The following is a 515,172-nucleotide window of genomic DNA, read 5'->3' as shown; positions in this document are numbered from 1 at the left end:
TGAGCAGATCTTGAGTCTAATTAGAGAGTTGTTGGTTAGCACCAAGGTGTGTGTGCCACTGCTGTACCCCTGGGACTATTGTGCCTTGCTGGTTGTTGTAATTCATAGGCATCATAGCTGGGGAGGACTCTTTGTTGGTTGCTTCTCTCCTTTGAAAGCTTGCATGTCAATCATCTGGTACCATGAAAGTTAGTCCTCAGGGAAGCTTGCTTTCTTTTTTAAGATGGGGGTCTTTTTTAAATTGTTCTAGAATTTCACACATGCATATGTTTTAATCAAATCCATTCCCCATTTCTTATCTTCCAATTTCTCCCTTATCCTCCCTACCACTTTTTCCTTCTAACTTTATTTACTCTTTTTAAAAACAAATTTATTTTATGTGTATATGGGTGTTTTGTCTGCATGAATGTCTGTGTACCATTTGTGTGCCTTATGCCCACAAACATCTGTAAAGTATTTCAGGTCCCCTAGAGTAGGAAGGAGTTATAGACGGTCGTGAGCTGCCATGTAGATGCTGGTACCCAAACCCAGGTCCTCTGAAATAGTGGCCGTGTTCTTAGTCACTGAGGCACTTCTCCAGCCCCTCATGTGCTCTTTTTAAAAACCCACAGAGTTCTCCGAGTGCTGCCTATATGTGCATAGGTGCAGGGCCATCTGCTGCATGGGTAACTACCAAGGGACTGCATCCCTAAGAAAACTGACACTCCTCCCATAGTCATCCGTTGCCAATTCTACAGCTGTGCATGTGACATCTTGGTCTCCTATCCCATCCATGCTGGAATTGTGGCTGACTTGATCTTGTACATGCAGTCCCAGCTGTTATGAGTTCATGTGTTCAGTGTCCCTGTCACAGAAAGTCCTGTTTTACAGAAGTTATCCACTACCTTTGATTCTTACAATCTTTCTGCAGTCTCTCTTCTGTAAGGATCCCTGAGCCTTGGCGGGGGTAGGGAATATAGAGATGTTAAAAAGTTGAACTCTTCATGGTCTCTTATTCTCTGCATGTTGACCAACTGTGCATTTCTGTGTTAGCTACCATCTACTGGAAAAAGCAGCTTCTCTGGTAGAGATCGAGAGATGTAATACTCTACAGGTGTGAAGATAAAAACTTAGTAGGCACTTTATTACTGTGGCCACTTAGCAGAATAGCAGTGTTAGGTTCTTCCTTAGGGCATATATATGACTTAGCCAATCACAGGATTTTTACCAGTTAAACGTATCAAGCATGAGTTCCATTTTGTGGAGCAGGTCTTATACCCAATTTTAAAAAATAGTTGGTTACTCCCATAACATTCATGCCACTGTTGCACCAATGGGCATATCTTCCCAGGATAATTGTTATACTTTGCAGGGCTCACAGCTGAGTAAGATTGTTGATTATTACTCAGATACCACCCATAGCACCTTCCAACATTATGAAGCTAGCCAGCATAGATCAAGCTTCCAGACTGGTACCAGTTTTATTCCTATGCAAGACAGGGTCTTACGTAGTTCAGGTTGGTCTCAGTCTTGCTAAGTTGCTAAGGATGACTCTGATCCTTCTGCTTTCACCTTTTGAGTGCTGAAATTATAGGCGTGTGCCACCACGCCTGATTTATTTTGTGCTGGGGATTGAACCCAGGGCTCCTGCATATCACTAGGATTTAGTTCTAGAAACTGAACTAAATTAAATCCCAAACTTCTTTAACTAGCTTTTAATATATAAAAGGTGATAAAACTATTTTCAGGGATATAGAAGATATTAATGTTTCTTGTTATGAGGGTGTCAGACCATGTTAAGATTTGCTAGATACTGAAGAAATACACATGATATTTACAATCTTTGTATAATCTCTAAATATCTTGCAGTGCTTAAATAAGATTATTATACATCGAGGGGACAGCAAGGCAATATGTTGTATTTAAGCCCTACTTTTTTTCTTTTTTCTTTTTTTGGAGGGTACTAAAACTATGATTTCATCAAAAACTTGTGTTTATTTATACTGACTTGTGGTTTATTGTTTTGTTGAGCCCTACTTTTCTTTCTTTCTTTTTTTTTTTTTTTTTTTTTTGGTTTTTCGAGACAGGGTTTCTCTGTGGCTTTGGAGCCTGTCCTGGAACTAGCTCTTGTAGACCAGGCTGGTCTCGAACTCACAGAGATCCTCCTGCCTCTTCCTCCCAAGTGCTGGGATTAAAGGTGTGCGCCACCACCGCCCGGCAGAGCCCTACTTTTCAAACCCTGCAGAGGATGGCCTCAAGCTTCTGATTCTACTGACTGTACCTCCAGTACTCACCAAGTTTTTCATTTTTTTCTATCATTCTTCCTTTTAAATAGGATGTTAGGTGGACATCTAACTCACAATCTCCTGCCTCAGTCTCATAAGTGCTTGCCGTCACTCTTAGCTCAAATACTTTAATTAGAGTCATTCATTATTCTCTGTGTGACATACGGACATGGAAACACACATGGAGGTGGAGAACAACTTTGTGGAATCAGTTCTCTTCTTTAAGGCATCAGGTTTGTGCAGCAAGCACTTTACCTACTAAGCCATCTTGCTGGCCCTTAGATGTTTTATGTTATTGCAGTGGTATAGGAAGCAAATAAGTTGATTGGTAAGTTTAGCTATCTAAATATCTGAGCTGGGAAAATGATAGAAGAGAGGAAAGTTCAAGGATCTGAGTTTGACCCCCAGTGCTCATTCATGGTGGTGCTCACTTGTAATCTGAGTGCTGAGGTGTCAGGGGAAGGTAGATTTCCTGGGGCTTGCTGGTTAGCCAGCTTGCTTAGCATCATCAGTGAGCTTCAGGCTAGAGAATAATCCTGTCTCAGAAACCAAGTGTACTGGGGAGGTAGGGGGGAGGGAATAAGCACCTCGTGGGGAAAACAAGCCTGGTCTTCATAAAGAATTCCAGGCCAGCTAAGGCTCTGTAGTGAGAGCCTGTCTCAAAACAAACAAACAAAGTGGGCCATTCCTGAAGAATGTCATCCAAAGTTAACCTCCGGTCTCCAAGTTCACTTAGATACATGTGTGCACACCACACACATATGTGCATAAAATTATAGAGAAGGTATGTCTGTATTCCTTCAGCCGTATATATAGCGGCCCTACTATGTGCCAAGTACTGTTCAGTGCTAGAGATAACACCATAAAAGAATATTCATTCTCTTTTCAGAAATTACATCCTAGTGGGGAAGGCATACAGAAAATACGTAACCCCATAAGGTATTGAATGGTAATATGCCTTCTAGAGAAAAAGGAAGGTGATAACTTGAAGTTTAAACTGATCTGAACAAAGGGAGGCAGTTAGCTGCGAGGACATTTGAGAAAAGAAATCCCTAAGGCAGAATATGCCTGGCTTATTCCAGGAAAGAGGCCAGTATGGCTGGGAAACAATTAGGAAGGTCTTGGAAGAGCTAATGTCGGAAAAGTTGTGGGGATTTGGATCCATTATAAATACGACTAAGTCTGAGTGAGATGGGAAGGTCATTTAAAGGTTCTGGTTAAAGAGAAAAGTCACAAGAGTTTTTGTTTTTCTTTTTCAGTACTGGGGACTGGACTCAGGACCTTTGCCCATATTAGGCAATTTTAATGCCTCTGAGCTAAATCATAAGCTACAAGTTGCATCTTGAAACTAGCTCAGCTTTATTGAAAAGCTGTTGTAAGGAAACCCAGTCTGAAGAGTCAGGAAATGGTACCACAGATCTGAATCCTGACACCCAGGAAGCATGGGCAGTAGGATCCCAAGTTCCAGCTCAGGCTGGACTGTACAGCAAAACCATGTCATAAAAATGCCAAAATATGGGCTGGATTGATAGTTCAGAACTTAATGCTCTTCCAGAGGACCTGAGTTCAGATCCCAGCAGTCACATCAAGCAACTCACAACCATCTGTAATTCTAACTTCAGGGACTCCAATATCTTTGGCCCAATATCTGGGCCCCAGCATTCATCTATAAACCTACATGCATATATACACATCATTTGGAAAATAATAAAAAGATGTGTAAATTATATTCTATATAACAATATATAATCATACACACAGAAACAAACAGGAATCAGGGAAATGGCTCAGAGGATAAAGGTATTTGATTCCAGGCCTGATGACCTGCATTCAGTCCCTGGGACCCACATGGTAGGGGAAAAACCGATTTTTTTTTTTTTTTAAACATTTATTATGTGTGTGGGTGTTTTGTGTGCATGGGTGTCTGCACCGTGTGTGTGTGTGTGTGTGTGTATGTGGTACACTTGGAGGCTAGAAGAAACCATCAGCTCCCCTAGAACTAGTGGAGCAGATAATTATGACCCACCATGTGGGTGCTGGGAACTGAACTCGGATCTACTGGAAGAGCAGCACTGCTCTTAACCGATGAGCCATCTCTCCAGCCCCAGAGAACTGATTCTTAAAAGTTGTTCTCTGACCTCCATGTGCACGCTGTGGTGTGTAGCTGTTCAGGTGTGCACACATAAATTAATGTAATAAACTCTTTTTTAAAACCCCAAGTAATAAAAAGATCAGGTTAGAAATTATTTGGACTAATGTAGAAATGATAGAGTTGGTGAAGGATGTTTAATATTCTGGATATATTTTGAGCTTAAGGTAGAAATGTGGGTGAGGCAAAAATAAACATTCCCTAAACTGCTAGAATAGCCCATTGGTGGCTGAGGCCTAGAGTTCCTGTAATGAGGCAGGAGGGCTGTTATTAGTTTGAGGCGATTCTGTCTCAAGAAACAAAAACAAAATCCCCACACTTAACAAACAAATTGTACTAATTACTTCTCCTGTTTCTGTGATAAAATACAATACAAAGGGGCTGGAGAGATGGCTCAGAGGTTAAGAGCATTGCCTGCTCTTCCAAAAATCCTGAGTTCAATTCCCAGCAACCACATGGGGACTCACAGCCATCTGTAATGGGGTCTGGTGCCCTAATCTGGCCTGCAGGCATACAGGCAGACAGAATATTGTATACATAATAAATAAATAAAAATAAAAAGTAAAACAAATACAATACAAAGGCAGCTTCAGGGGGAAAGGGCTTATTTTGATTCATAATTTGAGACTATAGTTCATTGTGACAGAGAAATCAGTGCTACAGGAGCTTGAGTTGGTCATATTGCATCCATAGTCGAGAAACAAATCACTGGTGGTGGCACACACCTTTAACACCAGCGCTTGGGACGCAGAGGCAGAAGGAATGCTGCTGACTGACTTGCTCCTCATTGCTCATTCATCCTGCTTTTTATAGAACCCAGAACCCCCAGCCCAGGCATGTCCCCACCCACAATGGGTTGGGCCCTCCCCCATCAATCACTAATCAGGAAGAAGACGCCTTTCAGTTGGAGCTTATGGAGGGATTTTCTCTATTGACATTCCCTGCTCTCAGTAACTTTAGCTTCTGTCAAGTTGACTAGCAAGAAGGATAACGCATCATTTTACTTCTTTGTCTTTTGGTATTTTGAGATAGGATCCCGTTGTGCAGTCTTGAATGGCCTGAAACTTTCTGAGTAGCCCAAACTTTGGGCCATTTTTATCTCAGCATATTGAGTCTGGGGTGACTCTTAGGGAAACAGGTTCTACTTCATCCTCTATTGTGAACCAAGTGATGATGACACTTCAATTCAGGATTGAACTTCTCTGAAAAGTTTAAAAAGCAGCATTGTTCTGAGGAGCACAATCCCTCTGTTGGCAGCACTCGGAGTCTGGGCCGCTTTGATCTGAACTGTGGCATTTAAGACGCTAGGCCTGGTTTTCACTGCTGCAGGTAGAAACTGCAATGCGAATTGAGCCAAGGTCATTTTTTACAAATGAGCAATATTTTCCCCCTGAGAATCATTAGTGAGAGATACACTGATATCTGAGGAGCGCCGTCCTTTGGGCTGTTAAAGAAATGTGCTGATCATTTTAATCCTGACTATACTCTTCTGCAGGGTGTTCTAGGCCATGTAGGTGACCAAAGTTAAATACTTCCATTTTACTTCAAATTCCAGTTGAAGATCTAGTTCTCAGGTGTCTTTGGATGCGGGAGGAACCTCTGGCTCCTTTAGTATTTCCTCTGCCACTTGTTCCATCTATGTGAGGACGACCCAGAGGCCTTTCGTAACCATTGTTTCTCTTGGAAGTATGGAAGAAAGTTTTGCTCTTTTAACTTTCCTCTTACTCGACTGGACACTGCTTAGAATTCACCAGCTGCATCTTCGTGCTCTCCCTGGTCAAGAAATGGGTGACTCTCCATGGTTACAGAACATCAAGAGATGCCGCCATAGATCCCTGGAATCTAGTTGACCTTGGAGGGGGAATGATGTTCTTCCTTTTAACCGTTTTGACCACATCACTAGAGGCCTCCAGATATGGTTCTTGAACACCTAGAAGATAAGTCCCACCAGGCTGGTATTTTAACTACTGCCTAATATTTTAAAAACCACACTTTTCTATATAGTTTTCTATATAAGAGACGTAGTTGGGCGGTGGTGGCGCACGCCTTTAATCCCAGCACTTGGGAGGCAGAGGCAGGCGGATCTCTGTGAGTTCGAGGCCAGCCTGATCTACAAGAGCTAGTGCCAGGCAGGCTCCAAAGCTACAGAGAAACCCTGTCTTGAAAAACAAAACAAAACAAAAGATATACATTTAGCCAGGCCCTGCCCTCCTCTTCTTTCAGGCACAGCTGAAGGTGTGAAAGTGGCCTGGCCTTGTTTAACTCAGAAGACCTTATGCTTATAACTAGACTGTGTGTGCCTGCAGACAGACAGACGACCTGAAAAACTTAACATATGTATATCCATATGTTTAATGTTCCCTAGGACAGATTGAGTTGAGAAGCCCAGCTTTCTAAGAGGTAGGCAAATCCCCTTTGAAGATCAAGGTGAGGTGCCTGAAGCTGAAGAGATAGAACCACAGTGGGATAGGTCCTGTTGTTTCCTGTGATGTTCATGGAAGCTAAGGTCACCTCTTGTCTTATGTAGAGGGGAGTGTCCCTCTTCTCAGTACATCTCAAGTCACAACCTGAAGAAGTGTTGGCTGATGAGAACACACCAGGGCCCTGGCTTAGCCTGACTTACGCTTTGGGAGTTTCCGGCAGGTGGAGGAGGGAAGGAAAATACTGTTGCTCCAATTAAAATAGAAAGGAGAGGAATTCCTCTGCCTTGTGCTCCCCATCTCATGATGGCTTTCTTACTCTGTAAGGCTATATCACAATTTTAGAAACCCAGATAGGAAGCAAACATGATAAGCACTCATGGTCATTTTCTTATTTATTTATTTATTTATTTATTTATTGTTTTTTCGAGACAGGGTTTCTTTGTAGCTTTGGAGCCTGTTCTGGAACTAGCGCTTGTAGACCAGACTGTCTTTTTATTTATTTATTATTTTTTATTTATGGAGAATTGTCTTCACTGGGAAAGCCTCCTTTTTTTCCATTAATTTTTTTTATTATTTTACATACCAACCACAGTTTTCCCTCACTCCTCTCTTCCCATCCCCTCCCCTACCTCCTGTCTATTCCCCACCCCCACCCCCATCCACTCTTCCTCCATTCTAAAAGGGGCAGGCCTCCTATGGGAGTCAACAAAGCAGAGCACATCAAGTTGAGGCAGGACCAAGCTCCTCCCTCTGCATCCCAGAGCGGGTAATAGGTTCCAAAAAGTCAGCTCCTGCACCACGGACAGGTCCTAATCCCACTGCTAAGGGCCCTACCAACAGACCAAGATACACAACTGTCACCCATGTGCAGAGAGCCTAGGTCCTCCCTTCCCCTCCTCTGCCTCCAGCTTACCCAGAAGGGTCCTCCTTATTACATAGGGAAAGCCTCCATTCAATCACACATGTAAACTGGGTTTAAGCCCCTTTAATCTAGAGAATACTAAACACAGAAAAAATATCTAAGAACTCAGAGGGTGATGTATTTTTTACTCTTTTTCTGTTGCTGTAACTGACAAGTGAAGGCAAAAACAAGGGTATCCAGGGCACGCGGGGCAGACAGCACCGGGCAGTTTGTCTTTGGGTCCCTGCTGGGATCTTTCTTTACCAGGATTCAGCCCTTGGTGCCTGCAGATTTCAGTGTGTTGGCTCCCTTTGTTAGGAGGCCAGTGTTGGAGGCATGTGGTGGGAAAACTCTTAAGTTCTTTTTTTTTTTTTTTAAAGATTTATTTATTGTATACAGTATTGTGTCTGCCTGCAGGCCAGAAGAGGGCACCAGACCTGATTACAGATGATTGTGAGCCACCATGTGGTTGCTGGGAACTGAACTCAGGACCTTTGGAAGAGCAGGCAGTGCTCTTAACCACTGAGCCATCTCTCCAGCCCCATCTTAAGTTTTTTTTTTTTTTTAGTGTTAAATAATTTAATAATTTTTTTTGTGTTAAGGTAATTAATCACAGCTTAAATAGTTGTACACATCTCTCGATTTCCCTCAATCATTTTTATTTTTCTAATTTATTTATTAAAAATTTCCACCTCCTTCATCTTAAGTTCTTTGTAGAAGCCAGTAAACAATGCCATTTAAAAACAGTGTTATGATTAAAACTAAACACTGAAAAATTAAAAAAAATCTTGAATGTTTGGTATTGCCTCCTTATTCTGATTAAAAAAAATAAAATAAAAATGGGGGGGGGATATTGTAGTGATCCCCTGAGGGTACAGTGAGATGGAAAAGTTTTATGGGTGACACCATTTTGGTTTATGCCATGTGGGTATAGTAACCAAGATGGTGGTGAAGTTACATAGCATTTGTCCTCTTTATGATGTCATTAGCCAAGATGGTGGCAAACCACAAATTCTTTCTGCTTATGAACTCAGCTCCATTATGAAGGAAGCCTGTCCCCCAGTACGGCATGACTCTCCGTGGGATCCCCACATCTCAGATTAACTCTGGACAGAATTGTTTTCATTGGAGTAAGGGTCCAGTGACCCTCTTTCTTCCTGTTTCTACAAAGGAAGGCCAACATTTAGCAAGCCACGCATCATGATCTTTTATAGGTGCTCTTATGAAAATGGTAGTTGTTTGACCTAGAAGATAAGTGTTATATAATACTATCTTTAAAAGATGATTTGAATTTTGAATAAAATTTGAATCCTAACTAAATATGCAGGTGTAGTGGTTTGAATGGAAGTGGTTAAGGCTCAAATATTTGGATGCCCCCTCAGTACCTCCTCCCCTGCAGTTGGTGGAACTGTTTTGGAAGATCAGGAGTTGTGGGCTTGTTGGAAGCTGTGTGTTACTGAGGGTGAACTTTAAAAAGCCCATGCCAGTCTCAGCCTTTTTCTTTTTCTTGCCACAGAGTTGGGACCAGCCTGACCCAGGACAGAGGACTTTGAAACTCATGTTTGAGTCTGAAATGGGCCAAATCGCATATCCAGAGCCAGCTTCTCAGTAATCTTAAACAGTACATGAGGGGCTGGAGAGATGGCTCAGAGGTTAAGAGCATTGCCTGCTCTTCCAAAAGTCCTGAGTTCAATTCCCAGCAACCACATGGTGGCTCACAACCATCTGTAATGATGTCTGATGCCCTCTTCTGGCCTGCAGACATACACACAGACAGAATATTGTATACATAATAAATATTAAAAAAGTACATGATAATTTGCCAATATGATATATAGATAAAAGGCATTTGTTTTGTATAAAATGAACTCAATAGTTTAAAATCCAAACATCTTCAAGAATCCAGAAATTGATGTCAAGGCCAAGGAGAAAGACAGGTGTTGGGACCCTGCATAGCTTACACAGTCTGTCCTGCTAAGGGGCTGGACTTGAACTAAAAACTAGCTGGGCTACTTCACTTTGCAGTGAGGCCCCTGATCTCCCGGCTGGCAAGGCTGCCGAGACTCCTTGGGTCTGGGGCCCGTGAGAGGACAGGGCCGTTGCACTCTTGCTGCCATGGCTTTTACTCCAGCAGCTCCTGGTCAGTGTCATAGCACAAATGAAACTGTACTGCGGCACACCTGGGATAATTAAAACCATCAGCAACCACGTGGACCAGAACTGTCTTGTACTGGGCAGGATCTAGGGAGTCCTCCAAGAGGAAGAGATCACAGGTCTCAATCGGATCTTTTGTGTCAAAGAAAAAGAGATCTATGGACCAGCAGTTCAGTCCTGAGGCACAGTGAGGGCAAATTTAAGAAGCTAAGGAAGTTAGAGGGAGTGGTGGATGGATTGTGGAGATGGTGTGGGGAGGGAAGGTGTGTGTGTGCAGAGAGGCAGAGTGGGTTGAACCCTGATGAAATCTGCTGGGAAGGGGCCTCATCTTGCAGATCACAGTAAGGATCTGCAAGAGGATCCCAGGATCCTGATGTGCAGAATGGAGAAACAGGGAAGAACAGGAGTCAAAGCAATAGGAGACTTGAAGGTGGGGACCCTCTCACCATTTATTTTGTTTTGAACCCACAGGGTCGCAGGCTTGAACATGCCAAACTTAGTACAGCAGTTTTTGTTGTTGAGGGCTTGTTGGAGGCAGGCAGATCAATCCACTTGAGGCACAAATATTTGAATGTTTTTTGAGACAGACCAGAAGTCTTTAGGAATAGGGGTCGCTGCACATGTTACAGGTTGAAATGGGCTAGGACTATTTCCTACATTGAGGAAGCTGGAAGTTTCATCAGAATGAAGTTTCTGAGAGTTTCTTAGGGGTCCTGGAGGAACTATTGGGAAGAACAAGAGACACTTCCCCACCCAGGATCTGAAAGGAAGTAAAAGTTCCAGGGTTCTACTAGGGATGGACAGGGCCTCTAACCTATATGTTTCTGGGAAGGTGCAGGGGTACAACAGCAGCAGGTATGGGCATCTGTGCCCAGCAGAGTCCTGAGAGCAGCTTCTGCAGCTGAGAGTGGGCGTGGCCTCGCACACTCAAACTGCTGCTTCCAGGGCCCTTGGTGGGGTTAGCTGCTTTTTGAAATTCCATGGCCTAGAGCTTGGGCCTGCTTCATGGCCATGTCTTCTGGGTAGGAGATTTTATTAAATTTACCGTCGTACTGACAGTGTATAAGGCTTCCCTTTCCACCCACATAAGCACTGGTTGTCACTGGTTTTCGTCATTATAACTGTTCTGACCAGCATGAGATGGAGTCCTGAGTCGTTTTAATTTGCATTTCCCTAATGGCTAAAGATGTAGAACATTTTCCTAAATATTTATTGCTCATTTGTATTTGTTTTAAATACTTACTGTATGTTCAATTTATCGACCCATTTATAGCCTTTTTGGGTAGCTAATTTTTACAAATCTTTGTTTTCTATAGTCTATATATTGATCTTTTGTTTGACGTACAGCTGGCAAAGATATTTTTCCTGTAGACTGCTCACTCTGCTGTTGAAGTTTCCTTTGACTCACAGAAGCTATTTATTGTGTGTGCACGTGTTCCCTGACGTACTTAGAGGAGTCAGGGACAACTTTGTTGGTACTCTCCTTCCACTTTTATGTGGGTCACCAGGTTTGCACACCAAGCACCTGTACCCACAAGCCATTTCCCTGACCCCTGCAGAAGCTTTGTAGTTTAATGTAACCTCGTTTTTCAGTTCTTAGGGCTATTTCCTGTTTTATTGGGAAAGTCTCTGCCTATACTTATATCTGCAATTGTTTTCTACGTCAGTTTCTACATTCTAGGTTTTACTTTTTTGTGCGTACTGGTTGAGAAATAGGGTTCTAATTCCATTCTTTTGTAGGTTTTGCCAGCACTATGTATTGAGTAGGTGGTCTTTTTTCCAGTGAATATTTTTGACATCTTTGCTAAAAAGTAGGTGTCCATAGCTGTGTGAGTTTATTTCTGGGCCCCTATTCTGGTTCATTGGCCTACATGTTTATTTTTGTAGCTCTACCATACTGTACTACGGTAGTGCAGGCAGATACTGAGAATTCAAAGCCAGCCAGGTCTTCATAGCACATTCCAGGCTGCTGGTGAGACCCCCTCCCCCATAATAAGAATGTTAAGATACAGCCAATGAAATGCTCTTAAAAGTCCCATTCCATATCCAGACATCTGCCCTTTTAATCCAAAGACCACATTCCTCCTGACAAAAGCATGGTCAGGCCTGTCACAACAATAGCCCAGTCCCTGGTACCAACTTCTGTTTTAGGACTTCTGTTGCTGGTTTACAATTTTAGAGGTTCAGTCCATTATCATCATGGCAGACATGGTGCTGGAGAAGGAGCTGAGAGCTCTACATCTTGATCCCCAGGCTGCAGAAGCAACTGTGTGCTGTACTGAGTGTAGCTTGAACAAAGGAGACCTCAAAGCCCTACCCCCATCGTGGCACACTTCCTCCAACAGGCCACACCCCCTAGTAGTGCCCCTCTGTATTGGCCCATGCTGGGGCATTTTTATTCAGACCACCACAAGGTTAGACATTGTTGTGTATGCATTTACTCTCAGCTCTCAAGAGGCAGAGACAGGGGCTATCTGTTTTTTGTTGCCAGCTTGGTCTACCTTGACATAACTAGTTCCAGGCCAGCCAGGTCTACAATAGTGAGAGCTTGTCTCAAGAAAGAAAAAAAAAAACCCACTCTCTGGCAGATGGTCCTTAACAGCTTGGAACTTAACCAGTGTTGCCTCATATAAACAAGTGGAGCTTAGATCCTGATGGTCCCTGGTGCCTCACAGTAACTGGCCTGGAAGAAATGAAGATACAATAAAGAGACACTTGTGCCTCTCAGTCTAACTATCAGACTGTTGAAACCGTGGACCTCAAAGAAATGGACATTTCAGGCACCAGCAGAGGGGAAATGTTTCCTGGAAAATAGATTTCACACCGTCCCACCACCTTACAGAATAAGGCCAAAGCCTAGACCATGATGGGCCACTAATGTGCAGGACCACCCTGCCTTCCATTTACCCTTTACTCTCACTTCCAGATCCTGAGGAAGACTTGAGAGGGATCAGGGGATTTTTCGTCTCTCTTCCCACTGAACTCAAATTTTTGAAGTATAGACTTTGACCGTAGGTTTAGTAATGGGACCTCAAGTGGCATATCACAGGGAGGACAAGTGTCATTATGTCATATAAAACAGTGAGCTGCTGTTTTGAACTCAGTTCACATGGGAGCCCCAACAAGTGGCCAAAGAGGCAAGCCTAGGTAATCCCTTCCAACTTATATAAAAGAACGCCTATTCTCCAGTGGGGGTATATCCCCCCTTTTGTGTTTGTCTCTTGTTTTTGCTCACAGTATCTATTCTTTATTACAGTTTCCATATCAATTCTGGTCTGATAAATAGTTTTGCTCCTCAAAATTATGCCCATTGTTCCTATCACTCCATTTTGTTTGAGACAGGCTCTTAATACGTAGTCCAGATTGGCCTCAAATTCACATCAATCCCCTGTCTCATCACCTCTTCCCCAAGTGCTGTGACTATAGGCATGTGCTGCCATGTCTGGTTCTTTGTAGTTTTGCTTCTGGCGTCTTGTTTACATACCATATTGAAACATGGATGCTGTTGTTACCATACTTGGGGTTATACTGTATCCCAAGAAGCCACGTTTGGCCACCCACTGTTGAGAATTCAATTAATAGCAAAAAGTGAGCCAAGCGAATAGTAAAAAGCAGACCAAAGAGGCTTTTTAATTGTGGCCACATTGGGAAGAGGGACAGAGATCCATTGATCCCTCAAGTTCATCTTCAGAGTCCTGAAGCGAGATTAAAAGTTAAACAGAGGGCCAAGGACTGGTTGTGGTGGTGCATGCCCGTAGGATTTACTGAAGGAGGCAGAGGCAAGGGGATCATGAATTCGAGGCCAGCATGGGCTACAGAACAAGTTTCAGGACAGCTAGGTCTAAACAGAGAAACTTAGCCTCAAAAAACGAAAACAAACAAAAAATTAGAGGGTCAAGGATATGAACATTTAAGCAGTCCCAGTCAAGATGTGGTCCTGCCCACCATTGATCCATCACTGTCTGGACTCCTGCTCATCTTGTAAGATGGTCTGACAAGGTGGAAGAACGGTGTGGAATGTCTTTTCTGGGAGACAAGTTCACCCCTCTGACTAAACTCAGGGATAGCTGGTTGTTTTTGCTCTTAACTCTTTGTTCTCTTGGGGGCCTGCCACCCAGTTCCCAAATAAATACACATGGAAACTTCCTGTTTCTTACAGATGTCTGGCCTTAGCTTCCTTTGTTTCTAGGCAGCTTTTCTTAAATCATTCCGTCTGTCTTTTGCCTCTGGGCTTTTATCTTTCTCTATTTCTGTACAACTTTTCTTTCTTTCTTTCTTTCTTTCTTTCTTTCTTTCTTTCTTTCTTTTTAAATATTTATTTATTTATTATGTATACAATATTCTGTCTGTGTGTATGCCTGCAGGCCAGAAGAGGGCACCAGACCCCTCTACAGATGGTTGTGAGCCACCATGTGGTTGCTGGGAATTGAACTCAGGACCTTTGGAAGAGCAGGCAATGCTCTTAACCTCTGAGCCATCTCTCCAGCCCCCTTTTCTTTCTTTCTTACTCCATTGCTGGTTGTGTAGCTGGGTGGCTGGCCCCTTCTTTCCTGTTCCTTGATCTCTCTTCCTTCCCCATCCCTCTTTTTCTCCTCTTATTTAATCTCTCTGCCAGCCAGTCCCACATATCCTTTCTCCTGCCTTGCTATTGGCCCTTCAGCTCTTTATTAGACAGACCATCAGGTGTTTTAGACAGGCAAAGGATCACAGCTTCACAGAGTTAAACAAATGCACCATACAACACCCAGGCCTCATCCTTTTTCTTCTTTCCCCACTAGGTCCAGGAAGGGCGGGATTCCAGTTTCTCAGAGTCTGTTGCTTCAGCAGTTTAGTGGTTACGGTGAGGGACACAAGTGTCTCTAGAAGGTATCCACTTCTGTCACTCCAGTTACATTAGAACAACAGGTCCCCCCGAATTATAATTTCTGCCAGGAATCCTGCCTGCCAGGAAAGGATTTCACCCAATTTTCTGGCTTTTGTTTCATTCCCTCTTCCCTTTTTATTATTTTAATTTTATTTCATTTGGTTTTTCGAGACAGGGTTTCTCTGTAGCTTTTGAGCCTGCCCTGGAACTAACTCTTGTAGACCAAGCTGGCCTCGAACTTACAGAGATCCGCCTGCCTCCGCCTCCCAAGTGCTGGGATTAAAGGCGTGTGCCACCATCGCCTTTTTTATTTTTATTTTTTTTCTTAAATTTAGATTTATGCATATGGGTATTTTGCCTGTGTGTAAGTCTAAGCACCACATGCATTCCTGGGGCCTGAGAAGGCCAGAGAGTGTGTCGGAGCCCCTGGAACTATGGTAGTTGTGAGCTGCTGTATGAGCATTGAAAATCAAAGCCAGGTCCTCTAGAAGAGCAGCCAGTGCTCTTTCCAGGTGAGTCATCTCTCCAGTCCAGTCTGTCTTGTCTGTGATATGGTACACTGCTATAAGAAAGGTGGAGGGAGTTTAGGAAAAACTTTCCCTGGTTTGGACAAACAATGGATAACTCAATTTTTCTATACCAATTTTTGTTTCTTTACATCTTTAGGAATACAGAGAAACCTTATGTGGTGACTTATGTATGGAAGCCTGTAAGTGGGTGAAGCAGGAGGATTGCTACAAGTGTGAGGGTGGCCTGGACTACAGAATAAGATCCTGCTTTAGGGAGCTGGAGAGATGGCTCAGTAGTTAAGAGCACTGTCTGTTCTTCCAGAGGTTCTGAGTTCAATTCCCAGCAACCACATGATGGCTCACAACCATCTGTAATGAGATCTAGCGCCCTCTTCTGGCGTGCGGGCATACATGGAGGCAGAATGTTGTATACATAATAAATAAATCTTAAAAAAAAAAAGATCCTGCTTTAATAAACCTTAAAAAAATAAAGAGGGCTGGAGAGATGGCTCAGTGGTTAAGAGCACTGACTGCTCTTCCAGAGGTCCTGAGTTCAATTCCCAGCAACCACATGGTGACTCACAACCATCTCTACCATCTCTAATGAGACCTGGCGCCCTCTTCTGGCATGCGGGCACACATGGAAGGAATGCTGTACACATAATAAATAAATAAAACCTAAAAAAAATTTTAAAAAAATAAAGAAAGAAAAAAGAAAAAGAAAGAAAGAGGAAAGGAAAGAACAGGGAACTGGAGTGGTGGGCTCATCTTCCTGAGTGACCTGCAATGGTTCTGGTGAAGTCAATCGGGAGCAAAAGTCGCTTCCCACAGCTGAATCACGACAAACTCCCCACCAGGAATTTTTCCAGTTTTTCCCTGGTTCTCAGTTCTTTCATTGATTGTATATGATCTCATATGGATTAATTGCTGAAGAAAAGGAGCTTTTGTTTTCCTAGTCTTGCTTGTGTGAAGTATTCTAGTTGTTCAGCTTTATGACCCAGGGAGTTCTGGACCGTGGTTTGGTTTGTGCTCTTGGTACCAATTTTTAGAGAAGTTAGAACTGAAATGGCTGTCATTCTGAAGCCTCAGTTGAGCCATTCACTGAATGGCTGTTTGATAATGCTTTGTCTAATTTGCCATTGGTCTTTAGATTTTAATCTTTATCTACATGTTTGAGATGTGAAAGACATTTGGACCAGCTGATAGAATAAAAAAGATTTAAAATATACAAAGAACTAAAAAAACTAATCACGAAAACAACCCAACCAACAAATGGCTTAATGAAATGAACATAGAGTTCTCAAAAATTTTGCCTTAACTTTTTCTCTATTTCTGTGAATGGTGTTGGATGGAAATTGCATTAAATTTGTAGATTGCTTTTGGTAGAATGACTATTTTCTTTTTTCTTTTTTTCCTTCCCTTTTTAGCTTTTCAAGACAGGTTTCTCTGTGTAATCTTGGCTGTCCTGGAACTCAAGCTGTAGACCAGGCTGGCCTCGAACTTAGAGATCTGCCTGCCTCCACCTCCCGAGTGCTGTGACCAAAGGTGTGCGCACCACCTGGCTGCAGGTCTCATGATATCAGTTCTTCTAACCCCTGAGCATAAATCTTTCCATCTTCTAGTGCCGTCCTAGCTTCTTCTCCGGTGTTTATACTGCAGAGAAATTTCACTTCCCTGGCTAGGTGTATTCCAAGTGGACTGTCCAGGGAGGGTTAGTTTGTTTTTCTTTTGTTGGTTTCTTTGTTTTGAAGCTATTGTAAATAGGAGTGTTTCCCTGAGCTCTTTCTCAGTATGCTTGTCATATAGGCTATTGAATTTTTTTGGACCAAAGCATCCTGCTAGTTTGCTGTAAGTGTTTATCAAGCCTTTAAGAGTTTTCTTGTGAGGGGGCTGGTGAGATGGCTCAGCGGTTAAGAGCACTGCCTGCTCTTCCGAAGGTCCTGAGTTCAATTCCCAGCAACCACATGGTGGCTCACAACCATCTGTAATGAGATCTGGTGCCCTCTTCTGGCCTGCAGGCATATATGCAGACAGAATATTGTATACTTAATAAATATTTAAAAAAAAAAAGTTTTCTTGTGGAGTCCTTAGGGTGTCTTATGTATCCTACGTAATCATATATCTGCCAATAGGATATTTTAACTTCAAATAGAATACAGTGCCAAATGTTTAGGAGGCAGGTAACGGGCACCAATAGAAATTGGTGTACTGCATGGACTTGAAATCAACCAAGCAAATTAAATTAATTTCTTTTTTCTAATAATTTTTTATTACTTTATAAATAATACCATTCAAAATTTCCACTTCCTCCCCTCCTCCCCACTTCCCTCCTGCTCCCCCTCCCCCTCAAATTAATTTCTTAAGAAAAAACACAGTTCAGTGGAGAAAAAAGAGGTTTTGTAATATGGTATCCATAAGGATTGTCTGAAAGTTCAGTTCTTCATTTAAATGTTATAACATTGCTTATACTGTCATTTTATCTATTTTTCCTAGATTTTCTTTTTGGTCCTGAGTACAAAACTAAGGACCTTCCACCTTGACTTCAACTCAGCCCTTTTTTACTGGATTAAAAAATACGTATATGCATATATGCATATATAATTAAAATATGATATTAAAATAAATATAAAATTAAAATATTTTCTGGTTATCTCTTCTGGGCAGCTCTGTAGGAAAGAGACTCAGTAGGAAAGCCATCGATATATAGTTAAATGCTTAAGTAGGGGATACACCTACTTTTTTCCCCCACAAAGGATTTAAGCATTTATTTTGGCTATTACATTAGTTATCACTCCTGCAGGCTGCCTGTGAGTGGTGGTGGGGACCCAGAGGGTTATGAGCTATAAAAGAGAAATAAAATCTGATGAACAAGCTGCTATTGAGGTAGGTCTTGGCACTTAGCACAAGTAGTTCATATTTGGAAACCAGCTTTGGAATTCGGAGAGACATTTACTAAAGGCCATAATCTAGCCTGCTCTGCTTTGGTCTGAAAGCAGAAGCAGGATGGTGGCCAGAACTGCCCTCTGAGCCCAACACCATTTTCACGAGTTCTGCTGTGCCTGCTTGCAAAAGATCATCACAGCTGGCCTTGTAGATTGTTGACATTCCCTCATCAGAGAAAGGGCAGGCAGGCTCATGAGACCTTCTCCCAGTGCCCAGTTACTCATCCCAATCAGGTCTATGCAATCTTCCCTAACTGCACTTGGCCTGGGGGAGGGGGACTAGAGGTCCATAGGGAGGGAAAGACCAGGACAGGGGCTCCATTTATGCATAGGGAGTTGTCATTCTGCTGGGTATAGGCCTTCCAGTGTGGCTGCTTTGAGGCCACCACATTCCTGATCGACTCCTCACCCATGCTCTGTAAGAAGCCTAATAAACTCATTGGCTCCTCACAGCGAACTTTGGTAGACTCGTACCTGCCTTTGTCATTATGAGGAGAGAAGCTCCACTCCCTGCCACACACATATACCTGGAGAAAATTCTCACAACATAGGGCAAAAAATTATTTTCCTTATTTCAGTAAGTGTTCTGTCCATGAGCAATGACTTGTAGCCTAAGCTGTTTGAGACTCCCAGGTCCTGCTGCAACGACAGCTCTGGAAAGTTCCGAGATGATCTCAGTCCAGTGTTGCTTTGGAGAGCATAGAACTGTCTCGTCAATCTAATCTTTATTGCCATCAGCTTGTAATCTAGTCTTGGCACCAAAAAAAAAGCTGACACAACTCTGGACCACAGAACCATTGCTCTCAAACTAGAGCGGAGCAAGGCAAATGCCTTGGCTCTCAAGTCATGTGTGCTGGGCTGAGACACACTGTCCCTGTCTGCTGATGTCCTTTGTCCCCGTTCTTCTGCCTCTGTGATGTTACCGTGCTGGAGGGCACAGGACTGGGAGACATGAGCAGGCCCAGTCGTGGAGCACATGCTGTCTTCACGCAGAGATTTTAGTCTGTAACAGAGGACTGTATATTGGGACATTAAAAAGATGACTGAAAATAAACTCGGGCCTGCACGATTGCTCAGTGGGAGGAGAAACTCACTGCTAAGCTGACCACCTGAATCCAATGGCCAGTACTCATATGGGAGAAGGAGAGAACTGGCTCCCCTTGGGTGTTTTTTGACCTCCACATGTACACCATGGTACTTACACACATGTCCATGTGCACACATGCACACCACTTTTTTTTTATTTAAGAAATTTTGAATAAGATTTGGATAGCATTCAACGAGCTGAAAATCTAGTAAGGAGCGAGAGAAAACACCAGAACTTTTGCAGACTCCAAGCAGTGTGCGTGACATCGGCAAGTGCTGAATGAGGACAAGCCAGTATTTGTCATCAGAGCCCTGAAGGATCCAAAGAGACGTGACCAGACCTGAGACCTCTCCTGTGAAATGCAATTTCATCTAAATCACCCACATTTTGGGGCTTTATTCCGGGATTGGTAGGTGTTGGATGCAGGGATTATTCACCATATGCAAATCAGTAAGTGTAATACGTCATACAAATGAACTTGAGGAGAGAAATCACATGATCACTTCAATGGAGACATAAGAGGCCTGTGACAAATTTCAACATTCTTTCATAATAAAAATAATAAAAAAACCCCAAAGATGGTGGCATGGTACCCCTTCTTTCAGTATTAGCACTCCAGAGGCAGAGACAGGTGTGGCTCTATTGAGTTCAAGGCTAGCCTGGTCTACATAGCAAATTCCAAACCAGCCAGAGCTGCAGAGTGTAATACTGTCTCAACATAATAAGGGCAGCGTATGAGAAACATATACCCAACATTTTATAGGTGGAGAAAAACTGAAAGCCATTACCTAAGATCAGGAACAAGACAGCATCATCTCCCTTCTCCACCCATCAAATACACTGCTTGGTGACTTAGCAGGAAAGTCAAGAGAAGGAGAAAGCGATGCACATAGAAAAGAAAGAAGTCAAAGCGTTCTATTGGCAGATGATATGATTATTTTATACATAAGAGATCCTAAAGACTCCACAAGAAAACTTGATAAACACTTTTAGCAGACTAGCAGGATACTTCATTCAAATAAAAATCAATAGCTTTTCCTTATTTAAAAAAATGTTAATTGCTTTAATTTTTTAAGCCATAATGCTTCCTTTTAAAGCTTCATTTATAATCTTTATTTAAAGTTTATTTTTTAGACATATCTAACTTTATTGATTTTTTTTAAAGGTTTATTTATTAAGTATAGAGTGCCTACAGGCCAGAAGAGGGCACCAGACCTCATTACAGATGGCTGTAAACCACCATGTGGTTGCTGGGAATTGAACTCAGGACCCCTGGAAGAGCAGTCGGTGCTCTTAACCTCTGAGCCATTTCTCCAGCCCAATTATTGATTTTTTTAAAAAAAACCTTTTGATTTATTCTTTGTCTCTTTCACATCATGCGTCTCCATTCCGATGCCATTCATCTCCCTGTCCCTTCATATCTACCCCTGCAACCCCCCCAGATAAAATAGAATAGAATTGCAGGCTGGAGAGATGGCTCAGAGGTTAAGAGCACTGACTGTTCTTCCAGAGGTCCTGAGTTCATTTCCCAGAAACTACATAGTGGCTCACAACCATCTGTAATGAGATCTGGTGCCTTCTTCTGGCCTGCAGGCATACACACAGATAGAACACTGTGTATATAATAAGTAAGTAAATCTTTTAAAAAGTATAAATTTAAGAGAAAAGGAAGAAGAGAAAAAGAAAGAATGAAAAATCTTGTTGTGGAGCCTGTGGTGTGACACAGTGAGTCACAGTGTATCCTTTAGTCCAAGCGTCTTTACTTGCAATTGCTCAAAAGAGTCCCTGGTCTGGTCGGAAGCCTCTGTTTCTGCTATCCTATTGATACTGGGCCCCCACTGGGGCTCCTCTTGGATAGCCTATTGCTGCCCTATGCTGTGGAGATCCTGCAGCTCTGGGTCTACAGGACAAGGTCTTTCACTTGCTCCAGAAGATCGTGGATGAGGTGGATTTTGGTCTTAGGCCTGGTGGTTGCAGGGTTGGTCAGCCCATCCTCACTGCCAGGCTGAGCTCTCCAGTGTTGCCCGGGTTAGTTCACCCCTTGTAGCAAGGAGTTGGGCCAGTTCTGCTCTCACGGCCTACCCACACCTACACCACCAGGGCCCACTCTACTCTGTTGCCCAGGCAAGGTGCAAGGGCCACTCTCCTGAGCGCTGCAGCTGGTAACTGATGAGGGGCAGGGACAGCGCTCCTTTTCTCATGACCTCAGGCCCAGCGCTCCCACCTGCCACAGGTGTCGAGGGGCAGGGTGAGAGGCATTTCTCCCTTGTCCATACCACTGCACGGCAGTTGAGGGGTGGGGCAAGATCTCCCACGTTTCACCCATGCCCCTGTTGACAGGGTCAGCCTTACTGTGCTGCCCAGGCGAGGTACAGACCCTCCTGAGTGCTGCAGCTGGTAAGGGCAGGGCCAGTTCCCCCTAGTATTGCAGCCAGTGAGGGATCAGGCCAACTTTGTGCAGCCCTGTCCTCTCAGCCATCAGTGGTAACCACAGACATCAACACAGGCCATGGCTGAAACAGGGCCGTGGACCCAGACATGGGCCTTGGCAGCAGCCCAGGTCCAGACATCACCATGGCTCTAGGTGGGACCCACCTCAGCTCATTCCTCGTCACCTTGACCTGCCTCTCTCCACAGAACACAAAGCATCTTCTCTCTCTCTCTCTCTCTCTCTCTCTCTCTCTCTCTCTCTCTCTCTCTCTCTCCTCTTCTCTCTTCTTCTTCTTCTTCTTCTTCTTCTTCTTCTTCTTCTTCTTCTTCTTCTTCTTCTTCTTCTCCCCCCCCCCCCCTCTCTCTCTCTCTCTCTCTCTCTCTCTCTCTCCCATACCCCACCATCTCTTTACTGGCCACAATAGTGCCAGTGTTTTCTCCTCACCGCTTGGGGCAGGTGTGTGGTCTTCTCAAGCTCTGTTTTAATGACACCGGGCAGGGTGGTGCTTTCTCCTCACTGCCCAGAGCAGGGTACCATGGGCAGGCCGTGTGGGTCTCCTCTCAATAGCCTTTCTATAGACCAACGAGAAGCGTGCTAAGAAAGAACTCAGGGACACAATCCTCTTCACAATAGCCTCAAAACAAACAAAAGAACAACAAACCAACCCCCCTTTGGAATAAACCTAATCAAAGAAGTGAACTAGCTGTATAATACAAACACCAGCGAGGACGCAGTAGAAGATGGAAAGACCCATGCTCATGGGTTAGAAAAATTAACATTGTGAAAATGTGTCTGTCTTACCAAAAGCAATTCACAGACTTACTGCAATGCTCAGTAGAATTCCAATACCACACACACGCACGCACACACACACACACACACGCACACACACACACGTACACATGCCCCCGTGCACGTGTGCCTCCCAATAGCCAGAGTAACCTGGAGCATTGGGATTAATCTGGAGGTGTCACTGCTACACCCGAAGTTTCACTACAGGAAAAACAGCGGGGTCCTGCTTATGTGCACATAGATATGTAAATCAACACAACAGAGGGCCCAAACGTAAGTGTACACAGCTGATTTTTAATAAAAATGCCAAAAACACATGTTAGAGAGAAGGCAGAATCTTTGAACAATGGTTCTGGGTAAATGGGATCTCTGCGTGTAAAAGAATGAAACTAGATAGAACCTTGTCTAGTTTGATCCGAGTGAATCAAAGACTTTATTAACATCAGTCCTGAAACTGTGCTAGAGGAAAAAAAAATATGGGAACACTTAAAGATGTAAGAATAGGCAAAACTTTCTGAATAGGAATGTGGTTACTCAAGAAGTAAAACCAATACTGGACAAATGGGATGTCAAAGGTTAAAGGCAAAATGTTCATTGAATGAAGAAGCAGCCTATAGAAAGAGAGCATCTTCCCCAAGTACTTGTCTGACAGAGGGTTAATATCTAGAATATTAAAAGCACTTAAACAATTATATATTGGTGGCTGGAGAGATAGCTCATCAGTAAGAGGTGGTTGCTCTAGCAAAGGACTTGGGATCCGTTCCCAGCCCCCACACGGTGGTTCAAAAGCTTCTGTAACTCCAGTCCTCTGGCCTCCGTGGGCACTGCATGCACGTGGTGCACAGACTTATATGCAGACAAGTCACCCTTATACATAAAATAAAAATAAATATAAAAAGCTGGGTGGTGGTGGTGCACGCCTTTTGTCCCAGCACTCGGGAGGCAGAGGCGGGCAGATCTCTGTGAGTTGGAAGCCAGCCTGGTCTACACATTTCATGACAGCCAAACAAGAAAACGTCTTGAAAAACAAAACAAAACAATCTAATATATATCAGTTTTAAAAATTAAATATCAAGAAAACAATCAAATAAAAATCTGGAATATGGAACTGAAAATAGCCCTTTGAGAAGTACAAAGACCTAATAAATACTTCGTAAAGTACACAGCATTCTTGGCCATCATGAAAATGCAAATTGCAGCCACTTGAAATTCAGTCTCACCTCAGTTGGGATGGGTATCAATAAAAAACAAATGACAAGTGCTAATTAGGACGTGGTGAAGGAGAAACCTTTATTTGCTGATGATGGGCATGTCAACTTGTGCAAATATTGTGAAAGCCGGAGTGGAAGTTTCCCAAAAAGCCAAAACAACAACAACAACAACAACAACAGAAAACCAAAACTACCACGTTACCTAGCTATAGCACCTCCAGGTAGACCTCAGAAGACTCTTGACCACAGAGACACTTGCACATCGATGTTCATTGCTGCTTTCTGTGTGTGTGCAGTAGCAAGGCAATAGAACCAGCATAGATGGCCACTAGCAGATGAAGGGATAATGAAAACGCAGTATTTAGTGGTTGATGGTTGGAGGAAAGAGAATCATTTTTCCTCATTGATTTAGTCACTTGGTAAGTTGTTCATGCTCCAGTAAATACCTTCCCACTCATGCTCAAGCAAGCACCTATACACTCAGTGGATCACAGGCAAACAAACAAACGTGAAAATAAGAAGGAGAATTACTAAGAATAAGGGATCAGCAGAATGCACGTGTGCACACACACGCACATGCATGCACTCAGCTGGTCTTCAGAGTTGTCCATGGAATTTGAGCTGAAATTCTCAGGCCCACCACCAGATTTACTGACTTAGAGGTACAGTAAGGGATCATAGGATCTTGAATTTGGCATGACTGGATGGATCATTCAGAACTCTTTTTCAACTTTGTCCATGTTTTTAACCTTGTCTATGTCCTTTGAGCAAATTTCATCACTCTTTGGAGCTTCAGTACCTTAAAGAAAAGTGCCATGGGGTGAACTGATGTGATAGCACATGTCCAGGGCCTCCAAGGGTCGGCAAAAGGCTAGATACCATTCAGCATTTGGTTATGGGATTGTCCTCTCCTTCCTAAACCCCTAAAGCCACTGCCATTGGGATTTGGGGCAAAATAAAAGTGTCTTAGTGTTACATTGCTGTGAAGAGAGACACCACAACCATGGCAACTTGTAAGAGAAAGCATTTAACTGGTGACTTGCTTGCCGTTTTATGTATCGCCTGCGCCTGCGTTACTCTCGGTACAGTTCGTGCACCACTGTACCGCATGCGAGCCGGGCAAGGGCCTGGAGATTAAAAGAACACACTAGAGACCTGGGTCATTCGGAAGGAGATCAGCCAAATGCTGTTCATTCAAATGCCGGGCGGTGGTGGCGCACGCCTTTAATCCCAGCACTCGGGAGGCAAAGGCAGGCGGATCTCTGTGAGTTCGAGACCAGCCTGGTCTACAAGAGCTAGTTCCAGGACAGGCTCCAAAACCACAGAGAAACCTTGTCTCGAAAAACCAAAAAAAAAAAAAAAACAAAAAAAAACCCAAAAAAACAAATTTAGGAAAAACCTTAAATACCTGGCTGCTGCACAATGGGCCCCGCTCCCCTGCAGGTGGAGTCAACAATGCCCTGTAGCTAATCACCAGGTAGGGCAGAGGGAGCACAGGAACAAACAGGAATGCTGGCTGGCCAGAGACTGTCCTCAAAATGGACCCCGGGAGCAGGGGTAGACCCATGGGCCCTACAGTTTCAGAGGATCTGGTCCATGGCTGTCATGGCAGAGAGCAGTGTGGTCATGTAAACTATGTGCGATGTGGCTAAGTCCCTATGCGCATGTGCTAAACAGCCTGTAACAAGCAGACTCGCCAGGTCCACCCTCTCCCCCATTGATCACTAATTGAGAAAAAGCCTTACAGCTGGATCTCATAGAGGCCTTTCCTCAGCTGAGGTGAGGCTCCTTCCTCTTTGATGACTCTAGCTTGTGTCAAGTTGACATAGGAACCAGTCAGTCCAGGTCTTCATGCATTTCACTAGAGGCTTCTGCTCCCCACAGGGAAGAAGCACAAGACTGAGGGGGTAGGGGAAGTGAGGAAGAGGGGGCATAGATAGTGAGGTGTTTCCATCATATTGGCAGGGGATGCGCCGCAGCCCTCTGATGCTACTAAGTCTGGCAGCTTGAGGCCTGTAAGCTTCCCTGAGGGAGTGAGAATGGGCCTGGCTCCGGGATCTGGACACCTGGGAGTCTGTTCCCAGACTCAGACAGGCTCTCTCGGAGGAGTCTGTCTCCCTGTGGCCACAGAGTCCAAGATCAGCTATGAGGGGAGATAGGGAGGCTGCGGAAGGGAGGGCAGCAGCTGGTCTGGGAGTCTAATAACTAGCAGGTGTTAGATTACTAAAGCAGCTGTAGACAGATATCGGAAAGACAGGCTGGGCTGACCCATGTGGGACCGTGTTTATTCACGGCGAGGGGACACTTCCGTCACCCACATGTGCAGATGGAACCACACCCTAGTCCCTTCCTCGCAGAACTGCGTGGTCTGGCAGTAAGGGAAGCTGGGAAGTGTAGTCTTTTGGCAGGAAACGATTGCTCCTAACTAAGAAGATAGAAAAACGCAGGGGCAGGGGCATTATAGTTGGTATTTTTTTTTTTTTTGAGGGGGTAGCTCTGGGTCCATTCAGGAGAGGGTTCTCTGGTCATAGGTTGCGAGAGAGTCTAAACCCTATCAAACCTTATTAGCTTCAATGGATCATGTGATTCCCATGTTGAAGAGAACTGGAAAATAATTATTAGAGGACTATAAGCAGAGAGTTTGGTTTACAGAGGAAAATGGAGATTGTTCTGGGAAGGCTGAGGGATAGGGAGGAAGTGGGCATAGACAGAGCTTATTGAGGGTGACCCTGACGGTCCCCTTGCCAGGCCTGTTACATCAGATGAGTCAGCAGACATGGCCGGGGCTACAGGGCATCAAAGGAAGGAACAGGAGGGACTAGAGGGTGAACGTAAAGGATTGTATCTGGCCTGGGGTGAGAGGGATGAAGGTCCCTTTCAGTCAGTTTTTCCACAGCATCCAAAAGGTCTGGTGCAGATGCATCAGGAGCAAATGGAGCTGTTGTAGGGTATGAGCTATCAAGAGAGCTGACGTGGAACATTTGTCTGGGTCTAGGGTGAAGCTCAGAAAGTGAAACATTTAACAGACAGGTGAAAACACAGGTGTGCGGATAATAAGGAGGAAAGAGTGGCCCAGGGGAGGAGCCAGAGCAGGAGGGAACCAGGGGAAGCTGTGCCTGGTCCCTGTGTCTTTAGGCCCCATCTCAAACCACTTAGGATTTGTTGGTGTGGAAACAGATTGTTCGAGGAGGCACAGGTCCCATCCTTTTTTTTTTTCGAGACAGGGTTTCTCTGTGGCTTTGGAGCCCGTCCTGGAACTAGCTCTGTAGACCAGGCTGGTCTCGAACTCACAGAGATCCGCCTGCCTCTGCCTCCCAAGTGCTGGGATTAAAGGCATTCGCCACCATCGCCCGGCTTCACAGGTCCCATCCTTAGCAGGAGTCAGATCCGGTCCTATAGCCTTGGAGTACTGCAGCGGGCACCGCGTCCAGCTGGTCCTGAAGGCCCTTAGGCTGATCTGAGCCTGTGAGACAGCTTACGAGGCTTTAGTCCAGCTGTTTCAGTTCTGAGTCCCCAAAACAATGTCCAGAGTGGCAAGAACAAGGTTGCCCATGGCCCATTAGTTCTTCTAGAGCTCACCTGAATTACTTTTAGGGGTTTGGAGACATCAGTCTCTCAGGAACCGCTTCAAGGCTGACAGAGGGCGGTGAGGGGAGCAGCGGTTAGAACGCCATGGAAGAGGGGCCATCCAAGGGGCCATGACAGAACTTAACAGCTGGCAAAGATCCAGAACAGAGGTCAGGAGGGAATAACTGTACAGCTTTGTGGGGAGCGTGAAGAGACAGGGTTACATGGGCAAAACTTTTCAACTTTTTTATGGTTTTTATTTGTTTGTTTTTTGAGTCAGGGTTTCTCTGTGTGGCCCTCGCTGTCCTGGAACTTACTCTGTAGACCGGACTGGCCACAAACTGATAAATCTGCCTGCCTCTGCCTCCAGAGTGCTGAGACTAAAGATGTGTGCCACCGCCACCCCGCAACATGGGCTTTCACACATGGTGAACTTTGTATATTTATTTTCAATATTAACAGCATCAGCTATTATGTAATGTGCAAAACCAGAATTTCTTTAGTAAAAGACACCTTTTCGTTAGAAACAATTTGATAACGTAAAATTGGAACTATTACCTTAAACATCCAGTGTTTGAAAATACGACAATGCATGTTTTTGTTAGCATCGAATTGTTTTTTTTTTTTTTTTTTTTTTTTTTGGTTTTTCGAGACAGGGTTTCTCTGTGGCTTTGGAGCCTGTCCTGGAACTAGCTCTGTAGACCAGGCTGGTCTCGAACTTGCAGAGATCCACCTGCCTCTGCCTCCTGAGTGCTGGGATTAAAGGCGTGCGCCACCATCGCCCGGCAGCATCAAATTGTTATAGCTAAGTTCCAAGATTATACAGTAAGTATATTTTATATTGTCAGGCTACATCAAAAGACAATTTAATTCTAAGTTGTAAAGTCAGGCCTGGTGGCGCACCCCTTTAATCCCAGCACTCAGGAGGCACAGGCAGATGGATCTCCGCGAGTCTGTGCCAGCCTAGTCTACAAAGCGAGTTTCAGGACAGCCAAGGCTACACAGAGAAACCCTGTCTCTAGAAATCAAAACACAAGCAAAAAAACAAACAAACAAACCCCGCAAAACTAAGCTGTATTCCCAAGGAAGAAGTGATTTTTAACTTTCAGTTTAAAAATCCGCCCAGAGACAACAATACCTTGCTTTCTCCTCAGTGGGCATTTCTTTAGAACACTACAAAACATCCAAAGTGACTGCCTGAGTCACTGAGTGCCAGGTCAAGAGTCAATGCTTTCTTTAACCACCATTTTATAACTGATCCTACTAACAGATCGCTTTAAAATTTCCCTATAACATTTTCATTCTATACGCTCAACCAACAGATGACAGAAGCCTTCATGCCTAGTCTGTAATTTACATGTAACATGGATTGAATTAGCAGAAAAAGCTAAAGCCAACTGTACTGCTTGGTTTTGTGGGTCAGCTTGACACAAGCTAGGGTCATCAGAGAGGAAGGAGCCTCAGCTCAGCTGAGGAAAGGCCTCCATGAGATCCAGCTGTAAGGCTTTTTGGCCACAGTGTTTGGGCGTAGCAGTAGAAACCCTAATTAGATACCAATTCTTTATGCTTTCTGTAAATGGACAAATCTCTAGGTCACCACATTGTGACAACAGTGAGCATATTTCTTAACACTGCTCTATCTGAAAAAAAAAACTTTTATAAAGCAAGATAACTACATTAAACGAGAGAACTTTAACAAATATTGGTCCTTAGAATTTCTTAGAAAACATCCACAAGCATCAGTGCCGAGGTCTGTGTACTCTCTGTCTGGGTAGAGATTAGATTACAGTCTCAAAGCCACTGGTTCCAGGGAATCTCTGCAACTGGCAAAAGAATGATGAGTTACAGAGGCAAGAAGACGCAAGCACAGCATGACTCAGTAGCCAGTGTTAGTTCACACTTGGCGGGGGGGGGGGTGTCAGACCCCCAGTTGTTTATTTTAGGTGTATTTAAGAACTGCATAATCTGACAGAAACAAATGTTGTGATGATTGTCTCCTTCCATGTGCACAACAAAGCACACCTAAGTCTCTTTGAGGAACGAAGTAAACTAAATACAGACAGGCTGTGGTCAGATGGAAACTCTGGAGAACACGGGATGCCTTCTATAAAGATAGTTCTACAGATTGACTGAAAGAAGCAAGTTTACGAGCAGGGTTTGGAGGAGGATTTGGTGCCGGAAAGTCTCTGGCCACACAGACTTTGCAAAGGTCTCCAGGCTAGAAAGCATGTCCACTTCCGCCTTCTCAGCCGGAAACGGGTTTTTCACTCTTTCTCTTGAGGGAACAACCTCTGTGCTTAATGTTCCAGGTTCCTTTAGCACAGTGATTCCAAAGTGGCGGCGCCATTGGGTGGGGGTCGCCTAAGACCATCAGAAAACACAGATACCATAATAGGAGCAAAATTACAGTTATGAAGTAACAATGAAAAGAATTTTGTGGTTGGTGGTTATCACCGCATGAAGAACTGTATTAAAGGGTCGCAGCCTTAGGAAGGTTGATAACCACTGGCCAAATGCACGTCTGTGAGCATGAAGACCTCTGTGCTCCCTGTAACAGGTGAGTCCAGGTTGGTGGGAAACTCCTGCATCTGAGTCATCTCCCTGAGGGCTTCATAGAATCCTTTGTTGATCAATTGCCAAAGATACCATTTGAATATTCTGAGTAACTTTCAAAGCTGTGAGATTAATAACAGTACTGGCATCCCATAATCAGGGAATATAGGTAGCTAGGATAAAGATCCCGAACTTAATTTTTGCTAGGAGGAGAAATTGAATGCCAGGGTTAAAGTGTTAGGATTTATCGGGGGCGGGGCCAAGGTGTGGTGTGAAGAGATCACAGCAGCTAACATCTCCCATGAAAGGTTGACTGGGGTGGGGAGCAAAAGGCTGTCTGAGACAGGAGAGATTGAGACAGAGAATGAGAGAAAGCCATCGGGGATGGCAGGGACCTTTCAAAGGGCTGGCAGCTCGATGACGTAGCTGCTGAGACCCTGAGTCCCTGGGGAACAGTCCCATGCTGTTGAAATGCCTGATTTTTGATTATTACAAAAGGTGAGGAGAAGCCGGGCAGTGGTGGCACACGCCTTTAATCCCAGCACTTGGGAGGCAGAGGCAGGTGAATCTCTGTGAGTTCGAGACCAGCCTGGTCTACAAGAGCTAGTTCCAGGACAGGAACCAAAACCACAGAGAAACCCTGTCTCAAAAAACCAAAAAAAAAGGGCCGGGCGGTGGTGGCGCACGCCTTTAATCCCAGCACTCGGGAGGCAGAGGCAGGTGGATCTCTGTGAGTTCGAGACCAGCCTGGTCTACAAGAGCTAGTTCCAGGACAGGCTCCAAAACCACAGAGAAACCCTGTCTCGAAAAACCAAAAAAAAAAAAAAAAAAAAAAAAAAGGTGAGGAGACAGGAAGGGGAAAATGGAAAATGGTGAGGCAGGAACGGGTTCACCATGCTCTTTAGACTGCTTCCTGTTGTCTGGGGGTGTCGACATTTTTGGGGACCCAGGACAGTTGGGATGCTGGCCAAGGCCTGGGAGAGCAGGCTGTTTCATTTAGGTTCAGCCTCTGTGGGACCATCTGGAGCTAGGGAAATGCAGGCCTAGTTGAAGCAGTCTGTGAGACTGGACCACTGGAGGACTGCCCAGGAGGGAACACCTGGACCTGGCAGGATGCTGGAACAGTGTAGTAGGGGCAGGAGATAAAGTTAAGGAGTTTAAGGGAAATCTTTCCTTAGGTGTACATTTGAAACTTTTAGGCCCACGGTCCTGATAGTTGAGAAAGGGGGGTCCCAGGAACAGGAAAGGGGAGCACTCCTACCCTCAGGAATAGGCAGTAGGTGAGGAACTTAGGCTGTTGGTTGACAGGAGTACTTACCTGGAGTCCAGCTGACCCAAGAAAGGTGGATTCAAGCCTCTTCCCTGAAGCGTACAAGAATTTGTGCGTGCGTGTGTGCGCGTGCGTGCGTGCATGTGTGTGTGTGTGTGTGCTTGAGACAACGTTTCTCTGTAACAATCCTGGAACTCCTTCTGTAGACCAGGCTGGCCTCAAACTCACAGAGATCCTCCTACCTCTGCCTCTTGAGTGCAAGGATTAAAGGTGTGTGCCATCACCACCCCACTATAAGAATTTTTTTTTATGTTTATGGAAAGAGATACATTTTAGATATGTTAGCATTACCACTGTAATCTGTACTGAAATCTGTGTTGGAGGAAAGACTCACACCTTTGTGTCATAGTAGAAACTTGGGGAATGACTTTGGTTTGAAAGACCCCTCTAACAGAAAGAATAGAGCCAAAAATCTAGAAGGAAAAATAGAGCCAAAAATCTAGCAGGGAGAGAAGAACCAAAAATCTAGGTTAGCCAGGTTCAGTGACTCTGTTCCAGGAACTAGCTGACCATAAAGTTAGATTATAATCTTGAGAATAATCTTGAGAAATGGGGAGTTACCCCCTTGTGATTATCACTGGGATTTTTGGAATTTTCCAATGATGCCCTCCCTACCCCCTTTGGGTTATTGTTTCTTCCTTTAAATACCTCTTCTCCTAGCTACTCGGGGTCGAATTCCTCGACCCCTGCGTGGAAAATGAGTTTAGGCCCCAGCACGCTGGTTCCTGTCAATAAACCTCGTGTGTTTGCAGCAAGGACGGTCTCTTGTGAGTTCCTGGGGGGTCGTGTTATCCCGAGACTTGAATGAGAGTCTCCCCACCCCGGGGGTCTTTCAGGTTAAAAGCATGTGTACTCTTTATAATGAGCACAGAGGACAGAAACCTGCCACGGAGCAGAAGGGCAAAAGCTCACCTGATCTTGATTTTCAGTATGATTATAGACCGTGGAAGTAGGGCCTCTTTCCTCTATCCAGAAGACTAGGTATATATAGATTAGACAGATGTTTTTAGCACAATGAGAAGCACTTTTTTTTTTTTTTTTTTTTTTTTGGTTTTTCGAGACAGGGTTTCTCTGTGGCTTTGGAGCCTGTCCTGGAACTAGCTCTGTAGACCAGGCTGGTCTCGAACTCACAGAGATCCGCCTGCCTCTGCCTCCCGAGTGCTGGGATTAAAGGCGTGCGCCACCATCGCCCGGCAATGAGAAGCACTTTTAAGCCAATACTTAGAAAACCACCAAAGGGGATTTAAAATCCTGATCTTGTAACTATGATAATAGTAGTCAGTGCTTATCAGAGCTAGACTAATAGCTTATCGGAACTCCGTTGGTTAATGTTAAAGCTCTGAACTTTTGAAGTCTTAATATAGCAATAGCGTGGAGAGGGAAAGAGACCTGAAACCTGTTTCAGTTTTGGACACCTTCAGCCACTTTCGTATCCCACTTACGCTTCCCGGCCTCACTCCTTACATTTTCTTACACCTTTTCCAAACAACCATTCTCAGGAGACACGGGAGGTTGATGGGCTGAGGGCAGTCATTGTAAATGGAGTTCCATTTAATAAACTGTTGAAATATGGAGCGGCGGGCTGCGTCCCCAGCACCCGGCCACCTGCATGGCTAGCTTATGCCCCGAAATAATTACATGGAAACTATATTCTTTTAAACACTGCTTGGCCCATTAGTTTCAGCCTCTTATTGGCTAGCTCTTACATATTGATCTAACCCATTTTTAATATTTTGTGTAGCACCATGAGCTGGCTTACCAGGAAAGATCTTAACCTGTGTCTGTCTGGAGTGAGAGAATCATGGCGACTCACTGACTCGGCTTCTTTCTCCCAGCATTCTGTTCTGTCTACTCCGCCTATCTAATTTTCTGTCCTATCAAAGGGCTAAGGCAGTTTCTTTATTTAACCAATGAAATTAACTCCTCCATCAATAAACGAATAGTAAAAAGTCACTTTGGAATCTGTGTAGTGATTATCTCTTTTCTAAGTCTGGTAACAAGGTAAACCGCGTCTAGATCTTTTTTTTTTTTTAAAAAAAATATTTATTTATTATGTACACAATATTCTGTCTGTTTGTATGCCTACAGGCCAGACGAGGGCACCAGACCCCATTACAGATGGTTGTGAGCCACCATGTGGTTGCTGGGAATTGAACTCAGGACCTTTGGAAGAGCAGGCAATGCTCTTAATCACTGAGCCATCTCTCCACCCCCTCCCCCCGCGTCTAGATCTTGCAATAGCTCTAGGAGAGAGAGACCTGTGGCCCAATTTTCGCCTTTGAAGAGACCTGAGGAGGCAGCGGAAGCCTTGGTTGTTGCTGTTAAACCGGCAAAGCTACCACCAGCCTCGTCATCAGTACAGAGACTGAGGATAACTCTCACCGGAGAAAACAGGAACTGCAGACCACGCAGCTTCCTGATCTACTAAAACTTACAGAGACTTTCTGGCTACCTGCATAATCGTATTAGGTTCCTCCATGGTTGTTAGGCGCAGAGGTCCCAGGGCAACATCAGCCTCTGGCCATCAGACCCAGGCAACCCCACAGACTTTTTTTGGAGGGGGAACTTGAAGAACTGGCCTACTTCCTCTAGGCAAAGTGGGGCAATCAGCTCTGGGTCCTGCTTGTGCAGTGTTGACAGGGTCCCGGCAGCAAGTGGTTTTTCTCCCAGTGGCCAGCTTTACCACATTTAAAGCAAGCTCCAGGACAGGTTCTTCTGTGCCCATTGTCGTCTGTGGAGGAGGTAGGGCGCTTCCACAAGCTGGTGTGTCCCTCTATCATGGAAAGCTTTTTTAAAAAACACTTTAAATGCCATATTCAGCAGATCTGTCAAGAGTCTGAGGACCAATATCTATTACATATACCTGATTTAGTTGCTAAATAAGGCTTGTTCCTGTAATTAATTACATTAGTACTTAGCATGATTACAAGTATAGTTCATAAGAATTTGATCATTTGTAAGGTGACTGACTATTAACTTACAAGTCTGAATATCTTTAACAGTTTATAGTAAGTTAGTAGCTTTCATAAGACTAGGACTTTACATTTGATCCCTGTTAGGTTTAGCCTTAAAAATAACGATTTTTGAATTGAAACTATTCAAGTGTCAAGATAAATTACTTGGTCTGTACTTCCTGTTTACTCCAGTGAATCACTAACACACACATACACTCACACACATGCATTCTCTCACACATACATACACTCACACACATAAATTCTCAAACACACATACACTCACACACACAAATACACTCTCACACATATGCATACACTTACACACATACACACACTCACACACATACACACACACTCACACACATACACTCTCTCTCTCTCACACACACACACACTCACACATAACCTATGTATAGATTTTAATTATAAGCCTTTTGTTACAAGTTTAAAGCCAAATTTTATTATAGATGATATAGATTTTAAAGCATGCCAGATGAGCAACTATTACAAATCCTAAAAGTTTACAGCATAATCTTAAGACTGTTTTTGAGAGCAGAGTGCAAAGAAATCATAGAGATTAAAGGTAGTGGCATTTCAATTGTATTTTAATAAATAAAGACTGTTTGAAGATCTTGAGAATGAAATAGTCCCACTGGTCAGCCTTATAGACCAGGTCATGATAACACACACCTTTAACCCCAGTAACCATATTAGTTGTCACAGAAACCGGGCGATACATGCCTTTAATCCCAGCCCCAGAGAGAACGATAAGACGGGGTGACACAGCTCTCAGAGACAGTCTCATTCAGACTGAGGTTGAGGTAAAATCCAGAAGCTGGCTGTTTTGTTTTTCAGATCTTCAGGTTGAACCCCAATTTCTGACCCTGACCTTTTATTAATCGTGCTTCAGTTAAAGATTTTTACAAGTGGGAATGAGAACCTTCGAGGTAAGAGACCTTTGGAAGTGGAGAGCAAAGCAGGTTTAGACAGAGGTAATGTGGGGATCATTTGTTTGTGGTGGTAACAATTGTTAGAGATTTGTGAGAATTTGGGAATCAACCCCCCTTTTTTCCACTGATTTGTACCGAGGCCATACTGTTGTAATAAAATCTGAGGAGGAAGAGAGAGGCAGTCGCAATGCGGAAAACTGTGTGGGTGTGCATAGGAAGTAAAACATATCAGCAGACTTCTGGCATGTCTTATTTCTCATGCATCCTTGTTTGCTAAGAGGCTAGCATGCAACTTACTATTGTGCTTCATGCAAAGGAACTACTTGAGCCTGCAGACTTGCTGCCATGTAAGTTTATTGTAAATTTAACCCATTTTACTCAAGTATTCTTTTTCTTCATAATCAAATTTTTATAAACCTGATTTTGATATTGTTCTACATTAAGCAAACCAAGTTTACATTAAACATGGTTTACATTAAACTTGGTTTGCTTACCATATTCCAGGTTTAACTTTGACAACATACAGAAAAGTGTAGGAGGCACAGGACTTTACCATTGACTTTACCATCTTGGTTAAGGTAACCACATGGTTTCCTCTGCTTAGTGTTTTATACCTTTATATAGACTAAGATAGTAACACCAGGCTTAAAATGATTTGTTTTAAAACCAGGTCATATAAAAAACTGTGATATTTTTGCTATCTTTGTTAAGCTTTAGCTATTTGGTGAAACTGAGTCAAATAAAGAACTTGTATTTTATAAAATTACACTATGGAGAGGCGGTTGGTGTGTGTCTGCAGATGGGAGCAGACAAGCTGGGATGCTTTTATCTCCTAGCTGTTAAAGATGCAGGCAGGACTTTCCAGGCTGGGAAAGGCAGAAACACAAGTAGGCCATAAGCATCAGGCAAAGAGTTCTGTGCCGTCTCAGCTAGGAAAGACTCAAGTTTGGAGGCCCAGCAGATGGTTATGGTCATCCCAGCTGAGGTCATCCCATCTAGGAGTAGCTGTAGCAGAGCTCAGAGAAGGTTACAGTGACCTGTTGGGGACTGCGGACCACCAGACCCCGAATTCCCTGATGGCAGGGGAGTGGGTTCTGCTGAGTGTGCAGCTGAAAGATCCCGAGGGCTGGGGCGTGGCCAGAGCCCTCCAGAAGCTGCCCCTGAGCACAATAAAGTGGGCATTCTTGTTGCAAGGATGTTCCCGTGGCCCCGTCTGTCTGTCTGTCTGTCTGTCTCCATTTGTGTGTGTGTGTGTATAGCAAGTAGAGCGCAGAACGGAACTGGTGTAGTTTAACAGTGAACTGTGGGTTTTATGGGGATCTGGGCCTCAGACCATGCTGCTGTTCCATTTAATGGAGATTTCTAAGTCAGTTTAGATATTAGACATCAAAAGTTTCCAATTTGGGCCAGTAGTGGCCATCTGTCCAATGTATACTGAGGTCAGATTTGGACCTAGAGCTGAACAAGTGAACTGGGTATGAGGTCTCCCAAAAGGAGCTGTTGTAGTTAGGGTTTGTATTGCTGTGAAGAGACACCATGACCATGGCAACTCTTATAAAGGAAGTGTTTAATTGTAGTGACTCCATTACAGCTCAGAGGTTCGGTCCATCATGGTGGCACGCAGGCAGACGTGGTGTTGGGAAAATAGCCGAGTGTCCTACATCTAGCAAGCAACAGGAAGTCAACTGACTTAGTGGGGTGTCCTGAGCATAGGAAACCACAAAGCCCACCCCCACAGTGACACACTTCCTCCAACAGAGCCACACCTCCTAATAGCGCCCCTCCCTATGAGATTATGGAGGTCAATCGTATTCAAACTACCACAGAAGCTTCCAGACTAGCCTGCACCCAGACTGCGGGTGTGTACTTTGGACGAGTGCCCAGTATCCAGGTAAAACAAAGGTCCATACCTGACTGCTCAGAGCACCCTCTAGGTCTTCACTTGACCAATGTACCTGGAAAGTAAGGGGATGTCTCCAGCCTCTACAGTTCCAGGGTCAGGAAACCAGAGCCAGTGGAAGGATCTTGGAGCCCTTTGGCGGATCAACTGCTAGACCAGTGGAGAATTCCCAGAGTTAGAATGCTCAGCCAGACGTTTTCACAGTCAGTGGAAGGGCTCTGGTGCCTTCGACCAAGTGGGTCCTAGGACAGAAGAAGGCTCCACTGAGCTCCTGGGCCTAACTATGGCACTCTGAGCCATGTCCATCAGATTGCCTTGTCCTGGTGTTTTGCTATGCTTCGCACGAGTGTTCTGGCCGACTGTAGTGTGGCTTCCTCCTTAGAGGTTAGACTATGTCAGAGCAGTTGAAGTGAGAAAGGGCAGAGACAGGGAGCAAAAAGAAAAGACTGTCTGAGGGTGGGCCTTCCTGGCCCTCTCGGCCTGGACCTGGGGAGTGTATGAGAGCCAGGGAAGTTTTTCTGGGGGTGGTCTTGAGCCACTGATGGGATCAGATGTCCCATTCTGGGATTCCAGTACCCATGATGTTAGGCTATTAATACATGTTAGGTCATTATGAGTAGACCTTTAGGCAGGGCCATGTTTATTGGTAGAAACATGGCAAGGGGATCATCTCAGATCTCACTCACGTGGATGGGTGGGTCACATGTCCCATGCTGTGCAGGCAAATAAGGGGAAATCTAAGAGCAGGTTTCTGTGTTGTTGATGGGACTGCAGCATGAGATGGGGTCTGGAGTGTTTGTTTCGGGGAGACAGACTGAAGGTCTTGCGCCAGCAGTTGAAGGGGGAACGGTAACACAGCCTCTGGCTCCTCTGTCATCTCAGTCCACATGGGGCCAGAATGGAAGTGTGACCAGACTTAGGGTTAAAGCTTGTGCCCCAACAAGACAAGGTCCACCAAACATCCTGGGTAGGCCAATCAAAAAGCCAAATGAAGAATGAAAAGCAGAAAAAGGAGATTTATTCAATGTAGCCACATTAGGAAGAGGGACAAAGAGATCCATGACCCCCCAAGTCCATCTTTGGGGTTCTGACACAAAGTTTAAGTTTATGTAGGAGCTCGGAGTTATACATAGCTAAGCAATGTAGTCAAGGTGTGGTCTCCCAACATTGTCTCTAGCAAGGTGGTCTGACGAGGCATTGTACTATGCAAACTGTTTCCAGAAGACAAGTTCTTCTCCGGCTGGCACTAGGCTTCCTCTTTTCCCTTTCCAAGCATGAAGGAAGGTCTAACTCCCTGGGGTGCCTCATTTCACGGTTCAATGGCAAAAGGAAAGACAAGTGTCTCCCACATCTCCATCCTTGCCAGGCCGGGTATAGGGCGGCCTAGATTTTCATTCTTATCTCCAGGGTTCACAAGTTTTCTCAATGCAAATAAGACCCTCTGTTTTACTTGGATATAAAAATAATGGTTCTCCTATGAAGACAGTGAATGTGCTGGCGGTTTCAAATTACCAGGGGAAAGGAAAATAGCCGGGAATAGTAAGCAGACAATATGTGTGTTCCTGCATATGTCAATGTCCATTTAAAGAAAGGGTGTCTGATTCTATTAGCATTGCAAGATGTGTTCGAAAGCCACTGAATTTTTCATCATTAAAGTCAACCTGAATTTCCAAGGAAAGGGATAAATGAATTTGACTTGCCAGGCTTATACAGCCCTTGCTTCTTTATTTAACCCAGTAATTACCTCCCTATTTTTCTTTCTGCATTAAAATGAAGGTCAAGAGAATCAGATGACACCTTGATTTTAGAGACAGAAATCTTCCTAGGGGGCCCTGGAGACTATGGAGAAACCGTGAGCCCACTACAGAGTGCCTGGGCCAACCTTGGGTGCTTGGTTAGCCATGTGTAGTTGCGGCTTTTCTTTAGGGCTTCCTGGGCAGAGTCAGCTTCCTTCCTTCCTTCCTTCCTTCCTTCCTTCCTTCCTTCCTTCCTTCCTTCCTTCCCACTCCTTCCCTTCCTTTTTTCCTTCCTTCCCCTCACCCACCCCCTCTTCTTTGAGATAGGGTTACATATAGCCTTGAACTTGCTTTTAGTTTAAAATACCTTTGAACTTCTGATTATCCTGCCTCTACCTCTCAAGTGCTAAGATTATAGGTATGTTCTGCCGTGTCTGCCTCTTTCTGCTTCTTGGAGCTTATAAAGAATGTACCCATATGAATCGGTCTCACAGGCTTGGAGCCAGAGCCTATGCCTATGGGATTCTGGAACAGCTTCATGAGGAGTGGAAGGACATATTGCAGTTGTTATTCTGGAAACCTAAACATCTGGCCTGTCAATTATTTTCTTTTTAACCTAGCAAAGCAATGGCACAATTTCAGAGATTCTTTTAAAATATTTATCATCATCATCATCGTCACCATCATCGTCGTCATCATCATCTGTGTGTGTGTGTATGTATGATCCTGGGGCACATGCTATGGTGTGCATTGGTTCTTTCCTTCTACCTGTTCATGAGTTTATTCTAACTCAGGTGGTGGCTACACCTTTTTCTCATTGTCTGGGTCAGATCTCACAGACTTATCTGATTGGTTAATCTTCAGAAAAGCCTTACAAGGTGGGAGAGATAAGAAGATGTGAATTCCTGTCCTAGACATCAATTTATAGTATTTGATAGAGAAGACTCATGCCTAATATTTCTTACATGCAATAAGGGCCTTTACCTACTGAGCCATCTCACCAGCTAACAAGACTATTTTTATTATTTTAAAATTATTATAATCTCATGGCCTTTTTTTTTTTGAGTCAGGGTCTCACTGGGTAGCTCTGGTTGGTTTGGAACTCACTATATATACCAGGCTGGCCTTGAACTCACAGAGTTCTGCCTACCCCAGCCTCCCTCCTGAGTTGCTGGGTAAAGGATGTACCATGCCAGCCACTTTCAAGTTTTTTTTTTTTGTCATGAGTGATAATTTGATATTAAACATTAGATATGGCACAAATGCCAGCTAAAGCAGCAAATATGTAGTAGTGGCCAGACAGCCCCAACTGTCCTGTTCTCTTCAGGCCGAAGAGAAGAGGGACCTTGAGGCCGAGCTTTCAAGTGCCATGTCCATGTGTGACCCCATCCTGTGAAAAGGCCAAGGGCGATGGGCAGCCACTGTGAATTTGATTCGTGGGGCTGATTCCTACTCCAGCAGGTGTGGAGTCACTGCTCATTCCTGGATGCTTGAGCAGGAGAACACAGATCTCAAGGTCCTGAATTCCGAGACTGCTGAGCTGTGTGATCAAAAATGACAGCCCAAACTGCTTCCAAATGTAAGCATAATTCAGAACGGTGATGGCACTGATTGTCTCACATGGCTCCATGTTTCACACGCTTTTCAGCTCAATGAAGAGCCCTGCTGGCCATCAAAGCCCTGCCCAGCACGGTCGCCAGAATCAGAATGAATGGGACCCAGTCACAGGAAACCGTGTCAAGAGATCACGGCAGCCAGGGAAGGCAGATTGTCTAGCCCTTGGCTCAGGCAGAAGGCAATCTCTTTTCTGTCTTGTGAGTGTGGCTTAATGGATGAACACTTGCCCCTAGTTCTATCTTCAACACAAAACCAAAGAAAACAAACCAAACACGAGGGGCAGAATACAGCGCTGCGCCAGGAGAAAGACCAGGAAGCCATGTGTAAATAATAAGAAATGAAAGGGCTGTTAGCATCAGTGGGTGCTCCCTCTGCACCTGAAATCAATCTAGGTGCTTTGCAACTATGGTCCCTCATGAGGTTGGCTTTGCTATTCCATGCTGCCAAAGCAGAGACTGGAATAGGGGAGGTTGCAAAACTGGCCTATATCACTTGAAAATACACAAGCATGCTTCTTTAGGGTGAGCTCTCTCTCTCCCTCCCTCCCTCCCTCCCTCCCTCCCTCCCTCCCTCTCTCTCTCTCTCTCTCTCTCTCTCTCTCTCTCTCTCTCTGTATTTACTCTTGTCATGCTGGGATTGAATCCAGGGCTCTGGCATTGTGGTATATACCCAATTCATTTAATTAATTAATGAGACAAGCATTGCTATGTAGGGGGGCTGCTTTTGAACTTGCCATCCTCCTGCCTCAGACTTCTGAGCACTGGTATTTTAGGGGTATGTCACTGTAAGATGGCTTATACCAGTTGGGACAGTTTTATTTCAGAGTAAACCTGAGAAGTTCACTCGCAAGAGTAGGCAGAAGCGCAAACTTCTGTTACAGGCTGGGGCTTTTATTCAGGGTTGGGGAGGAGAAAGGTTGAGGGGACAAAGGTCAGGTTCACTGCGAGCGTGAATGCTTAAGTTAGGACCAGCAGCGGGAATGGCAACTGGAAACCGACTCTGTAAAACTGAGTGGCAGTCAGGTCAGGGGATGTCATCCCAGCTGGAATGTTGTCATAGGGCAGGAGTGGGGAGTGGGAAACAGTCACAGGAAGGAGGCGTAGCTATCAGGCTGCTTCTGCTGTGCCCTTGTTCCTTCTGTAGTTAGGGGCAATACTGTCTATTATACCACTTTGGCTTTGGGGATGAGGAGCCTGAAGAAGGAAGATGGCTCTGATGCATTCATGGAGGTCACTCAGGAAATTTCTGGAAGAGGTTAAATAAGAGAGGAAAGGAGGGGCCACAGGGAGGGGTCAGCAGTTAAGAACAATCTGTTTCTTTTGTAGAAGACTGGGGCTTGATTCCCAGCATCCACATGGTGGCTCACCTTATTCCAGTTCTAGAGGATCCAGTGCCCTCTTCTGGCCTCTGTGGGTACCAGGCACACACATGGTGCACAAGCAGACATGGCAGCAAAGCATATATATATATATATATATATATATATATATATATATATATATACAAAAAAAAGGTAAGTCTACAAAAGACTTTTTTTAAAAAAAGTATTTGGCTACATTTTTTTTAAGATTTATTTATTTATTACGTACACAGTGTTCTGCCTCCATGTATGCCCTTAGGCGAGAAGAGGGCACCAGATCTCATTACAGATGGTTGTGAGCCACCATGTGGTTGCTGGGAATCAAACTCAGGACCTCCGGAATAGCAGTCAGTGCTCTTAACCTCTGAGCCATCTCTCCAGCCCTCTACAAGAGACTTTTAAGGAAGAAAGAGGAGCCCCCATATGACAGGGATAGAAGGCTATGGGTACTGCAGGGATGGGAGGCTGGAGGGCTGGCCATGAATTGGGGGCCCGTTGAGGGCAACAGCTCTATCTTTTCATCTCTGTGTCTCTTCTCTTCCTAGAGCTGACTTCTTGGTAAAGATGCATCACTGCTTATCCAGAAGTGCTCAGATTCCTCATGGGTAGCAGATCCCAGCAGTCCTGCAGGGCAGCAGCGGCTAGGGAACTGACCTAGACTTGGACTGCTAGAGCCGATCGGGGACACTCTGATAAATGTTCAAGGAGGATGGCGTGAAGGAGGGGTCCTTCCTCAGTGTTCTCCCTGCCAGCTAGTATTGGTATAGCTGTCCAACATTCCCACCCAGTGCCGAAACCCTAAAATCATTTAAGAGATGTATGCTGAGTTCATGTGTGGGTTGGGGGTGAGTTAGCTCTCAGCCACCATACAGCTCCTCTGGCTTCTCTGAAAACCATCTGAACCTTCTTCCCAAGGGGCTTGAACCCTAGAAGCACTTACCTCCTGGTCAGACAGGGGCCACCCCACAGCAAGACTTCTGCAATGAAGAGATGCTGTGTGCTGCCAACAAGTCTGACTGACGGAAGCTGGGGGGAGGCTCCGGGAAGCAGAGGTTTTGGAGGGGACCTTCTGGGGGTTCTCCCGTGGCTAAGAAGAGCAAGGGCAGAAAGATGCTGTCAGAAAAGACTCAGGTGGGCTGTGTCACAGTACTGCAGGTGGAGGATCAGTTTCAGGTGAAGGGTTTCCCCGATGAACGAACCACAGTTTCCAGCTCTGGCCAGCAGAGGGCAGGCTGGCTTGTAAAATGATCCCCACCCCCACCACTAGTGCTTTCCTCTAGAGATGGTCCTTTAGAACCAAGACAGGAAAACCCCTGGATGAATCCTCACAAAACATCATGCCTTTGGGGGCCAGAGGTGTTTCCCCAGTATTTACCGCTAAGCCCCCTGCGTGGAGGGCATGGGGAAAGGAGAGGGAAGAAACAGCTGGGCTAGTTCACAAAGGTGTCTGAAAAGAAAGTCTATGTTCACGAAGGGAACTCTCCAGAGGCATTTCCTCCCAGATGTTTGGGATACTGATTTAGCTGCGAAGGGAAGATGTCAGAGCGTGGGAGACTGGAAGAGGGCAGGGTGGCGAAGGTGATGGAGGACTGGCACCATGGGTTTCCAGCTGTACTGTATGACCTTGCTTGAGCCTCCACGTCCACATCTGGGAAGGAGAAGTTCAGCTCAGCCGCTTCAGTGATCATGCTGGAAAACATGTGCCTATGATGAAGGCTCTGTCAGTGAGGGGCTGAAATCAGCATGACTGACACTATCTGCTCTTCTTAAAAAATTAGGGGTTCAGGGGCTGGAGAGATGACTCAGAGGTTTAGAGCACTGGCTGCTCTTCCAGGGGTCCTGAGTTCAATTCTCAGCAACCCCACGGCAACTCACAATTGTCTGTAATGCGATCTGATGTCCTCTTCTGGTGTGCAGGCATGCATGCAGACATAGCACCCATATACATAAAATGAACAAATAAATAAATCTTTAAAAAATTAGGGGCTCAGTCAAAGAGTGGGAAGACAGCTAAAAAGGGGAACAGGGAGAACAGGAGCGCTCTCTGGGAGGATTTGACGTCCCCCTTCCTTGTGTTAAATATTCTAGAAAACCTGGGCTCTGTTATTATCTTCATCATTATCTTCTTTGGATGAGGTGACTGTCCCTAATTCAATAAACATTGTGGATCTCAGTTTCTGGTGTCCTTGGAGAGACTATTCCAGCACGGCTGCTGTCTTACTTGCTTGGCATGGGGTCAGAATTCCAAAGCATATTTAATGGCAGTTTCTTAATTTGATCCCTAATTTTCTAAATTGGCTGAAATAACGTTATATACCTATATATTAATCTTAGTGACAGGAAGCAAGAGTCTCAGTGGTACTGAGGCTGCTGCAGTGACTTAGTAGTGAGGTCCAACACTGCCTTCTTCCAAATGAAGTAGCCTTGTTTATTGAGTGAATGATCTGGGAAATCAGGATCTGGCCCCGTGTCCTACATCAGTGAGACAAGATGTGACCCCAAGACTCTATAGGGTGTTTTGTGGCCTGGTTATTAAACCTAGGGTCAATGCTCTACCTCTAAGGTTATTCGACATGCTAGACCAGTGCTCTACCAGTGAACTAAACTCCAGCCCAGTTCATCCACCTTTTGAGATAATAATCATGACTTTAATTACTCTGGGTCTTCTGTGTATCAGGGAGCTCTATCAAGCCTTCCATACAGATTCTCACTTAATCCTCCTAGCACGAGGCAGGTACTCAGAGGGGCTGGTGACTCTGCCAAGGTCACACAGGGGGAGAAGGTGGATGGGCTCTGTCTGCAGGGCCCTGAGGACTGCCGGTGGGAAGCCTGAGCAGACTGTCCAGCCGCCAGGCTTTCCGCACAGATGTGATGTCCCCTCATTGCCTCCCAGTCCTCACGCTGCAAGTCTTTGGAGGCTTGGTGGGAGAAAGGCTTGGGTGTGGAAGTGAGACACAAAGCTCACATTCATTTATATTTTATTTATGTGTAAGAATAACTCAAAGATGGCAACCAATTTTCAGTGACTATTTCTGTGGGGACCTTCTGACCTTCAGGCTGAAGGTGACATAAAAATGTACAGTCTTTGAATATTCTGTAACAAGCTTAATATTTTTAGAGACCTTGGAATTGAACCGCTTGTCATAGTGAAAATGACGTCACTGAAATGTCCCCAGCTAACCCCAGAGATCCTTCCTGATCTCTCTGGCCAGGATGCCCTTCCAGCTCAACTTGGGTGGAGGTGTTGAAGGTTCAGACAAGATCTGAGGATGGGAATTGGTACAGATGCAAGGTGGAGGGAGGCGGGCTGTGGGATGTGGCAGGCTTGTCTTCCCGGTTCTGCCCAGTGGGGTCTGGTCCCATCTGGCTTCTACCTGTTTCCTTCTAAAGGAAGCCTGTCCAGGGCTGGGGAGAACAGAAATGCTTCCTGCCCAGCTCTCACCTGAGGACAGGTACAGCTAGATCTTTCTCATGCTCGCATCCCTAACCAGACTCCCTAAGGGGAGTAGGGAAGGAGACTCGGTCTGCCCTTTGTCCTGGGTGAGCCATCTTCTAGACCAGAGTTCTCAACGTGTGGGTCATAACCCTTCTGTCAAACCTCTGTCTCCAAAAACATTTACATTACAATCCATAACAGTAGCAAAATTACAGTTATGAAGCAGGAGAAAGTAATTTTATGGCTGGGGTCAGCACAACAGGAGGAACTGTGTTAAAGGGTCACAGCATTAGGAAGGCTGAGAACCACTGCTCTAGACAGCCTCGATTCAGGTTCTTTCCAGTCCCCTTTCTCCAGGGGGTGGCAGGCAAGCCTTGGCTCTCCATAGCTCTCCCAACCCCCCTGACTTTTTCTGGAGTTACTGGGACAATGGAATGCTATCTTTGGAAATCTTGATTTGATGGTAAGCATGTAGCTATGTGTAGAGAAAACCTGTGAGGGGGACTTGTCTAAAATGGTGGTCATCTCCAAATAAGGAGACCTTGGCTGAACTTTGATTTTATATTATTATTATTGTTGTTGTTTTTTGAGACAGGGTCACTTGTAGCTTTGGAGCCTGTCCTGAAACTAGCTAGCCTCGAACTCAGTGATCTGCCTGTATCTGCTTCCTGAGGACTGGGATTAAAGGCGTGTGCCACCACTGCCCAGCTATTATTATTATTATTATTATTATTATTATTATTATTATTATTATTGTTGTTGTTGTTGTTGTTGTTGCAATTTAGCTGGGCAGCGGTAGTAGAGGCACATACCTTTAATCCCAGCCCTTGGGAGGCAGAGACAGAGGCAGGTGGATATTTGTGAGTTCAAGGCCAGCCTGGTCTACAGAATGAGTTCCAGGATGGTCAGGGCTTCACAGAGAAATTTTGTCTTGAAAAATGAGACAAAACAAACAAACAACAACTAGTCTTAAGCTCAGACTCACTTGCCGTCACTACCTAAAGATCTAAATGCTGGGACCCCAAGTTTACACTGGTACTCCTGGCCCTAACTTCTTTTTAAAAGTTTGTCTATAGCCTCATAGATACAACCATCAAAAGAGAAAGAAGAAAGGAAGAAAGGAAGGGAGGAAGAGAGAAAAAATAAAAGAAGAAAGAGATGGTATCGGGAGGCAGAGGATGGATGAACAGGCAGCAGGCAGAGGGGAGAATGGGGATGCATTCCAGTTCTAGACTGAGATCTGGACATGTTCCCAAGAGTAGGGTCGTAGCTTGTATCTCAGAACTGTCTCATCAGAACCAAAGGCCAGGCATGGATTGATGTCACATTTTCTCTTTGGGGTTCCCTTCAGATGTTATGATAGTCTGGACCCCTTCCATGCCCCTCCCCAAAGCCTTCCAGTTTGTCCAGAGGGTGGTGAGGTCGAGTAGCTGTTGGAATACATGCCTTCATGGGTCTCCCAAATCTCTGCAAAGATTGTGAGCAGGGACACTGCTGCCTTTGTCCCCGATCCTGTCTTCCTAGGACATTTGAACGGCAGAGCTTTGAGAGAAAAGCTGTGTGCAGAGCTGTTACCTGAAGTCAGTGTCTGAACCGGGTGTTCCAGGTTCTTGGACCCTTGTTCAGAGAGTCGGAGAAGCCCATATAAACAACAAGGCAATGATGAGGCTTCTTCAAAAGCAAAGCAAAAGTACAGAGCAGATAATCTGTCAGAGAACATTAGGCCCAAATAAGGTTTGCTCAAGAGCCCTGGATTAGTGTTTGGGCCTTTCTTTTAAGGGCCCAAGAGAAGGAAAAGCTGGCAGCCAGGAGGTAGACGTGTGTGGTTTCCTATTTTGATTCACAGGCTTGGGTTATATAAGCCTTTGTTCACTATGCACATTTTATTAATGAGAATTTCACACACTGTATTTGATCATTTTAACTCCTCCCAATCTACTCTCACCTCCCTCCCCTTCAACTTTTATTTTATTTTTAGTAACCCATGAACCCCATCAGTGTTGTCAATATACCTGTGGGTGCAGGGTCATCCACGGGGGCGTGGCTGATCTACTAAGATCTCCACTGTTAATGAAAACGGATTCTTCTTCCTCTGAAAGTCATCCAGTGGCCACAGCTCCTCCGGGGTAGGGAGTCTGAAACTCTTCCTGGTTCATGCTGATTGGCTTGATCTTGTGCAGGCCTCGTGTAGGTCAGCTGTGAGCTCAAGGCTCCTGGTACCTCCGGAAGTCACTGCTTGCTCCGGTCTTCCATTCTTTCTCCTTCCCCTGTGGAGGGGTCCTCCTCTTCAGAGGGTGATGCGGATGTTCCATGTGTGGCCAGGCACTCCATGGACACTCATTCTCCACACTGTGACCAGTTGGGAGCTTTTGCAACATCCACCATTTACTGCCCAAAGGAACTTTAAATTTTATTGTTTTTAAGTGTGTGTGTGTGTATGTGTGTGTGTAGGAGTATGTGCATTTGAATTCCGTGCCCCCAAAGGACAGAGGTGACGAATCCCCTCAAGCTGGAGTTACAGACAGTTGTAAGCCACCTGATGTGGGTCCTCCGCAAGAGTAGCACATGTTCTTGACCCCTGAGCTATCTCTCCAGCCCCTCCCGAAAAGTTTAATCTGAGGAAACAATTTACTGCTCATGTTCCCCAAATTAGTACAGGGTGATCATCTCCCTGCTGGTTCCAGGATATGTTCCAGATGTATTTGAACACTAAGGGAAGTCATCAGGGAGTTAAGGGCAGTGGCTGGTTGTTTTGTTTGGAGAGAGGTGTGTGTAAAGTTCAATGTAGGCAGAAGTCCCAGGTTGCTAAGATGGCTCCACAAACTGCCTGCCTGTGTCTCACTCCTGTAATCCTAGCACTTGGGAGGCGAAGACAGGAGGATTGCTGTGAGTTCAAGACAGACTGGGCTACAGTGTAAGTCTGTTACAAAAGACAAAAATAAAATAAAGTAAAATAAAATAGAATAAAATAAAAAGGTCCTTCTAATCAGGGGCAGGTTTCACTCTGGGGCAGGAACAGGTGTGTATTCTGCCCAGGACAAGCTATTTCACTCCTGTGGAGCCTGCAATGCTCTGGGGCAGGCTTGCACTGTGAGGTATTCTCTGTGTGAGACTCTTCTCAGAAACACGGGAGGAATCTGGTCAGACTGTAGGAGGCAGCCTGCTTGTTGGGGAGATCAGAGAAAGACGCCGAGGCTAAAGCTGGATATGGTGGCTCATAACTGTAGTCCCAGCACTTGGTAGGCCGAGGCTGGGATACTGTACGTCTCAGGCCAGCCTGTGCTGCACAGCAAGACAAGATCCTACCTCACAGAGGAGTGGGAAGAGAAAGACAGGGAGAGGCAGAGATAGAGAGAAAGACACTGAGAGACAGAGGCAGAGAGAGAGAGAGAGAGAGAGAGAGAGTTGCACACTTGGGTTAGCGCTGAACAGATAAACAAGGACAGCCATGGATCTGAGGAAATTTTCTGGAAACTCCTGCAGGGCAGGAGACATTCACCAAGTGTGATGATCCCCAGGAATCCTTGTTAGTCAATTTGACAGGAAAGCTAGGTTACATCACAACTGGATAGACCGGGACTGCTTGCTTTATGATCTCTGTAATACAGATAAAATGGCCTCAGAGAAGCTGACGGCCTGTCTAAGACAGCGAGAGGTACAGTGGGATTTAAGTGACCTCGCTAGAAACATCTGGAGAAGGTTTATGTTGTGGAATAACCTTTCTGTACACTGTAAAGATGTGTCACTCTGATTGGTTTAATACGAAGATGAACATCCAATATCTAGGTGGATTTCTGGACAGAGAGGAACTGGGAAGAGGAAAGCAGAGAAGTCACGCAGATGCGGAACAAGTCGGACACACAAAATGTGATAGAGGCAAAGGTTACGTGGTAGATTCATAAAAATATGGGCTAATTTAAGTTATAAGAGCTACCTAGGAACACGCCTAAGCTATAGGCCGAACTTTCATAATTAATAAGTCTCTGTATCATTATCGGGGAGCTGATGGTCCCTGATAAAAAAGTCCAACTACAAGTTTACGTAGTGCAGTTCCTGTTTCTTGTTTTCCCAGGCTGCCCTGGTTTCTGCCCTCCCAAAAGTGCCCTCACTCTCTCTTCATATGTGATCTGTCTGGATCTGTTGCTTTGGCTTCAGTGACCACATGAAATTTCTTAGTCTGTCACTTACGAGGCATGCGAATGAGGCATGTCCTGTGTCTGGCCCTGGCACGTCTGCTGGAAAAGCTCAAAATCCAGAAGGGAAGGTGTGGCATGAAAACGTGCAATCACATCTTGCATCCTCTGCAGCTGGGTCACGACTGAAGACTGAAACTTCCCTCTTCCCAGAATTCTCGTTGCTCTGCCTCCCTCTACTTCCTGCCTGGATGCCCCGCCTCTACTTCCTGCCTGGCTACTGGCCAATCAGAGTTTTATTAAAATACAATTGACAGGGTACAGACCACTGTCCCACAGCATTAGCAAGACTCTCCTGCCTTTCTCTCCTAATACTTGAGTAGCCGGCATGCACTCAGTTCTTAGCACGGTGATCTGCTTGTTCCTTGCACAGAGGCATGTGGCACTTTTCCTGGGGAGACGTGAACAAATGTCTGCTCACCCAGAAAGGGAGCTGATGGCAGACTAAAGTATGGACACTGCCAAAATATGCCTTGCTGAGCCAACGAGAGTTACTGGGGCTGCCCACCGGCATCGAGAGACAGATGTATTACCAAAAGCCCATCCCAGCATGGCTGACAGCTCTTGAAATGGACAGCAGGCACATGATCAGGGGGGAGAAAGTCTTTTCTAGGTGGTTCTGTTGGTTTGAGCCTCTTCTAGACATCTCGGCTGGTCTGAGAGTGTCCCTCAGCAGTTCTGACTGCTTATATAGGCTTGGGCAGGGAGAAACAGTGGATAGGGTCAGTTTCAGAGACTTCCTGAAACTACTGTGTTGTTTATTTCTTGAGCTAAAGAGCTTCCTTAAAGGAAGTAAAACTCTACTTCCCCTGAGAACACTCTGGGTCTGTCTCAGGGTTTCTATTGTTGTGTCTCATGAGACACCATGACCCCGCAGCTCTTATAAAGAAAATCATTTAATTGGGACTGGCTTACAGACTCAGAGGTTCAGTCCATTGTCAACATGGTGGGAAGTATGGCAGTGTGCAGGCAGATGTGGTGCTGGAGAAGGAGCTGAGAGTTTTACATTGAGACTGGCAGGAAGCAGGAGGTGAACTGGCTTGAGCTGCTGAGACCTAGTGATACATTTCCTCCAACAAAACCACACCTACTCCAACAAGGCTATACCTTCTAACAGTGCTACTTCTGATGTCTATGGGGCCATTTTTATTCATACCACTGAAGAGTCTCCCTCATATACAGGGTTTCTCTGTGTAACAGCCCTGGCTTTCCTGGAACTCACTATGTAGACCAGGCTGGTCTTGAACTTACAGAGATCTGCCTGCCTCTGCCTCCCATGTGCTGGGATTAAAGGCGTGTGCCACCACTGCTGGGCTACTGCAGGGTCTTAATAAACTTCTCTCCAGCAGGTGTTAATCTCAGAGGAGCTGGTTATGCGACAAGAAGAGCACATTGTGCCTTAAGGATGCAGCTCTCCTCCTGCATTAAAGTGACTTACAGGCACTAAACCCGAGCAGGTAGCAGCCTCTGCTAGGTACTAAAGTCTTGGCTCTCATGCAAGGAACTGTGGTTCTAGCCTAAAAGGACTGAGGTAGAACAGAACGTGCCTACCTCTGCTTTCAATGTCTCACTTCCTTCTGTGTCTGGGGAGGTAGAACAATCTGCCAAGAAATAGAATTCACTGGAGGAAGACAATAGGGAGTGTCAGTGCTTTGGGCAAGCTAGGATAAGATTGACACACTCAAGCACATATTTGCCTGCACATGTATCGTCTGTGCATCACTTGTGCGGTATCCTCCGATGCCGGAGAGGACATTTGATTCCCTGGATCTGGAGTTACAGACAGTTGTGAGCTACCATGTGGATGCTGGGAATAGAGCCTGGGTCCTCTGGAAGAGCAGGTATTGCTCTTAACCACTGAACCATTGCTCTAGCTCCAAGAACTTTAAATTTAGAAAAGAATTATTACCACATTGAGCTTTGCAAAATACTAAAACGTAAAGATAACGTGTGTGTGTTTGTGTGTGTATGGTACAGAAATGGGTTTTCTTCCACCTTGTGGGTCCTGGGCTTTGAACTGAGCTCCTCAGCCTTGACAGCAAGCACCTTTATTCACTGGGCCATATTGCATGCTTTACTATTTTTCTTTGTTTTGGTGAGTGACAGAGTCTCACTGTGTATATCCAGGTGACCTAGAACTTCCGTGTAGACCAGGCTGGCCCCAATTTCACATAGATTTACCTGCCTTTGCTTCTCAAGTTCTGGGATTAAAGGCCTGACTATCACTCTGCCTATGGCCTTATTTTATGAGATGAAATCTTTCACTGAACCTTGAACACACTGGTTCGGTTAGGATCATCAGGATGGTGATGGCTGTGCAGTGAGTACCATGGAGCTGCTCATTCTGTGTCACCACGCTTCCGTGCTCAAGTCACAAACGGGGTCTGAATCAGTTCAGAAGAGCAGCAGCCTAAAGCACAGGCTTGAGGCACAAGCCAGGGAATGAGGGACAGCGAGACAGTCCTGTCTAGGTGCGGAGGCAGTGTCAGCTAGCTGGAGATAGAGCACCCCAGACAAACGCTGAGTTCTGGAGCTGGGCTGGCTCCTGAGACCTCCTCCAATCCTAGCCTCCCTGTTGCCAGCCAGCCAGGCTCTCAGCCGTTGCACCAGGAAGGTCTGAGAGGATTCACGGATGCTGCCCCTGGATTTTCTCTCAGCTCAGATAAGGGGATTCAGCAGGACTCCACAAACGATTACTGAGCTTAAAATCTAAAGAACAAAGTGACATTGTTCAGCTCGAGAAGGGGCACAGTAGTTCTTGGGGTTCTCTGGTTTCAGGGGAGCAGTGGTTGGCTGATATAATGAAGTGTTTAACTAGACACACAAGGGAAGCAGCAGTTTCCAGAACTCAGGCCCCTGGGGAAGAATCTGTCACCTCGGTGCTCTGGCCCCTTTCCCAGGAGGAAGAGGCCCTTTGGCTGAGGGTCCCACCACGAATACACAAGCATGGAGAAAGGGGTGCAGGCACTGGGAGGGTGAATCTAGCTGCCAATGGCTTTCGGGATCTGTGCTGACAGCATGGAGTCTCCTGGCAGGCCACCCTGGCAGGGTAAGAAGTTGGGAACTTTCTGGCTTCTTGCGCCCCTGGGATCTGACTCTGACTTGGCCTTTCCACCCTAGCTCATGAAACTGGTCCCTGTGTTTGCCCAGGCTGGAAGGTCAAAGAGCCCAGGGAATGAGCTGTCAGCATCATGTCAGTGACCTAGCATACGGAAACTAAGACAGAAGACCCTTGTTCAGGGTCAGTGGGGAAGCCAACGGTGCATAAGGGCCACATATAAAGAAATTATATTTATCAACTGAAATGATTAAACATATTCAAACAAATTCATCTTTAAAATTTTTTCATGAGCGGGATTCTACACAGGTGAAAGTAAAAAGTAGGGAATCCGCACTCAAGTAAACACAACATTTACAGTTCAAACCCAAGTCTTTGGTAACGAATTCCGGGGACAAATGATACAGCAACACTCTCGGAGAACTGGCTCCGGAGTCCTGGGCTAGACAGGAGGAGGGTGACACCTGTCATCCGTAAAGAGGTGCTGTGTAGCAATTGTGACCTGGTGGTGAGAAATGCCCAGTGTCTCACGGCATTGTCTCCCATCTGTGAGGCCTGCTGCCAGTCCCAATCCCTTCTCTCAATTCTTAGGTAGAGTCACAGGACTGGGTTTCTGGAATATTGCCTGTTATTTTCAGGAGTAATGTATTTTTTTAAAAATAATGTCTTTTCTTTTTTTAATGATTTATTTTTATTTCACGTGTACTGGTGTTAAGAGTGTTGAATCTCGAGTCTCTGCTTGTGATCTCCTGGACCTGCTCTCCCTGCCCCCTATTTCCCTTGGTCCCGGGCTCATTGGGGCCACCAGGAATCCCTGCATAGGTGCTGAGAAGTCCCATCTGGATGGGTGAGTGTGTGCTATCCTGGGGCGCACTGTCCCGGTAGAGAGCACAAACGCCCCCCCCCCCCCCCCCAGCTCCTGCTGCAAGGCTTTCTTTCCTACACACCCGCCCCCCACCCCCACCCCCAAGCCTGCCTTGTCTGCAAGGTCCTTAGCTGTGGAACAGTTTCCTGCCCTTTCACTAAGGCTACCAACCCAGAGCAGTGAGGGCCTGACTAGAGGGCAGGCCTCAAGGTCCCCGCCAGGGAAAGCGGGCCCCCGCTGCTGGGGCTGCAGTCTCTGCTGTGATCTCCTGGACCTGCTCTGCCTGCGCCCTACTTCCCTTTGTCCCTGGCTCATTGGGGCATCCAGGAGTTCCTGTGTAGGTGCCGAGTAGTTTCATCAGGACGGGTGAGTGTGTGCTATCCTGGGGCGGACGGTCCCGGTAGAGAGCACAAACGCCCCTCCCCCAGCTCCTGCTGCAGGGCTTTCTCTCCTACACACCCGCCCCCACCCCCACCCCCAAGCCTGCCTTGTCTGCAAGGTCCTTAGCTGTGGAACAGTTTCCTGCCCTTTCACTAAGGCTACCAGCCCAGACCAGTGAGTGCCTGACTAGAGGGCAGGCCTCAAGGTCCCCACCAGGGGAAGCAGGCCCCTGCTGCTGGGGTTGCAGTCTCTGCTTGTGATCTCCTGGACCTGCTCTCCCTGCCCCCTATTTCCCTTGGTCCCGGGCTCATTGGGGCCACCAGGAATCCCTGCATAGGTGCTGAGAAGTCCCATCTGGATGGGTGAGTGTGTGCTATCCTGGGGCGCACTGTCCCGGTAGAGAGCACAAACGCCCCCCCCCCCCCCCAGCTCCTGCTGCAAGGCTTTCTTTCCTACACACCCGCCCCCCACCCCCACCCCCAAGCCTGCCTTGTCTGCAAGGTCCTTAGCTGTGGAACAGTTTCCTGCCCTTTCACTAAGGCTACCAACCCAGAGCAGTGAGGGCCTGACTAGAGGGCAGGCCTCAAGGTCCCCGCCAGGGAAAGCGGGCCCCCGCTGCTGGGGCTGCAGTCTCTGCTGTGATCTCCTGGACCTGCTCTGCCTGCGCCCTACTTCCCTTTGTCCCTGGCTCATTGGGGCATCCAGGAGTTCCTGTGTAGGTGCCGAGTAGTTTCATCAGGACGGGTGAGTGTGTGCTATCCTGGGGCGGACGGTCCCGGTAGAGAGCACAAACGCCCCTCCCCCAGCTCCTGCTGCAGGGCTTTCTCTCCTACACACCCGCCCCCACCCCCACCCCCAAGCCTGCCTTGTCTGCAAGGTCCTTAGCTGTGGAACAGTTTCCTGCCCTTTCACTAAGGCTACCAGCCCAGACCAGTGAGTGCCTGACTAGAGGGCAGGCCTCAAGGTCCCCACCAGGGGAAGCGGGCCCCTGCTGCTGGGGTTGCAGTCTCTGCTTGTGATCTCCTGGACCTGCTCTCCCTGCCCCCTATTTCCCTTGGTCCCGGGCTCATTGTGGCATCCAGGAGTTCCTGTGTAGGTGCCGAGAAGTTTCATCGGGACGGGTGAGTGTGTACTATCCTGGGGCGGACGGTCCCGGTAGAGAGCACAAACGCCCCTACACTAAGGCTACCCAACCAGAGCAGTGAGTGCCTGCCTAGCGGGCAGGCCTCAGCAACCCCCGAAAGGGAGTGCAGGCACCTCCAGCTTGTACTGCAGTGTCGCCTGTGTTCTACTCGACCCCGCCCGACCCCTTGCATTCGGCCTTCTTTACGCGGGTCATTGGAATACCACGCATCCATGTTTTGGTGTTGAGGAGTTCATCTGGAAGGGAACGGTTCCTGCCCCTACACTGAGGAGATACACCTAGAGAGTTAGTCACAGCAAAGACTGGTCCAAGACATCAGGCCTCTCCTGGCTCCATTTGAAGGAAAAGATGGGCAGGCGCCAATGCAAGAATTCCCCCAACAACTTGAAAGGCAACGTGACATCACCAGGATCCAGGAATACCGAAATGAGAAGTGTACACCCTAATCCAGAAGAATTAGAAGAATTCGACTCAAAAGTGAATTTTATGAAAATAATAGAGGACCTTAAACAGGAGGTGAAAAACTGCCACAACCAATTAGAGATTACAAACAAAAAGGTAGAGGAAATGAATAAATCTCTCAAAGATACCCAAGAAAACCAAGAGAAACAAGAAAAAGTAATCAAACAGGTAAGGGAAACGGTTCAAGACTTGAAGAATGAAGTGGAAGTAATAAAGAAAACACAAACCGAGGGAAGGATGGAGATGGAAAATTTGAATAAACGAACAGGAACTACAGAGACAAGTACCACCAACAGATTACAAGAGATAGAAGAAAGAATCTCAGACACTGAAGATACCATAGAGAAAATAAACACTCTCATCAAAGAAAACAGCATAACCAACAAATTCTCATCACAAAACATTCAGGAAATCTGGGACACAATAAAAAGACCAAACCTAAGAATAATAGGGATAGAAGAAGGAGAAGAAGTACAGCTCAATGGTCCAGAAAATATATTTAATAAAATTATAGAAGAAAACTTTCCCAACCTTAAGAAAGATATTCCTTTGAAGGTCCAAGAAGCATACAGAACACCAAATCGACTGGATCAAAAAAAAACATCTCCTCGTCATATAATAATCAAAACACAAAACATACAGAATAAAGAAAGAATATTAAGAGCTGCAAAGGAAAAAGGTCAAGTTACCTATAAAGGTAAACCTATCAGACTTACACCTGATTTCTCTATGGAAACCATGAAAGCCAGAAGGTCCTGGATAGATATACTGCAGAAACTACGAGACCATGGATGCAAGCCCAGACTACTATACCCAGCCAAGCTTTCATTCACTATAAATGGAGAAAACAAAATTTTCCAGGATAAAAACAAATTTAAACAATACGTAGCCACAAATCCAGCCCTTCAGAAAGTAATTGAAGGAAAATCACAAACCAAGGAGTCCAACAATGCCCACAATAACTCAGACATCTAATGACCCTTCACCAGCACAACTTGAAGAAGGGAAACACACAAACTCTACTACCAAAAGAAGGAAAGAAAGAAAGAAAGGAAAAATGACCGGAGTTAACAACCACTGGTCATTAATATCACTTAATATCAATGGACTCAACTCACCTATAAAGAGGCACAGGCTAAGAGATTGGATACGAAAACAGGATCCAACATTCTGTTGCTTACAAGAAACACACCTCAACCACAAAGACAGACATCTACTCAAAGTAAAGGGCTGGGAAAAGGTTTATCAAGCAAATGGACCTAAGAAACAAGCAGGTGTGGCCATACTAATTTCTAAGAAAGTTGACTTCAAACTAAAATCAATCAAAAGAGATGGAGATGGACATTTTTTACTCATAACAGGAACAATTCACCAGGATGAAGTCTCAATCCTGAATATCTATGCCCCTAATATAAAAGCACCCACTTATGTAAAAGAAACGTTACTAAAACTCAAGGCAGTCATCAAACCACACACACTAATAGTAGGAGATTTCAACACTCCTCTCTCACCAATGGACAGGTCAATCAGACAGAAACCTAACAGAGAAATAAGAGGATTAAGGGAGGTAATGAATCAAATGGACTTAACAGACATCTATAGAACATTCCACTCAAATAAGAAAGAATATACCTTCTTCTCTGCAGCTCATGGAACCTTCTCGAAAATAGACCACATACTCGGCAACAAAGCAAACTTACACAGTTACAAAAAAATATCGGTAACCACCTGTGTCTTATCAGATCACCATGGATTAAAGTTAGAATTCAACAACAATGCTATCCCCAGGAAGCCTATGAACTCATGGAAATTGGACAGTCAACTACTGAACCACACCTGGATCAAGGAAGAAATAAAGAAAGAAATTAAAGTCTTTCTTGAATTCAATGAAAACGAAGACTCAACATACTCAAACCTATGGGACACTATGAAAGCAGTGCTAAGAGGAAAGTTCATAGCATTAAGTGCCCACATAAAGAAAACGGAGAAAGCACACATTGGAGACCTAATAGCCCACCTTAAAGCTTTAGAAAGAAAAGAAGCAGACTCACCTAGGAGAAGTAGAAGACTGGAAATAATCAAATTGAGGGCTGAAATCAACAAAATAGAAACACAGAAAACAATCCAAAGAATCAATGAAACAAAAAGCTGGTTCTTGGAGAAAATCAATAAGATTGATAAACCCCTATCCAAACTAATCAAACGGCGGAGAGAGAATACGCAAATTAACAAAATCAGAAACGAAAAGGGAGACATAACCACAGACACAGACGAAATTCAGAGAATCATTAGATCTTACTACAAAAACCTGTATGCCACAAAATTGGAAAATGTAAAAGAAATGGACACTTTTTTAGATAAGTACCATATACCAAAGTTAAACCAGGACCAGGTGAACAATCTAAATAGACCTGTTAGTCGCGAAGAATTAGAAGTTGTTATAAAAAACCTTCCCACCAAAAAAAGCCCAGGTCCAGACGGCTTTAATGCAGAATTCTACCAGAACTTCCAAGAAGACCTAATACCTATACTCCTTAATGTATTTCACAATATTGAAACAGAGAAGTCATTGCCAAATTCCTTTTATGAAGCTGAAGTTACTCTGATACCAAAACCACACAAAGACACAACCAAGAAAGAGAACTACAGGCCAATCTCACTCATGAACATCGACGCAAAAATACTCAATAAAATACTGGCAAACCGAATCCAAGAACACATTAGAAAAATTATCCATTATGATCAAGTAGGCTTCATCCCAGAGATGCAGGGCTGGTTCAACATACGAAAATCTATCAATGTAATCCATCATATAAATAATCTGAAAGAAAAAAACCATATGATCATTTCATTAGATGCGGAAAAAGCATTTGACAAAATTCAACATCCCTTTATGATAAAGGTCTTAGAGAGATTAGGAATACAAGGGTCGTTCCTAAATATAATAAAAGCAATTTATAGCAAGCCGTCAGCTAACATCAAATTAAATGGAGAGAAACTCAAAGCTATTCCACTAAAATCAGGAACACGACAAGGTTGTCCACTCTCTCCATACCTCTTTAATATAGTGCTTGAAATTCTAGCAATAGCAATAAGACAACATAAGGGGATCAAAGGGATTCAAATCGGAAAGGAAGAAGTTAAACTTTCATTATTTGCAGACGATATGATAGTGTACATAAGCGACCCCAAAAACTCCAGCAAAGAACTCCTTCAGCTGATAAACACCTTTAGTAGCGTTGCAGGATACAAGATCAATTCCAAAAAATCAGTTGCCCTCCTATACACAAAGGATAAGGAAGCAGAGATGGAAATCAGAGAAGCATCACCCTTCACGATAGCCACAAATAGCATAAAATATCTTGGGGTAACCCTAACCAAGGAAGTAAAGGATCTATTTGACAAGAACTTTAAGTCAATGAAGAAAGAAATTGAGGAGGATACCAGAAAATGGAAGGATCTCCCTTGCTCTTGGATAGGGAGGATCAACATAGTAAAAATGGCAATTCTACCAAGGGCAATTTATAGATTCAATGCAATCCCCATTAAAATCCCATCAAAATTCTTCACAGATCTTGAGAGGACAATAATCAACTTTATATGGAGAAACAAAAAACCCAGGATAGCCAAAACAATCTTATATAATAAAGGATCGTCTGGAGGCATTACCATCCCTGACCTCAAACTCTATTACAGAGCCTCAGTATTGAAAACAGCTTGGTATTGGTATAAAAACAGAGAAGTTGATCAATGGAACCGAGTAGAAGACCCTGATTTCAACCCACAAACTTATGAACACCTAATTTTTGATAAAGGAGCTAAAAGTATTCAATGGAAAAAAGAGAGCATCTTCAACAAATGGTGCTGGCAGAACTGGTTGTCAACGTGTAGAAGAATGAAAATAGATCCATATCTATCACCATGCACAAAACTCAAGTCCAAATGGATTAAAGACCTCAATATTAGTCTGAACACACTGAACCTGATAGAAGAAAAAGTTGGAAGTACTCTACAACATATGGGTACAGGAGATCACTTCCTACGTTTATCCCCAGCAGCACAGACATTAAGGGCAACATTGAATAAATGGGACCTCCTGAAACTGAGTAGCTTCTGTAAAGCAAAGGACACTGTCACTAAGACAAAAAGGCAACCCACTGACTGGGAGAAGATCTTCACCAACCCTGCAACAGACAAAGGTCTGATCACCAAAATATATAAAGAACTCAAGAAACTAAACTTTAAAATGCTAATGAACCCAATAAAAAAATGGGGCACTGATCTGAACAGAGAATTCTCAACAGAAGAAATTCAAATGGCCAAAAGACACCTAAGGTCATGCTCAACCTCCTTAGCGATAAGGGAAATGCAAATTAAAACAACTTTGAGATACCATCTTACACCTGTCAGAATGGCTAAAATCAAGAACACCAATGATAGCCTTTGCTGGAGAGGTTGTGGAGAACGAGGCACACTCATTCATTGCTGGTGGGAATGCAAACTTGTGCAACCACTTTGGAAATCAGTGTGGCGATTTCTCAGGAAATTTGGGATCAACCTACCCCAAGATCCAGTAATACCACTATTGGGAATATACCCAAGAGATGCCACATCAAATGACAAAAGTATCTGTTCAACTATGTTCATAGCAGCATTGTTTGTAATAGCCAAAACCTGGAAACAACCTAGATGCCCTTCAATGGAGGAATGGATAAAGAAAGTGTGGAATATATACATATTAGAGTACTACTCAGCAGTAAAAAACAATGACTTCTCGAATTTTGCGTGCAAATGGATGGAAATAGAAAACACTATCCTGAGTGAGGTATCCCAGACCCAAAAAGAGGAACATGGGATGTACTCACTCATAATCGGTTTCTAGCCATAAATAAAAGACATTAAGCATATAATGTGTGATCCTATAGAAGTTAAATAAGAAAGTGAACCCAAAGAAAATCATATAGTCATCCGCATGGAGAGGGGGAAGTAGACAAGATTGCAGGGCAAAAACTGGGAACTTGCGGGTGAGGTGGCACGGGGCAAAGGGGAAATGGGATGAGAAATATGAGAAGGGGAGGATGGGAGGAGCTCGGGGGATTGGGATGGTTGGGATATAGGAAGGATGGATACGGGAGCAGCGAAGTATATATCCTATCTAAGGGAGCCATCTTAGGGCTGGCAAGAGACTTGACTCTAGAGGGGTTCGCAGGTGTCCAGGAATATGTCCCCAGCTGGTACCTTGGGCAACTAAGGAGAGGGAACCTGAAATGACCCTATCCTATACTGATGAATTTCTTGCATATCACCTTAGAACCTTCATCTGGCGATGGATCGAGGTAGAGACAGATTCTCAATTTGGAGCAACGGTCTGAGCTCTTAAGGTCCAAATGAGGAGCAGAAGGAGGGAGAACAAGAGCAAAAAATCAGGACCACGAGGGATGCACCCACCCACTGTGACAGTGGAACTGATTTATTAGGAGCCCACCAAGGCCAGCTGGTCTGGGACTGAATAAGCATGGGTTGATTCCGGACTCTCTGAGCATGGCGGTCAATGAAGACTGATGAGAAGCCAAGGACAATGGCACTAGGTTTCAATCCTAATACATGAACTGGCTTTGTGGGAGCTTAGCCTGTTTAGAAGCTCACCTTCCTGGACGTAGATAGAAGACCTTCGTCTTCCCGCAGGGCAGAGAATTTGGACTGCTCTTCAGTATCGAGAGGGAGGGGGAATGGTGTGGGGGGAGGAGAAGAGGAGTGGGGATAGGGGGAGGGGAGTGGGGGGAGGGGGCAATATTTGGGAGGAGGGGAGGGAAATGGGAAACGGGGAGCAGGTGGAAATTTTAATTAAAAAAGAATAAAAAAAAAAAAAAAAAAAAAAAAAAAAAAAAAAAAAAAAAAAAAAAAAGAGTGTTGAATCTCCTGGAACTGGAGTTACAGACAGTTGTGAGCTGCTATTATAGACAGTTGTAAGCTGCTATGTGGGTGCTGGGAATTGAACTTAGGTCCTCTGGAAGAGCTGCCAGTGCTCTTAACCTCTGAAATTTTATTCAATTCATTCTTTAAAAGCAGAGCTTGTATCTAGGGGATTGTACTGAACAAGGTAGGATAAAGGACTGCCAAAGCAGGTGAGGACCAGCAAGATGGCTCAGTGGGTGCAGACAGGGGTCACCCAGCCTGAAAGTTGAGTTTGGTCCCCAGGACCCCAGGAAAGGAGAGAACTGCCTCCTGCAAGTGTCTTCTGATTTCCACAGGTATGTCATGGTGGCTACATGGGTACATACACGTGCAAGTAAACTAGCATGTAGAATTTCTCAAACTGAGAGAAAAGAGTAACAGCCAAATAAGAGGCATTTAGGACCAAATAAACATGACCAGAGAAGAACCTCACCTCAAGACAACAGTAAACACTGGAAGGGGAAATCAACTCCTCACTGTCAGGGCTACAAGCATGGGAAAACAGTCCACACCTTGCCACCCAACAGTCTATACCCAGCAATGCTATCTTCCTAAACCGGCAGAACGTCCATTCCAAACAAAGTTTACAAAATGGCTAGGCATGGTAGCACATACCTACAGTCCTAGCTACAAAAGAGGATGAAACAACAGGTAATTTGACCCAAAGAGTTTGAGGTCAGGTCTAGTTACATAACACCCACCACCACCACCACCACCACCACCACCACCACCACCACCACCACCACCACCAACAACAACAACAACAACAAAATGACTGGAGATTTCTTCCAATGTGAAAAGCATTCCACAACAGAGGTTAAAAGCATTAAGACGAAAATGTATACCACAAACAATAATTTCGCCAAGCTGGACTGAACACACTGATTAGAAACAAATCAAACGTGAGGGTGAGAACCATTGCCAGGGATGCAGCGGCTGAGTCTGAAATGACAGAGGGCTTGACGCCATAAGACAAAGAGAGCTTGAAACCTTGCAAAGCCTCAGCCGGGAGTGGTGAGTACTAACCTAGCACTAACGAGAAAAGGGCAGGGAGATCAGAGCAAGATCCAGGTTAGAGACCTACAGAGCTAGTTCTAGGCCAGGTTGGGCTTAGCGTTAGGGTGAGACCCTGTATCGAAACAAAACAAACCTCAAAGGCAAATCAACAGAACAAAAAATCCCTCTAAAAAAAAAAACCAGAAACTCCCCTCAAAACAATTCCAAACAAACAAACAAAAATAAAACCTAACAAAAAGAGAGGAACAGGCAAGCAGATAACTGTAGTTTAAGGAACCAAACAGCTTTCAATACTGATTAAAAAGCAACCGACAAACTAGGGGAGAGGGTGGACAGGGCTGAAGAGGTCCACGTGACCGGATGGCCTCATCAGCACAGATCTGCTGGGCCTCTGTCACTAAAATCAGAATTTCTTAAATTCTTTTAAGTTCTGTGCATGTGTGACTGCAAGCTGTCCACAGACCTCACAGGACCTCTGCTTATCTGGAGCTGCAGTTACAGGAGATGGCGAGCCACCAGATATGGGTGCCGGGAGATGAACCGGGGTCCTCCGTAATGTTCCTAACCACTGAACCATCTTTCCAGTCCCCTAAATAGAAATTCTTTTTTTTTTTTTTTTTTTTTTGGTTTTTCGAGACAGGGTTTCTCTGTGGTTTTGGTTCCTGTCCTGGAACTAGCTCTGTAGACCAGGCTGGTCTCGAACTCACAGAGATCCGCCTGCCTCTGCCTCCCAAGTGCTGGGATTAAAGGCGTGCACCACCACCGCCCGGCTCCTAAATAGAAACTCTAAAAATAAGCAGTATAATCATCCAAATCTCATACTAACTGTACTGTTGACCACAAGCCGAATGGTGGCTAAGGGAACGTGTACTGCAACGGAAATACGAACAGACTGAAATGCTGGAAGACCGAGACATGAAAGCATTTTCCAAAACTGATAAAAGGTGTCACAAGAACCATGAAGTCACCAGAATAACATCCTAGATTTGGACACCTTGCTAATCAGAATACTGTAAATCAATAAAGAGGAAGAAACTGATCACAGGCTCCTGGATTTAGATTTCTCAGCAGCCAGGTGACCCTGGAGTGAGCCCAGAGACAGAACTGTGGGTGAAGGCATTCACAAGCAGGGTGCACTACCAACAATGACAGGGAGAGTCTCAGAAAACTAGATCGCCAGAGTGTCCACGAATGGTTCTGAAAGACACAGGGCAGAGGTGGCTGAGACGCAGGCAGGTAAGAGCGAGCTGATAAGCAAAGGAAACTTGGAATAGTTATCACACAAATAAAAGTTCACCATTCCAAGAGCTAAACAAGACACTGAATTAAGACACTGAAGAAATATTCAAGATGGGGAGGTTGCCGTAGGTAACACTATATAATTCCTTATCAAAAAGAGGGTAGAAATAATTTAGGTTTGCTTGATTATGCATGAGAAAATCTGAAAATAGTAAGGTTGCTTATTAAGAAAATAAGCAAAATATTTATGTCTTCTAAGCTGTACACGCTAACAATTACAAATGTCAAGATTGGGCCCTCTGGGAGATGGAGTGGGAAGAGGGAAATGCATGTGGAGGTCAGTAGCTGACTTGTAGGAGTTGGACTCCAATGTGTTGGGCATCAAATTCAGGTCAGCCAAGTTGGCAGCAAGTTCCCAGACCTGCTGCACCATCTCACTAGACCGGTTCTATCTTTAAAGTAGGGGTCTGTGTATGGCGGTGTTCATTGCTCTTTATATTTAATCATGTCCGAACTAATTGAAAAAGAATGCAACATCATTGGTGTTTTTTCATTCTTGTTTTTTAATCCTCAAGCTTTCCTATAGCAGTAGTGTTTTTCAGCGAGGCTCTACGTTTATCTCCCATCCTCCAGTAGGGGACATTGTCTTCTTCCAGTGGTTACCACTGGAGGTGTGTGTGTGGGGGCAGGTGCTGCTGCCATCTGGTCAGGGAGGCTGCCCAGTCTTACTTACAAGGCACACAGTGGTGTCTCCTCACTGCCAAAGATCACTGGGCCCACATCAGGCACAGTGAAGAGCTTGAGAAACTGTTCTTCAGTGCAAGAAAGTAAGCTTCTCAAAAACTAGATTTTCATTTTTTTTCTCATTAAGAAGATAGGGAACAGAACTGTTATCACTTGGCAACTTGCTCACAATATTTCTTGTGTACATAAGCTTCTTCAGGAAATAAAAATGTTGGACCAAAGCCATTGGGAAAACACTCCAGTACCCAGGAAGCATGGTTCAAAGCATTAGAAATTAACCTTTCCATCAGCATAGCAGTGCACACCGATAGCCCCAGCTTAGCGCTAAGCACCTGCCTAGCAAGTGTAAGATCCACACCTGACTCTTGGCACTGCACTAAACAACAACAATCGTGCTACTTTGCTAAGTAGCAGATACGTAGCCCAAATTGCTGAGTGGCTTCTGGTTAGAATCTCTTGTTGACAGGCAGCAGCTTCCCGTCTCCCTCTCTTCAGGGAAAGAAAAGGGCAGGTGAGAGAAACAGCTTGGGCTTTCGGACTGCAGCTCATTGGTGTTCCACAGTGGACTAAAATCTGCAGCTGTTATTGCGATGTCCTGATTAAGTTCCCACCTTACACACCTGGAATGTCAATTACAGGCCAATAAATCAGAGCTCTTGAATTTTAGTTTACATAAACCTTCAATTAAAACACCTAATCAGGGAGCAATGAGTGGTTAGCTATTTCTAAGGATGGAGAGGTGAGGACGGAGCTTAAAATAGAAGCATTCTTTGGCACACTCTTTAAAATGTGGCTTTTGGTAAAGCTAATTTCTCTAAATGGCTCCAGTCTACTGCTGACAGGCCCAAGCTGTTAGTTCCTTCCCTTTCAGGACTGGCCTGGTCTTCACAGAGCCTGATTTGTGTGGCTTCTGAGTAGTGAAAGAAAAAGAAACCAAAGCAGATTTTCAAAACAGGAAGTGCTAAGATAGGAAGGATTTAGCCGAGGTGCATTCTCTTAAAAAAGTAGCAGGCACTCAGGAGGGATTCTTCCAGCTCTGTGCAAGACAGACTGAAGTACTCCTGGAACACAGCCACTGCGGGGTGTAACTTCAGCATGGTGGAGGCCAGGTCTCTAAAACAGCAGTAAAGCCGCATCAACAACCCTGGTGTGCGGGTTTATGTCAACTTGACACAAGCTGGAGTCATCTGAAAGTCATCTTTATTGAGAAAATGTCTCCATAAGATCCAGCTGTAGGGTATTTTCTTAACCAGTGTTTGATGGGTGAGGACCCAGTCCACTGTGGATGGCACTGGGCTGGTGATTCTGGGCTCTAGAAGAAAGCTGGTGGTTTGAATAGTAATGGGCTCCATAGACTCATGAGTTTGAATGCTTGGCCCATAGGGAGTGGCATTTTAGGTGTGGCCTCATTGGAGGAAGTGTGTCACTGTGGGTCAGCCTTTGAGGTCTCGTATGCTCAAGCTATGCCCAATGTGGGACAGTTCACTGTTGCTTTAGGATCAAGATATAAAAATCTCAGCTCCTTCTCCAGCACTATGTCTGCTTGCATGCTATGCTTCTTGCCATGACGATAATGGACTAAACCTTTAAACTGTAAGCCAGACCCAAATAAATATTTTCCTTTATAAGAGTTGCCATGGTCATAGTGTCTCTTCACAGCAATAGAAACCCAAAGGGCACTGCTGAGCAAGCCATGAAGAGCAAGCCAGTAAGCAGCACTCCTCCATGGCCTCTACATCAGCTTCTGCCTCCAGGTTCCTGCCTTACTTGAGTTCTTGTTCTTTTTAATGATGGACTATAAAGTGGAAGTGTAAGCCAAATAAACCCCATCCTCCCCAAGTGGCTTTTGGTCATGGCGATTCATCACAGCAACAGAAAGCACAACCAGGACACGTGGCTATTGACTGTCGTCTAGAAATTGAAAATGTCAGGGTGGGCACTGAGGGACTAGATCAGTGGTGCATTTCATGGTTCCACCCTGGGTTCCACTTCCAGAACATCAGAGGGATGGAGTGAAGCAAAATGGAGTCAAGCTTACAGATGGTTGTGGACCATTTGTGTGTTTTGGGTCTTCTGGAAGATCAACTGCTGCTCTTAACTACTGAGTCATCTCTCCTGCACCCCCTTCTTTTAAGGATTTTTATTTTGTGTGCTTGCAATGTGTGTGCAGAGGCCAGAAGAGGGGATCAGATTTCCTGGAACTAGAGTTACAGATAATTGTGAGTTGCTATCTGGGTGTTAGAAACTTAACCCGGGTCTTCAAGAGTATCAAGTGTTCTTAACCATTGGGCCATCTCTCCAGACTCTGCCTTCCCTTTTTAGTCTTATATTGCTTATCTATGACTGTATAAACAATTAATTTCCAAATCTAGTAGCTGTTTTAAACTGCAAACACCTTTGTTTTTTTGAATCAGTGTCCTGGGTGACTTTCACATACCTGCAAGTAAGGTATTGGCTGCAGCCACTCCATGGTTCCAGATGCTGCTCCTCCTCTTGAAACAGGGTCTCACTATGCAGCCTTGACTGGCCCAGAACTTGATATATACACTTGATACACAGACAAGGCTGCCTGCCTCTGCCTCCCTGAGTGCTTGGTCCCCACCAGGACAGACTCCATTCTTTACAGGATGTAGCAGTGCGGGCCTTAGTTCTACTTCAGCTGCTGGACAGAAATTTCCATTTATCACACAGGCCTCTCTCTCAACATTGCAATTGGTTTCCTGGGCAGGAAGCGCAACAGTAAGGCTGCACAAAGCAGCTAGAGGTTGGTCTGTCACCTTATCTCTGAAAGGACACCTGTGGCTAAGTCCTCCTGAAGGACAGAGAACTATAGACGGTCTCAGAAGTCTCCAACTGCGAGTGTTTTTGTACATTGAAAGCCAGTGTCTAAGAAATTCCTTAATTGAATTTAAAAGGCTTTGGTTTTAGAGCTGAGCCAGTTGACTATCTTGTGAGCTAATTATCTCATGAGGTGTGCAATAGCAGAGTGCCAACTCCAGGGGCCAAGAAGAACGCGCATCTTCTTCCTTTTCAAAATTTGAGAACAGTTCTCTGAAATACCACTTAACACAATGCTACATGTTACTGATGAATAGAAGATATGTAAAGAAAGCATGGTTCAATACCTAGATTTCTGATAAAAATTCCTTCTAGCAACAGCATCCAGTCTCAAAAATGAAAAAAAGACATGTTTCAATGATATACTTGCTGGCTGGAAGATCGATAGCATTGAATGTTGTAGACAGAGGATGACAAAGATTGAAAGATGAGAGCACTTTCAAAAGAAACCTGTATTTTTATCCCAAATAATGCAGGAAGTACAACTTCTCTTTAATTACTAGTGGAGAAAAACCTTTAGCTCCCTCTGTTCCTTCTTCCTTTGTTTCTGGGTGTGTCTGGTGACTGTAACAGTTAGGGGAAGAGGGGTGTTGCTTTCCTTGGCCACCCCTCAGCGTATGTATACCTTCCAGAGATCTATCACATCCTCACTAAGTGAAGGCATGACGGATGTATTCTGCATCTCAAAGGAACAGCAAGGGTTGAGTATGCAATACACCTCAGCTGGTAGAGCATAAAGCCCTGGGTTCTACCACTATCAAGACACAATCTGAATTTGGTGGCAAATACCTATAATCCTAGCACTGAGAAACTAGATACAGGAACATCTAAAGTTCAATGAACATAATGAGCTAAGAGGGTAGCACGAGAAATACTAAACCCTGCTAGCAATGTACAACAAATATGCAGTTTCAAAAGGAGGCTCAGTGACTGGTGAGATGGCTCAGCAGTTAAGAGCACTCGTAATTCCTCCAGAGGACCCAGATTATTCCCAGCACTCACCTGTCTGACTCCAGTCCTAGGGGATTCAATGCCCTTTTCTGGCCTCCACATGCACTGAACACATGTGCTCTATAGACATACATGCAGGCAGAGCATCCATAAATATAAAAATAAAGGTTATCTTTTTAAAAAAGAGATTCACTTTTATTTTTATTTATGTCTATTTGTGAAGATATACCACGCGTGGGTGCCCTCAGAGGCCAAAAGAACTGAAGCTGGAGTTACAGGTGACTGAACCCAACTTAAGTCCTTTAGAAGAGCAGCAAGAACTCTTACCTGCACTGCTGAGCCATCTCTCCAGTCTATAACTTTTCTTTAAAGAGTCAGAGAATCTTTAAAATTTTTTAAATTTTATTTTATAGTATATATTTTTAATTTTATTGAGATTTTAATTGTATCATCACCCCTTTCCTTTCCTCCCTCCAACCCCTCCCATGTATCCCCTCTTGATCTCACTTAAATACTTGGACCTCTTTACTTTAATAGTTGGTGTGTGTTGTCTATTTCCCTAAATCAATCAAGCAGTCAATCGACTGATCTAATTATATATCTATCTCCTACCTATCCAGATTGAGTAATACAACTTACTCAATCAGGATAATGTTACTTGATGTTTGCTTTCAGGGCTGACCCTGTGCTGTTGGATAACCGACTGCTGTGCTCTTGCCCAGGGAAAACTACTTCTCCAGTTCTCAGCAATCCATAGTTTTCTTTGTCTATGGCTGAGGTGTCACAGCTTCCCCTTCCAAGCATGCATGTCTGATGTTATCCTTGTCAGGTCATGTTTATGTAGTTATGTTGGTGAGCCTTCGAGGATATAGCATTTCTGACACTCCAAGGAGACATAGTCTCTCAGAACTCCTGGTATCTGGCTCTTACGATTTTTGCACCGTTTCACACAGATCTCTACCGTAGTACAGGAGTTGAGCTGTAGATGCGTCAGTTGGGACTGGCTTCCACAACTCTGTAATTTGATCAGTTGTGGTTTCTGTAATCATCTCCTTCCATTGTACAGAGAAATTTTCTTGATGAGGGGCAAGAACTACAGTTATCTGTGGGTATAGGAATAAATAAAGTGTAATTAGGCTTTGCACTGCTTTAGTAAAATGGCAGTTATAGGTTCTCCTCCAAGACCCACGACTTTACTAGCCCTGGGTAGCTGGCTAGGTTTCCAGTTGGTGAGTGGGCCTTAAATCCAATTAGAGAGTTATTGGTTACAAATTTTATTTCATGTAGATGAGTGTTTTGCCTGCATGTCTGTCTGTGTACGGCATGCATGGCTGGAACCCACAGAGCCAGAAGAGGAGCTAGATTCCCTGGAACTGGAATTGCAGTGGCTGTGAGCTGCCATGTACGTAGGTGCTGGGAATTGAACCCTGGTCTTCTGGAAGAGTAGTGTTCTTTTCTGCTAAGCCATCTCTTCCCTATTCTATAACTTTATTTTTTTAATGATCATCTTCTCTTAATTTAAAAGTAAAAAATGATTCTTAATTTTAATAATCATCCAAAGTTACTTTAATAAATCTCAACTATGACTATTTTATTTTAGAAATAATAACAAATAGGAAATGCCTACTCTGTCCTAAGAAGGACATGTAAATTCTGATGCCCAAAGTGACCTAAATGGTCTAATTTTATACACCTTAGAAATTGAGGCAAGCAAGAAAATCAAAACAGGAGTTTTTATTTGCAGTTCAAGGGTTAAATACTTTAAAGTGCCAAATGTGGATTAAGCACATGAGAAGTCTTACATGATCTGGAAGTTCATCTTTAATAAAAATCTACTGCTTTAGAAAACAAGTTTAGGTAGTACTCACTATACGTGCACCCTCATCCTTAGGTTGGTGGGCTTTTTGAGCCAGTAAACCAATCTCAGAAATATAGTCACAAGTATATTAAAAAGCTTAGTAAAGAAGAGCATATTACTAGTAGAGGTATATAAAACAGATAATTGATGGTGCAGGAAGCTAAAAAGATATTCCAGGTCAGCTTGTTTTCTTATTGTGGTTCAGACTCAAATAATTCTCAAAATTCAAGATACAGTACCCCAATATTTATAATTTCTATAATGTACATTGTTTGTTCTTTCAACTTAAAAAAACATTACAAAAGCGAAAGCACAGGCGCTTCCTCTCTGGCATCACCCTGTGTGCTGCTAACCAGCACTGTTTATTAAGAATTCACAGTAATTACATATTTTTCAGGTACCAAGAAAGTTTGACAACAAAAAAGATAGGCCAGCAGTGTTCTATAAATTAAAAAGGGAGGTGGAAGCCACAATGTAAACAAAATTACAGCATCACATTTTAGGTAAGAACAACTTACAAGCTTTGCATAGAACATCTAGGCTGACGTTTAGAACTGTGTCCTGAAACGCTAAGCAGGGAGGGAACGAGCCAAGCATGAACACTGGGCTAGGAGTCCAGACATGTGGGAAGTCTGACTTTAGGGTTTAGTCTTCTCATTAACAAAACTAGACGACATCATCTCTTTTGGATCTTTAAAAAAAATAAAACCTGCCGGGCGGTGGTGGCGCACACCTTTAATCCCAGCACTTGGGAGGCAGAGGCAGGTGGATCTCTGTGAGTTCGAGACCAGCCTGGTCTACAGAGCAAGTTCCAGGACAGGCTCCAAAGCCACAGAGAAACCCTATCTTGAAAAACAAAACAAAAAAAACAAAACAAAACAAAAAACCAACAAACCTAAAGTTCCTTTTGTCCAGAATCAATGTGCCAAATCAGGCAAATTTCTTTTAGTATTTTCAATAAAGAAACATGGACATACAGCAGACACCATTTTGCCACAAAGTGTAATCTCTGACTGCTAATTATTCCTGGAACAACCAGGCTTTTCTCATCTTCCCTCAGCAGCTGACATGCCCCGGAAATGAGCAAGCACCCTCATTAGGTAGTAACATAACTACAGAAGCGTTCAGGGATGCTGCGGCTCCTTAATGCTTAGCAATTATACAAAACACAACTAGGATAGTGACAAAGGTTCTATTAAATCAAAGTAAAGGAGCCATTTAGATCTCTGTGATATGAAATGTGAATATCCTTTGGCTTTGGTTAAATATTTATATTGAATATCCGTCCTCTGCATAAGGAATAGCACAGTTTATTCCTCTGTCTTTGAGATAGTGGTGGAGTAGGTTGTGGTCTGTGGCCACTGGGCACTGACTGCTTGTGCTAACCTTGGGATGGAAGATAGCAATGGTGATATCAGATAGCCAGTACTTAGTACTCTCCGGCCTTGGAGATTTTTACCACCCTTCTGCTTTACATTTTTAGTCAGAAGGCATGTTTAACACTGGGGTAATCTGTAGGATGTAATAATTCACATAAAATGGCTAAATTTCATGGCGGTTGTTACTAAATTTATGGCTTTCACTTTAGCCTCTGAATATAAGTGTTTTCTACTGTGCAAAGAAACAACTTTCAGGTTTTTTTTTTTTTTAATCAGAGAATTTAGAATCAAATGACTGCCCAAGCTGAGTTGCACGAGATCATGCAAATCTACACTGTTGTTACATCCAGTGTTTTCTACAAATACCGGTGTTTTGTAAGTCTCTTCAAATTCCTTTAAAATAGGATACAGTGTTTATATATATATATATATATATATATATATATATATATATATATATATAGCTACAAGTGATAATGATGTACAAAATCAAGGTATAAGCTCTATAGCCTAAAAATTAAGAATGAGTATGACAACTATTTTTATGATGGCTATAATTTTATACAGGAAATGTTAATTTTTATTTCTTGAGGTCACAGCTGTCAATTTAAGTATTTACTGTGCTGCTGGGACACTGGCTCACCAGTCTCCTCTAATAAAATGCCTACTGAATAGCTGCTGAAAGAACACAGTTACTAATCTTTCTCTGGAAAGTTCAGTGATTACTATGTTTTGAAATTCCTTTTTCTTTTTCAAGTTCTATTTTTAGAAGCAGGAATGTTTACTGGCTTAAAAAAATAAAATCATGCTTATGCTAAGTGTAGGTTTTCCTATCTTCTTGATATAATTTCCTTTTTAAAAATAAAAATGTCATACAGAGAACACAGTTTGGGCAGAAAGTACATCACACTGAAGGTCACAGTTCTCAGCAATCTGAGAGATCAGATTTATGTAGTACTTAAAAGAATTAGTGAAATCTAGTGAAACCTGACGTGTTCATTTCATTTGAAAATTTAGTTCAATACAGAAAGTGAGAATTTACCTCTTTAAAATGAAATTATTTATATTAGCTATCATTAAATATATGGATTCTTCCCCATTCATACTTATCCAAAGTATTCCTGCTATAAATAATGTAAGTGAAGGATCATGTAACAATGTATACTTTAATATAAGATTTCTGTTATGATTTGGAACAATAAATACCACAGTGAAAAACTTATCACCAACTAAATACAGCAGCAAAGAAAGAAGAAGCTTATGTACAGGTCCCCATGACCAAGGTCTTTATAATAGCTTATGGTACAGTCCCACCACAGCCTATTTCTACACAGTCTCTAATGTGAACATTCAAAGAAATCTGTCTCGTGTGTCTTAAATATTGGTTTGATAAAGTTTGTACAGTATCAAATAATATCAAAAGTCTAAAAAAACCAATGAGTTTTGATATGTTTATAAATTATCGTTTTATATGCTTTATAAAACATAAGGTCAAAAGTGCTTTTAAAAAAAGTTGAAGTTTCTATTGATGATAATGGCTAGAAAAATGCACTGTTCCAAGCAGAAGCTATGTAAAGGCTCACACAGTTTCTCAGAGGACTTCTTTAAACTTTCACTAACCATAGTTACCATGTGCCAAAGACACCAATACCAAGAGAACAAATAAGTGTTTTGGAAAGATGGTAGGGAGCACAGATCTGACGTGAAGCTCTGTGTGAGGCCATATTAAAGGCCTGCCCACAAGTGAATTCTGGGACCCATTACTGGGATGAATGTCACTGAATGAGACCCAACAGGAATGACTTCAGAGGTTGCTGCATGTTTTTAATCTTTCTTAAATTTCCAGTCAGGATTAACTGGTAGTAATACACGTCAGGATTATTACTTTTCTAGCATAATTAAGATGAAGCATGATTTCAAGGTGATACATCATGTCATCTACTACTTCCCACATAAAACAGGACTAAAGTTACAGTTACTGAAGACAACAGTATAGAAATGATTCCGGGAGAAATGAAATATGACTGTGTTTGAAACTGCCACTCACCACAGGACTAGCCATATTCTACACAGAAGAGCAAATACAGGCCCATGCTGAATACAGTGATGCTTTGTCCCCTTATGCAGGAAACCGAAATGGTAAAACCACAGGCAAAAAAACATACTGGAGAAAAGAAAGACAAAAGGAAGAAAAAGAAAAATCTTACTTTTAAATTTACTGTGGGATCAAATTGATGGGGCTGCGTGAACAAGAATAGTATCCTGATGTCAACACCTCCAGGCTGCTGAGCCTGGCTCAACATGAACTGGTGGTATTCTGTAGATAAGATACCAAGCAACAGATGATGATTTTTCCACTGAATACATTAAGTTCCTTGGTTGGTTTCACATATATAGATTGCCTGAGATAATAAAACATCAGCAATATGATAGATTATGAAGGTCTTTCAAATTCTGACAGAACAAGATTGGTTGCTGAGACAGAATGGGTGTTGGTGTAGGCTGCATACACATACTTAATAATTAACGCCTTAAGCTGACAATTAGAAGTCGATGGATATGGATGCTTGCGCAGAATCATCTCGTCCCCGGACATAAATTTCACAGGGGATTTCTTCCATCACTCTGTCCTCCAGAGCTTGTTCAGGGCACTCGTGTGCTTGTTTGAAAGTGTAGCTGCTTTTTTTGAAGGTGCTATTAAATGTTTTCATGGGCTGTGGTTGTGCAAAATCATTTCGGAAGGGAAGTTCCATGGAACTGAGGTTGGTCCTGCTTTGTTTGACACTGGATGCTTGCGAGCCACAGTGGTGGTCATGAATGCACCGGGAGGCCGTGGAGGAGCGCCGCATCTTCTGGTAGTTGTCAAGTTCTTCTGACAAATCTGCCAGGTCTGCGGAAATCTCTTTCTCTCTTAGTGAAAATAGTTCATAATGCGGAGGATCAAATACTTCCTGGAACCCAGTTTTATTGAATGCAGTTTTGCAAGCCATTACCTTTTTCCGGGGCTGTTTCACTTGTACTAAAATAGAAATAATGAGAAGAACCAAGACAATCCCTGATGTAATGCCAATAATTGTTCCATGAGTTTTAGTGATTTGTTCAAATAGCCCAGCTTTCTTCTTCTCTATAAGAAAGAAATGTTGAGGTTCTTACAATTCATTAATAGGAATTCCAGCACATATTGACTAGACATTTTTATGTAAAACAGGATATTTGATTCAAACATACCAGAGAAAATTCAACTGAAGAATTGTTTTTGTTTTTTAAACATACAGAAAATACTATTAACCATGATTTTCGAGTCAAGTAACAAATCATGATACAGCTGGCTAGGAACAGAAAAACTCAGCTCCCTTACTCAGAAGGTTCATAAGTGTTTACAATCTGCAAATTACACTAATATAGAAAATGTCAAAACAAATACTCTTGATCTATCAAGTTTGGTTTTCTGCTGTAAGGCAGATTTGACAAATGCTGTGTTGATTCCTATCTGTGGGATCAAACTAACAATCCAGGTGTACCACCATGGCTCACTGTTTTGTAATAAGTACTTGCATGCCAAGTAGTAAGTGTTGTCTTCATACTACACCACGTTCCCCTAGTAAGATATTTATTCATCCAACTCTCAGGAAGATGAAAGACAGATATGTTCTATTTCTCCAACTACGCGACAACCAAGCTACAGGTATCTAAGGCCTCTCATCATCATATTTGCACTTCAGAGTATATGTTAGAGACACAAGTAACTTGATGAAGGGAAAAGAACAAAGAAAAAGCATTTATAATGCATTGCTTTTACATCACTGTGATAATCTATTAGCTGATCTTATTAGCTCTTCCATTCTCGAGGTTGTCCTCTAAACTATCTAACTCCACGATTCAGCAATAATACAGGGCAAAAAATATAAAGATACACTTTTGAATAACTTGACAATACACTCTTCAAAGAAATGCTTTAGAAGCCAATTATTCTTCAAGAATGTTATTATATCAGGTTGTGGGGGCATACACCTTTAATCTCAGCACTTGGAATGCAGAGACAGGTGGATCTTTGAGTTTGAGGCCAGCTTGATTATGGAGTGAGTTCTAGGACAGCCAGGGCTACAAAGAGAAACCTATTCTTTGGTGAAAAAAAAAAAAAGAATGTTATTATGTGCTATAGCAACTATGTTAAGCATACCAGTAGAAAAAGACATTTTAGTTTGTTTCTTATGAAAGGAGCCCCTACTCCTCACAGAAATGCTGGCCTTTGCATCAGACTTACCTTTACAGTGGTTCTCATCCCAAGGGTATGCACAGTTTTGAACACCATTACAGACCAAAGAATTGTTGATGCACATGTTGCTATGGCAAAAGAAAGTGCTGCTTGTACAGGGAGCTGTAGGAAGAAAGAAAACTAACGTTGCTAAGAACAGTGACATAAAGACTAAAAACTCATCTTCATTTATTTTGTACTTAAGAATTTAACTTTAGCCTGGTGTGAAGTCACACATCTTTAATCCCAGCATTTAGGAGGCAGAAGCAGCTGCATCTCTCTGAGTTCAAGGCCAGCCTGCTCCACAAAGTGAGTTTCTGGACAGACAGGATTATGTACAGAGACCCTGTCTCAAAGTAAATAAATAAAGAATTGACTTTATAAGGGTAATTTCTTAGCTTAGAGACCTTTCCATGAACACAATATAATATACAACCAGTAAGACCAGGGCCAATATTCTCCAATATTCTATAATTCTGGCTCATACAACTTTTTGAATGCTGGGCACCAAGAGGTTATTTTCAGTGTAATGACAATATGAGTATAGTATATGCCCCATACTTCTCAACGAATTTCTACAAAGGTGAGAAAAATTCTTCAAAACTTTAAAAGACCATGCTATCAATTGTGATGGTTAATTACGAGCTGATGAGATAAGAACAGCCCAGGAGGCAGAGCTCTGGACATGTCTGTGAGGATGCTGCCCCTCACTGAAGGAAAAGGAGAGGGCAAGTGCAGCACTAGTGTTCATTGGCTGTTTGGCTTCCTGACCTTGGACATCATATGGCCATCTACCTCTTGTGCCTGCTGTCAAATCTTTCTTGCTATGATGGATTGTCTCCGTAAACCATGAGCCAAAATAAATCTATACCTTCTTAAGTTGCTTTTGTCAGAGCAACAAGAAAAGCAACCAATACAGAGGACATGGAAACATTAGGAACTGTCTATGTATTGCAGGTGGGAAAATCCGTAAGATGTGGAAATTTGGTTCCTGCTTAAAAATTTGAACACGAGATTGTCTCATGATCTAGAAATGCTGCTGCTAGCTATATACCCAACAGTATACTCTGTAGGAGCTCAAATTTGTACTTGAATACTAATGGAGGGCAGTATTAGTCACATTAGCCAACAGGCAGAGGCAACCCCTATGTCCACCATGGCTAAAAGAAAACAAGACAATGGAATATTAAGACAAAGAAAACTTGCTGCACATATGGCTGAGAGCTGATAACACAATGCTAAGCAAAGTAAGGAAGCTATTCAGTTCCCATAATTAGATAATAATTATTATATAACAAATACATATGACCTCACTTATATGATGTACCTGAGAAAATTCAGAGATCAAAAATAGAGACAAACTTCTCAGGTACTGGGGGACAAAACAGTATTTAAAGGAAAGAGTTTCAGTTTGGAATGATAAAAATGCTTAGGAGGGGCAGGTGAGATGGCTCAGTAGCAAAGGTGCTTGGTATGTTAGACTAGGGACTTGCCTACCATCCCCCTGGAAACCACATAAAGGTGGAAAGGGAGAACCAGTTCCACAAAGATGCCCTCTGCCCTCCAAACACATGCTGGGGTACACAAGCTTATCCTCCACACCCATCATGCTTTGTACATACATGCACATACATACACACACACCAACAAGACAACAACAAAAAGGAGACAGTAGTGATGGTTGTACAAGCACAACAATGTGAATGTATTTGATGCCACTGGATCACACAACTAAAAGTTCTGGGGCTGGAAATGAATAAGGCTTAGTGGAGAAGGATTTGCCTAGCACGCATGAGGCCTTGGTTTTGGTTCACAGAAACCCCCCCCCCCAAAAAAAAAACCAAAACATGTTTTGTGTTATTAATTTTTTGCCAGGATAAAATCCATTTAGAATTACAAAAAGGGCCTTTCCCCCAAGAATAGCACACATATAGAGAAGACAGGCCATGTATGCACTACCTGTAGGTAGTTCTTGCAAGTAGGAATGTCTCACTTTCTTAAGGGTTACTATGATTTTTGCTTTTCAAGATAATCTTTTTCTTCTTGGTTTTCTGAATCAGGGTCTCATCCTGCAGCCCAGGATGACTTCGTGCAATCTTCCTGCCTCAATCTTCCAAGCGGTGGGATTAAAGGCGTGAGGTCTTATGCCAAGTTCAAGAAAATCTTTAATATTTTCTCATAAATAAGAAATGCCCTTTACTCTCCTAAGTGTTAATGCCTCTGGTGTGTTTTTGCAATGTTCCATGCCTCTGTCTTTGACACCTTCTCGTGTACAGGTGAACATTTATTATGCCGGGTCATGATGCAGTGTGCTTGCTTCTGTTAAGATAAAACAGTGCAGGAAAAAATTGAGAACAACAGTATCATGTGATCCAGAGTGTACACACACACACACATACACACACAGACACACACACACATATACACACACACACATACACACACAGACACACAGACAGACACACACACACATGGCCAAGGAGACGGGTGGCTTAATATTTTCCACCATTAAACAAGATTATGGAGGTAGAGCAAGCCTGCCAAATTCAACTTCAACTGTTCTAACTTCTAAAAATTGTAGCTTTCAACTGTATAAAATGTATATCCCTCCTAAGGCTATATTTTTTTATTTTTAGAAAGTACATTATTTTTCAAAGAAGAACTGAATATTGTGATATATTATACTGACACATACATATACTTATAAATTAAAAAGCTTTTTTTCTTTTCAGCGGGCTTTGGTGGCACATGCCTTTAATATCAGCACTTGGGATTCAGAAAGCAGGTAAGTCTCTGAGTTCGCGTCCAGCCAGGACTGTTACACAGAAAAACCCTGTCTCAAAAAACAAAAACCAAACCAAACCAAACCAATCCGATCCAACAAACAGTCAAATAAAATCCTAAAAGTTTCTTTTCAAGATGAAAGGTCTAAAAATGTACTAGATTAATAAATTATTTTTCTTTCTAATCATTGTCTTTTTCTTAATATGTAAACAATAAACTTCATTAAAATATAGTTAGGGCTGTAATATTTTTTCCTCTAAAGAGTACAGTTTTAGGGTGATTTTGGAATGCCTGGCTATCTTCTACTGCACAGTATCAGCTATATAACTGGCATCTTAGTGCCCACCAGCCAGAGCTGTAGTCTCTGCCACTGCTGACTCTCACTCAGTATGGGCAGGGGAAACAGGCAAAACCCAAAACAAAACCTGGAAGTATAGTTAAATGGAAATTATCCAAAACTTCTTTGCTACGAAAGGCTGACTCCCCTAGAAGGTAGCATTCACTAAAATTCCTGTGCAGTTGGTAATTAATCCATAGTTAATTATCATGAGCCACACAGTCTGTTTCACGAAACAAATAAACCTAAAAGTTTCTGGGCATTCCAGAGACAACTGTAATCCCAGCAGCTGGAGCAGACAGTGAATGCAGCAAATGTGAAGTCAGTCTAAGCTGTGGAATGAGTTTCCATGAGACCCTGTCTCAGGAAAAAAAACAGGCTTGGATAGCATATGATGTATTCCAGAGTTCTTGGTTCTAAGAGTGGACAGAGCAATGTAATCAGTAGTCACAATAATGTGGATCCTTCTGCCTTTAATATAAGAGCAAAGAGGCATATAGCTAATAAGTGATGTACTATACTGCTAAACACTGTCACTTAAAACATTATATAAGCAACATTTCATGATTATTCACTCATCCATTCATTTAATTTTGGGTGCTGGGGATTGAACTCAGGGCCTTGTTCATATGGGACAAGCACACAAGCATACTTGCCAATTAAGCCTCTACCCCACACTCAAGATTCTATGATTCTTCAAAGTGCTTAGTGGTTTCAAAGCCATCATAAGACGAGAGGCACTAGTTACATAAAAAAATGAAGGTTTTCAATGAAAAAGCACAATCACATTTCATTTACTTTGTAAATTTGCTAGTGTATTTACTTTAGCTGTGGCATGGATGTAATAAAACGTATCTATGATGAATGCACTTTAATTATAAAGAATAGCCTAAACAATTTCACAAATTGTATTATACACGATAAAAATCATATTCTATTTCTACAACCTATCTTATGTAGTTCACAACTAGAGATCCAGAGGAGATAAGTTACTTTTAAAAGACAAGTTGATGAGGCTATAAATATCATTATGGCTCCTTGGTATTCTGATTTACTTTAGACCATCATATGGCAACATTTTGATGGCTCTTTCTAACTTCAAGGTATTGTAAAAGATAGGTTCTCTGCTCTATATTTCTCATTTTTTTTTTTGTTCTTTTCAAGACAGGGTTTCTCTGTAGCTTTGGAGACTGTCCTGGAACTTATTCTGTATATCAGGCTGGCCTCGAACACACAGAGATCCACCTGCCTCTGCCTACTGAGTGCTGGAATTAAAGGTGTCCACCACTGCTCGGCAGGTTACTTAATTTTTAATTACATTTTAATTCATGTTTGTGGGTGTGCATGTCACAGCACAGGTGTGAGGTCAGAGAACAACTTGCAGGAGCTGGTTCTCTACTTCTACTATGTGGATCCTGGGGATCAAATTTAGGTTACCAGGCTTGATAGCAAGCACCTGTCCCTGCTAAGCCATCTTGCCAGCCCATTAATACAGGGTTTTTTCTTTTACAATTGTTCTCTATATTATTTAAAGTAACCAGAAGACTACACTGATATAGTCAGACTACTTTATATAAAATTGTTACATATCTTTAAATTAGTGTATACCAATTACAATAATGTTTCATTGTGATACTTTCATATGTGCACATAATGTACTTTGATCATATTTACCAAGTTATTTATAATTGCAAATCTGTTAAGCTTTATGGTCTTTCACTTCATAAGTACAGCTGTTTAAGACTTGGGTTCACTAAACAATAAAGAGGACCCTAAGAGAGACATACATTGATCTAATCTACATAGGAAGTAGAAAAAGACAAAATCTCCTGAGTAAATTAGGAGTGTGGGGATCATGGGGGAGGGAGGAAGGGGAGCAGATAAAAATATATTTAGTAATAAAAGCAATAAAAAAAGACTTGGGTTCTGATGGAGGAATTACTTTCATTTAATAAAGAAACTGCCTTACACCAGAGTGGCACCCAACGTGCTAATGAACTCCACGTAAAACCTGAGAGGGCTTGAAAAGGAGAGAGAGAGAATTTAAGACAGCTTTTTGCTGTTTGTGGGTTGCGTGTGGCAAGGAAATTGTCCTGACTCAGCAGCAGGAAAAAACTGACTGTTTTAAAATGCCGGCTTTCTAGGCTGTGCCGCCATCGCGATCTGTCTGGCTCCTGCTGGAGACAGAGCTTTTTTTTTTTTTTTTTTTTTTAGCTGCTCCAAGGCCATGTGATCCCAGCTTTATTTTTAAAGGGCCTGCGCCGCAGAATCAATATAAAAACACAAAAAGTCCCATCAGTTTAATAACAATAAAAAAACCCCAAAAATGGAAAACTGAGGGCAAGGGAAGTGGCCCCTAGGCAGGGGCACAGGGATCCCTGCTCATGGCACCAGGCCTGGCCGCAGGGTCCCCTGGTGTTGCTACGAGGTTGGGGGCAGCGATTGTCCTGTGGGAGCCATGGTCATCTGGGTCAGGACCCTTACTTCTTCTGGGGTGTGCTCAGCTTCTGCATGCCCCGGATCTTGTCCAGCAGGCCAGAGATGAAGGCCTCAGTGGGTTTGTAACAGTCAACTAACAGCTCCTTCACTCTAGCAGCCCGGGTATCATCGCTTTCCATGTCCAAGAGTTCATCCACATCTATCTCCAGCTCTGGGATCTCCTCCTCCTGGCAGTCGTAGAGACGCGTGAGCTGTTCTAAGATCCACTCCTCCAGGTTGAGGCGCTTTCGTAGCTCCTTGCGGTCGTACTTGACGGTGACCTTCCCTTGCCGTCTCACCCGGCCATCATCATCCGCGCCCCCCGGGCCTTCGCCGGCCGCCCCGGGGGGGCTCTGGAAGTAGACACGAGGCCCCGTGCTCCCACTGCCCGGCCCGGGAGCCGGGGCAGCCAATGCCGCGCCCCCCGCGGGGCCGCTGTCCGCCGTGGCGGCCGCCGGGGCCACGTGCGCGCTCGGGCCCCTCCCTGCGCCGCCGCCTCCCGGACGCCCGCCGGCTGGCTCCGGGCCGCTGGCTCCGGTTAGCTCGCGGGCTCCGCTCCGCGCGGCTCCGCGGCGAGGGCCGAGACAGAGCTTTTGAATGGATCATTTGGAGTAAAGTGCTACGTCTTGCTTGATGGCAATGGGGACTGCTGTGTGCCTGGAACTGTGTGTGACTCAGGGGCACCAAATGGTTCTGATGCAGGAGAGGCTCAGCTCCGCCATGAGGAACTCTGCTGGTCTCAGGCAGGAACTACCGTAATTACCATAATAACAGCGCAGTTAAGGTTTAGACTGGGCAGGATACAGGCAGTACCATAATACCTCTAAATGGTGCAACTTAAGTTTTTAAGAACTGCTTAACATTTTAAGAAATGCTCCTGGAAAAAAAAAAAATTACAGATTCACAATAAAACAGATTCAGACATAAAAGACCTCTATGGGTCACAGTGTAGGATGAATGTACGTAGGCTTGAGAGAGAAAAAATATATATATAGAGAGAGAATAAAGTTAATGCCCTTAAAAAAGGGGGTAAAGTCTTTAAAGAGACAGAGTACAGATAGTTATAGATTAAAAGAAATAAAGAAAAATAAGCCACGTAAAAATGGAAAATTCACAGAGAGTCTGGATTCTTTGTATTATTGTGTTTTCTTTAAAATTTTTGACTGTGAAGGAGCTAAGTGCAGAGAGACATTTCATTATATGGGCTGCCAAGCTAAACCAGAATGGATATAAGGGTATTATGATTTCAGAATATGGGTCTAAGGATATGATGCTTTGGAGAGGGTCTTCTTTTGTTTTCACAGAGGATGACACTCTGTGGATTGCGTCTATCCCAATATGGTATGATAGACCACGCCCTCCTGAAAGGTTGCTGTAAACACCTTCAGAAAATTACTTCATTCAACTGCCAACTGAGACGACCCTGACACACAGGTTACACCATGAAAGATCTGAATACAGTGCCCCCATTCAGCAGGAAGCAGTTTGGAGAAAAAACTGCGCCTATGTTCTCAAATATGGTTTATAAATGTTCTTTTACATTTAAAGGGGGATATGATATAGATATGAATAATTTGCATTGGTATAGATTTTAAGGTCAATTTTGTTATATGTATATGTATTTCTGATCTTGATTAAGGTATTGTGATTGTGTAGTTCATTTAAAAATGTAATGTATAATTAGGAAATATAGGTTGCTAATGGATAATCATAAATAATAGTCAAGCTTGTAGTCATGTTAGTTAGGTTTTCTAGATGTGCATAGATATATTTCAGATAGGCATTCTTCATATCTTTCAAAGGCTACAGAATATGGCATTTAAGTGTTTTAATAACTTAGGGCTTTTCATGACAATGAGACACGTCTGCTCCTGACAGCACCAATCTACCTCAAGAGGAAGATGGGCATCAAAGAGGATCCTTATGGAGTTTGATAGCCATTTGGGCAAGAAACTGCTCTTGCCTGGACTGTTAAACAAAGAACCCGCAGAGAGAGGACTGCTGAACTTGCCTAAAGGTGAGATGTTCTTTCGGGGTTCCTGATTCGTGAAAGAGTCTGTGAGACATTCTGCAGGACACAGCAAAAAGTGACTGAACTGTCTTTGGAATTTCCTGCTTCATGGAAGAGTCTGCTGGATACTATGGGCCTGTAGGCTGAAGATGGATGCCACAACGGTACAGAGGAACTTTGAGTGACTGTCCAGGCAGCGAGATGTCTCTGTCATTTCTAGAGTTTTGGATTTCTTGGATTTCTTGTTTGCTTAGGTAATATTATATCCTTCTGAAGTCTTTGATGGAGTTGAAGAATAGATAGATAGTTATAGTTTTCCTTAGTTATGATAAGAGATAAAATAGATATAAATATTGTAACTGTAATTCTTGCTTGATAACCATTTTGTTATATGTAATTTTACTATGTTAAAGTTAAAGCCTTTCTTTTTGTTTAAACAAAAAAAGGGGAAATGATGGAGGAATTACTTTCATTTAATAAAGAAACTGCCTTGGCCCATTTATAGGCCAACCCTTAGGTGGGTGGAGTAAACAGACAGAATGTTGGGAGAAAGAAGCCGAGTAAGGAGTCGCCATGATTCTCCCACTCCAGACAGACGCAGGTTAAGATCTTTCCTGGTAAGCCAGCTCGTGGGGCTACACAGAATATTAGAAATGGGTTAGATCAATATGTAAGAGCTAGCCAATAAGAGGCCGGAACTAATGGGCCAGGCAGTGATTAAAAGAATACAGTTTCTGTGTAATTATTTCGGGGCATAAGCTAGCCATGTGGGCGGCCGGGTGCCGGAGACGCAGTCCCTGCCGCTCCTATTACAACAGGGTTCAGTCCTTAGCACTGAATAAACTGGGTGTGGCTCAAGCTTGTAGGATCAGTAGTTGGAGGTCACCTTCAGCTACAGCCAGGCAAGAATACTGAGACCTTGCTTAAAAGAAAAGAAAAAGAACATTGTGTACATTTTGATCTGCAGGCAGCAGAAGGAGAGCCTGTGTACTGGATGTAATTTAAGCATTTTTTAGACCTCAAAGCCTGCCCTCACAGTGACATACTTCCTCCAAAAGGCCAACAAAGCCACACCTCCTAATAGTGCCACTATGGGCCAAGCATTCAAACACATGAGTCTACGGAGACCAATGCTATTCAAACCACCATATTCCACTCCCTGGCCCCCATGGGCTTTTAGTTATAACATGATACAAAATGCATTTAGTCCAACTTCAAAAGCCCCCAGAGTCACTCACAATTTTTAAAAGTCCAAAGTTTTTTCTTAGATTCATACAATCTCTTAACTGTAATCCCCTATAAAATCAGAATAAAAAAGCAGATCACACACTTCCAATGGTAATGGTATGCATTACCATTCCAAAATGGAGGAAAGGGAGCACAGTGAGGAAACACTGGACCAAAGCAAGACAGAAAACCAGCTGGGCAAACTCCAACTCTGCATCTCCACGTCTGAGCTCCAACTCCTTTCATCTTTGTCCACGGCAACACACTGCTCTCTCTTGGGCTCCACTCCCTGTTAGCAACTGTCTTCAGCACGTGTCCCGTGACTCTGGCATCTCTAATATCTTGGGGTTTCCAAGGCAATCCAGACTTCACCTTCACAGCTTCACACGATGGCTTCTCTAGGCCTCCACACTGGGACACCACACCACATACCTGGCCTCAGAGCCTTTCTTTTTTCCTTAGTCATGAAGGGAGATTCCATGTCTCCTTTCTTGTATCCTTGACTCTAAAGTCAGAACTACATGGCTGAAGCTGCCAAGTTCTGATGCTAGCTGGGGCTGAATCATGGCCACCTCATTCAATTACATCTTCACCAACTTTCTATTTTCCATGGTTTTCTTTACTGCCTAAGCTTAGCTTCCTGGAAGCTTGCTCTCTATATAGACCAAGCTGGCCTTGAATGCAGAGACTGGCATGCTTCTTAGATTAAAGGTGTGTACTACTACACCTGGGCCCAAGTTGTTCTCTAATTCCTTTTCGTAAGCTGGAAGCTCAGCTAAGTGGGATCTTGGCCTGAGGTCTCCACTCCCTTTTATTCCATGTAACATCAGGATTTCCTTTAATCTGTTTATTTCCTTGAACACAGGATTTAGCTCCATTCCACTTCCTGGTGCCCCCTTTCCCCTTCAAACTGTACATTTTGTATTTTTTCTTGCTAAGCTTGATCCTTTCCATCATATATCTTCATAAGAGTGAACACTATTAACCATATGACAGAGTCAATACTAGGCTGTTTTGAGATTTCTTCTGCCAACGGGACTAATCCAAAACTCTTCACTTTAGCCTCAGACAAGGACAAAAAGCAGTCACATTCTTCACCAAATATCATACAAGACCGGTTTCCAGGCCACATACTAACATTCTTCTCTGAAACCTCTTGAGCCAGGCTCCCACAGTTCAAACTACCCTTAGCACTTCAGTCTTCCATGTTCCTTCTAGTATGACTCATTAAGCCCACTTAAAGCATTCAACTGTTCTCTGAATCACAGTACCAAAGTTCATATTACTACAAACAAAAATATGGTCTGGCCTATCACAGCAATTCCCCAGTTCCTGGTGTTAGGGTCTCTATGGCAGTGAAGGAGACGCTATGACTTCAGCAATTCTTGGAAAGGAAAACATTTAATTGGGCCTTATAGTTTCAGAGCTTTAATCCCTTATCATTGTGGGGCATGGTGGCATTCAGAAGGAGAAGGAGCTGAGAGTTCTACATCTTGATCCAGAGGTAGCAGGAGAGACTGTAAACTTAAGCATATATGAGACTAGAAATCCTTCCCCCATAGTGACCACACTTCTTCCAACAAGGCCACACCTCCTAACAGGCCACTCCTTATGGGCCAAGCATTCAAACATATGAGTCTATGAGGGCCATACCTATTCAAACTACCACAAACACAGTAAGGGGAGGCCCTGGCCAGCAAAAGCACTTTCTCAGAAGAATCATCCTGCCACTGATATTAATGAAAAGTCACAGAGTGAGGTATTCTCATTGGAAATGAAAACTGATCTGAGTAAGGCTGACCTCTCGCTTCTCAGTAGCAACAAAATACTTCCATATCTGAAGGAACCAGGGGAAGAAATCAAGCTTTGACAGTTGCTAGAGTAAGGCTGTGCTCCCCCCCCATTTTTGCGAGGGCTTTTGGGGGAATGCCCATGGAATCAGGGAAGCCATTATGGACGTTCTAGAATCATAAGTCAAAATAAATTCTTCCACAGCAGCAATTTTCAGCCTGTAGATTGTGATCCCCTTGAGAATCACATATCAGATATCCTGAATATTATATATTTACATTACAATTCACACAGTAGGAAAATTATAGTTATGGAGTATCAAAAATAATTTTATAGCTGGGGTCACCACATCATGAGGAACCATATTAAAGGGGCGCAGCACAAGAAGGCTGAGAACCACTGCTCTACAGGTTGTTGTATCATAGTGCTTTATCATAGCAGCAGGAAACTAACATAGTGGAGAGAACCTATTTTTATCATAATAAATATGCACTAAAATATGCACTAAAATAAACTGCAAGGAAGTTTCACAAAGTTAACGAAAAACTTAGAAACTGAAAACTATAAAATTTTATTAAAAAAATGAAAGATGACAAAAGTCTGTATTTATGGGAAGACATTCTATGTTCACTGATTTGAAAATGTAGTTTAGATGGCAGTATTACTTGAACTGATTCATAAATTTAAAGTGATTCCTATCAAAATCCCAGTAGTATATTTTGCTAAAATTAAAAAAAAGAAAAGAAAATCCATAGTAAACTTCATCAACTCTGAAGGGAGTTAGAACAGTTCAAGCTGTCTTGAAAAAGAAAATATTGGAAGACCTGTACGTCTCGATTTTATGACCTTCTACAACACTCCAAATCAAAACAGCTGTAAGCAGCCAAGAGCAGACCAGAACAGGGGCCAGAAGCAAGAGTTCTCATAGGAAGTCAACTGGGTTTTGGTAAGAGTGCTAGCACCATCTTTTCAGCAAAAGGCTCTGGTAAAACTGGTTATGTACTTCAACATGAATGAACTGGGTCTTCGCCTTGTACAAATACAACAAATATATTCCAATGTATCAAAGACCCAAAATAAGAACTAATGTCATACAACTCTTAGCAGAAATAGATGAAGAAAAACTTCATGACATGGGTTTATTAGTGATTTTCTTGTTTATCACAGTAAGAGCACAGGTAGCAAAAGAAAAAAAAATAAGTTGACGTTTATTTAAATTAAAAACCATTTATATTGTTGAGTGTGGTGATGCATGCCTTTAATCCTATCATTTGGGAGACAGCAGAAGAAAGGGAGTTAGTGGTCAGCCTGGTCTACATAGTGAATTTCAGGCAAACTAGGGCTGAATCGTGAGATCTTGTCTCAAAACAGCAGCAAACCTTAAAACTCTGTCAAATACTGAGATAACACCCAGAATGTAAAAGCATTTATCTGATAAGGGAATGATACCAAACATATAATTTCTACAACTTAGTAGCAACCCCATTTAAAAATGAGTAAAAGGCCTGAGAAAGCCTAAACTAAGTAACCCTGAAAAGATGTTTATGACTCACACCTCCAATGAGATTCCGTTTTTCATACAGTGAGGGTTATAAGTAAAAAAATAATTGAAAAGCTGCTCAAGTGTTGTAAGGTTGTGGCGAAACTGGAGCTCATTCCTGGTGGGACAGAATAGTATAGCCATTGTGGAAAATGTGTTGGTCTACAATTGCAGGAGCCCCAGGTCAGCATCAGTGACCACCAGAGGCAAGAACAGTCTGTACCTGGAGGAAGAGAGACCACCTAAGCTACAGGTCCCACTTGCACCAATTGGAGGAAGAGGGACCCCTGAAGCGCTTGCACCCACTGGAGGAAGAGATGGGCACCCAGCAGTGCAAGAACACATACAACATAAGGAGCAGTATGACACCACCAGAAACTGGTGGTCCTACACCACAAGACCTGAACAGCCCAACAGATGAAGCAGAAGAAAAGGACCTTAAAAATAACTTTAAGAACATGCTAGAGGCCCTTAAAGAAGAAATGAAAAAATTCCTTTAAAGTAGAAGAAAAGACAAACAAAAATTGGAAGAAATCAACAAATTCCTTAAAGAAAGCAAAGAAAGCCAAGAAAAAAAAAAACATTCAAACAAGTAAAGGAAACGGTTCAAGACTTGAAAACTGAAATGGAGGCAATAAAGAAAATACAAACCGAGAGAATTACGGAAATGGAAAATCTGGGTAAATTTTCAGGAACTACAGAATATAAGAGATGGAAGAAAGAATCTCTTTTTATGAGCCTACAATTACCCTGATGCCCAAACCACAGAAAGACTCAACAAAGAGAATTACAGACCAATCTCACTCATGAACATTGATGTAAAAATACTCAAATTACTGGCAAATAGAAATAAAGACCATATTAGAAAAATTATACACCATGTCCAAGGAGGCTTAATTCCAGAGATGCAGGAATGGTTCAACATATGAAAATCTGTCAATGTAATCCACCATATAAATAAACTGAAATAAAAAAATACGACCATCTCATTAGATGTAGAAAAAGCCTTTGACAAAATCCAATAATACCTAAACATAATAAAGGCAACATACTGCAAGCCAACAGCTGACACCAAACTAAATGGAGAAAAACTCAAAGAGATTACACTAAAATCAAGAATAAGAAAAGGTTGTCCACTTTCTCCATATCTAGTCAATATAGTATTCAAAGTTCCAGCTAGAGCAATAAGACAACAAAAAGAAATCAAGGGAATACAAATTGGAAAGGAAGAAATCAAACCCACTATTAGCAGATATATGATAGTTTACATAAGTGACCCAAAAAATTCTACAAGGGAACTCCTATAGCTGATAAACACTTTCAGTAATACGGCAGGACACAAGATTAACTAAAAGAAAATCAGTAGTTCTCCTATATACATATGATAAACAGGCTGAGAGAGAAATCAGAGAACATCATCCTTTACAATAGCTACAATATAAAATATCTTGAGGTAACTCTAATTAAAAAAGTGAAAGACCTGTATGACAAGACCTTTACGTCTTTAAAGAAAGAAATCAAAGAAGATACCAGAAAATGGAAAGACCTCCCATGCTCTTGGGTAGGTAGGATCAACATAGTAAGAATGGCAATCTTATCAAAAGCAATCTACAGATTCATTGTAATCCCCATCAAAACCATAACACAATTCTTCACAGATCTTGAAAGAACAATACTTAACTTCATATGGAAAAACAAAAAACCAAGCCAGGATAGCCAAAAATTCCTGTACAATAAAGGAACTTCCGGAGGCATCACCATCCCTGACTTCAAGTTCTGCTATAGAGCTATAGTAATGAAAACAGCTTGGTACTGGCACAAAACAGACAGATGGACCAATGGAATTGAATTGAAGACCCTGATATTAATCACACACCTATGAACACCTGATTTTTGACAAAGAACCTAAAGTTATACAATGAAAAAAGAAAGCAGCTTCAACAAACAGTGCTGGCATAACTGGATGTCAACATGCAGAAGAATGCAAACAGATCTGTATCTATCCCCATGCATGTAAAATAAAAATATCTAAAAGAGAAAAAACAATTCCTTTGGATAATTCATTGGTTTGTAATATAATTAATGTTCATGCTTTTAAAACAAGCATGTTTCACTATGTATTTAAAGTTAGTGTTTTATGGTGTATAAAATCATTTGTCTTTGCATCATGTGCCATAATCTGACTCCCAAATTCTGCCCTGACGACCTTTATTCCTGTATTAACTCGCTGACTTGGCAAAGGGTTTGCTGTAAGTTAGTGAGGAAAATGCTCCTGTTGAGTTAAAAAGTGTGATGTGACAATTTACAAAATGACATTATAAAAGTACTTTTCTGTCAAAAAAGTAGGTATTCAGTAAGCATATCGTGAATGAGTGAAAATTATGCAATAGATTCAAATTAGTTACTTACGTTCCACAAAGGAAGTGAAGAGCATCCTAAACCTGCTAAGCCGACTGCCTTCATCTGCCCACATCCGTATCACTCCCACTCCTGTTTTCAGCATTACATCATTAGCCACAGTGCTACAAAACTTGGCCTTCAGATTTTCAATAGCACTGCTTCCATCATAGACCGCCACAAAATTTCTCTTGCATTCATTTGAGTGTTCCATTTGGTAATCTAAGAACCTCAAATAAATCTGTAATATCAAAACACAAGAGTTTTTAAAAAATACTTAAAATTTTTCTATTTTACGATTCGGTCAACATAGTAGACTGAATTGTAATGATTGACTGAAAAACACAATGACAGAAGGATGATACCTCAGTAGTTAAAGGCCTAAGAATAACAGTCTTACTAATGGATCCAAACATTAAGAAATCTAAAGTTTAGGCTTTTTTTTTTTAAACAAAGAGTATTCTTACATAATCTAATCTCATTATATTGATAATTTCATGGTATTAATATATAAAGGAAATAAAAGAATTGCTCAAAGTTTTTCTATTCTAACAGTTAGTGGTACTTTCAGTTTTTCTGTGCATTCTATTACTTATCTATGTTCAAGGCAACATCTCATATAGCCTAGGCTGACCTTGAACTCAATATCTAGCCAAGGGTGACCTTGGATTTCCAATCCTCCTCTTTCCTCCATCCCAGGGCTGAGATTACAGGCATACACCACCCACCCCGCCTGCTCTTATGCAGTGCTGGGAGTCAAAACCCAGAGCTGCATCCATAGACGACAAGTGCCTTGACAGCTGAACTGCATCCCCAGCCCTTTCTGTAGCTCTCAGAACCTGAGTTTAACTATAAGATGCACAAGATAATGCACCCCACTTCTGTAGTAACACAGTCTTTATTCCAATCCTTCCCCCCACAGCACCCTATCATTTACTCACAGTTCCACTGCTACAGACTTAAACATTTTAAAAATTCTACTCTGTAAGTAACACTTTCTACTTTTTCAGACAAAACATAGGCTCTGTATCATAACTACTATTAGTGTTTGCTTCATTCATTTTATAAAATTTTTTAATGTAAATCTTCAGACAAAAGTAAACCAACTTGCAATATATAAGTCAATTTTTACATTCTGTGCTACAGAGACTATGCATTAAACTCTAACAGAACCTTATAAAGCAGTGTTACTTATAGCAAGAGAGATTCAACCTGCTCAGGGTCATATGGAGCAGAGAGTTTAAAAATAGATTTATTTTGATTTATGTGTATTTGTAGGTTTTTGTATCTGTCATGTCTTTGTGGGTACCCACAGAAGCCATAGGAGGTTACCATAACCTCTGGCGCCGAACTCACAGTGGCTGTGAACCTCTAATACAGGTGCTGGGAACAGAGCCGGCTCCTCTGGGAGAGCAGCAAGTGATCTTACCTGCTGAGCTACCTCTCCAGCTCCCAAGGGTAAGAATCTGAACTCAGGCTGATCTGTGTTTAAAGTGTGTGTTTCTCAACTTTAAGGGAAGCCTTACATTTACACACACATACATATATTCTAACTTTTTGTCTCTACTTGCCTTGATGGTACTATAATTAAAATTTCCTTGTGTGAAAAGCAGTATTTCCTCTGACCTGTAGTGACTCAACCTCCCAGATGTCACTCATGAGGCAGTGGTAGTCTTTCTACCCTTAAAAGGCTTAACCCAACAAAATCATGGCAAAACGGCATCCTATATAGCAAATTCCTGACTAGCCTGAACTACATGAGACTCTGCCCCAAAAAAACCCCCAAAACAATCAAACAAAACTACCTATAGCAAAATCCAAAACAAGCTTGGCAAAGTGGTGCCCATCTGTAATCCTAGTACTCGGGAAGTGGAGGCAGGAGTACCAGGAACTCATGCTTGCCTCACATGCCAAGTTCAAGGGTCACCCTGGGCTACACAATAGCCCAGTGAGAAATCAAAAGTAAAAATATTAAAAAAATAATTAACATTAATATTAAAGCCGGGCGGTGGTGGCGCACGCCTTTAATCCCAGCACCCGGGAGGCAGAGGCAGGCGGATCTCTGTGAGTTCGAGGCCAGCCTGGTCTACAAGAGCTAGTTCCAGGACAGGCACCAAAGCTACAGAGAAACCCTGTCTCAAAAAACCAAAAAAAAAAAAAAAAAAAAAAAAAAATTAATATTAAAATAAAGTATATTTTAAAATTTTAAAATTATGTTTACTATTTGTCTGTGTCTTGGTTGGCTTTTGTCAACCTGACACAAACCTAGACATCTAGGAAACAGAAACATCAATCAAGTAAATGCTTCCATCAGATTGCCTGTAGGAAAGTCTGTACAGGCTTTTCTTATTTAATGATTGATGTAGGAAGACTCAGCTTGTAGTGATATTTTGTTTGCATTTTAACAAATAAACTTGCCTGAAGATCAGAGGGCAGAGCTAAGCCACTAGAGACCAGGGCAGAGGGAATCTCTGTTAGTTCAAGGCTACACTGGGCTACATGAGATTGAATCTGTCTAAAAGAGAAACAAGCTCACACAAAGGTGATCCCTGTGACTCCATGCCTTTAATCCCAACACTGGGGAGGTAGACAGGGGTGATAATGGCTGGGTGGAGAGAGGAATATAATGTGAGAGGAGACAGGAGCTCATGGCAGTCTGAGGTTTGGTGGAGACAGCAGCAGTCTGGAGGTGCAGTCTGAGGACAGGCTCGCCCCTTTGGTCTGAGCATTGATAAAGGTAAAAGCTCTCTTTTATATAGTATAGTTGCTGGACATTATACTTCTCTGATCTTCAACATTAACCCTGTATCTAACTCTGGGTTCTTATTATTAATACCAATTAGAATTTGTAATATATCAGCCCACTGTAGGAGGTGCCATATCTGGGCAGATTATCCTTGGTATATAAGAAAGCAAACTGAGCAAGCCTGTAAGCAGTAGGGTGCTATGACTTCTGCTTCAGTTTCTAACCTGACTTCCTCAGTGATGGACTGTTACCTGGAAGTATTCAGATAAAATAAACCATTTCTAGGTATACAGAAGAAGCAGTTTTCATTAATTCACTATTTATGTAATAAAAACACACTGTTCACGGTTCTAACACTATAATTTTCTCCTCCATTAGATTGTAATGTCTTCATAGAGAAGGATCATATGCTAAATCATAATCTATCATATTCTTGCTCACAGAAGGTAATAATTAGTTTTTTAAAACTACAAATTAGATCAGGTTGTGAGGCAGATGGAAGGAGAGAATATTGGGAGAGACAACTGGAATCGGGGGTATCTCTGGGATGAGCTAGAAACCTAGGATCTGTGAGAGTGATTCTAGCTATGACTTCTAGAAGTAGGGGATACGGAGCCTAAACTGGTCATTTCCTGTGGAGTGATACATCAACTCAGCCACACAAGGCCCACTCCCTGAGACAGAACCCATGCATGATACTGATAGAGTGGCCCAGAGTCAAAGACTAGATAGGCCCGAGAGCCTGGGGGAAATCCAACTACTACTGCTATGCTAAAGGAATGAAATAATAAAATGACTCCTGTCATTCAGATACACTCACAGACCAGTGCCTTACTCAGCCATCCTCAGAGATGCTGCCCAGAGAAGCTACTGCAGTAGATACGAACAAAAACCAGAACAAAGTGCAGAGCGAGAAACCTCTGAGTACTCAGCCCTAAATGGGATGTCTTCATTAAAACCCTTTCCTCAGAGCTCAAAAAAAGTGAGAGAAAAGGCAGAAAGATTCTAAGAGCCAGTGGGAATGGAGGACACCAAGGCAGCGAAGCCTTCTAAACACAAGAGGACTGACACACATCTGAACTCACGATACGGTGGCAGCAAATACAGGGCCTGCACGGGTCTGTGCTAGATGAGGGTCCAGTGCTGAAAGAAGTGGATACAAGATCCCAGCCTGGACTCAGAAGTTATTTCCAATTAACAGCCACTTGCAAATGAAGGTTTTTTTTTTTTTTCCTTGAAAAAGGGTTTCTCTGCATAGCCCTGGCTATCCTGGAACTCTCTGTAGACCTGGCTGACCTCAAACTCAGAGACCTGCATGGATTAAAGGTGTGCACTGCCATGCCCAAATCACAGTGAATTTAATCTGTAAGTTTTATATTTTTCAGCAAACTTGTGAATGTAAAAGCAAACACTTCTAATGTTTATTCTGCACTAGCTTTCTCTTCATAGATTAGGTGATGCAATTGCGAGACCTGAAATTGTCCCACAGTTGCCAGAGGCTCTATCAGCTTGTTTTCACTCATCTATCTATAATTTAGTTAGATAATTTCTACCAATTCAAGTTTGATTGTGCTGACTTTCCATTATCTCCATTCTGATCGACATTATCTTTAGCAGTTCTGAAAACTTCAGACATTGCTTCAGTCTGGTTCTTAAATGCCAGTTTCTCTGCTGAGTCCTATCACCACCACTCTCAACCTCTTCCCTGATTTTGGTTACACTGATGATCTTAAGTTTTGACAATTTGTTATTTGGATCCCATTAAGGTGGGGGAATTGTTAGAATCTAATTTCAGAATTAATTCTATTTTCTTGGTTGTTTGTAAGCATTAAACTTATTCTAGACCGTTTCTGTGTTAAGACAGAATCTTGCTATGAGGTCCTGGGTGGCCTGGAGCTTACAGTCATCCTTCTGTCTCAGCACCCCAAGTGTTGGGATTATAACATAAGCTAACTTACTTGCTAATCCTAGACACTTTGAATATTATGACGTAAGACTGAAATATCCTGTAGATCACTGATTTTTGTTGTTTTCCCTAATGCCTTTGCAGGCAATCAATGTTGTTAGCTTCCCACCACAAGCTCAACCTTACTTCATGTGGTGGTGGTCTCAATGCTGGGTGTATTTAAGCCTTTGCTGTGCTGTGTAAGCTTATCCAGGTAATGATCCACTCAGAGACTGAGAATGTGGCTTTTTCTGTAACTTGCCATGCTGTGGCTCTGTTGTCTGCACATGCAGTGGAGGAGCAGAGTCAGTGCTGTCCCCCTCTACTTCTCTCCAGTCTTCTCTAGCTGAGTTGGCAGTGTTCCTCCTTTCCCCAGTTTCACTGGCAAGAATGAGAGAATTCCCTCAGTTTTAGTCTCCTAAGCTATTGTGAAGAGAAAGATACAGGGTAGAAAGAGAGGCACAGAGAGGAAACAGGGAGATTCTATAATCCAGACATCACAATTTAGACTATTTATCAACCTATTAATAAAGTTTCCCATGATATTCTTGTGATCGTCTAAAAATTCTCAACTGGAAAACTTTAAACATGTAAAGCAGACAAAATATATAATATTTCCACAAACTATCCCCTCAACTTCACTAACAACTAACTTGGCTAATTCTGTTTTGTCTTTTGTCTTTCATTACTTCTGCCCTATTACAGACAAATGCCAGATACTAATTTTATTTGTAAGTGGTTCTATATGCACCACTTTGGAAAAATGTGGAGAGATGGCTTACTCAATAAAGTATCTGCCTTATTTTCCACCAAAGTGGAAAGTTGGGCATGGTGGGCTTGCAGTACCGGCACTGGAGAGGTGGATTACATAGGTCTCCAGAGTTGCTGAAGCCAATTTGCTCAGTCTAACTGGTGATCCCTCGGCCAGTGAGACAGCCTATTTTCAAAGGCAAAGTGGATGGTTTTCAAGGAACCATACCTGAGGCTGACCTCTGGCCCCCACATGCAAATGCGCGCGCGCGCGCACACACACACACACACACACACACAAATCCTATCTCACGCTACAGTCAAAACAAATAAGCAAACTGTTAATATCAAATACACCAGTGTTCAAATTTCCAATCATCTTTTAATATCAGGAATCATTTCCTTTTATAATTTAATTCTGTGAGTTTACTGGATTTAATATCTAAATCCAGTGGCTCTCTCAGATTTGTATCTGCCGTTTATTTGGTATACTTTATGGTTGATTTGTCTTACAATAGTTAAAAAGATCTTTATTTAGGCGGCTGGAGAGAGACAGAAAGAGAGCTCAGTAGTTAAGAGCACTGGCTGCTCTTCCAGAAGACTTGGCTTGGTTCCCAGCAGTCATATGGAGGCTCACAATTGTCTATAAATACAGTTCCAGGGGATCTGATGCCCTCTTCTGACTTCTGAGGGTGCCAGACATGTACGTAGTACACTTATATACATGGAGACAAACACATACACATAAAATTTAAAAAAAAACCTTTACCTATATTTTTACTGACTCTTTAAAAGATAGGATTTTACTATGTAATTCCAGGTGGCTTAAATTCGCTGACGCTGGCCTGAAACTTGTCATCTTCTTGCCACTCTCTCCTGCACTTTGCAATTACAGGTATGTGATACCACCACATCCAGCTTATTTTTCTTTCTTTCTTTCTTTCTTTTCTGAGACAGGGTTTGTGTAGTCTTGGCTGTCCTAGAACTAAAGGGGGTGTGCCACCACTGACTGGTTTATTTTTATCTTTAGTAAACACATAGTAATTGTTCAATTCAAACTATACTATGTAATGACTAAAGCTAATAAGCATATAGCGATTACTCTAAACATTTACCATTGTGTTAGAAATATAAAAAAACCTCTGTCATTTTTGTTGCAGTACACAGAGAATTGTCAACTAATTATCCCACAGGACCCCTGTACCTGTCAGTCATTCTTTCCCTTTCTCTTCCCTGCTTTCCAGGCTGGGCTCATCACTATTCTACTCTCTAATGAGACCAGCTGTTTTTAGCTTTCACATTGTAAGTGAGAACGTGTAACACCTGTCTATATCTGACTTAATCTCACCTAGGCTCAGAATGTCTGTACTTCATTTTCATAGTTGAATAATATTCTACTGTGTATATATAACCTTTTTTGTTCATTTGTATAGCTGTTGATTTCACAGCTTGGCTTCTGTAAATAGCACTGAAACACCAAAGTGCAATCATCTCCTTGAACACTGACTTGTTTTCCATTTGGATATATCTGGTCACAGAGGAGCTAAATCCCATGGCAGTGCTATTTATAGTGTTCTGAGGAAGTCCTACACTGTTTTCCATAGTGGCTACAGCTAATAGACATTTCCATAGACAAGGTACAGGAGTTACCCTTTCCTCAGCTTCCTCAGTGTTTGCTACTGAATTTTAGGTAAAAGCCATTCTAATTGGTCAAATTTTGATTTGTTTTTTTGATTAATAGTGATGCCTAGCTGTTTCTGAAATCTACTGGCTATTTGTATATTTTTATTAAAAAACTCAAAGTATGTTATTTGTCAAAAATGATACAGTTTAGGTTTATGATACATATTGAAAAGAACAAATGCCTGGCGTGTTACTCTGAGATTCAGGGACAATAAATTAATATTACCAAGTGTTCTCAGTGCTTTCAAAATTATTTTAAATATATACCTAACAACCTTTATACTATAATTTTAATAGCTTAAATTCTTGTTTAAAAAATAAAATACACAATTAAACAGTACTTACAAGGAACTACATTTTATAGGAATATTCAGAGAAAAACATAATTTAAAGTTTAGGTCTCGCAGTAATAGCCCCTCATGGAATCACATATGGACACTGCTCATTTAAGGACCTATTTTGCACTGAAAATGCCTTATACCTTGATACAGCATTAAAAGGACGTACCCAAACTATACTATAAAGGAACTCATTTGTAAGCATTTTTCTTTCCTATAAGCACATGTAATTTGTTTACTTATACATGTATACATTATAGGCTAGGATCTGCGTATGAGGATCATGAGAACTTTTACTGAGACTGGGTGATACTGATTAAGATTATATTTTATAAGTCTATTCATTTTCCTTCAAATTTTGTGGTTTCACTTTTCTTTTAGGCTGTTCCATTTTAAATATATACCATATTTTCATTATCTATTCATGTGTTGTTGGGCATCTAGGTTAGTTCTGCTTCCTTGTTATAGTGAAGAGAGCAGCAATAAATATGGGGAATGCAAATATGACAGGTAAGGAGTTCTTTGGGTCTATGTCTAGGAGTAAAATAGCTGGGTCAGATGGCAGCCCTACTTTTAGTCCCCGCCCCCTGGGATCCCCAAACTGATTTCCATAATGGTTGTGTTAATTTGCACTCTCATGAACTATAAAAAGAGTTTTTCTTTCTTATCAATGGCATCTATAACCAGTTAGGTTCTCTCTCTCTCCCTCCCTCCCTCCCTCCCTCCCTCCCTCCCTCCCTCCCTCCCTCCCTCCCTCCCTCTCTCTTTCTTTGACAGGGTTTCTCTGTGTAACAGCGCTAGCTGTTCTGGAACTCACTTTGTAGATTAGGCTGGTCTTGAACTCACAGAGATCCTCCTGCCTCTGCCTGGGATTAAAGACATGCATCACTACCACCCAGCGAGAGGTGGTATCTTAAAAACAGCTTTAAACTACATTTATATAATAACCAGGGAAGCTGAACATTTTAGAAAATAATTATTGGTCATTTGTATTTCTTTGAAAACTGTCTATTAGCCCATTTGCTGACTGACAGTTTTATTTATTTGGTATTTAATTTCTGCAGTTCTTTTTTTGCATATTAGCTCCTGAGGTAAAGATTCTCTCTCTTTCTGTAGGCTATGTGCTCTAACGACACTTTGCTTAGCTGTTCAGCAGTGTTTTTTTTTTTTTTTTTGCTTTTTTTTTGCTTTTTTTTTTTTTAATGTAGATCCCCTGTTGACACTTGGTGCCTCTTCCTGTGCAATTCAATTCCTGGCTTCAAACAATATTGTAGGGCTATAGTGATAAAGAAGGCCTTGTACTACTACAGAGAGGTCAATCAGAACCCAGGACTAAACCAACAAAACTATGCCCACACCTAACTGACAAAGGAGTCAGAAACTTTCACTGGGGGAAAAAAGATTCTATTCAATAAATGGTGCTGGTAAAACTGGACCTCTACTTGCCAAAGAATAGAATTAAATTTATATCATCCACATTATACAAAAATCAAATAAAAATTGATCAAAGACCTTAATTTAGAATGTGAAGCACTGAACCTTTCAAAGAAGTCATAGGGAAACCCTCTTCAAGACCCTTCAGTGGGCGCAGGAACTTTCCAGGAAGAACTGTGGCTGCACAGCTGAGGAAACTGTAGCAGAGCAGAGTGTACAGACTGCCGATAGACTAGTCTGCCAGCAATCCTCAACTGATGCGTCTCCTCTCAATGACTCTAGGGTAGCTGACAATTACGACTAACAAGGACATTAGGCTTTTACTTATATCTGTTCTTAAAATTATCTTTTACCTTCTTGAAATTTATCATTTTTCTTTTTAGGATGAACATTAGCTCATTAAAGTCAAGCTTTCCCCCCAAGAGACGCATGTATGGTTATAAAGACTTTAATAGTCTTAAAGCACTGTTTTAAATGTATCCCACAATTTTTAATATAAGTATTTTAATTACTAAGTTTTATATGTATTTAAACTTCCATCCTGATTTCTTTTGTGCTATATAAATTACTAAGTAGCATATGTTCCATTTCCAAACATTTGACCTTGTATATACATTAGTTTAACACAGTTAGTTTAAACTTTCTAATGCTGCAACCCTTTAATACAGTTCCTCATATTGTGGTGACTCCCAACCACAAAATTATTTTTGTTGTTACTTCATAACTGTAATTTTGTTACTGTTATGAATTGCAATCCTGATATGCAGGATATCTCTGTTTTCTGATGGTCTTGGGTAACCCTAGTGAAAGGGTCATTTGACCCCCAAAGGGGTTGAGACCTACAGGTTGAAAACTGCTGGTCTAATACATGTATCAATTTTGATAAGTCTAAGCTTAGAAAGAACATATACTGTCCAGATGCTGTTATCAAGATACCACATGTTGTTTAAACCTTAAGAGCCTTAATTTTTTTAACCTTTGGTCTATTAATTATTGAAGTGAAAATTTAGTTTGTGCTTTGTATACTTTGAAGCCATATTCTGTAAGATTTTAAATTACGTTTTTCTTGTGAATTAGTAACTCTAGATTCCTATTTTAATAGGTAATATCTACTTTCTTTTGGTATTTTATAAGCATGTCTTACTATTTATTTATTGTGTGACTCATACATTCATGTGCGTGCAGGTGCGCTCACTTGTGTGTGGATGTTTAGAGGGTATTTTCCTCTCTCCATCTTATTCTTTGAGGCAGGATCTCTCACTAAATCTGGGACTCCCCATTCCAGCTAGAGTAATTGTCTACTGGGATCTGCCTGTTCCTGCCCCTTCCATCCCAGTGCTTGGGTTATAGACATGCCCAACCTTGCCCTACATGGGTGCCAGGAACCAAACTCAGTTTCCTAAAGCTCACACAGAAAGCACTTTGCTCATGGAGGCAACTCCTAAACACATCTCTTAACTTCTTATCTTCAAACTTACACAGTTGTCCTATAAACAGGACTTACTTGGATTTTGAATGTTGCACCTAGTTCACTTATCATTTTTAGCCAGAAATCCCTTAGCTTTGCTTTCATTCTTCATCCAGACATAGAAATGTAGCCACCAGCTATTATTTTTCTTACTTTCAAGACATCCATCTCCTTGGGCTTCTATTTTACTAGGGTCAATCTAAATAGCATCAAGTCAGCAAGATAACTCAGTGGGTAAAGACACCACTGTGAAGGCTGAGTTTGATTCCTGGGTCCCAAGAGGAGAAATAAGAGAACTGACTCTAGCATGTTGTCTTCCGTCCTCCACAGGTATGCCAAGCACGCATGTGTCTCCTTCACATATATAATAAATAAATGAGTAAACAATAAATGAGTAAATATCCCTTTGGAGACCATTTTCCTATTCTCAGGTTATTTAAATTTTTTCCTGTTTGTGAGCTCAGTCTCCACATCACTTAAACATATTTTCTTTTTGGGAGCCACTGTGTTATGCCTTCCATCAATTCTTGAAAAAAATATCGTAAGATACAGCTACACATCCCTATTACTAAATTTCCTCAGTTTTAAAAAATAACCATTCCTTTTATTATTGATGTTCTGTACATGTAGTCCTTTAAAAGAATCTACCTGGTCATTTTTCTTTCTAATCTTTCTGTTCCTTCTTGTAGGATACAGTTCTTAGAAATCTAAAACCCAGGAGGCTAAACTTCTTTCTCCTTTTTTTTGTCTACTTTCACCTCATGATGGACTGTGAGCAGTGGGGTTACTTAATTGGGATTGGGAGGTGACCTTCAGTGGCATTTTATGGGTGCAAGCACCATAGTATGTTTGGCTATTTTGGATGAATTAACTGCCTTACAGTTGTAAGCTCAGGACTAGACTCTCTTATTAATTTTTGTGATCTGTATTTCCTGGACTGACGAAGCAATATCAATTCATATCCCAAACACAAAAGTAATCTTCTAGGTATGAAATCACAGAATAATGCCAGGCATGGTGGAACACACCTTTAATTCCAGCACTTGGCAGGCAGAGGTAGGTGGATCTCTGTGAGTTTGAGGTCAGTCTGGTCTACAAAGCAAGTTCCAGGACAGTTAGGACTGTTAACACAGAGAAACCCTGTCTCAAAAACAAAACAAATAAAACCTCACCTCATCAGAAGAAACCATGTAACATGTTTTCTTGGTTACCCTTTCATTTCAGTCATCTCCCTTTGAGAGTTCTGACTGTGTGAGGGAATCGGCATAGGACCAAACTAGGCCCTCTGAAGTGGGGGACAGTTGTATGGCTGGGGCAGTCTGTGGGGCCACTGGCATTGAGACCAGGATTTAGCCCTAGTGTTTGAATGGAGCCCATTCTCTTTGGAGGGATATTTTGCTCAGCCTAAATACAAAGGCGGGTAGAGGGGAGAGCTTTGGTCCTGCCTCAAAATGATGTGCTAGACTTTGTTGACTCCCCATGGGAGGCCTTACCCTCTCTGAGGAGTAGATGGTGGCGGAAAGGTGAAGGGAGCTGGAGTCTGGGTGGGAGTGGGAACTAGGACTGTAAAATGAGAAAAGATTGGTAAAATAAAATAAAAAAACAGTTCTGGCTGTGTAAGAGGCCTCACAATGGTTACACAAGCCCTATGCTTTATTTCTTCTTTTCAGAGTTAGTGTTAAAACCAAACTCCTTGTATGTCCATCCCTGACCTCTGGGCAGTAATGAGTATCTGAAATTGCCAGAGGCATTTGTACCAGTTTTATTTATTGTGCTAATATACAGTTGTCTGTTTTCTTAAGAATTACTGGTTTTATTTTGAACTTGTATTTGCTTTCTGGGGAATACCTGGTAAGTTTTGTCCAATATTTCTAAGTGTTTTTGGTCTATTTTAAAACATTTAAGGCTATTAATCATTTCCATAATTATAAACCTCATTTTTTATTTTTATTTTTTTGTGGGAGGGTCAGATCTCACTTATGTAGCCCAGGTTGGTCCCCAAATCATGATACGTTCTCTCAGTTCCTTTCTTTTCTTCCCCCCTTTTACATATGCATACATTAAATCTAATTTTATTTCTGTTGATTATCCTAGAAGTACCAATTAAAAATAAAAGGAAAGGTAGTCAGCGATCAACCTCAAAGTCATTGAAAGGCACTCTTTCTCACAGCATGGTTCCGTAACAGTTTCACCATCACAGAGGGCAGCAGTGAGAACACAGACGGGAGTGAGATTCAATGATGTATTTCAACTTGTATGACCAACCCTTTAAGACTTATTAACTTCTTCCAGCCTAAAGGTTCTTGCCAGATAAGGGGGAAGACATTTTGTACATATGTGTGGTGTCATGTCTGTACATGTGTGGCCAGTAACTTCTTCTCTTGATATTACCTAGTTATTTTTTGAGACAGGGTTTCTCACTGAACCTTGGAGCTCCCCTTCTGAGCTAGACCGGCCAAATAGCACGCGTCTCGGGGCCGCCTCCCTCCCTCCTTGTATGGAAGTGACAGATGTGTGTGTGCTACCACAAAGGGCCCTGATTATGCGGGTGCTGGGAATTTGAACTTAGGTCCTCAAGACTGCACAGCGAGCACTCTACTCATCAAGCTATCTTCCCGGGCCCTTAAAGCACAGAAACAAAATGAAACCAACCAACCAAAACAAACACACAACCAGGCCCAACAAGTGGTTGATCAGTACTTGTATTCATTAGTTAGGACTCCACAGATTTTTTAAAAATTGTAATACTCCCAGGTTAAAAATTTTAATATGGAGTTGATAAGATGGCTCAGCTGTGCAATCCCAATAACCTGAATTTAACTCCCAGAACCCACATAAAGGTGGAAGGAGAAAACCAACCCCATGAAGTTGTCCTCTGACTTCCAAAGGTGTGCTGTGGCATGTATGTCTTTGTGCACACAATACTTAAAAATTAAAGAAGAATCTTAATATATGTATAAAATTTTTAATTGTTTCTATCTCAGTTTATTTAACTGCAAAACCACTATGGTCTTCGTAGGTGCCCAATAGAGGAAATGAAACAAAAAATTTAGAGTCACAAATATTTACATGATTCAAACAATACATTATAGAAATCATGTCTCTTTAGGTCCTTCTCTGAGTAAGTCAACGTATAATAAACAATACCTTAGCTTTTGGGGTGGCTTTAATCGTCCAAATGCAATCAACTGCTTGGCCAGGTTTTGTTTTTTCTTCTTGTTCTACCTGGCTAGAACGTATTATTCCATCAGCTCCTGAGAGCTCAAACTGGCAATCTAGAAAAAAAAAGAAAAGATATTCAAAGAAAAATAAAACTAATAAAAAATGTCACAGGAAGAAAAAGGTAATATACTAAACCTGGGATGGGATTTAAAATACCTCCAAGGTAAGTAAAGTCTGGATCTGCAATAGAAAAGAGGAGAAAGTCATTGGTGCTGAGCTTCTTTCAGACCTAACTCAGATCTAAAGCTTCACAACATTGCAACATTAAGAGGCATTTTTATTGATAGATGCTGCATATCCCTAGCCATCTGTGACAATGCTTATGGGGTTGACATTTAATGAAAATTTGTAACTTTTTATTTCATTATGCATGCTTTACTACTGAAAATATTAACTGTCAAATGTAATAGCTACTCCACTAACATATGAACAGATGAATAAAATATGGTACATTTAAATCAACGGAATACTATTAGTATTAAAAGGAATAGATTTCCTTTGTGTTGAGCTATATTAAATGTTTTCTAAAATATTTGCTTTAATTAGTAGTGGTGATATTTGCAAAATAATACACCCAATGCTACTGAGTTATAAACAGTTCATATTTAATCACGGTCAAATGTTCTTTTTAAATATATTACACAGATGCATCAACATTTATTTCTAAGTTAAAATAGAAATTACAAATATAAGACTCTATATGTTGTTACAGAATATTATTTTAAGGTGTGTTACATTTGTTTATGCTCTGCAACAATATATACTTTGAAAAAACTAATTTACATACATGGTTTACTCCAAGTAAGAAGGCACTCATTTCTTACTAATACTGTCTTTAATTGAAGATATTTCAGCAAGTTACCAAATTACATATTGGAAAGTGGAGAAATAAACTATTGGCTTAACTTCAAATACATGTCAGTGATTGTTCTTTTTAAACTAAAACTAAATTTATCCTTGTTTAAAGAGTCAACTAGTGGACACCAGTTCTTTTGCAAGAAAAAAAAAATCAAAGCAGAATTAAAATCTTAAACTATACCGGGGAAAAGCTATAGGATATTTTTGAAAAATTAATCAGAATTTTTTCTTTTCGGAAATATTTATTTATTTAGAGATAGGGTCTCTTTCAGGCTGGCCTTGAACTCACAAGTTATCTACCTTGCTACTGTAGTTTGTATAGACTGGCCTTAAACTCTCTATGTAGTGTGTAAATGGAAATATGCCTTTAAATAATAGCAAAATAAACACAGCTTCACTTTAGCTCATGATGTATCACATATTTATTGATATGAATTCGTTTTCTAAATTTAGAGATAAAACTGGGGAATCCCTGTCCTACAGAAAAAGGAAATATGACACATTAGAAGAAATAACCTAGGAAACTCAATATAGTCCTGGATTTGCTACTATACAGAAAAGTACTTAATTCCTAAGCTTCCTCTATAAATTCTATAAAACAGGATATTATATAATCTTTACGCTATTTCCATTAGTATAAAATTTAATGTAGGTAGTATCAGAAGACCTATAAGGTACAAAGGTAAAATATTCCAGAAATTCCAAGCAGTTTTACCTATAAACTGTATAAAAGTTTCTCATGATATGTAAAAAACACAAAACAAAACTACTTTCGTTCAAAGCGAGTGTCTTTACATATAACGTCAGATGACTTAAGCTAATTGATTAGCAGTGTGTGTGCCAGAGGACAACTTGCGGAAGTCAGTTCTCTCCTGCCACCTTGTGGGAATCTGTGGATTAAATTCAGTTTGCCTGGCCTTTGTGCAAATGCTGAGCCATCTTTGTAGCCCTAAATTTGGCTGATTATTAAAAAATATTTTTAAAAGACTATTAAAAATTGTGTATGTATGTAGAGTCCAGAGGTCTACTTGGGTATCTTCTTCTATCATGCTCCAATTTTTTTGTTTTGTTTTAATAAGAAACAGATCTCTCACTGAACTTAACAATTCTCTCACAGAACCCAGAGTCTGAAGTTTTTGGCTGGACCAGCGTGGGTCAGAGCTGCTAGGATCTTCTTGGTCTCTGCGTTCCAGTGCTGGGCTACAGGTGTGTGCCACCACACACACAGCTTTGCATTTTTACATGGTTTCTTTTACATGGAAGTGCATAGCAAGCGGTTTAATCACTGAAACTTCTTCCCAGACCCTGAAAAAAACACCTTTTACTGTCTATTTTGTTGTTTCAGGAACTTATAACTCGTAAAGATGTGATTCATATGTAAGATTTTGTAATAGCATTTCCGACACTAAAATGATTACTTTAGTTAATTTAGACTGTAAATATTACATGCCTGATCTATTTAAGCAAGTCACTTTTTTACACTTTGTTAGAAACGGCTGGTCCAGCTCTGTGAACAAGTTTACAGGGAGAATATCCTTTGTATCACTGAGTCAGCCATTCTTCTTAACTTTGCCATTTTGAGAAAACAAGTTACTACATTTTACTTGTAATAAATTCCAAATAAAACATACCACGTTAACTATGGTTTTTGAGACAGTCTTGCATATAGCCCAGGCTGTGCTATCTGCATTTCTCAACCTCCTGAGCAGCTGGGATCATTAAGTGTGTGGCTCCATTCCTAGCTATGCTAACAATTTTTTTTTTTTTTTTTTGGTTTTTTGAGACAGGGTTTCTCTGTGGTTTTGGAGCCTGTCCTGGAACTAGCTCTTGTAGACCAGGCTGGTCTCGAACTCACAGAGATCCGCCTGTCTCTGCCTCCCGAGTGCTGGGATTAAAGGCGTCCGCCACCACCGCCCGGCCGCTAACAATTTTTTGATGTACAGTTCAGTGGTTTTAGTACACTTACATTGTTGTACTGTTCAACAATCACCCTTTTTATATTCAGAACTAGTTTCCACCATCAGAAAGGAAAGTCTGTACGCATTAAAGTACCAATTTTCTACTTTCTATTTCCATAAATTTGCCTACTTGATGTCAGACCACGGTACAAGAATGGAGTTGTGTGATAATCTGGAGTGCTGGTGAGAAACTCCAAGAAAACAAGAGTCTTGTGACCTCAGTTTCTTCAAAACACAGAATTGTTCTTAGAATGTTCTTTTGCCTTTCTCCCAGGTATATCAGATAGGAGTGAGTTTGCTTCTGCTGTTGTTACTCATGTGCTTCTATGAAAAAGCATGTCTTTGCCAAGTATGGCCTGTCCTTGTAATTGAGTACCTTACTCATGTGATCCTTCCTAACCCTCAGGTATAAACTGTCTGATGCTCTGAATAAAGTTGGCTACTGCATGAGACTTTAGTCCACCTCATTTTCAGGAACCCGCTTTCCCAGGTTCATGCCACCAACTAGAGTGGCAAACAACTTTATATAACTTACACAATTGGACTTAGACAACTGGATTTGCCTTTTGTTTTTAAATAATTTTCCTTAGCACATATCATAATTCACCTTGGGGCCCACTTGGTAGAGAGAACTGATTTCAAGTTGCCTACTAACTTCTGCCCATGCACAGTGACAAACATAGACACAATAAATGTAACACACCACACACCCTATCGACTATCAAGCCATGGAAAAACCTTATGTTTATATAATTAAGTGAAAGAAGTTGACCAGAGTGTCAACATACTGCATGATCCCAACTGTACATGATGACATGGAAATGGTAAACCATGAAAGAGGCCAGTGATTGCCAGCAGTTTAGGGGGAGGAAGGATGTGTAGTGAGTGGAACACAGGAATTTTTAGGCAGTCAAACTTCTCTGTATAACAGTGGATATATGCTATTTATCAAACTCATCAGACATATAATACTAAGGGTGAACTATATTGTAAGCTAAAGACTTTGGGTAATTATGATGTGCCCATGTTGGCTTATGGATTGTACCAAAGATACCATCCTTTTGGAAAGATGTGGATATAAGGGAATGGAGGGGCTTATCCAATAATTACTCCTGCTTAGTTTTGTTGTGATCCTAAAATTGTTATTAAAGTTTATTTGGGGGGGGGATAGAGAGATGGCTCAGAGGTTAAGAACTCAAAGGTCCTGAGTTCAATTCCCAGCAATCACATGGTGGCTCACAACCATCTGTAATGAGGTCTGGTGTCCTCTTCTGGCCTGCTGGCATACACACAGACAGAATATTGTATACATAATAAATAAATAAATATTTTAAAAAACCCATAAAGTTTATTAGATGAGTTTTACTGTTTGAAAATACTGTCCTTTCAGTATTAGATAGATGATACAGGTACAAAAAACTTCCATAATGCTTATTGATTCAGATACAAAGTTGTTTGATTTTTAAGGAAAAAAATGCTGGTAATAGAGTTTTATGCATAGCATGACCAGTTCTGTAAAAACAAACTGAATAAAGAAATTCATCTTAAGAGGTAACTGCCAAATTGTTAGCAATGATTTTAAACATAAAGGGACAGGATTGTAATTAGTTTCAATTGTGTATTTTTCAACTAAATTTCTTCCATAAAAAACAAAACTAAAGATTATACACTTGCTGCACAGGTTGTTTGCTCATTCTGTTATGTTTGCAAACTCCTTGGGCACAATAACATACTAGTTTCTGAGTTTCCACATTAGTGTATATATACTTTTCACTGGATAGGGCTTTAGACTTCTCACAGCATTTGATCAGTGTTTTAAAAGGTGTAGCTAAGATGATGCAGTAGGCTGACAGTGTAGTAGTGCCTAGATATATCCACATCCAAATCTCTGTGAATTTTACTATCTATGGTTATTAAAAAGAGTGACTATTACATTACAACATAAAATACATTAATAAGAATTTTAAGAAGACTGAGTTTGAAGAGATGGATCATCGATTAAGAGCACTTGCTGCTCTTCGCAGGGAGAACTGGAGTTTTGTTCCCAGAACCCATGAGGCAGCTCACAACCACCTATAGCTAGCTTCATGGGACATGATGCCCTCTTCTGGTCTCTGTGGGCACCCTGTGCATAAGTGGATGCACACACACACACACACACACACACACACACACACACACACACACCCCACATATACACATAAAAAAGAAAAAGAATTTTAAGAAAAGCTGTGAAGTCAGAAGTTAGAGCAATATGGTCACAAACACAGAAATGCTGGGATAATCTTCCAGACAATGGAAGAGATAAAGAACAGATCTAATGGGGTGTGGCGGTGCACACCTTTAATCTCAGCAGAGGCAGGTAGAGTTCGAGGCTAACATGGTCTACATAGAGAGTTTGAGGACAGCTTAAGGGTACATAAAGACTGTCTCAATTTCCCACCTGTACCCCCAAACACAACAAGATTTGTTCTTTGAGCTAGGCTTTACTGGATTTTGGAATTTTTGGCTTCTAGAACTACAACTCGTATTTCTCCTTTCTTAAGTTACCAGATGTGTATAAACTGGCTATGTCAGATCCAGGAGGTGAATTCAGGTATTGTTACATCTCAGGTACAACTTCATGCTTCAATGTTATAGCTACTGAATGGTAGAGAAAAGACAAACCAAATCTAGCCCTCTTAAATGCAGGTGCAGGAGTATTTCTATTGTTAAGTAGTTTCTAAAGTAATTATAATAAGTTCAATTAAAAGAAATCTGCCTTTGTGGGAACTGTGAAAAGACGGTGGATTCAATTATTTAAAGGTATATATTCATTTTGATGTTATTGGTCTTAGATGTGTGTCCTAAAAGGTATATAAGAAGAAAATGCAACTTTGCCTGATCTACTACAGAATTAGACTGGGATGTGGTCTACTGCTCCCTATTTTAAAAAGTTTTTGCTTGTTCCTAGACTGATTTTCTTTTGACTTTGACAATTTCTTTAGTCTTAATTTGATTACCTTGATCATAATTTGATCTAACCTTTTCTAACCTTAAGATTCTAAAGTCAGTGGTATACTCAAATACTGAAAGGTAACTTATTTTTTAAGAACACTTAATTTGTTACCTGGGATGAATGAGTATTTTGCTCGAAATCCTAGTCCTTCAAGTTCTTCATCGGAACTAAATTTAATCCACATGAATCTTCCTGTTGACCTAATTAACGAAGGGCTTTTCATGCCACAGTAACGATCTATGAGAGGTGAGAAACCAAATGGCCCATCTCGAACTTCCAAGTGATCAAAGCGACATTCAAATGACGGCTCTATATAATAGCGCTCGTCAAAGGTCAGCTCTATCCGTTGACGAGGAGCGGCTATAAAGTAAGAGCAGGCAAACAGGGCAGCATGAACAAGACATACATGTGTGGACAAGCAAATCAGTCACGTCAGTGCTCCACATCTGAGAATCTCACTGGGAACTGTGTATGCAAAGCCGTAAGAAAAGCTCTTTTGCAGGAATAATCATGCTATGTTATAGAATTACAGTAACATTTCCTGTGGTATATGTCATTACTTTAGTTAAATATATTTGATTGACTCAAATTAGCAGAGGTGAAAGACTAATTCTTGCTTACTTTAAAAATAATGTACAGTGTGTCATATGTGATACAGAAGAAAGCAAAGGCGCTCAGCACGAACAGAAAGCCCAGCAGGGACACCGGTGAACTTACGTTCCTTATCAGGGAAGTTTCTCATACAGCGATGCACATAGTTTAACTACAGTTTAAACAATTACAAATTCTCATTAAAATTAACTACTATTTTGTCAATGTATTTGATATTTACAAATATTTATCTTTATTATAATTTAATTCACAAACATATTTAAAATTTGTCCTAACTGGTTTAAACAAGTTAGTAGTTTATCCAAGATAAAGTAGAAGTTTATCCAAGAAAACACAGATTTGTTAAATACCTTCCAAAATATAGATACACTCCTTGTTTGGTGGATATGAGTCAGGATAATTTGGTGAAGCAAAATGACCTCCATTGCTGGTTCGAACCCAAATGCCACATTGGGTTGCAGGAATGTGCTTGATTCCAATGTTTTGTCCATCTTGAAGGGAATTTTAAATACCATTACAGCAAAATATAAGAAGCACTCTTTTCTTTCCCCCCAACACCCTAAACAATTGCCTACTCAGTTGCATATATAACTCCACGAGAACCACTGACAAATTTAGTATAACCAACTGATCACAACAGAAGTGGAAGAAAGCTGTTGTATATTATACTTATTTTGAAGGCTTGATGGTAAAGGATACGTTTGCCACAAAGGCACCTGCCACCAAGTCTGACAACCCGAGTTTGATTCTTGGAAGCCATATAGTGGAAGAACAGAAACAGCAAGCTGTCCTCTGACCTCCACACCCACATAAGTTTCACCATTATTTGGTGAAAGTAAAGCAGAATGAATGGACTGGGACAACCAGGTGCAGTTGAGGGTGAAAACTGAGAGTCTGGTGATGTTAATGAACTCACTGACAGTCCCAGCTTTCTCCCACGTGGTCTGTTGAAGCAAGTGACTCTGACAGCAAACAGAGATTTCTATTTTGGGAATCCAATCTATCTAAGAAAGGGTTAATCATACAGACCAGAGAGTCCCAAATGTCAGTTCAAATCCCAGATGAGAGCAACGGTAAACACATCCTATCCATACCTACAGACAACTCACGGTCAGCTTTTCAGTGCCCCCGTTAAAACATTAAGTAATATGCAAGGACAACCAGGAGTTTGAAGAAAGCTTCCAGTATGAAAAACATGTTGGAACACATGGAATAAAGCAACCCTGAGTAAATAAAGCTCATGCAAGGAAATGAAAACAAACAATAAACCCAAGTTATCAACCAACGAGTAACAACAGGGTTTCCAGAGACAGAAAAGCAAATACAGTCATAAAACAAAAACAAAAAACATTCTTTTTTTTTTTTTAAATAGAAGCAAACTCCACCGAACAGAGAAAAATCAAAGCACAAGACAGTTTAGAGCAGAGGTCTGATGCCATAGGTGTGTGCTGAGTTTTACTGGGACATATTAATACCCTTCAACTGCTCATTTTGGTTGCTTTCACACAACAAAACAACTGGGTAACTGTTTCAGAGACAGGCTCATAGAAGCTTAAATATTTATTTGCTCTTTCCATAAAAAGTTTTGTAATTGTTAGTTTATGGAATAAAAATTGAGGAAGTCTCTCCAGATTGAAATAAAAATATGTGTGAAAATATACATAAATTAAAAAAAATATTGAATTCATTATGTTGAACTTCGTAATAAACACAGGACTTCGTATGTTAACTTTAAAAAACAGCAATACAAACCCAAAAAGTCTGTAAGTGTTATAATAATAGGAATTCCCTTAAAACACTAGAGAAAATGAAGGAGGAATTTTTTATTATTAATTAATCAATTATTTTTTCCCCAGTCCAATCAGTTTCCTCTTCCTCTTTCCTCCTTCTCCTAGTCCCTCCCATCACCCTCCCCAACACTGACTCTCTCTCTCTCTTCCTGGATGAGGAAATTTTAGATACTGAACAAAACCAAAATATTTCTAAACCTAAAGACAAAATTTGTATTGAAAAACTTTAATAAGTGGTTTAAATGCTGATTTTTGCTTTTCTTCCTTCCTTCCTCCATTTTTTGGAAAAAAAATTATTTATTTATTGAGACAGGGTTTTTCTATGTAGCTCTGGCTGTCCTGGAACTCACTTTGTAGACCAGGTTGGCTTTGAATTTAGACATCTGCCTACCTCTGCCTCCCGAATGTGGGGGTTAAAGGAATTTGCCATCACCACTCAGTCATAAAACTATTTTTGTTGCTACTTCATAACTATAATTTTGCTACGATTATGAATTATAATCATAATGCAAATATTTTTTGGAGATAGAGGCTTGCCAACAGAATCTTGACACACTGGTTGAGAACCACTGGTTTAGAGAATCATAAGTTCATGTTTTGCAAGATGATGGCATGACTTCAGTCTCCACGACTCAGAGAGTGGTAGGAGAGAACTCACTTCCCAGTGTTATCCTGCTCTACAGATGTGTTCTGTAGCATATGTGTGTCTACCTTTCCCCACACAAAATATAAACAAAGTTTAAAATAGTCATGGTTTAAAGCAGGAAACAGGAAGAGTAGAATGAAAAACAATTTTTCCAATTGTTTATATAGTTTGATTTTTTTATCATGTGAACATATAATTTTGATGAAAATAAAAAATAAAATTGTACAGAAAATGCACTAACTCTAACATGAAAATTTGCTTTAAAAAAACCACAGTAGCTATTCTTCAAAGTCAGACAGTACAACAGGACCGAAGGGTTTTGAAGACTGCACTGAAAGGCTTTCTTGTTCACACTAGAAAAGACACTTTTTTATTCTTCTTAGTGATAAAACTGTAAATTTCATTTAAACTTTGGATATAATTAACAATGTGTTAAAAGTTATTAGTGATGCTGGCTTTTAAAAAGCTTATCAGGGCAAACTTTGTGCAGACAATTTAGTAGCTGATTCTGGTTAAGTTGAGATCCATAGGTTAATAGAATGTTTTTGGTCACTGAAATGATTAAGAGGAATGTGTTAGTTAGTATTTTTTATCAACTAAGTCAGGGTCATTTACAAGGGCACCTCAGTTGTCTGTGGGGCATTTTCTTAACTAATGATTGATGTCGGATGGATCAGCTCACTGGGTAGGGCCACCGTGGGCAGCTGATTCTGGGTCCTGTAAGAAAGCAGACTGAGCAAACCCGGGAGAGTAAGCCAGTAAGCAGCACCCTCCATGGCCTCTGCATCAGCTCCTCCTCCAGGATCCGGCCCTGTCTCCTGCTCTGACTTCCCTTGATGATGCTTTGTAATGTGAAACTGTAAGCCAAATAAATCTTTTCCTCTCCCAAGCTGTTTCGGTCATGGTATTTTATCACAGTAACAGAGAGAAAACTAAAACAAAGGATTATGAAATAGCATCCAAAAGCTGTAATTCTTTCAAACTGCATAAACATGCCATGTACCTCTCCATACTTTACCTTGGGTCTTTTGGGCCACAGCAATCCCTTCCACTACAAGTACTGTTATTAGCAACACTAGAGAAAGAACAGAAAAGAATAGTTAAAAAGTTGTATTTATTTTACATTTTACTATGCCTCTAAGGAAACTCTGATGACAATAAAGGACTAATGACTAAAATCACTGTTTTAGATGGGTACTGTTATAGAGGTCACGTTGGCCTTGAACTCAAAATCTGGCTTCCTTTATCTCCCCCGTGCTAGGATTATAAACATGTGCACACACTTTGGTTAAAATCGCCATTTCTTACCAACATTCACACTGAGTCTTTGAGATATGAAATGCTGTGCCCTTGAGCTAGTGAGAAGGCTGGCTCTTTGGGTAAGGGTGCTTGCCATTGAGCCTAAACACCTGAGCTTGATCTTTGGAATCTATAAGGTGAAAGAAGGACTCTGAAAGTTGTGTCTAACCTCCCATGAGTACCACAGTGGGAATGTGTAAAAGCTCAAACATGTGAATATTCATGAGCACACATACATATTCACAATGTAAATAAACAAATGCTATGTTCTTATTTACTATTTGACTCCAAAACAACCAAAGAAAAGATGTAACTGATTTTGTACTTATTTATATAAGAAGTAATGAATACCATGTGCTGTTAAAAACATTTTTTTTCAACATGAAAACAAGCCCACATATATGTGTTGTGCAGGCTTTTGCTAAGCCTAACCACTCCATTTACTCTACCTGAAGTGTGTTTATGCATTTGGTCAGCTGTGCAGTGTGTTATGCCAAAGCTCAAGTGGCTCACCTGACTTCTAGAAGTCCACTGACACGGCTCCTGTGCATCACTGTGCTGTGGTTTTGCGCTAACGGGAAGCCATATTAGACACTAAAGCTATTTCACTCCTCACCCTGAACGTTTGAGACCCAACCAACAATCTATACCATTTTTTTGTGTTTTGGAGATTTCAAAGACATTTTTTATGAATGGTACCTTCTTCCATTCAATAGAAAACATGCTACCAGGCTGCCTCAAACTACCAGTTTGGTAGATAGACATTTAGTCAAGAGCATTTATCTCCTTCTAAGAAGGCAAAGGTATGGCTACAAAATTAAGCAAAATGCCTAACAGTATGGACTTCAGGAGACAGGTGAATGTTTCTGTCTTATATTACTGTACTAGCTGTGAGGTCTTTTAAAGCTTCATTTTAGTTATCTGCAAAATCCAGAAGATGTACTAATATGATGGGACCAGTCTCAATGGTGTGCATATCATATAGTATGTACCAAGCATTCTGCTAAGTAAATGGTAGATACTGGGAAAATTATCATCTTCCTACTCCTGTCAAAGACTACCTGAAATACAGGTGAAAAGAGAGGTTTAGAGAATGCATAATGGAAACATGGAGAAGGGAACTGGTATTCATTCTTTCGGAGATAAAAGGGCAGAGTGAGGAAAACATCTGGAAGTGAGGTATATAGTGACAGACCTAATTGGACTTGAACTCATGAGAAAGAAATATGGTAGCATAGCAGGTTAGAAAAAAAGCAAGATAAGACTTTAGAGTAAAAATTCTTAAATACCATATTGATGAATTTATACTTTCAATTACAGTTTTAAAAAAAGCACTGAAGACTTTTGTTTGCTTACTGTGGTGTTAGGGAATGAATCCATAGCACTGTGCATGCTATCCCAGTGCAGAACCATTTAGATACATTTCTAGTTACTAGAGGTTTTTAATTTTGATTTTTTTTGTAGACAGGATTTTACTACATAGTCTTGGTTGGCCTGGAACTGCTAGGTAGAGGAGGCTGGTCCAGAATTCAGAGATCTGCTGGGATTAAAGGTGTGCACCACCAAACCCAGTCACTCACTATTGTTTTTTAAACCAAGAGAGTGTGTTACTACTTCTTTCAGACCAATACTCCTAATGGTTGTCTGGAGGCTAAACTTATGAAAAAATCATTTGCCAAGTAAAGTAATGGTGATGTATTGAAGCAGAGAAGTCTGTGGAATTGGAAAGGAGAGACTAATGACATGCTTAAGACACAGTGAACTGCAATTTATAACTTACAAGATGTTAGGGAGAGGGAAATAGAGTGATTGAAGACTTTGCCAAATGACACACACACAGAGAGCATACCTTCAGTGTCTATTAACAAGACTATCAATGTGCGAAGATAGAGTTCTTGTCACTTAGTTTACATCTTAAAATCTAAGCATTCGACCTCTTCATCCTTGGTTTCTTGAATCCTTATTAACCTTTGTCTCCTTTCAACTATATTGACTGCCTTTCCTTTTTCAAAGACTTTTTTTTTTTTTTTTTTTTTTTTATGAATGGTGCTTTCTTCCATTCATTGGAAAGCATACTACCAGTCTGCCTGGAATAGGTATTGAACTTTTATTTATATTTTTATTTTTAATTAGGACACGAAAAACCACTGTAGGCTTTTGTTTGTTTGATTAAAGACTCCATGTCAGAACGAACAATTGTTTTCTTTTTCTTTTAAATTTGTTTTAGGTGTTGTGGGAGCATGTCTTTAATCCCAGAAATGAAGAGGCAGAGGATTTTAGTGAATTCTAGGACATCCAGGGATACATAGTGAAATCCTATCTCAAAACAAAGCACTTCCTACCTTTATACTGGAACTGAGTTAGAGGAACAGAGCCTTGAACTTAAAAAACAATAACCACAACAAAATTAAGAGATTTATGATTAAAAAACCAAACCCATATTTCCCAAACATAGGAGTCTGAAGTTCAGAAAATGAAACATTCCTTTATGTCGATTATCCTCTCAGAGGAACTCAGCTCCTATGATGTGTCATTTAGATGATACACAACTGTTCGATACATTTTGTTCACGTTCTTTTATTTCTAGAATCACAGGTAAACTATCAGTTTTCACATTTATAACTCATAGCTTTAAAGTAAGTGACACCAAGCGAGTAAAAAGGGTAAGAAATCAACAAACATGGGCTGGAGGTGGCTCAGGGGTTAACAGCACATAATGCTCTTGCAGAGGATCTGGGTTAAGTCCCCAGCACCACATGGTGGCTCAAAATGATCTGTAACTCCAGTTCCAGATTTGATGCTCTCTTCTGAACTTCAGGGGACCAGGCACACATGTGGTACACATACATACATGCAAGTAGCACATCCATACATATAAAATAAAGATAAATAATCTTAAAGAAATTAACAAACAGAAGAAGGAGACCAATAGTACAACTAGGAATAAAAAAGTGTGTCAGAAAATTAAAAGCATAGTAAGCAATAAAAACTCACACATATAAAATAAAATTTAAAAACAAATGGTTTTGGGATAGTATATTAACTATAGAAATAGCTGGGTGGCAGTGGCACACGCCTTTAATCCCAGCACTTGGAAGGTAGAGGCAGGTGGATCTTTGTGAGTTCGAGGCCAGCTGGTTTATCAGAGTGAGTTCTAGGACAGCCAGGGCTATACAGAGAAACACTGTCTTGAAAAACAAAAGCAACCCCACCAAATCAAACCAAATGGGTGTGTGAATAATTTTAATAAAGACAGAAACAAATGTTCTTATTTTGCACATTTTATTAAAATATGTAATATATAAATTTATTTTATATACACATGGAAAAAGGGTTATACCATCAGAAATATGTACCAAAATAAAAAACCACAAAATTCAGCTTTATTAATATTAAACAATGTATATTTGGGGCTGCAGTAATGGCTCTGAGATTAAAAGCAGCTGCTGTTCCTCCAGAAGACTAGATATTGCAGCACTCAAAGCCAGTGACTCAAAACTGTTACTACAGCTCTAGGGACCCCACATCTTCTTACAGCTTACAGTTTCCTTGGACATCTGCACAGATGCTGTCTCTCTCTTAACATGCACTCTAAAAATGTAGTTCTTAATGAAGATGAAAAATATTGCTAGGAAAAATTTTAAGGAAAAAAAGAGACTTACATCATGTAGTTTGCAAACTGGGGAGACAGAGCCATTGGCATAAACTTAGTGTGATCCAAAGGAACGAAGAAGGGTTGGTTAAAATAAAGCTCTTGACCAAGTTCTCATGCTGGCCCAAGTGTTCATTACAGACTGGCTGATATTTAAAGCTTAAGACTGGGTGGGATGGTGTACACCTGTGGTAGTTTGAATGTAACTGGCTCCCATAAACTCATAAGGAGTGGTACCATCAGGAGGTGTGGCTTTACTGGTGTAGGTATGGCCTTGTTAGAAGAAGTATGTTACTGTGGAAGCAGGTTTTGAGGTCTCATACATGCTCAAGCCATTCCCAATGAGACAGACTACTTCCTGCTGCCTGTGATTCAAGATGTGACAATCCTTACCCCCTTCTCCAGCACCATATCTGCCTGCGAGTTGCCTTGACGATAACAGACTAAGCCTCTGAACTGTAAAACAAATAAAATAAAAACAAAGTAAAAAATAAAACATAGTTTACTGTAGGTCATATAGCTCATTGGTTAGGTTTGTTTATCTTGGCAGCTGAAATAGGAATATGACTAGGCATGAGACCCCAAAAATTTAGCTTGCCATTTTTCCATGAAAAATGTGACATCAACCCATCCCTCTGTTAGCAAATTGTTACCAGACTTCATTTTTATTGCTAGCTAGTCATCTGGACCTCTTCTTGGAGCCAGCTGCCAGGGAGGGCATCTAGATACCTGTTAGATCTCCAAAATCTCTTGGGTTAATTGGGTTCTGGTTTCTTGTTGGGATGAATTCAAAGTCTTAAAGGTTTTAACATTACCCTGAGACTGGTCTGCATCTCTTGAGAGTACCTGTTAAAACAGCTTATGATACGCTTAAAGAGAAGCCAAATGCTTTCCTTGTATGAAGAGAATCACTGAAAGTGGTAGGGCAGAACACAAGAGGGAACCAGTGCCAGATAAGATTTTTAAAAGTTTCTTTCTACACTGTGTTATTTGGCTGGTAACAATAGATTATTTTTAAGATGGCAAAAGGCATAGCCAGATATCCAAGAGGTATGTACCTCCAATCTCTAACTGCCAAATTCTGTTCTCATAGCTCAAATGAAAATAATCCCAACCCTGACATGTGTCTTTTTTTTTTTTTTTTTTTTTTTTTTTAGGTTAAGATGACTTTCAGTGGGAAGGAGGAAAGAAGAAAGAAGCACCAAGTCAGTGAGGAAGAAACCTCGGCAGTAATTCATTTGGTTTGTGGCTTGTGATGGGAGAGAGATAGGTTTTCTAGGTGACCAGTCCAAGCGAGAAGGTTCTTGTTGGTAACAATGGAGTTAGGTTTGTGAGTAGCTTCTTTTTGGATCGGCTCAGGATACAAAGTTAAATCTAGAGTAAGGAAAAACACTAAGGAAGAAACTTCACAGATCTTATTAAGATGATTTATTCCTGAGTGTCTCAGGACAGGACACCATAGAACAGGCCTTAGTGAAGTTGCAGACTCATACCAAAGTTTTCAGTAGGGGTGTGATGGCATGTCCGGTATTCCACTAAGTTTCTTTGGAGGTAGATAATGGTGGTCTGTGCAGGGCAGAAGGGATGGCTAGGATAGGCAGAACAGTAACAAAAGCCACTATTATATTTCAATGTCAAAGAAGCTGAGTGGGGAAGATGGAAGTATCAGGGAGATGCTAGGGTAGTGGTTCTCAACTTTCTTAGTGCTGCGATCCTTTAATATAGTTCCTCATGTTGTGGTGACCCCCAAACATAAAATTATTTGGTTGCTACTTTAAGACTGTAATTTTGTTACTGTTATGAATCATAAGAATCTGATATGCAGGTTGTGACCCACAGGTTAAGAACTGCTGTGCTAGAGGTTGTTTATGATTTCATCTCATGGTGGATCAAACTAGCATAGGTAGGGAAGACATTTAGAGAAAAATGTTAGCAAGAAGATTAAAGAACTGGAATGGATGTCAATCAATGTGATAACAAGGAGATATTGGTGTTACAGGACTATGAAGGACTACTTCATGGGGAAGTAGCATAAAGAAAATTCGTAAGTTTTTAGCTAGATGCAAATTCATTTTGAAGTTGTGCTGTTCTTGTCCTGGTTCTTGGGAGAAGATGCTTTCTCAGACGGCATTTTATTTCTTTTGGAATGCAAGCTTTCTTTTTAACTTGATTTTGATACTAGTGGCAGGAGTTGATGTCCATTAGCTGAGAGTGAGAGGGTCAGGAATCTTTGTAAATGGTACAACCCTAAAAATGAGCCCTTATGCCATACCCTTTAATTTAGCTGTGATGTGGGGTTCCCCTCTGTATGTTGTGAATATGTTTTATTACCACTGGTTAATAAAGAATCTGCTTTGATCTGTGGCAGGGAAGAATACAGCAAGGTAGAAAATCCAAGCAAAGACAGAAGAGGAAAGAAGGTGGAGTCAGGCAGACGTCATGTAGCTGCTGAAGAAGAAAGAAGCCGGAACCTTACCAGTAAGCCACTGTCTTGTGTCAATACATAGATTAATAAAAATGGGTTAATTTAAGATATAAGAGCTAGCTAGGAATATGCCTGAATCATTGGCCAAACAGTGTTGTAATTAATATAGTCTCTGTATGATTATTCAGGTCTGGGTGGCTGAGAAATGGACACAGTCTCTACTTACATAGCTGTACACAGGTTGAAAAAAGCTTCTATAGAAGGAAAGATAAAGATTAATTAATAGGACTTGAAAGAGTCCCTTTAGTGGGACTAGAAGGAAGCTGAGGTAGTACATTTCTAATAACTCTCCAGGCTTCAGGATGTAAGAGCGAGCTTTGTATACTGGGGGCATGCAGTTGAAGGAATCTTTAACAAGGGTAGCAATACACTATAGGATGTCAAGCAATCCTTTGTAGCAATGCACTTATCCTCTAATAAGCACAGGCTGGTGAAGTGCTCTGCCTAACGCTTAGATGCTAAGTGCTTTGTTCAGCCTGTAATGATCTCAAAAAGAGATAAAAATGTCTTCCTATAGGAGTGGAAGGTCGAGGGAAACTAAGGGAAGAAACCTTGGGTAATGACAGACTAAATATCTCACAAATTCTTACCATCTAGGTATTTATTTCTCCAATGGTCTGTGCAATGTATCTAGAAAACTGGGTATATATTAAGTACAATGGGGATACTGATGGGCTGATTTTACAACTGGAATAATTTGTCTAGTATAATGAATCCTTTCATCACTATAAAGTTCTTAGGGGATCCTGCTGGCAAATATTTTCCATGTTCTAGACTAGTGGTAAGGGAAAGCTTCAGCGCAGGATGAAACCATGCCAGCTATATACCAGTATCCTGTGAAGTGGTACAGCAAATAAACCTTGTCAGACTTCCAATGACCATTAGACAGTTGAGAGATGACCCTGGAAGCATGATTTGGCTTTCCAGGGTTGTACCAGGGACATAATTACAGTCAATATATCGCAAAAGCAGTGATGAGTAAGGGCTTTCGATAATATCCCTTTTCCTATTTGACAACTTTGCCAATATTCTAGGAAGTCAAGATACAAAGGAAAAAAACTGTGCAGGATGGGATGCCAGTTCAGACCCGTCCAAAGATATCTCTTTTAAATCAAATAATGCTCCTGTCAACCTCCATTCCCAACCATTCCCCACTCCTGGTCATGCAGAAAATCCTTGATTAGTTGGTTGCACAAACCTAAGGTTGAGGAGGACACAGGGCAGCTTATATAGGCTACGATATTAATATGCTTGCTTCTTAAAAGAGAGCTTTTATTTGAACTCTTGGAACCTGAGTGACATGAGGGGGCAAAGATATAGTCCTTACTGTCACTGGTAGTCCTAAGGAAGTAAATGTCTTCTGGGTGATGGAGGAAGGTCATTGGTTAAATAATAAAGAAACTGCCTAGGCCCATTTATAGGCCAGCCCTTAGGTGGGTGGAGTAAACAGACAGGATGCTGGGAGAAAGAAGCCGAGTAGGGAGTCGCCATGATTCTCCCACTCCAGACAGACGCAGGTTAAGATTCTCCCTGGTAAGCCAGCTCGTGGTACTACACAGAATATTAGAAATGGGTTAGATCAATATGTAAGAGCTAGCCAATAAGAGGCCGGAACTAATGGGCCAGGCAGTGTTTAAAAGAATACAGTTTCCGTGTAATTATTTGGGGGCATAAGCTAGCCATGCGGGCGGCTGGGTGCCGGGGATGCAGCCCCGCCGCTCATATTACAACATCTGGGCTTCTAGAGTAGACCCAGCACACATGTGACCCTCGATGTATCTACTGTCTGTATAAAGGTTTCTATAATCAGTGAATGGAGCTGTAGCCTTAGCAAAGGTTCTGGATTCTATAATCCTGTCAAAGGAAACTATAGCAAATCTGATTTGATAATGACTACTGGAATCATCTGAGATAAAATCTTTTACAAACTAATTATTGTAGCATGTACTCCACAAAAGAGTTTCTTGTTCATCTAGTCATGGAGAAGTCACGTTGTTACTGCAAAAAAACGTCAGGAGGGACACCACAGCCTGGGAGAGGAAACAGAACAGCAGAACCCAACACGTTCTAACAAGTGATAGTGAGATGAGGTGAGGAGGAAAAGACTTTCCTAGGGAAGTTGCTAGCTGAGTCAGCTGCCAGCATTAGCTAGTTAGCATTCAGTATAGGGAGAGTTGAAAATAGCTTCAAAAGAGGGAGGGAGGGACAGATGAAAGAAGATCCTATGAAAACTGTTCAGTGAGGTAGTAACCTCATATAGACAGGAACACAGTCTTTGGGCTAGTAGGTCTAGCTGCTGTCTGTATTGATCCAATGGTCTGTTTTACCTTCCTAGATCTGAGGTAGGATTCTTAGTGCCTTCCTTTCCCATACATAAATATGTGGAAAGAGAGAATGTAACTGGGTGTCTCAGAGTGAGAGCTAATGTCAGTTGCTTCCTGATATCCTCCAAGAACCGTTTTCCATTGTAGAACCACTAAATATGGTAAGGACAGGAATTTTTCAGTAAATTGTAAAGAGATTAGAGCACCAAAGAAAAGTTTAGTAGCCAGTTCTGGAAAAAAGTAGTAAGTTCTAAAAATTCCCGGAGTTGTCTTTCAGGGCAGGGAAGAAGAGAAACTAAATGTCTTGAGGGCAGTAAGGATAAGATTCAGATCTTTATGCATCAAGACCTAACTCCCAAAGTTTGATAGGGGTTTGACAGAATTGGAGTCCTTATACCTTCTAGAGGACAGGCTATGAGAGAAGTGGAGGCTTTCAGTACAGGCTTCTTGGGATGAGGCATATAAAAATAGATTATTCTAATACTGAAGAAAAATTGAATCATATTAGAAAGATATATTAGCTAAAACATCCTGAATTATCGAAAAGAATTAGGTGGGGTTTTCATCTTATCTTCCCAGGTAGACTGCTGATCCTTTTGTGTTAAAGTAGAAAGGTACTGGCTATGTACTAGATGTACTGAAAAAACACCATAGACGCCAACGGCTGCTGAGGGGGAAACACTGGACAACAAAGTATGAAGGACAATAATCACTGGCTGTTAAGGAATAATGATTTTGTTAACAGCTATTAAATCTTGAAAAAATCTCCATCCTTTCCCCTTAGGCTAGTGGACAGGTAAGATAAAAATACCACAAGAGTAGGTAGAGGGAACATATTTCTTATGTGTAAAATCATCTACTATGAGTTGTATGCCACCAACAGACTTAATGATTATTGCTTAACACTGGGGAGAAATTTGTTAGGATTCACCTGGATTTTAACTGGAGATACTGAACGGATATGATCAACACTAGTACTGGAGTGAGCCCAAAGGTTCTTGGTCAATTTACTGGAATGTAGGCAGGAGTGGCAGTATTAGAACATGGCTTTCTGGAGGGATTAATTATATGTCTCTCCCTTTGGGAAGAAAGAGCTTGATTGTGTGTCCATAAAATTTCTCCCTAAAAGGTACATGGGGGAAGGGCTGCAGCAATCAGTAAGCAGCATAGTGATTTCCAGGAGAGAGCATTATTAGAAAGAAAAGGTTGAGATTTGGAAACTGTCACAGACTGGGTGACAATCTCAACCATCTGAAGGAACTTGGAACTCTGGGGGAAGAAATGAGGGTGTCGAGGTTAATAAGGAACAGAATATCCGCTGTGCTGTATTTAAGGAAAATGGCCCTCAGAGGCTCATCTATCTGAATGTTCCGTTTCCAGTTTGTGGTCCTGTTTAGGAAGTGTGGCCTTTGTTGGTGGAGTTATGTCAGGAGGTGGGCCGTGAGGTTTAAACCCACACCAGGTTCAGTCTTACTCTCTCCCTTGCCTGGAGCTTGTAGATCAGAATGTACTGCTCTGGCACCGTGCCTACCGCCACACTCCCTACCATGATGACCACAAGCTAACTCTCTGGAACTGTTAAGGAGGTCCCAGATTAATCGCTTCCTTCTGTCAGTTGCCTTGGTCATTGTGTCTTTTCACAGAAGTAGAACAGTAACTAAAACACCATGGCAACAGTGATCTGATTAGCTGCTCTAGCCAGGATTTTTGTGACCATGACAAACGCCTGAGAAACAAAGTAAGATTTATTCTGGCTCATTATATCTGTTTCAGTGATTTAGTCCACAGGAAGACTGCTCCATCGCTTCTGGACTGAGAATGCATATAAGGGTAGAAAGAGTGTGGTAGAGTAGAGCTGCTCACCTCACAGCAGCCAGGAAGCAGATACAGACAGAGCACAGGAAGAGGCCAAGACAAGATATATCCCTCAAAGACAAACCCCAGTGGCCTTCTTCCTCCTCAGGGGCTATTTTCTCAATAGCCCATTCAGAATAATTACACATATCAAGTCGTTGATAAAGTTAACACCTTTATGGTTCAATTAACTCTCAATAGTGCCATAAGGTTTTTTTTTTGTGTGTAGGAGTACACTTTATTTTTGTGTGTATATGTGCATGTGTAAGCTAGGGAGGCTGATGTCAGGTGTCTTCCTCGATGACTGCTAATACTACAACATCCCAAACCCCCCCCACACACACATGCACATATGTGTGTGCATGTGTATAATTCTTTGACAATGTCGCATATACCTAAATTGAATTTTGGGTCATTTTCACCCCTCCCATTACTCCCTCTCACACTTGCATGTACTCTATTGCTGAAACCCTGGTTCTCCCAATAAACCTCCTCTTACTATAATGTTTTCTATTTTTTTGACCCACTGAGGTAAATTAACGCTGTTTGTAAAAGCATGAGTAGGGGTACTGTGTTAAAATACCTTCTAAATACTGATATTTACACTCATAGCTTAGTACTCCTCTCAGCCTTTACCAGAGAAGCTTCGTTTTGAAGTGAATGGTCATGAATACAGCAACTCATTAATGCAGTGGTTCACAACTGGTCAAACTGGAAAATAAGCAACTGTGGAATGTTTGCATCTAAACAGGGCATCTACATCACCCACTCCAAGGCTCAGGGAACATCATGGAAAAGGAGGTGCAGAGAATAGAAGAGGCCGAGGTCAGGAAAGAGTCCTGTGAAACTCACCACAGCTATGGTGACCTGCACAAGACTGAGCCCATCACTACTTCACAGTGCATGGGAAAGGGTTCATGAGGCCCCACCTCTTACTGAGAAACTGGGTGCTGAGGGAGGGAACATTTCCTTCAGAGGAACAGCTTATGAGCAGACAAGTTATCTACCTTACTTTTTGTGGACAGGTTTCTCAATGAATCTGGAGCTGATCAATTTGATTAGATTGTGGGCTAGCAAGTCCCAGGGATTCTACTGTCTCTGCCGTTCCAGTGCCAAGATTATAGCTATAGTCCACTGTGCCTCATATTGCAAGTACTATTCCAAGCATAGTACTCACTCAGACATCCCATCAGTCCCTGGGTTTACATCCACAGCACTAGTTCATCTTCAATTTTAATATATAATTTTGCTAGTTCGTTGTTTTAAATAAGAAAAATGACCATAGACGACCTCTAGTTTTGCTTGAAGATTTGGAATGAAGTAGGTTTATCAGGGTTTAACTGTTTGTATTTGAAGCAATTGCTTGTAAAACAGTCAGTTTACAGAACCCAAACAGAAAATCAAAACCAGGACTTTTGACTGAGATGTGGAGGCCATGGGTAGTTTTAACTGGAGAGTCCTTAATTTGATTTGCTCTCTCCTTGGAAAAGGCTTCAGTGGTTTTATGCTTCTTGTCCTTTTTAATAGTTTTGGTTGGCTAAAAGAGGATGTTTCATGGGGTGTTGTGTTGCTTGTTACAAATCAGGCCGTTGAAGGGTTCTGAATCAAGCCAAAGATCAAGTCTCATCACAATTCTGTAACTTCTAAGTTTTGACAAAAAGTGCATTCTACTATATTAAAGTGATTAAGGGTACAGGGTTAGCTTTTTGGGAAGGTCTTATACTAAGATACCAAGAATGACTTTTAGTTGCATTCTCTCTCTCTCTCTCTCTCTCTCTCTCTCTCTCTCTCTCTCTCTCTCTCTCTCTCTGTGAATTATCAAAACCCAGGTACTCAGGTAGCTTAAAATCTTTAAGGGACTTTGTCACTAGGCAACTAGCTTCCATTCCTGAGCCTGTCCATTTCCTATAAACATTAAGTGATAAAATTAACATGGAATTTAGAACCATCAGTTTGGAGGACTAGAAAATTTCTTAGAATTGCTGAATATTCCAGTTAGTATAAAGAGTGCCAGCAATATATTTCTACTTCTAGTTATTTGGATTTTAAAGGGTGCAATTAAAAAAAAAAAACCTCTCAATGACTGGAGAAAGGAGTAGGGAAATTAGGGGAAGAAATTAAAGGGAAGCCTGGAGAATGGGAGACGCATGAAGGGGGTGGGATGCAGAGGGTAGGTGGCTGGGAAAATGTAGTTTTACCTTTGTTGGTGTTTGTTTCTTCATTAAACTTGCTGAGTTTTGGTTTAAAGTTCTGTGAAAAGCGACTGTGGGATCTCACACTTGTTAATAAGCTTTAAAAGACTAGCTTTAAAATACTTCCCAATGCTTTGGCCAAATTTAGTGTTTCTTTATTTTTATTTCCTGTTTTGTTTGGAGACAGGGTTTCTTTGTGTAGCTTTACTGTTCTGGAACTCACTCTGAGACCAGGCTGACCTTAAACTCACAGAGATTGGCCTGCTTCTGCCTCCTGAGTGCCGGGAATAAAGGGGTGACTTTAGCATTTTATCTGTTTTAACGAGGCATGCAAATAGAAGAGTTTTTAGCTCACTGTGGGTTATCTAGGTCCAGAGACCTAACCAATCACTCTTTTGGATATGACTCTTAGTCACGAAAAAACCTGGAGTGGCAGAAGAGAGCTTAAACCCTGCTTTACCGCTTCTGTGTGTACCTAATGAAGAAGTCTCTGCGTGCAACTCAAGACCTCTACATGAATCACAGGATGTACGAAACAACAGGGACTTACCCAGTGTGTCTGGTACAGCGACGGAGACAACTGAACTCAAGTACTTTTTGTTCTTGCATATGTGTTGATTCAGAATACTGTACAAAAACTGGAAGAGCCCTTTGGATCTCAATTCTCATACCACTGAATGTCAACACAAATTTGTTAAGACAGACCTTAAGCCTATAAAGAGGCTGTATTTCAGTATTTTGCAAACTGAGTAAACAACAGCCTTTGGTACAAAATTCAAATGAGATTTAAAAGAACAAAGAGCTGGCTGATAAAGACAAAGCTTTGGCTCTAGTCCTATATAAACGAGGCTATATATAAATAGTAGCACAGAGGAAGTGCTGGGCTTGACTGGCTGATATTCAAACTCTGGCTAGTCCCAGTAAGCAAAGATGAGACTTACTTTAGGGATTATTTATCTTTTTTAAAAAATTATTTATTTTATGTGTCTTTTGTTTTCATGCATGTATGTGTACCCATGTGTGCCTGGTCTCCTCATCAGATACCCTGGAAATGGATGTTTGTGAGCTACCATATGGGTGCTGGGAAATGAAGTCAAGTCCTCTGTAAGAACAAGTGCTTTCAACCACTGAGCCATTTCTCCAGTCCTGGAGTTACTTATCTTGACAGTTGAAATAGGAATATACCCAGGCAAGGACCAAAAAATTTGTGGTTTCTCTAAGAACAGAATAAAAATGAGCACCCTATACATGCCAACATGGCTACCAGACCTACTTTAATTTCAGTTCAGTTAGCCTACTAACTAGAATAACTGGGATGCTTTTAGAATAATTATCTTTTTAGTAAGTTCACCCAAGTGTTGCTAAGGTTATTAGAAAGAGTATATTCACATTTTGCCACTGGATTGAAAAGTGGCACAACTTTTTGGATGTTACATCTGGTAATGTACTATGGTTTAAAAAGTACAGGTCCGGAACAGTCCTCCATTGCTGGTGGGAGTGCAAACTGGTATAATTGCTTTGGAAATCAATATGACAATTTCTCAGAAAATTAGGAAACAACCCTCCTCAAGACCCAGCAATACCACTTTTGGGTATATACCCAAGGGATACTCAATCATAACACAAGGACATGTGTTCAGCTATATTCATGGCAGAATTCTTTGTCATAGCCAGAACTGGAAACGACCTAGGTGCTCCTTGGCCAAAGAATGGATAAAGATGTGGTACATTTGTACAATGGAGTACTACACAGTGGAAAAAAATAATGACATCTTAAAATTTGTGGGCAAATGTATGGACCTAGAAAACATCACATTGAGTAAAGTAACCCAGAACCAGAAAGACAAATGTAATATGTTCTCACTCATAAGTGGCTTTTAGAAATAGAGCAAAGAGCAGGGCAGGGTTGGCACACACCTTTAATCCTAGCACTCAGGAGGCAGAGGCAGGTGATCTCTGTGAGCTCAGTGCCAGCCTGGTCTACAAGAGCTAGTTCCAGGACAGGCCCCAAAGCTACAGAGAAACCCTGTCTCAAAAACCCAAAATAAATAAATAAATAACTAAACAAACAAGCAAGCAAAGCAAAGGAAAACCAGCCTACAATTCACAATCCCAGAGAACCTAGACAATGAAGAGGACCCCAGGAGAGACATAAATGGATCTAATCTACATGGGAAGTAGAAAAAGACAAGATCTTCTGAGTAAATTGGGAGCGTAGGGATCATGGGAAAGCGTAGAAGGGGAGGGGGGAAGGAAAGGGGAAAGAAGAGGAACAGAGAAAAATATATAGCTCAATAAAAACAATAAAAAATATATACAAAAATATGTACAGGCCTGACCTTGTAATTCTATTTCAGGTTTGAGAAAGGAATTACAGAGTATTTTTCAAAGTGCAGTGTGCACCAGTCACCCCCGGGGTTATCGGATGAGAGAGTGGTGGGTGAATGGGGTTTACTCCAAGCTGTCTCGAGGTCTAGAGCAGGATTCAAGCATCTGTGCATTTTCCTGATACTGGTGCTGCTGGACCCGGGACCATATATACTGTGAGGTCCCTGCAATAGGAAAGGAAAAGGGTCTTTTCCTTGATACTGAAGAGACAAATCTGGGTCAATAACAGATGGAGCAGAAGGTGGATTGACTGGTTCTTGTAATGGGATCAGGAGAATTGCTTTGCTGTTTTCTTAAGGCCCTACAAACATTTCTCATTGTTTCTCACTAGCCACACTTGTTAGGCATCTTTTTTTTTTTTTTAATCTAAAAAATCACCTCTACAATGTCTAAAATCTCCTCCTTCTAAGAACTTCTTCCAGATTAACTTTACTTGACAGAATCCTCATTTTCATTTCTGGGACTATTCACTAACTCTCTACCAATCTGACTTTGCTACCTTTCAATTTGTGCATTCGTATGTTAGCATTAGGACTGGACTATGTAACAGAAATACCAAAATGAACAGTTTAAACAGGATACTATCAAACTTCTGATATATGACAAACAAATTAGAGGTAAGCAGTCAAAGCAAAGTGCAGATTGTTATCAGAGAGCCAAGACTGTTCTGTCTTATTATTCAGTTAGGCTTTCTGTTCCCAAAGTCATCTCATGACTCAATGTGGATATTAGGTTGCCAGCCATTACAGCTTTCCATATTTACCATGACTGTATCATACTCTGCATGCAGGAAGACATGGCATAGGCTATTCCCTTCCTCTTAAAACAAACACAAACTAAAACAAAACTTTCCCAGAATCTAAACTTACTTTAAAACAAGTTTATTATAAATAAAAAGTAACAGTTTCCTTAAGATGTACATATAATTTTATATTTATATGGGACAAAATGACACAACCATACCTAACCTCAAGAGAGACTGGGAACAATTTTTATTATAACTGTGCTTTTTAACTAAAATTCAAAGAATTAATAAAGAAGAGTAATGGCTATTTGGCAAAAATCAAAAGTTGTGCTACAGACCTCTGTGGACTAATGTGCGTACAGCAACCAGTTATCTTTTCAAAGTATAATTTAGATCACATCATAGCCTTTCACTAGATCTTCCAAAAGATGCCCATTACATGTAAAATAAATCCACCAGCCATACTCTTTTGAGGTACAGTGGGATCTGGAACCTTAGCATTTCTTCTGATTGCTCTCCCATTACTTCAATGCTAAGTAGTTCTTGTCTTAGGGACTAACCTAATTATATATCTAGAATTAGTCTCTGCATGGCTGATTCCTTCATTCTTTCTGATTTTGTGAAGCTTCTCCAATCTATTTTATCATCTTTCTCCACTGTCACTATTATTTATAATATTCAATATTTGTCATGTGTGTATGTGTGCTTATTTAGTTTCTTCTTACTAAAGAGCCATGTTTGTCTGGTTCACTGACAAATCTTCACTGCTTAGACTGACCTGGCAGGTAACAGCACTCCATACAGATTAGAGGAAGGCATGAAGTGACTAAGCAGGGATCTGACTGCACACAGTACTGAGAGAGCTGTACTTACTGGCAAACTCACATCTCACTTAAAAAGTAGCACATATATAGCCTAGCTCTTTATCTGACCATAAATCAGGATCAGGGAGGATATGGAAAGAACAGACTTTTTTTATTCAGATACCAGACACTACTCTTGTTTATCAACTTGGCTCAACTTATCTTTGCTAGCAAGTAAACATGTCTCTTTCCAGGTATTCCTGTGGTAAGCATCTAAACAGTAAATATAAGGTTTGTTGAATCTGACAAGAGACGACAGCATAATGGCTTTTTTTTTTTTTTGAACAACTGTATTCCAAAGCACAAAAAAATACCCAAACTTAAATCTCCTCTATTACTGGTGAAGGATGAAGACGGTTGGTGAACATTACATCACTGCAGCCTAGATCCCCCTGCCAGGCACATTTCTAAGAAAGTGATCGCAGCAGAAGTGCTTTCTCCTTCCTGCACAAGAGACACAATGCGGTTAGTGAGTGCACTGAGGGCAGGTTTGTCTGCTACACCTTGATTAAAGGAGTCGACTTTCCACATCCATAGCAACTGTCATCAAATTTCCATGTGGTCAAGTCAGACCTGAAAGAATAACTGCTATCTTCTAGTGTTCTAATTTCTAGTATATTGCTCTATGCATGAGATCCAACCAACCTTAACCAGGACACGATTAAACTTTCTGATTACCATATGGTACTATGTCATTTTGTAAGAAACACACAAACATGTTGAAAGGTGGGTGGTTTTGGAACCACAACTACAGCAATGCTCCTCTTAATTGCTGCTCTGGGTTTTGTTGTTAGAATGCCTCTGAAGGGCTCCTGCCATTAAGGAAAGTTTAGGAATCCTGGTTAAATCAACTCTTAAGAGCCTCCTTTTTAACTCAATCTTAACCTTAAAGTATTCCATAAATTCATTTAAAACATCAATAATTATTCTGAAGAATAAATAGGAAGATAGATTGTGCTGAACAGGTAGAGCCTCTAAAATTTAAAATATTGTTTGAAAACTGGGTATGAAATTTGGAGTCTATCATTTTCCTATCGTATTCCCAAAGGACTGAAAGCAGCTTTGATTTAAACTTGCTTTATATTGCACACATTCTCCCCCCTTAAGGAACACTGTGGTTTTAAAATGTAAATTGGCTTCTAGTTCAACATTTATTATAATAAAGCCATTGTTTAATAAGAAATTTCAATTGATAATTAAGCAATTTATTCCAAGCTGTGTGTGTGTGTGCGTAGGTGGTGGTCACATTTTTAAAAGGCTGTATTAAAAAGAGGCTTTGCTGTTAAAGGGATAGTACCCCTGAACCTTTCCTGGATGAGGATTAAGATGAAAGAACAGAAGGCAATACTCAGTTCCGACAGACCTTTAAATACATGTGACTAAGAGTCCTTAAGCTCCATTATGTCATAAACTTAACCTCAGATTATACAGCTTCGAATATCAATAGCTCTAATAGGATTCCAAAATCTCAACAGACGATTTTCATAGGATTATAATGCCTAGCTACCGTAGACAGAAGGTTGACTCAAATTCTGTAATACCCGAAGGAGTTAATAACACAAGTAAAGTATTCACTTTCACTAATATCGAGAAGGCTCAAATAGCCAAATAATTCTTTTGTCATAACTGCTGCAAAATAGAAAAAGAATAATGGTATCTTTAAAAAGTAAAACCAGTGGCTGGCAAGATGTCTGTTTGTAAAGCTGCTGCCAAGCTTGACAATCTGAGTTCAATCCCCAAGAGCAACCTCCCATAGGTTCTGACTTGCACATGCATGCTGTCATATATGCCTGCACACACTCATGTGCACACACACAAATAAATTACTGTAATTTAATAAATCACTTTCTACTCAAAGCTTTACACTTGTTTCTGATATTTAACTGGAAACTGTCCATTATATTCCAAAACAAGGATTTGATCTTGTAGCATCTCTAATTATACAAGTGTTAAATGGCTACTTCAGAGAAGAACCTCTTGTTGTGGATAAAACTCACTTCTAAGACACTTAAGGGATGCTTGTTCATGCCTTGGTACCCAAGGAAATAGTAGCACTGGAAAACAGTAGTTGTCGTAAAGCATATTTTTAGTATTATTTATATAGGAAATACATGCATTTGATTTAAAAAGCAAATGACAACGTGTGCAGTAAAGCCCAAGCCCTCCCTTTTTCTTTCAGCCTCCAGATTATCTTCTCAGGTTCAAATTTTGTTAACATATTTTCTTTTAGTCTTTCCAAACCAAATTCTAATGCTTACAAGGCACAGTATAGAAGAACTAAAAATAGCTTGCACTCACTCTAGTAAGCCCACAACAGCACAATTATCTAGAGCTGTAAAAATACTTCTGCCATGTAAAAATAGTTCATGTTGAATAATATTTGAAAAAAATAATAAAAGCCAGATACTACACTGTTTTCACTGGAGCTCAGCCATCAGGGAAGGAATCCTTTCCGGATAGGCGCAACAGTCCGCGTTGGCCAGAGAGGGCAGTGTGTACCCACTGAAGAGACAGGCAGGAACGCTGCAATTCCTTGAGTACCCATGGAGATTGCCCAATCCAGTTCAGTTTCGTCCAGTTTTGCAGGTAAAGCTGCGTGTGAGTTCCAAGTGATTTCTCGCGGAAGGCTACTCAAATGGACTTGTCATTATGATGTTGCAACACTAACATGGTGGGTTCACGATTAGAATGAAGAAAATTCCCCTAAAGCAGCAGAAATCCAGCTGTGCATGTGGCTCGTTTATTATCAAAGAGTGAAACAAAATGTTCATTTCCAAGGAAATGACTGCATCAATCAGGAGTTCCAAGTAACGACAGAATTTTGGATTTGTTTTATGTACTAATGGAATCACTAAGAATTTATGGAATAACCGAAATATTTACTGGCTAGAAGGTTATTGGTTATCCTGGCACAATTTGAATATGCAAGCATTGATATATATATGTAGCTTGGTAGGTAAATATTTAAATTCAATGGTTCTAACGTCAATTACGAATTTATGAATATCTGTCCAGTTATGAAGTTTGTCTAAAACGTCATTAGTTCAAGAACGACGAAAAGTTCTATTGAACTTTCTAATAAAAACAAAATTTGAAAACACGGTGATAACACGGACGTGAGAAACACCAACATTTGTAATTGTGCAAATATCCAGATTCAGTGCTAAAACTATACATGCCCATATTGTCACTGTCTTAACGTCTCTCTCAATATGAAGAGAGATTTTAAAATAAAGCAGTCAGACATTCCATTTGCAATTAAATCATTAAGGAAAAAGGGAGTCAGTTAGTGAATGGCGGTGCTTTTCCCGGAGATTTATAAAAGGATCAATCCAGGACGAGTTTCAGAATAAACTTTGCCTTCATTGTAAAACGATCTAGAAATATTTAGCTGACATAACACCTCGGCGACGAGGCTTCCGAGCTTTGTGCGGTCGGCCGGCCGCTGATGACCGGCTTCCTCCTCCGCACAAGACTGGGCAGCAGGATCCCTCCCGGGAAGGCGGCGCGGGGTGCGGGTCGCGGGTCGCGGGCAGGGCGGCCGCGCGCAGCCTGAGCCCGCAGTGGTGTCGCAGCCTCCCGGCCGCAGCAGGTGGGACCCGCGGGAGGCGCGGGCGTCGCGGGGCTTCTCGGAAGCCTCTCCTGCGCGTCCGAGTCGGGGCTTTTGGGGTCTGTGCGGAATGACTTTCTGCGGTGGCGACCGGGGACCGCCGGCCTTCGCTCACACACTTTGCGAAGCGCGGCGTGGAATGGTCCGGGACGCGAGCGCAGTCGCCGGCGTCCCCCGGCCTCCGCTGCCCCTAGGGCTAGCTGGCATGGGCGGCGGGCGGGCGGCCTGGGCCAGACAAAGGGCGCGAAGGCGGCGGCGGAGCGGAGCGCGGCCTGGCCCGCAGGGGGCGCCGTCCGCGCCCGCGCTTACCTTTGAGGACCGCGCAGAGCTGCTCCAGGGCCATGGTCCTCAGCGTCGGCGCTCCGAGAGCGCCTGAGGCGGCGGCGCGGCGGTCACGGCCCGGCGCGATGCCTCCGCTCGGTCCCCATAGCCGGACGCCGCCGCCTCCCTGCAGCGGGCGCAGCGCCTCAGCCCGCCGAGCCTACTCCCCGACGGCCGCCGCCTCCCGCCGCGCCGAGGAAAGCTGGCGGCGCCCGCTCCCGCGGCGGGCTCCCTTGAAGTGGCGCGCGCCGGGAGCCCCGGCTCATTTAAGCGGGGAGCGCAGCGCCGCGTGCCGGCCGCGCGGCCACTGCGCACGCGCGGCCCCGCCCTCCCGCGTGCCCCGCCCGCCCCTCGCCTCCCGGGCCTCGCGCGCGGCGGACCCCTCCCTGCCGGTGACTCTTCGAGGCCTCCGTCCGGGTGCTGTCTTCCCGGCCCCTCGCCGAGGAACCCCAAGCCCAGATGCTCGAGAATGGGCTGCTCAAGCCTTGCTGATCTCGGTGGAGGGGCGACCTCGGTGGGGCCCTGGACGTGCGCTGGTGAGTTCAGGGGAGCAGCAGTAAGGGTTGTTGCAGTTGCTGATACTTCCACGGCAGTTCTTGAGCCGTGAGCAGGCTGCCAGGCATCGTTCTGCTAGTGGGAGCATCGCTTCTAGTCCTCGCCACTGTGGGCTGGAACTCTACACCAGCTGGAGGAATAAACTTTTTTGTCCAGGCTGAAATGAAGACGAGAGGCAAGACTGAATCCAGACGGTGGGCCACCCCAAGGACACCCCCAGCCATGGCCATACAGATGTATTTCACATCTGTTCACAACTGTGTAGTTTGGGCATTATCATGTTTTCCTCTGGCGATTGTGCTTTGAAACTGCCTTGGTCACAGAACTCCCATTGAAACAGCAACTACTTGAATGTAGGCATGCTACAGTCGTTATTTCGCACCTCACATATTTACTGGCATGAGTTCTGTGCATGGTTAACAATGATGCTGTTGGGCAGACAACTAGTATTAAGCCCTACCGTAATAGATCGGACACATAAATGTTTGTCCAGCGAATTATAGCTGAGTTAGAATGTCCGGCAACTGAACAAAATATCCCAAGGGTGTCAAGTTCTTTCTTTTCTTGACTGTCTCCAAGAAAGGCACAAAAGTGCAAGTAATTCACAAGTTTATAAATAAAACAAATTAACATTAATTAACATAAAGTTGTTTAACCCATTTGCTGTGTGCTTCAGTGGTTATGAAAGGTGTGTGATTTGGGTTTCTAAGCTAATCACCTGCAGTTCAATTAAAATTGCACCCAAGAATCAGCCAATAAGGCATTCCAGAACCTTTCCCACCAATAAAGTAATGATAAACGGGACCAGTAAGTAATAATTCAGTCTGAGTCCTGGGCAACAGTGGATAAAGAAATTGAGAAGCTTTTTGAGTTCTGGATCAATAATGCATAGTCGTTGACTGAAAAAAAACAGTCATCAGAGATGTGATGTCATCAGAGATGTGATGTCATCAGAGATATGATGTCATCAGAGATGTGATGTCATCAGAGAATGACTATGGAAGAGAAAAAAGAATGGAAAGGCTTTGGCTGGCGAGTGAAGGTGAGAGAGGTAGGAGAGATTGTCAAGTGTCAGGTTCTGGAGCTAAAAATTAAAGATGAGGTGGACTTGGAATATAGAGGCACAGTTGTTTCTCAGTATCCAGGAAACACTGGTTTTAGGACACCTGTCCCTTACCTCAGTCGGCACATGTCCAGTCCCTCAGAGGAAACGGTGATCATGTATGCTACACATCCTCCCGTAGGCTTTCAATCATTTCTAGATTAATTATAATACTGAACACTGTGTAGATGCTATGCAAATAGTAATTATTCTGTATTGGTCAGGGAGAGATGATAGGGAAACTCTGCACATGTCCAATACAGACACTTAGAAAGTGATGTTTGCTCCATTAGGGGTTGAACCCTCGGAGGCTAACGCCTCAGGATTTGGAGGCTTGCTTGAATGTTAAATATAGCAGTTTGTACTTTGATTTATAGGCCAAGGGAATCATTTTCATTAGTGGAGTCATGAAGTTCTGTGAAGATTAATCTGGCGGTGAAGTTGAGGGGGTAAAAGGGATAGATTAGGGAAACCATGGTAATTAAAAAAGTAAATGCCTCGTACTCACTTAGCTTTGTGGCCTTTATTGATAGAATCATGTTGATAGAATAGAGAAAGACTTCTCCAGTCTAACGGCTCGGGAGTAGACTTCAGTTGTAGAATGCTAATTTAGTGACCCACCTTAAGACACCTGTCTTTTAGATGCACTGTGGTAAAAAAAAAAATGTAATAAAGCAGAAGCCAGAAGAGTCTTCTGTGTGGCCATATGTAAGCTAAATCAAAAGGAAAAGACCACTCAGTAACACCCATTCTGTTCCTACCTTACTTGCCAGATTGGGGGTGACCGAGGACCCTGTTTTTGTAGTATCATGGCCAGTCCTTTGGGCATATACAGCCTCTGCCAATTTGCACAGGATCATTCCTGTAGTTCAGATTTGGTTTTCTCTTAACCAAGTAAGAGAAACATTTCATTAATGCTGTCTGTGCACACACCTTTAATCCCAGCAGAGGCAGGTAGATTTCTATGAGTTTGAGATCAGCCTGGTCTGCATAGTGAGTTCCAGACTGGCCAAGGCTACACAGACCCTGTCTTTAAAGAAAAGAAAAGAAAAAAGGAAAAGAGGGCCATTTGTCATTGACTTATTAATGAAATGAATCATTAAAAAATTAATAGACATGATCGAACATGCCTGTAATCCCAGCGCTTGGAAGACTGAGGTAGGAAGTTTGAGATGGAAGTAGCAGCATTTTATCAGAATGTTTGTATACTTAGTGGGCTTTGTTGCTTCTTTTTGGTAGTTTGGGAACTCTTAACTATAAAGGTGCGTTGCTATGCGTACAGACAATGCTTACGTTCCCTAAACAGTGGAAGTTAAACCCCTTACGAAGTGTGCGTGGTGTTTTGAGACGGGGGCCTCGATAAATACTGAAGGTTGACTGAGGCTGTAAAGGCAGAGTTCTGAACTGATGAATCGAGTGTCGCCATAAGAGCAAAGAAAGCTTGTTCTCGTCACACCGTCACCAAGGAAAGGCCATGTGAGGACAAGATAGTCATTTGCAAGCCAGAAAGAGAATCCTCGTAAGAAGCTGAATTGGCTGGTGCCTTGATGTGGGACTCCAGCCTCCAGCTCTGTGAGAAAATAAAGGCCACTATTTAAGCCACTGAGTCTACAACCTTTTGTGGCAGCCCAAGCTGACTAATTCAGAAACACAGCTAAGGAGGGCAAAGGGATTTATAACTTACCAAACTCTGATCCACAGAAAATCTGTTTTATTAAAGAGTAGTAAAACCGCCCTACATTAGTGTGCAAGTATGGCTACAATAATGATGAAATTGAGAGAAAAACCAGAAATATACAGGATCTCAGTGAGTGAAGACTGCACACTATAGAGCTGTGGTGGGGGCAGGTGTAGGGAAGGAAAAGGAAAAGGTACCTTTTAAAAAAATGTTTTGGGTAAATTAGCATCCTGTGCCATGGACATCTAGGAGACTGGAAGATTGGGAGAAAGGTGCCAACAAGCTTGCCTGTTGTTGCCGGCACTTCCCCGCCTTGAAGGCCACCACATGCCCTCTCCAAGTGCTTTTAACTCCACATTCCTCCCGTCTCTTCCACTTGTTTTAAGGGCCCCAGTTGATTAGCAAAGAAACCAACAGTATGACCTTGTTTAATATTAATTATCTCTTTAGAGACCCTGTCTTCAAATGTAGCCACATGGGTGTTAGGGCTGCACTAATTTGTAACATGCTAATTTACAGGTTAATGTCATTCAGTTCAGATCACGATACATGAATCCAGCTGTTAGTAACCCCAAAGAACATCAAGGGAATCAAAAATATGTCTTAAGGTAAACTATCAGCAAAACTTGTTTCCAAATTTTTGTTTAATTGCAAATTATGACAGTTTTAAGAAATATTGACTTTTTTGATAGTAATTTTTAAAATTTTACTTTATCAGGAAAACTTCAATTTATCAGGAAGATTTCTGGCCACCAATTACTTTCACTTCACTGTGAAAGACACAGACTCGTTATATTTATTAGGATAAAATTGATAACATAAATGGTATCTTCAAAGATAAATTTAAAGCTAAAATCTCATTTTGCAATGTCTGTTTACTTCTTGTTTAAATCTATTGTTAGCTGATAGAAATGCTTGTTTATCCATATAATATGAAACTATGTTTTTTTTTCCATTTTTCTTTTTTTCTCTTCTTTTTGCTTCTCCTCTCCCCTCCTCTCCCCTCCCTTCCCCTCTCCTTCCCTCCCCTCCCTCCACTTTTTTCTTTTGTGGTGCTGGGAATTGAGTCTGGGACCCTGAGAATGCCAGGCAAGGGTTCTATCTACCACAGAACCACACTCTTGGTTTTGTAACTATAGCATTAAAATGAAAACAGTTTGAGACAGGGTCTTGCTATGTAGCCTTGGATGGTATATGGTGCTCACTGTGTAGCCCAGGCTAGCCTCAAACTTGCAGCCTTTTTTGTGGCTCAGTCTCTCTCCTAAGTGCTGGGATTATAGGTATGTACCACCCATCATACCTGACTTTAAGCATTTTCTCTTTTTTCTCTCTTCTCCTTAGGCCTCTGCCACTTTCTGTAGTGAAGATCTAACCTAGGCGCACATGCCTGCCAAGAAAGCTCTGTGCACTGCACTGTAGTTGAGCCTTAAAGCATAACTTAAAGAAGGATACATTTACTTTCATGGAGATGAGTGTTTTGTGTGCATCTAAGTACGTGTACCACGTGTGCCTGGTACCCCTGGGGGCCAGGATTCCCTGGGATGAGTTATGGACAGTTGTGAGCCACCACATGGGTGTTTAGAAACAAACCTGGGTCCTCTGAAGCAAGGAAATACTCTTAGCTGCTGAGCTTTGTCTCTAGCATCAAGTGTTTATTAGGAAATAGCGATTTGTTGGAAATTCAGTTTAAAGGCTTGATGAACTAGGAATATTTGCACTGGTGGAAATACATGTATTATTTAATAATAAAACAATAACTATACACTAGTGATTTACACAACTCATTATATATAAATATTTACTCTCGACATGTGTGTGTGTGTGTGTGTGTGTAAGGCATATAAAGTTATAATTTGATGTGGGAAGATCGTTTGTTAATCTGTTGTTTCATTGGTTAATCAATAAAGAAAACTGCTTGGTCTGATAGGTCAGAAAATTAGGTAGGTGGAGTAGACAGAACAGAATGCTGGGAGGAAGTGAAGCAGACACCATGCCTCTCCTCTCCAGGGAAGATGCGATGAAGCTCCAGCCCAAGATGGACGTACGCTAGAATCTTTCTGGTGGGTCACCATCTCGTGGTGCTACACACATTAATGGAGGTGGGTTGATAAGGATGTGAGAGTTGGCCAGTAGGAGGCTAGGGCTAATGGGCCAAGCAGTGTTTATATGAATACAGTTTGTGTGTTGTTATTTCAGGGCATAAGCTAGCTGGCGGTCAGGAGCCCGGCGGCAGGAACGCTGCCCGCAGCTCCTACTACAATAATTAGCTAAAATTTTTACTTTGTTCTATAAAATATGTAACCTAGGATTTGTAATGAATCTCATTTATAGATGTGTTATCTAAAAAGAGATCTTTGAGAAAATTTTATGATATTTTTAGGGCTGTGACTGTACCTCAGTAGATAGAAGCATGTGTGGGATCTGCAGAGGGCAGGGGAATGCAGCATGTTCTGTGCCTCGAGTTTATCTCTGTAGAGGAGACTAGAAGTGTGAATTTACAGAAAACCTTCAATGAAAGTAAGAGCAGCCATTGTTTACAAAGCCTCCGAGAATCTAAGGCTCGTTGCTCTCCATTGCACCAGCTATAAGACTGTCAATCTTTTTGCTTGATTCTTATTATTATGCACTTTTCTTTAGAAACTATTCTAGTCTAATTTCTGTATGCTGAGTCCTAAGCAGTTGCATGTACTGAAAAATATTATCTTCATTTTTGTTTTCATCCTTTTTATAGAGTGCTGTGATGGACAGAGGTTGTTAATGTTAGTGCATTCCAGATGTTAAACAGTGCCTTACTGATGAGCGCTTTTCTTGTTTTGGTTGCTGCTGAATTTGAGCTAGCTGCCTGGCTGTGTAGCTCAGTCAGGCCCTCAGTTTTGGCTCCTTCTGCCACAACCCCCACTCTTCCTGGGCAATTACTGCATGTTTTGACTTGGAAGCCAGATTCTCCAGGATCATGGCGTTACTTATATTAAGCTATAAATAATTATCTGAGCTTGGAAATACCTACAAAAGATCAAGAGTTCAAAACCAGCCTGGCTACTCCAAGACTGTTTCAAAAACCAAACGAATTCAAACCAAAAACCCCAACCACAGCAACCCCAACCCTCAAAGATCCCGAAGCTTATTTATTTACACATCACACTTACTCTCAATATGCTTGAAAGTTAGAAGTATTATTAAGCTTTAGTCTTCATGTAATTTGTTTCAGCTACATTTACTGTTAAAACTTTCTTCTTGGTCTGCTTACCAATGTGATGGTTTACATTACATGTAAAGTATCCTTGAGAGACCAAAAATATAAACTTTAACATGTAAGCCCCTAACTTGTATAGGCTGTACCCTAGCAGCCCACTCCCCCCACCCCCAATGTTGAGGACTATTTTTAAATCGGTTGATCTTGTAAAATTTGTTGTTTAGTAGGTCATAAGACTGTTATTTTTGTTTTATAATTAAACCTGTTTACTCTGTTTAAAAGATTACTAGAGCAGCTATAAGACATATATGTTAAAACTAGAGCCTGTCTACATGTAGAGAGATACATGTAATCTTGTGGTTTTGCCTTCATAAACCTTTGGCAGATGCTGCTAGGGCCTGTGTCTCGGGAGTGCTCTTGGGCATCAGTAACTATTAAAATTTATTTATGGCCCTGGTGAATCTTTGAGTGTCCCTAGACCCCTAACAGCAGTTCCATAATTTATTAATCACTATAATTTAACATATGTTGGACAAGTCCTTGTTCTTTTTCAGAGTTATCTTGGTTATATCTGGCTTTTTGCATTTCTGAAGACATTTTAGAAATAGCAGGTCCCAGCATGGTGGCATACACCTTTACGTAGTGGTACTTAGGAGGCAGGTGGTGGAACTCTGGGCTACATAGAGAGTCCCTATTTGAAAAACAAAACAAGAAACAACTTATCAATTTCAGGAATAACAACAATAATGATTGTAGCTACAACCCCCACTTAGAGTACTGGAGTACTGATTGGAGTTAGGAAGGATTTGGTTATCAATAATTTTGATTCATTTTTTTTAAAATAATTATTTATTTATTATGTATACAATATTCTGTCTGTGTGTATGCCTGCAGGCCAGAAGAGGGCACCAGACCCCATTACAGATGGTTGTGAGCCACCATGTGGTTTCTGGGAATTGAACTCAGGACCTTTGGAAGAGCAGGCAATGCTCTTAACCTCTGAGCCATCTCTCCAGCCCCTAATTTTGATTCTTATAACTAGGGTATGGATTTATTTAAGAACTTTTTTGTTGTCTATTCCTAAAGTTTTATAAATTACTCCACAGAGATAAGATGCATACTGTGTTAGATCCTTGATTAATATTTTTGTGTGTGCTTGATTTTTTTTTTTTTTAACCATGCTGGTAATCTTTTGCATTTGGGAGGCCGACGCAGGAGGATTGAAAAGTTAAAGGCCAGGCTGGTAGGCTACTGTCTTAGCTAGGGTTTCTATTGCTGTGATACTGTGATAAACACCAATGATCAAAAGCAACTTGAGGAGGACCAGGTTCCCTTATTCCTACAGCTTGCAGGGAAAATCAGTGCAGGAACTTAAGGCAGGAATCTGGGGGCAGTGACTGATACAGAGATCATGGAGGAATGCAGAGGCCAAGGAGGAGTAGATGGGGGGTGGGAGGGGGAAGGTAGAGGGAACGGAAGAAGGGGAGGGAGTGGGAACTGGGATTGATATGTAAAATGAAAAAAGATAGTTTGTTTTCTTTTTTAAATAAAATAAAATAATATTAAGCCTTTGTGTGTTTATTAGGGAGCCATCAGTCCCGACGAAAAACTCCTACAATGGGGCATGTTCTTAGTGATAGACATGGGAAGGTCCAGCCCACAGGGAGATTGTGCTATCTCTGGACAGGTGGTCCAAATTGAGCAAGCCAGGGGAACTAGCCAGTAACCTGCATTCCTCCTTGGCCTCTGCATTCCTCCATGGTCTCTGTATAAAATAGTACTTCATTCTTAAATGTTTTCCAGTTAGATCATTTCCCCTTAGTTTCCTTTGCTAAGTTTTCTTTAATTGTAAGAAAATCATAATTAGAAAGTATTGGTTTCTCTTGGATGACTTTAATAACTTGTTGTTTAAAGTTACTGATGGATGTCTGGGCATAGATTTGTTCCCAGGCCTCCCTCATCCTCCTTTACTGTCTGTAGGACTAGCATGGTGTCTTCTCTTTCTTTCATTATTATGCTAACTCACCTCCATTATCTTTTTTCCTGATTAGCTGGACAATAATACTTTTCAATTTATTGACTTTTATAGAATGATTCACCCTTATACTTCATTGATTTCTGTTCTAATCCCATTCCTATTGTTAGGCAGAATATTATATAAGTATCAATTAGTTTGACTGTTTTCAGGTCATTTCTAAACTGATAAAAACTATTAATATTGTGTGTATGTGGTATGTGATGTTGATATGTGCCCTTGCCATAGCACACATATAGAGACCAGAGGACAACTCTATAGAGCCAGTTCTCCGCATCTACCTTTAGGTGGGCTCCTGGGATTGAACTCCCATTTCCAGTATTGGGTGGGAAGCACTTTTGCATTTGAGCCATCCCAACTACCTAGCTTTCATGTTTTTTTTTTTCTGTTTTTAATCATTAACTATAGAGAAATGTTATTGATTTAAATGGTACAGTCACCTCTTTTTCCTTATGGATCTGTCAGTTTTTACTGTACATATTTAGTTGATGCACATTTAGGATTTGACCATTTTATATATGAATATAATGTACTCTGGTCATATTCATGCCCTGTGACCCTCTTGTTCTCTTCCACTTCGACTGATCTCTTTCCTCTCCCCAGTTAGTTGCCTTTCCATTTTCGTGTATTTTTTTCCTTTTTTGGTGACAAATTTTTAATTAGGGTTGTATATATCAGCATGGTGAGGGGTTGTTTATATAAGCATGGCACATTAGTAGTGACTAAACCCTGAAGAAAATATCACCCCCCCCTCAAGCAACCACTTGCTGACAGCAACTCTTCAGGGAGGGGCTGAGCCTCCTGAGCCCCCATCCTGAAAACAATTAGGAAGTGACCAGTGATCACGCTCTCTTTAGATGAGGCTGAGAGCAAAACACTGTTGGCACTGTAGGACATCCAAATGATAAGTTCTGTGTTCTTAAAAATTTATTTTCAAGGTAGCAAAGCATTGGGTTTCATTATGGTACGTGTGTGTGTGTGTGTGTGTGTGTGTTTTGCTCTTATTCAGCACGTTTCTCCCCAGCTGCTGCCCTCAGTCCACTTGCCCTGTTCTCATGTCTCATGCATTTCATTATTCTTTTTACCACTTCTCATTCCCATACGTCTGTTACTCAAGGTAGAAGGCCTCAGTACAACATCACAGAATCAGCTAGAGAATTCCATATTTTTCTTTTGGAGTCCATTTTGGTGATATTTTCCTGAGAATCAATTTTGTATAAACTTCTAAATTAATTGGTATAAAATTATCTTTCTAAAAACATTTTTAAAAGTACAGTTTCTATTGTGCTATCTTTTGCAATTCACAATGTTTCATATTGTTTCCTTGCTCCCCCTCCTTTTTCTAGGTGGAGGTTTCTGAGCTGATGACTTGAGGGTGGGATTGAGCCTTCTGCCTTGTGGACAGGTCAGGAGAAGGGATGCTATCTCCCCTTGGAGTGCTCGCTCAGGGCGCCACATACCTCCTTTTCCACTCTGTCCCAGCTTCCTTCCGTCTCCTTGGGCACAGCTGTTGACCACAGGCATCTCTTAGCCTGGGAATTATTTTATTAGCTTAAGAATAACCAGGAAGTGGAAAGTCAGGCTGGCTTTAAGTCATTTACAAGGATTGGTTTAGCACCCAGGTCTCTGGGACATAATTTAACTTTTCGGTTTCCTTTGAAGTAACTTTTAGGTATTTGTTTTTTTTTATTATTTTTTATTTTTTTATGTTTATTTTTATTTTTATTTATTATCTATTTATTTAATTATTAAAGATTTCTGCCTCTTCCCCGCCACCACCTCCCATTCCCCCCCTCCCAATCAAGTCTTCCTCCCTCCTCAGCCCAAAGAGCAATCAGGTTTCCCTGCCCTGTGGGAGGTCCAAGGACCACCCACATCCATCCAGGTCTATTAAGGTGAGCATCCAAACTACCTAGGCTCCCACAAAGCCATTATGTGCAATAGGATCAAAAACCCATTGCCATCGTTCTTCAGTTCTCAGTAGTCCTCACTGTTCGCTATGTTCAGCGAGTCCGGTTTTGTCCCATGCTTTTTCAGACCCCGGCCAGCTGGCCTTGGTGAGTTCCCGATAGAACATCCCCATTGCCTCAGTGTGTGGGTGCACCCCTCGCGGTCCTGAGTTCCTTGCTCGTGCTCTCTCTCCTTCTGCTCCTCCTTTGGATCGTACTTTTAGGTATTTGTAAGAATGACAGGAAATGTGATGTTGAGTCCAAATCAACAGAGCTTTGGCAATGTGTTTACGGCATTTTCTGAGTGACTGTTAGGCCTCTTTTAGATTATTTATGAGTGTTTTGCTCACTTGTATGTTTATGTGCCACATTTGTAACTGGTTCCTGTGGCGGTCAGAAGAGGGTGTAAGATCCCCTGGAACTGGAACTGTAGATGGTTACGGGCCTCCAGAGGGTGCTGGGAATTGAACCTGGAAGAGCAGCTTGAGTTTTTAAGTATTGAACCATCTCTCCAGACTGACTGTAAATCTTAATCACTTGCCATTCCTCAGGAGGACCACTGAAATACAGCCCTGCAGAGAACACCAGGACGTGATGGTTGGCTGCTGTACCGGGAGTCAGCAGGGGAAGGAAAGGAGCTGCATGTTCCCTGTGCCTTCCGTATGGACACTGCCATTCCTGGGCTCTAGAAAGGTCTTCATGGCAGGTGTTTCTCACTATCCTTGTTTGATGAAGAAACCAAAGCTTGGCATGAAGTGACTAATTAGAAGTCACAAAGTTGGGGTGTCCAGTTGTGTCTGCTCTCTCCAACAGAACTTGTAAAACTAACAGAAGGATCTTTGTGGAATCTCAGTGTAGCGACACTGTTTTGTTTTTTTGAGACAGAGTTTCTCTGTGTAGTCCTGGCTGTCCTGGAACTCTGTAGATCAGGCTGGAATTGAATTTAGAGATCCACCTGCCTGTGCCTCTGGAGTGCTGGGATGAAAGGAATGAGCCACCACTACCTGGTCTCACATTTTTTCTTAAAAAAAACCTGCTACACCCAATAAATATCAAAGTTTTGTTTGGTAATACAGAAATATTATTGCCACCAAATATATTTTAATTGTCACTAACATTTTATCTATAACACTATTTCTTCTAGATCCTGACTCCAAGTGAGTTTTAGAATTCATGTTCTACCAATGGCAAGATGCTAAGCTTCATTATCTCTGACCTGAGTCCTGTCCGTGGCTCCTGGAGGGAACAGGCAAGTCACTTCACTGCGGTCCTCATCTACTTGCTGTCCTCTAAAGCGCCAAAATATTATTCAAATGCTCACCACAGTGCTTTCATTCAGTAAGGAATATTTATTAGGAGATATATTAACATGCTTAGATAGAAAGAAAAATGAACGCACACCCTGCATTCACGAATAACATGAACAAAACTTTCTCAGAAATTTTTATATTTTACAGCCATAGCATGTCTTGCTAATCAGAACACTGTTAGCTGTGATAATGATTTTTATAACCGCTCTCCTGACCTCTAGATTTAAATAATTTTAAAGTAAACCGTGGCAATGCGGAGTTCACAATATGAACTCTGAGGCCTGCACAGAGATGAGAGACTTCCCAGCCCGAGGACAGAAGCGTCCTGGCGCACGAGCACTTCCGGTCCGCCTGTGTCAGCCTTCTTTCCGGAGACGAAATGCTTCTCATTATCGCACAAGATTTAGCATTCAAATACCAATTTTAAGGACACATTTACTCATGGAGAACAATTAGTTGAACAAATAATTTTTTATAAGATATGTACCACCAAGAATTTAAGTTTCCCAAGAATATGTCCTTATGTTTAAGATAACTATCAATTCTGTATATTTTGATAATTATCTATAGCAGTCAAATAAAATCACCTGAACAACAATAATGACAGCCGCTGCTTGTTGAACACTTATTGTACAATTAGGCACTGAGCTGCGCACATCATGCACATCATACAATTTACTGTTGATGATAACTCAAGTGAGCAGGCCAGTTAACCTCACCATATAAACAAAACTGAGGCTTCCAGAGAGGCCAAGCAATCGCCAAATTCAAATAACTGTTAAGTTGTAGAGCCAGGTGTCTGAGGCAGTCTGTCCTACTGTGATCCAAAGCCAGGCTAATTAGTCTTACTCTGTGCCATTCATGAGAGCTCTGATCTGTGATAAATCTTAGTTTAATAACTTTATCTGCCATATATTTATGAAAGTATAGTCTGTATTTTTTTTTAAGATAAGAAGCAAGATCAATTCAGGTGGAACAGTGCTTCTGCCTCAGCTCATTTAAATATTATTATTTACATGTCTTCCCACCTTCATTATTCTAGTAAGATTATAAGTGCAAACACACAAGAGTCCATGCAACTATCCCACAAAGGAACGGAAATGTTCAGTACTACTGAATAAAGAACCCCAATTATTACATACAAAGTGCTTAAAAAAGACTTTATGAGATATCCAGGCCATATTTATTTTAGTATTTTCCAATAATTGACAAGATGGCATAATTTATAAATATCTCAAATCCATTTTTTTTTACTATGAGTCAAAATGTAGTATTTCACTAATCAAGTGAGTTCCATTATGTGTACTTAACGCAAAGTCACATAGCGTCAAAATGAAACCGATGGGCTTCCTGTCGTTTTTCTCTGTCGTCTGCTTTCTGGAAGAGAATTGTAGAGTAATTTAAGTGCTCAGAAAATATTAAGATTCATTTCTGAAACATAGTTTTTTAAAATATCAAAGAAATTTAGAACATAACAGGTATGATTTTCATAATTCAGCAATATTATAAAATATTTATATAGATCTAGTAGCTATTATATAATTAAGGATACATTACTTGAATTTAAAAATCAAAAAGAAATGTTTACATTATCATTACTTACTCTCTCCTTGAAAGCAAGAGTAAACATTAGATGCTAGAAGAGAATCACTGTTAACACTACTGTTAACAAACCAATCTAAACTAATTATAGTAAGATGATTATTATGTTTTAGTTAGCTTATTGATTTAGCAGATCTTAATTGACCATCTTCTAGTAAGATAGGAGAAAAAGTTTTATATTGTTCTTCAAGCATTTAAAGCCCAGAAAGGATGAAAACAAAACCTACCATGCATCAGATTGACCCTAACTGTATTATTTTGGGTTTGAGTGAGGAAAGGGCAAGCTTTGAAAATATTGTTTATGGAAATGGGAAGGGGCGTTCATCTCAAGCTGGAGTTTAGCGTGAGGAAGCCTGGCGAGTGTAGGAGGAGGAACACAGGAAAGGAAACGGAACACACAGCTAGCTGAGGGCCTGGTAAGGAACACAGTGAGCAAGAGGGTGAGTGACAGATAACGAGTGCAGGGTCTAGCGCGGCAGACGGGAGAACTGGAGTCCGAGAGACCCGCCTGAGCCGAGGAAGGCTCAAGGAAGGCAGACATGGGGGCAGCTGACTAACGTTGAAGATGAGACAGAAAGGGGAGAGAGGAAGTTTAGAATATCGGCTTTGGAGTGAGTGATCCTGGTAGAGATAGATCATTGTTACTATTAGAAATGGAGACAGAAACTTTGAGAGACAGCGATGAAGAGAAAACATTTTGAGATATAACAGTTGATTTTTTAGGGGAAACAGGCTGGAAAGTGTAGAAAGAAGAGGGCTTTGGCAGATGTGTAGGAAAGGTGCATTGGGAGGATGGGAAATAGCAGCGGCTGGGAGAGGTGAAAAACTGGGTAAAGAAACAGAAGGCCGAGAGTCCCAGGTGATAGATACAGTGGGTACATGGCTAAGCAGCCAGCTTCAGCTACTGCACCAGAGCTGCTGTGACCCCACACCTACCCCACAGTCAGACCCTGATAAAATAAGGGACTTAGTTTCCTCTCACAGGTCAAGAAATATATAGTGCTTTGGGTTATGCTGCCTTTAGACAAAGTACAGTGTCAGTCTACAATCTTAAACTTAACAGAATATATAATTTTGGGTTATTATTTCTCATACATAAGTGATTTTTCTTCAGAGTGACAAATCTATAAATATTTATCAGAATAATCAACATGTTCTCTTTTTCGTAAGTTACAAGAGCAGCGAGATACAATAGTAATTTTAGTTAGCAAAACATAATTCTGGTAGGCATGGCAGTCCAAAGAAAAAAGAGAAGCCCTCTCCTTTGTGACAGAAGCGTTTTTGGAGGACATTGCTGGCATCTATGGCTGAGAATCTGGAATTACTTTCTTCTTTCTTTGTGTGCTGCTCGGAATTGAGCCTATTCCCTCCATCATGGAGTTATATAGCCCAGCTCTTCAGTTCTGAAGAGAAACATTGTACCATAGTAAACTAACCAAAATTACACTGAAAAACAAACCTTTTCCTGCCAATGTAAAATGGCAATTATTGCCAAGATGAAAATGCAGACACCAATGAGGGCTACTGCAGTCAGCAGGACAATGTTACTCGGTGTAAGATACAATTTCGCACTCCAGCTGTAAAAACAGAATAATTAAAATTGTAAATTTTAACATAATAACACGATTAAATTGAGATCAGAAAGCAAAGAAGCTTATTAATTAATGAAACTTCATTGGTTAAATCACTCCCTCATCTAACAAAAGCAATTAAATTTAGATAATTTGAAGAATATTGATGATCCTAAAGTGTTCATCATTTTCTTAGAACTGAACTAGAATTTTCTTTTTCATGTATGGTTTTGGGGATTAAATCCAAGGTTTCATGTGTGCAGGGCCAATACTTTACAACTGATTTATATTCCAATCTCCCTGAAGTAGAATTGTTGATGAGATATATAATATTCATGTATTTTTGAGTTTGATCTTCAGAATTATTAAGTAAACTTACCAATAGTACTTTAGACAACTAAAGATGTCTTTTAAAAAGAACATTTTGATGTGTTGAATTTGAAATTTTTAACTCTAACAGCTCTGTAAGTCACATGATTTCACTAAGCCTTAGTTTCTGATGCTCCTGCACACACATGTAGTACAAGGAAAGCAATCTTATGTCTGAGTCGGCTATGTAAAACTTGCTTCATTTCTATGTTATGTTGGACATTTTAAAATTATTACAGTAACTTTTATGTTGAGACTAGGAAAGTCATTTGGCCTCTCCATGAATGTCAATATGTAGACAATGACATCAGCATAAACATCACCAGGTCTTCTCTCTTAAAACACTAAACATAATGCAGCACCTGTAAATACGGCAAAGCCTAAATTTGGGGTCTTATTACTAACTCTGGGCAGTTATGCACACAGAGCTTCTTGTTCTCCCTGGAAACAGGAAATGACTGTGTTTTCATTTTAAAAGATTAATAAGGGCAAGATCATTCTAATGAACAGTAAGTAGCTATTGATGTATTTTGACATAATTAAAATTTATTGATCCATAAGTTAGTCTTTAGTCAGTAAATCTCAGAATACACCTCAAACAAAAATCAATTAGGGTTTTTATTATGTACATAAATTTGAAAAGGACATTTCTTTGGAAAGAGCAAGAGAAACATGAAAAATGTTCTGATTATGGACGAAAGCTGTGACAGGATTTTTCAGAAATTCATAACTATAAGCCTTAAGAAAAACGAGTATTGTTGAGTACCTTACAGTAGAAAATAAAACTTATGTATTTTTTTGTGACAGGGTCTTGCTCTATAGCCCAATGTATCCTTGAGATTATCTATCCTGCCTCAGGTTCTTGGTACTGGGGTTTCAGGTATGAACTATTACGTTCAGAAAAAAAAACAGTTTTAATAAAACATTTAAAAATAATTTCTGTTTATTTTGTGTGCATGCATGTATGCATGGATGTGTGGCTATGGAAGAGGGACTCAGCTTTCCTAATGTGGATGCTGGGAACTGAACTCGGGTCTTCTCCAAGATTAGCAATCACTCTTTATTACTGGGTCATCTCTTTAGCCTCTAAAACGGTTGTTTTTTTCCTTTCTTGAGTTGTTTTAGTTCTATTTTTTTTTTTAAAGATCTTTTTCCCCAAAGACCAAGATATTGGTCATTTTCGCTTTAAGAGAAACAAAAGGTTAATCTTCAGTTTTCTACTGAGGAGATTTCTTGTATACTCTGTCAGAGATATGCATACATGACCATGTATGTACAGATACCTTCTTTTAAAATAACAATATATATTTCTCCATTTTGCTTGTTTTCTTTTTTCCCTCCCTGTTGTATACTGATCTATGTCCATGACAATAAACATAAATGAGTCATTACAGTGTACTCTATTATTACTACATGTTCTAGAGTTTTCCTGCTCCTCATACACATTTTATAGTTTCCTGTCAACTTCATGTAGAGAAAGACACCACAAATATACAACACTGGATCATTAAAAAAAACAAAACAAAACAAAATGAAAAAAAAAAACCAAAACAAACAACTCCCCAAACAAATAAAAAAACAAAACCAGGCACCAGGGCCAAGCTTGGTAGTTTCAGGTTCTCAGGAGGATGACCTGGGAGGGTTGCTGGAGCCCCAAGTTTCAGATCAGCCTAGGCAACATGGTGAGACTTTATCACAATAACAAAAGCAAACCTCAATCCACTCCAGCTCTGAAGCAGGCAAACAGCTACTTTTATTAGTGTTATCATCTTATACACGCAGTGATGTCCTAACAAGTCAGCTGTCTAGCAGGGTGCGTAAATCTGCTTCATGACATGGATTAGTTTTCATGGGGTAAATTCTATCACAGTAACAGACTTTAAGATGACTTTACTGAATAAAGATAGAAAAAGATGGACACAGTGAACTCATGAGATGATATGTACTGGTTCTAGCATATCACTTAATATACCCATCTAAAATTTTAATAAATACTGGAGCTAAGAGAGCAGCTCACTGGTAGAATGCTTGTTTGGTATACACAAGGCAATGGGTTCAACTCCCAGCACTGCAAAACAGACACACACACACCAAACAAATAAATAAAATTAGTATTTACAACTAGTGACAATTAAACATATATAATATGTATAAATTACTAGTTAAGTTGTCTTTTGCCCTAATAGGAATGAAATTTATTCCTTATGAAACACTAGGGTAGGTGTGTTTAATAAATGAGGCATTGGGCACTCAGGGAAACAGATATAAATATGATAGTTTATAAAACATGCCACTGGATGTCTACCAAACTGAGTTCAAGCAAGGAAGGGTATTACCTTCGAGGGACATTGTGAGGATACGGAATGACAATCAGCTGGGAATTTGGAATAATTGCTGTCCACTCTTGTTTTCTTATAGACTGAAAAGAGAATTTAATAACATTTAATAGCTAAGACACATATAAAAAGCAATTATCAGTTTAAATATGAAAAAGAAACCAACCAACCAACCAATCAAGCAACCAAACAAACAAAAACCTAAACCCTCAAGTATTTTGAGAATTTGAAATCCTAAGTATAGAGGATTATATTTGTGTGTTATGGTTCGTTCACTTAACAGATACTGGACAATTTAGCAGGCATTATTCAAGGTGCCATGTGTAGATGCTGACGGGAGCGAAAATTCAAGTCAGGAAATATAAACTGTGTATAACTGCAATAATGCTACTTTTATGTTAACAGATATTACTTATGCTGTAAGTGATATATATTAAGAAGAAATAGCAGATAAAAAGGATAAGAAGTCACAAAGTTTAATGGGGAAGAAATGGAAAAACTATATAATAACAAATCATGGTACGTTCTCAGATACACTTAGACAGGTCACTATGAATCAGTTTTTAATTATTTAAAGGCAATAAAGTATCTGAATTCAAATTCAATTATATTCAAATTATTGGATTTAAATGTTTAAATGGTAAATATTAAAGCAGATTGTGAATAAATTAAATGTTTACTTGCCTTCTCTCCAGATGGACGGGGAATACCAACAAAAAGATGGTCTAGAAAGTTGGCACTTCTGCCTAAACCAAGTACATTGTAAGGTAGTTGGAGAGCTAAGTGTGCTGACTGGCTGAGCTGTCCAGCTAGATTCATGAAGACAAAAACAAACAAACAAAAACACCTTTGAAAATACTGCACTTATCAAGTGTTGAAGTCCTAAAATGTTAAATTCAGGTATAATATGTGAGATGAACATTCAGTTAATTAATATTAATGATTACTGGTTCACAAAAATCTGCTTTGTTTGAGATAGAATTTCTATACTATAAATAACATCTTCTTATAAAATATAGCACATGGCTCTGAGATATCCTAAGAGTTTACCTCAGTGAGCACAATGTATTTTAGGACCTTTAGTAAAATACTCGATACCCACAGCTAGTACACTTTACTTGTCAGCCAGGCTACACTTCCTGCTGTGGGCAATCTCTCTAAGCTGTCTATCCTGAAGATTTCATATAAATACAGTCATACAAAATATGGCCTTTGTAGCTGGCTTCTTTCACTTGACATGTTCTCAAGGTTAATGTTATAGTATGTTTCAATACGTCATTAACTGTCAAATAGCATGATACATACTACATTTGTTTCATTAATTTCATAAATAGACGAGTAATTTCCACCTTTGGCTATCATTAAATAATACTGCTATGAACATTAATATACATACTTTTGTATTTACTAGATTATATACATAAGAATACGGATAATTAATTGCCTATTCCAAAATAGGCACCAGAGACAATCTCTTGTGTTCCCAACATGAAGGAATCATAAGTGTTTGAGATATTAGATTTGCCAGTTACCCCAATCTAATCATTATACATTATATATATGTTTTGAAATGTTATATTGTATAAATAAATATGTACAATCATGATGTATCAATTAAATGTAGTATATATGTATGTAAAGGTAAAATGTACCTGTCCCATTTCATACACATACAAGCAACTGTATGAAGGTTCAAAATTTTCCATATCCTAGTGAACACTTATTATTAGCATCTTGATGGCTGGGAAGCAGCTTCTCTGATATCAGAGTTGAACTTATATTCCCACTAACAAATGATGTTGAACTTCTTTCAAATGCTTGCTGTTCATTTGTGTGTCTTCTTATTTTTGTGAACTTAGTAGTTATCTATTTCAAATTGGATTTTTGTCTTTTTTCCTGATCAGTATAAGAAAAGGTTTGCTAGCTTTTAAATATGCTTCTAAAGTATCCTTTGGTTTGCTGTTTTCTATATATTCTCTACTTCATTTATTTCCTGTCTTCTGCTTAGCTTAGATGTTTTATGTTTTACAGTTTCTCAAGGTGAAATATTATAATACTCACTACAGACAGTAATTTCCACGGGGTCACTAGCCCAGGCTGGTCTAGAATTCCCTATGTATCTAGGATTATCTCAAATTTATGCACCTCCTGCTTCCACCTCCAGAGTTCTATAGGATTATAGGTCAGTGAAACAGGTTTAAGAGTTGCTGAGGATCATCCCTAGGCCCCATGCATGGCAGACTACTATTCTCCCAGCTGAACTATATCCCTGCTCATGTACGCACTTATTTTTTTAATGTAGGCATTTTAATCAATAGATTTTCCTATTATAAGAAAGATTTTAGCTGCATTATATGGATTTTAATATGTTGTATTTTTTTACATTTACTTTTTTATTTCACATTATTTTCACATTTACTTCAATGTATTTTCTAATTTCTTTAATTTTTCTAGTCCATTATTTATTTTTGGAGTGTGTTGTTTGATTTCCATATTTTTACAGACTTCTAAAATGTTCTTGATTTTAAAAAAGATTTACTTATTTTATGAATATGTGCATGTGTCTGAGTGTACATATGTACACCACATGCATACAGATGCTTTCAGAGACCCAGAGGGTAATTTGTATCCTCTGGAAATGAAGTAACAGGTGGTTGTGAGTCACCTAACATGGATGCTGGCAACCAAACCTTTGACTTCTGCATAAGCATCAAGTGCTCTTAAATGCTGAGCTATATTTTAAGCTCCCTCTTACTGATTTTTAATATATGGTTAGGGAACACACTTGTTATGATTTCAGTCCTTTAAGATTTACTGAGTTTTGTTTCATGACATAGTGTATGGCCTATATGAGAAAATGTTCTGTGTGTACTTAAAAACAATGCATATTCTAGGTGCAGTGTTCTATGCATTTCTCTTAGGAATTCACATCTTTAAGTGATTAACTGCTTAGCCGTGTGACCCATTTTGAAAGAGATGTCCTCACCAGTCAATCATCAATCAACCAATCATTTGTCAATCAGTGTGTCTCAATATATTGCTAACCTTAAATTTGAACTTCAGGGCTCACATGATTCCCCTACTTTAGCCTTTGGAGTTGGGACTACAGAAAAGAGTAATTAATACATGACTATGTCTGGCTCCAGTTATTTACTGTTGAGTTATCCATCCTTACTTCCATTCTTCATTAATTTTATAGCGCTGATGTTATGTGCATCCATACCCTGAGTTGCTGCATCTTCTGATGGACTCACATTGAAAAAACTATTATTATTATTATTGGTGTATGTGTGTAAATGCTTGTCATGGCTTATGTGTGGTGTTCAGAGGACCCTTCTGCAGGAGTTAGTTGTCCCCTTCCACTGTTTGGGTCCTGGGGATTGATGATGTTTGGCTTGACTCACTGACCATCTCACCAGACCACGGACTCACCTTTTCATTATTTCTAGTAACAGTTTTTGTCTTCAATGTCTAGAGAATTTCCTATAGACACAATAATCTTGTTATCAATTCTGATGCAATCTTTTGATTCTTTTTTGATTGAGTGCTTTATTTATTTACTTTAAAAATAATTACTGATGAAAGAATTTGTGTCAGTGCCCAGATAGGTCAGAAGAGAGTCAGATATCAGGGCACTGCAGTTACAAACATTAGCAGCTGCCATGCAGGTGCTGGTGCTAATGCTGGGAATTAAACCTGGACCCTCCGCAAGAACAAGTGCATTTAATCATTTGGGCCATCTCTCCAGAACCTCAGTGTTTTCTTTTAATATATTTTGAGTGTTACTATCCTAGTGGTTCTTCCAGTGATTTCAGTTAATAGCACAGGAAAACAAAATCTAGTTCAGATTAATAGAAATGTAATTGGAAGATCATATAAAAATTTGCTTCAGTATAACTGTTGATCTGATTTGTATGGATTTAAATTGCTGTCTATATCAGTCTTAAAGGGGATCTATTAAGTGATAAAGAGTTCTACTAGTGTGATTAATTCTGTTTCTGTTTATCTGAGCATATCTAGAGTACTTCATATATGAAGGATAGTTTTGCCCATCTTTGACTGATAGTTTCCATTGCAGCATGTATAATGTATTATCCACTGCCTTCTTGTCTACAGATGATGTGATAGTTTACCTTTTTTTGTGTTGCTTTCAAGAATATCTCTTGAGAGTTGATACGCTTGAATATGGGTTTTTGTGTTTACCCTATTTGGGGTTTGCAGATCTTCTCAGATGTGTGTATTAACATTTGTCATAAAATTTGGGTGGTTTTAGCAATGACTTACACATTATTTCTGCTTTTCTTTCCCTGTTTTTTGTTCTAATACTTCTATTATCAATATCTTGGTATGCTTGATGATGTCTCCTTAAGTCTCTGAGACTGTCACTTTTATTTTCTTACAATTTAAGAGGATACCTTCAACTGATATATATTCAAGTGTTCAGATTATTTTCCTAGCTCAAATATCACAGAGCCGTCTACTAATATCTTCAAATACATACTTTCCAACTACAGAATTCCTACTTGATTTTGGTAGGTCTGAGACCTAAACTGAAGGACGCATACATGCTGGAAGTTACTATTACAGGGTTGACTTCCTACCTCTACCTGATTTAAAAATGACTCTATTTATCCTTTTTACTTAGTAAGTTTAACTTTCTTTTCCTTTAAGACTTTGAATACAGAGGTAGCTGATTTATGGTCTCTACAAACTCCAATATCTGGTTCTTTAGACATTTTCTTTTTTGGTATGTATATATGGTACATTTCTATTTATCTATATGACCTATAAATTTTGTTGAAAATTAACTTTTTAGGTAACATGACAACTAAAATATAGAATGATTTGATAATCCTCCATCCTGAAGCTGTTTTTGCTGTTACTGTTATGTGTTTGGTGGCTGTATTTGGTCTGCATTTGCTGTGACAAAATACCCAGCCAAAACAACTTAAGGAAGGAAGGGTCTATCTTTACATAGATGTGAAAATTCTCAGTGAGTTATGACAAACTTAACTTAAGACTACATTAAGAAAACCATACAGCATGATCAAGCTGGTTTCTTTCCTAAGATTGGTTCAACATATGCAAGCCAGTAAGTACATTATAGCATATAAATAGACTTAAGGACAGAAAACACAAGGACAGCTCAATGGATACAGAAAAGTTCTTTAACAATGCTTAACATTCCTTCATAATAAAACCTCTAAAGAAAGTAGGGAATAAAAGGAACATGTGTCAACATAATAAAAAGTTTCATATGCCAAATATATAGCTATAATTATATGGAAAATGACCATTTCATCTAAAAATCAGAAAGATAGTATTCCCACTTTTCACTGTTAACTCAATAAAGTGCTGGAAGTCTTAGGGTAATGTAACAAGAGAAAGAAACAAGAGGGCTACAAACAGTAGTCAATTTATTCTTTTGCAAATGTTAAATGATCTTGTACTTCAAAGACCCTAAAGACACCAGTAGAAAATCCTTAGACTTGTAAACACAGCAAGTTTACAGAACACAAAAGCAACATATATTAGAATATATGATAAACTTGCTGAGGAAGAAATCCAGGTTTATGACAGGTTTCAAAAAATAATTTGATATAATTCTAAGGATGTAAAAGACTACAACAAAGGAAACTTTTAAGATACTGAAAAAAATTAAAGGCATAGGAAAAGAAAATGTCTCTAAGACTCATGGATTGTCAAAATTAGTGTTGCGACAATGGCTATGTTGTAAAAAGTGATACAGATTCATCACAGTGCCCATCAAAATCCCCATAGCATTGTTCACAGTACTAGAATAAAAATCCTTAATTTCTTAGAGAAGTAGATAAGATTCCAAACAGCCAAGGCCATCTTGAGCTGAAAGAACAATTAATACTAAAAATATCTCAGATTACCTGATCTCAAATTCAAGAGCCACAGAACCAGTGTGAACTGGCACAAAAACAGACATGTTGACCAAGGGAATGGAAATAAACTCACACAGCTAGAGCCAAAAGGTATCAAAATATACACTGAGCTGGGTATATGTGTTAGCTCATGCCTGTAATCACAGTACTAGTGAGGCTGGGGTGTGAGGACTGCCATGAATTTCAGGTCAGCTGAGTACACAGACCATGATGCACGACTTGAAAGTGAAAGGAGAGGGCCTTTTAAGATTAATGGGCACAGGCCAGTGTCTTCTGAAAATAGGATATAGGAACGAGCCAAAGAATTGCAAAGTGGCGTTACACGAACCTAAAGCTTTCTGCTCAGCAAAGGAGACAGCTACAGAATGAGGAAAAAACAGCTTTTTCAACTTCATGTCAAGCATGGAAATACTATTGAGGATCTATAAAGAACTGCAAAAAAAAAAAACAAACCAAAAACAACAACAACAACAACAACAACAAAAAAACCCATTAAGACCAAAATCATCTGATCAATACATGGGCTAATGAACTGAATAAGCTTCTCATAGAATTACAGATGGCCAATAGAAACTCAAAGAAGGTTCTAACATTCTCAGCCATCAGAGAAATGCGAATTAAAACTACTTTGAGATTCTATCTTAACTCTGGTCAGAAATAGCTATTATCAAGAAATAAGACATCTGCTGTGAGACTGTGTCTCCTATATAGGTCAGGAAAACTGTACTCATAAAATATCAGCAATACAGTAGCCCAAACAAGACCTGGACAGTGGAAAAACCAGCTGACATGTCAACATGGATGAGGGAACCCAGGAGGTTGTGTGTGTGTGTATAAAGCATACACATGTACATGTATGTACAGATTTAACAATAACGAACAAAGCGAAAACAAATTACTGCTGTGAGAGAGACCTGGTGAGAGTGTAACTCCTTTCTTCTTGTTTCTTTTTCAAGACAGGGTTTCTCTGTGAAAACGGTCATGGCTGTCCTGGAACTTGCTCTGTAGACCAGGCTAGCCTTGAACTCTCAGAGATCCACCTGCCTGTGACTCCCAAGTGCTAGGATTAAAGTCATGAGCCACCACTGCCTGGCAAAAGAGCAATTCTTATTCACTGCTGGTGAGAATGTAAACTTGAGTAGCCACTATGGAAATCATTATAAAGTTTTTTACAAAAAAACCTTCAAATAACTGAAAATAGAGCTGCCATATGGCCCATCTATAACACTGTGGGATGTTACACACACACACACACACACACACACACACACACACACACACACACACACACGAGATGGCAAGTCAACATATCACAGAGATACTTGCACATCTATTTACATTGCTGTACTATAGAGCTAAGAAACAGAATCAGACTAGATGCCCATCAACAGATGAGTAGATGAAGAAAATGTTGCAAATATATGATGCAATTTTATGCTACTATAAATAAAAATGAAACCACGACATTTTTAGGTAAAACAGAAACCACTCTTTAAATCAGACAAGTCAGACCCAGAAAGTCAAATTCTGCATGCTTCTGTTCTAATGTGTGGAATCTAGATTTAAACGAGTGTGGTGGGGAGGGAAGGGAGAGATCTGAAGTGGAGGAGAGAAAATGTCATCGGACACATTTGGCATGAAAGACGGAAGAACTATGTGAGGGAAGGAAGGGAATCTTCCATAAGAGACAGTAGTGGAGAGGAAGAGAAATTAGAAAAGTTTAACATATGCATCACAATGTTGCAAGGAAATTCATTACTTTGTATGGTATCCTAAAAAATAAAAAGGAACATGGTAAGACGAGATAAAAAGGTTAATGATGAAGTTGAACAAAACGATGTTTTCTATGGGGCCTTAGAGCATTTCCTTGGAACCGCCACATTTTAGAGGATCTTTAGTTTTAACTTTAAGTTGTGTAACACACACTGATGCAAAATTTACCACCTTAGCCATCTTTACCCGTGCAGTTACAGAGACCAAGCATCTCCACACAGTTGTACAGCCATCACTACTTGTCTCCAGAGCTCCTAATTAAACTCATTGTTGCACTTCAGCCCTCTCTCCTTACAACCACAGTTGTACTCTTTAGATACGGATTCTGCAATGAGGGAATCTCATATAAACACAATCATATAGTATTGATCTTTTTGTGACTGTATTATACATTTTGCTTAATACAATGTTCTGTAAGTTCATTTATGTTGTAGCATGCGTCAACATTCCCTGTAAATACTATTTCTTTATGTGTATATACTTCATTTTGTCTATCTACTCATATATGCATAGATACTTTTGACCCTGTCTCAAAAAAGAAAAACAACAACAACAACAAAGACATCTTGGTTATACAAATCTCTCTCAGCAAAACTGCTTTTTTGCATGCTATCTCCTGCAGAGGATTTGCTTTAAGACATGGTGATTCTGTTCACTCCTGAGGCACCAACACAGTTTTCCACAGAGGCTTCACAGTCATTTTTTTTCCTTACCTTAGTATACACCGGTTAACTTCTTGTGCGTTTGTGTGTGTGGGAGGGCATGGGTGGTGATGGTGGTGTGTGTAGTACTTACATGTGAATACTGGGGTGTATGTGCCTGTGCATGCACATGCAGAAGCCAGAGTTGGACACTCGGTCCATTATTGATCTTGTATTGCCTATAGATGATGTCTCTCATTGAACCCAAAGCTTGCCGTTTTGGCTAAGCTAGCTAGTCATTTAGCTCTTAGAATCTACCGGTCTCCAACTCCCAATGCTGGGGTTACAGGTGCTATACACTTTTTATGTGGGTGCTGGGGATTTGAACTTACATCCTCATGCTTATAGAACAAGCACTTCTACTTACTGAAATATTTCCACAACCTCAAATTCTAATTAGTAGCAGTTATTCTGTTGAACAGGAGTCAAATTTTTAAAAAATATTTATTTATTTATTTATTTATTTATTTATTTATTTATTTATTTATTATGTATACAATATTCTGTCTGTGTGTATGTCTGCAGGTCAGAAGAGGGCACCAGACCTCATTACAGATGGTTGTGAGCCACCATGTGGTTGCTGGGAATTGAACTCAGGACCTTTGGAAGAGCAGGCGATGCTCTTAATCACTGAGCCATCTCTCCAGCCCCAGGAGTCAAATTTTTTATTTACATTTTCCTAATAACCACACTGAGTATCTTTTCATGTACTTTTTGGCCATCTGGATGTCTTCTTTGGGGAAGTGTCTATTCAAGGCCTATGCCTATTTAAATATTTTATTGTTGTTGTTGTTTGGTTCATCACAGTAATAAAAAATGAAGAAATAAATGTTGATATTTTTGTCCTGAATAGCTCTTGAAATCTGTTTATGTATGTCACAGAAAAGGTACAATAAAAAAATTTGATCAGGGCTGAGACATGAGTGTGACAGCAGTTTGCCTCCGCACCGAAAGAAGATGCCACACATGCACGCCCTCCCACGTGCTCTTACCTGAGCCGTTTTTCAGATATCCATTTGCATCAACTGTTGTGTACATGATATAAGGTCCAGGCTGATTCACTCCAAAGGGCTGCAGTGAGAAAGGAAATAGTTAGTCTTGGAAAGTAAGTAAATGATTTGAATGTCAGGAAAATTTATTATATAGGTAAAAAAACAAAAAAGCCAAAAGTGAAGAATATTTATTAATTCCTAGAAATTTGCATACATTTATATACTGTATCTTCATACCTAACCTGTCTTTCCCCTCCTAGCTCCAAAGTCCCCAATATCCCACCCCACTTTTGTGTTTTCTTCTTTTTAAGTAGTCCAATGAGTCTAACTTTAGTGCTGCCTCTTATGCCATGTCTGTATGGGGGGCAGGCAGTAGGCATCTACTAGAACATAGGCAATTTACCATCAGTAACAAACCAATTCTTTATTTGTCTCTCAAATATTACATCCCAACTGCAGTTTCCCCTCCCTCCTCTCCTTCCAGTCCCCCACCCCCACTCCAGATCCACTCCTCCTCCTTTCTCTGCAGAAAAGGGCAGGCCTCCCATGTAGATCAACCAAACATGGCATAGAGTTGCAGTAAAACTAGGCACATCCTCTCATATCAAGGCTGGATGAAGCAACCAGTAGGAGGGAAAAGGTTCCAAAAGCAGGGAAAGAGTCAGAGACAACCCCCACCCACCACTCCCACTGGTAGTAGTACTACAGGAACCGAAGCTACACAATCATAACATATGCAGAGGACATAGGTCAGATCCATGCAGGCTCCCTGATTGCTGCTTCAGTCTCTGTGAGCCTCTGTGAACCCCGATTGCTTCTGTGCACTGTTTTCTTGTGGTGCCTTCTGGCTCCTGCAATCCTTCCTTTCCCTCTTTTCCAGGATTTCCAGAGTTCTGCCTAATGATTTGTTGTGGGTCTCTGCATCTGCTCCTATTGGTCTCTGGGTGAAGCTTCTCTGATGACAATGATGCTAGATACCAGTCTGGTTACAAAAGGGAGCTGGTTCAGGCTCTGTATCCCCTATTACTAGGTGTCTTTGCTAGGGTCACCATCATGCATTCCTGCTTCATTTAGGTCTGCATGTCAGGACTAAGATATTTACTTCCTGGATTCTGCTGCTAGTTCACAGCTGGATTCTACTTGGCAACTCTTCTCAGCTACCGTGTGCTGTGCCACATGTCTGAGTGCAATATCTGATTAACGTAGGAATTGAGAGGCCCTCACCCTCTGCCTCAGTTGAGGCTGTCTGAAGAATCACCTTAGCTTTAGGGCTCTCCATGCATTGCAAACCAACCTCTTTCTTCCTGCCAACCCTGCTTTCCTGACTACTTCAGAATTATTTTGTTTCCAAGTACAGTAAAGATGTCTCCACTATAGAAGTTTCTCAACTATACCTACATGAAAGTATTGGAATTGTAATGCTTTAAATGGATTGTAAGGATATGAAACTATAATCAAAACATCTGCCATTGTGTTGAACTTTCTCACTGAACTCCAAGACTTGGGAAAACTTAACTTCTCTGAGGCTCAGTGTTTCTATATATATTAAAGTGATGGTTAGTATTTTTTTGAGGCTGGGGAAATTGCTCAGCAGGTTAAAGCCTTGCAAGGCTTAAGAGCTGAGTTCAGACTCTTGTAAAGGCTGGATGTGGTAATTATTGTCTATAATGTGGCGTTTACTTGCCGTGAAACCAGAAGAGTGGCATGGCTGTGGTGATGTTTGCGAAGAGGACATGTATCCTCTATTGCACTGTGAGAGTCAGCCCTACAGAGGATAATGCTGCCTGCCCCTTATATGCAGAGGCACTGACTGCTAGTGGGAACAGAGCAGAAGGACAAGGCCTCTTCCAGCCTTGCGCAGTTTCTCTTGCTCTGTATGAAAAGAGGTCATTTTCAGCCAGCTGGGATTGCTGAACTGAAACCTACAGATTTCAGTTCCAGTATCGGAATACAGTGGGTTTGGAGCTGGCAGACAGTAAGTTAGTAACTGGCACACCTTCTCTGCTTCCAGTTAAGCTGCTTGCCACACTGTCTGCTCTGATATTAATAGAGCCATCCTCTCATCCTGGTTCATGACTGTGTGGTATGCCCTTCTGCGTGGCTTTGTTTTCAACTTTTCTGTTCTTCTATTTCAGACATGTGTATCCTAAGACAGAATATAGTCAGGGACTGTATTATTCTTCAAAGATAACAGGCTTAAACTTAGTTAAGATATTTAGCACTTTTAGATCGAAAATTTATCACTGGTATGTTCCGATTGCTATCTACCACATCTGGTTTCTGTCTGGTCCCTGTGTCTCTTATCCTTTGGAGCTAATGAATAAATTGTATGATCTCTTTTTAAAAAAAGAATTAAGTTTACTTACTGTTATCTTTCGAGGACAGTCATTAGAACATAGACCACTAAGAACTGTGGAAAGATAAAGAACAGCCTATTACTAATGTTATAAGCTTACATTAAAAATAAGAACTAATTCCCCCCTCAAAGTCTATTAATACATTTGCTGACTCATGACCACAGATAGGAACCACTTCAATTTCTGAGCAAATCAAATTTCACTTTACACCTATGTCTTTCAAAATTAATTTAAAAAACTTAAAATCTGTTCATTTTATACGTGTCTTTAAAAATTAATTAAAAAATTTACATCTTTGTGTATGTTCATGTGTGGGGGTGTAGATATATATGGGGCCCAGTGTATGTATGGAGGTCAGAGATTAACTCTAGTAGTATTAAAAAATAGCTATCTTCCAACACTAATTCCTGATAAAACTCCCAGTCACTGAGGAAGGAAGTGAACCTTTTCACTATGACACAGGAGAGTCCTTGCACGGCGAATGTGCCCAGTGGTGAAATGTGGTGCTTATGAGGGAGACGGCAAAGATGTCCACTCTTATTCCTTCTCGCTAGCACAATGAAGACATGAAAGGCAAAGAAATTGGAGAGGGGAAGAAAACTGTTCCTCTTTACAAATGGCTGTCTATAAAGAAAAATTATCCCAAAAAACTATTTTAAAAAATACCTTCCTAGAATCAATAAGTGAGTTCAGTGAGCTGCACTGAAATGTTTATTTCCACATACTAAAAATGAACACATGAAAACCAAATTAAAATATACAGCAGTATTTAAACTCTTTCCAGATAATACAGGAATATACATAATAAAATACACAAGGCCTTTATGAGTCCAGCCCCAGTGAGACAGGTACCGGCAAGGAACTGGCTACAGAGAAGAAATGGCACAGGGAAATGAGAGGGAAACTTTCACCGCTGCAGAGGATGCTCATGGAGAGACTGTGTTGTATTAAAAGTGGAAGCAGTGGCAGAAATCCATAGCTTAATCAGACATATGACTAGATGTACATGTATGTGAAGCCTGACTTCCATTTTCCTATTTGTGTCCAAAAGGAACCTGTAAGAAATGACAAACCACTAACATGTACACTAAGTATCGAGAGCCTGGGTTTTGCATCCATGGAGAAATGTGTGTGATTCAAGGCACAGGTCAAGGGCTGTACAAAATGAAACTCTGAGTGCCAGCCTATGAATGTAGAAGGATGGGGGTGTGGAGAGAGCTCAGCAGTTAAGAGGTTTTGCAGAGGATCCAAGGTTTGGTTTCTAGAGCCCTATGGTGACTTACAACTGTAACTCCAGTTCCAGGGGCTCTGATACCCTCCTTCTGATCTACAAGGTTCCTGCATGCATGTGGTAGAGATACACACACTCAGGCAGCCATACACAATACAATCAATAAATACAAAAAAAGATAATGTAGAAAGAATCATTATTTGACAAAAGCTGAGGCAGGAGTGATCAATAGACTCTCATGGTAGCAGGTAAAAGTTTGATATAAAAAGGAGACAAGCAATACCAAAACTCTGTCTGCAGGAATAGGGAAGGGAAAAACAGTGGCTGTAGGAGAGACAAAACTGGCCATCATGGGGCTGGAGAGATGGCTTTGAGGTCGAGAGCACTAGCTGCTCTTCCAGGTGACTTGAGGTCAAGTCCCAGCACCCACATGGCCGCTTACAACTGTCTGTAATTCCACTTCCAGAGGCCATGGCACCCTCACACAGACATACATGCAGGCAAAGCACCAACACACATTAAAGTAAATAAATTAACAAACAAAAATTGATCATCTCAGGGCTGGAGAGACAGCTCAGTGGTTAGGAGCACTGTTCTCACAGAGGACAAGGGTTCTGTTCCTAACACTCATACACATATAAAAAAATTGAACTGTTCTCCTCTGTGAGCAGGTGAGCAGTGTGCACTATGTGCCTCCTGGTCCAATGACCTGGAAGTGCAGCACCTCTGCTCTGCAATTCCCTGCTGTAGAGTCTTGCCAAAAACAGGTAACTTGAGTTAGATAGCGAGGATTATCTAACAATATAAAATTTGAATTCTTTAAAACCAATGAAGATAAAAATAGAAAATGACTGAAAAAAGTGTCCTAGATTGAGGAAGTCTGGAAAGATGTGAAAAATTCAACATATCCTGGGCAGAATACTAAACCAGAAGGGAAAGAGAGTCATTGTTGGGACAGCTGGTATATGTGAATGGGGCCTATGTATAGCTAGCATGATGTTCTGCTGCAGCTCACTTCCTGATCTGGAGGGTTGTACATGCATCACACAGGAGTGCGCACTTGTACCAGGAAATGAGGAGAAGGGAAGAGAGAGAAAAGGGAAGGGGAGAGGAAAACAAGATGATTGGTAACATCTAAAATACTCACCAATGACTTTTACAAAATAAGCATCTGCTTCAAAGTTATTTTTAAGTGTATGAATGGCAGCATCGTTCTTGGTGTACCCTTTACTGAGTACTATAATGTCCAAGATGCCCTGAAAAAAACAAAAATTTGTAAGAAAAACTACTAGGTGAAAGAAAAAGACCACTGTGTGATTTATGCTATAGTTTGAGTAATTGTTACTCCAAAGGCTCACGTATTAAAGATTTGCTTGGCAGCCTGTTGGAGGTGGTGGGAACTTTTGGAGGTAAGGCCTACGAATGGGTATGTTGCTGATATCCCCGAAGGGTATTGTGACTTCAGTTTTTGCCGTCCCTCTGCTGCTAGGCCACCACAGGTGAGCTGGCCTTTTCTACCATGTGGTCATGTCATGATGTACTGTGCTGCACCAGTCAAGAGACAGGATGTAGTGACTGTGGACTGAAATCCTTTGTCCTTTTAAGTTAATTTTCTCGGGTAGTTTGTTATTTGTACAACCTTAGTAGGTTGATGTCTAAAATAAGTTTACTAGAAATGTATGTACACAATTTAAATAGGAATAAAAAGAAAACAGTCCTGGGAAGTAACTGTTAGCATTTTGGTATATTTCCTTCTGATTGTATGTATATACACTGTGATTTTATTTTTTTAAAGATAGTATTCACTATGTAGCCTTGGCTGGCTTGAAACTGGCTAACCAAGTTTGTAGATCAGGTTGGCCTTAGACGCTGCTTCAAGAGTACTGGAATTAAAGGTGCACGTCACCACATTCAGCCCTACAATTTCATTTTTAGAATCATTACTGTGTGTGTATATGTGTGGGGAAGTGGGGGATGGGAAGTGTAATGTGGACGTCAAGGACAACTTTCAGGAACTGAGTCTCTTTTTTCACAGTAGGTTTGGGGCTCTAAGTCAGGCTTCCAGACATTTGCAGCACATACTTCTGAAATGTAGACATAGCTCACTATTTTGTGCAGAACTGTCAGACCCTCTGCAAACACGGTCCAGTTACCTGCTGTGCTGCATGTGGCACTGGCCCCACATTTTCGCTCCCTAACAAGAAAACATTCAGCCCGTTTTATTGAAGAAAAACCACACATCCATTTAAAGTGGATACTCTTCCGCATCTCATGATGCTACTCATTTTTCATTTTATAAATGTTAGCAATATATTTGTTTTCTATAAATTGACTATACTTTTCTGGAGAGATTTTGGTGACACAACAGTGTCTATGAATACTTACTTTTTTCTTTTTTTTTTTGGTTTTTCAAGACAGGGTTTCGCTTTAGTTTCAGAGCCTGTCCTGGAACTAGCTCTTGTAGACCAGACTGGCCTGAATACTTACTTTTATATTAAGGATATGAATTACTTCATTCATTTGTAGCATTTCTATTTTCCATACTTAAAAATAATTTGAAATTTCATTTATTATGTTTTTTGATGTACAGATGTTAAAAATTGATTTGTAAGCAATTTTGTTGATTTTTTTTCCTTGTAATATTTCTACCAATCACTTTTATGCTTAGAAACTGCTAATGAAAAATAAAACGAAGTGCGATTTGGCAGCAGAAAAAGCAAGGAAATGTGGTATCTATAACTCACCACTGAATACAAGCCTCTTAAACCCAGAGCGAAACAGAACAACAAAATAAAAGGTTAATGACGATATAAATGTTCTGATGGGCTTTTACTTTCTATAGTAAACAATGTGTAAGGATGTATGTGGATAAATTAACTTTATATTCTTCAAAAGCTTTACTTCTTCTCTTTTAAAGATTTATTTATTATGTTTATAGTGTTCTGTCCACGTGTTTGCCTGCACACCAGAAGAGGGCACTGTATCTCAATACAGATGGTTGTGATCCACCATGTGGTTGCTGGGAACTGAACTCAGGACCTTTGGAAGAGCAGTCAGTGCTCTTAATCTCTGAGCCATCTCTCCAGCCTTCAGCCCTCTCTCTTTTCTTCTTCTAAGTAGTTCTTTTTAGAAAGGTGGACGCCAGGCACCTACAGAGCCTTCCACCAGCTCACTTGGCAACTAGTGACAGAGCCAGGAAAGTGTCAGCAGATGCCATGTTCCAGTTGACAAATGTAGTGAATGCATTCCCTTGCTGTGTGTACAGGTACCTGTTGGCTCTGCTTGGGTCAGCGGATGAACATGTAGATCTGCTAGTCTTAAAGCACAATTCTGCAGCTTATTGTCCAAATAAGCACAAGAAGAGATAACACTTCCATAGTCAACTACAGAGATAACTATCACTACCGGCAGTCAGCCCCCACACCTATTGAACATTAAAAGAGGTTTTCTTTAATGAATCATTCTCATTCCATTTTCTGGTAAAAAATATGAAGCTACAATGAGATGTATAGATAGCAATTAAACTCTTAAACACATAGGACAGTTCTGAACTCACGTCTTCATAGATATCAAAAAAGGTGGCAACCATGGCATCTTTGATAAGATTTAGGCCTGATAGGTCCCAGTAGACTTTAAACATCCGGTGCACTTCCTCACAGCTCGCATTATTGCATGGGACATTCTCCAGCAAAAAGGCTTGCTGATTGCTGTGTGACAGACAAGAGGATTAGTTAAAATCGGCGCTGTGCAGCAGCAGCTGTGCCTGTCATCCAGACACTATGTGTAGAGTTCTGGGATTACTACATTGCCATGAGAAATGCTCTGTCCCCTTTAGTGTAGAGTTACATCCATCCCTCCTTCCTGTTTCTACTGTTATCCTCTCTGCCTTGCATTTTAAGTTATTGGGGTAACATTTTAGATGTGCAGGTATCCTCTCAAATTGAAGTATTCTCTCCTGGAGGAGACTCATAAGACTCAATAATAAAATGAAATTTTCAAAGGTCAGGAACTGCTAGGGAGAGGAGGGCTGCAGTGATATGGCTTATGTGAGCCACTACGTGTAGTGGGTGGCTATTTGGTCTGGAGCTGTACTTGAGCCGCCCATGTTCCGGGTACTCACTCCCACTCACTATGATCCTCTAAGCATCCTCAATAAACTCACTGTTTCACCAAAACAGACATGTGTTTCTTTGGTCTGATCAGTGCTTTTTCTAAAGTGAACAGATCTCCGCTCTCATCTCCTTACGTCCCACACAGATGTGTATTAATGATCAACGTGTATTTGAATTTGCATCGGAGACTCTTGAATTCCCAAAGTCTTGTAAATCATAGTGTAAAGCAATGGTCTACATAAATAATCTATAGAAACTTTTAGTGAAGTCATACAACTTAAAACGCCTCTTACTGTTAATATGTGTTTCATATAGGGAGAGTCAATGCCTTACTTTTTTATTCAGTGCTTGGGGCTGCTTTTTTTTTTTTTTTTTTTGGATTTTTCGAGACAGGGTTTCTCCGTAGCTTTTGGTTCCTGTCCTGGAACTAGCTCTTGTAGACCAGGCTGGCCTCGAACTCACAGAGATCCACCTGCCTCTGCCTCCCAAGTGCTGGGATTAAAGGCGTGTGCCACCACCGCCCGGCTGCCTTACTTTTTAAAAAGTAACATTTCATTTAAACCTACAGAGAAAAACTTTGATCCATTTGTTTCTGAAATCTTGGGGGAATGGTCTTGATTTAGTTTGTTTGTATTTTTGGCGATTATATACATAGTACACCATTTAAAGATTGGTTTTATTTCCAAAATGACTATGGGAACTATGATAAAATTCAGATAACAGAAACATTTGAAAAGTAGAAAATAATTTATTTTCATAGATAACCACTATAAATACATTGGTGTGTATATTTCTAAGACTGCTAGGCACATGCAAGTACATGGAAATACACTGAGAATAATACAGCAATAAATGTGCAAGTATGTCTATCTTCCTCAAAACAAAAACACCAAACCTAGTTAGGTTTTGCTACATATATTCTAAAACATTCTTCCTTTACATAATATAGCACACTCATAGAGAAAATGTATATAATCTGAGGGAAGACACAGTTTTGACATGCACTGAAAACTCCCTCCATAGACATTGTATCATGTTTATCTCTCAGCCTCCTGGTTGGTCACTTTTAATAGCAACTCCACTATACCAGTAATCTGTCATTGATTTTAACATCTAACTACCAGAGCTAGTGAAGTCTTGCGCCTTAGAGGACAACTAGATCAGGGTTATCCCCAATTGCGTCCTAAAGCTTATCCTTGTACGCACAGATAAGAACAGCTTTCACAGAGCCCATTAGACACAACCGCAAGGGTTAAGTCAACTGATCCGGGAAGCCCAACACTAGCAGACAGATCTACAACACACACACTGTACGCTTGAGCCTCAGGGAACATTGAGGAGGGGTGAAAAGACTGCAAGACCCAGAGAAGCAGGAAGTCTGTTGTGAGACTGTCTTTTAGAAATGACAAGGAAGGGCAGGGTGGTGGTGGAAGGCAGAAGCAGGCAGAGTTCGAGACAACCCTGGTCAAAGAGCTAGTTCCAGAGCAGGCACCAATGCTACACAGAGAAACCCTGTCTTGAGAAACAAAACAAAAAGAAAAAAAAAAAGAAATGATAAGGAAGCTATACCCACAATATTTCAACAAAATGACTGTCTAAAGAAAATATGAACAATGACAACATAAACAGACATACTGATGTGGGAGAAATCTCACTGAGGCCCTCACATAGGGGCCCTCACCCATAGATAAAGACCAATAAGCAATTAATGACTTCCAAGAGAGGAAAAATTAAATCTCTCCCAGGGATGAGGCCACCTACCTAATTGGTTTTTCAATAAAAAATGGTCAGTCCTGAAACATACGAGCAACACCAAATGGACTTAGCAGGATGTAATATAATTTATCACACTTTATCATCTCCTTTCTCTCTCTCTCTCTCTCTCTCTCTCTCTCTCTCTCTCTCTCTCTGTAATATAATCACTTAAAAAAAAGAGGCCATCAATTTGATGGGATCGTGGAAGGGACTGGAGGGATGAAAGGGAAGGAGGAAGTGATGTAATTAAATTTTAATTAAAAATTTAAAAATGTAGAAAACGATTTACTTTCCTGTGTGTGTGTGTACTCTCACATGCATGTGCACACATGTGCTTGCGTACATGGAACGGAGGTAGAGGCAGTTATAAGCCCCTGAGGTGGGTGCTGGGAACCAGGTTGGTCCTGTGGAAGAGTAATAAGCATTTGTAACCACTGAGCAATCTCTCCAGCTCCTGTATGCCTGCTTTTGAGAGCCAACTATCCAGTTCATCAGCCATTTATTGATTGGATGACTAGGAATTTGAAGGTTTAGTTTCTGTTGTTCTTTTCTAGATAATAATCCCCTATCTGATGTGTAGCTGGCAAAGACTTATTTGCATACTACAAGCTGTCTTTTCACTGGCAAATATTTCCTTTGTTGCAAAGCAGCTTTGTAACTTCACATAATTCCATTTCTGAAATCTTGGGATTATTTAATGTGCTACTGGAGTTTTCTCAGAATATTTATTGTTGTGGCTTTGCTATTTTGTTAGCACTTCTTCCCATTCTTTAAAAAATTTTGTGTCCAGTGTTTTTCATCAAGAGTTTTATACACATTTATATAATCATTTGTCAATATTTTTATGGCATCTTAATTAATATTACAGGGTGTCTATCAGGCTGAGAAAAGACAATACCAGGTAACAACCCGGATCTATATAAGGCAATGAAGAGCAATGAGTGCACACAAGGTCAAGTGTGAAGGCAGATATAAAATGCCTAAGCAAACTGCATCTCTTTAAAGGACAGCACTAATAACGTCAGCAGAGGAAACAGTACAAAGCTGGAAGAGGCCAGGCACACACTGCTGAAAAGTTCTAGAACTATCAGTGATATGTAGTATTATTGAAGACAAAATTTAAAGGTGGCCTAAAAAAAAATCTAAGACATTCACTAAAGTAATATTTATAGTAATATAAAGTATATTTATAACAAAAAGGACAAAATTAAATCATAAAACTACTTAAAATCATAGTAGAAAAAGGAAAATAAAAAGGTAAGATGGTGGACTTTAACCAACGCAACATTGGTATAAAATATAAAAAGTTTAAACCTAGAGCTAGATTGGTTAAAAAAAAACTAAGACTAAAATAGTTTGTTTATAAGAAATACAAAGTAGTTTATATAAAATATAAAAATAGGTTAAAAAAGTCATGATAAAATGTCCATGATCAAAAAACCCAGCAGGTGCTGGGTGGCGGCGGCACATGCCTTTAATCCTGAAAGGCATATCTCTGTGAGTTCAAGGCCAGCTTGGTTTACAGAGTGAGTTCTAGGACAGGCAGAGCTGCTATACAGATCTTCAACAAGGTCATAGAAGAGAATTTCCCCAAACTTAGGAAAGAAACAAGCATACAAGAAGCACACAGAACACCAAATAGACAAGAACATAGAAGAAAATCCCCATGGTATGTCGTAGTTAAAACAGTAAGCATACATAAGAAAGAAAGTATATTTAGAGCTTCAACAGAAAAACACAAGTCACATACAAAGGAAACCCATTAGAAAAACCAGTGATTTCTCAATGGAAACTTTGAAAGTCAGGAGATGCTAGAGCAATGCATTCCAAGTCTGAAAAGACTATGTGAGCCAACTAAAATAATATACCCAGCAAAAATTATATGCTTTAGCTGAAGGAGAAAGAAAAACTTTCCATAATATAAACAGCCCAAAAATTTATATTCAACAAACCAAACCTAAAGAAAATTACAGGAAGCAACATTTCAGGCTAAAGAGAGGAATGAGCACAGCCAAGAGACTGTAGAAAGAAATATGAAGCCATAATTACTAAACACAAAGAACACCAAAACGCAACAACATAATGACTGCAATCAGTACACATTTCAATAATAACTTTAATTATTAGCAGATTCAACTTTTCAATCAAAAGAAACAGGCTAGCTGTTGTCTGCAAGAAACTCATTTTGCTTTAAAGATAGGCACTGCCTTAGAGATGGACAAGAGTACTTCAATCAAATGAGATCAAGAAACAAGCAGGTGTCACTATTTTAATGTCTGACAAAACAGACTTAAATTAAAACTAATCAGAAGAGAAAAGGGGTACACTTCAAGCTAACCAGCAGACCAAGAAGACATTATTATCCTAAATACATATTCACCAAACTCACCTGTGCCAAATTTCATTAAAAAATGTACTAATGGAATTAAAAACAGATTAACACCAACCCAGTACTGGTAGGTGATTTTAGTTAACATATTTTCTCCAATACACAGGTCATCTGACCCCTTCCACAAAAAAGCAGAAAAACACTAGGATTAAATGACATCATACATCAGACGCACTTATGTATCAACAGGATATTCCACCCAAACACCAAAATATCACATTGAAGCTTCACTAAAATAGACCCCACCCTGGACAAAACAAATCTACAAATTCAGAAAGATTTAAATAACTCTTGAGTATCTCAATTGACCATAAGGCTGTAAAACTTTAATAGCAAACAAATCTCTAGAAAAAACACAAATTCTCATGGATTGAACATCTTATTAATGAATGGTGAATAGGTCAAAGAAAAAATCCCCCCCCCCCCCAAAAAAAATCCTGAACAAAGTGAAAATAAAAACGTAACACAATAAAAACTCTGGGACAAACTGAAAGCAGTATGAGAGAAATTTGTAGTTTTAATTGCCTATATTAAAAAATCAGAACAAGCACAAATATTTATTACTTAATGAATACAACTCAAACAACTAAAAAACAAGAACAAACCAAATTCAAACCCAATAATAAAAATCAGAGCAGAAATTAATGAAACAGAAACAAAGAAACCAATATAATGAACAACAAATCTAAAACTTGGCACTTTGAACAAGACTCACAGGCCCTTTGGACTACCTGAGCAAAGAAAGAAAGACAGGATTCAAACTAACAAAACTGGAAACAATCAGAGAAAACTTTGTAACAAACATTAAATTTTTAAAAAGGGAATACAATCTGTACTCTATTATTTGGAAAACCTAAAGAAATTGATAAAGTTCTAGATTCAGTCAAAGCACCAACATTAAACCAATAAGAGATGAATAACCCAGACACACACAAATGAAGAGATAGAAACAGTAGTAAAAACCCTTCCAACTATAAAGTCCAGGGTAAACAACCTAGATGTCCCTCAATTAAGGAATGGATAAAGAAAATGTAGTATATTTACACAATGGAGTACTACTTAGTACTAAAAATGATATTATCTTGAAATTTGTAGGCATATGGATAGATCTAGAAAAAAACATATTGAGTGAGGTAACCTAGACCCAGAAAGACAAATATGTACTCACTCAAAAGTGGCTTTTAGATATAAAGCAAAGAAAAGCCAGCCTACAAGCCACAACCCAGAGAACACAGACAACAAAGAAGACTTTAAGAGAGACACACGTGGATCTACATAGGAAGGAGAAAAAGACATCTCCTGAGGGAAATTGGGAGAGTGGGGGCCATGGGATTGGGAAGAAGGGGAAAGGGGAGGAAGGGAGGGGAGTGGACAAAACTGTATAGCTCAAAATAACAAAAAGAAAAAAAAGTCCATTGCTAGATATTCAAAGCAGAATTAAACCAAATATCTTCAGCCAATCCTTTCTAAACTACTTTTTAAAATATAGAAATAGAAAGAACAATCCCAAACTCCATAGAAGGAGTATCACTTTAATTACCAAAACAAGGTAAAGACACAACAATAAATTAAAAACAAAAAAAAAACAAAAACAAAAAAACAACTACAGGCCAACTTCCCTGATGAATTAAAAAAGATTTCAAAAAGGTCAATGAAACACCTGCAAACTGAATACAGACATATACAAAAAAGATCATCAACCATGACCAATCTGCCTTTATCCTCAAAATGCAGGAATGGCTCAACATATGCAAGTCAATAAATGCAATAAACCACATAAATAGATGTAGTGATATTTTGTTTGCAATCTAACAAATACATCTCGCCTGAAGATCAGAGTGCAGAGCTTAGCCACTAGGGGCCAGGGAGTGGTGGCACACATCTTTAATTGCAGGACTCAGGAGACAGAGGCAGAGTTCAAAGCCACCCTGTTAGATCAAAGCCACGCTGGGCTATACAAGATAGAAATCTGTCCAAAAGAGAAACAGAGCTCAAACAAAGATGATCCCAGCTCTGGGGATCCCATGCCTTTAATCCCAGCTCTAGAGAGGTGGAGACAGGACTGATGTGGCTGGGCGGAGAGACAAATATAAGGTGGGAGGAGAAAGGAGGTCATTGCAGTCTGAGGTGAAGTCTGAAACAGTCATTTAGAAGATGCAACCTGAGGAGGTAGTCTGGGGACAGGATCACCCTTTAGGTCTGAGGATTCAGTAGAGGTAAAAGGTCTCTTTAGTGGCTAGCAGCCACTGCTTCTCTGGCCTCTCAGCTTTCACTCCCTAATATCCGACTCCAGGTTTTGATTAAGAACAATTAGAATTCGTGTTACAAATAGATATAAAGACAAAAGGTGCATGATTATCTCTCAATAGATGCAGAAAAAGCCTTTGACAACTACAACGACAAAAAACCAACATACTTTCATGATAAAAGACCTAGAGAATTCAGGACTAAAGGGAACACACCTCAACATAATAAAAGTCGTATGTGAGAAGCCCATAGCCAACACTACCCTAAATGGAAAAAAGCTTGAAGCAATGCCACTGCAGTCAGGGACAAGGCAGGGTTGTCCATCTCTACTCTGGTTCAACACTGTGCTTAAAGCACCAGCTAAAACAATAAGACAAGAGTGGGAAATTAAAGGTAAAAAAATAAAAATAAACAAATAAGAAGAGAAAATAAGAAGTTAAATTATGCCTGCATGAATTTATTCCTTGCCTCTTTTAGTTTCTACAAGCTGTCCTTATTCTTAGCATATGGCCACAAATCAGGTCACCTTTTTCCACCTGTTGCTTTCCTAACATTACCACAAGCATCTTTCTTTTCAGGAACCTGTTACTTGGGCCCAAATAAGAAACACAAAACACCCCCTACCCAAATGACACTCTAAAAAAATGGCATTTATCATGGAGGTTACATGTTTTCTAAGTCTGAAGGAACATTACAGGAATGCCATTGGGAAGTCATTATCCATTTTACCACACATTTATATAATTTTATCAGAATAAATGCTAATATCCTTCAGCACTAAAATTATGACCTGACCAATTGCAAAGACCTGTTTATATGGCGTCTTATTTAATCCTCATTATTGCCAAGAAAATTGATACCACCTGAGGCTGTTTGAGTAAGAATGACCCCCCATTCAAATCCTACATTTGAATGCTTAGTCATCAGGAAGTGGCATTGCTTAGAAGGATTAAAAGGCGTCCTGGTTGGGGTAGGTGTGGCCTTGTTGAGGACTGGGAGGGAGGGAGAAGGAAGACAGAGGGAGATGGGGTGTAGAGAAAGGAGAGGGAGCTAGGAAGAAGCAGAGGTCAGAAAGACTGCTGATTAATTTCTGTATCACCTGACAAGGTCATGGAATACCCATACATTTGGTTAAGCTTTGCTCTGGGCGCGTCTCTATGATTGTTTCTGGATGAGATTAACATCTGGTACAGTAGGCTGGAGAAAATACATTTAATCAATTAAGAAGTCAAACAGGGTAAAAAGGCAGTGTAAGAAGGATGTTCTCCCTGTTTGAGTAGAGTCTTTTTTGGCTTCAAGTGTGGTTTGATACTTTGACTCTTCTGGCTTCTAGATCTTATGGGGCTTTGAACTGGAACTTACAATGTTATTGTCCTTGTTGTTGTCTCTGGATGTGGCTCTCTTGGATCTCCATCTTGCTAGTTCTAGAGTATTAAAGACGCATAGTGCACACAGTATTATGTCATACTTTACAATGTCTTGCTCCTTAGCCTTCCTAGGGTTTCTGCTGTTTGCAAATCCTGACTCTTACCAAGATGTCATGTTGCTAGCTTTGAAGATGAAAAGAATGGTTTATAACCTCCAGGAAAACCATTATTTTTTCTCCATCCCAGTGAAAGCCATTTTAGAGCTCTGACTTCCCAAATTGCAAAAGAATAAATTTACACTTTAAAAAAGATACTATATTGGTGGCAACTTGTTACTATGGCATTAGGAAACACATATACAATTTGATGCTATTCTAGGTAGTGATACATAATAAAAGGTCACATATTTTATGATTCATTCCATTTGTTTCAAATAGGCAAATATAGAGACAGGTATAGAATAGGCAAATATAGAGACAGGTATAGAATAGGCAAATATAGAGACAGGTATAGAATAGGCAAATATATAGAGGCCGATATTGGGGGAGTGTTTCCTACTGTTTAGAAAATAAGGGCTTATGGAATAGGATTTTTTTTTGAGGAGGGATAAATCTTAAAACTAAATATGGGGATGGGTAGATGTGGTGGTTTGAAAGAAAATGGCTCTCAAAGGGAGTGGCACTATCTGGAGGTATGTCTCTTTTGGAGTAGGTGTGGCCTTGTTGAAGGAAGTGTGTCACTGTGGAGGTGGGCTTTGAGATTTTTCTAATGCTCAAGACACCACCCAGTGTCTGAGTCTAATTTCTATTGCCTTCTGATCAAGATGTCACCATCACCATGTCTGTCTGCCTGCCTGCCACCATACTCCCTGCACCATGAATGGATACAATGTTCTCTGTGTGTATGAGGGCACCAGACCTCATTACAGATGGTTGTGAGCCACCATGTGGTTTGCCGGGAATTGAACTCAGGACCTTTGGAAGAGCAGGCAATGGTCTTAACCGCTGAGCCATCTCTCCAGCCCTAATGGGCTGATAATAACTGAACCTCCAAATTGTAAGCTGCCAACTCAATTAAATGTTTTTCTTTGTAAGAATTTCTGTGGTTATGGTGTCTCTTCACAGAAAAAAGAATCCCTAAAACAATGCAGAACTGTAATCATAACAAAGATCATTAAATTATATATTTTAAATGCATACATTTATAATTGGTGTTAGACAATATTATAAAACATGAATAAAGTAGATGAAATCACAGTTTAGAGAACATCATATATTCTTCTAGTTATGACTGTATGTACCCTACCTAAGCAGAGTATCCTTACAAAGTACTTTCTTCATACTCAAAAATGTTTAATACAAATGGATAAAACTCAGCCTTTCTGATGTGAGTTGGAGTTGCACTGTAGAGTGTAGCCCTTCCTTAAACACAGAAATGCTCCCATAATAATAGTGTCATGAAATTAAACAACATCCTAGTAAGCATTTCAGTGCATTCTTCAACTACCTGTCAGACTAATAAGTCAACTATGTTTGCCTTCCCCAAAGCCAAGCTCACAATAACTCTGTGCTCCCTGGAGACTCAACAGAGGAACGAGTGTGCTATTTTTGATACACATCTTTGAAAAACACCATGTGCCTGACATAATTCATGGAAGGATGATTTTGTTTCTAAAGCTACACAGTGATTTTAACAACTCATCAATAAACAAAATATCTTCAAGTGAAGCAAATATTTCTTAACTGATGGGAAAGGTGATTTCCCTGAAGCTTTCTTAAACCTGGAGATGGACACCCAAAATTTTCTTGAATCATATGTACATTTCAAAAAAATTTCAATGAAGTACTTATTCCGAAGAAGTGGAATCATTGAAAATTATCAAAACTATATGTGATAGGAGTTTACTTAGAAGCAAAGTTAAAAGTAACCTAAAGGTCAAGTATTACTCTCTACTGCAAAAGAACAGAAAACAATGACAACAGTTTAGCTGGATTTCAGAAGTGTCATACACACTATTTCTTGCAATTTTATGTACATGCTGCCTGCCAGACAATCTGTCTGGGCCCTGCTCAATGCTGTTCTTCTTCTGTAATACAGCCATATTTTTATACTCAAAGGTAAGTTATATCTTTTCTTTTGAAAGACCTGAATGAATCCAGACCCCTCTATCAGGAAAAATAGAGCCAAAAATCTAGCAGGAAGAGAAGAGCCAAAAATCTAGGTTAGCTGGTTCAGTGACTCTGTTTCAGGAACTAGCTGAAGATAAAGTTAGATTATAATCTTGAGAATAATCCTGAGAAACAGGGAGTTACCCCCTTGTGATTATCACTGGTATTTTTGGAATTTTCCAATGACGCCCTCCCTAGCCCTTTTGGGTTACTGGGTTGTGGTTTCTTCCCTTTAATACTCCTTCTCCCAGCTAGTCGGGGTCGAACTCTCTACCCCTGCATGGGAAATAAGTTTCAGCCCCAGTGCACTGGTTCCTGTCCTGTCAATAAACCTCGTGTGACCGCAGCAAGGACGGTCTCTTGTGAGTTCCTGGGGGGTCGTGTTATCCCGAGACTTGAGTGAGAGTCTCCCTGCTCTGCTCAAACATGCTATGTGGCTGAGCATGACCTTGATCTCCTGACTCTCCCGAATGCTAATAAGATTAAAAAATTGTGTCTCTCACCCCCCCAAGATTAAACAAATGTGTCACCATACCCAAGTTATTCCCGATTCCTCTCAGATTCCATTTATGTATCAGTTTGTCTCTAGCCTTTCTAGATCATTGGCCCCACAGTGCTGGTTAAAAAGGAAAGCAACCAATCATGCCACTTGAGTTTGAGTCCCATGCATTAGAATGGTGCTCAGGTAGGACAGTACTAACCTAATGATTGCTCATGCTTGGCTTTAAAGGAAGGAGGACAGAGATGGACCATTGTCTTTGAGGAAGACAAGGGATCAGGGTAGTTAGAGGGAGCATTCTGATGGTGATTCAGTCTTAACAGAGGCTTCAGCTACTCTGCAGAGCTCTTCATATGAATGACTCTCCAGAGTCCCAGCAGAGCACGAATCTAGATCCTGCCCTGAGAAAGTGAAGAGAAGTATGTCACTGACTAGATGCTCAGATGGGGACTTTCCCAGGGGTCTTGAGACCATGTGTGGAGTAGCGCATCACTCATTAGGCTGCTTATGTACTATGTGCTGGGTACAGAACAAGTATACCTTGTTTAGGGGGCTGGAGAGATGGCTCAGTGGTTAAGAGCATTGCCTGCCCTTCCAAAGGTCCTGAGTTCAATTCCCAGCAACCACATGGTGGCTCACAACCATCTGTAATGAGATCTGGTGCCCTCTTCTGGCCTGCAGGCAGAATATTGCATACACAATAAATAAATATTTAAAAAAAATATCTTGTTTAGTTTGATCCTTACAATCTTGTGGGGTACAAAATATTACTCCTGTTGAACTTGTTCTGCTTATGAGGCTACTATGGCTGAGGGGTGTTAAAATTTTTCACAAATAATGTGGTTGGTTTTCAATATCTATGCTCATTCTGTTATCTTTAAATTTTATATAGTTTGCCTTTAGTGAATGTTTCCCAAGTATACACAGTTGTGCAAAGGTTTGGGCCTGAAAGACTGTAGGAGTCAGTTGGGTGGAGTACACCAAGGAAACAATGGCTTCTAGACACAACAGCACTGATGCACTTGTGAACTTGCAGAGACTGTAGCAGCACTCACAGGGCCTGCACAGGTCTAAGACATATGGGGTTCTAGTCCTGAGAGAGGAAGTGGACACACATGCCGTCCCTAGCATAGATGCTATCTCTAATTGATAAGTGTTTACAAAAGAACAGTTGGTTTTCTTCAATAGAATCTCACTGTGCATACAAACCAGACTTAAGCTCAGACCAAATCCATCAGTAGATGGTCAACACAAAATGAACTCAATGTTATTTTTTGAGTTTTTTTTTTTTTTTTTTTAAATCTGGACAGCTTCCTTTCCCTTCCCTCTTCCTTTCCTTGCCTTTCTTTCTTCTCTTTTCCCTTCCTTCTCTTCCCCTCCTTCCTTCCCCGTGCTCTTCCCCTTCCCTGTCTCCTAACTCACCTTACCTTTTACATTACTTTTCAAATCTTTTGCTTATATTTATGCCCCCCCCTTTTTTGTGTAGGTATGTGAATGTGTGCGTCTCAACTTCTTTATGTATTTTTGTGCTTTCTTTCTTTGGCTCTTTTTTTTTCCCTGTTTGTTTTGTCCTTTTTTTAAAAAAAATTATCTTATTTTATTACCATTGTTATTTTAGAAACCTATTTGTATTCTAATGAGTGACAAAAAAAGAATGTGGATTTGGGTGGGTAGGGAAATGGGGGGTCTAGGAGGAGTTGGGGGAGGGGCAACTGTAATAGGAATATATTGTATAAAAAATCTATTAAAAATTAAAAGTTTTGGCCCAGTTCTACTTTCATTTCTGTTGCTGTGATAAAATCCCCTAACAAAAGATAACTTAAGTAAGCAAAGAGATTATTTGGCTTACAATTACAGGTGACAGTCCATCATTAAATGGAAGTTAAGGCAGAAACTCAAGCCGCTAGTAACATCACATCACAGTCAAGAGCAGAGAAACACATATCCATGCTGTCCGCTTAGCTGCTCTCACTCTTACACAGGCAGGGATCCTCTGCTTAGGGATGGCCCAGGACAGTGGGCCGGGTCGTTCTATCAATCCCTTACAAGATGTGCCCACAGACCAACTTGACCCAGATAATTCCTCAACTGAGAGTCTCTTTTCAGATGACTGTAGGTTGTGGGAGTTGATACTTAAAACTAACCATCACAAGTACACTGAGACAGACAAAACCACACCAACTGCAGTCTATTCTATGAAGTTCAAGTTTGATATAATGCAGCAAATGCAAGGGTGATTGGTTAAGAAGTGATGAACTGTGAATGGCATTTAGTAGTAGAGTGATTTTATAGGTTTGATCCTCAGCACAGATCAAAAAAGAGAGGGGAGGCTGGAGAGATGGCTCAGTCAGCGGTTAAGAACATGGACTGTTCTTCCGGAGGTCCTGAGTTCAATTCCCAGCAACCACATGGTGGCTCACAACCATCTGTAATGAGATCTGGTGCCCTCTTCTGGCTGGCAGGCATATGTGCAGGCAGAACATTGTATACATAATAAATAAATAAATCTTCAAAAAAGAGAGGGGAGAGGGGGGAATGCTGGGAGAAGGGAGAGGGCCAGAAAGTGGGGAGGGGTAAGATATTGACACATCAGAAGGTCCTGTTCATGATAAAGAGAATAAATCCTAGTTTTGTCTTATTCACTTTTATAATAAAAATAGTTTCTCAGTTGAGCAAAAGACTTTTCTATAACACAGTGTAAAAGAAAAAGGGCAAACAATATTAAAGGGTAGGGGCAGAAAAAAACAGAATAGATCAAGGCCTTTCTAGTGCAAGCTTAAAAGAAAATGAAGAGAAGACATTAAAAAAAGGGCAGTTACATGAGATATAATTGGACCCAACAGAGTAACTTTGACAACAGTTAAATGAAGCACCAGTCTAGGATCTTAGACAGAAGAGCATAGGTGATCTGCACCAGAGTAATAGATTACATGAGGTTTTCTAATAGAAAAAGTGAGTTAAGATTCAATGGTGAATGAACTTTAAGGAAAATAAAATGATTTTTAAGACTGGGAAGAATGGGTTGGAGAGATGGTTCAGTGGTTAAGAGCACTGCCTGCTCTTCCAAAGGCCTTGAGTTCAATTCCCAGCAACCGCATGGTGACTCACAACCATCTGTAATGAGATCTGGTGCCCTCTTCTGGCCTGCAGGCATACATGCAGACAGAATACTGAGAATACTGTCTACATAATAAACAAATCTTAAAAAAAAAAAAGACTGGGAAGATTTTAGAGAATGGAAACTTTTCTAGGGAGTTACTTGAGAATCCACCTAGAAAAATGACATAAACGTTTTTTAAAGATTTACACATATTACTTTATGTATAAGTGTTTTCAGCAACATATGAATATACATCACATGCCTAGTGCCCATGAAGGTCAGAAGAGAGCACTGGATTCTTGGAATCAGAGTTATAGGTAGTTATCAGCCACCATGTGGGTCTACAGAAACAAATCAACTCCTCTGTAGAAACAGTAAGCGCTCTCAGCTGCTCAGCCCTTCCTCCCCAGTAAAATAACATAAATTTAAGAAAGGATAAAAGACACAGTTCATAATGCTAACCCAAGAAACTATCAAATCTTGAAATTATGTGTAAATAACTATATCAACAAAGTGGGAAAATCAGTCAGTAAGTGAAATGTCATCATTAGGAGTGACTCATGGGTAGAGAACTAAGAGACTGTTAAAATTTTTGATTCAGATTGTGATTTCAATAGTTTCTTAAAAATAAATTTTTGTTGTATGCTTTAAAAATATGATCACTGCAACAAAGAGCAAATAATGTAGGCTATAGTATTAAAAACAGGCTATTCTTCTTAAATAACATTTTAACAGTTAGAAACACTATCACGGTATGTGACATAGCTAGCCACAATTGATTTTGCAAAAAAACAGCAAACATTCCCAGGAAGTATATGAGATGCTTATTGTATAATGTTTGTTGCAAGTTAGGAAGCATGTATATTTCCCATATCCATAGGAAAAAATAAAGGAAAATTTTACTTAAAACAGAAACTATGAGCTATTTAAGTTACTAAATTTAAATTTAGAAATGTGTTATTTTAAATGATAAAGAAAATCTGTTATTTTTCATAGTAAAAATAAAAAACAAGTGTTAGAAAGGCAGGAACCTGTAGTGTGAACCTCTTTGCCCTTCAAAACAGAGCATCTGGAGTCTAAGGTATCCTTTCTTGCTGAGAGATAGGGTTATCAACATCAAGCTAAATTAATTCATAAAGCAGAGGTTGCAGTTGATAGTGCAGATTACAATTGGACGGTTTAACTAGCCAACACGGACACCAGAAGTTACAAGGAATCATGTCTTTGACAAAGTCTCAGTTTCTAGTTGTTGATACCTTGCTGTTTCCAGTTCCTAGGGCTCATAATGGTCACCAGCCTTGGGTGCAGGAGCGTTTACTCATGTGTCTGGCTCTCAGGCAACACATTCTATTTGGCTACTTATTTACTGGAATTGAACAATATTTTCTCATGCATGAGTCTTAGAGTTTGCTCTCTTTGCTACTTCTAGGTTTTCTTTTCCTATAAAAGCCCAAGAAGGCATAGGAAGCTCTGTTCAATTGGCTTGCAATTAATTAAGACAATGAAACTCTTCCCAAATCCTATTAGCAGCTATAACGAATAGTCACAACAAAAGGATTTTATTGTTTTGGAGACAAAATCTCACGTATACAGGTCAGCCTCAAACTCACTGGGTAGACAAGAGTGGTCAAGAGCTTCTGATCCTCCTGCCTCTACCTTCTGAGTGAGGGATTACAGGTGAGCATCACCATGCCTATTTATGCAATCCTTTTCTTAACAACAATAAAAAGCACAAAACAAACTGAACTATGGTCTCAAAATAGTTTTTCATGACAAATCATCTACTCTGGTTGCTCCCTATCTGATTTCCAAAAATTACAGGCAAAAGGAAATCTCCACTTTGAGCTGGCAATCCTTGGGGACTTAGACACAGCACTCAGCACCGATACTCACAGCACTGCTAGTCTTGAGGCCAGGGAAAGTTATAAATAACTCTTAAACAAAAGTAAATCCATGTGGGGTGTGATTCAAACACATGCCATGTTTCTTTTCTTAATCTGTATTTTCAAGACTTTTTAATGCAGAATTACGATGTTTCTCAGCTGGTGGTTCAACTGACACTGAGATACGATGAAATTTACCCATCTAGTCACATCTATGCTAAAAGATCAGATAAGAAACTAAACTCTAGGCTCCTAATAGTTACATTTATAAAACTATCTAGACTTCTTAAAATTTGGTTTTAGAGATAGGATTAACTTATATAGTCTCATTGACTTTAAACTCAAGTTCCACCTGCCTCAGCCTTTTTTGGAATAAGATGGTACCATGCCCGAAGTAGACATAAAAGCAAAACCAAACCAAACCAAGTCCTATGCTTGCTTTGGAAATTAGGATTTCTTGCTGTAAATTTATTTTGTGTCAGTTGAGCAGCTATGTATACCATCACTATAAGCTAAAAGTTAAAGAACACATATCAAGTATTTGAAAGTTTAAAAGAGAAAAATTGACAAAACTTTAAAATTTTTAAAACCTTTTAAAGGAAAATATAAATTATTTGGATGATCTTCTAAGGATGAGAAATCAGGTTTGAATGAATTTAAAATGTATCATTTCGTAAATACAGCTATGTCCATAATAAAGCAATTTTATGTTCCTTTGTTTTCATGAGATTTTATGCTTTTGTTCTTCCCTCCAAAAAGGACAGATCTTGTTACACGTGGACTGCTCTGGAATCTGTGATCTCGTGGTAACACTTCCAGGTAGCACAATGCCAGTCACTATATTGTTAAGTAAGAGTTATACTCACGCTCTCTTGTCCACACAACCCTGACACAGTATAATGATTACTCACAGTTTTCTTCAAGTATTTTAGAGGTACTCAGGGTGTTTTCAAGTAAACAATGAAATAATGTTTAGATGAACTGTGGGTAAGCGACACAAGAAAGATTGCTCTTCAAGAATACAGCTAGTTGCAAGGTCAACAAAACAAGAGGAACTTAGTGGAAGTCACAATCATGGAGTCTAGCAACATTGGGATAATTATGAATTTCAGCTTATCTTCTAGTAGCTTTTAAAAGAAAAGAGTTGCCACAGTGTCCAAATCACAGGTTATAAAATGAACATAGTTACATATCTCATATATACATAAATCGTATCAATAATCATGTTGGAAATTCTGGTGTTTTTAGAAAACAAGTAGTCATAAGGTAATATTTACTTAAAGAACATTGATACGCACAGAGTATCTTTCTAAATGGCTTGTCCATTTACTTTTACCTCATTTATGCCAGAGGTATAATTATTACTCTCATTTCATACTTCATGAGTTTAGGTGACCTGTCCAAGATCACACAGAAAGTGCTAGGCTGAAACTCAAGTCTAGAATCAGTTCTTAATCACCAATCTTCAGTCTCAAAATGTACTGTCATTTGTCTTTAGAAAAAACAAAACTGAATAAAAAAATAACTTTTCATTTTACAGTGAATGTTTATTTTTTTCTCAATAGAAAATGAGTCTGTAGAAAGAATGTTTCCTAAGCCATGCCATGAGTTCACTGACCACACAAGGAAGCATAAGCTGAGCCCACCAATTGCTTCTTGGAGAGACTGTACCAGCTTAAGTGCTGTCAGTCACGAGCTTCTGTGGTAAAGACATTTTACAAGTGTGTGCCACGAATTTACGCTCCATACCTTCCAGATGTATTCTTTAATATGGCAAGAGCATCTGGGTAGCCATCCATATTGTAGTCTCCAATGTGAAGGGTGATTGGAATTGGTATTGAAGTTGGCTTTTCTTCATGCAAAAATGGCACAAAGCCCCAGAGTGTACCCTTGTTGCTAAAATCCTGAAGCACAGGAACCCACTAAGGATAAAGAGAAAAAAAAAAGAATAATCATAATCACTTTAGAAAAAGTCATTATTCACAAAGGAATGATCTATTAAAAATGCCGAAAACAGCCTCATTTTACTTCTTCATCTTCACGCAATGATAGGCCACTACAATTTCTTTTGATGTATGTGTAGGACACTGGTGAGCTGGTCTTCCACAGGCTTTGTCATGAGCATCTTTGCATGAACAGCTCACAGAGCCCCAGGTCCCTCACAACATGTATTCAACCTCAGGAATGAACAAGCTCCATCCTCACCTGACAGGCAAAGCACAGACGAGGATGGGCTATGACACTGAAATAGCTGGGAGCAGAGCTTTCAGTGACTCTTCATATTTCTACATGATTACGATGAAAGAACAGAAAAGTACAGGTTGCCTTTAAATTGATCTTTTCCCCTCCTCTTCTGATTGCACAGCTCTTTTCACCCTCCCATAAATTAATATAACACTAAAATCTGAAGACTAGAAATCATGGCACTAACACCACAGATGTCCCTATGCTAGCACTGAACCCGGACATGTCCTAAGAGGAAGCAGGTAGAGCAGACTTCAAACGGGAGTGGCCAACATGCATACATATGCACATACATGCAGGTTTCCTCTTCAGAAGCAGTTCATTAATTTTTATTGCTGCAAATCAAAGTATATTAAAATGGCTTCTTTAAAAAACAAAGGTCTAGCAAAAAAAAAAGAGTATCTCCAATGTTTTATAAGTTTTCCTAAGAAAGTATGACTTGCCATGTGGAGAGGGAGGAGGAACTTTAATGACAAAGACATTGAATAAATTTATTTAAGGAAAAAGTACTACTTTGTATTTTGTGAACTTCATAAAACAAAAATTTAAATAATTTCACCTGATTTTGAAAAAACAAAATTGTTTCAAGAAAGCTGGAAATCTCACAAAACTATAAATTGTTACAAATTTCTGAAACCAGGTACAGTGTGGGGTTGTACACCTTTAATCCTAGTGCTCAGAAGGCAGAGATAAGTGGATCTCCATGAGTTCAAGGTCAACCTGTTCTACACAGTGAGTTTCAGAAAAGCCAGAGCCAGAGACCCTGTCTCAAAAAACAAAAACAACAAAAGAAACCCTAAACCACAAACAAACAAACAACAAAATGCAATAAAAACCAAACCCCCAAAACACCAAATTTTTGAAGCAGTCAAGAATTTATGAATGAGGGATAAATATACAGTAGATAAAGAGTTTCTGTTAAAATAACTGTTATTTTTTCCCATTCAATTCATTATCTATAACACTCATCAAAGAACATATTTGTCTTTGGAGATACAGGTAATTATATCATTTTCTTTTTCCTTTCTTCACTCCTCCACCCACCCCCTTTTTTTTCAAAGCAGGGTTTCTTTGGATAACTCTGGCTGTCCTGGACTCACTCTGTAGAACAGGCTGATCTCAAACTCAGATCTGCCTGACTCTGCTACCTAAGTGCTGGGATTAAGGGTGTGCACCACCATACCTGGTTAACTATATAATTTTCAAGTACTCTTGTTGTATATTTTTATTCCTATGAGCCAATTATGAGAAGTCTCTTGAGCTAGTGTTCTAAATGACTCATGACTATCCAAATATAGTCAAAGATAATAAAAGAATTCAATGATTTTTAAAATGCTGAATGTATAAAATTTTTTATCAAGTTTCTGAATATAAAATGTAGTGTTTCCTACTCAAAAGGGCTATAAAAGTCAGCATAGTATCCTATTATTTATTAGCGCCCCAAGAAAATAAAGCTGGTTAACTCTAAAAGTGTCATGACCTACTATTTCCATATTAATCCTCCACTGTGACTCTCATAATTCTAAACTATTAAGTAACGGGCAACAAGTCAGCATGAGAAATGGAATGGATCTGCACATGGAAACAAACCAGGAGTTGCTCTAGGTGCGGAATCAGCTTCCTCGTAAGTTTTTATTGTAATGTGCTTTCTATATTGCTGACATCTAAAATGCTACATTTAATTTAACTACAGGATCCAGAATGGGGTTTCGTCACTAAAAATCAATACAGCAGCATTTTCTACTTCAATGAAAGAATGAAAAGATTTAAATGTATTTCACTTAGGTAAAATGAAGAATTATATAATATAATTTTGTATTTTATTCTGTTCTGCTTCTTTCGACATGTTTTCTAACGTTTAAGACTTTTCAGGCACATAACATCATTCATAGCACCCCAAAGCTGACATACCTGCCCTGTTCCAGATCTCATTAAGTATATGACACTCTTCTGACAGTCTTTATCTTCACAGCCCGGCAGCAAGTGGTCCATATGTCCGTCTCCATCTGTCAAAAGGAAATTCGGGAGTCTATCAACAGCCCAGGAAAACATCTTCTTGTGTGATAACTAAAGTTCCTGTTTGTTAAATAATTCCATCCATCCAGACAAAACCAACAACTTGACACACAGCTTTATAATGAAGGTGAATCATTAAAAAATAACACTCCATCCTTAACACTGGATCTTGCTTTATTTTATTTCTCTGAATCTTGTTTTAAATTGCAAACTTCTTTGTGATTAGATGTTATTATTCATAATTATTAAAGTTAATCCTGATTTAAAGTCATTTGAAAACTTATTCAGAGTTATTATTATTGTTATTGATGATGATGATGCTCCGGGGATTGAACTCGGGTGTCTCCACATATCAGGCAAGTATTCTACCCCTGAGCTACATTGTCAACTCTAAATGATCAATCTTTTAAAAGGCAGTTTTTGATTTTATTGTATAATTATCTACATTGAGATTAAGATGCACATGCATCCACACAGTAACATTATTATATAGCCAATTTTAACTATGGGGACATGTATGTAGTTTTAAGTGGCTTTTAGCCAGCATGAACTTTAACTCATGAGTTACAGAGTTCTCTGTTCATTGGCTTCTCAAAAAAAAAAAAAAACAAAAAACAAAAAACAAAAAACTATGTATTTTCATCAATAAAGATACACATGAAGGGAATACACCCACTGCTATGTCCAATTCCCATGCATACTGGTCCCAAACGCAACTGTTAACTAATTAAAACACTTAGAGACATTTTGAAAATAATGAAATTTGATTGCATAGTTCTTGAGTGTGAACTTTACAGATAACACCAGGTTGTCTGGCACAGTTTCTTTATATCTGCCTGGATTTTTGGCTAGAGAGCTACTATTCTGCATATATCTTCTGAGACAGATACACCAAACATCCTGAAATCACCTCCTCTGATGCTCGCTCACACATGAAGACCCCCGTCTGAAGTTTAGAGAGTTTGGGAGCCTAGAGCTAAATCCTTCTGTGATTGGAGTAGTAATTTAACCTCTAAATTTGGGGTCCCTTTTGAGCTTCTTTAACCACTAATTAATTTACTATGATTTACTCATTATTTCACTTGGGCGCAATGTAGGATTTATAGCTGGCTGTAAATCAAAGGACTATCAATACAAAATTAGCCTTCATTGTATAGAGCTATATGAAGAGAAGTATAAGATTAAAACAAGCTTAAGGCACCTCAATAATTAATTTGAAAAGGAAAAAAAAGTTAGGTTGCATGGGACAAAGATCTAGCCAATGGAGCCAGACTGTAAGAAAAAGTATGTTTTTTAAGATCACTTCTGGTATTTTTAAAAACATTCAAGGGTTAGTAAGTATTAGAAAGCACGTTCCCCTGCTCTTCTCTGTTCTTTTCTGCAGGGGCAGCATGGTGGTAGTTTCCTGAGTATCCTTATATAAATACATATAACACGGTAGTAGTTTCCTGAGTATCCTTATATAAATACATATAACACGGTGGTAGTTTCCTGAGTATCCTTATATAAATACATATAACACGGTGGTAGTTTCCTGAGTATCCTTATATAAATACATATAACACGGTGGTAGTTTCCTGAGTATCCTTATATAAATACATACAGCACGTGCTTTGCAGTATATTCTACACAGTTTGGCTACCTTGAAAATTTGAGTGAGACTTGGTTGAAAATAGCACAGGACATTTAGTCCCTTCATATCATTCAGAGGCTTCTATATTGCTCTGACTGACAGCAGGGAATTTCTCTCAGGTATAATTTGCCAGAAAGAAATATATTTTACCATCTTATTAGATGCATGAATCTATTAGGTCTAAGAATAGACAAGGTGTCTTCAGTAGTCACTACTACAGTGCTGTAGAAATCAAAGAATGAAGAGATTGTGAAGTTCACAGGGCACTGGAAATAGGTTGTTATACTAATCAGAGCAGAATTATAGTGATACATGTTCAACTAAGTGGTGTTATATTACCAAACATTGAATATATCCATTAAATTATGAAATACACGCAACAGTGTAAAAGACATCATTAGTCTACAGAAATTTTACATTCAAAGGGATAATTTTGCATTCACACTAAAAGGCATCACTAAAAACTGTGAACTGTGCAATAGTTTGAGACTGTAATTAAGTCTGAGGTATGGCTTTATAAAAACTCATTTGTAAGTCAAGAATTTATCATATAAAAACCTACACATAGGCTTCAGGGTCACTGTGTTCCAATTTTTCCTTAAACATATCCAACTCAGCTTTAAATGCTGAGTATATATAAAAAAGTCAAGAATCTAAAGTAGCAATTTTATAATTCTTATATAAACTTCTCTTGGTGTCCTTCCCTTTTGCTATGACTAAACACCTCAATAAAAGCAGCTCGGCACCAACCCTGCAATGGACAAAGGTCTGATCTCCAAAATATATAAAGAACTCAAGAAACTAGACTTTAAAATGCTAATTAACCCAGTTAAAAAAATGGGGCACTGAACTGAACAGAGAATTCTCAACAAAAGAAGTTCAAATGGCCAAAAGACACTTAAGGTCATGCTCAACCTCCTTAGGGATCAGGGAAATGCAAATCAAAACAAATTTGAGATACCATCTTACACCTGTCAGAATGGCTAAAATCGAAAACACCAATGATAGCCTTTGCTGGAAAGGATGTGGAGTAAGGGGAACACTCATCCATTGCTGGTGGGAATGCAAACTTGTGCAACCACTTTGGAAATCAGTGTGGTGGTTTCTCAGGAAATTCGGGATCAACCTACCCCAGGACCCAGCAATACCACTCTTGAGAATATACCCAAGAGATGCCCTATCATACTACAAAAGCATTTGTTCAACTATGTTCATGGCAGCATTATTTGTAATAGGCAGAACCTGGAAACAACCTAGATGCCCCTCAATGGAAGAATGGATGAAGAAAATGTGGAATATATACATATTAGAGTACTATTCAGTGGTTAATAAACAATGATATCTTGAATTTTGCATGCAAATGGATGGAAATAGAAAACACTATCCTGAGTGAGGTAACCCAGACCCAAAAAGATGAATATGGTATGTACTCACTCATAAGTGGATTCTAGCCATAAATAAAGGACATTGAGCCTATAATTCGTGATCCTAGAGAAGCTAAATAGGAAGGTGAACCCAAAGAAAAACATATAGTTATCCTCCTGGATATTGGAAGTAGACAAGATTGCCAGGCAAAAATTGGAAACTTGGGGGAGGGGGGTTGGGATGGAGGAAGGGTGGATATGGGAGCAGGGAAGTATATATCTTAATTAAGGGAGCCATTTTAGGGTTGGCAAGAGACTTGACTCTAGAGGGGTTCCCAGGAGTCCAAGGAGATGTCCCCAGTTAGTTCCTTGGGCAGCTGACGAGAGGGAGCCTGAAATGGCCCTATCCTATAGCCATACTGATGCACATCTTGCATATCACTATAAAAACTTCATCTGGCGATGGATGGAGATAGAGACAGAGACCCACATTGGAGCACTGGACTGAGCTCCCAAGGTCCAAATGAGGAGCAGAAGGAGGGAGAATATGAGCAAGGAAGTCAGGACTGTGAGGGGTGCACCCACCCACTGAGACGGTGGGGCTGATCTAATGGAAACTCACCAAGGCCAGCTGGACTGGGTCTGATGGAGCATGTGATCAAATCAGACTCTCTGAACGTGGCGGACAATGAGGGCTAACTGAGAAGCTAAGGACAATGGCACTGGGTTTTGATCCTACTACATGTACTGGCTTTGTGGGAATCTAGTCTGTTTGGATGCTCACCTTCCTAGACCTGGATGGAGTGGGGGAGGACCTTGGACTTCCCATAGGGCAGGGAACCGTGACTGCTCTTTGGACTGTAGAGGGAGGGGGAGGGGGTGTGGGGAGGGAGGGAAATGGGAGGAGGTGGAAATTTTTAATAATAATAATAATAATAAAAAAGTTGAAAAAAAATAAAAACAGCTGGAGAAAGAAAGGGTTCACTGCAGCTCACAGTTTCAGGCTGCAGTCCATCAGAGTAAGTATATCACAGCAGCAGGACCTCAGGAAGCTGTCATACTGCAGCCCATTCAGAAGAGAACAAAAAGGCATACAGACCAGTGCTCCGCTGGCTTTGCCCACTTTTATCTATTTAGAGTTCCCTGCCTACAATTAATACAGGTTGTCCCACAGCAATTAGCAAATTAAGACAACCCTTCCCAAGTATGCTTAAAAGACACAGCTCCCAGATGATTCTAGATTTGTTCAAGCTGACAATTAACACTGACCATCATAATTACCATTCCCAATAAAACCATTCAAATTATTTATCAGAATGATAGTCGGCATCTACTGACTCATCATAATAGATGTCATGTGCAACTTTTCGTTACGGAGTAGAAATTCTGGGACTAATTATGTCTGCTATGGGTGATGTGAGGCTCCCATCCACAAAGTGACATGAAATGGAAATGCTGATGAATTACACTTAGTATTTGTTTCAAGAGTACTCTAAGAATACCTCAGCACTTCATTTACCACATGGAATATATATAAATGCAATGTTTGTTTTACTAAAACTTTATAGTAGTATCTTTCTTTGGAGTGATAGAAGGAGAAATGTCTAAACCGGTTATTTTGACTTTAATCACACAAAAACAAAATTGTCAGTACAAAGATATAAAAGGAAGGCGGGCGGTGGTGGCGCACGCCTTTAATCCCAGCACTCGGGAGGCAGAGACAGATGATCTCTGTGAGTTCGAGACCAGCCTGGTCTACAGAGCAAGTTTCAGAATAGGGTCCAAAAGTTACAGAGAAACCCTGTCTCGAAAGACCAAAAGAATATAAAAATATTAAGTAGCTGTATAAATATTATTTTCCATTAAAATAGGTACTGAAGGTAACATGTTTTTCAGTGATCAGAATTCAAGAATTAGAAAAAGGAAAATAGGAAGACTGGTTTTCCCAATCGCGTCTTCAGATCACTTGTAATGTGCTATTCCCCTCTTCATTGATCCCTTTTTAATTTCCTGGTTTCTACATTTACTCTAAGTTATGAATTTGCATCTAAAGATTTAGAGCTAGGAGGCTCTTATAAGAAAGAACATGCGATGTTTGTCTTTCTGGATCACTTCAATCAATATGATTTCTAAGAACAGACCTCTGGCTAGACCCTGGAGAAGGGTGTGTCCTAAATAGTTTTGATGAATTATTTTAAGCAAATGAAAAAGATCCATTGATTACTTGATTTTCAAGAATCAAACTCAAATTTAGTACCTAAATGTCTTCAAATAGTATGTTAAAGATCTCTGATCCCAAAATGCTAAGGGATCTTTCCAAGAGGGGGCAAAATTTTGTAAGCACCAGAAAAACAGTGAGTTTGCTATGAGGTTGTGTCTCCAAGGAGCATCACAGAAGCTACACCCGTAACAATTGTGATGGCTACATCTGGAGCTAACTAAAACCCCAAAATGGAGGGCACATTTCTGAGGGATTTTTGCACAATTTGAAGTAGGAAGATCCACTTCTAATACAGATCTTGAGGTGGAACATAACTTTAATATAGATCATTTAAACTGGAAAAACCTACCTCGAATCTGGGTCATAACTTCTGTTGGAAGCCTGTATACAAAGGACACAGAAGAAGGAATCTTTGCCTGCTTGGCCCTCACACCGGCGGGCAAGTCCATTCCTTCACTAGCATTGGAGCCTACTTCTTCAGTGTATTCTGAAGATGAGTGAGACATCCAGCCTAGTAGACTGAATAACTACTGGATTTTTGGACTTTCTGTTCATAGCCAAACATTGTTGACTTAGCTGGGCTGCAGCTGGTGAGGCCCTTCCTTCCTTCCTTTCACTCTGTGTGTGTGTGTGTGTGTGTGCTCACTCTATAAGTTCTGTTACTATAGAGAACCCTGACTAATACAAAGTCAAGAGCCAAATAAGAACAACAGACAGGCTAATGTGAATGGGGAAAGCCTAGGAAGCTTCAACCCTGCCCAAAGAACTACAAGCAAGTGAGTAATATGGAGAGTGGGGGAAACAGTCTTCCTCAGGGAAGAGCACACCAATTGTTTACACAATACTAAATGATCAACCTGAAAACATACAAGTAGCATTATGCATACTAAGCAGGTTATATTTATGTATTTATGAATATATACATACACACATCATCAATTAATTAAAAATGAGGCATGGATTTGAAAGAGAGCAAGGAGGGGTATAGCGAAGTCCACAAACCCATAATAAGTCCTTGCCAAGAGACAGTCTTCTTTTTTGTTCTTTGAACATCAAACTCATTTAGCCAAGTCTTGGTCAAACACAACCTCCAAGTAATTACTTAAATTAATTAGCCTTTATCAACTTTTCATTTCAGTTCCCTGTTTTACTTCCTCATACCTCTTTCCCTACCTTTTAAATACATTTACTTTATTTGTTTAGTTTTCTTCTTCAATAGATTTTAAATTTCATGAGCATATGTTTTGTTCATGGCCAAATGTTAAATATGTGAAACAGATTTAATTCACATGACAGGCATTCAAAGTTATTTTTTTGAATACGTTAATTGACATCTTGTACATAGTATAAACTTTTTATTACAAAATAGAAGGAAGCTAAATGGAAGAAAAATGGGAATATGATTTTAAAGAACATATTGAATTGATTATTTGATTGAACCAATGCCTACTCATACAATGCATTCAAAGCCATAACATATAAAAGCCATAACAAATAAAAGCTAATCAGATTTCTTGGACCCATCACTCGATTAAGTTTGTCATATTATACTTATGAAAGTATCTATATTTTCTTAAAAAGTTATGACTAGTGGTAAAAGTGATATAGCAATAAATTTAAAAATTAATTTCTTAGGTCTCCAAGACTTTTCTGCTTTATTGATGAGTCTCACTGGAGTTCATTACTTTCAGAAAACAATGAAGGAGAACAGCCAAATTTCAACGATAAGAATTAAACAAATAAAAACGGTATTAACTTGAAAATTAGTAATTAAAGGTATCCTTAAATGAGTCACATAATTTTACCTAGAACATTCCCTATATGATTATATTTACGATATAGTTATTGCTTGTCTACTGATTGTATTTAATTTTTAAAATTCTTTTCTAAGAGAGAATAAGAACATTAGGGTGCTAATTAACATACAGATTAAATATAAAACTTAAATCTTTATATATGGCTTATCTGACTTCTTATTCCTCATCAAGCAATAACAAAAAAATTTAAATTTGTCAGACTTGTTACTAAATAACCTATCTGTAAACCCAGTGGATCTGAGTGCTCTAAGAGTTGTTTTGATATGATCATTTCTGGTCTACCATGGTTAACCTGAAATTACAAAAAAAAAAAAAATTGCCAAGCATTATCCAGATTTCATAAGATAATTTTATGATAGTATTTTCCTAATACTTCTTAATTATCCACTATGATAGGTACAATGGTGCTAACAATCACTGGCAATATGTTTACATTGGTTGGTATTTTCCTCTATGTTAACAACCTCATGGATAGAAAGTTTCTGTTCTACTAGTCTCTTTAGATAGGATGTCTGGCCGGGCAAGGGTGGCATACGCCTTTAATCCCAGCACTCGGGAGGCAGAGGCAGGTGGATCTCTGTGAGTTCGAGTCCAGCCTGGTCTACAAGAGCTAGTTCCAGGGCAGGCTCCAAAGCTACAGAGAAACCCTGTCTTGAAAAACCAAACCAAACCAAACCAAACCAGACCAGACCAGACCAGACCAAACCAAAAAGATAGGATGCCTGGAGACTAAGACAACATATGGATGCTTCAAAGTTATGTCTAGTTCTTGTTAAAGAGCTGGGTATCAGATACTATGATGATCTGATACATGAAAATATCAGTATGGATATATATGATATATATTGAGCTTTGAAGTGATTCCATGTTTAGAAAATGTCAGTGTCTTATGTAAGGCTTTGTTTTTCCTTTAGCTATGTAGTAGCCACATGTTTGCCTGTATTCTGACAAAGGATCCTGTCTTAGTCAGTGTCTATTGCTGTGAAGAGACACCATGACCAAGGCAATCCTTATAAAAGAAAGCATTTAACTGGGGACTTGTTTACAGTTTCAGAGGGTCAGTTTCTAGTGGCATTTCAATTAAATTTTAATAAAAAAAAAGCTTGCCTGAAGATGAGGGAATAAAACAGCTGCAGTGGTCAGCCTTTCAGACCAGGCAGTGGTAGCACACACCTTTAATCCCAGTAGCCACACCAGTTGCCACGGAAACTGGGTGGTGCCTGCCTTTAGTCCCAGTCATGCACACCTTCAATCCTAGTCTTAGAGAGGATTATAAAATGGGAGGAGACAGATTACTGTGGAAAATTGGTCTTGTACCCTGTAAAGATTTCTCACTTGTATCGGTTTAATAAAACACTGATTGGCCAGTAACCAGGCAGGAAGTATAGGTGGGGCTAGCAGAACAGGAGAATTCTGGGAAGAGGAAAGGCTCAGTCTGCAGTCATCACCCAGACACAGATGAGAATGCTTCACTGATAAAAGGTACCAAGCCACGTGGCTAACACCGATAAGAATTATGGGTTAATATACGATGTAAGAGGTAGTTAAAGCCTGAGCTAACAGGCCAGCCAGTTTATAATTAATGTAGGTCTCTGTGTGTTTCTTTGGGACTGAACGACTGTGGGACTGGGCTGGAGAGAAACTTCTGACAACAGCAGCTCTCAGTCTCATCCTGAAGTTTCTAGAGGCAGGATTGCCATTTCAGACAGAGTTCAAGGTAAGAGCCAGTGGCTGGTTGCTTTGCTTTTTGGATCTTCAGGTTAAGCCCCAATATCTGTCTCTGAGCTTTATCAGTTTATTATCATAATGGCAGGGAGCATGGTGGCATGCATGGCACTGGAGCTGTGGCTGAGAGCTACCTTCTGATGCACAGGTAGAAAGGCAGAGAGATACTGGTCTTGGCATGGGCTTGTGAAACCTCAAAGCCCACACCTAGTGACACACTTCCTCCAACAAGGCCATAATTCCTAAACCTTCTAATCCTTTCTAACAGTGCCATTCCCTGGTAATTAAGTATGTATATATATGAGCCTCTGGGTGTCATTCTCATTCAAACCAACAGAGATTTCATACAGACCAGGCTGGTCTCAAATTCACTAGCTATATAGTTGCGAATGACCTTTAATTTTGTATTTCCTGCTTCTACTTCTCAAGTGCAAGGATTGTGGGTATGCACCAATATGCCTATTTCTTGCGCTGCTAGTGACTGAACCAGGGCTTTGTGCATATCAGGAAGCCACTCTACCAACAGAGTTAAACTCTCAGCCCAGCTATACAGCTTTTCATTGATTTTCACATTAGATCTGGTATTGCATACATACAAAATTAATATATTTTCTCTAGATCTAGCCCTATATAATTTTTTGTTAGAAAAATGCCCTTATTTTTACCAATTTTTGTTTTATGTAATTTAGTAAAAAGTGACTTATTTCCAGGACAGGCTCCAAAACCACAGAGAAACCCTGTCTCGAAAAAAGAAAAAAAAAAAAAAAAGTGACTTATTTGATATTCTATACTTTGATATTCTGAGTAGAAAGAGACAAAACTAACATTATCATTTAAAGGGCAGATATAGATGAAATAGAATAAGACATAAAACATGTCTTCCAGAGCTGTGCACGGCAGTACATACCTGTAATTAGAACACGTGGAGGGCAGAGGTAAAGGATTACACAACTTTGAGGCCACACAGTGAGATCTAGTCACAAAACAAACTAAAGCAACAAAATGCCTTCTAGAAGACACAGGTCCTACAATGTCAAGTAAGAGAGGCACTAACAGTTCCACATGTGAGGCTAAGACACAGCATTTCACCTAGTGCCCCACTGGCAGTTGTTACTTACTAAGTGGGTTCTATAGCTCAGTAAGGGCCCTGAGTTCTACAAATAGTAACTCTGATAAAACTAATACACCATTAAACTGTAAACCCTCTTCTTGCCATCCTCCGGCATCACATTTCCATCTGCCAGTGGCTCTCGACCGCCTGTAGCTCTCCTTCCATTTCTGTCCTCTGCCAGTTTATGTTTTATGTCTTCCTTAGAGAGTTCATTCAACTCCTGATATTTGGGTTCTGGAAGGATTCTCCAACTTGCTTTGGTTTTATTTCTCTGCTTAGGTTTGGTAAATATTCCAGCTTTGTTTCTGTCTGTATTATTAATGTGACAGGATTAAAGCACCGAAGTATGCAATCTAGCTTTATCTCATTGTTTACATGTCTATTATTCTTTACGTCTTTAAGAATCACTTTACTGTTTAGGTGGGCTGGAGAGTTGCCTCAGTGGTTAATAGTGATTGTTGCTCTTGCAAAGGACTTGGGTTCCATTCCCAGCATCCACATGGTGGCCTACAACTCTTTGTATCCCCAGTTTGAGGCAATTGGGCACCATCCTCTGACTGCCACAGACACCAGGCATACATGTAGTGTACATACATACATGAAAGCAAAAGTCTTACTTTTCATCTATTCTAGTGTCAAAATAACAGCTGGGTTACTAACGCTTCCTTCGTGGGTTCCTGCACCCACCTCTGCATTCACTCATATGCTGTAACTCCACCCCGACTGGTTTCCGACTCTAGAAGGAAGGGTCCTAGTACTGCTCCCAGCTGCCTCTCTTGGGCAGAAAACTCAAGGCACCTCATAGAGTCCAGCAGTCTCCCCAAAGCCTGAGAAGCACTTCCTTAAGCACATTCCACTAGATCAAAGGCTTCCAGAAACGTTATTTCTGGAAGTCAATATATAAAGGTGTTTTAAACTAAGAACTCTTCAAACCTGTTCTATTTCCCACAAATTCTACAGAATAAAACCAGTCTTTGCTTATCTATAATCATCTTGATAACCCAAAGTGCTTAGTCAATTCTGTATGTTTCCACATTTTTACAGAAACTTTCCATGCAAGCTGAACTGGTGTGATTACTGGTCACTAACCATACCACTTACATGGCACCGCAGACTTTTATATGAACTTTACAGGTGCCTCCAAGTACAGTACACACTCCCACTGACTAGATATGTGATAGTTTTCACTTTTCCTATGGTATCAATTCCATACTCACAAAAAAACTATCCTCTCTTTTCCCTCTTAAATGTGGTCCTTGTTTTCACTGTTCCCGTATTTATTTCTGGGATATTTATCCTTTGTCTTCCCACTTGCACACTGTATTTGTTTAAGGCAAGGGTCTTATTTTCAAAACTTCAGCTTTATTACATTGGTTTCAGTACAGCAATTTAAGTATAATAGAGGTCTAAGTTTTGCGTTTAATTTGTAAGAGTTAACGATCCTGTAAAATTATATGACTTTTCTAATGGAGTTGTTCATGTAACTGAAGATAGAATCAATTTTATACAAACTAAGAAATTCTGTGACAGAAATTCTTACAACTTTTTTTTTTTTCGAGACAAGGTTTCTCCGTAGTTTTTGTACTTTTTTTTTTTTTTTTTTTTTAAAAAAAACTCTATTGGGTAATAAATCCTTAACTTAGTTTCTTCTTTATCACTCTACAATTTGTTGTTTACTCCTACTCTAGTAACCACGTAAGAGAAAGCAGGGAAGGCAGACAGGAGATAGCCTGCCATTTTGATCATTGCTAACCTTTGTGGCTGTGTTTTGAATCTGGGAACGTGAGGGCACTGAAAGGCAAAAGCAGTCTTACCAAAGTCTGCGAACGCTGACTGTCCAACCACCACCAGGTTTTTAGGTTTTTTAAAGACACTACTCCTAGAGAAGTTTCCATCCTGTTAAAGCCAAAATATTTTCAATTAGGCTATCATAATGCATTCATCTGTCAAGTAGAAAACTGAAGAGAAAATGATTCAATCCTTTTGTTCTTTCTCTAAAAGCACCCCAATCCCCTATCCACTTTTATTATCAGAGAAGCCATAGTGAGCCACAGAAGACTCCCAGAGTGTGATCACTGAGCTAAGCATGCATAGACTTGCTGCAGTTTCAGTGTTCTACTAGTTAATGTGGTTTTAAATGCTGAGGTTCTATTTGGTCAACTGATATATTACTAAAAAGTATTTAACTAGTCTTTCACTGAAAATGATAAGCTATTTTATGAATAACATCTAACTGAGTTAATTTTCAACATATATTTCCCTTCATTTATATTAGTGATATGCTCAGTGAGTACTGACACAGAGTGTCTCTTTGTGTAACTTCTCTTTTAAGAATTCTACTTAGCCCAAAGTTGGCCTTTCATCCCCATCTTTACAGAATTATAAAAAGGCAACTAAATTAGGTTAGTTAGCATCCCAACTTCTTTCATTTAACTAATAGCTCTGGCCTGCCTTAAGCTAGGATCCTATTAGGTAGGTTCAGACAAAGACCATTCCTTCCTCTTAGTAATACTATTCTTTTGTTCCTTGGCTATAAAAATTTCACTTTTTATTTGTGTTTGTAGTTAAGTCCAATACTCCCATCCCCATACCAAAGCCCCATTGTAAATAGTCTCCCTAAACCAAACCTGTCTTTCCATCTTTAGCAAGTGTTTAATTAAAAAGATATTTTTAAAACCATTTTAATTTTGATTTTACACGCATGGGTGTTCTGTCTGCACACCATACCCATGCAGTGCCTGTGGAGGACTGGAGTGGAAGACTCAGAGCCACCATGTGGGTGCTGAGACCTGAACTCAAATTCAGCATCCTTGGAAGAGTGGCTGCCGCTCTGAACAGCTGAGGGATCTCTCTAGCCCCCTGGCTATTTTGTTTGTTTTATTTTTGATTTTTGCTTGAGGCAGGGTCTCATTATATAGTCTTGGTTGGCCTGGAATGTGCCATGTAGAGCAGGTTGATCCCAACTCACAGAGATATGTGTACCTCAATCTCCCAAGTGCTGAGATTAAAGAAATGTATCACCAGGACTAGCTTTGTATCCAAGTGTTTAAATAATTTTTACTTTAATAGTTACTAATTGACCCTGCCACTTTATTAAAACAACTTAGTTTATGTTAATAACATATTTGTTTTCTACAAAAGAAAAAGATGTTGAAGAAAAAAATCTCAATCAAGAATCTGTATTCTTGCCGGGCGGTGGTGGCGCAAGCCTTTAATCCCAGCACTTGGGAGGCAGAGGCAGGCGGATCTCTGGGAGTTCGAGGCCAGCCTGGTCTACAAGAGCTAGTGCCAGGACAGGCTCCAAAGCTACAGAGAAACGCTGTCTCGAAAAAAAAAAAAAATCTGTATTCTTCATGAACCTTGCTTTGCTATGTTTGGTTCCCTTCATATCAGGCTAGAATGAATGAGAGGATCCTATGCATGTACTTTATGATCTCATATATAAGTTCTACTTATTTGTATTGAGGCTTGCCTGCCTATCTCTGGTACAAACTAATCAAATAGGTCTTGTGTGCTCTAAGCTCAAGATTTACTTGAGCCAGCTGGACTGGGACTGAATAAGCATGGGTTGAAACTGGACTCTCTGAACAAGGCGGACAATGAAGGCTGATGAGAAGCCAAGGACAATGGCACTAGGTTTCGATCCTAATACATGAACTGGCTTTGTGGGAGCGTAGCCTGTTTGGATGCTCACCTTCCTGGACCTAGATAGAAGTGGGAGGACCTTGGTCTTCATGTAGAGCAGGGAATTTGGACTGCTCTTCAGTATCGAGAGGGAGGGGGAGTGGACTAGGGGGAGGAGAAGTGGAGTGGGGATAGGGGGAGGGGAGCGGGGGGAGGGGGCAATATGTGGGAGGAGGGGGAGGGAAATGGGAAACGGGGAGCAGTTGGAAATTTTAAGTAAAAAAGAATAAAAATAAAAAAAAAAGATTTACTTGAGGCAGGAATGAAAGACCATCTTCAAGCAATTGTTCTCTAACAGTGAGAGTCTTAATCGCTTCTCGGCCTTTTGGCTAAGATCAAGTGTAGTGAGAGTCTTAGTGTCAACTACAAAAAAATAACACTAACAAGATTCATATCATCAGACACAAAATGCAGTTACATTTTTAAAAACCTAGGATACTGACCAAGGTTACTTTCTGCTTAAGCGTCCTTCTCAACCTCCCTTGTCCTATTAAAAACCAACTGCCATGAGTCATCTCGAGGCAGGCAGATGCTCCAATCCCGTTTAGTTTAAACAGGAATCTTAGTTTCACGAGTCACGAGCAACATCACTGGCCCCGTGATAAGAAATGACTTTCCAGCAATCTCGTCCCGTGAGTTTTTACTATACACTTGCTAGAACTGATTGTTTACTATCAGAATTCTCATAAAATCTAGGATATGGCTTTAATTTGGACTGAATAAAATACACTAGTTAATCAGGAGTAATTAGGTGGGAAATCAAAAACTTCAAAACTAAACTTTAATGCCTACTCTGCACCACTGTTTCCTTCTCAAACACTTTTCTGAGTAGGCTATTATGCCATTTCCCATGAGGAAAGAGACTTTCATCTTTGACTAATACGCAACAAACGTCACTGAGTTGGGCATTTTCACTGGTCTTGAATTCTACTTTCCATTTATGCAGCCTGAAACTGAGCTTTCATTATTCCTGGTGATTTGCTCTTCACTAATTTATCTTTCATATGACCTATATTAAGCTAAAAATCAAATCTTGAAAACCTTTCATTAACTATGAACATCAATGGGGAAAGACTCCTTAATCTCAGCCAGTCTGGCAGCTAATTGTCATTTGTTTTTAATTATTCTTTTAAAAATTTTGTTTTTTTGACACATTCATATAGATATGTAATGTGTTTTGATTATGCCACCCTATCTTTTGTTATCTCTCCCAATTATTTAGTTCTCTATGTAATTATCTAAGTTTCAAGGTGAGGAGAAAAAAATTACTTTTTAAAAAAAGTTCACAAATCACCAAACTGAAAAATTAAATGTCAGTATCCTCTTTCAACAGCTGACAGGCCGGCAGGGGTCCTGTTAACATCCCCATTAGAGCAGGCTTATTGCTTTAATTGGCAGTCATGCCTAACAACCTGCAGAGGACCTGATGCTTAACAAATCACCTTCTTCAGTATTCAGCAATTTGAGTGCAGCAATGCAACCAAAGGCTCTTAATGCTATTCTGTTTATTACTGAAACCAACCAAATGATCACAGTAATCTTACTTTATAATATTGTGTGCCCTTATGGAAAGTGAGAATTTACAAATGCTTCAGAGAAATGATTTCTTACCAAATTTTCCCATATCTCAAACTGGAATGTATCAGAGGCAGACAATGTCGTAAGGAATAAATCTAGAAGGAGAACAAACGGAGATGCAATGTTTGTAGTCATACTGATGTATACATTTAAAAGCAGGAGGAAGCGTGATATGTAGAATGGCTATTAATATAATTATATCTAAACATAAATTGTTTGATCACATTTTAGCAAGTTTGATCACACCTCTAAAATGGCATATGACCCTGAAGAGAACAATTAAGTAAAATGTACTCTTTGTTGTTAAGGACACATTTGCTATGAGACTTCTGAAGGCAATCTGTATTTTCAGGGACAATTATTTCCAGCTTTTTTTTGTTGTTGTTTCTTTTTTGTAGAGATGAAACTCAGGTTCTTCCATGTCAGTAAAACACTATCTCTTACATACAATTCTGATCCTAGCTTTTAAAATTATACTCTTAAAATTTTATTTATTTATTTATTTATTTATTTATTTATTTGATTTGAGAGAGTGTCTCTAGATGTCCTGCAACTCACATTGTAGACCAGGCTGGTCTCAAACACACAGAGATCCACCTGCCTCTGCCTCCCAAGTGCTGGGATTAAAGGCGGTACCATCACACTTGGCTGTTAAATCTTCTTTTATAACAAGGTATAGGTGATATTTTGACCAAATCATTTTACATTTTCACCCTTAAAGCCACACATGTTTATCACAGGAAGGTCCAGTACCATGTTTAATCAGAGCATCTCAGCAAATGAAATCTTAGAGCTCACAATAAGTCGGCAGTAACTTTGAGTAACTAAAGGTTTGTCCTCAAAACCCACACTACAGGAAGTGACCTCAAAGTGCACAGGTAAAATGTCTTTAGAAAATGATAGGTTGACAGGGAAATCAAACACCCTCTTAATGCCAAGTTCAGGTGAATAAGTATCTATTTGAGAAATATGATTCACTGTTTTTATAGCAGCAATTTTATGTAGTGATTATTAAGATCCAAAGCCTAATCGGTGACTCTAGAACTATTAAAGTGGTTTCCCTATGCTCTAAAATGACTATTACTCATTGTGAAGTAAGACCAGGAATACTTTAAAGACATGCTTTCCCCCAAGATGGTGTTTAGAAAATTAGCAGACACATTTTATTACTTTGTGTCAAATTGTATACAAGTTTATGAAGGTGGTATATGTAATAATTATAGCTTGCTTCAAAGAATGCTAACTGATTTGTTCACTCTCATAATTAGTTGAACTCAGACTCCTGGCTCCAGGGAGAATAACTTTTATGTTCACACATCAAATACCTTAGCATTTGCTATCAAGCTGAAGGCATTCTACCTCTAGATGGAGAATTATTGCATTTGATGAAGATTACTGATACCTTTTTTATCACAGGCCTACTCTGGGTGAGGCATTCACTTTCCCATTTCCCTGGAAACATCTGGGATTTGGTGATGATATAACTGCCAGCACTCTCTTCTCTTTTTGCTATGCATCCCCCATATTGCACTTAGAATAATTAACCAAATCAAAGTTGTCTTTGTTCCTTTTATTCGGAGTGGAGAACACACCTCCCACCTTCCACGGGAAAGCCTTAGTTAGTATCTGTTTCTTTGCTCCTGCCCTACTATTCACACAGGCATGCTCTCACAGAGCAGTTGCATGGGACTTCACCAAGCTGTCCCCTATCTACTAGAATCTACATGTACATTCCATCTGTACTTGCACTTTGTGCTGGCTAGTTTTATGCCAGCTTGACACAAGTTATAGTAACCTGAGAGGAGGGAACCTCAATTGGGAAAATGCTTTCCTAAGATTGGGATGTAGCCTATATAGAGCATCTTAATTAGTGATTGATGGGGAGGGCCTAGTCCATTGTGGGTGGTACCATCTTGGGCTCATGGTCTTGTGCTATAAGAAAGCAGGTTAAGCAAGTCATGAAGAACAAGTCCATAAGGTCCATGGCCTCTGCATCAGTTTCTGCGCAGTAGCATTCCTGCCTTGGCTTCCCTTAGTGGTCTGTGACTTGGGATGTGTAAGCCAAATAAACTCTCTCCTCTGAAAGTTGCTTTTGGTCATGGTGTTCATCACAGAAGCAACATCCCTAACTAATATACACTTCTACTTCAGAACCATCTCGCAGATCAATTTTTCAAAACTGGCTCAAATTTCTCCCTTTCCTTGAGGCAAAGCATTTTCTGCACGGTGAAATTTTGAATTCACATACGTCTTCATAGTTTCTTGGGGAGGGGGGGTCTTGCTTAATTGATTATCTCTGTGGTTTCTATGTATTTGGAAAGAGTATATGTTTAAACTATTATTGAGCAATTAAATGTGAGTAGTTGTAATAGCTATCTTGGTTGTAACCTTGACTACATTTGAAATGAACTAAAACGCCAAAATTGATGGGCACACATGTGAGGGAGTTTTTGCTTAATTAAATCATTCAAAGTGAGAAGATCTCTTTCTAATCAAGATCTTCGAGGTAGGAACACCTACCTCTACTCCTGGCCACACCTTCTGATGGAAGTCTATATAAAGGACAGGGAAGAATAAAGTTTCTTCTTTTATTTTCTGCGTACTTTTGCTCTCACTAGCAAGTCCATTTCTTCACTGGCATAAGAATTTACACAACAAAACCCCCAAACAATGTTAAGACTTGAGCAGAAAAAACTTTTAGACAAAAGTATTACTGAGCATGAAGACAAAGTTCTTGAAATATCCCAGATAGATGAAGAAGAATGATTTTAAAAGCATATTTGATACTTATGGGAGATCAGGAAGCAAGGAATCATGTGTATTACAGTTGCATATGAACCAAAAGGAGAAGGGAAGGAAGGAAGAGAAACAGAAAGGTTGATGAAATAATTCTTGAAAATTTTATAAATCTTGTCTATCTTCAGTAAAAGGAAATTCGTTAGAGCTCAAATATTACAACAACAACACCATCTCAGAGGCATATCATTCTCAAAACTGTCAAAAAATCTAAGACAAAGATAGAAATCTAAATATAAAACAATTATTTGTAAGGGATTCTCTTTACATTAGTAGCAGATTTACTTAGCATAAATGTTACAGGTCAGGAGAGAATGGAATGATATGTTCAAAGTCCTTACAGAAAGAAAGAAAGAAAGAAAGAAAGAAAGAAAGAAAGAAAGAAAGAAAGAAAGAAAGAGAAAAAAAGAAAGAAAAAGAAAGATGCCACTGAAGTACAGTATATACACAAAAGTTGTACTTCAGATATCTAGGAGTAGAGTTTTTTCTTAAGACAAGCAACAAATATGAGAACCTGGGTTTGATTCCTAGCACCAGATGGCTGACAACAATCTGTAACTCCAGTTCTAGGTGAAGATACATACATGACACACAGAAAAATGCAGGCAAAACACCCAAACACATGAAATAAAAATCAGAAAAAGACAAAACAACTTACCACTACCACAATAGCTCTATAAGAAATACTTAAGAAACTCCTATAGTAGAAGCAAAAGATAGAAACACTACCATGAAGTTCTGTAGACACACAAATATCACCCGCAAAGCAGATATACACAGAAAAAGATATAATCAAATCCTATCAATAGAAAAAAACTACTAAACCAAAGGGATGAACAAAAGAGGAAGAGAGGAACAAAAGATTGGCAGGACAACCAGAAAAGAGCCCAAGAGGATGTCAAGAGCATATTTTTATTTAGCAGTAAGGAATTTCAATATAAATGAAATGAATTTCCCAGTTAAAAGATACAGACTACCTGAAGGGGTAAAAATTAAACCCAATGAATAATATTTTGACTAAATAAAATGAATTTTAGGTTACAAATTATAAAGAAATACAGAAGGTTACTGTAAGTTAACAATTGCAAACTGATATGCTCCCAACACTGTTTCATCCAGTTACATACAGCAATATTAGACCTAAAGGGAGAAATCCGTATATAAGCACAAAGGATGCTTAATAGCCAAAGCAACCAGTAGCCACGAGTAACAGGAACAAAACTTAGGCATCCCAATCCCAGTCTCAAGATAAGCTACAAGACTGCATGGTACTGACAACATCACACACAAAACAGTAGAAGAAGACAGAAATTCCATCAGAGACCCACAGACTACTAACAATGGCATCAAAATCATTAACTGGAGAAAGTATAGCCTCTTTAATAAATGTGGGGACACAGGTTACTGACTCAAAATGCTTCAAAGGTGAAAATATAATCTGAAATTACAAAGCTATGATACCAGAAGGAAACACAGGACAAATACAGATAATGTTTTTGGCTATGATCCCAAAGGCATAAAAATGAAAAGCAAAAATGAACAAATAACAAAGGAAATAATAAGACTGAAAAAGAACAAAATACTGGTTGTATTTATCAGATAGTGACTATATATCTGGTTATAGAAAGGACACAAAAACTCAACAAAAAACAAAGAGCACAAATTAAAAATAGGCAAATAATCTCATACACATTTCTCAAAAGAAAAAAGGGGTATATGACCAATAAATACAAGAAATAATGCTTGACATCATCAGTTATTAGAGAACTACAAATCAAAAAGCACAATGAGATGTCTCTCCACAGTTAGAATACCTATTATCAGAAAGAAAAAGTATTGAGAGAACAGATAGGAAACAGGAAATTTTTCTATATTGTTTAGAAGTGTAAGTCATTATAGTCATTAGTGAGAACAGTGTGGAAGGATCACAAAAATTGAAAAGAGAGAAAAAAAGAAAGAATAAAAAAGAAGAAAGAAAGAAAAGAGAAAGGTGTATTATTCTCTCAATTCTGGGAATATAACTGAAAGGAATGAAACCAAGATATAGGAGACATCTGTACCCATAGCAGCACTACTCACAACAGCCAACAACGGTGATTGCTTCGGTGTGGATAAGTGCAGAAAAAGATACTTGACAGTGAAAGTGTAAAATCCAACATGAAGCTCCATGGCTTCAGAACAGCTGTTCTAACTGTACAAAAGTTCACTGACACATATACACTTGGGCTCTAGCTAATCTCACCATGTAATTTTTTCATTTGCAAGTTCTTTACTATAAATTTTAACTATTAAAAATAAAGCAAAATCAATTTCAATTGAAAATAATTTATTTCTAAAGTCACACATTTTAATCAAGAAGAGGATTGCTTTAAAATTTATCAGTAGAGGATTGGAGGGATGACCCAGAAGATAAGGCTGCTTGCAGTCAAGCCTGAGTACCTCAGTTCAATTCCTGGGACTAACATGGTGGAAGGAAAGAACTGGCCCTGACTAGTAGCCCTGTGACCTCCATACACATGCTGTGGTACTCAAGTACCATCCCGTCTCCACCGCCACCCAATAATAATAATAAACACTTAAAATATTTGAGTAGAGTTGTTCTCTGTACTAATTATTAGATCAGAATAAACTACAAAACCTAATAAAATAGATTAACTTTGGCAGTTTATTCTTGTAAAACCACAGAAAGCATAGTTAAATATGAAATAAATTTTTGTTGTTGCAATTTATTGTTTTTATGAGACATGGTCTCATGCAGCACGGGTTGTCCTTGAACTCAAAATACAGCTAAGGATGAGCCAGCAGACCTCTAGCTATAGCTAGTTCCTATCCAGTCCAGAAACTCTCTTCTTATCTGTTTACAGTTCCCTGTCTACATACTACCAAGGAACTTTCATATGACAGAATGACAGTGACCTTACAGGAACAAGGTCTTACGCAGTTTCCAGATATCACATCTGTGTTGAACTTAGAGTAGTGTGATAAAATGTCTGCAATGTGATAAATCCCGGGGACTTGGAGAAGGTAATGCAAAGTGTGGGCCATCCTGGCATTCCTCTCTGGCTATGAAATTTGTTTACAGTAAATGATCTTTTCTTTTTCTTTTTGTGCAATTATAGCCACCCATCTATTCAACATCTTCAAGAACCCTCCATATGCTTGGTACTCAAACAGGTATCAGAGAGAAACTGATTAAGAATGTCCCTGATGTTTGAGAAGACAGACGTACAAATTGACAAATACTTTGTAGTAATGGCTGTGCCAGAATTGAATGGATCCTATTCATATGGATGCACTATCTGCTCAGATGAATTTGGGAAGACATCAAGGAAGAAGTGACATACATGCTAGGCAGAAATGTGTCATTCTTCTGCACTTGTACATGTGTGCTTGTATGTGAGTGCTCACATGCATGGATGCATTTGGAGGTCAGAGGTTGAAGCCTGAATGCCTTCCTCAATTGCTTTGTCATCTGATTTTCAAAACTTATCTTCCATTATTTGACAATTTCATAGGTGCACAAGTGGTTACAGATAATTTTCACCTCCCACTTAGCTTCTCACTCCCTTACATGTTAAAAACGTCTTTTCAATGAGCGTCTCTATTTTTACACTGGTGTCTTCCTCTGTCCCTCTTAACTGTGGTTGAGACAGGGTCTCTCACTGAACCTGGAGCTCACCATTTCAGCAAGGCTGGCGGGCAACAAGGCTGGAACAGGTTCGGCTTATCCTGGTGCAGGTGTCATGGCCATGAGCATATGCTGTTACATCTGGGTTTTATTAGGGCCCCAGAATCTGAACTGAGGTTCTCATGCTTACATAGAAAGTACTTTACCACTAAGCTATCTCCCTAGTACCAGAAATGTACTACTTTTATCAATGAAATGCATACATTATTGATATGTGACATTTTATAGATGTTCAAGATTTTTTAATGTACATAAGTAAAAATCAATAATCAAATGAAGAAACTGAAAAAAAAGACACATATCTTCTACCTGAGGCCCCAGACAAAACCACAGAACTGAGCTTATTTTATTAATGCAGTAGACATGCCTTGGACACTTGACATTTATAAAAACGTTTCATCTTTGAAATCTGAAGTTGATACTTATGAAAAGTTAGTAACTTATACAGCATGATGACCTTTGACTTATGTAGTCTCTAAATTTGTTATTTGAAAATGTAGATATTTATCTTAAAAATAAGGAAAACGTTGGCAAAGAATGAAATGTCAGGGCTGGCAAGAGGGTTTAAACAAGTGAAACTGCTTGCTGCATAATCCTGAGTTCCTTCCCCAGAGCCCAAGTTAAAAAGAGGACATAGCAGCATGCAATTTAATCCTAACACTCCTCCAGTGAGGTGGGTAATGCCAACAGTCTTATGATGAGATGGGAGCTGGAGACAAGAAAAGTTTCTTGAGTTGACCGGGAAGCTGTTGTGGAGTACATATAGGTCATGGCAGAAACAATAGCAGAGAGCCTTCATCAGTAAAGCAGAAGTCAAGAGTTGACTCCTGGAGGCTTTCTTCTGAATTACACACACACACACACACACACACACACACACACACACACACATGCGCGCGCGCGCGCGCGCGCGCACACATGCACCACCACATATACATACACACACCTAAGTCCCCACATCTCCCACATGCACATATACATACATGTATACACACAAATACACAACTAACCAAGAAATATTTAAACTTGTGTTTTAAAAACTTCAATTAGATATATTAATCAATTTAAATAACAATCCCAATTTAATGTACATTTGCAAACTGTAAACCTTATAGTTATCTATCAATCTTAAATTATCTCCTTTCCTTCTTTTCTCTGCCTATTTAACAGCAAAATGCTACTCATACATTGTTATAAGAGTATTCACTTCATTACAAGGTTTTTTTTAAATGACAAAGGGTCTTAAATGAGAACTAGAACTTTTAGCATCCTAAACTGAAAACTAACTAAAACACTGTACCAAAAATAAAAAAATAGTTAATCAAGCCAGGCAAGAGAGTTCCAATGCTGCTTTGCTAATCTCTCATATTAAAATTTATAGAATGAAAAACACGACACAAAACTCTACATAGCACCATCACAAAATCTTTTTCCTCGGTATAACCCGAACTACCTAATGTGACATTAGGATTGATAATTTTTAGGTACGCAAATGTCTACTAGATGCTAAAGTCCCCTTCTAGAGCGAGAGGCAATGATCAGAAACACCAATATCATTCTGAACTGTTTCTGTTGTTGAGTATTGTCTTCAGGATGACACTGCCAAGCCATCTTAAAACTTGAGGAGCTCTGGTTCCCAACAAGCACAAGATGTGGCTTGTGTTAAAATTCCCCCGGGGATGGAGTTGGTGACTCCAGTCTCTCAGCCTATCTTGTATCCTAGTTATATGCCTTCATGTGAACTCTGATAGTGCTATAGCTATATTCAAAACATGTGGGAAGTCTAAAAAGGGGCTTCCATCTGCAGCTTCTGGGAAGGTTCTCACTGCTGCTGGGGTGTAAACTCATCAGTGACATAGTTGTTGGGAGTTAACATTACTCCTGTAAATAATTCCTCCCCCACGCTCTTGTAAGCCCAATAAACTCATTGTTCCCTAAGCTGTACTTGGATGAAATTGTATCCTTGTTCATTGGTGCCTGATCTGGGATGAATAGATGTTTATTCATTTCTTTTCAGAATAAGGAACATGGCCACTTTTCTGTAAAACAGTGGTATCATTCAGAAGGGCATCTTCATGGCTCAAGATTATGCCCTGGAGGAAAGGCAGGCTGTAACACAGACAACTACAAAGATGTGCTTTAAGAAAAGCTCACTTGATCCAAAATAGCATGTGGAGAAGTTCAAACTTAAGTGTGTGCTCACAACAAATACAGATTTGGTGGAAAAAGTAGAGCATCAGTTTACCTAAACAACAGACCAGCTACTTTACTAAGAAACAACTATTCAAAGAACTATTAAGAACCTTCATGGAGTATGAATAAACCTATAAAGCTTACAGGCAAAAAACAAAACAAAACAAAACAAAAAAAACCCTTGGAAAGGAATCCATATGCAATTATTAAGTTATGGAGCAGTGTATTATCAGAAACTACAAAATAATCAGTTGGCAACTAATGGAGCCTAATAGCTGAGTATAACAGGAGAGACAGAGGTCTGTTAAAAGCATGGACATTCCAGAATACCGGACAGACATCCAAAGCTACAGCCTCTTTGGAATAGTATCAGAAGTTCTACATCGTAGTGAAAACATGCAAAAGATAGCCTGTCATGTGGAATGAGCAAACAATAACAAGCTTTGGGGTGGGGCTGTATTCAGAGATGCTGATTTACCATACAATGAATTTAACTAAAACCACGTGAGACCCTACTTCAAAAAGGTGGAAGACTATACATACACACACAGGAAATTAACATTTTAAAGGTTAAAATTAGGGCATCAACACAAATCTATCAATTATGAGTGAAAACAATTAAGAATCCTAGGGGAGAGCTGAGCAAGGTGGTGCACACTTAGGGGAGAGCTGAGCAAGGTGGTGCATACCTTTCATCCCAGTACATGGGAGCCAGAGGCCAGACAGATCTCTGAGTTCAAGACCAGCCTGATCTACAGAGTGAGTTCCATAACAGCCAGGACAACATAGAGAAAAACCATGTCATAGAAAAAAAAAAGAATCACAGGGGAAAGCAGAGGCTACATTTGCCTCTGCAGTGCCCTAGAGCACAGACATTGCTAAATGCCCAGACAAGGTAAGTATAGCTATTAGCTGTTGTATGCAGTGCCCCAGAGCACAGACATTGCTAAATGCCCAGACAAGATAAGTATAGCTATTAGCTGTTGTCGTAAATGTGATTGTTATCTTCCCCAGGGGCCCCATCAAAGTGGAAGGAAGAGGGAGGTGGGGAGGGGAGGCAAAGGAGGCAAGATTAGAAAGCTGTCATATATCAGGAGGAGAATAAAGACTCAATTCAACCTATGACTGAAGTGGAGGAAAAGTTCAGTAATCATAAGAGAGAATGAAAAAAGGGCTAAGTGTAGCCAGGGATGGTTTCCCAACAGAGATTATGTGTTTTTCTTGGGGACAGACAACAGTTGTCTGGATGGTCCTAGGATGAGAGTGTCTAGGAACATAGGTGAGCTAAGTGTATTTGTAAGAATGCTTCTAGAATGAACATGAGAAATGAAGACTGGAGGGGGAAAGATGAAAATAATGCAGTAAGAAAAATTAGTGAACTAGAGGGTGCAATGAGGTTCAAAAAGCTACAGAGAAACCCTGTCTCGGAAAAAAAAAAAAGTGTAGCAAGTTTTCCGGTACCCATGAGGCACAGGGAGTGAACTGAGATAGCTAAGATGGGAGGTAAGTGTTGGGCTGGGTCATCTCTGTGGGTTCTGAAGTAACCTGAAACAACACCAAAGTTGTGTGGGAAATCAGAGTTGAAGACGGTTGCAGAGCCGGAAGGCAGAAGCTTCAAAGGAAAGTTGCACAATCATTTCTGAGGAGTAAAGATATTTTCCCAAGACCAGAATGAGTTGTGGTGTATTCTACCTGAGACAGTTGGAAGAATGCTTCCTTTAATTGTGAAGGAAACACTGTAGGAAACAGAATGAATGTAGCTGACAATGTTGATCTTTGACTTGCATGTGATAAGACAGAGCAGAAGTACAGAAGAGAGCACAGGGACCAGGAAGGGTAAGATGGAGAATTTACAGAACTCAAATGCATGGTTTCCTGCATCAGGCACTAGAAACAACTCAGAAGTCAAGGAAGCAAAGAGAAAACAGGAACAAATTAGACACAAACAGTATCTCAGATGAAGTTTATAATTCACCTGTACAGCAATGGCTCTCAGAGGGCCTCCTCTGCCTCTCATGGGATACTGGGAAATGTCTAAAGACATTTTCGGCTGCTACTGGCACTTAAAAGGCAGAAGTTGGAGTTGGTACCTGCTGCCAAACCCAATGACCTGAGTTCAATCCCTTGGTTCCACATGGTAGAATGAAAGACATGACCTCTACAAGCTGTCCTCTGACTTCACGGCTCCTCGCACACAAAATAAACACATACACGAAGAATTTTAAAAAGAAAGTAAAAGTTAAGGATGCTGCCAAACATCTTACAATGTGCAGACAGCATTACATGCTAACAATCCAACTCAAACTGTCAATAGTACCATACTAGAGTTCTCAAGGCAGAGGAAGCAGCAAGGACAGATGAGGAAAATTAGAGGGTATTCAAGAAAAAATAGTCTGGTTCAGGAAGCATTTGATAGTAGCAGAGAACAAGAGACAAAACTTGACAGATAGCCAGGGAATAAGAATCGATGCTGGTAAAGGAACTAGAGCCTCTTTTAGGACATCGAAAGGAGTGACTCACGTCTTTGAGCAAAAGGATGCTATAAAACCACTAGGTGGAAAGGCTTTACAGACAACTGGAGAGCTGATGCCTGATCCTTTCTGTTGATAAGTACTTTTAAACATGACTTTAATCAGTTTTTTTTTTTTTTTTTTTTTTTTTTTTTGGTTTTTCGAGACAGGGTTTCTCTGTGGTTTTGGAGCCTGTCCTGGAACTAGCTCTGTAGACCAGGTTGGTCTCGAACTCACAGAGATCCGCCTGCCTCTGCCTCCCAAGTGCTGGGATTAAAGGCGTGCGCCACCACCGCCCGGCTTTAATCAGTTCTTAATGCTCAAATGAAGTCTCATAACTGAATTGTAAGGTTTCATGTGATAGACAGTGTACCAGGCATACACAGTTGTCAGGCCCCAAATTCAGATTTTTAAAATAAATATTTGCAAAATAATTATTATGTACATTTAAGAATACAATGATAACATGAGATGCATAATCATAAATAATGATAAAATGATTACAGTGAAACAGGTTGATGTCTGATTTTAATCAGTTTTCCATTTCTTTGTGGCAAAAACATCTATAATGTACTCATTTCTAGCTGAGGTATCTATGTCATGTGCTAACCATTCAACTTCCACAAAACTGCGACTCTATACCCTTTGACTCCTGTCTCTGTATTTCTTTCCTCCTACCTTGTCTATGGAAAATATTTCAATCTTTCTGTGTGTGTGTGTGTGTGCATGTATGTGTATGTGCATGTATGTGTGTACGTATAAAAACATTTTACTTTGTACTGGTTTGCTTTAGGCGTCAACTTGGAATAGTTTAGAATCATCAGAGAAAAGAATCCAACTGAGGGATTACTTAGATGAGACTGGTGCACAAGCCTGTCTTTGGGAGATTATCTTGATGGTTAACTGATATAAAAAGAGCTACCCTGATATTGGCTGCACCATTTCATGGGCTGAGCTCTGAACTGTGTAAGAGCTAAGAAAGTTAGCTGAACATAAACAAGTGATCAAATAGTCACAGGTTCTATTAGTCTCTCTGCTCTTAGATGTAGATGTGATGTGACTAGCTGCGAAAGTTCATGCCTTGACTTCCCCTAAATGATGAATGTAACCCACAATTATAACTCAAATAAACCCTTTCTCCCCTAACTTGATTTTTGCTGGAGTATTTTATCATAGCTATAGAAATGAAGCTAGAACATACATATGCACATATATCTGCCAGGTTAAATATATTACTTTAAAACTATTTCTCATGTAAGGTAGATTAAGAATTATTTTCTGTATCTGGTTTACTTTGTTTGTATGATGTCTTTAGGCCCTTCTGTGTTATGCCAGAGGACTAGAACTCCTTAAAGTCTGAAAAACATCCCATTCTATGAATGCACACTCACTCTGCAAACCACCCCAAATTCACTGTCTCTACTCATTTGTTGGACATCTCCAGTCAGTTTCATGTTCTGCCTGTTGTAACTGATGCTACAACACCATTAACAGTAGAGATACTTTTTCACATGGTGATTTCATCTTAGAAAAGAGATGACTAGGTTATGCAGAAATTCTATTTTTAGTTTTAAGATGAATTTCCATACTCCTTTTTTTTTAAAATAATGACTATACCAACATACAATCCTATCAACAGCATAAGTAAACTTCTCTGTCTGTGATGATTAGACAAACTGACTGCCTTGTCTTACACCTGTTGGCTATTTTATACTGTATTTTATGCTATATGACCATTTATAATTGGACTATACTTAAGCTATATAAGTTTGCTATAATTTTTTATTAACCTTTTATCAGAGAAATGATTTGCAAATATTCTCCCAATCCACAAGCTGTTTTTTAAAACAACTTATCATGTACCCTTTCAAAATCTGAAATCAGAGGAAATATGGGAAAGGCTAATTTCCCCTTTCATTCCCAGTGTCTATGGAGAAGTACAAGGAATGATATGGAAGAAGCCAAGAGATAGAAAAAGAAAAGGAGAAAAAGGGTCTTGAACTGATGTAAGAAACATCCAAATTGCTGCTGAAATACTGAGCATATACTGTGCTGTGCTGCTAGTACTGGAAATGTTCATACACGTCAACCCTAAGGCACTGCCTTTCTGTGGTCTCTTTAACCCTTCTTCAGGAACAGCTCAGGCTGAGCTAGCACCAGCGTTTAGTTGGCATGGTTCACTTCAGCTAGCAGTTACTTTCTGTAATGATGGAGATTTATAAAAGCCTAAATATAATTGAGGCAATCTGCTCCTACGAAGAGAATATTAAGTTGACTTTTCTGTTTCGCTCCCTGAAAATAAATGAAGCCATCAGATAAGGCCACAAAGGTAGCAACATCCCCAGATGAATCAGATCCTTTCTGACAGCGGAAGAATTTGATCTGCTGGCAAGCATTCCATTCAGAATGACAAACACAATGCCAAAGCATCATTTATTTTTCTTCCAGTGTACTAAATGGAGCCCTGGTGGCATCAGAGAGCTAATCCAACTTCAACATTCCTATTTATGCTCAGGTAAAGCGTATTCATCAGATAATGCTACAGTGAGCATTTATCAGAGAGAGAAGCCCAGCTTTCCACATTCCATGCATGGATTAGGCTCAATACAACCCACAATGACAAACATTTTCTTAGTGAGGAACCAGGTGGAGCTCTTGCTGCAGGTCCACATTTGAGAGCAAAGAACAGACAGACTGCAGAGAGTCAAAGAACTGCTACCAAGACACAAACCAACTGATACTACCTGTTAATGGATAAATTCGGTAAAAATGAGATAAAGTATAAATGAAGAAATGCTATTAGAAGAATTTTAGCCAGGTATGTGATGGCTCATAATATATAATCCCAGCACCTACAAGCTGAGGCAATTGGATAGGTACAAGTCCAGGGCCAGCCTAAGCTAGTATGAAATAATGCTTTAACAAACAAAAAATTGCCGGGTGGTAGTGGCGCACGCCTTTAATCCCAGCACTTGGGAGGCAGAGGCAGGCGGATCTCTGTGAGTTCGAGACCAGCCTGGTCTACAAGAGCTAGTTCCAGGACAGGCTCCAAAAAAAAAAAAAAAAAAACCACAGAGAAACCCTGCCTCGAAAAACCAAAACCAAAACCATAACCAAAAAATTTAAATAGCTCTAAAACTATTAAATGGAATTTCAGAGAGCAAATTTTAAATTTTCTTCTTTAATGGCACTTCCTGAGTGGTTGGACAGTGGGTCAGTGGTTAAAGGATTTGCTGTTCCTGTGAAGCAGGAAGTTCTCAACTGCTACTCAGGTCCGGCAGATCTAGCACTCCCATCCCCTGGCCTCTGCATGCACTGAATACACATGGTGAACATACAAATACACTGGCAAACACTCATGCACATAAAACAAAAAAATAAGGGAACTAGAGAAACGGCTCAGTGGTTAAGAGTGTTTGCTGCTCTTCCAAAGGACCTGAGTTCAGGGCCCAGTACCCACATCGGATGGCTCACAACCACCGTAAGTACAAAATCAGGGGTACTGACACCCTCTTCTGGTTTCCACAGGCACCCCCCCACACACACACACACAGATAAGAATAAAGGTGAATAGAACAGTTAAAGAACACTTACATGCTGGGTTACAGCTCAGTGACCAAATGCTTGTCTGGGATGCCTGAGGGCCTGAGTCCATCCCAGCAATAAATAACACCATTACCACCAACATAAAAAATAAAATGAAGGAAGGAAGCCAAATGTATAGACACATTGCAAATATCAGTCCTCAAATGGCTGAGGCAGGAGAATCATTAATTCAAGGCTACCCTGGAATAAGATAAGACCCTGTACCAAACTAGGCCTTAAACTCTTGAAAAGAGAAAAAAGAAAAAAAAAAAAAACTCAAAGAAGAGAAGCATACATTCAGAGGAAGTAGTTTCCATTAGAGAAAATTCAGAAATTGAACATTTTCTGTCTGTTACTCACTACAATACACTCTTCATACCATGCAGCATATATGATTTATAAGGTACGTTTTAAATATATCATAGCTAGCTTTGTATGTATATTCCCTATAGCAAGTAAAGGCTTTGTTTCATGTCATATGGAAATTACATTTTTGTCCAACTGAAAATTCATCTGCAGTTCCTATACTTTATAATTACTCAATAGTAGCCAGAAAGTCTCTATTAGTAGAATTGCAAATATTTCTTTCTCCAAGTATTCATGCTTTTATTAGCAAAACAAACACAGTCAAAATGGCATGGCTTTTTGGTTCTATCTGCCCCACGTACTTTTAACACTTTTAACACTCCCTATTCATCCATCCATCCATCCATCCATTCATCCATCCATCCATACATACATACATACATCATCCATCCATGTGGTTTTAAGAAAGGGTTTCTCTGTATAGCCCTAGATGCTCCAGAAATCACTTTGTAGAGCAGACTGGCCTCAAATTCACAGAAATCCACTTGCCTCTGCCTCCTGGATTATGGAACTAAAGGCTTGTATAACCACCACTCAGCTGTCATTCCCACTTTACACGATAAAGTGCTTGAAACTTAGGCTAAATAATTTGCCCAAGAATATATTATTAGCCTTCTCTGACTTCCTTGGGCACCAGGCATGCTGTGATACAATGGCCTTGTACCCTGTAAAGATCTGTGGCTTTTATTAGTTTAATAACACGTTGATTGGCCAGTAGCCAGGCAGGAAGTATAGGCAGGGGGACCAGAACAGGAGTATTCTGGGAAGAGGAAAGGCTCAGTCCACACATTCCCTGAATGTGCCTGAACTAGATGGGGCCCCACTGTTGAGAAGGGAGGTGTTTCTTGATCTTTTTGTTTGGCTCCTTTTCTCCTGGTAGTTTGTTTTCTTCATCATATTCTTGTCTGTTTTATTTTATCCTATTTTATTATTATTATTAGATGCTTATTTGTATTCTAATGAAAGAGAGACAAAGAGAAAGGATATAATTTGGGGTGTGTGGAGGGTCAGGGAAGATCAGGGAGGAGTTAGGGGAAACCATAATCAGAATATCTTCAATAAAAAATACTGCCACAAAATAACAACTGAACAAAAGGCAGAGAGACAATATCCAAATTAACAAAATCAGAAATGAAAAGGGGACATAACAATAAACACATAGGAAATGCAGAGAATCATCTTCAGGTCATACTTCAAAAATCTGTACTCCACAAAACTGGAAAACTTAAAAGAAATGGACAATTTTCTGGATAAATATCACTTACCAAAATTAAATAAAGACCAGATAAGAAAATTGAATGCACCTATAACCATAAAGGAAATAGTCATCAAAAGTCTCCCAACCAAAAGAAGCCAAGAACAAGATGGCAGAATTTGACAAGATTTTCAAAGAAGAACTAATACCAATGCTCCTCAAATTGTTCCACACAATAGAGACAGAAGGAACATGGCTAAACTCTTTTTATGAGGCTACAGTTACTATCATATCCAAACCACGCAAAGACATTATTAAGAAAAAGGATTACAGACCAATCTCACTAATGAACATTGATGCAAAAATACTCAGTAAAATACTGACAAACTGAATCAAAGAACACATCAGAAATATCATCCACCATAAACCAGTAGGCTTCATCCCAGAGATGCAGGGATGGTTTAACATACAAAAATCTGTCAATGTAATCCACCACATAAACAAACTGAAACAAAAAGAAAGATATGATCGTCTATCTCATTAGATGCTTAAAAAGGCTTTGGCAAAGTTCAACAGCACTTCACGATAAAAGTCTTGGAGAGAACAAGGATACAAGGAACATCTCTAAACACAATAAAGCCAATATAGAGCAAGCCAAGAGATAACATGAAACTAAACGGAAAGAAACTCACAGCGATCCCACTGAAATCAGGAAGAGAACAGGTCATCTACTTTCTCTTTATCTATTCAATATAGTACTTGTAGTTCTAGCTAGAGCAGTAAGACAACAGAAGGAGATCAAGGGGATAGAAAGTGGGAAAGAAGTCAAACTCTCACTATTTGCTGATGATATGATAGTATATATAAGTGACTCCAAAAATTCTACCAGGGAACTCCCACAACTGGTAAAACACCTTCAATAATGCAGAAGGACAGAAGATTAAGTAAAAAAACAAAAATCAATAGCCCTCCTTTCTACAGATGATAAATGGGCTAAGAAAGAAATCAGAGAAGCAACACAACAGCCACAAATAACATAAAGTATCTTTGGATAACTCTAACCAAACAAGTGAAAGAAAGACCTGTATGACAAGAAGTTTAAATCTCTGAAAAAAGAAATTGAAGACACCAGAAAACGGGAAGCTTTCCACTACTCTTGGATACGTAGAATTAACATAGTAAAAATGGCAATCTTACCAAAGGCAATCTACAGATTCAATGCAATGCCCAGCAAAATTCCTCACAGACCTTGAAAGAACTTCATATAAAAAAAAAAAGCAAAAACAAACAAAAAACAAACAAACAAAAAACCCCCCAAAACACAGGATAGTCAAAACAATCTTGTACAATAAAGAAACTTCTGGAGGCATCACCATCCTTGATTTCAAATCCTACTATAGAGTGACAGGAACGAAAACAGCCTGGTATTGGCATAAAAACAGATAGGAGGACCAATGGAATCAAACTGAAGACCTGGATATCAATCCACATATCTATAAACACCTGATTTTTGACAAAGAAGTTAAAACTATAAAATGGAAAAAAGAAAGCATATTCAACAACTGGTCCTGGCATAAATGGATAGATATCAACATGTAGAAGAATGCAAATAGGTCCATATCTGATATGGGATGCCCCTCTGTATGTTGTGAGTATGTTATATTACTATTGGTTAATAAAGAAGCTGCTTTGGGCCTATGGTAGGGTAGAACAAAGCCAGGCAGGAAATCTGAACAGAGGTATAGAGAGAAAGTCAAAGAGAAGCCATGTAGCTGCTGAAGGAGACAGACACCAGAACTACATTACCTGGTAAACCTTGTGGCAATACACAGAATAATAGAAATGGGTTAATTTAAGATGTAAGAGGTAGTTAATAAAAAGCCTGAGCTAATAGGCCAAGCAGTGCTATAATTAATATAGTTTCTGTGTGATTATTTCATGTCTTGGCATGTGGGAAACAAACAAGCAGTTTCTGCCTACATGTATTTTGTTCTATTGCCATGAACAAAACTCAAGTCTATAAGAACCAAAGACTTCATAAAACCAACCACACTGAACCTCACAGAAGAGAAAGTGGGAAGTACACTTGAATACATTGGCAAAGAAGACTACTTCCTAAATATAACTTCAGTAGCACAGACACTGAGAGAAATAATTAATAAATCGTATCTCCTGAAACTGAGAAGCTTCTGTAAAGCAAAAAATATGGTCAACAAGACAAAATAACAGCCTACAGAATGGGAAAAGATCTGACAGAGAACTAATGACCAAAATATACAAAGAACTCAAGAAACTTGATATCAAAAGAACAAATAATCCAATAAAAAACAGGATACAGACCTAAACAAAGAACTCTCACAGCTAAAACTCAAACGGCCGAAAGACACTTAAGGAAAGGCTCAACATCCTTAACCATCAAAGAAATGCAAATCAGAACAACTCCGAGACTCCATCTGACACCCATCAGAAGAGTGGCCAAGAACAAAAACACCAATGACAGTTTATGCTAGACAGGATGAGGAGTAAGGGGAACACTCCTCCATTGCTAGTGGGAGTGCAGACTTGTAGAGCTGTTTTGAAAATCAGAATGACGATTTCTGAGAAAAGTAGGAAATAATCTATCTCAAGACCCAGTAATACTACTTTTGGTTATATGCCCAAAGGATGTTTAATCATACTACAAGGACATGTGTTCAACTAAGTTCATGGCAGCATTGTAATAGACAGAACCTGGAAACAACCTGGATGCCCCTCAACCGAAGAATGGATAAAAAAAATGTTACACACTTACACTACCCGGTGGGGAAAAATGACATCTTGAAATTTGCAAGCAAATGGATGGATCTAAAAAAAGAAAGCATCTTCAACAAATGGTGCTGGCATAACTGGATGTCAGCATGAAGAAGAATGCAAATAGATCCAAATCTATCACCACGCACAAAACTCAAGCCCAAATGGATCAAAGACCTCAATATAAATCCATTAACACCAAACATTACAGAAGAAAAAGTGAGAATTAAATTTCAACACATTGGCATAGGAGACCACTTCCTAAATATAACATCAGTAATAAAGACACTGAGAACAACAATAAATAAATGGGACCTTCTGAAACTGAGAACCTCTGTAAAGCAAAGGACAGAGTCAGTAAGACAAAAAGGCAGCTCATTGAATGGGAAAAGACCGTCACTGACCCCACATCACACAGAGGAATGATCTCCAAAATACATAAAGAACTCAAGAATTTAGACATCAAAATAACAAATTATCCAATCTTAAAATGGGGTATGGAAATAAACAGAATTCTCAACAGAAGAGTCTCAAATGGCTGAAAGACACTTGAAGAAATGTTCAACTTCCTTAGCCATCAGGAAAATGGAAATCAAAACAACTCTGAGATACCATCTTACACCAGTCAGAATGGCTAAGATCAAAAACACCAATGATAGCTTATGCTGGAGAGAATGTGGAGTAAGGGGAACACTCATCCTTAGCTGGTGGGAATGCAAACTTGTACAATCATTCTGCAAATCAGTATGGCGGTTTCTCAGAAAATTGGGAATCAACCTACCTCAAGACCCAGCAATACCACTCTTGGGCATATACCCAAAGGATGCTCAATCTACTATAAGGACGTGCACAACTATGTTCATAGAAGCATTATTTGTAATAGTCACAACCTGTAAACAACCTAGATGTTCCTCAACCAAAGAATGGATAAAGAAAATATGGTACATTTACACAATGGAGTACTATTCAGAGGTTTAAAAAAATGACATATTGAAATTTGCATGCAAATGGATGGAACTAGAAAAAAAATCATTCTGAGTGAGGTAACCCAGACGCAGAGAAAAGCAAGGTATGTACTCACTCATAAGTGGTTACTAGATGTAAAGCAAAGCAAAAGGAGCCTATAATTCATGACTCCAGAGAAGTTAGGCTACAAGTAAAGAAAATCATACATGGATCCCCTTGAGAAAGGGAAATAGACAAGATCTCCTGAAAAAATTGGGAATGTGGGACTAGGGAGAGAAGGGAGGGAAGAGGGGGGAGGGCAGGAAAAGGGAAATGAGAGGAGAATTTGAGGGAAAGGAATGGTCAAGATGGGGAAAGGACAGAGAGGGAGAGCAAGGAAAGAGATATTTTGATATAGGGACCCATTATGGGGCTAGCAAGATACCTGGCACTAGGGAAAATCCCAGAAATACACAAGGATGATCCCAGTTAAGACCCTAAGCAATTGTGGTGAGGGTGCCTGAACTGGCCTTGCCCTGTGGAGGGGTGTGGGGGTATTGGGGACAACCAGCATGGGGCCAAACTAGGCCCTCTGAATGTGGTTGATAGTTGTATGGCTGGGGCAGACACTGGGGTCACTGGAAGTGAGACCAGGATTTATCCCTACTGCTTATATGGGCATTTTGGAACCTATTCTCTTTAGAGGGATACCCTTGCTCAGCCTAGATATATTGGGAAGGGCCTTGTTCCTGCATCAAAGAAACATGCTAGACTTTGTTGACCTCCCATGGCTCTCTGAGGCGAGGATGAGGGGTGAGGTGGGGATGGGGGAAGGAGCTGGGATTGGTATGTAACACAAGAAAAAATAGTTTAAAAAATAAATTAAAAAAAAAGAGTGGCTTTGATTACAATACACTTAGAACCTTTCCTGGAGGTTTTGTATGATTTAGCAAACTAGACATGCTACACTAGAACATCTGCTGTTTCGTCATGCCTCCATTTTGATGCACATTCAAGGACCCAGGAAGTTTGAACCATAATAAACTTATCAGAACAGGAATGTCTTTTATTTAAAATTGGTAAGATGTAGAGCATATTTACTCGGGTCCTTACAATTTTCTTAACATTGCAAATTATATGCAAACAGTGAAAATATACTAGAAGAATTCTTAGTTAACAATCTACTAACATATGGTTATAAAATTTTACTTATTTTTTGTCTCAAATAAAATTTAAGTATTTCATCTTAGAATACTTTTTTTTTTTTTTGGTAAGCATTATTGCTTCCATTTTGTGTGCATGTTGCATGTGCCATGGCAAACATGGGAAGGTAAAGGGGATTTGCAGGAGTCAGTTCTCTTCCTTTCCCGTGTGGGTTCCAGGGATTGAACTCAGGAAATTAGGCTTGGCTGCAGATGTTTTAATTGCTGTGTTTTCTTGCCAGCCATCGAACACTTTTTTAGGTTTTTGAGACAGTCTGTGTAGCCCAGACTGGCCTGGAATTTGGGACCTTCCTGCCTTGGTTCTAAGTGTTAAGGTTATCGGCAAACATTAACATACCTGGCTACATGATACTATTAAAAGAAGATATTTACTGCTAGCAGTTACCAGGCCTGATTTAATAAGTTGCAATTAGTTTCCTGATTTACGATACAATGTTATTGAAAATTTGGATTGTGAGGTTTGACTGCCCAAAATTGATGGGATGAGAGAACAAACACATTTATTCATTTATTTTGCCTGTCTCAATTGTACTTCAGGTGACTAAAGAGATAATGGCAGCAGTTCTTTTTATTAACAGACAATTCTAGGTAACACAATGTAAAAGAGCGAAAGACATAGTGCCATTCTAACTGTTTTGAAACAATGGCTTTGACAATAACCACTCTACTGCCTAAATCCATGAAAGGGGATTATAATGATCTGTGCCCAGTAAGTTGAAAAGACTATTTAATTTTAATATCATAACACATTAAAAATGTATGCATCTTCTTAATTAGCTAAAACACAGACTATGTTCCAGACTCTAACTACTGAAACCTAAGGACAAAGTAACACAAACACCATGGGGACAGATTCCTTAGTTAGGGTTTCTATTGCTGTGAAGAGACACCATGACCATGGCAACTCTTTTCAAGGAAGATAGTTAATGGGACGGCTTACAGTTCAGAGGTTCAGTCTATTAACATCATGGTGGGACGTGGCAGTGTACAGGAAGATATGGCAGTGGAGAGGTAGCTCAGAGTTCAACATCTTGTGCAGGCAACAGAAAGTGAACTAAGATACTGGGCTTGGCTTGAGCATATATGAGACCTCAGAGTCTGCCTCCACAGTGACACACTTACTCGACCAAAGCCATACATACCAACAAAGCCACATCTCCTAATAGTGTCGCTACATTTGGTGTCATTTTCTTTCAAACCAGAGAAAACTCAGAAAAGAGATATTTCTGCAAACTGGTAACATTTCTTTGTATGGTATTCTGTTGCCTTTAATCCCAGCACTCGGGAGGCAGAGGCAGGTGGATCTCTGTGAGTTTGAGGCCAACCTGGTCTACAAGAGCTAGTTTCAGGACAGGCTCCCAAGCTACAGAGAAACCCTGTTTCGAAAACCCAAACAAACAAACAAACAAACCCAAAACAAAAACAAAACAAAACTCTGAGGAATATATAGGGTTATTCTGAATAATGACTATATACTTACTATTAAATAATTATTGTAAAACATTTTGGGTTCAGAATAATCAATCTACTGGTGGAAATAAAGAAAAAATTTTCTTGGGCTAGAAGAGATGGCTCAGTTGGTCTAGAGCACTTGCTGCTCTTTCCGAGGACCATGATTAAGTTCCAGAACCCATATGGTGGCTTACAGTCATCTGAACTCCAGGATCCGGTGCCCCTGTTCAGTGTCATTAGGTACTAGCATGTATGTGGTACATGACATACACGCAAAACTCTTATATACACTACATAAACATAATGAAACTTTAAAATACTCATTCTTATCATTTAGAAGTACATACTGAAGTATTCACAAGTGAAATGAGAAATTTGTGATTTTCTTTAAGATTTTCTGAGATGAAGGGCCATTTGGTAGCATTCAGATAAATTATCCACATATATGTAGCACCTATAATTCTTAAAGCCAGGCAATGGGTAAATGCGTAACATATTACAGGATTTTCCAGTCCTGAAGAAGGAGCTCAGTGTTAAAGCATTAACCAGCAAGTGCTCCACAGTCAACAACAGTTCTTATTTGCCCCTTTTCAGTATTCAAGCTAAATAATTTTTCAATCATTACTTTTTATGGTATTTATTAGTAAAAGACTTAAATGTAAAGGGAAACAAATATTGAGTGGCATATGTCCAAATTATAAAAAATTTCTAAACAGTAGAGAATTCAAAGATAAGGTGTTTAACATGAACAAAAACTCTAAGAACTAAGGTCATATTCATCACACTAAATACTTCCTCTTATTTCCAGTATATTAACCTTCTGCTACCTACATTCCATTGTAACTTTTTAAAGGTTTGATCATAGCATAATGTGATTAAGAAATTATTTTTATGGGGATATAAAAATCCCATTATTCTTAGGCAGATCATAATACATTTCATTTCTATGGAACTCACCTGCTGTAAAATCTTCGGTCAGATCAATAAATGCATGAGAATGTGGATTCCTCATTTTACTTTCAGTGGTCAAGGCAGGATGCCAAGATAAATTTCTAAAATATAAAAAATATTTTTAGGGCATGTATTAAGTTAGTATTAAACTAAAGTATAAGAATATTAGCATATGATCACTTAAAATATTATTATGAGGGGGCTGGAGAGATGGCTCAGAGGTTAAGAGCATTGCCTGCTCTTCCAAAGATCCTGAGTTCAATTCCCAGCAACCACATGGTGACTCACAACCATCTGTAATGGGGTCTGGTGCCCTCTTCTGGCCTGCAGGCATACACACAGACAGAATATTGTATACATAATAAATAAATAAATATTTAAAAAATATTATTATGATATATTTTCTATATTACACAATCCACAATCCACTAAATCCAATGGGATTTAGTATGGTCACAGTGTAAAGTTGTTGCTTTTCTCAAAGTCCAAAACATTTTCATTTGAAAAAGAAATTTTGGATGTATTAGTCACTCCCCATTTTCTTCCTTTGGCAATCACTAATTTGGTACCTTCACATTTCCCCCCCAGGACACTTCACATAAATGTACACATCACAGATGACACTTCATACGCAGCCGCGCTAATTTTCAAGTTTACCCACACTGGGCGTGGTGGCATTTGAGAGGCAGAGGCAGGCAGATTTCTATGAGTACAAGGCCAGCCTGTATAATGGTGTATTATTTTGGTTTTAATAAATAATGCTTGCCTGAAGATCAGTGCAAAGTAGCCACACTAATCAGCCAAACAAGACAGGCAGTGGTGGTGCACACCTTTAATCCCAGCACTAGAGAGGAAGGTAAGGCGGGATGAGACAGGAACTCGCTCTCTTTCAGTCTGGAGATCTTATAGAGGTGAGAGTTCTCTGGTGGCCTGGCTGCTTTGCTTTTCTGATCTTTAGCTTGAACCCCAATGTCTATCTATCTCTGGGTTTTCATTATTTGTACCCCAAGCCTGTTCTACATAGTGAGTAACAGACAAGTCAGAGCTGTTCAGTTGGACAGCTGGACTCTGTCTCAAAAGACCAAACCAACAATAAACCTTTTTTCTTTTTTCTTTTTGGAAACAGGGTTTCTCTGTGTAGCTGTAGTTGTCCTGGGACTCACTATGCAGACCAGGCTGGCCTCCCACCCAGAGATCTGCTTGCCTCTGCCTCTTGAGTGCTGGAATTAAGGTGTGCAGTACCACTGCCCAGCTCACCCTGCATTCTTTTTTATTGTGGACTTAATATTCCATTGTATGGCTATCTATTCTGTTTACTCAGTCATCTGTTGATGGACACTGGGTTATTTCTACTTTGGCTAAGAACATTTGTCTGTAAGTCTTGTGGGAAGGAATGTTTCAGCTGGAGTGGAACTGCTGGGCTACAATGTTTACTTTTGATGAATTAAACAAACTATTTTCTAAGGTGACTTTACCATTCTCTATTCCCATCATCAGGGAAGGAATGTTTCAATACTGCCATATCTTTGATAATTTGCCCACCACCCCAAAGGGGCTGCTTTGTGTTTTACTCATGTCTAAAGATCTCAAGCATGTGTTCACATGGTTCTTGACCACCTGTATCTCTTCACTAGGGAAATCATCTGCTGATGTTAAAATTGTATCTTTATTGCTTTATAATTGATTCATAAGAGTTCTTTTGATATTAGACGTTAGACAACATTGTTTTCCAGTCTCAGGGCTGTCTTTCAATTTCTGATGGTGATCTCAGAAAACCAGTTTTTAGTTTTGATGAACCCCATTCCATATATTTTTCTTTTTGTTATTCTTTTTGTACTATATAATGTCACAAAAATGGTTTTAGTTCATGTTGGCTTTTCATTCTCTTTACTTTGTAAAGTAAGAAGGCATAAAATTTATTTCACAGAAGTGGTTAAAAAATGATGATTCTTTGGAGCATGAGAGAGAATGAATTTGAAGCCTACTTCACAATATATGCAAAATATTAAGTCAAAATATACCCAAAAGCTCACATTGTACAATTCCTAGAAATAAATGCAAAGAAAATTCTAATGTCTTTGGATATGGCAAGGAAAATTCTCATTCTGTATCCAAGAGTCTCATTCTGTATCCAAGGCACCTAGAACTCACATAGATCTACCTGTCTCTGCCTCTCTGGGGCAGGGAGTAAAGATATGCAACATCATGCCCTTGACAAGGAATTCATAAACCTTGTCTCCCCCACCCATACTCTATCGTTGTGGTCCATGCGGTACTTTGAGTTAAGAGTTCTATAAAGTGAAATCTTTGCTTTTCTGGGCTGACACTGGTCAGTAGAAACTGAAGAATCAGCTGTGACTAAGAAGACAGCAGCACATTGAGGCAAAGTTTTCTGGGAAGTGTTTCCTACGATCAGCTGCCGTCCAGAAGGAGCTGACAGTAAGTTTGGTAATATGGAATAGTTTTCCAGCTGGTCCTGCTTTTGAAGGCAGGAAGGGGTCAAGTACAGCAGCAGAGGCATGTACTGTGAGAGACTAGGAGAGGCCGCTGGTGAAGATACAACCTTAGTTGACAGAGAAGTCCTGGGATTGAAGGGGTCATAAAGATAAGCTGAGGCTTAGGACAGTGTGACAGAGTCAGAGTCCCAGAAGAGAGCCCAGGAGAGGCTGTTGGCGAAGGTGCATCCCAGCTACATTGAAGACCTCAGCCTTTTGGAGATGCCAGCGCCATGGCACAACTGCCAAGAATAGTAGCACTTGTGGAGTGGAGCCAGCCTGAGCCTTTGACATTAGCTATGGGCCCTGTGACAAGGATTTGGAGCCTAAAAGATTCTGAGTCTTAGAGGTTTGACACTGGGCTTTATTTATTTATTTATTTATTTATTTATTTATTTATTTAGGTTTTTCGAGACAGGGTTTCTCTGTGGTTTTTGGAGCCTGTCCTGGAACTAGCTCTTGTAGACCAGGCTGGTCTCAAACTCACAGAGATCGCTTGCCTCTGCCTCCCAAGTGCTGGGATTAAAGGCGTGCGCCACCACCGCCCGGCGACACTGAGCTTTATAATGTGGTGTAAATCTGTGATTTGAATGTAACTGTGCCTGCTTCCTTGTTTCTGAGTAAATAGTATTTAACTTAATTGTGATTCTGCAGGAGCCCAGTTAAAGGCTTGGGAAGTTTTGAGAGACTTTGGATGTTTTAAATAAAATGAACTTTTAAAGTACTTGAATTTTATTTATTTATTTATTTATTAAAGATTTCTGCCTTCTCCCCGCCACCACCTCCCATTTCCCTCCCCCTCCCCCATCAAGTCCCCCTCCCTCATCATCCTAAGAGTAATCCGGGTTCCCTGCCCTGTGGGAAGTCCAAGGACCACCCACTCCATCCCAGTCTAGTAAGGTGAGCATCCAAACTGCCTAGGCTCCCACAAAGCCAGTACGTGCAGTAGGATCAAAAACCCATTGCCATTGTTCTTGAGTTCTCAGTAGTCCTCATTGTCCATTATGTTCAGCAAGTCCGGTTTTATCCCATGCTTTTTCAGACCCAGGCCAGTTGGCCTTGGTGAGTTCCTGATAGAACATCCCCATTGTCTCAGTGTGTGGGTGCACCCCTCGCGGTCCTGAGTTCCTTGCTCGTGCTCTGTCTCCTGCTCTTGATTTGGGACGGAAATAGAAAACACTATTCTGAGTGAGGTGAGCCAGACCCAAAAAGAGGAACATGGGATGTACTCACTCATATTTGGTTTCTAGCCATGAATAGGGGACGTTGAGCCTATTATGCGTGATCCTAGAGAAGCCAATTAAGAAGGTGAACACAAAGAAAAACATTTAGGCAATGAAAGGAGACAGAGACAAAGACCCATATTGGAGCACCGGACTGAAATCTCAAGGTCCAAATCAAGTACTTGAATTTTTAAAGACAGGGTTTAGAAGTTATTTTCATATTTTATATTGTAATGTTGCTATTTATGTAAGGTCTTGAAGATGGACAATAAAGAAAAGGTTATAGTTGAACAGTGATGTGTTTGTATGCCAAGTGGACAAGGAGTCAACTGTGCTGGTTGGTGTTTATGTCAATTTGACACAGGCTAGTGTATATGCATGCATGTGAGGCCTAAGGTTAACAGTGAAAGTTATCTTTGATAACTTTCCACCTTATATATCGAGTAGGGTTTATAGAGAACCCAGAACTAAATGTTGGCTTAGCCTGGCTAGCCTGGAAACACTGTCTCCATTTCCCACTTGCAGAGATTATAGGAAGCCACTATGCTCAAATAAGCTTTTGTATGAGATCTGGGGATCTACTTTCCTCAGGCTCATGGCATATGCTTTACCCAGTGAACCATCTACCCACCCCACAATCTATTTTTAAAACGAGCTAAGGACTAGAAAATTTTCCAAAGACTTATGACTGCTTGGTATGGTGATGAATACCTCTCATTCAAGCACTCAGAAGACTAAGGCAGAAGGTTAATAAATTTGATGCCAGCCTGGGTAATCAAAACCAAATACATACAAATTAGCTCTGACTCAATTAAAAGCAGGTTTTATGGCACTGGCCTCAATGAGACTGATCATGTAACTACATTGAGTAGTTACAGGTCTTATTCCCTAGTTTCTAGCTTATCTGAAGTATGTTATAGCTTAAATATTTCAGCAATTCTATTTGTGACATTTTGTCCGGGGCTTACTTAACTAACTATACATTTAAACTTACTATTAGAAGTAAAGAAAAGGGTACGGAGTGACAAACTATGAAATTCAGCACAAATGTGTGTTTGACCCACAGTTCTTAAAACTTGAGTTTTCACTGGTGTAATAAATAATAAAACTACCTAAACCCTCAACCTATCAGATTCCACACAAAAATCTAGATTTCTACCTTCTTTTGGAATATAAGTAGCTCAGGTGGCCAATGGCTTTTGCTAGACGGAGCTGCTGCTCTGGGCAGCCAAAGACCCAATCCTGACAAACCAATTACTTCTTGGGCTTCCTCCCGAGTCCCTCTTGATAAGTGAATGTGAAACTCTTAAGAAGTACTAATTATACTCTAGCTTTCTTTAATGTTTCAAGTCAACATTCAATTTCTTTACAGTGCTTAAAGTTTTCTACTTGTCTATGATCTGCTGTTTTACATGGACATCACTTAAGAGGTAGCAGCAAAATAACCCTTAGGTTTATATGCAATGTCCGTTGACTGATGAGAGCTGATGCCGGGGGACAGGGAAGAGCAGCTGTTTATTTTGGCAGTGCATATCAGGATGGTCCAATCATAAGTAAATTACTTAGAATCTATGGCTGATAATAAAATTTGCTTCTCTCATCTCTAAAATTGCTCTATGTGCACATCACAGCCTTCTAGAAATAAGAAGCAGGTAACATATTTTGCGGGTAAGTGAACAGATAAAAACTGTAATCTCATATAAGTGTTCAGCTTCTCTTGAAGGTTAATGTCACACACTGCTGATTAAAACAGAAGGATAGAGATGAAAATAAAATGGATAGTTCCAAGCTAATATTGTTTACTCACTAACACTTCTTGACCTTTGTAGATTTCAATTATCTTCCCCCACAGAAAACATAATTATGTCAAAGTGTTCTAATTTGTGGGCATCATCAGCTTTTATCTCAAAGAACAGCATTTATCAAAGGATGAATTTACATATAATTAATGCCAAGGTAGCTTTTGGTTGCCTATGGTAACAGTTATTTGAAATGACTTCTACCCACTTATCAAAGATCATCTCATCACTGAATGCTAACTATTTAAGAAATTCAGGTCAAAGCAGATAACAGGAGACAGGGTTTGGGACAAAAAAGAATATCCAGAGCTTCAGATAGTTCCTTGTTTTCCAATACAATGGAATAATTCATTTAACAAGTATAATGAAGTACACAGTGGTCCTTCAGTAAATGTATGTCCACTGGAGCCTAGTGTTTTACTTTCAGAGAACAATAAATAAATGAGTATAAAAATCAGATATAATATTCTTATTTCATTAAACATAAAACTTATTATAACATTAACAAAAGAAATGCATGTATTGTGAAGAGCTGTTTAAATTGTAAAACAGTAAATAAAAACCCCTTTTAGCTATCTGTCAATGCTTCATCTTTAGAATAGGTACCCCATAGTGGGAACCAAAGGATGGTTACAAAAACTTTATGAGTTGGGACTGGAGAGATGGCTCAGAGGTTAAGAGCACTGGCTGCTCTTCAGGAGGTCCTGAGTTCAATTCCCAGCAACCACATGGTGGCTCACCAACCATCCGTAATGAGATCTGGTGCCCTCTTCTGGCCTGCAGTCATACATGGAGTCTGAACACTATGTGTAGTAATATGAGTGGCGGGGCTGTGTCCCCGGCACCCAGCTGCCCGCATGGCTAGCTTATGCCCCGAAATAATTACACGGAGCGGCGGGGCTGTGTTCCGCCACCCGGTTGCCCGCACGACTAGCTTATGCCCCGAAATAATTACACGGAAACTGTATTCTTTTGATCACTGCCTGGCCCATTAGCTCCAGCCTCTTATTGGCTAGCTCTTACATATTGATCTAACCCATTTCTAATATTTTGTGTAGTACCACGAGCTGGCTTACCAGGGAAGATCTTAACCTGCGTCTGTCTGGAGTGGGAGAATCATGGCGACTCACTCACTCGGCTTCTTTCTCCCAGCATTCTGTCTCTTTACTCCACCCACCTAAGGGCTGGCCTATAAATGGGCCAAGGCAGTTTCTTTATTAAATGAAAGTAACTCCTCCATCAACTGTGTACATAATAAATAAAGCTTAAAAAAAAAAACTTTATGAGTGATCAGAATGCTCCCTTATACTTTCAAACCCACAGATCAAAGTTTATATTTTTCCTTTCATATTTAATAAGTGCCCCCCCCCCCCCACTTTTTAAGACAGTGATTCACTCTAGAGACCATGCTGGCCTGAAGCCTCCTGTGATCTTCCTGCTTCTGCCTCCAAGTACTTGGATAACAGGTGTGAGGCACCATGCCCAGAAATGGACATATTTTAGACTTGGTGGCAAGTGCTGTAACCTGCAGAGTCATAGCTCAGGCCTCACTGCTCTTTTGAGACAGTCTTACTCTGTTTTCCAGGCTGCCTGGGAACTCACTACAAAGCCCAGGCTCTTGGCAACTCTCCTGCCTCAGCAGCCCAAGTACTAGCTAGTATTAATGGCATGAGCAACCATGCCTTGTCTACAACACTTCTGGTTACTAATTTCATGGTGAAATGTTATTATTAAATTTCGCTGGACAAAACTCATAAAACTATGCTTTTCCGAAAAGATGATAATCTTTCTGAACGACTGCCAGAAATACATTTCTAAAGTTGGGGTGTGAGGGAAAGTGAGGTGGAGAATCTTCAGAGAACTTTAAATCATCCACTTAGATTCACACAGAACTTAAAACAAAGCAGTGTGAAAAATCTTGGGAGAATCTTAAGTTGATCCAGTTGATCCCTCCAAGCTGTCTGGTGGGACTGCAAGAGACAAAATGATGGGTGCTTGTATGACTACACCCTAACCCTCAAAATGTAGATTAAAACAGTATGCCATTTATCAAAACTTTTCATTATCTATATGGCTTAATTTTATTAAGACAAGATTTTGGAGAAATAATTTATTTCCAAGAGCAAAATCTTTTTAAGAATGTAGAAATGATGTCTTATTTTCATGGAAATGTTGATAAAAATCTGCTTTATCTAATTCTTACAGATTCCTTTTAACAATCTTATAAAATATCAATGACATGCACACAAGATGAGAAGAGGTAAGGTAAGTCAATAAAATCCTAAGAAAATATGAATCATCTCACAGGCACTTTTACAAAAAGTGTCTTCACACTGAAGTTAATTATAAAGTTAAAGATGCCATAGGGTTATTTGATTTGATTTATATTATAAATCTCATAGTTTTTATATTCTTTCACACAAAAGATTGAAGTGACACAATATATTATTTCACTAAGAAATATTTTTAATAGTTTGTACAATGCATCATCATATAAAATTAGTAGTAAAAATAGAAGATGATTTAAAAGGTCAGTTATGGGTAGTAACATGAAAGTTAAATGAAAATTAGAGATTTATTTATTTTGGACTGATAGCAGAAATACATTCAAATGGCGGACAGGGTTATTTCTGATAGTAGAAGGAAAAAGTCATTTGCAAAACTAGCAGTAAAAATGGCAAAAAGTTAAGTAAGGAGGAAGAGTGGGAGTGGCAGCTCAGGAGTCAGAGTGCACACTGCTCTCTAGAGGACAGGAGTTCAGTTCCTAGGTCGCTTACCTGTGACTCTAGTTCCAGGAACTCTGACCCACTATTCGGGACTGCCAGGCACCTGCACTCACATGCACATGCCCATATATCCCTACCCATAACGAAAAATAAAACAAATTTTAAAACATAATTCAAAATGTTTTAAATGGTGGTAACAAGAAACAAATGACAAATGTTTGAGGCTTGACAAGATGGGTTACCAGGCAAAGCCGCAGGACAACAAGCCTGACGACCTGACTTTGATCCTTGGGAGCTACAAGATGAAAGGAAAGAACAGACTGCTGCCAGCTGTTCTCTGACCTCTACATGCACATTACGGCAAGTGCAAGCACATGTATGTTAGCACATGTGTGCACACACACATACACTCAATGAATAAATAAAATATAATAAATTTAAAAATAATAGCTTTCACCAGGACCCATCCTTGCCTCCTCCAAACACAGGTCCCTCCCACACTACATCTGACATCTACATTAAGCCCGATCCTACACATCCTTTTCTAAGGACTAACCCAATGAGGTAGCTTGACCTTTCCTACACCCACCATACCTAGTCATCGTCCTACTTCCAATGCTCTTAGTCTGACCGGCTGTCCCTGCTCAGCAACCAATCTCCAGGACTCTTCCAGGACCAATCCTTCATCTTCTGACTCACAAGCCCTTCCCACAGTACATCCAACCCCTCTATCCAGCCAGATCCTGTTGTAACCTTCTCCAGGGTATAGCAAAATGAGTCAGTCTGATCATGTCCAGCCCCCAAGATCCAGAGCAGCTCCTATATCCAGTGCCCCAGCCTAGTCTGGCACCCACTGGCAACTAACTTCCAGGATTCTGCCAGGCCCTGTCCTGCCAGGCCTGACATACAGGCCCCTTAACAGTACACCCAGTCTCTCCATCCAGGCAGATCCTGCACATCCTTTTCCATGGCATATCCCAGGGAGTGCCTGACCCTTTCCCCAGTGTGTCTAGCCCAAATACCATACTCACCGCCTCAGCTTAGTCTGGCTACCCTTACCTGGACCAATCACAAGGTTTCTACCAGGACTGGCCCTGTCTGTCTCAGACCCACTGAACCTCCCATACCACATGTAACCTCTATACCCAGTCAGATTTAGCCCAATATTCTAGGTGTGGTGGTCTGGAAGAAAATGGCCCCTAAAGGGAGTGGTACTATTAGGAGGTGTGGTCTTGTTGGAGGAAGTGTGCCACTGTGGAGACGGGCTTTGAGGTCTTATATATGCTCAAGCCACAATCAGTGAGACAGACCACTTTCCGTGAGTCAAGATGTAGGACTCTCAGCTACTTCTCTAGCACTATGTCTGCCTGTATGCCACCATGATGATAATGGACTAAGCCTCTGAAAATGTAAGTCACCCAATTAAATGTTTTCCTTTATAAGAGTTGCTATGGCCATGGTGTCTCTTCACAGCAAAAGAAGCCCTAACAAAGACACAAGTCTTAGATGGGAATGAACATCCTGCACATCAGTCCAATCCTCTCTATCCACCTGACCTCATTCTACCTAAGAATATCAGACATTTAGGCCTAACCCACTTGGGGCATCTATCCTGTCTTCTGCCAACAGATCCAAAAACATGAAAGTTCAAGCCAGTATCACCAGTCCTGTAGAAATGTTTGTCAATGAGAATTGCCTAGATGAACTCTAGAACACAGAAGTTAAAAGAAGAACCATAAACTTCATCAAAGAATTCAAAGAATAAAGAAGACACAAAGAGAGAATTTATTGAAATTAAAAAGAAAGACACTAAGGAGATTAAATGCCCAAGTGATGACCAAGAAAACACAAACATAAGGCTGATGATAAAATGATGGAAATAGTCCAGCAACTGAAACTGGGATTTAATAGAGTGAAAGACTGAAAGGGGGTTCAAGCTGAAATGAAGACGGCTTTGAGAATTTTAGTGATTCAAATAGAAACTCAAACAAGAGCCTTACAAGTAGATTCAAACAAGCCAAAGACACGATATTAGGACTTGAAGATAAAATAGAAGATGTAGGCAAAATAATCAAGGAATATGACTAGTTTTTTTTTTTTAAATAACACAGGAAAGGGACATACAGGAAATGTGGGACACCATGAAAAGATGAAATCTTTGAATTATAGGCACATAAGAGTGAGAAGAATCCCAGGTCAAAGGCATAGATCTAATATTCAACAATGTCAAAGAAGAAAACTTCCCCAACCTAGAGAAAGACAGAAGCATACATATACAAGAAGCACACAGAGAACCGAATAGTGAAGACCAGAAAGAAAATCCCCACAGCATATCATAGTTAAAACAGTAAGCGTACATAACAAAGAAAGAGCACTGAAAGTTTCAAGAGAAAAACACAAGTCACATACAAAGGGAAACCCACTAAAATAACAGCTGATTTCTCATTGGAAACTCTGAAAGCCAGAAGAGGCTGGAGCAATGCATTCCAAGTCTGAAAAGACTATGACACTCAACTAAAATAATATACACAGCAAAACTATCAAGCATAGTTGGAGAAAGAAAACTTTCCACAGTGTAAACAGCTCCCCCCCCCCGAAAATTTATATTCCACCACACAAATTTAAAGAAAATATACAAAGCTGAAGAGAGGAAGAGGATAGCTAAGATACAGTGGAAAGAAATACAAAATCATAATTACTAAAACACAACTTTACAGGGAGAACACAAACGCCACCACCACAAATCAACAACACAATGGCTCCAATTAGCACGCACATTTCATAACTTTAAATTTTAATGCTTTCACTTTTCCAATCAAAAGAAACAGGCTAGCTGAATGGAATTCCACAGATCTGCTATCTACAAGGATACATCATAGCTTTAGACAGGCACTACTATAGAGTAAAAGGATAGAAAAAAGAAGTACAGAAAAATCTTCAAATGTGAGTACATATACTAAAGTAACTGATGAAACCAGAAAAATAAAACGGGACCATTCTTGGGGTGGGGGAAGCAGGAGGTATCTTAAGTTAATTTTAAATTGCTCTAAGTTACCACAGTCAAAGTAACTTAAAGGAGAATTTTTGGGGGGCTTATAGTTTCAAAGAGTTAAGAGTCCATGGCCATCATAGTGGGGAGCATGGTAGTGAGTAGGAACAGAAGATACTGGAGCAGTAGCTAAGAGGTCACATCTTGAGACCAGAAGTCAGAGGGAGTTAACTGGTAATGTCCTGGGCTTTTAAAATCTCAAAGCCTGCTCTTAGTGAAACACCTTTCCCAATAAGGCCATATTTCCTAATTCTTCCCAAATAATTTCACCAATGGGGGAGCAAGTATTCAAACATCTGAGTCTATGGGGGCAATTCTCATTCAAACCACCACAGGGGGCAATACTGAAGAGAAGAACAACGTGGTACAGGTGATTCTAATGTGATATATGGGAAGCACAGGGGCTCTAGTTAAGGAGTGAGGAGGGAGATAATAGAGGAGGAGGCAAGAAGGTAAAGTAACAGTGAGAATGGAGAAAGTCACAAAGAATCATACTATTGACCATGTACCGAAATAACTACAATACAATTGTCAGGAGCCATTTTAGGTTTCTCCTTTCTCATGTCTCACAGGGCCTTGAGGTGAAAATCTTGAGACAAGAAAACTTAAAGTTAACTAAGACATTGTGTGCTGACCTTGGAGATTCAAGCTTCAGGTGACACCTCAGAGTGTCTTCTTTGTTTGCTGCTTATTACTAATAGCAGGTGCTCTAGCTACTGACCTTACAACTGCCCCGCTTAGTTGCCTAGCTACCGAGCCCCTCCTTTCCTTCCCCCTTCCTCAGTCCCGCCCCCCCCCCCCCCCCCCGCCCAAAGCTCCTCACTGAGGAGTATATAAGACATAAAACTTGCTTCAATAAACGGGATGCCTTGACAAGGAATACTGCTTGGCGTCCATTTCTCTCCCCCCCATGTCTTTCAGATAGTGCCTCTTCAAGACCCTGGAGTAACTTAGGACCTGCTGGGCGGGTCAACAAATAAGTAGGTGTACACGCATAAATGTATAGTTTAAATAATTTTCTCATCTGGGCTGATATGCTCCCTCCAAGGCCATTTAGTAAAACCCTCAGCACCAGGCCAGAAAAGCCTTTTTTTGAGTTGTTCATCAGAGCTGTCCAAGAGACACCCCAAATATTACATGCTATTGCTATGTTCCAATGGTTACCCACAGGTAAGTCCCTATAGGTGAAACTCACCTGATTGTCTTCTGAGGACATGATAACAGAGGTTGTACTGTAAATTTCCAAAAAATGAATGCAACCAACAGTCCTACCTAGCTAGACTCCTATGAACCACAACAATAAAGGGCATGGCACAAGGGTGCAGTAATAATAGACATATCTTGGTGATAAACAATAGTTCTTTATTTAATTGAACCTAAGACTCTTATGGAAATCATGGATCTTTGATAATGTACTTTACTAAATCGCTGTTACATTCTCAATATTTCTCCTTATACCCATAGATAAATACAGTCTTCACTTCTCAAGGAAACTTCTCTTTGCAACAGATAGAGACCATTACAGAGAATAACAAGCAATTAAAATGCAAAGTTGTGGAGGCCAGTCTCAACTGCTACATCTACAATACAACTCCTGAACATATAGCTCAGGGATCATTGCAGAAGAGGGGACAGAAATATTGGGAAGGCCAGGAAAACAGGTTCTCATAGTTTGCTGTAAGATTATCTCTCCTAAAATTGTTGTTTGAAGTCTCACCAACATGACTACCTAAACATGAGCCAAACAAGGACTGTGTAACAATAACAGGCATGCTAAAGTGGATGTGGGAAAGCCCAGGAGACCTCAACTTTGTACAAAGAACTATAGGTAACTGAGGAAGGTTGAGAGTGGGAGAAATAGTCTCCTCCATGGATGGGTTCACCAAGTGCGGTATGAAATGGTCAGCCCTGAAAACATATACATACAAGTAATATTATATCCACTGAGCAGGTTATATTTTTGCATTTAGGAATAAGCATGTCCATACATTACATAATCATAATTAATGAAAGTGATAGAAGAGGTATATATGGGAGGGTTTCAGTGGAGGAAAGGAAAGGGGAAATTATGTAATTATGACCTCAAAAAAATAAAAACAAAAATGTTTGAGGTAGGGGATATAATAAATATTCTCATGTAATCAATACATATGGTATAAAGGCACTGAAATATCACATTGCTACCATTAATATGTATAACAATTATGCATCTATTAAAATTTTACAATACTCTTACAAAGTTTTATACACATATGGTTGCTATTCATGTCTTTTAAGTGTGAAGTAAACAGAAAATGGTAAAGTATATATTTGTTATGTAGCTGCATTCATATTATGAAATTTAAAACTTTGGTTTGACTGAAAAATGTGTCTGAATCCAGTCTGTGACCCAGAGAAATCCTGAGCATAAAACTTTATTTTACCCCTGACTAACATTACAGACAAAAATGTTTTTTTATTTCAATACTAAAGGTATTCTGAAAGCTTATCAACATCAGTTTCAAACACCCTGTTAGAGAAAATGCCTATTCATGACAAGTTCATGTAACTGTGGAAGATGCTCTAACACTTCATAGCTAGGTGTCATTTCTAAGCCGCGTGATACAGTATTTCACAGGTTCAAGCCAGGGTAAAGTGAATTTGAGGCACAAACTATACTTCCAACACAAGAGAAATTTTTGTGTGAGTGAATTAAAAAATTATTCAGGGCTAGAGAGATGGATATAGGTTAAAAGTAAATATTGTTCTTGCAGAGGACCCAGGTTCAATTGCCAGCACCCATGTCAAGCAGCTCACAACTGCCTGTAACTCCAACTCTAGGGAATCGAACAACATTGGGCATTATGGGTACCCAACTCTCTCTCTCTTGCTTACACACACACACACACCCCTTTAAAAATTTATTAAGTTGGAGAGAAAATTTCGCTGCTACTTTTAAATCTGTGACTGATATTTGAATGAGAGATGTCATATAACAGCAGACTTTTAGTCTAATCTGTTGCATAAAAGAATACAGTTTATAAGAAGCATAAAGGAACATATTTTTAGGCAGAATAATTTTTAAAAGTGATATTACTTTTAAAAAGCTATTTAAAGAAGCACTGGAGAAAACCTAAATAAAAGTCAAAATAAATAAGACATGGCACGTTCATATGCTATTCGCAAGAGTTTTTCAGGTTGATTTAATAAAAGTCCTTGAGACATTGGAATTTTATTTTTGAATTATTGTTTTTGCTGTTTTATAAATTTAAATTTTACAGTCAAACAAAATGATGTAATAGCTTTTCAGTGATGACAGAGTGGACGTGCAGAGACAAGGTCACAGGATGGGCACTGCTGGGCTGAGAGATGGCGGGGTGCTGCAGAGGTACAGTATACAAAACTGAAGCTGGGATTCTACACGCGCCTTGGAACCCAGCCTGAAGAATACAGGGACGGCTGCACTCACTACAGCCTAGGTGAGTCCTATCATGAGAACATGAGAAGCATGTGCAATCAGAGAAAGTCTCCCGATGGGCACAAATATTTTCAAATGCAAACTGTGGGTAGGATGGAGGCAGGTAGAAAAAAATCAGTGGCAAAGGTAAAATCAAAGCCCATAAAATCCCACATAAAATCTCACAAGGTGAGTTTGATCCCAGCACACCAGAAAGAATTAAGAAATGCCTTTAGAAAGAAAGTCAGAAAGGCTGACACAGACACACAATCTCCTTTCGGCACGGCACTAAAATACAGATCTAACTGGTCTGAGCTGTGGAGACTAGTGTTCCTACTCTACTCAGAGCCAACCACAAAGACAGAACCAAGGTGCTGGGGAAAACCATCTTAACTAGGAAGAAATACTGACTGATAATATATAGTTCTTATTTCATTTTGTATCTTTATTTTTAAAATTTATAGTTTTTTATTCCTTTTTTTGCAATGTTTAAGCTTTTATCTTATCCAAGAGACTTTTTTTTATATAACTGTTCACTTTTAAATTTTACATACACTTACTTATTCTGGGAGGATGCATCACAGGACAACTTGAGGGAGTTGGTTCTCTCCGTCTATGAGTATGAGTCCTGGGGATAAAGCCGTGTCTCCTCAGGCTTGGTGACAATCGTTTACACACACTGGACCAACCTGCCGGCCCTCTTTCTTTTCATGCACCTTCTCTATAACACTTTTCTCTATTATTTCTCATAGCTCCAACCCACAGACTTTCACTCCTCTTCATAAACCACTCCCTCTTTCCTCCTTTTCTTTGCCTTTTACTATTAGCACCCTTAGTTCTAAAAGCGTACAGACCGCATTCCCACCAATGCTGGTGCTTCTGCCTCTGAGCCATACTAGACATATACAGGAAGTTTACAGTATGTTACTGCCTGTTACATTTGGACTGCTGTCAAATCATTGTATCCACTATTACCTTTAGTTTCCCCTTTAACTTAGCAACAGGAAGCAAACCTCCAAAGACAACTCACCAGGAAAACATAAACAAATAGGTGGGAAATAACAATCTTCAGTGTCTAGCAGAAAGACACATCTATCTCAATAAATTCATTAAACACAACAACAAAACGAAAGGTATGAGAAACAAGTTATCATGATACCACCACAGCCTCCTATGCCCTCAGTGTTGGAAATGAAAGAAAACGAAATGGCAGAAAGATTTGAGAGTCCTACTTTCCAAAAGATGCAGAGATCACAAAGGACTCAAGTAGCAGAAGACAACTGAAGTCAGAAAACCAGTTCAGGACTGAATAAGAAAGTACCAGAATGTATGAAGATGTAAGTAATATACCCAACAATTTCAAAAGCACAGTAGCAAAGTTCAGCAAGAAAACTGAGAATCTGTAAAAGGATCAAACAGAAATGCCGCAAAAAGTATCTGTAAAATTAAAAAAAAAATACAGTGATGATATTTCAGTAATGTGTGCCCAAACGGAGATGTCATGAAAAACCAGCCAGGGGTCACCAGCACAATCTCAGTCACAAGTCTGACTTTGAGTAGTTTGGGCTTCCTGAGGAGTACCGACCTGCTGGGGCGGTGATGGTGAGTGTATGATTTTCTTGTCACTCGTCCTGTTCCTTTTAGAAATGGCCCTAAAGCCAATGAAGATCTGTTTCTAAGCTATCTCTAGAGCATGACTGGCTTCAAATATTTAGTAAAGTTTGGAGGAAGGGAAAGGTTGCTCATTCAAGATTCACAACAATTTTTTTACAAGTTCATTTTGATAAGTATCCAAAAATTTATAATTTTTTATAAAAAATCTTTACAAAAGGATGGCAGGAAATCTGAGCATTTCTCCATGAGATACCTTAAATACAATGTACTAATGTTGACCTGTAAATCACATTAGAAAACATAATCATAACAATATATTATGCCTCAAAAACAGAGAAATTTGTTGGAGTGTCAAGTAACTATTGGAAGACATACTGAAAAGGGTGATTCTCTACAGTTCCTCAAAGGCCAAACAAAAGAATAAGCAATCAAACAAATATGATCTCTATACATGCACAAAAATTTGCCTTACTAGATGCAGAAAATAATGAAACATTAGAAAACATATTGAAAGCCCCTCATAAAAAGTACCATGCCATCACTTGTCCCAAGTTAGGGGGAAAATTGTATTGAAATTCAGAGGAATTGAGGCATAGACCTTTGAACTGCACGCTTAAACAATACAAAAACCTTAGTATATATCTGGTCAATGATAAAGTTCACACTGAAGAGTATCCAGAACTAAAGGGGATGCTTAAATTTTTGGCAATTATTCATTTACTTTTTTATTTAACAAATGAAATAAAAAAGCACAATTTATGAACTAAAGTACAGGCGCTAACAGAACAATTATAGCCCTACTAGACTAGAGTTATTCATCTTATTAAATTCCAGCAACATCTAATGAACTGCTATTTACACAGAGATCTGTAAAGCCTGTATCCTATGGGCAGAATAGACTAAGGTAGGTTTATATACAAAAGTTACAGATCAAATCCCAACTCTTTGAGAAAGCTTCTATGTTGACCAAATACTCTCATTTTTTTTTTTTTTCAAACAACCATTTCTAATGAGTTGGCTTTTCTTCAAAGATGAAAGCAATGTCCACACACAGCCCTGGCAGCAAAAGAATACATGATTAATTACACAGATATACTGCTAGTTACTCACCCTCCTAATAGTATTTGTGGCTGGCTGGATTCATTTGTGATACCAAATACATCAGGAATTAGATCACCATTGAAGCTGAAAAGAAAATAGTATAAAAATTAGGTAGCTGTTTTATTAAAATGTCACTTTTATCTTAGTTTTCAGGAGTGTGGAATATTACCATACTCAACTATGTCTATTTGTTGCCAATGAAGCAGAAACAACAGTTGCCCCTTCCAGACTAAAGTATTTTAGTTTTGCTAATGGACCCACCAATCGCAATAAACCTCCAACTATAAGAAGTCTATAAGAATTAGATTTGCATGATCAGAAATCATACATTAGCTATCTATCTAAAAATACATATAATACATTTTAAGTTGGTGAATATACATATGTTTAACTTGAAAGAAAATTTCTCACCTAAGATAACAATGCTTCCTCCAAGGATCAAATACCATTTAAGAAAAGCCACAACACCAGGCATGCACGCTCTCTTTTGACTTGTTGGTCAGGGCTATCCAAGAGATTCCCCAAATATTCCATGAGTCCCTACTCCTGAAGACACCATGCCCTTCAGACCCAGGGTCTGGAGGCCCCTGAGCTAGAACTCACCTGAAATCTTCTCCCCTAAGACAAGCTTTCACGGTAACAGGGGTTGCAATGCAAATTTTCAACGTAGGAAAGCAACTAACAGTCCTACCCAGCTAGACTCCAGTGAACAACAACGACAAACAGCGTGTCACAATAACCCTAAGGTTACAGTAGTGGCACACACACCTTGGTGGGAAACAACAGCTCATTAAGTTGTAACTAAGACCCTCTCAACAACAGTGAAATCATATCTGGTACTGGAAACCTAGTCATCTACCCAAGGTGGTGATGTCATATGGATCTTGGAGGAGAGCCTATCAATCTCACTTTACTAAACCCACACGATTCCTATTATATTTTCAATATTAATCCTCATACTCATAGACATAGTCCATACCCCTCATCAAGGAAACTTCTTTATGTATTTGCTTTGCAACAGAAGAAGACCACTCATTCCCAGTGATACATCTACAACATAACTCCTCTTGGACCTAAGGCTCAATGGTCATTGCAGAAAAGGGGACAGAAAGATTGGGAAAGTCAGAAGAAAAGGCTCTCAGGTTGCTGTGAAATTGTGTCTCTTAAAAATGTCATAGGGGCCGGGCGGTGGTGGCGCACGCCTTTAATCCCAGCACTCAGGAGGCAGAGGCAGGCGGATCTCTGTGAGTTTGAGACCAGCCTGGTTTCCAAGAGCTAGTTCCAGGACAGGCTCCAAAACCACAGAGAAACCCTGTCTCGAAAAACCAAAAAAAAAAAAAAAAAAAAAAAGACACAGGCCAACAGATTGGATACGAAAACAGAATTTATCCTTCTGCTGAATACACGAAACACACCCCAACTACAAAACAGACATTAATTACTTCACAGTAAAGGATTGGGAAAAGATTTTCCAAGCAAATGGACCTAAGAAACAAGCTGGAGTACCAATCTTAATATCTAACAGAATAGACTTCAAACTAAAATTAGTCAAAAGAGACGAAGAAGGTCATTTCATATTCATCACAGGAAAAATTCATCAAGATGAAGTCTCAATTCTGAACATTTATGCCTGAAATAAGGGCACCCCCCATTCGTAAAAGAAACATTACTAAAGCTTAAATAACACATCAAGCCCCATACACTAATAGTGGGAGACTTCAACACCCAACTCTCACTATTGGACTGGTTTGCCAGAGAGAAACTCAATAGAGAAATAAAAGAACTAACGGATATTATGACTCAAAAGGGCCTACCTAACAGACATATATAGAAATTCCACCCAAACAGAAAAGAATATACCTTCTTCTAAGCACCCCATGGAACCATCTCTAAAATCAACCACATACTCGGTAACAAAGCAAATGTAAACAGATACAAAAAATTTGAAATAACTACTGTGCCTTATTGGATCACCATGCTTTATTCCTTGATAAATTAATATCAACTGGCGGAAAGACACTTAAGGAAATGCTCCACATCCTTAGTCATCAGAGAAATGCAAATCAAAACAACTCTGAGACACTACCTTACACCTGTCTGAATGGCCAAGATCAAAAACTCTGATGTCAACTTATGCTGGAGAGGATGTGGAGTAAGGGAAACACTCCTCCATTGCTGGTAGGAGTGCAAACCTATACAGCTGCTTTGGAAATCAGTATAGCAATTTTTCAGAAAATTAGGAAACAATCTACCTCAAGATCCAGCAATACCACTGTTGGCCATATCCCCAAAGGATGCTCAACCATACTACAGGATATGTGCTCAACTATGTTCATAGCTATCTATCTATCTATCTATCTATCTATCTATCTATCTATCTATCTATCTATCTATCTTCTATCTATCTATCTATCTATCTATCTATCTATCTATCTATCTATCTATCTATCTATCTATCTATCGTTTTAGTTTTTTGAGACAGGATTTCTCTCTGTATCTCTGGTTGTCCTGAAGCAGCATTATTCATAATAGACAGAATCTGGAAACAACCTAGATTCCCATCAACTGAAGAATGGATAAGGAAAATGTGGTGCATTTATATGGTGGAATACTACTCAGAGGTAAAATAAAATCACATCTTGAAATTGGCAGGTAAACGGACAGGGCTAGAAAAAGCCATCCTGAGTGAGGTAACCTAGACCCGGAAAGACAAATATAATATGTACTAACACATGAGTAGATACAAGATATAAAGAAAAGGATAATCAGCCTACATGCCACAACCCCAGAGAACCTAGGTAACAAAAAGGATACTAAGATAGACATGCATGGATCTGGCTAGGAAGTAGAAAAAGACTAGATCTCTTGAGTAAATTGGGAGTGTGGATGGAAAGGGAGGTGGGAGGGTGGAAGAAGAGTGTGGAATAATGTACAGCACATTCCTATCCAAACAATTAAAATAAGAAGGATTTAATTAAAAAAATGTCATATATGCTATACCTATGAAGTGTTGACAACATTATTTCCTAAACACGAATTGAACGAGGATAACAATAACAGACACGCTAAAATGCAAATGCATGTGGGAAAGCCCAGGAGGTCCCAACCCTACAAAAAGAACTATAGGTAACTAGGAAGACTGAGAGTGGGAGGAGTAGTTTCCTCCAGGGACAAATAAACCAACCATTTTTCCAGTATCTGATGGTCAGCCTTCTAAACATATATACAAGTAACACCATAGAGACAGAGCAGGTTATATTTAGGAATACATATATGCATGTAACAACAATTAAGAAACAAGAGGCCATGAATTTGACAGGGAGCAAGAAAGGATATGTGGGAGGGTTTTAGATGGAGGAAAAGGAAGGACAAAATAATGTATTTATAATATAATCTTAAAAGAACTGTATTTGCATGAGTTACCTTTGGAGACAGACAGGTTTTGACAGCTGGACTTTCTAAGCAGTAGCATAAAGGAAAGCCTCTTGCTAACCCATCCTGGACATATTTTAAAGCAGGAATTAATGTTATTTTGTGACTTTTTGGGTTAATCTATGAGTTCTGTGTAATATAAGGCTTGGCTTCTTAAAGGATGATGGGTTGTGACCTCAAGAGGGATTCCATAATTGATATAGCAATTGCAACTATTTGGCAACAGTAAAATGTTTTTGAATTTGAAATGAACAAAAATTAATTTAAAGGCAAATATATGATGAATCTGAGGTATTTTTCTATAACATAACTGCATCGTCGTTTGGTTATAAACACAAAACAATCATTGTGCACCACCCAATGGCAACCAAGGCTCTGCTGCCTGAAACTCCTGGTTCACATCAGTAGGACGGTATGGTATGAACTGCAGTGCTCTGAGTACACAGAGTTTCTGCTGCTATGGAAACACGATCGTTTTATTACAGAGAGAAAAAGGGTGTTTTCCTACTGTCATTCCTCAGCATGTGAGTAACAAATTAGCAGCTATTTGAATTGTATTGTTGGCATGTTTGATTTTTAAAATTAACTTCTAAGTTGTTCACTTAAATTTCATGAAAAAAATCAATCAATAATGGCTTGGGGTTAAGTAGACTTTCCAACAATTTCTGAAATGACCCTAAACAAACATCTGCCATTTTAAAAAATTATGTAAAATTTATATGAAGTGGCATTCTCAGCATTGATGTGTAGAAAGTGAAATATCGATCATCTATGGAAAACAATGAAGAAGATCCACATTCTGCACTATGAAATGTGCAGCCAAGATTTAGTTCATATGTTGATGTGGGACATCCTTCTGTATAGGGGTTGCTTTTATAGGCTAATGAATAAGTCTGCTTTGGGCTATGGCAGGGCAGAATATAGCCATGCTGGAAGAGATACAGAGAGAGAGTAGGCGGAGTCAGAGAGAAGCCATGTAGCAGCAGCAGGAGACAAACGCTGGACACCAATCAGAACCTTACTGGTAGGCCACAACCACATGGTGATACACAGATTAATAGAAATGGGTTAATTTAAGATAAAAGAGTTAGCCAGGTATATGTCCACGCTATTGGACAAACAGTGTTGTAATTAATAGCTTCTGTGTGACTATTTTGGGTCTCAGTGGCCAGGAATGCACAAGCAGCCTCTGCCAACAATATGTAAAGTTTAAAAAGAACACCCTCATTTTTGTAGGTAAATTTGACTAATTTTAAATTAACAATAAAATTATATGTATAAAACCCAATTATTTTAAGGTAAAGCTTCTAGTGATTCACAGCCTTTGCGTGTTTGACTTGCACACCTCCATCATCCACGTACACAGCAGAGTCATGTGGACAGGGAAGGGCTCATTAAGATGTTCTGCTTCTGTCTCTCCTGACAGTCAGGGAAACAGTGCTAATTTCTGGAAACTTTAGGCTTAACCCACAAAAAAATCCCTAGCTGCTATAAAAACTCAAACTTGTCATTGATTATTACAACAATGAAAAAATACACAAGTTTATATTTCAGATTTCTCACCACTGTTGACCCATGATCTGGGAATGACTTTACTAGCTATAAATGGCATTATTGGAAACAAGAATGTGACCATAGTTTATGTTCCAAGAATGATCTTTACCTCATTACCAATATCATCTTGTTTGAAATTTAGATTTAGTCATCTCGTTTATTTTGAGGAAATAAATAAAACAAAGGAAGATAAAGAAGGACCACATTTTCTTCTAATGTGATAATCTTTCCCTATTTCTGGAGGGGATGCTATATTCTTCATATCTTTCAATGAACATTTTAACTCAAAAACTGCTATCTTAATTAAAGAATGATACATGACTACATATCATTATAGATCCACAAGTAACACATATGAAGTCATCGAAATCTGTATATTCCTTTCTTTAAGATAATCACTTTTTTCTTTCATTTGTGCCTTTCCTTCATCATAGCAAACAAATCTCATGTAATCATGCATACAGATTCCTATAAGAAGTGAACTTAGTGTCAATCTTACTTGGCAAAGTACCTTCCTATGTAAAAGATTTATTTTATGTTTCTAAGTTTTAAATTGTTCAAAAGCAAGCACATACTTACTCCATAATCAGTGGTTGGTCTTGAAAAGTCCTATTGAGTATGGTCATGTTTTTAGTATCTGTAAAAAAAGGGATGTATATGAGTATATCCATACACACACACATACATGCATACGATACTTGTGAATATGAAGTGGCATTTATCTACAAAGTTTCTTTCATTCTTTACAAGATTCATCTTTAATTTCCTGTAACAGTTATCACTAAGGAGATATCAAAAGCTTTATTTAGTAATAAGCCATTGACAAGAGTTCACTTTAAGTTAAGATTCAATTGAATGTTTCATTTGAGGTTTCCATCTAAATATCTTTTAGCTGAATTTTTTTCTATACAATTTGATAATCAACAAGACTTCAATGTAGACAAATAAAATAGCAGGTCTGAACCTATCCCACTCTGCATGTCCATGCATTTTTCATAAGCAGCACTGCATAGGCACATTTGTAGATTAAAGGATGACTGAATGCAGTAAGAGTATTGTCCGCATACTCTTTCAGCAGATGCTCTACTTCTGAATTAGCAATTGGCTTTTCAGATAGGATTTCAATATTCGTGAATGGATATAGTAGATTGATTCACAATCTATACTTTTAGTACTTTTCTGTACTGCAAGAGTAGAAAGCAAAGAGGAGGGTTTGCCAGACATCCTCGCATTTGCAATGCAAAATAAATGTAAGCTTTGTTGTGTTGGTTATATAAGATTGATCCCCCAAAATTCATGTGTGTGAATGATTGGCCCATAGGCAGTGGCACCTTTAGGAGGTGTGGCCTTGTTGGAGAAAGTGTATCACTGTGGGGGTAGGCTTTGAAGTCTCAGGTGCTTAAGATAGGACTACTGTTGCACTCACTTCTGCTACCTGCGGATCAAGATATAGAACTCTCAGTTCCCTCTCCAGAACCATGTCTGCCTGCCTGCCACCATGTTTCCTACTATGATGATAATGGACTAAACCTCAGAACTGTAAACCAGAATTATGTGGTCTCACTGTGGTGTCCTTTCCCAGCAATAAAACCCTAACTAAGACACTTGCTCACCAGAGAGACTGATTTTGACTGGCACGTGTGGTAGGCACCGTCTATAATCCTAGTACACCCATCTTTGCGTGCCTGCACTGGATTTGGCAGAATGAAGAGGCTAAGTGTATCATCCACTTGCTGATGAGACTCTGGTGAGAACAGGCATCATCAGGGCAGCTGTTGGGCACCCAGCCACTTCTCATGGCTAACGGACACAGTACCTTCCTTATTGTCCTTAGGGTTATTCCCCCAAAGTCCTAAAGTGCTCTTTTTCCCCTGAGACAAAGGCTCACATTTAGCTGTGGCAGGCACGGAAGTCACAGAGATCTACCTGTCTCTGCCTCCCAAGTGTTGACTTAAAGGTATGTGCCATCATAGTAGGCCTGAAGTTAATTCTCTAGTTACTGCAATAACGTTAAAAGCTAACAATATATCTCTTCTTGAGGTAATCAGGAGAGGATTTTGTTCTCTGGAATGGACTACGCTAGTTTGCAAAAGAAAATGAACTTTTAAGAAGGTTTTACTAGAATACAAGAACAGAATATTCAGTTGTTTTGAGAACAATAACTTTCATTTTCATTAAGAATATCAGGTATGCTTTCACAATTTATCTTTCCCAGCATAATAAATAGTAAAAAAATTAAAACTCACTTAATGTTTGATTTTGTCCCCAGAAGATAACAGCTCCTAATTCACTGTTGCTATGATTCTGGGGGAAATATGTGAGCAGGACATCCATTTGTGAATCCCCATCATAATCACCAGGGACTACACTTGTTATTAATGCACTGTGACTCCTAAGGGAAATAAAAATTTACAAAATAACAGAAAAGTTACAGCAGAAAAGGACATCTATATATTTACTGTGCAAAATATTTTCAATTCAAAATTCAATATTTAATATAAAAATTAACTTTATTATTTCTTTTGTATCTTATGCCCCTTGAGTATGTAGAACCTTCTAGCTTACAGAAGAATTCATAATGAATGGAATATAGAACAGTTTATATAATACCATAAATCTAAGCTACAGCAACAGAAAACTTATTTATATTCAAGCTCCGGCTCAGTGGTAGTATTTGTGTAGTATGGATGAGGCTCTGGATTTGACTTCCACTATCCCCTAAACATAAGCGAAACGAATACAAGGGGCTGAAGAGAAGGCTAAGCAGTTAAGAGCACTTGCTGCTCTAGCAGAGGACATGAGTAAGATTCCCAGCACCCACAAAATGGTTCAGTTTCCCAGGGATTCAGTGCCATTTTCTGAGCTCTGGCGGTTCTTGTTTGCACACGGTGCACCTGCAGACACTCAGGTACACTCATATATTTAAAAAAGAAATGTTTAAGAAAAACAAAAACAAAACCACTGTGCAAAAATTTATTTGAAAATATGGAAATAAACACTAAAGATTAAAAATGGTTGCATCTGAGAGGAATAATAGAGTGCAGGTATAAAGACAATTAGCTTTACTTTCAAAAGTGTTCTAGATAACAATTAAAACAAAGGGCTGGAAAAATGGTTCAGTGGTTAAGAAAATGTACCGTTCTTGCCAAGGACAGGAGTTTGGTTCCCAGCACCAGGAAGGGAGGGCAGCTCACAAACACATGTGACTCCAGTGGAGCCAAAGCCCAGTCTGGACACTTGCACTCACTCACATGCCCGTATACAGACACACAGATACACAGACAGACAGACAGACACACATACACACACTTAATCTTTAAGAAATTAAAATAGCAATTTCTAACATTAAGTATTATTAATCAATTATGTATTAATTAAAAAAATTAGAGGTCTTATTTAATCTAATAAAACTCACTGGGCAGTTATGGCTCATGCCTTTAATCTTAGCACTCAGAAAGCAGAGGCAGGTGGATCTCTGTGAGTTCAAGGCCAGATTGGTCCATAGACCAAGTTCTAGGACAGGCCCCAAAGCTACACAGAGAAACCCTGCCTCAAAAAAACCAACCAACCAACCAAACAAACAAAAACAACTCAAACCAAACCAAACTAAAAGTCAAGCCCTTTATATTTTATAAATTTTCTTGACTTATAATTCTTAAAGAAAAAACCTTCATTTCTAGGTGGTTAGCTCGTTTCTTGTATTTATCCATTTCTGTTTTTCTTACTCCAAATATTCATGGCATCAACCACTCCAAAAATATTTCTGGGAGTAAATTCTTTTTCATTCATTTACAAATTTCCTCCCAATAGTCTAATTTAAGGCCAATGTTTTTGTTAACAGCACTCTGAGTTTAGATACTGTTGACTTTGAGCAGAACATTGTCCACACAGGGACATGGATGCACAGAGATGGTAGTGCAAGCCTTCCTCAACGGGGCTTGCTCACTGGATGTGGAGGACTGTCTGTGCGTGCGTGCATGTTTGTGTGTGTGTGTTGGCACCACAGTGTATAAGTGGAGATCAGATAACAATCCAGAGTCAGTTTTCTCCTTCTCCCATGTGGATCCAGTTTAGGGGATCAGACTTAGTAGTAAAGCGCCATCTCACCAGTCATTACATATTCTTTTACTTATATATTTTTAACAAATTGCTTACTACTCAGACTTCAGAACCAGGAACTTTGTGTCATAATACCATAGCTGGACAGAACTGATTTCAAACACAACCCAAGGTACTGCATTTTCGTATTATAAGAACTAATATTTCCAAAAATAATCATTTGTACTTACCTCAAGGATATATTTACTTTGGGTTTAAAATAGGGCGCACTCTGATCTGCTAAAAAGACGATTAAATCATTTCCTAAAAGAAGCAAATAAATGATTTTAGAAAGAATGGTTTTGGTAAATCATCCAGTCAGTGCTTAAACACTTCTGGGTATGGTTTCTACGAGAAACCTTTTATTCTAATCTAGTCAGACAGCAAGGATACTCACACTAACCTAATGGAATGTAGGAAAGGGAAGTATGGAAAAACATACTTGTTCAAGGCAAAGTGAAGTCATGGGATTCCATCAACTGGCTGATGAGCTAATTTAAAAGAACCATTTATATAAAGAACACGTTTTAAACTATCCTATTGTACACTGAGTATGAGACTCTGGTTTGATCTGCAGCGATGGAGAAAACACCGCACCCCCTCCCCGCCTAAAAAACCCAAAACCAACAAAAATCCCTTATTCTTTGTGGTGCTACTGTTTAGTCTTGTGTTTTCCGCATTCAATCAGGTCTCCCTTATATGAACCCGTTTATTTCATTATACAGATTCATCATACCAATGATGCAGGAATTCCTATTACATCTTCTTCTCACAAATAATAAGAATACAATTCAGCACACAAGCAGAAAATCAGAGCCCTCTAAACATTCCTCCTTTGCTTGCTATGGAACTACCTTCCACATGGGTGGGTCCATGGAACTCAATTAATGCTCACTGGGCTATACTCTCAGAAATGCTTAATAAAACACAGGATATCTTTAAATTTAAGGAGCGTCTCTGTATCCAGTTTGGATGCATTAGCTATAGGCTTGCACCATTCATATAACAGAGGTAATTATTCAAATACAGGGAAACCATCCAGGTTTATAAGAGAGAGAGGTTCTGCAGTGTGGGAAAGAACCCTCAAAAGTCCTTGTTGGATCCCAGAGAACCTAGACAACAATGAAGACCCTAAGAGAGACACACATAGATCTAATCTACATGGGTAGTAGAAAAAGACAAGATCTCCTGAGTAAATTGGGAGCACGGGGACCTTGGGAGAGGGTTGAAGGGGAGGGGAGAGATAGGGAGGGAAGCAGAGAAAAATGTAGAGCTCAATAAAAATCAATAAAGGGGGGGGAGAATTAGTTAATAAGAGATCCTGAACTAATAGGCCAACCAGTTTATAATTAATGTAGGCCTCTGTGTATTTCTTTGGGATTGAATAGCTGTGGGACCAGGCAGGAAAGAAATCTCTTTCAATAGACAAACACACAAAGATACAAATGAATAAATATTCCTAAAAGTGAAAGGAAAAAAAGTCCTTGTTGGGACCCTGCCACTCAGCTCTGTATGGGCTTTTAACTTTATTCATGGTTTTGGTCCTAAGTCAGCATCTTCCAATGAACGCACTTTGTTAGCTTCTATTTTTTTTTCCTTTTTAAGGCTTAACGTAATTATTGAAGCTTCAAGAATGAAAAGTTGGCTAAAAGTGATATGCAAAACTACAGTGATGAGCTGTCGAAAACTACAGCAGTAATTAGGGTGAAGAAGGTTCAGATGTACTCTACAGACCAGGCCGCTCACGTTGGCTAAGTCTGTAGTTTGAGAATGAGATCAGTAGTTAACAACAAAAAATGCTTGTGTGCGCTGTGGTAGGTTTGGTCCTCAAGAAGGCACAGTGCCTTCAGAGAGACGTGGATCTTAACTAAAGGAAGACTAAATGAATTGAGCAAATGGTAGAGGCAGTGAGTGCATTTCTCTGTCCCGTTCCACCTTTTCCAAACAAAGGAGGCGGAACATTGGACAAAAGAAGGGAAAACAAACTCAGAGGCCAAAAACCAAGATTCGGAATCAGGAAGAACTTTGTCAGGCAGGTGAATATGCACCAGGTGAAGGCTACAGGCTCCTGGGTGAAGGGCGATTGGTGTGTTCCTAAGGTTTGGGGGCTCACGGTCAAAACGTGCGGTGACTGGGTCAGGACACGGGGTTGATAAAAAAAAAAAAAAAAACTGGGGAAAGGGAAAGTTGTCAAGGATGATGAAGATAAAAGGAGAGAGGCCCAAGGCTGGGAAATGCAAGAGGGAGGGTAACAGGAAGAAGGGGGCGTGGGTACACCGGGAGGGGCAGAGGGAGGGCCGGCAAGCACTGACTTTCCCGCAGCACGAAGAGGTCCGTCTGTTTGTCGGAGTTGAGGTCCCCGAAGGCCGCCAGGGTGCCCCAGGCCTCCGCCCCAAAGAGCTCGGCAGTAACATTGTGCAGAGCCCACGCCGGGGCAGGCCCAATGCTCAGCAGCGCGAGCCCCAAGAGCAGGGGCGCCACCAACGCCCCGGCGCTAGGCTGCAGGCCTGCCGCCATGGCGCCCTCGGCCCGGCCGGCCTCCGCCGCGCTTGACGGCAGCCGCAAAGCACCGTGCGACCTCCGGACCGAGAAAAGACTCAGCGTGCGGGCTCACGGGCTGCCTTGCTCTGCACTCGCACGCTCGCCTGGGGCTGTCCCTCCGACGAGCAAGAGGCCAAGGAGCTAGGGCGACGTCTGCCTGGGAGCTCACTTCCGGCCGGCGTGCCTCCCGACAGTGTCGCGCGCGGGGGCGGGGCTGGGCGGGCGGTGCTGACTGGCAGCCCGGGCGGTGGGCACTGCGCGATGGCGGGGGCGGAGGGACTCATGGACGAAGTAAGCTGGAAGGTCTTGGAGCGACGAGCCCGGGCCAAGCGCTCAGGTTTGGCTGCCTGTGACAACAACCTTGTCCCTGCTGGGTACAGTGGGTGGTGCGCTTCCTCAAGTTCCTTGGCGGGAGGCAGATGGGATCGATCGTGGGGGATCAACTTGTGTCCCCAAGTTGTTTCCAGAAAGCAGTAGGTGGTCCTGGCTGTGCCCTGATCTTGGGCCCACCTGTGCTCCACTCCCCATGCCCCGCACTCCCCACATTTATAAAACTTCGGCGTTTCTCCCCCTAAGTTATTTCCTCTCCAAAATTAGCGGCAAGTTGACTTCTCCAGCAAAGTTGCCCCTAGAAGAATGGCAGTGACAAATTCTGGGAAAGGAAGGTGCCTACCACCTCTCTTCCTCTGAAAACGTAGACCTTCAATTTTGGTGAGGTCCTAAAGAGCTGGCGACTACTTGTGTCTTATTTCATATGCCCCCGTCACATTTTGCAGTTATTTTGAGCCGCAGCCAATTTGTGTGTCAGAAATTGAGGAAGACAGGGTCTGGGCCACAGAGTAAGATAGCATGCAGTTAGGGTCCATAATGAAACTGGCCTCTTCCCTAGCCAAGAGATCCCAGCACCTAGTTTCCAGTTGTGGGTCCCAACCACGGAGGTCAGAAGATGCCAACAGTTCAAGTGTCCTGAACTGACTTGTTCAAATTGCAAAGTCACCGACGCTTTAAAAGTTATACTCCTGGTTAACAACTCCTCAGCGAACCAAGATTGAAACTGCCCCTATTAAAACTGGGTAGAATCTTGAGCAAATAGTGCGTCCTTAAACACGAGAGGTGGTGGATTGACAAATCTTCCAGCAAGGAAGGACCTTTCTCTTGTAAAAGAGTGAGGAAAGATTGTGGAAAGTGCCAATTTCATTCTGTTTTACATCCGATAATCCTTGTGTTTATTTACTTAGGGCTATAGTGGAGCAGCCATATGAAAAGCTGAGAGAATTTCTCAAAAGTAGTTGTCAGTCACAGAATATTTGTTTCCTACTTTTTCTTAAATTTTTTTTTATGTCATATAAAAATATTGACTTGGTTACTAACAGTGAGGCTGTGGAAGTATAAAAAGTGTTAGCCAGGTTTTGTGTTCTGGGCAAAGAATAACTAGTCTTCCAGAGAGTTGAACAATGACCCCAACACATACTTTTGCAACATTATTCTTTTTAATAAGCATATAGATTAAATTTTCTCTTCAAGTCTTTGTTTTACTCAAATGTATGTCACAGCAGTAATCTTTGAAAACCTTACTTTTCTTATTAGAGTAAATTTTGTTTTATTTGCTATTGTTCAATGTTGTTCTTAAACCCAGCCCCGTGCACAGTAGTTATCTGGATAATATCAATTTCGAATGTTCCTGTATGTTTATCTTATAAGAGTAAAATTTAGATAGAAGTAAAAAAAACAGCAGCTGAGGCAAATCTTTGCAGTTTCTGATTTTCAGACTCTGGGAAAGATAGACAATAAATGCTCTTGAACCACATTCTTTACTCCCTGCTTGTTACAAAGAATGAACTTGATTCTGTTTACAACTATTAGAATATACAAACAACCTTGTTTGAAAGATGAATTAATATGTTGCTGGGATAGACTCCCCTTTGGCGTTCTAAGCATTGTTACATAGTATCATAACAACTTTACTATTCAATAAAGGATGCTACTCATAAAATGTTTCTTAGTAAGTGGGTATTATGTTTCTGTCTATTCCTGTAAGCAAACTTAATTTGCCAAATAAAGGAAATCAAATTCTCAAGTCATTAAAGATGAACTAAAATTATGTAGTGATTTTTGATTGTCTTTTGCACATTGCATCATGCTAATAACTGCTCATACTGCTTTCAATTAATCTAATGCTGATTGCTTCTAACCTTCACTAAACAGTGGTAACATTGGTGTAGTTTAGCCCGCAACGCTTATGATAAGAGTCCAGTTGAAATGGCCCACTCACCTGATGCAGCCTTCTCTTCACCTGCTTTGTTAAGGTCTGGTAAGTGTACAGACCCCGAAAGGGTCAACTGATAATTTTATATATCATTGTTTCTGAAGATTGATGTCACGATATGCTATTTTTCATTTCTCTTATTTCCCCTTGGGTGAACTTTCAGCACCATTTCAGTGTTGGGCTTATGTTTCCATTGTGTTTTGAATGTGTCTTGTGGTGGAGGCCCTGTCCTGGTAATCTCAAGCTGTTTGACCGAAGGCAGTGTCTTAGTGCCTGGGAACCTCAGCTGGACTTGCACTATTGATCTGTAAACGATTTTTGCCCACTTTCTAGGTATTGTAGTGCACATGGTTGTGCAAGTGTCTGTGTCATGTGGGATAAATTCCTCTGGTTACATGCCCAGATGGTAGGTTTATTTTTAGGCTTTTGAGACTCCTTCAGCCTTGTTTTAAAAGTAGTTGCATTAGTTTACACCCCACTAGCAATTTATAATAGTCCTTCTTATTAACATTGATGGCAGCATTTTCTTTCTTGTCATCTGTGATCTTGATGATGGCCATTTTGACTTGGGTGAAATGAAATCTCAGGGTAGTTTTATTTAATCTGCATTCCCCTGATGTTTAAGGATGTTGATGACTTTAGTTTCTTAGATTTTTATAATTTTTATTTTGAGAGCTCTATTCTTATTTTGGATGCATAGCCTATGTTTTAATTAGGCTGTTTTCTTGGAGTTAAGTTTTGGGGTTGTTTTGTTTGTTTGTTTGGTTGTTGGAGGTAGAGTTTTTCTGTGTAGCCCTGACTGTTTTGGAACATGCGTTGTAGACCAGGCTGGTCTCGAACTCAGAGATCTGACTGCCTCTGCCTCCTGAGTCCTGGGATTAAAGGCATGCACCACCACCACCTGACTGGAGTTTAGCTTTTTAAGTTTCTTGTATATTCTAGTTACCAATTCTCTTCACTCAATTGACTGTTTCTTCTGTTACACAAAAAGCGTTTAATTTCATGAGAGCCGTTTGACCCTTGTTATCGCCTTTGCTAGTGTGAAAACCCTTACCTGAAAACACGTTGAAGTATACTGTTGTTTTCTCATCCAGCAGATTTGGGTATCAGCTCTTATATTGAAGTCTTTTGTAGATTCAGAATTTAGTTTTGTACAGGGTGAGATATAGGGATCTAGTTTCATTCTTCTGTATGATGATGTCCAGGTTTCCAACCATCATTTGCTGAAGATGCTTTCTTTTGTCTAACATAGGATTTTGGCTTTTAGTAAAAAATCAGTTCGCTTTAGCTGTAGGAACTTCTGTGTGGGTTCTTCTATTCTACTCCACTGATTTATGTATTTGTATTTGTGCCAATACCATTTTGTTTTCATTACTGTGACTCTGTGTAATAACCTGAACTCAGGAACGGGGATACCTCTTATATCAGTATTGCTTTAGCTCTCCTTAGTCTTTTGTGTTTCCCTATACATTTTAAGGTTTTGTTTTCATTGTCTGTGAAGACTGTCCTTGAACTCTTGATTGTGATTGCATTAAATTTGCAGGTTAACTTTGGTAGGATGGTAATTTTCATAATATTGATTCTTCCAGGCCATAAAGCATAGAAACCCTTACCGTGTTCTGGTGTCTTCCTCAATTTATTTCTTCGGTGTCTTACAGTTTTCTTTATAGTTATTTTTCATTACACTGCTTAGGTTTATTTCCATGCAGTTTACTTTTTGGTGGCTACTATAAGTGAGATTGTTTCACTGGTTTCTTTTTTGGTATGTTTGTCTTTGATATACAGGAAGGCTAATGATTTTTGCGTGTTAATTTTGTACTCTCACTTTTCTGAGTATCAAGTTCTAAAGACTTTTGTTTCTTAGAATTTGGGTTTCATGTATAAGATTGTAGGATTGTAGTGTTGGCAATGAGTGATACTTTAAAAAAATATATATATATATTTTTTTTTGGTTTTTTTTTTTTTTTCGAGACAGGGTTTCTCTATGGTTTTGGTTCCTGTCCTGGAACTAGCTCTTGAAGACCAGGCTGTTCTCGAACTCACAGAGATCCGCCTGCCTCTGCCTCCCAAGTGCTGGGATTAAAGGCGTGCGCCACCACCGCCCGGCTTAAAAAATATTTTAAGCCTTTGGTTGCCTCTTCTTTCTCTTGTCTTGTTCTAGTTAAGACTTCATTCACTGTGTTGAATACAAGCAGAGATACTAGACATCCTTGTCTTGTTCCTCATTTTAGTGGGGATGTTTTGAATTTTTCTCTGTTTACTGTGATGTTTGCTGTAAGTTTGTAGTATGGCTCTTATTTTGTTGGGCGATGCTCTCTCCATCTCTAACCTTTTCACATCATCTCCCATGAAACAACATTGGATTTTCTTGAAAGCCTTTTCTGTGTCAGAGGTCAGAGAGGGTGTTGGATCCCTTGGAAACGGAATTACAGATGGCGATAAGCTATCATGTGGATGCTGGAAATTGAACCCAGATCATCTGGAAGAGCAACCAGTGTACTTAGCTGCTGAACCATCTTACTAATCCTGTTTGCAAGTGCTTTATTGAGAATTTTTGCATCTTTGTTTATGTGGGAGATTGATTTGCAATATTTTGTTTTGATACCAGAGAAATACTGATGTCTTAAAAAGAATTTGGAGGTTTTTTCTATTTTGTGGAATAGTTTAAATAGTATTGGTGTTCTTTTAAAGACTGGTTGAATTTTGCAGTGAATTAATCAGATTCTGTTTTGCTCCCGCCTTTGGAGATGGCTTATTGCTTCAAACTCATTGGTTATAGATCTAAATTATTATCTAAATTATCTATGGATTTAAAGTATTTCATCTTGTTTTTATTTTGTTGATTCATATGCATACAGAAATTCCTTCATTTCTTTTAGACTTCTCGATTTAGAGGAATACAAAATTTTAAGGTATTTCCTTATGGTTATTTTAATTTTATTGGCATTTGTTGTGAAGTTTCCCTTTGTTTCTCCAATTTTCTTATTGGATTATTTTCTTTCTTTCTGTTAAACAAAGAATTTGTGAGTCTTGTTATCCTTTGAATGAATCAGCTTTTCTTTTCATTTTTTTTCTTTCCCCTCTTAGGCAGGGTCTCACTGTGTTTTCTTGGCTGGCCTGGAACTCACTATGTATATCACCTTGAATTCACAGAGCTGCCTGCCTCTGCCCCTCAACTGCTGGGATTAAAGGCTTGCACCACCACATTTAGCTCCTTTCATTGAGTCTGTCTATTCTTTCATTCATTTCTGCTCTGATCTTAATTATTTTTTCCAGCTACTGCTTTTGGGTTTGGCCTTTTCTTATTCTTTTCCCCAAGGCCTTAGAGTACATCATTAAGTTATTTATTTGAGCATTCTCATATTTGGCATTTCAGGCTACAAACTTTCTGTGTAGATCTGTACTTAATGTGCTGCATAGTTTTTAGAATATCATGCTTCCAAGCTTATTTCATTTTAAAAATGTATTTTTAAATTTTCTTGCCTGATTTAATCAGGGACCAATTTATCACTCAATAGTGTGTTGCTTAATACCTCTGTGTTTGTATACTTTTACGTGTTCCCTAGCTTTTGATTGTTGACTTAAATCATCGTAAGCATGTTATAAGGATGTCCCTTCACTTTTCTTATATTTTTTAAGTTTACTTTGCATCCTAATATTCATTTGCTTGGAAAACCTTTTTCCTGTCATTTTAGTCTAAGATAGTTCTCTATCATTGAAGGAAAGACACATTTCTTGGATCTATGAAAAGATGGGTCTTGTTTTTTATACAGTCTGTTAATCTGTGTTTTTTTTTCTTTTAGGGAAGAATTGAGGCCATTAATATTTAGTTGTTTTTCAAAGATGTTGTTTTAGTCATATTGATATTTTTCTCTAGTCCTTCTGCCTGCTCTAACACTGTTTTTTTGTCCTTGTGGTTTCTTGTATGGTTATCTTTCTTTTATGTGACACTTTCTAGTTTCCTCGGTAGAGCTGGCTTAGTGGTCATAAGTTCTTTTAGTTTTGCTTTGATCATGGAAAGTTTTTATTGCAACATCACTTATAACAGAGCCTTGCTGAGTATAATATTCTAGGTTGGTAGTTGTAGTCTTTCAGAAGTTGGAATATATCTTTCTCAGCCCTCTGGATTTAAGACTTTAAGACTTTCTTTCTTTTTTTTTTTTGGTTTTTTGAGACAGGGTTTCTCTGTGGCTTTGGTAAATGTGTAGCCCAGTCTGGCCTCGAACTCGTAATCCTCCTGCCTCTGCCTCCTTCAGCAAATCCTACTGGCGTGCGCCACCACAGCCGGCAAGACTTTCTAACAAGTAATTTGTTGTCCCTCTAATGGGCCTGATTTTTCATGTGACATGGCCCATGTACCCTGCAGCTTCCAGATCTTTTCTTCGTTATCTTAGTGTCTTAATATGATATGCCATGGGGAATCTCTTTTTTGTTCGTACCTATTTTTGCTCTGTGGGCCTCTTGGTTTGGAAGGCATCCCTTTTTCTAGAGTTAGGAAATTTTCTTTTATGATTTTATTGAAAGTATTTTCTATGCCTTTGCCTTCCAATTTTTTTCCTTTTATGCCCAGATTTGTAGATTTGGTCTTTTTATAGTATCCCAAAGATGTTCCATTCTTGGGTATAATAATTTTGACCATTTTCTGTGAATGAATAGAATGAATTCCTCTACCTTATCTTCTAATCCTTGTGTTCTGTCTTGGTTCATTCTGTCAGTAATGCTTTCTAATGAACTTTTTATTTAACTAATTGAAAATTTTTATTTTACTTTGTTTCTTTTCCCAGTAATTCTCTTATCTATTGAATTCATTTTTCATATCCTTAATTGTCTTCCTTATTTCATTTACCTGTTTCTATTTTCTTGAACTTCAGTTTTCTCCTGTTCTGTCTTAATTTTTTCAGATGTTAGTGTCCTCTTTAAACTGTTTGTAGTTTTAAATTCTGTATGTTGGACTTCATCTAAGTTGTCCTCCATGGGGACCACTTACTATGATATTGGTGCTTTTTGTGAGGGGCATACTATCTTGGTTTTTTGTGTTTTTCTGATGAGTCATGCATCTGGAGTAACATTGTTGGTTTTGTGTGTGTGTGTGTGCGTGCGTGCGTGTGTCTTTTGCTGTTTGTATTTAGCCCACTGAGTAAGACCTCGAGATGAGAGCCTGGAGGAGGGTAGGAAGGCTGGACTTGCTGGATCCTGGCTGGGCTGCTCATGGAGGATCAGCTGAAGAGGCCCTAGGGGTGGAAGAGGAAGTTGGAGTGGAGGGAATGCTTTGCAAATCCACACTTAGGTCATGTCTTATGTCGTGGTTGGGTAACAGGGAACTGTGGTACAGCCGAGGGGTCACGGATGACAGGGTAAAGGGCTGCCAGCCTAGTTCTTCACCAGGTAGGGCCACATTAGGTGCTTTAAGTGGAGCCGGCTCCTGGAACAGGAAGAGGGTCCCAGTTATAGCGACTATCTTATCTGATCTGTGCTGGGCCCGTTCTCAAGTGAGGTACTTCTGTTAGAACAGTCCCCCAGGGGTAGGGAGAGGTCATAGGCTCTGTTTGGTTGGAGCAGGCTCCCCGCTCAGGGAGGGATAACATTTGGTAGGAAGGGAAGGACTGCCTTTGTTTTTCACTTACCTATTTTTTTATAGATTTATTTTTTTATTAGTTTCAATTTGTGTGTGTGTGTCTGCCTGTCAACATGTCCGTCTGTCTGTGTGAGTATGTGCATGTAAGCACAGGTGTCCTTGCTGGCCAGAGATGTCCTATTGCCCTAGAGCTGGAGTAACTGTGGTTATGAGTCCTTGGATGTGATATTAGGAGTGAAACTTGGGACATCTCCAAGAGCGGTGTGCACTCTCTGCTGCACCACCCTCCCCAGCGCAGGGCGTGTCTGTATGTGTGGTGTGTTGGAAGTGGCGTTGTACTTGCCCTAGTATTCCTGTGCAGGTCAGCCTACAACTAGGTGGAGTCTGCTTTTTCCTTTCATCTTTCATGGGTTTCTTGGACTGAGCTCAGACTGACAGGCTTACACAAGTGCCCTTGTCTACCATCTCACTGACTTAGTTGATTGTATTTTTGTTGATGTGAATTTTTCAGCAACAGGCACTGTTGTTTATTTTGACTTTCTTACTAAAGAGTGAAATTTTGTAACTACTAAATTTACTAATTACTTCAGGGTAAATAGAATGCTAAAGAAAGTAGAATTTTGCCGGGCGTGGTGGCGCACGCCTTTAATCCCAGCACTTGGGAGGCAGAGGCAGGCGGATCTCTGTGAGTTCGAGACCAGCCTGGTCTACAAGAGCTAGTTCCAGGACAGGCTCCAAAACCACAGAGAAACCCTGTCTCGAAAAACCAAAAAAAAAAAAAAGAAAGTAGAATTTTGTTTTAACATTAACAAAGTCTTTGCAGATACAGAACAGAAACTTATTAAATCAAATGCATCAAGAAACAAAATAGAATGATACCAGACTCCAGTATTATCCATTTTATAGACTAATTCCTTGACTAATGCTTTGAATGTTTGCATTTTGATGAGATTCATTTCCCCAAAATTTACAAGGCTATAAAGAAGTGTGTAGACATTTATTTGTTAAAATACTATCTCAGCTAATTTGCATCTGTAATTTACTCATTTAGAACTTGCATTTATGTTAGAAATTGGGTGCTTTACATTATTATATTTCCATGGACATTGTCCTTGCAAGAGACTTCTTTATTGCATGTTTACATTAATAACCTGTTTGAGGCATGCCCTAGGGAGGGATAATACCAAATTCTGTCTCGCATCTATCCTTTGTGTTGGGATCATCTGGACTCCGAGGGGCTCTGGCAGCTCCGCCCTTCCTGTTGTATCTAACACACACAACCCCTCTCCTGGGCTCGTTCCTCTCCGTTCTGGCAGTTTTTCTCAGGGGATATCCCATGGCTTGGGGACAGAAACATAGTTCCATGCTGTCACCCTCAGAAACGTAGGAGTTTCCCTAGTCTTTTAGGGACTTTGGTCAAGTCAGACTAAACTAAAACTCTTGGCACTTATAGGACAGGATTTCAGCCCTTGGAATTTAAAGCTATAGCTGGAGATTTTACTAAAGGCAGTTTAATATAGACTTTATGCCTGGAGGTAAGGAGAAAAGCCATGGTCTTGGGCTTCTGGGAATGGAATGGTGGGAGGCTGGGGCAGAGGCAGAAGGAAGGCACATCTAAATGTAGGGATGCACTCCTCAATGTGGAGTCCCTAGGAATACAACTCAGCCATAGGTAGGGCTCCTCAAGGGGGAGTTCCAAGGAATACAACTCAGCCATAGGTAGGCTTCCTCAAGGGGGAGTTCCAAGGAATACAACTCTGCCATAGGTAGGGCTCCTCAAGGGGGAGTCCCAAGGAATACAACTCAGCCATAGGTAGGGCTCCTCAAGGGGGAGTCCCAAAGAATCACTGCAATGGATTAAGTAAAAATGCTGCAGACCCCCCAGTGGTGGCCGTGGGTAGCCAGTCCCAGGCAGGGATTGATGCAATTCCCCCAAGTGTCTGCAGCAGGCCACAAGGAGAGATAAACAGATGGACATGCCACGAGACCACCATGCCTTAAGTCTCTGGTTAGTCCCAGCTGGTCCCAGGCAGGGAGCCACCCTGCAGGCAAGAGACAGAGACATGGATATGCACACCATGCAGAGTAAGGTTGGATATTTATTTAGTGGATTATGGAGGTGAAGGGAAGAAGGGGAAAAGAGCAGAGAGACAGAGAGAGAAAGAGAGAGAGAAGGGAGAGATGGAAGCTGCCTCTTCGGGAGGAGAGCCGGAAAAGGAGGGAACTCAGGCTGGAAGCTGGAGATCAGCTTGCCTCAGCAGACAGAGGCAGGGAAGGGGAGGGAGTGGGCGTGGCTTCTCTCTTAAAGAGACAGGACAGACCATTACAATCACAACTCAGCTGTAGGTAGGGCTTTTGAGGGGGTGTTACAGAGAGGAAGACATACTGAAGTGTGGGTAGGAGGTTAATCATGAGAAAATCAGAGAGTAGGGCATATCCAGATGTAAGGGTGGACTTCTGAAGGGAGAGCTGAAATTAATTACCTTGGCATTTAGCCACATATACCATTTTGGTGGTTCTCAAGTTACGTGTCATAAAGTTTCTGAGAAACATTTTTCCCTTTCTCTCTATTGATGAGTTCAATGATAAGATGGCTCTAAAGATGTCTTAGATGGCATCTCGATTTGCTTTCTATTGCTGTCATAAGGATTGAAAGCAACTTGGGGAGCAAAGGGTTTATTTCTTCTTATATGTCACTGAGAGCATTCAGAGAAGGAACTGAAGCAGAGGTCTTGCAGAAATGGCTTCCTCATTCTGTTTTCTTATACAACCCAGGACCACCTGCCAAGAGGTGTCACTGTCTACTGTGGGCTGGGCCTCTTACACCAATCATTAATCTAGAAAATACTTGACAGACTGGCCAGTGAGAATCAGGGTAAACTGAAGCTTCTCTTCCTGGGTGACTCTACATCAAGTGACTACAAACTATCCAGTGCAGACAGAATTATGATGTTAAGGTAAAGCGTGGAGCCACTAAGCCTATTCAGAGGATTTATTACATGTCCTTTCCTTTCCTGTAAATAGATTCCATAGTGAGGTTACTAGAGAATCCCTTTGCTGACTAGAAAGGTGAAAGGCTCATGCAGTTTCCAATTATGCTGGATCAGTTCCTGTTTTGCTGCTGGTGAGAGTTTTCAACCAGACCCCCAGGATGAGAGGTTCCTTCTCATGTACCCACTTTTTTCCTGTCTTTCTGGCATCTTTGACATCTCAGGGTCTGAAAAGTTTCTGCACCCTGATAGGCCTCTCCACCAATGTAAGTCCGAATCAGATCAAATCAAACCAAATTAGAAAAAGCCCAGGTTTAATGGATACCAGTGCTCCCAGATGACTTTCCAGCCCCTCAGAGATGATCAGGGAAGGAAGACCTGAAAACCACTTGTTTGTACTCCGAGGTACAATTTAAATAGCGTGTGAGAGTGATCTTGAGCATCTCTGGGGAGGGATCATTGTTTGGGGTCTTTCTCAGGGGTGGAGTCTATCCTGAGTCTACTCCCAGGGGAGAGGGCTTGGGATGGAATTTCCACCAGAACATTCCAGACTCTGGATATATGGATGCCAGGGACTGGGGTGAAGCCTGAACCCAAACATTCCAGACTCTTTGGGTATATGGATACCAGGGCCTGGAGTGATACTTCTCCCACAAACAGGTCTCCATGGCAACTTTGGCTTCACCTTCACAGGCTTTTGTCATGGCCTCTCAGGGCCTCCTTGCAAATTTACAATCTTACAAGTGGCTTTGCAGTAGAAGAATTTCTTTGAAATGCCTTAGGTAGGGTATTAGGTATCAGCAAACTAGGTTCAGATCCTAGTCAGTATATATGTAGATTCTACAGCTGTAATCAAAGTTGGCAGTGCCCCTAGATGTCTGCCTTAGTAGTCTACACTGCAGAGGTGTGTAGGCTTGCCCTACTAGCTAGGATGGAGCCTTAGTAGTCTACTCTGCAGAGGTGTGTAGGCTTGCCCTACTAGCTAGGATGGAGCCTTAGTAGTCTACACTGCAGAGGTGTATAGGCTTGCCCTACTAGCTAGGATGGAGCCTTAGTAGTCTACACTGCAGAGGTATGTAGGATTGCCCTACTAGCTAGGATGGAGCCTTAGTAGTCTACTCTGCAGAGGTGTGTAGTATTGCCCTACTATGAGTGGTCTGGACGCTTCTCAAGGCCACAATAGAGTGTGTGACCAGCTTGGCAGGCTTTGGAGATTGAGTACTTCTACAATATCCCAGGCCCAGCACTCAACGCAGGCTGTTGGGTGCAAGTGGGGACTTCAAGTAGGTGGTTGTCTTTCTGATGGCATTTTCAGATGAATCACTGTGGCAACTAAACTTCATCACTTCTGAAAATCCCAGTACCTTTCTAAGTGCATGATTGAAACTCACCCCAGTTTGATATATTATAATCCAAATTTTAATCTTTCAAAAATAAACACAATTGGTTTTTAATTTAGTAAAAGCTTTTTTCCTCTATCATTGATAACTTCTTCCTAGTCCCCTCTTTTAGCCTTTAACAATTCAAGTGTTAGGTCAGGAATGAATTTTGCAAAGAACATCCATACTATTATTTGGATTATATATCAAGAATTATAGCTCAAGCTGAGAGAAGAGAGTATAATAGGTAGCTGACCTTTATCATACATTTTTTAGCTTCTTGGTATCTATTAAAAACATAGTCTCTCCAAATGGTTACCTTTCTTACTCTGTTTCTTCCTGTTTTCTTCATTGAATCATTGAAGAATTTTATATGTATTTTGATAATAGTCTTCTGGCAGTTAGAATATCATGTTGGTTAGTTCTAAATAGTGTTGGTAAATTTCATGGTCTATTTACGTTTATTAAGAAGCTGGCTCAGCATATAGTGTTACCCTTCTCCTTCCCCATTTCAGATGTAAGCATGTTTGTCTCCAAGTGTCCTCCAAGACCCCTTCTCCAGGGGACAGGCTGACTTCTGGTTCCTTAGCAGGGAAAGAGAAGAACTTAATAACAGCTCAAGATGAAAATTACTGTGTTATTGAAAATAGCAAAATGTAGACTGTTTCCAAGAAGTTACAGTTGTTTTTATCTCACAGAATAAAAATGCCTGTGATGGAAAAGAGAAGTAGAAGCTAACCCATTGAGAAAAAGTTCTGTGGGGAACTCTGGCTGACTGCCTCAACCTCCCCAGTTGACTTCTGCTGCATGCTTGTTAAGACCCTGATTTGAGGATGCTACTTTTTTCTCTGTGGCAGTTTGAATAAGAATAACTCATATATTTGAATGCTTATTCACTAGGCATTGGCACTGTTGGAAAGGATTAGAAGGATTAGGAAGTCTGTCATTAGGGGTGGACTTTGAGGTTTCAAAAGTTCATGTCAGACCTGAGCTTTCTTTGCTACCTGTGGATCAGGATGAAGAGTTCTCAGCTTCTCTCTAGTACCATGTCTGCCTGTGTAGCACCATGCTTCCTGCCATGGTCATAATGGGTTAAGTCTCTGAAACTGTAAACCAACCCCCAACTAAATGTCTTTTTACAGTAGTTGGCTTGGTTCTGATCTCTCTTCCCAACAGTAGAATAGTAACTAAGCTAGCCAATTGAGTTACACCAATTATGTCTGGATATTATAAAGTCCTGATTTGAGGATTTTCTGATCTTTACTGTTTCTACCTGCTGTTTGTTCTTTTTCTTCTGCTTACTGTACACATAAACCAGGCATTTAAAACTGAAAGCACTGATGTCTCAGAGAACACTAAGGGTTTAGTTGCAGCTCGTAAGCCCATCAAAAATCATGAACTTAGCTTTCTGTTTTCAATTTACTGCTACAGTGTTTTTAGATTAGGGTTTCAGCTTTTAGGCCAATTTATTATTTTTCACAATTCACATCTGTTTTTTTTTTTTTTAATTTTATGAGATAGGTTTCTCTATAGCTTTGGAACCTGTTTTGTAACTCACTATGTAGACCTTGAACTCACAGAGATCCGACTGTCTCTGCCTCCTGAGTGCTGGTTCACATCTGAAGTTTTAATAGCCTCTGGCTTAGAATGAATCTAGTCTTATTTTTTCCTGTGTTGTGTGACTGTCTTGATCATGAATTTTCGTCTGAATAACTGAATGGCAGTTTTGACACTTCAACTGTTAAGGAGTCTCCAAAGTAGTTCTGTGGGTATAGCTGCTTGCTGCACAAGCTTAGAGACCTGAATTCTATCCCTGGGACTATGTCAGAGTTGTAGTCAGGAGAGAACCGACTCTGGAGAGCTGTCTTTTGTGACACTTGTGTCTACACACATGCATACATACATAATAATACATTTTTTTTGGGGGGGGGTTTTCGAGACAGGGTTTCTCTGTGGTTTTGGAGCCTGTCCTGGAACTAGCTCTTGTAGACCAGGCTGGTCTCGAACTCACAGAGATCCGCCTGCCTCTGCCTCCCGAGTGCTGGGATTAAAGGCGTGCGCCACCACCGCCCGGCAATAATACATTTTTTAAAAGTAAGGACAAGAGATTGCATCTCTAAATTTAATGCAATTGGTGATTTCAAATGTTTGATGTGTTTATTGGTATATTTTAAGGATAGAAATTTTGCCATATCTCAAGCCTTTGCCTGTCTTTCTATACCAGGTGATTTTATTGTTTAATTTCTTCTAGTCATTTTGATTGTGAGCCTAGCCTTTTATGGTGAGCCATCTGTCCAGCTCCATTTACTTCCTTCTTAAAGAAACAGAATGTGAACAGTCCTGTTGCTAGATAAGTCTAAGAGTGCTAAGTAGCACTGGTTGGACTTGAGCCAGGTAGGGGCTATAGATTTTGTTAGGCTACATCTGGAGAACCACTGTAAGAAAGCTCAGGATGTAGAGAAAATCTGCTGTGTATCGTGAGGCTTGGTGACTAAGAATGCATGCCCTGTGGACTCACATTTCTCTTAACCCTGCAACATTCATGCTTTCTTAGAGTTCTTTAAAATGTATCTATCTTTGAATTTTTTAAATCCTACCTAAATATAATTTTTGGTAGTCTGGTAAGTATTGACAGAGATTGTCGTAGGTAGGGTTTCTGTTGCTGAGATGAAACACTGTGACCAAAGAGCTAGCTGGGGAGGAGAGGGATTATTAGGCTCACACTTCCACATTGCTGTTCATTGTTGAAGGAAGTCAGGACAGGAACTCGAACAGGCCATGATCCTGGAGGCAGGCGCTGATGTAGAAGCAGTGGAGGGGGCCTGCTTGCTCAGCCTTCTTTCTTGTAGAACCCAGGTCCACCAGCCCAGGGATGGCACTACCCACCATGGCCCTCCCCCATTTATCACTAATTGAGAGAATGCCTTACAGCTGGATCTCATGGAGGCCTTTCCTCAACAGAGACTCCTCCATTTCTGATGATTAGCTTGTGTCACATTGACACATGCAGCAGTGTAGAGTTTATCAGTTGTTATTGCTTTTGCAGGAGTTTTTACATTCAAATCTGGCCCTTTTGAGTATGGCTTGTTGAAGTTACGTTAATTTTTAAATGTTAAGGCTTTTATCTTTTATTTGTAATAAATTGTTTTTAAGTGGTTCATTGATAGCAAATATTTTTTCATGTTAAACATTATTAATATAGAGATATTTAAAGTTTGAACTTATTTTCCTAGTTTGCTTTGTGGGCTCTTTATGGGAGTTTTTAATCCATTTTTCGTATCTATCCAGGTAATATTCTTTGTTTACATAATTTTATTTTCTTGAAAATATACAGTGAGACCTGATTAATTATCTACTTATTCTAATTTTCAGTAGACTTTTAGCATTGATAATAGTTTTTTTGTTGAACAACTGCAAGGTTAGAAAAATTGTAGCAGAGTGTAAGTGAAGGAGTGAAAAACTTAAGGTTAAGAATTTTATAAGTGGTCTATACTGTTTTTATTTTACTGTAATATATTAAAATATTACCTCTGCCGTCCAGATATAATATATGACTTCCTTGTTTTCTTACTTTTTAAATACCTTTTTTAAAAAACATATTTTTCCTGTCCTTTGCATATCTGATGTCACTGTCTTAATTCAAGATTATTGACTAGAAATGGACCTTTATTCCTAGAACTCAATTTTTCTTGTCTTTTGATGCCATCACGCCTCTCATTTGAACCCCTGCCTCTCTGTTAGCTCAAGGACAACATGGAAAGGTGTAGCCTGCTGCTCAGCGTCTTCAGACCTTACCTTTCGGGATGCTTTCCCAGTACCTTGTCCTTATTTTCTCTTCTGACTTCTGCTCCTGTATCATGAGGTTTCTTGTATGTTAAGTAGCCTTCCACTGTAAGTTTGGTGCACACCATATCTTTTTATTCTACTCCATAATTTCTTGTCCTCTGTGTTTCTTGGTAACACCTCTGTACCCTGATTTTCAATTTCTACTTGTTTCCATGACGATTTTTACATGGTTCTTTTATTTTTGTTGCCACTGCGTTCCTATTAGATAAGGACTAACGCATTTTCTTTATTAGGCTGTGAAATCTTTCAGGGTTAGGGCACAGATTCATCACACTTTTGTATCAATAGCGTGTGAGCAGTAGGGTGTATGCATAGGGTGTGATGCAAGGGAGTCTCAGGTTGGATAGAAATGAAAGTTAAATGAGTTAATGAAGCATACTGAAAAGTTAATGTGATTTTTCTACAAAATGAGCCTTCTTGCTGTGTTGCCTAATTAGATAACTTTCTCTGTTTGTTGAATTTATTTTCTTTTAGTTTTTGAGTGGGAAAATGTATTCTAAGTAAAAGTGTATTTTCCCCGCTAGTGATTGACGCTCAGAAGAGTCCAAAAGTCAGGTTTAAAAAAGAAATGTGTGGGGCTAGAGAATAAGTCAGTTGGTAAAGTGTGTGCTTTACAAACTTAAGGAACTAAGTCTGGATCCCCAGTACCCCATAAATGTTGAGGTCAGTGATGTTCCCCTATAATCCCAGTGCTGATCAAAAGAAGACAGCTGGAAACTTGGAGCTCACTAGCTAGCCATCCTAGATGAATCCATGAAGTCCATATTCAGTGAGAAACCCTGTCTGAAAAAATAAGACAGAGAGCAATTGAGTAAGATACCCTGATGTCCATCTCTGGCCTCCTACACACATGCTGGCACATATGTGTGTTCGTGCATGAAAACTCAGCTGCCCACTAACCTGAACATATGTATCATAGGCACAAATGCCCTCTGAAGAATAGAAAAGCGAACACAGTGACGGCACGCCTAGGCCAGCCTGTGTGACACTCATGGCGTCTGTCTCTGCTTAAAGCCTTAGGCAGTCATCTGTATTGGGTTCTGTAAAAGGGGAAGTGGAAGAAATCTCTTAAGTTAGTTACTAACATTGTTATCAAAATTTAAGTCACTAGTAGCATAAAGAGGTCAGATCTACATGATAGGCCTTGTCTATCACTGGGCAGACTTTCCTTCAATTAGCAAGGAATTTGAACATGACATTTAAATGTAAGGAATCTGTTAGTGAAGAAATGAAATAATACTCTTAAGTGAAGTGGGGAAAATTAGCACCCTAAATCTTGTGATTTAGATAGCTTCATCTCACCCCATCTCCAAATATGCTATTACATGAAATCTGGTTTGTAAAAGCCTTAAGCACAATGCTCAATAATCCACTGGAGAAGAACAGTGTTTTCATGATAGACTTCTTCAAATCTGAGTTTCAGTACTCTTATATTTAATTCTGAAAGGCAGGTCTTTTATTTTTGTGCATTGCAGTTGTCTTAATTTTTCTGAAATAGAAATAAGATGAACTAAAATCTAAGTAAAGGGGAGGGCCATCATATAAAATAACCACCAAATGACTTATTTTTGCTTTCATGACTGAAGTTGACAAAGTACAAAATACCAGAACTGTTTTAGAACATGCATTACTGTTTGGGTGATAATTGTTGTAAGAGCAGTGTTGCCTTGGAAACAGGCTATACATTGCTGTTGTTGAGAAGGAAAATTCCCAGTGCTGAAAGAAACACAGGTACAAAGCAAAAGTAACACAGCAAGCCCCCCTTTGTTGTTGTTGTAAAAGAGGCGCCCTTTGATCCAAAGCCAGGAAGCAAGCACACACAGGTGGGATGTGTACTTAGTTTTTATTCTGATTTAGGTGGTGACTCTCCTCAGTAATAAGAGCTCAGCCTCTCAATTGGACACAGCTGACTGATTGGTATTGGCGTGAAGGGAAAGGGTCTGATGATGGAGAACCAGGATGCCTAGGGATGTAAGCAGGCGTGTACATGAGAGTTTCATACAATGGAGAAGTTTATGAAAGCTGGCCCTTGGCAGGATAGCCATCTGTGACAGAGAAGAAGGTTTCTTCCACTGTGAATCTATTGTTTTACAATTAAGACTCTTTCAGAAGCCTGAACTGGTGACTCTGCTCAGCTCCCTTTTCCTTTTCTCTTTACTGAAAACAGAAATAAGCTGTGTTCCAATGATTAAGTTGCAGATGCTCCAATTCACAGAACCTTCACTTTCAGTCTTTAAAATGGAAATAATAGTATCTACTTATTAGGATTATAAGAGGATTACTTAAAATAAAATCACAAAGTTCCCAATACAGTATTTTACTTGTTCTCAAGTAATGTTAGTTACTTTCTTATGATACCAATAGTAATGAGACTAAGATGGAAAATTAAGGGGACATGGGAAGAAAAGGGGGTTATTCACCCTGGAGGCCAGCTTTACTGTCCTGCTGGTGGAGTCCAGATCCAAGAAGCCGGAAACACCCCAGAGACGAAAACTGCTACAGTAAGTCCTTCTGAGAGAGCTCACTATGCTAACTCAGGGCCAGAATGCCTGACGACCTTTAAGAATTAGCAGTGATCTCAGATTCTGGAAGCCATCTGTGTGTACTTAGGGCCAGAATGGCTTATGACCTTTCAGCTGTGATACTCTTCTCAGATTGCGAAGCCATTTGTGCCTCCCTCTGCCCAGAATGATGAACTTTGACACTGCTCTCTCATCCATCAATTTTGGCAACACCTTGGTAACCTTTTAATCGTTAAAGTTTACTTTTAAAATACATTCTTTGAACAATGTATTTTTTAAAAAGTTGGAGGTAGGGGTCCTTTAAAAAGAAAGCATATTTAACAAATGGTGCTGGCATAACTGGATATCAACATGTAGAAGAATGAAAATAGATCCATATCTATCACCATGCACAAAACTCAAGTCCAAATGGAGCAAAGATGACAACATAAAGCCATCCACACTGAACCTCACAAAAGAGAAAGTGGGAAGTACGCTTGAACTCATTGGAAGAGGAGACCACTTCCTAAATATAACCCCAGTAGCACAGACACTGAGAGAAACAATAAGTGGGACCTCATAAAACTGAAAAGCTTCTGTAAAGCAAAGAACATGGTCAACAAGACAAAATGACAGCCTACAGAATGGGAAAAGATCTCCACTAACCCCACATCAGATAGAGGTCTGATCTCCAAAATATAGAAAGAATTCAAAAAAATTGGTGATCAAAAGAACAAATAGTCCAATAAAAAAAACGGAGTACAGACCTAAACAGAGAACTCCCAACAGAGGAATCTAAAATGGCTGAAAGACACTTAAGGAAATGTTCAACATCCTTAGTCATCAGAGAAATGCAAATCAAAATAACTCAGATTCCATCTTATACCTGTAAGAATGGCCAAAATCAAAAACACTGATGACAACTTATGCTGGAGAGGTTGTGGGGTAAAGTGAATACTCCTTCATTGCTAGTGGGAATGCAAGCTGGTATAGCCTCTTTGGATGTCAGTGTGGCAATTTCTCATAAAATTAGGAAACAACCTTCCTCAAGACCCAGTAATACCACTTTTGGGTATATATCCAAAGGATGCTCAATCATGCCACAAGGACAGTGCTCAGCTATGTTCATAGCAGCATTGTTTGTCATAGCCAGAACCTGGAAACAACCTAAATGCCCTTCGACCGAAGAATGGATAAGGAAAATGTGGTACATTTACACAATGGAGTACTACACAGCAGAAAAAAATAACGACATCTTGAATTTTGCAGGCAAATGGATGGATCTAGAAAACATTTTGGATGAGGTAACCCAGATACCGAAAGATAATTATCACATGTACTTATTCATAAGTGGTTTTTAAACATAAATCAAAGAAAACCAGCCCACAAATCTCAATCCTAGAGAACCTTGACAACAGTTAATGAAAAGTCTGTGAACCAAAAATGTTCAGGGTCAGATTGATTCAGCCTTGACTTCTACTAGAGTATCACAGATAAATAACACCAATACCCCTCAAATTATTCCATAAAATAAAAACTAAAGGAATATTTCCTATTTTACAAGTCGCCCAATTACTCTAGCACCTAAATTACACAGAGACCCAACAAAGAGAATTACAGACCAATATCTCTTATGAACATAGATACAAAAATTCTCAATAAAATACTTGCATACAAAATCCAAGAACACACCAGAAAGTTCATCCAGTATGATCAAATAGACTTTGTCCCAGGGATGGTTCAACACAGGTAAACTAATAAATATAATCCATCACATTAACAGACTGAAAGACAAAATCCACACAATTATCTCATTAGATGTGAAAAAGACCTTTGACAAAAATCAAATTTTTTCTTATGCTAAAAGTCCTGGAAAGACTACCATTCAAGTAAATTTCCTCAACATAATAGAGGCAAATTGCCACAATCCCACAGCCTACATCAAATTAAATGAAGAAAAACTCCATGCATTTCTACTAAAATCAGAACTGAGAGAAGAATGTCTACTCCATACCTATTCAGTATAGTACTTGAAGTCTTAGCGAGAACAATAAGGCAACTAAAGGAGATTCAGGGGACACAAATTGGAAAGGGAGAAGTCAAAGTATCTTTATTTGAGATGATATGATTATAATCATAAAGAACTCTAAAAAATCCACCAGGGAACTCCTACAATTGATAAATATTTTCGGCAAAGTAGCAGGATACAAATGAGTAACCTTCCTATAAACAAATGGCAAACAATGAGAAAGAAATCATGGAAACAATGCCCATATGTTAAAGGCTTGCTTACTAGACCCTGATGCTATTGGGAGGCCGTAGAATCTTTGGGAGACGGGGACTACCAGGAAGAAGTTACTGTGTTTGGGACAGGGTCTCATTATATAGCCCTGGCTGTCCTGCAGCTGTCTATGTAGACCAGGCTGGTCTCGAACCCACAGAGATCTGCGTGCCTCTGCCTCCACCATGCCTGGTTTGTAAGCAGGAAGAAGTTGAATGAATGTGCCCTTGAAAGTGACATTGGGATGCTGTTGTCTTTCTCTGCATCCTCACCACTGTGACAGGGACAGGCCTCCTCTGTCATGTGTTCTACTGTGTTACAGAGTGTCACTGCAGGCCAGATGTAACAGGCTCAAGTGAATGTGCACTGAAACCTTGAACCCAAATAAACTGTTCCTCCGTTTAATGCATATGTCTTAAAAATATACTACATTTATTATTTGTTACAGTAAAACCTTTACAATACACATGCAAACTCTACTCTCATTCAGAAGTATTTCTAGTCTTATTTTGATAATGAGTATTTTTATTTATGGTCAGTAATAATGTTGCAAATGAAGCTCTTAATAATTCATTGCTTATTGTTTAACATTCGAGACTTCTAGTCATTCCTGTTGTATATGGTAAAGTAATACCAGGAAATTGTTTAATTAGCAGTAGTGATTTTTGTATTAAATATGCTGTGTAATATTGCTAAAACTAATATGATAACAAGAGACATGATAAATCTTATGTTTGAAGACAGAATGCTGTGGTATGGTTTTCCCTTGTATATGTTTCAGTTAATGCTGGAATAAGATCATGATTTTAATCTTAGATATTTGGAATCTAAATTTAAATTTTAAGTGTGAAATATTGATCCTGGATTTTTCTTGAGAAATTATCTATGTTTAGGTTTAGTGCTATCCCTTATAGAATGTTCACGTAAAAGGTTATATGCATAATCTGGTGATTGCTCAGGTAATTTTTAATCATTCACTCATGGTTTTAGTCACTCGTGTCTTTATAAGAACAGGAAAGCATATATAGGCCATAACTGAGCACGTTGAGTTCCTTTGGTCACAGGCTATGTGGCTATGTGAGTCACGCTTAAGTCCATCTGCCCCACTTCATTTACTGCATCTGATTCTAAGCCTTTGGGAAAGGGAAGACATCAGATGTAGTAATTGGAGCGGCGGGCTATGTTCCTGGCACCCGGCCGCCCATACGGCTAGCTTTATACCCGAAATAATTACACAGAAACTGTATTCTTTTAAACACTGCTTGGCCTATTAGCTCCAGCCTCTTATTGGCTAGCTCTTACATATTGATCTAACCCATTTCTAATATTCTGTGTAGCACCACGAGCTGGCTTACCAGGAAAGATCTTAACTTGCGTCTGTGTCGGGTGGGAGAATCATGGCGACTGACTGACTTGGCTTCTTTCTCCCAGCATTCTGTTCTGTCTACTCCGCCTACCTAATTTTCTGTCCTATTAAAGGCCAAGCAGTTTCTTTATTAATTAACCAATGAAAGCAACAGATAGACAAATGACCTTAACCAATAGACAGATGACCCTTCTCCATCAATCAGAGGGCGATGGCTTCATTTGCTTACTAAGTATTTATTAAATACTGTATTGGCACTAGGATTGCTGCAGTGAGGATAAGTGATCAGGAGCACATTTACTGTATTATAATTGTAACCTGTGTAACCCCGCACCCACATGGTGACTCACAGACACCTGTAACTCTAGTTCCAGGGGATCCAACACCCATTTCGCCAGGTGTGCTCAAGAATTGCACATATGTAAATGTGCCAAGTTCACTTATATATTAAAAAATGTAAAAAAAATAGTTTAAAATATTATAAATATCAAACTTGTTTGAATCAGTTCTGACCTTGCAGAAAGTACATGATATCACAAGTCCTTTTGGCCAGGTACTCCAGTACTAGACCATAAATACAAAGAGAGAATGGAGTCACTAACTGAATGATTGCTATTCTAAAGTCACACATGAAACGCCAGCCGTATTTAGTGCCCTTAAGTGCATTTTATGGGCCCTGCTCCTTCTCTAAAGGGCACTGGAAGAACTTAATATCTTTTTATTAAAAAGGAAATGTGAATGGCACATGGCTGCTCCACATCTTCGGGTTAGGTGAACAAGCAAATTTGACTTCCTTCTTACACAGTCATGTTGCTCATTTGCTAGTTTGTATTTCCTTCCAGATGTTTCTTACCCAGCTTGAGCTCTTCTACGATGACACATACCAACGTGGAGGTTCAGAAGATCTCCACTAATAGCTAAGGGCATTCACAAACACAGATCGGGGCAGGCTGCTATTTAAAGCAGAAAATCTAAGCAAAGATTAAGAATCAGACTTCTCAGTAAACTGTTTCATGAGACTGTGTCATAAGGACAAGAGAATGTGATCTTGTTTGTCCTCAGAGAGCCCTGTGTTCATACATTCCTTGTTTCTCCATTTAATATCATCCTCATAGCTTTGCCAAGACGTTGAGACTGAATGATGTATGTGAACTCTGTATGATGTGTTTTGATTAGGCATTCCCATTTAAAAAAATTATACAAGTGGTAAATAAATACTTTCTTATTTGGTGCTTACATAATCCAAACTTTAGGCAATAAAAATACACTAGTCTCTTTAGTGGTGGTCTTTTAACCATTGGTTGTGTCTTTCTAGGCCTTTGGAAGGTATTCAGTGACCGGCATGTGTACATACAGTTGGAGACATTGAACACTTAGTTATTAATCTAATTTTGCTACAGTTAAGTTCAAGCTGCATGTAGACTGTCTTATTATATATCATTACAATTTTCAGATTTTTCTTATTTTCAACATTTTAGTCTTTGAGTATAAATGCAAAAGTAAGACATTAGCTATTAGTATTTTGAAACTTAATAACATAGCTATTTTTGTTACATCTAGAGTGAAAACATAGAATACTCCTATTTATCAGAATTGTATTTCCTCAAATTTTTATTGTGAACACAAAATTTAACAATTTAATTTTTCACAGACATATTTATCATTTAACATGCATCATAGCTTTATTAAAAAATAATCATATGTGGCATTTATCTATTAATAAAATTTCTGAAGAAATCCATAATAATTAGTCTAATAAGAGGATTTTAATATATGTTTCTTAGAGGTATTTACCGTGTGTGTGCGTGTGTGTGTGTGTGTGTGTGTGTGTTTGTGTACATCCATGCGTGAGTATGTGCGAAGCTGTGGGAGTGGTCAGAGGACACCCTTGGGCACTGCTCCCGGCCTTCTCCTTTGAAGTGGGGTCTCTTGATGTTCAAAGCTGCCTGTGTTAACCTAACTGGCCCGTGAGCTGGGAAGAGGTCTCCTGGTTCTGCCCCATGTCTCTCTGCGGAGTGCTGGGACTACAGATGGCACTGGGTTCTGAGATCCAGACTCGAGTTGTCACACTTGGATGACACCGAGCCATCTCTCCTGGTTAACTTAGAAATAGTTTGCTTAGCAGAAAGCAGTTTATATAATTTTCCTGTTATCTTTGATTTTAAAAGGAGATTTAGAATTATTTCTTTCAGAACCAAAACCCATGTATTTAGTGTAAAATTTCATAGTTTCCCCATGTTTTAATGACTGCTTTGAATGTTGTCCTATAGAAACAAGTAGCATTTTAAGGGTATGAAACAGTTAATAGAGCTCCAGACACCACCTCAGTAGGTTCTAAGGAAATAATAGTATTTAAAGTTATGAACCTGTATTTACTAGGCCTTTTCATATATATCCCAGTAGCTGCATTCACATGTATATACACACACATTGTTAAATTAGGCATGCCAAGAAGTAAGAAACATATAAAAATAAGAACACAAAATTAAAATTATTTACAAAAAAATCAGAGCATCCAAAGATTTTATTAGTTATTTGGGGCAATTTTAGGGCAGATTCAGTTTTATTTCATTCTGTCTTAGCATAGAATGGCACAGACAGCCACATGAAAGCAGTTATGAACACACAGAGCACAATTGCATTAACAATATATAAAGTTGTGTCTATCTTTGGAGGAAACTTAAGTCTTGAGTGTTCTTTAAGGCCTCCTTTCGGTTTTTCTGCCAGACTGTTTCTTTAGGTATTTTCCATCCTATAATGTAAGGTCACCATGTCAGGGCTTGCTTTTCTCAATTCTCAGTTGTCCTCAAGAAAGGAAGATAGGCTAGTACCTTGGACCAGTAAGTTCTTCTGTGACAAGTTCCTGAGGAGAACAACTGGGGATGGGAAAATAAAGAAGATAGAAAAGCTGGTGCCAGGAGGTTTCTATACCTGATGGCTGTGTCAAGCAAGTTTATTAAGAAGTAAGGCACAGCTCACTTTGGAAATCGGTATGGCAATTTCTCAGAAAATTAGGAAACAACCTACCTCAAGACCCAGTAATGGCACTATTGGGTATAACCCAAAGGATGCTCAATCATAACACAAGGACATGAGCTCAACTATGTTCATAAAAGAATTATTTGTAACAGCCAGAACCTGGAAACAACCTAAATGCCCCTCGACCGAAGAATGGTTAAAGATAATGTGGTACATTTACACAGTGCAGTAATACACAGTGATAAAAAATAATGACATCTTGAATTTGCAGGCAAATGGATGGATCTAGAAAACATATTGTATGAGGTAACTCAGACCCAGAGAGACAAATATGATATATGCTCATTCATAAGTTACTTTTACACATACAAATCAGCCTACAGTTCACAACCCCAGAGAACCTACACAGCAAAGAGGACCCTGAGAAAGACATACATGCATCTACATAGGAAGGTGAAAAAGACAAGATCTGAGTAAATTGGGAGCATGGGGGTCACGGGAGAGGGTAGAATGGGAGTGGGAGGAAGAAAAGGGAGTGGGAAGGAATGTATAGCCCAGTAAAAATAACAACAAAAAAGTATGGTGTTTTGGGGGAGGGAGGATGTGCCAAGATCAGTAGAGAGCTAAGTCAATGTTGGCAATAGAATGAATGCAAGATCCTGTAGACACAGTTGTCTTAGGAGTGATAACCACGGCCAAGTTCCCAGGAACCAAAACTTTGAGGCCTGCCCTTGCAGAGGTTTCAGCCAACAGCCGGCATTGTCTCTGATCTTTTGGGAGTCAGGCGGCCCCGAGACCTTCCCAGAGGCCCCAAAGCAAGGACAGAGAGAACAAAAGCTCTGCGTCCTTGCCCAGGAGCAGGAGGAGTGCTGCCCAGGGGCTTGCTCCTTGTTGCTTGCTTACCCCGGACCACCAGCTCAGACATGGCATCGCTCACAATGGGCTGGGTCCTCCCACATCAATCACTAAAGAAATCCACCATAGGCTTGACTGCAGGCCAATCTTATGAAGGCATTTTCTCAATTGAGGTTTTCTCTTCCTAAATGACTCCAGCTTGTGCCAACTGTCATAAATCTAACCAGCACAATTGACCTCTTGTCAATTTGACCACTGAAATACATCACTGTTCAACTAGAATGTTTTTCTCATTTGTCCTCAAGATAACATGTTAATATGACAAAGTAGAACATTCTAACTTTTTAAGAGTCCCACAGTCTTTAAAATTCAAACACCTTAAAAGTCCAGTCTGTTTATAATACTCAAAGTTCGGGCCTCTCTAAAATATTCAGTCTCTCTAAAACCCCCAAATCTCTGTAAAACTCCAGTCTCTGAAGGCGATCCCATAGTGGGGGCTTCCTCCTGGGTGTTGGATAGGCGCAAACCACACCCAAACACCCATTTTCACAGAGGGATCCTTTATTAAGCTTGGAAAAATGTTAAAGCAAACTACTTTGTGACTCAGCAGAAAAGAGCAGCAAATGATCTTGCAGATGTCATTCTTAGGAGGAGAAGGGGAGGTCTGTGCTGGAATGGGCTCGGATGCTGTGACGATACCGGATGAGGGAGAGGGGGAACGGGACCAGCGAAAGGGTGAAGGGGCGTTTGTCCCCCAGGGACAAAGAACTGCCCCTGGACAGAGAGGTGACAGATGTGGCACACAGGCAAATGGCAGTTTGTAAAATAATGATGGGAAATCCCATGTTAGGATGAAGTGTTTCATTTTAATTGGGCATGTTAGTTAGGTGAGCCAAAAGGGGCTTTTGATTGCTGGACCTTGGTAGTCAGCCACAGGAGGAAAAGTAGTCAAATAAGGGGATAGACCTTGGTGGCTAGCTTTGGGAATGTAATGTTTTTTGGTTTTGGTTTTTTTCAAGGCCGAGGGAATGAGGGAGAAGGGCAAAGCCTGCTAGAACCACATGCTCGAGTGGGCTAGGTGTCCCTTCAGTCTCTCTAAAAATTTAGTTTCTTAACTGGGGGTTCCTGTAAAATCAAAAATCAGTGGCATTTTTTTGCTTACTTCCAGAAGGAAGAATCAAGGCACATTCATAAAACAAAACAAAACTAAACTCCAGCAGTGTAAATAATTTAGTATCTTCTGTCTGGGATTCACTCATGCTCCTTTGGCCTTCAAAGGGCAGTCGTACTTCTGACTTTGCCATTCACAACACTACACAACATGTCTTGTAGTCTCAAGCCTGTTGTGTTCCACAGTGCTGCTTTGTTTGGCAGTGCTACTGGAATCTCCCAAATGCTGCAGTCTCCTGCTGCATGAGGTCGTATTTTCACCAGTAGCCACTTCTGGGCTCTCTGCAGGGACTTTCACCCTGCCAGGTGGTGTCAAGCTTCAACTTCTCTCTATAACCCTCAATACTGGACCTTTTACTGCAGCCAAGACTGTACCCTCAACACTGGCCTCTCTCAGCCCATCTTCAGGGACTGCAGCCATACCACACAATGCCAAGCCTTAGCTGTTCTCTATGGCCTCTTGAGGCCTTCAAAACTAGCACCACCTGGGTGACTCTTACATTACCAAGTTCTGCTGCCAGCATGAGATGCAGTGGAGGGGGCCCATATTTCTGTGTGCTGACGCTGAGGATATGCTCCCAGATTTCCCATCAGTAATACTGGTCTCTTCTCATCACAACTGATTCTTCAGCCCCTGCTGACCAGCATGAGTTGTCCCCACAAAACAAAGGTCTCTGGCTACTTGTTAACACACTGATTTTTCATTCCCAGCTGACTGAAACTATAGATCCATAATCCAGTGTATCTCATAAAGGGCCCCAGTAGTCTTTAAGGAGCTCTCAAACTTCCATTTGGAATGTCACATGTCAGGCCTTCATTGCCTGTGTATCTTTCAACATTCTCATCTTCCAAGCTTCCGCTTCCGAGCGGCCCACTGAGTCTTCAGTACTCAATAGCTTTTCCAGCCCAAAGTTCAGCTGCTACCACAATCCTCCAAAGACTTTTGGTCAGGTCTCTTAAAACAATTCCCCCCTGCTAGTAACAGTTTCTTTCTTAGGGTATCTATTTCTGTGAAAAAACACCAAGGCTAGAAGCAACATAGGGAAGTAAAGGTTTATTTTTCCTCACACTTCGAGGTGCCAGTCCATCAGTGATGGAAGTCAGGACAGGAACTCGGGCAGTGCAGGAACCTGGAGGCAGGAACTGAAGCAGAAACCATGGAAGAATCCTGATTACTGTCTTGCTCCTAAGGGCTTATTCAGTCTGCTTTCTTTATAGCACCTAGGATCACCATCCCAGGGATGGCACAATGAGCTAATTAAAAAAAAAATGCTTACCATGGGCCTATCTGGTCTGGTTAATTTTTTAAATTGATGTTCTCTGTTCCCACATGACACTAACAATGTCACGCTGCTTAAACACGTGTAGACTTCAAGAAGATGCAATGAAAATCCAATAAATAAATAAATTTTATAAATAAGATGATTTGACTTTTATACTTTTCTGCTTTGTTTTGAACAGTCTTTCCATCCTCCTCTTCCTCCCTCTTATTCCTCTCTCTTCTCTTACTCCCTTCTATCCTCTTCCTCTCTTTCCCTCCCTTCTTCTCTGTGTGCCTTTGTCCCCCTCCACTGCCCTACAGGTTGAACTGAGGACCTGTGTTTGCCAAATGTTTTACCTTTAACTAGATTTGTATTTTCTAAAGAATTCTTTCTCTTTTTTTTTCTTTACATGAAAGCAAATGGTAACAAGCACCTTCATTGGTGCTTTTTTTGTAAAGAAAAATTATAAGACTCACAGGCACTTGCATCCTTTACGTAATTGCCATACACGTACATATTCATTTTGTGTGGGTCTATATGTTTTCTCTGTGTTTATAAGTGTTTGTGTCTGTTCATTGTGTGTGCAGGTATGTACATATGGATGTGAAGGCCCGAGATTGACATCAGATGTCATCAGATAGTTTAGCTAGATGGGCTGGCTGTGAGCTCTGAGGACCTGCCTGTCACTGCCTCACCAGCACTGGGATTGCAGAGGTGCATGCACTGCCACACCCATCTTTTTACCTGGGTTCTTGAAGATCCCATGCCAGCTCCTCGTGTTTATGTGGCTACTACTTTACCAGCTGACACTTCTCAGATCCCTATATATTCAAATTTTAATAATTTTATTTTTCACATATAATGTAAAAAAGACTTAAGTAAAAAGAAAAATATTATATGCTTATAATCTTTTCCCCTAAAAAACACTGTCTTTAGGGTACTCATTCATGCTTAAAAGCTGTGGTCATTTGCATTTGCTGTTTCTCTCTTAGATGAACTTCACTAGGAATATATAGTTTCCCAAATTGTAATTCCTTACTAATTAACAGTGGCCTCATTGTTCTTTCCCAGCTGACAAGCTTTCCTTACATTTATACAGGTCCTCAGCCCTGGCAGCGGATAGAATTAGGCTGTTGTTTCCTGTGTAGCTGGAGGAAAGTTCTTGTGAGGATCAGTGTGTGTTTGCAGAGGTCTCCATTCTTTACTACTGAGCTATTCCTGTTGGTACTGTTCTTAGGACCCATTAGAAAATGGCTTAACGCAGAGCATGTTATTTCAAATTTCTATTTGTTTGTTTGTGGGAAGTAGCAGGCATGCCATACTGCCTCGTGTGGAGGTCAGAGGACAACTAATGGGTTTTTCCTCCCAATATTCTATAGAGCAAACTCAGGTTGTTAAACTTGATAGCAAGCACTGTTGAGACATCTGTCAGCCCTAGACTGGCTGTAAATTAACATATTGGACATAGTAATTTTATAATCATGAATTATTTAATTTTATTTAGAAATAGACTTTTAATGTATGTCAACATGGTTTATCTAACCTTGGTAAGTGGTAAGTTAATTTTTGTACTGAATTTTTTAATTCTGTGGAACATATTATCTGAATCTAGAGATGAATTTATTATGACTGAGATGTTATAATTTCTGAGTGCTTTTAGCAAGCGTGGAGATAGGTACTTAGTCTGATGGCTGATGGCCCGGGTGGCTTCCTTTCATGGAGTAGCTAAGAAAATGCATAGTCAAGTGCTCAATTTTCTGTACTCACTTTGTGGCAAATCATCATGATTACTGTGTATTCTGGAGCTTTTGAGCAGCATGCTCTGCTGATGCCTTAGAATAGTTTCTGTGACTGAGAAACAGTGAGTTTTGCTTGTAGTCAAGATAGCAATGCAAGAGAACATGGAAGTTTAAAAATCCCAGTATGACATGTAGCTGAATATATAGTGGATGTCTGTGGGGCGTGTGAGCTACTGAAACATAGCTGACTATGTATGGACTTGGTGGCTTTATGATGTGTGCACATTTATCTTTGTTGTTGGAGCTTTGTAAACTGTGGTCATTCCACAGATATTGTGTACTAAGTATTAACATAAGTAATGTGATTTATTTATACTTATGGACCCTAAGTCAGATCTATTTCTCATTGATAAGAAATCATTGAGCTTCTGACCACTCTAAGAGTGTCAGGGGTACTAGGTTGTGAGGCCTTGGGTACATACCACATTTCTGGATGGAATGGTTTCTTTGAAGGCAGGACAGCGTTTAGGGCTTCTCTGTGCTTGTGAGGAATCTTTTCTGCTCTTCTCTTCCTTAAATTTTTATGAGGAGTGAATAGGGTAGTTCAGAAATGAGGTGAAAATTATATTGTTAGTTATTGCATCATCATTTATTTAGAAAATTTCATTGTTTATCTAGGTGCAAATTACTTAATTTCATAAGTTTTCATTTTTCTTTTAGGCTCAGTTTATGAACCTCTTAAAAGCATTAATCTTCCAAGAACTGATAATGAAACCCTTTGGGATAAATTGGATCATTATTACAGAATTGGTAAGTACCATCTGAGGAAATCATAGTTAACTATAACTAGTGTTCCCTGCTCCATAGTTATATTTCATATATTATGTTGAGATATTATTCTGTAATTTGGAGATTGGGTAATTTTGCTGTTTAAGTACTATATATTCCAGTTGTATGTCTATGGGACATAAAGGGAATCCACAGCTAATATCTGGCCCAAGAATAATTTTGTTACCAATATCTTTTGTATCACTTTAACCTTCCTAAGTATTAATAGATTCTTTTTTTTTTTTTTATTTTGGTATTTTGAGACAGCGTCTCTCTGTGTAGTTCTGGCTGTCCTGGAACTGTCCTTAAACTGACAAATCTGCCTGTCTCTGCCTCCTCAGTGCTGGGATTAAAGGTGTGCACCACCATGTCAACCTTAATAGATTTTAGAACTTGAGTATGTTTTCCTTTTGTTTCATATGGGTATTACCTTGACCATTTATGTATATGTAGTTAGTTTCTACAGGTAATTGTTCCCATTAACAGTATCAGCCATCTGGGGTTTTTTTTGGCTGTTGGTTTGTTTGATTTTAAGTTTTGTTTGTCCAAGGTCATTGTGGCAAATTTGTTTTTCAATGTGAGTAAGCAGCTTTCAGATATATATGAATAGAATCCTTTGTTCATCAAAACATGAATTAGAATGCCTTTTTTTTTGCAACCTTGCTTCTTGTGTTATTTATTGTTCTCTTATGATAAGGAGTATAAAATTTTATTCATTTCCTCAAACATTTTTTTCTGTTTCAACCTCGTATCAGCTTTATTTCAGCTTATTATCCATCAAGATTCTGACATGCATTCTTATATTGTCCTTTTTTGTTATCTTTATAGCAATAAAAATCTAAAGAGAACTAATTGTAGTTTAAAAAGAAATAGCCAGTATTTACTTTTGCAGTGTAGGGACCAGTTCTTTACCATGAGAAAGATAATCAGTGTTCTGGGAAATATTTGTTAGTCCGAGAAAACAATACTGACTGTGGTGGCCTGACCTGAACTCAGCATCCAGGAGGTAGAGATAGGATGATTGTGAATTCCACACTAGCTGCTAGCAAGATCTTGTCTTAAGAAACAAACAACAAAAACAAAAAAGTGTTAATGTCAGAGCTGGAAAGGGGAATTGTTGGGGAGCAGAATGGGAAACTTTCTTCTAAGTACAACATGGATGTTGTGCTCTTGAACTTAGAAAATCTTTGTAAGATTGCGCCTAATAGCACCCTGTGTTGTAAGAGACTGGTTGTTTGTCCTGGCCACCCAGAACCAAAATAATCACTCAGAAACTATATTATTTAAAACACTGCTTGGCCCATTAGCTCTAGCTTCTTACTGGCTAACAGTTATATCTTAATTTAACCCATTTCTAGTAATCTGTGTATCACCACATGCCTGTGGCTTACCCAGTAAAGTTCCCAGCATCTGTCTCTAGCAGGGCTACATGGCTTCTCCCTGACTCCACTTCCTTTCTCCCAGCCTTCAGCTTAGTCCACCTCCTCCTCCCCCCACCTAAGTTCTGCCCTATCAACAGGCCAAGGCAGTTTTTTTTATTAATCTATGTTTTTCACAGCATACAGAGGGGAATCACACATCACCCCTGTCATGGAGTAGAGGGGCCTTATGGAACCCCACCCCTGCCTGAGGATTTTTATTTGGTTGATAGGGGAGGGAGAGATTTTTCTTCAGTTATAATCCACTGGTAAGGTGCCAAGACTTCTTGTAAGCAAACCTTTACTCTTGTAAGCAACTTGAATGAAACTCATTGGACCACCAATGAGGCATTAAGTAGGAGAAGGCGAGTTGAAAAAAGATAATGATGAGCCGGGCGGTGGTGGCGCACGCCTTTAATCCCAGCACTCGGGAGGCAGAGGCAGGAGGATCTCTGTGAGTTCGAGACCAGCCTGGTCTACAAGAGCTAGTTCCAGGACAGGCTCCAAAAACCACAGAGAAACCTTGTCTCGAAAAACCAAAAAAAAAAAAAAAAAAGATAATGATGAATATGATCAAAATGCAGTATCTGTGTACATCAAAATATCATAATGAACCCATTATATATAACTAATATATGCTGTTACATTGTTTACATGCAAAGAAAAAAATTGTTATTGAAATGTAGATTACTTTGATTTAGTGTATTTGGGGAAAAACAGTGTTTGTTTATACAAGAATAAAGTTTCTTTTAGGAAATGTAAAAATGTCCTGTAGACTGTTTTCCTAGTTTGGGACTCTGTCATCGAGCAAAGCACTGATTTCAGCCCTTGCTTTGTCCACAATCAGTTCCCTGTTGCTGTCTTTGCTATATAAAACTGGGATTTTACTTCTGAAATTTCAACAGATCCCTAACCTGCACAGTTGAGTGAGTAAATGAACACCTTGTTGAATAGCAGTCATTTGTGAAACACGGGGTTCTGGCCTGTTTTGTGCTCTTCTTCCTTCTTCCTCCCTAAATTGCTGATCATTTAGTTTTCATAATGCAGAAGAACTGGCCTTATGACTTAGGAAGTCAATGATATCGTGTATTGTACATTTGCCTTAAGTTTTCCAGTTTGAGTTTGACTAAAATATTGTAGTCAAGTTTTTTTGGTTAGTATTTTCTCCCCTGTATCTGATGTAATTTGATAAGATTTGTATCATTTATTAACATTAACCAGCATAATAATGACAAGCTTCTAGTGCTCCAATTAGTTGAATGCTTTCTTCAGAACTATAGAGACATCTTCATGCAGTGTGGATTTCCACCAGGCCAGAGTGACGTGAAGTCGCTTAACATCTTTGAAAGTTTTATGTTAAAGCTCAGTTTAGAAACAATAAACTGTCAAAAGAAATGGGAAGAAGAAACCGAGAGAAAGGACTGCTTGTGCATTCATCCCTTGTCTTCTTTTTTTCTTCTTGTTTTGTAGTCAAATCAACAATGCTGATGTATCAAAGTCCGACGACAGGGCTCTTTCCTACTAAAACGTGTGGTGGAGATCAGAAGTCCAAAGTCCATGAGAGCCTGTACTGTGCTGCAGGCGCCTGGGCTCTGGCGCTAGCGTACAGGTGAGCTGGTTTGTTCTAATAGCTCCCAGTAGACCAGTTTATAGAACCAAGACATTGAAAGAGGCATATTTTGAAGATCATTTGATAAATTCAAGTATAGACTGTGTATTATATAATACAGCATCAACTCTTAAGTGTCTTGACTGTAGTTAATGCTGTTTATGGTTATGTAAGAGAATGACTTTTTTTTTCTCTAGAGATGCTTCTAATATTTATAGCCTTCAAATTGTGAATAAAAATTATACTTAGATATGGAATACAAGACAAGATAATGTTAAAAGCTGGTCAGTCTAGGTAAAGAATATGTGGTTTATATTGTAAACCACTTTTTAACATTTTTGCACTTTTGAAAGTTTTGAAACAGCACAGGAACAGAACATTGTTTTAAAAGCATATATATAACAGAGGGGCTAAAGTCAGGCAGTAGCCTTTCCCGAAGACCTCAGAAGAGAATTGAGTCTCCCACCAATCTGTGTCTGATATCAGGGAAGAAATAGGATACAGGACAAATGCAGTGCCTACATCATATATGCTCTAAGATGTGCCAACCATGAGTAATTTACTTTTCTGACATTCCGCCCCCCCCCCCCCCCCCGCCGTGCCTATGATAGCTACAGAAACAGAATTTAGCAACTTAATTAAGGGGCAGTTTTTTTTTTGTTTTTTTTTTTTTTTGGCTTTTTGAGACAGGGTTTCTCTGTGGTTTTGGAGCCTGTCCTGGAACTAGCTCTTGTAGACCAGGCTGGTCTCGAACTCACAGAGATCCGCCTGACTCTGCCTCCCAAGTGCTGGAAGGGGCAGTTTTTATTAAGTGGCAGTGATCTGTGGATATTTAAGTGAAACAAGGAGCATATCATTCTTACTTTTTTAGCAGTGGTTATTTCTTGTACCTTTTAAGGTCATTCATAATTAAAAGACTTTTTTTTTTTTTGCCCAGAAAGAACATCTTAATCTCCTTTAATGATTAGATTTTAGGTTTTATTTTTTTTTAAGGCAAGAGAAGTAAAATATGACCAATTCATTTTTAAATTAAAACTGATGGCAGAATATACCATATGTATCATTGGGTGTTTAGTCGAGTGCCTCTTTAAAGACTGATGTATTCCCTGGGGCACAGCAAGGAAAGCTTATGCCTACCTTCATTTCTGCTTCTTTGAATCCAACCGGGAAGTACATATCATAAAGAGATAGCTTGTCTGCATTTTGTAACAGTGAATTTAAAATAATTGTGGGCGATTTTTTTCTAATGTAGAAATAAATTTTAAATTTTAGCTAGATCATTGTAGAAAATTCCCATTTAAAAAGAATTGACTCACTCCCATAAAGCAAGGAAAAAGCTGCACAAGTTTTACTGTGAGGATTTTTTTTTTTTTAAAATTGCAGCATTTTTACATCTGCTGGGAAGATGAAACTTCATTGGCAGAATTAGTAGATGTCACCAGAACACAGGATTAGTCAGTAGTTAAATACTTAATTATCAAAAGCTCGACTCCCTTTTCAAATGCAATTCCAATTTGTTTCCTGAGTTATCTCTCTCACCCAGGCGCATTGATGATGACAAGGGAAGGACCCATGAGCTGGAGCACTCTGCTATAAAATGTATGAGAGGAATTCTCTACTGCTATATGCGTCAGGCTGATAAGGTAAAGCGTGTGGACCAAAATTCTCATATCGTTCTAAAGGATTAATTTAACCAGCACTGCAATAGCATCTTGTGAAGAATGTACTTTGAAAAAGGTAAAGCCACTTCTTAGACAGTCCGTGGAGTTTAAATCAGCCTCTCCCTTCTCAGCCCAAGCCTTTGAAATCCTGAAACTGAGGTAGCTGCTTCAGTGAGAGATGATTGAAAATTATTATTTAGACTTGAATTTGTGCTCCTGATTTGTTTTTCTCTGTGATAAAGATCCAGATTCTCGGGAAGCTAACAAATATAGCTAGTTCTGAACAACTTATTATTTAAAGAATATCCTTGTCAACCTTAATTGTGTGAATTGGTGTGGCAAAGGGGAATTTTAAAAGTATAATGTCTCATTCATTTGCATGCAAAGAGGCCGGGAATTACAGCGTTAACAAACAGAGCCTTCTGATGTTATATGGAAATGAAGAAGCAATACTCCTAGCATGGTCTGTCTAAACTGTCAAGTTCTAGATTTTTATAATACACTGTTCCCTTTACTTACCTATTATCTTGAGTCCCTAACTCCTGACACCATGTCCGCATAAGAAAACTTATGGTGTTTCTAAGATGACATCAGGTGTAATGACTCTCACAGGACTCATCAGGGTCATAGTTGGTGGCTTCCCAGAACAGCACATGTAAGATGCTGTATGCCAAGCTCTTTTTCCCTCAAGATTTTTATTAGTGTAGGTACCCTCTACCTAACACCCAAATTCTAGACTCCTAAGAGAAAATTTGGTGTGGCCTAAACCACATCAGTTTTAGACATGCACGCCGCTCTTAGGAGAGAATAGTGGAAACCCTTCCAAATACAAGTTAGCTCACAGGGCCAATGGTGATACTTATAAACATTCTTTTCTGAGGTTGTCAGATGTGGACTTACTGGACCAGCTCTTTTCAGGACAATCAACAGGTTGATGCACTGGCTTCTAATTTTACCAGCTGCATTGAGATAAGCTGACTTCCACATGCCTCTGTTTTGTTTTTGTTGTTGTTGTTGTTGTTTTTATCTGTAAACTATGAATCCCAGTCATACCTGCTTCACACAGTTCCTGTGAGGAGCGTGAAACAGAGTACAAAAAGTACTTGGGGTACTGGTCCTCCAAGTATTAATGTTTCCCCTCTCCTATTAGACCAAGCCCTTCCCACGTGTTTATGGCTTCTTCACTTGGACAGAGGTGCACAGCAGTGAGCTCTTAGTGGTTTGTATGTCATGATCATATGAATATATTGTCTTAACTTCTACTTGAAGAAAATTCAAATGTGATAGCAGATCTTTCCGAGATCTGTCTTTGAAGTTATAACTTTAAAAAATATTATATTTTGCCAACAGAATATAGCAGTATCTTTAGTTGGAAGAAAAAAGTGTACTTATTCTAGCTGAAAGGGAGGCATTCAACAAAAGCACCACTTATTTATTGAGATCTAATTTTGCAGATAATCTTTGCAAAGATGATGGAGGAAGGTCATTGGTTAAATAATAAAGAAACTGCCTAGGCCCATTTATAGGCCAGCCCTTAGGTGGGTGGAGTAAACAGAACAGAATGCTGGGAGAAAGAAGCCGAGTCAGGAGTCGCCATGATTCTCCCACTCCAGACAGACGCAGGTTAAGATCTTTCCTGGTAAGCCAGCTCGTGGTACTACACAGAATATTAGAAATGGGTTAGATCAATATGTAAGAGCTAGCCAATAAGAGGCTGAAACTAATGGGCCAGGCAGTGTTTAAAAGAATACAGTTTCCGTGTAATTATTTCGGGGCATAAGCTAGCCATGTGGGCGGCCGGGTGCCGGGGACGCAGCCCTGCTGCTCATATTACAACACAAAGATTGTCTAGATGCTAAAAAAATATCATATGTAGTACTTTGGATTGATGGAATTAAACTGGCAAGACATACGTTAAATTGATATAATTATGGTTACTTTTTTTTGAAATGTGATAGTACTGTTCACTTTCTAAGTATCCCTTCATGAATGCTAAGTATCTTTAAAAGGTCAGCGTTTCTCTTTAGGAAGTATTGTAAGAGTCATGAATTTCGTGTTTGCTAAACAAGCTGACAGACAAAATTTGGAATTGTTCATCAGATGGAAGGCAGTGACATAATGACATAAAGCTTTCTCCCTCCCTCTAATGGCCCTTTCTAAATATTATTCACTTTTACCAAGTAGTTACCATAATTGTGTTTTCTTTTAAATAGAGCTTGAGTTTAACTTAAACTATTTGAAATCCCTCAAATTATAAGGAACTAACATTGCTTTCCATAGGTATTATTAATGTAAACCATTAAAATAAATGGGGGGTTGAATTATTTTGAATTTTTATCATACTAAAATTGCTTCCATGCAGGAGACATAAACAATGCCCACATCTTTTTCTAGAGTTCTAATGACAAACTGAACTACTGCATTGAAGTTTACTCTGGAGAATCAGTGGGCTTATTAGGGTGACTTATAGTGCATGGGTTGGGGGTCACGGGCAGGAGTATATGTGGCCTTAAAGCAGCCACACTGGAAGGTCTGCACCCAGCATGGGTGGTGACTCGCCCATAGCCACATAGATGGAACCTCTCCTGAGTCCTTGCTAGCTTATATACTCTAGCTCTTTTCTGAGTCCATTCACAATCAGGGTAGAATTCATAGAACTAACTGGTAGGGCAGGAATTAGATGTTTGGGTGATGATCCCGTGACTCTTCTTGTGCCTACTCCAATGATGGGCTGTCAACAGTCAGCAAGCCCAGCCGTGATGATCCTTTGTAAGCTGGCACAGCTAAACTCATGAAGGTGGTGATAGTTGATGACTCAGAGAATAGTCCTGGACAGCATTGTCTGTACCACATATATATTGGGGTTTCCAGTAAATTTTATTATTATAACCTTTCTTGAGCCCTCTATCTTTTTGGAGTAGGGAAGTGGAATGTATTACTGTAATCTACATGGAGTGTGAGGGATCGATTCAGAGACTGGATGCTATAAGCTAGATTAATGTCCGTTACCATATGTTCTGTGAACTTTTCATGGTGAGATGTGAACAAACACCTGTTGCCCCAGGAAGGGCATAAACAACAGAACAAAGTCGAGTTCTACCAAATCCAACTTGGCCAACCTATGAGTTTCTTATGCTTGCCTACATGGATGAAGGGTTACCTATACAGCACAGATGACCCCAAAGCAGCCATACCACCAAAAATTACATCACCTTAGCTTCCCAATGATTGCCGAGATAGAATCTCCTCTTGAGTTAACCTTCAACACTACAGACTCTACCTCAGCCTAGGCCACAAACCACATAAATGTAGGTCACACTTAAAACATATGTGAAGGAGATGTAGAATGGAGAGACAGAGACCTCAGTTGAGATTGAATAACCCTCCTCCTAAGAGGGAAGGTCAACAGTCTGTATCTTTCTATTGTTCTTTGTTTGCTTGTTTGCTTGCTTGTTTCGAGACAGTCTCTTTGTAGCTCTGTGTAGAATATTTGTTTAACCAGACAAAGATGTGTTACCATTGCTTATGTTGTATTTGTTTAACTATGTAAAGGTGTGCTGCATTTGTTTATGTGGTATTTGTTTAACAATATAAAGATGATATGTTGCTTTGCCTGCCTAAGGCACTGATTGGTCTAATAAAAAGCTGATGATGGCTAATAGCTAGGCAGTGGAGGGATAGGCGGGCCTGGCGGGAAGGGAGAACAAATAGGACGGGAATCTAGGCTCAAGAGAGGAAAGGAGAGAGAACCCGGGAGAAAGAGAGGGAGATGCCCAGGGCCAGCCGGGCAGCCTCCAATCAGCAATCAGCGAAACAGGGAGGAAGCAGTAAAAATAGAACATTCAGAATGAAAGAAAGGTAAAGGGCCCTGAGGCAAAACACAGATGAAGAGAAACAGGTTAATTTAAGTTATAAGAGCTAGTGGAGCAAGAACAAGATAAGGCTGAGCTTTCATAGCTAATAATGTCTCCATTTCATTATTTGGGAGCTGGCATTCTGAAAAAGCCTGCTACAGAGAGAGAGAGAGAGAGAGAGAGAGAGAGAGAGAGAGAGAGAGAGAGAGAGAGAGTTTGCGTAATGTGCTTCCTGAGCATTTTGTAAAAACATTAACTAAAAGATATTTTACATTTATTAGGAAGTTGAAGTGATTACATGGAATTGGCCTTGATTTGTAGGATATGCAACGGTATCATTTTGTGTTTTATTACTTTGTCTGGGATATTGTTTATTAATGTCTTACTTCCTAATATTCTGTTTGTTCTTGTCCTGGCTAGTTTTATGTCAGCTTACCACAAACTAGAGTCATTTGGGAAGAGGAACCACAACTGAGAAAGTGCCTCCACCACATTGGCCTGTAGGAAATCTGTGGTGCATTTTCATAATTAGTGACTGATGTGGGAGGACTTAGCCCATCGTGGGTAGAGCCATCCCTGGGCTGGTGGTCCTGGGTTCTATAAGAAAACAGATTGACTGAGCAAGCCACCAGGAGCAAGTAAGTAGGCAGCACTCTTCACTGACGTCTGCATCAGCTCCTGTCTCAAGGCCCCTGCCCTGACTTCCCTTTGACAGTGATGTAGAAGTGTAAATGAAATAATCCCTCTCCTTCGCAAGCTGGTTTTGGCCATGGTATTTCATCACCTTAGAAGCCCCAGCGAGACAGAAAGTGCAGAGCTTTGGCCTGGAGGGCTTTCAGTGCCCCGTGCTTAGTTTCATTCACAATGCTGCTGAGAACCAGTGAGAAATCACTGAACTTTTGTAAAATTTGTTCTTCCAGAACACGTACAAAGATGGGATGATTATTTTCCTCTAAGTGTGTATTGTAAGCCTATAAATTAAGAATATATGACAAACTAACTATCCCAAATAAACTATTTACTCACAGTGGGAAAAATTTTCATGAAAAATTTAAAATACAAGTAAAATAAATTCTGATATGGTTTAGAAACATGCACTATAATCGTTTTCTTGATCTTAGGAAATGCTAGGTATCCTATAAACTACTAATTAATGTATTTTGTTTCTTGACTGTTCTCAAGAGTACATTTTGTTTGAAGTTGACATACAGCATACCCCATTAATTTTCAAAGTGTACAGAATTTGATTTTTTTTCTGAAATCTTAAATTGCATGCCTCTTAGCAGCTTTGAAATTCAAAGCCATTCTATAACTTCCCCTGTGAGCATCTTTAATCATTTAGCAGTGAGTTTTCCCCTGACACAGTGCTTAGAAATAAAGTCTCCTGCTGGGTTCTTGCATGTCTTAAAGACAAATGACAAGCATCATCTTGTCAACAGCTGCCGTGGCTTCATTCACCTGACAGAGCCTCATGGTAGATCCCTGTTACATGGGGTGCTGGTAGTTGTCGGCTTGACACAGGTGTGGCCTGAGGAAGGAGGGGAGCTGGATTAAATCCTTCCATCAGATTGGCCTGTACTTCATGATTATTAACATGACAGGGCCAGCCCGCTGTGGGCAGTGTCACCTCTGGCCATGCTGTCTTTGGCTATGTAAGAAAGCGAGCTGAGCAAGATGTGGAAAGCTGTGTGGTCAGCAGGGCTTCCTTCATGCTCTCTGCTTCATGGCTTGCCTCTTGCGTCCTCCTTGAGTTCCTGTCCTGACTTCCTTCAATGATGGGCTGTAACCTGTAAGCTAACAATCAGTCCGTGTTTATCACAGCCGCAGAAGAGCATCTAGGACAGAGGGGTTAGTGATGTGCTGGACCTTCCGTGTTTGCGGGGAGGACTGTGGGAGAGCTTGGCACTGTTGGCTGGGAAAGCCATTGAGTCCTCAGAGGGATTGGAAGATGAATGTATTGAGAGAAATGCAGACTATGGAAGCCTGGCTTGTGAAACCTCAGGGAAGTTTGAGAGTTCCTTGAAGACTCTATTGGGACTGCTCCTGTGATATCTGTGGATTAGAAATTTGTGGGAATGAAACATGGAGTGCTTTACTAGGACGACAGATGCTGGCTCCTGGGGCTGAACACTCAGCTGTGATTAATCTAAGACCGGCATCGTTGAGGGAAGTGTTTCTCAGGGTCAGGAACACAGCAGACTAGGACATTAGGGAACATGAGTTTTGTTTCAGTTCAGCTATATTTTTGATTAGGAGTCTGGAATAATGTTCATTTCTTTGAGATAATAATGTAATAATCATGGCAGGGAGAAAGGAATGACTTTTGTTTGTGCATTTCCAGGCTATTGCTTATGTTCTTCTGTAGAAACAGAATGGCTACTTTTTCTGAGTCCCTCAGTTACTTTATAAATGGAAAATGTACACCTCCAATTGTTTCCTCTTTTTTGGGGGTGGGGGGGAGGGCAGGTGGTTTCTCTGTAGCTTTGGAGCCTGTCTTGGAATTCACTCTGTATACCAGCTTGGCCTCAAACTTACAGAAATCTGCCTTTCTCTGCCTCCCGGGGCTGGGATTAAAGGCATTCACTACCACTGCCTGGCTTGTTGCTATTTTTTCATACCCTATTTAATATACTATGACAATTTTGTACATATAAATAATGTGTTCTAATCACATCCACCCTAATAACGTTCAACATCACTTCATGTCTTTGAAAAGTCATTTATTTGTTTGTTTGTTTATATTTATGTACCAGATGTGTGTCTATTGCTCTTGGAGGCTAGAAGAAGAGTGTTGGATCTCCAAGGCTTAGAGATAACGGAACTTGTAAGCCACATGTATCTGCTAGGGCTTGAAGCCAGTGTTCTTACCTGCTCAGCCATGTCTCCAGCCCTTTCTACCTCCCCACAACCCCAGTTTCTTGGTTTTTGTAAGCCTTTGAGTCTAATTAGCGATACCTATTGGGATTTAGACTGCTCTGATGGCTTGCTCATATGTGGGTAATTGTAACTGCAGTGAATTCATAAGTTCAGTGATGGTGTCATGACCAGAAGACTGCATTTCATAGTGTTTCCCCTCGTTTTCTCAGTCTGATATCTTGCTGATAGAGCCTGACTTTGGTTTTGTTGACTTTAGTCATATTTGTTTCTGCAGGGTCATGGGTGATTTGGAATATGATTTTAAGATGTGTTACATTTGTTAATGCTGTGGAACATTTGTTTAATGATGCAAAATGTGTTACATTCTTTTATGATATATTTGTTTAACTCTGTGAAGCTGTATTTCTGTGCCTATCTAAGACACCTGATTGGTCTAATAAAGTGTTGAACAGCCAATGGCAAGGCAGGAGAAAGGAGAACCTTTCTTTACTCCCGTTATTTCTAAAACCAAATCTATGGATGCTTCACACACCCAGCATTCTGTTGTTTAATTCAGTTTTACCATCAACTGCCTGGACTCAATGTAGATTACAGAGGCTGTAGGCTCAGTACTCTAAAGCTACCTCTGACCTCAGAGCCCACTAGCAAACAGTGGGCCCCCATGTTACCCACATCTGACTTCACTATGAATTTGAGGTCCCGTGAGTTTTCCTTAGGGTCAGTAGTTTAACAGTTCATGGAATGAACATTGGAATCAATAAGTGTTGTTTAAGTTCAATTGAGCAGGCCCTGAAAGGGGATGGACGTTTCTGTCTTTGGAGTTATGTCTTGATTGTTTAGAATTTGTACTTTGTAATCTACAGTGATTAATACAGGGTCATTGGGCCATACATAGTCCCAGCTACTCCAGAGAAGTAGATAGATCCCCTCAGCTTGTTATTTGAGATCAGATTCGCCAACACGGCAAGAGACGGCCAGCTGCGGGGGGGACAAATTATATGTAATTAGTAAATAAAAATGTATTCTGTACCATCTTGGTAATTATGTCTGGATGAGAAATGAAAATATATTTGCTGTACCATAGTTAAAATGTGTTTATTTTTAGAGAAAGAAATCAAATCTGAAGTTTGGATACCTAACTGCATTAGAATATAGTCTAAAGTACTTTTCCATTCAGCTGTCATGTCATTAAGCATTTTCAGGTAACTGTATAGCTAAGTATTATCACAGGGACCTTGTTTTACCTAAGAAAAATATGTTTTACTCAAAATCAAATAAGATTGACTGGAAAGGTGATTCAACAGGTAAAGTTACCTGCGACCAAGCTTGATGACCTAAGCCAATCCTCAGACCACACATGATGAAAGGAGAGAACTGATTCCCACAAGTTCAATATCATGTGTGGCTCATACACACTGTCCTAGTTAGGGTTTCTGTTGCTGTGAGCAGACGCCATGACCACAGCAACTCTTATAAAGGAAAACATTTAACTGGGGTGGCCTACAGTTGAGAGGTTTAGCCCATTATCATCATGGTGGGAAGCAAGGCAGCATGCAGGTAGACATGGTGCTGGAGAAGGAGTGAGAGCTCTTACATAGTGACCTCCAGGTAATAGGAAGTTGTCTGAGACAATGGACATGGCTTAAGCATATATGAGACCTCAAAGCCCACCCCCATAGTGACACACTTCCTCCAACAAGTCCTTACCCGCGCCAACAAAGCCACACCTCCTAATAGTGTCACTCCCTATGAGCTTATGGTGCCAATCTCATTCAAACCACTACACACACACACACACACACATACACACACACACACACAATGTGTTTATACACTATAAATAAACTAAATGTTAGAAACTCAATCAATAATATGCAAAACATTGCCAACAAACTGTTGCTGTCATGCTTACATGCTTCCTACTTCATTCGAATTCAGTGCTGTGAACTATCATTTGGCAGATATGTCCACTCTAATAAGTGAGTCATTGTGACTTTTGTCTATTGTGGTTCCTTAGAAAGGTGCTGTTTCTACTTTGTCCGTTTCCCAGCCTGTAAGCTTTAGCTTTCCTTATAAGAAAAATCACGTGAAAATAACTAACACTCCTAACTTTAGATGAGCATGTGAATGACCTTCACGCTTATTTTATATTCGCTTCCAGGTCCAGCAGTTTAAGCAAGATCCACGGCCTACAACGTGTCTTCACTCCATTTTCAGTGTGCACACAGGAGACGAGTTGCTCACCTATGAAGAGTATGGCCATCTTCAGGTAAAAGAAAAATATTTACTTCTCTACCATTTACATTCCGTATCATGGCATGTTTGAGGCTACTTATACTGTTTCAAAGTAAATTTTATAGCTTTAAAATAGTAGAATATACGAACCCTGAAATAGAGAAGGAAGTTTATTGGTAACCCATGAGGCTGAAGGGATTGCTGTCATGGAATATTAGAGCATACCACGTTCATGGAGTGATCAGATGGGTTATTTCCCTTTAGAATGTGGATGTCTACTCTTCCTTCAGTAAGTGAAACTTGTTTACATACTTGAAAGAATTCCTGCATTTGGAAATAAAAAGCATTGACAGGTGTAAAACAATTATTCAGAAGTTTATATTGGACCACAGATCATTTTTAGTATATCTACTCTAGGGAAGGCTAAATACTCCTGTGGGAATATCACAAACATTTTGAAACCTGTCAGCTTTGTGTTTTGTTAAACTCTATACCTATGCTAACAATGTACCATAGAATGTTTTCTTTTCAATACCACGCTCACGTCTGTGTATTTTAAGATGGATATCCTGTAGCTTGTTTGTAAGATATAAATATTATATATACTATTTATCCTTAACAGAGTTTATTTTTGTTTACCTGTGTGTCCTGCTACTTTGAAATAAGGTACTTATTAATCACATATTCCTTACTAAAAATAAGAGGTTTTCTTGTGTATAATTGCACTTGTGTGTGCACATACACTTACAGGTGTGCGTGCACATACATCTAAATATAGTTGATGAGTGCGTATAGAGCCAGCGACAACCTGCAGTATAGTTAGTTACTTGAGCACTATCCAACTTGAGATAGGGTCTGTCATTGCTCCAGTGCTCACTGATAAGGCTAGGTCAGCTAGCTACTGAGCCCGGGGATCTGTCTATTTTTGCCTCTCCAGCATTGGGATTACCCGTGGTGCCAGCACATCCAGTGTGGGTTCTGGAGATTATGGTATTCTCATATATGGCAAGCACTTTACCGGCTGAGCTATCTCTCCAGTTGGAGTTTCTCTTTTCTACAATTTCCCCCCGTTGTAAATGTCTTATTAAATTAATGAATCAGTTGAGTGAATTATATTATTATTTCTACTTAGATGGAACCTACCTTCAGAAATAAAATCATGTTTATAAATTTGGAAGAATACCAAACTTTTTTTTTTTTTTTTTTGGTTTTTCGAGACAGGGTTTCTCTGTGGCTTTGGAGCCTGTCCTGGAACTAGCTCTGTAGACCAGGCTGATCTCGAACTCACAGAGATCCGCCTGCCTCTGCCTCCCAAGTGCTGGGATTAAAGGCGTGCGCCACCATCACCCGGCCAGAATACCAAACTTTTGTATGTTGTCTCCAAACACAGAAAATGCTGTACCCATTTCTATATAGCAGAAACTTGTTTGTTTTTAATGATTATGCAGTTAAATGTATTTTCCAAAAGCTTGCCTATAGATTAGCAAAATCAAAATAGAAGTGTGTAGTCTTAACTTTCTTTTAAACAAATAAACGTTACGTTAGTGAGTGGCTCAGCACGTAAAGGTACCTGCCACCCTACCTGACGACCTAGGAAGGATAGAATCAACTCTGGAAATCTGACCTTTGACCTCTACTTATGTACTATGGCATGTTGGCATACGCATAGGAAAAGAGCTAAAATATAGTAAAGTTTAAATTCTTAGGATTACTAAATTTATAAGAAGACTTTAAAGTCTCAAAGTGCTTACATCAAAAAAGAGCAGTCCTCTCAAAAGAGGTTTTTGGTTATTGTTGCTGTTCATATTTACCATTTACCATTTTCATTCTTTAGTGGAATATGCATAATAAAAATTATTTTTTAGTTGATAAGCACTCTGTATATTCATGAGATATTGTATGTAATTTCAATAAATGGATACAATAATCAGATTAAGATAATTGGTGTAGTGTAAGGTTTTACTCTTTTGCTCTCTGGGTGGTCCACCAACACCCAGCTCCCAAATAAATCACTCATGGAGACTTATTCTTTTTTTATGAATGTCAGGCCTTGGCTTGGCTTGTTTCTTGAAAACGTATCTTAAATTTTTCCTAACTACCTTTTGCCTCTGGATTTTTTCCTTTTCTTACTTTTGTATATCTTACTTTCAACTCTTAGCTCCATGGCTGGCTGGGTGGCTGGCCTCTCTCTAATGTTCCTGTCTCCTTTTTCTCTTGCTCCTCGGCTCCCTCGTTTCTCCTTCTATTTATACTCACTGCCTGACAGCCCTGCCTTGCTATTGGCCGTTTTGTTCTTTATTGGACCATGAGGTGTTTTAGACAGGCAAAGAATCACAGCTGCACAGAATTACCCAAATACGGCATAAACAAAAGTCACACACTTAAAATAATATTCCCCAACAAATTGGCATATCTATTATCTAAGAAATTTAGAATTCTTGGTGTGGCAGACATTCAAAGTCTTTCTTAATAGTTATTTTCAAATGCTCAATTTTTGTCAACAGTAGCTAACCTGCTATGTTAAGAAATTTAGTGTTGCCGGGCGGTGGTGGCGCACGCCTTTAATCCCAGCACTCGGGAGGCAGAGGCAGGCGGATCTCTGTGAGTTCGAGACCAGCCTGGTCTACAAGAGCTAGTTCCAGGACAGGCTCCAAAACCACAGAGAAACCCTGTCTCAAAAAACCAAAAAAAAAAAAAAAAAAAAAAAAAAGAAATTTAGTGTTATTCTTTCTGTTCAATTATACCCATGTGCCAGTTAACAATCCTCTCTTTACCCAAATTTCCACGCCTTTCCCAGGTCTGTGGTAAATGCTAATCCAGTCTCTGCTTTGAGATTGCCTAGTTAGCACCCGTGTATGAGAACATGCGTTCATTGTCAGTGTGTCTCTGACTTGCTTCATGTATGTCCTCTAGTCCACTTATGTTGGTACAAATGGCAGAATTTCATTCTTTCCCATGGCTGAGTAACACTGAATTGAGTGCATGTCCTACTTTTTCTTTGCCCTTCCATCAAATTGTGTTGACAGTTGTGAATGCTGCTACAGTGAGCTTATGAGCTTACATGTCACTTTGATGTGTTGGCTTCTGTCCTTTTCATGTGCACGTAAGATTAGGACTGTTGGTCATAGCTGTAGGGTGTTTTAGGAGCCCCGTAGGATGTCTGTCACAACTGCACTATTGAAAGTCCCCTCGCTTCACATTCATCCTCCGTCTTTTTGATTATAGTCAATCTGACTGGGAAAAGATGGTATCTAATTACCACTTTGATTTATCTTCTCCATTCTTGCTTATACTTTTTGCTCAATTTTATGTTCTCTTTTGGATAATGCCTATTTAGGTCATTGTTTAATTGTATTATTTTGTTGTTGTTGCATTGAATTCTGTATGTATCCTACCTAGAAATTAGTTCCTTATGTAGTGAATAGTTTACAGATTCTCTCGTTCTGCAGTTTCTCTTGACTCTGTTGACTGCTGCTTGTGCTTTGGAGTCAGGCACCACACCTGCCCCCAGAGCTTTTCCCCTGTGTTTCCTTTCATCGGTTTTATAATTCTTTGCCTTCAATTTAACTCATTATTCTCCTTGGGTCTAGCTGTGCACATGATGAGTGAGGGATCAGATTTCTTCCTTCTGCATGTGAGCATCCCCTTTCTCAATGCTGGTCATTATAGAGACTATGGTTATCGTTCTCAACAGCCCAGTTGGTTGTAAAAAAGTTTTGTTTTAGGATTTAATATTAGTTAAGGTCTATTGGTCCATCTGTTTTTAACTTATGCTTCAATCTGTTTATTTTCTTTTTTGTTATTTTATTTTGCTTTTATTTTAAGAGATGGGATCTTTTTTAGTGCACTGGCTGGTGCTAATCTCCTGCGATCAATGATCCTCCCTGCTTCATCCTCTCAGGTAGCTGAAAGTCAGCTCCACATTCTTTATTTTGTAATCCAGAATTTGAACTCCGTGCCTCTTACATTGTAGGCATTGAACAGAATCCTGCTATATTTTCCTAGTTACTCACATACATACCCTAAACGTGCAAGCACAGAATTCTCTGCTCCTTCTAAGTGTTCCTGTAACTCTGCCCACAGGACTGGAGTTTCTCTGAAATCATTTCTGGCAGGCTGTTCACAGTGATAGAAGATTTTTGGATGAGCTTCCCTGCAGGGAAAACTCTTCTCTGGCATGTGCTTAGGAAAAATGTTCCAAACCTAGATACTCTGTCTTCCTGTAGGGCACGCTTGTACCTTGACAAGCTTGCTTCCAGGGTTCCAGGAGCTATGGAGACCTCCAAAATAGGCGTAGGTTCTATAAAGCCCAGCAGCAGTGTCTTAGTGACACAGGGCTACTTTGTCCAAGGCTTTGAAAGGCACTAGTAATTTTCTGCCCCAACTTCCTGATGTAACTCAGTGAAAATTGGGGAATGCAAACCAGCAACACAGTTAGGGAATGACAATCTTTTACATATAAATACAAACTTCAGGTTACTTACTTACACTTTTTAACTCAGTTTTGCAGTATCCTGACATACTTTTGCTTAAATTTTATTTGTTTTACTAAAATTTTATTGAGATATAATTTGTTTGTCATATGGTTTATCTATTTGAGGTGTACCATTTTGTGGTTTTAGTATATTCTAAGTTGTAAGACAGTTACTGTAAAACTATACTGGTTGTGTTCCACTCTCCGTGCTCTATTCGCTATGCGCTATGGGAACTAGGGTGAAAATTTAAAAACACAAAAACACAGATGGACAGCTGGGGCCACAGGGACAACCTTGAAGCAAGAATGCCAAGAATGCCCACTTTATTGTGCTCAGGGGCAGCTTCTGTAGGGCTCTGGCCACGCCCCAGCTCTCAGGATCTTTCAGCTACAGACTCATCAGAACCCACTCCCTGCCATCAGGGTCTCTTGCTCAGATCAGCTGCAGGCTGCTCAGAGCTGAGGAAAACAAGTTGTTTACAGGAAATTCAGGGTCTGGTGGTCCCCCAGTTACCAACAAATTACCACATTCAAATTTAGAACCTTTCTTCACCCTGAAACTTTAAGCCAAATCAGCTACTCTCCATTTTTCCTGAAGTGCTTTAAGCGACCTGTAGTCCACTTTATGCCTCTATAGATTGCGTATACATCATATACCAAAGTTGTTTTTTTCAAAGATTTATTTATTTGTTAGGCATACAGTATTCTGCCTGCATGTATGCCCGTAGGCTATAAGAGGGCACCAGATCTCATTACAGGTGGTTGTGAGCCACTGTGTGATTGCAGGGAATTGAACCCAGGATCTCTGGAAAAACAGCCAGTGCTTTTAACCATTGAGCCATCTTTCTGGACCTCATATTTCAAATATAAATACAATCATATAAGATAAGATGTTGGAGAGACTTTTGTTTCTTTAATTCAAGATATATTACCAAATGCATTCCCGAGTTAAGGAGCCAAGAGATCAGTATGTTCAGACTTGTGTGTACATAGGTAGTATTTGTGGAAATGGCTCATATAAATTTTTATTAATCTCTTTGGAGAAATAAGGTCTCACTGTTAGTCACAGTAGCTACAACTCACTGCATAGCTGAACTTATCCTTCCAAATGGTAGAATTTCAGGCGTTTCCATCACACGTGTTTACTTGCTTGATTATTGACACTAAGTCCTACAACAGCCTAGCTACAAGGAATGCTAAAGATTCAAGTGGTGAAGCTCATTCCAAGTCTGAAAGTGTGGTTCTCATATAGAGGCTAAAGGACCAAAATCTGGGATGAGAACCCCACTACTTGAGAACCATTGAAGCCGTAAGAAGAAGAATATCTTGGCTCTGGCAAAGAAAGCGACCTTCCTCTGCCTTTTGGTTCCACATCCAGACGCAGTGTTTTACTACCCACTCGGGGGTCCTTGGGTCTAGTCAAGTTGACATTGAAAATCAATCATCACTCAAGATGTGTCCATATTGGAGACTTCATTTTCCTTTTTTATATGGGATGTTCATATATTCTATCATGAGTCTTTTATGGTTAAATTAGGAAGCATTGATTTGTTTAGATCAAACAAAGCATGCATTTAATACACTAATAGTTTCATGTGTTCTTAACAACCTCTCCTAAGGGGCTTTAAATTATAAAGCACACCAGTGATTACAGGTCACACATTCCTTCCTTCCGTTTAGAATGAGTGTTTCAAGACGCACTCCTCGTTGCCAATAGTGTCTCGATGGAGGCGATGTCTTGTGTTTCAGTAGTCTTTTCATTACAGATGGATGGCATCATATTCATTCCTCTGGGGCAAAATTGTTCCAAAAATAAGATCTTTAGACTCAGAATTTGGAAATTGAAGGAAACAAATGTTTCCTTCAATGCTAAGAATTCTCCTCATGGCCTTCTCAGACCCCGTCATGTGATAACCAGCACAGTGAATTTGGAATTTTAGCACATCACATAAAATGCCGGTTTTCTTGTTCTATATTGGGTTCATATCTTTTATTTAGTGATAGGGAAGAAATTATTTGATTCTGGCACTATTGGCAAAAATTACAGCATATATATTAATTTCATATCGTAATATTTTCATTCTCCCCTTAACTTCTAACTGTTGCTGTTTGTTTTCAGATAAACGCAGTGTCACTGTTTCTCCTCTACCTGGTGGAAATGATTTCTTCAGGGCTCCAGATAATCTATAACACAGACGAGGTATGATCCACCCACATGGCCTGTTACTTAATTTCATATAGAGGATATCTGATTTTTCCCTTTCTTAACAATTTACTTTTAATTTGATGAAAAATAAGCTTTTTAGCGAGGCTGTGATGACGCATGCCTTTAATTCCAGTACTTGGAAGGCAGAAGCAGGTAGCTCTCTGTGACTTTGAGGCCAGCTTTGTCTACAGAGTGAGTTCCAGGACAGCTGAGACTACAGAGAGAAACCCTATGTCAAGAAACCACAAAAAAAAAAAAATCACTTTTAAATTTTATATAGTAGATACTAGATTTTGGATTAAATCTAAATTATCTTTTTACCAAAATTCCTTTTGTGTTAATTTTTTAGTGTATGAAATAAGTTCCAATATAACATTTATATACACTCATACAATAGGTAGATATTGTACCTTCCTCATATTGCCTCGACCCTTATCCCCCCGGCTTCCTCTTTTGTTCTTCCTATTAGTCTGTATGTCTTCTCTCTCTTCTTTTTGACTTCCTCCCTTTCCATAGCCCATCTGTTAGTTTTATGTGTCATGTGTACATATGCATGCACACACGCGCGTGCATACACACACACACAAAACCAGTTTTCACATATGTCTTAGTTACGACCATGTGAAAAAGACCATGACCAAAAACCAAGTGGGGAAGGAGTTTATTTAACTTACACTTTCATAGTTCATCATCAAAGGAAGTCAGGACAGGAATTCAAACAGGGCAAAAACCTGGAGGCAGGGGCTGATGCAGACGCCATGGAGTGGTGATGCTTACTGGCTCGCTTCCTATGGCTTGCTCAGCCTGCCACCTGTCCAGGGATGACTCCATCCACGATGGGCTGGACGCTCCACCATCAATAACTAATTAAGAAAATGCCTTACAGCTAGATTTTAAGGAGACATTTTCTCCATTAAGAGTTCTCCTTTTATATAACTCTAGCTTGTGTATCAAGCTGACACAAAAATCAGCCATCACAACATATGAGAGAAATTATTTGGTGTTTGTCTTTCTGAGTCTGGTGCAGTTCATCCATTTTTCTACTAATGACACTTGCAGTTCACAAGCAAGCATAGTATAACATAGGTGGCGGAACTTCAGTGAATATTCAGAAGCACATAACTTTCAGAAAGTTTTAATCACAATGAAAATGAAATCACTGTTACAAATTTTCTCAGTATTTTTTTCACATATTCCTTTTTATAACTACTCTTTGACAAAGTCATGCAACTTGATTGGGATTGTTTTGAATATACAGGTTGCTTTTGGTGTGATTGTAATTATTGCAATGTTAATTCTTTTAATTCATGATCATAGATGTTCTTTCCATTTCTCAGTGTCTTCGTCAATTTCTTTCATCAGTGTCTTAAAGGTTTTCATTGTGAGATTGTTCAGATCATTGGCTGGGTTTGTTCACTTATTTATCGGCTATCATGAATGGATTGTTGATTTCTTTTTTAGTGCGTTTATCATTGATCAAGTTACTGATTTCTTTTTGTGTTAACTTATAACTTATCACTTTGATGAAAGTACTTACCAGTTCTAAGTTTTTTAGTAGCACTTTTAATGTTTTATATAAGATTATGTTATGCAAATGTGGAAAGTCTGACTTCTTTTCTGTTTGCATCTCCTGTTCCCCCTTCTCTTGCGTTATTGCTCTAGCTAAGTCCTCAAGCACTATGTTGGATAGACTGGAGACTGGACATCTTTACGTTATTCCTCATCTTAGTGGAAATGCCTTGAGTTTTCTCCATTTATTATGATGTTAGCTATAGGTTTGTTGTACACAGCCTTTACTAGGTTGCAGTATCCCTCCTCCACCTCTACCCTTTCAACTTTTTTTTAATCATGAAAGAGTTTTGAATTTTGTAAATGACCTTTTCTGTGTGTATTGAGTTGATTATATAATTTTTGTCTTTAAATCAATCCACTTATATGTTGAGTTACATTTATTTATTGAGTTATGCTGAACCAAGCCTGTGTTGTGAAATGATGTCAGTTTGGTTATGATGAATGATTATTTTGATATGATTTTGAATTTGGTTTCTAAATATTTTATTGAGAATTTTTGTATCAATGTTCAGTAGGGAAATCTGTCTGTATTTTTCTTTTCATTATGTCTGCCTTTTGTTTTAATATTAGCTTTGTAAAAAAAGAGCTTGGAGTCATGACTACCTTTTCTATTTTGTGAAATAATTATATAGTGTTTGTGTTAGTTCTCCTTTGACAGTCTGGTACAGCGAATCTGTCTACTTCTGGGTGGGTTTTTTCTTTTCCTTGCGGGGAGGAATGACACTTTTTATTACTTCAGTTTTGTTGTTGGTTATAGATTTTAAAATTATTTCATCTTTGTCTAATTTTGATTCTCGTAGATCTCAAAACCTCCATTTGCTTTTGTTTTCTCTAGTTTAGCAAAATACAAATTTTTAAGTTATGTCATTTTTAAAATCTCAGTGTTATCTATAGTAATATTTCCATCTTATCTTTTATTTTACTGATTTGGGTCTTCACCCCCATCCCCACACCAGTGGCTAATTTGGCTACAAATTCATTAATCTTTTCAAGTAACCAGCCCTTCATTTTATTGATTCTCTGTAGTTTTTGTTTGTTTGTTTCTATTTCATTCATTTCTGCCCTGGTCTTAATTATTTCTCCCTATCTACTGCTTTTAGGGTTGGCTTGGTCTTAATTCTTCTAAAACCTTAAAAAGGATCAGTGCATTATTTGTTTTAGTTTTTTTTCTGACTTCTGATGCGACAGATTCATGTTTTAGCTGCAGGTACTTTATTTAAGACATAATAACAGTAAGTCAGTACTTTTAATTTATGAATGGATGAGTGGTGGAAGAGAGAAAGAGTTAACAATTACCCCACAGTTGTGAACCTGCATAGCTGATCAGTATTGTTAACTGATGAATAGAGCATGTAGGAGAAGAGTTATGTGTAACAGTTGGGAGGCCATCTTTGCAAATACTAAACTCAGGATAGCTTTGAAACTTTGAAGGAAAGGGCTTCATAGCCTCATCAGAAGTCTAGGGGAGATGACTTGGCTGGCAATGGGAATTCTGGTGTCAATTACACAGGACATTTAAATCATGGAACTACATGTATCTGAAGCATAAGGGAGAGGGCTGAGTCCTCATCATATCAGTAAGAGAAATAATGAGTATCTAGCAAATGATGTTAAAGGCGAAAAGTTAGTGAAAGAGAACAAATATAAGTGAATGGAAGCAAGTAATTTAAAATGCAGGAATAACTCTGCTGTATAACAAGATCAACAATAGGGATGGAAATTTTACCATTAATTTAGCACCATTTTTCTTAATGGATAGCCATAGTGGGGGACTCATCTCATGTGAGAATACTTTTAGAGTAAAGGAGGGGTACTATTTGCAATTATTTGAGGATAACAGATATAAATCAAAATTGTATATCACTGAGGTCATCTTTGAGATTTCTGGGAAGGATTTCAGTGGGATCAATGTTTTTGTGGGGAGGAGGAGCAACAGTATTCCTGAAAAGGACCACAGAAATATGATAGTAGAGGGTTGGGGATCTCGCTCAGTGATGGTCAGAGCTTCTTCAGCTTCCTGGAGGCCCTAAGCCTGACCCTCAACGTGCCCTACTGACACACATGGAAGAACTGAAGAACTCCAATGGAGAATCTTCTGATGGGAGAATTGTGTTTAGAGAATAAACTAATGCAAAAGACTCAGTGGAGATGTAAACATTTGATCATTTGGAACTGAATAAATTTACTCCTTGGGAACTGAATGAGCAAAGTTCTTGAGTAGCCGGGGTAGGATTGGGAATTTATGCCACAAACCGTTTATTCCAAATGAATGGTTTATTAACTAGAAAGAGTCACTCATTTTATTATATTCTTTTGAAATTTATTTCAAATGAATTATCACATCTTCTTTGAGTCAGTCGATAAGTCATTATTTGAAATTTTACTTCTATGTGCCATGGTAATAAATTACTAGTACTGTATGGGAAGCCTTTAAGACAAACTCTTATTTCAAGTGCTTGTCTGCGAGAACTCAGAGGACTCAACATATGCAGTTATAGCTGTGGTTTACAGTGATGGAATAGAAGGGAGACCAGGAAGAGGATGGGTGTGTGGAACAAAAACTACAGAAATTGGCATGCAAGCTTGCAAGAGTCTTTTATAGTCATATGGGACATAGTTGCTTCCTCTAGCATCTACCATGAAAACACATTTGGAAGTTATCTACCAAGTTGAGTTTTTAAAGATCTGTTGCTGAGGTTTTGAAACTGATCATACACACGTCCTATGCTTAATTATGTGCTAATTTCAAAGTCCCTGAAGGAAACAAGTTGTTTATCTTAACACCTATTTATGCAAAAATATTGTTTGCATAAGCAGTTTAGGAACATTAAACACAACTGCGGCTTTAATAAATTACGCCTTAGTCTTCTTTGTAAAAGAATATCATACATTAGTCATCTTAATTATAAGGTTTTTGTAGCTTATATACATAGATGATAAAACATTTTAGCATTATTTTTTGAGCTTTTGAAATAGGCCAATCAGCAAATAGAAGGTTCCCTAATAAGAGTCAGTATTATCACATTTTGTCTGTTCTAATCCCAAAGGCAAAATTATACGATAGCCCTTAAGAGTGAGAACTCTAGGAATTTAAGAGTGCAACAGTGCTCTTTAGTCCTCAGTGTCCAGTGAGCAATGCTGCCATTTTTCTCTGGCACTATGTCATTTGTTTACATTTCTTCAGGAATTTAATACATCTGGCTTACCTTGACATCTTAAAGTCTTCAAAGGTTTTATTTAACTGTAGAGATACTATCTTGCTAAATTTTTTACACATGAAAATTAATAGCCTGAAATTTGTGGCTAAAGAGATGGCTCAGTGGTAATGACCACTTGTTGCTCTTGCAGAGGGCCAGGCCCTCTTCCCAGCACCTGATGGTGACTCCTGGTTTCCGTGACACCAGCGCCAGGGCATCTGGCCTTCACAGCTGCTTCATACACATGGTGGCACACATGCAAGCAAAAATGCTTAAACATAAAATAAAATCTTTAAAAATTCAGCAGCCATGTCTCTTTTTTTCTGACCAGTACCAATATTAAGTCACAGCTTATGACTCATTCAGAGTGCAAACTTCCAAATATAAGTGAAGGTCCATTATCCTCATCCCAACTCCTGTTCACTGAGCCTTTTGTGCCTTTTGTGTTAGAGTTGCGGATGTTCACATTTCTCTTCCACTCTCAAGCCTCAACTGTTTAGTGTGCACTTCTCCAGAACATTCCTTATCATTTTACATTCATAAGTTCTCTAATGGCTTCCCCCTCTTGGTTCTTGAACCCGCTCATTGGTGGCATCTCTGACTTTTCATGCCTGGTCTTGCTTACGGCTTTTCAGGGCTTTTGCAGTTTGGTTTCATGGAGACAGAGTCTCAGCAGTGGCCTGGATCTGCATTTTAAATAAAGAAAATGAACAATTTGACTAATATATTCAACCATCGCAGGGGATTAGGTCCTCTTCTTACACATGTACTGGTGCTGCTGTCTGTGTTTGTGGTGCTGCTTGTATCTTTCCTGAGTCTTCCCTTTATTCTCTGTATTCTGTGCTGTTTGTTCTATGTGACCACTAATGGGTTTGCTTTGTTAATTTATGCTTACTTAATGACTGAACATGTGCTTAAGTGATTTGTCTGCGTTTGTGGGAATCCGGGTTTGGGAGTCACACCTCCCCACTGTTATCCTTGGTAGCCTGACGAGATCTACAGTTTTAGTGACTTTAACTCAGGTCAAATTCAGGAATAGCCCATTTATGAAGCAGAATTGGAGATTCTATTGAGCATGAGAACTAGGAGAGAAGCGGAGTGGACTCTCAGAAGAAAGGAAGGCATTCCCAAAAGTGGGCAAGGCCTCCTCAAGTGAGATTTGTAGCTAGTGTTTTTTCAGTAGCTAGATGTGGAACCTTGGTGGAGTTTGAAGTTATTGTTTTATCACTGGGTGATTCCTAAGGGGCACTTTGGAGGATTGAAATTGATAAGGAAAAAGTCTGTATCACGGGGATCCTGGAAGGTAGGATGTCTGTAACATACACTGTTTTGTTAGAATTCTTAGGCGATGTCTCAGAAAAGGAGTGAGGCTCTACCCAAGGTCATATACATTCAGACTTTAGGCCTTTAAGTCATTGCTACTTTAATATAAAATGGCTACATAAGAAATGAATAGTAGAGCCGGGCGGTGGTGGCGCACGCCTTTAATCCCAGCACTCGGGAGGCAGAGGCAGGCGGATCTCTGTGAGTTCGAGACCAGCCTGGTCTACAAGAGCTAGTTCCAGGCCAGGCTCCAAAACCACAGAGAAACCCTGTCTCGAAAAACCAAAAAAAAAAAAAAAAAAAAAAAGAAAAAAAAAAGAAATGAATAGTAGCCTGGGGTACAATTATTGTATACTTATGGGGGCAGAATGTGTGTACTATGGTACACCCATAGAGGTCAAAAGACAACTTAAATGATTTGTTTTTTCCTAACACCATGTGAGATTCAGGGATCGAAGTAAGGTTTCCAGGCTTGGCAGCAAGCACCTTTACCTGCTGGGCCATCTTGTTGTCCTCCAGACGTTAACTGTGCTGGAATTCTCGCTGGATGACCGGCTCCGTCCCTCCTGTCACCATAATTTCCCTGTATTCCTACCCATCCATCTCCTCTACTGGTCCATCTCCTATCCATCCCCTACCTACGTATCCCCTACCTGTCTGCCTCCTACCCATCCATCTCCTCTACTGGTCCATCTCCTATCCATCCCCTACCTACGCATCCCCTACCTGTCTGCCTCCTACTTCTCCATCTCCTAGCCTTCTGTCTCCTAGTCTTTGGAGACGTCATCCCCTCTGCTTGTGTTTCGGGGCACAGTTTGGAAGCTCTCAGAGTAAGCATGTGATTCTATAGGTTTCACTAAATGCTTTACAGGCTGGCTAATACGGTGCCAGCTGTCAGAACTCTGCAGATCATTGTCTACTGTGACTGTGTATGTGTCAGCCCTTTGCTGTATTAATGCTGCTATTAATGATCTTCTGCTGAATATTTATTTATATTTTTGGCGGGATACTTAAATTTTTAAAATTAAGCTCTTATCTTGAAATTGCTGTCATTTCATTGATTTCATGATGAGGCAATGAATTTATGATTAGTCCAAATCAGTATCTTTGATTTTTAAAAAATGAATTCAGACTTTAAGATAATTACTTTTGTAACTTTTGTTGGATATATGGTACTTTTATCATGTTTTTAAAAGCCTGTTTGTAATTTACATTTCAACCTAGCTTTTAAATTATAATCATGAAATACTAGGTTAACTCATCTTTTTCATATGATTTCAGTGTCTTAAATAAACAAGTACTTATTTTTCTCATATAGTAAGATGACTGAGGATAGCTAGCAGCTTGATTTGTTTTTTATCCCAAGTTGCTTTTTAAAAAAGTGACAAGAAGCTGAAAGGTTAATTAAAGCAGAAGAGGGATATTAGCTTCTTCCCATCAAGTGTAGTCGTTCTTTTCAGAAATATCAAAAGTCCCCAATACTGTGCTGTTCTTGGCAAGGCTGCCTGGAGCGGCCATTAGATGAACAAGGAGGCTGAGAAGCTTTCTCTATGGAGAGAAACCGTGGACCACACAGGTAATTTACAATTTACTGGTAACAACATGAAAATGACAGATAAGATCCCTTTGAAAATTTGTTGATAAAATGGAGCCTATTGTGATAGTGTAGTGTATAATGCATTTAAAAGATTAAAGAGACATTTCCTATTTCTTTATTTGAGGCTCTTTAAAATCTGCTTTGTAATTTGTGCTGGAAACCGATTCTGGCTACACGTCAAGTGCTAGGAGTGCACATAGAGTCTGTGCACTGGTCGCAGTTGCTTACTTGATTTACTGTCATTTACACATTATCTCCTGTTCCTGATGCAATATGCAGAATCTGGAAATTGCTTCACTTAGTTTTTTTATTTTTTTTTCCTTCATTTCTCTTCTGCCATAAGTCCTAATGCAAGTGTGGCCTTATTGGAGGAGGAGTGTCACTGGGGGTGGGTTTTTGAAAAGCCCGTGCCAGGCCCAGTCTGGTTTTCTCTCTTTGTCTCTATCTCTCTCTGTCTGTGTCTCTCTGTCTCTCTCTCTGCCTGCAACTTGTGAATTAGATGTAAGCTCTTAGCTATTGCCTCAGTGCCATGCCTGCCTGCCTGCCTGCCACATGCTCCCAGCCTTATTGACAATGGACTAAACCTATGAAACTGTAAGCCCATCCCAATCAGATGCTTTATTTTATAAGCTATCTTGGTCATGTTGTCTCTTCACAGTAATAAAACAGCAGTAAATAAGACATAATTTAAAGAAGGAAAACTGGAAATTAGGAAGTACTGTGGAATGACAATAAAATGACGTTTTAATATTTATGGACAGTGTTATCAGGACCAATTCCTGCTATTCAGGAAGTTGCAGCAGGATTGTAAGCTCAGAGCTTACCTGGATTCTGGCATGAGTTCAAGGCCAACCTGGACAATATATTGAGACCATGTCAAAAACAAAAAGTAAGAGACTGGAAATAGATATACTCCATGATAAAGTACTCCCACGGCATGCTCAAGCTCCTTGCCTCATTTGCCGAGTACTGGAAAAAAGAAAGTCTTAGGAAACACAAAGGATGTAGAAGGAAGAAAGCACTGAAGATTACAAATAGGAGTATGTTTCAAAATTACAATTCCCAGCAAAACCAACCTTAAAACTAGAGCAATAGTAACTGCTAGTATAGAGATGTCAAATTTAGACTAACCATGCATGTGTTCTCTTTCCATTCCTCTCATGCTCCTTTGATCATTAACTATTCTTTAATTCTCATTGGATCTCTGCCAGTGGCGGTTGTTCTACATAAAGAACAATGAAAACAAAAACCCTGCCTTTTGAAATTCATATGTTAGTTGGGGGAAGTTAGCAAAAAGCCCACTTTCTAAATAAGACAAATTCAATGCCCCCAGCTCAAACAGCACAGTGTGATAGAGAACGAAAAATGCATTGCTTTGATTGGATAGAAAAGTTAAGGTCGTGAATTATGTTCAAACCAACGCCAAGTGACTGTAAGAAGAGGAGGAGATGCTGGGGATGGCAGTGAATCAAGCATCGACGAAAGCTGTGCTCAGCTGCAAATTAAACAACAGCCCCGCCAGTTAGTAGCAGCTTTATTTCATGCACCAGTAACTCTGCTTGTGGACTCTCACGGCCATCTTGGGCTGATGTATGCTGTTGAGAATGTAAAATACTTTTTCCTTGCTTGTTTGGTACCATTATTGACACAATTTATCCAAACATTATAGCTTCTGGATAGCATGTCTGCGTTGGTAAATAAGAATTGAGAAAGAGGGTTTTTAAAGTTTCTTGGGCCACTGAGATGGCTTAACATGTGAAAACTCTTTCATCACAGCTCAGATGACCTGAGCTGCATCTCCAGAACCCATGGTAGAAGGAGAGACAACAAACGGAAGTCATCCACTGACTTCCACCCATGGGCCTTTGCGTGCACTTGTCTTGCTGTCTTGAGGACAGCATTCTAACTGGGGTGAGAGTGAATCTAAGTTATAAGTTATTTTAATCCTCATTTCCCCAATAGCTATGGGTGTTGATCATTTTAAAAAGTATTTATTAGCCAATTATGTTTCTTCTTTTGAAGTTCTTTTTCTCATTTTTTTTGATTGTATTGTTTATTTCCATGTTTACTTTTGAGTATTAATCCTCTGTCAGGTCTAGAGTAGCAGATTTTCTTCCTGTCTTCAGGCTGTGTCTGCCCCATGAACTGTTTACTTTGCTATAGCAAAGCTCTTTTAGTTTCTTGAGGTTCTATTTGTTGTTTTCAAAGTGTTTCCTCAGCAACATGGAGTACCAACCGTAAAGTCATGATGTATGCCTATATCTTGGTGTTTTCTGTCCTTTTTCCTCTATAATTTTAGAGTTTCTGGTTATTGTCAAGGTCTTAATCAATATGGAGTTGGTTTTCATGCAGGTAATAAGTAAGGATCTATTTTCTTTCTTCTGCATGTTGATACACAGTTTTTCTAGCCCCATTTTTTTGAAGAGATTGTTTGTTCTCCAGTGTATATTTATGGGGATTTTGTCAGAAATCAAGTTGTGTAACTATGGATACTTATATCCGGGTCCCTGTCCCCCCCCTCCACGTCCACGTCCCCCACCTCCGCGTCCCCGTGTGTGTGTGTGTGTGTGTGTGTGTGTGTGTGTCGTGCCCCCCCCCCCCGTTTTTCCCCAGTTAATCTACATGTCTGGTTTGGTCCCAGTCTCGTGCAATTTTTATTACCATGACTCTGTTAAATTGAGTGTGATGGTGCCTCCAGCATTACTCAGGGTTGCTTTGGCTATTCAGATCTTTTTGTTTTGTCTGAATTTTTTTTTAGATTGTTCTCTGTAGTTCTCTGAAGCACGGTGTGGAATGTGAAGGGGATTGAATTGTCTCTGCAGACACAGTCCATCCGTTTCACAACAGTCATCCCAATCTGTGATTATGGGAGGTCTCTCCATCTTCTAGAGTCTTCCTCAAGTTCCTTTTTTTGGTATTTTATTTATTTATTTATTTATTTTGATTTTTCGAGACAGGGTTTCTCTGTCCTGGAACTAGCTCTTCTAGACCAGGCTGGCCTCGAACTCAAAGAGATCCGCCTGCCTCTGCCTCCCCAGTGCTGGGATTAAAGGCGTGTGCCACCACCACCCGGCCCTTTTTTTGGTATTTAAAGTTTTCACTGTATACAGGTCTTCACTTTCTTAGTGAAGTTTATTTCAACATTTTTGCTTAGGTTTTTGTTTTTCTTTTTTTGAGGGTAGTGAACAGGACTTCTTTCTTGATTGCTTTTTCAGCATGTTTGTCGTTGGTACACAGGAAGGCTATCCATATTTATGTGTAAGTTTGCATCTTGACATATTGCTCTAACTGTTTATTATCTCTTAGTTTTCTAGTGGGCTCTGTAGGGTTTTGATGTATGGAGAGTCATATTATCTGCAAGTCACAATGCCTCAATTTCTTTCTTCTGTCTTTCATCCCTTTGCTTCCCTCTCGTCTGTGAGCTCCTTCAGGGCCCTGGTTAGAATGATAGACTTGCCCAATGTGCAGCTCTTCAGTGTCATGGGAAGAAGAGTCTGTGAAGGTTTTTCTGCAGACTTTGATCCCCCGCTTCCCAGCTTCAGTATCATGTCTGTCAGGTTTCAGCATACGACCCAGTTGGAGTTTGCTGACAGTGTACTTCACAGAGACTCTCCTTTGCTGAGCCACCTGGGGCAAGGGAAGTCTTTGGAATGGAGTCTTGTTTCCCTGGGGTGGCTGCCATTACTAAGTGCCCAAAGAAGGAGGAGTCTCCTGGTTTCAGTTATTGCTGCCCTAGTGTGGCCATTCCCTATCTGTTTGGCATGTCTGTTTTCCTGGAGACTGGCTTACCATATACGATTATCCATCTTAGATTTCATGTCTTTGTTTCTGAACATTGTGAGAACTCCTGAGACTTTTGTTATTGGTGTTTTATGCTAAACAGGGAAGAGGGGGTTGCTTTGTTTTATTTTCAGTGATACTGAAAACCACGCCTGAGGCCTCATGCCTTTTAATAATAATAATAATAAATTTTTAAAATAAAAGATAATCATGAAATATTTCTATCAAAGGTAAACAGTAAATAGAAATATAGCGCTCAATTTTACCAATTAAACATATGTGTTCCAGTCAGAGTTCTCTAGAGAAACGGAGTTGATAGAATAAGTCTGTATTTAGTCAAAAATATCGATATAGAAAGTGGATTTATTAGAGTGGCTGTGGTCCAGCTGGTCCAACAGTGACTGTCTCCCAGTGGAAAGTCCCAAGAATGCAAAAGTCATTCACTCAGTCCTTGAGGCTAGATGTCTCAGCTGGTCTTCAGTATATCAGAATCCTGGGGTGGTCTCTAGTACCAGTGGAGAATGATTTTTGCCAGTGAGAGTGTGGGAAAGCAGACAAAAAAATTAAAAGCTTCCTTCCACTATGTCCTTTATTTAGGCTGCCACCAGAAGGCACGGCCCAGATTTAGAATAGGATTTCAGATCTCAGCTGATCTGTGTATTTAAGGTGGGTCTTTCCACCTCACATGATCCAATCAAGAAAAATCCTTCACAGGTGGGCACAGCTGCTTGGGTTTTCGTTAATTCCAGATACAGCCAAATTGACAACCAAGAATAGCCATTCTAAAGTATAATAAACACGCCATTAAAATTTGGCTTTACTGTTGGATCTGTGATTTTTGTTTATGTGTATTTGTATGTGCATTAGATTGCTATTCATACATGTTTATGCAAATAAAAGTGCTTATATTCGTGGAAGATATCAGGTGTTTGGTTCTATTGCTCCACTTTACGTTATTCAATCAGAGTTGCTCAGCAAAACTAGAGCCAGGCTGGCAGCCAGCAAGCCCCAGCTTTCCCTCTTTTCTGCCCTTGCTCACCAACACTAGAGGTTTTTTTTGTAGTGCTGGGGATTTGAACTTAGGTCCTCATGTTTGCTCAGCAAGTTCTCTTGTCCACTGAATTTTTCTCCCTAGGCAATGAATTATTTTATTTTGATAAATTTTAGTTAAGATATTCTTAATGATTTTGTTGGGTCATTTATAACTTCAGTCAGTCCTCATCTAATTTCTTCATTTAATTTTTAATTAGAATGCAATTGCAGGTGATTCTGAGCTGTCTAATGTGGGTGCTGAGAACCAATTCCATCTTCTGCCAGAGCAATACATTTTCCTTTTTTTTTTTTTTTTTTGGTTTTTCGAGACAGGGTTTCTCTGTAGCTTTGGTGCCTGTCCTGGAACTAGCTCTTGTAGACCAGGCTGGCCTCGAACTCACAGAGATCCGCCTGCCTCTGCCTCCTGAGTGCTGGGATTAAAGGCGTGCGCCACCACCGCCCGGCAGCAATACATTTTCTTAACTGCTATATCTTCAAGCCCTAAATTCTTCACTCTTACTCATAAGTTGCTGTTTAAATTATATGTGAATTTTAAAAGTTTACTTGACATAATATATATTTAAAGTGTAGAGTGTGATGTTTTGATTCAAGATATACATTGTGTCAAATTAGAATAGGTAATTTAGCATATCAGTCACATTTCTTTATGTTGCAAATATTCAAAATCATCCCTTCTATAGCTTTTGGAAATATATAATAACTGCTAACTCTAGTCATTTAATTAACTAGTCCTAATACTCCTGAACCCTAGATTTTATTCTTCCTAACTGAATTTTGTAAGCATTAACCATCTACCCATAAATAGTTCTGAGAATCTAACTTAAAAAAATGAGGAGTTACTAAACATATTGATTAATTTGGCTTATTGTAGTGAATGTTTTATATATATGCACACACATATATAATTTTTTGAGTGAATAGTAAATGAATTATAAACTTATACTTGTTTATTCACTTTGAGGTCCTCTTAATATCAAATATAGCAAATTTATTATCATTACATGCCTTAAATTTTATAAAGCCCTTTAAGATTTTGCTATTAGCACATTAAACTGTGTCCTAAAATATTATTTCATTTGCTCCCTATTGTCAAAGCATTTCAAATGTTTCACTTATTTTTTAAAGATATTCATAAAACATTTAGAAAATAACAGAACCATAATTTGGAGGTGAATATTGAAGGTGTTTATACTAGAAATATTTCTATATGGACTTCTTCCAAAAATAGATTTCAATGATATATATCTTCAAAGCAAGTTGTCATGAATCAGAAACTGGTATGAAGATGGAAGATGAAGATGGAAAGGGGGCAAAGAACGTTGGTCCCTTCTTTGTCACCTTGACACAGCCTAGATAAAAGCCTCACCTGGGGAACTGGCTAGATCAGGTTGGTCTGTGGGCATGTCTGCAAGGAATTGTCTTGTTTATTCATTGATTTAGAAGGGCCAGCCCACTGTGGGTGACATCATTCCTCAGAAATTCCTGGAATATATGACAAAACTAGCTAAGCATGAGTGAGCCTTCCCAGAGGGCAAGTTAGCAGCCAGTAGAGTTCTTCCCTGGTCCCTGCCCAGCAGGCTCCTGCTTTGAGCTCCTGCCCCATCCCTAAATGATACACTATACCCTGGAAGCATCTCTCCCCCTCAAAAACCTCACATTTTCCTCCCCAGGCTGCTTTTGATCAACAAAGTAGTTTGTTGTTGTTATTGTTGTTTTTGTTTGTTTATCACAGCAACAGAATGAATCTTGCACGGGTTTATAGACTCGGCATTGAAGTTAATACAAAGAATACCTAGGAAGTGGTTGTGATCTTTGCTCTCACATTTGTGCAACCTCTTGTCTCCTTGGGTACCCAGTTCTCTCTCTTTAAGCAATGATGAGTTAGGTGTTCTCTTTCATCCAAATTATGTGTTTGTATCTGGTCCATCCCTGTTGTTCTCTCCTTCCCTCTTCCCCATCCATTGATCCTCCTCCTCTTCCTCAGTATTTCCTCTGCTTTCAGTTCCTTTTCAAGGAAAACATATACTATTTGTCTCCCTGGGCCTAGAGTAACATTTAACTTATCAGGAAGAGGTCCAGATTAATCTATTTTCCTGGAAATTGTGTAATTTTGTTTTTTTAAATTTAATTATTGGATAATTGTTGCAAGGGAGGGCCCGCTGTTTGTCCCGGCTGCCTGGCTACCTTACACCCGAAATAACCACATGGAAACTGTATTAATTAAAACACTGCTTGGCCATTAGCTCTAACTTCTTACTATTTCTATTAATCTGTGTATCACCACGAGGTTGTGGCCTACCAGAAAAGTTTCAGCACATCTACCTCTGGCCATGGTCCATGGCATCTCTCCATTCAGTTCTGCCTTCTCCGCCTACCTAAGTTCTGCCCTATCAGCTAGGCCAAGGCAGTTTCTTTATTCATTAACCAATGAAAGCAACACACGAAAAGAAGGAACTCCTATACCAGATAATATTTTGTTTATCTAGATCAAATTTTCTCTCTTCACTCAGTTTATTATAATTTATTATAATCCTGCGCTTGGATTCTCATCTCTTCATCTGTTGATGTATTTATGTGAAAACCATAAAGGATTTATATTTATGAGTCAGGGTTGTTATGTAGGTCTTTATCTCCTTATTTGCGAATCCTTTGCAGTTAGGTATATTTCAGGTCTCAAGGTCACTCCCATGGTGAGAAATGGTTTTCTGCCTCCACGGTTGCCATCTGCCCTGCACATGCAGTACTGTGACATTCATGCACTCACACACGTGCACATGTACTCACGAACGCATACGTATTCATGCATATACACGTGTGCACAAAATAAATGAATAATTTAAAAAGCAATACTGTTCAGAAATACAATCGTTCCAGAAGGCTTAAGAGAGAACTCCATAATCCTCACATTAATATTTTTCTAATAAAGCATATGGATAGTCACATAAAATCCTTAGGCAGAAATCTCATCTCAGTTTCTGGTTTTGCTGAAGAATGATTTAAGGGGAAAGAAGCTGGTTGAGAGCTTGTGGAATTTTGTGACTACAAACAAGAGGAGTAGACCAGTGTACTGACTAGAGGTGGCGGGGGAGGGGGCAGCGTGTGAAACAAAAGATGACAAGTTGTGGTTATGGCTTCAAGACCATCGAGAATTATTAGCTATTTCATCATTTTGAATTGAGATTGGAGGAAAATTCTTTTTTTTTAAAAAAAGTGTTTCATTTGGAAATGAGCAAGACTAACATGATTGTACCTCTTGGAACCCAAGGTCCCAGTCAGAGGTTATTTAATACGTAGAGCCTTGTGAGGAGATGATGGAGTAAGAAGGGCTTCAATGTCCAAGGCGAAAATCACAGCACTGTCAAGATTCATAAAATATTTTTGACTAAGTGAGGTGAAAAATGGCTGACCTCTAATTACTTTCATTAGTGATTTGGGAGTTGGAGAGTATCACCTCCAAAGATTTTGAAAAGACCACTCAGGACCATGCAGAAGAAACTGGCTTTATTGTCAGAAAAGGGTTGAAGAAGACAGAAATGGAACAGAAATCAGGTTGACTGTCTTTTTAAGAGTGAAGTGGAGAAGGCTTAGCCTGCTGCCAGGTGGCTTCCTCTATGTTAATCTCAGTGGGCTATCTCCAGTCTCCATTGTCCTGCACAGCTTCCAGCTGTGGGCTGTGTTTATAATCAGGATCTATAGTTACAGAAAGGACAGGAAGGAAAATTACTCTCCAGAAGCATGGACTGAAAACTCCAGCTTGATCAACAAGGAACCAGAATTATACAGAAAATAAAACTCGATTTTATTTTTTAAAAGGTTATTTTTTTATTCTTCAAAGCTTTACAGTATATATATGTGTGTGCGCGCCTGTCTGTGTGTGTATTTCATACAGACAGTTAAGTTTCTAAATATTGCCCAGTATAAAATACTGTTCTATGTTTTACTTAGTTCTTATGATATGATACATAAACAGTGATATTACTTCTTAGAAGAATTATAGTTGCAACATTGAAAGATTTAAATTTTATTTCTGTACCGTATAATACTAATTAGGTTCTCATCAAAAGTAAACATTATATTTGAAAATCTAAGTATAGCAGAGGACTCATAATAATGTAATAATCAGAAGAATTAAATGTGTTTTTAAAGTTCTTTAGGGTTCCGGAATGTAGCTTAGTTGGTAGAGTGATTACTTAGTGTTCACAAAGCCCTGAGCACACCCTGAGCACGACGTCCAGCATCCCCCAGTCTAGGCGTGTCATATGCCTGTAACCAAAGCACTAGGGAGGTGGAGGCTGGAGGATGAGAAGTTCAAGGTCATCCGTGGTTACACAGAAAGAGGTAAGTATGGAATATATGAGACCATGTTAAGAAAAAGAAGGAAAGACAACAATATACTTTAGGAGATAAGTTCATACTTGGATTTCATATGGTATTTAATTATTTTTCTCAGTGTTGCATGTGTTCTCATGCTCATTTCTCTTCTTTTCTTTTAGGTCTCTTTTATTCAAAACCTTGTATTTTGTGTTGAAAGAGTTTACCGTGTTCCAGACTTTGGTGTCTGGGAAAGAGGAAGCAAATACAATAATGGCAGCACAGAACTACACTCGAGGTATTTCCCCAGTTTCCAGGGCATTTTAGTGTTGTTTAAATGTATTGATTTGAATATGGAACTACAACTTCAAAGCATTAAGTTGGATCTCCTGTTAATTCTAGTACAGCTTGTATTCCTGTCCGTAATCCAAATAGGATTCACTTTCAATGAAAGCAATGCTCTTGGCATCATAGACAGATGTCTGAAAGGAGCAAGGCCTGTCTTCCACTCCTCACCCACAGTTCAGCCCTCTCTTTAACCCACAGCTTGGCCTTTCTGGTAAACCATGTTGTATCTTTTCCTTTGCAATTACATTATTTGAGATATCAAAGATGTTATGTCTAAGCGCCAGTGGTATATGCAGTGCATGGTGAGACTCCTTTCCATGTTAGAGATGATTGTTACCCGAAGCACGGACTCTCGTACTTTTCCATAAAGCCTGACTGCTGACACACGTTGATCTGTAACTTGTGTTCGAATAAAGCAACAGTAGCTGATGACTGAGGTTAGTAATTTATAAATTCTCTGTATGCATTGTTGTTGAAGAAATAGCTTTAATAACTGATGAGACCTTTTGTTTGTCCTAACTAAATGCTCTGGAGGTTATCTTTTGACTGATTAAAAAACAGTACAAGTCCATGGGCTCTGCTTTTTCTGAAAGGTGGTGCACCAAAAACCTTAAGCAAAGGTTTGAATTGCTGACACTCCGATGAAGAATAGAAACAAGGCTGGAAAATAGTGGTTAAGACTGCATCTTTGGGGCTGGAAAGATGACTCCGCAGTTAAGAGCATGTGCTGGTCTTTCATTGAGTACCAGAGTCTCACTCAGTCTCCATTGTCTGGTGGCTCAAACCCCCTGTCATTCCAGTTCCAGGCAATCTGATGACCTCTAAAGCCACCTCACCTGCACATGCCCCTAAACAGGCACACATATACGTAACCTAAAATAATAAAATTAATCTTTTTAGAAAAGTATTTATAACTCTATGTTTTGATCAATGACTAATCTATGATGAATTAAGCTAATGTAATAGACTTATTTTAAAACTACCTCCAGATCCTAGCTGTGTAAACTTGAATAAGTTGTGTAATCGTCATACGGCTCTATTTCATCTTTAAAATGAGACTAATGGCAGCTCTCTATAGGGTTGCTATGATAATTTAAATACACTATATATTTTGAATACGTATCGTTAGTGAGAACTAGAATACTGATATATCACTTATTTAAGAACATTTCAGTACAAAAGACTGAAATAAAAAGGACTGTCAAATTAATCCTGATAAGCTAGGATACAGACCGTTCTGTATAGATTTTTATCCCATGAAACACTTTTACTCATAGGAATAGCAGTAATCATTGGATTTAGTGAAGTAGAGAAATTTTGTGAGAAAGCTTCATTTAGACATTTATGTCTGACGACTCCTAAACAAGTCTAATATGTTTTATTTCTGCTATCTTCTAAATTACATCCTCAACATTCAGACAGCAGTTAAATTGCATGAGAAAAAATTGATCTGTATAGACAGTGTTATTTAAAATTTTTCTTTTTAAATATTTTGCCCCTTCTTTGCTTTTTAGTAACCACTTAATTAGATGCTATTCTGTTTTTTTTTTTTTTTTTTTTTTTTTTTGGTTTTTCGAGACAGGGTTTCTCTGTAGCTTTGGTGCCTGTCCTGGAACTAGCTCTTGTAGACCAGGCTGGCCTCGAACTCACAGAGATCCACCTGCCTCTGCCTCCCGAGTGCTGGGATTAAAGGCGTGCGCCACCACCGCCCGGCTTAGATGCTATTCTGATTCTACTATATTATTTTCATCCTAAAATACTTGAACTAAAATTTTTTCCATGTACAGAAGCTACCAGAAACTCAGAAAGAATTCTTAGTTAAAAGCCCTATTGAAAATGAACATCTTAGCCAGGCATGGTGGTGCACACATGCCTTTAATACCAGCACTTGGGAGGCAGGGGCAGACGGATCTCGGTTGAACAGAGAAACCTTGTCTCAAAAAAAACAAACAAACAACAATAATAATAAATACAACATAAAAATAATAAAAACAAAAGTAACCATGGTAAGATGTCAGTGATGAACACACAGAAACGTCTAGTGGTTTTCTTACAACTCAGGTGCCAGATTTTAATTCAATGATTAGAAAATCTCTCTGTGAATTTTTCTTTGCTATTCTTTCCATGAAAAATTAATTTTAACTGTAGCTGGCCACTATTATAATGAGGTAATGAGGTTTGCCACTTGAGTTTGGTAGGTTTCATGCATTTAATATTACTCTTATTATTTATTTTATGAGAATTAATTTTTTTGTAGACACCCTCCATCTCTGAACTATTATCTTATTTGCCTGTTTTAGGTGTCTCATCTCTGATGCCAAAAGAATATATTTTGAAACAATAAGGAAACTGTGTTCCATTGTGTTCATGGACACAGTAATGGTATTAATGATAGGCAACTAGTGTCTTTCTGTACTGTGTAGTAGAATATAGAGCTAATTCCACCTAGGGATCAAGTCATGACCCTTAATTGCTTTATATAACAGGAAACCTACATATTATGTGGGCCTATTTGTATCTGTTCACCACCACAGAATTCACAAGGCTTACTGTATCCGTAAGCTTTTCTCTCTTTTTTTTTAAAAAATATTTATTTATTTATTATGTATACAATATTCTGTCTGTGTATGCCTGCAGGCCAGAAGAGGGCACCAGACCTCATTACAGATGGTTGTGAGCCACCATGTGGTTGCTGGGGATTGAACTCAGGACCCTTGGAAGAGCAGGCAATGTTCTTAACCTCTGAGCCATCTCTGCAGCCCCATATGCTTTTCTCTTAATTCACACTGCTTTGAATTCTTCTAAATGGGGCTACTTCTAAATGGGGCTACTTCTAGACAAACCTGTCATAGATTGAACAGACCATAAGTAGAAAATGTGTTTAGTATATTTACTCTACTAAACATCATAGTTTTGCATTATATAGTATGCCAAGGATTATCAGCTGTTTGTCCTCATAATGACTTGGCTAACTGGGAGCTGTTTAGAGTGTAATTGTATTTCTAACCTGAGAAAAGATAAAAGTTTAAAATGTGTTTTCTGCTTAATTGCTATTACTTTTACATCACTGTATAATAAAAATACAAGTGTCTTAGTCACCGTTATCTTGCTGTGAAGAGACAGCATGATCAAGGCTACTCTTTTAAAAGAAAACATTTAATTGAGGACTTGCTTACAGTTTCAGAGGTGAGTCCATTATCATCATGGCAGGAAGCAGAAAGGCATGGCTGTGGAGCAGTAGCTGAGAGCATTATATACTGACCTGCAGGTAGCAGGTGGCTGGTGGCGGGGGCGGGGCGGGGGAGAGGGGATGCCAGTTTAGGCTTTTGAATTCGTAAAACCCAATCCCAGTGACACATCTCCTCCAGTAAGGTCATACCTCATAAAGCTTCCCAAACAGTATCACTCTCTGGTGATTAAGCATTCAAATATATGAGTGCTTAATCTCATTAAGCCATTCTCATTCGAACCAGCACAACTAGTTGAGTCTAACAGGACCCTTTAGTCATTTACCCAAATCCTATTTGTAGGGTAGGGCTTCAGTATAAGCATCTATCGCTGGGGTTGGGAAGAAGGCGCCTTTGGTAAAGTGCTTGCCTTAGAACTGAGGACCAGTTTTGATAACCAGGTCTCATGTTAAAATGCAGGGTGTGGATGGTGCACTGGGGAGGCAAAGACAAGTAGATCTTAGGGGCTTGCTGGTCAACCAACCTAGCCAACTTGGCAAGGCCCAGGCCAGTGAGTGCATTGTTCTAAACTCATGGTCACTGTGATTCTCTTGAATCAGGCATCTGTCTGTGTGTAGCAATGCTCATGGTATGTATACTCTCCTTACTTTTTGGAGTCTTTGCTGTTCCTGTGTCTGCGCTTTACAGATCTCTGCAGCAGCAGAAGATGGAGTGGAGGATGGGGGGTCTGACTGTTGCTGAAGCTTTGGCTCTTCCTTCTCTTGGCACACTGAGCAATGCCCTTCTAAGCTGCACTTTGTATGCAGAAGGCTTCGGTCCCTGCGCCACTGAAAAACTCATTTCTGGTGTTCTGAGACTACTCTGCAGTCCCCCTTTTATATCTATGCTTATCAATTCTTTAATAATTGCAGTCTGTGGTATTGAAGTGTTATCAAATATGTATTTCAATCATACAGAGAGCCTGAGCCCCTTTGCCCCTTTTATAAAGGGAAAAAGTAAAGTTTGGAGGGGTGTATAATTTTCCCCCTTAAATTATACTCATTGTAAATGATAGAATCAGAACTAGATTCCAGGTCAAGAATGTTAGGGTGAAACATAAACCCACTACACTGTGGTTACAAGGTTATCTTTAGTTCTTGACATTCTGCTCTATAGTCTACACTTATTTAATATTTCTTAGATAAGCCCCAGATTGCTGTTTTTCAACCATACTCTTCATTTCTTCATCTGAACTCCATCAAGTGTAGCCCCACCCTTCCCAGAGCTTCAGTAGAAGGCTCCATTAATTGCTCCAAATTTACTACTTCTCTTAAATGTCTGCTGAGTCATCTCATTTGCTGGGTGCATGCTTTTTCTGCTGATTTGGCTTTTTCTGAGTCTGAACTTCTTCCAGTTTCTCCCAGGATACCTGGGATCCACCAGACCATGTTCCTCCTTGCTCTCCTGTTCATTCCCGAGGCCAATAGCACCTTGGTTCTATTTATAGCAGGATCAGTTCTCAACTCTGCTTGCATATCCAACTAATCTCAAATTGCCTCTGGGGCTGCGTTTAAGCCTAGACTCCTTTTCTTGGTGAAAAGTATAGTTTTACTGATAAAGCATCCATTGAACCCTAACCCTAGCCTTAAGGGACAGTTTTCCAGCACTGACTCCTAAATAGACTCCCACAGTCAACCACATCATCCCCTTGCTTCCTCAGTAACTCTTGTGTTTGAAATTAAAGATGACATTAGAAGTAAAAGAATTAAAATCCAATTAAATTTTAAAAATTTTATATTCTGTTCTCCTTGTTTTCTAGTAAAGAAAAAAATATTAGATAAGTAGTAGTTTGATTCCTTTTTATTCCTATGACATTCATTAGTTAAGCTAACTAATTGGTGTTTTTTAAATTGTTTTTGTTATTTATTTATTTATTTATTTATTTATTTATTTATTTATTTATTTTGAAGCAGAATCTCACTGAGTAGCTCTGGCCTCAAATTCACAGCAATCCACTGGCATCTGCCTCCAAGTGCTGGGATTAAAGGGGTGTAGCACCATGCCTGGCTTACTTAGGAACTCTTAAGGAACTTTTTGTTTTCTAATTTGACTATAAACATCTCTCTATCATTCTGCTTCATTTTATGCATTTTTCATACGGAGCCATTTGTAAACAACAGTTGGATTTGCAATACTGTAAAGTCCTTGTCCTATAAATAAGATTGAACAGCTCAGGGAGCTAAGGCCAAGTGGTCTAAGCAGAAGTTTGTGAGCTTGGTTTCAGCCTGGCGATGTGTAGGTTTCCTGGTATCTTATTAATTACCTACCTTTAATTTTATCATCTTCTCTAGAAATTATTTGTTTTTTATTACAAATCATTTTACTAAAAACTACCTTTAAGTAATTATTGCTGTATTTTAGCTTTCTTAAATGAACGCTGGAACAAAACCTGTGATATCACCTTGCAGTGATCTCCTCGGCATATGTTCTATTGCACGTCACTTAATACAGTCAACAACTAATAACTGGATCATGAATTCCTTCTGCCATTGAAGTATTTCTTAATTCTCCCAACAACATGTATTATTTGTCAGTTAAATGTAAGATCACAATAGAAATAAGTTGCTATTGCTATTTAAATAACTAGTGAACAACAAATTAGTGTGTTTGTCAGTTTATAGCATGTCTAATTACTTATTTCATTATATTTGGAAAGAAGATTAAAATATACGTAAGCAGTAAATGTGTATTTTAACTAAGATACAGTGTTTACTTCTTTTGTAAAACCACTTACAAATCATTTTATAGCCATTTAGTTGCTCCTCTTCCCTAGCCCCACTGCCTTTTCTATGTTTACAAATGGTTCAGCTGCTAGACTTAAATGGTCCTCTGATTCAGCTTCCTGAGTATTTGGGACCCACACTAAGCAAAACAAAATTGATATTTCTAATACCAGCACTTGGAAGGTGGGAACAGGGGCAGACAGATTAGTAGTTCAAGATCATGGCTACATTGTGAATTTGAGGCTAGTTTGGGCTACATATGACCCTGACTTCAAAAAAAAAAAAAAAGATGAACTATTCCCCTCTCCACCAAAACAAGACTCACTACAAAGCTACAGTAATTTAAGATCGTGTGATTTGTCGATACAAATAGACATAGATGAATAGAATTAACAGTCCAGAAGTAAATCTATTCATATATGGTCAATTTGTTTTGATAGTGCAATAACCCAATTAAGAATAGTCTCTTCAGTATGGAATCCTGTGACAAATGGATAGTCACATGCAAACCAATAGGTAGATATGGATTTTACTTCACACCATGTACAGAAATAAACTTGATGTAGCTCAAAGACTGTATATAATATGGAGAACTATAGCTGGCCGGAAGAAGCTAAGCAAATCAGTTGTGACCTAGGATTAGGTGATGGTTTCTAGGATCTGATGCCTGAAGCACAAGCATCACAAAAGGAAACTGCATCATACAGGTTTTGTGTGAAGTGAAATTGGGCTCAATGCATAGTATATGGGATATTTTATACTTAGTTATTATATGCATATCATAGTTACATGGTTAGGTTTTGTCCAGAAATTTGCAAGCCCTTCTAGAATACATGTATAAACTTGCTTTTCCAACAACAGTGATGATGTGGTGTGTCTCTATCTTGGTCTCGTTAGTAGTTTTTATTTTAGCCAGTCTAGCTGGCTTATAATGATGTCTAATTCTGACTTTATGTGGCTCTCCCATTGGCTGATAATGTTGAACATCTTTTCATGTGTTTATTTGTGGTTTATATATCCTTTTCGGCAAAATTGTTTCTCTATATTTTTGTCAGTGTTCTAGTTAGATTTTTTTTTTTTTTGCTGAGTTTTGGGAGTTCTTTTTATAATCTATATACCAGTGTTTATTTATTTGTTGGGGTCGTGGGGACTCAACCTGGGATCTCATGTTCACTAGGCAAGTGCTCTGCCCTGTGTTATAGCCACAACATCTCATCCTCTCTTCAAAAAATTAAAAGTTATTTTATGTATATGTGTATGTGTCTGGGTAGCACATGCACACAGGAGCCTTCAGAGGTCAGAAAAGGCATTGGATCCCCTGGAACCGAATTGCAGATGGTTGGTGCTGTCATGTGTGCGCTTGGAACTGAACTGACTGTAAGACTGCTGAGTCCTCTCTCCATCCTGTGCATTCTAATAGTAATACATTATTACTTGTGTAAAGGGAAAGCTGTTCATTCCAACGAAGACCTGTTTATCAATTCTTAATTTTATGCTTTATGCTTTTGATGTGGTGTTTGATAGTTCTTTGATCCTGAATATTTTCTCCACACACACACCCCCGACACACAAAGTTTCATAGTTTTACATTCACGATCTGTTTTCAGGTAATTTGCTATTAAGTGTGAAAATTGAGATTGGGAAAGTTTCTTTTTTTTTATTTGCCTGTTTGAATATTGAACTCCATTTGTTATACACTGTCTTCATTTCTCACTCTTAAGAATAAAATAGGGCAGTATAGCTCAGTAGATCACTTACCTACCATGCTTAAGGCCTGGAGTTTGAGCACTAGCATGACAAAATAAATTCAATTAGTTAATTGATTGACATGAGCATACGCCTGGCAGGATGGCACAGCAAGTAAAAATGCTTCTCATGCAACCTGAAGGCCTCAGTTCACTCCCTGGAATCTACAATACAAGGTTGTTCTTTTCCCTCCACACATGTGCCATGGCACACAGTACATACGTATATATGTACATGTATATATACACACATATATATGTATAGATAATAATTTATTATCAATAATTTTTAAATGGACATGCATATCAAATCTATTGCTGAGTTGTGTGTCTGTCATCTACCAGTACCATGTGGACTTCAATACAATTATACAGTAGTATAATAAATTTTGAAATGGAATAGACTGCTTCCTTTACTTTCTTCTTCGAGTTTGCAAGTATTTTTACATTCTTCGTATAAATACAAAGTAATCTTGTTTGTAACTACAAAAGTCTTCTTGGGATTTTTGATGAGCTTTGACATCTTTTTAAATAGACTTCTCATATAGATAGTCGTGCCATTTGGAAATTGAATATTAGCTGTGGGATTTCTTTAGATCAAATTTCATTTTTAGCTATTGAGAACTTTTCTTATGAACAGACACCGAGTTTTTCTAGATGCCTTTTTATCCATTGGTTGATGTAACCATATGGCTATAGAGTGTTGATATGATAGATTACACCGATTGACCTTTTTATTATTAAATGAGGCTGTATCCCTGGAGTAATTCCCACTTAGTTATAATGAAAGTTTATTTAATACCTTGTCGAATGTTGTTGAGGATTTTATTTATTTATATTTTTTTGGTTTGAAATATTTGTATATTTTCATGCATCTTAATAATTAAAAAATATTTTGTGAAGTGTGTGCATGTTGGGGGGTCATAGGCCAACCTGAGGCAACCAATTCTCTCTTTCTACCTTGTGGGTCCAGGGACCGAGAGCTATCACCAGACCCTGAAACAGGGCCTACTGAGCCATCTTGCGAGCCCTGTTTTCACACATTTTATTTTTTTTTTTTAATTTATTTATTTATTAAAGATTTCTGCCTCCTCCCCACTACCGCCTCCCATTTCCCTCCTCCTCCCCCAATCAAGTCCCCCTCCCTCGTCAGCCCTAAGAGCAATCAGGGTTCCCTGCCCTGTGGGAAGTCCCAGGACCACCCACCTCCATCCAGGTCTAGAAAGGTGAGCATCCAAACTGCCTAGGCTCCCACAAAGCCAGTACGTGCAGTAGGATCAAAAACCCATTGCCATTGTTCTTGGGTTCTCAGTAGTCCTCATTGTCCGCAGAAGGAAAGAGAACACGAGCAAGGAACTCAGGACCGTGAGGGGTGCACTCACACGCTGAGACAATGGGGATGTTCTATCGGGAACTCACCAAGGCCAGCTGGCCTGGGTCTGAAAAAGCATGGGATAAAACCGGACTCACTGAACATAGCGGACAATGAAGATTTTAATGGATATGTTCAGGACAGGTATATAGGATATAGACTTTATTTTGTATCTTATGTATATCTTTTGGTGTCAAGGTAATGTTTTCTTCATAACATGAATTCTACATGGGAGAATTGTGTTCTATTATTCATTTTAAACAGTTGGCATAAATCTAATGAAATCATATAGTCCTCAAAATTTTGTCTTGACCTTTATTTCTCTATTTAAATTATAATTACACCATTTTACACCATCCAACACTCTTCATACTATCCATTCTCCTTAAAATCTGTGGCCTCTTTTTCTTGAATTACTATTATTGCATATATAAATGGATATATCCATTTATATACAAACACAAATACAATCTACTGGGTCTGTTCAGTGTTGCTTGTATGTATCTTATTTTAGGACTGACTACTTGGAATAGTAACCATTTAGGGGGCCCCTCCTCAGGGAAGGTTAATTCTTCTCTAAGCACTTGTTAATTGCCTGTCATTCATTTAAGGTGGACTCTTAGGGTTTCTCCTGTGTTGACATGTTACCTGGCATTGCCATTGTTCAGATTTTGTTTAAGCAGCCATATTGTTGAAATTTCATGGGTGTAGCTTTCCTGTCATATCTGTAGGATACAGACCACGGTAGGCTTCTTGGTCCTCTGGTTCTTATGATATTTCTTCTCCCTTTTCTACAATGCTCCCTGAGTCTTTGGTGTAGGAGTTCTGTTGTAGATGTATTAACTGGGACTGGACACTCCATGGTCAGTTGCTGTCTGCATTTTGACTGCTTGTGACATTCTGTCATGGTCTCCATCTGCTCGAAAAAGGAAGTTTCTGTGATGAAGGCTAAGACCTACACTATCTGTGGGTATAAGGGTACGCATGCGGAATGCTGTTGAGGAAGCAGCAGCCGCAGTAGGTTCTGCTCTCTTAAGATCCAGGACCTCACTAGGTGGGCTAGATATCTAATGGCTTTAAGTCTTATTAGATAACTGTTGGTTACTCATGAAACACAAATACCATGATTGTGCCTTCAAGGATATCCTGCCCTGCTAATCATTGTTATGATTCATAGGGGTCACCGCAGGACAGGACTATTGCTCGCTTTCTTCTGTTGTGCATAGACCTTCTAATACTGTGAAAGCTAGTCCTCAAGAAGGACGTTTTGGGGTCAGATCAAGTTGAGTCCTCCAAGTCCTGTGTCCAAAGTTGGTGATGTCTTTAGCTACACGGTCCTACTCTCAATTTCTGGGAGGCAACCAAAGGCAAAAGCAATAGCCTACATTGTTATTATTTGGGGGTTCTCTTGGATCCTCCTAGCAAACTCTAAAGGAGGTTTTTCATGATGTGGCTCTTGGGGGAAGCATTATTTTCCCAAATGGCATACCCATAACTTCATTCTCTCTCACACACACATATAAACTTAGACACATTTTATGTTATTTTAGACTAATATAAAGTAATGTAAAATTCCCTGTGGTTATTTAAAACATCCTTAGTGTTATTTTTTTCCTCCTTATCCTTCATATTGACTCTCCCTAACCTCCCATTATAAATTGCTTTCTTCTGTTGTGCATAGACCTTCTAATAATTTATTAGTTTCATATTGAGAAAATAGTGGTAGTTTGTGTTTTCTTGCTTTTCTGGAGACTATGGAGTTTCTAAGTTGCAGATTTATGCATGCAGAGTATTTTTATTATCCATTTGATATCTGTAGTGTCTCTGTTGTTTGATACTGGTCACTGTGTCTATCATTTTGTTTTTTTGCTAGTCTTTCTAGATATTTGTCAATTTTAGTTAGTGATGCTTTTTTAAAAAACAGCTCATTATTTCATAACTTTTCTGACTTTTTTGTCTTGAATTTCATTGATTTCTGTTCTTGATATCATTTGGGTTTGATTTGCTCTTTTTCTGGTGAAGGCTTAACTAAGGTGAAGGTTTAGATAATTGATTTGAATCGCTTCTAAATACATGCTATAAAATTTCTCTCCCAATTTTACTTTAGCTTTTCCATACATGTTTTGACATATGTTGGCTGTATCTATTGTTTCCTTTATTTCATGGAGATGTTCTCTGTGAGCCTGTGGCTATTGCCGTTTTAGACCTACTGTGAGAGGACAGTCAGATTCTGTTATTCGTCTGCTACCAACTTTACTCATTTCACTGTTAACAGAGAACACAATGTGACTTAAGTCATTTTTATTTTTGAGGCTTCCATTTATGGCCAGTGTATAGTCTGAGTTGGTGTATATTAGCATATACTTTTAAAAGATGTGTATTTGGGGTCAATGTGATGATTCATTGTGTGAAAAGCCTGCTTTGAAAGCCTCACAACCTGAATTTGATCTTTAAAACCCACATAAGGGTATGTAGAGAGAAACAACATGAGAAGTCCTCTGGCCTCCACGCACAGACCATGGTACACACACATTATATGTACATGCAAGCAACAATAATAAATAGAGTAGACTGAAATAACAAACTTTTAAGTATTTGTGTGGTTTTGCCTTATATAGATTATTCTAAAAGCCAATTCCCAGTGGTAGCTGCATTAAGTCCTCCTGTATCTCCGTTCCCAGTGGTAGGTACATTAAGTCCTCCTGTATCCAAGTTCCCAGTGGTAGCTGCAGTAATTCTTCCTGTATCCCAGTTCCCAGTGGTAGTGACATTAAGTCTTTCTGTATCCCAGTTCCCAGTGGTAGTGGCATTTAGTCCTCCTGTATCCATACTGATTCATCCCCTTGTTCTACCAGCTTGTTAAAGAAGATCATTAAAAAAAAAAAAAAAAAGAAGAAGATCATTAAAAAAAAAAAAAAAAAAAGAAGATCATTGATGTCTCCAGCGTGACTGTGCTTTGACGGTTCTCTGTTCTGTCACTTTGACTTCTTATACCTTGAAGTCCTGTGGTTGGTTCATATATATACTGAGCACTACTATGTCTTCTTGTTGCATTGACTCTTTTATCATATAATGTCTCTCTGATTATTTTCTTTTCTTTGAAGTTGTCTTCATCTATTATTATTGTAATCATCCTGTTTTCTATTGAATAGTGTTTACATGACATATACCTTTTACTAATCATTTACTTTCTTTCTGCCTGTACTGTTATATTTGAAATGAGATTTTCACTGGCAGTGTGTAGTTAAATTGTAGTTTAACTCTTCATTTTCTTTTAATTTATTTTTTAAAGATTTCTTATTTTCATTTATTTGTGTGTTTGTGTGCACATGTGTACAGATGCCCCCAGAGGCCAGAAGAGGGCATTGGATCCTCTAGAGCTGTAGTTACATGCAGTTGGGAATCACTCAATGAGAGTGCTAGGAACTGAGCTAAGGTCCTTAGGATGAGCAGCAGCTGCTCTTAACTGAATGCCTCTCTACTAGGTCACTTCTGACACCATCTTAATAAGAAAGAAATGTTCACTTCTTTAATGTAATCATTGGGGTGGTGAGAGCCCAGAGTATCTGCTGATACCAAGGTTGATTGGGAAGGGCTCTTACCATCCATCTTGAACCCTTGGCTTTCTCTCTTTACTTTCTTGGCATCACAGAAGCTTAGCATGCATTGGAGTGACTAGGGCAGCATCACAGTTTTATCTGAGTGGACTGGCTATTATCTAAATGATTGCTGTTTCCTGGTCCTTAGTATCAAATAGAAAAACCTTTTTTATAATTTTAGTGTGTGTGTGTATATGTGTGTGTGTGTGTGTGTGTGTGTGTGTAGTCCCTACCAGCCTTCAAGCACGTGAGATACCTGCCTCCAGGCTGTGCCCCCAACCTTACCACTCCAAGATCCCTCCACAATCCACATTGCTACCCCATGCACCTGAACATCCTCCCACCAGTAACCAACACCCCTACCCCCAGCAACCCCAGCAGACTACATAGGCACAGGTGCAAACCACAGTTGGAAGAACAAGCACAGGCATGTTCCTACCACACTAGTTGGAAGAAAAAAATAAACACAGGTGTAAGAATACATTCAACAATTGAAAGAGCAATATAGCACCATCAGAACTCAATAATCCTACAACAGCAAGGCCTGAACATGCCAATGTGACTGAAACACAAGAAAATGAACTTAAAAATTACTTTATGAATATGATAGAGGCTCTTAAAGGGGAAATGAAAAATTCCCTTAAAGAAGTCAAGGAAAAGACAAACAAAAAATTGGAAGAAATCAATAAATCCCTTAGAGAAAGCCAAGAAAAAACAAATAGGTGAAGGAAATGGTTCAAGACTTGAAAATTGAAATAGAAACAATAAAGAAAACACAAACCAAGGGAATTCTGGAAATAGAAAATCTGAGAACCCGAACAGGCACTACAGATGTAAGCATCACCAACAGAATACAAGAAATGGAAGGGAGAATCTCAGGTGTTGAAGATAACAATAGAGGAAATAGATTTACGTGTCAAAGAAAATATTAAATCCAGTAAATTCATAACACAAAACATCCAGGAAATCTGGGACACCATGAGAACACAAAACCTAAGAATAATAGGGATAGAAGAAGGAGAAGAATCGTAGCTTAAAGGTACAGAAAACATATTCAAAAAAATCATAGAAGAAAACTTTCTCAGCCTAAGGAAGGACATGCCGGACATGCCTATAAAGGTACCAGAAGCTTACAGAACATCAAAGAGGCTGGACAAAAAAAAAAGAGTTCCCTCGCCACATAATTGTGTGTGTGTGTGTGTGTGTGTGTGTGTGTGTGAGAGAGAGAGAGAGAGAGAGAGAGAGAGAGAGAGAGAGAGGGCATGTGTTTGTGTGAACATAGGCTGTGCCATGGGAAGTGGTGTAGGGGTCACAGCACAACTTTCCAGGGTACAGTCTCTCATGCACCTTGTTCCTGCCTCTGCTACTGCGCTGCATACTCCAGGGTCGTTAGTCATGAGCCTTGTTTAGTTGATATGTCTCTCTGCATTTTCAGTTTATCTGCAGCTGTCAGTCTATAAGGCAAAGAAGGAAGCCCAGGGAAATTACCATATTGTTGTTCCTGAAGTTCTGAAGATTATGGCCTATCTGCTTTCTTCTCTTTGTCTTTTGAGCCTTAATATGTTTGTTTTATTTGTAATGTCTGGAATTTTGTTCTACATAATGAGAACAAGGAATACCATTCCCATTTCACGCTCCCAACCACATCGATTTTAAAGTGTTTAATCACTTTTTGTCTGGTAATAAATTGTTTGAGAACAGTTTATATAAATATCTATAAATGTTGATAAGGCAGTAATAAATTGCTTAGTATGACAGTTCTAATTTATTCATTCATTTGTTCAGTTTTTGGTAGGTCCCAAAAGAATCCAAGGCCTTAAAGTAGGAAGCACTGAGCTTGTTCAATGAACTTTTCCTAGGAGAGATGTGGGTAAACTACTACTCGTCACAGACAGGGCCCTAACCAATGATCACTGCATCTGTGTTCAACTTGATGAGCCAGTGACTTTACAGTACTTACAGGAGCAAGGTGCTGGGTAGTCATGGGAACACCAGCGAGCGCAGTAGCTGCATCACCAGAACACACCACCCCAGCATGAATGACAATGTCACAGTTGTATGGTTGGAATGACTCTTCTGACCTCCATTTCAGTTCACCTTCTACCCTCTGTACTTGAGCATCTCCACAAGCCACATGCATCTGACCAGAATTAGATATGATGGGGGTGGGGAGACGCTAATCCAAAGAAGGTTGGAATTTCGGGTGAGGGTGTAATGCCGCCCCATCTCTTGTATGTAGTCACAAATGCTCTGATTAAGATAGCAAATGTCATGCCTGAGGATGGGGTCCTACAACAGAGCCACACACTCAGCCAATCATTCTGAAATTTGACACTCATGTAAACACTTGGAGGGCTTTTAAACATGATTTATTGGGACTGTCCCCCAGCGAAGAGTGAAAATTGGCATTCCTAGCATGTTCCTAGCTGCTGCTGCTATTTGGGGACTATAATAGAGAAATACTGACTTGATGACAGTTTGTTGATTTTCAATGATGTGAGCTCTGTGTAAAACAAATACAGATGTGCAGGAAGTAAAGTAAACTGGACTTGAGAACTTCAGTTCCACCAGAAACAGGCATGATCTAAGCAAGGATGAAAATCCACTCTTCTTGGAACACTTGTATAGAACGTTGTATTTTTAATGGAATGAGTCATTTTCAGCACTGTTATGTGTAGCCTCTGAGAGGCCAAAGGAGTGGAACACTGAGGGAAATAGCACTCACTTTATTACAGAGAATATAGGCCAGAATGAGAGCTACGGTGATCGGTAATTCTGTGAACATAAAGTAATGCCGATTTTATTGGATCCTAGAAAGTGCATATTTGAGTGACTATGCCAAATTGCATTCTGTAATAGGTATATGACACACAAATTCTGGTGTCTGGTGTAAGGCTCAGAATTGACATCCGAAGAGCCCGTACCATTGATCTGAGTAATGTTCAGCTGGGCGGTGACTGCACGAGGCTCACCCTCAAGTTCACCATTCTTTCTGGAGTTCATGAACGGAAATAAAATTGCTCCATTCAGTGGTAGAATCTAAGTCAAGGTTAACCTCGAAATAGTTTTCAGGGGTGATTAGTATAAAAAATAAAATTAAAATAATGTTTTTCCTTCTCTCTAGCTCTGTTGGTTTAGCAAAAGCAGCCTTAGAAGCAATTAATGGATTTAACCTCTTTGGAAACCAGGTAAAAAAAAAATTAATTGATTGATTGCATGTTTATGTAATTTTACTGTCTGTTATCAATTTCCTTAAAACTTATGACTATCTGAAATGTATGTGGCCGCCCATGCTCTAACAGCTTTGCTTTGAAATAATTTACCACTTGAGGTTTAACTTTTATTTGACAGTAGTGTAATTTTTTATTTATTTGTTAGTTTGTTTTTACATCCTGACTGCAGTTCCCCATTCCCCTCCTATCCACTCCTCCTCCCTTTTTCTTCAAAAAATGGCAGCCCCCCCCCCACCCCATCAACATCAACCAGTCATGGCGTATCAAATTGTGGTGAGACCAGACACCTCCTCTCCTGTTAAGGCTGGACAAGGCAATCTATTGGGAGGAAAGGGTCCCAAAAGCAGGGAACAGTCAGAGACAGCCCCTGCTCCCACTGTTAGGAGTCCCATAAGACCAAGTTACACAACTGTAACATATATGCAGAGCAGAGGGCCCAGATCAACCGTATGCAGGCTCCCTGGTTGTTGGTTCAGTCTCTGTGAGCCCCTGTGAGTCCAGTTTAGTTGATTCTGTGAGTTTTATTGTGATGTCCTTGACCCCAGGGAAGTGGACTCTGCTAAAGTGATAAGAAAAGGAAGCCGGATAAGGAAGTTAACAAACTGGGCTGAACCGAGACTCCTCTAGAGTTTCTCAAGGCTTCCTGGATTAAACCAGAAGCGTTTAGTATAACAGCAGTTTGGAAAGGTCAGACCTGCCTAGGCTGCCAAGGAGAAAACTGAGTCGGGCTGAGGTCCAGGCTGTAGTGATTGGCTTGGTTTTGGTCACGGTGTACCTCCCTTTGAAGAACCTGACGCCGCGCATGCTGTTTCCCAGCGCCCCTCTTCTCCAGGCGTGGCCACACCGTCCACGTGACTGCTGTCCCTGCCTGATTAGCAAAGCTGTGCTCTTTCTGAAACCTGCCTAGCCAGGCATTTTGAGTCTTAGCTATAAATGTTCTGCCAGTATTACTTCTGAATGTGGTTTTCAATCTTGTGTGCACATTAGAAACATTACAGAAATTCAAAGAGCATTCATGACACCTAGGCTCCCTCCTGACCTGGTATATAGGGCTATAGCCGCCCTAGAGTTTTAATGCTCGGGAATTCTAAACTGCAGTCAAGAGCATGGCTGTTTTTAACATAACACATAGTTAAGTGTTACTAAATGGGCTGTTCACTTATTATAGCAGGTAGAAATAGAAGCAAACTAGGTCTTTTTCCTTTAGCCACACAAGTAGTAATGGGAACAGATACAGAAAAAAGACAGTCATAAAGGCCTGTTCCGGTGAGACAAAACCTAAAAGCGGCCAATTTGCGTACCAAAGTGTACATGAAAAAGTGATAAATGAAACAGAAACTATCAGATCAACAAGTATTTCAGTAGCCTCAGAAGTGTTTGTTTTGGTCATGAGGCCGAAGGGTAGAGGACAGCCTTCCATACTGCTAAAGCTCATGTCCATCGTGATGGTCAAGTTCAATCATCTTGTCTCTATTAGAACAAGCAATGGCAGATACTAACTTGAACAGAAAGATTGAGTTGTTAGTTGTAAGGAGACTCTGGGTAGGGTCAACAGAGCTACAGAACTGTGGTTTTAGGGAGCAGAGGCTAAAAATCAACCTGGGGACTGGAGAGATGGCTCAATGGTTAAGAGCTCCGCCAGGTTCTAATCCCTGCACCCATATGGCAGCTCACAACCAACTAAACTCCAGGTCTAGGGGATTTGACAACCCATCTGGTTTCTGTAGGCAGCAGGCATACACATGAGGCACATACATACATGCAAACAAAACACTTGTACACATAAAATAAATATCAAGTGGCCAAAGTTAAGAGGGTCTCTCAAGTAATTCCCATAACACGTCTTTTCCTGTTGTTGTGTTTATTTGTGGGAGGCAAGAGACTGACAAATGCACCGAGGTCAGAATCTGTAATTGGTGATGACAGATTGCTCATGTTCTGCCATGTTCAAAACAGAGCAGATATCTGCATTCCTTTGAAATGTGCGGGAGATAATTCAGTGAGGGCTCTCAGTGATGTGAAAGACTGGCTTCTAAGTGCTCTTGTATGGTTTGGGGTTTTGTTTTTTGTTTCCTTCCCTCCTGGAAATCTGGGCCATGATGCCTATAGTGTGATAGATATTTTTATACAAATGTAGAGTTCATTGGTATTCCGTCTCAGTGTTAGGAGGTGTCACCTCATGAGATTATTTTTCTTTAGGCATATGTCTTCAAGACTGGCAGATAAGGGGCTGGAGAGATGGCTCAGCGGTTAAGAGCATTGATTGCTCTTCCAGGGGACCCGGGTTCAATTCCCAGCACCCACATGGCAGCTTAACAACTGTCTGAAAGGGATCTAACACCAATGCACATAAAATAAAGTTCAATAAACCATAAAAAATATTTAAAAAAAAAAAAAGACTGGCAGATAAAAACTGGGACCACAACAAATACTTGATGAGTTTAAATAACTAAGTTACTTATTTGTGGTCAGAAAATAGTAGTTTACTGTTTATTTTATCACATAATAGGGAGATTTACCAAATTTGCTTTTTTTGTTACAAATTATCCTTTCATAGATTATATATTTTAAAGGTCCTGTTCCAGACAGATAGTTATTGGCCTACAGATATATTAGCTCCTGTTGTTTTGTGTGTTCACACACCTCTAACCCACTTACTTTCTTCTGTCTGCTTGTTGCTGTTTCTGCCAGAATTCAGGCTCTGGTTTTGATCCTCAGTTCTCCCCCTGACCCAGGGACTTAGTGCCACTTTCCCACCCAAGCCAGTTGTGAGGTTCTCATATATTACCATGTGCCTTGCATCTGGGTCAGTTGTGTGTTCTAGAGCAGTGTTCAAATTCATTATTGCTCACGTCACAGTGAATATGTTGTACTCTGACGAGAGCAGCTACTAGCGATGCTTTCTAAAGCCAGTAGGAACATAGGGAGCCCAGGACTCTGTTCAGCTGCAGTATAGCTATTGAGGGAGCCTCACTCATCCTTTATCAAGTCATTACCAGAGTTAGAGACTTGTTGAAGATGGTGCTCTGAATGAGGAATCATTCTGTTTTACAAGATAATGCTCACAGAGAACTCGAGTTAACAGGAAGCAGATATAACTAGTGAGTCTGGCACTCGGATTTCCTGCCTGGTCCTCCTAGGCTTGAAATTTCAGTCAAGTGATTGAGTCCAGGCTTTAGAGTTTCAGAGTGTGTGAGTCTTTGATGTTGGGTAGAATTGGGATGAGATTTAGAATGTGATTGTAAAACTACCTAAAATATATGATGTCTGGTTTTTCTCATTTATTTTTTGAGTATTTTTTTAATAATGGAAGCAATCTTTCTAGTGCCCTTTTATTATGTGTTTTAAAAATATTCATCTTCCCATTAAAGTTATGTTCATTTATACTGTGCTGTTGAGTATGAAATGCACTAATGTCTAAATGGCAACATTTTTCTTTTGCATGTTGCAGATCAATTGGCATTTTTTATATATGTCTTTTTATTCAAATTTCTTGTTTTTCAAAGTTTTTTTTAAGTGTAGGGAAATTATATAGCCTAATTGTTCATTAAATGGGTTTCTGTGGCGAACTGGATTTTCTCTTTGCTCTTTTGAGCAAGGGTTTGTCAACTTCAGTTGGAGGGATAGCCCTAGCCACATGTGGTTTTTCATGAAGACAGCCATGAGAACTATGAAGAGGAGTTGCCAGTGTTGTAACTTAAGATTCTCCTATCATCACTTTGTACTATAACATGATTTTATATATAATTCTGGATTGTTACCTAAACTTGTTTAGTTTCATAATATAATCAAAATTATTTAGGTAGTCACAACTCAGATTTATTAATCAAAGTTATTTCTTGATTTATCCCATCATAGTAGCTAAACTGTTTCTTCATTGAAATGAATGTATTTATTAGACAACTTATAAGGTCAAAACATGATTTATAAGAAAAGAGGAAAATATTAAAATAATATCTGATGATTCTATGATTGTTTTGAAAAATTCAGTAAATATTGAAAGCATACAAAAAGAAAATAAAGGGCAAGAGAGATGTCTAAAAGGCACTGGGTGTTCTTCCAGAAGACTCAAGTCCAATTCCTAGCAGCCACACGGATGTTCACTGTCTGTAACTCCAGTTCCAGGAGATCTGATGCCCTCTCTGGCTTTCATGGGCACCAGGAAGTCACGTGGTGCACAAACATGAATGCAGGCAAAGCATCTATTTATATGTAAAGCATAATAATAATGATAATAATAATAATAATTTTTGTTTAATCTTTAATAATCTCTTACAGAGTTACATTCAGTGATAAAAAGTTTTTGAATTGTCTTTTCTCACAGAAAGAATGCCACATGGTTTATAATTCTCTGAAATGTGTTTCTTTTTCGATTTCCAGGGCTGTTCTTGGTCAGTTATATTTGTGGATCTCGACGCTCACAATCGCAACAGGCAGACATTGTGCTCACTGTTGCCCCGAGAATCACGCTCTCATGTGAGATGATGTGCCGCAGACTAGAATGAGTTCTCGTTACAGTTCTTGTGCTGTTATCTACCGTTCAAAAGCACACACTACAGTGTTGACTTCATGCAGGATAAGGAGATGCAGTGGAGACGTATCTCCTTTTCTAGCCTCTGATGCTGGTCAGGAAGTAAACAGTTAGACAGACCTGTCCAGTCCTTTGAGTCTTTTGTTAGACTACAGGAAAATAGACATTGTTTTTCTGTTTTTAACAAATGAATCATTTTTTTAATAATGGGATATAAAAATTTGTTTTCAGCATGGCACAGTGGCAGACCATGTTTGACTCTTTGTCTGATGAACATCTATATACTTCCTGTACCTGACTGTATGTTTTCCCAGGGATTGTTTATGGTTTTTGCCTTCAAAAACTACACCAAGTAGAATAGTTAACTGTTTTATATGAGTAATGCCAGATTGTAATGAATACAAAACCAATAAAGAAGTATTATCTGTTTATTTAATGATGTTCTATCCATTTATCCTACCATTTAAATAGTCTTTGGCAACATTCTGATACATTTCCACATATTTTAGTGAACATAATTTTTGCCTTAAAAATTATGTTAGTGGTTTTTATGGGCAAGCATGTTTCCATTCAATAAACAAATTTCTGTAATATGAATCTAATTGCTTCTGTAATATAAATTCTAATGGCTATTGATTTACTCAGTTGTTGGGCCTTTTGTTAGTTTTCCCTTTTCACTATTGTAGGCAAATTCTGTACTAACTAAGTTGTGGTAATAAGTATTACATTTTTTACATTCTGTTTAGTTGTAATTTTTAAGTTACAGCCTAATATTGAAGCTGGAAAATTCATTTTGTTAATGGATAAAGTGTTATCTGTTCTATCAGGCTTACAGAAACACATCATAGAAACTTCTGTCTGTCTTAAGGTCGCTGTCACTTGATAAGGGTTTTGACTTTGATGTGATTCTTCTTGTACCGTGTTGGTCACGTCACTGCAGACACTCACAGTCTCTTTATCTCTTATCTGCCTATTTATTTGTTTGTAAAACAGCAGTCTCTTTGTCTTAATGTCCCTAGAACACAGACGCTGCCCTGCTCCCATGCATCAGTTACCCTGCGTTTGCCTTGGACGATGAAGTTCTCTTCAGCCAGACACTTGATAAAGTGGTCAGAAAATTAAAAGGAAAATATGGATTTAAACGTTTCTTGAGAGACGGGTACAGAACATCACTAGAAGATCCCAACAGGCGCTATTACAAACCAGCTGAAATTAAGGTACCACGAACTGGTCCATGCCAGCACGTGCAAGTGGTGGAGAGCACAGATCCAGGAGACTGACTTCTTGATTTAAGATCCTGCTCCATAATAAATAAACATTATTTATTGCTAAAAATAATATCACCTATACCATGAGCTTTTCTGGGGGTTGGATGATTTTATGTATGGATGCTTAGAATTGCTCTTGATCCGTAGTAACTGCTCAAACAGTATTAATGCTTTTTACCACATGGGCCACATGGATTCAGTGGTTAAATAATTCTTTTAGCATTTTCAGTCTTTTGCCTATTTCTCTTACATGGTTTTGTTTCTATCTGTGATCTGCTTTTATGTTATTAAGCAAATGATCTCATTAAAGCTATTACTCTGGGCCAGGCATTGTGTTTCGTGTTTAATGCCAGCACTTAGGGGGCAGGGGCAGGCAATCTCTGTGAGTTTTAGATCAATCTGGTCTACATAGTGGGTTCCAGGCCAGCTAGGGCTACACAGAGAGACACTCTCACAAAACAAAACAGCTTGTACTCCTCCACCCCCTTCTCCACCTGCTGGGTACAGCTAGAGGAAGCCACAGCCTGAGTACTTGCCATCCCAAATCCAGGATACCTATGCTGACTCAGTTTTGTAACTGCTTGGACTTCTTGTCATTTCTGCTGTGTGATCCTGTAGAAAAGCCCCTATTAAAAAGCAAACCAACCTTGGACACCGGCTCTCAGTTCTTTGCCTTATTCCTGCTGCTAACCCCTTGTTTCTGTGTGGCAGCCTCTATTGCATCTTTCCCTTCATCAGTGCCTCATAGAAGATGCCATCACTCTTTCTTGAGGCCTTACATATGGAGAAATATTACATAGATACAGACACATACACATATATTTCTTTGTGTATGTACATCTTGTTTGTTTGTTTGTTTGTTTGTTTGTTTGTTTTTTACTCATTTTCTTGGGAAGCCCACTGAGCATTTTCTTCACTGATAGGACATGTGACTCTGTTCCTCATCTTCCCCACTTCTACCTTCCCTCCCTTTTGCTTCTCCCAACTTAATTTTTCCTTTGGCACAAACACATTAATGCCTATAACTAAAGATACAAACTAAACCTCCCTCAGTGCTTATTCTTGTCCATCTTCTGTCTTCTGTCTATAACCGTCACCCTGAAAAGCGTGATCTGTGTTTTGTGTGTAGACCTGGTGTATTAGTTATTTTACTGGGTTACAGGACTGGAGACAGAAACAATTTATGTGGTAAAAGAGTAATTCTGGCTCTTAGTCCAAGGGATACAGTCCACCAAGGCAGGAAGGCATGTCTCACGGCTCTGGCAGCATGAACTATGTGCTTCTTGGGCAGTCGAGCTGAAAGCAAAGCCTCTAAATTATAACTCTCAAAGCCTACCTCTAGTGCCTTGCTCTGTCGGCTGTCAGTCCAGCCTTACCTCTAAAAGTTCTCACAAGCTTTCAAAACAGCGGCCCTGACTTGGGACACTGTGATTGCCTCCTCCTAGCTCTTGGCTGATTGCAGGCAGTTTCAGTGGCTGGGTCAGAGTGATTATTGCTTCTCTCGCCTTGTTTTCCTGAACATCTTGGTGCCTGTATATATTAACTCTGTTCACTCTTTTGGAGTATTCTGGTTGCTATGGCCACGTCTTCCCCTCCATCCCTACTCCCCTTGTCAGTTTCCGTCTTCTACTTCTGTGATCCACTGTCACTGTGCTTTTTTTCCTACCAAGCTCTCATGGCCATTGTTGCTAATGATGTACTCTCTCCCTGACTCATAGTGTGCCTAAGGTGCCCTGCGCACATGTGCACCTGCTGCTTAGACACACATCTTCACCTAGGTGGCCTACACGCTGCCTCCGTTTAGGCCCATATCTGACTCACTCTAGGCTTCTTCTCGCCACTTAACCACATTTTAAAAAATTAATCATTTTACTGACTGGGCGCGTCTGTGCACACACGCACACACATGCATGTGCCCATATGTATGAGTATGCTACAGTGAGCATATGGAGATCAGAGGACAGCTTCCACCATGTGGACTCTGGGGATGGAAGTAAGGCCCTTGGGCTTGACAGCAAGTGTCAATCTCTCCCGCTGAACCGTCTTGCTAGCCCCAACCATTTAACCAATTTTATCATTCACAAAATGTGAGTTGTCCTCTTTAGAAATTCCCCCTCTTGTGTCTTACTCCTTGACTTAAGCCAGCAGTTCATAACCTTGAATACTTTTGTTACCAAACTAGACTGAACAGGATCTATAGATTTTTTTTATTATTATTGCTTGAGTTGGCATCAGATTAGTGGAGGCTGAGAATAATGTAAAATAGCCCGTGTCGCACATGAGTTATTTGTCAAAATGTCCATAGTACTAAAGTTGAGACAGCAATTCTGGGTGTCATCTTTTCTCTTTGAATTGCTCTTACGGCTTTGAGTTGATTTCCATATTTCTTGTTCCTCCACTCCTAAGTAATGCCAGCTGCCCAGCCTGGAAATAAATGTAACGAAGACTTTGACCCTTCTCAGTGTTCATGACTGGTTCCACTGCCTCCAAATCAGCCAGTCTTTGAGCAGTGAGAGTCCTGATTTGACTTCCTGCCCATCCACCGGGCTTCCGCTTTACTGCTTATGCCTTTGTATTCTAGAATTAATGAATCGTGATTGTTTCTTTAACATGTTTTATGATTCTGCAGGTCTGGTTTCTGCTGTTTGCTCTGTGCATTACATTTTAGCTGGTTTCTTGCCGTATAACTCTTCTCCGCACTCAAGACAGACACAGATGTTTTTCAGTCTATGTTGCTAATGTATGTGTATGGTCAGAGTATGCTGAACTGTGGTAACTATTCGTTTGCCAGTCTCCCACTGTGCTGTGCGCCTCTGCGGACATAGCGCCTAACTTTTGTCTCCAGGGCTCTGTCTAATTCAGCTGTTTTCAACCTGTGGGTCATGACCCCTTTGGGGGTTGCATATCAGATATCCCTCATATAAGATATTGATATTACGATTAATAACAGTAGCAAAATTACAGTTATGAAGTAGCAGTGAAATAATTTCATAGTTGGGGTCACCACAGCATGAAGAACTGTATTAAAGGGTCATGGAATTAGGAAGGTTGAGAAACACCGTCTAGTGCTGGCTGTTAGTGAGTAGTTAGTATATGTTTATTTAATGACTGTTCTTTAGTGAGTTCAATAAATGAACTTTTGAATAAAAGTTCTGAAAAAATTTTAAAGAATGGTTGTTCTCAACTTGAATTTATCACTATAAATAAGTTCCTTACATATAACTTAAAATGGGTTGCTCTAGTTTGCTAATGGAAATCTTAATTTTTTTTTTTTTTCGAGACAGGGTTTCTCTGTGGTTTTGAAGCCTGTCCTGGAACTAGCTCTTGTAGACCAGGCTGGTCTCGAACTCACAGAGATCCGCCTGCCTCTGCCTCCCGAGTGCTGGGATTAAAGGCGTGCGCCACCACTACCCAGCTAATCTTAATGTTTTATTTTCTCTTTTAGCTCTTTGATGGTATTGAATGTGAATTTCCCATATTTTTTCTTTACATGATGATTGATGGTAAGTGACCGTTTTCCTGAAATTTAAGATGTAGAATACACGTGTCTTAAAGAATAGCTGAGGGCTGGGCAGATGGCTCAGCTGATAAAGTGGTTGCTGTGTAGGCATGAGGGCTTGAGTCAGATCTCTGGCATCTGCCTGAAAAGCATATGGCTGTAATTTCTGCCCTGGGAGAGATAGGTGTATCCTTGAAGCCGTTGGCCAGCCAGCTTAACCAAATGGGGGAGCCCCAGGTTCAATTCAAGTACTCATCTCATAGAATTGGAGTGGGATTGATTAAGAAAGACATCCAGTGCTAATCTCCGGCTTCCACACATGAGCACACACATGCATGTTCACCTGTATGTACTCATGAACATGCACATAAAAGCACATGCATAAGCCACATTCAAACATACAAAGTAAAAATAATAAAATCTTAAAAGAACAGCTGAAATGAGTGATTCCTTTCATTTAGCAATAGATTAGACTTAAGTGATGATAACTCTGCCTTTTATGTTGTTCTGCTTTCTGAGTGAATGTCAGATCTATAAGGAATTTTTAAAATTTTCTGTCTGTTTCTCTGTGTGTGTATGAAGTATTTGTATGATGTATGTGTGTATGATGTGTGTGCATGCAATCATGTGAGTACAGGTGCACACATGCCTGGAAGTCAGGACAACCTTAGATTTTTGTCCTTGCCTTCCACATGTTTAAAGAACTTTCAAAATCACTTTGAAGTCTTTAATGTTGATGCCAGTATCTTGCTCATACTTATAAAGAAAGTATTGTAGAAGTCATGAATACTATGATCATAATATTGAATATCTATAACATTTATGCTTAAGCATAGTGAAATTTCAGTTAATTCAATATTTAATTCTAAATGCTAACATACTTTCTGAAATCATTTTCTATAAAAAGTCATACCTATTTACATTTTACTTCAATTTTATGTTTCATTTATATAAAATTCGGCATAATCATTCTAAAAGGACTTAGAAGTTTTTATAAGTCATAGTGTTTCTATGCTTATTGAGCATGGCTAGTCTTAGATTTTGTATTTTGTTTTAGGTGTTTTTAGAGGTAATCTTCAACAAGTCAAGGAATATCAGGACCTTTTGACTCCTTTGCTTCATCAGACCACAGAAGGTATAGTTCCTTTATCAAGAATTTTTTTCTACCAACATGCCCTTGTTCATGTAAAATGTGTGTGCATCAGTCCTTTATAAAACACAATTATATATATATATATATATATATATATATATATATATATATGTTATATTGAAAAATAAATGAGACCTCAACTGAAATTAGAATGATCTCTCTTAATTTAGTTTAATAAATTATGACAGGGATGGACATGAATGTAGGTGGTCATGGCTCTGGTGATGCTAAGGTAGTTTGCACACAGACAGAATTGTGTGATTTTTTGATATAGCTCCTTTATTCTGTGTAGTGTTGCATACTATAAAGCACCAAGTCATCAAAAATGGTATGGCTGGGTGAGTGTTACCCTCAAGCCCCAGGCCCTAGGACGGCTGCCTAGAAAGACTGCTTTCGGCTGAAGGCAGGAGACTCCACTATGGAGACACGTCTGGGATTTTAGCATTAAGTTTTGAAAGCTTGCCCCTGTACCAATATGCCGTTCTTTGCAGATAGATTCAATTTTTTAGAAATAATCAAAATGCCAAATCTTAGAGGTAAGGATATATTCATTTCAATCAAATACCAGAAGGAAAAAGAAAGCTTAATTGGAAACTTCTCAAAGGAACTCAAGGGCAGTATTCTGGATACCTTTGGTTTAAATATAATAGAATTATATAGAAATTATAGTCTTATGAGAATAGCTTTAAAAATTTGTATGTGGGTCAACATGTTTGGAATTTTGATGTGCTAGTCAAAACAAATCCATGGTCTTTTGGACATAAAACATCAAGTGTCATTCACAGCACTGGGGCTCATCCCTGTTGTACATGGAGTTGTGAGCCGGTGAAGGGGAAGAAGGTTCCAGGAACACCTGAATAAAATACTGCTTATTTTGTTTTACCCTTTCAATGCTTATAATGTTAAAAGTTGTGAAATGTTTATGAATTTTTTTTTCTTTGGTATTTCAATACAGGGTTTCTCTGTAGGTCTGGCCATCCTAGACCTGGCTGGCCTCCAATTCAGAGATCCACCTGTCTCTGCTTTCGTAGTGCTGGGATGAACCACCACCATCACACAACGAACATTTTTAAATTAAAAATAAATGCTAATTTTTAAAAAGGAGTTTTTTTCAATATTCACTTGTTTACAATATTTGTGTTTTAAATATTCCCTTGTCTTCTTTGAAAAACAGTGCAATAGTGAAATATTTGAAATTTCCACAATCAGGTCTTTTAGTGTTCAGGAAGGGATCATTGACACATGGAAGTGTCGGCTAACATACTCTGCTTTTTGGCTTCATGTTCAGAGCGATGTTCACAGTCTTCCCCACAGCGCTTAACCGCTTTCCCTGATTTTAGACACATTTGTCACTATCAATTGATGGATGAAGAAGACAGCAGAATTTCAAGGTTATTGTTTAATTTTAGTACAAAAATTAAGTTTACTGTAGACTGCTGTTACAAAATATCATCTGCTGTACCCTACAAGGAACATATCCTTTAAATAATAGTTTTATTTGCTGAAGGATGTATCTTTTACAGATATGTTTTAATAAAAGGTTGGTTTTTTTTTGCCTTCAGGGACACTGAATGGTAGAAGACAGGCTTAATATTTAAATAGGGGTTTATTTGCACTAACTAATGGCTCAGAAGTGGAATTTAACTAAAGAGTAAATAGTATCTCATTTATAAGGCTTCTTAGACTGACTTTATTTAATATAACTTCTCTTATCACTCTAAATATCTGTATACTATATATACATATATATCAATGATATGCACATATAGCACATGTGTATACATATGCATATATTATACATACATATATATACATGTATGTCTGTATATATTGACTTAAAAGTGTTTGCTGTTAAAGGAGATACACATTCATCACTGTCTAAAGCCTAATATACTATTGGATTAGTTCTAAAGTCAAGAAACCTCCCCCCATGGATTTCCCTAGCAATATCTGAAACGACCAGAATGTTAGACTTCTTTGTAGCTCACTGAGTCTGCCCCTGTATAACCCGCCACTGTCCCTGCTGTTCTGTCCACACAGTTTCTTTAAAGGGAAATTTGGGGAGAACACTGTTTTGTTGTATTTTAACACGCTTGCTTCTAAACTAAATTATATTTTGTTTTATTTTACTCTATAGGATATCCTGTAGTACCGAAGTACTATTACGTGCCTGCTGACTTTGTAGAATATGAAAAGAGAAACCCTGGTAGTCAGAAACGGTTTCCTAGTAATTGTGGCCGTGACGGGAAATTGTTTCTTTGGGGACAAGCTCTTTATATCATTGCGAAACTCCTCGGTAAGTGGAGCCGATTGGGAGCCTATTTTCTTTCCCTGTTATCAGGTTGTTAGCAATAAATATAGCTTGGGTGATGTTCTTCCTTTGGATGAAATTGGATTTGGGTGGATTTTGCCCTGTTAGTTCTTTGGTGAGGATGGTATGCAACAGCTCCTGAAAGAGAGGTGCAGTGGGTGCGGGTGCGCTGTGGCTGTGTGTGACGTCTCTGCATCCAGCCTGGAGCTTGTAGCAGAAGGCTGTGAAAACTTTGAGTTGGTTTTGTATAAGATGAGAACGTTTCTGACTTACTCTAATCAGCATTGTTGAGCACTGCTGTAGTAAACTACTTGGTCATCTTTGAAAGTTGTCTTTTTTCCAGTAAATATATGTTGGTAATTTTCTTTCCTACTAGTGGCTTAATAAAACTATAATTATTTAAAATATTTTTAGCTATTTCTAAAACTGAAAAAGAATATCTATGAGAAAATTTGGCAAAAACAAAAGACTTATTATGGTTTTCCCATCCCATGCTTCTGTAACATCTCTTGTAATAACTGGCACTTTACCAAAACGGTTGAGATTTAGAGTCAGGATCCATGTATGACAGATTATGAAGCAAGCAAGCTAAAAAAACAAAAACAAAGCTTCTCACTGTGTGATATACTATTGCCTTTGTTGTTTGAGAATGTGCTGAAAAAATAAGCATCTTTGGCTTGTTTTCATCATCAGTGAGGAAAGAAGATGTCGGAGCCCTGATTCCCAAGGTTCAGTTTGAGCTTTTCATACGCATTACCCCAAAGCAAATAAACCAGGCAGAGAAATCAAGCTGCTGCTCCTTTCAGTTTTTTGTTTTCTTCTGTGTCTGTTTTCTCAGTCTTGGTGTAAATTTAACCCTAATTAAGAGCATGTAGTTTTCCCTTTTTAAAGAGGTAAAGGGATTTGTTTTGTCTCAGCAACTGTTGATACAGGTGCTGCTTTCAGGAAAAGATACAAAGACTATTGTGGCTAGAAAGTCAATGTCAATCTCATCCGTGTGAATAGAAAGGTTTTTGAGCCTCAAAACTAAATAAAACATGTTCTAGCTGAGGGCAGCTAGGTGAGGTATGCGTGAAGAATGTAAAGAACATGATGAAATGTTTCTGTGACCCTGGGTCTGAAAACTGACCTGGGCCTTGAAATCGTAAACCCTTTTCTTCCTGGTGTTTGGTAAATTTCCATCTTGGAGCTGCTGCACCTGGAAAGAGTGCTAGCCCAGAGAAGCCCTGGGAAAAGCTGACGGATGAGGAAACTGCACTCTCCCTAGCAAACTGATCTTTAAAATCAGGATTTTACAACATTCTCCCTCCGCAGAAAAGCACTGCCTGTTCTCACTGCAAACCAAAGTGTCAGATGTATGCAGGTCTTTAATGTAGGTCGCTTTTTCTTGTGAGCAGGAATGCATAAGTTCTGTTTCCACTTCTATTTCATGGCCCAAATGAGCAAGAACACTTCTGAACTGTCCTAAAAAGATGGCCATCTTTTCCTACCTTCTCAAGTTCTGAAGGCGTTAGAGAGCGTGCAGAAGGATGTTGCATGAGATCATGTACTGATTTCCATCTGCGAGAAGGGAAATCCGTGTTGTAACCCGCCACGTTGGCCTACTGCATCATCTGAGCATGCGTGCTAGTTCCAATCAGCATTTAGGAGGCTGGGTAATTTAACCACCACTCTGAATTCTTGAGCATTTCATAACTCTTCAAATGTCCATGGGTGTGCATTAAGATTCTAGACACAGTATTTCTTTTTTTTTTTTTTTTAAATATTTATTTATTTATTTATTATGTATACAATATTCTGTCTGTGTATATGTCTGCAGGCCAGAAGAGGGCACCAGACCCCATTACAGATGGTTGTGGTCCACCATGTGGTTGCTGGGAATTGAACTCAGGACCTTTGGAAGAGCAGGCAATGCTCTTAACCTCTGAGCCATCTCTCCAGCCCTAGACACAGTATTTCTTAACAAAGTTTTACTTAATCATTAAAGGAACCTCAGTTTGATATCCCCACAATGAAAATAAAAAGGCAGTTAACTGGAGTTAGTATTTTTACATGTGAATCATGTACAAGTGAATGCAAAGGAATCTTTAGAAATACTCGGACGTTCACTGATTCGGTCAGCTTTTATCCTGCTGAAATCTAGTGAGGATGCTATGCTGTGTGCATGCCTACGTCAATTTTATGCAACAAAACTGTGCCTCTTATTCTAGTGATGAAGAAAGATACTATGCATAGTTTTCTTAATACCCACTGTTTTCAGAAAATGAGTCATTTTTACAATATATCCTTTTTCTTCGAAAATGAACTTCTAGAAAGTCAGTTTCTATTTAATAAGTAAATTATAAATGTTTATTTTAAATCACATGATATATTTTAAGACCTATTTGACTGTTCTTAAACCCATCATCTGTAATGCTTTCAACTCTTATTTAACTTGAAAACTTGCCAACCACAAGATTGGTCTGTAGAATACAGAGTACCTTTTTGATGTTTTCACAGAAATAAATAAGCCTAAAATTGTGATCTTTGAGCTAAAATATTTTTGTGGGAGTACAGAAGGTATCTCTAGTCACGCTCCTTTTAAAAGTAGTAGCAAATGATATAATGGGTTTCTGTATGGCTTTTTCATACTTGCTTAGTTTTAGTCAAACCTACCCTTATATTCTTTAGCCATTGGCACTTTCACACAGCTACAATGCATTTTGATTACATTCGCCCCATTACCTTCTAGTTTTCCCTACCACGCTGTCCAGAGCCCTTTTCCCCAGCACGTCTGCCTACTTATATTACTCTGTTTTCTACGACCCAGGGAGTTTGATCAGAGTTCTTGACATGAGCTCATTTCCAGATGCATAGGCAACTTAGCAGTGCTCATATCACTGAAGAAAAATGACCACCCCTCCCCTATGGCCAGTAGTTGCCAATAGCCGAGAACTCGCTGTATAGACCAGGCAGGCCACAAGCTCAAAGATCTTGCCTCTGCCTCGAGCGCTGGGTTAAAGGTTTATGCTGCCATGTCCAGCTCTGAATTAGTTTTTTTTTTTTTTTTTTTTTTTTTTTTGGTTTTTCGAGACAGGGTTTCTCTGTGGTTTTGGAGCCTGTCCTGGAACTAGCTCTGTAGACCAGGCTGGTCTCGAACTCACAGAGATCCGCCTGCCTCTGCCTCCCAAGTGCTGGGATTAAAGGCGTGCGCCACCACCGCCCGGCTCTGAATTAGTTTTTAATCAAAGTTTAGTATTATGGGATCACAAAAAGGAGACAGTCTCTGGGACTCAGCCCCATAGCCGCAGCACTAGCCATTTCAATAAAAGCACACACTTTCATGTCCTCCTCCAGAGAAGCTGAATCGAAAATAACTAATATCTCCACAACACAGAAGACTACCAAAGGTGTGACACAGCTTTGAACAACTTTTGGTTTTTCTAGCATGGCTGTTTCATTAGCAAACTGCAGATTTCCACCCCATCACCATCTTCTCAAACTATCTATATTAATTTTTCTATCATGAGGATCTGTTATCACCCAATAGCTTTTATTTTTGTCTTTAAGAAATAAGTTCTTACTGTGTGCTCCTTTCACGTGTTGACTATGTGGTATCGTTCCTTCAGTTGTAAACACCTTGGGGTGCCTCATGACCTCAGTGCAGACGGCAAGACGACTGCACCTCTGTTCTAACACTGCCTGAAGTTTTGTGTCTGCCGTGCTTTCACCACATGGGCTGCCTGAAGAATACCCCCAGTCATGGGCTCGTGACCAAATTTATACCACTTATCACGAGTTCTGTCCTCTATTCAGATAATTAGGCCTTAGATTAAATCCGCAGGCCGTTTATTACCCCGGTGTAGTCATGCCTGTTCTGTACTAAATATCTCATGCCTGGCAGGTCGCTAGTAGAAAACCCAGTAGCACCGGGTAAGGCTGCCAGTGACTTTGCCTGCATCGGCCTGGGACAGCACCTTCCAGTACTACTAAAGCTTGTCAGAAGTTACAGAGTTTTCAGGTCAGGTCCAGCTTGTTTTCTGTTAACTTTGGTTAACAGTGGGATCTTTAGTAATAAGGTACAAATTTCTTGTTCTGGTGGGCACCCAATGGCCTGTGGGAGTCTCTGGGACTGTACTGACCAACAGCTCACCAAATGGCCTCACTCCTGGCACTGGGAGTTTTGTTTAACAACCTGTGGCTTCTGGGAGCAAGATTACCCGTGCAGAAGTTTCATTTTTTTGCTTTTTTTTTTTTTTATTTGGTGTAACTTCATTTTTTGAGACAGGATGTCACTTTGTACTTGTAGCTAGCTTGGAACTCACGGTATAGATCAGGATGACCTCAAATCCCCTCAGACTCAGAGAGCCGCCTGCCTCTGCTTCTCAGGGGCTGGTATTAAAGGCGTGTGCTACCACAGCCAGTCTCAAATTTTATTTTTAATTATGTTTTTTGTACAGCTTACAATATATGTAGGTTCCCACAAAGCTTTTTCATGTCTTCTTAGTTTGAATTTAGCCTTTCTCTTACCCCCATCTTGGCTTAAACCTTTTCTCCCTCTGTATTCCTCCCCTACATTCTGATCATATATGTTCTATGACTTACCCTACTAAAGGTCTCTTCCCCTTCACCCTCTCTGGAGCCTTTCTGACTTCCTGGCCTCTACAGACAATCCAAGTTAGACACACCAATCCGGAAACTCAAAGCTAGGATCTGTGTTTGAGAGAACATGCATGCAGTGTTTGCCTTCCTGGGCCTGAATTACTCATTCAGAGTGTTTTCCAGTTCCATCCATCCTCCTGTAAATTTCATTCTTTATACTTGAATAAAGTTTCATCATATATGTGTACAACATTTTCTTTATCCATTCATCAACTGGTGGACTCCTAGGTTGATTATGTTTCTGAGTGATTGTAAATAAACAGCATAAAATACGGGCGAGCAAGCACCTCTGGAGTGTACAAGTCCTTCAGATAAATGCCCAGGAGTGGTACAGACATCACGTGTTAGCTCTTGTCTTACTTTTTGTGCCCCCCCCCCCCACACTGATTTCCATAGTGGTTGCCCCAGGTTACACTCCCACCAACAGTGTGTAGGATTACCCTTCCCCCACATCCTGGCCAGCATTTGTTGTCCTTTGTTTTATTACTGACAGCCTCTCTAACTGTGGCATCCAGGAGACTGCAGTCACCCGCAGCGTACAGCAGGTATTGTAAGTATGTTGAGGACGTTTAGATTAGTATACAGACGAGCGGCTTTCTTAGAGGTGAAACATTTTATTTAATTGCTACTTGCTACTAGGGCTAGAGAATTTTCATAAAAACTATGCTAACATCCTTTATTGGTTATTTTGCTAATTTCTGTGCCCACCCACTGTACCTCTACTGGGAGGAGGGTTTACTTTGGCTCACAACACCACCCACCGCAGTAGAATAGCTAGCTCAGCCATGGCTGCTGTGACTCAGGGGCTGCGTGCTCATATGGCAGTGGACCAGGAGGCAGAAAGAGATGAGCGCTTGCCCAGCTGGCTTTCTCCTTTCCCCCATTTTATTCAGTACAGGGTCATTGCCTTTGGGGTAGTGCCACCCTTATTTAGGGCTGGTCTTCCTCGGTATTAATCCCCTCTGGAAACACCCTCGCAGTCAAAAGTACACCTCAGTGTTCTTGGTCAGGTGGACAAAGAAAATTAACTATTACAAATCTTAAATGTATATTAGTAATTTTTAATGTGAAAGCCATGCCGCCTTGAGCCTGGATAGGTGCTTCCTATGTATCGCCATGCTTTGTCCCTGGAAAGCTAATGCTGTCGCTGCCTTCAAATCTACCCAGTTCTGTTTGTGCTCCGCATTTCACAGTTATTATCTGAGTGATCCTTGTTTCTTCTCTGGGACAGCAACCCTGAGTGACAGAGCTTAGAGCTGAGGGTGTATTCCCAAATCTGCAGAGTGCTTCTGCCGTCTGCAACCTTTGTGGGCTCTTATTCTTTAAAAAAAAAAAAATGAATGTTCTGTGTATTGAGTAAGGCTACTATCCTGTTTTCACTTATATGGAGTTGAAGTTACAGATGACTATGAGCCACCACACAGAGGTGCTGGAAACCAAACTCTAGTCCGCTATAAGAACACTTTTAGCTGCTGAGCCATCTCTAGCCACTGTTCACCAATCCAATTAGAAACATATTTTAAAAAAATTATTTAATAGTATTACCAGGAAAATTAGGATCCCTTTCTGGGTTCTTATCTGATCAATAAAAGAACTGAAGAAATTACTCAGAAGGAAACTTGAGGACAATTTTATTAGGGTTTAAAAAAACAAAACCAAAAAACAGAAGAGCAAGGCCATCTGTGTAGAGTTGTGCTGGCAGTCACACAGCAGATTATCAGCTGCATGGCAAGGATGAAGGGTGCATTGGAGAGAGGGGCGGGCAGGGGGAGGGTGAGGGAGGGAAAGCATGGGTCAGAAAGAAAGATAGGAAGAAGAGACACCCTTCTAAGTCAGAACTCAGACAATCTGGCTGATTTTTTTTTTTTTTTTTTTTTTTTTTTTGGTTTTTCGAGACAGGGTTTCTCTGTGGTTTTGGAGCCTGTCCTGGAACTAGCTCTTGTAGACCAGGCTGGTCTCGAACTCACAGAGATCCGCCTGCCTCTGCCTCCCGAGTGCTGGGATTAAAGGCGTGCGCCACCACCGCCCAGCTAATCTTAACAGGCTCGTGGACTTTCCAGGGAGACTGCACCAAGGCCAGGGATTCTGGGAAACAAAAGTATATTATCTCTTAAAGGGATAATTACCCCTCCCCAATATCTTTAGCATGGCCTTAAGTGAATCATCCTTCCAAAGGCCGCCCCTTGGCCAGGTGATTTGACCAAGGGACTGAAAGACTTAGCTTAATTAAGGAAGTGACAGACTCCATGGCTTCACCAAGGGAGGATGCAGCAGATTCATTCTTTTGACTAGAAAACGTTTTCCCTCAATTGGTTCGTTAGATTTAAGTTGGTAGGAGGGTAAAGAAAGAGACCACCACTGCAATTGAAGTACCTTGGTAAGGCTGTTAGGAATATTTTCCTAACACGAGCTTTCTGCCAATGCAAAATCCCAGTCAAGCCAAATCAAAACAAGCCAAATTAAGAAATATCCAGGTTTAATGGGATTCCTATGCTCTCGGGTGGCCCTCAGGGGGAACCGGGAGACCCCAAAGGCAACCCCTGGGAGGAAGGAAAAGCAACCACGTGTTCCTCTTTTGGGAATTCATTTAAATACTCTGTGGGAGTGGTCCTGACCCCCCCCCCCCACACACACACCCAGGGAAGGGTGAGGACCTGGCCTTTTGGGATTTGAAGTCCAGACCAATACAAACTCTCAGGCCTGGAGGCTGGGATAGAAGCAAGGGGCTGGGGTCTACTCTCCAAACTTAACACTAACCTTTACCAAGCGGGTACCTTGCTCACTAAAGCCTAACTGCACAGGGGGACAGGAAATGTGCTTGGTTTTTATTCCAACACTGGTGGTAACTGTGTCTTCACCCCATTGACTGGGTGGTCCCCTCACAGTTTTTTTGATTGGCTAGTCTTAAAAGACTAGGTGCCTTGGACAGAAAGAGGGAAAGGGAGAGCCACTTTAGTCTAAGAATGCAGGGGTGGAGGTGGGGTATTAGCAACTTTGTGTAAACAGAGTCTTTATGAGATGGGGAAAAACACTTGCATAAAAGTTATAAGGTGAGGGAGATAAAAAATGTGAATTCCTTGTCTTTTTTTATATTTATTTATTTATTTGTTTTTTTATTTATTATGTATGCAATATTCTGTCTGCAGGCCAGAAGAGGGCACCAGACCTCATTATAGATGGTTGTGAGCCACCATGTGGTTGCTGGGATTTGAACTCAGGACCTTTGGAAGAACAGGCAATGCTCTTAACCGCTGAGTCATCTCTCCAGCCCCTTGTCTTAAGCACATGTTTTATTTGATAGAAAAGACTCGTGTTTAATGTTTCTTAGAGGACCCAGGACAATTGTGTGGCAGCACATGTAGATGGAAATTTAGGTGCCTGCTAGAGGAGACCAGAGGTCCATATTGGATGTCATTCCTCAGGAGTCCTCTACTTTTCTTTTTTGTTCGTTTAGTTTTGTTTTGAGATGTTGTCCCTTATTGGCCTGGTGAATATGAATCGTAGTAGAATGGCTTAGCTAACCAGCTCTAGTTATCTCCCTGTCCCTGCTTCACCAGCATTGGGATTGGAATTGCAAGCACATGCCACCATGCCTGGCTTTTTTTTTTTTTTTTTTTTTGATTCTAGGGATCAAACCTAGGTCCTCATGCTTCCATGAGAAGCTCTTTTCTAAGTTATCTCCCCAGCCACTATTGTATATCTTCCTAATAGTTTGTTGTCTGGCTTTGGGTTGTTTCCTTGCTTGTTTTTTTAATTATTTATTTATTATGTATACAACATTCCTTCCATGTATGCTTGTCAGAAGAAGGCACCAGATCTCATTACAGATGGCTGTGAGCCACCATGTGGTTGCTGGGAATTGAACTCAGGACCTCTGGAAGAGCAGTCAGTGCTCTTAACCTCTGAGCCATCTCTCCAGCCCCCTTCCTTGCTTGTTTTGTTACTCAGAATTAATTGAGGTAATGCCAAGGTATGTTTTGTAAACTTATATTTGATTACAAAATGCAAATAATAGCTTACCTTTTGTGTTTTAAGGAGTTAAAAGGTAGTTACCCTTGTTAGGTTCAAAGCAGGCCCCCAATATGGCAGTGCCACTGTGTCCTAAATGACAGTGTGGGCTTGGCTCAGGCTGGACTCTGACCAGGTAAACAAAACTCAGCGTCCCTTGGCAGTCTTTTGAAGTGGGTTTCTGTTTGTTAGGAAAAGCCCTTAGTTCCCCAAACCCACCTACCACACCAACTACCTGTGACACTGGGCACCTAGTTTCTGATTCACCCGAACAAGCCTATCCCAGTCCAGAGTCTCCTTGCTAGTCCCCAGGCTGTACTGACAAGGCTTTCTCCCACCAGTTGCTGCTCTAGGTCTCCACCGCACTCCTAGACAGCCGCATCAGTTTGATCACCAAATAGACATTCTTTCTACCCAGTGGGGGTTTGACAGCTTTCCTTTACAGTCTTGTCCTGGAAATACTTGATTACCTTTGAGGTTGGGCATTGTGTTGTTAAAGTAGAAATCCTCTCTTCTTTCATCCGTGGTTTGTTGTAATGTTAAAATATTAAAATGTAAATGACCATTTACATTACACTTTATTCACACTTATCTCCCCTCGTGAGGAAACTTAAGCCATTGAATTGACACCATGAGGACCTGTACCTGTGTTTCCTGAGGGACAGAAACCATGATGGATTGGGGGAGGGTGGAGGGTATGTGTGTGGTGGTGTGGGTATGTGGTGTGTGTGTGTGTGTGTGTGTGTGTGGCTGGCGTGTGTCATTACTCCTCTAAGGGCATTTGTCACTTTTACCACTGTGAAAGTTAATGCAATGACAAGGACAATTAGTGTGTCAATGCTCGCTAATGCCACCAGTTTCGTTTCTTTTGTTTAGTGAGTCAGTCTAGGGAGGTTTCTGTGTGTGAGTCCCAGGTCCTAGGAATATAGGAATGAGGAGAAGCACACAGCCTGTGGTGTTCAGTGCACATTGTAGAAATGGAATGTGCTCACGCACATAGAAGTAGTGCCCAAAGAAATACAGACGGCATGCAAATAATCTGTTCAAGGACTTGCTAACCACATGATTTATTATCTGTTTTAGTAGATTTAAGCTTGAGAAAGCTTTTCTTAACTCATCTGTCATCACTTACAAATGAAGAATAAATAAATAATTTCATTTCTATAGAATAACAGCGACACATTATAAAATAATGCCAATTGTGGGATTTATTTTTACATTTTAATGATGATACGAATGAACAGGGGGAATAATTTGCTTTTTTAGAATATGGGTATACAAATCAACCCTGATTCACAAACTAAACTGAAATCAACAAATTGTTACATGTAGAGACTACAATGAAGCCTGTGTTTGGTTTTCATTTTGGAAAAGAAGTTTTTTCTTCCAAATAAAAGTACATCTGCTATATGATAGCTATGAACAATTCGCTTAAGCATTTGTATGTGAATTTTGTGATCTGTAAAATGAACAGGCTGTTAGAACTAATACATGCTCAGTGCTTAAACAATAGTAAGACCTTAGTAAGCACCTTTTAAGGGTTCCTGCCCTTGCTGATTTTTCTGCTGTTCGGAATATTTTCCTATTATTAATGAGAACTTCCAGCAGTTACTGAAATACCCTTTGGTGATTTTGTTTCTTGGACAACATTGCAGACATGCTTCTGAGTTACCACAAAATAGAACTATAATGGAAAAATATTCCCAAAGCTGCAGAGAATTTTACAATCATTACCTCCCTGGTCTGTTTTTCAGAAGTATTCATTACCTAAAAGCAGTACCTACAGCATTGCGGAAAATGAACTGTCCTTTTTGAAAAATAAAAAATAAAGGATCTATGGATATAAGCACTTTTGTACCAAACTCGGCGTGGTATTTTTTTTTTTTAATATGGTCACTGTATAGCTAAAGATGAAAAGTAAAATGAGCATGCTCTGTAGGTTAATTGTAATAAAATACAGGGTGTATCAATGCATTTTAGTAGATGTTAATTTCATTTTTTATTGCTAACTCTACTCATGTATAGATGTGGACATAACTAAGTTAATGTGCAAATGTAAACATGTCTAGAGTGGAGATTGTCCTGCAAATTTGCATAGTATCTCCCAACTTGAATCCCAATAAGTTACGCAGAATCTCATTTCAGGGGTGCTTACCTACTGCCAACTCTCCCTAACACAACGCCTCCAAGTCTCAGGTGCTGGGGACCATCACCCAGGTGTGGTCTACAAAATGCCAGAGAAATACTGACTTAGGGCTCTCTTCCCCACCTGCCTGACCCCAACCCTCCCATCCAGATGTTGGCTTGCTTGCTCTGAACTTGGATTTTATCAAAAGTTGCCACACTGAACTGCCACGTGGAAAGGGCTTCCATGTGCACTGCCATCGTCTTATGCTGGTCGTTTGTGTGTATTTGTGTGGTATGTGTATATGAAGGAGCATTTGTATGAAGATGTGTGTATTTAAAGTCTCAATCACTTTCTCTTTTCCACATCTGTTCAGTTCTTCGTATGAGTGCCCTCTTGAGCTGTTTACGTAGTTTGTGTTATTGCAGGGTGTGTTCATTTCACACGGGTTATCTAGCTTGCGGCCATACATTTTGTATTCGCGTTCCCACTTCGGTCTCTGAGGATTTCTTTCTCTGTCACTGTTCTTGATTGTGTATTTATTTTTGGGGTCGGTTTAGCCACTTCCCAGTGTTATTTTACCCTTTTCTGTGCCTGGTTTGAATTTGATATTCTCTATTGTCTTTCTATCTCACTAATTATGACTTTCATTGTTCCCACTCTTCCGCTTTGGATTTAGTTTTGTCTTTTCACCCATCACCTGAAGGTGGGAAGTTAGGAGACTGGTTTTATATTTTAATTCTATTTAATATGTACACATAAATGGTGGATATTTTCCCTATGAGCAGCACTTTTTCTACAGCCCCTAAATTTTGATGTGTTTATCTTCATTCATCTCATCAAAAGTGCACTGAAGCCGGGCGGTGGCGCACGCCTTTAATACCAGCACTTGGGAGGCAGAGGCAGGCGGATCTCTGTGAGTTCGAGGCCAGCCTGGTCTACAAGAGCTAGTTCCAGGACAGGAACCAAAGCTACAGAGAAACCCTGTCTCGAAAAACAACAACAACAACAACAAAAAAAAAGTGCACTGCACTGAAGGATGTTTTCCCCTCCTCCTCCGTCCTCCTCCCCTCTTCCTCCCCTACCTCCTTTTCTCCTCCTCCCCTTGTTTGGGCATGAGGAATACTGGGAATAGAACTGTGTTTATGCTAACAAGTGCTCTGAGCCTGACCCTGAAAGTATTTTCTGATTTTTCTTTCAGTTTGCATTTGACCATTGGTTATTTATGAGAGTGTTCCTGAATTTCCATATATTTGTAAATTTCTGAAATGTCTTTTCACTTGCTTCTTATTTCATTGCACTGTAGTGAGAGAATGACCTAGCACATCTTATCTCTCAGGGACTGGGCTGAGGAAAACAGATACTCGTCTCTTGTTGAGTGTTGAGTGAGATTTCCTGTAGTTGTCTCTTTTGACTCACAGTGTTGTGTATTTGGTGTGTTGTGCTTTGTTTATAATGTCACTTGCTTTCTTTTTGCAGTTGATGAGTTAATCAGTCCTAAAGACATTGACCCTGTCCAGCGTTTTGTCCCACTCCAGAATCAGCGCAATGTGAGCATGAGATACTCCAATCAGGTAAAGCGATATTTTAATTCTTAATTTAGATTTATCCAAAGACATCTAAATGTTCATTAAAGAAGCAATTTTATTCAAAATGTATTTTTCTTGCTCCTTCAGTCAGAAAGACATCTTTTTACTTAAGATTAAATAGCAAAGGTTATTTGTTGATAAGGAAGTCAAATTAAGTGTCCTTCATTTAAACGTTTCCAGACCTCAGGGATTCTAGACGTCATGGATGTGGTGCGTGTGTGTGCAGGAGGATAGCAGTGTGCTGTGGACGGGAGTAGGGGCTGTGGGAGAGAGGAAGTAGGCAGTCACGGAAGGGAGTAGGAGGCCATGGGAGGGGAAGCAGGCAGTCACGGAAGGGAGTAGGGGGCTATGGGAGAGAGGAAGCAGGCAGTCACGGAAGGGAGTAGGAGGCCATGTGAGAGGGAGGTCCTGTGCTTGATGTCTCCTCCTGTCCCTGACAGGACTGTGTACCTGGAGAGAGCTGCTCTTAGCACATTGTGCCATGTTCCGGGAAGGGATGGTTTTTAAATTCTCATGTTTACCAGCCATGGATTTAGACTGTGTTGTGTCAACACACACTAAAGTGTTTGCAGTATCAGCAAGATTGATGTTGACTTGAGCAAACCCTCAACTATTAAATGATACCAGTAATGAGAACTGTTAAAATGAAAACGTTGTAGATTGTGGGAACTGCCTGAGGAGAAAGGAAATGAACCTGTGTGTGCCTGGGTTTCCAAGCAGTTAGCATACATTTAATAAAAGTGGAATCAGCACTTGCTGGTAATATGCTTACAAATCCAAATGCTTGTTTTAAAAAATGCACACACACACAAAGAAAGAAAGAATGAATGAATGTTAAAATTTTTAAAAAAGCTTTGTGTTAATATGAAATAAGAAATTTCACTGGCCTATTATCCTCTGTAAGGTAAGGACTGACCTTTATCTTATGCTAGTGTGTCCTGCCAGTGTACAGCCTGTACCATGTGAGATGTTCATGTTTACTTAAGAAGTATAAAATGAGGAGTCTATCTAAAGAGCAGAGTGCCGGGACTCAGCTATTGCCAGACTGTGTGTACATTCAGACTGTCATTTACACGGTATTTTACGTCTTGACCTAGTTCTCCAGGGTGACAGTATATTAAGCCTTTTCTTAAATTGAGGTGTAGGAGGAGATAAAACTACAAAGCCTGTTATAGGCATGTGACTAGCAAAAGTACCCTTTTCTCGTGCTTGGCATACGTCAGGCAGGCTGCAGGCTGTCTGTGAATTACAGAACACAGTATACTTGTAGTTCTTTCTCTCCTACTCAACAAAGTTTGTTCAGAGCACAGAACAGTAAGAGTAAACTTAGAGAGTGTTTCCTGCTATTTATATCAGAATTATTTGCTAATTTTGCTGGAGGGCTATGCATGGCAAGCCTTCTAGATGCAGCCACTCCTTAGCTAAGAGAGTTCTCTGGGGTGAAGACTGGGGCTTCTCTGCTGCGGCATGAGCAGAGTGTGTCTGTGCAGCACTAACCCGAGTTTCTGCGAGGGAGGATGAGGATTCCCAACAGAAAACTGCTGGGAACTAGGGCTGCTTTCTTACCGTGATAGCGTGCTTGACATGCCTGTAGCCATTGCTGGGGCTGAGTGCATGAGACGTGGGGGTCAGAAATGCACCAGATACGCAGCCCTCTCTTTGGTTTATTTTGTGGCTGGGTTGTGACTGGCCATGTTGAAAGCTGTGAGTAAAGAGTCTCTTGGGATTGACCAAGTGCTCTAAGCTCTGCCAGATATTCTGAAGGTAAACAGAGAGTAGTGAAATACAGATGATGCCTGAAGGAGAAACCTGCCATGAACGGAAGGTGTGGCAGGAGGTCTCAGGTCTGCCTCTGGCCTTCACAAGTCGTTAGAGGCCACAGGACATGGAAACGTAGTAGACACACAGAGTTCAGTGTAGGGAAAGACTGCCGAATAAGACCTTAAAGGGAGAGGCGCTTTGGCTAGTTTTATGGAAATGAAGCTGAGCCTCTGTTCCCATGGAGATAAAAAGATGTGCTTAGTAATCCAACAGTGAATAGCAGTGCCACGCAGGAAAGATGCTCAGGTATCCTTGCCCATGACTCCTACCGAGTGTCAGTCATGTACACATTTAAGTAGTCAAAAATTTTAGCTATTGATTGAATAAAAAATAGCTCTTTAATTTGAAAGAAATAAAAGGCCACAGGAAATTACAGAGAACGTTCTTAGGAATCCTTCCTCAACCCTCCCACAAGAAGTCAGAGAGAGCACAGAGTTTCCAGGAATCCACACCCTCGGTGCCTGTGTGCTTTATTAAACAGTATAAAAACAGAAAACTAGCATCGGTGCAAGCTTTCGTTGGACCAGTTGCTCTCACACACATTTGTAGTGCTACATCTATCTACTGCATCACATGTAGCTCGGCATCAACGCACGGTGAATATGTCACCACAAAGACTTCCATCTGAGGGCCATGCTTGTTTCTTTTGCTACCAATGTGTTCTCTTTTATCTTTATATTTTTTTTCACTTCAAGACTCTTAAATAATTGAATATAGCTTTCAATTTGAAGACTGTCTTTTCTCACTTAATGTATAACTTAACACTTCTGTGAAGCCTTAACTAATTATTCTTTATCAATAAAAAATTGGGAGTCAGATATTGGGGTAAGAACCTGAAAGATCAGAGAAGCAGGGGAGCACCCACCAGTGACTTCCTACCTCTTCCGTTTCTTCCTCCAAAAGGGCGAGATCCTCTCTCAGCCCAACCTTACTACTTCCTCTTTCCTATCTGTCTATAGTCCTCCAAACCTCTATGGTTAATTTTGGTAAGCTAGTAGCAAAGCTAGTAAGACTCCATGCAAGCTTTATTTGTCAGAACACAATCAAAATATCACTCAAGTCTTCTGTAAGAGCAGCCAGTAGTTAAATGTATCTATGGTTTGTTCCTTTTCATGGCTGAGTTATATTCCATGGGATGACTGTACCCTAGTTTATTTTACCATTGCCTTGTAAAGGACAGCTGTTGGGTGTGAATATTTCACTATTTCCCCTCTGGTCATTGAACGACAAGTCCAGTTGTTATAATTTCTATTCACCTGCCAGTCTGATTAAAGAAATTCATTAAAGTGAAAGAGTGCACTGTGCTTACCTCATTCTACCTTCTCATTGTTATTTCCTTCCAGTGTTATTTTCTGTTTTAGAAGCACCTTTGTATTATCTGTGGGTAACTCTTCCAGCAGCCAGCTTCATAGTTTCCATTTATCAAGGAACATTTTTATGTTGCCTTCAAAACTGACTGTAGGAATTGTTTGTTTTAATATAGGAAGGATTCCTGGTCGATGGCTTCCGTAGTTTCAGATGAGAAATTCTGCCAGTTTAAAACTGTTGACTGTGTGTTAAGTCTCCTATGTCACTAGGCCCAGCTGATAGATGAATCTACTTTCTTTGTGGCTTTCTACTTCATGGAGCAGGGGTTGAATGGATTTGCCACACTCTGAAGCCACTAACTACGCTCACATAGGAATTTGTACAGAACCGTGGGTAGGCAACTGGTGCCTCTGTTGAGAAACTAGGACTAGGCTCTGCATGGTGGGCACTGTTTTTGTGCCCTGCTCCTACAGTGAGAAAGAATGCTTTCTTTTGTTCTCCTGGCTGTGTCTGTCTGTTGCTTTAAACCAACCTTCCAGGACCCAGCCTAGAGAGTGCAGGGTCTCAGAATCCCACTTTGATGCCAGTATTCAGACTCAGATATCTGAGCAGTCTAACTTACCTGTTTTCAGAGTCTTTTGGAACCATCTGTCTGGGGCACCTTTTCTCTCGTACCAGAATTTTTTAATGGATAATTTAAAGTCTTCTAATGAATAAAGGATTTTGTGTTCCTTGACCTTTCTCTAAAATTATTTTTCAAAACACTAATAATATCATTTAAAGTATTTTTCTAACAGCTTAACACATAATTTGAACTTCATAAATTCACTAAAGTGTGTAGTTCAATAGTTTTTGCACTCTATATACTAAAATCAATTTTACTTTTTTATTGCTCAAAAAAAAAAAAAAACCAACTCCTGCACTTTTAGTCATTGTCCCCTCATGGTCTTCCCCGTCTCTGTGCTTTTGCCTATTTGTATGATCTGTAATATTTAGTGACTGGCATTTTTTCTCAGCTTAACATTTTTAAGATTTATACCAGTCGCAGTACTTAACAGAACAACACGCCACTTTAGGTTTACGGTATATTTTGTTTATGAATGTGTGAATTGTTTCTAAGCTTCGGCCATTATGACTAGTCCTGCTGCCAGCCTCCCAGTGCCGTCCGTGTGTTCCCCATGCCTTCATTTCTCTTGGATATAGCTAAGAGTGAGATTGCTGGATCGTATGCTAAGCTGCAGTTGAACTCTCGGGGAATTGCCGGACTGGCTTGCGTGTGACTACACTATTCTGCATTCCCTCCAGTGTCGAGGGTTTTCATTCTTCTACATTTGTACTGATACTTATTTCCTCGGCTTTAGGGTAGCGGGGGTGGTGAAGCTGTACCTAACTGTGTTTGATTCTCATACCCCTAGTTGCAAAAAATAATCATATTTTCATGTTTGCTGGCAGTTGAGTTACCAAAATTCTCTGTGTCCCAGATGATTCCTTTGTATAACTGCAAACATTTTCTCCCATTTGGTAAACTATCATTCCACTTTCTTATCATTCGAAGCATAGAAATTTTAAATTTTGATGAAGCCCAGTTTTTCTTTGATTACTTTTGCTTTTAGTGTCATGTCTAAAAGCCATTACCTAGTTCAAAATCACAACCTTGTAGCTTACGTCTGCCTTTTCTTCTAAGAATTCTGCAGTACAATCCCTTAAATTTAGGTGTGTTGTCCATTTTTCCTGAATTTTTATAGCTGATATGAGGTAGGAATCCCACCTCTTTCTTTGCATGTTTAATCTCTAGTTGCCTTCATTTCTGAGTAATTTCTAACATACACTTCTAAGTAGAGTAAATATATACAATGGTCATCATTGTAACCATTCATAAAGCAAATAGTGTGTTGGCTTTAAATACATTGGCAATATTTTATAGCCATCACCAACCACTGTCCATGCTAAAACCTTTTTAATAATCTTCATCTCCAACAAAAACTCATTTAATGACAGCTTCCCCTCCCTCCACCTTGTAAGCCCTGTTATACTTTCTGTCTCTGAATTTGTCTATTATAGGCAAATAATGTAGGCAGAATCACACAATAATCATTCTTCTGCTTCTTGATCATTTCACTAAGCATAATTTCCAGGATAACTTTGTACTTTTCATTAATGTGGAGTTCCCGTTTCTTCCTGGTAGTTATTTTACTATGTGCTTGGAGTGATTCATTAGCGGATTGTTTATAGTACAATAAATGTGCCGGTTATTCTCAGACATTAAGTAGTCTCCTCCCCAGTAAGAAGTGGGGAATGTAATTGGGAGGTTGTTCCTGGCTAGCCTTGTTCATGAGCCAAGTGTCTGCTAGGAAGCAATCCAGACCACATCACTCTGCCCTTGGCGAATGCAGGAACATTAAGAGTGTTCTTTGCTGGAGCTTCTAGCTGCCCTGGAGGCAGTACAAGCCTGTGTGTTTAATGCTGTGGAGGAAATGCCCTGCTGCATAGCCGACTAGCTCCCTGTGGAGCTGGGCACTCAGTCTCGGTGCCATTCTCACTTCTCCCGCCCCCACCCCACCCCCCGTACTGTGTACCTGCAGAGTGCCCTTCCAGTCTCCACTCTCGGTGGTGGGTCTGCGCTCATGGCCAGCATCGTGGGTGTCACCCTCAAGTCTAGAATTCTTTAGCAAGATTTGACAGGAGACTCTCCCTTCCAGCACTTCTGTTACTGTCTTCTGTGCTCTAGGTTTTCAGTAAACTTTGAGTAATTTTTTTTTTTATTGTTAAGGAGCAGTTACGTGGCCAAAAGTCCATCTGTGCAGAAAGCTGAGTTTGCTGCCCCGCAAAAAAAAAAAAAAAAAAAAAAAAAGGTTATGGGATTGGAGAGATGGCTCAGCAGTTAAGAGCATTGGCTGTTCTTCCAGAGGACCCGGGTTCAATTCTTAGCACCCACATGGCAGCTCACAATTCTCTGTAGCTCTAGTTCCAGTGTACCTGACACCCTCATACAGATATGCATGCAGACAAAACACCAATGCACATGAATAACAGTTTTTTAAAAAGACTATCTGGTCATGTAAATTATATAACACTTCTCCCACATTATTTACAGCTAATTTTCCTTTTAGGTTCTTTGACAAGTCTATTCAGTTTTTAAGGTTTATTGATCATGGATGATTTAGGAACATTTGCACTTTTCTTTGGGTTGGTTTATCAATTTGACCTCAAATAATTAACCAGCTTTAGACATAATTTCTTCTTCAAAGAAACAAAACAAGCTAACTCAATTAGCTTGGCAAAAAAAAAAATAATAATAATAATAAAAATAAGGTGTTTCTGTGGAACCAAAAATCTAAATTTATTTACCTGTATGTGTGGGAGTAAAGTTTAATGGAGCATAGAAATTATTATGATTACCATAATAAAATAGACTAAAATAGTCAAGGCATCCACAGTGTTTCTGAAAACCCAAGCTGTCTATGCCACAGCCATTCAGGGGTTAGCTTTAGGTAATTCTCTCTACTCTCAAAGGAAATATGACTCTCTTATCAACACTATTTGTACCAGAGCCTATTAAAAAACCATAAGAACTAAGAAAGTTGATTTGCATGTTTAGAGAGAGCTTTTAATAACAACACTCTAATTAACCTGTTGAACTTATTAAAATTAAGTCTCGGTTATAAGCATGATATATAATAAAATATTTCCTGTGTAAGATAATTTCTTTTAGTCATGGATGAAATATAAAAGGGGAAACAGATCTAACTAAGAAAGTAAGATATATGGTCCAAAGTAAAGATACACAGTGAGTAGTAGGCCTGGCTGTAATGGTCTGTCCTGTCCCTTTAAGAGACAAGCCCCACCCCTCCTCTTTCCCCTTCCCTTTCTTAACCAAGTAAATAAATATCCAACCTCACTCTGCATGGTGTGCCTATCTGTCTCTGTCTCTCACCTGACTCAGCTCCTTGTGGGACAGACTGACCCAGTGAGGTCTCTTACCCACCATGTGGCTCCCTGCCTGGCACCTGCTGCCACCCCTCGGGGGAACCACAGCGTTTTATTTTTACCGTTACACTGGTACTGTCTTAATGATCATTTCTGATGCCTTACTCAACATCAGTGAGTGTCCTCATGCTTTGGAGACTGGCTTCAACAAGGATACCTACCACTTACTAGGGTAGGGCATGGGAGTTAGAAAAATAAAGGGAATAAAGACGCGAGTGAAAATAAAAAACCAGAAACATAGGATAGTACCGAGAGGGAGTTCCAGTGAATACTGAAATCTGCCCACATTTAATTTTTTTATACACTTTTATACCCCAATACAATGCAGAGGGCGGGGGGAGCAAAAGACTGTTTTAACATGTTACAAAGGACAACTAGAACAATTACTTGCTTCAGTACTTGAGACATCAAGTCCTTAATTTTTGAGAAAAGCGTTTTATTGTTTAGGCAGTGAGCCCACCCTAGACCAAGTGTCCTTGAAGGCAGTCACTTCCTAGGTCAAACCTCCTAATTCAAAAGAAGGAACAGAAGTATAATAGAATTCTTTGACCTTTGGTCAGGGTGGAGTGGAACTACCTGTTTGGACCAAATGTCCAAAACATCAAGTAGCCACAACTTAGGTCAGAGTACGTAGCCACAGTAGCCACACTTGTCAACAACTTTGAGCAAGCTAAAACTCTTTTGTCTTTACACAAGGTGAAATTGGTTCACAGTTTTTTTGGACTCTACACTTATGAATAAATTTATTAGCTTTACCTGGAACTTTCCTCTACCCTCCTTTATTTTTGCCTTATAATTCTTTTCTTTCTTTCTTTACTTTATTTATTTATTCTTGGTTTTTCGAGACAGGGTTTCTCTGTAGCTTTGAAACCTATCCTGGAACTATCTCTTGTAGACCAGGCTGGCCTCAAACTCACAGAGATTTACTTGCCTCTGTCTCCCGAGTGCTAAGATTAAAGGCCTCAACCCTTTTGTGTAACTTATTTTTAGAACAATGTAACAATCAGCCTTACTTGCCTTGGATTTCCCTTGTCATCAGTTTTTACAGCCTAAGCTCATGCACAGTCATTATCTTAAATTATGAGCTCTCCCAGGCCGTGGGTCCATGGTGATGAATGTGGATCATTTGCTGAAAGCAGCAAGCACAGAAGTTGAAAGCAACCTTCCAAAGTGAATGAATATCTATCATAAATGGATAATGTCGAACACATTTGGATACTGCTTGATAAACAATGATGTTTGGAATACTGTTTGTTTTCTGGGTCCTTTGGAGTCAGTGACTTTACCACTTATAAAACTCTGTTAAATATTTCTGTAAAATATCACATTCTTCCCCCAACATGATGCTTTCTGTACTGTTCATAAAGACAGGGCGAGGTCCTTTGTTGTGCGCGCGCACACACACACATGGAAGCCCTTTGTTACACACACAAACACACAGAAAAGCCCTTTGTTAAACACACACACAGGGAAGACCTTTGTTAGACACACACACACACAGAGGGAAGCCCTTTGTTAGGAACACAGTCATGCACAGACACAGACGGACACAGCACTTCACAAGACAGCCTTCAGGCAGGCACAAATTCAGACTCACACAGCAGACAGAGGTTAGAAGACACAGGGAGGGTAAAGTTGAGAACACAAATCTGGAATCCTTCTTGGTTAAGTGACACCAAAGGAAACGGTTTCTTTCTTCATTTTTTTTTTCCTTTTGGAGTTAATCACTTATATATTCAAACTGACTACAATCTTGCCTCAAAAAATACCGTAAGTTCTTTATAAAGTATCTTCCTGAAGATTAAGCACTGAGTGAATGTGTGTGTGTATGTGTGTATGTGCACGCATGCACTTGCAGAAGTGATACAGTGTGGTCTTTGTATCATATAAGCCTAGCCTATCTCTTCCGTTTTCAACTAGGTCCTTAAACAGTTTAATCTCTCTAAGCCTTTCCTTATCTATTATATAGAAATGATAACTCCTGACTACGGTGTCACAAATGACAATGTATGGACACTTAAGAAAATGTGTAATGCGTTGTGAGAGCTAAATAAGTATTATTTTTACTTTTATTTCAAATTGCATAATTAAGAGATAAGAAAAATATTGATACGTCTGAGAGAAAATGTTATTTACAAATATGTAGATACATGTAAATGTCATTTTGTGGTTAAATCTTTATTGGATAGTCATTTTATAATCATTAACATATTTGATACCCAATTACTAGTCATTATTTTTATAAAGTTCTTTAAATGTCTGTGTAATGCTTCCGCATTTGACTCTATAGCAAGCGCATCAGTTTCTGTTTGTGTTTATGTGGCAAAGTAATAGACAAAAGCAGCTAAGGAAGAAGCAGTCCATCTTGGCTCACAGTGTGAGGGTGCTGTCCGTGGAAGAGGGAGGTGTGGCAGCAAGACTGTCCTAGCTGTGGTGACATGTCAGGTGTCTGGTCACACTTCATTAATTTATGAAGATTAATTTCAATTTTCTCCGCTTTTGTTCTTATTTTGTCTTGAACTCCTCCCACCTGATGGTACTAAGCACACTCAGGCTGGATCTTCTCTCCCTAGTTAGCCCTTCCTGGAAACACCTGAGCATGGTCGGGGTGTGTCTCCTGGGTGATTCCAAATCAGGCCAAGTTAGCATCATATCAGGTGACCCTTACCAGACAACTGTTGGCCATTTCTACGCCACAAGTTGGTCCTAATAGGAACCAACCATGGTCTGATATTTATTGCTGTGAAAATAAATAAATAAATAAATAAATAAATAAATAAATAATAAAAAGCTGATATAACATGTAAAAACTATTGATGAGAATTGCTTTTCATTGGATGATTTCTATTTACTTAATACTTCTCTATAAATAGAACATTTTATACTGTAAAGCTCCTGAAAACAAGGAAAGAGATGATAAAACAATTTACGTGTATAGTTTTATACAAATGAAAGCCTCCCTCAGTAAACTTCCCCACAATGTATTGTTGCAGACCTAGAATTGGAGATGGGGTTTTGGCTTCGTTTTTCTCTTTTTAAGTGCCTGCATAAACCATTAAGCTGCTCATCTCTGTAACAGAAGGGGACTTATTTTTCTACTTTCATTAAAAAATTTAAAATCATGTACAGAGTCTTAGGCTCATTGCCTATATCACAGCATAGGCGTTAGAGACTATTAAGACCTTGGGTAGAGCCTTTAATTTTTAAGTCATGAAATTGGCATGGAAATTGAAAGAAACATGGCGTCTCTCAGGTTACAAGGTATCAGACACAGGGCTGGACTCTGGCGTGCTAATGTGGGGCCTTCTGGGCCATGGTGGGAAATATGAATTTGACGTCATTGTCCTGCATTCTCATCTCCCTCATTACTCCTGTGATAAACCTCCTAAACGGCATGGTTTGCATGGCTGCTTCCTTACACCAGTAATAACAGTGTCTGTGTAGCGAGGGAGTAAATACTCACTCTCAACTTGTATACTATAAAACCAACATACTTTCTGGGTGTCTTTGTGATCTTCAGAACTGAAAAGCGTCCTGTTTACTTTTTGCTCTCTGCCTATTACTTCCTATAAGTTGTTAATATTTTTGGATTCCATGTTGTTGGTGTCTTGCAAATGATGCGTGAAGCTTTGACTTGATAAAAGAATTGCAGTAATAATGAGGAAGCTCCATCTTCATGAAGTGGAGAACATTATTCTTGTAGGGAATGTTAAACTTTGTTTATTATTTTATCTGTCAGTTTTCTTAAATCTCTGTGTGATTAAGATTGTACTCATACAAATGTGAACCATTGTTTTAATTCAGGCAGATTTTTTTTTTTTTTTTTTTTTTGGTTTTTCGAGACAGGGTTTCTCTGTGGTTTTGGAGCCTTTCCTGGAACTAGCTCTTGTAGACCAGGCTGGTCTCGAACTCACAGAGATCCACCTGCCTCTGCCTCCCAAGTGCTGGGATTAAAGGCGTGCGCCACCACCGCCCGGCTAATTCAGGCAGATTTTAAACTCTGGTTTTAGTTACACTAAAATATTAGCTCTGCTTATTGATAGTTTTGATTTGGCTCAGATATGGCTTCTTTATTGTCCTTTCTCAGATTGCATTATCTTTGCATATTCTGCTCACAAATATTGAATTATAAATGCCCAAATTTAATGCGTAATAATATTGTTTGGAAATTGTTTGGAACCTAGAAGGCTGCATATGCATACAGTTCATATGATTTTCCTATGATTTCACGAATCTTCATGAATTTTCAGCAAATATTTATATTTTATTTATTTTGGTTTTGGCTGTCATATTTCTCAGCCTTGTTTACAAAGGTCTTTCATTGTGGGAGCCTGTGATTATGTATAAAGATGAGTTGTAAGGGGCAATGGATGCTGCTCGTGACTCTTCCCATCATGTTGCGTGTTGGTCTGAAAGACTCTAAAGTCCCCCCAAGGATATGAATTACACGTTTCACAACATGAATACTTCTTTATACTTCTTAAGTTAAAATTATTAAAAGGGAAAGGTTGACCTTTAAGTTCTCAGAAAGGTTTGTAAAATAAAAGTCCAAGAGGACCACTAAATCCTAGTGTGTACTGAGGTCCTGCCTCTAGTATGTCTGCAGGGTTCTTTCAGTTCTCAGAAGGCTGGGATTAACTTGCCCTTCTTTCATCCAACTTTAAAGCTTTTTAAACTACATACATTTCTTGCAAGAGGGCACATGTACCATGGTGCTCATGTGGAACTTGGAGTACAATTTGTAGGACTAGGTTCACAGTCCTTGCTCCACAAGGTTTCCTGTGGGTCCAACTGAGGTCATCAATTGGCAGTAAGTACCTCATTGGCCCTTCCCTCCATCTTTAACCTGTTCCATATGGAGTTTTATATATATATATATAGTGGCAGGGTTCTCTGTGTAGTCCTGGCTATTCTGAAACTCACTCTGTAGACCAACCAGGCTGGCCTCAAACTCACAGAGAGCCCCTGCTTCTGCCTCCCGAGTGCTGGGATTTGACGTGTGTGTCATCATCCTTGTCTCGATACTCTTTTCTTCAGATTTCTAGCTTTCTTCAGTTTACAGATTTATCTGATTCTGCAGATGTGTTTGAGTGTCTTCCCCTAAAAACAAAATGTTCTCCAAACGCTTTTCCTATTTCACCTCTTGCACAAAATTCCTTCACCTCTTCTGCTTTGTTACAAGAAAACCCAACAGTTTTAACTCAGACGCCAGAAAACTGAGCCAGTCACACACAGAGGAGAACACCCAGAGCAAGCCTGTCTGCTGTACTTGGTGCTTTTTGACCTCATGCTTCTAAACCCTGGCTCCCTCGTCTGCCGTTAGGAATCTTCTTTCGTTGTAACTCACATGAAGTCCCTCACACAAAACTCAAGAATGAAATGACTAGACTTTGAACTGGCGCTTCCGACTGCTCCCCCCTCCCATCCCCATTCACAGATGTTTCCTGGGGTTGGTCTTTCCTGTAGTTGTCCTATGGTTTCTCAATATTTGCTCTTCCCTTCCATGTAATCACAGCTGTGAATAGCATGGGTTGGGCTCTCCAGCCTGGGCCCGTGTGGCTGCTTTGTTGTTGTTTCCGGGATGGAGGCAAGACCTTCAGTTCTGTCATTTAAGATAAGTATGTAGAACCATCAAGTGACAGAAAGTGCTTTTGAAAGAGGTAAAAACTGTTTTAAAAATCAGTTTTCTGTGTCAAGGTTGCTGGTATTCTCCTGTAAGGTATTTATTTGCGTCCCTGGAAGAAACGTCAGCAAGCTTGGCCTGCTCTGTTCTTTCAGACACTGGAACCGCAGCTGAGATCCACAGATACTTTTTAAAATTCACTTTCTACTTTTAAATGAAATTGTAGAGAATCACTAATCTAATACATAAATAAATGGGCCCTTCAGGCTCTTTCTCCCTGGCTAGTTCTAATCTTAAGCCAGTTTTAGCCTTTTAATTATGCTTGACGCTGTTATTTCTGATACTCCTATTTGACTTTCCTCCTGTTTCTTCTGGGCATTCCAGGTTGTTGCCTGGCTTTCCTGGGAATGTCAGATAGCCTTCATCACAGGCCGAGTGTGCCTCTTCACTGTGTGGCCTGTTCCTTAGCTCCAGGGAGACAACACTGTGATGTAGCATCCGCTTTGGAAGTGAGATGGACAAAGTGTCTGCTAGGTTTCTTCAGCTAATAAGGTTTGGCTGAAAACTGCACATAATGACAAAATGTATACTGCTGGCAAGACCTACTGCTGAGGGCTAATGAGCAGAAATGGGTGTCTGTAATCCCCCAGAGCAGAGGACAGGGCGCTGCCAATGCTGTGCCCTGGAGACAAAACTGGCCTTGGATTTATTTGTTGACTTGCTTTTATTCTTCTTCCTTTTTCTCCTCACTTGTCTTTATTTCAGTAAAAGGCCAGCCACAGAAGATTATTTTATGCAGCATAGGACATATTGAAAATGAAGCGAATTATATCAAAGCTCAGGGCAGTGTTGAAGAAAGAATTGTGAATTTTCCATACTATATAGATTATTTAATAGAACTGTTTTTTTATTTTTTGTTTTCTTTTGTTTTTTTGAGAAAGGGTTTCTCTGTAGCTTTTGAGTCTTTTCTGAAACTAGCTCTTGTAGACCAGGCTGGCCTTGAACTCACAGAGATCCGCCTGCCTCTGCCTCCCGAGTGCTGGGATTAAAGGCATGCACCACCGCCACCTGGCTCTGTTTTTTTTTTATTTAATTGATAAGCGCTAAAAAAATTATATTCTCCCAAAGCATATTTGAAAAACAATGTGTGTTTTACAGGCAGTTCTTCAGGTTATCTTTAAAATTATCTCAAGTGGCTGTTGGTGGGACTTGACCCCATTCCGCCTGTCTCCACCAATGTCACACTTCCCTGCGAGCACATAATGGCTAATTTTATGGGTCAGTATGTCTAGACCACAGACTGCTCAGGATTTGAACAATTCTCCTCAGTTTTTTATGATGTGTTTCTGAGTGGCATTAATATTTAAGTCCAAACAGGAAGTAAACATGGTTGCCTCCCCTGTTGTGGCTCGACCACTCTCAACTGCTGGAGACCTCAATAGAATAAGTCCAACCTTCTACATAAGGTGAGGGTCCTCCTAGTGAAACTCCCTGGGACATTGGCTATTTTCTTGCCTTTGGGCTCTTCCTAGGTATTGAGACTTCAGCCTTTGAATTGGGGCTACCCCATCGCTTCAGGTTCATACTCAAACTGTAGATACTGCCTCCTGAGTTCGGCTGTCTCAGTAAGGGTTTCTATTGCTATGATAAGCATCATAACTAAAAGCAACTTGGGAGGGAAAGCATTTACTTATACTTCCACATCGCAGTCCACCATTGAAGTCAGAGCAAGAACCTAGAGGCAGTAAACTGATGCAGAGGCCATGGAGGAGTGCTGCTTACTGGATCGCTTCTCATGACTTGCTCTGCTTTCTTATACAACCCAGGACCACATCCTCAGGAGTGGCATCATCAGTAGTGACCTGGGCCCTCCCATATCATTAAGCAAGAAAATGCCTGGCAGATTTGACTATAAGCCAATCTTATAGAGACATTTTCTCAATTGAGAGTCTTTTTCCAAATCATCATAGCTTGTGTCAAGTTGATGAAAAACCATCCAGAACAAGAGCTTACCACCAACCCTGTACCCCTGGAATCTGTTCCATTTCATGCTGTTCAAGCTACCTCCTTATAATGATTCTCTTTCCCCACTTCTGTCCCTTACCTTGCTCCTCTCCACGTGAATGTGCATGTGTGAGTTCTGAATCTCTTGAGAACTGTTTAGTATAAAATACAGTAGCCGCAGTATGTGGTCTGTGAAATATATACTATGACAAAGTGCCATATTGACTTTAGCCCTTGATATAACTTCAGCCAAGTTCCCTTCTACCAGTGAGATTTGTGACTTTGTGGAAATTCCATAGCCTCTCTCTCAGTGCCAGCTTCCTAATTTTTAAAGCATTGTCATGAGAGTGTGCAGCAGAGTGCTGAATAACGCATGGCACGTAGCAGGCTCTTGAAGCACACTAGCATTCTCAACATGAACATTCTAAAAACAGAGGACAGAAATAAGCAGAAAAATAACGAGATGCATCTTATCAGAAGCTGCACTTTCTGTGAATAAATTGCTACTGAACATCTGTGTATCTTTCCATGCCATCATCTTATAAAAAAGGAGCCACATTTCCTCCTCAAAGTTGGGCCTGCTGATCGCTTCTCATAATAGTTTTCTCTTGACTCACATAAACCAGTGGTAGTAATGCCTTGAATGAGTTAGGTTGAGTGGTCAACTCTTAAAAGCAAAAGTAACACCTGATGCTGAATGGTTCTACTACTATGTAAGCACAACTATTCCCGAGATTTCAGTGCAGTAGGTTGACTTCTCTAAGTGGTTAAAAATGTGAGCTAGTATTAATCAGCTATACAATGGATTGCTAAACGAAATGAAGACATGTTCTTTGTTCTCTGTACTAACATGTGAAAAGAAATATAATCATTAAGTGGGGAAAGCATCAGAAGTACTCTGTTTATATACACTCCACCTGCCTTATAGCATGGGCTAACTCTAGAGTGAGCTATGAATAATCATTGCACATCTCTGGCTGTAAGATGACGATAAAGTAGGTGAGCAAAGATGCAATTATTAGACATTTACAGAAAACTTTCTGTAATTTAAAGTTTTTGTTTCTTACGGGTGAATTGTCTTCTGAAACGCATTAGATAAATGAAAGAAGAGGAGAGAGAAAAGTCTGGGGACACACCCGCATTACAGCTTCTCTGAACACCCTTGAAACTTTTTTTTACTGTTTATTTATAGTTCCCAGGTGCAGATCTTCTCTGCTACTACTTTTTAAATTACTGATGTGAGTAATTTAAAAGCTTAAATCTAGACAGATGTACGTGCAATGTTTTAATTATCATCTCAGATTTTAAGCAAGATGAGTTGCAATTTTAATCTAAGTAGTACCCAGCTGATGGGCAAGGCATTCCATAAATGTTCTTCTGTCTACTTAAAAATGGTTAATATTATAAATTAATGTTAAATGTGTTTGTTATCAAGGTGGAAAATGTCAAAAACAAGATGCATCCTGTTTTTATTTATAGATATGAAAATTTTTAATGAATATTTTCAACTATGAGTTAACATTAATTATCATGATTAACATGATTGTTTATAGAAATGTATATACATTTAGTTACGATTATTTCCTATTGTTAAAAATAATTCTTTTTAATTTATACCTCCCCCCCTCTTTTTTTTTTTTTTTTGCGACAGGGTTTCTCTGTAGCTTTGGGGCCTGTCCTGGAACTAGCTCTTGTAGACCAGGCTGGCTTTGAACTTACAGAGATCTGCCTGTCTCTGCCTCCTGAGTGCTGGGATTAAAGGCGTGCGCCACCCACCTCCAGGCTTACAAACTCTTTTAAAGATTTATTTTTTAATTTATGTATGAGTGTTCTATTCGTGTGTACAGCTTTATGCCAGAAGAGGGCGTTATATCCCACTAGAGATGGTTGTGAGCCACCATGTAGGTGCTGGGAGTTGAACTCAGGACCTCTGGAAGAGCAGCCAGTGCTCTTAACCTCTGAGCCATCTCTCCAGCCCCATATTTGCAAACATTTGCTGTGTGTGTTTAGGATTCATATAGCAATCAGGAATCCTAAACATGTTTTTATTCCAATTCCCTAAATGAATACCAAGGTATTATGTCCATTCTTGTGTAAAAAAAGGGTCCTTCCAGTAGTCTGTCATTATATAGACTCATAAACGTTCCATAAGCAGATAACCCTTCCACAAATGGCCTAAAGCAGTCTGTGATGAGTGCTCAGTATTGTTGTGGGAACCTGCTCTTGCTAGCAGAGATGGAAGAAGCATGAGCACTCTGATGGTTTGGAGTCGTAGTTAGAGTAGACTAAATCCTCGGAAGAGGATGTGAATAGACAGAGAAGAGAATTGCGTCCTACCATGAAGGACGGCAGGCAGTAGCTTGAGATGGGCAAGAGCGAACCATGTTTTCTGTGAAGTGTTCTGATGTAGACAGCGGGGAGAGCAGTGTTCTGATGAGACACTGGGTGGAGTAGAGAACCCACGTCCTAAACACGGCATAGGGCTAGCCATGCTCTTACCCATCATTCCTCTCTTCATTTGTTCAACAATTGGTTACCTCCTTCATGCAAATCAGTGACACAAGGACAATAATTTGACTCTACAGTCCAGAAGATTGACAGACGCCTGTTTGAAGGAAAGCGCCAGGAAAGCTGCCAGGGTGACTCCAGATAGTTTGATTGGGAGTGTCACCTCAGCTCCCGGACAGCCCTTTATTCAAAGAGTCTGGAATGTTGGTTGGAGGCTTCACCCCAGCTCCTGGCAGCCATTTTGGAATGTTGGGTGGGAAGCTCCATTTCAAGCCCCCTCCCCTGGGAGTTGCCTCAATCCAAACTCCACCTCTGAGAAAGCCTGCCAAGAGTGACCCCTCCAGGGAGGGTCAAGACCACTCCCACGGGCTATTTAAACTGCCCCTGAGAGAACCAATACAGGGTCTCTCCTTTTCCCTCTCCGGGTTTTCTGGGATGGTGGTGGGGAAGCATTGGCATCCATTAAACCTGAACTTCTAATTTGGTTTGATTTGGTCTGATTTGAGTTATTAGTATCGTCAGAGAGGTTTATCGGGCCAAAAAAAAAAAATGCAGTAGAATTAGTGGTCTTGGATTCCAGTGTTAAATGCGAATGTAGTCATCATAATTACGTGCAATATATATTTTGTTTTAGTTTTTTCTTTTTTTTCCCAGCAATTGAGATTGAATCTAGGATCAAGTGTGTGCCGGGCAGGTGCTATATCCCCGGTTCTGAAGTAGACTTTTACTATTTCTGATGAATAGCTGAGTTAGCAAACACTGATTGAACTAAAAGTGACTTCAGGAGTCACATGAAAAACAGTAGTATAAATATGATTTGTGTAGTAAATCAAGGATTGTGACTATTTTACATGATGTCAGTTTTACTTTGAACCTCTCCATGTGTGGTAGACCTAATTACAGATAAACACTGAATTGAGAGACTCCTGATTGGGGCAGAGCAGTGAACACAAGGTAGCTTGAAGTCCCTGCTCTCAGGGAGTTATTTTCTGCTGACTGAATAACAATGAACTATGTAACACAGGTTCTGGAGCTGACAGGACCTTTAAGGTAGTCTGAAAGGTAGTAGACTGGTGAGAGAATCGGGAGATTCCTGGGCAAAGCAGGTTAGGTGTTGAGGAAAGAGAAGACCGTAAGAGGGAGGGATTATGGTTGGACCCATGTGGTAAGAAGTCATCCACTTAACAATCTGTTGGAAAAGCATTCCAATTAAGAGCAGCCACTGCCAAAGCCCTGTGATGGGGCAGAGAGAACCCAGCGTCCATACAGCATGGTGGGAAAGAAGAGAGAAAATCAGGTGGGCGGGAGCTAGAGAGGGAAGGCCCTTAAAGCAGCTTGGTTCTTGACCTACAAGTGACAGGAAACCATTGGAGAGTTTGAATGGTATGCATGTAGGGATGGGGTGGGATGCCAGTTATGAATGGTGGATTTATACTTTCTAAATCCCTGTCTGTAGGAGGGAGGCCCTGAGTGGAAGTTAAGGTTGGGGTAGATAGACCGGTTAGGTGACCATGGACAGGATCCTGGTGTCTTTGACAGTGCAGATGGAGGGCTGTGATGTGTTTAGGGATGTGGGGGGAAGGGGCAGGCAGAGCGAGTGGACTTATTTTTGTAAGTTAGCAACACATTAGAGAGGCGTACAGCACACTCTAATGGTATAAGAAACAGGATAGACTGGTTTGAATCCCAGCCTTGCCACTGGCTGAATTTAATTTTGTTCTATAAATGTTGTTGGTTTTGTGGTGCTGGGATCAAACACAGGGACCTCATGCATTCACAACAAGTACTCTGCCTCTGAACTACATCCCAAGCCCATAAGTTCTTAAAACTCTCCATGCCTGAGTTTTCTCATCAGTAAATGGAGCCATTGTAATGACATATCTAATAGAGGCATTTCCATGAGTAATTTAGTATAACTTCCTGATACTTCATGTGTGCTGATCATTTTTTTTAGTTATTATTGAAAAGACGAAAAAAAGAATTAACTTTTTTTTAACAGAGCAAGAATTCATAATGTGAGCTTCATATAAATAAAGAATCCTTTTCGGAAATTAATACATCTGTTTTTGTCAGGGTAAGTTTAAGGTTCCTGTTAGATGACCAAGATCATGACTGAAGGTGGGAAGATGGGATTCTATGAGATTGATTTCTTCAGTCTCCAAATCTGCCATCTCTGTGGTCCTGTAGCAAGTGAATGGTTACTTGCTGCCTGACTCTGGATTCTAGTGTTGATGGTCACTAGCTTTGCGCTCTTGGATGTGAGCTGGCTAAGGCTTCTGGGCTTCTTTTTCTCATCTTTAAGGTAGGAATAGTTTGTTAAGCACTTAAGTGGCTCTTATACACAAAGTGGTATTCTAAGTATTAGCTGATGTCATTTTTCATTTCAGAAAACTGCTGTAGAAATTGGATTTAAAGGGTAAAGTATCAAAGATGACTCGGAGGCACTGAGAGACAGTGACCAATTAAATAGTTGTAATAAAAACCTTTTTGGAATGAGGGCCGGGTTAATGAAGAGTCGAGTTTTAAAACTCACTTTAGAAAGAACCTAGAGGAAAATGTCCATAAAACAAGTAAGCTGTGAGAACTGGAACTAAAAAGCAAGTTGAAAACTAGAAATCACAGAGAGAACTGCTCAGAGATAATAATTGGAAGCTTCGGAGTGAACGAGGCCTGTGGAGAATGGACGAAATGGAATGAGCGCTCACACATTCCCAAGGACCTCAGTATGTGGGTCATGCGTCCCTGGAGGCAGAGCAGAGGGAGACCTGCACAGGCAAGGCGCAGAAGGGTTTTGTTCAAGTTCCAGAAGAGAAAGATGAAAAGTGTCTCGGTCTGCTCAGCTCCTGAAGCAGAACACCACGAACCGGGCAGCTTTTAAATAACATCTTCTCACGGTGCTGGAAGCTGCAGGTCACACATCCCTGAACTGGCAGACTCGCTATCTAGTGTGGGCCTACTTTTTGGTTAAAGTCCTAATTCAGGGTTAAAATTTCAGCATCTGAATTTAAAGAGTAAAGGAGACAGACATTCATACTATCATAAAAGATGGCAATACTTTTTTGAGATATTTTGAACTTCTTTAAGGAGGAACTAGTCTTATACAAATATGATAATGGCAGATCTACGTGTCTTAGAATGGTGGATCCAGGGTGACATAGATTTTTAACTCATCAGAGAGGGTCAGCTGTCCCATGGTGGGTGTAAAAATAGCTGAGCACAGCCACAGCAGCGGTGCCCTTTCAGTGAGTGTTTCCTCTGTCAGATATGTGAAGCGCTTTGTTCTCCCTGAAAGACAGTTCTCTGAAGTAATGACAAATCTTCCGCAGAAGCAAAAAAATTAGAAACCACCCAAGTGTCTACTAAAGTAAGCATTCCTTAAGTAAAGTGTGGTCTGTCTGTGTAATGTCATATGCTCTGGAGATCGTTTTCCTAACAAGGTAGCTCTACCATAGTAAAATGCGACGAAAGATTTCATGTTATCATAGACATATGTCACAGCTTGCAGTTCTCCACGTCTCCCAGTGGACCAAGCTCCTCAAGGAGGGACACAGCTAGATTTAGCTGAAATATGGTCTAACGTGGAGCCTTGTGTATTAATACGTGCCTGGTCAAGTGAGGAAGTGGAGGCATGATGGGAAAGGGAGAGTGGGGGTTACACAGGGCTGGCCAGAGGGGAAGGGGAGAGAGAAGAACTTTAGACGTTGAAAATACTCTATTATTAGAGAAAATACCACTCAGAAGGTACTAATTGCCTTCTGATAAGGAAGTTGTCAGAGCAAATTTGCAATCTTTAGAAAGCAGTTGGTTTTTAAAAATGGGAAAGATGGTTCTGACTCTGACAGTGAAAGGCATGGAGTGGTGGTGGGACCACTCCTGTTGAATGCTTCCGGTGTGTGGAGTGGGCGGAGGGGGTAGTGCTGGCGGTGCAGAGCCGAGCCGCATCTGGTAGACGACTGTGAATCACAACTCCGTGCCATGCTGGTTTTCTGCCCTGTTACCTAATGAGCCTAACGAGGTACTTACTCGTGGTGATTCAAGGTATAATGGCTGTTTAACTCTGAACACAGTCAAGTGGCGACACTGTCACCCTGACCCACCTGTGATTCAGAAAGAAGAGAGCAGCTGATCAGTGGGGGCTGGAAGGGCTTCGTTGTGACGTCTGCATTAGAGTGTCTGTTTTGATTTACTGTTTATTAAGAAACCCATAAACATCTTTGTCCTGGAAACAAAGTCATTAATAGGTCTCATTGGCTTAACGGCTTTATTTGTTATTTGAAATCTTGATGAGACTCTGAATTATTAACTTTTCTCGTTGCTTTGAGAAACAGTCATTTGAAAGGTCTTATCAAGCATCAGTCTATAACCTTGTAAGGTGTGTTTGATTTTGTTGGGTTGTTAAGTCATATTTCTCTTCTTCATTTACTTAAATCATATGACAGTCTGCCTGTAATGTCACTTTCATGATGGTTCTGGGAATTCTCCTATTGATTTTATGATGTTTACTGCTAATAGAAGTATTCCACTGTTTCTTGTCTGCCATCCCACAGAAACTTATGGTAAATCAAAGGTTTTATAGCATACTATTGGGACTGCTGGATTTGTTACTGGAAAATAGTTATAGTTGATCAGTACTTTCAGAATACCTAATAATTTATACAGGCTTGAAGTTGGGTTCATTTTAGCATATATGTTAATTATATATGTATAATATTTATATCATAGTGACTCTTTCCACAAGAGTAGCAAATACCCAGTACTCACAGCTAATATTTAATGACATAATGCTAATTATGTAGACAAAGATGTAGGAACAAAATATTAGGAAAAAAGCAATTTGATATATATAAAGTGCCAAAGGAAAATTGGCTAACAGAAAGGGAATAAGCTTATATATGGTTAAGATGTCAAATGAGCAGTTTTAACTCACAGTCATTTTTTATGGGGAGCACATAAATTGAGCTTTTTATTTTTAGTTCCTCCTCTTTCCTTCAGAGTTAAATGATGGAAAATTACTCTCCGTCCCCAAACCACTCTTATGCGTCATTCAAAAAAGCCCTGACAAGCTAGCCTCTCTAGAGCTGGTGAGATTTATGACTTTCCCTCCTGGTGTTCTGTTACTCTGTCTACACCATCAAATTGATCAGTAGGTAGTGATGGGCAAGAAAAGGAAGGCAGCGCTTAGACCCAGCTGGTGTCCATCACTTTCATGAACTGCTTGAAGATCGTTAAAATTGGGCTTAATTCTCATTATAGCTGGTCATGATCAGATATTTCTCAATGTTTCTCCTTCCTCTTTTTGTGTCTTGCAGGGTCCACTGGAAAATGACTTGGTGGTTCATGTAGCCCTTGTAGCAGAAAGCCAACGGTATGAGACGCAGCTGTATGGTGCATTCTTCTGTGGGAAGGGGTGGGGATGGTTGCTTTCTGATTATCATGTTGAGAATGGCGGGGGGGGAAATAAACCTCGGCAGTTTCAAGCATGTCATCAGTGTGACCTTAAGTGTCGTACAACATACCTTTCATGTTTAACTTACGGTAAATCATAAACGTAAATTTGGATATGAGAAATTAGTGCCCACACATTACAGAGATTACCAAAAATCATTGCCCATCTTTCTGACTGCTCCCCAAAGCTCCTGATACTTTGGGGGGAAGAAGCCATCAAACCCTTCGGATTCTAGTGTGCATGGTATATTTCAGATAATAACAAATTTACCATATGTTCCAAGTTAGCATTGTCTGTTCCCTTCTACCTCCTTCATTCACATTTCCCGAACTAGAAATGTAATGTCTAAAAATAGCTCTCTTCCTCCATCTCCACCTCATCTCTCTGTTCTCTATTTAGCCTTCAAGTTTTCCTCAATACATATGGTATTCAAACTCAAACTCCTCAGCAGGTGGAACCTATTCAGATCTGGCCTCAGCAGGAGCTGGTGAAAGTAAGTAATTCTGTGTCATCTTCCTTGCGCAGAGGATTTAAAACAAAACTGCTGGACTTAACTCAAAGGCAAGATGCGTAGTTCAATTTAAAATCTGAGAGGTCACCATCTTAAAGTTGGTGACTAAGTTAACAAGTCCACTTTTTTATATTTTAAGTTAAAAAGCAAAATGAACAAAATCCTTCACTGTGTGTGTTTGTACATTTTATTCATGGGTCGTGATTTCTTTTCTTGTTAAAATCAATTACTAGACTTGGGTAAGCACTCTAAATGACAGACCAATCTCAATTTTAGTTGTCATATGTGAAATCATCAGTTATAGTTTTATTTTATTTTCCTCGTGTTACCGTAAAAACCTCAATTTAATTTTTTTTTTAATAAACTCTGCCCCTGCTTTTTCCCAGCTTTACTTTTTGGAAGGTAAGATCATTCTTAGATGTTGGGTTTGTTGACTCTAAAGAAATTTAATGGCAATAACTGGTTATGACATAGTTAGATGCCTATTTGGAGTGAGATTAAAAGTTGACTTTGAGAACTAGTCTTGTTGGGTCCAGGGGGGGTCGCACAAAAATGGGGACAGACCAGCAAAGACTAATAAACCAGAAGCAAACTTTATTCCAGAAACTATAATCCAGAATAAAATAAAAAACCAAAAAATCTTCATAGGGCACAAAAAGCTTATCAGCTAGCTGAGCCCACAGCCAGAGATGGATTTTGTAAGGATGTGGCAAAGGCCAGTTTCTGAACCCACCTTTTTGTAGTAGGGGCACCAAGCATTAAGTCTGAACAAAGGAATTTTTACAATCTCAAGGTAAAACTCAGATACAGATTGCCTTACTTTATAATCTCCATTAACAGTTTTTCAGTTAAACTAGTGTTTGTTCTTAATCTGTTGTCTTCCTTGGTCCTTCCAGGCAGTGTTTACTGAAGCCCTGTGCGCTCCCCTTAGATGCTGCCGGTTTCACATAGCAGGGACAGTGTGTAACCCAGAGGTCATAGGTCTATTTCCTAAAAGTTAGCTCAGCTCATATCCGTAGGTTAGCTCTCAGTTTGCAGAGAGATGCTTTGGCCTTGTTAATAGAGCTATGGGTTATAAAATGAAATAACCCACTGTAATAGTTAATCTTCAAGCCGCTGAGAAAGCTGCTGACAGTCTGTTCCTATTCTCCTAGGCTTACAACTTTATATTTCTTTATTTCTACATTCCTATCTCTGGAATCTACATTTTTCTATTTTTATTCTAAAACCCTTTAGTCTGAAGACGGGTGCCGAGGTGCCTGTGTTTGTGGATTCTCTTGCTTGTGGAACATAGGAAATTATCAACCCCAATAGTTACTTATAAACACATTTTATTTAATAATTGGTTTCAAAGGTCCAGAAACAAGCTACCCACTGCTTGACAGAGTGTTTACAACAATACCTCTCCAGGAATCAAGGTTACGTTGACATAAATGATAGAAGTCATAGCCTTGGCCGTTGCTAAAGAATAAAGGCTGAAAGTGAGGTGTGTGTTATTCAGGAAAACGCAGGGGCCCATAATCCGTGGTCATCAGACTTGCCTTGCCAATAAGACAGCACAAACGAAAACCTGGTTTCGAGGCACCGAGAGCACTACCTCATTCTTCTTTAAAATGCACAGGGCTCTTAAGGATAAGAGCACTACCCTAGGGCTTGATTAGATCTCCATGACCATATCAGGCAAGGAAAGAACTGAGTCCTCAAAGTGTCTTCTGACCTTCACACACATGCTATGGCACATGTGTACTCACACAATAAATAAATTTAAACGTGTTCTTTTTTTTTACATTTGCATCCCTTATTTTCCCATCTACTCAACACACCGTAGAAAAACAAAGTTAGTCTGGGCAGTGACATGCCTTTAATCCCAGCACTCAGGATTCAGAGGCAGGCAGATCTCTGTGAGTTCGAGGCCAGCCTGGTCTACTAGAGCTAGTTCCAGGACAGGCTCCAAAGCTACAGAGAAACCCTGTCTTGGAAGAAAAAAACAAAAAACAAAAAACAAAAACACAAAAAAAAGAGGATAAAGTTAAAAAAAATATAAGGATTCTTAAAATAGATAACACTTAAGATAAAATCACACCTAAGTAGAAATGATGGAGTTTTGTGTTTTGTTATTGTTGTTTGTTTTTTGCTCTTGTTGTTTCGTTTTGTTTTATGATAAAAGAAACCAGGAAATGGGGAGCTGCAAGGAGAAACGGGAACACAAAATGGGAGGAAAGGTGCCAGAGCCCAAAGCGTCACATAGCACAGCCGGGCACAGGCTGTGTCAGCCAAGACACGTACTGGTCTCTCCCTGGCAGTGCTAGAGAATAGGAAGGAAGGTTAGTCCTTGGGAAGTATGGCCTCAAGGCAAAGGAACCCAAAGCTCATCCTTCAAGTCTAATTAATATGAGCACATTCTTAATGGTAGGTAGGTAGCTTTTTTTAACCAGATGACATGTGATTTATATGTAAAAAGACAGTCAGTATAGATAAAAGCAAAATCACTTGAATATAGCTTTTATCCATTCATCAGCAAACTGCTGAAATATGCAAAGCACTGAGTGTGACTTAAGTGACCTCTGAGTCTAGTAGTATGAATGACAGTTCACTGTGATAGCAGCTACAGTTAGGTATTTTTACAAAGTGCTATAGGGTCACAGAGGCAATAGAAAACATTCTATTGCACAGTATCTGAAGCATGTCCTGATTTGCATTTTATTGTTTTAAAATGGTGTTAGCAAGTGATTCATGCTATGGTGGTGAGATAGGACGTAAGACAAACTTGTGACCAACAAAGCTTCCCCGTGCTTGTGTCAAGATGGAAGAGGATTTGTTGGCTGTGGCTCCAATCTGTCTTCCAAACTAGCTGCTATGTGGGACTTCCTCCCCTAAGATATGTTGTTTAGCGTGTGTGTGTGTGTGTGTGTGTGTGTGTGTGTGTATCCGTTATAAGTCTGTCTTTTAAAAGAAAAAAAATCTCACTAATTTTAGTTGGGTGCACATAATCTAATGCCAATCACTGCTCCTTCTCCTCTGAGAAGCTGAACTCTATTTCAGCACATAAAAGAGGACATAAGGACAGACAACTGGAAGCAGGGCTTTTGCCTCGTGTGGTTAAAACTTGTAATGTGCCTGGTGAGATGTCCGTCATGGTGATCTGGATACAGTACAAAGTCTGAAGCATGGCTGTATTTTGGGGTGACTGGGCTCCTCCGTGTGTTTCAGCACACTGGGTATGTGGGTGTATATACACTGGGATGGCATTACCAGGCACCACCTACTTAGTTGTCATAGACCTGCCTTGTCATAGTTCAGGGAAAAAAAAGGAGAGTCCTTTTACTGTAATAAATAATAACAGTCCTACCTAAGTAGGCTGATTTTAACTTGCGCATGATTGGTTAATTTTACTACTTCCCAAAATTTAGTCGTTCAGTTATTTCAGAAAATGTAAAAATATTTGTGGGAAAGAGTGTCCAGTCTAGTGTGCTGTGCTGCAGTCTCTGCACCTGGGCAGTGTGGTACTGCCAAGTGTTCATTCTGAGCAGTTGTTCAAAGTCCTGCTATTCAGAAATAGGCTGCTTGGAGGACATTCATAATAGTTTAAAGAACTCTGATACAACAGCAGTTTTGTATGTGATGATGTTATTTGCACACAGTTTGAATCACAATCATATTGTACAGGAAGAGTTTGATTATCCATCTAGAAAAATTTAGGGTTTTATATGTTATCAAATGGAAATGCAAATTCATTCTAGGCATATTAAACATTTATGTACTTTAAATTTTTGCTACATGGTTTAAATTTATGTATTTATTTATTTATTTTACATTCCACAGCATACGTGTGGTAGTCAAAGGACAATTTATAGCTGTCAGTTCTCTCCTTCTACCGAGTGGGACCCATGACATCATCTCTGGCCCATAGGCCTGGAGGCAGGTGCCTTCCCCATTGAGCCATCTTGCCAATCCCATTTAAGTATTTCAAAGTGATTTAAATATAAAATCACTTAGAAGAAAAGACAGAGGAATGTGTTGTGTAGCCTATTAAGACGGAAAGGCCGTATTTAGGCAGCAGCCTGAACACGCAGTTGAGGAGATGAGTGGCAGATTCCACTAAATAAAGCATAAAAGCCTAGTAAGTCATATAGCTGGTTATGAAATGTCCAGATGGAAAATACATCAATACTGAAGCACCACTCAGTGAGATGTTTTCCCTACTATGGAGTTCTCAGATTTTCTAACACTGAAAATTGGATAAATATTTACTTCCAAGGATAAGGCTCTCTATCTTACAAAAAAAAAAGGGGGCCAAATACTCAGAAAAAGGGGGAACAAATGAAAACTAGAGAACATTCGCATTTAATACACTGGGAAAATGACCCAAAAATATGTCAGTGCCATAGTGTGGAAGTAAAATGAAATGTCATTTCACCCAAAAAGACTGACATAAAAGAGCTATGTAAATTGATATATATTTCTAGAGCGTGAAAAACCAGATATTACATTTCAAAAAGAAAGGATGGTCTCCTTGGTCAAGCAAGTCTAAGAAATTGTCTTGTAGATGTAATTGCATACCATTCAAAGATATTGCTGGAAATATTTTTTAAATGACAAAAAAAAATGAGAGCTAATTTCATCAGGGACTGGAAGCTACATAGGAAAAGGGGCTTCCAGGCTGGATGTTTTTAACTCAGCAATTTCAGGCTTGCTGTTCTGCGGCACCTTCCTGCTCTGTTTCCACATTGTGTCTGGAACACTGCCATAATAAGCTCAATAACTGGGACATCAAGAAGATTATATATTATAGGAACCATTTATGCTAATGTGTGCCCATTGATCCATGAATATATTGTAGATTTACGTTTAACCTGTGTCCTTTAAGAATCTTGTGATGCTTCTTCAGGCTTACACAATAACTTATACATCCCTTTCAAAATATACCAGAGTCAAATAATTGTTGCCTAAGGTATGAAAATAAACAAGACCAATGTGTTGGTTTGGAGTACTTTGAAATTCATGTAATCAGGAAACAAATCAATAAAAACGATTCCATTTTAATCATAGAAACTCAGTGGGAGATGTGTGGCCCTGAGTTTTTGTTTGTTTGTTTTGTTTTGTTTTCCAAGACAGGGTTTCTCTGTGTAGCTTTGGAGCCTGTCCTGCAACTTGCTCTGTAGACCAGCCTGGCTTCCAACTCACAGAGATCCACCTGCCTCTGCTTCCTGAGTGCTGAGATTAAAGATTAAAGGCGTACGCCAACACTGCCTGCTAGCCCTGATTTTTTAAAAACTTTTAAGTGGTTGGATTTCTTTCTCTCTTTCTCTTTCTTTTTTTCCTTCTTTCCTTTCTTTCTTTCTTTCTTTTTTTCTTTTGTAATGACAAAGGAAACATTTGTCTCTTTTGAATTGCTTAGTGAATCAAAACCGTGCAGGCTGTACACTTCTACCAATACAATAGCAGTGCTACAGTTTAGAATGTCACTAAATGAATCTAAAATGTTTTGCTTTCAAAAACTCAGTTATCCCAAATTCATCATTCTTTGTCTAGTTTGATGGAGCTAGCTAGATGGAGCTTCTGCAGTATCGTTTTCTCTAGAGATAGCATTAATAATCCAGAAGACTTGTTTCTTGCAGGCTTATTTCCATCTGGGTATCAATGAAAAGTTAGGACTGTCCGGAAGGCCGGATAGGCCCATTGGCTGCCTTGGCACATCAAAGGTGAGCGAGCGTTTTCCCTCATGGAGGAGCTCTGGGTAGTAATTCTGCATGCTGAAGTCATGCTTAGCCTCTGGCCACCCCTTGTCACATTTCATTATGCGCTTGAAGCATTTGTTTGAATTATTATTTTCTGCACATAAATCTTACTTATTGAGTGTCGTATTACTGAAGCTTTTGGGAATAAATGAACATCTCACTGCACGTTATTGCTAGGCTTTGTTAAACATTTTTAATAATATTTACTCAAGCACAGGGGTTTTCAACTTTATTAGAAATGTCCTGCTTTAAGTTTACTGTCATACTGGCTGAAGCGAAAAAAAAAAAGAAAAAAAAAGAAAAACCTTTAAAATTTAAGATTTTTGTAAGCCATTACTTTGCCTATTCAGAAATAAGTGTCAGTATTAATTGTGGTTGAGACTTAGGATGCTACACCATTCTGTTTTGTATCTGTTCTCTTTCTATTTCCTCTTGCAGATTTATCGCATCCTTGGAAAGACGGTGGTCTGCTATCCCATCATCTTCGACCTGAGCGATTTCTACATGTCCCAGGATGTTCTCCTGCTGATAGATGACATAAAGGTGCTCTGGGGAGAGATGGCTGTGTTTGCTCTGACTTGTGTGAGGTGCTGTTGAATGGAGCGCGCTCCTGGGTGTCTGTGACAAGGGGCGACCCCAAGCGAAGCAGCCAGCGCCTTGGCAGAGTTTGGAATTCTGGCCATGCTAAAGTAAAATTACACTTTTCTAGAAATGGAAAAGATTTAAACAGTTTTAAACTGTGCTTTTATGGTACTAATAGTTCATCCCTTTTTGAACAAAGTTGAATTAGAATAAATTTCTTTGTGAAGACTGTCCAGTAGAACTTCAGCTAACCTGTAATTGGATGGGTTAAGATCTGCTCCACTCCACACTGTATACAGGGCAGAGCGGCTTAGAACCATAGTTGAAACACCTGGACCAGACTGCATCTGTTACATTCTTGACTCTGTGTGTTCTCAGGCAAGTTACTTAGCTCCTGTGCAGATAATAAAAGGGCTGTTCTGTGGAATCGATGAATTCATATATGTAAAACACTCAGCAAGTGCTGAGCACGTCATCACTGAGCGCTGAAAGGTTATGTGATGGCGATGAGAGCATGTCATTGATGGTTTCCATAGTTCCAGCTCATTCTCTTCTGCCTCTTACTCTAATCCATAGTGAAAGGCAGTGACAGTCTTCCAAAGGATAGAGCATGGGGATCATGTTTTATCGATTCGTTCATGAGCTTACCTTTTCAGGGAGAGAAAGAAACATGAAGGGAGAAGGTAGAAAAAGGTGTGAATAAGTCAGAACCTCCAAACAGAGAGCAAAGTCTAAACTGAGAATGATTCTACACTTCTGAGTAGCCTAATTTATCCAGGGTTTGAGTATCAGTTGTTACAAGGGTCACAGGCTCTTTGCCGCTCAGTTAATGTCCCCAAGCAACCTCAGATGTTACTCCATAGCGTCCTCTTCCCTCTCATTTTTTGATAGAATGCACTACAGTTCATTAAGCAATATTGGAAAATGCACGGACGCCCACTTTTCCTTCTTCTCATCCGGGAAGACAACATAAGGTAGGTTGATGGAGAGTAAGCTGTGGGACTGGAGAAATGACTGAGCCGTTAAAAGCCTATACAGTTCTTGCAGGGGACCTCAGTTCAGTCCCTAGCACTCATACAAGGTGGTTCTCAACAACACGTGACTCCAGCTCCAGAGAATCTCATGCTTTCTTCTGGCCCTTGTGGCTACTGCATTCATTCTCTCTCTGTCTCTCTCTGTCTCTCTCTGTCTCTGTCTCTGTCTCTCTCTCTCTCTCTCACACACACACATACAGTCACACACATCACGTAACTAAAAGTAAAATACACAGTATTTATAAACTTTACTTGCATTCTGGCTATTAACATAGAACGTTTGAAAGCAGGGCCTCCTGGTATTTTGTGTTCTTAGCATGTTGCAAGCTCTTTCACATATATAGCAAATATTCGATTGTTAATGTCCCATTCTGCTGTTAATAAACTTATTTTGTTTATTTGTTTTATTCTAGAGGTAGCAGGTTCAACCCCATATTAGACATGCTGGCAGCCTTTAAAAAGGGAGTAATTGGAGGAGTCAAAGTTCATGTTGATCGTCTACAGGTAGCCTTCTATCTAAACCTTAGTGTGTTTCTTGTTCTGAACGGCTAATCTCGGGGCAGCCATGTTTCTCGGGTGACTTCCTCCCTGCTCTGTTGTCATCCCCCTGGATTATCCAGCTGTACCAGTCAGGTGCTGAACAGCTGCTGTTTCCTGTGCAGAATTTTAGACTTTGGAAGCTTAACTTCATTTTGGTATTTGAGGAGACGAGTGCATAAGTGGACACATGTCTTGCTTATAACCTCGGGCTTTTCCAGGTGTTTTGGTCATGTGCTATTTTGGTTACAGAACTATGTAACATCCAACCAGGAGAAACCATTGTTCCATTCCTGTATCACAGCATTGCCACACAGTTCCTGAACAGAAGCCCCATTATTCCCCAGCTAGAGCACTGTTGCCTCCTTTTAAGCATCCTCTTCCAGAAAAAATCAAGCATTTAACTAATTTAATACTCTCTAATACCAAGTAATGTTTTAAAACTGAAATCTGTAGAGTATTAATAGGATTTGGCATTGGCCAGTTAACTTAAGGCAAACATTTACTTTATAAACAGAAATATCCAATAAGGGTTGGTAGGATATATAAATAAAAAATGTTAAGTAAAAGTTTCATTTGTGTGTTCTCAACATTGTTATCAGTTTTAAGAATTAGGAATTTTTTACTTTCTCATACTGTACATGGTAGTCACTTACTAAACCCCATTGCCTGTACCTTTGGAGTATATCTAGGCTCTAACTTGCTTCCATGATGCAGGCTACCATTGTCCCCTCACTAGATTTTTCTTTCACCTCCCGGATTCTACTACAGACAGTTAGCTTTGTCATAATCACCTGTCACTGGTAGTCACATGGATTGTAAGCCTCTGGTAACTTCTTTTCTCATACACACAAAAGTAGAAACCAGAGTCCCAACGATGGTCCTGTGTGATCTGTAAGGTCTGCACCAGCCTCTCTATTTCAGCCACACTGTCTTTATTGCTTCTAAAATTCACCCTTCATGCCCCTGCCCTTGCACTTGATAGTCCTTCTCCAGCCTAAGCACTGACTACACTCCTCCTCCATCCTGAGCATTGATTAAGGTCCTCCTCCAGCCTGAGCATTGACTAAGGTCCTCCTCCAGCCTGAGCATTGACTAAGGTCCTCCTCCATCCTGAGAATTGACTAAGATTCTTCTCCATCCTGAGCATTGACTAAGGTCCTCCTCCATCCTGAGCATTGGCTAAGGTCCTCCATCCTGAGCATTGACTAAGGTCCTCCTCCAGCCTGAACATTGACTAAGGTCCTCCTCCAGCCTGAGCATTGACTAAGGTCCTCCATCCTGAGCATTGACTAAGGTCCTCCTCCAGCCTGAGCATTGACTAAGGTCCTCCTCCAGCCTGAGCATTGACTAAGGTCCTCCTCCAGCCTGAGCATTGACTAAGGTCCTCCATCCCTGAGCATTGACTAAGGTCCTCCATCCCTGAGCATTGACTAAGGTCCTCCTCCAGCCTGAATATTGGCTATAGTCCTCCTTCTGGTGTCTGATTTACATGTGACTCTCGTTAGAGAAACTTTCTCTGGTCACAGACATATGATGGCTAACCTGTGGTCACAGACATATAATGGCTAACCTGCCTCCTCAAATTTCTCTGTCCTAGTGTCCCTTCCCCTTGCTGTTCTTATTTCTACTTAGCATTTATTCCTCTGCTTTGCACTTACATCATCTGATGTGTACTAAGTTTATAGTATCCACCTCATAGACATACTCATAAGGGCAGTGTCTTAGTTTAGGTTTTCATTGCTGTGAAGAGACACCATAACCATGACAACTCTTATAAAGAAAACATTTAATTAGGGTGGCTGGCTTAGTGTTTCAGAGGTTCAGTCCATTATCATCATGATGGGAGCATGGTGGTGTGCAGGCAGGCATGGTGCTGGAGCTGAGTGCTACATCTTGTAGGCAACAGGAAGTTGACTGACTGTCACACTGAGGGAAGCTTGAGCAAAAGAGACCTCAGAGCCTTCTCCCATAGTGACACACTTCCTCCAACAAGGCCACATCTCCTAATAGTGCCACTCCCCTTAGGGCCATTTTCTTTCAAACCACCACAATCAGCTTCAAGGGAACAAAGGTTTCATACATCTTTTTCATGCTAATCCTTAGCACCTAACATAACGCTTGTATATGGTCAATCTGCTTATAGTTGAACGTCATTGAAATACACACAGGAGTTGGACATTTGGCTTTCTTATTCCTGCTCTACAGGGAAGATTGATGTGCCTGTGTTGTGTGTCCTCCCTGCATCTGTAATTACGTATTTGTGGATGTTCCTCTTTCATAATTTCTACTAGAGAAATGATGGGTTCATATGCCTCCTGAAGCAATATTTCCTACCTACAGCTTCTTCATATTTGAAACAAACTGGGGTAGAATGATATTTGTAAGATAATCTTAAAAAGGATACCTAATTTAAAAAAAATAATGATAACTTACAGTTTGTTTTCTGACATTATTTCTCTAGATTATTAGAAGTGATAGATAAAGCTACAAGCCATTATGTATGATCATCCATTCATGCTACTCACCATGATACACTGACAAACAAAAAAAAATGTGTTTGAGTTTAGACTCAACTTAGCTTGCTCAACTTATAATTGAGAAGTAGTGGAATATAGAATGACCATCTGGGTTGTCATGTGCTAGAAGGAAGAGAAGCAATTACTTAGATAACCATTACCTTCATGATCCTGTAAAATGGAGAGTTGATTATTATATATCACTGGATGGCTCTGAAATATATTGCAATATCAGAATCCAAGGCATAATTGTCTATTGCCTTTCCCCCAAACAATTCAGTACTTCATTTTCTAAAAGTTTAATAAATGCTTAAATATTTTAATACCTACTTTAAAAACAAAGCATATAAAGATGAAGGTTTAAAACAATCAGCGGAGACTCTGCTCCATCCCCAGCACTGTAATAAATAAACGCTTATAATTCAACGATCAGAGAGACCATCTTGTGGTGGCTTTCCTATTTTATATGACTCATGAACTTGTTGTTTGGTGTCTACAGTCTATTTATAGATGCTTGTATTCTGTTTTCATTTGTTACATATAGAAATCCTTGAATTTGGAATGTTCATTTAAGAAATCACTTCAAAATCATATTTAAGTAAACTTCAGCATTGCTTCTAGAAAAGTATGAGCATAGAGTGTAGCTTAGCAGATGTAAACATTTCCAATCATCACATTTCAGACATTGATTTCTGGAGCTGTGGTAGAACAGCTTGACTTTCTACGCATTAGTGACACAGAAAAGTAAGTCCCTTTGAATTACTTGGTTTTTGCATTTCTTGTGATTTACATTAAGGAAGCAGGGAATCTGAAATGTTTTCTTTGGCTTTCCAGACTTCCAGAATTTAAGAGCTTTGAAGAACTTGAATTTCCCAAGCATTCAAAAGTCAAACGACAGAGCAGTACCGTAGATACTCCTGAGCTGAGACAGGAACCGGACATCACCATTACTGCATGGAGAAACAAATCCACCCATGAAATCCTCCAGAAGCTGAATGTGAGCAAAGATGTAATCACACTTGCCAGGACAGGACCTCTCCATCAGGCTGTGTGTCTGTGTCCTCTGCTGTGCACCCAGGGCAAGCAGGGGAAAGTTGTCCTCTTGGCTAGAGTCGCTGTGCATGCATGAAAGAGTGCAGATGTACAGGGGTCTGTCGGGCTGGAGCTGGATGTGCGAAGCAGCTCGTTCAGCGAGCGCCCTTTTCCCTCTCTGCTCCATTCACAGCTCTTCTGCCCCAGAGTTTAGTTCCAATGAGTGCTTTGTCTCTCCCATCACTGAGGAACATAGTCCTCTTACTGTGCCCACATGAGTGTTTTAGCAATTTGTTAATCTCTTGAGATTACTCACACTTATAAAAAGAGATTAAACCTTGCTGGCAGAGCTGTAAACACTGGGTCTTGTTTGACCACACAGATTTGAGCATATAGACTACTTTCCTTCTAGACATGGCTAGCTTCTTATTAATCCACGTAAGCAAGACTATCACATAGCAGCCACAAAGAACATAAACTGTCCTGAAATACAAATATTCTATATGTGTCCCTTCCTTTCATGTGTCTCATTATACCCTGACTGTAGCATGATCTGCCATCAATAAATAAAATCGGGAAGAGTCTCGGATACTGGCAGAGTCTCAGATACTAATACATTAATATTGTACACACTGTAGAATCTGATTTGATCTTTAAATCCTGCTATATCCAGAAGCTGGCCTGTGTACCCTCTGCCTTCCAGGCATCTCAGACCAAGAGGTCTGTAATATCATCTTATATTTATTATATCAATTACATCTTTTTTTTCAGTTCCATATTCCCTCTCTGTATCATGATTTATTATTAGTTAAATCCTATGGTTACTGATATTCATTTTATCTGAGTTTGTATGCCAATTGATGTTTTCAGGACTGCAATTGTCTGGCCGGTCAAACCATCCTGTTGGGTATCCTGCTGAAAAGAGAAGGCCCTAACTTCATCACCATGGAAGGTAAGAGTAAATAAGCAGGGGACATATTTATAAGAGGACCTCTATAATCTGAATATCTATCAGATATACATAAAAATGCCCACTGTTCTAAGTTATTTTCCTCTTCCAGTAAATCTCTCACTCCTTCTTCCTCTAACACAGCAGACTCAGATGTGACTTTCATGCAATGGCTTGCTTCTATGCTTGGCTGTTCTAGAGCCTGAATTCTGCCTGTGACTCTGACCTTCTGAGCGTCCCATAGTTGCTTATTGACATTGTTGTTTCCCTCTTTATTTCCTGCCATTTTTCAAAAATAGTATTGAATAGCTACATTTATGAAAAATGGTTTCTTCATGGTTTGTTGTAGCCATTTGGAACAGAATAATAGAATTTTGCTCTGACGGTGATCAATAAAAAAAATAAGTCATTCTAATTGTGTCTTTGTTCACTTTACCCTGAAAGGAGACCCAGTTATCCTTGAAGTCCACATTTGTATGTAAGGTCTCTGCTATGAAGAATCCTAAAGTTCTATATCATGATCTGTTTCTGGCATTTTATAATGCAGAATAATATAAGATATATTGAAATATGTTTAATTTCTAGTCATCAGATTTTCTGACTTATCTCAAAACACTGTTCAGTGGTACTTGTTAATTCGGTTAAAGTGGAAGTCTCCTAAATGCCACTGTGAAGCTCACGGTTACAGTCTGGTAATGAACTCAGCTTGCTCAGACAAAGCCTCCTTAGTTTCTGCAGTGTTGTAGCAGTCATAATTCTCGAGTATTATGAAGCAGATTTCAAACACAATCTTTGCTTTTTTAAGTCTTAATACTAAACACTGACAGAATCTCATTGCCATTTAACCTTTAGGAATCTAAAATTTTAAGTATATATTTAACAATGATTAAATCTTTTAAATCATTAAAATGTTATATAATAAAAACACTTGGAGTTATCTTGGGGTTTTTATTTTCAGTTATTTACTACTGGGAAATATTTTCAAAGTATTTTTTATAAACTTGGTAATAAAACGTCTTTTACTTAAGTATCTGAATGACTTTAGAATTGCCTTTTTTTTTTTTAATTTGTTTTTATTTTTCAGTACTGGGAGTGCTTGCTAGGGGAATGTGCTGCACTGAGCTGCCTCTCTACCCCTGCTATTACACTCTATTAGAGGTGGCCTCACGAGGTTGCGCACACTGAGCTTTGGCCTCTCTGTGCTCCAGCCACGCTCTGCACTCGCAGTCCTCTAGCCTCAGCTGAGTAGCTTGGAATACAGTCTGCACCACCAAGCCAGCATTTGCAGGCATCATGGAACCTGGATAGATTTAATCTAATTTAAGGCTGTAAAAATAAGTGATAGGAAATTGTAAAGATTTTTTCCTTTATCTTAACTAACTTATTGGTGCTCAATTCTGTCACATTGTTTCTTACTGACAAATCAGTCCATATGTGAGCTGGCCAAAGTGATAATCCCGGGGGTGTATGGACCACATGTGAGTCATGGCTTAAGTGTAAATTTTCGGGTTGTGTTGGGTTATCACAGCTCCACACACTTAACAGGGCCTTAGTAACCTTCCACTGAAAAAATGGGTATATATTCAGTTACCTAATTATATTACTATGTTCTGTTTTCTGTAGAAAGGTAAAATAATACTTGCATTTGCTTAAAAGATTAGATTAGCTACTAGTTAAGAAAACAATAACTTTGAAAGCACTACACTGCTTATTTGGGTTATGTATTTAAACCAGTCAGTTTAAAACAAAATGAATATTTAAGAGGTGGTTTTCCATTTACTTATTTATTTAAGGGGAATAAATATTGTGCATTTAGTTAAAAGCTTTCTTCAATGAAGACTTTTCTTATCCTATGCCTAGGTACTGTGTCTGATCACATTGAGAGAGTGTATAGAAGAGCTGGCAGCAAAAAGCTTTGGTTTGTATTAGTTTCCTTGTTGTTATTTTATTTTTTATATTGTTATATTCAGCACCTTAACAATAACAGTTTATTCTTACAGATGATGCTCATCCTCATTTTGACATTTAAACTCTAAAGTTATGGTACCCTGACTTCAGACTTAGAAAAACATATGGGATAAAAACCTCTCCAGGGATTGAGCGTCCTCGCAGACGGCAGGATAGTCACTCTGCCAGGCTGCACTATCCCAAGGAGGGTTTTTTTTTTCATTTCCATCCTATGTCCAGAAAATCTATTCTGTTGTTTTAGAAGGTCTTAAAATATCATTTAATCCTTAGCAAAAATAATTAAAGGTAATTATCACTTAAGTTGAAAAAGTCATGAATAAAGCTGTTTAAATTCACAATGAGGACAGTGTACCCAGATATACATTTTGATGCAATTAAGTCTCAAGTAGTTTCTTATGAAACTCCCTGAATGGTAGTAAACCTCAGCTTTCTGGTCTCTGAAATTAGAGGACTGGACAAAATAATTTGTAAGTGGTACTATAGCTCTACTTTATGGTGAATACAGTCTTCCTGCTAAAGAAATAAGCATCCAGTTTAGATATTTCAAATTTCTACCATAAGCTGTTGATCCAGTGAGACATGCCATCAGTAGATGTTTTCATACATAGTGTGTTTCATGTGTACATAGAGTATTGCTTGCGCTAAACAAAGCCAGTTCCTGCTTCTGCATTATACTTATGTCTTGATAAAGCACTAAGTAGCAAACATTTCGAAATGCTGACTGTTATATTTACGCACTAGAGTCCTGGAAGCTTTATTTATTCTATTCTCCCTTTTATGGCTTTCCACTGCCCCCAGGCTGGCTGTGCGATACGGGGCTGCATTTACCCAGAAATTTTCCTCCTCTATAGCCCCTCACATTACCACCTTTCTGGTGCATGGGAAACAGGTAACATGCTCAGGATTTGGGAAACTCAAGTTGCTTGATATGTGTGGGTTTATCTGCATTCCGAGGGTCATATGCGTCTTTTGGTGTTCAAGTATTCGGTAAAAGTGTTTCTCTACAAATGGGAGTCTGTGTCTCACTAACTCGGTCAGCTATTGGCTTGATTTTCTGCTAGTCCATTCATGTTGTAATTAAGAAATATAAATGCTTGTTATAGGCCAATTTCTGTGGAGATCCTAAAATTTTTTTAAAAATTGGTTTTGATTTTACTTTCTCTAAATGTTCACATCAATTTTACTTTTGAGGGGAATGTCTTATATATTGCATGTGGTGTAATTTGGGGGCTGTAAATCTGTTCTCTCTATATTCTAAGACTTTTTCAGGAATGTATAAATAGAAGTGTGAATTCTATCCCCCAACATTCTGTCTTTATGGAGAAAGAAAGTGAGGGTAATTCAGTTCTGAAATTCACTACTGAGTCTTCTAATCCAGGCATCTGATTATCCAGGTATCAAAAGAAACATAATTCAAGGCTAGGAAGAGATGGCCCAGTAGTTAAGAGCACATACTGCTCTTCCAGAGGATTCAGGCTTGGTTCCCGACATCTGGCAGCTAAGGACCACTGGTAACTCTGGCTCCATGGGTTCCAGGCTGTCAGTCTCTGCAGGCACCTGCATTCTCGGGCACATGTGTACCCATAGTCACACACACATATACACATGATTTACAGTAATATTGTAGAGAGACCTGTAGTATAATTGGTATAGGAGTCGGTCACACACACATACACATGATTTACAGTACGATTGTAGAGAGACCTGTAGTGTAATTGGTATAGGAGTCAGTCACAAGCACCAGAGATGCTTTCATGCATCTGTTGCTATCAAGCAGAATATTCTCAATTCCTCCCTCTCCTGCCCCAGTTAAAAGAATAGTTAGGGCCTCTTGGTCTTTTTCTTTTCCTTATTGTTTTGACATTGATCTTGGCACCATGATGCTCTTTACCACCGCTTGGTGGCTGAGGTGAGGGTGAGACTGTCTTTGAAGAGTCAGGTCTAATGACAGCTTATTGTTTCTTCTCTATCATGTGAGGCCCCAACTGTATATGTCTTAAATTTCCTCAAATCAAGGGCACCATTCACTCATCATCTTTTCTGTTTGTGAAGATCTGGCCTGCTTTCTTCTTTGCCCTCAGGTCGGTTGTACGCCGTGCAGCAAGTCTTTTAAGTAAAGTAGTGGACAGCCTGGCCCCATCCATTACTAATGTTTTAGTGCAGGGCAAACAGGTAAGTATCTGTTTTCCACATCACAGTCACAGCAGTTTCTGCTTAGGACACTTAGTCTGGACACCTTGATGGCATAGACGGCTCACAAAGAGGTTACCAGTGGCTTGGAGGTTTCTTCAGAAGTCTCTTCTCGAGCAGAAAAGATGCACACACAGTCTGAAAGTAGCAGAACATTTAGTGGGCCATCTCATTTTCACCCTGCACCTTGGGATTTTCATTTTCAGCCCCCATGTTTACTTAAGTTCAGTGCAGTTTCCAGTGTAGAAAACAGAATAATGTCCCTAGAGGGGCACTCGGCCAGGGTCGTGATGCTCAGAGCAGAAGCTAGGTGCATAGCAAAGGTATGTTTTCCCTCCACTCCACCCGACCACTCCCTTCCCACTCCTTACGGATCCATTCAAATTGAAGAGGAGCCAGAGTCTACATTCCTGTGCTGCTCCTCCATCCTTCACGCTCCAGGCCATCTCCTGTCACCTGGCTCCTTTCTACCCACCAAGGTCAGCTCTTCACTTCTGCTCACAGGCCCATCTATAGTTGCACACACTCTCTCTTTCTCCTCTCTGTCCCTCCTTCCCCTCTCCTCCCTCTCCAGCCCCGTGTCTCTTTCCTACACAATGCTTGATGGTGGATGGGTTGGCTTGAGCTGCGCATGTGGACTTGATGGTGGATGGGTTGGCTTGAGCTGCGCATGTGGACTTGATGGTGAGTGGGTTGGCTTGAGCTGTGCATGTGGAGTTTGCTGCTGCTGCTCATCTTCTGTAATCTCTAATCATCTGGCTGGTTCGTTATTTGATTAGAGTGAAGCTCTGTTTACTTTGTCTCTCCTTTGGAGATGTATGTGTTTATTGTGTGTTCCTGACAGCTAATCTAGGGATATAGTGAGCTTTAATAATGGAGTTCTTTAACCTTCCTTAATAACACCAACTAATTACTCATATTTAGGGACTCTTAATTAAAACTGAAATAATTTTATTCAGAACCCAGCTTTAGGGATGTTGGGATAATGTTATTTACTTTCTTGTATGATGTTGTTCAACAACGAAGAATAATTACTCTAATAAGAAGTTGCTGAGAAAAAGTTGCTTTCCATATAGTTTTCTCCATTAGGAGGTAACTTTAAACCACTGTCAATGATTTGGTAAACCAAGGAACAGGAAGTCGTTGACCCAGTACCTTTTTATTTCTAGAATCTTTATCTGTAGCCAGAATCCGTGCTCTTGTCCCACACCATTACATCTGTGGAAGAAAGTTAACCGGGGTGTGAGAAACATGTCTCTCCTGGTTTAAGGCCCATAGCACTGAAGCACAGCTTATTCTCACGCCTGTGCTGATAGGTCTTAGGAATTTTGGAGGTTACTAACCTGACACAAGAAGGGGTAGGTTTGTTATACCCGTTCTGAACAATGTCTATAAGATGATGCAGCCTCCCCTCAATACCCTGCTCCCACATTCAGAAGCCTCAGAGCCTGTGCTCCAGCTACGGCTGGACTACTGCCCACCAGACCAACACCGTCTCCCAGGGAATACTCTCTTACTGCAAGGGTGAGGCCAGATGCCAGCAGCTCGGCCTAATGACCAGAGGCAGGCAGTTTCTTCATGGACTGATTCTCATCCTCCACAGACAGAGACATGGAAATAGAGCCAAGTGTACATTTGCTCACTTATAAGATCTGTTTCTGCCTGAAGCAGTGTGATTTCCTCAAGAGACTTGTAAATTATCTCAAGCTCTCTTAGATAAAAGTAGTTTAGTCTCATTATATCTAGGCGCCAATAATGTACCTCTGTTTTCTTTACATGGTGACATTTAATCCATGTAATCATACTCATATTTACTAGTTGGTGTCATTAGTGTTTGCTAAATCAGTAGTTCTGAGAGGTTGGTTGGTTTAAATATATATGTATATATGTATGTATTATCTAAAGCTCAGGCTGGCCCCAGACTCATTATCATCCTGCCTCAGCTTCCAAGAGAATAGATTTTTAGATGTTTGCCACTATACCAAGCCAGTTCTTACTTAATTCCACAACAACATTGGAGCAAAAGACCATGTTCTGCTCCTTATCCCTCATCTCTAAAATCACATGTCTTGGAGGTGCTGTTGCTTTCCTAGCTCATACAGTTAGGAGCTGTACGTGAAAGAGATGAGAAGTAGAGACGAAGAAGAAGCCAGAGCTGCAGGCCCTCTGAGAAGCAGCTGGCCAAGGAAGGGGAGATGCAAGCATTCTCTTGCCAGCTCTATCAGCACTTTCTGCTTTGAGCTTTGTCATTTCCCTCTGAGCTTTTTTCTTTGGCAGGCTTGTGGGCAGCCAATCCATTCATTCCATAGGTGAGCATCTAGTACCATGGATCATAACCCTCCGCATATACCTACCGTTATACCAGGGTAAGTGAGGGCTACTCAAGACTACATGGCCTTCCTCCTGACTTTGGAAAGGTTGAAATGACGTTAATAGAGCAAAAGGTTCTACTTGAGAACGGTAAAAATAGATCTCCCAAATGCTGAACTGTATGGTAGAATACAACTATATGTGTATTCTGGCTGCTCTAGGGACTTTTCTAGCACTAACATTGCCCCAACCCCAAATTAATAGTTATTTATATCTACTCAACCTTCACTCCCCTGAGACCCTCATGTGCACTTACATTTTAGACCAGACTCTGAACCATCGTGCACTCCAGTGGGAGTCATGCTTTGAAAGCCATTTTAATAAATATCAGAAACAGTTATCCTTCCTAACTCCCTAGCTTGCATAGAGCAATTTCAGCCTGCCAGTCATCCTGAACCTTGAATTTTTTTTCTTTTTCTTTTCTTTCTTTCTTTTTTTTTTTTTTTTTTTTTTTTTTTTTTTTTTTGTAGCTAGGAATTTTTTAACAGTACAATCTGGCAATTACAGGTAACTTTGGGTGCCTTTGGACATGAAGAGGAGGTCATCTCTAATCCACTGTCTCCAAGAGTGATTAAGAACATTATCTATTATAAGTGTAATACCCATGATGAAAGGGAGGCAGTCATTCAGCAAGAACTGGTCATCCATATCGGCTGGATCATCTCCAACAGCCCCGAGTTGTTCAGCGGCATGCTGAAGATACGAATTGGGTGAGTGCTTTGATTTGCAGAGACTTAACTCAAGTGCTCCTCCCGCAGATCCGGCTTCGCATGTGAAGCCAGTGTCTGTGGATTCTTAGGACAGTGCCTCTTTCTTCCATCCTATGGAAGTAGCATCTGGTGGTTTAAAGAACGAATTCCAGGAGTCTAAAAGAATCCATACCTGTATGTACTTCCAAAGTAAAAGTAGCAATGAAATCAAATGCCAAGGATTTCAACAGTTATATCACATAAAAATAAAAAATAAATAAACAAATACTTGTGAAAATTCTTAAAAATAAAATGGATGAGCCATGATAGGAAAATGTTTTTTTTTTTCAGCAAAACCATGTCAGAAGACATGATCCAATAAGAAATTGGCATTTTAAGGATACTCTGCATGTGTGCTTTACCGAACTCTAGTGTTGAATTGCTGCTATTGTAAACTTAGATTAAAAAATTGAAAGTAAGGTACTGGTGGTTTCAAATGTCCCTAACTGACGGGGTCTAGCCCCAATGGGGTTTGCCTGTTCCAGGATAGGGGCATGTGGATTAGAAAATTTGGTAGGAGGAATAGAGATATGAAAGAATTACAGAGACATAGGGTAGAGCCAGGAGGACAATCCAGTGAATACTGAATATGCCTGCATTTATTCTCCATATGCTTATATACCCCAATCCAAAAAGGGGGAAAGAAGGCAAAAGACTGTTTTAACATGATGCAAAGAACAGAGCAATTACCTGCTTCAATATTTGACACATAAAGCCGCTGTGTCCTGAGTTAAGCATTTTGTTGTTAAGGCAAGATGAGCTACAACTACACCTTAGACCAAGTACCCTCTAGATAGCCACTCCCTGGGTCAAACCTCCTGTCAAGTCCTTGAAGAAGGTGAGTAAGCTTGAATTCTTTGACCTTTGGTCAGGGTGGGATGGATCTACCTCTGTGGGCCTTCTCAATACCGAAAACACCAAGTAACCACACCCTTGGTCAAGATATCTTGTTTGTAGCCACACCTTAAGTCAGACTGCTTGTCAATAACCTTAAAAGAGCAAGAGTAGGCTTAAGTGCTCTGACTTTCGTGCCTAACCAAGAGATTTTTAGGAAGTGTAAGTAGGGTGACGAGCTCTGTGGTCCTACTCCTTTACAGCTCTGTAGTCCTGGGAGGGTGCTGGGCCTGCCCAGCCTTCCTCCACATCATCCTCAGTGCTCTATGGAAGAAGGAAATGCTTCAAATCTATGGCAACCCATAAAGTGTATTATAAGTGGCATATAAATACACCCTTACCAAACAGTCAGATAGCTCATATGCAAGCATACAGAATAGCAAATGTCGGAAAGAATATACATTCCCTATTTGTTGAGTACGAATGCGTGGGTGTGTAAGTATGAATTAGGACACTCTCTGCTCTGCTTGACCCTGGATTGTTGATTAAAAAAACTTTGCAGTTTCTCATATCAATTTCTTCTTGAAATGAGCAATTTTTACCTTTATATTTGTGTGTGTGTGTGTGTGAGAGAGAGAGAGAGAGAGAGAGAGAGAGAGAGAGAAAGAAAGAAAGAAAGACAGAAAGAAAGACAGAAAGACAGACAGACAGAGATGGTTTCCCCATTCCATCATGTAGGTCTCAGGGACTGAGCCGAGGCTGTCAAGTTTGGTGGCAAGTGCCTTTATTATATTTTCCTTTGTATTATTTATTGCTTTCCAACTTCTTAGTTTTTATTTCAGAAAGCTACCAAAGTGTAGACCCTCATGCGGTAATAGCTACTTGTCCTTACTCTCTGCAACACCATGAGTATACCATAAGTTATCAATTCTTTGTCTATGCTTAGACCAGTAACTAGGACCTGTAGCTTACTCCTGCTACCCAGAGTCATGAGGAAGTATGATATTGCACATCGCTGGTCCAGATAAAGATGTGAAGTGTGGTTGCCATTAAACTCAGGTTGATTTCACACCGTCATGAAGCTATACATTGAGAATGTCTACGCTTATAATGAAACATAAAAAAACTGAGATTTTACACCTTTACCTGTAAGACAAGAAATACAGATGAATTGAAACTAATTCTAAGTCCCCTCTGCTTCAAGAGATAGAGTAAGGCTGTCTTAAAGGTTGGAGTTCTTAGAGAAAGCTTTTCCCTCCTTCTGGTACTGGAAATTACCTCTGGCAAAGGAGACTTTTGTCATGTTAACTACACTTAAAAACAAAACTGTAAAATACAAATCTTTCTACTATCTATATTGTCTAAATCTAGATCTATATTGTCTTAATCAAACTATAAGAAGAGCTTAAAATGATTTATCTGGCCATATTTTCAAGGTCACTATTTGCACTTAAAAGCAACAGTTTCCTGGTGTAGCAGGGAGTTCTGATCTGTCAGCTGTCAGGTGTCTTCACTCAGGTGACATTTTCCTCTCTGGGCCTCCAGTTTACATGTTAATCTGCTAGAGTCTTTGCACTGGTGGCTTTTCCTTCTGGGACTTCAGTTTACTTGTTTGTCTCTTCTTATTTACCTCATACTCAATAAGTTTTTATTAAGATCTCTCTCCTTTAGGTGACTGCCCTCCCCTGTACACACCTTTAATGGTTGCCTGCTGGCACAAACATATGTTTCGTTATAAATTAGGTCCTGGAACAGTTTTAATTGGCTTAAAATTGGTGAACAAATTATTCACACAGTTTTTGAAGGCCACATTCTTTGTAAATTGTTGAACCTGTAGCTGCTTCTAAAATATTCATTAATTTTTTAAATGGAAGATTTAAAGTGAAATTACCTGGCGCAAGTGAGAAGGAAACATGGAACACACAACAAACCTGCTTAGGAGTTTATTAGAGGGGGCGTGCACAGGCCTGGGGAAATCAGTGTGGAGAGAGAGAGAGAGAGAGAGAGAGAGAGAGAGAGAGAGAGAGAGAGAGAGAGAGAGTGCATTCAGTTTTTAAAAGCTGCCTAGCGTTTGTGTACAGAGGGTTGACTTGACTACATCATATGCAGATGACAGGACTCATGCATGCACATAAGGGCTTAGCTAAGTCATACATGGATGATGCACCCACACCGCACATGAGTCACGTGGGGGTCCTTCAACATCCCCAGGCCATTAGACACTTCTGCCTGAGGGCTTGTCTGCACATGCATGGCCCTAGAACCCGGAAGTATCAGCCTTATTGTGGCTGAAATCATAACATAAAGAAAGTAATTTTTTGATTATTTAGATGATGGTAGCATCTCAGATGGGTATTCTTGTCTGAAATTTTTCAGTTATTTTCTTCTAATGTTAATATTCTTGAAATGCCAGCATCCACTAGGCTGGGCTGAATGTGTGTGCTTTAATCCTGTTCCTTCTTATCCTCAGTTCCCACAGGCTGCCCACACTTCTATCTGTGCTTTTTAACCTTCCTGCGTCTTCTCCAAGGTTTCTTGATCCGCATCACACATTGCCCAGTGTTTTCCTCCTCTCCACGGCTAATCCTGCTGGTGAGGCATCTTCAGCTTTCCTGTGAAGAGAATCAGCCTGCTCACAGGGATGCTACCTTAGCCTTATAATGATTTGATTGCTGTCTCATTATTGATTTGTGTGCCAGCCTTCATGTTAAAATAGATCAAGTTCCTGACAGGCCATTACTGTAAAGACCTGCAATCAACTGCTTTCTACTGTAGGCCTGTCAGTCAGGCTTTAGTAGGAGAAACCCTGGGGATGTGTGCTATCAGGCCCTTCTCTGCTCGCCTTTCCCGTTGCCTTGGCATTCTGAAGCAACCGTGACCCAGGTGAATCCTGTCTGATCACGTATTTGGTGCTCAGAGAAGGCCGCCAGTGTCAAAGATTCAGACTTTAGCATTGCTGGGGCAATGGAAGAGAGTTGCTGCTTGCAAACCCAAGTTCATTAGCATCATTTTGGTTGGTACCTTTGAGTTGAACCTTTGATGGGAGGTGAGGAAGTGAGCTGACAACTACCCCACCCTGTTCTGTTGATTAGGTTTGGGACAAAGGGAGCGAGTCACCAGAAGCTCAGTTGCTTCATCAAATTGTCACATCAATTTAATGTCAGGCCAAAAGTCCTCGCTTGTAACTTCGCCACTTCCTGTTCCCTGGAATCTTAGACATCTTGGGCTGCCATAGTAAAATCTCACAGGTAAAGTGACTTAAATAGATTTAATTTTCTCACTGTTTCTGGAAGTTCAGGGTCCTGGCATCAGTTGATCTAGCTCTGGTGAAGAGTCTCCCAGTGGCCAGATGCTCTCTCACTAATGTTGCTGCGAACTCAGCTAACCCTAGTACCTGCAAAGGCCCTGGCTCCAGGTGTGCCTCCGCTGGGACCAGGGCTTCAAGACAGGGATTTAAAGGGGTAGTGTTACAGCGTAGCAAAGAGCATGGTGTAGGAGACTGACAGTGTGGACAGTCATTTACTGTGCTGTTTAAGCACAAATATCAGTCCTTATTCTCTTGAAATAATATGCAAACAATTGCTAACATGGTTTCTCCCCGGACCAGGACTATTATTTCTGGCTTGTGTTTTCAGAAGGCGTCAGCTGAGTGTTTTGAGTGGCGTCAGTTACCTGTGCTTTTTTCACTGCCGTGCCTTGATGAGGGTGTGCTATTAAATAGCATGCTGGCACATAAAGTGGTGCCCTTCGCTCACTCACCACAGGAGTGTGATCAGAGGCAAACCTGTTGTCTGGACAGTTGTGGAGAACTCCTCCAGCTGTCCTTAGGGAGGACATTCTCATCCTCCAGCCAACCGTGAAACTCTGAAGCTTGATCCGTCAGTCGTTGTGCCTGCCACTTTCTCATTTGCTTATTGGCAAATCGAACGTGTCTCTGGTTCTTCAGGCAGCAGTCCAAGGATAAGCATCATTCTCCTGACCTCCCATGTGTTTCTGTTTTTCTTTCCCCCACTTTGGGAATTAAATGCTTTTATTGCTGGAATTGCCACATCCTTTGTGACCTTGGCAATGGGAATAAAGACAAGAAGTAGAGACTCCTGTGGACTTTTAAACTATTAGTAGTCCTGGATAAAATGTCTCTTGATCTTCTCCTTTCCATAAGCTCCTTTATTATTTCTCTCCCATTGGCATTTGATTGTTACAGTGGTACTGGGTCACAACTTCTGATCTTCACGGTGTCACGCTGGGTAATTTGCTTTCTCTGAGTCTCTGACACTGTCTTTAGTACTTTATACGCAATGTTGTTTTCTGTTTTTATTTTAGTCTTTCTAAAAATTGATATGAAAATTAGTCTTTACTAACATTTTTATGATTCTTTAGACTTTCAAAGGGCCTTTTAAAATATATATGGCCTTATTTATTCTGCAGTGTAGTAAGTTAGATGAGAAATAGTAATATCCCTGTTTGAAAAGTAACTCAACTGTAGGGCACAGTTGGTAAGTGATGGGTTTTGTTATTGTTTTAGTTTTCATTCTTTAACTGGAGCTGTGTTTTTAAAACTTATTTATTTTAATTCTTTGACAGTTTTATACATTTGAATAATGGATTTGGGTCATTTGCGCACACACTCCCCCATAAATTCTTCCCCCCACCCACCCCTCGTGCTGAAACTCTTCTGCACAAGCAGTCCAGTTCTACTTACTCTGGTGTCATTCCTCCTCCAGCAGCCCTTCCTCCTCCTGCTGCCCCCTCTCTTCCTACTGCCCCTCCTCCTGCTGCTGCCCCTCCTCCTGCTGCTGCTCCCCCCACTGCCCCTCCTCCTGCTGCCCCTCCTCCTGCTGCTGCTCCCCCCCACTGCCCCTCCTCCTGCTGCCCCCCTCCTGTTGCTACTCCCCTCCCGCTGCTGCCCCTCCTCCTGCTGCTGTCCCTTCTCCTGCTGCCCGTCCTCCTCCTGCTACCCCTCCTCCTCCTCTTCCTCCTTTTCCCCCCACTGAGTTTAATTAAGTTGCTTACATGAGCATTAATGGAATGTTTGCTGAATCATGGACTACTTGACAACAGAAACTCCACTGAAGAAAACGAAACCCCCTTGCTGCTGTGGTGTTGCACACCTTTAATCCCAGCATTCAAGACAAATCAGGCATTTTGAGGCTGCTCTACATAGTGAGACCCATGACAACTAGAGCTTCATAGTGAGATCCCTTCTCAAAAATAAATAAATAAGTAAATAAATAAATAAATAAAACAAAACAAAACAATAAAAAAAAAACGAAGGAAAAAGAAGCAGGGGTGGGACCTCATGAGCTGCTCTCCCGTTTGTGATGAAATAACAGCAGCATTAGTTCATGGGTAGACTTAGTGTTTAGAAGACAATTTGACAATGTTTGCAAAGCAACAGTAATAAGTTCTTCGTGAGGACTGTGATCTCCTTAGCCTTGGACTCTTGTCTTAGGGTTTTTTTTTTATTGTTTTTATTGAGCTATACATTTTTCTCTGCTCCCCTCCCTTCCTCCCCCTCTCCTTCTGCCCTCTCCCATGCCCCCCACACTCCCAGTTTACTCAGGAGATCTTATCTTTTTCTCCTTCCTATGTAGACCCATGTATGTCGTTTCTCTTAGGGTTCTCTTTGTTGTCTTAGTTGTCTGGGTTGTGGATTGTAGATTGGTTTTTCTTTGTTGTATGTCTAAAAGCCACTTATAAGTGAGTACATATTATATTTGTCTTTCTGGGTCTGAGTTACCTCACTCAATATGTTTTTTCTAGATCCATCCATTTGCCTGCAAATTTCAAAATGTCATTATTTTTTTACCACTACGTAGTACACCATTGTATAAATGTACCACGTTTTCTTTATCCATTCTTCAGTTGAGGGGCATCTAGGTTGTTTCCAGGTACTAGCTATTACAAACAATGCTGCTGTGAACATAGTTGATCACATATCCTTGTAGTATGATTGAGCATCCTTTGGGTATATATCCAATAGTGCTATTGCTGGGTCTTGAGGTAGATTGTTTCCTAATTATCTGAGAAATCGCCATACTGATTTTCAAAGTGATTGTACAAGTTCTCATTCCCACCAGCAATGGAGGAGTGTTCCCCTTACTCCACATCCTCTCCAGCATAAGCTGTCATCAGTGTTTTTGATCTTGGCCATTCTGACAAGATGTAGGATGGAATCTCAGAGTTGTTTTGAATTGCATTTCTCTGATTGCTAAAGATGTTGAGCATTTCCTTAAGTGTCTTTCAGCCATCTGAGATTCTTCTGTTGAGAGTTCTTTATTTAGGTCTGTACCACATTTTTGTATTGGATTATTTGTTCTTTTGATGTCAAGTTTCTTGAGTTCTTTGTATTTTGGAGATCAGTTCTCTGTCTGATGTGGGGTTGGTGAAGAATTTTTCCCATTTGATAGGCTGCTGTTTTCTCTTGTTGACCATGTCCTTTGCTTTACAGAAGCTTCTCAGTTTCAGGAGGTCCCATTTATTAATTGTTGCTCTCAGTGTCTATGCTAGTTAGGATTTCTATTGCTGTGAAGAGACACCATGACCATGGTAACTGTTATTTAAAAAAAAATTTAATTGGGACTGGCTTACAGTTCAGAGGTCTAGCCCATTATCGTGGTGGGAAGCATGACAGCACACAAGCAGACATAGTGCTGGAGAAGGAGCTGAGAGTCCTGCATTTTGATCCACAGGCAATAGGAAGTGACCTGAGACACACTTCCTCCAATAATGCCACACTTACTCCAACAAGGCTATATCTCCTAATAGTGCTTCTAATGAGCTTATGGGGGCCAATTACATTCAGACTACCACATTCTACTCCCTGACCCTCATGTAACAATATCTTAATGCAAAATGTATTTAGTCCAACTTCAGAAGTTCCCATGGTCTATCACAGTCTCAACAATGTTTAAAAGTCCACAATTCCAAGTCTCTTCTGAGATTCACATAATCTCTTAACTGTAATGCCCTATGAAATCAAATTTAAAAAAAACAGATTACATACTTCCTGTAAAATGAGAGTGCATTTTTGTTTCCTGGCCACCCAGACCTGAATAATCACACAGAAACTATATTAATTACAACACTGTTCAGCCAATTACTCAGGCATATTTCTAGGTAACTCTTGCACTTGAATTAACCCATTTCTATTAATGTGAGTATTCCCACAAGACTGTGGCTTACCAGAAAGTTCTAAGTCCTTCTCCTTTGGCAGCTATGTGGTGTCTCTTTGACTCCATCTTCTCTTTCACTATTTTTGTGCTCAGATTTCCCATCTGGCTTTGCTTTGCTAAGCCATTGGCCAAAACAGCTTCAACCAAATGGCAATAAAACATATTCAGTCATACAGAGGGGAATCCCACATCAACTTTTGACATATAATGCCACAGGATATACATTACCATTCCAAAATGTAGGGAAGGTAGCACAGTGAGGAATTAATTACTGGACCAGCGCAAGACCATCTTGGCAAACTTCAAACCCTACATCTCCATGTCTGATGTCAAAAACTCTTCAGAGCTCCAACTCCTTTCAGCTTTGTTAACTGCAACACACTGCTCTCTCTAGGATTGGTTCCACTCCCTGTTAGCAGCTTTCCTTGGCAGGTATCCCAAGACTCTGGTGTCTCCAATATCTTGGGGTCTACCAGGCAACCCAGACTTTACCTCCTTAGCTTCGTGCAATGGCCTCTCTTGGCCTCCATTCCAGGACACCCTTGACGCATGCCCAGTCTCAGCAGATTTCCTTAATCACGGAGGAATATTACACAACCCCTTTCTTCTGTCCTAAAAACCAGAACCATGTGGCCAAAGCTATCAAGTTCTACTATTTGTTGGAGCTGGAACACCGCCCCCCTCATTGAATTACCTCTTCACCAGCTTTCTATTTTCCACGGTTACCGTCACTGCCAAAGCTTGGCAGGAAGCATAGCAGCACACAGGCAGACATGGTGCTGGAGAGATAGCTGAGAGTTCCACATCTTGATCTGCAGGAAGTGAACTGAGACAAACTTCCTCTAATGGTGCCGCTCCCTATGAGCATTGGGGGCCAATTACATCCAAACTCCAATAGCTCTTGACCAGGTTTAAAGCAGCAGGTATGGCCTTCCTCCAGTGAGGCAGGCCTCATGTGCATTACAAAAGTGCTTTGCCACCCATTCCCACAGTAGTCAGGCCACAGTGCACCACTGGACACATCTTGCCTGGCAGGTTGATGTTGTAGCCACAGAGTCCACAGCTGTGTGGAACTGCTGATGCCTTTTCTTCCCCTGGTGCCTCCAAAGTACTTCAGGCATCATGAAAGCCAGTCAGTGAGCAGAGATCTGCAGCTCAGTCCCAGCATGATTTCTCTGTGTCCTGCAGCTGAAGTGTGTGGCGTCTTCAACAATTGGGTCCTACCATCTAGCTCAATGGGCAACCAGGAGCAGTGACAGTAGCCTATTCTGTTTTGGAAGCTTCTGGGACATTCCAACACACAACTCGTAGGGAGGAAAACCACATCTGACACTGGGGTAGTAACTTGTGGCCTCTGGGAAGAGCGGTACCCATTCATACAGGGTGCTTCTGTTCAAATTTTTTAAACTATGTTTTTTAATCAGCTTACTCTAAAATAATAGGTTCACATAAAGGCATTTCTAACATGCTTAGTTTTGGTTAATCTTTCCCTTCAGCTTTTCCTCTCCCCAATTTCCATATCCTATCCTTGCTTAAGCCTCTCCATCCCCTAACTACTTCCATATTCTGTTTATTCTTCTATGTCCCCGTCCCCTCAGCCACCCTCTCTATTGACCCTTTCTTAGCTTCCTGACCTCTAAGGACACTACGAGTTAAACGTACTGGTCTCGGAGGTCGGAGGTCAAAGGTAGGCTCTACAAATGAGAGCAGTCATGTTTTATTTGTCTATCTGGGCCTGGGACTACTTCACTTGGTATATTTCCCAGTAATATCCATTTTCCTTAGAACTTCAGAATTTCATTTTTCTTTGCACCTGAATAAAATCTAGTGTGCCACTTACACATGTGAGTGTGGCAGTCATCACATCTGCCATTGAGTGTTTTGACATTCATTCCTGAGTATCTTAGAGAGAAGGCATCATCTTTTTGAAAGGGGTTTGTAGCCAGACATGGTGGCTCACACTCGTAATCCAAACACATGAGAGAGTAAGACAGAAGATTATCACAAGTTCAATGCCAGCTTGGTCTACATAGGCCAACCTCAAAGTCTGTCTCAGACATACATACATACATACATACATACATACATACATACATACAAAAAATTCTGTTTCAGTTGTTGTTCATTCTGTTGGTGGTTAGGTTTTTGTTTTGGTTTGATTCATGATCTTACCATATAGCCCAGACTTGCCTCAAAGTCAGGGTCCTCCTGCCTCTACTTGCTAAGCACCAAAAGTACTATGTGTACCACTGCTCAGGTAGCATGATTTCTTAATCACAGTGCTGTTATCAGACCCAAAATTAACATCACCAAACATCCAATTTCTAGCCCCTCAAAGGACTTCCTGCCTCCTCTTTAAAACAAGGCCACACATGGCATTTTTAGCACGTATCTGCAGTCATGCAGTCTAGAAGAGAACTCCATGGTTCTTTTTTATTCTATTGGCTTTCTAAGAGACCAGAGTACAGATTTTCCATTGCATGGCTCAATAATGGGCCATTACTCTAAGCTACTACAAATATAAAATTTAGCATTAAAATGAAAGGAAAATAAAGTAGAATTATAAGTAACTCTAAGTTAAACTTATGTAGACTATAAAAAAGAAAAGGTTCAGTCTGTTGAGAATTTTTAATTAAAATGTTTGTAACAATTTTATAAGGAATTTTAATATCAAAGCATCCAAAATGACTGTGTTCTTGTGACTGTTATGTTTGTATACCATTTTGGCAAATATAGTCTCTAATACAGGCGGTGAACAAGTCAAGAAATTCTACTTTTTGCCAGATAGATAAATTTAGTTCACTTTTCAGCTAATTTAAAGAAATACACCAAGGCTTAGGGAACATCAAGGAAGAGGGGGAAGGAAGAAAGAGCTAGACGGTGGGGAGGCCGCTATGAAATGCTGTCTCTGCATGTGACATGGCCACGGTACTCATGATTTCAGTGTAGCTGTGCACAATTCTTGAACAAGATCAAGCCACGAAAACCATGTTATCAGTCCACACTGCAACAGACGCCACTAACTGGACTTCTAGGTCACCTGGAAAAAGCTGGACGTGAGTGGGGATGGGAATGTGTTGGAGATATCTGGAGGCAGTTGGGGTGGACAAAATCAAACCCTGTAATGAGTTTTAGTGCATTGTTAACATCCTGTCCTTGTGTTCTGGGTTTTCCCTCACTGAAACAAAATATTTGAATCACTTTTCAAAGACAAAAATTGTTTTGGCTCACAGTGTTGAAGGTTTTTGTCCATAGTCAGTTTCTCCATTGTTGTTGGGCCTGAGGCAAACAGCACAACACAGCAGCATCACTTGGCAGAGTAAGTCTTGGCACTCAAGAGACACTAAGCAGAAAGGGGAAGGTCCCATCTTGGACATGATCCCATGACCAGAAAACCTGCTCCAGGACCCTCCTCTTAAAGTTTCTGCCAGTTCTCAGTCGTATGGAATGCATCAGGGGTGTGTGTGTGTGTGTGTGCGTGTGTGTGCGTGTATGCATGTGGTGATGGGGTGGGGGTCAGATCCAAGTGAGCAGTTTGTTTCTCTCAAGCCAAGCATTTTATGGTATGTACTCAAATTCCTGGTATCCAGAAAGAACAGCAATAGGAGAGAGGAGAAGTGAGAATTGTCTTCATCTGAGACCACAGAGACTGGAAGTCACAGACCTGAGACACCTGTGGCCTGTGGCTTGGCCCAGCACACAGGGACCTAAACCTTGTCGCCTGCACCTCTTGCTCACCTGGGGTGGTTTAAGGTTTTTTCCCATCCTTTGCACTGAGACATTAAACTCTTCCCACTAAGGAGTGTCACTATTGTTTTACAAACCAACTTTGGCAGAAAGACTGTATCTTTTGACTATATCGGCCTTAAGTTTTCACCTCTGTGTCCATAGTAGCCTGGTGGGTTGTTCTTCAAGGGATACAGACAGAGAAAGACAGTCCTCTGCCTGGGGCAGTGACTTTTTCTGTAACACACTGCTGCAGGTAGGTTGCAGCTCACTGTCCCTTGTATTCCAAGCACAGGCACTTCTATGTTCCCACCAATCCCAAGTCAATGACTTACGAGGTTAAAAAAGAAATTTGTATTTTTAGAAATCATCATTATTCTTGTCTTTCCCAGGAAGAGACTTTTATGTGATAACGCATCTCAGCCCTATCTTAAGATGAATCATCTGTGGGCTGTTTGGTTGCAGCTTGTTTCCTGCAGCCGCTACAGACGCTATTACAGGGCAATAGTGTGTCTGACCTGGAAGGAATCTAAGTACTTAGCTTTCCCCATGTCTTACAACTAATTGCATGTTTAAAAGCATCCTTAAGATTCTGATCAGGTCACAGTCTGAATGGAAGAAATATCAGTGATCCAGGAAATGGAATGGCCTTTTCCTCATTCCGCTATGGATGCATCAGTGCTGTGAAGGGTGTTTCCGGAAGCAGCACCAGGTGATTGCATTTGAAGAGTTCTCTGTTCTTGCTTCAGGTGGATCATCCATGCCATGGAGTATGAACTACAGATCCGTGGTGGAGTTGAGCCGGCTGTGGACTTGTATCAGCTCTCGCCAAGTGAGGTTAAACAGCTGCTCCTAGACATTCTCCAGCCTCAGCAGAGTGGAAGGTAATAGAGACTTTTGTTTCCTGTAGACACGGAAAGACACAGAAATATCTGATTTTTTAGCTGATATGGATGAGAAATTAGTATGACATCAATAAAAAATTTAAGACGCTAGGCAGGGTGGCATACACCTATGATCCCAGCACTTATGATGCTGAGACAAAATGCTTGTCTGGGCTTTCTGGTGAGTACTATGAGTACCAGGCCGGCTAAAACAGAAGGAGGCTCAGCAGAACATGAGGCCACCTTCCCAGCCAGACAGCATGGACACGGATGAATCGAAATGTCTGAATTTATGATTCTGTGTTGATTTGCATTTTATATTTTTTCCAGGTATAGTTTATAACACTCTCCTATTTTTTTATTATCAGTGCACTATATAACACTTTATACAATTTTGATTAAACTTTTTATGGAATTTTATAGTATTTGGCATCTCCTCCCAACACTTTGGCAGAAATTGGGTTTAGTAGCATTATGGAGATGTGCTGCCTGACTCTGTCTCCCTAAGTAGACTATAAGCATCAGACGTAAATCCTTCCATATAGTTCACTTAGAATAAAAACGAAACAAAACAAGTGTTTGTGGATTGCCTTGAATTTAATATTTTTAATTCCAGAACGAACAGTAGTGTAATTATTTAGGCAAGTACTTATTTAGTGTATTTGCTAAATACATTAAAGTATCCCCAAGATGACGAAGTTAGATGCCTAGAAGATTCTAACTGGACTATCTACAAGAGAGGTTGTCTATTAAAGTGTGTGTGTGTGTATGTATGTATATTATAGATTATGGATATGTGCCTCGCTGTCTTCTCTAACAATATATTTGAACAAACAAGTGAGTCTCCCTGTCATAGGACAGTTGGCATTATAAAATGTTGGTTGTAAATGTAACGGCATTATAGTGGCGTCCCAAGAGCAGTTTCCTGAGCTCCATGTGGAAAAACTAGCGAGAGAACTGGAAAACATAAAATAAAAGCTTTCTCCAATGGTTTTAACCGGGGGCATAACTTCTGAGAGTAAAACAGTGTGGTAAACAGATGGCCCTGGGCAGAAAAGACAGCAGAGATGAGTCTTCTATAAACACACATTTGGGATCCACTACATGGGAATATTGCCATCACAAGTTACTGCATCAAGAATGGACTTTTAAAATAAATTCTTTTCACAACTGGATCGCTGTTTGCAAACAGGTAAAATCAGATACTTGTTATGACATCACAACCACCTCCAAGTAGACTAGAGGTCGGCATGTAAAGCCTGGGACAGAGAAGACAACACTGGTGAATTTCTCTTTAACCTTGGTGTGGGAAAGACCTTAAGTATGATTTAACCCAAAGGTAGGATAAGAAACAACTAGCAAAGCTTATCAGATTTTAAATAACATTTTTTAAATGCAAAGCTAATCTCAAAAGAAAACCAAGAAACTAGACCCAAACATGTTCTGAAGAATTAGTATCCAAGAATTCTTAAGAACTGAGAGATAACCACCCCAGACCAAAGTGGAGGGGAACATGAACAATATGTACATTTTATAAAAATGGCCTTTGACTATTATAAAAGATGTTCATATTAATATACAATTAGAGCCGTTTTTGGGGAATGCCAAGAGACTTCTTACCTGTCTCAGCGCCCAAGTTAGGGCATATGCCGAGCATTTGCCAAGCCTGTGAGGAGAAGGGACTGCTGTGTAACTGGGTACAACCCTGCTGGTGGGATTTGACATCAGAGAACTCTCCTTCAACTCAGGTCCTTTTAGTAAATACAACATGAAAATGTGTGTGCATAAATCATTGATTAGATCATTGCTTATAACTGAAAATGTTAGTATTTCTACAACCTGACTTTTCATATACAAGAAATGATTGGAACATAATATGGTATGCTACACAATAGAGTACTGTGTGCCTTTGAAAAATGAAATTCTAAGATATATTGTAAGATGAAACAGCAAGATGCAAAAGAATGTCAGTTCTTAGTTTTAAAAACGTATACATTCATTTGTGCAGAAGAAATACAGGAAGAATAAGTCAGAAACTCCTGCAGCTAGTGCTATTCGGGAAGGGTAAGAAGGAATGGGAATGGTGAAGCCGGTACAGCATAACAGAGTAAGCACAGCGTAAGCCTTTCCCAGCTGACCTCTGTGCATGGAGCACTTCCTCTTAAGTGGCAGGGGTGTTACATGCGCCCAGAATTAAGTAATGCATTAAAATCAGTCCATATGTGGAAGAACCCATGGTAGAGCGGAAACCAACAAATAAGCCCGGCTCACACAGTGAGTACCACACTGAGGAGGGTGGCAAAGCCAGAGGCCCTGTCAAAGTATTCCTTTGGCTAGACGCCCGAAAGTTACAAGGAAAAAAAAATGTAAGCCAGGAGCATCTTTGTGCCAGAAAGCAAAAAGAAACCATCTCAAAATACCTCAGAGATGTGCAGGAGGACACAACAGAACCTGGAAGAGGCTCTTGGGACCCCAACTGAGATGTAGTTTTTGTTTGTTTTTTTCCAAACGGGTACCTAATCATTTGTGTAGAAGAAATACCCATAGGCTAGTAATAGATTATAAACAGATAAGCTGATAGAGATCAGTGAATGGGGGAGAAGGGACTCCGCCTTAAGACAGAATCTAATTAAGTTCAGATAGACGGATGGGAACAGAAAATGATCACTGAGAAAATACAGCAGTAGCTGCAGGCCAGAACCATTGCTAGAAGAAACGTGGAGTGAGAACTCACACAGCCTCTGAGTACTTCTATCTAACTTCCTTCTGTACAATAGCACAGGGAAAACAAGTAATTTTATATAGGGGACAAACCTGATGACTCCCTTAACCTAAGTGATGAAGATGACATCACTGCTGATAAGGCTTCACTTCCGTGCACCCTCATATGGGGCCGACTCTGTATCTCTTCCCGATGTTCTTGCCAAAATGTATTATTTCACAAGAAACCACTATAGAACCCAATCAGAGGAAAATCCTGACATAGCAGATATTGCTAAAGTATGAGAGCTTAAAACATAAATAAGTAAAGAATTACCACAAATTCAAGGAGCCCCCAGGACATGGAAACTAAATGACACAAGCCATCCTGAACTGGAGCATAACTTGGTAGAATGTCAAGAAGGCTCACGGATAACTTCCTGTTATTGTATGGCTTTTGATTTCTTGGTGCCAATGGTTAAGCCATGATTATATATGATGATAAGACTGGGAGAGGGCTTGAGGGAAGAGGTAGAAGAAATTGGCATTATTTTTGTGACTTCTGTAAGTATAAAGCTTTTCAAAATGAAATGACAGTTTTAAAGGAGGCTGGAGAAATGATTCGGCCATTAAGACTGGCTGCTCCTACAGATGACCAGACTCCATTCCCAGCACCCACATGGTAGCTCACAACCCCCCTCCCCGTGACTCCACAGTCAGGGAGTCCAGTGCCCTCTTCTGGCTTCCACAGGCACCAGCCCTGCACATAGTGCACAAGCATACATACAGGTGAAACACCCATACAGATTAATAATTAATAATAATATCTTCTAAAATATCTTCCCAGCTCCATTATGAGTGATCTCTTCTTCTTTTTATGTTCTAAACAAATGCTCCTTTTCTAGTATTAGCATGACCTCATAGAGCTCTGAAATATATTTTTGTTGTTGTCACCGTATTTTAACCATATTTAAGGAATATGGTTAAACCAAGTGCAGAGGGTATTCAATTACCAAAGGAAAACATCATCAAGGGACCAGCAGATCATTGGCCTTGTTGCCTTTTAACAAAACCCTGAAAGCAATAGTGTAAGTCTGGGTCTGTTGATGGAAACTTCAGCCATCCAGAAGAGGTTCCTGTAATTACTAAATTTATCAAATTGCACTGGTATTCTGCCACAAAACAAGTGTCTTTAGCTGTTTACTCTGTCCGACACAGCCACTTTTGTACTTAGAAATATTGTCAGTTTGTTGATCCTGACACATCTTGCATGTGATAATGGTTTATTTCAATCTGTCTTTTTAAGGACCTAATGTAAATAGACACACGCGGACACATGGACACACAAAGCACACACACACAATTTTTAGCTTCTATAAAATTATACTGAGTCATTGTGTATTCTTTAAAAACAAAGGAGGTTCTGAACCTTTGGCAATTTTGAATGATATAATAGGTTTATATCTACTCTAGAATTTAAGTTTATTATTATAATTCTGGTCACAACTTTGATATATAAGATTATCTGGTTGACATTTAAGATTTTATGTCTAGTTTTTTGGACTGGGTCTTCAGCCTTATTTAAATAGACATTCTTATTTAATAAAAAGATTTAAAATAAGATCATTTCATTTTGTATGAGCATATACATGCATATATATGTAGCTATGTAATACTTTTCTGAACATTCGCTTGTTCATTTCTTACCAAATATTTGTTGAGCCAACTCTGGGAAGGATCTATAGGATCTAACGATACGATTCTCATGGCTTTCTGGTGCTTGTTTTTTATTAATGTGAGAACAGTATAAATAACTGTGAAGCTGGTTGTGCCCATTTTTGATGGGGAATCATCTGACAACGTAGTAAGCAGCTCATAGCTTGCTTGCTGGAGAACATCGTTTTGCCTGCTAACGCCTTAAGCTGTGGCGCCCCCTCCTTTCGCTCCTGCACTAAGCATGCAGATATGCACCACTGAAGTGTTCACTCTTGCTCACTCAGTTGGCGCACAGAACCCTGCTCTTTCCGAGAACAAACTTGATTTTCAATATTACTACTTTTCCTCTGTTCCGCAGATGCTGGCTGGATAGACGTCAGATTGATGGGTCATTGAATAGAACTCCCCCGGGGTTCTATGACCGAGTATGGCAGATCCTGGAACGCACACCCAATGGTATAGTTGTAGCCGGAAAGCATTTGCCACAGGTAAAGTTCACTTAATTCGGGAGAAAGGACCAACAGGAGGGAAGGGATTTCTGCACTACAGACAACTTTTCTTCTTTGCAAACATTCTTTGTTTTAAGAATGTTCAAACTGGGGTGCTCAAGACAGAATAAAATGCCAGAAAATAAGTCATCATTTGCTATGATAAACACCATGACCAAAAGCATCTTGTGAGGGAAAGGGCATATTTCATCTTCAGTTTTTAGTCCACCATGAAGGGAAGTCAGGGGAGGAGCTCAAGACAGGAACTGAAGAAGAACAGAGGAATGCTGCTTACTGCCTTGCTCCCCATGGCTTGCTCAGCCTTCCTTTTTTTTTTTTTTAACTTGCTTTTTATTTATTCTGTGTGTCCTTCACATCATACATCTCGGTCCCATTTATTTCCCATCCCTGTGTATCCACCCTCTGCCCTTGCAGCCACCCCCCCCCTCAAATAAAATTTAAAAGAAGAAAAGAAAAGAAGTGGCGGAAATCTCATCATGGAAGCTGTAGTGTGACATAGTGAATCACACAATAAACCCCTTTGTTCATGTATCTTTACTTGCAAGTGTTCATTGCAAAGAGTTATTGGTCTGGTTTGAGGCTTCTAGTTTTTGCTACACTACTGATGCTGGGCCCTCCCTGGAACTCCCCTTGGTTATCCTCTTGCTGCCCTGTGTCATGGAGATCCTGCATCTTTGGATCTGCAGGACCGAGCCCTTCACGTGTTCCAGCAGATCACAGATGGAGTGGATATTGGGATGGGGCAACTCATAATCCTGGTTCTGGGCCTGAGTGGTTGCTGGTTTGGTTAGCTCACCAGCTCTCCCTGTGCATTGCTTTAACCCTTTGCAGCAATAAGCAAGGGGTAGGGCCAGTTCTGCGTTCATGTCCCCAGGGTTGGATCTCTCACACTTACACCTTCAGGGCCAGCTCTACTGTGTTGTCCAGGGGTGGCATTTGGGCTAGATCTCCTGCTCTTAGGCCCTCAGGTCAGCTCTCCCACCTGCCTCAGGCATTGATGAGGTAGGGGACTTCTCTCCCCTACCCATGCCACCACATGGTAGATGAGTAATGGGGACAGCTCTCCCATGCTCACAACTTCGGGGCATACTCATCCACACCCACACACCTCGGCCAACAGGATTGTCTCTATTGTGTTGCCCAGGTGAAGTACAGGACTGGCTCTCCCAGGTGTTGCAGTTGCTGGCAGGTGGGTCAGCCTGCTTTCTTACATAACTCAGGACCACTGGCCCCAGGGGTGGTGGCATAGCCCACAGTGAGCTGGCTCCTCTACATCAGTTATTAATCAGGAAAATGCCCCCCCCCACATACACACAAATCTGCCTATTGGCCAATCTGATGGAAGCAAGTTTTCAGTTGATGGTCCCTCTTCCCAGATTATCCTGGCTTGTGCTAAATTGACAGAAACTAACCTGCACATGATGTTAGCTTTACTTCAAGTCGTGGTATGTCTTCACCGCTAAGTGGTGGGCCAGTGCGGGGACCTCCCAGACATAAAACATGTGCTGAAAAGCAGTAGATCCAGCCTAGCAATGCAGAGTGGCCTTATGGTGTGTGGTTCAGGGAAGCACTGCTGAGACAGACATAGCACTGGGCTGAGATACAGTCTTTCAGGTTCCTTGTGGTGCGACTTATTGGTGGTGTTGAGGAACTGCTGACTCTCCTATGTGTGGATGGTTTTCTTGATTGTATAAAATGGCCTGCTTCTTTGATGTGATATCATTTTTTTTTTTTTTTTTTTTTTTTTTTTTTTTTTTTGGTTTTTCGAGACAGGGTTTCTCTGTGGCTTTGGAGCCTGTCCTGGAACTAGCTCTGTAGACCAGGCTGGTCTCGAACTCACAGAGATCTGCCTGCCTCTGCCTCTCGAGTGCTGGGATTAAAGGCGTGCGCCACCATCGCCCGGCTGATGTGATATCATTTATTTAGTCCTGGTATTTAACTCACTCCGCTTATACAGAAGCAGAAATAGAGTACTGTATCTGCTTCTAGTATTGAAACTTTAACCACATTAATTTTGAGGTAGCTCTTTATATGAAAAGAAATAGTCTCAGATGTACCAATATGTATTTTGCTTGTATAGACACAAGAGTGTGGAACAACCCACAAGAAATTGGCAGTGTTCTCCTCAGGAGGTTCTAGGATCTGCTGTGGACTCGGCAACGCAACCCCTCAGCCATTCAAAGTTTGAATTATGTCGCAAGTCTATTCCTTACTCAAAAACTAAATTCAAAAGTTGGTTGCTCTAAAGCCAGACGGTGATACATGCCTTTAATTCCAGCACTTGGGAGGCAGAGGCAGGTGAATCTCTGTGAGTTTGAGACCAGCCTGGTCTACAAGAGCTAGTTCAGGACAGGTTCCCAAGCTACAGAGGAACCCTATCTTGAAAAACAAAACAAAACAAAAGTTGGTTGCTCTAGCCTTCCTCAGCTTTCCTGTGGCTGCTGCTCTGGCCAGCCTGTCTCCTGACAGCCATGGCAGCGGCTCTGCTGTCAGCCCCGATGCTGCTCATCCCTGCCCTCATTGGTGGTGCAGTGTCTCTGTCCCACCACCCGCCCCACTGACCCTATCATGTTCCATTTGATTCTGTGATAGCCTCAGCTATGTTTAGCAGACTCTCTTTGCATTAAAAATATGTACATATGTATTATGTAGTGTTTCGTTTTACAAACTCAAGTGGCATTTAGTTTTGGTAACCTTCATTTTCTTCCTTCCTTCCTTCCTTCCTTCCTTCCTTCCTTCCTTCCTTCCTTCTTTTTTTTATTAATTTTTAAAGTTAGGATACGGAGCACTGAGTTTTATTATTGGGTTTTCATACTTTGTTCTCATTCATTTTCCTCCCCCACTGCCCTCTTCCATGCCTGCTTCCCCCTCTGGCTAATCCCCTTCCTTCTCCAGTTAGTCCCTTCTTCTGCTTTTAATCTATTACACCTTCCCTTTCCTCACTTGCTCAAGATTTCTTTCTCCCCTCTCATGATCCACTTTCCAGTTTTATTACATATGTGTGTACATTATGTAGACACACACACAGACAGTATAGTTCACCTGGCTTCGTGTGTAAAAGAAAACATGAAGTCTGTCTAAGTCAATCTTACATCTCTTAATATAATAATTTCTGGTTTGATTCATTTTCTTTGTCTTTTTGTTTAGTTATTTTTTAGGTTAATATACAAAGTAATGAGTTTCATCACAGTATCTTTGTGCATGTCTTAGTTCCTCTCCTCAGCTACACTCCCTGTATACCCCTACCCCTCAAGATGGCTCCCTTTCTTCCCGCCTTCTGCTTTCTTATTACATTTATTCTGTTACCCTCCCGACTTCCCCGTCTCTTAAGATCTCTTTCTCCCCTCTCATACTCTGCTTTTTATTTTTGTGGTACCCGTGCATGCACACACACGTTTAAATCTACGTTCTCTACATGAGAGAAGTAATTCAGAATTTGTCTTTCTGAGTCTGACTTAACAAAACCATTCCTAGTTTCATCAATTTTGATGCAAATGTTATGACAGTTTTCTTATTTCTGTTGTATCTTTATCTAATGGAGCTATGAGAGCAATGCCAGCTTCCTGGAATGAATTTGAAAATAAGGAAAATCTATTTTATGAAATGATTTGAGAAGCATTGGCATTAGGTTTTACTTAAAGGTTTGGGAGAATTTGACAGTGACTCCATCCATTTCTGCACTCCTCAATGGGGACTTTTGCTGCTTCAGCTCATTGATTGTTATAGACCGGAGTTGTTCTAAGTGTTGCTCTATTCATTAATTTTTGCCCTGCTCTGTATTATTTATTTCCATATGTTACTTTGGGATTTAGAATGTTGTTTTTTTCTAAGACCATGTGGTGCATAATTAGGTCATTTATTTGAAATCATTTATTTATTTTTCTTATTTTTCACTATGTATATTGTATTTATCAGATTTCTCTAGGGTAACAGAACTTAAAGAATATGTCTCTGCATGTGTATGTATATGTGTGTGTGTATGTATGTATGTGTATAATTGGGATTTTTTAGAAAGACTTACTGGCAGAAGTCCAGCTAATCCAATAATGGCTGGCTGTGAATGGAAAGTTCAAAAAAATCATTCAGTCTACAAGGCTGCATGTCTCAGCTGGTCTTCAGCATTACTAGAATCCCAAAGAAGTAGGCTCTAATGCCAGTGAAGGGATGGACTTGCTAGCAAGGTAAGAGTAAGCAGGCAAAGATCAAAAGCTTCCTCCTTCCATGTCCGTATTATAGGCTTCCAGCAGAAGGTGTAGGCCAGAATAGAGGTGTGTCTTCCAGCCTCAATACCTAGACTAAGGAATGTGTCTTCCCCCAGCCTATATACTGCATCTTTATCAAACCCTAAAGAGAAATAACAGTAAGCCAAAGAACAGCCTTAAAGATGTTAGATCAAGGTGCAGTAGCCCATGAGCTGGGAAGGAATGGGCTACATTTTCCTAATTATAGCACTCACATTATCCTTTATGAAATGTGAAGGACTAGGCAGGCTTTAGTAGTAAATTAAGAACAGAGCGATGAAGTATGCACACAGTGCCCGTCACTCTCCTCAAATTAGACATCTGATCCTGATTCATAGTCAAAGCCTGTGAGAGGAGACAAGTTGTAACAAGGTAAGCACATTGGTAGTGTGCTTGGAATAATCACAGTGTAGGTTAACTTACAAACACATCTGGATCTACACAGAAGAATCCATAACCACTAGACACTTTGAACTAACCCTATCCCTAACAAACATAAATTAAAATACCTACTTATGTAAATTAATACATTCAAATAAATAGAAGTATTTAGTGAAAGAAAGACATTTTTAAAGTTATAGAGATAGTACCATAAGGGAAAGATGAAAGACAAATTTAAAGAATCTCAAGATTGGGAATTAAAGGCGTGTCTTTTCCAATCTTGAAAGATCTGCATTAAAGACCTGTGTGGTGGGTATGTACACATGAGTGTGGGTGCCCACAGAGGCCAGAGGTGCCAGATTGCCATTGGTGCTGGCTGTGAGCCACCTGACATGGTGCTGGGAGTGGAACTCAGTTCCTCTGGAAGAACAATATGTGTTCTTAACCACTGAGCCACCTCTCCAACCACCCCATCATGTGAGTATCATATAACCTTTCTTCTTTAGAACTGCCTGACCTGTATCTCAAAGGTTCTGCTAAATTGTACTTTCTTTTTCATTTGAGTCTAGAAATTTATAATTTCACCCTTGATTTCCTCAACAAACATCTGGTCATTCAGGTGTTGTTCATTCTCTCCATGTTCGTGCAGTTTCTATAGTTCTTCTTGCTGCTGATTTCTAGTTTCAGTGCAGTTTGGTTTGATAAGACACAAGAAGTTATTTTCATTCTTTTGTATTTGGTAAAACTTGACTTGTGGCCTAGAATGTGATCTGGTTTTTAGCAAGTTTCATAAGCTGCTGAGAAAACTGTGCATTCTGTTGGGTGGATGTTCTGACATATCTTTTATTTGATCTCTGTTGTAGTTTAATCTCTCTTGGTTTCGCTTTGTGCTGCTCTGATAAACAAGAGCAACTGAAGAGGGGAAGGTGTATTTGGCTCACAGCTGCAGGCTGTGGCCATCATTGCAGGGCAGTCAAGTGGCAGGGACTTAAAGCAGGTGATCACATTCTCTCCGTAGTAGAGAGCAGAGCAGTGAATCACTGTGTGCGTGCTAGCATTCTGTTCTCTTTTCATCTCTTATACATTCCAGGATCCCCAGTGCAGGGAACCCACAGTGGACAAGTCTTCCCATCAGCCAAGATAGCTCCCCCCCACCCCCAACAGACATGCCTACAGGCTGACTTAATGTAGAAAAGTCCTTCACTGAGACTCCAAGGTCAGGCTGACAATTAAAACTAGCTATCATGAGCTCTGAGGCCCCCTTGCACTACCTATCTAAAGATGAAAGTTGGTGCCGGCATTACACACTATTATATTAGGACGTGTGTTAGCTTTGTTAGTATTTATTTATGGAATTGGGAGTCCCAACATTTGGGACATAAATATTTACAACTGTTACAGGTTTTTGATGGATTGTTCCCTTTATTAGTATTACTGTAATGACCTTATTTATCTCCTCTTTTTTATTTTTATTTGAGTCTAATTTATCAGCTATCATAAGTTACTTCAGCTCATTTCTAGCTGTTGTTCACCTAACAGACTGACTCCATTCATTGACTCTGAGTTGGTGGGTATCTTTACCAGTGAGGTGTGTTTCTCAGGGGCAACAAATAGTTAGGTCCAGTTTTTAAGTCCAATCATCTATCTAGTTTGTGTCTCTTTATTGGCAAGTTGAGACTATTTGCATTGAAGGCTATTATTTAAATATGTTTACTAATTCCTATAATTTTGTTGGTGCGTTTTCTAGTTGATTTACTGAATTAAACATGATCAGCTTTCTTCACTCTTGTTTGTTCATCTTCCATGGAGTTAATACTTTACTGGACTGTGAGGATTCTGATGCCCTTAATCAGATCACACAGGGGCAAAGTCTAGCTCTCCATCTCGCCCATACTTCAAAAAAGGTGCTTTATTATTCCATGCAATTCAGGATGAGGAAACCAAACAGTGGGATGATATTCCCCAGGGTCCCACACTCAGCAAGAAATGGACACCTGATGGGTTGGCTTCTGAGCTTTTTCTCTTTGCCTCTCTGCTCTACTCTGAGTCCTTGCAGAAGAGTAGAAAATGCGCCAAGCTTGATATCTCCTCTGTGAGTCATTATCACCAATGCCTAGGAGCTAGGCTGCCTTTCTAACAAGATCTATTAAGAAGTTAATACAAAACCAGAAAAGAATCTTTCTTTCCTTCTATAACCACATTGACCCTATTATTAGCCATCTAGGCACTCACAGCAGCCAGCTGTCCAGGTCAGGTACTACTTGTGACAGTATGTAGGGTTAGTAGTCGTACTGATGTTGGACTGAGGCATTATCACACCAGACTGAACACCTTTCTGTCACCTTAAGTCAAAAAGGACTTCCTCAGTCCTAGTCTAAGGATCAAATAGATGTACTTTGTTTTAAAGCTATGGTTCCGTTCACTATAAACCACTGAGATAAAACAAGTGGGCCTTGTCCTCTCTGCATCTCTTGGGATAATACTGCCCTTCTCTGCTTTCTGGCACAGCAGCTATCATCAGGGCTCTCCCTCCTGTGCTGAGGGCTGCCCCTGTTGCACTCACTTTCCTCATCGTTCTCCCTCCCGTCCTGAAGGGATGCTCTCTGTCACATTTACTTTTCTCATCAACAAGTACCTGGCCCAGAGCAACAAGGGAAGGAAGGGTCTGTTGTAGCTGATGGTTCAGAGGACGACAGTCCGCTGTGGCAGGGGAAGGGTGACAGGGAGAACGGTTGGGTTTAGGGTGGTAACCAAGGAGCAGAAAGAGAAGGATGCCAGTGCAGCATAGGCTTTTTTCCCTTTTGTTCAGACTCCAGCTCTTGCCACCTACATTTAGGCTGGATCTTCCTTCCTCAAACTTTTATGGAAACATCCTCACAGATACAACCAAACGTGCGCCTCAGTAATGTTCTGTTTCTCAGTCCACTCAGGTTGACGGCCACAGTTGGCCAGTACGCTATCCATGCTCTGATCTGGATGGGACTGGGTGGCCTCAGTGAATAAAAGACTGTTGATTTGTTCTAAAGAAAAGGCAAAGCAAAAGATTCTTTTAGTTTTGTCTCTTTTTTCTGTTTTCTGTAATTTCTGCACATAATTTTTACTTATTTGTAACATTTTTCTGATGGAAGCTTGGCAAAAAAAAAAAAAAAAAACAGAAATTCTATAAATTCAATAGCAGTGACTTACATCCTAAAGTCCAACAGCAAGCATAGCTCCTCATGTTAATTCTGAATGCAATGTGCACTCTATTCATAGTCTCAATTTTGAGCTGTTACTTTTATTTATGGGATGGATTTTTAATACAGTTCTTTCTCCTAAAATTATTGCCATAATGATGATAACTACTAAAAGTGAGAGGCTTAATTGATCACAGTAGTCAGCTGGCTGGGTCACTAGTTTGACATATATAAAATTTAGTCACAGGGGTGAAAATGCTCTCTCCACTTTTATAGAAACTGGAAAGATTATTGATTAGAAAATGAAGTTCCTCTATTAAACAATACACAGAGGATAACATTCAGCATGTTAATGTGGAGGCTTTTTCTCTTCCAGCAACCAACCTTGTCGGATATGACTATGTATGAGATGAATTTTTCTCTCCTTGTTGAAGACATATTGGGAAACATTGACCAGCCAAAGTACAGACAGATCATTGTAGAGGTTTGTATTGTAAACAAAAATATAGATCACTGAAGGCTTGCTTTGTCTGCTCACTGAAGATAATATAGGAAAGCCACCCTCTCCCCTGAGACCAAGAGCTTTGTCCATCACATGTCAGCTTCTCTGAAAGAGTCATCAAGAAGACAGACGTCCCTGACCTGGATCAAGTCCCTTGTCCTATGGTTCAAGTACCTTAAACCTCCTTAAGTGGAAAATCCAAACCTACCACCACCCAGCTGCACTGAGCACATCAGCAGTGCCGTAGCAACAGAGGGAGAGATGGTTTCTTTCCAGTTAGTCGTTAGCTTTTCCTACTTCTAGGAATAATAACTACTGTTGTTCAGTGTTGCAACAGTCAGAGAATTATGTGGAGCAGGAGATCACTGCTGCTAGTTTTTTGAAAGACGTCTTTCCAAATGTCTGCCTGTGAAGAGAAGACATTGTGTAGAGTGCTGACGTACTTGCACCCGGGCACACACGTTTACACACTCGCCCTTCCGTCCCACAAAACCTTGTGTGGTGAGTTCCTGGAGTGGAGAAGTTAGTATATGGCCAGTCATCTCACTGTCTCTTTCTCTGGCAATATCTTTATCAGACATTATATTCTTGCAAGTAAGTCATATGTCTTATTGACATAGAAGTTATCAGTAAATATTAAGGTAAATTTGGCCCCTGCCGAGCTCATTATCTCTGGAGCTGCAGTCAAACCTGAGTGACATTCAGTCTCATCTTTGATGGCCCAGGATGTGGAATAGGAGCAGGTAGAAGGAGTGATGCAGAGACGGGGGTCTGGAAAGGCAGAGGTGGAAGGTGTGTTCTGTACGCTGTCTTTAGCTTTTCATATCCAGTGTCCAGGGCAGATAGTAGATTTAGGGCTTCTTCTTGTTGACCTCTGATGACTCTGGTGCCTTTACCCTGGCTGAAGAAATTTCCTTTAGAACTGCAACACAAGTCCGTATTCTCTGTCTGAAACTGTCAAAACCTAGCTTTAGACTGCCCTGCCCATGGGTCCACCACGTTGTAGCCCCTGGATTTTACTATAGTGGCTTCAGGTTCTGCTCTCAGCATTTAGATAAAATGCACCCAGTGAGATCCCAGTAAGAGTCTTAAACTTAGAACTAGGGAGTTTTTTCCTGGTTAGTGTACAAAGCATAAGGTTTATCAGAAGGCCCTTCCTTACCGGTTGCCACATGCACAGCTACAGTCTGGACGTGGACGTTTGTTATTTAACCTGAGCATTATAAGCCAGTTGTGGTAGCTCAGACTACACTAGCACTTAGGAGGCAGAGGCAGGTGAATCTCTGTGACTTCCAGCCCAGCCTGGTCTACACAGTGAGTTCTAAGACAGCCAGGGCTATGTAAAGAGACCCTCTCTCAAAAAACCTAAAAATTATAAGGGCTTAGAAAGATGGCTCAGTGATTAAGAGTCTTGCTGCTTTTCCAGAGGACCAAAGTTTGGCCCCCAGCATCTGCATCAGGTGACTCATAATTGCCTATAACTCTAGCTCCAAGGGATCCAGTGCCCTCTTCTCTTCTGACCTCTGTGGGCACAGCACTCACTTGCACACACACACACACACACACACACTTACACATAATCAAAAATAGAATCTCAAAATGAGCAGTACTTCTGTGAATAAATTAAGATGCAGCCAAACAGGTTGATGAAGGCAAGCTCTTCACCAACTGAGCTCTCTGTTGTATGGGGCTCTTTTGTAGGCCAGCAGCTTTCTCTCCGTCCCCAAAATGTCATCTTCAAAACACCAGCAGTGACTAAAAAGACCTCTCTGTGGCCACAGGGATACCGTGATAAACATGTATGTTCTGTGGCCACAGGGATACTGTGATAAACATGTATGTTCTAAACAGAACATGTGCTGCTAATCTTCATATGCAGAGCACTGCCCATCAGATCAGTGAGGACACCCTGTCCAGACTGTGTCACCATTGCGGTTCATGTCACTGGCTTTTGACATCTGTCTCTTCTAGTTACTAATGGTCGTGTCCATTGTGCTGGAAAGAAACCCTGAACTAGAATTTCAAGACAAAGTGGATCTAGACAGACTGGTCAAAGAAGCATTTCACGAGTTTCAGAAGGACGAGAGTCGGCTCAAGGGAACGGAAAAACAAGTAAGTGGAGGACAGCATTCTGGAGAATGTCTGCTTGTCTCCGCTGTTGAAATGCTCTCTAATCTTACCATCTCACGTCCCAAACACATCTACAGAGTACAAAATTAGGATGCTTGAGAGTCAGTCAGACTTACTTGAGGAATTAATATTACTTTTTAGCTAATTGCTAGTCAATTGAGCTATGAAGTTCTGACAAAAGAAGAAAGAGAAATCTAAGATGAGATAATTTTTTTTTTATATCGCTGACAATTAAAGTGTGTGTTGCCAGGGAGGAACCACTGATTCCAGAAGGCTGTAAAATAAATTCAGAGGAAGATGGGAGTGTAGAACAGGCATCACTGGGGCTGTGTACTGTCTAATGTAGTCCCTTCTGGGCTCTCTGCTTAATATGGTATGCTCATCTGTGAAAGGGTTCCCTGAGTAAATAAAAATTGCTAGCAAAGAGAAGGCTACTAAAAATGTCTGCTTTTGTTTTATGTGCTGAGAAGACACCTCGGGAAACCGAAAGCGAAGTGAGGAAAGCTCGTAATTTCCGTGAGGAAATCTTTCTGCAAATCTGTTTGCTTCTTAGGCAGCCGCTGATTTCACCTGTCAATCCCAAGGCCTTGTCTATTCTCTTCCTTTGTAGGATGATATGACCTCCTTCTACAACACGCCCCCACTGGGAAAACGAGGAACCTGCAGCTATCTGATGAAGGTTGTGATGAGCTTGCTGCTGGAAGGGGAAGTCAAGCCAAGCAATGGGGACTCGTGTCTGGTTAGCTAGAGAGGGGTGCAGGAAGCAGAGGTGATGGCTGTGCCTTTTGTGTTGAAGCTAACTAGCCCAGGCAGCCGGTAATGGGTGAACTGATGTGTTAGCGAGGTAGATGCTGTATTCTGTTTGCTGGTATTAGACCTTTGCATGCCAGCGGCAGTTGAATGGTAGGCAGTGATTGGAATCAAGTGAAACCCCAGTTTTCACCATTTGTGCCAGCTCCTATAATCTTCACTGAACCATAGAAATAGTTTGTGAATTGAAAATTCAGTACTGCTATCAAATATTCCATCAAAACTGTGCTTCTTTAGACTGAATTCTCACCTTCCAGCCATTAAAGCAAACTTCCAGCCATTAAAGCAGACTTACGAGGTAGTGCGAGGATGGTGAAGGCTGCACCACTGTTGCACTAAAGCAGAAGATGTGCAGTGCACACCAAAAAACGCAAAGTAAACCCTGATATTTAACTTCAGAAGCTGCATTATTAATAATTCTGTTCAAAACTCTTAGTTTTTACCTTGTAAACATGACTGTGGTTTGGTATTAAGCTAAGTATGAGAGTTGGACTAAGATACAATGTATCAGTTTCTGGACACCTGTTAACAGCAGAAGTGTTCAGCAGTGAGTCAGCTGCCCTCCCATGCACATGCCACAGGCAGGCATACCTACCTACACATGATTGCAAATAATAAATAAACATAAAAATGGTTAAATAGTTAAATTTAGGACTGTTAACCTTGTAAAAGCAAAGTTGAAAGTCAAAAAGTTCTGTTTTTGAACTAACAAATGTTAGTTCTGGAAACATTCTTTGCTCAAGTTCATAACACTGAACAGCCCTGAATGTTTTCATTTAATTCATTTGGAAAATGGAATTTGCTGCCAAATTGACTTATGCAAGTAGATTAAGTGTTTAAATCTTATTAAATATTTCCTTCCTAGATGTCACAATGTGCCCCACTTGCTTGGGCTCCAGTCCCAGCAAGCATCGTTTTTTTCTGACCAGTCCTCCTGAGTTTCATCTAGGTAATCAAATTTGTCATATAGGATGTGTAGCCCAGTGCAAGTCAACTGATACGAAGTAAGTGTGTGTGTAGACTGAAGAAACGCAGTCCCACACAGCTCTGACCAGCTCGAGGTATGGCTGCTCTTAGAACATGTATAGGACTCTGTGTGTGTGTCAGTCAGCAAGCCTGGGAATAATGGCACAATCCAGCCTTGCCAATTCGACAGTGTGTGGAGAGAAGTTAGTAAAAGATGGTCCTGAGGAAGCCACTCACAAAACTTAAGTCAGAAAAAGAGTCATGAAGCCCATGGAGGAGAATAAGTTCCGGTGGTTGATAGGTAGAGAAGAGAAATTAAAGAGTGACAGAGAGGAAAAGCCCTTGAAATATTTAAGACTTGTTAAAATTCAGAAGAAAGTAAACACTTTTATCCTTAAGAATTAATTTTTTTGATTAGCTGAGCAAAGCTGCGAGAAACTGCTGTCTGGTCGAAACAGACGCCACTTGCAGATCTGCTTTCTGAGTGAGCTCCAGCTTCCTGTCCCATGTTCGAGGTTTTGGCGCTTTCTTCCGCTGCTTGAAAGTGCTCAAAACAGTGACTGTGCATCAACTTCTGAAATTATGAAATGCAAAATTTATTGTTCTGGGAGATATTTTGGGATGATCAATAAATCTTGATGTTCATCTATCAGAAGCAATGTCTGCTTTCTAATTAGAAAAGCAAAATAGTCCTGAGACTCAGAACACAGAACTCATGAAATTTAGAAGTCCCATTTGATCTACAGAGCCCACATGTTTTAACAGCTGCACTCGAGGCTGACTGAAATATTAGCACATGTATTGGGGCATGGCAAGCCTTAAACCTGATTTAAAGCTGCTCCGTCACACTGGCAGATTCTCGGTGCTAAGTTTATTGTACAATCAACGTCTGCTGGAAACTCCTGCCTGCATATCAAATTCAACTGCATTTCCAGAGCATTGTTAGAAACATGATGTTTTCCAGACTTCCTTCCATTTTATTTAAGGCTTAAAAAGAGATATTTCAGCCTTTAAAAATCAAAGATTTTTAAATTATCTTAATGTCATCTTCAATAAGTTTCCAATGCTTTATGGGTATCATTAAACATTTGTTGAATATCTGAATACATTCAACTTTTCACCCAAATCTTAAAGACTGCATTTGTACACACTGCTAAGCCCCTCGTGAACAGGAATATTAAATAGGTGCCACATAAAGGCTTAAGAGGCAGCCCAGTGTGGAACGAGCCCTAGCAGCAGAGGTGCACCCACTCAAAGTCGGAAGAGCCGGAGCAGCATCGTAGTATGCAGCCAGACTGTCAGAGCCCTGTCTCAAACTAAACATGTGCATGAGAAATGAGGGAGGCTAGAGTCATAACAGCAGTGGCAGCATAGCAGCCTTCACACAAGGGGACGGGCACCACATAAACTTAAAAAAACAGCAAAAAGACAAAAGAGCTGCAAGAATTTGTCTATGGCCCTCATATTCGAGCTTCCCAGCAGCTGAACAGGTTGATGGTTAAATTATGAAAAAGTCTAATGCATCCGAGACTCAGATGAGTGTGGTGTCAGCATCAGGAAGAAAGGAAGGAAAGTGTTCTTCCAGAGTAAAAGCTCCTCTCCCAGCACATGCTCCAGCATCCCATCATATGTTCCAGCAGGACCAGTGCCACCCCTGGATTAGAGAAGAGCCCATTCTAGACAACCCAACCCTAGGGCCCAAGTACAAGCTTCTTTGAACAGGTCCAACACAAGGACATGTGCCTGAGAATGAAGTGGATTTCAGCCCCGGTGACTACCACAGTTTTGCCGCCCAAGCACAGGGGAAACTATTGAGAGCGGGCATTTTGACATTTCATCTGAGAGGGGGTCAGATGAGGGGTAGGGCTGACCGTAATCCCTCCAAAGGTGTAACGTCTAAGCGGACAGTCTGGAAGCGACTGTCTCCCACCTGTGTGTTGGTCCCTGCAAGGGTGAGGCTTCTGACTGGATGATCTGGTTGTGTTTGATAACTACACACTCTCCCCACCCTCATTTGTTTAGTTTTTCCTGTGATGTTATTAGAAACTGTTGGTTCTGCATTCACTGTGCTTGGTCAAAGGCATAGATCCTGTGTCCATGAGCGTAACATGCATTGTGAGATGTTTCCTGACAATCCACAGTGGGCGGTTCAGCAGTAGTGCATGGTCAGCCTGAAAGACGCACATCTACCCCTTCACTCCTGCTCTTGTAGCTGGTGGGAGAAAATGTGGCCCTGTTCCCCAGTGGAACTCGGAGCTAGGCTTTCCGTGAGTTTTCCCTCCTCACTCGGGCTGGGAACCAACCCTAGGGACTTGTTGATGCTGGGAAAACACTGTGCCCATGAGCTGCCATTTCATTTCTCTCCTGACGTTGTTTTCTATTTCAAATGGGTGTCAGTTTAGTAAAGCAGCTCACTGTTGAAAGAAGAAAGTTCTGGAGGAATCCGAGAAAGCTCAAATGCCAGTGTTGCAATTTATGTGAAGCAATTCATGCTTAGGTTGTTGAGCAAAAACAGATGAGCCTGTTAATGGTCGCGCTGTGGAGTGACTGCAGGCTCCGTGCTTTTCTCTACCTGGGTGATGGCTCAAAAGGGGCTTCACACTCCCTAAAAATCTCCACAGGTGCTAGAATAAACCACATCTGTTCAGGCATTTGTCAGCCTTCATTTGTCTAGTTATGAAGCCCAACAAGATTCACAAAGTATTCTAAACAGGTAACTCGCCCTTTTTTAATGCAAGTTTGTGGAAATGGCATGATAGAGCCAGGGCCCTTCAGGAACTCCCCACTGATATTTTTCTAACGAAACAAACAGAAGAAACATATCTTATTTTTTCAAAAGCCACCTCAATACCAGAAAGAAGAGCAATGAAAGATGCTGAACCCATAGAGCCAGGGCCCTTCAGGAACTCCCCACTGATTTGTTTTGTTTTGTTTTTTTGTTTTTTTGAGACAGGGTTTCTCTGTAGCTTTGGTGCCTGTCCCGGAACTAGCTCTTGTAGACCAGGCTGGCCTCGAACTCCCAGAGATCCGCCTGCCTCTGCCTCCCGAGTGCTGGGATTAAAGGCGTGTGCCACCACCGCCTGGCCCCACTGATATTTTTTAAAGAAATAAACAGAAGAAACATATCTTATTTTTTTAAAAAGCCACCTCAATACCAGAAAGAAGAGCAATGAAAGATGCTGAACCCATCTTGCTTTGTAGTCTGGTCGGCTCGGTTTCCAGCTGCTGTTCTTCTCCAGAGCCAGGTATGTTTAACTTCCTGGCACTAGCCCAGCTCTCATTTCAGGAGAGGCTCCGTGTGTGTTTCATCTTCATTCTCACATTTCTGTGCTTTCAAAGTTACTCTTTCTTTTTCTTCCTTGATGGAGCCTCACCATTAGTTTCCCCCAGGGTGGTAGTGGGTGTGGATGCCGCAGAATTGATGGTGGTGACTCCCCACAAACTGCCCTTGCTTGTCCTTCACATATTCCAGCAGAGTATAGTCTGAGCAGTTCCAAGATTAATTTCTGCTGCTTCCTGTATGTCGGCTAATTAGTGATGGTACAGAGTGTGCATCCATACAGTTGAAGGTGCTTGGGGATATATTTTTGTCCTAGAAATCTCCACTAAGAGGTTTTTGTGATGACCATTTTCATCTATCCCATGTGAAACTGTACTTAATTCCTAGAAACTTTCATTTCTCTCAGAAATAGGATGTAGAGCTTCTAGGTCTATCTCCTGCCCCTTGTTGGCACTCACTGTGTGAGAGGCACACACATCCCCCATTCATGACAGTAAAGAGAGGGTGGCAGTAGCCTAGACCCCCCCCCCCGACTCCATGCCTTGACTTTGGGGGAGGGGTGCCCTCTTTGAAAGAGTGGTGATGTGGGATTTCCCTCTATATGCTACGATTACCATTAATGACTAAAGAAACTGCTTTGGACCTATAGCAGGGCAGAACTTAGGTAGGCGGGGAAAACTAAACCAAATGCTGGGAGAAAGGAGGCAGAGTCAAAGAGAAACAATGTAGCCCCACTGACACCTATGCCGGAACTTTACCCGGTAAGCCCCAGCCTTGTGGAGATACACAGATTACTAGAAATGGGATAAATTAAGATATAGGAGTTAGCCAATAAGAAACTAGAGCTAATGGGCCAAACAGTGATTTAAATAATATAGTTTCTGTGTGATTATTTTGGGCCTGAGCTTCCGGGCAGCCGGGAAACAAGCTAAGGGCTCTCCTCCAACAGAGTAGATCAGATTTAATCCATGCCTGGCCTCCTGAGGGCTGCATTCTCCTGAGCTATTGTGGCTGAGCTGAAGGGGCTGGCGTGGCAGCGACTGGAAGAGGACACAGGCTCAGACAGGGGGCAGTGAGGTTCAGAAGGTCACAGCTCTGCTGAATCACAGCATGAGCTAAGCCAGCTTGCTAAGCATCTACCAGACACTGTTCTGCATGGACATTAAGGCAGATCAGCTCTCTGTGGAGCTTGTGTTCTACCTGGATCTAAAAATGAGATAAGGATTGATAAATTCTACTAAGAAAAATAAGGTGGTAGAAGGGTGTTGGGACTCAGAAAAAATACGCCCAAAGTATGGCCCATTGGCGTGCTAAGTGTCTTGAACTACTGTGGACCCATGGTTTGTCTGCCCTTTCACCGCCCTGTCCCTTTTCCTCACTCAGGGCAAGATGGGGCTTTCTCTGAAGCTTCCATTCCACCTAAAGCAGAATCTTCCAGAGTAACTCAACAGAAGAAAAGCTGGAACTCAGTCCACATCCAACCCAAGTGAACTTCACCCCGAGCTATTGTTTATTCTTCCTACTGCTCTCTCAAAACTCTTCTCTGAAACGACTGCAGCCACACTCCCCTTTCCTCTTAACGAGAATATTTCCACCAACCACCTGGGGTCACTCACTCTTTGAGTTCGTGCTTCTTATGACTTCCATTTTTAAGCCAGTTGAGTTTCCTATCTGTGAGAAGCCTCTCATGAGGGACTTCTGAGCAGCAAGACAATCACAGTGAACACAGGCAGGAAAGGTTGGAGTGGGGGGTGAGCATGCTTGGCTCGACAGAAAAGAAATATGCTGGATAGAGAAAACTGTGGACAAAACACACACATGTGGAGAGAGGAGTTGAAGATACTATAAGCCTTTACCTAAAGAATAAATCTTCAGATAAAAAATATCCAGAATGGGGCTGGAGAAAATGTTCGGCAGTTAAAAGCACTTACTGCTCTTGCAGGGGATCAGGTTCAGTTCCCAGCTCACACATAGTGGCTCACAACCATTTGTTTTATAGATAGATAGATAGATAGATAGATAGATAGATAGATAGATAGATAGATAGATAGATAGATAGATAGATAAAGGGATTTATTACAATTACTACAGGATGCAGTCTTGCAAATCTAACAATGGCTGGCTATGAATAGGAAGTTCAAGAATCCAGTAGTTGTTCAGTCCACGATGCTGGGTGTCTCAGCTGGTCTTTGGTAGATGCTGGAATCCAAAGGAGTGGGCTCTAATGCCAGTGAAGAAATGGACTTGCTAGCAAGGCAAGAACAAGCAGGAAAGAGCAAAGCTTCCTTCTCCCATGTTCTTATATAGGCTTCCAGCAGAAAGTGTGGCCAGATTAGAGGTGGGTTTCCCAACTCAAATGATCTGGTTTAAAAGTATGTCTCTATGGCTCAAAGACCCAGGTTAGAAGTGGGTCTTCATACTTCAGATTAAGTTTTAAAAAATCCCTCATAGGTGTGCTTTTAATTTTTGCATTTTAGTTCAAGATATAGTCAAGTTGACAGCCAAGAATAGTTATCACAGGTCACAGAAGTTCTAACCGGTCATTCTGCATTGTCGCATCTTTTGCACAGGTGGCTGCTTTCTGTGAGTCTGAACTTTTTTTCACAAAATATACATAAAACAAAAATAACTAATGAAGTGCTCAACTTATCCATGTTAGTTCAGTGTTGTACAATATGGCGTTTTTTTTTTTTTTTAAATGGTCCCCAAAGGGAGTGGCACTATTATTAGGTGCGTGGCCTTGTTGGAGAAGTGTGCACTGTGGAGGTGGGCTTTGAGGTCTAGTTTGTGCTCAAGCCATGCCCGGTGAGACAGTCCACTTCCTGTTGCCTTCGGATCAAGATGCAGAACTCTCAGCTTCTTCTCCAGCACCATGTCTGCCTACCTTCCCACCATGGTGATAATGGACTAAACTCTGAATTGTAAGCTAGCCCCAATTGAATGTTTTCCTATATAAGAGTTGCCATGGTCATGGTGTCTCTTCACAGACATGCAGTATAATCCCAAGTTGTTTTTATTAAACCCATTGTAAAGCTAAACAAAAGCAAACCCCTTTTTGTCTTGGGGGAGGGGTTCTAAAAGTCAAAGATAAAAATCTTAATGATGACTCAATCATAACTTAGGCCATTCTTGAAAAATACTTGGTTAAATTCAGTCGACCAGAGAACCAGGGTAGAGACTGTGGTAATAGAGAAAACAGAATACTTGTGAACTATGTACGACCATGAGTACATTGGAATATACTCCTGTGAAACTTCAAGTTATTCAGTAGGTAACTAATGTACTGAAACAAAATCTCTAGAGCTTCTGGCAGCTCAGCGAGGGCCGGGATGGGCAGCTCTGGGAGGGCTGAGAAGGGATTTCTCTACTTGGTCTTTCACAAGACACTGATAACAATCTCATTTTATTTTCTAATTTTATTGGTAAGAAAAAATGTTTACTGTGTAAAATGTGTTTAAGTATTATCATTTGGAGCACAAGTGGAAGCCAGAGAATTAGAAATGGGTATGGGGTGGCATACTAAGGGAGGGGAGACAGTGGGTTATAGGAAAGAGAAAGATGCAATTCTGGGGGGAGCTTAAGCAGTCAGGAGGGCAGGAATATTTAGGAAAAGGGGACACTCACCTGAAGGAAGGGCATACAAAACCATGTGGAAACCTACTATCTCAAAATCCAATTAAAAAGCATAACTAGAGGTCTAATGGACCACAATGTGATATGGAAGAAAAGTGGGTTTAAAGGGTTAATAGGGTGGAGGTGGGGTGAGGGAAGAAGTAATGGGTGAGTTCACTGAAACCAAGGACACACAGGAAAAGCGTATGGATCCCACTGGTAAGCTAGTCCAAGCACGTGGGAAACTTGGGAAGTAGAGGCAGGAGGTTCTTTGTTAGTCTACATCCTGGTCTACACAGCAAACTCCAGAGCAGCCAGGACTACACAGGGACCCTGCCTCAAAAAAAAAAAAAGTGGACAATCCTGTTCCCAGATTATTAAATCCTTGGATTATTAAATAAGTATCACAGTGCAATGCAGGGTTTATATCCATATTAGTTATTGGTAAGGGAGACCTCAGAAGTCTCCAAAATAATCGGACATGACCATTGTCCTTGGTCATCTACTGTAGCTGTAAGTAAGACCCTAACACTAAAAGCACCACACACTGGCTAAAGGCCAAGAGAAATCAGTCTTGAACTGAGCAGGCCTCCCTGCTGGCTAGCTCCCACGGTGCCGTAAGGTGCTATGCAGGCTGCTGACGAAAAGACATTAGTGGTCTTCCAGTGCTGGACCTACCAGGTAAGGTGCCCTGCTCGTCCAATAGCAGCATGACTGTAATGAGGTGACTGGCAGCGTTCTACCTAGATGTGAGGCCTGTTCCATGGGAAGGAATCCTCTCTGCTACTGTAATTGTGGTCAGAAGCCCATGGCAGGAGAGGTCAGGAGCCCTGCAGTAGAACCTGCTTTTTATTTTGCTAAATGGTCATGTTATTAAATGGTCTTCTGTCCGTTTTTGTCACAGCCTAGGAATCTATTGCTGCTGCCTTATCAGATCAGCCCCCAGGTGTGTACATCTGTGGGTGCTGTCTGCCCTAGGCAGGCAGGATTGGACTGTGTGAGGAAGGCAGCTGAGCAAGCCATTAAGAAACTTTCCTCCACATCTCTGCTTCAATTTCTGCTCCCAGGTTCCTGCCCTGAGTTGCTGCTCTGCTTCCTTTGGGGATGGATTGTCACCTGTAACCTAAACAAATCCTTTCCTTCCTCCAGGTAGTGTTTGGTCATGATGTTTATCACAGTGTGCTGCTAGTTTTATGTCAACTTGACACAAACTAGAGTCCTTTGGAAAGAGGGAACCATAATTGAGGAAATGTGCCCCCCCCCCCAGATTGACATGTGTGTGATGGATTAAGTAAAATGCTGCAGATCCTCAAGTGGCTGCAGCGGGCAGCGGGTCCCTAGAGCAGCCAGTCTCAGTCAGAGATGGTGCAGTTCCCTGAGTGGCTGCAGCGGGCTACAAGTCCCAAGCAGGGAGCCACATGGTGGTTAGAGACCTCGATGGGGCAGCTGGTCCCATAAGGAGAGAGAGACAGATGGGCATGCCACGAGACCACACCGCAGGTCTCCGAAGGTGGCTTTTCCCGGGCAGGGAGCCACATGGCAGGCCAGAGACAGAGACATGGATAGGCATGCCTTGCAGAGTGAGGTTGGATATTTATTTAGTGGGTTATGGAGGGGAAAGGAGAGATAGAGAGAAGAGGAGAGAGAGAGAGAGAGAGAGAGAGAGAGAGAGAGAGAGAGAGAGAGAGAGAGGAAAGGACAGGGAAGGAAAGGACTCAGGCTAGAAGCTGAAGATCAGCTTGCCTCCAGCAGACGGGGAAGGAGTGGGCATGACTTGTGGTGCATCATTTTTTTAATTAATGATTGATGTGGGAGGACCATCTCATTGTAGATGATACAATCTTGGACTTGTAGTCTTGATGTGTATAAGAAAGCAGGCTGAGCAAACTGTGAAGAGCAAGCCAGTAAGCAGCACTCCTCTGCAGCTTCTGCTTCAGTTGCTGCCTCCAGGTTCCTGCCCTTAATAGGAGATAAATCCTTTCCTCCCCAGTTGCCTTTGGTCGTCATGTTTATCAGAGCAGTAGAAACGTAACAAAGACACAGCAACAGAAAAGGCAAAATCAGACACCTTATGCAGATTCATGTTTACACCCACAGACCGTCACTGCTCCCACCTGAGTCAGGGAAGCTTCTTTCCACAATTAATACAGAACTCCTCATGGTGCTGAAAGAAAGAAACTGAGTGGCATCCCTAAATTGGGACATTCTTATCACTCCCCAGTTTGCGCGTGCGCACACACACACACAAATACACTGCCGACACACTCGTACTGAAGGTCAGAGACTGTCTCAGGAGGAGATGAGAAGGGTGGGGAGGGATGCCATGAAATACAGTCTCCTGGACTCAACACAGCCACTGTGTTCATCAACAATCTCCTGCACAGGGCCCGTGAAAGAGCAATCCAGCCAAAACTCTGGAATAGATGGGAGGTGCTCTCCAGGCCTCACCCTTCCTGAGGAGCTCCCGGCAGTTAGTTGCTGGGGAGAGGGAATCATTCTCTCTTGAATGATAAGAGTTCTCATGCTCCTGTGGAGGTCCCCATAATCATAAGCAACACTAATTGGATTTGGTAGGTTATCAAAAACAAAAGTACATGAATTATGGAGGGACTTTTGTTAGGAGGACTTTGGGTAAATTGAAGGGGGGAAGGAGTGGACATGATCATGTTTCATTGCAAATAAGCAAGGCTTTCAATAAAAAGAAAACATTATTATTGAAATTTTTAAATTACCAGGAAAGTGTCTGAGGGCGGAAGGCTTAAGATAAAAGAAAACTGGCAGTCTCCCAACCCAATGCAATTTGTAGCTCGTTATCAGACGTTGCATCAAGTTGTAGCGTATTCACCTGTAAGTAGAATGCACATGGCAGATCAGCACTGCCGCAGAAACTGCTAGCTATAACCCGTATCTATCGCACACCAGGATCATAGCTGGGCATTGGCTGCTCAGCTAGCCATGCATTCTGTGAAAAGGGAACAGAAATTCAAGTGACCCTGCTGTGGGACAATGGTCTTTTATCTTGTCACTTGAATTATTTTTAATAAAATGCTCATTGGCCAGTAGCCAGACAGGAAGTATAGGCGGGATGACCAGGCAGGAAGTAGAGGCAGGACAACAAGAATTCTGGAAAGAGGGAAGTTTAAGTCCACAGTCGTGACCCAGCCTCAGAGGAAGCAAGATGTGACTGCCTCACCGAGAAAGGTACCAAGCCACGTGGCTAACCCAGACAAGAATTATGGGCTAATGTAAGATATAAGAATTAGTTAATAAGAAGCCTGAGCTAATGGGCCAATCAGTTTATAACTAATGTAGACCTCTGTGTGATTCTTTGGGACTTAATGGCTACAGGACCAAGGGGGACAGAAAACCTCTGTCAACATGACCCTGCTAGTCCTGTCTCTACCCTCAATACTTGCTCCTCACTCTTCCCCATGCCTGCAGCCAGGAATGACAACACAGAAGACGGGGTGGAAGATGGCCAAACCATTTTCATCTGGCTGCCCAACTGGAGGACAGCTGCTCTAGACCCTGCCCCCCCACCTTGGTGGCGAGCCAGGGTCCAGGCAATAGAAACTCCCTAGTTACTTAGGAAGACTTTAAAGAACGTTTTAACCAGGCTTATGGAAGTTAAGAAACTGAAAGGGTATGAAGTTGTATTTGCTCAGAGGCAAGGCAGCTTCTGTTTCCCATCAGCCTAAGTATTAAGTACAAGATCTGGAACCGAGGAGGAAACATACATAGATGAAGAGTGGGGAAAATCTTATCACTAACTATAAATACCTGGTCCCCCTCCAAACAGAGGACTCCTTTTATTTATTTATTTATTTTTTTCTGAAACATTTTCTTGAAGCTGAACTTGTCAGGTGCTAAGGAATTCAGTCCTTCACATATTTTAAGACAAGAGGAGAACCAGCAACTAATAACCAGACTGAAAAGGACAGGAGCATGCCTTTGGGGATTTTGAGATTCCTGTATTTTCTTTTGAGACAGAGTCTAAGCTGTCCAAAGTCTTGTGAACCCAGGTTTGCCTTGAACTGATGATCTATCTTCTGAGTGCTGGGATTACAGGCCTACGCCAGCACACCTGGCTTGAAATTCCTTTCTGAATTGAAACTGAAACAGTTTTCAGGATATCTGGACTGTAATCAAATTATTGTACATATAATGGCTAAAACCAGATTCATAGAAAAAGTAATAGCTTTAAGCATGTGACCAACAAAATAGAACAAATAATGAATTAAGGAGTAATCCCCCTTAATGTAAAACTTACAGTGAGCCTAAGGAAAGCAGAATGGATGTGATTGAATGAGCAGGAATATAATCTGAGATTCAAGTCCTCTCATCCACAGCGCAATGTGGTGTTTGAGACGTGTGCATTGTTGAGATAATATCCGTGCCGCCCAGGGCTTTGTGATGGGGACGCTTACATGTGCTCCCTTATCGACCTCCACGTACATGTGCGAGTCGTTATTAGCTTTAGTCATGGTGTCCTGAAGAAAATGTGAGTAGCTATGATACCAATTAGTCCAATCAATCAGAGATGGACTGATAATTGCGTATATTTACCGAGCGCAACACAAGGGGCTCCGGAGCTCTCCTGTTTGTTCACTTTGAGACAAGGCTTGTGTAACTCACGCTGGCCTTGAATAGCTGGGTAACTAGGGATGACCTTTATCTCCCCCCCCAACGCCGCTGCCTCCCCTGACTTTAAGTACTAGGATTTCTGACATAGGCCACCGTACCCCGCACTTAGCTCTACTTTATAGCTCTATGTAAGAAGTAAGCATCTTACATAGGAGAAAATCGGGGCAGAGTTATCTTTTTTGAACTCCCACCATTAGTAAACCTCTGAAAAGTTGGTCTCTGGGTTACAGAACCAGAACTCAGAGAATGCCATCACTGGCAGAGACAAATTTAAAAACAAATGATACACACTAACATTAGACAGTTCTCAAACTTGCGATATGATGAGAGCAAAGAGGCTTCCTGAAGAAGTTCATCTGTTTCTCTAGAAACTGGAGTAGGGCTGAGATGATCCCCTTGTCCCCTCCCTTCCGTCACTTCGCAATAGCATTGTTGTTCTGTGACGTGAGAAGACAGCAGGATGGATGTGGAGCATTTTCCCATGGGAGGGAGCTTGTGGGAACAATGTAGCTCTGGAGCCTAGCTCAGTCCTTCCTTGTAAACATAACCAGAGACATACATGATGGAGCCAGGTCCTAGCTCCATCTTTCAAAGCACCAGAGAAGCACAGAAGCGCACAGCACATGTTTGACACTGAGTCTGCCATAAAATAAGAATGTAGGAATTCTTCCCCCTTCCGTGTTCACACATCTGATGGTACCGCCTTGTTTGGGTCTTGTCAAACATCTTTCCAAACTGTAGAATTTGTTTCTTCCCAGCAGACATTCTGTGTTCTGATTCCAAGGTCTCATCTGCGTGGCAGCATATTCTTCTGTGACCTACGCCCCGGTTAACAGCCCTCTTCAGGGTTGCCAAGTCCCATCACCTTCTCACTTGGTTCAGAATCTGCCATCTCCCTTTTCTCCCACTGCCAGGACCCACGCTGTCTGGTCTGTCTGTAGCACGTTTCGTTTCTGACTTAAGCGGGGAGTCATCTCATTGGCCTGATTATACAAATGACGATCTCACAAGTGAAGCAAACAAAGAATGTAGTGTGGGACTCAGCTGCCTGCCTGGTGTTAGGGTTTCCACTGGGAATGTCCCCCACAGTCCCACGCTGTGAGGGCTTGCTCCCCAGCTAGTGGTGCTTCTGGGGACTTCCTAGGGGCAGGTCTGTGCAGGTTTTCCCAAGATCCTGCTTGCTGCAGTGCTGCCTGCATCCTGGTTAGTTCTGGTACAAACTCCCTTCCCCGACACACTTCCACCGTGAGCTGAGCTGCTAGATCGTGACAGACAGAAACCGTGAGCCCCAACAAGTCTTTCTTGTCGCTGTCAGAGGCTTTCCCAGGGGTCCCGATCAGAGCCTGGCTATGGACCAACCTGGGACTCCTTGCCAAGAACCCTGGGAGGCCGAGCTACACCCCTGCTAAGCTCTTTGCATGATGTAGCTCATTAAGACATCACCAGTGCTGTGAGGGAGGAGGCAGTGTCCTTGCTTCCCTTTTGCAAATGAAGCGGTTCGACAGACTGTGCCAGGCCAGGGACAGAGCTGGTCAGAACCAAGTTTGTAGGATGCTATGTCTGGACTCTGAACTTCACTAATTGACTTAACCTTTTAAACTGCTTACCTTGGGTTTATTTTTAAACCGTCTGCATTCCTCTTTAAAGATTACAGTTATGGCCAGTGGAGCGCAACCCTGAAGTAATGTTCAGGAGGAAACCCCTGGCTGTAGACGCCGAAGAATGGACCCATCACTCCATTTCTCTCTCCTCGGTTTCTGTTCCGTTGCATCTCGAAATTTCCTCTGCTCTTAGTGGCATTCAGCCACAGATGAGGACAGTCTCACCGAGAGCTGGGACATTTGGTTGTCCTGCATCCTGAGAGTTGTCTCTTGTGTTGGTTCTCCTCAAGCCACAGTTCCCATGGGCATGGTGCATTGGATTGATAGGGACAACAGAGCTTGTTGATATCACTCCCTGTCTAGGAGCTCACTGTTATTCATGGTCTTACCTGGGCACAGTGTTTCACACCTGTAACCCTAATGCTCAAGAATGAGAGACAGGAGGATCACAGTTCAAGGCTAGCCTGGCTGCACAGGGAATTCCTGGATTGGTTCAGCCATATGGTTACATGCCATGGTCAGGAGTAGATGTGATGGGGGATATCTTGGGTTTTTCATCGCTGTGGTAAAGACTATGACTATAAGCAACCTGGGGAGGAGACGGTTTATCCCAGATTAAAATTCCCAGGTCACAGCACATCATCAAAGGAAGGCAAGAACCTGGGAGCAGATGCCTTGGAGTAGTGCTGCTTGCTGGCTTGCCCCTTTTCTTTGCGTCCTGTATAGCAGTGATTATGAGCAGCTGTGCAGCAGAGTCAGTGTGAGGAAGCCTTGAAATCCCATCCAAAGAAATTAGTCCATCACTTTAAACTTACCTGATGGAGGAAGGTCATTGGCTAATAAAGAAACTGCCTTGGCCCATTTGATTGACCAGCCTGTAGGTGGGTGGAGTAAACAGAATAGAATGCTGGGAAGAAGGGAAGTGAGCTCAGACGCCCTGCCGCTCCAGTCCAGGGCAGATGCGACGAAGCTCCGACCCAGGATGGACCCAGAATTAGCCAGTAAGAAGCTAGAGCTAATGGGCCAGGCAGTGTTTAAATGAATACAATTTGTGCGTTGTTATTTTGGGGCAAAGCTAGCCAGGCAGCTGGGAGCTGGGTGGCAGAACGCAGCCTGCTGTTTCTAAAACACTTACCCTCAGGCAAATTCTCAGGACAAGGAAAGAAAGCACTCACTTTTTTTGTTCAAAAATCACAAGAATTGTCTCTAACCTGGTTACTAATTTATTTCCTTCTGAAATCTCTTGAGTTGAGTCTCCCCAGTCTGCATAGCTCTCAGCACTGCTGTCTTCTGAACTCTTCATGGAATGGCCCATTAAGTTCTGCTTACATTGTTCAACCGCTTTCTTAGTCCGAAGTACCTTTTCATGGTCCCCCCCCAAAATGTGATCTTGTCTGTCACTGCAGTACCCATAATGGTCCCAGTTTCTCTCTCCACTACTTTTCTGTTACTGTGACAAAACACCATGACGAATAAAAACAAAGCTTTTAATTTGCCTTATGGTTCCAGGGGTCTAGAGTCCATGATGGCCAAAGCAAAGACCTAGTGTCAGGAACAACTGAGAGCTCACATCTGGATCCACAAGCAGGAGGCAGAGAGAGCTAACAAAAGAAAAATGGCATAAACCTTTTGAAACTGCAAAACAAAACCCCAATGACATAACTTCTTTCAGCAAGGCCACATCTCCTAATCCTCCACAAGAGGCTCCAACTGGAGAAAAAGTATCCAAACATATGAGCCCCTGAGGGACATTCTCATTCAAACCACTGCTGGGGCTTTCCACAGGATGTGCTTGCCCTAATCCTTGAGAGGAGGCTCATAGGTAGAAAGCCCTGAGGGTTGAGTGAGGGAGGCAGCAAGCAAGGGAGGCAGACCTGGAAAGGACCAGTGGTAATGCTTATTCTAAATGGTTCTTTTCAACCCAGAGGTCCAGTGCTAAGCACACATCTTCCATGGGGAAGGTACCTTTTATTTTCCAATTAGATACAACATTGCTCCGCTATGCCTACCTTCCCCAGACACTATCAAAAAGAAAAGTGATCTAGAGAGGTGTAAAGATGTTCTTCTTTCTGCTACTGGAAAGAAGATGATGTTATCCTGGGGATCCTGGGATCCTGATGTTAATTGTATATAGTCAAACTATAGCATGGCTCCCCTATTGGTACTACTGGGGATTAGTATCCTCTTTCCCCTCTTCTCTTGTAGCCTGTTTGGTTAAAAGCGTCACCCCAGCCACTGACATCCATATACCCAAAGAGTCTGGAATGTTTGGGTTAAGGCTTCACCCCAGCCCCTGGCACCCCTATACCCAAAGAATTTGAAATGTTTGGGTGGAAAATTCCATCCCAAGCCTCCTCCCTGAGAATTGCCTCAGTCCAGACTCCACCCCCGAGAAAGCCTGCCAAAGATGACCCCTCCCCAGAGATGCTTGGGACCACTATCACAGGGTGTTTAGAATGCAACCCAGACAGCAAATGTGGTTTCCTGGTCTTCCTTCCTTGCCTACCAGGGTGCGCTGGCATCCATCAAACCTGGGCTTTTTCTAATTCAGTTTGATTTGATCTGATTTGGATTTTTGCATAGGTGGAGAGATTAGTCTGCCGGTAAAAACTTTTCAGCCTATCCATTTAGCATCCTTTGCTTCTGGATTCTGCCAGAAAAGTAAGACAAAGGCTGAACAGGTCAATTTTTGTCTCTGAGAGGTCGTATCCTTCTAAATGTTTACCTTCTGCCTATCCGTGGTCAGGCTCGAGTCTCATTATTTCCTTCCAGTCACTGAAGCAAAGTGGAGTGTCTCTAAGTGCTTTGTTCGGTTTGCAAACAAACCTTCACTGGTTCTTAATGTCTGCCTCTGTGAGTCAGCTCAGACGAATCACAATCAGGCTGTGATCCCTTACCTCAAATGTGTCGCCTGTCCTTGTCTTTAACTAAAGAGGCATCTTTAAGTCCTCTTACCCCTCTAGACTCTTGAAATTCTGTGTCTCCCTATCCTGGAATGCCTGCGATGTCAAGTCATTCCATGCCACTGTAGACTCGGGGATCCACTAGTCCAGTCATTACTTTTTAAAAGTCACCTTCCTTTTACATGACATGTAAGACTTCTGAGACCAGAACTCAATAAAGGGTAAGTGAACAGGGTTGACGCAGCAGCCAGCACCGCGGTTCATGATGAACACGCAGCAGAAGCTAAATAAATGTTTGCTGATTGCCGTGTTTTAAGCGACAGAACAATAAATAAAGCGAAAGGAGAATTCTCTAAGGGGAGATATGATTGAAAATCATATCTAAAAGTCGGGAAAGGACTAGTGGCTGTTTTCCTAGTCTTATATATGACTGTGAAGTTAGAGGCATTCTGCAAACCTGTATATATTTATCTCATCTTGAAAAAAGCCAAAATGTAAGCTTGGCATTTATGAGAACAGCTGATAAATGACTTTAGTCATTTGAAAGCAAAAAGCTGAGGATTCCAACTTTGCTTTATAAAAATAGCTTTCAAATCACATCTGAAGTTGGGAGGTTTTATACAGATTAATCCCGCAGGTGATTTTTCAGCTTCTGTTGAACTGGGAAGTGAATGAGCGGATCCAGCGGATTCGGCAGCTGGGGAGTAGTTCTTTCTTTAGGTTTCCATTTGTTCTTTGCCCATTTCGTGCTTGCACACAGTGCTTTCTGTCCACTTGTTCAAACCCCACACTCTCAGCTCCCTCCTACCCACTTCATCCCGACTCCCTCACTATGGATCCCCATCCACATTCATACTATTGTGCTTTGTGCTTGTTCCGTGACCCTCTGATCTTACTCAAGACGATCCATGTGACCACAGGTTTAGGAGGACCCTTGGGAGCCTGGTGCGCTCACATGTGGTACACAGCTGAAGGAATGACTCCCCTAGAATTCACCAGTTGCCAGAAGTTTATTGAGGAGAGGGTAGGGCTCATGAACTCCTCTCTGTCCATCATTTGGATGTTGACAGGCCAAGGGCAGGCAACCACAGCCACTGTGAGTTCATGTTTCCAATGTCTGTACCCTGCCCTAAACATAACATGACCAAAAAGCAAGCTGAGTTTATTTAGCTTACACTTCTGAAATGTGGTCCATCACTGAAGGAAGTCAGGACAGGAACTCAAACAGGACAGGAACCTAGAGACAGGAGCTGATGCAGAGGCCATGCAGGATGCTACTTACTGGCTTGTTCCTCATGGCTTGTTCATCCTGCTTTCTTATAGAACCCAGGACCATGAGCCCAGGGATGACCCCACCCACAATGGGCTGGGCCCTTCCACATCAATAACTAATTAAGAAAATACAGGCTTGCCTATAGCCAGATCTTATGGAGACATTTTCTTAACTGAGGTTCCACCTCTTAGATGATTGTAGCTTGTGTTAAGTTGACATCAAACTAGCTGCGCAACATCTAAGTGTTGATCAGGTTTGTTTGATCTGCCAATTAAAGAATGAACATGTGGGAAAAGACAAGCAGGGACAGAACCAACTGATAAAGCCTCCCTTTTATTGGGGCTGAGGAAACACACATAGAGCAGACACAGAGAAAAAGACCCCCAGCAAAGCAGAGGGGACACTCAGGAAACTCCAATGCAACCTCTCCTCGAGGGCTGGATTACATTTAAGCATCCGTTCTTAACCTGTGAATCATGACACCTTTCAAAGGTCGACCAAGACCATCAGAAAACACAGATAGTTACATTACGATTCATAACAGTAGCAAAATTACAGTTATGAAGTAGCAATGAAATAATTGTATGGTTGGAGGTCACCACAATGTGAGGAACTGTGTTAAAAGGCCGCAGCATTAGGAATATTGAGAACCACTGATGTAAAGTCTCTAAAGGGCTTTCCTCCCTGAATTAGATTTGTTCATTTTGAAGGAAGATGGATGGCTGATTGGCCCACAACTGTTGTATAAACATGTCCTGATCCAGTCATGAGCTTGTCTAGAGAGTCCATTAACAGGGGCCTACTGGTGGGAGAGAAAGCCCACCAAGCCTTAATTGTAAGATGCCAGATTTGTCTCAGGTCAGGAGTGTGAGGAAGAATCCAGCCATCTTGGAAGTTTGCCATCTTTACTATCAAGTCATGGCTCCCTCCCTATCTGTCTGCCTACCAGGGAGTCTATCTAGCTCCCAGTCCCTCATTCTCTGCTCCCAGAGGTCACCCTAGCTGTACTTAGGAGTTTGGAGGTGACCACTGTAACGTCTATGAGCGTCAAAAGGAGTGATGGAGGGCGAGCATTCAATGTCTCAGATGAGGGTCCATCTAAGGCGCTGCAATGTAGATGAACAGATTCGAAGACTCAGAGCGTAAGAACCATGTGGTGCTAGCGTGGATCCTTGGAACACGGCATGCACGTGAGCAGCTGTAACCCAGAAAATGAAGCTATTAGTACTATTATAATTCCCACTGAGAGCATAGTTAGGAAAATCACTGGGGCAGTTTTGCCTTTATTAAAGAAAGAGGACGTGTCCGTTACAAGATGTGGATCCTGAATGAGGCTCAGGAGCTTGAGACGGTTTTTCCCGGCCAGTGTGAAATTCAGAAAGTTGACTGTTGTGTCCCCTCTTACAGCCTTGTGGAGAACATTAAGAGACAAAGTTAATGAGGAAAGTTCTTTGCCATTATGATTAACACAAGTCTTGTTTAGCAAGCCAGAGCATGATTGTGCAGCTGGCTGGACTGTGTTCTGGAGCCCCGTGGATGGGTAAGGTCAGAGAAATCATCTTCTCTATATCTAGATTAATATAAGTTTTATTTGGCAGATCAGTGTAACCGTGCAACTAGGTGTTTGTTACACCAGACTCTTGCATAAGTAGCAAAGGGCAGGAAACCATAAGAGAAGTCAGTTCAAGGGACTGTCCCAGTGGTACTCACTGGCCTCCCAGCAAGAGATACCTCTACCTGTGTACCAGATGTGAGGTTCAGTGGGCAGGGACACTGAGGGCCAAACCTGGGAGAAATCCAGCTCTATTTGATGAGGTCACAACCATATATCAGTGTCTAATTGATAATCTAGAAGAGAAATGCATCTTTTATTTTAAAAGATTGTCCAAGGACATTCGCCTCTTGCATCATGAAAACTTTCCTCAAACCTGTGAGTTTGACAACAGCCTCCCCTAACTGGGAGCATGGTGGCTGGGCTCGGAGGGACACATTGCGTGGGAAGCGCTCTTCCAGAAAGAAACAGTATTCCACAATTGGTTAATATGGTTTCTGTTTTTGTTTTGTCTTTTAGATTTGACCTCAGCATTTAAGAAGCTAGGCCTGTTTTTCTCAGCTACAGATAGACACTACAGTGCTGAATTAAGCCAAAGATTGTCTCTATACGGGCTTTCTTTCTTTCTTTCTTTCTTTCTTTCTTTCTTTCTTTCTTTCTTTCTTTCTTTCTTCCCATCCATCTATTTATCTTTCTATCTATCTACACAGCTCAAGAGGAAAATTATTAGTGAGAAATAGTCATCCAAATAACATCTTGTTTGATTAAATATCATATCTGAGAACCACAGTCCCTTGGACTGTTGAAGAAACATGCTCTGCTTATAAGAGAATCTGTTTAACTCCTAGTTCCTCAATAAGGGAATATGGGGGCCACTTGACTAGGGACCATGGTCTGGCGTGGGGTTTAGTGACCTCAGGTGTGTGTTCCATGGGGCTTCTGCTCCAAGTTCCTGATTTGAATTATATAAGATGTATGTATGTATAACTATGTATTTGAACTTTATATAACATTCAAAGCTTATAAAGGTTAAGTCACAAAAGTTTACTATATGTGAAGAGATCAATAGGTGCTATTTTCAATATATTCATAGCAAAACCCTGCCACTTGGGTGTGCTTGCTATTTGAAATACTGTTTGCCCTAAGTGTATTGTCATTGTAAATATTAAGTATATTTGCATATTATTTGTTTGTAGTAATTATCTTTGTTCCCTGAATGTGTACACACTCTAAAATTCTGATTGTCAATGCTATAGATTCATCCTACTGAACTAAAAGATTTTAAATTTTGCTTTATATCTAGAAGCTAAGTTAATACATAAAGGGCTTCTATATAGTTCTATATTATTATGCTAATCATCCCTGGCTCTTTGATATGTATATATACCTATATTGGGATATATTATTTTAAAGTGTGTTACTTTTGCTTATGCTGCATTTGTTTAACTCCGTGAAGCTGTGTTACTGTGCCTATCCAAAGCACCATATGGTCTAATAAAGAGCTGAATGGTCAATATCAAGGCAGGAGCAAGGATAGGTGGGGCTGGCAGGCAGAGAGTATAAATAAAAGGAGAAATCTGGAAGAGGAGGAGGAAGGAGAGAAAAGGAGAGGAGGACGTCAGGGACTGGCCACCCAGCCACCCAGGCAGACACAGAATAAGCAGGAAAGTAAGAAACACAAAAGTAAGAGAAAGCTAAAAGCCCAGAGACAAAGGTAGTTGGGATAATTTAAGATTAGAAAAACTAGTAAGAAACAAGCCAAGCTACTACCTAGCATTCATAACAAAGAATAAGCTTCTGTGAGTGATTTATTTGGGAGCTGGGTGGCAGAGGGCCCCCCAAAAAATGTTCAAAAAAGCAAAAAGAGTAAAGAGCCAAAAGAACCAACAACATACTTCTAATATTATAAAAAGCCTTCTAAAAATTAATAGGTATTAGATATGGTAGATCTACAGACAAGTAACTAATTTTCAAATTTTGTTTTCATTAATTGTTCTTTTTAATTGTGTTTGTAAAGCTTAATAACTGTTTTCAAAACTAAAACTGTATTAGTAAGGGTTTTATTGCGGTGAAGAGACACCATGACCACGGCAACTCTTATAAAGGAAACATTTAACTGGTGCTGGCTTACAGTTTAGAGATTTAGTCCATTATCCTCATGGTGGAGTGCAGGCAGCATGGTGCTGGAGAGGAAGCTGAGAGTTCTACATCTGGATCTGCAGGCAACAGGAAGTGAACTGTCTCACTGGGTGTAGCTTGAGCAAAAGAGACTTCAAAGCCCACCCCCAGTAATACCCTTCCTCCAATAACAACACACCTACTCCAACAAGGCCACACCCTCAATAGTGCCACTCCCTATGAGCCTTGGGGCCATTTTCATTCAAACCACCACAACAATAAAACAAAACAACCAAACAACAAAAGCCCAGCTAGGCTTTAATCCTACATACCTTTAATCCCAGAATTCTGGAGACCAAGACAGAGTTTGAGATGAGCCTGATCTGCATAGCAAGTTCCAGGCCAGCCAGATCTATATAGTAAGACTCCATCTCAAATAACAAAACAAAAACAGTATCAGCAGAAGTACAACCTCTAACAAAGGAACCTGAACAACTACTTTTGGGATGCTAGGACATTCTCTATAGGGCAAACACAGTGAACTTCAGATATGCCTGACCTAAGAGCCACCCCATCTGTACCTCCTAGTTGCTTAAAATTGGCACTCCTTGACACTTACTATTCACCTCCATCACACCTGAAGTGAGATCAAGTCAGAGCACTGGGACTTCACAGGCATGGTCCAGGAATTATAAACTGCTAGCCTGTGGGATTCTAATATCGGATGCTGCAGAACTACCACCTCTGCTCCCTGACTTGTGCTTTGACCGGAACTGTTCTTATTTGCACGGTCCTTCCTATGACTCTTATTTGTGCGGCCCCTATTTGCATAGCAGAGTTTACACAACTGGAAACCATGTGTACAGTGTTTTGTGCTATCCTCCCATGACTCTATACCAGCCAGTCTTGACTGTATACCTTCACATGGCATGAATTACATGGGCAGGAAACCCCACAAAGAAACTTACGGTAACCTGAAGTTACTTTTCCCCAATGGAAACCCCTGCAGCCCAGTATCTTTTCCATCCAGTTAGATCTCTGCTCTCCAGCCTGTCAATAAGCCATGTTCCTGTTTTTGTCTGAAGAGCGATTTCATTCACCAGCTAGTGAACACCCAGCTCACTGTGCTTCTTTAAGGACCAGCTGGGAGAGCAAACTGCTGGAGTTTCTGGGATGGCTAGGATTCAAATGCTGGTTTTCTCTATAGCATAGCCAGTTGGCGCAACCCCAGATACACTCATTTGATCGCTGCAAGATCTTTAGAGATTTTTTTTCCTTAAAGTTTAAATCATTCGTGAGATGGAGAGATGCCTCAGTAGTTAAGAACACTGGCTGCTCTTCCAGAGGTTCAGAGTTCAGTTCCCAGGGCCCACATAGAGGGAGCTCACAATCATCTGTGGCTCCATTTCTAGGGGATCTGACAATTTTTGGCCTCAGCGGGCACATGAGCAGACATGGTGCATATAAACTCATGAAGGCACACATACACATAAATAAAAAATTCAAAATTATAACAATGAGTCTCTCAACAAACTCATTTGTTTCAGGATAACCAGAGCCCTGTTATAAAGGATCTAGTAGTAGATGAGGCATGGCTTCTCCTGGTGAACTTATCATCTATTATCAAGAGAGGGCAATAGGCAAGCAAAGAAACATGATGGCAGAGATTGAAGACAAAAACAGCCCAGAGGACTGATTAGAACATCGTGGACGGATAAATGTTCAGGAAATCTGTGAACAGGGAATATTTGAACTGAATAATGGGAAGGACTTAGTTATACCCAGAGAATAGTCCAACCATTCTAGAGACAGAGGATTTTAATGCAAAGCCGCAAGGCAGGAAGAGATTGCTTGTGTTCATGAATAGAAAGGCGTCGAGCCGAGGGCTACTAAAATGGAAAGATCAAAAAGATGAGGAGGTATGCGTTCAGAGGGTTAGGCAGGAAGTGTGCAGACCTTGGCTGTGGTCTAGTGCTTAACAGAAAGAACAGGTGAAGTGTTTGGAGAGTTTTAAGAGTCTGTGCGAAGGAATAATGCCTCAGAGAACCAGAAGAACTTAGAGTTCTAAAGCCAGGGTTCTGACACAGAGGGACAGTTCTACCCCAGGCCGAGGACAGTGGGAGTGTGTGTAGCATCTGAACCAAATTCCAGACTCCCTGTTTCTTAGCATACTGCCTCTTGTGTTCCCAGTTAAATCCTTGGCTTTTCATTTGAGACAAGCTGTAAGAAAATGTGCCCCAATCCTTCATACTTTCAGTTCTATAGTTAGCCAGTGACCTCCACCCTTTCAATTTCGTTGCAGCAACTTATATTGGATTTCTGAACTCAGGTTCTATTTTCTTTTAATGAAGAAGCTCTGGCCTTAATTAAAATTATTTGGCCACATTTGCAGAGTTAGCTTTCTGCCTTTAAAACTACTGCCACCAGACAAGTCGGCAGGCTTCCAGAACTGCCTAGTCTCCTCTAAAAGGCCTCTCCTTCCCAGCTCCTTGTCAAGACGTGGGCAGGTCCCTAATGGTTTCAAGAGACATTTTAAAATGCCAGGCAAGGCTCTTCTGCAGCTCTTGTCGAGTCCTCAGAGGCGGGGGACTTGCTCATCAGCCACATTATCTGCTTGGGGACTCTGGTCCAAACACCATTTACCCAAAGTAAACTAAATTGTGCTTTGTTTTTTGCTGATTATAGATAAGAAATCGGCTCATTTCTAAAATGCATCACTCTTTTGGCAGGGGAGAAATGAAAAATTCAACACTTAAAAACAACAGCATCCATCATTCTATTGTCCTGTGATGTGCAGACTCAAACCTTTATGTCCTTCACAAGTAAGGGTCGGTGTCTGGGTCGCAGTGCACAAGGGAGGTGCAACTTTGTGATGAATCTCAATGCTGCATGTTTCTTTGCTTCCTTGTGATTGGCACCCAGCAGCATCACTGCCAAGCTGCTAATGAATTATAGCATGCTTTTCTCCAGTAACATTTTAACAGCTACGGTTAAGGTGATAGTAATGGGGGCAGGAAGAGGAAAGAGATCTTTAGACAGCTCTTATTTTTGTAGTAGGTGGAGAAAGCAGGGCACAGGGTTCGCTTTGAGTGAGGCCTACAATGGATAATAGAGCTAAATGATTTTAAAGTCTATTCTACACATTTATAAAACGTTAATCCTAAAAACATGATAACCCCACAGGCGCAAGATACCATCTGCCATCTTTTCAGGGAGCCAGCAGGGTCGCTTTGGAGGCTAACACCTCTGAATTAGGATATTGGCACCAGGGAAAACCAAAGGGGACTTGATTGATGTAATTGGCAAAGGCTCTCTCTGATGATGGTTCTCCCAGCAAAGGCAAGTAAGAGACACCTTTGCTAGAGTTTGAGAGATTCTAGTACCTCTTTCCCAGTGTGCTGGTTAGGTTTTTGGTTTTTTTTTTTTTTTTCAAACTGGCACAAGTCTGGGAAGAGGGAATCTCAACTGTGAAAATGTCTGCAGGTGGTTGTGGATTATGCAAGAAAGTCAACAGAGCCAGCCATAGAGAACAATCCAGTAAATAGCAGTCCTACCTGTCCCTCTTCACTTCCTGCTTCCTGGTTCCTGCCTTGCCTTCCCTTAGCAATGGACTTTAGACTGTAAAATAGCAACATAACCCTTTCCTCTTAAGTTGCTCTTGGTCATGGTGTCTATCACAGCAACAAAGAAGCAAACTAGTACAGGCAGAGGACTTTGTCCCCAGATACTCGTGTCCATTTTACACTGCAGCAGTCTTTTCCTCTGAAGCCATAGTCTCTGGGTTTTTGTTAATTTCATGCATACTGCTAATGATTCTACGTATGGAAGAATTAACCATCTCATGGTAGGGTCTCTCTTGCTGTTGCTGGGATAAAACACCATGAACAAAAGCACCCAGTCCCTACCTTTACTTCCCTCTGCAAAAGAACTGCATTTGCTGTTCACTGCTGACACATGTCTCCTGCCTGAGTTCCTCTTCTGATCAGAAACCCCTTGGCTCCCCACTGTTTATAAACTGAAATCTAGACTTCTTAAACTATGTCTTAAGGAAAGTTGTACTCAGTAACTCGCTAGTTCTCTGCTGTGTAGAGGAGAGGCTAGGCTGTGTGTGTGGGGGGGTCATGTTGTCTGGCTAGCTGTGTGGAGGAGGGGGTGGGGTGAGGTGAATCATCCATTCGTTTACATATGGAAAGGAGGGGCTGGGTGGGGGGGTCATACTGTCTGGCTCGCTGTGGAGAGAAGGGCATGGGGTGGGGTTATGGTCCCAGAGGGCCTAGTAGAGGTGCTTTAGAGGCAGACCATTTTTGAGCGTGGGGAGGTGGGGACGAAACAGAGGGCTTGCTTTGTTTTCCATACAACAGCTCAGACTTCCCGAAGACACCTGTTTTAATGGGCCCATCATAGTTTTCACACATAATCACCTATTTCTAGCTGAATTATGGGAAGGGACAGGAAGCAAATACACAGACACACTGCACTGGCTCTTTCTTTGATACTCTCTGTAAAATAAGGACACTCTTACTTAGCACACTCTCTTACTATGGAGTAATGCTCACGACCGTGGCATTCTGAAGCCCGTGTATGTCTGTCCAGAAGTACCCTGAGGGTTCTTTGCACATTTGAAACTCTTATTTCTCTCATTGAAGTCATACTGAAATAAAGTTTCAGCCTGCCTGGATTCTTCAAGGACTTGCTTTCCTACTTACTGGAGTTGTGTCTGTCAACCACGGCCCACCTGGCTGAATGACATTATCCTTTCCAACGTTGGACACGGGTTGGAAGAACTTTGAGAGAGTCGTGTGGGCTGTCACAATCAGAAGAATATCGGTCCTGTTTTCCATGACTTTATTTAAAGAAGACAGCTCCCATGGGCGCATTCCAGCAAGTAACTTCCTAACTGTAAAAATAAACTTGTTTTCCTTTAAATCTATGTAGACTCTGATGGTGCGGAATATTTGATCACACTGTGACACCCCAAGACTATTAATGAAGTTAACCTTGAATCAGTTACCTTGGCAACAAACTTGAGTTTATGTCATTTTGTGTACTCCTAGCTGCCCCTCATATATGTATATATTAAAAGCTATGCACAATTCTTCTGGTTTGGGAAGCCTTGACAATACAGAGATGTACACACAGCAACAGGATAATGGTTTCTTTTATGCACTTTGTTGTGGGATGCTGTCTTTCCTGGAAGTACAACTCTCCCACTTGGCAGCCCTGCCTCTTTCTACGCCATACGCATAGAATCGTGTGCAAACAGACGACCGGTCTTCCAGGAGTGGGGGAGTGGTGTTCATCTCTACTCCCCAGTCAGATGTGCCAGATGGCTGGCTCTGGGAGTCAGCAGATTGAAACAGGGACTCTTGCAACACACCCCACATCCAAGGTTCATCTTGTTCAAGGGCACAGTGCAAAGAGCAACCACAGTCAAAATGAAAACCGTGTCTGATGAGGGTTCCCCACTTCTATTAACTCCACATGGCTTTGCCCCCAGCTCCAGCCTTACCAGAGCACAGCTCTTCTGTAGACTGGCTTATCTACCAGATCCCTCCTGTCTGGTTGAGTTTGGGTGCTAATTCCAATTTAATTAATCCTCTGTCTCCACCATGGAAAAATGATCTCAAATTAGTCTGAAGTCACTTAGATAGCGTTCTCAGGATACGTCAGTAAGGGACTGAAAGGAGATTAAACTAGGGAAATAGTGTAAGAAATGACAGCGAGCACTGGCTGGATACTTCCATTGTGTCTCATGCTATTCATGCATTCTTACCACATTTAATTTGTACCCTAGAGACGAAGACGTCACAGCTCAGCCGGGTTCAAATACCTTAGCCGTGGGGATGGAGCTGCAAGGCTCTGTAGCTGCTCTGTACACACAACCACACCTCACCCGCTGTCTTTTGGGCCGACGTGGATGGAATCTGGATTTCCTTTCCCAATCAACCAATCTCTCATGTGTGTGTGTGTGTACAAGTGTGGGAACTAAATCTTGGGTATTGTATTTACCTTCACTGGCCTGTGAACCTCAGGGATTCTCTTGTTCTCGACTCTTGTCTTGTCATGGGGCTCTGGGACAATAGACATGTGACACTGGTTCAACTTTTATATGGTTTCTGGGGATTCGAACTCAGGACTTCATAGTTGCATACCAACTACTTTACTCTTTGAGTCAGCTCCCCAACTCCCCAAGCCCGTATTTATTTGTTTGTTTGTTTGTGATTCAGACACTCACTGGCCAATCTAGAACATGCTACGAAGAACAAGCTGGCTTTGAACTCATAGAGAACGACCATCTTTGTCTCTCAACTGCTAGGATTAAAGTGCATGCCACCACAGCCAGCCACCTCCTTTTCTTTTCTTGTTTTTTTTTTTATCTTTCTGTTTTTTGTTGTTTTATTTTCTTTTGTTCTGAGACAATGTCTTGTGTACCAAGGCTAGCCTCAAACTCTCTGAGTCAAGTTGGATGACTTGGAATTTCTGATTATTCTGCACATTGTTTATGGACCCTGCACTTTAAAGTCTAAATGTTAAGCAGTTAAAATGGAGTGAGATCGTGTTCCCTACATGCTTTGGTGCATCAGAGTGATCTGTGTGGACCAGAGTGTTTGTTTACAGTTCTGTTTTTAAAGATTTATCTTTATTTTTATTTGTGTGTGTATATAAGCCAAATGTTGAGGTGCTAATACCAAAAGAAAGTGTCAAGTTCCCTGGAGATGGAGTTATAGATGGTTGTGAGCTTCCAGGTGGGTGCTGGGAACCAAACTTTGGTCCTCTGGAAGAGCAGCAAGAACTCTTAGCTGATGAACTGTCTTTCCAGCACCTGCATTCCTTAAAACAAAACAAAACAAAACAAAACAAAAAAAAAAAAAAAAAAAAAAAAAAAACGGGGGTTGGAGAGATGGCTCAGTGCCTGCTCTTTCAAAGGTCGTGAGTTCAATTCCCAGAAGCCACATGGTGGCTCACAACCATTTGTAATGAGATCTGGCACCATCTTCTGGCATATAGGCATACATGCAGACAGAAGACTGTATACATTATAAATAAATAAATCTTTGAAAAGAAAGAAAAAACAAACCCAAAAACCATGTATTACATTTTATTTATCCAACAGTGTGTGCACACTTATGTATACTGTGACATGCAAATGGAGGTCAAGTTTAGGATCTGGATCTCTCCTTATTCCATGTGGGTTCCTGGGATCAAACACAGAGGTCAGGCTTGGCGGAAAGCACGTTTACCACGTGAGCTATCCCGTATGTCCTGGTTTACATTTTTAAAGGGAGTCCATACACAGACACTTGGCTCTTTTTTATAAAGAGACATTTGTATGCACAACCGCAAAACACCACAGGTCATGCAATAAGCATAGCGAATGGTTTTCCTGGTGAATGACATGGCCAGTGAAGGGCGCTATAGACACACACAGATCTGTGGTGTGGTAGCCAAGGTAAGGCCTCCAGGTCAGCCTCGAGGAGATGGACTAGTGGAGAAGCCAGCTGGGGCACAGCGATGCCCCGTGGAGAGCGGCAGCCAGGCTTGAGTTGCAGCCCCTGCCTGAGAAGACGCCGCAGGAGAGCGAGAGCCTTATTTTGGTTCTGTGCTCCTTGTGTACCTGAGAGCAAACTGAAGCCTGTTCCCCTTCCATTTGATTCTTCTCCTGTTTTTCTCGGGTCTGGTTTCTAGAGAGGTGTGAGAGAGCCTGTAGGGTCCTTGTGTGATGGATACAGTTTAATGGAGACAGCTGGATGCCACATGCTGCCGGGTTCAGGTTGTTTGTGGCATGGTTAGTCGGTAGGGTTTATTCAATAAGATTAGGAGGAGAGGTTCATTTTAATAAACTACAAGGGGCAGTTGTATTTAAACTCCACCGGGGCTCCTCGTCCCACTCGTGTGGATTCTGTCTTATTGGATGTTAGTGACCCGCTCTCTAGGAAGTCAGGAATATTCACTGGTGTGGGATTTAAAGAGCTGTTGATAAATTTTGAGTCAGCCTGGCTCCCCTCCAGCTTCCACCGTGCTCCTCTCTGCACACTCAGCTTGCGTCTGCTTGAGCACAGAGCTAACATAACTTCACTATCCAATTAGTGAGAACGCGTTCAGGAAGCAAGAAGAAAAGTAGTCTGAAAACCTCACACATTCCTAGCTCAAATGTAAATTACTTATCCTTTCCTTGGGAATCTGGGGAAATGGATTGCAATTGTATTGCAAACCAACTGTACAAAGATAAAGTTTCCTTAGTTTTTAGAAACAGAGTCTCAGACAACTTGGAAGCATAGACGATTCTGAGATATAATCACAGATAGAGTGGGGAGCGAGTACTATTTTATCGCTGTGATGGGAGCGATGTACCCAGATGGCATCTCATACAAAGCTTTCGAAGAACTGCTATCCCCAGGGACCTGCCACATGACGTTTAAGGTGCAATAGTGCTGTGCTTCTCATTCCCGTGTATGGAGTGCTCTCGTTGCACTGGTAATAGTCGGGGCCCTTTCTCCCTCTAGGAGCCTACCTGTCCCACGCGTTTTCTAGCTCACAGTGACATGAGGAAATGGCAGTGACTATAGTGCTGTCTCCCAGAGATCCTTCAGAAGACAAGGACTGTTCAATGAGACAAATGCATTGGTGTGTATGTGTGTGTTACAGAATATTATTTTAAGATGTTCGTGCTGTGGAATATTTTTGTTTAATGACTCAAAGATGTGCTGCATTCTTTTATGTTGCGTTTGTTTAGCTCTGTGATGCTGTGTTATTTTGCCTGTCTAAAACACCTGATTGGTCTAATAAAGAGCTGAATGGCCAATAGACTGGTAGGAAAGGAAAGGCAGGGACGGCAGGCAGAGAGAAGTGGGAGGGGAGATTTGAAAGGAAGGAGAGATCAAGGAACGAGAAAAGAAGGAGAGGAGGGCACTGGGGGGCAGCCACGGAGTCAGAGTGAAAGTAAGATGTATGGAAATAAGAAAAGGAAAAAGCCCAGAGGCAGAAGGTAGACGGGATAATTTAAGTTAGAAAAACTGGCTAGCAGCAAGCCAAGCTAAGGCCGGGCATTTATAGCTAAGAATAAGCCTCTGTGTGTATTTATTTGGGAGTTGGGTGGCAAGCACCCCAAAAAAGAGCCAAAAGAGTAAAATCAACAACTGCATGTGTGTGGTCATGTTTGCACACATGAGTACTCGTGCTCGGCACATATGCACACACAGAGAGTCATCCAGCCTGATCATACTTCTAAAAGTGTATCTAATTATCTAATAAATGGTATCTCAATCTCTCTGCTGGTTTCTTGACTTCTCCATGGCCTCCTTTAACTTCTCCAGCTCCTAGAGAAACAAATCAGTAGCTCTGGACCACGGACCACACAAAGTACAGCTCTCAGAAGTACTGTTCTCATCTTGTGGGTAGGGAGCTGTGTGAAGAACAGGGAAAAGACAAGCCTGGGTTCGTGATGCCTGTGGGATCTTTTAAAGGATGGCATGCTTTTTCTTTCTTTTGTCATTTGAACTACATATCAGTGTGATTTCCAGAAGTCCCAGCACTGCTGAAAACAGTTTCGTCTAAAGTAGTTCAATATTCTCAAGAAGTTTGCAGAAAACTGTAAGGCATGTAATATTCCCATCTCTTTCAAAATTATTTCAAATGGTAGTTATTATTGTATAAGAATTTCTATACTCTGTATTAGCTTTCCACCACTGTGACAAAACATCAGAGATAAACAACTAAAAAGAAGACAATTTTATTTTGGCTCCTGGTATCAAAAGTTTCAGTCCAATTGGCTCTACCACTTTGGACTCATCGTGAGGCAGGACATTATGGTGACAGCATGTCGTGGAGCAAAGCTGCTCATCTCACAGTGGCAGCAAGTGAGAAAAGAAAGGGAAAGGCATCCAGGATTCCAGCATCTTGCGGTGATATAACGCCCTTCCTCTGGGTCACATAGTCCCAATAGTTCCCAAACCGGGACCAATTCTTTAACACATTGCCTTCAGGAGATGCTTAAGGCATAAGCTATATTACTTAATGTTATTCAGAATTTAAACATTATTCACATTTCAATTCAGTACTCAAGTTAAGAAGCTCATACCACTGGGTTGGAAATAGAAGAGGAAAGGCAGTGGTGTTGTTAGAGGGGCAGAGAGTTGATGCCGCTAGGCCTGTCTCCTAAATATGCACCACTTCCAACTGAGGTAACTCTATGGCCTAACAAAGGAGTACCGAGATGACCCCATAGGAGAGCCAAACGGGCAAGATTTGTCATGATCGCACACATGAGCAATGTAAGCTGATCATATCCACTCCCATCGCCCTCTTCTGTCTCCCTCTTAACTGTCCTCTTCCTCAGTAATACCACACTGGGAGACTTTGCATATTACACAGATACAAATAAAATGCTTGTAAGCTTCTATAATGCAGGATTCGTGATCAAAGAGACAAAAGCAAGCACCAGAATTTTAAGATTATTTTTATGTGTGTGATTTACTTCCATGTAGATTACACACATGTATACCATATAGGTGTTTGAGCACCAGAAATTTTAAAAATAATTTTTCTGCATTTGGATTTTAGGTGTTCTTTGCCTCAGGGGTCTACTTTAATGACTTTGCTAATTTTTTGTTCTCTTTTCATGCGGCCACTTTGCAAGTGAGAAGGATCTTCAGGTGCCTCAGAGCGGAGGGAGCTGGGTGTCTTGCCTTGTTGCTGGGAGGCAACAGGAAGGAGTGGGTCGTGTGGTAGACCAGTAGTTCTTAATGCTCCATGTACACACACATTCAGATCACTTGGATTGGAGATTTAAAAAAAAAAAAAAAGGCAGGCGGCAGTGTGGCTGTATTTTACACATATTCAGAATCTCTAGGAGCAGGACTCAGATAGTAGCATGTTTTAGAGCTGTTCAAGTAGCGTCAATGTGCAAGCCAAATTTGTAACAAGTAAATTAATCCAATACTTTTTCATTTTTATTGTGTGAACAGATGATCTGGGGACCTGGTTGAAATAAAGATCCCGGTTCATCATGTCTTGATTCTGAGCAGACCGTTTGCCTTTCTTAAGCGGTAAGGATCAATAGTGGAGCTCTCAGGCTGGGGGGGGGGGACCTAAGTGGAGAGTGAGAATAGATGTCTTATGGAGAATGGGGTGAAGAGTGAGCAGCAGTGAGGTCATGGATAATTTTGTAGTAACTTGACACGAGCTAGGGTCATCTAAAAGGAGGGAACCCCATTGGAGAAAATGCCTTCATAAGGGCATTTCTTAATTAGTGATTGATGATGGAAGGCCTAGCCTGTTGTGGGTGGAGCCACTGGAATAATGGCCATGGGGTCTATAAGAAAAGCAGGCTGAGCAAGCCATGAGGAGCAAACCAGTGAGCAGCACCCTTCCATGGCCTCTGCATCAGCTCCTGCCTCCAGGATCCTGCCCTGCTTGAGTTTTTGTCCTGATTTCCTTCAGTGACTCACTCATCAGGCTATTGATGGTAGAAGGAGGCTAAGGATGAGCTGAAAATATCTGTCTGTCTAGAAAGCATGGTAGTTAAACCAAAGCCTACCCAGAGGTAGGGAGAAGAGACAAGTTCCCTGGACTACTCAACTCAAGAGGCATTGTTGCCTTCAAAGAAAGTGTACAGGCAGGAGGAATGGCTTAGCAGCTAAGAGCACTTCTTGTTCTTGCAAAGGACCGGGGTTTGTTCCCAGCACCTATGTGGAGGTTCACAACTGTTTGTAACAAACATCCATAATTTTCCCACAAATACCACCCACACATGTGGTGCATCTACTTGCATGCAAGAAAAATAATTATATGAATAAAATAAGAGATAAGAAAATAGAATAAGAAAGTGATTGCAGACTCAATCATATCTCAGTAATAATAATAATACTTCAGGATGGGGCAAGGATAGCAATGACTAGGTGCATTGATTTGTTCCCTCTTTAAAATAACAATGCAACTCGTGGAGATTAAATAAAGACAAGCCTGACAGCCAGGACAGGAAGCTTTTGTGTTGTGTGTGAAGCTATGTGGGTGGCATTAAGTAAATAGTTCATAAGAACTGTCTTTGGACTTGGAGGGAGGGGATACCGTCATTGCTCCATCAAATAGAGATGCTCCAGTGTGTTTCAGTGGGTGAGAAAATGGGGTTAAATGTGACACAGGGAGAGAAGCACTGGAGTTAATAAGCCAAGGAGGAGCATTCAGACGTGCGCATTTACTCTCTGTAATGAGATCTTGGGTTACCTGTAAAAACATTTAGCTCTGATTGTTTTAAAGAGAAGAGACAAAATGTTTAATATGTGGCCCCCTGGAGTGTGCCCTTTTTCTGATGGAAATGATAAGCCTGATGCAATCGCTATCCTGTGCGGCAGATCCGCTTATACAGCTTCCTAGCAAAGGATGCAATTGAGAACAATGGTGCAGATGTTCAGTTTTCAGATGATGAGGCGAGAGCACATCTGGGGATAAGAGGAGCTGAATGCCTTCCATAGACTGTAAAAGCTCCCACCTGGTCCCAGAACTCACCTGCCTGACTTTGACCAAGATGTTCCATACTGCAGAGGCCCAAACGCTGAGTCTACCTAGTAATTAAAAATCTCCTCCAGAGGCTGTTCCTTGTGATCTGAGAAAGTGTGATTGTATTGAAATTGCAGTGAGTCCTTGAGACCCCGACAAGTGGCACCAGAATGCGGGATCAAGAGAATGAACAGCATAGGTAGGGAGGAAATAATGTACTTGTTCTGAGGCAAAATCCTTGGCTAAGGTTTTCAGAGGTCCTGGTGTTCGCACATTTTTCTGACTGCTCCAGGCAGATGCCTCTGAGAGCCTCCACTTTCTCCTGTCACCCTGGGGGTCTCTCTTGGAAGAGAAAAGCTCTACCTGTCCCTAAGAATTCAGGAAGAAATGAGATGGGAACTATCCTGCAGAGACCAAATGACAGAAAACTCAGTTGAGTCGTTCTTATTTTCCATTACTGAGGTCTTAAATTGTTGATTTTTAAAATTTTTCTTCTTCTATTGAACAGAGTCTTTTCTCATATAATATATCTTGATTACAGTTCCCCTACTTCCACTCCTCCCAGTCCCTCCCCACTTTCCGTCCTCTCTAGATCCACTCCTTTCTGTCTCTCTTTAGAACAGAACAGACTTCTAGTAGATAACAACCAAACATGCAATTCAATCTGTAGTGGCATTTCATTTGTATTTTAATAAATAATACTTGCCTGAAGATCAGAGAGTAAAACAGCCCCACTGGTCAGCCTTACAGACGAGGCAGTGGTGACACACACCTTTAATCCCAGTAGCCACACAGTTTGCCATAGAAATCAGGTGGTAGTGGTGTTCGCCTTTTATCCCAGTCCTAGAGAGGAATTTAAGATGGGAGGAGACAGCTCTCACACACAGTCTCATCCTGAGACTCCTGGAGGCAAGATCGCCATTTCAGACTGAGGTAGAGTAATAGCCTGTGGCTGGCTGTTTTGCTTTTTTGACCTTCAGGTTGAATCTCAATATCTGTCTCTGGGTTTTTATTAATCTCTCTCTCTCTCCCTCCCTCTCTCTCTCTCTCTCTCTCTCTCTCTCTCTCTCTCTCTCTCTAAAACAAAAATATTGAGGCCGAACAAGGCAACTCAGCAGAAGGAAGAGCCCCAAGAGCAGTCACACAAATCAGAGACCCACTCGTCCATACATCCAGGAGTCCCATAAGAATAGAAGCTGAAAGCTACGATGTACACAGAGGACCTGGTGCAGACTTGTGTAGACTGTTATTGCTGCTTCCGTCTCTGTGAGTTCATGTGAGCCTTGCTCAGTTGATTTAGAGGCCCTTGTTCTCCTGGTGTCCTCCATCCCCTCTGGCTCCTACACTGTTTCTGCCTTCTCTACTTCAGGGTTCCCTGAGCTCTGAGGAGAGAGATTTAACAGAGACGTTTAGAGCTGTGTGTTCCAGTCTCTCTCTGTCTCTCTCTGTCTCTGTCTCTCTCTCTGTGTGTGTGTGAAGTCTGACTGTGTGTCTTTGCGTTCGTTCCCATCTGCTGCAGAAGGAAGCCTCTCTGATGAGGCACCAATCTACGAGTATAGAAGAACAAAAATCATTAGGAGTCATTTTATTGTTATTATTTTTTTTAATCTTAGGTCTCTTGGCTATGTACTCTCTGGTCCTTGGCCACCCAGTGTCAGCTATGGGTTCTATTTTGTGGAGTGGGCCTTAAGTCAAATCAGACATTGGTGGCTATTCTTATGGGTTCTGTGCCACCGTTGCTCTAGTATATCTTACAGGCAGAACCTATTATGTCAAAGCTTGCATAGCTGGGTTGATACTTATATTTCTCTTTTGTTAGCCTGCAGAGTACCTCCCTGTACCAAAGACACTAAAACTTAGGGGTGAAGGCTCCATGCAGGTTTCACCTCGACTTCTCCATGTGCAATGAGTTGTGTGGGTGTTACCCTTAGCAATGGGGTCCTACAGTTTGTGGAAAGCAACCCTTACCTTAGCAACGACCTAGGTTGTTTGGGGATTCCCACGGGAACTCAATTGAATACAACCCAGTCAAGACAACCCAGACAAGAGATGACCAGTTATGACTCTGTCACTCCCATTATTACGGCCTTATTAGGCTCACCTTCAGATATTTCAGAATTTCCACTGCACTGGGTTTCCATACCATCCCTCAAATGCCCTCAATTTTAGCTGTCTTTCCCAAAATTTCCTCCCTCAAACCTATCTCCCCGCTCCCCACCTGATACTCCCATTCATATCCTACCCCACTCCAGTCCACCCCTAAAATTTGTTCTATTTTTCCCTCCCAGGGGGATCCATGTGCTCCTACCACAGACCCTGTCTCCATACCTAACCTTTCTGAGTCTATGGATTATAGATTTGTTTTATTTAAAGGCTAATAATGACATATAAATGAATACATACCATATTTATCTTTCTGGGTCTGGATTACCTCACTCAGGATGATTTTTCTGGAGTTCCATCCATTGTCTACAAATTCCATGATATCATTTTTTAAACAGCTGTGCAATATTCTATTGTATATGTACCATATTTTCTTTATCAGTTCTTTGGTTGAAGGACATCTAGGTTGTTTCCAGTTTCTGGCTATTATGAATAGAGCATCAGTGATACTGGCTGAGCAAGTGTCCTGTGCTGGGATGGAACATCCTTTGGGCATACGCCCAAGAGTGGCATAGCTGGATCTTGAGGTCAATTGATTCCTAACTTTCTAAGGAAATGTCATATTGATTTCCATAATGACTATACAACTTTGCTCTCCCACCAACAATGGAGTAGTGTTCCCCTTATTCCACATCCACAGCATGAGCTGTCACTTGTATTATTGATCTTAGCCATTATGTCAGGTGTAGGGTGTAATCTTAAAGTAGTTTTGTTTTGCATCTCCCTGGTATCTAATGATGTCAAATATTTCTCTAAGTGAGTCTCAGCCATTTGAATTTCCTCTATAAAGAATTCTCTGTTTAGGTCTTTACTTCACTTTTAAAGTGCATTAGTTAATTTTTGATATCTAGTCTCTTGAGTTATTTTTATATTTTGGATATTAGTCCTCTATCAGATGTAGAGTTGGTTTAAAAACTCTTTTTCCCATTCTGTAGGCTGTCACTTTGTCTGAATGATGGTATTCTTTGCCTTACAGAAGGTTTTCAGCTTCATGAAGTCCCATTTATGAATTGTTGGTCTCAGTTCCTTTGCTATTGGTATTCTGTTCAGGAAGTTGTTTCCTGTGCCAATGCATTCAGGGCTATTCCCCACTTTCTCATCTATCCAGTTCAGTGTAACTGGTTTTCTTTTTTTAATGCTACATAAACAGTCATTATACTGTTTTTTTTTCTGCATCTTCGTTGTTTTATTGAGCTATACATTTTCCCACTCCTCTCCCTACTCTCCTCTCCTCTCCCCTTCCAAACTCCTCCTGCCCCCCACTCCCAATTTACTCAGGAGATCTTGTCTTTTTCTCCTTCCTAAGTGGATACATGTATGTCTCTCTTAGGGTCCTCTTTGTTGTCTAAGTTCTCTGGGGTTGTGGATTGTAAGCTGATTATCCTTTGCTTTCTGTCTAATACCCACTCATGAGTGAGTACATACTGTGTTTGTTTCTGGGTCTAGATTACCTCATTCAGGATAGCTTTTTTTCTAGTTCCATCTATTTGCCTGCAAATTTCAAGATGTCATTATTTTCCACTGCTAAGTAGTACTCCATTGTGTAAATGTACCACATTTTCCTTACCCATTTCATTGAGGGGAATCTAGGTTGTTTTCAGATTCTGACTATTATAAATAATACTGTTATGAGCACAGGTGAACAAATTTCCTTGTGATGTGATTGAGCATCCTTTGGGTTTATGCCCAAAAGTGGTATTGCTAGGTCTTGAAGTAGGTGAATTCACAATTTTCTGATAAACTGTCATACTGATTTCCAAAGTGGCTGTACAAGTTTGCACTCCCACCAGCAATGGAGGAGTATTCCCCTTACCCCAATTCCTTTCCAGCATAAGCTGTCATCGCTGTTTTTGATCTTGGCTATTTTGACAAGTGTAAGATGGAATCTCAGAGTTGTTTTGATTTGCATTTCTCTGATGGCTAAGGAAGTCGAGCATTTCCTTAAGTATCTTTTGACCATTTGAGATTCTTCTGTTGAGAATTCTCTGTTAGGTCTGTACCCCCAGTTTCTATCAGATTATTTGTTCTTTTGATGTCTAGCCTTGATTTCTTTGTATATTTTGGAGATGTCTTTTGTTAGATGTGGGGTTGACAAAGATCTTTTCCCATTCTGTAGGCTGGCATTTTTACTTGTTGACTATGTCCTTTGCTTTATAGAAACTTCTCAGTTTCAGAAGGTCCTGTTTACTAATTGTTGCTCTCAGTGTCTGGTCTACTGGAGTTATATTTAGGAAGTGGTCTTCTGTACCACTGCATTCAATGCTACTTCTCACTTTCTCTTCTATGAGGTTCAGTGTGGTTAGTTTTATGTTGAGGTCCTAAGATATTTTATATTATTTGAGGCTCTTATGAAAGATGCTGTTTTTCTGTTTTCTTTCTCAGTCTGTTTGTCATTGTATATAGAAGGGCTACTGATTTTTTTTCTGAGTTAATTTTGTATTCATCTTCTTTGCTGAGTGTTTACCAGCTATAGGGGTTTCCTAGTGGAATTTTCAGTATCACTTATGCATATTATCACATCATCTGAAAATAAAGATGCTTTGACTTCGCTCATTCCAATTTGTATTCCCTTGATCTACTTTAGTTCGTGTATTGCTCTGGCTAAGACATCTAGTACCATATTGGATAGGTATGGACAGAGTGAAAAACTTTGTCTTGTTTCTGATTTTAGTAGACTTGCTTAGATTTTCTGTCCATTTAATTTGGTGTTGGCTATAAGTTTGCTGTAAATTGCCCTTATTTTGTTTAGGTATGTTCCTTGTATTCCTAATCTCTCTGGGACTTTTATCATGAAGAGGTGCTGTATTTTGTCAAAGGCCTTTTTGGCATCTAATGAGATGATCACATAGTTTTTTCTTCCACTTTGTTTATATGATGGGTTACATTTATTGGTATTTTTATATTAAACTATCCCTATAGCTCTGGGATGAAACCTACTTAATTATTGTGGATGATCTTTTTGATGTGTTCTTGGATTTGGTTTGAAAGCATTTTATTGAATATTTTTATATCAATGTTCACGAGGAAAATTTGTCTGTAATTCTCTGTCTTTGTTGGTACTTTAAGTGTTTTTGGGTATCAGGGTAACTGTGGCCCCATACAATGAAGGGGGCTTCTGTTTTGTGGAATGATTTGAGGAGTATTGGTGTTAACTATTCTTTGAAAGTCTGATAGAAGTAATCCATCCCTGTTTCTGTTGTTTTTGTTCTTTGTTTGTTTCTTTGTTTGTTTTTGTTTGGGAGACTTTTAATGACTGCTTCTATTTCACTAGGGGTTATAGGTTTATTTAAATTGTTTATCTGATGCTGATTAACTTTGGCAAGTGGCACCTATTGAGAAAATTATTCATTTCTTTTAAATTTTCCAATTTTGTGGAATATATGTTGCAAAGGCATGGCCTCATGATTCTCTGAATTTCCTGGTTGTTTGTTATTATGTTCCTCATTTCGTTTCTGATTTTGATAGTTTGGAAATTCTTCTTCTGCCTTTTGGTTAGTTTGCATAAGGGTATGTCTATCTTGTTGATTTTCTTGAAGAACCAATTCTTTCTTTCATCGATTCTTTGTATTGTTCTCCTTGTTTCTATCTTATTGATTTCAGCCCCGAGTCTGATTATTTCCTGCTGTCTACTTCTCTGGAGTGTTATTACTTCTTTTTGTTCTAGAGCTTTCAGGTGTGCTGTTAAGTTGCTAGTATGAAATCTCTCCAGTTTTTTTTATTTTAATGTAGGTGCTTAGAGCCATGAATTTGCCTCAGCACTGTTCTCATTGTGTCCCACAAGTTTGTGCTGTATGTTCATTTTCATTGAATTCTAGAAAGTCTTTAATTTCTTTATTTCTGTATTGATCCAGTTTTCATTCAGTAGAGAGCTTTTCAGTTTCCATGAGTTTGTAGGCTTTATATTGCTTCTGTTGTTATTGATAAGATGCAGGGAGTTATTTCAGTTTTCTTGTACCTGTTGAGACTTTATTTGTGTCCAAGTATGTGATCAATTTTGGAGAAAGTTCCACTGAGAAGAACATATATTCTTTTGTGTTTGGGTGAAATGTTCTATAAATATCGATTTAGATCCATTTGGTTTTAACATCCATTTGGTTCAGAATTTCTCTACTTTGTTTTTGTCTGGATGATCTGTCTGTTGATAAGAACAGGATATTAAAGTCTCCCACCATCAATGGGTGAGAGTCAATACGTGATTTAAGCTGTTGTAGTGTTTCTTTTACAAAAGTGGGTGCCATTGAGTTTGGGACATAGATTTTAAGAATTAAAGTATCTTCTTGGTGACTTTTTCATGTGATGAACATGTAATGTCCTTCCCTATCTCATTAGTTTTGGTTTGAGTTCTATTTTATTATATATTAAAAATGGCTACACCAACGTGTTTCTTAGGTCCATTTTCTTGGAATAATTTTTCCAACCCTTTACCCTGAGATAATAGCTATCCTTGATGTTGAGATGTATTTCTTGCATGCAGCAAAAGAATGGATCCTGCTTTCGTATTGATTCTGTTAGTCTGTGTATTTGTATTGGTGAATTGAGACCATTGATATTGAGGTATCAATGACCAATGGTTGTTGATTCCTGTTATTTTGTTGGTGGTGGTGATGGTGGTGTTTGTGTGTATATGTGTGTGTGTGTGTTCTTTCCCTCTTTTGCTTTTGCTTTTGCTTTTGTGAGATTATTTATTTTCTATGTTTTCATAGATGTAGTTAACTTCCTTAGGTTGGAGTTTTCCTTCTAACACCTTTTGTAGGCCTGGATTTATATATAGATATTGTTTAAATTTGGTTTTATTATGTAATATCTTATTTTCTTCATCTATAGTGATTGTAAGTTTTTCTAGGCTGGCATATGTGGTCTTTTAGAGTCTGCAGCAAACTATGACCTTCTGACTTTTAGAGTTTCCATTGAGAAGAAGGGTGTAATACTAATTGGTCTGTCTTTGTATGTTATTTGATCTTTTCCCCTTGCATCTTTTAATATTCTTTATTTGTTCTGTACATTTAATGTTTTGATTACTATGTGCCAGGGGGACTTTCTTTTCTGGTCTAGTCTATTTGGTGTTCTAGATGGTGTTTGTACCTTTATAGACAACTCCTTCTTTAGACTAAGAACAATTTCCATGATTTTGTTGAAAACATTTTCTGGGTTTTTGAGCTGTTTCTTCTCCTTTCTCTATTCCTTCCTTAGGTTTTGTCTTTTCATAGTGTCCCTAATTTCCTGGATGTTTTGTGGATTTAACATTTTCTTTGACACGTGTTTTTATTTCTTCTATCATATCTCAAGGCCTGGTATTCTCTCTTCCATCTCTTGTGTTCTGTTTGTGAGGCATGCCTCTGTAGTTCCTGTTCCAATTCCTAAATTTTTCATTTCTATGATCCCTTCAGTTTGAGTTTTCTTTTTTGATTCTATTTCCATTTTCAGATCTTGAACACTTCTATTCATTTCCATATACAATTTGTGTTTTCCTGGATTTCTTTAAGACTTGGGAGAAGCCAAAAAGTTCCAGAAATCTTTATGTTGTTATGATTATGAGGTAGCTTAGGAAGAGGATTGAAGATAACAACAAAGTTCTTCAAATTAATTTCCTCTTTAAGAACTCTCTCATCGTCATAAGGCAGTTTGAAGTTCTTTTTCTTGTGCTTCAGCTGTGTTGGAGTATTCAGGGTCTCCTGTGGTAGAATAACTGGGCTCTAGTGGAGACAAATCGCCCTGAATATTATTGATTGTAATTTTATGTTAGTGTATATGCATTTGGAATTGGGTCAAGAACCCTTCTTCCTTCTGCCCCCTTCCTTCTTTGGGCACATAACACCACCTAGCTCAGCCTGTCTGGGCGCTGGGGGCGAATCCTCAGGGCAAACAGGCGGGCGGGAGTTCCTTTGTTTCACTGGCCTGCCTGCACCAAGCAAGGTAGGCGCTTTGTTTACGAACTACCCAACCAGCACGGAGATCTGGGCTCGGTACCAGGAGAGACATCATTGGGGTGAGTTTGTGACGTGGCAGCAGCCCCGGACAGGGAACTCAGAAGTTCCTCACCCACCCCCATCCCTCCTGGGCTCCCTGCAGAGACTCTACTCCCTACAGACTGCCTCTCTGTTCCTATCCCACTCAGCTTGCATCCAGAACCCTTCTTCCTTCTGCCCCCTTCCTTCTTTGGACACATAACACCACCTAGCTCAGCCTGTCTGGGCGCTGGGGGTGAATCCTCAGGGCAAACAGGCGGACGGGAGTTCCTTTGTTTCACTGGCCTGTCTGGGCGCTGGGGGCGAATCCTCAGGGCAAACAGGCGGACGGGAGTTCCTTTGTTTCACTGGCCTGCCTGCACCAAGCAAGGTAGGTGCTTTGTTTACAAACTACCCAACCAGCAAGGAGAGTGGATCTTGGCACCAGGAGAGCCATCATTGGGCACGGAGATCTGATATTGTCACCAGGAGAGACATCACTGGAGCACCAGGAGAACCATCACTGGGGAGTACCATCACTGGGAAGGTACAACAGTAGGCAAGGAGACCTGATCCTGTAAAAGAAGATCCATAGGAGAGCATTCGGAGGAAGAGATGGGCAGGCGCCAATGCAAGAATTCACCCAACAATCTGAAAAATAATATGAAACCACCAGAACCCAGCGACCTCACATCAGGAGGACATGAACACCTTAATCATGAAGAAGTAGAAAAAATTGACTTTATGAAAGTGATTGATGCCCTTAAACAGCATGTAAAAAATGCCCTTATAGAAATGGATGAGAAGTATAACAGAAAGTTTGAAAAATTGAGTAAATCAGTGAATGATACCCTAGGAAACCAAGGAAAAACAATCAAACAGATAATGGAAACAGTTCAAGTCTTGAAAACTGAATTGGAGGCAAAGAAGAAAACACAAACAGAAGGCTGGCTGGACATGGAAAATCTAGGTAAATGAATAGAGTCTACAGAAACAAGCATAACCAACAGAATACAAGAGATAGAAGAAAGAATCTCAGATTCTGAAGATACCATAGAGAAAATAAACACGCTGATCAAAGAAAACAGCAAGGCCAACAAACTCTCATCACAAAACATTCAGGAAATATGGGACACAATAAAAAGACCAAACCTAAGAATAATAGGAGTAGAAGAAGGGGAAGAAGCGCATCTCAACGGTCCAGAAAATATATTTAATAAAATTATAGAAGAAAACTTTCCCAACCTAAAGAAAGATATACCTACGAAGGTTCAAGAAGCATACAGAACACCGAATAGGCTGGATAAAAAAAAAAAACATCCCCTCGCCATATAATAATCAAAACACAAAGCATACACAACAAAGAAAGAATATTAAGAGCTGCATAGGAAAAAGGCCAAGTTACTTATAAAGGTAAACCTATCAGACTTACACCTGACTTCTCTATGGAAACAATGAAAGCCAGAAGGTCCTGGATAGATGTACTGCAGAAACTAAGAGACTGTGGATGCAAGCCCAGACTACTATACCCAGACAAGCTTTCGTTCACTATAAATGGAGAAAACAAAATTTTCCAGGATAAAAACAAATTTAAACAATACGTAGCCACAAATCCAGCCTTACAGAAAGTAATAGAAGGAAAATCACTAACCAAGGAGTCCAACAATGACCACAATATCTCAGACAACTAGAGACCCTTCACCAGCGCAACACAAAGAAGGGAAACACACAAAATTTACTACAAAAAAAATGACCGGAGTTAACAACCACTGGTCATTAATATCACTTAATGTCAATGGACTCAACTCTCCTATAAAAAGGCACAGACTAAGAGATTGGATACGAAAACAGGATCCAACATTCTGCTGTTTACAAGAAACACACCTCAACTACAAAGACAGACACCTACTCAGAGTAAAGGGTTGGGATAAGGCGTATCAAGTTAATGGACCTAAGAAACAAGCAGGTGTAGCCATACTAATTTCTAACAAAGTTGACTTCAAACTTAAATCAATCAGAAGAGATGGAGAGGGACATTTTCTACTCATAACAGGAACAATTCATCAGGATGAAGTCTCAATCCTGAATATCTATGCCCCTAATACAAAAGCACCCACGTACGTAAAAGAAACATTGCTAAAACTCAAGGCAACAATCAAACCACACACATTAATAGTAGGAGACTTTAACACTCCTCTCTCACCAATGGACAGGTCAATTAGACAGAAACCTAACAGAGAAATAAGAGAATTATTGGAGGTAATGAATCAAATGGACTTAACAGACATCTATAGAATATTCCACCCAAATAGGAAAGAATATACCTTCTTCTCTGCAGCTCATGGAACCTTCTCGAAAATTGACCACATACTCGGTAACAAAGCAAACATCCACAGTTACAAAAAAAATCTGTAACCACCTGTATCTTATCAGATCACCATGGATTAAAGCTAGAATTCAACAACAATGCTACCCCCAAAAAGCCTACAAACTCATGGAAACTGAACAGTCAACTACTGAACCATACCTGGAATTGGGTCGATTACAAGTCTTTATGCTGATTTCTGGTTTTGTCTTCATTGAGTGGTATTCTGTTCCTTCTGTTTCCTCTCTGGGTTTTCAGAGAGTTTGATGCCTGTGTGTTGCCTGGTAGGGATTATTCTTTTGACCTGACAGTTTGGACTACTGGGAGTTCTAGGTAAAATGTGTTTCTGGGCACTGGGAGCTGACACTTAGGAATGGTGATAGGTTAGGGGTCTTAGGGAGTCCACAGAGGGAGCAGGGTCTTCAAGAAGGTTATACTTATTTTATCTCCTTGAAATGGGGTAGACAGTGAAGAACGGTCACCCCAGAGGCTCTGCCATAGCACTGGGATGCAACCAGAGATTAGATGTAGAGGAACAGAAGGAGAGAGAAGATCTACAGTCAGCCCACCTGCTTCCCTGGCAGGAGTGGTCTGTGGGTTAGCAGGAGGTGCCTGTTGGAGTTGGGGCTGGGATTAAGCAAAAGTGGGGAGAAGGCGGTAGGAGGAGGAAGTCTGTGGGATCCACAGCAGGTGTTCTGCTGCAGAGCTGGGGGTGAGACTGGAGGATTGGATCTGGGAGAACAGAAGGAGAAGAGAACTCTTTTATTGTTTATAAACCTGAGTCGTTTAGATTCATGAAGTAGTTCATGCTTTAAAAAATGGATCTAAAAAGATTTGTTTTCATGCAAAGCTGAAGTGTTTATCACCAGCATGCTCGGCCTGAAGAAAACACTATGGAAATAGTGAGCACACACATGCCACACACACACACACACAAATGCATCCATGCACACTCATACACATATATGTATACATGCTCACATATACATATGCACACACGCACTCATGCACACACACACATACACACACTCGAGTTGAGAAAAAACAGAAAAATGAGGTGAATAACAATATGTCTATAGACAGATATAAATAAGTAGACATCATAAAACAAGAGAACAAAGACAAAAGTTCTTGAAACACAAGGGATGAGGGAAGTGGAACTGGTAGGTGGGGACTCAGGAGAAGCCACAAAGTTCCAGAAATCTTAAAGTTATTGTGGCTATGAGATAGTTTATTAAGAAGAGTGAAGGTAACAATAAAATTTTCAAAGATCCTTCCTTGCTGTACTAATGTGACATGCGACATAACCCACAGAAACAGGGCAGTTAAAAGTATTGACTAACTTGGCCTCATCTTTTTCTGCAACTGCACAATAAGATTTGGACTAAAGTCACCTCCGTATATATTGAACAGCAACTATCTTGATTTGCAGGCGGGTTATAACCTAATCTAAATGAATACTCTAATAACTGAGCAACTGAAGCTTGACCAATCACAGCAACCATCCCTTCAGTCAATCCGGTCTAACCATTGTCACATGTTTTAGGATTACCATTACCGTGATGAATCTCCACAACCAAAGCACTTTATTTGGCTTACACTTCAACATCGCTGTTTGTTGTTGAAGACAGGAACTAAAACAGCTCAGTTGATGAAGAGGCCATGGAGGGGTACTGCTTAGTGGCTTGCTCCCCAAGGCTTGCCCAGCCTGATTTCTTACAGAACTAAGGACCACCAGCCCAGGGGTGGTACCAGCCACAATGGATTGGACATTACCCCATCAATCACTAATTAAGAAAACACCCCACAGGCTTGACTGCAACCTGATCTTATGGTTGCTTTTCCTCAATTGATGTTCCCCCCTCTCAGATGACAATAGCTTGTGTCTAGTTGACATAAAACTAGCCAGTCCACCACATTATGACCATAGAAGGCAAATGTCAACTATGGCCAATCAGAATATTCCTGTATGTCACTTCCTTTCACAGGCTATAAATAGAATCTGTGCATATGGTAGGTTGGGACATTATGAATCAACTTCCTTCAGAAATGCTGCTTCATGATTTTATTCCTTAGTCATTCTTAAATTAGCTCACCTCAGATTTACCTTTAACACTTAGTGTGCAGTCTAGGACAAGAGCAATAAACAGGGTAAATATGAAACAATAGAAACTACAATGTACAAATAAAGCAAATCGCATCCGTGTGGATCAGAGCCTGGAAGACTGAACGCATGAACTGATCAAAACTCACCAATGGATATCTCAGTCATTCTTCAGAATTGAGTGTGGTTGTGTATATACCTTTAATTTCAACATCCTCAGCCCTCTGGAGGCTGAGGACAGGAAGATTATGAGTTCGAGGGCAGCCTGGGTTACATGGACCCTGTCTCAAACAATAAAAATAAACGATAAACAGCCTGTCCTGGTTGACTTTTGTTGTTGTTTGTTTGTTTGTTATCAACTTGGCACAAGCTAGAATTATTTGGGAAGAAGAACTTCCATTGAGAAAATGTCTCCATCAGATTACCCATAGGCAAGTCTGTGGGAAGCATTTTCTTGATTAATGATTGATGTTGGAGGGCCCAGATTACTGGGAGAGGTGCCAGACCTGGGCAAGTCATCGTGGTGGATGGTATAAGAAAGCAAGTCACAGTCTTACTGCTGCTGGGTGTTTGTTGATGTTCATGCCTATGCCACCACTGAAGGCCATTGGATGTCTGTGGTCTGTGCTGTAACTTGAAGCCATGTTGATATTCATGGGCCATGCTGCCTCTGGGGGCCACATTGATGTTGGTGGTCTGCTACCTGGGGCCATAGTGATGTCCAGACCCATGATGCTGCCAAGGGCCATGTCTGGCTCTGTGATCTTACTGTGGCCAGGTCTGTGTTCATGTCCATGAGCTGTATTGGCATCGAAGTCTGGACAGATGTCCATGGTCTACGCTTTGGCCTGAATCCATGTTGATATTCGTGATCCCAGATATCACAAGGCCTTTCCTGGGCCTGTAGCCTTATAGCAACTGGGTTGTAATTTGTGACGTCAACAGAAACCATGTGGATCCATGCTCCTGCGGACTGTAAGGAGCAATTGACTTTGGTGTTGATATTCATGACTGCAGATGCACAGTCGAGAAAAAGGCTTCTGTGACAGTCCCAACCTCCACCCCAACACCCCACTACCCACAGAATAGTAACAGCCTAAACAGGAAGCCATCAAAAAGAACTCTTGAAAACTGTTATAGGGTGCTGAAGTGTCTCTCTCCACAACAGATGGCTTCTTGCAGGGGTGCAGGAAATGGCCAGGGGAAGAACTCAGTTCTATTTAACGAGCAGGACACTGATAGCATATAGATAACAAAAATTGAACTTCTTTTTTGCTTGCAGGGAGGAGAGGTCACAAGGGTGGAGGGGGTGGACAGGGAAGGAGTGGGAAATGAATGTGATACGTGTGTATGATGTGGAGTCCCCAAAGAATCAATAAAAAAATTATGTTGGAAAAAAAAAGCAACCTGAGCAATTCCTGCCTCCAGGTTCCTGCCTTGAGTTCTTGCTCTGCCTTCTCTTATTGATGACCTAAAACTGTGAGCTGAAATAAACCCTTTCCCCTCCAGACTGCTTTTGGGTGCTGTGTTTTATCACAGCAATAAAAAGCAAACTTAGAACATGACTCAATCCTATAATTTCATTTGGATTTTTTTTATTTTTAAGAAGATATATTAATTTATTCTTTTATGTATGAATGTTTTGCCTACATATATGTCTGTGTATCTCATATTTGCCTGTTATGCATGGATATCAGAAGAGCGCATTGGATTCCCAGGAACTGGAGTTACAGATGGTTGTAAGCCAACCAACCCCAGGCCTTCTGTAAAAGTAACAAGTGCTTTTAACCACTGAGCCTTATCTCCAGCTCATATTCATATTTTAGAATAGTTAGAGATAAAAGAAAAACTGTAAAGCTTGTATGTACCTTATATGTCAATTTTCCTATTAACGTCTTATAATACAATAGTGTGGCACATTTGTTATAACTAATGGACCAACACTGATAAATTACATTAACTAAACACACATGCTATTCATTTTTCCTTAGTTTTTACCTAATGCTCTGTTCTATCTCAGGATCCCATCCAAGACAGCACATTTCATTTAGTCCCTATGTCTCCGTGGACTTCTCCGAAGCCTTTTCTCGTATATTCTTTGTTTTGATGACCTTGACAGTCATCAGGAGACTTATTTGAGACCACACTTTCAGAAGCTTTAGTCTGTATTCACTGAACTTGGTTGTTCCTGGACCCATGTGGAGGCAAATATCACAGTGGATAGCATGGGCTGGAGCAAGGAGCTCACTTCAAAGTGGACAGTAGATGGGGGAGGGAGGGAGGGAGAAAGAAAGAGGGAGGGAGACACAGAGGAGAAGAGGGGGAGGAAGGCATATAGTTCTGGGATAAGGTGTATTCTTCAAAGTCATTCCCCCAGTGATCTACTTCCTCCAACTAGGCCCTACCTCCAAATAACTCATTCATTGATAAACTCACCAATGATTTTATTCTAATTCATCACAGTAGCACCACTAGCTGGGGTCGGGTCAGGCTTTCAGCACACAAGCCTTGTGTGGGACACTTCATATTCAGATTGTAGCATCACTTGATTTTAGTGCAACTCTGTTGAACTCACTAATAGTTTTGAGTGTATGTTGATTAGTAATAGTTTTACTTCTTTTGCAGTCTGAATGCACTTCTTTTTCTAAACTAGTTACCCAACTAGAACTTCTGGAGCAGTGTTGTGTGGCGAAGGTGAAAATGCTTGGCTGTCTTGCTCCTGATCTTTGGGGAAATCTTTCAGTCTTGTACTGCTTGTGGCTTTTCAAAATGTCCTTTATTAGACTGAGGGAAAGACCTTCTATTCCACCTTTACTATGAAAGGGTATATTGGATTTTTGTAAAATGTTTTTCTGCATCTATTGGGGGTAATCATATAGTCTGCATTTATTATATGCCATATTACATATAGTATATCACATTGATTAATTTTCCAATGCTAAGCTAACCTTGGATATCTGAGATAAATCCAACTTGGCCACGAAGGCCTGTTTGGTTTTTTTTTATATTCCATAGATTCAATTTTCAGTATTTTCTTAAGATTTTTTGTTATATTTCCATGTGATTTTCTTAAGCCTTTTGCTTGGCTTTTGAATAATGGTAATAAATCTTTCCTGTCCTTTTGGGTAGGGAATTTATACTAGATTGCTGTGAATCTGATTCTTTATTAATTACATAGAATTGTTTCATTTTGGCATTCTTGCACATGTACATAAGGTATCTGCATCATGTTCGCCATCACTGCTCTTTCCTGTCCCTTCCCCGCCCACATTGGTCCTCTCCCTCTTTCTAATAAATCCCTTCCCTCCGTCTCTCCCCCGCCTCATTTAGTGGCCTCATGAGCTTCATTACAGTTGTTTGCCAGGAGCGTCCATGAATACTTGTTTACAGGAGTAAGGGAACCTTATCTGTGCCATGCCACTGAAAACTAGTAAATGGCCACTCCTCCGTCATCCAGAATTGATGCTCTCAATCTCGTGTCCATGTCTCATGCCCGGGATTCAGCATTGCACACCACTTCTCTCACCTTGCCTCTAATATTCTCTCTTCTTTTGTGAAAGTTCCTGGTGCTTGGAGGGATGGTGTAGAGGTTTCATTTATGATTGAGAGCATTGTGAGTTCAATTATATATTTAATAGATAGCAGAATTACCACCAATGACACTATTTGGTTCTCTGTAGTTTTAATTTATAACTCAAACACTTTCTTATATGGCTATTCCGAGTTTTTCTCCCTTCTTTGGTAGTTTGCCTCTTTTACAAATCTTTTTCTAAAAATAGGGTTATTTTTTAATTTCTCATTTTAGCAGTTTAAAATCTCTCCTTTTCTTGGTCAACCTAGTACTTTTCGATTTTGTTGATCTTTTCGAAGAATTAACTTTTGCTCTAATTGATTTTCTCTATTGTTTTTCTATTCTTAATTATCTTAATTTTAGTATTTATTATTTTCTTCTTCCTAATTGCTTTGGTTTTAATTTTCTCTCTTCATTCTAGTATTGAGGAGGAAGTTTAAATTACAGATTAATTTTTTTGTATGTGTAAGTATATAATGTGTTGTTGTGCATGGTGTATGTGCCTATTAGTGTGAATGCATGGAGATGTGTGTACATGTATGTGAGCGTTCAAGCACACGGAGGCCAGAGGCTGGTGTTTCATGTCTTTTCTTGATCTCTTTACGTCCTTGGTTTTTGAGGCAGAATCTCTCACTGAACCTGACATTCAGTCAGCTAAACTGGTCAGCCAATGTGCATCATGGGTCCTTCTAACCCCACTTCCCCTCTACCCATCTTAGGGTGGCAGGTACATGATACTACACCCAGTTTTTTATGTGAGTTCTGGAGATCTGAAAGCTGGTCCACCTTCTTGTGTGATGGGCACTTTACTGAGTGATCCTTCTTTCTACCCTTCTCCCCATATTTTTGGATGTTGACTTTCATTCAATTCCAATGATTTTCTAAAGTTTGCAGTGTGCTGGGCATTTCACACAGGTTTGAATCTGTCCAATTTCCTTCGGCTATTTATTTCTAATTTCATTCCACAATAATAAGAAAAATACTTTGTATGGATTCAATCTTTTCAGATTTACCAAAACTTGTTAACTCTGTCCTGAAGAATGTTCCATGCCCACTACAAAGACCTGAGTGCCCTGCTTTCACTGGGTGATGTACTATACGATCCTTGTTGAGTCTATTGGTTTACAATGTCTTCTATTTGCTTGTGTGTCTTTTGTTTGGCTGTTCTGTATGCTACTAAAGATGGGGTATTGTGACCTCTAACAATAATTGTAGAGAGCTACCTATTTATTCCATCACTTGTCTTTTTGTGAATCTTGTATTTTCCAGTTCTGCTGTTGGTTATGTGGCGGTCATGATAGTTTTATCTTGTTGGTGAATTACGTAGAATATTACAAAACACTTTGCTCATCCCCAGTAGCATTTTCCTAGGTTCTAGTCTGCCTTCTCTCCATTATACACATCTGCCCTTTCCTGGTTATTGTCTTCAGGACACTGACTGCTCAGACTTAGGAGCAGAGTCTTTTAGAGTTCATGGTATTTGTATCTATAGAATAAAGTATCTTTGCAGTGGTACTCAAACCTAGACATGGCAAATTCATGCCTGCCCCTTCACTGTTGCATATATGATCACGTACCCATGATGGTCATTTTAGCATGTTTTATTGTGCCTCTGCTTTGCGATCAGGTAGAGGACTTTGGTATCATGTCTGTTCTGGAGCATTGGATTTTGTAACATTTTGTTTTCTTATTTTAGATTAACGATGCTAACTCTATGTCTCTTTATATCTCTTAACACACTTATCTTCTTGAATGCAAAGTGAATTTTGTGTAGCATACGGTTGAATTATATTTTAACCCCTTCTGTTGGTCTCTGCCTTTATTACATTTATATTTTCTGTAATTACTGATAAAGGAGAATTTGTCTGGTGTTCTCTTATTTCTACTCTAAATGCCATGTTTTTTGTTTGTTTGTTTTTGTTTTTTATCCCTGCCATTTGCAGAGGCTAGAAGAGGATGTTGGATCCCTTGGGACTGGCGTTACCGCTGGTGGTGGGTCACTGCCTGGGTTCTGGGAACTGAACCTGTTCCTCTGTAAGAGCAGCAAGTGCTTTTAACTACTGAGCCAGTTCCCTAGCCCCTCTTAGCTTTCTTGAGCTCAGGCCTATTCCTGCATGAACTGTAGCCTTCCTAGCCTTATGGAGATGTCTTTTCAACTTTTTAAGTTTTTGGTTAATCCATTGTTCACTTCAAATGTTATTCATAGCCTAAAGCATCCAAGATTTTAAATTGATAAATACATTTTAGAGAAAAGTTTTTTTCCATTTTGCATTGATATGATTTTAATGAAGTTATATAAACATGTAGCACGAATTCTAATTGTTCTTAATAACATAAACTCAGAGTCAGATATTAGAGTGAAAGCTGAGAGATCAGAAAAACAGAGTGGCCAGTCACTAGAGAGTTCTTACCTCTACCAATGCTCAGACAAAAAGGGATGATCCTGTCTCCACGAATCCTCAGACTGTATGTTCAGACAGAATCCTCAGACACTCTGCTGTCTCTTTGGAATCTCAGACTGCATCTGAGCTCCTGTCTTCTCCCACCTTATATTCCTCTCTTTGCCCAGCCATATCACTACTGTCTCCACCTCCCTAGTGCTCGGATTAAAGACGTGTGATCCCAAGTGCTGGGATCACCTTTGTGCGAGCTCTGTTTCTCTTTTAAACAGAGTCAGTCTTGTGTAGGCCAGGGTGGCCTTGAACTCAGAGTTCAGTCTGAGTGTTGGGATTAAAGGTGTACACCACCACTGCTTGGCTTCTATGGCTAACTAGTGGTTTAGCTCTGTGTTCTGATCCTCAGGCAAGCGCTATTTGTTAGATTGCAAACAAAATGTCACTATGTTGCTCCATTTTTAATCCAAGGATTTCTCTGCAAACATGAGCTTGTGGCTCCATTTTATACTTTGGGTGTGGCTTTGTAGAAGGCAGCAGCTTTTCACCACAGTGACAACCAATGGAAGGAAAGATTTGCTCTGGCTCCTCGTTTCAAAGGTGTCAGTCCACCATAGACAGACTTTTCTTTGGGCCTCCAGCTTACAAAAAATGACACGGGGACTTATTATTAATTATGAAAGCTCGGCCTATTGCTTAGCCTTGTCCCACTAGCTTTTATAACTTAAATTAACTCGTTCCTCTTCATCTATATGCTGCCACATTGTCTGTGGCTTTTACCTCCTGCATATCTTGCTCCCTCTGTGTCCGGCTGGCAACTCTACCTGATGGAGGAAGGTCATTGGCTAATAAAGAAACTGCTTTGGCCCATTTGATAGGCCATCCTTTAGGTGGGTGGAGTAAACAGAACAGAATGCTGGGAGGAAGAGGAAGTGAGCTCAGATGCAGGGCAGCTCCTCTGAGAGACAGCTGCCATGCTCTCCTCTCCAGAGCAGATGCGATGAAGCTCTGACCCAGGATGGACGTAGGCTAGAATCTTCCCGGTAAGTGCACCTTGGGGTGCTACACAGATGAACAGAAATGGGTCAAGCAGTGTTTAAATGAATAGAGTTTGTATGTTGTTATTTTCGGGCATAAGCTAGCCAGGCTACCAGGAGCTGGGGCGGCAGGAACACAGCCCGCAGCCCCCTCTACATCTACCTTTCTTCTTCTCAGACCTCTCTCTGTCCAGAAGTTCTGCCTATAACTCCTGCCTAGCTATTGGCCATTTAGCTTTTTATTAAACCAGTCACAGTGACATAGCTTCACACAGTGTAAAGGAATATTCCATATTCCACAACAGTCCATGATCACTTGGCTCCATCGCTTTGGGCCTCTGGCAGCACAAAACGTCTTGGTCCTTGAAAGTGACAGAGGTTTCCCAGCTCACACCATTCAGAAAAGAGAGAGAGCGAGAGCGAGAGCGAGAGCGAGAGCAAGAGAGAGAGAGAGAGAGAGAGAGAGAGAGAGAGAGAGAGAGAGAGAGAGAGAGAAGGGGCTTAGGGTTCCAACATCCCCTTCAAGGACAGACTCCAGTGACCCCACTTCCTCCCCTAGGCCGAGCAGTTCTGCCATCTTCCAGGAACCATTCCATGTCCTGATTGGAATCACCCCACTCTGCTTTATTTAGTTTGCTGCTCAAATCACTCGTGCTTGACCACCAGGTGCTCCTGGTTGGCTCCAGCGCACCTCTGAGAAAGATCAAGGTGTGTGTGTGTGTGGGGGGATTTGATCACATGCGCTTGATCACGTAACTGCAAGGAAATGTTTATGTCATTCCAGTGTAAAAGACATTTTTCCTTTGCAAACATATTTCATAAAAACTGAAGTTAGCCATGGATAAAAACTTTAATATCAAACAAAACAGACAAAAAGACTTCAAAAGCAAAGCACCCCACGTTTAATTTGCATTAGGAAAAGTAACTACATAAACTAAATAACTAAGAAGAGGGGAGGAATGAAACGAAAGCTGAAGTGGGGAAACAAAACGTGAAGGAAGATAATTGGAGAAATTGGCTTCTTTGAAAAACGCTGTCGCGTTCGAGCCTGATTAAGGCAATAAAGAACAAAAACAGGCAACATTTGGCAGGGGCAAGAGGCTGTATCCATCTGAAAAATTACAAATAAGGATTATGTGTAACTCTGTGGCATTCAGATTTGGAGCCTTAAGGAAATAGAGAATTTTTAGAAAAATAAAATTACTAAATATATTTCAGGGGTTAGAATAGTCAGCCGAACAAAGATTGTAGGAAGATCTAAAAGCTTATTTAAATTCTATCCTGGTAAACTCAGTATGGTTGAGATGAGTCTATTCCCTAGAGGATAAATTATTCTCTTAAAATTATTTATTCACTTTCTATGTATGTGTCCACGTGTGAGCGTGCACTTGCGTGTGTGTGGAGGTGCGCACGCCTGTATGTGCAGCGGCCAGAGGAGGTCTTCCATGATTATTCCTTGGAGGCAGAGTCTCTTCCTGAGCCAGGAGCTCACATTTTCTCAGCTAGTCTTGAAGCTACCACGCGCCCCCCCCCCCCCGCCCCCAATCAGGGGCTGCAGCATGTGTAAGATGCCCACCATGTTGAATACTAGGATCCAAATTTTAGCTGACAGAGCCATCTCTCGAGCCCCAAGGATAAATTAGGATGACACTTGTTAGACATTTGAGGCCATGGAAAATGCAAACCTTCACACTCACTTTGCAAAGTCAATGCAATTTTAGCACTGCTTCATCATCGTTTTCCTTAAAATTTGCTTTAAACAAATGTTACTTATAAATACAAAATCATTTTTAGACTTTTGCCAGTATGTGTAGAATTTTTATTTCAAAGCCATAACTGTGATTTATTCAAGGAACGAAATATTAACGTTGTCATCTATCAGTGTGATTTATAACAATAATGAAATAAAACGAGTCAGATCAGTAGATAGAAAAATATTTGATAAAATTTAGTGGCTGTTAAAGTCGTGAGCAAAATAGCAGGAAGAGAAAATAGAGTTACGATGATGGATAAGAGTTCACAGATGCAAACAACAAAAATGAATTTAAACTCAAACAAATTTCAGTCAATCCAATGATAGCGAGAGCGTGAGTACAGCCAGTGTTTAATACTGAGTTTTTAAAGTGAGCATAAAAACCGGGCTTGGTGGCACATGCCTGTCATCCCTGTGCTTGGGAGGTGGGGTTCAAGGCTATCTTTATTTATAAAAAGCAAGTTATACGGTGCTTGGAATAAAATGTTCTTTTAAATCTCCAGGAGCTATTTGATAACAATTACAAACCTGTGCTGATATGAGAGCTATCTTCCAGGGAAACTCATCCTTAAATGGGAACTCATTTTAAGTCAGTTCTTCCTAAATGAATATATGGATATTATGCAACTTCTAAATACAGATACTTTGTGAAACCCCCAAAAGAATCTCAGAGTATATGTTAAAGAATAAGTCTCTAGGAATAACCTAGAAAACCATGATCTAACCAAGAATATAAACCAAGAATAACGGAGATGGAGAATTTCCTTTTCAGACCATGTTTTTTATGAGCAGACCAGACGTCTCACTGGGTAAAGGCACTTGCCGCCAGTCCTGACGACCTAAGTTTTACTTACAGAGCTCACATGGTGGAAGGAGAGAATGACTCTTGCAGGTTAGCCTCTGACCTTCCCATGAGCACTGTGGAACATGCATGAATGAATACACACAAACACACACAAATAAATAACTAAATATTATGAAGTGAAATCGCTGTAAATCAGTGCCATACTTGAAGACCAGAGAAATAGAAAAGAGACTTCAAAGTCTGAATTTGTGTTTGAAAACGTGACATAGGACAAAAATGGTTATTTATTTGGGGACAAAGATGATGGCCGATTTAATAAATGTGCTGGAACAATTGTACATATAGCTGTATTAATTCTTCTTTCAAAAATAAGCTTCTCACAGACTTCTCCAAGTTTCAGTACAATGGGATAGAACTGAAGCATTCATCTAATCAATCTTTATCAATAAAAACTGTGAGTCAAATATCAGGTAAGATTCTGAAAGATCAGAGAACAGAGAGCAGCCGCCAATGGCTTCCTACATCTTCCTGTTCCTCCAGCCAAAAGGGCCGAAATCCTCTCTTAGCCCCACCTTACCACTTCCTGTCTTCTCTCTGTTTACAGTCTTCCAGACCTGTTTGGTTAATTTTGGTTAGCTGGTGGCAAGCTCCGTCCTCTGACTCCAAGTAAGCTTTATTTGTCTGAACACAATCAAAATATCACACAACATAGACCCATGTTAGCTAGCACACAATTAAAATATCACACAACATAGACCCATGTTAGCTAGCACACAATTAAAATATCACACAACATAGACCCATGTTAGCTAGCACACAACTGTGGTCTAAGTGTGTCCTCCAGTGTTTCATTTCCTGGAAGCCCAGTCTATACTGAGTCACACTGGGAGGATGTGAGACCTTTAAGAGATAGACTTTGATGTAAAGTAATTAAGTCATTAGAGGCACTACTCCTAGAAGGTATAATTATAGTTTTCCTGAGACCCCAGGTAGCCCCCACAAAGGAGGGTGCTACAAAGAGTGAGCTTGGTCCCTGACTTGTTCTGGCTTCCATCTTGGTATCCGATCTCGCTATACAAACCCTTCTGTAATGATGCTATTTTCCACATTATGACACAACCAGAGGGACCATGAAATCCATGGGACAGATGCTCCTCATACTGAGCTACGTAAACCTCTTTTCTTTATAAAGTATCTAGCCTCAGGAATTTTACTACAGAAAAAAGACAAAGGCAGTCCCTTCCACTGTAGAAAACAAATATTTTTAAGACCTTCAAGCCTGAGGCAGCAGAGAGTCATGGAGGGAAGCAGCCACTTACTCACAGGAAGGGAGATGAGAAGTTATTCGAGAACAGTGTGTGTGGTCAAATATGTCTTCATTCTGGCCTAGGGAACAAGAAAATTGAATTTGGGATACTACACACACTGAAGAGGATGTGGGAGGGGGTTAGGTATGGCTATGCTTGGCTTCCAAATTTGTTAGTATGCAGAAAACTCAAAGCGACACCAATGGGAGCTGAGATCTAGGCTTAGTGAGACTAAGGCTGCTTGCCTAGAAGCAGCAATTGGAGTTTAAATGCAGTCAAAAAAGGATCTGCAGGAACAAAGGGGTTTTCCTTTTGTTCTTCTGTGTAGCACAACCAGCAATTGTTACCATAACTTTCATAATAGAATTGTTACCATGACTTATGGATTCTATCCAAGATTATCTAACTTGCAAAGAGTTAAGAAGATGGCTAGCTATGGTGATTTAGGCTTACAAGGTTAGCCCTTGGAGTTTGAAGTCAAAAGATTGTAAATTCAAGAACAGTTTGGTCTGAATAGTGCATTCCTTATATTCATTATATCAGCCTTACCTTTCTTTACTTAAAAAACAAGCAAATAACCACCCGAAAACAACCACAAAAGAACCAAGAAAACAGATCACATTCTCAAGAAACTGTGACTATTCTGTGGTAATAATTTTGTCTTCAATAAAATAAGACAGAACAAACTGTCAATGAATGAGAGTCTCGGACAGACAAGGAAATATCATCATAAAAGTAGGAAATTCCTAGGATTGAAAAATAAAATATTTAGGATTCAATGATTAGATTTAAAATCTAAACAGATGTGGCAGAAGATAATTAAGAAATTGAAGACAGAGTGATAAACTCGAGTGATAAAATTAAGAAATAAAAAGATTGGGAAGGCAAACAGTTTGAGTTAGATGTTTTACGTATTCACTTGCATTTCTTTGGGGTGCGTTTGTGTGTGTGTGTGTGTGTGTGTGAGAGAGAGAGAGAGAGAGAGAGAGAGAGAGAGAGAGAGAGAGAGAGAGAGAAGATAGAGTTCATATTCATATTTGGAAATCAGAGGACAACTTGTGGATGGGAGTCAATTCTGTCTCCACCATGTGAGTTCCAGGGATGTCGTTCAGGTCATTGGGCTTGGGGACCAGCACCTTTACCTGCTGAGCTGTCTCACTGGCCCTGTAGGTTTTATTTTTAAATATTGTCCATATAGCATTATGGTCAATCTTCCTGGGCCACTCAGTGCCGTCGTGATGCTTCTCTTCTGGTTCTTTATTGTCAGTGTCGTTTCTGGGTCAGTTTGATTGACTTCCCTCATTATGGGCCGGACGTGGCCTACTTTGCTCTCTTCATAATTTTTGCATATTTGCCAAATTTTGTCAAATTTTTCTTCGTGGGTCCTTTAAATGATTATATTTTCACATATACTTGAGCCACACTAGCGGGTGAAGTTTCATTTCTTGGAAAGGATTTGATCCTGCCAGCTCTGACTTAAGATTTGCTAGTAGAAGCAATGGGGCAACATCTATTTAGGGCGAAATGTTCTCCTTTACAAGGCAAAACTCTTCTGAGTATTCTCAAGAGCCTTAGGATTCCGGAATTTTCCATTCCAGATAGTGAAAACAGGTATTATTCTGCTCTTCTGGAAGGCTCTGGCTCTCACACCCGTGTGCTGAGCGGCGCTGGTACTCCTGCGCTGGGACTTCTCTTGCTCCCAGCTCTTTGGCTTGTAGCCGGGAGATTCCAAGCCCCTCCCCACCATCCATCCCCACTTCCACAGCACAGAGTGAGAACCCTACCCAGGTGCTCCACGGCTCCCGTGTGTCCAGCGGGAAATTCTCTCCCGACTATACTTAGGTGCTCCATGGCTCCTCCTACTTATAGGGATAAGATAAAGACAAGGGATCACTATCTTTAACCTAGCAGCCAACATCTTGAGACTCTCCCATAATGCTTTGCTCGATTGTTAGCCGTTCCCTCTCACTCCGTCTCTAGTGCTTGCCCCTAGTTCCGAGCTCTGCCATTCAGGCGCTCTGAGAACTCAGGTTCCTTCTTTTGGTAACTAATGGGATTTTAAATAAATATTAAGCAGATTTATAACCTAGTCTTGAAAAGCAAATGACCTCGTAGTTGATATAAACTTGAAAAGCGAGAGTAATCTTGGAATACTCACTATCTGATTTAAAGACTTGCTATAATACTGTGGCAACCAAGACTGCCGTAAAGGCGCTCATATGACCAACAGAATAAGGTAAAATTCAGGATAGTCCACATTTGCCTCTGTGGTCAGCTGAGTGTCAAGACTGTTGAGAAGGGATCATCTTTTCAAACGGTGGAGGAGCAATTGTATATTCACATGTAAAAATATGAACTAACACCCTTGCCCACACTATACAAAATTAACTCCAAGTGAATCTCAATGTAAGAACTTAAATTATAAAACTTTTGGAGAAAAACATACATGGAAACCTTGTGAATAGGGTACAAAAAGCATAAGATGTAAATTAAATGAAAATTAAAATAAAAAAACATGGACTTTGTTCAGGTTAAATGTTTTTGAATTAAAAAAAACACAGGAAGATAAACAGGCAATCTGCAGAGTAAGAGAAAAAATTTGCAAAGCATGCATCAGATAATGGGCTTGAACCTAGGAAACACAAAGAACTATAACTGAAAAATTAATTATCTAACAAAAACTGAAGAATGTGCTTTGCAAAACAAGGGCTAGATTTGCAAACAGACATTGTATAAATGAAGATATGCAAAGATAACCAAAAGGCATATTAAAGAATTCTTCATACCACTGTTCATCACAGAAAACCCAGTTAAAACCTACATCCTGTTTCACTGGTAAGTACTGGCAATACCCTGCACCACCGAAGATGTTCAAAGGACTTTGGGTTCAACTGGAGAAATACTTGTGCATCCTTGTTCATTGCCACTCTGTTCATAATAGCTGGAAAACAGAGCCAGCCCATCTACAGACAGTAGATAATGAAAACTGGGTGCAGAAACACAATGGAATTTTATTCAGTTGTAAAGAAAAATGAAACAATGAAAATTGCAGAGAAATGGGTGGGAATATAAAAGATTACTCCGAGTGAGGTATCTCTGTCCCAGAAAGTCAAATGCTGCATACCCTTTCATATATGAATACGGTTTTGAGGTTTTAGATTTGTTTGCTTAAACTGGAATGGCTGTAGAGACCTGGAAGTGAGAAAGGAGGCAGCAGAGGGTCTAATGAATGTGGAGCTCATAGAACATATGTGCTATGAGAACAAAGGGAAGGAATACTGGAGGGGGCATGGTTTGATAGGAGTGGAGGAGAAGACTGGGTGTAGGAGGAATGTATAGAGAAGCCACATAAAATCTACTACTTTGTAAGCTAAGAAAAAAAAATAACAAGACTTTGAACAAAGGTATCATGCATGGGTGGATAATGCCAGAAGCCATGGGTTTTTAAACAGAAACTCCAGTGCCAACTGTGGTACACTTCTTTAGGAGTTCCAGGAAGGCTCCAGAAGCCCCACAAGATATCAAGGCTGTGAACACTGACATTGGGTAGCATTCAGACTGGGTGGTAAGACCCTGTTCCCTACATAATTTGGTTGCAGAATATGAAGAGGTTACATAGGAACTGATCTGAAAGCTTCTTCCTTGCTGGCTGGCTTTCATAGTACCAAAGTAGCTGTGCTGGCAGCTGGAGGGAGGAAGTCACTGTTGCTGTTTTTACTCTTTCGGCTCTTTGCTCGTTGGGGGGCCTGCCACCCAGCTCCCAGATAAAAACACAAAGGCTTATTCTTTCTTATGAATGCCTGGCCTTAGCTTGGCTTATTTCTAGGTAGCCTTTTTTTTTTTTTTCGAGACAGGGTTTCTCTGTGGCTTTGGAGCCTGTCCTGGAGCTAGCTCTTGTAGACCAGGCTGGTCTCGAACTCTGCCTCCTGAGTGCTGGGATTAAAGGCGTGCGCCACCACCGCCCGGCTAGGTAGCTTTTTTTTTAAAAAATCATCCCATCTACTGTTTGCCTCTGGACTTTTATCATATATACCTTTCTTTACTTCTTTCTCCATGGCTTGCTGTGTAGCTGGGGGGCTGGCCCCTGATCTCCTCCTCTCCTCCTCCTTTCCTCATTCCTCCATCTTCCTTTTTGTTCTCCTTTTCCCCTTCTGCTTATTCTCTCTGCCTGCCAGCCCTCCCGATCCTCTCTTCTGCTTTGCTATTGGCCATTCAGTTCTTTATTAGCCCAATCAGGTGTTTTAGACAGGCAAAGTAACAGAGTTTGCCAGAGCTAAATAAAGGCAACAGAACAGAATGCAACACATCTTTGCATCACTTACAAATGTTCCACAACAGAAACAAATGTAACACATCTTTAACTAATATCCCACAAGTCACCAGTGAATTTCTCAACTTTAGACCTTGCGTACTCTATCACCAGCCTCCAGTTAAGAGGCTCTCACTGATATGATGGTGACTTGACTGTCTGTTTAATCAGCTATTTTCTGATTGGATGTATGTAGGAGGAAGTTTATGCTTGATACTGTGAACCTTGTCAAAGGCCCGTGGCTAAGGAGACGATAAAGACTAGGGGCAACAAACTACTGTCATTTTACTCTATGTTCATGAAATCGTCATACAGTAAATTAACTTTAAAAAGAATAGTAAAAAAGAAAAAAATATAGTAATGATTTTTGCCATGTGCTCCAGAAATTTCATTCCTAGGTATTTACTCAAGAGAAAGAAAAAGATGTTCACAAAGACACACACACAAAACTTTATAATGGGATACTTTGTAACTGTCAAACAAGCTAATTGTGGTTTATCTGTGGTATAGAATTCTAGACTTCAACAAGAAACAGACGACCAATGCATTCTGCATCATGTTTGAGTCTCAGAAACCCTGTAAGTGAGAAATTCAGCATGTGCATCCATACTGAGTGATCTATTTGCATGAAATTCCAGAAAACGGCAAAACCATAGTATCAGAATGCAGAGCAGTGATCACCTGGCTTGAGTGTTAAGGGCAGGAAATATTTGATTTGGAGTTCTTCCATGGTGACTAAGGTTACTTGATCTGTACAGTAATCGCAGCTTATCACACAGTATACTTAAAATAAGGATGCTTTATTTTACATAAATAATATTTTAATTTTAAAAAGGGAAATTAAACTTCATATTACCAATATGCTCAAGTTCGAAAAAAAAAAAACTCAGAAAAGGTTTGCAATGTTAAGAATCAGGGAGACATTTTTAGCTAAAGTAAGAATACAATTTTATGACTGTAATTCCAACTACTTGTGAGTTCCAGGCCTGCTGGGGCAACTTCACGATAACCTGTCTCAAAATAAGAAGTAAAAAAGAGGCCTGGGGCTACAGCTGAGGGGTAGAGTGCTTGCTGAGTATTTACGGTGCCTTAGGCGCCATCTCCAGTGTGGGGTCGGGGAGGAATGATAATGTTTATATGTGACTATGAAGGCAATTAAAGTTAAAAAGCAAGAACATCAAGAAAAAAATCATGTAGATAAATGACACATAGTAATCCATATATTCAAAATGCTTGTCCAAACTGACAAGCAAACAAACACCAAACTGTCTAAAATTAGCTAGAGAAGTCTCACAGAAGAGTAAATTCAGATGACTTAAGGTATATGAAGAGATGGTTAAAGTCAGAAGGATACAGGGTCAATGGGCGGTGATGTCCCAGTATGAGGAGAAGCTGTAGCATTTTATCCTCGGAGGACCATAAAGAAAACAACACAGACACATCCTGATGGAAGTGTTTCACGTCATGGTCCTTGGCATAAGTAATCTAACGTCTATGAAAAATAAAGTCACATCGTATGTGTCATTTAACCTTACTAGGTCCCCACTGAGAAAGCCAATGGAAATCAAAACAGACAGATCAACACAATGAAGTATTTATTGCTGTGCTGTGTCTAACGGCACAGAAACGAGATCACAGTGGGTGTCCATCAAGAGGCAAATACCCAGTAAATTCTGCTACCCACATCCAACGTTCCATCGAGCCATCAGCAAAATGAATGATTTGGAGCTACCAGTGGGTGGCTTTGTCTGCCACTTACTATGGAGTAAGACATTAAGATGTAAAACAGCCTATTTGTTTTTTTATAAAACAATGTAAAATTGAGCTGCATGGACACATTTCTATTCGAATGGCGGTATGAGCATGAAGGCAAAACACAGGAAGCTGGATCAGGTTTTTAGCCCTTCTCTGAAGGCAGTCGCGTCATCAGCATTGGCCACGTAGGTGCTGGTGGACGCAAACAACAAACCAACAAGACGAGCAGTAAGTTCCGATTGGAAAAACTCGCCTCTGTCCACATACGTGCTGCACCGGGACTTAACTGCCCCAATGCACAGCTGTGGGTGTGTGTCACAATAAACAACTCAAAAGCAAACGCTTATGAATCCAGGGTGTTTCCGGCAGCACCCGGGCATATTGCTTCACTTGACTGCACCACAGCCCTGGTTCTGAACACACACCATGAACACCTGCTGGCGTTGCTGCCATTCACTGAGGAAGAACGCCGCCGGAAACATCTGGCTCGGATTCTAGACAAGCGTGTGCTGGGAATTTCAGTGGCTTTCCAGTGAGCTCAACTGCTCGGCTCTTTCAGACATCTCACAGTGTAGTGATGGGAAAATGCTCTCCCTAACTCCCTACTGCCGTTTCTCAACATGTAAGTATCAAAGACGCCCATAGCACATTGTTTCTGTGAAAATCCTGCTATATAGTTGCTTACTTAAACTCCATTACAAAAGAAAACATCAAATGAATTTTGGTTTGAGGTAGGTCGGAATTTCTAGCAGTGTCTGAAATGGCCTAAAAATATTTCTGTCATTTTGTACTGAGTATTTATACAAAGGGGTGCTCCCAGCCATTTCCCAAAACACTGGTCTGAAAACCCTGAAGCTGCTCAGCTTCCTATGCTTTCAAAGTTCAGTGGGGATTTAACTTGTTTTTGTTTTGTTTTTCATGACAGGGTTTCTCTTTGTAGCCCTGGCTATCCTGGAACTAGTTCCGTAGACCAGGCTCACCTTGAACTTACAGATATCGACCTGTCTCTGGCTTCCAAATGCTGGCATCAAAGGTGTGTCCCACAACATCTGGCTCTTTTTCTTTTTCTTAAATCAAGACACATGTCACATATAAGTCTAAGGACTAAGAAGAAAGTAAGAACATGCTAGTGAATAGAAAGGCACTGCATTCAATATATTTTAATGCATTAAATATAATATGCAATAAATAATTTTGAGCATAAACTATTCTATATTATGTCATGTATAATATATAATACAGGACCTTGGTTTTGTTACATAAAAATGTAGAATATATGCATTTATAACACTATTCTAAAGCAAGTATGATTTACATGGCTTTTTGTTGTTTAGTTTTTATATTATTTGAGGATTTTCTTTCTTTCCTTCCTTCCTTCCTTCCTTCTTTCCTTCCTTCTTTCTTTTTTTTTTTTTGAGACAGGATTATATTAAATGACCCTGGCTAGTCTTGGACTTAGAATCCTACTACCTGAACTTCCTAAGTGCTCAAATTCAGGAAGGTGGCACCAGTCCACTGCCTGTAAAGAATAAAAGTAGCTTTAAATAAAATTATAAAAAAATGAATGTAGAAATTCAGTTACATCAACCACAGCAGCTTGGCTAGGATTGCAAAGGCTGATAAAAAATGTGGGGGAGAATCTCTCCTGGAATCCTGGGGTGAAGACAAATATGTCTATTTCTGAAGCATAATCAGGTTGGCAATACCAAAAGCAACTTCAGTTCTTTTATCTCAGCAATCCAACATAAGAATGCATCCTTCAGGTCCAACAGATGGGAACTGATAATGCAAAGAGCCATTCACTTCAGCGTAGCACAACAGAGAGGCTAAAGCACCCACACCAGGGACGGATCAATCAGCTAAAGACAGACAATGTGAGGGCATCTAAGAGATGAGAACTTTTAAATTTGTTTACACATTTTAAAAAGTTCACAGTGTGGTATGGTTGTAGGTAATGTCACAAATATTCCTATTATCTAGGGGCTAAGAGCAGCTAAGCCCTTCTGTTTTTGTAGTGGGCCTGGGGGCTTCCTGGATGCTTTGTCTTCGGCCCAAAGCTGTGTGAACTGGGACAGAACACCTGGCTGGTGCCCAGTGCAATCAGATGTCTTTACTTTCCAGTCAGAAATCTCCTCTTCCGGGCTTGCTTGGGCTTCCTCACAGCATGGCGGTGCCAGGGAAGTCCCACTTCCGTAACAGAAGGAAGCCACTAATGAGCAGAAAGTGGGAGTGGCCAAATTAGTCAAGATTTGTGTGTGGAACTAGTTTAACATGACATCTGCATAGTCTGGGTACTGAAGCAATCTAAGAGCCTGCTCTAACTCAGCAAGAAGGACAACACTTACTGCTAGGAGTGGGAAGGCCTGGGAGAGACCATAGGTTAGGAAGTGCGTCGTGGTCACCTCTGCATTTCAGTCTGTGCTGCATCACAGGACTCAACTTATGTAAACAGTCATGCTTTTTATATTTAAAATTCAGAAAAGAACCATTGTAATAAAATGATGTTTTTATAGGAGCTAGCTCTTCAGAGTACCTTTTGTTCTAGCTTCAGTGTTCGATTTATTATTTTTTGACATAGTGAACACAAATTACTTTAATAATCAGGAAAAGTTTAAAACCACAATTTTATACCGAAATTAAATAAGTTCTTTAAAAGGGTATTTTTCATCAGATTTGCAGTGCCCACAGAACACGTTTAAATGGCTATGTTTTCCCTCTGTGGGAAATTTCATGAGGAGACACTACATTTGACTTTCCAGATTTGCAGATGGAGTGGGAGGGATGGCTTCTGTGTAAAACTGAATTTGAGTAGTGAATTTAAATAAGATGCTATTGTTCAGGTCCATGCAGCCCAGTCCCACCCAGATGGGAAACTGGGGCACAAGGAAGAGCAGGGAGAGCCTATCGCCTTGTGCACATGATGTTATATTAGAAACAAACAAAACCAAGAAAATGATGCATATCCAAATCTTCCAAGAGGAAGGTCTGAGGGAGTATGTGCCCTCTGCGCAGAGGAAAGATAATTTCAGGCTTCTCACTCATCTCTCTGAGCCTTGCTATTTTCAGCAACATCATTCTTGTAGCTGTCAGTTATCGGAATATCAAAAAATAAATATGTGTTTCCGAAGATTTTTCTATTGCTTTCACCCATCTTCCCAGACATACCCAGAAGTCATATGCTAGAGTTACGTTGACACGCTCATCCCCATGGAAACAAAGCCTGGTGTCATAAACATGGCATTATGACTTCTCAGCAGGAGGATGCAGATGGAATTTTGGCACTCAATGTGTAAGTTTTATTCAAAAACACAAATGTCTTAGAGAATAACACCAAGGGTGGGAGGGAGAGGAGAGAAAAAGCCTGAATTTCTTCCTATAAAATACATGTTAAAAAATGGCTCCTGATGATTTGCTCACCTCTGGAACACTCAGCTACACTTCTTTTTCCCTTGTGCATTGCTGGGCTTGGTATGGCATGCTCTTGTCTTGGTCTTGTCTGTCCAGACTCCATTTTAGAAGGAGAGAATGAGAACAACAGAAGCAAGTGGACTGGTCCCAACCACACCCATGCAGAAGCCTTACAGCTTCTGTGACCCTACAGAAAGATGCCTTCTCCTGACTCTTAAGCCAGGTTTTCCTTTTTCTATCTCAGTTACACTTTGACAACATACGTTACACTTTGACAGCATAACATGTGATCAGTTTCTTTGATTGGGCTGTCTGCTATTGCTTAGCTGTGATTTCAATGTATCCCTCAATGGTTTTGCATACTCGATGTTTGCTCTTGAGTGGTGGTAATTGGGGGTGATAGTGGTTGGTAGCACCTTTAATAGGCAGGGTCTAGCAGGAGGTAATTAGGTCATTGTGAGCATCTCCCTCAGAAGAGATTGCTAGCGTAGGATAATTCTTTCAGGACCCTGGTTAGCTCCCAGGAGCCTGCACTGTCAGAATACAGCAGATTTGATGGTTGACTCTGACTCCCTCACCAGCTAAGCTCCTGCATTTGGTCCCATCCCCATGCTGCATTCCAACAAGAGACCCTCACTAGGAGCCAAGCAGATGGATGGATAGCCCTGATCTTTGACTTTCAACCTCAAAAACGGAGGAAAACAAACCTCCCCCTCCTCCTCTTCTCTTCTTCTTCTTCTTCTTCTTCTTCTTCTTCTTCTTCTTCTTCTTCTTCTTCTTCTTCTTCTTCTTCTTCTTCTTTTCTTCTTCTTCTCATTCTCCTCCTCTTCCTCTTCTCCTCCTCCTCCCCTTCTTCTTCTCCTCCTCCTCTTCTTCTTCTTCTTTAAAAAAAAGTATTAAATTCACCTTTTCTGTAGTGAGAAGAAATGGACTCTATTGGGATCTTTCTCTGTACCCACCAGAACTATTTCCATACGATAGACTTTCTCCCCCTCTCTGATAGACTATTTTCTGCTAGCTCTACAGTGTTCCTCTTACTCTCTAGCACAGTCAATCCCTCACCATGTCTGCACTGTGTAGGAAGCACCCCCTTCCCAGAACACAGTCTGAAAGCTTCACATGCATTCATCCTCTTGGCAAAGGCTTGGCCATCTACCTGGTTTCAGAGGAATCTGGTTAGTCCCAATGTCAGCTAAAAGTAGGAGAACATCTGGCTAAGTGTACATCTCCCTCAGAGCGATGTTTTCATAGAATCTCAACCCCTTTCTATTTGCTCCTGTGCAGCTGAAGATGGGCTACACTATTTATTAATCCAGGAATATTTAAAATTATAATGATTCTATCAATAAAGGAGACTATTGAATCCCCCAGTGACCTTGAACGGTGAAACATGAGACCATGTCAGAAAGGAGTTGGCCATTAGAGTGTGTATTGGGATCTGAACAGAGACTCTTCAATACTATAAGGATATATGGATATATGATAAATATATATATATATAGCTATAAGGATAAATGATTTTTTTTTGCAGTGTGGAGTTTAAGACAGGGTCTCTCTGTGTAGCTCTGGCTGTCCTGGAACTCACTCTGTAGACCAGGCTAGCCTAGAACTCAGAGATCCACCTACCTCTACCTCCCCAATGCTAAGATTAAAGGTGTGTGTGCTAACACCATCCAGCAAATTTATTATGTTTCTTACTTGGCAATCCAAGGTAAGGTTGGTGAAGCTGTTTGTGCCATGGGAGAGTAGTTGTTAGTGGACAGCTCCTGCTTTTCTCTATGGGCAGCACAGCTGGGAGGGCCACCTCCAATTCATTCATCATTCATCTCTGTATCTTTCAGTAAAAGAAAAAAGTGGAGAAGGGAGAGCAAGGAAGGCAAAGGGAGAGAGATGGTTTCCTGGATAGTTAGGTTTGGGTTCCTATGCTCCCAGGTAGCTGCTGGGAGGCAGGAAGGAGAGTCACAGGATCTCTTTACATACTTGGATTACATCCCCACCGAGACTGTCCCAGCGCTGCACGGGCCAGATGCTTCCCTCGAGTCTCCTCCAGATCCGGAAATATTCCTTATTATTGTTATTATGCAGCAGCTGCAGTCCACTCACTTCCAAGCCGCTCTAGTATTTTCATGTGCTTAATGGAGAGTTATCTTGATCTTTAGTCCCTTGGCGGCAGAAAGGCAGACTATCCCATGTGAGCACTTGTATCATCTCAATGCACATTTTCACCCAGTGGCTGTGCATCTGCAACAGACTTAGGCTTTCAGGAATAGGATTCATTCTTTTTTTTATCTCACAGATGCAAACAAGCCCTGTTTTCAGACCCTTGGCATCATTAATCATACAAGGCAAGCAGGACCAGTGCTGTTCATTGCTTTGTCCTTGGGATTCAATGATAAGCATCTTCCAGCAGGTATTAGTTCAGATGCATGGGCATCATCACCCATTGACTAAATGGACTTCAGCTCTTTTCAGCCCTGAAAGCACTGCCAGTGGTCCACTCTTACTATGAGTGGCATCGTCCTATATGGAAAAAGGAAGCTGTTGGATTGTGGATCTCTGCCTCCATGGGATGGGTTCAAAATCACTTTTCATGACCAAAAATATTCTTAGACTAGAAATGCCAGGTTCATAGACCTTTTGAAAACCAAGCACCTATAATTCACCTTATTAATTGTCTCTTAATTTTTTGACAAAGAATGGTAGAGGAGCACAAAATCCTCGCTGGGGATTGCCCTTTCTATCACGTCATATCCAAATATGCAGCGATAGGTTATCATGCAAAATGGGGTATAAATGTAAATCCACAACAACCAAACAATATCTAACAAGAGCAACGAAATCGTAAATATGGCATTTACAAACCAGAATAACAGCAAAAACAGAAACAAGTTTATGGAGCTAGAGAGTGCTTCTTAGGAGTACTTGCTTGCAGTGGCATTTCAACTGTATTTTAATAAATGAAGCTTGTCTGAAGATCTGGGAGTAAAGCAGCCCTACTGGTCAGCCTGACAGACCAGGTAATGGTAACACACACCTTTAATCCCAGTAGCCACACTAGTTGCCATAGAAACCGGACAGTGCATGCCTTCAATCACAGTGGTGCACGCCTTAAATCTCAGATCTAGGGAGGATTATAAAACAGGAGGAGAGAGCTCTCAATCTCAATCTCATTCTGAGATTCCTGGAGGCAGGATTGCCATTTTGGACTGAGGTAGAGGTAAGAGCCAGTGGCTGGCTGCGTTGCTTTTCTAGTCATCAGACTGAACCCCAGTATCTGTCTCTGAGTTTTTATTAATTGTACATCACTTGCTGTTCTTCCAAAGGAGGAAATTTGGTTATCAATACGCAAGTGCTTTTAACTCCTTGTCCAGGAATTCAGCATTTTTTTTGTCCTCCACAGGCATCCATACTCATGTGCACCCCCCCATATATACACATAATTAAAAGTAAAAATCTTTGAAAAAACACTCTAAATTTATCAATTTGATTTCATCAGAATTAAAGCCACCCATTTACTCTTCAAAACATATATTCTTAAGACAACAAGAAGGGACTGAAGAGGTGGCTCAGTTGGTAAAGTGATTGTTTCACTAGCACGCGGGCCTGAGATCCCAGACATCCATGTTAAAAAGTCAGAAATGTTGTCTGTGTTTATAATCCCAGCTTTGGGGAGAGAGGGAAGGAGGGAGGGAGAGAAAGACAGGTGGATCCTGAAAACTGGCTGGCCTGCCAGTCTAGCTGAGATGGTAAGCTCAGGTTTGGAAAGTGACCCTGTCTCAAATAATAAGGCTGTGAACAATAAAGGAAGATGTTTAAAATCAACTTCTGGGTTCTACACACACAAACTGGCAAGCGTATACATGCACACATATCACACACACACACACACACAAGTAAACAAGAAGATAAGACAACATTTCATGGCTAGCAAACAAAGATATTATTAAAAATCAAAATTTAAAATGTCTTCATTTTAAAAATGGGCAACAGTTTTTCGTTTCCGGAAAGTGAAGTATATGAACTTTTTCCTGGATGTTACATACGAACAACCCTCAGGAGAAACATGAAGAATGGGTGAGTGAGGGACCTTGACTCTGGTGGACTTCAGGACGCTGAGTTCTCCAGTTTCGAATGTCCCTGACATGCAAAGGAAGGAGCTAGCAACTTGCAAATAACAATAGATACAATGGCCTAAACAAAGAGCAGCAGGAGACCTCGCAGAGAACCTGAAAGAGTCCAGGAAAGGTGTGTGGTAATGTTTACGCAGTTGTGATCCAAGACAGCTGAAAAGGAGGAAGGTGAACCTGGGCTCACAGCTTCAGAGGACTTTCAGTCCGCTACCCAGGGAAGACATGATGGCAGGAGGAGTCTATCCATCATGATGGAAGCATGCATCTACTGAGCATCTCATGACACATTTACAGAAGCAGAGACTGTGGCAAGGGGCAGGGGCAGAGACCGCCTTCAAAAGCCTGCTCCTGTGGAGTGTGGTAGCGCATTTCTTTAATCCCAGTACTCAGGAGGCAGAGGGAGGCAGATCTCTCTGAGTCTGAGGCCAGTGTGGTTTACACTGTGAGTTCTATACCAAAAAAGGCTACTCAATGAGACCTTGTCTCAACAAATAAAAACAAACAGAAACAAAACAAACCTGCTAGTGACTCCTAGGAAAGTCTGCCTCCTAAAGGCTCCAGAGCCTACAAAATAGCTCTGTAAACTGGGATTTAGTGCTCAGATCATAAGTCCATGAGGAAGATGTCAGGTTCAAACTGATAAAGGTGGAAGACACTTAAATAATGGCTTCTCTGCTCTAGCTGAGCATCATGGGAAAAGAATGGCTCCCTATTCCCTCACATACCATCAAACACCAAGTTAGAAAATTAACTGTCATCTTCAAGACCTGTACAAAGGCCCCAGTACCCGACCCAAAGAGATCAGGGAGATCTGGGGCCTTCTGCCCCCATATTGTTGGTGAAGCTTCCGGACTGCAGCTGCCGTGGGCAGTTACTACACGGTACCCCCTCTGCCCTTCTGGTGGGCGTGAAGGCAGGAAGAGGAGAGAGCTGGGGCTTTCTCTATTGCCATCTGTGACATGGCATATGGAGGCCACAGGGGGAGTCTACCTCTTCTAGCAGAAGTGAGGGGCCCCCAACACGAAAGTTCAAAGACTGAGCAGGGACCTTTAGCTTACATTCCCTCTGGTAATAGCAAGGCAGGACCCCTTCCCTACTAGAGAAGCTTTAGAAAATACAACTAAAAACATTTAAAAGAGTATTTTGAGTTTTGCAATGTACATAAAAATGTTCAATTTGAAAAAAAAAACCCACATTTATCTGAGGGAGATGAGGTGGGGCCACGAAGGAATGCTGGAGGGAAGTAGTGGTTGGTGGAGGTGATCAAAATATTCAGTGTAATTTCTGAAATGTCCACAGGATCAATGAAAATATTATTACAAATTATCTTATAAGAAGGAGATTCAGAACAATATCAAACTTAATGAAAGATGACAACCAATACATGTTGACACAGAAATTTTAGATTTCTCTGACACAGTAATAAAAGAAGCTCAAAGAACAATTATCAACATTATGTCAGAAGTGAAGAAATAGACACATCAATGGAACAGAAAATATAAACAATGAAGTGCAAATTTAGGGTTGAAAAATGAAGTAGCTGAAGACAATTCCAGAGATGCTGTGTATAGCAGAAGGCGGGAGGAGAATGAGAATAAGCAAAACTTAAGCAGTAGAGATTGCTTACTCTAAACAACAGAGAGAAAAGTCGTCAAAAACCCTGAGCAGTATCAGGGACATGGGAGTCTATTACTGCAGATCTATTGTTTGTGTCATTGACACCTCAGAAGGGGAAAGCACCTGGCTAACAGTGAACCCAAAGAAGTAACGGCTGGAACGTCCCCAAAGTTGCCAACAGATAGAAACCGACAAATAGAAAATGCTGAGCAAATTCAAGGCAGGGAAGTGACCCAGTACATTATAATACAGAAGGGAAAGAGCTCCCAGACCCAAACCCAGGGTGTACACTTTTCAGGAATAAGGGAGAAGTCATGATATTCACAGATGAAAAAATCTAAGAGAATTTATTGTCTAATTCGCTTGTATAAAAATGACTTTTAAACAGAAAAGCAGGTTAGAAGTAGTTAAAAGCAGTTAAAAGTAACAATAGCTAATAGTTCAGGAAAAAGAGATAGGGCCCACTAGCCCCTCCTCTACCCATGACTAATGGTTGACAGTGCGGGTCCAGTGAAGGCAGCAACTGCTGTGGGTGGTGGTATCACTCCCAGGAGACAACATTCACAGCCCTTCTCCATATCATCCGGTCCTCACACTCTTTCCACCCCCTCTTCTGCAATGTTCCTGGGACAGTAAGGGCGGGTGGTATAAATGTCCTGTTTAGGGCTGAATGCTCAACTATTGATTATTCCCAATACTTTAGTAGTCAAGAGTCTCTGCATTCTTCATAATTTGCTGCAGAGAGAAACACTGTGTTCAGGGTTGAGCATAGTATTTGTCTGTGCGTATGATGAGGAGTTGGAATTGTCTGTAGCTATGCACTCCCTGGTGGGCCCAGCAGGCTCCAGTGAACAGTTCCACATCCATGGTCATGTGCATGGCCTGGTTAAAGCCAGGGAGTCATAAACCAGAACAAAACACAGTAACACAAGAATGAACACGGGGAAAGGACTCATAGGGAGGAGGGGGATTGATAGGGACAGGAGGAAGATAAGAGAGTGGGAGGGTGAGAGTTATCAGAATGAATAAAATTGTCAAATTTTTAATTAGAAAGAAGTAGAAATCTCAGCATATCAGCAAGGAAGTCAGAATGCAATAAGAAAAAAATATGACTGGAACAACAGATTTTCCTTTTTTATGTATTAAAGGTGTGTGTGTGTGTGTGTGTGTGTGTGTGTGTGTTTCAAGACAAGGTTTCTCTGTAGCTTTGGAGCCTGTCCTGGAACTAGCTGTAGACCAGGCTGGCCTTGAACTCACAGAGATCCGCCTGCTCCTGCCTACTGAGTGCTGGGATTAAAGGCGTCTGTACCACCACTGCCCACCAAAATTATATTCTTTTGAAGCTAAAATATCATAGTCTGCTGTAGCTCAAAATATAAGTTACATGTGGAAATAGAAAGCACAAGGAAGTAAGGATTATTTCCTTATGTTGCTAAATTATTGGCATGTAGGTTGAGGCTTGATAAGATCTATATATGGGTGTATGTGTGTATGTGCATGTGATGTGTGCATATGGATGCGTGTGCACATATGTGTGTATTTATGCATGTGTGTGATGCAAGACTTGGAGTAGGCATGTAAACCTGTAGCTCAAAATAACTATGAATTCAATCTAACTGCAAATCATAAATTTATCTAAAACATGAAATTTTGTGTGATTTTTTTTATTGTAGTTTGATTGTATGGCTCTTGATTATGGAAAATTACAGGGGATGATAATACTTATTCTAGGTTAAATCTATATTTTTTGTTTTCTTCAGTTTTTGTACTTGACTTTCTATAAATTGCCCGATATATACACAATATATACAATATTTCCGAAATTGTCTATCCATTTGTTTATCAACATTTTAAGTGTCTCCACACTACCTCTTCCTTACGACTGTGTTAGGTTAGGGATGTCTGAACCTTCAGCTTCACTGGGCCACACTGAGCAAAGACTTGTCTTGGACCGCACATCAAGTACACAAATATTAAAGAAAGCTGATGGAGTACAACTCTGCTCTTCAAAGGACTTTGTATATTTTGTGGGATATCTGCAAAAAAGTAGCCTGGTTGAAAAAAAAAAGTAGGCAAAGCACTTTAACTGACGTTTCTCCAAAGATGCTATGCAAATGGCACAAGCATTAAAAAGCCCAATGCCACATCACAGACACTAGGACGGATTCCATCAAAAACTGACAAGCCCCCAAAACAAGTTTGGTGATGATGTAGAGACGTTAGAAGCCGGTTCCCTGCTGGTGGGATTGTGCAGTATTGATGCCACTATTACATAGTTTTTCGAAACATTACAAATAGAGTTATCTTATTATCCAGGAACTCTAATCCTGGGATTAACTCAAGATAATGTATGTATGTATGTATGTGTGTATGTATGTATGTATGTGTGTGTGTATGTGTGTGTGTATGTGTGTATGTGTTTATTTGTTATGTACTTATCTGTGTGTGACGGGTAGTATGGAGTGTATGTTGAGGCTGGAGGTCAATGTCAGGTGTCTTTCTTGATCTCTCTCATTCTTTCTGACAGTCTCTCCCTGAACATGGAGCACATTGATTTCATAGACTAGCTGGTCAATGAGCTTCAGGGATGTCTCTGCTCTACTAATGCATTACTGTGCCTGACTTTCTATGTGGCTGCTGGGAATCTAAATTCAGGGCATGGTGAGCACTTACCAACTTAGCCATCAGCCCTACTCAAGAGAAATTAAATCAGGGTCTCCAATATATTCACATATCTGTGTTCATAGCAACATCACCACATAGCTGAGAAGTGGAAGTGACCAAAATTCAACTGATGATGAATGAGTAGACACACAATTATTCACACATACACACACATGTACACACATGCACACACACACTAGCGTGCACACACAGTGTACACACCAGCTTTAAAAAGGAATAATAGAATCATGCTATAATACATTTAACTCTTGATGATGTTATGATAAGTGAAATAAGCCAATTCCCCCCAAAACAAATACCATATCCTTCTACGCACATGGAATTCTTAAAATAGCCAAATTTATAGAAGGTTCTAGGGTTTGGTTTGTGTGTGGTGAGGAGTAGGTGGAGAAATGAGGAGTTAATGGCCAGAATTTCAGTTATGAGGTGAAAAGCCTGCAGGTATGTTTATGATCATAAGAATAAACTCAATGTTTTGAGCTGTACATTCGAGAAAAGAACTGAAGTCTTTGACGCAGTGACAGGATTGGCTCTGTTGCACTAATGAGGTGACGGAGGAACGAGGAACCCTCCAGAGTTTCAGAGCAGTTGCCAATCACCAGCAAAGCCAAGTACACAGGTTTGAGGGGTTAGGTCTTCCGGCCTTGCCCCACTGCTCAAGAGTGGAATGTGGTTCACTCACCAACGGGTATCATTTAATCAGTTGTGCTTGTGTAATGAAGCTTCCACTAAAGCTTGAAACACGGAGACCGGGAGAGCTTGCTGGTCAGTGAGGCACATTTAGGGTCTCTGAAGAGGGTGTAATGTACCCACCTTGCCCTCTGCAGCTCTTTCATTTGTTGGTTCCTGAGGTATATCATTGTTCCTTAAAAAGTTGTAAAGGCAAGCTGGGCAGTGGTGGCGCACGCCTTTAATCCCAGCACTCAGGAGGCAGAGGCAGAGGCAGGTGGCTCTCTATGAGTTTGAGGCCAACCTGGTCTACAAGAGCTAGTTCTAACAGGCTCCAAAGCTACAGAGAAATCTGTCTCGAAAAACAAAACAAAACAAAACAACAACAACAACAACAACAAAAAAGTTGCAAAGGCAAATGTAGCACACTCCAGAGATCTTTGAGTTCCTCTAGCAAATTATCTGACTTGGGGAGGGGAGCAACTGAGTTGGGGTAACCTTCAACTACAGACTGCACTGAAGTGCAGGTATTTTGAGGACCCCAGCTGACCATAGCTAGGTTCTGAAGTGGAGGCAGTCTTCTGGGATCAAACCTTTAACATGTGGGGATGTGTGATAATTTTGAGTTAGTGTCATAACTGAATTGAATTACAGGAAATCCAGTTGATAACTGGGGATTGATTATTGAACAAAAGACACAGCCCAGGGTCACTGTAGACATTGTCTGGGAGGTGGAATGACAAGGGTGAACTGCACAAGGTTCAGGGGATAATAGCATCCTAGGGGAGAGAGATCAGTGGACAAGGTGAGGCCTGCTTGGATTGTGCATAGATTATGAAGGCAGGACCATGGTGATCTGCGTTTGGCTTCAATGTAGCCCTGGAGAGAGAAAAGAGTCAAAATTCATCTAAGGGTTT

At 40.5% G+C, this 515,172-nt stretch overlaps 4 protein-coding genes across 9 annotated transcripts; 1 reads left to right on the top strand and 3 right to left on the bottom strand.

The window, feature by feature from the left end:
- Positions 1–69,699: 69,699 nt before the first annotated feature.
- On the bottom strand, positions 69,700–134,486 carry Neto2 (neuropilin and tolloid like 2). 2 transcript variants are annotated; one of them, XM_057753691.1, is made up of 9 exons: positions 134,207–134,486; positions 113,504–113,560; positions 110,400–110,540; positions 109,549–109,797; positions 103,780–103,803; positions 103,549–103,676; positions 90,050–90,278; positions 75,482–75,595; positions 69,700–74,341 (listed from the first exon to the last, which is right to left on the bottom strand). In XM_057753691.1, exons 1-9 carry the CDS (start codon positions 134,238–134,240, stop codon positions 73,761–73,763), a joined length of 1,557 nt encoding a protein of 518 aa, XP_057609674.1. In that variant the 5' UTR covers positions 134,241–134,486; the 3' UTR covers positions 69,700–73,760. The 2 variants fall into 2 exon arrangements, with proteins under 2 accessions (XP_057609674.1, XP_057609673.1); XM_057753690.1 differs by having other exon boundaries at positions 103,759–103,803; positions 134,207–134,484.
- Positions 80,812–84,875, bottom strand: LOC130863914 (protein phosphatase 1 regulatory subunit 14B-like). The gene is made up of 2 exons (XM_057754248.1): positions 84,831–84,875; positions 80,812–81,661 (listed from the first exon to the last, which is right to left on the bottom strand). The coding sequence occupies exons 1-2, from the start codon at positions 84,873–84,875 to the stop codon at positions 81,074–81,076; spliced, it is 633 nt and encodes a 210-aa protein (XP_057610231.1). The 3' UTR covers positions 80,812–81,073.
- An 11,594-nt stretch (positions 134,487–146,080) lies between the features above and the next one.
- Positions 146,081–256,724, bottom strand: Itfg1 (integrin alpha FG-GAP repeat containing 1). Its single transcript, XM_057754200.1, has 18 exons — positions 256,331–256,724; positions 254,210–254,282; positions 252,167–252,312; positions 250,500–250,557; positions 244,944–245,018; positions 227,498–227,592; positions 203,831–203,892; positions 200,350–200,431; positions 188,560–188,654; positions 186,154–186,326; positions 168,441–168,591; positions 166,032–166,140; positions 163,663–163,706; positions 161,297–161,375; positions 152,603–152,727; positions 151,919–152,001; positions 149,102–149,219; positions 146,081–147,417 (listed from the first exon to the last, which is right to left on the bottom strand). The coding sequence occupies exons 1-18, from the start codon at positions 256,533–256,535 to the stop codon at positions 147,358–147,360; spliced, it is 1,833 nt and encodes a 610-aa protein (XP_057610183.1). The 5' UTR covers positions 256,536–256,724; the 3' UTR covers positions 146,081–147,357.
- A 57-nt stretch (positions 256,725–256,781) lies between these two features.
- Phkb (phosphorylase kinase regulatory subunit beta) lies at positions 256,782–439,410 on the top strand. Of its 5 annotated transcripts, XM_057754196.1 has the most exons (32): positions 256,811–256,896; positions 258,765–258,870; positions 287,489–287,578; positions 290,485–290,623; positions 292,167–292,266; positions 301,177–301,284; positions 307,844–307,924; positions 324,946–325,061; positions 340,902–340,965; positions 345,391–345,486; positions 346,561–346,758; positions 350,255–350,312; positions 351,366–351,443; positions 353,599–353,757; positions 366,026–366,120; positions 388,696–388,751; positions 389,232–389,325; positions 394,962–395,045; positions 395,520–395,624; positions 396,555–396,637; positions 397,111–397,201; positions 400,436–400,497; positions 400,588–400,750; positions 401,656–401,737; positions 403,595–403,652; positions 405,784–405,874; positions 408,770–408,972; positions 421,496–421,630; positions 426,405–426,534; positions 434,730–434,837; positions 436,827–436,967; positions 437,596–439,410. In XM_057754196.1, exons 2-32 carry the CDS (start codon positions 258,819–258,821, stop codon positions 437,731–437,733), a joined length of 3,258 nt encoding a protein of 1,085 aa, XP_057610179.1. In that variant the 5' UTR covers positions 256,811–256,896; positions 258,765–258,818; the 3' UTR covers positions 437,734–439,410. The 5 variants fall into 5 exon arrangements, with proteins under 5 accessions (XP_057610181.1, XP_057610177.1, XP_057610178.1 ...); XM_057754198.1 differs by lacking the exon at positions 258,765–258,870 and having other exon boundaries at positions 256,782–256,850; XM_057754194.1 differs by lacking the exon at positions 258,765–258,870 and having other exon boundaries at positions 256,795–256,896.
- The last annotated feature ends 75,762 nt before the right edge of the window (positions 439,411–515,172 follow it).

Source organism: Chionomys nivalis, chromosome 21, assembly GCF_950005125.1.
Source record: "Chionomys nivalis chromosome 21, mChiNiv1.1, whole genome shotgun sequence".
Lineage (NCBI taxonomy): Eukaryota > Metazoa > Chordata > Mammalia > Rodentia > Cricetidae > Chionomys > Chionomys nivalis.
Note: the sequence above shows the minus strand (reverse complement) of the source record. Positions and strands in the feature narration are given on the sequence as shown.

What these genes read in the sequence shown, in the direction of transcription:
- LOC130863914 (XM_057754248.1), bottom strand. Translation starts at nt 84,875, where the DNA reads ATGATTCAGCCCCAGCTAGCATCAGAACTTGGCAGCTTCAGCCAT. An exon ending in AACTTGGCAGCTTCAGCCAT is followed by an intron (nt 81,662 to 84,830) that starts GTAGTTCTGACT and finishes TCCATTCAAAAG; the next exon opens with CTCTGTCTCGGCCCTCGCCG.
- Phkb (XM_057754194.1), top strand. Translation starts at nt 256,821, where the DNA reads ATGGCGGGGGCGGAGGGACTCATGGACGAAGTAAGCTGGAAGGTCTTG. An exon ending in ATATGCGTCAGGCTGATAAG is followed by an intron (nt 292,267 to 301,176) that starts GTAAAGCGTGTG and finishes ATTCGCTTCCAG; the next exon opens with GTCCAGCAGTTTAAGCAAGA. An exon ending in TGCTGATAGATGACATAAAG is followed by an intron (nt 395,625 to 396,554) that starts GTGCTCTGGGGA and finishes ATTTTTTGATAG; the next exon opens with AATGCACTACAGTTCATTAA.
- Itfg1 (XM_057754200.1), bottom strand. Translation starts at nt 256,535, where the DNA reads ATGGCGGCAGGCCTGCAGCCTAGCGCCGGGGCGTTGGTGGCGCCCCTG. An exon ending in TTATTTTGTAAAAGTCATTG is followed by an intron (nt 163,707 to 166,031) that starts GTGAGTATTTTA and finishes ATCTTTCCACAG; the next exon opens with TTCTTAGTGGTCTATGTTCT. An exon ending in ATATCTGAAAAACGGCTCAG is followed by an intron (nt 152,728 to 161,296) that starts GTAAGAGCACGT and finishes TCATGAATCTAG; the next exon opens with CTGGACAGCTCAGCCAGTCA.
- Neto2 (XM_057753690.1), bottom strand. Translation starts at nt 134,240, where the DNA reads ATGGCCCTGGAGCAGCTCTGCGCGGTCCTCAAAG. An exon ending in AAGCCACCCCAAAAGCTAAG is followed by an intron (nt 90,279 to 103,548) that starts GTATTGTTTATT and finishes TTGATATTACAG; the next exon opens with ATTTATTTGAGGTTCTTAGA. An exon ending in CTTCACTTCCTTTGTGGAAC is followed by an intron (nt 75,596 to 90,049) that starts GTAAGTAACTAA and finishes TTCTTCCTACAG; the next exon opens with CTCCCTGTACAAGCAGCACT.